The following is a 480,543-nucleotide window of genomic DNA, read 5'->3' on the forward strand; positions in this document are numbered from 1 at the left end:
AACAGAGAATAATTAAGATCATTATTTTCTTTTGCCTTTGGTAATGGCTTGAAAGCTGATGAGAAACGAAATAAGATAAAATGTCGATTAATTATCTTAATCAGGGAATATTAATGATATATGGTAGATTTTCCAAGCACTTTGGCTAGAAGGTCTTTTTTTTGCCTTTAGGGATTTACTGGGGTTTTTTGGGGGGGGGCTGAGGTCATGCTCCTTTGTTGGGGTTTGGCTACGTGGGCTTAGGGCCAGCCTTTGATAGGATTGTTAGTCCTCGCCTTGACAAGCAATGAAGAACCTCAGTGGAGAATGTGCCACTTCTCCTAGTAGCACTTTTAAACTCAATCTTCCCTGTCAGTCTCTGTTTCAGGCATTTTGCAGGTGGCTCCTTTACTCTGACTCTGATCAGACCTGTCGACTTGTCATCCTGATTTGATCACACACCTCCTTCACCACAGTCACCTTACCCCATCTCATACAATTCTCCTGTCACTGGCTTGGCTGTATTGTCGTAGCCTCAGCTTCTGAGACTCTCCTTCCCTTCTATTTGATAGTTCTGGATAGTCTGGCTTTAATCACTGCAGAAGAAGACACATCATTAATCATACATTTTAAAACACAGGCTAATGAGACCTAGCATAAAACAGAGAAGATGGGTTCTTCTGAGTGGCAGAAATTTTGATGCAAATTGTCTTTTGTTTCAGAGGAAATCATGGCAGACTGTTAGAGAGAAAATCCTCCTTAATTCAGATCTTGGCTTAGGTAACACTTCCATGGGTGATCACATCTCCTGAAGCTTCCAGGCTGTTGGTAGCTGACCAGCTGGCAAAGGGATTCTCTTGCACAGATCCTCAGAGTGACATCTCCAGCTGGACTGGAGATGAATGCATTTAATATCTAAATTTTGTAATATTTAATAGCTTAACTACATACCAAATACTCTCCTACATGGAGATTAACACCATCCCAGACAGATCCAACACACCATTTGTACAAGGACAGTCAATACTGACAGTTTAGAAATGTTTATGTGTGCCAAACATGATCTTTCCAGGAGCAAGGGCCACATAAGGATGTGGCTGGAGGGAAGGGACCAGCTGTCCACACAGAATATCACTTCCTTCAAGCATACAGTGTGGGCTGGACACAGCAGGAGCTGCCCAGGGAATGCCTAGAAGTGTCTGAAATTGCCGCGTGTAACAGCACTCTGTTGTGATGTTCAGGCAATCAGCAAGCTGGTTCTTTGTCTCAAACCATTCCAGAGGCTCATCCCTTTAGATGACCAGCTCCTGGACAACCCAGGGAATTTATGACCTTAGTGCATGGCTGTGCAGGGATGATACTCAACTACATCACCATTATAAGCTGAAAATTAACTTCAGTTTCTTAATTATCACTCATTTATAACTTGACTGTCATAGCTTGTGCCATTTAGACTTTAAAGTGCATTCAGTTTTAGAGAGACATGAGGAGTACTGCAGTGGGGTCACCAGCTGATTCCTAGAAACTGACACTGGGACTGAAAATGCAGTTTGTGAACAGTTTATAGATATTTTATATTATGAATATATTATGCATTGTTGAGGTCTGGTGAAACTGTGCTCCACATGAGCCTGGGATTGGTTCCTTTCTGTCTTGCAGTTTTTGTACCCATTGTACAGCAATGCTCTGAGGTGACTGTGGTGGTGTTTTACACTTGATGTTCCATTCTTCTGCTCTGTGTTCACAGCATATGAAATAAGATCGTGTTTGCATGTGAAACACATATGTATTCCTTTTTTGCTTCCTTCATGTAAATCTGATTCATGTAGATCCCTGCCTGGCAAGGGCAGAGGCTCAATACAGCATGTCACAAGTACTTAGATGTCAGGAGTGCTGGCTGATCAGCAGAGCAAGCAGACTATGCTGATGTCTGTGTGTCTTTGTGTGTCTGTGTGGATCATAAGACAAAGGGAGATGCAACTCACATTAATAGATGTTATAGATTCACTTTTGCACCATGCAAATATGATTGAATTGGCCCATCTACTCAGCATATGGTTAAAAATCTGTGTGGCAGGATTTATCCTCACAAATAATCTGAAGACACTGTCATGGTCTACAGAGATGGAACAAGCAATGCAGATTCAAAGAAATGAGTGAGAAGTGGGAAGGGGTTTGACTCCTTGTGCCAAAAAGTATTTCAATACCAGTAAGAGACACATAAACACATACCCATTATTACTGAAGAGATTTTGAACATTATAAAACAAAGAACAATTTCTTGTCCAGGAGAAACTTTAGGTTCCTGAAGGCCAAGTGAGTGGTTTCTTTTCTAGGGGTTGTTTTAAGGAATTGAGGAAATATTTTACTAAGTGTCATGGTAAATGTAGGCCAGAGTTTACAAAAATTCACAAAAATTCTGAACTGAAAATAGGGCTTCACTGCATGGAAGGAGAAAACATGGTTTTTAGTAATTGTTTTGATTCTATTGCTGTGACTGGCAAAATTTTTTTTTTAATATACAGGGAAATGTCCATTACATATAATGTGTTGACCCTGGCTGGATGCCAGGCACCCGCCAAAGCCTCTGTATCACTTCCCTCCGCAGCTGGACAGGGGAGAGAAAATTTAATGAAAGGTTCATGAGTTAAGGACAGAAAGAGATCGCTCACCGCATAGGGTCATGGGCAAAACAGACTTGAATTTATTACTAACAGAATCAGAGTAGGATCATGGGAAGTAAGACCTTATAAAAGTTATATAAATGTTATAAAAGCTTTCCCCCCACTCCTCCCTCCTTTCCATCTCTAGCTCTTCCCTCTCAGAGGCACAGGGAGATGGGGGAAGTGGGTTATAGTCATTATTTCTCTGCTCAGGGAGAGGAGTCCTTCCACTGCTTCAGCATGGCGTCCCTCCCACAGCCAACTCTTCCATGGCATGCAGTCTTTTAAGGACAGGCTGCTCCAGTGTAGGTCCCCCATGAGGTCACATGTTCTGCCAGGAAACCTGCTCCAGCATGGGCTCCTCTCTCCATGGGTATGCAGGTCTCTGCCAGGAGCCTGCTCCACCACAGTTCTTCCATGGGTTCACAACTTCCTCTCAGGCATCCATCTGCTTCAGTATGGGTCTCCTCCATGGGCTGCCGGTGGATCTCTCCATCCCCACAGACCTCCATGGACTGCAGGGTACAGCTGTTTCTTCATGGTCTGAAGGGGAATTGCATCTCTTAGTTCCTGGAGCACCTCCTCCCCTCCTTCAGCACTGACCTTGGGGTCTGCAGGGCTGCTCCTCTCACATATTCTCACCCTGCTCTTCTCTGGCCCCAATTACATCTGCACAATAACTTTTTTTATTATTTAAAGGTGTTATCATAGAGGTGTTACCATCTTTTCTAATTGGTCCAGCCCTAGCCAGTCTATCTTGGAGCCTCATGGGATTGCTGCTGCCAGACATGGAGGAAGCTTCCAGCAGCTTCTCACAGAGGCTGTCCCTGCAGCTGCCCTGCGACCTAACCTGACCATGCAATCCCAATACAATTTCCCTTAGAAGCTGACCCTTTGTTCTGAGAAAAGATTTTTGAGAACTGCCTTTTTTTTTCCCTTCTTAAAAGTTTTCTAATTTATCTAAGATTTTTATTTTCCCTAAAGCCTCTGCGAAGTAAATGTAAAATATTGAAACTTTTTTATGACACTATAATTTATCACAAATGATATTTGGTAAAAAGAAAATGTGGAAGATGATTTCCAAAACATTTTCAACAACAACTGTAAATTCATATTTGAGCCAAAAAAGAAAAAAAAAAGAAAAAAGAAAAAAAGTAAGAGTAATATGTCTCTTAAGCTTGTGAATTCTTAATGAAGGTGATGTTTTATATTTTGGCTGGCTCTGCAGACTGCGGGCTGGATGAAATAAAGTTTGGCTGTCCTTTTGTAAGCTTTCTGATATGGAAACAACCATGTACATAGCCTAACTTTTCTGGTCTTTCTCTTACACATCTCTCTAAATATCTATAAGACACTCGGTAAAAAAGAAAAAATATTCTTCCTCATGGATATGCCCTTTATTTATTTAATGTCATGCTTTTTTTACCAAGCTCTCACTTAGAATGGGATTTCTTGAGTAAAATATTTTTTGTTGCAATCTTACTTCCACCTCTGATTTGTGTCAACAAACTGAAACCTGTTTGGCCAAGCATGGTATAGTCTATAGTTGCTATCAAGGAAACATAAATGATTTTTTTATTTGTTTTAAAACTCCAGAATTTATCTAAATCAATCTTTAGTAATTTCTCTGTTGAGAACACACACGTTTTATAAGCTTTGTTAAAATATTATTACTGCATAGAGTTTAGACTTTGGGTATGTGGGGTTTTTTTGATATCATGGTGAGATTTATTACATAAGAAACATCTCCTGCAAAACACAATATTTTTGCATAGGGTAAATTATGCTGAGAGAAGGAAGAACACTCCCTATTTAACACTGCTGGGCATCTGTTAATAAATAAATAGAAAAAGCTGATCATTATTCAGTGTGTAAGCTGCTTAATTTCTTTGTAAGGATTTATTAAAACCATAAAGCAAATAATGCTTTTAGGTGACATTTTAGCATCTTTCAGCTGTGAAAGAGAAAACTGCAAAGGTTATATTTTGAGAAAATAATTCTCTAATTCTCATCAAACCATATACGCTTACCATTTGCTGTAGTCAGAAGTCTGATGCATTTCATGGATGCTGTGGTTGCCATTAAGTGGTGCAGCACTGCTTAAAGACAAGACAGTGACATCATCTATGTGTCAGCTTCCCAGATAAACTTTTTATAAGCTTGCTGTATTGAGAAGAAAATTTAGCTTAAATGCTCTTTATTTGAAAGACATAAACATGATGCCATGGCAAAATACAGACCTTTAGAGTTCACTGTAGGGAATCAGTAATTAATCTGCATTATTTTACTCTGGAGGAAAATAGATACCAAAATATTCCCCAAAACCAAATAAGGCTTCCAATTGCCATTTTGTGCAAAAGGAATCTTTCTCTCAAATGAGCTACTAAGCTGAGAGGGTTTCTACTGACCTTGGTATTCTGTCCTAATCTTTCTTGTTTTTCACATATTGGAAAAGTCATGTCAAATGTGCTAGGAATATTTATCATTAAAGGGTTTATAAGACTTGTATCAAGGCATCTTGGGAGGATAAGGATGATGACTAAGGAATAGAAAGCTTATACATTTAATATGATATAGAATGTAATGATTTTAAAATCTTCCTTTTGACAATTTTTACTCAAATATCAGAGATACTCAAACTGTCTGTGGCATAAACTGGGATGTTTTTACTTATAGACTGCTTAGAGCTGAAAGCCAAAAAATTAATATAACCTGAAATATATTACTTGAGCATCTTAATACTGACAATGTTACCTCCTGTACCATGTACCTCCTTCTCAGGAGAATATTAGCTAACTTAGTGACATCTGCAAAATCACTTGAAGTGGAAAAGTGGTAAGCAAGTGCTAGCTGCTTATATTACTAGAATACTTTAGATCAAGAATCTTCTTTTTGGGAGGGGGAACATTAATTGGATGAAAATGGTTATGTTTCTGTGTTAAAAGTAAGGGAAAATGTAGTTCTGGTTTATTGAGTCTATCACTTATTTTGTTTTCCATTATGATCCTACAGATATGTTTTTAATGTCCATCTGGATTCACATCACTGTCAATTAAATAACTTGATACTACCCTTGTATCATTGTGGTGCTGTGTCTTAATGCTGTAGAGGATCCCAGTGTCAGCCACTGCAGGAAAAGGTACCTTTCTGTGGCCCAAAGAATTTACATATGAATAGTTGAATAGCCCCAAAATGACAGACATCAGAAAGATGCAGATGTACATGGTTTATTCAAGTAACTACTCATTTAATCTAATTTTGGGGCTTTGTTGTGTGGAGTGGAGGGCTGCACATGATGTAGTTACCTTTATTCCTTTTTAGATCAGTGGGAGAAAGAAATACCCCTTGGTATGCAACAAAACTGGCCTCTTTTCCAAAGCTGATTTAAAAAGGAAGGAGATGCCCTTTATATGTTTTCTGTCCATTGCCCCTAAAGGGAATCCAGCTCTGTAGACATTCACTGTCTAAAAATCTGGCAAACTACAGGAAAGTCTGGAGGAAGACTGAAGCAAGAGTAATACAGCAGTCTTGAGGATGTTTAGATGTTCTGCAATGAATCTTGATTTGCACTACTATACACTGAATCAGACTGAGGCTGATTATACACAAGAACCATAAAACTGAACAGTGACTTCCCAGCACAGATGTAGAGCTCTGTTTTTGTGATGTGCAAAAATGTATTAATTACTAGAATTAGCTTTACTAGAAACAATTCATCAAAGCCATATAGGTAGCACATTACATTTATTCTATAAGAACTAGTAAGTGGCCCTCAAAATTGTTAAAACTCAACTGACATTGTTTATAGGTTTGTTTTCTCTTACTTTGTTTTCTCTCAGGTTTTCTCAAAGATTTTCTAGGAAAGAGGTGGTATCCCGAAGTATAAACCTAGGTCATTAATTTCTATGAGTTCATTAGACAGACATCTTGCCAGAATATGTTTTGATATTCCTACCTCCTTTCACATTCCAGTTCCAGTTCTAATTTCAGATTGTGCTGGCCTTACTCCACCAAATAAGAGGAGAAATTTGCTTCCAAGGCAAATCCAGCTGCTCTGATCTACTTCACGATCATTAACTTGCTTTTTTGTGTGCCAATGTTTCCTGTTTTGTTGGCCCTTAGAATGAAAATTAACAGTGAGGCATGACAGATGAGTGATGCCACCAATGGCCAGAAGGTTGAGAAAGAGAATTGTGATGTTCTTGTTGCTGACACCCTTTTGGTATTTTCTTGTTTACTAGAAGTGCTTGGGCTGCTGTTTCAGGATCTAAGGGTTTCCTGATACAAATCTCAGGAGCTTTCTAAAAGAGTTTCATTCAAGTTAAATGCCTTTGATTCTCCTGTATATACCACTGATTTGCCAGAAGACACTTGAACAGCTGCAAGGGCTGCGCTGTCTGCTGTCTAAGCAATCACATCAGTATGTACCCTGGCTGACAGCACTGAACAACAGGACGAAATATCTGGAGAAAATAAGAGGTATTTTTTATCAGACTTTGATCATAGATGAAGTTAAAACATTCAAACTGTACTGAATGTCACAGCATTTGCTATGAAGATGGTTCAAGAGAGGGTTTGTGCATTGCCTCCTCTCTTGAATCAAGAGCAACGTCCTTGTGGTTTGGTGGCAGATTGTTAATGTAGTCTGACTCCTTCTCAATTGCTCTTGATCTTCTGACTTTTTTTGATTGTTGGCATCAGCTTTAGAATGCATTGAAGTGGATGACAGGGAGGACTTGACAAGCAGCTAGAATTTAAAAATTCTTTGTATCTACCCATAAAACATATAGTCATGGATTGATTTGGTTTGGAAGAGACCTTAAAGAACATAGAGTTCCAGCCTTCTGCCATGGGCAGAGACAAATTCCACTTAGACAGGTTACTTAAAGCACCATCGAACCTGGCCTTGAACACTACCAGGGATAAGACAGTCCAAACTTCTCTGGGCAACCTATGCCAGTGCTTCACCACCCTCACAGTAAAGAATTTCTTCCCAATATCTAGTCTAAACATGCCATCTTTCATATTAAAGCCAATACCTCACATCTTACCACTTATAAAAATCAGTCTTTCATACTTGAAATGTCAATACATTTATTCTGAGCATGCAAAGGTAGAATTACTTTTTCCCCAACTAACTTCAGAGTGTTCTTGTCATGCAGGACAGAAAGTCTGGAAATCTGTTTTAGAACATTTAACTTTATAATTTCCAGAGAAGGGACAATTTTCTCATGTCACACTTTTACTTTTTTTTTTTTGAGACTTACTGTTCTAAGAGGCCTAAGTATCCTCAGCAACTCCAAAAAGTTGTTTGCTGAAACTTTTCTTCTGTACCCAGTATGAGAAGGTTTACATGATAAGTATAATTTCATTGCAATAAACAGACAGTCAGCTGTAAAAATAATAATTTAAAAGAAATACACTCAATAAAAAGACCTGAGCTCTTTTATTAGAATTCTTCCAAAGAAATAGGATCAGGCTGTCAGGGACATTATCATGTGGAGCATAACAACTAAGATAAAACTAACACATGCCAATTTTCTAGAGTTGTTCAAAACAAGATTTCTTCTGTAATCTTAAAACAACTGTGGCTCATTGTGTGTATTTTCCCAGCCAATTCCTTGCTCTCAGTAGAACATACCAGAACTAGAGCTATGCCTTTAGGTCTTGTACCTTATTCAAATCAACATGGCCTAAATGTTAACCTAATTAATGGGAATGTGTAGACATGTATCTCCATCACCACTACAATTTGGGCACCTGTAAACCAGGTAGAGGACTCATCCTGCTGGCTATCAGATTTCAACTGAATGCCCACACTAGAGGACTGAGAAATTCACAAGCCTCCTTCCCATTTTTCTAGTTCCTTTCTGGTCACCTTCCTGGATATTTATCTGCTGTTGGGGTCACAAAGTTGCACAGAGAAGAAACCTGTACTTCAGAAACCAATGTTTCTGCATGCAGTGCCTGGTTCATGCCCAGTCCAGGGTGTGCAGCCAAGGAACAACACAGGACAGTAAGCCTTAGTCTTGCCTGTCCCTGTTTCTCCCATTTGCATGGCCTGATAAGGGATAAGATGAATTGCATAAACTGCTTAGGAAATCAGCTTTGCTCCTAATCCTTGGTGTGGGATGTTGCCACATGGGTTGCCGGAAGGCAGGGGACTTGCAGGTGGCAGGGAAAAAGGATGCAGCTCTGGCATCTGCTGCTGTGGGGGCATTTGTTTCATCCTTTATGGATTTCATGGAGGGACAATCAAAGTCTCCCATGCAAGGCAGAGGAACCACAATGCAGAGCCATGCCTTCATTATGGATAGCTCCATTCCTGAACTTCCCTGTGAATACATCTTGCTGAGTCTTTGGCACTTCACTGCCATGGTCAATGCACGTGTACAGCAAGAGTAGGAATATTGTCCCAGTGTGACTGAGGTAACAGCAGAGGGCACTCAGTGATTCTTTATGTTTAATCTTTCGGTACACCCCACTCACCTGGACGCTGCTGGGTAATTGGAATACAGGATTTATACAGGCATAATTCCTAGTTTATTAATGCACATGTTGAGGTACAGTTTTTCAGTGTGGGGTTCAGATCCTATCAAGCAATTTTCATTGTCGGTAGTCGGGAAGTTACATGAATGAATCCCACAGCATATGAAAAAAAGCTGTTGTTTCTGCCTCTAACCACTTCAGTTTCCTGTTTATTTTTTCCTGTGTTGTATTCACATCTGCTGAAATGCAAATCTGGCCATTCAATTATTTGTGTTTAGCTGCAGGATCCCCAGGTTAGTCCCCCGCTTGAAGCTTTATGTTAATCCACTTTCTGGTTGGAAAAGATGTGAAATTTACTCAAGAATGAAATTGTATTCCACATCGTTACACTGTTCTCATTAAATCTATTATTTCCACATCATCACCCAAGAAAATACCCAATGAGAGAATCCTCCTAGAGTTCACTTCCCTAATTCACAGGACAATTACAAAATTGTTTTTGCCACAGTGGGAAATGTTGACTGCTGGGTCACTTAAATTCTTGCAATGCCAGCTAATCAGAAAGAGCACTATATATCCTTGCAGAACTAGAATGCAGAAAAGTAGCCAGAGGATATGAAAGAGCTTTTGAATTTGACTTCTTTCCCTTCATTTTGTTTTGTAATTTTTCTTTTATTCTGTAAGAAAAAAAAGATTTCTGGGAAAAGTAAGTGAGATTTATATGTGGGTTGTTAGGTGTTTTTTTTTTTCCTAGGGCTGCTGTCTCTATGTTAAATTAAAGAAATTTGGTTTTAAATCAAGCATTCTATTTATGTAAGTGATTACACTGTAATATAGGTAAAAAAGATTCCCCCAAAACTGTTTTATTGCAGCGTTCTCCTGATAGAAATGTAAACCTCATATAAACAGTTTTAAGAGCATATTGACATATAAAAGCTTTAAAAACAAACCTCTCTCCACAATCTTTTATTCTGTGATAGTTATGAAAGCATGTCCAGAAATATTTGTCGCCTGTTACAAAGATTTGAGTATTTTTGTAAATGGCTGAATAGCCTCTCCACAGAGAGCTGAGAAAGCAGCTGTGTGGACTAAAGGCTATTCAATGTTATTCTGCAAAAGCACTCTTAAAATCCAGATGAAATAAATAATAGAATCATTTTTATTGATTGATGTGAAGAGTCAAGGAAACTTTGAAGATTTTGGGCACCTCATCTTAAATTGTTCAAGGCTGTGCTGGGAAAGCAGAATCTTCCTCTAAGTTGTATTAAGTTGAATAAAGAATCATCATGAGACAACTATTTGATTTCTTAACAGAATTGATTTTAATGGTGGCACAGTGATCTTGTCTCCAGTTTCTGTAAAAAACCCCAACATAAAGTTTTCAAATATCTCCATGACAGGAGCAGGGTAAACTCTGTTCAGCAATCATTAGTTCTTGTCATTTAGATTACTTAAAAAGACCATTTTCTCTTAAAAAAAAAAAAAAAAAAAGGTTTAGTAGTAGGCAAATAGGGAAGGCTACTGTCCTTCATTAGATATCCATATGAAAGCTACTTGTCTAAATGTTGCTTGTAGAAAAAAACACAGTATGAAGCCAAATTTGAACCCAGTTTTGCTGAACCCTGTCTCTGCCCAATGTCTATGGAAGCAGCCTTCAGTAACTGTTCAGATGGTGCCTCTGTTCTGTGAATTTCCAACATGAGAGCAGAAGATCCCTCTCTGATACTTAATTAACAGAATGAGAAGGAAATTTTCTTTACAATTTTCTCTTTATTATATAAGTTACTGAAGCAAACTTAAGTCAAAGCTACAAGAAAAACTGTACCTTAAAAATACTACCCCTGCCCAAAAGGCACAGTATTTTCAACTTTATTTTCTGTCCATGTTAATAAAGAGAAAAACAGGACCAATTTTTATGCCATATAAATATATATATACACACACACATATTTATTTATGTGTAGTAGATATTCATGGGTCTGCCTGTAATATCTTCCATTTCTTCATGGTTTATAATCCATTAAATCTGCCTCTAAAAGTGCTACATATTTTGCATATGCAAACGACATGCACACTCTGTATCTAATTTTCATGTGATTTTAACAATCTTAACAGATGTTCAGGCAAGGGAAAAGTTTCACACCTGTTTGAGTTTGTAAATCTCTTCTTGCTCAGTGTAGTTGCATAATTATTTTGTGTATATAAAACCTTGTATACATGCTTAAATGTAGGTTCTCATCATGTTTTTGCATGTTAACATTAGCAACAAATGCAGACTAAATTTGAGCAGTTGCAAGACTGAGTGTAGTAAAGAATGAAAAAGAAGTCAAAGAAAAATAGTCACAAAGCTGCCCAACATTTCTTTATCAGAAGTTATATATCTAGTAGGAATGAAAATGTGCACATTTAATCTGTTTCTGAATGAATATAAAAAATAATTATATTTTTGAAACAATGACATGAAAGATATCTCTAGGCTTTTATTATCTTTCTTTCTTTTCTTTCTTTCTTTCTTTCTTTCTTTCTTTCTTTCTTTCTTTCTTTCTTTCTTTCTTTTCTTTCTTTCTTTCTTTCTTTCTTTCTTTCTTTCTTTCTTTCTTTCTCTCTTTCTCTCTTTCTTTCTTTCTTTCTTTCTTTCTTTCTTTCTTTCTTTCTTTCTTTCTACCTACCTACCTACCTACCTACCTACCTACCTACCTACCTACCTATCTCCCTATCTCACTAATACCAGATGGCAGTTTTTAATTTATCCAATTAAATGTTATATAGCAGTGAAAGGTGAATAAACAAATATTAAGGAACAAAACAAAACAAACAAAACAATACAGCAAAACATAAAAATCCCCATACCAACAATGGCTAAAGTCAGCTCAGGTGTACTCACTGAGAATTTTCAAAATACAGAAAACACAACAGAGGACACTTGCTAGAGGTTTAAGACAGTTTACTAACTGTCCTTAAACTGCTTATGACTTTTGGCTGGCTAGTGAGAACTTAGTGTAATGTTATGAAGAACAAATAATAATCAATCTGGAACCACAAAGATTATCCAGAATGGTGCTTGTTTAAAGTAGACTTTGATTCCTTAGTACAAGATGTCTTCTCTCAAGACTTGTGTCTCCTTCAACCTTTCTTGCTAGAGAAAATGCAAATAGATTAAATTCTCTGTAGATTTTACTTACTGGGCAATGTTGATGTGAATTTTTCAAGAAACAGAGAAATACCTGAGGTTTTCAGAACATCACTCAAAGTTGAACACCCTGAAAGTTTCTTAGGATAACACAATTTTAATTTCCCGAGGTTTTTAAAAATGTCTGGGGAGCTTAAAAGCCTCTGGAGAGGTTACTTTTTAATTTTTATGAGAAAATATATGAAAATGTTCTTGTTCTATTCTGCTTTAGTATTTCATTTGAGGCCAAACTGCTACCTTCAGACTGATCAAAACCTGTTGTCTGGACTGGATTAGAAGTTCTCTCTGAGGAAGACTGTATCTTAAAGATACAGCTCAATGATAAACTTCTATGTTCAAAAAGTTTTAGATTAAAAAAAAAATAAACTTCATTTTGCTAAAAGAGTGCATGTTTCAAGACTGCCTTCCATACCATAAAAAAATCCCCTAATTCTTCAGAGGGTCTGTACAGCACTGACTAATTTATGGCAATTTGGTGGAGTTAAGCAAATAATCTTGTTTTACTATAATCTGTTACTGAGTCCTCACCAATATCTAACCAGAAATTTAGGGAAGAATGCTACTCAGATGCATTTAACTCACCCTTCTTTCAAGAGCAGTGTTCCCCAGAAAACTTGAGAGTTTTCTGATCTCTAGGAAATTTCCTTAAAAATAATCTATTCAAGGCTTTTCATATATTCTTTAGAATGACAAACTATTTGTATTTCACCTCAGTTTTAATTTTATATTGTTTTTATCTTCTATGTTTCAGTAACACATCAAAAGCTGCAAAGTACTAAGGAAGTTGATTTGAAATGCTTTTCATATTCTAATTGAGGGAAGACCATAAATATTTTAGTACTGAAGGTTTTTGCAAATTCTTTTTTTAAACATGACTAGTCAGTTCCAGCTCCCACATATTGCAGTCTCAAGGGTGATATGCAATATGTTAAAAATGTTTCTGCCAGTTTTTACAGGTCTTAAAATGTGAGATTCAAAATTATTGATTGACTGGAGATCTTAGTAAAGCTAAATAAAAAAATGGTAGTTAAATAAAAGAAGAGTAGTTAAAATGCCTATTTTCTTTCAGGCTCCACACATGTATTTTCATCTTCCCAGTTACATTTTATCTACAATTTCAAATGAGACCAGTTAATATTTGTGATGTTGACTGAACAACCCAAGGAAGTGTAAGAGTGCCAAGGAAGGTTAAAGAGGCTGAAATCTACCTGAAAACTGAAGTCAATGGAGAGAAATCAATCTATCAGTATAGTTACAAATGGATCCACTTTATAAGGAAAAGTTGTTTAATTATTCACTAAAATAATATGAAATTATACAAGCTGTCTTGAAGGGGTTGTGCAGCAATTACACAGTCACAGCTCTGTATAGCCAAACTGCTCTTTGTACTGCAATGCTAAAGGCAAGATGTGTTAAAGAGATAATATTTATGCAGGTATGGACTCAGATTTAAACTTGTAGCAATATCTGAATTACTTGGTTGTAGACAATCAGGGATTTGCTTGTTACTTAAGAAGTATCTACATTACTAGCTAGGCAGTGTTTGTAGGAGATTAGCACTTTCCATTAAGTTGGATAATATACTTGGGGAAAAATGGACTAGAAAGCCAAGAAAGAAATTTAAGGATAAGTTGGCACATCAGAATATTTTTCCTTTCTTTTCCTAGTTATAGCACTCTCATAGAGGTTACTACATCTTACAACTGCTGCCATTTTGGTTTCCTTAGGCCTTTGTGCCATAACAACTCTGTTACTAAGAGGTATAGAGGCTGTATAATTTGAAAGTAATTAGGGACTTTCCATATTAAATCAAGAAGATCTGTAAATCTATTGTAGCTTTCTTTTGAATCCAGTAAAGAATAATTAACTAGGCAGGGAGCAGAGGAAATGTCATAGTTTCTCAGTCTTGTGTCCTGGAAAGTATCTTACTCAAAGAAAGAATTTTTTACTTAAAAATATGCAAAAATACTTTCTATTCATAGTATCAATGCACATGAATCTGGAAGAGACTGTGCCACTGTCACTCAATCATAAAATCACCTATTATGTCAATGCATTCAAGACAGTGTGCTATTGCCTCTAACACGCGAAATATATTTTTTAACTCTACATTTGTGATTTATGATTATGATTATTCTGCAACTAAGACCCCTGAAAAAGTACCAGAAACATAATATCGTATCTTGGCCCAGTCTTTATACAGAAAATTTCAGTTTATGACTTAGATCCTCTCCCATACATGAAAAAGTCACATTTAAAAATCTAATAAAATTATCTTATTAAGATGCAATAATGTAACATATTATCTCTTAAGAGACAAGGCAGAAACAGTTCTCATGCTGCCTTTTTGATCTTGGCATGTATTTGAAGTTCAGCAGTAGTTGTGGTATAAAAAACTGTAGAATATATCAAATATGTTAGGTAAAAAATTAAAGTATATGTTTACAGCTTAGATATCACAGCTTAGGAGTCCAAACTATAATTTATAAAACATACTATTTTTTTTACAAGTTAATTTATGCCGTAAGCAAAACCCAATGTTGATAAAATCCTTCTTTATTGATTTGTAATTCTCTTGAATTCATAATAAAAGCAAAACCATAGCTAATAAACACTGGTTTGAGCCATTCAGCTGATGTTTTCTTGAGTTTTCTACTCTGGTCTCTCAATTAACCTCCTCAGTAATAGTATAGATAAATGACCTTTTCTGACTGCATGGTAATCAAATGTCCTTCCTCAATAATTCATAGGAGCTTTTAGGTATGTATGCTTGAAAAAAGCCCTTTTTCTGCTTTTGCTGGGTAGATAGGAAATAAATAAAAATCCACATATATGTCCCTAAAATAGTGTCCTAATTGTGTCATTCCCAATTAAGTTTATGCAGCAATAAGGCAGGGTGTTATCATCTTGTCTAGTAAACCTCTGTGATGGCTCTGACATGGATTCCTCTCAGTTCTTTCATCTCTTTCTCTTATAGGGTCTTTTACCTGAATTGGTACAGCAACCACTTTGTACTATTGTAATTTTCTAGGTTGGTCTTCTATTATGCAAAAGTTGAATAGGCTCTGTGTATTTGAGTTCTGCAAGTACATGAGCAGAGACTCACTGAATCTGTATTGGGCAGGCTATTTTTCAATTAATGGCAGCTGAAGTGTTTATTTTACTTTGGACAATTTTGATTTTAACTTTGTTCCTTTATTCAAGGAAGCGGTCTTCCATTGTTCCTCTTGTGTTAGTTAGTAGATTAAAGAATATTTGAAACATTTTAGAGAAACCATTTTTAAAGGGAAAACCAACATAATGAAAACAGAAAATAAGTCATAAGAATGTGGTAATTTAGGCAATGCTTTTTATAGGAGAATATATAATAATATATATGCTAATATATGCTAATATATATTAGCATACATTTTTTTCTTTCTTTCAAAAGGAAATTTTTCTTTTTCACAAATATTTAGTACTATCATGTACAGGACATAACAAATCTTAATCAAATAAATTCAGATAATACAGTAGTAATAACATATTTTATCTTTATAAAAATCACATTGCAAAGGCCTCAAGTTAGTGAGGGTCATGAATTAAAACTTTGGATGATTTCCCTCAACCCTCACATTGCTTTAAGTCTCCCAGAGTTTTAATTTGTAGGAATTTTAGTTTAAATTTCAATTTTTCCATTTGGAAGGGGTGAGATGATGCTGAATTAGTTCAGTTGTGTTCTTTGCTCAGTGCGTGGATTGTGACAACTTCAGCAGCGAGCTGGAGCAGGGGCTAATTTCCAGTTGTAACTGAAGCAGGAGGTGCTTGGTAGAGTCTCGTTGGATATTGCCCTTGGTTACAGTGTGGTTTGGAAATGTTGGGATTGCTGGCTCTGCCCAGCAAGGGACTATCTCCAGACCATGGCTCCTTCATTGTGCAGACGGGTTTGGAGCGCATTGCAAGGTGCCTTTGTGCACAGAAAACAGCCGAGGCTCTAACAGCTCTCTGCCCTGTTTCTTTGCACAGCCCTTCCTTGTCAGTGAACTTGTAGACATTTTCACAAGCTTTTCCCTAGCTGCTGAAGTTTCAAGTAGCATCAGTTACTGTTTGCAATAGTTGATGACCTGGGTTAGCACTGAGTGCATTTTCAGAACATTTCTAGAGCAAACAAGGACATTTTTGTGAAAGGAATCCATGTCCATAATTCAGTTCATTTCACACAGATCATAATAGCTCTCAGTCACATTTCAATGGACCTGGATTTGACCCAGATGGGATAAGGTTTTCACTTTTCATTTCAAAACTTCTGAGTGTGTTTTTTAACAGCTTCTTAGTATCTACTTTCATTACCAGCTTCTTAATTTCATTTTTTTCTTTTAGTTGAAACTTCTCACAACAGGAATATAGAAGACTGTATTTTAAGAATCCTGGGAATTGCAATAACTCACAAAAAAAGACCACAAAATGGGAACTACTGGGGCAAGGAAATTGAGCTTTCTTTGGCTTCCCACTTTGACTGAAAGGGTTTAATAATATGAGACAACAATTCTGTGGTACATTTTAGTCCCAACACTATATATTATTTTGAATGGATACTGTAAAAAATGGTTTAACAGAGAAAAACTCTTGAACATGAGGTTCTAATTGTTATGTATTAAGCAAAGCCAACAAATGTAATTACTAATCCTTTGCAAACATAATGACTACCATCTTTGTCATTACACAGAAAGCAAACCCCATGACCTGCAGGGTTAGAACACCCATTTTAAGGGTCAAGATATTTTACTGAATAAAATCTAACAGATCTATTCTCTTGTTTTTATTTTTTCTCCTACTGGTTTACTTCCTAAAAATATAACTTTTTATAATGTAGGATTTTCTAATTTGCTTCTAGAACAAAGTAAAATTAGAGAAATATTTTTAAAGTTTGCTTTATAAATTAAATAAACAATTTTTGTTTAGGGATGTCTGGTTTTGCCAAGTTCCCTTCTGGACTACTGTATTTATGAAGGGACCAACAGTCTGGTTGAGGGATTTTTATATTATCTAGAGAATAAAGGGGGAAATAGTTCTCAGTGTCCATTTGGAAATTGATACAATATACAATGTTTTAGACTGATTTTAAAATATCCTGTCTCTGCAGTCAGTGTGCACGGAACACTTTGAACCTTTTGAAACCTGTTTGCTTGAAGTTTCAGTGATCTGTTCTTGTATGGGATGATGAAGTTTCTTTATTGATTTATTTCTGCACCTTTCTGCTTGAAAGGCTGCTTAAAGAGAACTTGTTCTGAAACTGCATATAAGTAATTTTCTCCCAAAGAGTTCTGCTAGAGAAATTTTTTGTGCTACAGTGAAAAGAATCAGGTGATATATTTAAAAAATACGTGTACATGCCTTTGGCATTTTTCATTAGTGCTGCAAAAATTTTTGTTGCTATTTGCACACCTTATGCTTTGAGGAAAGATGATTATGTGTTTTAGATCAAAGCACTTAAAAAGGTTATAAAAGTCTGAGATGACACCAGGTCCCTGATCAGTTTAACCAAGAGTGAGCTATACAGCAAGGGGTTTCCATTTCTCCAACTATTTTAACACATGGAGACCAGAAATTTTATAATCATCATATAATAATTCCCATATTTTATTAACTATTTTTACAATAAAGATTTTATATATGGTATTTGAGGCCACTGGCACTATTATTACAGTAGTGGGCTTATGCTGATGTTTCATGTAGGGCTGAAGGGCTACAGTATTAATAACCTTCCTGAATTTTCATTGCTAGTCCTGTCCTCTGAATGGTTGTTCTGTAGCAGATTTATATCAGAGTATCATGTGAAATGCAGAAATTGTGCACAAAAAGGTTTATGCTCGACTGCATAGATAAAGGATTGACACACTACAATGTTAGCACCATTTAAATTTTTTTTTCTGGATACTTATGACACTACAGCAATCTAATTTATTATGAGCTTTTTCCACCCATGGTAAGACATCCATCCAATAACTATTTTCATTTAAAAATGTAGAAATAATTATTCCTCTTTTCCAAAGAGAAGTGTCTATGTATCCACTGGGGCCAAGGGCAAAGACAGGCCATGTGTGCTTCCTCAACTATTGTGTTCATTCTAATCTTCCTTTCCTGCAAGCATTTGGATGGTGAAAACTGGCTTCTGCTTAAAATTATATGATGAATTTTTTATCACTGGGTTCTATCCTTTGTTCTTCATCATAACACAATAGATATAAATACTAACCAGACAGTTTCATATGAAAGAAAATATTAATTTTAATTTAATCAGTTACAATTTTAGTATCTCTGATTACCAAATCACTATAGCAAATAATATCTCAGATTACAAAATTGTCTAAACATAAACATTTTTCTCTTTGCTAAACCTAATATATATTATTAGTAAAGAATTTATATGCTTTCTCTTTCAGTATTCTTTTCCTTTTCACCTGACACAGAATATTTATAGCATGTGTCTGCAAATAGAGAAATATTTTTTGACTTTTTGACTGAGCATTTATTTTGTTGTCTTGCAATACACACATTTTCTCTTAAGTCAAACCATTTACAAAAATTTTTGTTCATAATCTCCTATACACAATTTGGAAGCCACAAAGTCATATTATCTTTCTTTGGATAGGTGATTTCCAGGATTTAAGACTATACTTTGCATCTATACACACAACCAAACATTTTTCCCTTACTTCTTAAAGCCCAAATAATCAAAAAGCCTTCCCTGATGTTGCTATTTTTCTGAAAACATAATTTATTTTTTTCAGTGAAGTGCAATTTTACCCCCAAAAAAGATATTTTTAAATAGAGATGGAGAAAATTACGTATGTAGTTTTATAGTAAAATCGCCAATCAGTGATCTGCGCTATATCACAGCTTTATACACGTGCTATAAAGTTAAATACTTTAAATGCAGGTTAGTGCTCTTTTTATGTTTTCAATACATTCAGAGTAACCTTTCCTTTCTCTTATATCTTGAGAAATCAAGGCAAGCTGTCTCTTTGATTTGTTTCTGCTTCAGAATGCCATAAAAATGCTTCCACCTTCAGCATGTCCTGTATGTGTCATTCCAGAAGAAGTGGAGCTGTTTGCTCTTGGATGAATTCTAAGAGATTATCTTGATTTCTGCTGATGGATGCTCATTTCTCATAGTGTTCTTAATTCCATGGGGGAAATATTAAAAGTGTAGAAAATTCTAAACCCACGGGCTTTTTGTTAAGTTTTGTTAGGTCAAATCCTAGCCATTATAAAGCAAAGAGTGTGTCTGAACCTGATTTTGCTTTGCTGATGTATGTCATGTGCCCAGCAGTGAACACATTCCTGCATGTGGTTAGGATTTCCATAGTTCCATGCTTCAGGCAGGGCATATAGAGGGTGCTTTTGGACATCCTGCACCACTACTGCATTATTAAGCTCATGACTTCCCCTTTGGCTAACTCTCAAGGGCATCCCTGGGAAGAATTAATGGACATCACTCCCATTGCTCCAGGACCTTCCTGTTCAGTTGCCATTGGCTCATGTGGTTTATGTAATCAAAAGGTAGCTCTGCCTGACTCTTGAATAGTGTGGGTAATGGGGATTTATACTGTCCTTATGAATGCCTCTCACTGGAGATAGGCTGGAGTTCAGTATGCAACAATTTCAGTAAGAGCTATCTGCCTTTTCTCTAAGCTCTTTTCTTTGCACATTGTAATTATGTTATGTACATTTTTCTTGGCGTAGATGAAATCTCTGCAGATAAGAAGCAGGTGTCAAAATAAAGATCTCAGTTTGCCTGAAAATAGTACAGATGAACATATTTTATAGTCTCATTTGATAGTCAAGTCTTTAGCTTCATAATTAAGCTGAATATCCTGCTATCCTGATGAGTGTATTTTTATGAAAAGAAACCATATACTTTAAAATTTTTTTCTTGGTTTTGTTTGACTTATTGCATAGAAGATAACTGCAAAACTTATGGAAAGCAGAGCAGAATATTTTTGTCTGCATTTTCTTTTTCTACATTTTTCTATCAGGCTCTTAATATTGCTGGACTATGTTAAATGACTGGCATGTCTGTGTCCCTTTTTCATCCCTGTGGATTAATGTGTCATTAAACCAAATATTCGCTAATTCTTATGATGTAATGAAGATTCCACCTATCTCACTTGTTCGTGGGCTATTTTTCAACATTTACAATGGTTTATTAATAATACCTCAAGAGATTTCTGATTTGTTTTGCCAAAATTTGAACCTTTGCTGTGTGTAATGCAATCAATACAGTCAAACATCTGTCTTTAGAATAATTATGACTCCATTATACATTTTGTGCAGTCAGCATGCATTGGAATTTAATTCTCAAAACCATATTTTTCTCCAAAATGAATAATTTTTATACATAATGAAAAAGGGATGCAGTTTCCTTGTACATATTATACAGTTATCAATGGTTATTATTGGTTCTTAAAAGACCAGTGCAAATGTTTGGATATATGGGAGAAAAGCTCCTTCAGACTCCTGTTGCATATAATGTTCTTGCAGTTCTTTCATTCCAAAACATCTGTGAAAATAATGTCAGTCAAAGCTTCTGTGGTGGTATGGTAGAGATCTTTACCTCCAAGCAATAAAGCTGAATGTCTTGACATGCCACTGAGTGTTTCTTTCCAACTGTGTTTCTATCACTGTTTCCCCCATTTTTATCAGCTTGTATTGCTGATCTATTTCCTCCATAGTTCCAAATTCTATTCTTTAGCCACAATAACAGCACACACCATAGTTATTCCTCTCCGTGAATTGAAATGTTTCTTAACTTTTCAAAAGCAGCAGTACTAGGCCAGAAGAGTAACATTGCATTTTATTCCAGAATTCTGTTTGCAGAAGCTGCTATTTGTCCAAAGTCTGTATTTCAGTAAAGTTCTGAATCAACAGGTTGTCTGTTCCTTCATTTGTAATCAATCTCTTTTGAAGACCTTGAATAAACATACTGAATAGTCTGATAACTCTTTAAATGTTCAGATGTCTGCTGTCAGGAGTAGTTCATTTAGACTTACAACTTGTCACCAATTTGGCATAAATTGGCAATGTGCTTTTCAAAATTCTGTTTCCTTTAAAAGCAGCATTATGTAAATCTTCCTTGACATGTAAAATAGGTTGAAGAGAAAACAATGGTCTTAAATATTTCTCATTCCAGTAACTATCTCTGTGTGCAGTCAACACAGATTGTGAAACATGTCTAGTTTTTTCAGAGATTTTTCTAGTTCTAGCACTGCAAAGATACAGAAGATCTAGAGATGTCGAAGATTTAAAAGTCCTGCACTGTGATCTTGTGCTGCCTGTAGCATGCTTTACTGGTAGCTAGGATTGTCCCCAACCCCTCACTCTCACTGCTACGGCTGACTATGGACCTTTCTTTGCTCTCTTGCTTTGTCATCTCAAAGCTGTTTCAGGAATTTGTTTCAATGTTATTATTGGTCCCAATGAAAATACACCACCTTACTTCCACGAAGTCGTAACTTTTTTTCCAGTCATACAAGACATTTGTTTTTCTAAACACCTGACCTTACTAGGTCAGTTGTCTCAAAGTCAGGACGATATTCTTGGAAGATTTCACTTGGAGCTTATGATAAAAGAGGTGCCAAGATGAACCAGACCAGAAGGATATATTGATCCTTGTAATGCTGAAACCACATTTGGGGGCATGGTGTAGTGGTCAATAATGTGGTGTTGGGTTAACCAAACAGTAGTTGGACTCAATGATCTTAGGAGTTTTTTATAACTTTACGATTTAATGATCCTGGATTGAAGACTCAACACCCTTTTCTAGTTGTTTCCAAACCATTCAACATATGCTTAATTAGTCTTAAACAGGGATCTGGAGGTACCCAAACTTTCTGTGTCTTCTTTGATTTATGATTTGTCTAGCTCTCAGAATGCTGAGGGAAGCCGGCTGTCACCCTCTTTCTACAGAGAGCCAAACCAGCTTCCCTTGCAGTTGAAGTGTGTCCTCTCCTCCCTGCTGCTTCTCACCAATGTCAGTCAGGTCTGTGCCTGGCTTTGCTGACACTTTACAGCAAACTGGCTCTGCCTATGGGTGAAGAGAATCTTCTTCCTGCCTGTGTCTGACAGATGGCACCTGCATATTCAACTGCATCCCAGTGCTTAAGCAGCACAGAGATTTCCCATGAAATTGGGGATTAAAAAAACCCCACAACCTCTTAACACATTCTTAACCTATATTTTTGAGGCCTAAAAGGAAGTAGATAGTCAGGAGAGATGACTATATTATAGATCCTAAGGGCCCCTTCTGAACATACCCTATGAAATTTCTGTGTAAGTATCCTTATGCAAGATCAGGACCCTGAAATCTGCTTATAGATGATACAGTACAGTTTGTACACCTAAGATGTGACTTATTAAATCCCACACTTGGTCAGATGACTCACATAAGTGACCATATCGCTTGCCTAAAAATGAATTCAAAGGAGAGATGGTTGAATGCAGACATTTACATCATAAACATCACTAGACTGCTAAGTTCACTCCAAATATCTTGATACCACCACAAATATTCCAATGAAGTGGTCAGATGCTGCTTTCCTGCTTGTATGCAGAAATGCCAGTGAACATTTTATAAGGTTCACAGTTACTGGGAACATTATATCAGTGAGAAAATTCCACCACCATCCCCTTTGAAGAAAAGATATTTAAAATTAATATTTTACAGTTTATTTCAGACCTCATGTTTTAAATTATAGTGTTTTGAAATGTTAAACACTTTATAGTTTTAATAAGTGAGTGTGCATCCAGCTGTTCTGTAAATAACCAGGAAATGAAGGCCAATTGGTTCCCATTTGCAGTCTGAAGCTGGATGAGATCTGCTTGCACGCTTCACAGTCAGATATGAGCTTACAACATCTTTAACACATTTCCCTCTTAATTCTGAATAAATACACACACTAGCTTTTTCAGTGGTCTCATGCTTTATAGAAAGTAAAATATAACTTTTTTTTTCAGGTGCACCTCATCCTTTACTCTTATTGTCACATTGAAATACTTTTGATGTTTGGCAATAAAATTGATTAAATTTTCTTTTTTTTCCCCCTTCATTTTCTGTGAGATGATAGCTTATAATCAGAACAGTTTGTATCTCATTTTTCTCTGGCAGATACATTTTTTTTCATTCCATAGATATAAGTCTGATACTACATTTCTTCATAACCTGTCTTCAATTACTAATCTTCACAGAAAAGACTAGTTTCTTTTGTCATAATACAAATGGGTCTACTACATTGTTTTCTGTGACATATTAAATTAACAAAAAAAATTTCTCCATATCTTTTTTTTTCTGTTTTGAAAAATCTGGGTAGTCACAGACTTGTAGGATCTTCCTTTCCCTTGAACCACAATTATCTGCTAAAATTGGATTACATGGGACAAAAGCTACAGTCTATATGCATGTAAAATTGCCTTTCATAATCCTGTTCTCCTTCTGATAGAGCAATAATATTGTCAGTATCTTCCTTGGCACTCGTGGCATTACTGAAGATAAAACACAAGCATCAGCTGACAAATCTGTCTCCATCAACATGTGCTCACAGCCCAGAAAGCCAAGCACGTCCTGGGCTGCAGCAGCGTGGCCACCAGAGAGGGGCCTCTGCTCTCCTGAGACCCCACCTGGAATACTGCATCCAGCTCTGGGGTCCTCTGCACAGGAAAGCCAGATGCTGGAGTGGGTCCAGGGGAGGCCACAAAGATGAGAGGGTTGGAACACCTCTCCTATGAAGTCAGGTTGAAACATCTGGGGTTCTGCCTGGAGAGGGAAAGGTTCAAGAAAGACCTCACTGTGGCCTTTCAGTACCTAAAGAAGCTTGTAAAAAGTGGGGAGTGGGTCTTTTTATACATGCAGTAGTGACATGAATAGGGACAACAGTTTTAAGCTGAAAGAGTGCAGGTTTATGTTAGATCTTAGGAAGAAATTATTTGCCCAGAGGATGGTGGAACACTGGAATAAACTGCCCAGAGGTGCTGTGGATGCTCCATAGCTGGAAGTGTTCAAGGTTGAATGGGATTTTATGGAGCCCTGAGCAACCTGATCTAGACAGTGGCATCCCTGATAGTGGTAGTAATGTTGGAACCAAAAACCATCTCTTCCAACCCTAACCATTTTATGATTCTTTTTCATTTTGAAAGGCAGAATTTCATTCTACTATATTTGTGGAAGTAGCAGCCATGAAGACTGAAGTCCTAATCCCTGGATAGAGGACTAAAAGCATATGGTTTTGGAAGACAAAATTCCTCTTGTACTGTGGTGGTACTGCCAATGAGTATTTGTGATATTACAACAATGTCTCTGCAATAAAATTTTAGCAGAATAAAACGTTCTTTAGAAAGGTTTAATTCCTTCTTCAGGAAGTTTATGGAACTCCATTAGGTATCAGGAGACAAATGACTGATTGTCATTCTTGGGCTGTCACCATTTGTTTGGGCCGTTTCCCATCAAGTGTCTGGTTCATTTAGTACCTCATCCCTCATTTTTCTCTGGAGTAGAAAAAAGCTATTGTTTTTTATTATGTTTAACTTGCATGAGTTTGTTCAAGTGTTTTTTCAGGCATATGAATCTCTACTCTAGACTGCTTGTTAATCTTGACACTGCAGATTTAGAGGGGCTTGTTACAAGGTTTACCAGAGGTTTGGTATGATCTCTGTTTTGTCTTAGTATTTGATATAATGGGAGTGACTCAGTGTAGGCTGAAAGAACTTTTCCACCATTACACTCTGACTCCTGCCCACTGGTGAACGTGACCATCTGCCCCGGACATCTGGTTTCTCACTGCCAAAAGGATCTTTCTGCCCCACCTGGAAGAAAATGTACTGGATTTTCTCCCTCACTTCAATAGCTACTTAGAAAGGTTCTGATGCTGTCTAATCCACAATGTATCACATTTTGTACTGTTTGAACAAACATGAAATAAATAATCAAACATTTCTGGTGCAAGTATTTAAAAGTTCTTGAATAATGTGTGAAGTTAGTTTGGCAATCTCTGTGTTTACAATAATTTACTGTAAGGGCTGAATGTAGATTTGAAGACATTTTTTCACAGATTCAGCACCAGTTGGACTCATTTCACAAAGCCCTTTACTCTCTAGAAAGGAAAATTAGTTGTCAAAATCTTAATTGCAATTTAAATGATCATTATAAGTGAAATATAGGTGTCAAAGATATCTTTTGACAGCAAGTTCAGCCAAGAATTTCTGTGGAAAAAGGAACAATCAATTGGTATTGCCAAATTCCCTGACATGTTTGCTACAGTTGGTATTGTGTGTGTGTGTTTTCTTCTTTACCCTGTATGTTCACATCTCTGCTTTCTCTGGGAGGCTCTAGTGACTAAACTCTCTTTTTTGTCTTCAGGCTACTTTAGAAACACCTCCAGGCTGTGTGATGAGTCATCCAGACTTTCTTTAGGTATTTTATTTGTCTTCTGTAGAAACCAGACAGCACCATTATCCATTTCATACTGCTTTCCTAAGATTGCTTATTCACAGGGACAAAGGCTTCAGCCCTTGAAATAATTATTTTACTCATAAAATGTCTTTAATTCACATTGAAAAATGGTAATACATTTTGTTTTGGGAGGATGCCAGTCCTTATTAATTCTCTTTTGTACCCTGAAATGAGAAAAACCTGTGTACCAAGAAATGGTGCACCTGTTTTCCAAATAACCTTTACTAAGAAAAACAGTGGAATTCTTATTTAAACCATCCAACAAGATACTGTATAAAAAATGTCCTTCCTCCCCTCTTATCAACCAAGCTAGTCACCTCATTGTAGAAAGTTATCATGTACCCTCCTTATGCAAAAAGCATGCATTATATTCTGCTTTCCTTACTAGAGTTCCCTTTCATCCTGAACACTGCTGCTATCTGTTGTGATTGGAAATCATTGTAGTCCTGGGGAGGGGTTCAGGTGGCCCTGCCAGAGCAGTGAAATTTGAGCAGACGACCTCCAGAGGCCCCTTCCAGCCCAAGCTATTGTGTGACTCTGTAATTCTGTGAAAGTCAGAGTATTTTACCTCTTTCACAATGTAGCATGCACTTCTCATTTCTCAAAATCTTTTTTTTTCCCTGAATTGATTATTATTGTCAGATATGTTTAGGTTATGCTTTGTTTGTTACTTTTTTTGGCCTCTGTGGAAGGAGGGAGATAAGAACTACTATTTCCCTGCAGCTTGTCCCATTTTGGATATTGAACCTTCCTTTTTAACTATTTGTCCTCAACAAAGGAATAAAAACTTTCCTCAATACCGGTGCTCTGAGGAAGCCAGATTGCACAAAAAAAACCCCTCCATGACTGTAGTTTTCATACACAGAGCTGTTTCTCTCTTAGTGGTGGCTGCAGAACCCTACAAACCTTCTCATGGATCCTCTGGCTTCTTTTCTATTTCACAGAGGTGAAGATTTGACATTCCAACACAATTTGTAAATAGGTATCATATTTTTCTGCATATACTGTTATGATTTCTACTTTTCAACATCCTGAATAGAGAAAGCAGTTTTCTACTGTCTCGGGAAGGCAGGACAGCAGCAACCCTGTGATGGTCATAATTGCTTTCTCTGTCTGCAGGGAGAAAATAATGATTATTCCCTCCTCCTTTAAGTCATGTTCTTGCCTCCACAGTGAGACTTATCTAAGTCCTAAAGCCTTGAATTTTCTACCTTGATCCTACCGGTACTTGCCCTTATTCTCTTCTGCTTTACAATGTCATATTAAAAATTATTATAGCTAATTTCCACCTAATTCCCATTTTCTCTATAATGGCATCAGAGAAGCTGCACCTCTGCCTCTCTGCTATACTCACCTGCCCTTCCCTCCAACACTCAACCTTCCCTCCATGTTTCCCTTACCAAATCCTCCCCATGACTCACACAGACTGACCATTCCTTCTCGTTCAGGATTGAAGTGAGAAGCTGGCTCTCTTCTGAAGCCCTAAAGGTACAGATAGAAGCCTTTCCCAATGTTATTAGTCTAGAAAAGCAGAGTGGCAAACAGACGATGATGAGGCAGATGTCAGTTTTATCTTCTTCTCATGACTATGAGGGTGCCTTCTCTCTCCTGATCCAAATCAACTCTGCATGTTGCTGTGATTGGAAGAACTCTCAGGCATGAAGTCTTTTCATAAGACATTGTTAGACCATAAGACTACAGAATGAGAAAAAATACACATTGCAAAGTATTCCCTTTCTCATTCAGTAAAAATACCCCAAATACCTGTTTAGGTTCCTTTGTCAAGTATTTTGCTATATAGGTTTGCACTTGCATGTATTCACAAGGAGGTTTTTTGCAATTAGTGAACTTCAAGCCAGATCCATATTATCTCTTGTTTAACCTCAACATAATGACTTTAAAAACGAGCTTGGTTCCTGAAGTCTGCAATTTTAATGTAGGAGCATTAAGTGCTGTTTTAGACACAGTCTCTGACTGTCATTCCATTACTTTTTTTTCTTTTATCTTAGTGTGGTACAACTAGAACTTTACGTAGATAGCAGTAGCAAGCAGTTGCTCTAGGTAGAATGAGATATTTATGTCTCTAACACAATAATCAATACAGAAAAATTCTGGCAGGCAGGAAATGGAACAAAAACTGTCACTGTAGAACTCCACACTATAAACTACTCTGTAATAATCAGTTAAAAAAGATTTGTACCTGGAATTGGACAAAACTGGGTTTAGGGGTAATGAAGAGAGCAAAGAAATAACATTGGTAAAATGCACCTTATATAGTGTATTTGTGTGCAACCTGGTGTTACAGACCAATGAAGAGAGAAAAGTGTAAATATGTGTGTGTGTGTGTGTGTGTGTGTGTGTGTGAAAAGAGTTTTCTTTTAGACAGATATATTCAGTTTTTTAATATCTTCATATGAATATGATATTAAGATCTGTTAGAATGTTAAGTGGGACTCTGTTCCATGTTGCAATGAGTTAAACATGTAGTAGGAGGCTTAGAATGGGTGAAAGGTGTGTTATTTCAATAAGAATGGGATAACAGGTTCCACCAGCCTCAATTTTGTCTGTTGTTCTCTTCTTAACACAATTGAATGTAGATTGTTTTCTGCATTAATTCTCACTATGAAATACCTCCCAGTTCATATGAATTCCTATAAACATTTTATCCTGATATACTGTGCATTCTTTGCACTCTGTGTTTATATAAAATAATTCATTTCCTTATGTGAGTTCAGTAAAGATGCATTATTATCATGAACTAATTTGAAAATGGAATGTTTATTGCTTGCATTTATTTTGGAACATCAAGATAGAAGCATTTCTGATTGATTTTCTCAATTTTATACACATCCAAGTTGTGTTGCATTTTGCAGTAATTTCTTCACATTATTTGTATATATGAAATGCTGTATTTTATTGTGCTGACAAGATTGAAAGGACTTCCTATCATTTTTTCTTCCCGAGGGAAACTGCAACCCATAGAAAATTTCTACTGCTCAATTATCATAAAAGCACTTGTCAAAAAAGTTTTTATATAATAGTCTACTATAGTAGATCATTTTATTGCCAGAGAAACAGAAGCAGTAAAATTATTCAAAGCTCATAACTGCATACTCATCCTTTCTTCAAATGAGCTGAGTAGAAAGCATTATTTATTCCCTTTTTAAAAAAGGGAGCAGCCAGTCAATATATACAGAAAGAAATAATATTTCCACAGGTGTATAGTGATCATAAATAGCTTGTACTAATTCACAAAAGGTATATCAGTCCTGTGTAATTATTTTCTTTCCTGTGATACCTTCACAATGGGAGTGCTCCATTAAACTATCTGTGGTTGGGATGTTTGTTACTGCTGTACAATATGCAATCATGAACTGTGTTACAAAAACAAAATAAAACAAAACAAACCATCAGGTCAGTTTCACAAGCAGCTGTATGTATTTGTGTGAATCTGTAAATTATATATATATTTATTTATTTGCATATGTGTTCAGTAGGAATGACTATACTGTGAAATTTCAATTTCAGATAGAATTCCTGCCAGAAAACCTTTCTTTGAAAAATATTACTCTTGTATCAGACATAAGTTCAGACATTCCTAATGAATGTGATCAGCTTTCATTTTCCTGGGGTTGAAAAACCAACAGCTAACACTCACAGAATGGTTTGTGCTGGAAGGGACCTCCCAGATCATGCAGTTTCACCCCTGCCTTTGTCAGGGACCCCTTCCACTAGACCAGGTTTCTCAAAGCCCTATCCAGCTTGACCTCCCTCTGTCATCTGGAATTCTGAGGAAAGTCATCAAGGAAAGACAGCTGGAGTTTTTTTATTGTTGGTTTGTTTGAAAAAGTTGACAGTTAAGAATGTTGTGACATAAACTTGGGTCTTGGTTTAAGTTATGCTTAATAGTGCCAGAATTTCACAAGATTAAGTATGAGATTAAAACACTTACCTTTAGGCTACATTAATATTGTTTAAGTATTTTGTCATAGAAGTGGATCAGCAGTATGAAATATGTCATACACATATACAAGAAGGGCCCAAAAGAGGACCCAGGAAACTACTAACCCATCAGCCTAACTTCAATTCATGTGAAAGTACTGGAATGAGTTCTCTAAAAAGTACTACTAACCAAAAGAAGCAGATTACTGGGAAAAAACAGGAGGGATTTGCCAAGTACAAATCAAGCCAGACTGACTTGGATCCCTTTTTACACCAAAATAACATCTTGTCTTTAAATGGGAAGTGCACTGGATGTTGTTCATCTCATTTCAAGCAAAGGTAGAGACATGATCATTTGACTCTACTCAGCATTTGTCAGGCCATACCCAGAGTATTGTCCTCATTTCTGGGCCCCACAATTCAAGAAAGACAAGGATAAACTGGAGAAGGTCTAAAGGAGAGCTTCAAAGATGATCAAAAGTCTGAAGAACTGCCCTATGAGGAAAGACTGAAGATGCTGGATTTCTCCTCTCTGGAGAAGGATCAGGAAGGAATCTCATCACAGTTTCCAGTACTTCAAGAGGAGCTAAAAATAGAATAGTGGCTCTGTTTTCCCCAGGCAGAAGACAAGGGACAATGGGTAGAAGTTGGACCAGCAGTTTTACCTTGGTGTAAGAAAGCCATTTTTTGAAGTAAGAACAGTCACTAACTGGACAAAGGGAATGACCATCACCAGGGATGTGGTAGAGTCTCCATCAATGAATATTTTGAGCTGCCATTAGACAGAGCCTAGATCATCTCATACAGATTCTCTTTCCCATGGAAAGTTGAACCAAAGGATCTTTCAAGGTCCCTTCCAGCCTTGGCTAGTCTATCATTCTACGATATGATGATACTACCACTGTACCTACAGTATTTGCTACTTTATGGGATCAGAATAGACAATTTCAGTCATGCAGTTCAGCTGCTGGTTCAAAACCTATGGTTTATTACAATTTTCATGCTGTCATGTCATTTACATATTTAGAAAAAAATAAATCTGTTACACGTTGATCACATCTAAAAAAATTTATTAACTTCCTGCACAAAGTTAAAGTAATCAAAAGTAATAGCAAAAATGTTATACATCAATTAGACTATTGTATATTTGTGAAAATAGGTAAATAAACCAATAAAATTTATGAGCATGTGTAAACTGGAAGATAGCATGATCCTTTTTTATCCCCACTGTTACATATCTCCAGAAAACAGTCACATCCTCTCTACCTCTGTCTTTGGTTTGTCTACACTCGAGAAACACAATTATTCAGTCTACAAGACATTAAAAATTGTGTGGTCATCTGACAGCTGCTCTGCCTGCATGCAGTCATGTCTTAAATCTACTGAAGTTAATTAGCACATCTGTAGAGAAATTCTGAGAATAAACTTTCTGTCATTGTTATTTAACTTCATTGTCTTATGCAGCCCTGTGTATGTACACTGAATACAGTTAACTCTAGTAAATGAGTTCAAGTATAGCATTTTTGAAATGCATGAGACCAGCTGGCAAGAGATAAAATCATCGTTGATTGTGCAAAATTTCTTGATATCCTTTCATAACAAAGTCCCAGTTATTTTGGCATGGTACCAAATGATATTTTTCAGCTGCCAGTGATGCTTCAAATGGAGAAGCAAAATAGTTGACACAATCATTATCATTGAATCACTGCAGTTTTGCAACTCCACCAACAATAGTTTGTTTCATAATTTCTGTTACTACAAATGAAACATTTGTGAAAGAATCTTTTCCTAGCTGACTTCCTGGCTCTTCATTATCCATTTACAAAAGAAAAGGGGAAAACATTCTGAAAGCAGATTTTGTCTGTGGGAGCAAAGTATTCTATCTAAAAGCATTGCACATCCACATCTTGTAACTTTTCCCTGAAGACCTGCATGTTGCCTAAGGTAACTTCTTGATCAGCAATGAGGATTGCTTGGCAAATTGGCATCACTGTTAGACCTTTTGCCAGATGGAGGTGACTCCATTCTCACCTATGAGGAATAAAAACTCTGCTGAGAGAGCTATCTCAAATTCTCATCTTTTGCAAAGTTGGATGAATCATAAACAGATGTCCTCTATCTTTTGAACTGCCATCTGCTGCAACTCGTTGGAAGATCTCTGGCTATTTCTGTCAAAGTATTCTAACTTTTTGTATGAAAAGACTATTCTTTAGGCGGCATGTTTTGAAGAGTAACCCTGGAAAGACAGCAGCTGTTGTTTCAGAGCCTAGCAAGGCTCTGATTCTGTTAATTATTTTCATTTCTTTCCTTTCCTTTTAGAATGGAAACTGGTTGCTATTCTGATTCATCCTGAAAGTTTTAAAAACTATCCAGGCTGTATAATTAGGATTTCTTTACAAGCATCTTCTGCTGAGTGGTTCACTACCTGAACCATTGGGATCATAACAGATGAAATCATTCCCTAAGTCATTATTAAGCTCATCCAATGTCATCAATGAAGTATGTGTTTGACGTGTTTTGGTTTTTTTTTTTAATTCAAGGGTCATAACTTTCTAATTGAAGGAGCTCCTATTCTAGCCTATAAAATGAGTTTCATAAGCATTATGTATGCACTTTTCGTGAATTATACACATTCTATGTGAATAAGTCTGTCCACATTATTTCAAACTTTAAAACAAGACTTTCTAAGTGTCACTAACTTTCTAACTTGCAGAGACACAATTTTAGCATATACCTGAAATATATTTTAGGTCTTGGAACTTTTTGTATCTCATATCGTTCTGTATGAAGCTTCTTACCAATGACAGTGCTCTTACTCCACCCAGTCTGGGAGACATCAGGATTCAGATGCATCCCTGCTACTGGTTTTCCCTCTACATAGGGAAAGTGATTTTTGTAGTCTCCACTCTTCTTTCTCTTGAACACCATAAATTACATGCCAGGAAAAGACAAATTACAGTGGTGCTTTAATTGTGAGTAAGATCTCTTGTCATAAAAATTGCCAGTCACTTAAAAAAATTAGTTAGTGATGAAAGTGCTGAAAGAAATCACACCTTAACTGCTACTTATTCTCAGCTTTCAGGTAACAGATGCTATGAATACCATAGGTCCTCTGTTGTTTCCACCATTCACAAAAGTGGCCCAATGATTTTGCAGAGCTGCCTGTTTCATTTTCTGAGCCCAGGGAATTACAGATTATCACTTGCAAAAAGCATAGCTTCACACCATTTCCTTACATCAAGTGGGACTACTCAGCAAAAAACATTGATTCTTTACACCAGGAGAATACTTCAGGGAGCTTGAAACTCACTTTGTTTCTAATTTCTAGCCCAATGTCTTATTCTGCCTCACTGTACCTATTTTCTTCTTTCCCACTTTAATTTCAAGTCTGTGTATAACAGAACATTTATGAGATATATATTAATATGCAAAACTGAAAGATTTTTGACGTGATATGTTAATGTGTATTCTGCAGTGGTCCATATTTGCCTATGTATCTGTTAGTCTGTCAATCTATCCATATATCCATCTCTCCATGATAGGAGCAAATACAAACAACTTGGAAAGAGAAAGTTGTTTCTTTCCCATACTTAACATAATATTATTGCATTTGAGATAACAACAGTAAATGTAAAAGTAAAGATATGAACTTGTGAATCAAAAACATAATCTAATAGTGAAAAATGAAGAAAAGAGAAGGCAGAGATTTAAAATGAAGTAAAAAGGTTTGGGGAAGGAATAATTCACGATGAATGGAAAGAAAATATTTTGAAATTTTGTAGTATTTTTTCCTCCTACTCACACTCTTGTGTTAGCACGGTGAATCACTTACTCCAGGACCAAAATCAATTTGTTTTTCCATTGACAAAACATGATTGCAGACTCACAATTTAAACGACTTTGGATAATTTGTTCAAAGGAAAAACAATAACAAAGAAAGATAAACATCTGCAAGAGATCACAATTATGTGTTTAACTTTGTACCCCCTTCAGGAACTCTTCTTCACATATGACTGACTAATGACTAGAAACGACTGAAAAAAACACTAGAAAGAAAACTAAAATACCAACACTAAGGTCTTCCCATCAGCTAATAAAAAGATTTGCTTCTGACTCAGTAGATTTGAGAAAGAGAAATAACAATAAGAACATGATATACATGATGTTGACAGAACTGAATGGTGTTTGAAAGCAAGCCAAGCTAGTACAGCAAGAACATTGATGCAATGACCAGAAGCAATGAAAAGTAGAAATGCTGTTTTGTATCCTTACCAACTAACCAAATCCCTTTTCTGGATTTCCTTACTCATAGGGGAGAGGAGAAGTTTCTCCAAAAATTCATATCCTTCCTCAAGAAGGTAAGACAGTGTTCTGAGCCTATGAACCAGGGGAAACTGTTATTGGGCCTAAGGTATTTTTTGTAAGCCTCATCAAAGTTAGGAGGACCTAACCCCCAACCAGCTGCTTGAATTTACTGAGGTTGCTGCAATAGCCTTTAGCCAACCAAATCTAATATAATTGAAGTGTAATATCATTATTAGTTAATTATACACTCACCATCAGCCCATAGCATACATAAGGAGATGTGAGAGCTTTTGTTTTTGTTGGAGGAAAACGTTGACTGTAGGGGAATAATCAGCAGAAACAAGTTTAGAATTTAGGGTTCCACAGTGAGTATATCTATCTTTCTATTTACTGTTGCTACTAAAGAAAGAGAGAAAATAAATGTTCCACCTTCAGGTCAAACAGCTCAAGACTTTTCCCAGCCTCCCAGCACTCTCTCACCTGCCTATAATGTGGCACTGTCTCTGAGGCACAAAATGCCAAGTATGGTTGTAACTCTTCAACCAGTCAAGTCTAGAGTTTATCAGTGTTGATGATCAGCACAGGTTAACAAAAGTTTCCTGATGCTTCTTCTGAAATTCTTACTGAATGAGTATCTAGAGAATTGTTTAAAACAGCAGTTTTTTTTATACTTTCAATGTTATCAGAGCATCCTGACAGAATGGAGAGAAATGGACTGGGGACAAAGCCTCACTTTAGCATCTCCTGTTGTGTCAAAGCAGTTTCTAAAGCTTTGAGAAGATTAATGTTTTTTTATAAGTATTCATTTCTTCCTCTCAAATGCTGTGTTGATAAGCTTTTTAGAGTAGCAGATAATGTAAAGGACTTCAAAGGCCTATGCAGGCATTCCCACTTGGCTTCCTGAATACAGCTGGGAGTCAAACTAATTGGCAGTCTGCAGTGAGGCAATTAGCTACAGGATGAAGTAAATTGGAAACAATGACCTAACATTAAATATGCGTCATTACTTGAATATGTGCTTTGTTTTGTGTGACTGGAACTACTATCAGAGTATTGAGATAGTTTCAATACAGCAATAACTGAAATTAATCTGTGGGGCTCAGGTCTGAACCCTCCCTTTGTATCCTGTAGACAAACTGGCCAACCAAGTAGGGCAAAACCATTATTTAAAAATATTAAACCATCACTTAAAATTATTTTAAAAGTGTGTGTTCCAACTGCAGATTTTGTACTTGGTAAACCAGTGCTTAAGAAGTGACCCGAGACAGGTATTGACCTCTACCACACAGTAAAATGCAGATTAACTATTGGCTTCAATCATATTTTTCTGGTTTACTTCAGAGATTAAAATTTAATTCAGCTCAATTATAATCAATTCATACAGAAAGAGTGTTTAAATTTTTCTTGGGCAGATACTGGCAGTAAAATAATGAGATTGCCTCTTTCCTTTTTTGTTCCTCTGAGATCATGGGGACTGCAACAAATATTCAAAGATAATAATCTTTTATAAATGAAAAAAAATGAAATAGTGCCATTCACTGTGACAGATTAAATGATTTGAAAATATCATAGAATCATGTAATACAATGCTTTGTGTTGGAAAGGACCTGAAAGACCATCTAGTTCTACCCCCGCTCTCATGGACAGGGACATTTTCCTCTAGACCAGGTTGCTCAGAGCTGTATCCAGCCTGGTTTTGAACACCTCCAAGGATGGGGAGCCCACAACTTCTCTGGGCAATCAGTTCCAGTGTTTCACCACCATTATAATAAAGAACTTCTTCCTTCTATCTGTAAATTCAGAAGAGGAAATATGAAAGTAGCTTACACCTGGAAGTAGGAGGATTGAGAATTTGCTCAGATGAGTAAACACTAGATCAGGAGCAAGAACCCCCTACTGTCTCAATCCTGAGTTACCATACCAAGCACATTTGTCTCTTGATGTTTCTCTTGCAACCCTTCAGTGGTTCACCTTGAAAAGATGTGCCATGAGCCATATTATACCTGCTTGGCAAACAGAAATATGCAGCTGAATCTGTGTTTCTAAGCTCTGGGCTATGGTACAGAGCAAGTTCACTGCTGCTTCTTTTCCTTTTCCTTTTCCTTTTCCTTTTCCTTTTCCTTTTCCTTTTCCTTTTCCTTTTCCTTCCTACCCTAAACCAAAATTCAGTTCTCTGGCTGCTAACTAAGACCTCTTGATTTCTTGGTGTATCCTTTGATTGTATCTTCACTTCTTTCTTTCAAAACCCCTTGGGATCTTAATAACATTAACTTTCTACAGGTCTTTTTAACTAACTCCCTAAAAGGAGACTGTAATAACTTGTGCTGAATAGATACATAGGGGTCTTGTTTAGGTGAGCAAGAAATACACAGTGAAATGTAGGTTTATGAGGTTATTTGATATTTCATGGTGGCAAGTGATGCTATGTCCTTGTCATCACCAGAAACTTAGCTAGGTTCATTAGGTGTTCACATCTGCTTTCAAATTACCCTCAAGTGGCCACAGCAGTCTGAAATCAAAGTGGTGTAATCCTAAAATAGATGTTCTTGTCATTAAATGTCTTTGTGCATTTCTGAATTAATTACTTTTATTTCAAAGCAGAAAGCCTACAGGGGTTACACAGAAAGAGCCAAGTTGGTTGCTTTCCACCGTGTATCATTAATATCCTCATTGCATTTTTCCAGTCACTTTTCCCTCTTGAACTGAATATCATCTGTTTTACAGAGTTGCTAGGGAAGTTTGGGAAATCTGGTGAAATATTGGCACAGTCTTGCTGCCAAGGACAGGCAGTCATTTCTTCAATTTGTAGCTTGTCAGATGGGCTAAACATCCAGAACAGGACAATTCAGAGGAAACACCATGTTGGAGGATCTGATGTAGATATAGTGTTGATAAAGAGATTCACTAATGATCTGTCAAAGAGGGCTAGCAAGGAAATGTAACAAAAAGAAAATTAGTTTAAAAGTGCAGAACTTACTATGCATAAATTACTCCAGAAACAGAAATAGTTATTTGCAGGATATATTTGTAGCATTTCATATAAATTATGTCTTCCTTGGTTGCTGTTTGTACTAGGGCATGACAGGATATTTAATGGACCTATAAAGAAGCCAGAGAGAGACTCTATCAGGAACTAGTAGTGATAAGGAACAGGACTAATGTGTTCAAACTGAAAGAAGGGAAATTTAGGTTAGGTATAAGGAAGAAATGATTTAGTATGAAGGTGGTGAGGCATAGGAACAGGTTCCCCAGAGAAGCTGCAGATGTCCCAACCCTGGAAGTGTTCAAGGCCAGATTGGATGGAGCTCTGAGTAACCTGGTCAAGTGGAAGATGTCCCTGCCTGTGGCGGGGGGATTGGAACAAGATGCTCTTTAAGGTACCTTCCAACCTAAACCCTTCTATGATTCTACGACCATGCAGACTGAAAGGTGAAAGGCTTTGACAAAAAAAGTCCTATAATAACAAAAAGAGCAGAGACAACATTCTAATGAAACTGAATTGTCATCATCGCTACAGATCTGAGGCACCTGCTGTTTAAGGCCTCCAGTTTTGTCATTAATCACACAAGAAAGACATCAGCTGTGACACCTCACTGGCTTTTCAATAGCATCTCAAGGGCTCTGACTCTCCAAACTCAGACAATTGGAGGCTTGTAAGGAAACAACTTCAAAACATATCTACTTTTGCTCAAATCTTAATTGTACCAAAGGCAATTGTTGACAGAAATTTTCAACCTGCTGCAATGTTGATGAATTACATTGCTGGCAAAATTCTTTATTAATCAGATAATGCTTTGTTCTCCTACACAACCATGCTTTTTGTTTCAGTAAATTTGACCTTTCTAGATTTATGCTTTTCCTGAACTATCAATGCAATATGTGTAACACCAGCACACGTTGCTATCTAAGTCCGTCCACAGTACCAATTAGATCCCTTCCCATTATGTCTAATTGCATGTATTAAAAAGGCAAATATGCCATTTCCTTTGTGCCTTTGAAAATATTTTATTGCCCTCTGAATGCAGAAATGCCATATATGGAGTTGCACACATTGAAGTTTCCAGTAGCAGATGAAATTGTTCTACATTTCCCCATTAAGCTTTTTAAATATTTGCCTGGATGTTTGTTGCTGCAGTGAACAGGATTTAAAATTATATAAAAGCAATAATGAAGCAATAAAGTGCTCCCCTGTGTAGAGTTCATATTGCATTTAATTGGCACAATGGAGCAATTTACAGCAAGTATTCTTAGGTGTGTGATAGTTTACTGTTATTGTGCTGCAGATGTTTCTAGATAACCTTTAAAAGGAATGGGAAATAGAGAAATTTCAGATTGCGACTTGAGTTTTATGAACATATTTTATAGAAATCTTCTATAGAGATGAGAATGACAAAAAAATAATGGTGACATTATTGCACGAGTATAGGCCACCATTATTGTCTCAAAAGGGATCCCATAAACCCCACAGTCATGGCGCAACTTAGTGTAAAAATCAAGTTTGGTTTTTTCAGGCATAGAGACCTACAGAAAATCAGCAGGGGCAAAAGCTTACAGGAAAAATCTTATAGCCAAGTTTGAAAGAAGGAGTACCAAAGCTAATTTAGAAAGAATACGCTATGTATAATACTATCCTAAAGCATAAAACAGCCATATCTACTTGGGTATATACACATACATAGTGCATACATGTTCTAAATAATTTTTAAATGTTATGCCCCTGCTGGCAATACCTGACAGATGTTTAATAGCAGCTCTGGAATCAAACAAATAAAGAATTTGCAACACTCTATTTTTTATTTCTGTTGTAGTGTGCTGTGAACTGTTAGTAATAACAATTTAACCTGTCTGAAGCCCCTAGAGGTTGCTAAACCTGAAGGGTTTAGCAGTGGCTAATCTGCAAGTAGAATTGTCTGGGTGTTATACAAGAGCTTCAGGTTTTGTGGGTCTTATCTCCTAATGCATTTTCCCCCTATGGTGTTACATTTCCTTGCTAGCCCTCTTTGACAGATCATTAGTGAATCTCTTTACCAACACAGAATTCAGAAAAGCTCACCGGCCCAAGGTGCAGGAAGTTGAGCTCAAACCCAAAGGACTTCAGTAGAAAAGACTGTAGTCTTGGAGAACAGGACTTTTTATGTGATTTTCTGGGAGAACATATGCACATGTTCTCCCAGAAAAACACATAAAAATGAGTAAAAAAACCCAAAGTAAAATAAATGAGATCCCAAACAAGGGAGAAAAACAAAAACAAAAACAAACCAGGATCACATATATCCACACACACCAAATAGAAGCCATGGGTGATAACACCAATTAAAATTCCACACATATGTAATAAATTAAGCGCAAATACAGGCTGAGCAGAGGATAGGTTAAGATTAGTTCTGGGTAGAAAGTCTTGTGTGTGTTGGTGGACCAAAAGAATAACTTGAATCAGCAATGTGTTCTTGCAGCCTGTAAAGCCAGTTGTGTCCTGGGTTGCATCAAAAGAAAGGAGACCAACAGGTCAAAAGAGATGATTCTTCACCTCTCCTCTGCTCTAGGGAAACCCCACTTGGAGTGTTCTATCCAGCTCTAGGTCCCACAGTATAAAAGGAATGTGAGAATTTCTTGGATTTTACTGTCCACAGATTATAACAAGTTTAATATATGAGCAAAAGAATTGCTTTACTAAGATGAATTTGCAGAAGAAAATTGCCATTTTAGTTACAGACATTCTCCACTTGAGGGAACTTTCCTGTATAAATGAAGTCCACAAATTTGTGTTTGGATGCATTCCCATTTGGACTTGAGAATACTGCCAACAAAAGTACATTTAACTTTAAGCAATTTAACAGTTATCTTCTTATGTGATGCTGCCAAAGGCATTTTTCACTGCATTCAACAATGACAGCCATCTCTAATTGTTTTCACTGAATGATTGAATCAAGATGATATATCTTTTCTGCATAACTAGAGAGACTATTGCATTTAAAATCCTATCTCCCTGCAATACTATCTTTGTTTCTGTTCATTTGCTTCTGGAAAGTTGTGTTAAATTTGCTGCCTGAACTGGTTACAAAGGTGTGTCAGCATCTCTGCAGAATAATTCAGGAGATGACACCCTGATTGTACCCTAAGTGGTTGTCATGGTTTGACACTGGCACAATGCCAGTGCCCCCATGAAAATGTAACCTATCAATTGAATGCCGTGAAATGCAATTGAGAACAGAGCAAAGCAGGCCAAACTTAATAACTAGGGAAAAACTTTATTACACTACTACTATTACTATTACTATAAAGGGAAAAAAAACCCACACAAAATTCAAAATGAAAACATTTCAAAACATTCCTCCTCCCCCCACCCAACTCCAATAAATCACAGTGAGACACATTTGGACCCTTAATCAAGTCTTCACCCTTCCACATAATCAATACTGAGTCCATCAGGGGAGAGAGGAGTCTCCCTTGCACCATAGACCCCCAGGAAACTCAGCTGTCACCTCTTGTGTTTCCATGTCACACATGGCACCGCCCAAACACACCAAGCCAGTGTGACACTCTCCTCTCCATGTCACAGTGCTCTCACCACCGTGCATGGACAGAGACTGCTCATAGGGCTCCTTTAAGGATGCTTTGCCAAGGATCAACAGGAACAACAGTCCAGTGTCTCACTTTGGGACTACAGTCCCCCCCATTTTCCCCTGGGGCCGAGGGTCCAAGAACAGAGATTGCCTTCTCTTCTTCTCTGAAGATGGAGGGCATCCTCACACCCTCCTACGCTGACCTCTGTTCATTCCTGAACTGGTAGTTGCTTGTGGAGTTTCTTGGCTCACCATTGCATCCCCCTAAAATGCAGTCTCTCTTGGAGGAGAAATTGGTTCACTCTATTGTTAACAAGAAGAGTCCAGCCAACAGCCACTCCATCATCTCCCCCCAACCTTCTTTCCCTAACAACTGAGGTCCCTGGCTGTCTCTCTTTCCTTCAAATTTAGGAGGAGCAATATTTCTCAAAGCCTTCATTTCCCAGGAAAGGGTTAAAATTCCTGGACTCCCTGGATGGCTGAAATCTCAGCCCAGGACGCTGTGCTGTCTCCCACGCTGGGCATCTTCCCCCTCCTCCTCCTCCTCCTTCTCCTCTGCCGGCAAACTCCCGGGTGTCTGCAGGTTCTCTATCTCTTTCCCTCTAGGTTGGGGGGGGTGGAACAAAGACATCTCAGATATTCTCCACCCTTCTGTCCGCAGGAACTGGCCCAGCTCGGTTCCCAATCCTTCACCCCTGGCCTACCTTCCCAGGCCACATGGCTTTTCCCATCCCCACCCAGCTCATGGCCAGGTAGGGGAGGTCTGCACCCTCCGATGACCAGAACCAAAGAGAGCGAGTTCTCCAGGGAGTTCTGCTTTTAACCCCTCTGTGTTCCCAGAGGTGTGTCCACCTTCAATTGGTCACCCCAAGTGTCAGTATCCAAACCTGACCCCTGACTGGACTGACCTCTTCCTTCCAAGAAAATTCTTTTCCCGTGTCAAACCACAACAGCGGTCTTAATGGAGGTAGTGAAAATGGCACCAGACTCTTCTCCAAGGTGCACAATCAAAGACAAGCAGCAAGAAATACAGCTTCCAGATTTCTATCAAGGAAAAATTTTTAAGTTAGGTGGTGGAACTGTCATCCTTAAAGATTTTCAAAATTCTATCAGTAAATACCCTGAGAATTCTTCTCTAACTTTGAAATCAGACCTCTTTGAGGAGACAAGTGGACTAAAAAGGATACAAAGGTCACTTCCCACCTAAATTATTCCAAGTAGGAATCCAAACTTTGGCGCAATGAAAGCACTTTCTTTGAACAGTGCTTGGCCAATTACTTTCCTGTTGTCAATCCCTTCAGAATTCCATAGACATGATCTCTGTTCATACTTTGAGCAATGTCATACAATTTTCATAGAGATTATAAGTAAACAACCCTGTTCTACTAATTTTTCAAAAATTATCATTAAATGTAGTAACTTTATTCATAATATTCTATTCCTTTTCTACAATATTATCCAATCTGAAAGACTGTAAAAGGTTTTACACAAATACATATATATATAACTTATATACAGGTTGCAATTACAATTTTGAATATACAGTTTGATTAGAAAAATGATTAAATATGCTTAGGTAGTAGGAATTACATTTTCCCTCAACACCAAGATTCAGAACCAAACTTTGTTCCTGCATTATTTTGATTCTGCAGGACCATGCACAATCCAGCTAGATCAATTCAGTGCTCAGAGAAACATCATGGCTTCACAATCCTCCTTTTGTTTATAACGTTGAAGGATGCTTTATTTCAGTCTCTTGAACACTTGCCGTAGCTACCTCTAGAATGCACAGTGATGAGTTACACACTTCTGGCTCACTTGATTAATGCAGCAACTAAAACTGTATATTCTCTGATGCCTGATTTGGTTGTATATTTTGTCAGATATGCACGTATCCTCTCATGATGAAGGTTTTCTTCCCCCAAGGTCGATAGTACTTTCACAAATTTTTCCGCCTAAGATCTCCAGCATTTAAATCATTTCAATACATTTTTTTCCCCATAGGAAAAAAAATAGACATTTTTAAATAGAAATTTGTCTAGCTCTCCCTGCCCCTTCATAAATTGGCACATCCTATATTTAGTATGTTCAATCAATTACACTCCATGTATTCTAGTTAGAACAGCACTTTCTGGCCAAGGACCCTGACTTAGAGGTGGGATCCCTGGACTGGATTGACATTAATTAGCTGTAACAGCCACCCAGAACTCAAGCTCAGTGCAGATCCTGCCAGTGTCAGGAGCTCTGCACACTTGAGAGGGAGCTTCTATTCTTGACAGCAGAGAGTTTTGAGTACTAGTGTAACCTGCTTGAAAAGGGAGTTTGCAATATTCATTGCTTAAAATTGATGGGAGAAGTACCATCTCATTAAGAGTGGGATTCTTTAATTGTAACTTGCATTTTTAATGTGAAAAGTAGGGCTCTTCCCCTCAGTGCAGCAAGAACAGAGCAGGGCAATGCAGGAGTGATAAATGTCTGTCAGGAGAGTCTGTCAGATCCAGCTACGCAGCACAGGCAAGGCAGACAGATGTTGAAATTGCCTCTGCAGGAACACAGACAGAAATGCCTCAGCAGGAACTGCAAGTGCAGAAGCCTTTTAAGGCCCAGGAGGCCTGACTCAGTGAAGCGTTGGGGCATATGATGTCTGGGGATGTCTCTAGATTAAGTGCCTACTCTGAGTGTTCATAAAATCACTGAGTTTTATGTGGTTTTCGAAGTAGACACATTTGAGGGCACAGAAAACTGGGTTTGGGGGGAATGGGAGGAGGAAATTAATATCCGAGAGTATAAAATCTGGAATCCTGATTTAGGAAAGCACCCAAATTTAAACACAAGCCCAAAGCACTTTTCTGTTCAAGATATGTGGGATGAATCCATGCATTACAAAGTATGGCATAATGCTTAGTAGAGTGTGACATTGATAGGAGAACATGACTACTTAGCACTTGAAACAAGTGTTTTAATCTTTTAATTCCAGCATTACTAATGGTCTAAAGCTTTTTAGGTTGGAATGGTTTCTTGCACTCTAGCCTCTTTTGTTTTCCTGCCTAAGATAAGGAAAGCAAAAGAGTGCTCTAGGGAAAACAGCAACACATCTTTTTCTGTTAACATTGGCCAAAACAGCTAATCTTGCATTAATGATCCTGGTAAGAATAAATATACACAAAGAAACATGACCAGGTGGACAGCACACAGGGTGGAAGTCTGCTAGAGCAGAACTACTGAGCCTTTGTTTTTCCATGAAGTAATGTGTGATTAGGCAAGTGGAGCCACACAGAGAGAAAGATTAGACACACATCTTCCTGTGGGACAGGCAGTGGAAGATTTGTTTTTTTCTGTTAAAATGAAGTTGGATATAAGGCTTGGTTGTCTCTTCTGGTAGTAATGACTGTATCATAAGGTTTATCTGTTGATCTAGATGGCTATCCTCTCAGGAAATTTGTTTCTTTCTTGAAGGTTTATCGTCCCTAAAAATTCAAATCTAATATGTTCTCAGGAAGATTCTCGGGGCAGTGACAGACCCCAGACAGATCTCAAGGCAATTGTACTTTTTCCATCCCTTCCTCTTGCAGCTCAGAGGCAATGCAGTACAGGAGAGAAGTATGTGCATTGTGAAAAGGAAAATGTTGAACTTGTTAAAACCTGTGGTGAATGTAACTGAGTTCAAAACTGCTGTGTGTCCTAGAAAAATCTCTCTGGGATGCCAAAATATTCTCAGGAGGGAAATTGAAAGAGATTTCTCTAAGACTTCACCCTAAACAGACTTGCTACTCTGTCATATAAAGAGATTTCTCTTTCAGGTTGCTCTTTGCTGACCAGAGAAGGTGTGGACTCCCTGTCCCTGGAAGTGTTCAAAGACAGGTTGGATTGGACTCTGAATAATCTGGTCTAGTGGGAGATTTCCTGCTCATGGTAAGGTATTTAGACATAGATGATCTTTAATGTTCCTTCCAAACCAAATTGTTCTATGATTCTGTAACCTGGTGGGATCCAGACATTGTGAGCTGTGTGGGTGGATTGAGCCCCAAGGACAGAAAATGAGGCAGCAGCATCCTTTACAGTTTAAGGAACACAGAAAGGAAAACCTTATGAAGTAATTAATGAGATGAATGTCATGAGAATGTCTTTCAAAAAAATTCCACAATGTTTCTTGCTTCTGAGGCACAGTGGTAGTTAAAGCAAACATTTTAAGGTAGTGGGATAGAACACTTACAGTGTCAGCATTTCTTTTTTGTATGCTTTGTATAGAGATGTTTTTCCAGCAGCATGTCTTATTGGAAAACCACTGTATTTTACAGCAGTAGGTTAAATTGTTCACTTGCCTAGGTGCACAAGTACATCCTGAAACACATTTCATAATCTTCTGATTCACTGCGCACAATACATATGTGTACAAGATATTTCATTATCAGAAAATACACTGATCTAACATTTTAATGCAATTTTTATGATTCTGGTAGGTGGAATAATAAAACTAAATAATTTCAGAGAACTATCCACAGAAACTGCAAAAAAAATTTCCACTACAAAGTTTCAAAAGATATTTTAGCATACTGAATTATTCCTGTTATTTCAAATGCTCCTGTAGGAGTAGCTCCATTATGAGACCTGTTATACAGAGTGAAAATTATTAAAGCCACTTATAATTGAAATAAAAGCCAGCAATAAAGTAGATGTGTAAACTTACTGCTATCACACTTTTGTGGCCTCATACTTGAGTGCAGCCAGTAAAAACACCACAAATCTGTTGACACAAGACCTGTAACTTTTGATTAACACCTGTTAGGGCTACCTTCATTGTGTAAAGATGAATAGTAACAGAGATTTTATCCAACCTAAACAGGCTGTTGGTTCACCTACTGAGTAATACTCTTGTGTTTGGATAATGGAACCTTTGAGTCTGTGAAGGATTAGTAGATTTGTGAAACTCTATTGCAATTGAATTCTTAAAATTGCCCTAAGGAAATCAGTACTTTTGCCATTTCTTTCTAATTAACTTAACATCTGCCTGGTGGAGTGAGATGGGTAGTTTTCACTAGTTACAACCCAATTCTTTCTAAATCTCTCCTTAATGAGTCTATTTCTAGGACTTCCTGTCAGGCAGAACTCTGTGCACTGGAGAATATACAAAGAAGGAATGGACTTAAATATTCCAAGTAATGTTTTGCACATAGGAAAAAGAAAGAACAGTGAAGCTTTTCAAGCTTGCAAGCTGCTGTTATGTATTTACAATTCAAATAATTCGACAGTTTCTGTGTTGATTCCACTTGCCTGTACTAAAATGACTGTTCTTTGTGCATTAAATGTTCATATATAATTTGATTATAATCTGATGGAAAAAAGGCTAAGTTGCTAGAAATTAAGAGACTGATTTCTAAAGAAAATAAATGGATTTTGGTGGCTAAGGCTTTAGCAGGACTGATTGTTCAGAGTAGCTTAACACGTGGATATAATTTCCTAAAGGATTTCCCAGAGGGCTAATGTGGTAAAAGTCAGATGTGTCATATGATTAATACAGCTGCTTTGTCATCAACATTCAAGTGGTCATCAATTATATCAGTGTAATGGTGTCAAACAGAAACTGCCAAAACTACAGATCACAAATGGGACAACCATTAAGACAAAGATGGGGAAAAATAGAATGAAACAGAGACAAAACTTATATCAATTTGTTGGCTGATAGAATGTGTAATTATAGATTAACTAGCTGAAACCTCATAAATGAGTTATGAAAATATTAACATGCTTATAATAATCTAAAAATAGCAGTAAGTCTTCTACCAAAGGACCTAGAGAGGATCATTTGTTGCAGCATGAATATTGGTTGAAATTGGGTAAAATCTCAGTTGGAAACAAAAAAATCATCTTCATCTCCTGTTACTCTCTTTGATGAAAAATAAAATAGACAAAGGTAAGATAGCATCAAGAAAAAAACAATTGACTCCTAATAAAAAACATAAACTGATGTCTCACTTTGTCCTGTAAAAGGGCATCAAAGAAGATGCAAGGAAGACAAACCATTTCAAATAAGAAACTAAGAATATATGGACAAGAAAAGAGAAATCTAAGCTCATTTGCCTCAGAAAAGCTATAGTTCCTGGCAAAAACCAAGATATTTTCAAAATGTTAAATACAGATATAAAATTAAAATTTCCTGACAGGGGTTACTGTTAACCTAGGATTATTAGAAGAAAGAGAATTGTTACGTTATCTAATTTTCCATATTTATGGTGTAGTCCTTACCTTTTTTCAATTAAACTATTCTAGATTTCAGTTTTATTCATTGAAGGCAGACTTACTAGGACACTTGATAATGCATCTCACCCAAATGGTTGCTATAGGTCAGCCAGGTATTTGTGGTCATGTGTGTTTCTGCCAGATCCAGTGTTAAATCATATCCAAAGACAGTTCCTGGCTTCCTAAGACAGATACCTAAACAATGCATCCTTCTCTTGGGATGTCTGTCTTTCTTGTTCTCCACAGTCCAAAGGCAGAAAAGGAAACAAGCTCAGAGTAGATATTGGCATCTTTGGAAGAGTTGGGACTGGCAGACATGAAGTGTTATGAACTGACTGCTAATCTTATTACCCATCCCCCTGCACTACTTGTGGGAGTAGTGAGGGGAGAAAGTAAAGTAAAGAAAGTAAAAAATTTTAAAGTGAAGTTGAGCCTGGGAAGAAGAGAGAAGGTGGGCAGAAAGTGTTTTAAGATTGGTTCTTACTTCTCACTATCCTACTTTAATATTAACTGGCAATAAATTTAATTAACTTCCCCAAGTCAAATCTGTTTGTCTGTGACAGTAATTTCTGGGTGATGCTCCTATCCTTATCTTGACCACTGTGCATTTCTATGATATTTTCTCTCCCACCCCTGCAGTTGAGAAGGGGAGCAATAGAGTGGCTTGGTGAGCACCTGGCAGTCAGCCAGTGTCAATTCACCACAACATGCTATGCATACGAGCATTTTAAATCATACAAAGAATTACAATATAAATACTCAAATTGTCAAATTGCTCCAAAGAGTTAGTGGAGAACAATTTTCCTAAAACACAGTACTGCATTATCTCTGGAGGCAAAAATGTTGTTGCTCAATTACCTTGGATTCCTATTAGTTGAAGGCTTGTTATCCCCCCCAACACCAAAAGATTTCAGCTGTCTTCATTTCACTTACTGAATAACACAAAAAATTTGATCAGGACTCAGATTAAGAGTCCAGTGCCCTATTCTCACTAACTATCAAAAAAGCAACAGAGAGAGAGCAAGAAAAGTGCAAGTCATTGATATTGTCTCACCTGCTAACTATTCTTATCTCAAGAATGTCTAAAGCTGCTGGTGGTTCTTCAGTAGATTCTACTTCCTCTAGTTTTTCTGGTCTCTGAATACACATGAAGTCTTCTCTGGCTCTTATACAGCCTTGTTGCCCTGAGATTCTTCTTTGTTGAGCTTATTTTTGTTGTCATTGTTAGAAGAAAATGAGAAAGATTTCTTACTAATGACTGAAATCTTAGACAGCCTAATGACTGTCATGACGGACATCAATGACAATGATTTCTGTGGCTGCCAGACCACCTCAGGTTTCAGTGAAGATTTCTTTGAAGCCAGTCATTCACTGGTGCCTGTGTGTCACTGCAAAAAATGGGCATATGAAAAGGTGTAAAAAAGCAATTCAGCTGTTGGTTTGAAGTGTGGCCTCTGGGAAATGGGTATTTAAATGCCTTACTGGGCAATTCTTACAGAATTTGTTCATGTGCTGAATGATGGGTACACTTCAGCAGCTCAGCTGCTGAATCTTTCCCCTTGGTATTTCTATCTTCCTTACCTAGAAAAGAAAGATACACTTGAGACTTAATCTAAGGGGGTGGTTTTCATTGATCTTCACCCTATAGCTTTTGCATAACAGTCACCAAGAAATAGGAAAGAATCACTCTTTCTGTAGCATGCTAAGATTGGTACTTCCCAAGAGACTACAATGAGCTGTTCTTTCTTACATTTTATGAAGATATTTTAACCAGCGAGTTATGATGTAAAACACTACCTTCCACTGAGCCATCTTCTTTCCATTTCCTGCATCTGTCCTAGTTTTCTGACTTTATATGTCTGTCTGAGGGGACCCTCTTTTGTGAGAAGACACCACAAGCTGCCCCCATGTCATGCACATACACAGTTCCAGCTGGCTCCAGGATGGACACACCACTGGCCAAAACTGGACCCATCATTGATGCTGGTGATGCTTCTGTAAAAAGATATTTGAGGAAAGGATAAAATGCTTCACAGCAGCTGGGAGAGAGGAGTGAGAATATGTGAGAGGAACAGCTCTGCAGACACCAAGGTGAGTGCAGAAGGAGGGGAGGAGGTGCTCCAGGCACCAGAGCAGAGATTCCCCTGCAGGCCCTGGTGCAGACCATGGCAAGGCAGCTGTGCCCCTGCAGCCCATGGAGGTTCAGGGTGGAGTTCCTGGAGGATCCTACAGCTATGAAGGAAAGGAAAGCAGCCTAAGGAAAGTTAGGGTCAGAGCAGGTTTTCTGGCAGGAGCTTTCTCTTAGGAGATTTAGCATCCCTACAACCACAGTTGCATATAAATTGGTTGTATTTGTACTAAGCAAGCTATACAGATAATAACCACAAGTGCATATTACATGTATACAGAGTATGATTACTATAAATTTTATATATATATAGTATTGTATGTTGTACGAAAACCAATATTTTCAGAAATGACAGTTGAATCTGGACAGTCACTGAAAGCCACTAATTAATACAAGTTAGTGGCAATGCTTTTGCTGGGCCTCTAGTTTCTTTAATCATAAGGGTCTGTGGGAATTTTCATTGTGTTTTTCCAAAAAAAAGATATTCCAGATTCTGTTTGATGAGAAAAGCTGTCATAAATAAATTGTATGAAGCCTTCAGAGTTCAGAAATCAGAAAATAAGGGTGTATCTTTTTTTAAGAATCTCATGACTCTGAAACAAATAAGCTTGTATTTGGGGACATTTTTTCCTCATGACCTTTGAATACTTGAAAAGCATTGTTGTTGATTTTGTATTTTCTGTGTCTCCCTTGTATAACAGTAACACACTCACCAACAGCTCAAGGGGCACTGCAGGGTTCCCACAGTTCCAGAATTCAGTCTATTTTTACTTCAGTTCTTGGAAGTAGATTCACTATGTGTATTTATTCTGTGGACAGTGAGCATATACAAATCTGAGCCGTGTTTTTTGAATCTATGATTTTTGGTGCCATGGCACAATGATTTCCCCCTTTTATAAATGTCATCTGCTTGGGATAATTTGGCATGACTGATGCTGGTTTGCTCAAAAAGTCATAAGAAGAGCTACAATCCCTTCTTGTTTCCCTTGTGAATTTGAAATGTTGTATTTCTTTCCTGTGTAATTTTTAAAAATTTCATCATGTTATTTCCTATATTCCATGTTTTTCCTTTAATCATCTCAACACATTGCTCCACCATGTTCTTGCTGATAGTCCCATCCATTTGACATGTACTTCTACTTGTTCTGGTTTTCAATTATTTACTTAATAATAGTATCATTTTATGAATCTCCTTTGCAAGATTATCCCTTATACCTTTGTTAATACTCAAGAGATATTTTGAAATTAATTTCTCCCTGTTCACATTTTTAAATTTTTATTTTCCCCCTTAATTTCTTTATTAGATGGTTGATTACATCACAAATGCTTTTATTGCTTTCAAAGCAGAGGACCAATGTGCATCCAGATGTATTTATAGTTTTTATATCTCTTCAATCAAACTTGGCTTTACAGAAAGGCAAATTGAAGCGATTTCATTTCTATTCACAAAATTTACTTGTGATGCATAAACACAGAGGCAATATAAAAAAATGAAAAGAGACAGAGCTTATAGAAGCATAGAGGATATTTCATAGATTTTAGAGACCTTGTACTTCTCAGTTTTAAGCTTGTTTCTTAGCTGTACTTACACAGCAATCCCCAGATCACCAGGCCATGGGGTTCTTGACTTGAGGTATAAGGCTTGTGCTTGTAAAAGCTGTGATGAAGCTTTCACCCTTCATCATGCAGTTCAGGATTTATTAAGAAACAGGAAACCTTTGGCCATGTGCATTTGTACCATGTTGGTTATTTCAGCAGGCCAGGAATGGAAGACATAAGATCCTGTGCTTTTTCTCCTTTTCATAAAGACACATGGATATCTTGGTTCAGCCCCAGCCATCACTGCTGATACAGCAGGAGGGGTGGGGAGAAGAGAGCAGTAAGTGGAAAAGTGAGAAAAGGAACTATGTGGGGGAGGAAAACTGAGCATTTGTTGGACACTAAACTGCTCAGTCTTGTCAGCCCAGGGGCATCCATGAGATGCCAGGAAGCAGAGCTGAGGCAGCTGGAGCACCACTGCTGCCAGGAGCTGAGGCACTGCAGAGCTGGACACCTCAGGGCTGCCAGTTGCCTCTGCATTTTGAAGACAACAAGGGTGGATATTAAACTTTGTCATCCACTAAGTGATTACATCCCATTTTAGATCTGGCTTTTCTTAAAGAGTTCAATCAATGGTGGGTAAGTCGTGTCGGGCTGTGCTATCAAAGCTCAGGTGAGGCTTCACAGGAGTCGTGAACTGCTGCTTTGTGTGGCAGGTTGGACCCTTCCCATGTGCTGGCTTTATCAGGAGATAGGAGTTATGTCCTCTTCAACTGCACACTTGGGCTAAGGCTCTGAGGCTGCAGCCCTTGTCTCCACTTGCCAGGAACTCAAAGCACTGCCTGGGGCTTGTATTTCCCTTGAACAAGCAGAGAATGTGAGCTCCAGCAGAGAGGATTTGCCACAACATTGCAAGCCCCCAGCTGCCCCAAGACATTGTGTTTCCAGGTATACTGCTCTGCATTCCCACACCAGACTGCAGCCTAGGGCATGAAGATGGAGGGCAACCCAGGCAAACAATGCTCATGAGCTTATTGAGATGGAAATGCTAAAATGATTGCCATTTATATGTGTACATACAGCCAGATTATTAAACACTGCAGGAAGAGGCATATAAAATGTCTTCATATAGATGGAGAAGCAGGTCTAGTGAACATGATAAATATTCATCTTGTTTTATTATGCTGTTCATAGAGCTTGCAATATTTCCAAGCACTATCTATATATTTCTGAGTGTTTTGATTATAAGCCTCTTTTGGACAGAACATTTCACTTTTTTCCATTAGTCTAATGTCTGCACTTGGATAGAGATGGAGACAGGAAGAGGAAGCATAATTCTTGGCCTTGGAGACCTTAGAACATCAAAGGCATCTACTGTAATGTCAGATTCTTAATGTTAATAACTATAAGACTTATGAAAGGGCAGACTCTTACCCCTACTTCTGCCAATTTGCTCTATTTGTGTAGTTTTCATTAATCTCAGGCAACCCCATTCATCACTTTCCCTGAAGGCTTTCTGCTGGCTGGATTTGTTACTGTCTGAACTACCTGAAATAAGGAGCTTTTATAATCCACTTGGGGGAACCATTTCTAGAGACTGGCTCCCTTTCCTCTCAGCTCGGCTCCTTTCTCAATTTCATCAGCAAGGTTGCTGGCAGAATTCCTCCCCTTTCTGTTCCACTGTGACTATATGTTGAGGGCATCTCAATTTTGTCACCTTTCCCAAGTAGTGAATCTTTTCTGATAGACTGAAGTTGAAAAGACATAATGAAGCTGAGACATAATAACAGACCACTTTTGGGTAGTTACCCAGAACCACTGGTGCAAAATAAAAATTTTGATCAGACTATAACATTAATTCTTAGTGTGTTCACATGAAAAAATATAACACAACAATTTCTCCATGTGTGGGCATATATATACCCAGCAAACAGTCTGACATTACTATTAAGCAAAGGTTAAAAACCCCACAATGTTGCATTTTTTTGTTTTATTGCCCCTTATTACCTCTGTTTTCCTAACTCATTTGTGCCTCCAGATCAACAATAACAACAATTTTTAATGAAAAAGAAAATTACAGAGTGAAATAAAAGTTAAAAAAAGAAAACAAGCAGTGGAAATTAAAACAATTTCTCACCACCAAACAGCCGATGCTGAGAAAGTCATCAAGCAGAGACGCCTCCTGCCACTAACCTTCTCTCTAGTTCATTGCTGAGTGAGATGTCGCATGGTATGGAATATAGAATCACAGGATGATAGAAACATAGAGTGCTTTGGGTTGGAAGGGACCTTCAAGATCATCTTGTTGCAATCCCCTTACCAAGTGCAGGGACATCTTGAAAAGGATTAGGTTGCACAGAGCCCCATCCAACCTGGTCTTGAGCACTTAGGGATGGAGCATTCACAGCTTCTCTGGGCAACATTTGCCAGTACCTCGCCATCCTCACAGTAAAGAATTTCTTCCTAATAGCTAATCTAAACCTACTCTTTTTCAGTTTGAAGTCATTCCCCCTTGCATTGTCACTATACTTCCTTGTAAAAAGTCCCTCTCCAGCTTTTTTGTAAACCCCTTTTGGTGCTGTCAGGCCACAAAAAGGTCACCTTAGTGCCTTCTCCAGAATAAGCAACAGCAGCTCTCTTGGTCTCTGTGATCTGGATGAACCTCTGTTCTATTTTTTTTTTGGGATAGAATTAATTTTCTTCACAGTAACTAGTATGAGGCTATGCATCCTTTGGCTGAGCGTTGCTGGCATTTAAATAAATTAAAAACCTTAGAAACATGACAGAAACTAAAAAGTAACAGCTTCAGTCTTAATGACTCTGATAAAAGCTCCTCACCAAGTGTCAAGTCAAAGAGACAAGATGGCACCAAAGGCCAAAGAGAGAAAAATCCCGAAATAAACTAGACATTTTTGGCAAGGTAGCCAGTAAAGAAGCAAAATTCAAGGCACACAAGGCACAAGGTAAAAACAGCAATTTGTGCCCTAGGAAATTCATGTACCTCTAAGTGATAAAAACTTCATGCTGTGTCAGATTTTCATAAAACTTCTTGCTGAGGAAGTTGTCAAGAATCAATGCTTCTTGAATTGGTCCTGGATCAGTCCCAGATGTTTCTGTTCACCCTGTTTGCTTGCTATTCCTTGCTTCCCCATTCATTTTGTTCTTCTCCTTTGCAGGATTTTGCATGTGGCTGAAGCATCACTGTTAAAAGAAAATCTTGCAGTGGCCCTTTCCTTTCATGGTTTGTGAAGATTAAACACATGGATTAATGGAAACAGAATATACATGGATGGATTTGCATGGAATTTGCATGGTACAACAAATTAAACTTTATGTACCACTAGTTAAGCACCACTGATTTTTAAACCTTTAACAAAGATGCCATTTCTGAAGTTCAAACTTTCAAAACTACGTAATCTCTGTAGATGCCAGGCGCAACTATTACCACTTGCTGTGGAACTGAGCTACTAAAGTTTAATAGAAAGTTCATTTCCTGGAAGAAACCAGGCAAATACCAAACTAGAAGAACTTTCTGTCATTGACCTGCAGAGAAGCCTACCAGGAAATTTTCATTTGCTCAGCTTTCACTCCTTGGAGTAGGGTGCTGTGGCTTTTCTCAGTTTAATATCTCATCTCTGTAAACTTATTGCTGAATTTGAAACATAGGTCACAGAGGTTCCAATCTTAATTAGGCATCTGATGTACTTCAGCTGTAAAGGGGATCATTTTCAGGAAATCAGCATTCCAAAATTGTGCAGTCAAATATATTTTCTTCTTGAGAAAGGTAGTCTGTGTAGCTGCAACTGTGCCACCAAGTACTGGGTATTTGTTGGGGGCCTTGTAGCACCCTCAGCCATGGGGTGTGAGAGTGTCAGGTTGCATCATCAAAAAAAGTAAATGAAACCAGAATGCTAATATTTTTGTTTTTGTAGCAGAAAAGCTGAAACCTGTAAAATAAATACTAGACCTACACTGCATGCAAACTCTTTTTTTAATTAATAAAACAATCTAATCTAGGGAATAATGAAAAGTCAAGTATGTAACACTACTATAGGTACCAACTTGTTCTAACAGCTGAAGAAAAATGAATTTATTCTATCCTAGACATGCAGATGCCCATTTTACATATTTAGGCCATTTTTTTTACCCAGTCAGACTTCCAAAAACTGAGCCTGTGGTTACTAATGAGCCTCCAAACTGATGATGCATTTATTTGTGAGCCAAAAAATTCTGCTACATATGAGGCTACATATGAGGAAATCTGAATTAGCTTCTGGCTACTTGTATGTGCCTACTTTGGCTAATGAATGAATTTTACAAATTACTCATATTCCATGTTTTGACAGAAATACCATCTTTTATTACAATAGAACCTGCAGTCACATGCATAAATATTGGTGCAGTAAAAGATACTTTGATTGGCTGTTTCCTGACAATTGACACTAAATTCAGTTCTCACATCTGTTACCAGTTTCACTTCATCCAGCTAGAAAAGGTGTTTCAAGAAGTAAAACACTGCTGTTTAAAGGTGCACATTCTCCTTCCCTCTCTCCCTCCCTCCCCATTTTATAGAGTCACATAGGTTAAAACAGAAAAAGAAATCCAAAGATAAAATATTGATGTACAACAATCAAGCTAAATGCATAAAGTACTGTTGAAACAGCTATTCCTGGGCAGAAAAATTATTGAAAATGCATTATCTTAAAAAAAAGATGTGTAAGAATAACAAAGCCTGATTTTCAGATTTCCAAATGTCTTTCTATTGAAAGCTGAACCTGGACAAATAAATTATAATATTTTTGGAATAACTGAATAATTATCTTTCACTCCATTCATTTTCCTATCAGCAATATGTCTATGCTACCCAAAATATTTAGGGTCATGAGGTTTTATTTGTATGGAGCTTCAATACAGAAAATGAAAGACATTCTGTCATTACTAGTGTTGCAGATGATATCTGGGGGTGAAGAGTTTAAATCACTGTTTTCTTTGAGTGTTTTGGGGTGATCTCTCATGTCCAGCACCTCCTTTGCTCATCAACATGTGGTTTGAAGTTCTGGGACATCCAGAGGGGCGTATTTGGAGAACTAGAATGAAAATGAATTTTAATTCCACTTTGCAGTACCTTTGCCCATTTGCAAGGCAATAGAGACTCATCATTCATTACTTATTGCAAACAGAAGGGGAAAATGTTTAATTTTGAAATGGACGTGTGATTAAGATGCCTGATCCCTGGTGTAGCACAGAGTGTATCAAAAAACCCAAGGAAATCCAAGCTGTTAGGTACTGACACAGTATAATTAAACTTTACATTTTCTGAAAGAGTACTGGCAAAAACTGAGCTTATTAATTCTAAATTAAAGCTTTTATTCTGATCTGTCTACAACAACCTCCTCTAAAAAGGCTCTGTTTGCGAGATATTCAGGTTACATTCACACATTTATTGAGGTATAGAAAAAGACCTGACAGATTTTTATCACTTTAGTACAAATAAAAATGAACATATGTAATTATGTGACCTCCTAAGGAGGACTGATTTTTGAGTCCTTAGTCTAGCAATTGGCCACACTCTGTCCTCCATCTACCAGAGTTGTAAAATCTGCCCAAGAAGTGACTGCAGTGGAACCTGACAAACATTATGGAACAGATAATGAGCCCATATTTAAAAGCTGATTTATTGCACAATAGACTGCAGAACGAAAATATCTCTATATGTCATTTAAGTGTTTTATTTATGCAGGGTTGTTTTAATTACTGTTATACCAGATCACTAGCCATAGCTCTCAAAGTCTTGTGGAATTTCCCATTATGCTTAGTGATATTGCTAGAAGCCACCAAATGAAGGTGATAAGAAGATAAGCAAAGCACATTAGGAACTGCTAGGTTTGTTGTGAGTTGGGCATAAAAGAATTTTTAGATGAAATGGCAATTTCCTCTGCTTCACCTGAAACCTACAGATTCATAAGTGAAGTATGGGGCTCAACTCATGAAAAATTAGCCCTTTAGAAGCTATCTGAAACATCTAGTTCCTTGTAGTCTCCACTGTGTTGGCTCAAGATATGAATTGTTATCCTTAGTAAGGCACCCATATGACTTGACTTAAATGATGCTTTAAATCTGAAACAACTGATGTGGCACTAGCTCTGAATTGCAGCTTTGTGGCTGAGATTATTAAACGCGTGCCATGACATCTGTGCAGCCACAGTTTCCGTTTGCCGACCATCTGCAGCCAATCTGATCAGCCCATGCAGTCACACGTTGCTTTATAACCTTGACCAGCTTAACTGAGGTGGAATAATTGAAGATAATTTTTGTAGCACAGGCAAGCTTTTGATAGATTTAGAGCACTACGGCTTTACAGCACCATGCATTTATGCTAGAGGGCACTCATATTTTGTTCTGAGCAGTATCAGAGCTTGGTTTGTAGAACGTGCATCCCCAAAGCACGGCACCAACAGTAACTTTCTGGGGGTGCTGTGAGGTAGGTGCGTACATAGATCCCTGTTTTACAGATGAGGAAACTGAGGCAGGAAGCTTAAAGTATTTGATACAGATCACAGCAGGAGTTAAAGAATGTTTAACCCAGGTATTAAAGGAAGACACAGCATTCAAGACAACTTGAGAATTAGTCTCAAAAAAGCCAGCTCATTTTATATATATGTATCCATACATATATATCTGTGCAGATTAATGTTGGATGTGAATTTTTATTTTTAAAACTAGAGACCTTGCTTTCTTATTCCAAAATTCTGTGAGAAAAATGGAAGGCTTTAGGAAGAGAACATAAAGAGCTATGTCTGTCCCTGGTTCTCCAGGGAGTGAAACGTAGCTCTTGTCTGCAGTGCCTATATAGTAACAGAGCATTTAGTGGCAAAGGCACAATGTCATAGAATCATTTAGGCTGGAAAAGAACTTTAAGTCCACCTTACATTGCCGAGTAGGATTAATTTTACAGGCACATGAACCTCATAGGTTCACAGTATAAGGTCAGCTTGAGGAATTTTTTCTTTTTTTTTTTAATTTTTCCCATGCAGCAGGTATTCACTAGGCTGAGAATTTCACTCCTTCCTTTCCAACTAAGTGTTCAGTAAAGTATTGTAGTGAAATCTGGAAACATACGGCAGCATGTGATTTTGTCTCCTCCCTTCCATGCTGTCACACCTCTGTAAGAAGAGGAACTCATCTCTGAAGACAGCTCCTGCAACTGAGAATTCACAGCTTAGGAAGGAAATGTCTGAGTAAGAACAGAAAATGCAAGTGATTTGTCTGTGGCAGGATAGAGGCAACGTTTGTCTTGAAGGGGCTTGCAGCCAGATGTCAAGACTTCCTCTCTTTACACACTTCTCTGAAAGACTCCACCAACCTGCATTTTTTGTGAGATGCTGAAAATCAACAATTTCATTTCCACAGTACAGCCTAATAAATTCTTCACATCTTCCAGGAATGTCTCTTAAGACTGCTTCATTTTGCTTGCTTCCTGTGATGATTCATATACATTTGAGAAGAATATTTTCAGAAAGCAAATACCCTTCTACTCAACACAGATGGATTCCTGAAAAGTTCTGCTGGTATCTTAGAGTTTGGATAGTGAATTTTCCCATGAGAATAAACATAATGAAGGGATGCATGTTAGGACTTACAGAATACACGGTTTAAACACACGGGGATATCTGTGGCATGAGAGAGACAGGAAAAAAATCAATGTGGTTTTCCAGAGGAAATGCTGGCTTTAAAGAATTGAGAACCCTTTCTGAAAACCCTGATCTGCTTAGCCAGGAAACTGTACCCCTGATTGCCTGTTTTGTCACCCCTTACTCTTGACTTGTTCCATTTTGCTTCATCTAAGATAATGCTATCAACTATGAGAATGCAACTCCTCAGAAAGAGGCACCCAATTCTTCATCAGTCTCGGAAGATCAGATCCTCTGGAAAAGTGAAGGATGTGAAACATTCCTGCATGTTCAGTCCTGTCACTACATCCAGGAGACTGAACTTGCAATGGAAATATTTAACTATGAGCATTCTTGGTGTCTCTTTCTGAACAGCTCAATTTTCATTTTCATCATAATCTTCCTCATATGAAACGATCATTCAAGTTTGAGGGGTGACAAAGAGTGCAATGATGACATTTGCCTGGTCAAGGTATTGAGAAAACATCCTGGGAATCAATGGACAAGTAGGGTGCTGCTGCAGCCCATCACAAATAAGAATTTTCAGAAACCACATGGCAAAGAAATGGGTTTTGATATAACTGGTGACACCCAAATAGGAAAACACAGCCATCACCATGAGTCTTACTTGATCAATAGACATAGAGAGTTTTGAATAGTTGCTATCAATGGACACCTCATAATAAATTGTAGCTGAAAAAAAAGAGAAAAATTTAAATATATTTTTGAGAAAATTACAATCTGCTTAGGGACATTGTGAGCAGGCTTGTTTCGTTGAATAAAGCATAAATTGTGAATCATAGTTGTTCAGCTCTTCTAATAGTCTGGAAGTCTCTTAGGATTTAAAGCAAGCTGAACAACTGACAATCTTGGAGGAATTCAAGTGTGGTTTTATAATATCTGGTTCAACCGACTGAACTGGATCACTCTCACTAGCAATTATGTGTTTCACCAAGCATCTGGAAGCTTCATTGATGTTTATATTTTCCTGCAAATGAAAGAGAGGTTGATTAGTCAATAATAATCAAAACATGTTGCATATTTCCCATGCATAATTAAAATTTTCTCTCAGTAACATCAAAAGTTTACTTACCGTAATAAACAGTTTTCAAAAATTGACTATGTTAAATTTCCAGTTAAAACTGGAGTTTTGAAGTTGGTTACATTTTATATATATTATGATTCATGTATCTTTTAAAATGTATACAGAGCTGATTTTAAATTACCTCAATCTCTTGGTGATTTGATTGCTTCAACAAACTAAAAAAACAAATGCCAGAGAGGTGTTGAAGACCAGTGCCTGAAGTAAAGCTCCAAATACCATATTTCACTGCTTGAATAATGATTTTTCAATTCCACATAGTTAATTACCTATCAGTAATTACAGCCATGCATAGCACTTATTTTTTAAAGCCTCTCCCACAATTTCAAGAAGATTCCTGTATGTAATGCTCACAATGAAACCTGTGATGGATCAGTTTCATTGAATAAATGATACCATCTCAAATTACTCACAAAACAGTATAAAGGTTCTGTCTAATTCTGAGTCCTCCCTTATTTCTTGTTGAGGCTGACTGCAATGCACTGCATCTCCAATGCACTGATTCAGAAGAAATATATCACCATTGGTTTCATTTGTAGGACAGAAATCCTTACTCTAGGGGTTTAAAATGAAAGCTAAAGCACATCTTTTCCTACATGTGCCTGATATCAACTGCACATTTTACTTGCAGCAGCAAGTTCTACTTACCCTGTTTGTAGAATAAGTAAAGCTGAAACAGCTTGATCAGTGAGACACAGCTCAACACAGCATAGAAAATAAGCTGTAGTACTGAGTAAAGATTTTTTTTTTTTGTAAATAACAGCCACCAATATGTTTGGAATGAAAATTCAAGTTTTCTGGCATAAAAGGCACTATTCTAGTGTAACTATTAGCATTGATTACTTATTTTACAAGGCAGGAGATAGAAACCTCACTGTAGCTTCAGTCTTCTAGGAAATAGTATCACACAGCCACATGCATCCATATGGAAATGCATACCAATATATAGGCATACATTTGTGTATATGCACACACAACTTTGGCTCACTAAAGATAATGTTTTATTTGCAGCCTGCAATTACCCAGATTTTCAAGTTGAATCACTGAGTCATAGAATAGTTTTGATTGGAAGGGACATTTAAATGCTATCTAGTCCCAACTCTCAAGCATGTCCAGGTCCCTCTGGATGGCATTTGGAGCCTGCTGTACTGAGGCCATAAAATAGCTATAAAAGAAAGAAACGTGTGTGTTTCAGTAGAGAAGACACATTTATAAGAAAATCAAAAGCTGAAAGAATGGATTCTGTGAGACTGACTTTGTCCAATGCCCTTGAAATCAATGTAATGTCAAAACTCCACAAATTCCATTGTCCATCCCTTTGCACCACAGTAAAAGGCTGAAATCTGTAGATCAAACTGAAAATGTTAATTAGTGCAAGATTTTCACAGGTTTCTTCAATGACATACATGAACTTAAATATTTTGTATGTAAAGAATAACATTTAAATCCCCAATACTTTAGAGAAGTACATATTAATGTACATAGTAACTGCTAGAAAGTAATAGGGGCTGGGAATTGTCTCTCTACTGAGATGTTAAAATTCTGCTGTATCACATGACTCTCTCAGACCTGACTAGAAAATTCCTCAAGTATGCACTGAGAAGCCTTTTCAGAGCACTGTGAAATTTTTTGAAAAAAACCTCAGACAATGAAAAATATCTCTCAGCACTGCTCAGAAAACTGAAGTCAAAACAGGATTGTTAAAAGCACAAAAATAGAAATGTAAAATATTTAATATGGCTTTTGTCTTTACTGATGGACTGGTGAGCATTTCATTTGCCCATGTGCTACTTCTGTGTGAAATGGCAGAATGTGTTTATTCAATATGATCTTAGGAACTATCTAGGATTCTGCCGAAATTGATTAATGTTCAAATGTATTAACAGCAGCCACCTTTGTCAGAGGCTACCATTTTACAACATTGGGAAAGGAACCAAGCCTACAATAGCATAAAATGGGAATATGTGGACATCCCTCATCCCTGCTGGTGATAGATGGAAATCCATGTGCCAGACATGAAACCAAAAGTGCAGAAGAAAAAAAAATGCTCCAGCCAGTACTCAAACAGGGTAAAAAAAAAGGAGGGAGAGAGGAAGGGAGGGAGGGAATAAAAAGTCCTGTCCTGAGTCTAGAGAGGCAGTTTCTCATCTTTAACATTTATATGATCTCCTTAATCTTGGAGATGACAATTTCAGCTGGGGTACAAGGGGAGCAAGAGGAAGGGTGACCCTGGCAGACAGCACAGCCAGTTTTGAGTTTGTGTCTAGCTCCAGCCTGCTTCCATGGTTCAGATGACAACTGGCACACAGTATGGATGAGAAGCAGTATGTTAAGTCACCTGCTGCAAGGAGCCTGTGGTCATGCCAACAAAGCAACCCCTGCTGTCCCAGATCCCTGCCTTGACCACTTCCTTTCAGATGCTACTACTGCCTTTTGTTACAAACTTAATCCTGTGGCATCCTAGACCTGCAGATCAGACATTTCTGTATTCTGGTCTGACTAATGAAATATTGATTTCTCCCCCTCTCCTCCTGTAGTGTGTTTTGCAAAAGAACAATCTGTATTCAGCTAGGCAGTGAAAAAGCTACAGACAGTAGAAGGTGATCTTCTATCCAAACACAGACATCCAGAGGCCTGGTGATTTTAGGGCCAATGAAGTGTTGAGAGGAAATCAAGGAGAGGAAAGAGAAAAAAGAGAAAGTGAAAATCCATTCAAACACAAAGAAACCAACAATCAGAGCGTAAGATTGGACAGAGAGGAATAAACACAGACACCCTACTGATGGTATTGAGACATGGAAACTGCCTCAATTATACCTGAAAATAAAATTAATTATGTTTCAAAAAATATAGGTGAGACAGTGGAAAAATATCTTTCAGTGGGTCTCTATGTTGAAATGCCATAACTGTCACCTCCCATACAGCTTTGTCCTACAAAAGAGCACCACAGGAATTGTGATGATTGCTGAAGTTAATTCTCCTCTCCCTCTCCCTCTCCCTGGTATTACTCAGCACTGCATCTTTGATGTGTTTATCTGGCCAGCAGCTTTCTGTGATAGGGAAGTACTGCTATGGCCATTTGTCAAAAGGAGAAAACACAGAGCCACATGAATTCTGGTCCAGCATGTGGTGGCTAGCTGGAAAGTGGGAGATAGCATAGGATGAAATCCTCATATGATAAGGTAAGAATGCAACACTTTCTCAAGAAAAGCTCTTTCCCAAGAGAGAGTTTTTAGTGCAAGCCAGAAAGGATCTTACCCACATTATGGTGTCTTTATCAGTCTTGTATTCCTGATTTGGCATGCTAGCCTTTATAAAAGCCTTTCCCAAACATCTTGCCTTGCCCTGTCCCTTGAGGTGCCTAACCCATTTCTGTATGGCTCAGTAAGCCCCAGCATCTGATACACTATCCCAGTCAGTGCAAAAGCTGAGTTGTGAATCCATCCCTAATGATTTATCCTGCATCAACCTGCCAAAATCTGCCAGAGCAAGGATCTGAACCCTGCTTCTGTGACAACACCTGACTACTTGTGCCAGTCTTTCTCCTGGCTTCATCAAGAAGGAATGGAAAAGTGAAAATCAGAGCATGCTACTCTTTATTCTATTACCAAACAAAACAAGGCAAAGAAAATAACTCTGACTAATCTCTGAATTCCATAAAGGAACACTGGAGGATATAAATGAAATTAGTGTTTGCTTTGTAGATCAATATTATTAAAATATATCCTTTCAAAGGGTACTTTTATGAAAAGGATAGCAACCGAGGGCAGGGAAAGAGAGCTGCATTATTTAAAACCCTTGAACTGATTGCTATTGAAAATAATGTCTTGTAAGCAACAATCAGCTAAAGGGAAAATAAATACATTATTGAATGTGACTCAAAGAAGTACACAAGCTCAGCAATTGCTTTTGATTTAGGATTACCTTCCCCCTTATTGTCCATCCATACTGCAGATGCAGAACACTAACATTTAGGGCATTCAATTTTAATATCTGAAACAAGTTTGCACAGATCAGTCTAGCTCTAAGCTCTTTGTAGAAGAATAAAGACCCTGACAAGTTTTAAGGGCCTGTCTCACTTTCTGATGAAGCAACTTGTTTCTTTACCATGCACATATCTTAGATTTGACTATCTGGTTGTTTTCTGATAGAATGTTTTTCCCTTTTTACATTGACAGTTTTTCCTCTTACTGAATCTGAAGCTGCTGAGTCTTCCCCTGAAAACCAGGGTGAGGAACAGTGTGTATGCAGGCACAGAGTGCTTGGGGAGCTCTAAATCAGCGCTGCCTAGAGACATGACCTCAGACTACTACTGCAGTTGAAGGAAATTGACTTCCCATAAGTAAACATTTACAAATTGTGAAATATTCAGGTATTAGATGGGAGCCTAGTTAGAAGCTCGTAGCTTCCACATTTTATTTCCATACTAAAAATCCAGGAGTAAAGAAATTACCTGAAAGATATTTTAACCTGCACTCCTCTTGAGCTAGCACTCTGAGGGAATGGCTCCACATGCTCCCTTAGCAGAACTCCCTGGAAACTGCTGGGAACAGAGCCTTATTAAGATGGTGTGCTGTACTCCTGCAGTGGTGTTTCTAGGAAAATGCAGCCATACAAGTTAAAAGCCATCTGGATGCATGAACATGAAATTCATGGATGTGAACTGCAGTGACTGCAACTCTGAAAACAAGATCATTTCTGTGATTGAATTCTTACAGCTGGTTGAATACCCTGTCACAAAATTATTTCAATTAATGACTTTCTGATTTCAACAATTTTGTGTTTCTCTGAATTTTCAAATTTGGAACCACACTAAATAATGCATTTCATAAAAGTGATCCAGAGAGCTACATGACAGCTCTAATACCCATAGGATAATCTGAATTGACTCCTTTTAATTGCAGGAAACAAACTCTGCAGAGGATTCTGCACAGAGTGATTGTACATCTGAAATGAAATTTTCTGCCTTAAGTGTCAGCTTTACTTTTATGGCAGAATCTGAAATATTTTTTAAGACTGTACTGTGAGATTGGTTAGATGCTTTTTGAGTGAATAAAAAAGACAATCTAGGGAGCCACACATCCCTAACTGGGTCTGGCAGTCTCAAATGGATTGCTTGGATTTAAGTTACCAGATCAGCAGATTAGTTTAGAGTGTCAACCTAATTCAAATACATGTCCAAACCTTGTTTTTCTTTATGGAAATCAGAACTGCTTATCCACTTCCTCTGCAAATCTACTGCACAGCTTGCTTTTTACATCTGTCATAATAATTGTTCAGTCAAAAGAACTGAAGAACCTGTGGGTAAACAAGGCTAGTAGAGCTTGGATTATTCACAGAATTCCCTGGTAAGATTCATTAATTCAGGAAGAATTAATATCCTTGCTTTTTGAAAGAGAGACTGGAACAGAGGAGAGAATGACTTTCTGAAGGCAACATAGCAATGGCAAAGAGGACTTTTAATTGCTGGTCCAGCATTTGGGCCCTGTAGGGGGTTGGAACCAGGTGATTTTTAAGGTCTCTTCCAACACAACTAATTCTGAATCTATGGTGACATACCTTGGACTGCCTGTCAAACAAAAGCTAAATAAAGGACATCTTACTATCTACATTTCTTAGAGGCAGAACTATAACACTGTCCTGGTCCAAATAGGATGTATCCAAATAGCCCAGAGACTCAGACTGCTCATCAGTCTCTAGGTCAGGAGACAAGGAGCTGTGTGATTAACCTAGTTTTGTAAGGATCTGAAAAGCACATCTACCAGCCTTTCTGGGCAATTTGGACCAAACATGAATGTCTTTTCATCTTATCTCTATTGCTGACAGCAGAATTACAGCAGGGAAAAGAGGAACTCAGGCATAATAACAGCACAACCATGGCCAGTTGAAAGGTATTTCAAGTTATTTCTGAATTAGGTACTTTCAAGCACACTTATTTTTGCCTGACTTGTCTATTTTGTTGCACAAGTTCCATTTTCATTGTGAAGTGATAATAAGCTTGAAATTGCTCCTTTTCTAATCCAAGTCAAAAGCTCACCTCTTTGAACTAGGCATGGTGGTGAAAACAGTTTAAAGGCTTGGAAATGTGACTGGAGCTCTCAGCTGCTCTGGCCATGTTGTGGATAATTAAATGTGTGACAGGAAGAAGAAATTTCTTTCCTTTAAAAGAATGAATCTTTTGCAATAGTTGTGGTCATGAAATTTATTAAAGAATTCACTATTAAGGGTTATTTGGTCACTGTCTGGGGATGTACCTCTTAGACTGCAATCAGTATGGGTGAAGTAAATATGCAGATATAAAAGAGACCAGGCTCACCACCGGATATATGACAACAGTGTAACTTGTGACTGTGCTGTGAGGTGGTGTTGCCCAATAAGGCCCTTCTCACAAGGAAAACTATCCAAAAAAAACCTTCTCTCTTTGTAGAGAAAAGATTGAAAGAGGGTTATTTCCTTCAGATTAATGTAAAAAGCAAAGAAAATACATAAGACTGCATTAGGTGGCTCAAATATTTTATATTGGAGCTGTTAACTTACAAAAATAGTACCAGGCTATACAGTGATTTTTTTTGGTGTAATCTTCCAGCGCTACAGACAAAAGCTTAAAACATTGACAGCTTGAAATATAGTAGGTACATATATAGCAAGCTACCTTCTGCAAGGTAACCAGAACAAAAGATGTTCTTTTTATAAGTAATCCTCTTTGTTTTTCCAAAATGCATAAATCATATTTAGTTTGCTCTCAAGGCTTTAACATTTCTGAGCACATCTCCAGAAAACCTCTGGAGATCTAATTATTCCAGGATACCACAAAAAGAGAGTTATTACTTATTTGAACTGCTAAAACTGATAGCTGCAATATGATGACTCCTTTGTCCATGCTATTCTGCTTCAGAAGAGTTCCTATTCTCTGTAGCAACCTGAGTTAATTTTTTTTTCTTGGAGCCAAGTTCAATTACTTATGATGCCCTAGGCAGAAAGAATAGCAGGTATCTACAATATACAGAATTCTAAAATAGTAGTAATATTAACTTTTGTGTAGAAAAGGAAATGTAAAGTTTCATTTAGAACTTAGATCAAGTGGGGAAACTTTTTGATCTAATTTAGTTTAAATGTTGTGATTCTACCATCTTTACTGGAATGACTCTCTGCATAATTTTAAAGTCAGAAGCCTCCAATTCTGGGTGGAAATCAGGTGTGTGGACTGCAGAACAACAGGTCCTTGCCTCTGGTGTATAGAAGCAGAGAATAGTCTGCTAACAGCTGTGTGCCCTCAACTCTCATAATTCCCTTCAGAGTGGTTTTTGAAAGCAAGTCTTGTCATAGCTGGGTTTTTTTTTCCCTGATCTTACATGATTGCATTGTCAGTGTGGGGACTGCTTGGGTTTTGGAGTTAAATAACATAAGAAGAATCTAGATATTTACCAGGTCTAAAATAGCAGAAATTCTTAATTCTATGCATCTTAGAAACTTGGAAAAATTTCCTATGTTATGACTTTAAAAAATTGTTGTTCTCTATACATCTTTTATACTTCCATAGTTCTGCCCCAGACTGGCTCCATCATCATCATCAAACCTCTCTGTGATCTTTGAAATAATTTGCATATTCATTTTCTCTCATGACGTGCAATGGTTCTTAGCACAATAAATGTGGTTGTCCTTTTTGAGTGGTGGACATGTGCTTGCTGGGGACTGATGTATGGAATGCATGGTATAGGTTCCATTCTCATAGTAAAATGTAGTTTATCATAAAGAGGAACACTGGATTCTCTTGGCCTCACCCAACACAAATCAGTAGGTGAACCACAGACCTAAATACAGAGCAGGTGCTGCACATGAAGGAATAGGAAGTACCCTGTTGTGGAGAAAGATAGTTCACACACTTACCTAGACCATTTCTCCCTATAAATGGCATATTAAAAAACAGTGGCTGGATTTGTGACCCATTCAGTAGAGAAGTAAAGCCATTAATTACAAAGACATAGAATCATAGAATCATAGCATGATTTGGGTTGGAAGGGACCTCTTCAAGTCATCTTGTATAACCCGCCTGCCAGAGCAGGGATATCCTCAGCTAGACTGGGTTGCTCAGAATCCAATCTAGCCTTGAATGTTTCCAGGGTTGGAGCATCCACCATGCCTGGGAGACTTGTTCCAGTGTTTTGCCATCCTTGTCAGAAAAAAATATTTATCTCTAGTGTAAATCTACCTTCTTTTAGTTTAAAATCACTGCCCCTTGTCCTAGGACAACAGGCTCTCATGACACATTTGTCCCCATCTTTTTTATAAGCCCCCTTAAGTACTGAAAAGCTGCAATCTCAGCCCAGAGTTCATGCAATGCTTAAGGCAGTCTGGAATATGCTGCTATTCCCCTGCTGTTACTTCTGCTGATTACTAGTAGAACATCTTTTAAATATTAATGCTTAAAGGTGTCAAAACCAGAAAAGTAAAACACAAATAGACACACTAAAAGTTCTTATGTACCTTACATAAAGTGTTTAAAAGGAATTAAACAATGCATTTAGTAGCCTGGAAGCCAAAGTGTAGCATTTTGGCTTCCAGACTACTAGAAATCTAGGTTAAACCAGAACCAAACTGTTACATTTCAAACATCCAAAAGTTCCCCAGAGCTGTCAATGATGACACGAGCTTTCCTAATATGAGGATACAACCAGCACAATATCCACTGAATTGTTGTGTTCAAATCAATATTTCACATGCCAGCTCTCCAAATTCTGCATGAACTGAAATTATCTGAGACATCTCAAATTGATCTACAGTACCAATGTACTTTCAGCCTTTGTAATTTGAAAATCTGATGCCCCTTCTGATTTTTGTCTCACTATTCACTCAGGAAATCTGCACCAAGGCAAAGAATTGAATCTCGGAGCAGCTCATACAGCACTTTGACCATTGATATTTCCTTCCTCCCCAGATAAGTGATTTTTTTGAGAAGGCTATTGAGAATGAGCGCTTATAACAATGAACATTGTACAAGCACTACAATAGACTGACTTTATTCTGGAATCTAAGGCAATGAAACTATTGTCTCAAATCTGCATTTCTCAGGCAAAGTGGTTATATAAATATTTAGAGATAACATTCAGTGTTAAGAATGTTGAAAAACATCCTCATATCATTCACAAGAGGTATCTTTTATGCCTTGCCTAAGGTCATCCTCCTCCCCAGTCTATTGTGCAGTACCCTGTTGACCGGGTACATACTTTAGTGCAGGCCTATCATATCACAGCAGCTGCATTTCAGAATGTTACAATAAAAGACCTAAAAGAAATAGAAATGCATACTATATATTTACAAATCTACTTTTAATCAATACCACCAAGAGAGGAACTTTTCAAGGTGCACATTTAGACCAAATTAGAGAGGAGCTGATTTCTCTGTCCTTATAAATGTTTGAAAAGAAATGGAAACATTACCTTGGCTGACGTTTCAAACCAGCCCACGAACCCATTCTCTTTGCAGAATTGATCCATCTTGATGCCATTGTTCATAAGAACATCTATTCCCTGGTCACATTTGTTTGCTAATAGGACTGCTGGCACAGGTTTGCCATTTGGAAGAACCAACTTAGAGTCCAAATCCTCTTTCCATTTTGTCACTGCTTCAAATGTCGCAGGTCTTGTAACATCAAAGACAATAAATGCCCCCATGGCCTCTCTGTAATACACCCTGGTCATGTTTCCAAATCTTTCCTGTCCTGTAATGAAGAAAGTAGGAGGGGAAAAAAGCATTGCCTTGTAAAAATCAGTGCTTCCAGTTTAGATCAGTATTTCACATTGCAGGTTTTCTAAGATAACATTACTGAAGGCAGGACTTAATTTTATAAATCCCTGGGAAACTACTCTTTGCCTAAATAAGTACCATGCTGGAATAATTTGTATGAAAATGCAGGAGAGTATTGCATGAAAAAGGAATTTTCAAACCAATAGCCAAGGAAATTTAATGAAGTTCATTATAAGTGAATAATAAGTGCAATAAGTGAATAATAAGTGTATGGTCTTATTAGGCTGCCAAATTTCTCAGTCTGTGGAGAGTACCAAGTCTTTGGGTACATTACAGGACTTTCAAAAAGAGTCACAAAAAATACCAGATTGGTACCAGATTGAAAACTCCTTGGTACTATGGTATTTTGTCTAAAACATCCAACACAACTGAACTCCTCACGCATGAAAGAGGATCCTGCATATTCTCATGCAAATTATAATAACCAGCAGTATCATAATATAACTCTGGAGCCATACCAGACATCAGAGTATTTACAAATTTATTTTTAAAACACAGAGGTGAGGAAGATGAATTTAAAGGCATACAAACATGGTCTAAGAAATAGAGAAGCAGTAGCAAAATGAAAAGCTGCATTGCTTCAGTGAAAAGATCTGAGAGTTTCATAATAGATCTGTTCAGAAGTGTCGCAGTTTTATTTGCTGAAATTCAAAGTGCTTTCTGGGAAAGGAGAGAATTTTTTGGGAGTTAACAGTACATCAGTATATTCAAACAGGGACGTTTGTAAATATCTATCATTTTATATGACTAAAAGTATGAACAAATTAACACATGACATCAGGATATGGTATGTTGATCAGCTGTGGATTTGTTAATATATCTGCTGCTTTCATGGGAACTCTGAAAAAATAATTTACACAGAACTTTTCTTGGAAATAAAAAATAGATTTTCTGCTAATGTCTGCAGCAGATCTGTGATCCAAAGAAGAATTATAAGCTCCTGAAATATTTCATAACAATAGCAGTTTTTAAGCAAGACAACTCCTGTACATGCTTCTATACCTGGGAAAAAGTGCTATGGAAATAGAAGCATTGAATGCAAACTTGTTTCTAGCTTTATTTTCTCAGTGTGAGTAGTTGTGAGTACGTTAGGAAGACAAGAAGATTGGCAATCTGCCTCTGACCCCAGGAAGGTTATCTGTGGAGAATTTGTCTGATGGAAATTTTGCTGTCAAATATAAGGGAGGGTTGAGAAAGGAAAAGTACCGATTGCTGGGCTTCTAGACCATGCACTTGCACTTAATGGAAATAGCACTGAACCCACTTAGGGGGTCAACACCATCAGTTTGTGATGTTTATCTTTGGTTTTAAGCATTGTGGCAGCAAGGAGACAGTTATTCACATGATACAGAAACCAAAGAGGAAGTCTGTCTTCTCCAAATTAATGTAATTTTTTTTTATCTTAAAGAAACACAGTGTCTTATTGATAAAGCAAGATAGAAATAGATTATTTGTGAGAAAGAAGAGGTCATATTCAAAATTTCTTTCTTCCATATTTTTATTCAAATGTCTTATGATTCCTATCAGTGGGCTAATCAGATGAATGGCTAAGTCATGTGCTATTCAATAATCTCTTTGTTGAGAAATTCTTTTTTCATCTGCAAGAAGGTGACTTTCACCAAAATCCAAGGTCTGATTAGAAACATGGCAGTGAGGTAATCAGCAACATATTCAAATAGTTTTTGATGGATATTGTATTTCACTGATAGTTTATCCTTCTCATACAAAGCTCTTGAGATGCTTACACTGTGGGTGATATAAGAGTACTTCAACTCAGGCCTCACACATATTTATTAGGACACAGATTGTTGAGATAGGTGGGGCACAGTGTCACAGAACATCAACTAAATTATTCATTTGCAGTATGAAATAATTCACCATGAAGGAAGTTACTCAATGAATAAAAGACTCCTAAGTTGTGATCTTCTGCCTGGTAGTGGCCTACAAATTTCTGGCAAATTGTATGACACTGCTTCTTCTTTTAGCTTCCAGCTGCTTTTTCAGATACACAGGATTTTCACTGCACAGGAAAGCCAGTATGTTTGTAAATGCAGCATTTTGCAGGAAGACGGGGATAACCAATTTACATCACCAACCACTTCAAAGAAAGAGAAAGAATGAAGTTGCATAATTAACTGTCTAAACTGTTTTTGAAGTGGTCTTTTTCTCCATCAGTTATAATTAATGTATCAATATATTTGACAGAAAGGCATCAGGCCTTTTTGAATGGAAAAAGAGGTCCTTTATAAATCAGAGTTTTAGTTCTATGACCTTTGCATAATGACTTTTATTTAATTTAAATTGTGGAAAAAGTGATCTCTAGTATTTGCATTGAGCTTGGAGAACTAAATAATATGTCTAAGGATGCAGAAGTACGCTTTTTTCCACAGATTCTCGCTTACGTGGACAAAATCCAATATTAATAGATTAGGCTCCTGAAACCTTTTTGTTTAGCAGAATTGCTCGTAATAATAGGCACTGCTTGATGCATTAAAGATGTCAAAATCCGGCCTTAGGTTTTCAGAAACACAATGTCTTAGGCAGGAATTAGGCTAGAAAATAGATCAACAATTAGGTATTCAGTGGTGTCTCTCAGGCAGCCTTGAACATTAGAATCTGCTTTACTGCAACACCGACTGGGGAAGATTGGTTTTGTTTTTCACTGGAAGGGTCAGAAGCTTGGGAAATATTTGATCTGGTCCATAGTACTTTACTGCATCCCTTACAAGACCACTGGCATTTGCCATCAAATCCTGCAATTCCAACGGCCTTTGCCCACTGAGATCATGCTTTATGCTGGGATTATCAGCATTAAATTAGATTAAAATAATTAATCGGGAGTACTGAACGTTAGGATCCCTTTGTATTTGGAGACTGAAAAGAAATGCCTGGTTGTTAATTCAGATGAATCTTACTCTACTTGGAAGCGAACCTAGTGAGATCAAGGTGATAAAGCAGCAAGATTTCTACTAAAGGGAAGCACTCCCTGTCTGAAGGGCAGCTGCCTGCACATTTATCCTAATCTCAGTGGCACCTCTGCAGCAAGCAGAGCAATCAGTTCATGGGTTTGAAGCAACAAGCAGCTGGACTTTCCTAGCTTATAAAAATTTATCCCAAATAAATTTCTATAGTAATCTGCAATTTTTACTAACAACTGCCATCTCTAATAAAGATATAAAAAATAACTAAAAAGTGCTGAAATTCAGATATTTTCCACAATCTTGACTACAGCATCTGAAATGTGGCACAAAAATTTAAATTAAAAATTGATTGAAATTGCCCAGTGCTGAGTTTTATGATGCATTTTACTTCTTGCCACTGACCTAAGAGACAAGGCTTTTGGGGGCCACCTTGCTTTACAGAAAGCCTTTAGCCAACACTGAGAAGCTGGAAACTGTGGAGAAAATTTAAATATCTTTTACATATCACCTCAAAATATCTTTCAGAATATTCACACTTGACTTCAAATAATTGTCTTTATGGACTGAAGTTTAAGCGACCCTTGAGCGGATGTTCAGCAGCCCAGAATGAGGAAAAGCAGGCTGTCAGCAGGATCTGGCCCACAGATTCCAGCACCAATCTCTACTGAAATAAAACCCTCACAGCAAGAGATTTATTTATGTTTGCAGAACAGTAATTTCAAGGTAACTTAGCCTAGAAATCACCATGACTATCTTATTTATGCATATGTGCTGCCAGCTTAGCTGCTGCTGAAAACCTAAAATGCTGAGGACGTGCTGTGCCTGGCATTAGCGAACAGGTTTCCACTTACTCCCTCTGCAGCATAACAATCCTAAAACTTTATAACTGCAGAGATATTTGTCCGTGTCTGTGGGAAGACTGCTGCTTCTGATGGTGAAAGTGACTGGGAAAGGAAATGGAACTGTCCTTTCCCCCAAGCATTGGTCCAACTGTTTATGAGATGAGAACCAGACTTTTAAACACAAACCAATATCTTTTTAGTAGCAACGAATAACCCAGCCCACGCACATGCAGAAGAAGTGATAAAGAGGATACTGAGATGGCTGTGGGAAAGGAACAGGGAGCAGGCTCTGATCTGCTGCTCTCTGCTCTCTGATGTTCAAAGCTCCTCCCCGCAGTAAATCTATGGCTAAAGCTGGTCTTCAGAGAAATCTCTGGATTGTTTGGGCACAAAACACAGACAGTAGCACAGAGAGCAGCCTTGCAGAGAAGGGTGTAGCAAATACACCCAGATCTGCTGTCTAGAACAGCTGTTTTTTTCAAAAGCGGCGTGACAGCCTGCATCTGTAGGGCCAGCCCCATCCACAGTAACATTGTGCAAAATATGATTCAGAGTTTCTTTAAAGCTTTTCTTCTAAGAATTTGTTAATGACTTTAAAGGATATGCACACAAAGGCAGCAGAAAAGATAAAGAAATAAAGACAGAAATTGACTGAGGAGCAAGATTTAATGTTGCATGACACAGCAGTAGAGATGATGGCACACTTTAACAGGAACACCAAAACTAATAATTTGTGACATAAGATGAAACAAAATGGAATTGTTGTGAAGAAATTAAAGAAAAGGAAAATTTTATCATGTATATATCCTCTCACATTCAATACTAAACATTCAGTCTCCGCAAACTTAGGCACTTCACTGATCAGACATAAGTTCATAGATTTTAATGACAGCACATTGTTATAAACACCATAACATCATATAGCATTAAGGTTAATCCTACTATTCCTGCCTAACACCCACAGTTTCAGGAATATAGTATGTGTTAAAATCACTGTCTTAAAGTAACAATGTGTGATGCAGAGACTACATTATCCCTGAATTAATTTTTGCAATACTTATTTATCCTTGTTTTTTGGAATTTCTCTCTCATTTAAATAAACAGAATTTCAGTATTTAGCTGTTACATGATGTTATAGTTTTGTTTGCAAAATACCAAAAATTATGTTACACAAATATTAAATACATTTAATTAGATGGCACCAGATGAAACAAATTTACTTTTCCTTCTTATGTATGGTAAGGGTAAACCAGGCCAAACTGCTTCGTCCTACCACAGCTGGAATGTGTCACTCCTCAAATGAAGTCACTATGTACAGAAACTCTACTAATAATGTAGCTAATCTTGACACTAGTTTTATTTACAATATTTTAAAGAAAATTACTTCTAGATTGTTAAACAAGTTACTACCCATGAAAAGCAAGGAGGAATACACATAGGCTTGGTACTGGGTTCAATGCCTGTATAATGGAGAGGGGAGAAGATATAACAGTTTAAATAATCCCTTATATATATATATATATATATATATACATACATATAAAAGTATGTATTCATATATAATTACTGATATGAAATATTGTCTATGTATTTGCAGAATTTGCTTCAATTCAAGGTGTCCTGCATGCTAAGCCAACATCCTTCAGCTTGGTCAGAGACTGAAAGTTTATTTCCTTATCCCAAAAGATAAACCTGACCAAATAACAGAGAGTCCATTAAAAGAGAAAATATGTTCTTAGACCAGAGATTTTATTTTCCTCCCTCTTCTCATTGCCCATTTTTATTTTGCAAATGATGTTACATGACCATCCACAGCCAGGAGAAACCAATTCCATTCTCTCCATATTTCCAATCAGTTTTACTTCTCTTTTGTTTTTGAACCTCTTTTTTTCTCACCAGCCAGATGTCTTTTGCATGATAACTTTTATGACTGCACCATGATCATCTAAGTTCAGCATGCTGCTTGCAGAACTTGCTCTCTATATACAGCCAGCAACAGCTAAAGCTCCTTAAGCAGAAGTCATTAAAGCCAAGACAACAACTCTTTTTATTACTGACCACTGTCTTGACCTTCACAATGATGCTTTGAATTGGCCAATTCATATGAAATTTAGTACTGTGCTGTAATTCTCTCTGTCATGTGTGATAACTCAGAAAGCATGCTAGTCATTCAGCACTACAACTAGGTGCAATTGCTTTTGCAGCCTGACTGAAAGCTACATCATATGATCCGCCAGCACATGATTAGTAGTGTAATAAATCTCTGAAACAAGGCATGCAAAATACATTCTTTAAGGCCTTGATACATTCAGAATTTACTATGAAATGCTTTTTTCTCGTGCAGAAATGTTTTTCTGGCAGTGTATGTATTTGTTGTTACAATTAGCCACTGTTTTTCCCCAATAATATTTTTCCCATTATTCTATCTTTTAATAAAGAAAACTGAGCGTATATGTATTTAAAACCATAAAACCACAAGACTGTATTAGCATGTGGAAAGGCAGAGTTTATACGCTTTACATAAAGCAGTGTCGTTGAATAAGTTTTAGTACCTCAGTGCCAAATTCAGAGCTCAGACATGAGACAGCTCAGTGCAGCAGAAAAGCACTCCCTCCACCAATAAGAATGTCAAGAATTTTTTCATTTCACCAGTTTTACCCGGTGCTGTTCCAGACTAGATCAATGAGCCTGAGTGGGCTCACAACTCAGGCCACAGGCTGGTACAGTTGTCTAACAGCTGATATGTTCACCTTTATTCCCTATTTAATGAAAGTAACTTCTTAATGTAATTGAGTTTTTAATGCCATCCTTTATGCTGTAATCTATTCTTATCTATTCTTATTTGATTCCTGCATTCACTAAATGAAAAATTATTATTTACAGCATGGGATATATGCTGTCAAGGTAAACTTATTTTGTGGACTGAAACAAAAATGATTGATTTTCAGAAAGGGGTGGCAAAAAAATTTGTGTGTTTAATTTGAATCCAAACTGAAAATGTCTGAACACGGTCAGCAACAATGTCAGATTCTGTAGGTTTTAATGATGTAAGCATGTGGGAATATCTGGACTATCTTATTCTTTTTCTCCTTTCAGAGATAAATCATCTTTTGTTTTGCTTGATGTTGGAACAAGGGTATTTAAATATGAGTAATTATATTTTTAACAACCAGAATGCCAAATAGAAACATTTCTCTTCCTAAAACAAGTTAGAAGTTGCTTTCATTGGACTGAAGGAGGGCAGGTATGAGAGAGAGGAAGAAGGAAGGTATTTCGATGAACTTACTCAGAAATAAGTTTTCTTTATTTTTTAAACTATAAAATTAATTTTAACAATCTTACTGAATGCCTCATCTATTCCATCAAATTAAAAAGATTTAACAGGACGATTCTTGTTATTCTTCCTCCTGTCACAGAGATCTATTAGTCCAAGGAGGCAAAACTGAACATTGCCAGCTGCAGGGAAACAGCAGGGGCATTTGGAGGTGCCCAAGTCCTTGAATATGTGCAAGAGCTGGGGAGAAAATTCAGCTAGCACAGGTTCCACTCTGACGCTCTGACTTCCCTAGTTTGGGAGTCTGCTGGTTTTAGGGAATGTCCAAAATGTCAAGCTGCCCTTAAAGTTTTCTCTCCTCAATCTAACCTCCCTCACTGCAGTGGAGGTTCCCAGTTTACAGATCAGTACAAATGACTTGGGGTCTGTATTTTGTATTGCTCTTCGATAGATATGGGGCTGAGGGTTCTCCTCTGTACTCACCCGCAATATCCCAGAGCTGCAGCCGTACCACAGTCTCAGCATCCCAGTTCAGCACCTTCAAAGCAAAGTCCACCCCGATGGTGGCCCGGTAGTGGGGGGAGAAGTTCTGGTGGACATAGCGCTTGATGATGCTGGTTTTGCCCACTCCCAGGTCCCCGATCACCAGCAGCTTGTAGAGGTGCTCCTTCTGGTTGTGCTTCTGCATCTTTCCTGTGGCTGCGGCTGCTCCCTGCAAACTGATTGCATGCTCTGCCCGAGGAATCCTGCCAGCCTGAGGGGAAGAGAGGGGGTGAGGGACTGGGGAGGGAAGGAAGGTGGAGGCTCTCTCCCTTCCTACGGAAGCAGGATCACCAGGTCCCGCAGGCAGCCCTGCTGGGAGATGAAGTAAGGAGGGATTGGGGGAAGGAAGTCTTCCAGAAAGTTTTGTGCGTATGTGTGTAAAGGTCAGCATGAGGTGTGTCTGGGATTAGTCTGGCTGCTAAAGACTTCACAGGAAAATTCATGCAACAGTCCTGTACTCTGTTTGTCTCCTTGCTGAAAGGACAATGTTTCTGTTGTGCACTAGTTTTACACACAGTAAATTTTGAATCACTGCCTTGGTAATAATATATCACCCAATGCTTGTTTCCGGCTGCCTTTAAGATGCCAGTCACTGCAAAAACAAACCCTGAAAATTCCCTTCAGAGGTTCAATTTTTAAACTTTAGTGCAAATTTTATTGCACTTCAATTGCACGTTAGTGCAAAAATTAAACCAGTGTGACTTCAGCTTGGGATGAAATTTGGTTCTAATCTGTGTAAGTTTGTGTGAATGCAGTTACATCAGTAGAAGTGGCAGTTATAGCAATATACAGCAGCTCTACTTGTGTCCTTACTAGGAGGGCTGTACAAATTTAAGTACAGAAGATACATATTTTTAATTTTTGTTACCATAATTATGATTGTCTCTCTATACCTATAAGCATGCTCCCATCTGAATGCAGCACGCAGCCTGTGCTTTGTTTTTTATACAAATGGACTTTAAAATGCAAAAATCCAGGTTTATCTCATGACTCAAATAATCAGAAGTTATGAAAGCATAACAGCATTTGAGCACATGAGTCTCAACAGTCATCTGTTTTCCAAAACAACTGATACCAAACTTGCAAACAACAACCCATTTGAGTAAATCAATCCACTGACATGACTGTCCCTTTATTTTGAACGAAGAGCACAGTGAACTTTACCTAGGAAGCTTAGCTGGAAACCTCTACCCATTACCTAGTGTTGTTTGATCATTTTAACAGCTTTGATAGAAAACCTACATAATTTTAATACTGTGTGCAATTTATCAGTGAATAATTTTTATTGATGTTCTTGAAAATGAAAACATATTTTTACTTATCGTAATATTATTTGATGGAGTTCTTATCCAAGTGTGGACTGAAGTGGCATTACAATTTTGTCATCTATCCAAAAAGCTGGATTTTAGTACACAAAGAATCCAGAACATTCATATTATGCAATCTTTTGTAATCGGTCTTTAAACTCAAATTTTAATTTTGTTTTTGTGTGTATATATACATAAACACACAAAGTGAAAATCGGTAACTTGAGAGGAAAAATGTCTTATTTTCCTTGAACCTTTTTTTAATAAGAGAATTTTTTTTGAATAAGATAAATTGTCTTTCCAAAACAAATTGTCATTTGTATCCTGTTTGGAGAGGAATTTTAAAGGGCTTTGCCCTATGGATAACAACTTGACAGGACAACCAGTTTGATCAGTTAGTAAATTTGCATGATTCAAGCTTATTATTGTTACTACTGGTAGTGTGTGCTATTTCAATTCTTCCCTTTACTGCTCCTCTGTTTCCTGAGAGGATCCAATACTTCAGTACTTCTTCTAAGCATTCACCTCTACCCTCTAAAGTTGAAGACTTCCCCTTTTAGAGCTTTAACAAAGATCAGGCTGAGAGGATTTAGCAATTTCAGAAATAACGAAATTAGTGTTTTGGATAAGGTTTAAATTACATCTAATGTTTCATCCTTCTTTGATGATGGCCATTGCTCAGAGAACAGTGCTGAGAAGGTCCCTGAAAGCAGATGTTTGATAACTGGAGGTCTTATTTGTAAGTGTAGTTAGGGGCTGAAGCATACCCAGAAGCATGAGGCTTTATCTCTTTTCCAAAGTTTTTGTTAGAATTAGCTATAATAGCTCTGGATAATCATGCTACTTGTTTAAATCTCCAATTCTTCTCTGAATGTGGCTAAATTCTTGGTCCTGGCAGCACCCTGGTAGGATGAGCTCCTCACAGGCTTAATCAAGGTCACCCTGGGCTGGCAGTAGGGCTACGAGTGAGATGTTCAGTGAGGTGTTCAGATGTAGGGTGAGCATGGAGGAGGGATTGTTGCAGTTACAGGGATGATTCGCTGACCTAAAGGGAAGTATGGACTGAAGCAACTTGCTAAGTGAAAGCTTTACCCAGATCTCCTAACTTCATGGTGAGCTAACTTATAGGCACCATCTGCTAAAATGCTCCTGAAATGTCCTGCCTTGCTCCACCTTTTTGGAACCATGTATCTGTATTGGTTTGGCCTCCTTGCCATCCGAAGGCACTGGGGTGGGGAGCTGTGGATCTATCATTAATTTGCAGCCCTGCTGCAGCACTGTCATGGGAGAAGGCAGATAATTTGGGCTGGTTGTGGCTTAGAGAATCACTGCAAGATTTGTGTGATGATGCCAGCTGATCCCTTCATGCACACAAACAGGTTACTGCAACTCAGCAACCTCCTGCCAGCAGAGGTGGCCAGGGAAGCACACTGAGCCTGGAGATGATGCAATGAAATCTGTCTTAGCTGAGACCACACTTAAGGACGGGTAATATAAACCATGCCAGCTTGCATTTGTCACCCACAGGTAGGTGGTTAGCAGGACTTAGCTGACACCATGTAACTTGTTAGGCTGGGTACACCAGATGTTGCCCCTGAACTCTTACTCTGCTGCTGTCCAGGCAACAAGAACACGAAATCTCGCCAGCAATTTGGCTGACACGGCTGTGTTTATATTTCATTTGTCTGTGTTTTCTCTATGTACATTTTAAACTTTATAAAATAATTGCAAAAAAATTGAAATTACATGTGACATTATGTATATCTATGCTGTTTTATTTTTGTATTTTCTGTATATCCATTTTAATACTACACTAATGTTAATAGAGTCTACTTAAATTCTATTTTAATTGGCATAATTTATGATAAATCTATACATCTCAGTTGTAAATAATAACATTTTTTAATATTCCATAAAATTAAGGTATTACAGGCTGTGTTGTGCTCTAGATAAAAGTGAAACATATTTTACAGTGATAATTTTCAGAACTTCCACACATTTTCTCTGTCATTAGTAGAGACCTTTTTTTCTGCGAGAAGAGATAAAATTTAAGATGTAATTAAATGGACATGAATCAAGGAAAGCATAACTTCATCTTGGATTCTTCCACTCCTCTTCATGTGGCATACACCACAGCAAAGGATGTCAAACTTGAGCACCAGATTTGTTACCAACACACCTTTTAAAAATGACAATGTTTTTTGAGATAATGAAACTACAAGGCAATAGTTTTTGTAAAAAAGGAGAAAAAAGACATTCACAGAATCATGGGAGATGCTGAGTCAGAAGGGACCCACAAGGATCATCGAGTCCAGCTCCTGGCCCTGCACAGGACATCCCAAAGAGTCAAACCATGTGCCTGAGAGCATTGTCCAAACACTTTGTGAACTCTGTCAGGATGGTGCTGTGAGCACTGCCCTGGGGAGCCTGTTTAGTGCCCAACAACCCTCTGGGGGAGAACCTTTCCCTAATATTCAGCCTCAACCTTCCCTGACACAACTTCAGGCCATTCTCTCCAGTCCTGTTGCTAGTCACCAGAGAGAAATCAGTACTTGCCCCCCTCTTTCCCTCACAAGGAAGTTGCAGACTGCATTGAGGTCTCCCCAGTCTCTTCTCCAAGGTGAACAGAAAAAGTGACCTCAGCTGCTCCTCCTATGGCTTCCCCTCAAGGCCCTGCACCATCTTTGCTGCCCTCTTTTGGATAGTCTCTAATAATTTTATATATTTTCTTATATTTTCATGATCAAAATTCAGATTATTAGAAATGTATGTATTCAAAAGATTTCCATCTAAAATGATGTAGAGTTTTCACAGCTATTAATGTTAAACCTATCAGCTTTGAATATCTTGAAGGGAGTGACCTACACCATCATATTCATCTCACCTAATATGCTATAAATGACAGCATAATCCAGAGACATGCTAATACACATCTCTCTGTGTGTATGCATATATATATACACATATACATACAAATCAATATCATAGACCTACTTTATCCTACTTTAAAAAAATACAAAACACTGACATTCTGCACAGAGTTTTAGCTACACATTAAAAGCCCACTGGTGCATGAATTGTGTTAAAAAAGTGAGAATTTGTGGCTCTCTCACAATTGCTACCCTTAGTCTAATAAAGGGACCAAGTTTAATTAGTTATTGCATATTCCAACATAGCTTCCATCTGCCCTGTGTGAACACAGGCAATGCTCAGATGCAAATACATGTTTCTACTCCAACAAGCTCAGAAATAAATAATAATTTGATATAATTCCCCCTCTCAAGGATTTTTTTTTTTAAATATAGATCCATAAAGTCTAATAAAATCCAAGTTAAAGTCCATCCTTTGGAGTCTGCAGCAAAAATCCTTGACGGACTGCAGAGCATTTTATACCAAGTGTATTTGAACAGTCACCTGGGAATACATGAACACAGTGCAACTCAAAAAGCAATAAGGCGAGGACCAGAATGTCTGCCAAAGATAAAATCTAATAACAGGGGGGTCAGTAATACTCTGGGAAAAGTAAAACGGCTTGTCCCTGAGGCCAGACAGCAGTGAAAGCATCATACAGCACAGATTTAGTCTGAAATGTGCCAGTTCCAAAGGAAATTTGTTGCACCTCAGATTCAATAAGTGAGGTGTAAGAGCACTCACCAAGGTTGCAGATGGAAGCATCACACTCACTGCAGGAATGCTACTATGGAGCTGGGCAAAAGCCTGGACCAAACTGACAGTGCAGCAGTTTTAGTACTCTTCACGTACTGAAGAATACTTGTATGATAAGAGCCAGTTACACACGGGCACATCTAAGTCCAGCCAGAACAGTTCTGATAATCAGTAACCTGCATTATGCCCCTCCCATGAGGGTCAATTTGAAACACCCACAGGAAGAATTTAGAGAATAGTCTACCCTATCCTCCACAGAGAAAATCTCCTTTAAGAACAGGGTGAATTACATTGGTGAAACTTTTGTCCAATTCACGTAGTCTGGTTCTTGAAGACTATCAATATTTAATGGTGCAGAAGTGCTAACATCATGTGGAGGGAAATTTGTAAGAGTAGGTTCTAAATTAATATGCATTGGCTTATATAATTTCTCTTGTTAGTGTCAATTTGAACTATGGAACAAAACAACTAAAAATGTTACCTTTACCTGATAAAAGTTCATCAGGATTTTCTTTCGTAAATTGCATTAATTGTCACTTCAGATATCACAGAAGCACTGAGGCAGGAAAGAATTTCTGGAGGTTACTGAACCCAACACCCTCCTCAAAGCAGGGCAGGTAAAAACAGGCATGAAGATTTCACAGTCTCTGGGCAATGTGTTTCAGTGTTTGACCATACAGACAATGAAAAGCATTTTCTTAATGTTTAAATAGAATTTTTTTTTTCTGTATTGTTTACAGATTCTTTAAAATCTCCATGAGCCTTCTCTACTCCAGATTAACTGTCCCAGCTCTCTTGTCTCTCCTTGATGGTCCAATTTCTTAATAATCTTTGTATTCCTTTGCTGGATTCAGTTATTCCCAATTGCGGACAGAGCACTCATCATCCACTGTTCTCCTTTATTCACACCCAGTGATTTCATCATAGGTGGCTACCTGTTTGGTAAGGCATGTTATATCCTTGATAAACCTACACTGACTACTCCAAGTCACCTTCTTATCTTTCCTGTGTTTTGAAACTATTCCCAGGAGGATTTGCTCCATCATTTTTCCTGTGATGAACGTGATGCTTACCAGCCTGTAGTTCCATGGAGTCTCATTCTTTCTCTTTCTGAAGATACCATGGGAGGAACCTGGGTGCTCTCACCTGGGCTGTACGTATATTAGTCCACTGAATCTGAGTTTTGCGGGACCCTGTGATTGGGAAAACAAGAAGAGGACCAATGGGATGCCGTTGCAATCCATGAAGTAGTGACATTTTTCTACTCAATCTGACACTCTCTCTCCCTTCTCATCTCTTCTCTTTTCTCTCTCTGCCTCACATTTACTGTTAAATAAAATTCATACATTCACTTCAGCATATGGTTTCATTTGCAGCTTAATTTGGGCAGAGGCATCTCTCTAATCATTTTGATAATCAGATCTTACCAAGGCTCAGACGGTGTATATATATCCATCCCCAGTCACCTGTCCCTTCCATCTCTTTTCTGTATTTCTTTTTTTATTTTTGAGTTTAGTCAGAAGCTCCTTATTCATCCTTGTAGGCCTCCTGCTGCTTTTGCTTGATTTACTACATGTGGAGATGGACCATGCTTAAACTTGGAGGAAGTTATTCTTGAAAATCAATTGGCTCTCCTTGATGCCTCTTCCATCCAGGGCCTTCCAGATTTTCCCAAGCAGGATCATGCTGAAATCTGTTTTCCTGAAATTAAGGCTTGAACCTTGGCTTTTGCCTTTTCCCCTCTTCTCAGAATCCTGAACTCCATTCTCCCAGGGTTGCCAGCCAAAGCTGTCTCCAGTTATCACAGATCTGTACAGTACTGCCTTGTTTGTAAGTGGTCCAGCAGAGCATCTTCCCTCATCAGACAATTCATCTGTACAGGAGGGTCTCACCAACACACTCCAGAAACCTCTCAAGACACAAGACACAGTAAAGGTGTTTATAAAGACAGTGCTGGGCTTGGGTTCCTTCCACCTTTTACTAGTTATTTAGCCTGCTATCAGAGTAGTGCTTCAGGGCTCAGCAAGAAAGGTTCCTGTGTGCTGAACGCTGCTCCAGCCCTGGATGGTGGCCAGGCCTGCTCCTGGAAGCCTTATCTCAGTAGGAAAGACAAAAAAAAAAAAAAAAAAAAAAAAGGGATAAGGAGGATAAGTAACACTGTGTGGATCTCCATTCAACTGGTGAAGGGTTTCCAGACTGAGATTTTTGTCAGTGTTCTCAACTTCAAGAAAATAAAAAAAAACCCCAGTCCTTTCTGTTTGTGTATATATGCATTCACAGAATATATTTCTTCTATAGACATATTAAAGGAATGTCAGGGCATGTTACAAAGCAGCTGAAACTTTGCATTTTTCTCAGATCTTCCCATTTTGTAGCTTTTTTATGAACACATTTCAAAATAAGAAAAAAATCCCTAAGTAGTTCAGAAATACCAAGAAGGTTAAGTTTTCTCACATTTTTTGAACACTTTTATCCTGGTTTTAGAACTCTTTTCAAACAAAAAAAGAAAACATACCCAAACAAACAAATAAAATAAACCCCAAACAACCCCACCCATTCTGGAAGTTATCTTAGCAGTGAGACAGCTACCTTCTCAATGTGTCACCAGACTCCCAGCTATAATTTTTTTACCTGATACAGAACAGAAGAGGGCCATCACCTCTCTTGGTAGAGACAGAATTTCTTTTCTTTGTGGAAGTGGGATAGCTAGGAAGGATGTAAACAAATTAGAGGGTAAACATGAGCTTTGACATATGTGATTGTTCATGGGCTCAAGACAGCACACAAATTAACACTGAGGCAGGGAACTATACTTGGAGACCTGTAGCTGAACTCTTAAGCCAGAGATTTTGTGGTAATTAACATTGCTTCTCTCTAGCAGCAGTGCAGCAAAACTCAATCCAACAGCTATAGAAGGGGCAAGTAATTCTATTTTAAAACATGTATCAACACTCTGACACCCACCTTCTTACAAGTGCCATGCTCCGTGTTAAATTACCTGACTTACCTATACCCATGTATATCACAGTGCTTTGGCCAAGTTTTGTTGCAGCAATGAAATGGATGCCAGCTTCTCAGCCCCCACCATCTCCTCATCCCTAGGTTAGCCTTTAGGTGCTGCTTTTGGAGAGTCTGCTTCATATCTGTTCCACTTGCATGAAGCATTAGGTTTTGCTTATTTAGTGTTTTTGCCTGGAAGCTACTGAAGAGGGTTTGTCCTTCTTACTGGCATTTAGGGGTTTCCATGTATGAAAGGCTGGACATAACCTAGCAATGTGTGCTCACAGTGCAGAAAGCTAACCATGTCCAGGGCTGCATGGCCAGCAGGGCAAGGGAGAGGATTCTGTCTCTTCACTCTGCCCTTGAGAGATTCCACCTGGATCACTGTGTCCAGTTCTGGAGTCCTCAACATAAGGATGATGTCTTGCAGTGAGCCCAGAGGAGGCCACAGAAATGATCGGGGTCTGGAGCACCTCCTATGAAGACAGGCTGAGAGAGCTGGGGTTGTTCAGCCTGGGGAAGAGAAAACTTTGGGGAGACTACTGCAGCCTTCCAATACATAAAGTGGCCTTATAAAGAAGAGGGAGAGGGGCTTTTTCATGGGTAAATAGTGCTAGGACAATGGTTTTAAATTAAAAAGAGATTTAGATTGGACATTCTTTCCTGTGAGAGTGGTGAGGCACTGGCACATCTTGTCCAGGGAAGTTGTGGATGTCCCATCCCTGGAAATGTTCAAGGCCAGGTTGGATGTGCAACCTGGGATAGCTTGTGGCATACAAGCTTAAGGAGGGAGGAGAGGGAGTTGGATCTTTAAGGTCCCTACCACACCAAATCATTAAATATTTTTTTTTCTTTAGATTGTCTATTTTTTAGGATGCCCCTTGCTTTATTTTGTTTCACCTTGTTTCCTGTTATGGGTGTCCATAATCAGCATCTGCTTTTCCTATAGCTCATCTCCTGTTATCCCTCCTGGTTCTTCCACACCCTGATGGTCCCATTTGTTTTCCATTTGGAGAAGTTTTAATGCTGCTATTACAAACTTCTACAATCCTAAAGGATAAGATGGAGCTCAAGTTCTGGTTTGCCAGCCTCTTCAATTAAAAGAAGAAAAGGAAAGTTATCCTTTCAATGTTACAGCTTAAAAGTCAGCCCCCAACAATCAGGAAAATGCAATCATCCTATTTCCACTTTTCCTCAAGGCAGTAAATATAGAGAATAGGTGTGTTCTACAAAAAGAACATTTCATTGCTTATATTTCATCATCCCACTGCTGAGTTTTATGTATTAGATTTGGCATTTTAGTCTATTTGTTGTAATTGATTTTTTCCCCCTCCCACAACTGGATACAGGTATTATCCTGCTGAAATTTAAAAGTGAAAATGAAATTTAAATATAATCCCAAGGTTAATAGAGAGTTTCAGAAAAGCAGAGAGAAATGTAACTGAGTAACGAAACTCAGCAGCCTTGCTAATGTATGAGATTTAGAAGGAAATCTTTATGAAAGCAAAATATAGTACAGACTACAGACTTAGTCACCCAAATGTTAAGCTTTTGGAGTATTCATTCCTGTTTATGCCTAAACACCCATGGGGAGAAGTGAGAGAGTCCCAAAATAGGATCAGGATTTTAAGCAGGCTCCACATTTTCCTGAACTGTGATGCAGAGATAGGTCTGGGAGCAAGAAGTGGCACAGTCAGACCAAGAGCAGAGTACAGAGTCAAAAGTCAAGAGACAGTTGGTTTGGGCATCACCGTTCCCAGGTGAAGTAATGGTCTCCCAGAGGTCATGGACTGTGTGCTTTCAGGAAGATTTGCCTTCTGAGATATTCAGCTTCCTTCAGTCATCAGTGCTAATGAGAAGAAAAACCTAAAGGAATCCCATTGTATAGTCCAGACCAAAAATGCTGTTTAATCCAGTGAAATGCTAAACAGAACAATAGAAGGGGCCATCATTTTATATTAGTGTTACAAGTATTAAATAATAGAAAAGTAAATTAAATGAAGTTTTAAAAAATTCACTTTCTGTATCCTTATCTATACTTTGCTAAATATAATTATAAAGGTTCTGTACAGTTACTTAATGGTTTTGGGAAGTTTTTCCCATCTAACACAAAGAATGTCAAGTTTGGAACTGCTGGGCATTTAAGAATATTCAATGTTTTTCAAGATTCTGAAATCCTCCTAAGGCAAAGACATCCATTTTAATATCTTTGGTGATTATGACAATACTTAAAATGTATCACCTGTCATATTGTTAAAGTGATATCAGCCCTTCTACACAGCCCTTAGAAGTATTCTTTATTTAATGAGGTAAGTCAGAGGTCCCAAGGATCACTTCAAGCATAAACATGCACAAATATCTTACAGTGCAAACAGCAAAATGTGCTTGAAGAGGAGGGAGCTAAACTATCAGCCTAGTGAAATGACAGAGTTTAATTTAGCTTGTGCATCTCATGCTAAATAGCATCTGTTGGATCAATCCAGCTGATCCAAATGAAACAATTAGGAGTAATTGGTAGGAGTACGTGTCAGTGCCTTTCCTATTACAGACAGAAAAATTTGCATATGCACATAGGCTATAAAGAAAGGCTTCAACCTCTCCTCCTCCTGCACCACCTGTCATTCAGAGGGAACTGATAAAAACTGATGCTCTGTTAATGTCCTGAACCTGACCACCTCCTGAAGTTGCAGGTTACTAATATAATTTTACTGCCATTAAATGCTTTTTTGGAAACCTAAACATACATGCTTACACATGCTCACACTACTTCAGCGAACAGCCCATCCAGAAGCCGTAGTAACCAGCAGAGAAATTTCAGCCTGCTTGAATTGTAGTTTCCAAAACCTTCTGCTCAGCACATAAGATACTCTGGCTTTCAGTGAAACCGAGACTTTTCACTAAAAGCTCACTGTTCAGAAGGGGTAGTCAAGTATGCTGCGTTATACTGCAGTCAAAGCTTTCACCTTTTGTTTGTTTATGACATGCTGTCCACATTGTTCAGGATATGGAAAGGACTTGTGTTTTCTTTTAAATATACTTAGCCTCTTCCTCAAGATTTCAAAGTCAAGGTCCAAACTGAAATACACTTCTTTTAAAGTAACTTGATATATTTATGAACTGCAGTAAGGAAAATGAGAGTTAGCCTTAATTAATTAATTGGTCTGGATACAAGATTGTTCACACCCACAGGCCTTTGGACCTCACTAACATTTTATTTTACAACTCAAGTGCTATTTTGCTCTCATGGTGCAAATGAGAGCATTAGTAAGGCTGTGTTGCCAGCCACCCAGAACAGACCCCCTCTGCACAGCCTGAATCCCCCCCATATGTCCCTGCCCCACTCCAGCAATGCCCTGGAGTTCCCACAGTCACTAGCAGAGCTGGGCAAACTCCCCCCAAACTCCCCTCCTCACCCACTGCTCCACCACATCCCTGAGAGGCTCCTGGCATTATATCATGCTCTTCATTGCACTGTGGAGACCACACCAACCCAAAGTGAGACAGTTCCAGTGGCATCAGGCAGCTCTATCCCTGCAGGTTGTCTAGAGCAGAGTTAAGTACCACTCAGTGAGGTGAGAGTAAAATCAGTCATGGCTTTGATGTTTTAACAGGACTTTTAACACATACCAGAAATAGCTTTTCTGAATAAATTAGTAATTTGATGGGGGGGAAAAAAAAAACATGCTATGATGATTTTCTTTTTCTAAAAGCAAACAATGAAAAACTGAAAACTGAAATTCTTGGTAAAAGATGTTCTTTTGTAGACTGAAACCACTGAGAAAATGTTTCCTTAGTCCATCTTCCTTTTTGTATTCTAAAATAAATAACACCCCTCCCTCAGCATTTGACCTTATTAAAATACAAAAATTGAGGAAAAAATGCTTTTCAAAATTCTGCATTTGACATCCTTGGAAATGTTCCATTAACAATACCTCTAGACTTACCTACAGCCTTGCTTTAATAATACCTCAAAGTACTTTAGAAATATATCTTAGCATTTTCAGAGGCCATAGGAAGTCTGATGTTAGCAGAACTCTCAAAAGTAGTCTAATGTTTTCTTAACTCAATTTTAAAGATAGTTTTCAAGCTCCATCAATGGATAAGAAAGCAACAGATAAAGTGTAAGTCATTAAAAAAAAAAAAAAAAGGCAAGAAGCTATCAAGCTATAATATTGTCCTGAGCTTGCTGTTTTAATAAACTCTGGTTTTAATAAACACTGGTTTTCCTGTCTTCACAAGACCCCTGGAACAACACATCTTCAAAATCACTCAGTCCTAAATTAATCAGTTTGAACAAATCTAGAAAAAAAAATCCCTGCTTTTGCTTTATATGAATTTTATTTACACTGCAAAGTTAGACTGACAATTTTTTAAGTTCAATTGTCACCTTCTGTTTCAGGTCCTCAGGTCACAGAGCAAGAAGGAGCCATGATGACCAAGTCTACTTCATAAACCAACTGGATGAGTCTCTGAGCAATTCTAGTGTCAGGGGCAGTCCTCAGACTGAAAAATCATACCACCCCAGTGATGGAGACTCCACCACAGCTCTTAAAAATTTTTAAGGATTTTGACTTTTAAAGAGATGTAACTTTCTTGACTGCTGTATGTATAATTTTCAAAACACAAAACTTTTAATATCTCTGTTTGCTAGGCTGATGATAAGCTTTATTTCCCCATGAAAGTATTTATCAGTCATGACATTATCTATTAACCTTCCGTGATAAGTCTAATGTATTAGGGCTTTACATGTTCACTACAAGACATATCTGCCAACCCTACAATTATTCTCCTGAGTGATAGCATGTTCTCCATTCCAGCTAATGCATTATCGGAAGAAACCACATAAACAACCCACATCCACATACCAGCTCCATCAGGATGACTAACATTCTTCTGTGCAACTCTGGAATACAAAAACATGGGGACATTCACACATTGCAGTCAGCCAGAGGCAAACGTCTGGTGACAGTCACTGGGGGCAGTGACAGACCACTCTGAGAACATGCCCATCTTCCTATTAGCACCTGTGCAGCTGCCACACACAAGCAGTGACAGACAGATGAAGGAATTGCTAAGAAAATAACAACACAGTGCTATTTAAAACACATGTAGCTAACATGATACAACACATAGTGAATAGCAAGTGTTTTTGTATTTGTAGTGCCATGAGTGTCAGCAACAGTTTGGTGGTAAGGAATCAATTTCCTAATGGCTGAAAGATAGCAAAAAGAAATATCTAGCTTTTATATTCTTATTCTCAAGCCAATCTCAGGTACTAAAGCTATTAAAAAAATCCAGGAATCTAGCTCCTCTCCCACCCCCCAACTCCCTAAGCCAAATCCAATGCACACTATGACCTATTTCAGAAGTCCTTGTTCCTCTTCTGGCAAAACACAAGTTCTAAATTTCCAAACACATCTGCACAGAATCATAGAACAATGTGAGTCAGAAGGGACCCACAAGGGTCATTGAGCCCAACTCCTGGCCCTGCACAGGACATCCCCAAGAGTCACACCATGTGCCTGAGAGTGCTATCCAAACACTTCTTAAAATTTGTCAGGTTTGGGGCTGTGACCACTTTCCTGAGGAGCCTGTTCAGTGCCCAGCCACCCTCTGGATGAACCTTTTCCTGATATCCAGCCTAAACCTCCCCTGACACAGCTTCAGGCCATTCCCTTGGGTTACCAGAGAGGAGATCAGTGCCTGCCCCTCCTCTTCCCCTCACAAGGAAGTCACAGACTGCACTGAGGTCTCCCCTCAGTCTCCTCCAGGCTGAACACAACAAGCGACCCCAGCCACTCCTCACATGGCTTCTCCTTAAGGCCCCTCACCATCTTGTGGTCCTCCTTTGGGCACCCTCTAATAGTCTAATGTCTTTTTTATATTTTGGCACTGAAAACTGCCCTAGCACTCCAAGTGAGGCTACCCCAGAGCAGAGCAGGACAATCTCCTCTCCTTGCCTGGCTGGCCATGCTGTGACTGATGCACCCCAGAACCCTTCCTGACTCCAAGGGCACTGCAGAATCATGTTCAACTTGCCATGGACCAGGCTTAATATTTTTTGGAAGGCGATTGAAAAAACCATGAAGCTCTCCTTTCCCCGCCCCTCAACTTGAGCAAACTAGAATCCAGGATGTCTTGTGGAATTCTGCTACTGAAGTAAAAAGTGAGTTTTCCTTTCTAAGTTAAATTGGAATAGTTTGATTACAGACAACTGTTCAATTTTTCTGCATTTTATGGATTTCTCTACACCTAGAAGAACCAACCATGAAGCTGTATTTCACACAGAAAAATACCAAGTAACTTTGGTCACATTTTAATAGAAGATTACTAAAGAAGTTACGTTCTATGTATGAAACTGGCACTCACCTTTATCCTGTTTTTATTTCTTCAGATGAACAGCAAAGACCAGTGCTGCTCTAACAAAGTCCTGTGTTGCAGCTGAGAAATGGTTAATTCCAAGTGTTGCAATCCCTCCTCCCCACCCTATGTTTCTATCTTGTATATTTGAAAGAAATAGAGTAACAGATTAACAGAAAGGATTTAACAGGATTACTGGGGAATTAGCAAATTTACTCAATTAATTGTTCTACATCCTCAGCAAGGGCTACTGCACTTCTGGACAACTTGCTTGATGTGCTGTGATAGTATCAGCTTCAGATGCAAGATTACTAGCTCTTCTGCCCTCTCATCTTTCTTTCCCACCACTTTAGATTCTGATGAAGCAAAAAGTTCTTGACAGGAAGCTCAAAACTCATAGAGAGGTCACCAAAAGAACTAACTTCTTCTACAAAGAGAAACTCCTGTAGGAGTGGGGTGTTTTTTACTGAACTCTGAAATGATCAATAGTGAAGCACAGCAATAAAATCCAGGACTAGAACATTCAGTAACAGCCTGAAACATAGATTGATTTTTATTGTCATAAGGACTTGACACGGAGTTTTCACAGGACACTTACAGCTTTAGAATTTTATTTTCATCAGCATAATTGCTCATTCACTCCCCAGTATACATTTATGTTCCAAATTGCAGTGAGTTCCTGATTTTTGAGAAGTAAGGCACTACAGCGTCCCTTCAAAGCAGTTACAGATTATCATAGCATACACTTCCCTCTGAGATCTGAAGGTCAAGATTGCACAAGGAAAAAAATGCAACTGGTAATTGAAGATATATCCAATGATGAGTAACTAATCACCACTGTCACAAAAATAGCCCTTCTGGGTGATCTACTGTCAGACTTGAGAGGAAGCTTCCAGTGCACAGAGCAGATTTAACAATTTCTCACATATGGAAAATGCTCTATTGTGGAAAAATTCCTTAAAGCTGCCTTTTCAAGCCAGGCAACAGATTTTAACCAGAATCTTCAACCATCAGTGCATTCTTATGGCTCAGGACAAGGCACTGGATGAAGACCTTTACATTATAACTTTGGAATAGGAGTTGCAGCCACTGCAATGCTTTCAATTGCACATTCATCAGTGCCACGGCGGATTCTGAAGTAGCCATCTTCTCCCCATGAGGTGCCCCAGCTGTTCTTCACAATCCAGAATTTCTCACCACTTTCTGGGTCTTTACCATAGCCCACCAGTAAGACAGCATGATTAGTCAATTCAAAAGGATTTAAATCATCCTGCAGCCCAGTGTGATGATAGATCCCCTCTTTATAAAGCATGAAATCATTATAAACCTCAAAGGCAACGGCCATTGGGCCATGATGAACAAGCTCAAGTTTCATCAGGGCTTCATTGCAGCCTCCATAGAAACCACCAACATAGTGGTACTCAGACGTGTAATAGTGGTAACAGCTGCGCTTGAAAAGGCACGGAGAGTCATGGCCTGTGTAAGGGAAGCAGTCCTCTTCCACCACACCGAAGTCTTGGACATACTTTCCACCAATGAGATATGGGAAGCCACCATCACAGCCTTAACAGAAAAAAAAAAAAAAAAAAAAAGTGCTTCCTCCCTTGAAAATTCTGTTATTTGAGGTGGGAGGCTCTCCCACTTAAATCTTTCATAATTCTTTCAGATACAGTATTGAACACATATGAGAGACCCAGATCATTCTAAAACTCCAGTTAGCTTCAGTCAGCTTTCTGAAACACTCAGGGCAAAATTCCTATCTGTGGGAGCTATATTGGGCAGACTAATACTTGGACCCTTTCTCATCCAATTGCTCCTGACAATCCCTGTCAGAAAGAACAGCTTTCTGTCCTTTCTTTCTGTTCATTCCTTGTCGTACAAGGATCTGTCCTAACAAGAGTACAGTCCTGTAGAAAGCTTTAGTCATCGCTTTTGCTCATTTCCCACTCCCTCTGAATATGCTACTGGCAGAATATTTAATTCCATTCTTTCCAGGTAAACATTGTAATCAGCTAAGGAGCCCTACTCCTTAGATATTTCCCATCTCATAGGTAGATGTAAAATCCGTTATCATCCCAAGCGTAATGGCGACTTCTCCTTGTTCAATCCCATTGCTCTGGTGGGGTGGGCTGGACACTGTTTTTTGTTATTTTTTAATTTCAAATAAATTACTAAAGTATAGCTTGCCAAATACTTTATGAAAAATAACTTGTGTGTGATTGGGAAGGGATGGAAGTTTTGAAACTAGTCTCCTCCTCCAACATTATCTTTACTTGAAAGGTGTTTTTATATACACCATCATCCTTACCCTGAGAATACCGGCTGCAAGACACAACCTGCTGGGGACTGAAGACTGGTTTCTGAGTGTTGTTTGTGAGGATACGTATCCTTGCTTCCAGCATGCCCATGGAGGAAAACGCGTAACAGCTGCCACATGAGCCTGAGAAGGGAAGAAAAAAGAACCACAAGGAGCAGTCAGTAACATAAACAAGGCTAGTCACCTGCCATTAGGTACATTTATTCCTAAAGTCCACTGAAATGAGTTAAACATACCAGACAGTGATTAGAACTTGAACACCAATACAGCAAAAACTTTAAATCTTCATTTAGCTTTCATGCATGCAATTCAAAACCCACTTCTAACAACTTCTCAGGGAACACTGAGCTTATGCAAGAGGTAAAGTACTGCTCCAGTGCTTTTCAGCAGTAGCTCTTAAGAGCTATCCAATTACCCTATTCCTCCAGAATGAACCTTCAGGGACCACATTAGCAGGGCTGAGAAGGCTCTATCTACCCTTTATGGAACACACAAGCTATGGGGCAATGAACTATTCAAAGTGAATGCTGACAATATTGTTCTTATTTCAACCTACCAATGGATTTAGTCCCATAATTTCCAGTTGAAAAAATATTCCACCTCTACAGCTACCTCTAAAATAACTGAATTTTAAGAGAATAGTGGTGTAAATAGCACGTTTAATATAATGGATTCATCCCCACTCCCCTTGCTTCCTAAGGGCATGTAATTGTACACCAGCTTTTCAGAAGCACCTTAATTTCCCTTCTGCTTCCTGGCAGACAGTTAAGTCTCCTTACTTTTGCATCAAAATTTAGTGTTTTGCTTCTAGCTTTAGGCCTCTGCATTCTCTAGGACATTCTTTTCACTCATTAAAAGCCTTTGGAAATGGAATGACAAGCCTCACAGGAAGAATGATTACTTGGATGAGGTCTTATTTTATCTACTGATTGTCATCAAGGTGCCTGATTTCCTTTTGTTTCCTACAGTGGGAAAGTAAAATATTGCAGAACTATGAAAAGGTGGGAGCCTTGAGGAACAAAACAAAATACTTTCTCTTGAACTGTGTAGGTGTATAAAAGCAGAGCTATTACAACAGCATGACTTCGTGAAATTGCACCTTCACTCAGTTAGATGCACCTCTGAAGGGACAAAATCAGCCTGAACAGGAACACTTTTTTCCCAGCAGGGCAAAGTGAAGCAGTGAAAGATGCCTCCCACTCACTGTACAGTCGCAGCATCTGAGATGGGCTGCATTGTAGAACACTTTGTTCCATTATGTGTGCAAAAACATGAAAAATACACTCGACCATTTCAGTCTGAAGTCTGCTGGGTTGGCTGCTATATTTCTTTCAAGTTACCACAGTGGTATTTATGAAGTCCACAGAATTACCTCTTTTGTAATTTGGTTTTTTTTTTGTTTGTTTGTTTGGTTTTTTTTTAAGCCTCAAAGCTAAAATTCTAATTTGATGGAGCAGAATGCATATTCCACAGACATTTAACATACTCAGCATGGACCCTCAGATTACATAAGAAGTGTAGGAAGCTATTTTATTGGAAACAACAGACTAGTTCTCATTTAGAGAAACTCTGAAGCACAGAAAAAGAGTAAGTCTGGAACTGAGTGTTCAATTGTTTGGAAGATAAAAGAGACATTCATAGTTCACCTTGGGACATTGATAATTCACACCAGGAGAAAGCACAGGACTCACAACTACAGAGGACCATATAATTTCCTGTTGTCATCTTCCAGTGCTTCCACATAGCTAGAAATTCCACAAGCCTTCCTATGCTGCTTCTGCTACCAAGAGTACAGCTGGCAGAATTTGTCAGAATAACTAAGTCATAAATGAGGGATTGGTGATTTAAGTCATCCCTTTCCCACCATGCTAATGTTATGCTCCTTTCCCCAAAAAACTGCCACCAGATAGCTACCAGTAGATGCCAAGTTTATGGTGGCACAAGGAAGGGACACATTAGCAGAGCTCACTCCTAGCCTCCATTATATAAACATATAATTCAGGCATCACAGACCACAGTGCTATAAACACTCCTTACAGAATCAACACATATCAGCATGGTATCCTTCTAAGTTCTTACCAGTATTTTATATTTATCATTGTCTGCAATTTTCATAGTGATTAATATCTCCTCTTGCAACTACCCAGTTAAGTAACACCTGAATTTATCAGGGTGATAAGATTTGGAGGCAGTATAAACAATTTTCATGGGTTTATTCATTAAAGCTGCATGATAATTTTCCATCAAAAGAAATCAGGGAAAAAATTAAATGTACATCAGTCAGTGTGCAGAAAACCATGGCTAAGATTGTTTGGACAAAACCTGACAGCTGTGTTTTTGCAGGGTACTGTGGTAATAGGGTTTCACTCCAGCAAATCAGCACTGTGTGGACAAGCCAGTACCAGCACCTATTTTGGTACAGCGTTGTCAGCCAGGACTCCAACCGGTCTCCACGGGTTATTCACAGTGAAGGTGCAACCTGTCAGCTGTAAGACACTAGGCAAAACCTTCTGGTTAGCAGCAAATTACAAACTACATCAAAGGAGCTCTAGAACTTTGAATTCAGAGGTTTTATTTATTAATTTTTACCTTGATTCCGAACAGGGCTGACATAATTGACACCATTCACATTTCTCCAATCCCAGGATTCTGGCAAGCTTGAAACTTTCTTGAGCAACTCTGGTGTTAGAGGTGCAGGCTTTGGTCTGAAGAGGAGAAAATGCTTTTGAAAAACATATCACACTCTAGGCAAGGAAACAATTACATCACACTCAGTTTTCATCTTTGGCTTCTACTAGTTGGACTTGCTTCATACTATGCAATTTAAAACAGTCTCCATCTAAACTGAGTGGGTGTCAATATGAAGAGAGATAAGCCTGAGCAGGATTCAAGACCTACTCAAATTGCTTCCTGAGGGAACTATATTATTAACTATCCACTGCTGAGGAATACATTCAGCTTGGGTAGTTCAGTTTGCAAGCAGCAGTGTGAGCTTCAAAGAGCTCTGGGTGGCAAAATCCTTTTGTATAACAAAAGGAGCAGGGACCTGTGCCCCAGCCAGGTGACAGGACACTCAGAAAGAACTCCATACTTTCCCACAATTAAGGCTAGGGGTATAAAAGCCCAGGGGCTCCTTTGCTTGTGGTCCCTCCTCAGAGGGACCCAGTTCAAACCGCTGTTTTATTGTTTAGTTATTGCACCAAGATCAAACTAATTTAAAGATCTGGACGTGTGAGACTCTGCCCTGGGAGCCCTGGGGTGGAGCAGGTGAGGAGCGCTGGTGTGGCAGCGCCTGTGCGGTGTGGCTGCGAAGGGGCCTCGGCGCCAGCTCAGGGCTGCGAGGGCGGCTGCCGGAGCGGCTCCTGGGCGGCCAGACGGGGAAGTTTCCTTAACATCCATGAGCTGCTGAGGTGAAGTACTTTTGCACTGATCTGATGTGCTAAAATAACTCTCAGAAATTACAGCAACATAGCTCTAAAACACTTATTTTACTGCAATCGCAAAGTATGTAGAATATCTGACTGCAGAAACCATCTTGCCTTGGCAGCCTGCACTGACAACAATTACAGTTTCACTTCAGGCACAGGTATGGCTTACACTGACAATTCACTAACTGCAGTCTCACTTGCCCTGGAGACTTCTCTGGAGCAAGTTTTTACTGTGACTTTTGAAGAAGTATTGAATGTTACCTGTCCTCATCTACCACCTGCAGGCAAGTGATGCTCCTATCAGCAAAACAACTTTTACATAACTTTTGCATTCAACTTTTACATAACCTGATGCTTTGTCCTTGGTGCCATTTACAAACACCAGACTCTGGAGTCTCTTTGAAAGCAGGAGAGGGCCAACCAAATACTGTCATGGTACTGCATGGGTGGAAGAGAGCTTTCAAATAGGTTAATGTATTTAAGATCATCTACAAGGTGATTTCTATTTATACATCTGCATGATATTCCCATGCAAATTAGCATTTTTATTCTATAGTAGGACCTTCTTCAACAAACATACGATTACCACAGTTTGGAAAATAAGTAGCATTCCTACCTCACAGAAATATCAAGAGCTGAAAAAGCAAAACTATGAAGATTCTTATACAGCTATAAAGAAGGAAGTCTTTAAACTCTAGTTCTCAAATTTTGTAGAGCATGATGTACCCATCCCCATTACCACTCTCAGCTAACTGATCTGCAAGACACTGAAGACATTCTCAGAGCTACTTACATCATTCTTCACTGAGACACTCCACTCCTGCTAGAGGACTCTTGTTGCAGGCGTGGCAAATTATCAAAGTAACCAGGGAATTTCCTCAGGAATCTTTGATACTCATGTTTAGGAGCAGAGAGACGTTCACAGCTTTTCAATAGCAATTATGAACTAGCAGAACCAAGATGAAGCACAAGCAGAAACTCTTGACTCTCATGGCAAGCAGCCGATGAGCAGACAGAACAGCGAGATGATAACTGAGACTGCACTGAGCTGATAACTTCCACCCTGTACATATGAGCTCAGCAGTGAATTACTGGACAAGACTCAAGAGTAGGTGACTCTATTTGTCCCAGCTGCTTGAGACAACAGATGCTCAAAATAATCATTCAAATGAAAAATATGTTTGCACCCCATGAAATGGAAGGCCTTGAAACTTGATTGAACATCTGAACTAAGCACAGCTAACAGCCAGGACAAATACAAGCAGACTCCTGGCAGCAGTGGGGTTTGTTGCAGAAAAAAAAGTGTATTATTACCTTGAAGTTCTGGAATAGAGACCCCCAGCTCTTTTAGTTAGTTCTTCCAGGGCTAAATTCTCATACTCCTTGTATCTGGTCGCTCTCCATGACTTCTGGTGAGCATTGATAGCATTTACAAAGTCGAAGTTGTGCACAAAATGTCTGTGGGAGAGTCTGCAAACAAAAGGAACCAAGTAAAAGAGTAAGAAAAGGACTGGGATTGAAACTAAAGGTGTTCTCTAAACTCAATATGTAACTCCAGAAGTGTTTTGTTAGGTACTGATAAAGAAATGGAATTACTGGATCAAGGGAAGGCTTCTAAAACTTGAGACAGACTAGATATAACCATCTTCCTTAGACATGACAGTTTTATAATGGGGCTTCACCACAGACTGAAGGAGAAACTGTGATGCAATAAGCAAACCCTCCTCTGTTCTTCTGCATTCAGGTTTATTTCCAACATTATCACTGGCATTAACTTTGTCCTTACTACTGGAATTGGTTCTTATGATTCTAGCTAAAATCTCAAGAACTGTTATGAAATATTTTATTCCAGTAAAAGGTCACTTATCTGTTGCTTACCTTCCCCTAGGCTTCTGGAGAGGTATCTCATTGATGTGAACATCGGATGCAGATGAAGAAATCTTGTGTCCTATGAAACAAGCCCAGTTGTGGCCCAGTACATCATGCACCCATCCTGGTAGGGTCTCATTGCAATAGCTGGTTACATTCTGGCCTTCCTTTTTGTACTGTAATATGAAGAAGTTGTGCTTGTGTTGAGCAGATGCATTTGTTAGCATTGCCATAGCTCCCCACCCACTCACTGCTGCTTCTTCCTGCCTGTATTTCACAGGAAGTGGCCAAACACACTCCAGAGGTGAAGAAGACAAAAGAAACTGCTATTTATCAAATAGCTGCAAAAGACAACTGGGTTTTGACTTGCACTTTTAGCAACGAAGCATGCATTCCTATCCGTATCAACTAACCTGAGCTAATCATTTAAGGTTCAACAGCTACTTTCTCAGTAACATGTAAAAGACCTCTTAGCACTCAATCTTCTCTTCAAGGCCCTGAGATTTCTTATACCAAATATATGACCAATCAAGCTAACTCTTGTTTGCCACAGAAGTTTGAGAAACTAAGACTCAAACACAGGGAGGATGGCAAGTTTGTCATCCAGTAACCTCACAGGAAGACATGCACTATTTCTGTTTTAAAATTTATGTACCATTTATGCACTGTCTTTGTTTCACAAGTCAAAACCAAAGATGAAACTTCCAGCCACGTTTTTAGGTTTCAGTTGTGATGGCAAAGCATCAAGAAATAATTTCACAGGAACTATCAAAATGAGACAGTAAGAAATTATGATTCCTTGAGAACAGCTCATTTAAAGATTGTAGCAGAGACTGCCACTAAAGCCTCAAGCCCTGAGTCCTAATTCAGCCACATGAGTCTTTTACCACTGAAGAGCAATAATTTAATATATTCAGCAAAATGTGTCTTCATACAACAGGTACCACTAACACTTTGCCCAGCTACATACATTTTCTGGATTAGAAATTCTCTGACAACAGAATGTCTCATCGTGGAGGTGTGTGTGGCTCCTTACTCATTACTCATCTCTTAAGGTTAGTGTTTTGTGTAACATTGTAGTGTTTTGTATTATACTACAAAGGCACATGAAAACCCCATGCAACAAAGGTTTTAATTTTACTCTTCTATTCTCAAAAAAAAAAAAAAAATCACTTAGAATTCAAGTGTCCTAGTCCAAGAAAACTTCATTAAATCATATCATATTTGAGCTGCACATGTACAATCCTAGTGGGATTCTGTAACTATGTTTCAACAAAATGTTTGCTCAGCTTCCTTACTGAAGAAGATGGTGTATTACAGTGATGGAAATGCCCCAAGATGGAAAGATTAATTAAAGAGACAAGGAGGTTTGTGTCTATGTTGAGGTTTTTCGAAAAATCTGGAGGAGAGTTTACAGTAAAATAATTATGTTTATCAATCAGCAGAATAAAATTAAAGGTTAATCCTCTGCCTGTTTTGGAACAATGGGAATTTGCTTTGTCCCCAGTCTGGAGGATGCAGAGGCAACATACCTACACCCAGCTGTTTGCTGGCTGGAGCAGAGTGGGGGCACTAGAAGGCTGAGCTTGTTCTATTCTTATCTTACTGTGCAAGATTGTGCATTGTGGGAAATTAGCTACACATACCAAGGGCAAGGTCCAGAGATGACTTTTGAGACACACACTCTTCACAACAGCAGAACTAGAAATTCAGACACTTCCAAAAGCAACAGGTAGTGACTTTACATCTAAGTTACCGTGAGATCACTTTCCTGGCTCTACATGACTGTAGAAATTAATACCTGGTCTTTCCTATCCATATGCTGCCACAGCTTAAAACAGTACAGCTATTCTCAACAAGCATAGGCCTTGATTCTGAAAACCTGAAGATTATGAGAGGAACAGGCCTGCTTCCTGCAACAATCCTGCATTGCAAAGTGTTATTCTGAATTAAAACAAGTAACACAGATTTGGGGCTTATCTTGATGGAAAAAAAAGAAATATCTGCTAACTAACAAATTAAAACAACAAAAACAACAACAGAAAAAGTGTTTTTCTCCTAGAAATCCCTCTCTCTTTCCAGAGACAAAATTCATCGCTTCTTTAAAGACATAGAGAGACAACCACATTAAGCATTCAACAATTTCAGAGTCTCTGTAGAAGCCTAAAATTAGACAATTCTAGTCCTCTGTAGCTACCTTTTTGTAGAGTGCCAGACTAAGCTACTGTTGAAATGACTTTGAAAAGTGGACATGGATACTTTGAGACCATAACACATGAATGACATTTGTATAAAGGGAATTTCAACTCCATAAAACAATGTATCGAGGAAATGAAAATATACCTACATAAGATCACAATTTCTTTCCCCGCCCGACTTTTAATCACAAACCACTGACGTAGACAAGTGGCTGACAAGCCTTTAAAAAAAATCTCATCAGTGCCATAATAATGATGTCCACTGCTTACCAGAAGGTACACCATAAAATCATTGCAAAAACAACTTTGCTAAGAAATGCAGCATTTCTTATTTCTACCAGTGAAAAATTTACAGACAAGATCTAGGAATTTGACTGTACCAGTTTTAGAGGACTGACTACACCTGCCCGACTAACAGCAAGTCATATGGCAGGGACTGTGCACCATTGCACAAGCAACAACTGACTCAGGTGGATGTGGATTACAGTATCAGATTCAGCAGAAGCTGCCAGCACAGTAACCAAAACATCCACAGAGCCCACCCCAGAACAGCATCCTTCATGGAAGATAACAGCCTAACAGCCATACAGCTGTGATCACCAGCAATTGCTGGACAACTGCTTGCAAGCGTTTCTCTGCAGACTTTAAAGATGGTTTTCATTGTTAAGATCATTGCAGCTGTGTCCCATGATAATTTCATCAGCTGATGAAATCTGCAGCATTAACTCGACCCAGTGACCTGACCAATCTAGGATAACTCCTTTAGAAAGGAAGCCAAACTATATTCATAGTTCCAATTCTGAGCTTTGAAAACAGTAAAATTTAATTCTACTTCAAATACATATTTTTCTCAATCCTGACAACTCATGTGGTTTTGCCTAATGACAAAATTTAGCCAAGCCACACCAAAATTAACCTTCACATAGCTAAACTCCACAGCTTGTTGTCAGGTATCTGAACCCAGGTAAGCTTTTCAGTGATGTATACTTTTAATAACACCTTTCCTGTGTTGGTCATCATGACAATCTAACTGCATGTTCAATTCTAGTCCTAGTAAAAATCATAATCACTTAAAGCTTTTTTAAAATCTTTAATCTCACTAAGAGGAAAGCAAGAAAGGATGGAGACCTTATAAGTCACAGAATTTTAATAAGAATTCACACTGCCACATAGAGAGGCAGCCAACCCATCTTCTTTGAAATCTATTGTTCTTCAATTTAAGCAATATCTAGGCAATAAGACAACTTGAGTTCCAGGAGGCAGGACTACCCTACACATTAAATCTGGTGAAGAGACTTAGCTCTCAAGTTTACAGGTGTGTCTATGCATTTTACTATGGGCAGCACACACTGAATGAGAGCAGAGCTGCAGACTTGCAGTTGCCCTACTACACAAAAATACAGTAGACCATGTTACCAGAAAAAACTACTGCATCTTGCTACACAATATAAAATGCAAGCAAATATCAACTCCAAGTGGATTTTCTTTACTTAAGGAAAAATTCTGCAATTCTGAGTTATGTGCATTCAGATTTACACTTTAGGAAAGCAGCAGTTGCTCACTGCCAGTTAAGCAAGCCAGCCCAAATTAGACAGGTTAAAAGCTGACTTTCAATTGATTTGCTTTAGCAACTCTAGCAACTCCTACTTTAGCAACATGAAATTAAATGCAACTAGGTTTGGGTTTTTGTTCCATATCCTGAAAACTTAAACATTGACTGCTGTCACTTTTCTAGTTTGTTTCTGTTTGAGAACAGCAGTTCTTGATTTTAACCAAATTTGGGAGCACAAGCGAAGAGAGAAAAAGATATGACAAAGATGTCACCAAGTCTGCTTGGAAAAGATTAGTAACTTGAGTAGTGAAATATTCTGAAATCTATCTCTTTTTTTTTTTTTCCTGAAGTAGATGTAATGTTTCAATATGAAAAAAAAAAAAAAAAAAACAGACTTCTGATATTTGCTAGAGAGCATCTCAGGAGTCTGAAGTAGAACCACTTCGCTTAAGGGACAAAGAGTGAGAAACTTATGAGACTGTCTTGTCTCAAAGTGGTAGCCTCAACAATAAATAAATACCTCAAAGACATCAAGTAATTGAAACAAGTTGGTCTCAACTTTCCCTTCAGCCTCACTCTAGCTTTTTATGTTACGCTGTTCCTATTTCTTTTGCCATCCCTTGGGGGTAAAAAAAAATATCGTTGAAGCTTTATATTGCATAACCCTTAAGAATCCTTGTATCATCCAGCAGAAGCACATGACCAAGCTTCTGCCAAGAGTAAGTAACTAACTTCACATCCAAGTTCAGTACAGAGATGTTTCAGAAGCACACATTCATTAAACAACTTATTTTGTGCTAGAAGCAGAATGCAAGAAGCAGTAGGATGCTGCATTTAATTTGGCAAACTTTAATTCTATGTACAACAATAACTAGAAAAAAACACTGTTAGAGCATCTTTATTTCAGACACTAAAGTAAACTGAGGAAAAAATAGGATTGATAAGCTCACCCAATCCACTCCTCTGATGTAAAAAGTCATTTCCCCACAGGGCTCGAGTGAAAGAACAAATACCTTGTAAAGGCAATGAGATCCTACAAAAGTTTCAGTGGGTGTCTGTTTAGTAAGCGACGGGAACAAAAAAGCTATTAAAAACTCATTGAAACATGCACATCCAAACAGGCTGTGTCCATATCTACACAGCACAGTAGCTCTGATAAAGTCACTACTTAGACAAGCCCACCACATTCCTGTCAGTAATTAAAAGCTTAATGCTTTAACACTAGAAAAAAATACACTGGAGGTTCAATTAGCAGAAGTGGCACTTCTATGCCTAAAACTCACAAAGGACTGTATTAGCTTAAACACTGCTGCTCATTGTACCTGGCAAATTTTCCTTCTGATCAATCTCAAACTTGTTGTATTTCTATTTCATATGTAATGTAATATTTACTGGATGAATAGCAAACAGATATGCACAGTCAAATATGTCACATGCACTTTGTAAGAAAGCACTCCCTCCCTCCCTTCAAGAGCCCACTAACAGTTGTGAAATTGGGAGTTTTGCAGATATATACATTGCATGTTGTTGCCCAATAACAGCAAGTAGCTGTCTGGAGCAAAAAATGCATTTAGTAAGTGCTGTGGTATTTCCTCATGATTCTCAGCAATAGACTTGCATATTGGTAATCTGTTGTTCTTTTTACAGCAGCAAATTATTAAAGAGGATAACTGGCCTGGGCTCGAATCGTCCCTATGATGTTTAAGGAAACAAGTCTTTAATTTACATAATAAACATATGTTTTGCTGATGAATTCCCCATTACTGAGCAATGACCCAAACAAGCTTGCTATTTCTTAATACTGAAGCCAACTTCAAAACCAAGAATTAATCCATCAGCTTACAAAGGGCTCAGACACATTTCATAGTCACAAAATGCAAGCTATTGTGTACACTACTGCTCAGGTGTATATTTGTCTTACTTTGTTTTGAGCAGCAAGATGAATCACATGACCACCAACTTAAACTATTCTGTAACAGTTTTGGTATGTTACTTTAAGAGTACTTTTGCAAATCAGTGCAACACATGAAATCAATGCAATACGTGACATCAATGCTTATGAGTCACTTGACTTAGTGCTCATCTGCTGGGGATGTATTTCACAAGTATGGAGAGCAGCAGCCTTCAAGGACTCTCAGCTGTCTTCAAGTTGACAACTAACAGATCAATTTATATCCTAGAGCAGGCCACACTGTTCCTATGATTAAATTCCTCACATTCAGAAATTTGTTTGATAATCAGTGACTCTTTTACTGCCTAATATATTGGCTTGTAAAGCAACTCTGTATTTCAGTGTAAAATATCAGGCCAAAGTCTGCTAGTTCAACTATATTTTCCTCAAATGAGTCCAACAATGACTGCTAAATTCTCCCTGCCAGAGATGACACTACAAAACCCAGCTCATGGACAATACTACAGCATACAGTGCTCCGCTGTCCTCACAGAGGCAGCAATTCCTGCCACTTTTGAGGCAGGTCCTCCCACTGCAGGTGAGCTCATACAGGTGTCCCTACCTGAGAAGTTTCAGAGTAATTCTAGTCAGTTAGATTACCCTTCAGTGTCTGTGCAGTCTCTGCTGTATCACAGCAATATAATTTCACTGTCTTATACAGATGAGAATGTCAATCAGGTGTTTCTCTCTCATACTTTACTTCTGCTTAAGTACAAGACCCTGTCTTGTTTAAAAGATTGCATTCTTATTTTAAAAAATTCCAGTTATAAGAGTGCACTAGGTCTTGACAATTCATTTTATTTATAGTGGCTCATATAATATCACATTTCAGATTTGTGAAGAAAAGAGTGTTGTTAATGTAGGGATGTTTTAGTTTATCTGAGCAGTGCCAACACAGCCTTATATGCCCCTCAGACAGCTCTGACAGCAAATAGGTTGGGGGCACATAAGAAACTGGGAGGGAACGCAGCTGGGAAAGCTGACTCCAACTGACCAAAGAGATATTCCATGCCGAACAATATCATTCATAGAAATAAAGGCTGGGGAAAGGAGAAAAGAGGGACATTCAGAATCATGGCATCTGCCTTCTTATGTAACAGTTGTGTACAATGAAGACCTGCTTTCCTGGAAATTGCTGAACACCTGCTTATTATGGTGGCAAGTTGTCCTGGTGGCAAGTAGCGATTGAGTTCCTCATTTTGCTTTGCTTATATACACACACACAGCTTTTGCTTTACCTATTAAAGTACCTTGATGTCAGCTTATGAGTTTTTGCACTTCTATCCTTCCAATTCACTCCCCCAACACACTGATGGCTGAGTGGTGCTTTGCTATTTACTGGGGTTAACCTACAAACAATGAGCATGTAAATAACTTCCCCAGTAGTTGTGCTAAAAAGTCTATACAGTCGTTTCCCTTACATGAGCCCAAATCAGCACAGCTGGAAGCTGCAAGGGAGCTGCAGTAAACTGGACCCTTCTATGTAATTTTTGTTCAGTAAGGATTCCAGTTCTCCTGAAAGAGTGGATCGCTCACTTTTGTTAACATCTGAAAACACTGACTTTAAAATAGTTGCTGTAAATAAACAACCTTGCTCCTGGAAAGGTAATTTAGAGAGAAAGTTATTTCTTCACCCTCCTTAGTACTAGCCAAAGTTAAGAGATTTTATGCTTGGACAAGACCTGGATGATTACTATTGACTCACAAGATCATGCTTCTGAAACAATCAAAACCATATTCATTGTTCCTGCCCAGGTCTGCACTCACCAGCTGAGAAGCCCTGCTGCACAAAGCATCTGTCTTCCAGGTACTAAAGTCATCCTGCAGACATTCCTTCAAACCACCCTTCAGATTCATCATGTACTCATCAGGACAGCAGCAGAGCACTCCTTCTAAGAAGATTGTCTTCTCCTGTCTAATCCCTGCCTACCATCACTGTTTTCAGCTCGTCCTGAAGGCATTAACAGAGACTGAAGAGAACAGTATTACTCCAAAGGAAAATTACGAGCAGCAAAAATGTTCCTTAGACAACAGAGTAGTATCCTGAAATAAAATGTATAGATCCCAGAAATCCTCCATCAAGGAGGAGAGATGGCTCTAAAGAGTCCATGCATTTGACAACATCTGTAAGGAAAGATAAAAGCAATGGTATTTGCTATTTGACTTGGGTCCAGAGTCAAAAAAGGAAAAAAAAAAAAATCAGGCTACCAAGAAAGTTAGTTTCATAAGAGCCTTCAATTGCTTTAAACACACCCAGAAGGGAAAGTAGCAGCATCTGTATTTTTTTCAGATAATGGCCAGTGTGAAAAACCTCTTCCCTCTCTCTGCTCCCTACCTAACCACTGATCACTGTTTCCTTACGTTAAAAAATTAAAAGAAGAAATCCTTTATCTGCTAATCCAGGTAGACCTTAGAGCCAAAGATAATCAAGCGTCCCAACTGACCCACTGTGGCAGCCAGGGACTGAAGAGAAGCCTAACTACAGGCCATTTTGGCAACAGCAGGTTAACTCACCTTAAAAAATGCGAACCACTTGTAGTCATTTAGCACAATTTCAAAGCCTTGATTGTAAATCAAAGTGAAGAAACCATAGTTGCCCAGACTATCCTGAGCCACATCTAGCTTCTGAAGATTGACAACCACCTTGCTCTCCACAGGTCCTAAAAGAAAGAAATATTATGGCATGATTACTGTATAGAAAAGAAAACAATACAAAAAAAATGTAGAAAGGATATTGTAGCATTTATTTTATTCCCAAGGATGCTAAAATACACTTGTTGAATACAGTCTTCTGCAAAAGGGCATCAAGACACTTCAGGGCCTCCACTTATCTGTCAGTGGATGTACACGCTCATTTTTTCCACTGCTAGACAGTATCTGAACAATTTAAACACAGCTTGCCGTAGAGCTACAGAGGTGTTGGATGCTGTGTCATTTAGGTACTGTGTCTGCAATGACAACTCTTCCCCTACAACATCTGGGATAAGGCACCACTCATCCAACACTCCTTCACACCAGTGCTCCAACCCTACCACACACTTCACTTCCACTACTGGTACTGCCACTTGTCTCCTCTGATCAAAAAGCAGATGACACAGAAAAATCTACTATTTTCAAAATTATACTGACATACAATCATTAAATAGTAACTCCCCACTGCTATTATCCCCTCGAGGGAAGCGGTATTTCCATGTCGCTGGATGCTGTCAGGCTTCCCTGGCTGCCAGCCCTCCCAGGAGGAGCCCAGGTGTCCCCAGCACCGCCAGCCTCTCCTGCTGAGCGCAGCCCCGGCCTGGGCAGGCAGAGGATCGCAGGAAGGCACCGTGAGAGAGGGGCAGCGAGCCGCATCAGCAGGTTGGAGTCCTCATCAGAACAAGCCAAACCAACAGAACCGCACACTACGGCGGAGCTGCAGCAGCGCACGAAGCCGCCTGCCCGCCGCCCCAGCCGGCTCCGGGCACGGAGCGGCCGCCCCGCTCCCCGCCGCGCTCCGGGAGCGGCTCCGGCCCGGGCCCGCCGCGCTCTCACCCGCCTGCGAGCAGTTGCCGTGGCGGCCGCCGGCCCGCCAGACGCGGAGCTCCCAGGCGCCCAGCAGGTCGGCGAAGGAGCAATTGGCCGGCGTGTCGCCCAGCACGGCCGCGGGCAGCGCGGGCAGCGCGGCCAGCAGCGCCAGCGCCAGGCCCCGCAGCGCGCACCCCGCCATAGCGCCGCGCCCGCCGCCGCCGCGCCGCTCAAATGCGCCCGGCCTGCGCCGCCCCCCGCCCCGGGCCCGCCCCGCCGGGCACCGCCCCGCCCGTGTCCTTCCGAAGGTCGTCCTCTTGTGTAGAGCGCCTACCGCTCCCCGAGGGGCATCCCCTCGCCCCGAACCCGCCTACCTCCCCAAAGGGCATCCTCCTGCGCAGCCCCTCTGCCCAGCCCGGAGCCCCGGCAAGTCCCCAACAGGGCTTGTTCCCAGGGTCGCTGCAAGCCTACGTCGTGCTGCCCTGGAGGACGGGGCCTCTTGTTCGCCACGGGTTTAGCAGCGCAAGGTGACTCAGAGTTTCCGCAGCAGCCACGCGCCACAGCCAGGAAACCATGCGGCACGAACCCTGCTCGGGTGTAACCCCAAAACTCCGCGCCACCTGTGAGACCCTTGCACACATGAGCAGTTGACAAAAAGCACAGAAAAGCCATCCTGAAAGTGGAAGCTTTGGTGACCTGCAAAATCTTGCGTGCCCAAGAAGCAGAGTGTGTGCAGTGAGGCCCTGGGTGCATGGCTGGGTGTGCAGGGAAGTGGCTCTTTTTCCCCGTCTCTCCAAAAGCAAAATGTGCCTGCTTTCACATTCCCAAAGATATATGTGCAATCAAGACGGCTAAAAGGCTTGCTAATGAGTAAATATACCCTCATTTTAAAGAGTTATATGAAAAATAACCCCATTTGTGGGGCACAATAAATGCATATAGTATGAAAATGTTGGCTATGGAAATGAAGTACTAGCTTGGCTGTGGATATAAATTTAAAATAAATATTGTAAAACTGGTATAAATCTACACGTAGATGCTTATCACAGATTTCAAAAGTGTAGCTTTAAATAACTCAAGAGCTAAACTAGGTTAAAACTGTAAGTATCCCAATCTATTTTTGTATTGATTTAAATCAGGAGATTAGGAATTGCATCAGTAAATTTAAACTGTATTAAGTAATACATTATTTTAGGACCATCACTTTCTTTTTATGCCATCTTCTCAGCCTTTTGGGGAAGGATTAATTTGACATTTTGCTGCTGATTCTTAGAGTAACCAGCTGATAGATGCTCTTACTTATACCAACAAAGAGATTAAATCTCTTGTTTAAGACAGTGTTTTGAGGATTCTAAAGCACTGACTTAATTGGAAAAGCAGAATTTCCTCTGTGTTCCAAACAAATGCTGTTTCTGTTCACTAAGAGTCTGTTGTCCAGTAGTGCTATGGTATTAACAAAATAATTCTAGGTTAGTTTTTTGCAAGGGTAGCTGGACATGACATAGAAGCTGGACATTTTTCTGGTCATGCCGTACAAGTGCATGCACCTTACTGTTCCTGATCAAGCCTTTCTAAAGCAATGTGGCTGTATCATCCTGTCTCTTTTCCTTACCTATGACTTTTTTCCTTCTGGCTCTATGTTTTCAGAGATCAACCCAAAAGTTCCCAGTGGCCTAAGGAAAAATACCTCTCTTACTGTTCTTCTGGTTTTATGTGCAGGAGCAGAAAAGGTCTGTGGTATCTCTATCTCATCCCCATGGTCTGGTCATACTGGTTGTATGATTCTGCCTCTGCACTGTGCAGTGCTTTGAGTCTCAATTTTCAGTTTCAAATTGTAGCCACTGCAGGCTGTCATTGCATAAAACCATATGGGTTTCTCTGTAATTGCCTTAGAGTAACAATAGATTATAGAAAATAGAGGTTTATTTTACATAATGAGGTTGTACCATAGTCATTGTGGCCAGGCAGAGATGGTTCAGTCTGAATTCACTCCAGTTCTGCTCTTCATATGTAACTTATTTCACCTGTGTAAAGGTAAAGACACTCCCTGTGCCTTCTCTCCAATAGTAATTCCAAACTAATTACTTCCATGGGAAAAAAATCTTCCTGGCTCAAAAGCCCTGACATATCTGGATTTGTCAGGGAAATACATCCTTAAATTAGTATCCCACTGTGTATAAGACACATCAGATGGGACATCTGTGTTTGGTGGCAGACTTGTTCTTTGTTTGTCGCACTGCTTTCTTGAAGCCAAAATATTATCACTTAAAAGACCTCCCTAAAACTGTGTTTTATTGGTCTTTTACAAAGCTCCCAAGGAGAGTTAGACAAGGAGTGACTGAGCCAGTATGATTTATTATCCCCAAGGGGAGTGGTTGGTCTACTAACCTCCTGATAGCTATGGTATGCACTAGTCTTATTTGAAAAGTAATTGAAGTCACTATCACAGGGTGGGGAACCCCTCAAAAATAAACAGTGAAAATCTTCCCTCCAAAAGGTGAATAGCTTTCTGCTGGGTTAGAGAGTTGAATCAACACAACGAAAGATCCAGGGCTCCTTGCTCACAGCAATCAGTAGGAATTGCATGGGGAAAAGGCAGATCTTCCTTTGGTGTCAACATGTGAGAGGATGGGCTCACCACATGTTGAATGCTTGTAAACAGAATTTTACTTCAAGACTCAGTCCTGGCCACTTTGACTTATCACTGTTCAAGCGGAAGTGGTGTGTGGCTGTACAGTGAAGTGCTGTGGGAAATGAACTGGCTGAAGAGAATCCTGGGAGCAGAAGTCCCAGGGGTGGTTGCTATTCAGTCAAGTCAGTTCCCCAGTCTGGGAGCTAACCATGACCTGGGTGGTAATCAGCCATCCACTTTACAGGGGAAAACACAAAGATTACATGCCTGGAGTGGTTCACAGAAAGGTGATTTTAGGGTGAACAAAATTAAAGAAAGAGAATGTTTGTGTGCAAGATCTACCCATGTATTTCAGTGGTATCTGTCTAGCAAAAAAATGATATCTCCTTAAAAACCCTGCTGCACTTTCATTGGTGTGTCATCATCCCTACCTCTGATGAAGTGGTTAGCATAGTATAATGGGAGTAATATTAAAAATTCAGAGCCTAAACATAACTGAGGACTGCTTTTTCCTTTTCTTGTTTTGGAAAGCTGCAAGAATATGAGCATTTGCATGGTCCTGTGTAGGCTCTGAAATTAACTCCTTACTGAGACAGTAGGTACTATTCTGCAGGTGGCTTTGCAAGAGCAATGTCCTTTAGTATGTGCCTTTAGAAAGTGAAGAGCTGTACTCAAAGACTTATTTTTCAGAGCATTAATTAATATATGATCATTATCTCACTATAAAATTTGATTGTTTTGTTTTACTGCAGAGTACTTCCACCAGTTTAGCATTGTATACTTCTACACATCCTGTTTACTTTTCAGTGAAATTGTTTCTGGCTGTTTCTGGAAGGTAGGTAGATAACATGTATTCATTTGTTGCAACTATAAACGTACCATGTTTAAAGGGAAGACTCTTGCTCTACAGAACAAATCAAGCAGTTTCTAGCAGTTCTGCGAGTTAATTTTGTGAACAGAATGAGCATGATGTACATGTACAGCTTGATGGACAGCACTTTGTCTAGGGGATCTAAATTAACTGATGTTTGCAGCTATCTGGAAAAAAGCCCCTGCTTTTTCTGAAAATTGGTTTTGAAAGATTTTCTGGGAATTCATTTTTTATTTTGCTGCAGGAATTAGTAATAAACAAACAAAAAGTGTGTTGATTAATTCCACTCACCTTTTCTTTTTAGAAACAACCATATATTTCCTCATATTCGTTTGGTGTTTTTTTATTATTTTCTTCACTTGCTCTAGTGGGCAAAATGTTGTTTTCTAAAGTGCTGCCATTATTCAAAGCCTAGCAATAATAAATAGCATTGGGGTGGGATTTAAGCACAGACTAAGCCTATGGTTTAATGATCTGATCAGTTCTCTGACTGAGAGTATCATTCCTCTGAGGCGCTGTAATATACCTGTCTGCAGTGCAGCATAGTGAGATGCACAAGGAAAATGATACAGCTTAATAGAAAATCCACAAAACAAAAGGGGAAGAAAGAAGAATAGGAGGGTAACTTAACTGCAGATCAATTCACCAAGCTGGGCTTTAGCACATCTCCAAACCAGTTGTTAGTCCACCTGGAAGACCATCCTGCTGAAGCACAGAGCTGGGAATAGTTGGATGTAGGGGAAAAGAATCTCTGTTCACTGCAATTGCTGTGGAAGCAGCACATTGTAGAAGGATGTCAGCAGAGTTTGGCTTTTTTTCCACAGCACACTGCAAAGTTGAAAATCCTAGTGGAATCCGATTCTATATGTCAAACATAAATATCACCTTTCAGTTAGTTTGCCTGGCTTTTGTCCACTGAGGACATTTTTGTGCCAACTTTTTTCTGAAAGATGATACACAGAATACTTGTCTGCATAGCCTGTGTGCACAAATGTAAGTGATTTGTTTCTGGAAAAACATGTTATAATTTAAATGGTGGGTTTTTTCCTCCTAATTAAAAACTTAGGAAATTTATTGAAAGCTTCCTGGAAACTATTGCTTTGGTTATTTTAATGACTGTTCAAATAACAGTGTTAATTCCCTGTTGTTTAAGACACTATTGAAATATCTAGATAGTGTTCCAATTTGGGTCGAGTAATATAAAATGTCACTGTACTTAAAATCAACATGAAAATCCTATTATCTTTAAAACTGCCAGGAATGTAATAAGTAAGTTTAAATATGAAGAAACTTGACTTTAAAAATTTTCTTTCCTTCAGGTATTTAGAGGTGAAGAATATTAGGACATCAAGGAATCAAGAAAGTGTCAGCTGGAAGATTTTGGAGTAATCACTTATGGAAAGATGTGAGTGAACTGCTGAGAATTCACAATCACCACATCATGCATGTACTGGAAGACATAAGCTGGTATTGAATAGATGGCCACCTCTTGGAGAGTCCTCCAGCCTTGTGGTTCACTGAAAGAAGATGAAGAAGATCAAAAAACTTTAACTGACCTTCTCAGAGTTGTCTTATCTGAAAGACATACCATTTTTCAGAAGTATCTCATCACATAAATGAACAGATTTTCTGTCAGAGTGCATGGTACCTATCAGCATTTTAATCTTCAAAGGGTAAAGATTTTACAAACCTTAATAATTAAATATCTACACATCCCATAGCAAAACACTATTATTTCTACTGTTAAGAGATGGAAAAAAATAGAAGTTAAATTAATTTAGTTTCTTGGAAGTTGATTTTACAATGTGCAGATCAGATGGAAAATTGAATGGCCACAAAAAGTAGAAAATCTGATAGCAATATAGCTGTATCATGTTGAAATAAAATAAGAAAATCCATTATACTTAGGCTTTCCAGTTGACTTTCAAATAGACAAACAATTAAGATGGTAACTCATTTCCCTTTCCTGGTGTGTGTTTGCAGTTTGATGTTCAGCTTTAGCTGGTGTAATTGCAGGCTGCCAAAGCAAAAAACAGTCCTGCTCTGCCTCTTCCTACCTCTTCCTACCTCTTCCATCAGACCCAGCAGGTGCTTTTGTGGCATCAAAGTCAGAGCCTGAGCAGTCACAGGCAAGCAAGGTGATCAGACAAAACAAACAAACAAACAAACAAAAAAACCTAGTATTTTCTCACACACACACACACAAAAAAGTATTTTTCTATTGCGTCAAATCACTGAAACCATGTCTAAACAATCTCTGAGCACAATGGAAAGCAGAAGCAGGAGGGGGGCAGCAGCATCTCTTTCACTCCCTTACAGTAGTGGAATTGAACTACACTCCATTACAGGACTAATTAATTAATGATCTAACCATTTCTCCCAGTCTTCTGGCAGGTTTTCTTATTCTGAGATACCAGCCAGCAGTTTGCTAAAATAGCTTATTTAGGTATTTAGGTACATGGCTTTTCCTATTCCAGGCAAAAAGGTCAGCCATCCACTGCACCCTTGAGGTGAGGTTTATGCTCCTAGCTCTTGAGCTCTGCTGTCCATTGCACAGCCAACTCAGTTTTGTGCCATGGAGTTTGAGTTCTGCCTCAATCATGGTCATTCAAGGTGTGGCCATAGCACCCAGAAGGCTGACTTAGTGCTTGCTCTGCCCAGCTGAGCACCTGCAGAAGTCAGTGACAAGGACAGGCTCAGTGCAGCAAGGTGGGTGCACTCTGTGGCAGGTAACAAGGTGTTTCCAATGCACCACAGGCTGTTACTGCCCAGTAGGAGCTGAGGAACTGCAGTCAAGTGTTATTTCTCTATCAATTGCTAAAGTGAAACTAAAAAAGGTATGCTCCCACTCAAAACCTCCCTTTTCTCTGTTTATTGCTATGTATTGCTGCCTGTAGGCCATGAGAAACTTTCCAGGGCTGTATCAGGTATGCTCCTATTTGAGGAAGAGTGAAAAAAGGTATTTGTGATCAGGAATGTTTAGCAGCCATCCTTTCTATTATTACTATCTGTAATTCAGCTGAAGTTCTGCCTAGTTTTGAAATAGGTCTGCAGGGGGTGAATACACATGTGCAACTGTCTGTTGTGACTTTGTGGTGTGACTTCCAAGTTAAATGGCAGTTAAACTATGAGTGTACCAAAGAATTGTGTGCATATGCCAAGTATTTGGTATTTCTTTTCCACACTGAGTGTTGAAAACAAGCACTGAATATTTTTCTTTTCTTTCTTTTTATTTATTCCCTTGTTACTCCAAGATCCCAGAGGATTATACAATCAATGCATTTTAAAGTGTGTCAAGAGCTTCTCAGTTTGTAGCACTTTTTTCTGAAATGCTGGCAACCCAAAATATTCCAATTTTTGGTCACATCTGAAGTCTGGCAGGGAAGAAATGTAATGTCCTCTCCCGGAAAACTTTTTGTCCTTGTCTTCCTGTTTATCACTAACTTCATTTTCTAATTGTTTCTCACTCTTTTGTTATCAGGCCACAAAAAACCCCAGTCTGTCTTCCACTCTTTTCCTTTCACCTTGTTTTACATATGAAATTAAAAAGCTTCTTATCTGAGACTCTTCCTTAGCTCTTTTGAGACACAGATGCAATCAGACTTCAATCCAAATGGCAGGTTTTGCAAGTGCACTTTGCTTGTCTCCATTTACGGGGGATAAAGGAGTCAGTTATCAGCTCTGCCATCCACTCCTTGCATCCAGGCAATTACGAAATGCAGGACGCAACATTGCTGGCTGCTACTGCACTGGAGGAGGTAACACCAGAGACAAGGACATGTGTAACTTGAAGCCAAATGACTACTGGCAGAGCAGCACATGGGCACATAGTGGCCAGGTCAAAATTCAGTTTGGAAATCAGAAATCCTAACCTGAATGCTGTTGGGTTATCCTGAAGAAAGAGGGAAAACTTGGAGTGCCCTGTTTTAGGAGGATTACAGGGAGCCTGTTTACCACAGCCCAGTCTGAGCTCAGATACTCAAAGGCATATCTCCAGGCTTTCAATTCTGCAAGTATGTAAAACATATGAAAAGCAAATAGCCTAATTAGGTCTCCTGTTTTGAATTACCCTTCAAAAGAGCCTCTTTCTTTCTGTTGCCACTCTTTCCCAAACTGTGAACCTAAAGAATCACGATAACTTGTGCTACTGGGTTTAAAATTGCCTATTTTCTGAATGCTGCTAAACTAAGAAAATCAGAGTAGGATGTTCATTTCTCTTATTCAATAGCTGATATTTTTTTTTCCTTTAAAGAGACCAAATTTTCTCTTCAGGGAAAATCTTAACTGAGATAGTGTTGGTTTTAATAGAATAAATTGAGTGTCAGAAGCTGCTGCTTCTGTTTTTAATCTGTAAAGCCACTCAGTTGTCATGAGTCTATCTCATCTTTAAACATGAGATTTTTTAGCTTCAAATACACTTGCAGGAAGCCATTCAGTGAATATTCATTCATTTTTCTTACAGAAAAAGGAAATGGTCTCATATTATCTAAATGTATTTTCAAAATATCGACAAAAATGTCTGAGATAGTTAAAAGGAATTTCCACCTATTTTGAGATGCCAGTCATCTCAATATATGCCAATGATCTGAATTCATGCCACAGAAGTATTTGGAACATTAGCACACATACAGGATTTTTGGAAATCGCAATACACACAGTTTTGGACAATATCCATATGAACAGGGATGCTTTAACATTTATAAATGCAAAATTATGCAAATTCATTGAGTTGCAAAACTCTGAAATAGCACATCTACATTGTATGGCTTGAGGTAACAGGACTCAAAGGTGATTTGCTCTGAAGTCGTCATAAACAAAAAATACAGCATATAAGCACAAGAAGCCTGTCTGTTAAAATCAATATGGTTGATTAGTCAGGGCAGGAGGAGGCAGGGATGGGACAGAGGAGGCTCCAGGTCTCCAAATTTGAGAGACCTGTTTCCAAATCATGTCAGGTGTGAGCCAGTTCAGAGGGTGGAAGTTGGTACCATGTCAAAAGCAGACCCTCACTTATTTGTAGTGCAGCAGAGATGTATTAATCACCACAAAGCAGATGTACCACCCCCACTGGTATAGACCTCCACCTTTTTTTTATTCACTCTTTTAGAAAAAAAAATGCAAAAATTATGGATTTTACATATATTTTTTTCACGGCAGTTGGAGTTACATGCCACAGCATCATTTTGAACCTTAAATATTATAAAACTACCATCTCATGATTTTTCCCTCTTCTGACTTGTGCATTTTCTTTTCCTTTTTGTTTGTTTGGTTGGTTTGGTTTGTGGATTTTTCTTCATCTTGTTGTTCTAGTTTTCCACTTCTCATTTCTGCTTTGATTCTCCTTATATTGCTCCCTCTTGCAAGCAATTTTTGCCTTATTGGAAGCAATATCAGACCTATTACAGAGCTGCAGGGCTTACATTAACTTTAGGATTGCTTCACATCACTTTGGGTAAGAAATGGAGGGATAGTTTCCCTCTATGTCTTTGTTTGTACTCCCCATCTATTATCTCTAGTTATTGTCTTTGACAGGAATATCCACAAACACCTGAGGTTTCCGAAAAGGAGACAGAGGAGTCCTGCAACATCATTTAAATAAAGGGAGAGAGTCCTCTGGGGCATGGGGCATACACCTGAGGGATTTTCGCTCTCAAGGTTTCGGAGGGCGCAGCCTCCTTTTATCCCAAACTCCCGGCCACATTTTGCCCTCTTCCCTTCCCCATTGCTGAGGTACTCGGAGGGTACAGCCTTCCTGAGCTACCTACCAGATAATCCCCCCTTGAACATACTATATCTTACCCCAAAGTTCAGGAGTTCAGGCTTGTTCAGGCCCACTTGGTTGTTTCAGGAGCCAATCTGTCAGGCTCTGTAATGAACCTTGGCTCCTGATTGTTTCAGGAGCCAAGCTGTTGGGGCTCTGTAATAAACCTGCTGCCCTGTGGGAACCCCAGGTTTGTTCTGGGGGGTCCCATGTGGTGGTGAAATTCCTCCTCCAACCCGTGCTTCCAAAGAAAAACTGCGCAGTCTCTTGCTGTTCGGTCAAGGCAGTTTATTGTTAGTTTTCTAAAAGATTGTCTTCTCGGGCTGCTGCAGTTTGCTCAGCAGACCAGGCAGAGACACACACACACCCTGACACCCTCTCTGTCTGCTGTCCTCTTCTTCTCTCTCCCCACCCAGGGCTGCTGCTATCTTTTATATGATATATTACGTATTACGTGTTTATAGTTTCCCCCCAATACCTGCTACCTATGTTACAAGGTGCTTTTCTACTTTAAACCAATCTGTGAGTACCAACATCACCAAGAACATGGAGACAAGGAAAAAGAAGGAGAAAGAACAGGATCAGCCCACTTTCCTCCATCTTAGAACTTCTGACCCTCATGTACAAAGTAAAAACCCCCCTGTACAAGTGTTAAAACCCCCCTGTACAATACTAAAAAAATTTCCCCTCTGTTTTGTAACTACTTTTACTATACTATCTAACACTTTGTGACTGCTTGTTCCACCTCCAAAGTTGGTAACTCATTCCATGGCTCAAACTCAAAATCACAGCTGTTTCCAGCTGCCTGTCAGGGTCTAAAATGCTTCTGACCAAGGCCTGGAACCTCTAAAAATGTCTGAGAGACATTTTGAGTTCCAGCACTGCCCAAAGCCAGTAGAGACATTAAGGCCCATTTCAAAGATGTTAACACCCATACTTTCATCCATCAAATTATTTATAAAGACATCAGCTTTCCTCTCATCTTGTCTAGCACATGGGGTACAGAGGTACCAGGGGTACAGGGGTATAGAGCACAAAGGTTAGGAGTTGTCACTTGGTTTTGCTTTTGTACAGGATCCCATGCAACAGACTCCAACAACTAACTCCTAGGTACTGTTGCACTATAAACAATGCATTTTTAATTATTTTTTTTAATTGGATAACATGTAAGTTTGAAAATTACAAAACAGGAAAAGGAGGTTTCTGTAAGAGTGAAAATGCATAACTTTTCCAGCCTTTACCCCTGCAGACCTGATTGTTTTCATAGTGATAATGTTCTTATGTTGATCCACATTCAGTAGAGATGCCTTCAGAAGGCATCCCATACTAGAAACTCCCAGTGGCCTCTGGAGATGTGTAGTGATGATCTCCTAGAGAATTTACATTTATTTGCACTTGCCTTATTTACTAAAACAGCAGTGTTGAGGTGGGAGAAGAGGAATGAGGCCTGAAGCATTGAGCCACACCCTGATACGGTTTTTTTGCATCTGACTTCCATTTTACACTAGTATAAAGAGATTCATGAAACTGCAATCTGGAGCAGAGTCTGGCGCATCTGTTTAAGAAACACTATAAATCCATATTTTCACTCTGCCCTACAGTACATAAATACTTGCATGAGAATTTAAAAATGCAGAATACATCAGCACAATCCTGAAATACTGCCAATTGCAGAAACCACTGAAAGGCACTGGCAGGGACATCTTTCAGGCTTGTATCAAATATCACTTGATTCATAATTACCCCAACTGATGATGATTTCAGTATGGTGATTCCAAGGCCATGACTGATTTTAGTACAGGAATATGGCAATTCCCTTTCTGAACACTGACAAAGCATAGGGATTTTTGTTCTGGTGAAACCAGATCTTGCTTAAATTATGCAGACCTCATTTCTGATTTTACAATGTGTGCACTGAAATGCGCCTCTGATTTCCTGGTCACCAAAGCAGTAAGAAATCAGACATTCTCTCCAGGTAGTCCACAACTTTTCTGAAAAACTCTGCTCACAGAAAAAGAAAACAACTTTCTTTCATGTGCTGAATGCTTCTTGAAAGGGAACTTTCAGATTTTAACATTATTTGGAATAATTTGGAATTAATGTAACACCTCTGTTTAAGAGAGAAAACCTCTTGTCTCCTCAGATCTGCACAGTAGTCTTTAGCACTTCCTCAAGGCAGTATGAACATTTCTTCAAGGAGGTACCAACAAAGCAATGCTTTCAAAATAGCACCAATACTCATTGTGCCAGAGCTCTGGGACTTGCAGCCTGAGGTGTCACCATCTTGAAGTCCTGCTCAACAGCAGCCTCAAGCCAGCACAGGGGACATGCATGGAGGACATAGGAGCTGGCCCAAGGAAAGGGCTTGCAATCACCCTGCTCAGCTCTGCAGAAGATGAAGGATGCCTTTTTGCCTCTGCTCTCGTGATCTTACTGCAGTTACTTGCTTTTAAACCAGATAGCTGCCATTTATCAGCACAGCACAAATACAGGAATGGGCCAACTGTTTCTAGACAAGGTAGAAAAGCTGAATATCCCCAGAAGATGGTCCTAATTCAAGGCAATGGCTAGTTCACATACAAACAGTGTAATTTCTCACTTAAATTAACATAATGCCTGATAAGGTATATTTCAGAAACAGATATTTGAAGCGTTTGTGTTTTCCTCACTGAGTTTTGCACTGCTTTGATGCCATAGTTTTTGGATAAGATAATTTTAAAGAACAGTCAAGCTCTGCTTAGGAGTTATGTGTATACAAGTAAGCACTTGATTGCTAAACATATTTCTATTCACCACCTCAGAGCAATACTTGCATTCTCATTTGCATAAGGATGCATCCATGCCTCTTACAGTTGTGGTCTAAAGTCCTTGCTGTGTGTGGGAGGAGTGAGCTTCTATAGCAAGGAAGCAAGGAGAGAGGTTGTGTTGTCTCCTGCCAACTTCTGCTGAAGTTATACTTCTAAGGGTTGTGACCACTTGGACTAAGTTGGCTTCTCTTTGTTCTCTCTTCCTTCCCAAATATATCAGAAAAAATAAATCTTAGCAGAGACTTCTCTGCTTTCTGCTTGAATACTATGGTCTCCTCAACATTCTTCAGGTAGAGATGAAAATCTGGAGCAGGAGCAGGAGACCATGTCCATGCACAGGGAAACTTGTCTGGGCCACAGAATGGACAGGGAGATTGTAGGCTTTGATGAACAGCACTCAGAGACTTCTCTTTCATTGTCTTGGAAAAGAAGATGTCCAAAATATGTAGGTTCATGGAACAATTCAAGGTGGGAAGGGCTTTGAGCATCTCCACTCCTAACAACCTGGCCAAAGCAAAATCATCTCTGAATGAGGTCAGGTTGCTCAGGGCTTTAGGCAGTTAGGTCTTAAAAACCTGCAAGGACAGGGTGTTCAGAAACTCTGGGCCCCTGTCCCCCTGCCTGACTGCCCTCTTGGTGAAAAAACTGTTCCTAATATCCAGTCTGAAAATTGTCTGCCATTCTCTCACCATGTACCCGTATGGGGAACTTGGCTCTGTTTTCATGAGGACACCACAGGAAAAGCTTTGCCCATCATCTTGCTGCAATGGGGCAATGAAACCATTCTACTTAGCCCCCTGCAAAGGCATGGGGCATATGATTCCTGCCTGATTTACAGATGCAGTGATCTCTTTATCCTATATGCAGACACCTGAACTTCCTGCACTGCTCTCCAGCAAGGTGTCCAGCTGGCCTCTGAAGCACAGCTCTCTGGAGGTTTTCTGGTGTGTCCTGTCAGCCTAGTGGGATTACCCTGTGTGTGATGCCTCGCTTTTTGGTTGGTCTGAGGTTTTGGGGTGGAGGGGACGTTGTAAGTTCTGTACTGCAAGAATTATTCCCTGTGACAGTGAGTGCAGCTGTGTGTGGATGAGAGCAGAAGGGTTAAACCTCCATGTGATACAGTTATAAAGCAAAGAAAGAAACCCCAGCTGGGAAGTTTGTACTGAGATTAGCAGTGTTGATGCAGCAGTTTTGCAAATCCTCAGCTTGGGTGATATTTCAGCTACAAGGCTGTCCTCTCCCATTCACAGGAGAGACAAAGTGCAGTCCCAGCTTTGGGATCACCAAAGATTCTTTTATAGCAGAAGGCAGTGAACCTGGCTGTGTAGTTCATTTTTACAAAAATAAATGATACTTCTGTCCAATGAAATGCCACATCAAGTGATCTTATCACTTCTTTACTTCACTAAGGCAAAAGGAATCAGCCTTCTCCATCAGTGTAAAATTCATTGTTCTCATACTCATTCTTGCCTTACTACTTGTTTCTCTACCTTCAGAGTTTGTCTACCTCTCTCACTTACATCCTTTTCTCTTCCAGGCCATCACCTTCTTGCCCATGGAAGAACTGCTGAACACAAACTGCAAAGAGCCTTCATTACTGAGTGTACAATGAGAGCAAGTCCTGCTGCAATCTGGAGGTTAGCATAGGTACCCAAAAATATGTTTGTGTGTGTGTGTAATGTATTAGAGCATTTAAGCAATCAGGATTACTTTTACAATCCTGTGATTGCTCCTTGCCTAGTTGAAGTATTTTATTTGTTAATCATTGGCATTAAAAGCTAAAGTCCATGAAATCCAGCATGTGCCTTCATTTTAGGAAGATCATAAGGAAATTTTTTTGCCAGTTGGACACAAACTTATTGAGCAATGTCTTGTTTAGAAAAACAAGCATATTGCAAACTAAGAGCTTTCTTATGACTAATTTTGCAATATATTTATTTTTGTTCTCCAGGATGGCATTCAGTCCAGTGTTTCCACTACACTTATTTTGCAGTTACTGGCTTTGGCCTGAGTTTTATTTTTAAGGAAGCATGGAAAAACAAAATCAGAAGACATGTATATGTGTTATCAACACTAGATCAACTTCTTCTTTATCATTCATCTATCTATAATTCTGCTGGCTACTAGCTTACAGTTGAGGCTTTGGGGTGGTGATTAGGTTGCATCCTCTGCCTAAACTGCCCATGCAGAGAGCTCACAACATCTGTCCAGGACAGACTCACTAGAGTCCAGGTTAGACTGGTTTCATGATGCACAAAATGAAGAAAAACAGGAAATTCCACAAGTACAGAACAAGAAAGACCAGGATTTTTTTTTTTTTTTTTTTTTTTTTTTTTTTTTTTAGACATAGCCCTCAAAGAAATTTGAAGATTGATTACTCCTGTCAGAATCTGGATGCTGCAGGCAAAATTATATGCCCAGATATCTCATTACTTAAAGAGACATTCAGGGCAAATAACAGGTGGGAGAAGAAATTAAAAAGGTGTAACAGGGCTCTGATGAACGTCTCTGGTGTTACTGTTGCTGTTCTAGCTGAGCTGGCAGGGCAGACATGTATGATGCTCACACCCATCACACACCCAGCACAGGCTTGCTTGACCACACCCTGGCATATGAGCTCAGGTTGAGGCTGGAGGGGCAGGAGTGGGTTACGTGGACAGTAGGTTTGACACAAGTATCAAGGAAAGTGGCTGTAGTGCTCAAATAATCCAACTACATATTAAAATACACAGCTCAAGCTTCAGCAATGGTTTAAAGCTTTCCGATAGATGTGAACCCAAGCATGTTTCCATGGATTTAATGTTCAATATAATGGCCCTTCTCAAGAAATAAGTGCATATGTGAGGTTTGTTTCCCTAAAGCAGTCAATAAAAATGCTATGCATTTTTTTCTCCTTAAATTATTACGTAGCACTAAAATGATGAAGTGGTACTGAATGATACTTGATATCTGAATTTCCAGGCACATTGCTGAGCAGCCTTTGAGAAGCACACTGATATTTATATGAGCAGAGAATTCCCCATGGCTCTGTCTGAAGAGTTGCTCACCTGGGCTGAGCCCTCCTGTTACTCTGTCCTTTGCAAGGAAAGCCTGGCACGAGTAACACAAAAACAGATTGCAGTGCCAAGCTCTGCTCCAAAGTCTTGGGCAAAACAGAGTGTATGGGGTTTAAAATACCATTCCCTGGTCACGGAGAGAGCTGCTGCTGAAAGAGCAACAGTTCATCCAGTGGCACGTGCTTCTTTTGTGTTCTTGGCTTGTCAGAAGCAGCTGTAGTTATTCAGCAGCCAGATTGGACAAAGTCTGTTAGGTTAACCTGAAGTTAACATTTGCAGTGTGTGTGCGGGAAAGCACAGAGCCTTGGAATCACTCATTAACACAGAGTAAAAAAAGTCACTAGGAGGAATAAGCCTGAGCCTTTTGCCTTTCTCTTTTTTGCATGCAGAAAAAACCCCAAACTAATTCTGAAACAATCTTAAAAACTTCTGATTTCATACAATCTTGACAAAAGGCTTTCAGTCTGAATTTTGGCAGGCGTTTGGTAGACTGTGAACATAGAAACGAAGCACTCAAAGAAGAATTTGAGCTATTTACATTAGAAAAGCTGAACTCTTTTTAGTAGTACATGAAAGCACATAATTAACCTCTTCCCTAAATTGTTATTTTTCTTTCTAGTGATTTTACTTTTTCTGTTATGAATGTTAACAGTGGATGATTCTTTGGGTAGTGTGTTTTTTAATTTATTTTATAGTTAAAATAAATTAAAGTGCTTGTGCAGTAAAATTCCCTTGGTCTGGATGTTCCCATGCTTTTTACTTTTAGCAGCACACAGTGAATATGAAACATCAGTCTGGTGAGTTTTTAAATTCCTATTGCAGAAGCAAAAGACAGAATGGGTACTGGTGCAAACAATTAAGTGTGAAGTTTCTGGTTGCTGCCCTGCTGATTAACTGGCATCACAGAGGGCTGCATGGTTTTATGGTTCATGTGCCTTGCTGAGAAGGTCTCAGTCCCTGATTTGCTACTGGATCTTTTTCCCATGGAGCTGGAACCAGATCACAGTTATGGGCTGTGCTGACTTCTAGGATACCAAGAACATGATCCCAGGGTACCTACACCCCTGTGCAAGATTTTTTTTAGTTAAACTATATTTTGTAGAATCACAAAATGGCCTGGATTGGAAGGCACCTCCAAGATTATCTAGTTCCAAACCTCTGCCATGGACAGGGACATGTTTCACTGAACCAGGTTTCTCAGAGTTCTATACAATCTAGCCTTGAACACTTCCAGGGATGGGACATATACAACTTCCCTGGGCAATGTACACCAGGGTCTCACCACCCTCACAGTAATAAATTTTTTCCTAATATCTAATCTAAACCTACTCTCTTTCAGTTTGAATCCATTCCCCCTTGTCCTGTCACTGCATGCTCTTGTAAAAAGTCCATCACCATCTCTTCTGTGAGATGTCTTCAGGTACTGGAAAGCAGCAATTAGGTCACCCCTAAACCTTCTCTTTCCCAGGCTGAGCAGCCTCAATTCTGTCAGCTTTTCCTGCTGGGAAATCCCTCTAATCATCTTGGTATCCCTCCTTGCTCCAGCAGGTTGATGTCCTTCTTGTGCTGGAGATGTCACTAGTTTTATTTCAAAAATCAGAATGAACACAGGTTTTTCTAAATAATGAGCTGCCAGTTAAGACTATAATGACAAAATTATTTTGTTTTAATATAAAATGTGCAGTGATATAGCACGTTGGAGTCCAGGACATCCCTCTGGCTCACCTGGCTGTCTTGCGACCCTGGCAGGGGGCTCGGAGACCCTGGCATGAAGTCAAAAACATTTGTGACTTCGATTTTAACCTGTGGAAAAAGCTGTCAATTTTGTATGAGGAATTACAAGCCACAAGGGTTTTAGTAGTGTGATATTTGAAAGTAGAATTTTGGGATTTTTAGAATGGGGTTCAAGGAGGTACAAGATGTAGGAATTTGGGCATGTCCTAGCCGTCTTCTCCTTTGTCTTGTCCTCCATGTCTTGGTGTGATGGTGGCACTTTTCTATTGGTTTAAGGTAGAGATTCACAGTCTAACATAGATGCTAAAATTGTAAACATACAGACATAGTTTTGAATATATAAGGTGGGAGCTGCCCAAGGCTCGAGGGCAGAATGTTATGGCCTCCTTGCTAGCCAGAGCTTGTCAGATCAGAGAAAGAATGTTTAGATAAAAAAATAAACAACCTTGAAAGCCCAAATGGAAGCATTCCAGGCTCCTTCTTTGGCATTGGGCTAGGGAAGCAAAGACTTTACGATCTCTCAGGGTCACCCTGACCTTAGGAACCCCAAGAGAAATCGACAATAGCACAGAGAATAATTTATGGAAAACAATTTGGAGTAACACCTCAGCGGATTCAGTCTCCTTTGGAGTGCTCTGCCAATTCACATTCACAATAATGAGAGCTACACACACACCTGCTATGTGTTTAGCAGAGCACCCGTTCCATGGAAACCTCATGTATAGTGAAGTCATCCTAGTTTGGATGGGAGGAGAAAGTCAGAGAAGGATGTCTATCTAAGCCACAAACTCCTCATGTGACCTTGTACAACTCATATGTAATTGTGCATTGATGGAGCTGGACAGTGCTTTAACATTTTAATTCATCAAGAGAGAAACAAAAAATGTTCTTATAGGTTGTCCCAAACTGGGAAAAATGATAGGGGAATATGATCTCTGCCTGTTACTTGAGAGCCAAATCTTCTACAAAGATTTATCAAAAGCATAGTGACACTGCTGGAGCCCAAGCCATTACCTCTGCCTTGCATTTAATGTGAGACCTGAATGGCCAAGCTGCAGGCATTAATGGCATCTGCACTACCCAGTTCTGCTTAATACTGTTCATGGATTTTCCGGACCTATTGCCTATTTGTTTTTCAAGCAGCATTTGGCTGTCATCTGACAGTGGTAGCATAAAAGATAATTATTCATTCACCAGTGCTTCAGTGTATATTGTTTTTGTAATATGCACAAGCTTAGCTACAAAAAAAGTGTTTCTTGGAACCTGATGACTGCCTTCATACACATTGATGATTGCTGCTGTGTAATAATAGAAATCACAGAAAGGAACACTTGAAATAAAAGAAAAAAAAAGAGCAAAGTTCTGTTAAAGTAGCTTTTCAAAATGAGGGTTTAGTAATAAAAGTAGGAAGGGCAACTGAAACCAGAGACTAAATGTAATAAATGTTTTAGTGTTACTTTTTCAGATAGTTTTGTAGATTTCGTAAAAAAAACCAAAAAAGTGATTAATGCATCCTTCAAACCCTGCATTTACAATTAATAGAACTTATTACATGAAATATTGCTGCTCAAATTACTTCAAAATAGGAAAAGGCATTAAGCTAACTAGCAGCCAAGTTTCAGAGAAGATCTCTGAGCTGAAACTTTTAAACCACAGCTTAATGCCTTGTGACTGACTTGAGGATGATTAACTCTTGATTCATGGTTTTGGGGACAGCAGCTAGCAGCCACTTCCTCTGGAACAGTGCTGATATGCAGTGTACTTATTTGAGCAGAAAGTGCTTATTACATTCTTTCACAGAAATGTTGCAAGTGCTTTCTTCCGCTTTAGCACTGGTATTGTTCATACACTCACATGGAGCAGCTTCTTTCTTATGCTTATTACAGGACACAAAACTTGTGTAGCACGGCTGGCAGGTGGTTGCTTGCCTGCTCTAGGTAATTTAATTTTGATGAACAACGATTTGCTAGGCTGTCATTGTCCCTTATTCACATAAGATCCTTTCCCTTAGGGCATGTCCTCTGTATCTTTATGTTTAAACAGAGACCAGAGAAAGAAAAGCTAATGACTGTAGATTTAAGTTATTGCATATACAAGAGGAGATTAATTGTTTTTAATTGTAGAAATGTGTAAAAATGAGCACTTAACATGCTGAAGGTGTGCCAACTTTTTTGGCTTCATCACCCACCACCCATCTCTGCACAGATATTAAATGAGTTAAAATATCTCAACTCTGTGTATGGGATGGCTTCTTATACACTGGGAAAAAGAACCTATACTTGGGAATACAAGTTTGTAAAACACATTCCTGTCCTTTTTCAGTGGAAAAGAAACCATCAGATGGGAACTCAGATCCTAGAATTCTGAGCTATTTTTGACTGTTGTCAACATGCGATCACCTTGAGTCCATAAATGAATCCGTACTGCTAAATTATTCACCTGTTACTAACTCATCTTCACACTGTTTGGATTTGGTTTTCTGTGTTGCAGATATTTCATGGGGACATCTAGTTGGAATGGCACAGAAGAAACCCAGGAGGAGAGAGTTAGCCAGCAGTGCATACCATACAGGTCCAGTGCTTCAGCTTGCTTTTCCACGCTCCTTGTTTAGCTTTGCAGATCTACTCTTAAGAGTCTAAAGATGGGTGGGATGGATGTTTATTACCCTGTGGGTCTGTGTCTTTCTTTTTCTAGGATGTTTTTGAATTGTTCCATCAAGGAGATTTTTGCTTATCACTGAACTCTACAAATGGTGCTAATAAACAGGATGTTTCCCTCCAGTCAGAGTTATTCCAAGGATTCCAAGGACTATTCCAGGGGAGTTTCTAGGAGAAGTCTTTCTAATATCCTTGGTACAGTACCAGTTATTTAATATAAGGAAGTAGGAGGCTAAAGGCTCTTTAGCAGCCTGTGTGGCTGATAAAGATTTGTTACAGCATTTGTAACCATGAACAGCATAGAAGATCTGATTTCTTGGTTATTGAACCTACTACCACTTGATAAGGCAGAAAAACCAATAATTCTTCTGCTAAATCAAACCGAAAGCTCATTTGGAGGATTTTAAAAATTTTTAAAAAATAATTTAGTCTGGGAAAAATGGTATTAGTGATGTGGTGGAAAGAAACCACTCAGAATGTACTGATACAAAATTCCTCTATCAATATTTTAGGACAAAATAAAGTTGATAGAATGTCCTTACTTTGAAGCCTGGGGCTGTGCTGGTTAGCTGATAATAGGAGTCTCAGATCTGTCTTCACATGACCTGCAACCACAATTCAGAAGGAGGAGGAACAGAGATGTGACACACAATGAAAGAGCAAGACAAGTCCTAGTCAGTGGTTTTAAGGTCAAATTTTAAGTGATCTTATTGTTCACTCATGTTTCCTTTTTTAGCAGTTTCCGTCATGTGTTTTTGTCAGTTCTGAATCTTGCTCCTAAGAAGGACAAAGTGCAGATAAAATCTATTATCCTATCAGACAGCTTCATGACTTTGCATCAAACTCTGTCTCATTTCTAAAGATCAACGCTAACTCTTTTCAATAACAATGTCCCTGGTAAGGTGGGCAGGCTAGGCCCCAGCCTGAGGCTTAGCTAAACAGACCATAAGAAACTGGATGTAACAACTAACAGTTGGAGGAGATGGCAAAAACCATAGTTAACACTATAAAGGATTTTTAAAAAATTGATTAAAAATCAAATTTTACAGGTGTTTAAGGGGGAATTGTGTGAGAAGCAGCCAGATCCAACTGACATCTTTAGAGACGTACTGAGGACCTCTGTGAGCTGAAGTGGCAAGGTCTAGAAAACCCTTTCAAGCAGCGTCTCCTGTGGCTGAAACGATAGGGATAACAGCATCACAAATACCAAATCTGGGTGCAAAGATAGCAAAAATGGGACAGAGATAGAAAAGTAACATGTGGCATTGTTTATTTGGCTGAACAGAGAGCTATAAAACAGGAGATGAAAATGGGCTGAAAAAGGACAAGCTTGGGAAAATAGGGAAAAAAGAGAACCAAAAGAGTTTGGTATGTATAAGCACATGGCTGGTTAACAGCTTGGGCCAAACCATCTTGCAGGTTACCCTGTCTTGTTAAAATCTGTTTAAATTTTCTGTGTGAGCTCACTTTCAGTTTTGTGTGTGAAATGTTGGAATGCACAAGGGATCTTGTAGATTTCTAAAGGAAGTGAAGATGTGAGCCTAAAAGGAGTTGAGACAGATAACTTAAGTTCTATTAACTGCTGTCAGAGGGCAGCTTCTGTTGCATGTGGGCTTGATATTGCAATGAAGCAGAGGGAGCTAGGGAGCATGTTTTCTGGAACTGAGTAGGCACTGACTCCATTTAGAGTCCCTAAGGAATAATTTACTACACCCCCAGTCAACTAAAGTTACAATTTTTAATTCTACCTATCCTTCAAAGTCCAACCACTTCTGACAAGATCTGTTTTTTCAGGAAGGTCAGCAGTTTCCCATGCTTCATCTAATACTGATCTAACAAATAACTTTTGCAAGTCACTGGGATCTAGGAAGTTGACTGATCAACAAAATAGATGAACTTTCAGGACAATAAAAAAACACTGGCTGCAGAGCAACGTATTTTAAAGAAGAAAGGGTCTCAGTTTGAGATTAAATGCTTTTTTAGACAAATTCAATAATCGATCTCATTACACAGTGTTCATTTAATTTTTTTTCCTCTGGAGTATTCAGTGTTAAATGTGGCCTGAGCTGAAGAAAAGCAAGAAGAAAATATGAAAGATAACAGTTAAGCCCTATGGGGACACAGGGCTTCTATGCTAAGTCAGTTTTTTACCTGGACAGTATCTTACTTTTTCTTAAGGAAGAGAAGCCTATTGCTAATGCAAATTACATAGATATGTTTAAATATCAACTATTCTTTTCCTCCACAAGTTAATATCATCAAAGGTCTTAAATATGCCTGCTTCAACTGTGCAGAAACAAACTATCAGTTGAAGAGACTTGCATAGAGAAGTGCTTGTTTATCATCACTCTTTTCTGAAAGGTGATACATTACTAACTTCTGTTTTAGGATTTTTAGGGTTTGTCCAGCCTCACCTTCATGGTGAGAGGTGGAACTAATCTTCCACTACACTCTGCATGCAATGAGGTGGAACATTTCACAGGCTCCCTGTGCTCTTGCACTCTTTGGAGAAAGATCAGGACGTTGTTACTGGCTTGGGAAGTTTATTTCTCAGCCTTGAGGAGGTGACTCACTATGACTGAATTCTAAGCACTGACCCTAACTCATTACTGAGTCCAAATTTTGACATAAAATGCATTCAGTTGTATTTTATTACAAGCACACAGGCCAGATTTACTTGACTCTAAAATTGGTTTCAGAGACTTGACATAAAGCCTTGTAAAGATGCTCCTAATTCACATCAGTGATTACAGCACAAGTCTGGGACATAGGTGTTCATAATGTTCCAACTGTTTTTGACAGATATATTTGCGGAAGTTTACAGCTATTATATTTTTCAGCAAAACAAACATCAACAGCAATCACTTCCATTCAACAGAATTTATAAAAGCATGGTAATCTCACATGTGTCGAGTCCATGGACCATGTGGATAGTGACATGTTCCAGTGGGAGGAAGAAATACAAAGCACTCACTTTCTGATGCTTCATGTTTCAGCTGCAGACAAATATTTTTAGATTTTCCATTCATATAATGCTTCTATAGACACTCAGTTTAAAGGAAAACAGAATTGGAATAAAGAGAATCCAGGTCATCTTGAGGGGTAGGTATCTTGTCAAGAGAACAGGAAATGTGCATAAATATAAAAACCAATGAAAATTTGCCATAATTTTATTGGGTCGAGGACATAAATCTCACTCTTGTTAATATATTCTTAAATTGCTTGATGGCCTATGCAGTTTTGAAGAGTCATTGCACGCAGCAAGAAGATTTCAGAAGCAGTAAACCCCAAAGCCATATTTGATGAATATGGGTGGGATTTTAGCTTTGGAGCAGGGTTTTCTAATCTAAGTTTCTTAACTTAAACTCATCTCTTTTACACACTTCATTATGGCAGATCTGGTACTCAGTGCTTACTTAGAATTCTCAGCAACCTCAATGTGAGAACAAAAAGATCACCTTGATCTTTGTGTTCTCACATTGACAGAAGTTCCTGCTCATTATGAGCTTCAATTTTAATGTGCCTTAGTTACCAGTTGTCTGGGAGGACTAACCCAGTTCTATTTAATGTGTTGGAGTCTTATACCACAGATACCTAAAATTAGTGAATCTCATGTATGGTGTGCAGGTCTCCTGGAATTGCAGCCACTTGCATAACAACCTGAAAAATTTACAATATACTGTGAAAAACATGTGGACATGACAGATGGAGAGAATGCAATGTGCCAATGAGATCAATGTATTACCTGTATTTCGTTCTAAGTCAGACACAAAATGTTTCATATATAGAGGTGACCTTTGGCAAAATGTTTGCCACACTTGTGGTGATTTAAAATTGATAGACTGCTAAAGTTCATGGCAAAATATTGAATGTTCTGCCATATTTTTTAGCTTTAGTAACCAGACTTGCAATAATCACTCAGCAAATGCATCTGCTCACCATCAACATTTTTCTATCACATTCTGATTTCCTAATTAGTGGATTCAAGCAGTAGAGGAAGCAATATGTTTATATTGCTTTCCTTGAGGGCTATTTATAATCCCTTGATGGCCATGTCAAACTCCCATTGCTTTTGTGATAGCCATTTCCTATCCAAGGGTATAATTTAACCCAGGGAATTTATCAGCTACAAAATAGACATAAGCATCTCAGAAGAGGCATTAAAACTATATTTTAACTTATCCCATTGTCATCAAGTTTGATGAGCTATTTTCAGGTCTGTCAATAAAGGAAATGTCATAAAAACAAAAGGCTCCAGATGTTTTGAACTTCTCTGTAAAATGACTTCAAAGAACCAAAACAGTCTAGGCATTATGGGACAAATTCTCTGGTATCTAATTTAACAAAATTATTATGAACCCAAAAACATTTTGTGGAGTTTTTTCCCCACATAATTTATTTGTGAAGAATACAGGCTGCTTCTTATTTGTGAAGAATACTGACTATTTTTTCCTTTGTCTAATAACTAGCTATAGCTCAGACCTTTGAGCAGGCAATGACAAAACACAGCTCTTCCCTTCCACTGCACCTGGCTGCAGTTGCTGCAAGCTCTGAGCAAAGAGAGCTGGAAAAGCTAAAGCCAAACTTCTGATCTTGTAGGTAACAAAAAGCAGAGAGGGATTTGGATATACTGCTGAGATCTAGTAAACACGAAGAGAAATAGTCTTCTGGAGAAGTATCAGCAAGCTACTTAGACACTGGAAATTTACAGAAAATAAAATGTTTTCTCTATCAAATCAAACTGAGAGTGAGGATAATTGGTGTTAAAATAGTTGTTTTCTGTAAGAAATCTGGTTCTGTTGGCTTCCTAGAGGCGTGGGGTCCAAAGTGTACCGGAGCCAGAACAGATCAAAACACCTTCTGTGGTTAAAGGACAGTGGGAACAATTGTGTTAGTGCTGCAGACATCCATGATAGACAGAGAACAAAGGTACACATAGGAAAGTAGAGACAGTTCATAGCCAAGAATCCCAAAAAAAACATTTTTTCATCTGACTTTTTATGACCAAGAGCAACATGTTATGGAGAAGATTTTAAGAAAGCTTTTTAAGGGAAAAGGAAAGCAAAACCTGGATAAATCATTCAGTTTAAAGAACTTTTTACTATATCTAACACTTAAGACTGAACTAAGACAACAGAGCATACAAATGATGCAGTCATTAGTGAATAGTTAAATATGTAAAGAACCGCACAAGCCAAATTATTCTTGCTTGGCTGCTCAGTGTGTGCAACAGTTTTAGAAGTGCAGTTAAAAACAGTCAAATTAATTCTTCTTAGAAATTCTGAGTTATGTCTTTGAAGGTTTTTTACCTCAAAGCATATGGTTTAAGTGAGGACAAAAGAGGGCTTTATTTTTTTTCCTACTCTACAAACTTCAAATCACAGAACAGTTGAGATGGAAAGGCATGTCTGGATACTGCCTAGGCCTATTCAAAGTAGGGTCATCTAAAGCTGATTTCTCAAAATATTACCGAGATGGGTTTTGAAAATTTTCAAGAATGGACACTCCACAATCTCTGTGCAACCTATGCCACTGTTTGACACACTCACTGTGAAAGAGGTTTGTTTTCTATTTAAGTATTTCCTGTATTTCAGCTTGTGGCCTCTGTGTCTTGTGCTATCACTCAGTGTTATTGGGAAGGGTTTGGCTCTTTATTTTTCCTCCATCCCTGCTTCTTCCATGCATTGTCATGATTCCCCATAAGCTTTCTTTTTTTTGGGCTGATTAGTTACATCTCTCATAGCCTTTCCTCATCTGTCAGATTTCTAAAGGTCTCAGACATCTTCATGGCTCTTTCCTGAACTCACTCCATATCTGTTGTACTGGGAAGCCCAGAAATGAGCACAGAACTGCAGATATGTCTTACCAGTGCTCAGCAGAGGGAAGGGTTCACCTCCCTCAACCTGCTGGCAGCACTCTGTGCCATTCATCCCAGAAGGCTGTTGACCTTCTTTGTTGTGAGGGTTGGTTACCAGCTCATATTCAGTTTGGTGTTCATGAGGACTCCCTGGTCCTTCTCGGCACAGCTGCCTGTCCAGCTGTCAGCCACACCTTGCCGTGGTTCTTGGTGTTATTTCTCACTAGGAGCAGGAGTTGACATTTTCGTTCCTTGGACTTCATGAGGTTCTTCTTGTCTCAGTCCTCCAGCCTGTAAGATCCCTTCAAATGTTAGCAGAATCCTCTGGTGCATCAAGCCCTATTCGCACATTATATTCCCTGCAGACTTGCTGAGGGTGCATAGGCAGTGCTGACTTGAGCACAGACTGCTGGGGTACACCACTGGTGACTGTTCTTCAGCTGGACTTTGTAGTGCTGATCACAACCCTTTGACTCCAGCGTTCAGCCAATTTTCAATCCACTTCACTGTTTACTTATACAGTCCTTACTTCATTAGTTTGTCTCTGAAGATATAATGGGAGACATAGTTGGAACACTTGCTGAATTAAAGGTAGAAAACATCCACTGCTCTCTCCTTTTGAAGAGTCCTCTTCACTATTGAAGCAGTCAATTCAGCCACCTGAGTTTCTTTTCCCTCTGCTAAAAACTGAGTCTTTCTAACTGACAGTTAAATTGTTTGGGAATTGAAGTCGGATTTATGTGTTATCAGTTCCATTCCCATTGGTGCTAGTCAGATTTTCAGAATGGCTACATTTGCCTCCCAGTGAAAACTGACAGTAAAAGTAATTCTCCTTATTAGTTTTTAAATGTCTAAAAAAGAGACTTTAGTTCAAGTCATACATTTTACCTGTTATGTGGAAAAATGGAGTGTGAGATATCTGTGGACAACTTTTCCTGTCCTGATGTAAATTTGTAAGGTGAGTGGATTAATTTCCTCTTGGAAGTAGTTGTCTCTTTACACTGCTGATCTGTAGAGTCCAAATGAAGTAATACCTTTAGTTTTTATGAAGATAAGAGAAATTATCCTTTCCCTTACATACATAAAAAAAATGTTGTAATCATGCTTATATCCTTAATGTTCTACTTATGTTGGCACTATGCTTTACCCATAGCTGTAGCAAACAGGGAGAAAGTCACAAAGTATCAGTCTTGCAGACTTAATCCCTGCCTCTGGCATGGACTTCTGATCCTGAAGAAGAACAGTTTTCCTATAGGAGAGACAATATAGAGAATAATCCCTCCATTTATATTTGTCCAACCTGTGCAGCGCATGGGAACAAAGGAACAACAGCAAAAGGTCTCCCTGCAGATCTGACTAACAGCATCTGCAGGAGGGATGCTGCCAATAAAAGTGTTAGTGGTACCCTGGTGATGCTGCTTTCTTGACAGAGAGACATCAGACTGCCTTCATCTACAGAGTTGCTGCCTATACTTTTAGATTCTTATCTGCCTATTTTACTGCTGTGCTGGAGTTAATTTTTTCCACAGTGGCTGGTATAGAGCTGTGTTTCAGGCTTGTGCTGGAAACAGTGTTAATAATACAAGGGTGTTTTAGTTACTGTTGATCAGTGCTCAGAGTCAAGGCCTTTTCTGCTCCTCACCCCATCCCACCGGCAAGGAGGCTGGGGGTACACAAAGAGGGAGCACAGCCCAATTGACCAAAGGGACATCCCATACCACATGGTGACAAGAAGATAAAGATGGAGGGAGAAGAAAAAGAGGGAGGTTCAGGGTGATGACATTTGTCTTCCCAATTCACTGCTACACATGGTGGGTCCCTGCTCTCCTGGGGATTGCTGAACACCTGCCTGCCCATGGAAAGAGATTAATTACTTCCTTGTTTTGCTTTATTTGTGTGTATGGCTTTTGCTTTCCTTACTAACCTTTCTTTATCTCAAGCCACACATTTTTTACTTTTATTCTTCCATCCTGATGTGCAAGACTGGGCAAGAGGCTGTGTGGGGTTGAGTGTCAGCTGGGATTAAACCATGACAAGGACTTACTGCTGCTCCTTTTCTCCTCTGTTTATAGTGGCCTTACTAAATTCAGGGCCACCTCATCATAAATATGATTTTTCCTCTGCTATTCATAGCAAAGCACAATTGCACCAATTGCATCATGATTAGCAGCAATATTCATCTCTGGCAGAGGAATGATAAGAGCCCTTATTGCAGTTAGAACAATTAATCTGTGAAGAAATGCTATGAAAATGTTCTCACTCTACAGACTGAGAATGGAATACATTAGCACAGAAGAGTCTATAAGTTTTTGTCAATATAACAGTTAATGGTTCTTTATTTGGAGGAATGAAAGAAATGTTTTCACCAATTTGAATAAATCCATTTAAATGTTACATAAATACATAAGATTGCATCTAGTGTCTGTTATAATAGGTCAGCATTGTAGATAATTTCTCCACTGCAATAAGGCTATGACAGATCTGGAATATATTATTCTAGAATAGCTAAGACTGAAACACAATAATACATAAAGATGAAAGAAGCTATAATACCTAATGTATTTCTATATGCTGCAGAAATCTGTCTTCCATATAAAAATTAATGAAACCTCTTTCCTGGATAGTGGACTTTACTGTTAGGTAGTAGATACTTTCTATAAGCATGGGGTTTGAATGGTAGAGCACACAGCCATGCCTCCACCCCATAGCAAAAGTGATTTTTGATTCTGATAAGACATATTGTCTTAATTTTACATAATTGTAAGATTTGTAGCTATTCCATAGCTATTTAAAGGTATTTTTTTGCAGGAGGGCACTTGGCTCATACTTATTTTTGAGAGGAAGGAAGGAAGGAAGGAAGGAAGGAAGGAAGGAAGGAAGGAAGGAAGGAAGGAAGGAAGGAAGGAAGGAAGGAAGGAAGGAAGAAGGAAGGAAGGAAGGGAGGAAATCTTGTTTTCTTCACTAACTAGTATGAAGAAAGCATTTCTTACAAGCTTGCCAGATCCTAAGGTTCTCTTGACGCTGAAGAAGAGAATGCTGCTTTTTATGATTTGTTTTTGTATCAAAGAGCAATTTGTTAGCTGATAGATGGTGCAGTTAGCCATGACATTAACCCACAAAAATGATAAAAGGTGATTCTAAGTTGGAGAAAATATAGCAAAGAAAAGGGCATACAAAATACAAGCAGCCTGAAGCTGTTAGTAGAAGAAACAAAGGGGAAGAGCAATAAACATTAAAACTTGAAGCTCATAAGGGATGAAATGGAAGACTACCATCAAGTGCAAAATGCATCTTCAATAAAGCTTATTACTCGGTAACTTTCAGGCTAGTTACTAGTTTATTAGTGTAATTAAAGTCTTGATGTCAGAGAAGAGAGGGAAAAGTCATGGTAAGCTTGGACAAAATTTTAATAGAATGTGTGCTTCAAGGGGAAATTCAGAGGTCAAACAAAAGTTAAAGCTCCACAAACTGTCCCTAGGCTCACTCACAAGAACTATTCCTTCAAGTTGGAGGGAAACTTTAAGGTTACAAAGAGGTCACAATGTACCTGTAGAATTTAACACTGAGCATGATAGCAGTGTAACATTGCACAGGTGTGTCACTCTGGTGGGAAGACAGTTAACATACAATACAAAAGAAAGCAGGGCTTACATGAGTGACTAAAGAAAATCCACTAAATTCACCCAGAATAAAAGTCACACAGTATATTGAATGACAAACCTTCCTATTCCTCTGGTAATCTTTGAAAAAGACCATCCGGATGAAAAAGTCTGTGATCCCATCTTGATTGTGGAGGTGGTCAATGTAAATGGAAGAACACCCTCCCCTCGAGAAAATCCAGAATTCTGGGATTTTTTACTGTAGCATTTTTACCATGAGAAAGAAATCTGTTGCCGTGGGCTGTACCTGGCATCAAGAAGCTGAAGGCATGCACAACAACGACAGCATATCCCATCCATCCTAATGAAGCACTGAGTCACAGAACCTTCCACTAAATTTAAATAACTTCACACCACATGGGAACATGAGCACAAGATGTCCTGTTTTGTGTACTCACAAAATAACATGAAGATGGCATAGATAGCAAAGTGACCGATGGAATGGCAACACAGACGGGAGTGAAATGGCAGTGTTGACTCATCTGTTGGATCAGAAAACACAGACAAGTTTTGCGGTTGTCTGTTTCACATGATGGACAGTCTATTGCTGCCAAGGAGAGTTGGGCACTGGGAATGACATAAAATAAAAACAGAAAGCAGAACCGAATCCAAATACTGTGCAATGCACAGCATATGAAGGAGAAACAAATCAGGCAACAGTGGAGACTGTTATTTCCATCTGAAGATAGATTTTAAACTTTCTCAAACAAAATATTAACTAAGAAGGAGAAGAGGACCAGGATTTCAGCAAGATTATAACAGGATGGTGAGGGCACTGGAACAGGTTTGTGGACTCCCCATCCCTGGAAGTGTTCAAGGCTAGATTGTACAGGGCTCTAAGAAACCTGGTCCAGTGAAAGGTGTCCCTGTTCACAGCAAGGAGGTGGAACTAGATGATCTTGAGGGTCCCTTCCAACCTGAACCATTTTATGATTTTGTGATTTCATGACTTTTTGTAGAACATGCTGAAAACATATCTCATTTCAGACTAAACAAGGCACCCAGTAAAACAATCTTGGGAACAAGGTCAGTGTCTCTTGCACATCTTTGACATTTTTTGAAATATTTGGTAGTGCTATCAAGCTTTTATTACTTCACCTTTAATCAGTCAGTCTCAAGATATGGGATTTAATTGGAGAATTCACTCAACTTTGTCAATTCAAAAGCCAAACAATCTTTCTGCCATGTTGTCTAGGTTCTTTCTAAGAGAAATAAATAGGCCCTTCCATAGTATGATTCATCAAATAAATTCCCAGTCCCAATATAAGAAAATATGAGAATAAATGTGTTGCCTGTAGCAGTCAGGTTAAATTTTATGATAAGATAATCATAAGCGGTCTTAAAATGTTGGATGCTACATCAGGTTGCCTGTAGCAGGAACAGAATTGTAAAATGATAGTCATGACACCGTTATATTCTCAAGCATGTTTAGTGCTTATATAGGTGCTTTTATAATTCAGAATATTTTCCAAACATCTTTCTAATATCTTTAGGAAGGCAAATGCATGATCATCCCATATATGGAAATGAAGACAAGAAGAATTTGGAGTTTCCTGAATATAGTACTTTTGTGCAGAGAATTGATCATGCCACTTACTGTTGATATTTTACAGAACTAATTTTATGAGGTTAGCAATCTCTGTGATGGACTGCTGCTTGCATATCTGGTCCTTCCCAAACTCAAGTGGTTTTATGTAACTTTCAGCAACTAAGACTATCCAAAAATCCATGTGCATGAAAATCTACCTTCCAAAGTGTTAAGCTGGAGGGCTTTCCAAACTGCTTCTTTTACATTAATCTTCTATGGCTTCTGAGGACCTGTCACTAGTGTTTCTTGCTATTGATTATTTTTGATTTACAGTCTCAGGGAAGCATATTTAACCCAGGAGAATATGCTCCTCATCCCTATTCCTTCAATTTAAACCATCAAGCAGTTACTTTGCTGATTCTCCTAACACCTATGAATTATTTTATGACAGCATATGCTATGCAATGGATGATCACAAAATTTCAGTGCTTTTTTCAATTACTTTTTATCTCTTCACTTGCAAGCAAAGCATTAAATAAGCAACATCTGATGCCTCTCCTCTTTAGATTTCCTCCTCTCTCTGAATAATTTTGATGACTGTTGTGAAAATTGTTAGTTGCCTAGTAGCTGAAATGAAGAATTGCATTCTGTTTTAATGGTAGGAAAAAAAAATCAGAACCAGAAATCTGTCTTCTTTTTTAGAGAATGGACACAGTCAAGTCTCTCTGCTATACAACAGTATTAATGTAATGACATAAGGAAACATTTCTTAGAGGAAGGCATTAATTTCAAGGAATAATAAAAAAAAAAAAGATAATTGAGCCCTCAAGATGGCTTGAACCTCAACTACCATACTTTTTTATCAAAGCAAGAGGATTTTCATCCAATAACCACGATAGTTGCAGAGTTACTTAGTATTAGGTACATAGTTATATAGTATTATAAGTTAACATTTTATCATAATCACTACATACAATATTTGACCACTCCTAGAAAATTTCATGACAGGTTTCTATGGGATGACATCAATAAAATACATATGTGAGTCAGCATGTTCTGCTTGTTTCATGCATCACAGGAAAGTTTCCAAAACTAAGAAAACAGTATCTGATGTGGCAGTTGTGACAGGGTCCTTAGTTTGCTTGATGTTGATATACTATCTTCTGGAAATTTCAAAAAATGCAAAGACAGTGAAATGTGGCTCTTTCAATTTCTCTGTTAGCTTTAACACCTATGATTATTAGAGGTCTGGGACTTACCCATGTTATTTTTCAAAACACTATTTTTCTTTCAGGCTTTGGAGATGAAAGTGATACTACACATGCAAAACAGCAGGTGGAGGTAGTAAGGTCTGAGATACCATATTATTACAGATGAACATATGCATTTCTGATCTAGGCAAAAGCCATAATGTGAATAAGTCTTCCACTGAAAATGTTTTGATTGTTCATATTGTGCAGATTTTTTGGTTTATTTTCAAACTGAAAATGCAGTAGGTTAGAGAAAGGTCTGCCTCTTGATAAAGTATTTGTTGCTGTGATAATGATAGGAGTTCAGTACTGAGGTTCAGGCATCTTGTTTTGTTAAATGAGGGAGAATCTCTTTCAGATGATCCCATGTGGATGCAGAAAAGGAAGAAAATTTCCCACATGCTCACAAATCAATTTTCAAATCTACTTGGACATCAGTGTTTGTTGCTGGCAATGGGAGATAGAGCTCCACCTTATTTTAAGGAATTGATCTTCTGAGTTGTGTCTGCAGTCCTTGGCAGCACCACTAGTGTACCTGCAGTTAGGCACAGATACATCTGTCCTAGATACAAACTACCTAGGGCTTTTCCAATACCAGATGAGCTGTGATGATGAAAAACATGGCATGAGCTGATGTTTAACTGTTTGCTAAGGTCACAGATAGATCCAGTGGTACCTGTGATGAACTACTGCTGGTCCCCAGGTTGATGTTTTAGTTTTCTCAGATACAGAAACACCTCAGTGCTGTGAGCAGAAGGATACAGTGCTAAATGCAGCTCTGCTTCACAATAGAGGATATACGACTTCCCCAGGCTGAGCTTTCTATTCCTCCTCCTGACTTTCCTATTTATGTATTACAGTCTTTTTGGCCAAGCTGTCTTGAAAGAAACGAAAGCCAAGCTGCCTTTCACTAGAGTTGTTAACAAAATTGAGCTCACTTCCTCTTCTATTACCCAGCTGGTGTAAATCAATACAATTCTGGTGAATTAAGCGGTACTTTCTGCCATCTCCTCTAGTTACAAACTCAATTCAGTATCCCCCAGTAAGTGTCGTGGATGCAAACAAAGAATGTCAACAGAACAGTGTTATATCCTGTATTTCTTCAGTGGGGATGCTTTCCTACTCAGCAGTCCTTTTAAGTTTTATTTCATTTTAAATTTTGTTTGATTTCTTTGCCCCATTCTACTGCATTAGCAGCTTTGTGGAGAACTGTGAAGTAATCTTTTTGTTACACTGGTCTTCCTGAAGTCTTTTCTGAGGTACCAGAGAGGTAGGCTAAACAGGTTCCAGTGGCACTTGCTTCTTGATCACTGCAGAGGCTTAAGCAACAAGAAGGAAATAAAAGGCTCCTCCTTTACACAAGAAGGAAAGAAAAGGCTCCCTGAATGCTGAATAGCTCTGTGTGCTTTGCCACCCACCCACTCTGCTGAAATATGGTCCATTAACTCAGTGTGGCTGATGCAATTTGAAAAGGGGCAGCAGTTTATACAGCAGTCTACATTTGCCAATAAAAACTTTGTAGATACAGGGGAAAAAAGGGGGGGCACAATGCAGAAGTATTTTAATTCACTCTCAAAAACATATAATAACTAGCAGTGTCTTCTGAGATGAATAATCTTGAGCACGATAGACATGAAGGACAATGTACAAAGTTTTTTTTAAGTTTTATTTTTATGATTTGAATTTCTAGACCATTTATATGAGACATAATAAGAGTAGATATAGATTAATAATGGTAGGTGCTCTCTGAAAGGAAGTTGTAGTGAGGTAGGGATCAGCCTCTTATCACAGCTAATGAGTGATAGGACAAAAGGAAATAAATGGTCTCAAATTGTGCCAGGAGACGTCTAGATTGGGTGTTAGGAAAAATTTCTTCAATGAAAGGGTGAGTCAGGGTTTGAAACAGGCTGGTCAGGGAAATGGTAGAATCACCATGCCTGGAAGTGTTCAAGAAAAAGATGTATTGGGCGCTTAAATACATGGTTTAGTGGTGGGGTTAGCACTGCTGAGTTAACATTAGAACCTGATAATCTTAGATTTCTTTTCCAACCTAAAATTTTCTATGATTCTATGGATAAACAATACATCTACCGGGATTCAACTACCCATATATGTGTTTGCATTAAGACTGGAGTATTTATTCATTTGTGAAGTGGTAATGGCAGTATTTCTAATACACAAAACCAATCACAGTAGCTAAAAGGGGATGAAGGAGAGACAAAATAGCTGCTGATCAGGATATAGTCTTTTTGACAGGATTTTCTGTATTCCTTTGTATAGTTTAAATTGGCAGCTCTAGAAGTGTGTAATGGGAAAAAATCTGCTCCTTTAATAGGTCATTCAGTGATAATTTTGAGCTGGCTCCAAGCAACCAAAAAGAGCCAAAGTGTTATTGATTTATTTGGGTTAGAGAAGAGATGTTAAGTGTGCTACCTAAAATTTGGGATTAATTAAATTCTTTGTTCTGCAGAGACTTTGTAAAGGATTTGGGGGAAATAACTTACTGTCTTGTATACCAGACGTTTGATTGAAACACAGAGGAGGTGCTGAACTAATGATCATCCAATAAGTAATAAGGCATAAAAAGACTTGAGCAGGTTAAAAGGAAATGTATCACCTGAAAATTTGCTGATATTTGCAAGTTTCCCTACCCCATAATGTGTTGTGTGTTCTATTTCATTTTTATATCTCTTAGTTTATAGCTTTTCATTTTCTTCATCCTTATGAAGCAATTTCAAGGAAGAAATAATAGGATTATCTCTGATGTGACAAGACAGTAAAATCCACAGAGCTGACAGCCAGCACCATTCTTGTTCCACCAAAGGGATTTTTGACATTTGGAAGTAGGATTGTGCTAGACAGAAGAAAAATAGTACTTAAATAACCCTATTCGGAAATAAAACCCTCAGGAAGAGCTTTGCAAAGATGTTTTTCTTTAGAGGTCCCCTTTTTTTACTTTTTTTTAAAATTTTCAAATACTTAACCAAGTGACAATTAAGAAAGGAAGTGTAGAAATGACAAAGCTAAGGTTTTAGCTGTAAGATTTATTGCACTTGGTCAGAAACTTTGCCAGTGGAGCTGAGCCTGAATGGAGTTGTGCTGAGGGAGTAGGATGGATGAGATGGTTTCAGACCTTTTAGACTGACCATTAAATCCTCACTCATTACTGAACAAGACTGTCTTTTTATAAGTCATAGAAATAATTAGCTCAATCCCCCTGAGTGAGAGGTATGAGGGGTGGCTCACAGTAAGTGTGATCGGGGTCAGCCTTCAATTATCCACCATGGGTTGACCTCAGTTTGCTGCACTGCATAAAGCACTATCACTTGCCTTGTCTTCACTCAGATTTTGCAGTGCTAACTCGATCAGTGCAGATAAAAATGTTGTAACCATTTTTAGAAGTGGAAACACAGCTAATGGAATTAGAAAGGCAGAAGTTACATATCACAATTTAGTCATACTTTCCCCCCCATGTTTTGATCTTTTTTACAGTGGAACAGAAGTCTCTTCCTTTTAGCAGACAATAATTTGGAACTTGGTTCCTCCTTGTCAGCTTATTTTTTGATTTCCCATAATGTTGAATATTTAAAAATAGAATTAGTTTTTTCTTGTTAAAAGGAATGCTAGAAAGAAAGAAATTTGTTTATTCTGCATTTTGGAGGGGTTATCATGCACCAGTCAGCTTGCTGAATTACTATATTTTGGCTGATGCATAGCAGACCATGCACCTGTTTTAAACTTGTGATATAACTTTAAGTTTAGGGAAGAATGTTTGGAAGAGTACATTTTGCCACTTGGAAACTCTGTGTATTGATGTAAGTGGGGAAGTGACCTTGCAGAGAAATGAGCTAAACCCTATTATCTTTTCCATCTTTATGACTGAGGGGACTTTTTGAAGACAAAAGTATTAAAACACTTCTAAAACAAGTAAACAGTCATTTTAAAAGCTCTACCACTTAAGGAATCCATTTTTTGTATCTATCTTCTCATGCAAATATATTTATTACAAAGAATGATTCAGAGAATACAGATACAATAAGCCACTGAAAATACCAAACTCTGTTGTCATAGATAATATCACAGTGTCTTTGAATACCAGAAATCTTATTATCTGTCAAGTCTGAATCGACAACTAACAAACTGAAATATTTGAAGAATAAACCTTGTCACACAAACCATCATTACATTTGACCTATTCTGTGCCGGTTAGTTTGATGTGTGGGTGGAGGAAAGAACCCCGGGTTCTGAGTGCAGGTCACATCCTTTGCCTGTTGGGTGCTGTGCAGTGTGAGATGACTGGCTGTAGAAATACAGCATCAGAGGTACGAGTCTGCTGTGCTAAGAAGCTTTCAAGAGAGGCAGGAAAACAAAAGGCAGTGAAGAAATAGAATATTTTCACTGCTGTCTAGTGTAAAAAAACAATTATAAATTAAAGAAATCAATTCTAGTGTTTGCATCAATGGCAACATTGGAAAACACAAAGTGATGTAAGGAAGACCAGCCCTGGTTATTTGCTGAAGGCTGCATCAAATTCCATCTTGACCATCTGTATGCCAAAACCCCCAGTGTAAAAAGCATATACAATATAGAGAAGTATGTGTTTATGAGTGAGCCAGGGGTATTAGGAATTAATGACATGTTTTTTAACCCTCCCACAACCTGAAAGCTGCAATGAAAACACTGTCATCCCTGAGGAGAATGAAATGTAACTGTTGTACTGGTGACTGCAGATTTATGTCCCAGCAGCTGCAGCAAAAAAATCCTTGGGGATGGGTTTGAATACTGCATTGGAGCTCTTTCCCTCTTTCCCACAGGACAGAAGAAATGAGACATTAAATTTGTTTAATTGAGAAAGATTTTGACAAGACAGTGATCATTTATTTTTGATCCAGTTTTGTTGAACACTTAGTGTTCTATCCTGATTCTATTCATGTTTCAAATGTAAGTCCTGAAACAGAGAGCATGGCTTTATATCTATTCTATTCCAGTAAATTTAAGATTAATGGGAACATTTCTTGAGATTGACTGGCGTGATGTAATCTTTCACTATCTTAGTGAACTTATTCTCCCAGAAAACAGTATTAAAGGCAATTGATGCAGAATAAAACAGTGTATTAGTCAGGAGGAAGTCCAGCTCTATTCGGGAGCTGTATTTTTGTGAACATGCAATCTGCAGAAAATTACCCCCTTCAGCAGTTATTGGCCAGGAACAGTGCCCCTGCTGATGCACATGGGCTGTTACCAGCTCCAGCACAGAGGGCTTAACAATGAACTCCAGGCTTACTCACTGGTTAAGTAGTTCTGTGGCTGAATTCCCATTTGCTTAATTAGAACTGGGAATTGTTTTTTGGTGGTTTTGCTTAAGTAAAAAATAACCAGAATTGGCAGGACTAATACAAAATTACCAAGAATTGATTAAAATAATGCAAGTAGAAGGTTTAATGGGATTTTCAGTGAAATTCAGGTACCCTGATTTTTGTAGAATTTTTTTTGAGGAAATTAAAACTAAGAAAACAGTGAAAATAATCAAATGTAGAAGCTGGGAAAAAGAATTCTAGTAAACAAGAAATGCAAATTATTTGGAAAAATTGTGCTATGGAAACATACTAAGAAAAAACAAATTCATGAAGTATTACACTGCCAGCCATCCTGAGCACAGCCTCAGACCCTGATCTGCTACACACTCATAAGCTTCATTCACACTCAATACCAGTATTTTCAGTGAGATTATTCAGGATCAATATTGCTGTAATCTGAGTCTCTTTTTAACCTTGTTTGGTACAACATGTTTTCCTTCCTTCAGATGGTTTCATGTTCTCTCTGGGCCATTGTTGATGCATTGCTTTTATTTCCCAGTCTATTTGGAAGACATCTGCTATCGTTGCAGTGTGAGATGATCGGACAATCCCTGTCAGTTCCTGCGTTATGTATTTGTTATATGGTTGGGGTACTGAAAGGATGATGTAGAAATTAAAAACTCACTGTTCCATGGTCTGTCATCAGATAACTGAGGTATAATAGAGGCAAAGGTAATTCCTATATTTTCATGTAATCTTTACTAGCAGTGCTGGACTTTTCTATGCAATTTTATATTTCTTTCCTTTCCTTTGGCATTCAGACTCTTCTAACAAAACTACAGGCAGAGTTCTGCTGTACAGTACAAGAATTGTGCACCTCTTGGTCTGAGTTCAAGCTGTCATTGCCCAGTGAGCTCCCCTTTATTTCTGTGGGTATTTGCATCAGATGTGAGATTTCTGTAGCTGTGTTCAATTGTGGATTTTCATTTGTGGTTGGGAGCTTTAATTCACTGGAGACATGAAAGTTGTGTTATATGGGCTATTGTGCTTTTCCCTAGCCTGAGCAGGTGCAGTTTGCTTTGGAGCAGCAGTGCAATCAAGAAGCCTGGTATTCTGTTACCTAATGGACCAAGCCTCCCAGGGCTATTTGCAAGGCAGCTGGGCTAAACTGTAAGTGGCACAAGCCAAGGCACTCTGTTATATTGCTTTAAGATGAGGCCTAGTGAAGCCTGTTTGGATAAACACTCTCTGATATTTGGTAGTCATATATGGGCAGTGCTGGCCAGCCTTGTCTTGCCAAAGAGCATGGCAAGTCTTTGTTTTTTTACCAAATATCTAACTGTTCAGCATCTTTTGGTCATCAAATAACAAAGACTCAGAAGATGAAATGGGACAAAATAATCTCTCAGGAAATAATGTAATTTCACACCATTTATAACTGTGATAGGATTTCCGTATGACACCAGCATGAAAATCCTGTGACCTCAATAACTTTACATTTTTCTTTCCTGCTCTTGACTGCTTCCCATCCATAATGCCTGCTTTATGCTAGTGTGATATTTAGCACATTTGACAGGTCTGCTTTCAGGTGGGGATCCAGAATTTTGTTGGCCTTTTAATTTCTTCCTAAATTCACAGTTTCATGATTATTCCTCCAGTAATATCTCACTTCTAATACAGTCTTGAATTTTTAGTTTTGGTGTACTTTTCCTTATTTTTTCTCCTCAGTTTATCTCAATATTCTATATGCTGCTTTTATGCCTTCTACATAGATTACAGGACATTTCATTTTCGTATTTTACCTCACTGACATTTCTTTTGTAAGCTTGATATTGACACCTAAAATTCAGGGCCCCCATTAGTGCTCATCTTCTGCTTGGAAGGGGTTTTTAGACTGAGATTTTTAGGGTTCCATATCCACTTGGCATCTTTCTCTCTGGGTTCATCAGTGATGTGTCTACATGGTTAGTTAAATATCAGTCTAAAGTGGCTTTTAAGCTGAGATTCAAGTGACATCATTTGTGCTTACACACACATTTAAGAGTATTATAATGAAAGCTCTGGGGCACCTCAGGAGTGTCTTGGACAGAAGGTGATCAGTAGAGGAGAACCAGATTCTGGGAATTACTCTCATGAGGGCCAAGGACCAGCCCACAGTGTATGTGGAGCACACCACACCAATCTTGTGACAAGCACTTGAGTGAACTCTTCACCTCACCAAATAAGCACAAATCTCATCTCATATACATGTGAACATATTTCAAGCATTAGAACAGGCTGCTCAGGATGTGGTAGAATCATCATCCCTGGAAATGTTAAAAAATACACATGGATGTGAACAAGGGGACAAGATTTACTGGTGGACTTGAGTTAACATTTGGACTCGATGATCCTAGAGGTCTTTCCCAAAATAAAAAGATCATGTGATTCTATGACACATATGTTCACAACAAATGTGAGAAAGCCCAGGAAACCCTTAACAGTGAAGGTTTTAATTTGCTAATCTTTGGGAAGAAGTTAAATATAGTAAGTTATGTGGAGGTAAGTTTTGAATCCCTGTTAAACAAAATCATAGTGAGCATGTTGATTGCTTTGTTTTAGTCTAAAAATTGGCTAAATTTTAAGACTTCGTTTATAAACAAGCAAACAAATAAAAGTAGATGGTGATTTGAAACTACTGCCCTGAAAAAAAATGTGAATACACCACAAATGTCTCTGTATATGTAAAAGAAAGCTCATCCATTTCCTTTGCAGTAATAAATTTTTCATGCACTCCACTGTGATTTGGTCTTAAACTCCTACAATAGGAAAATAAATTTAATAAATAGTCTCTGAACAAACACAAAGGGAGATTGCAGTTCTTAAAATTCCACCCATTTTTCCAATGTTTTGTGAGCAGACTGAGGACATGAGGAGAGGAGTACCCAGTCCATGTATTAGTTTAGCTGAGGAGGACACTACTGGCAGTAAGGCTTCTCTGGTATCAAATAGGAATTATGGACCAAACATGAAAGAAAGATAAAGCTCCAGACAGACAGAGAAACTAGACTCCAAACTTTTTAAGAAATTGAACTTTTGCTTTCTCATTACTAATTGCCCTGATATTTCTAAAGGTGTATTATAGAATAGTGCCCCTCTCTTTTTAATCAGTGTAAACATTGATTTGTGATTTAATTTGGAATGGGATTTATTAGTTTATTAGTTTCTAAATGTCATCATTCTGTAGTGATAACAGAAACTCAGAAGAAACATGGTGTTCACGGTTCATGGCATAAATTAACTGTTCTTGCAAACAAAAGTGCAAACAAACTTGATTGTTCCAGACACTGCTTTAAAAATATTCTGCAATGAAACAAGATGTTGCATATGGTTTTCAAAGTCTTTCTTTTCAAATTGCAATAGTTGCAATGCTTCTTTTGGTACAAATATACTGATATTTCACTGAATTAGTTGCTGTGGATTTCTATACTGAAAGAATTAACTTTGGGATGTAGAGTTTTAGGTGGTACAAAGACATGATATGAATCCACATTGTTTTTTAGCTGGAGTTGGGCATTGTGTTATTAATTACTCACCATAATTTGTCAACAGCAAATTGATTCAGCAGTATCTCTAGAGATGTCTTTAGGAAATAATGTGAATGATTGGCTTTTATCTGAGTGCTGCAATTCATACTCTCTGTTTCACTTCATGCAGCATAATTATAGGAGTAAAGTAGCTCCTTAGGACATATATAAAAATAAAATTTTGGTATATGATTCCAAGTTAAACAACTTTGTTTTCTGTTGCACAAGACAAGATTATTTTAATGCTTTCTCTCAAATCTATATATGCCTTATCAATGAGATTGCAAGTGCTTCAAAAAACAAAGATCTAACTCTACTAGAATGTTATTGAACTATGATATGATGAATGTTAAATTAATCCTTTAAAGCAACAGAGAGGGAGGAGTAAGAGAGAGAGAAATGTTATAATTCAAGGGTTTGTGCATAGGCATACCTGGTTTGTAGAAAAATGCACTGAAAGCAGAGCTGTAAGTGTTTTGGAGAAAAAAAATTCCAGTTTTCAGTCATATCACAGATTCTTTTTAATACTGTTCAAAAAGTACCTGACTACATAAACACCAACTATAACATGATGTAGACAATTGAGAAACAAGCAAGTGTATTCTTCAATGCTAAAATAAATTACATTTGTACAGGTAGAAAGCAAACCAAAGCTGATAAAAATGGTAAATTTTATGAAAAATCTTTTTCAGTTCACATCAAAATAATAACTTTACATTCTCTATGTTTTAATAGTATAAGCAGCAACAACATAAAAAAGAACAAACAGTCACAGAATGTTTGAAACCAGTTCTTCATAAGTTATTAGCAAATTAAAAAAAAATAATTACAAGCACTTGTAGCCCACATAAATCTTTTGGAATTGGCACCATCTCTCTAAAACATCTATATTCTATATAGATTTCTAATTACAAATACCACCAGCAGCTGCCATATAATCCTATTAGTACATGTAATATACATAGTATATTTATTCCCATTTGGCAGATCGGAGTGACTTAATGTTTATTGTTTGTTAATACTGCCATTGCTCAGGTGACACAAAACCAGCCATATACAGCAATTCATCACCCAGCTAAATTTTTTACTTACCTTTATGCTTCACTGACCTGTATCTTTTCCTTTTCACAATACAAAATTGTGGGTGGCAGTTGGAGAGTTTTGAACTGGGGGTAAAATAATAAACCACCGCAAAAAAAAAAAAAAAAAAAAAAGAATTCAGGTAATTCAACTTTTAGTATTTAGTAAGTTAAGTGCACACTGAAATGGGTAGCAGATTAGTGATTTTCTTGTTCATGGAGAGTATTGACTTCATTTTTGGAGAGTCATTAGACTGCCAGAAAACTGTGACCTCTTGGGTATTTTTGGACATGTCCACTCACATCCCTTAACATATTTAGTTAGAAGCCAACTTTCCCATTGGGATACCAGATAGCATAGGACTAATAAAGATGAATGGTAGGAAGGACCTATTCACCAAGCCTAGCTTCAAAAATGAACCTCAAATAATCCATCTGTTGTTGGATTCAAAAGAGAGTGGGAAGAATATCCTGTCATTATCATTTTCTGCAGAACAAATAGTCAAAATCTAGACTTCAGTGAGCACTGTTCGACTTTGATTATTTTTATATCTATATTAATCTGGAATGATTCCATTGACCCAAATAGATTAAGGGCCAGTGCCAGCAAAGAACTTCAGCACTTAAAATTATTCAGTGTAATATATAGTTTTTTTGCTCTAGTGTGGAGGTCAGGACCTTTTCTTAAATATCTACCCTTTCTGTGGAGTTTGTGAGAAGAGTTAGTGCCCAAGGAAGCAGCACAACAAGGAAAGAGGTGTCCAGGAATACTTTATTTGAGCCAGTATGGAAATGAAATGTGCAGAAAAAGTTAATTTTCCACTGGGATCAATTTCTGGAGACATCTATACATTTTGTTTCAAAGATGGGCCAGGTCACCTTTGTAAAAGGTGTCTGGAGAAAAATTAAATGAGTCCCTTTTATTGCAGTCTCAGAGAAGTAGGAACTCAAGTTTAATTCCTTCATCTATCCAAGAAGACTCAATCTCTCTTTTCTACGCTGGGGTTGAGAACTCTGAATGGAAGACAAGATTTCTGCAGATGAAAAGTTATCAAAAGGTACATCCTTCCTCCTGTCACAAAAACATTTTCAGGGAAGCATTTAACTTTTTTTTAGCCAATACGCATCACAGACAAAAGGTTGCCTCCACTTCTTTGGAGCTAAAATACCTCGTCTCTGCACCAGAAATTTTTAAAGTATTTTATATTAAATTGTCATATATCATCTCTAATTTTATTCAATGTATGTCTTATCAGGTTGCACTGTTCCTTTTCCACTGCAATACTCTTGAATTTGTCCCTGTCTTGTGAAGCTTCCCTGGGGAAATGAACAAAGGTTATCTCAACACTGAGTTATTGGAGCACTCCCCAGCCAGGAAACTGGTACATTCTGTGTCCTCTCTTGTGTTTTCTGCATCCTTGATGGGTTTTAATATGAGTTAGGTACAAAGATCCTTAGATGTGTGATGATCAGGTTAGTTCTGAGCATACAAAGACACACTATGTTAGATGCTGGAGGAAGGTGGCATTTTAATAGCTTTTTTAAAATTGAGTTTGAAATGTAGGTATTAAATTCTACTGAAATCCTAATCTTAGGCTCCAAAGTCTTTCTTTTGGGGGGTCAGCCAAACCAGACCTAACACTGGTCCCCAATACAATAAAAAAATCATGGTCGCACTTATTGTGTGAGTCCTGAGCATAGTGCTCTGATTTCCCTAAGGAACTGACTTTTTTATGCTGTCTGTTGCTGTCATCTTTTATCCTCTCACCTCATAAATGATGTATTAAGCAGAATAACAAGGTTGCACACTTTCCTTTACAGAACTTACACCCACATCTATGCTGTCTTTCAGTTTGGTCTTGCACATTAAAGAAAATATTTGCAAGGGAACTCCTCTATCATCCAGAGTGAGAGTCATGGATTGGGCTTCCTGTTTACTCTCTTTTGATAGCTCATTCTCTCAGTTTTTCACAAAAGTTTTCCTTTCATAAACATAGCAACTGAACAAACATCCAAGCAAACTAACTTTTTTTTTTTTTTTCTTTTAGGACTTTTAACAGTTCTTGAATTAGGATTTAGTTTATATCTCACTTTTGTAGCTGGAAATCAATGAAAGAAGCCAGCACCTTGTGATCTACCAGGCTCCATGAATCATGAACAAGTGATTTGTGGACTGTGGTCTAAAAATCTCTAGTCTAAGGTATCTGCATGAATCTAGGCACCAAATGTTCAGATAGAAGTACAAGGAAGCACATCTTCAAAGTCATGCAATAATTCTTCAGAGACAATTTAAAAATACAGTTCTTCAGTATTGCAAAGGCGCCTTTCCAAGTAGCCTGCCAGAGTGACACACTTTATTTCAAAAGCATAGATCCAGAGGTGATTACACCATCACTCTTTAGGGTTGGCCTCAAGCACAAAAGAAATCAGAGGGTTTTTTTGAGGTCCATGTGGTCAAGAATGACAGTAGTTTCAAATCCTTTAATTCCCTTTGTGCCAGCAGCACTATACTGGAAGGCAAATTTCAAGCCATTCAGTTGGTACTTGCACATTCATTAGTTAGAGTGAAAAGTGTTCATGATTTTAACTTTTGCATTTATATCTGAAAACCCTTGACACTCTATCTCAATGTCCTAAACAGAGACTAGCATACAAACAGAATAATGAAGTCATTATGTGTGTCATTAATATTTTTTTTCTCTTATGTCAAACCCACTGGCTTCTCCCAAAGAACTTTCCAGTGTTGCAAATCTCCCACTGGGATAATCTGGATTATTACTACAGGCATTACACCATTTTTGCCTTCTTCACAAAACCTTGCCTCCCTTTGCTGAAATTCAAACACACAGTAAAAAAATGACATTGATGCACTCCCGTCTGCCCAATTAAATAAGATTCTGCCTTCTTTAAATGCCTCTAATGTTGCCCATCTTTTATTAAAAATAGACTGACTTCAAGAGGGTACTACCTCAGCAGGGTCCATCCATGGTTCCTTGTGCCATTAAAATATCTGCTGTGGCTGATAGATATGTAAAAGATACATGACTCCACTGCAAGTGAGAGTGAACAAAAATGTTTAAAATTTGGATTGCACAACATTAGGGTTTTAGTCTCTTAACACATGCATTCAGGGCACATAGTACATCCTCACCCAAATTGTCATGACAGTATACATGACCATTGTCAGGAAGCTCTGAGCAATAGCTATGGTGCAGTTTGAGAGCAGAAGAGGTATATTTATGCTGAGCTTGACAGTTTCTATTTTTCACTCCTTTTTACTAGTTTTGTATTTAAGGAAATGTTTTTATGTTTGTCTGTATAATCCTTATTTCCACTGCTGACTATTTCACAGTGCAGTGAAACCCACAGATTTTAGCAGGAATACAATTATATTAATTGTCCACCACCATAAGAAAAAACTATAGGGGATCTAAAATGCTAGGGAAAGATCAAGGTGGAGGATGTTCTTGTAAGAATATTGGTCAATAGTTTGAAGTATGAGAGAACAGGTAGTAATAGAATCCCTTCAAAATTCACATTAGTTATGTCAGTACACTCTATATTAAAACAACATTGTACTGATGGGAGACAAATATTATCATATGTGTCTTCCATAAACAACATTTAAGTGGTCTGAACTCCCCTAATAAGAATGTTTGTATCACAGACTGATTAGACATGCTTTCCTCTTAAATGTGGGTTGTAACCTATGACATAAGATGCTTTTTCCTGAAGACATGGACAGCTAGGGAATGATGAGACATGCTAATACTGTGAACCAAGAGGGAAAAACTGAGCTCTAGTCTGGGAACCGTGCAGCTGCACCGAACTGCGTCCGTGCTGATCAGTCATGCAAGGAGGCATACGGGCAACAAGGACCTTCAGTCATGCCTTAGTGTAGGGATCTGCCTTCTGGAGTAGAGCTGTTTTGTGACCTGCCTGTTCATGCTATAGGCAAAGCTGATAAATGACTGTACCTGACAAGACAAGCATGCCCAGACTGCAACTGGATAACATTGCCTGACTCTAGAGTCACTAGAGTATCTCTGTGAGGGGCTGGTCTGGATTCAGTCATCTATTACTTTTAACTTTTAAATGCTGTTGAGCAGCAAATTGGGGTGCAACACATAATAGTGGAACAAGCATCCCAAAGGAATGGAAAATACTCTTTGCTAAAATATGTGAATGTGCTTTCATCTTTTACTTACTTGATCAAATAGCTATTTTGAACATGGGGAAGAAAAAGGAGGTATGAATTTTGATTACAAAATATTTGTTATCTTCTAAGAAACAAGATCTAAAGGTTTTGAAAATAAAATATAGCAGCCTTATTTCAAGGCTCCCTTCCTTGAGGCTGTCTTCTATATAAGGCTACATCAACTCAACTTTGAATTGAAGTACATTACTCATCACTTCATGCTATCCTTCAATAAAATAAAACAAACCCATAAAAGTTTGGCACCTGAGGACAGCTAGGTCATGAAGAAGAGAGCAAATACAGTGTGCGTTTAGGGTTTGACTTACAAGTTATATGTAACTACACCTATCAAAAATTATTTAGCTACTATTCAAACTTTAAAACTCTTCCCTGCCTGTGTTAAAAAAGTGCTGTGACAATATGAAGTGCACTAAACTGTACTACCTTGATATAGGAAAAATTTGAGGAATCCCCTTGTTTCTTCTGTGAGTTGCTAAGAAACAAAGATTCTGTTGGTTCATATCTAATTAGGTCTTCTTTGTTTTAGCCTTTACTACGTATTGCTTTGAATGTGTTTGGTTTTTTTTTTGTCATTGCTCATCGCTGCAAGGCATCAGCAGCGAAACAAATTGTAAAATTGTTGCTTATTAAAGAGTAGCTTAATCACCTCTAAGCAGACTTTGATACAGGGCTTTTCCATATATATATATATATATATATATATATATATATATATATATATATATAAATTAAGATTATGACAACCTTTCCCACTGACAGTTAGCATTTGTCATAATCATCATAATCCACATTGGTATCCTATAATTCTGTCATTCAAAAAATGGAGAAAATCCTTAGGGTGTTTACCTGTTTGTTACAAGCAAAGATATGAGTCTGAATAAGTATTTTAACTGGTAACATTATCATGAGGATGTCCATAAAAATGTGTTAATTTCACTAGGGAGTACAGCTATAATATAGCTTGGTAGTGCTGCTAGAAAGAGAATATTCATCTCAACAACTTGCCCTGGTAAGGGAATTACAAAACAGTACTCCAGAAAATATTTTTTGCTACTTCAATATTAGTTGGCAACATGGTGAAATAGTCAGGAAATCTTCCTTGGGTTTTGTTGCTGTGAAGGTGAATCCAATGTTAACAAATTGAAATTTGATACTGATAGAAGAGAATTTCATAAACAAATGTGTAGGTTGAGAAGTCATTTGTAAAGCCCTCCTTATTGCAGTCACTCACTGCAAAGCCTCAGATTAGTGTTATCCACGTGTAACGTATCACAGACACAATATTCTTCAGCAAAATGTTTTGTAGTAACATACATTACTGCTTTTTGTGATCTTCATAGAAAAAAAAAGAAAGAAAGCTTGACAGGTTGGTCCCAGATTTGAGTCTGTTAGAAAATGTACATTCAACGTTTGGTCTTCTATTCTTGATAAAAGATCAAGGTTCACTTCTGGGCAAGGGATCGGAGTAAACAAACAAACCATTGTACAGTTGTTTACAATCTAGTTCCCCTCGTCCCCTATATTGTACACACAGTTCATTGTAATACTAAAGCAAAGCACTTGGTATGTAACTGGATTAATAGACTCCTTATAAGCCCTCAAAAATAGATTCAGTGTTTCTGAAAAGCCCATGTTTTTTTAAGGCCACGATAATCTGCCAAGAGTCATTTTGTCTTTAAATCAGCATAATTAATCTGATGTTTCCACCTTTCAAGTGATTCCTCTTCTTCCCCTCCATTCCTCACAAGATGACCCAATGCCTCTCACTCTGCCTGCGTAAACACTGGAGATCTTGAAGACATGGCTGTCCCCTCACTACTTGCTTGTAGTTGTTGAGCTCCAACATCGTCTTGAACTACATTCACAGCGAAGAAGAACTTTGAGTATAATCTCTGATGAGGAGTGTGTCGTATTTGGGGGAGGACGGGATACAGAGAGCTGATTCAGAAGCTGGAGAGCTGGGAGATGCACTTCCAGAATCGATGGAGTCTCTAAAAGGAGAAGGAGGAGTTAAAGCCACCAACTCCTCCAGGTCTTGCTTGGCTGTTGGGGTCTCTGAAGTGCCTTCTTTAATGCTGTCATTTGAAGGTTTCCTAGCAGACTGTGAAGCGCCATTGACTTCAATGGCAGGAAGCGGTTGGATCTCTGCAAGTGTGGTCATTGTTGTAGGGAGCTGGATTTCCCGTGGAATCAGGTATGAAGAGCAGAGAGGAGCAGCCCCCATTGTCCCTGGAGTAGGTGTTGAAAGCATCATGGAGTTCAGCTCACTGATATTGGCTGTGAAGCGAGTAACAACACTACTGATCTGCTCCATGAGGGAGCCTTGAGAGGAGCTACTTCGCTGAGGAGGTTCTGACTGGAAGGTAGGAGCTTCATCTTCTGTTCGGCTGACAGAGGCAGTTCTGTGGCTCAAAGTGCTGATTGGTGAGGGAGTCTGTGGTCGATACTGAGCCGGGTATTGCTCTTCAGCTTCCGAAACGTCATAAAGCGTTTTGGCACTCGCCTCGGGAAATGTAGCGCTGCTACTGTGTCGGCTACTATCTGTGCTTTTAGAAAAAGGCTTGATCACTGCAGTTTGGTTGGGGTTCTCTTTTTTGTTGATGTGGACTGACAACCGCTGCCAAAGGTGTGCTCCTCGGCTGCTTTTCTCATTCTGGGCCCAGGAAACTGATTTCCCATTAGAGCTGTAAACACAAATGAGATAAGATGGTAACTTGCAACAAAGTTAAAAATATAATTGCTGTTCCTATATCAAGGGTATGTGGTATTTCAGAGTTTATATTCACCATAAAGCTGATTGTAATTTCATCTATATCTATTTATTGCAATATATATATATATATATATCATTAATACCTGCATGTTTGAGAAAAACAAGCAGCATGTCAGCTCATTTCACAGACTAATTATGCACCCAGCCATCACCTGTCCTGTGCTAGCTCATTGCCATTGCAGACCTCTCTGTTGAGGCCCTTGGGACATAGGCAGTGTCCATCCTGGGGGAGAGAGCAGCTTGATGGCTTCCCTTCTGTTGGATTGGTATCAAGAAGAGGGCCTGTAGGACTGAGGGATGCATAGAGGAGTGAGGAAGAATTAAATGCTTGAAGAGAGTGAATGAGAGACTTGAGACTTAGACTGGCTAGAGTGCAGGGGTAAGTGTGTGGGCTGGCCTGGGAGCTTTCAGTGCTAAGGAGCTTGGTAAAGTGTTCTGAATGGATTCCTGGTATGGGGCAGGGATTGTGGACTGGGAGATGAAGAAGCATAATCCGTTAAGGCTAGGGAAAAAAAATCTGTTTATGTCCAACTATTTGAAAGCATTGGAGTAATACACAAAAAGGGGCTATATTGGTTGTAGGTAATGGGCAACAACTTCTTCATCAAGGCACTTGGCAAGCTACCTGCCATTAAATTAAAGAAATAATGATTTTTTTTCAAATTGCAGTTCAACTCAGAGAATGAAACTATATTCCTAGTAGGAAAGAAATACCAGACAAGCTATACAAACAGCTTCTCATAGTAACATGAGTTTGGAGACAGCAGTAAACATTTTGCTCTTCTTTTCTGCAAAGTGAGTCCTTTTAGGGTAAATTCTCTTCAGATGCCATCATACTCTCTATCAAAATTGCTTATTTATCTCCTCTTGATTCCTAAGAAAAGCCAGCTGTGACCTTTATAAACATAGTATTTCCTTTTACATCTTCCTAGTCTGATGAGCTGGTGTTCACACATACATTAACATATAGCTCTTGGAAATAAGGAAGATATTAGAAATATTTCTTAGCTGAAACAGACAATGACTCTGAAATGATGTCAACAGAAAAAACAGTGTACACATACAAATAAACATGATTTATATATAAAATGCATCAATACTTTAGACAATTCGCCTTCATTTCCAAAATGTTTGCTATAGCCATTTAGGATTTGTGAAAAGACAACAGCACTGGAGACCCTGGCAGATTATTGCAAATTTGATTTTGCTTTTTAATTCTGCAATAGATGTCCTCACATGTTAGCCTGCAGCATAATAGTTTGCAAAGCACATATTTTACTAAATACAGATGACCTTATACCAGCCTTCATGGGGAGGCTTCCCTCAAACTATCCATTTAATAGCTATTCTGGCCATCTAAAAAAAAATGTTGCATGCTGAGTGTAAAATAAAACCTCCTGGTGGGTTCATGTTTGTGATTACATTACATGGAATTATGATGGATCATGTAACATAACATATGTCAACAGATTTCCCCTTCAAAAGAAGCATGACAGAATCCAGTAGACAAACACAATGTAAAACAATGGGTACTTTAGAAGAGGGAGGACTGGGAAAGGAGATGTATAAGTACATATGGGTTCCCCCCTTTGCTGCAATGGTCACCAGGATGTTTGTATCTTGGAAGTTGTCTGTTAAGCTCCTACCCCTAAAATGCCAGGCAAAACAGCTGGTGGCTTTTAACTTGCTGTTCAGATAATCCCTTCCTTCTGCTGTACTTCAATTGGAGCAAGAAGGAAAAGCCACCTCTGTCCTGTAGCACTGCTCACTTTGACTCTTTGAATCTCTGCGGGTCCAGTTCTGGTCTAAGCAGGAGCTGGCACTAATGTCTTGCAGAGTAAGACTCTTCCCTCTGAGGACCATGCACTTGTAGCACATACTCTGTGGGTGTTGAGTACTGTTTGAGAGCCCTGGCTCACTGGTCATGCTGAGTACTGAGCTCAGTGGGATCTCACTGACAGCAGCAGGAGTAGAATTTGCAATGTTTGCCTCTAGTTCTAGTTCATCACAGTATGATGACCGTGAAACCTTGTCTCAGTTGCTGCTGTGTTTGACCTGGACCAGGAGGGAGAATGATCTGGCACTAGTAATTTGATCAGAAAGAAAGAGAGGATGCAGTTACAGTCCTGGATATACTCCTGGTGAGGTCTTAGAAGGACCTGTGACATGCCTGCCTGCCACAAAGGTGAAATAAATGCCATTAACATGAAGGATTAGTCAACGCAAATAGAAATGCTTGCCCAAAGAAAAGTGTATTCTAGCACCCCTCCTATCTTCAAGCACTGGCTTAGTACAGATGTTCAAACCCTTTAAAAATGTGCTAAGTGCATATAGATATTTTCATGGCCTGAAGGCCAGATTGTAAGAGTTTGTGAAGGCAACATGCTATTCCCTCCAGTTAAAGAGACAATAATTAAGGAGGGATATGAGGCTGAAGAACCTAGGGAAAGGGAAAGGATGAAATCTGATTTTGCATCGAACCCTTGGGAAAGATAGTGAACAGTTAAATCTTCAGTGGTGCAAGTCACCAGCCTCCCTGAATCTCAGTTTAGGTTTGGATCAGTCTTGGCTGATACACTCATACTTCTTTTGTACTCTGCCCAAAGTAATGTCTGCATGTCGCTCCCATGTTGATCCTAGGGCTCTGAAGTAGACCCAATGGCTGTTTAGTGCAAATTTCATGCAAAAGTCTGAATGACTTGACCATTATTCACTGCAAATTCCTTGATATTACAAACTGAATAGGACACAAACATCATCCACTTGGTGGGGCATTGGAATGGGCTGCCCAAGGAAGTGGTAGAATCAGCATCCTTGAAAGTGCTCAAAACATGTTTGGATGTGGCACTTGGGAAAAGAGTGATGTTTGGCTTACAGTTGCACTTGATGATCTCAGAGGTCTTTTACAACCTTTTTGATTCTATAATTTTTCAGTAAGGAGTGAACCCTATAGCTAAAGAATTTCTGTGTCAGAAATGTATCCTGTGCTTTTTCATGCTGTACCTTCCTACTTACTAGGAAGTCAACACCGGACTGAAGGGTACAATTTTTTTTTTGCCTCTGTGAAAGGAGCACCGCTTATTTTCTTATATTGGCATGAAACTGGGTTCTGGATAAATTGCTGTGATAATACTTTAAGATCCTGCTCTAACTGCATATCGATTAATAGTCTGTCAAGTCAACTGGAAACTGCTCAATGCTCACAACTTAAAAATAGAGAAATAAAGATAGATCACTGACATAGAATAGAATGTCTAGGAATGGAATTTTTACATTTACTATGTCCAGCTCTGCCTTAACTTTTCAATGATAAACTTTAGGATAGTGAAATTTTAGATTTTTCTTGTAAACAGATTTTGGCTCCATCAGTTGAAACAGAATAATTACACTTTTGAACTTCCAAAGGAATTTCACTTCAAAGTTTGGCTAAATGCAAATTTTTCTCCCCTACTCTTCTGCTCTGCCAGTTCTTCTGCTGGCACATTGCACTGAATAGAGCAGAGGAGAATGCAGCAAACTTCAACCAGTGATACCAAAATGTTCAATTTTTTTTTCTTTTGTAAAACAAAGACTTTTGCAGAACACTTTTTTGTTTTTAATTGCTTTTGCTATAGGTTAATTAGCTTCAGCTTTATGCACAAAAGAGATTTCCTGAATACCAGACAGTTTCTCCATTGTCTTTACTAAAAGCTGCTTTGATTTTGATAGACTAGCTTTTTCCTTGCCTTCTAGACTTACATAATATGTACAAGAAATGAAATTAGGATAAATGAGAAAACTTTGAAGTAGCTGATATTTCAAATATTTCTTCTATAGTTGTCCACTTGATGACAGAATAGCAATTAGTTTTGTTTCTCCTTTTATTTTTCTTATTGAATCTTTTTAGAGACACTTGAGTTTTGTCTTTAAGGATTTTTTTTCTGTTCATGAGAGCTATTAACTGCTTTTTATACACTTAGGTGTGAAAAAAATATTCCCCTCCCTTTACACATTTTTTTTAACTGTCTAGAATGGATAATTTGGTCTTTTGTTTTTGTTGAGGCAGTAGAAGTTTTGTTGCAGTATTTTTTCTTTATTGTATGATTATAAGATGGTGCATAGGTCTGCCACAAGTGTTTCTTTAGCCAGGTGCCAATGAAAAAAATTTGTTTTGTAAGGTACTTCAAAAAGTAGAAGAAATGAAAAATAGGAAGAGGAATTTACAGACACAGCAGCTGAAAACTCTCATATTTTAACAAGGGTGCCATTCTCATTAATATTCCCAGATCTGCTAAAATTAATTCTGGTGCTGAGTGCCTAGGGACTGGTACTGGGGACAGTTACTGAAAGCATATGCAATTTGAAAATAAATCACTTGTTCTCTTAATATCTTTGACTGAACTAGGAAAATCAGTTTAAAATTATGGAATTCATTATTTTTTAAGAAACCCCAGAGTGCATAGCTGCATATTATTATTCAGCAGTGGAAACCAAAATATAAGAGGAACTATAAAAATGTAAGGAAACTTTTGTTCCGTGTAAGATACTAATATGAGTAACTAATTCCAAATTTGAAATGGTACAACTGCAAACACACACTAGACAATAACTTGATGAAGACATGTATGATATATTTGCAACCTGTCCTCATGTGACTACAATAAGGAAATATTTCAAATTCTTAATTTTATAAGTTCATGAATGGAAGCTTGTGTTTTAGAACACTGATCTAATTTTTATGGAGCTAAAATTGGCAGCAAATTCGTGCCCAGATGTTTCAATGGCTGAAGTGTTAAAATTAAGGTATAGCTCCTATGCTGTGAAGACTTCTCACATATTTAAGGGAGAAGTCTTCCCATGTTATCCCCAGAAGAAGCTGGTAGTGATAAGCAGGATAAACTTCTGTACTTGACTCAGCCCATGTAATTTTCTGCTAGAGAGGACCCTTGTTATTCAAAGTAAATAGGAAGAACCTATTCTCCTTTTAGATTCCTCTGCTGAAAACTTATTAAGGACTCAATTATATAATTACTCTGCCCGAAAAGGATTTGTGTGCTATCTGTAGACTTAATTAAAACTTGATTCTCCATAAGGGATGGTGTGTGTATGTGTGTGCCCATGATGAATTAAGTCAATTCTACCACTGTAATGTATTATTTTGTTGCCATTCCTCTAATTTTAAAAAGCTTTTAAGAAAACCTCTACATGCCTATATAATTGTTTCCCTAGCTAAAAGACAATTCTGCCACACACAAATAACCAGATAGTGATATATTACTTCAAGTTATTTAGTTTAAATTAATCTCACACTGCTTTTTCTATGGAAATAAATGACAACAAAACAGAAAAGAAGAATGATATGGGGCAAAAATAATTTTGCCATGTCCTGAGTTCTAGAAATAAAACAAAAAAATATTTGCAATTATTTTTCAGAGTAGTTTTCTGTTTCAAACAGCAAGAGCAATTGTTTTTATTACTCTACAAATCCTAATCTGTTGATACCTCCTTTGATCATGAAGAGTCCAGCTGACATTTATATGAGTGACTTTAATATGTAAGTATGAATCTCTACAAAGTGAGAGATAGTTGATGGACAAAACCTTTGCCAGTGACCTCCCAGTGCAGCCACCAGTGATGATGATGCTGGTAGCTGCTTCAGCAGCACACCTGGTTAGACTGGGAAATGGAGGGTCTGGTTTCTGAATGATGTTTCTGGTATATCATTACCCAAAATGCAAAAATTATCCTAGTATGAGATGTATCTTCTTTCCTCTAGTATCATGATCTCATTCCTATTGTTAATTAAGGTAACTACAGCTGTGTTATGATTTTTTTCTGAAAAATGCCCTTTGAAGCGTCTCTGAGCACATCTCTTCTACACTGGAACATTCTATTCACAGTATGGAGAGAGGACAATGACACCTCTTAAACTCTGAACACTGCTTCCTGAGTTCTGCTTAAAGCAGAACATGCTTTAAGGTGTTTTTAGCATTACTTGGTCAACATGATTTTTCATTGTTTTCATTGCTAAGGGTATGAAATGGGACTTGGGAAAAATAGAAACCATCACCTTACCAGACACAAATCAAGTGTAAAAGCAGTGCACAAAAAAAAAAAAAACCACAAAAAAAACCCCAAAACACACACACACAACCAAAAAAACAACCAACAAACAATGAAAACAATGAAAAAAAAAAGTTAAGTCTCCCAGTTGTATCTCCAAAGTCAAGAGCTGATTTGACTTCTATCTTCTGTGAAGAGCATGCAATTGGAGGAATTTTACATGTTTTGCATGCCAAATAAATAATTACAGAAGTAGTTTTCTGCATTGGACTTATCAGCAGAAAAATTACTTCTGTGAGTTATTAAGCAGTTTCTTATTCATTGCATTCAATCAAATAAAAAATGCATATATTATGCAAGAAATGCAAAAGAACTGATGCTGTGATGCCTGCTTTATGAAAGCTTCATAAAACATCTCATTCCATAGCTGATTTTATCATATATGTGTGATTAATACTCACAGGTGATGCAGGGTGTTGTAACTTCCCTAATTGGATATAGCCTTACAAGGTATCACATAATATACCCACTACTTCTATTTTTATGTAATTTTTCATCTTGAAAAATACACTTGTAATACTAATATAAAGGCATAGTTAGGCCCATATGTGGAAAATGTCCATACTAGTGTTGGAACACGAATATGACATTGCACAAAGGAGTTGAGGACATAAGCTGAACAACAGTGCCCAGAATGAATTGCATGGCATAATTTAGACTGAAAGACTGTAAATGGGATTTGGTCAGTATCATGGGACCTCTTTGTCCCACGAGAGGATGAGTTTTTTCATCATTCACAAATGGTCAGGCCCCTGTATGTCTTTTTCCATCTGCTCTTCACCTCAGTGACTTCTAGCACTGGTCTGATACTTACTGGGATGAGAGAATGTACCTACTTTCTGTCCTGCAGTGTCTGAGTTCTCTCTGGGAGATTCCCAGGCTATTCAATAACAACTCTGTTGAGCTCACAAAATTGGACAAGGACCATTGGCCAGGACATTGTGGCTGGAGAAAACAAAACACAGCCATCAAATGCAATTGCACTCTCTGTTAAGCAGCAGGTGTTCTTAACTGTTTGAGTAGGTCTTGCAGCTGACAGTCTTGCTTTGGAACTATTAGACTGACACAGTGTTCAGTCTTTTTGACTGTTAGGGCATCCTCTTTAACAGGAACCTTTTTCTCCTCTCTACTTGACTCAGATCGATTACAGTCTGGAATGCAAACAGATTCTTCACTGTGAAGATATAAAAAAGAATTTTTTCAGATGTGTATATATGGCCAGGTAAAACAGAGTTGAATACTGTACAACAAAATACAGTTGTCTGACAATTACATGTACTTTTCCACTCTTCTAAGTTCCATTATATATTGATCTCAGATAGCTTTTAAATAAGGAATAAATATTTCTGGAGGAAAATTCCAGATGACACATAGACAAGAAACCACTCCATTTGACAAAAAATATACTTTGTGTACAACACTTAGCAATCAATGTTTCTGATGGTATTTTAACTGCAGGAGCTCTCAGGTGTGTGCTATGTGGTGTGAGTGTTGATAGCCCTATGTATGTGTGTGAATGCTCTACCCAAGGGAAACATAACACTTTGCAAGTATCTCCCTGAACACTCTCCTGCAACGAAAAAATTCCTGAGGGATGTAGCACTTGGGAAAAGTGACTGTATAATTTGGTCACCCTGTGCTCTATGGTTACATTTATAAATGTCCTACAGGGCTTGAGTAGGAATGACTAGATCTTTTAATAGATGGTAAAATGGTTCTCATACTTAGTAGAACATAACACAATGGCACAATGCTTCTTAAGAGCATTGTTTCATTAAAGATGTATAGCCATCTTTGGCATGTATGTGCTTATTCATTTATGAAAGGACATGTAAGGAGAAATGAAAATTCTGTCCTATGGGAGTGTTCAACTTTTGGAAATCTGGCTGGACTCAAAATGAAAAGAATTGCTGAAATCTCCAAGTATTTCACAGAATTAAGTAGTTTGAAATATTTCAATAGGAAAAACATCAAAATGGCTATACTAAAGCAGTTAATCCTAGCAACATTGAAAAAACTCTAGTCTTTGATATTCATTGAATTGTAGCATTGCTTAATGTCATGCAAAATATTATGATTAAAAAGCAAAAATAAATATATTAATTAAATTGAGAAAGTTATGAAAAACATGCTTTAAACTGTATTTTAAATTACTTTGAAACCCTTCCTTAAAATAACTGTAAAATGCAGTACTTTTCCATAAGATATTTTGATTGAGAACCAACATTTTCATATTGAATATGTTTTTATCAATCAAATTTTCTCTGCCCTTTTAAAAAAGTTCTTTTGGTTAGACTTAATGTAACCCCTAATATGTAGCGGACCTACCCTTACTCCAGGTTTGAATGCTGCTTCTTTTCATCTGCCCAACTGGCTTAATGAGTCAGGTGTAAGATTTCTCTCTCCAAAGCACCATATTACAACAACATCACATAGGACATGTGGTTCAGATCACTGGAATGAACACGGTGCAGGGTTTTTTTGATAGTCAGATGGAACACAAAAATCAGCAGTGGCAACATGATTTTTTTTTTCTTTTTTTTTTTTTTTTTTCTTTTCTGAACATACTTTATGGGATACACAGGAATTACAGACAGAGGATCTAGCCTGGAATTATCCAGGGCTGCTCCTTCTGTTCACAGACATATCACACTGACCTAAGGCCACTTGCTCTTTGCTTACCTGGTCATTGTAGCTCGCCCACCATTCCCCATACTCCCTTTTGGGGTGAAACACTCTATTTCCGACTTGTTCGGGGGGGCCAGTCTCCTGCCTTTGTACCTAATAAATCACGACAACAACAGGAGCAAACAGAGAGAAGTGATTGTGTGCTCAGCTTTCTTTGACAGCTGCTGTGCAAAGGGCCATGCACATGAATGTTACTGTGGCAGTGGTAGAGAAGAGTGCAAAGCAGCTGTGGGAGTGGAGAAATAACTGCATAAAAACCCAGATAAGTGTTAAAGCAAACAGGGTTATGCAGGACAGGTGCTCACCATTTTCTTTATATATATATCTATAGCTGTATCTCTATATAGGAGGGGCCAAATAGTTTTACAGAATAAATAACATGTTAACATTTTAATATTTTTTGGAATTAGACCAAAGCAGCTAGAGAGAAACAGTTTAAGGGAAGCAACACTTAAGAATCAGTGGGAAACAGCTGGTGGCCATGTTCTCAATCATAACTTATTTCCCTGATCCTACATCTCTGTAATATGTGGCTTGTTCCACTTTTCAAAGCAAAATTGGTGTGGGCTCACAGTTCATGTCATAAGGGGGCTTCCTCTCTCCACTGGCAACAATTAGAAGTTAGATGACTTGCTGAAATCTAGACATAAAGTCAAATGAGATCAACCCCAAATCTAGACCCCAATGCAGTACTATGTGTATTTTATGTACAAGACCTCGCACTTTGATGAAAAAAATCACTTGGATAAACAGTTTAATATTTGATCATCTAATTAATTCATGGATGGGATACAAGATAAGACCTGGTCAATGTTTACTCACTGAACACTCACTTGGGATGTGAGTAACGTAGTGTCTCATACTGTCTCTCCTCCCAGCAGTGAACTTTAATCATACAAATTCTTGTGCTAGGTGTTGAAATACCTATTTAAATCCTTTAAGAAAAATTTAGGAAAAATTCTTGCATGTGTCTTCTCAAAGAGATTATGATATCCCACACCCAAATCCTATGAGTTGTGCTGTGGGCTTTTAACATGCTTTGGTGGAGAAGTTTGTGCATTTAACACTGTTGAAATGACAAAATAATGGACTTTTTTGTTGCTCATTCATTAATCTGATCTAGATAACAAAAGTACCTTGAGGAGAATTACTCTGTAAAAGATAAATAACCTGAGTACAGAGAAAGTGAACTAAATATTGGATGCAGTTGTAGTAGACCATCAGATGCAGAGTATATTACATAAAGCACTGATAAAGAAGCTTAGTGTATCTGAGAGTGAACCAGAGACAGCAAAATGAGATGTGTTAGTGCAAAGTCCTTTGTTGTGCACATCACAACCTTACTGAAAGGACGAACAACAGCAATTTTGCAGACTGGCTACCAAGGTTTTAAGACAATCTGGAGTGTGGTATATGTAGTGCTCCCAGATAGGCACGAAGCTCACACAGGACACACATACTAAATGGAAGTCGATTCCTAGAGCAGAGAAAAAGTGGATGGGTTTAGATAGTAGATAAATTTACTGAAAAATACAAATGAAATCAAACTGTATCGTACAAAATTAATTGGGATAGCCAGAGAAAAAGAGGAGAGAGAAAAGAATGTGTAGAAACTTCACAGGAAAGAAAAGGAAATAAACTTGGAGTGAAGCTGTTAGACATCAAAGAAAGAAGAATTTAGGAGGATCGGGATGGAAATACAGTTATATTTAGAGTAAATAAAGAGATACTTTGTCTAGTGAGGCATAGGGAAAAAAATCAAAACTAGGAAAAACTGTGAGATTCTAAAAGCTCAAAATAAGTAGAATTCTAGAGAGTAGCCAACAAAAAAAGAACAAAAGGTAAATGCCCTTGGTAATCCCATTCTAAAGAACCCCAGGTTAGGATGGATATAACCCAGATAAATAAACACCCACAACTGTCAATTTCACATTAGCATAAGTTTCACTACCATGAAAATCAGCAGAGACACTGTTATGAGTCTCTCAAGTTTATCCATCTACTCAAGAGCAAATTGCACCATCAGAAACAACATGTTCTCTCATAAAACCTCAAAGCCTTGAGCCATAGTAACTGCTACGCTGCCATTCATTCAGTGCTACATGTCCATGGAATTATGAAAACAGTGACCAAACTCTAATGAATCCTTTTGGTGTGGAAAATGCAACTAACTGTTGAGGGGAAACTGCAAAATTCTTTGAGTGACTATTCTGAAAAGGCACACCAAAGGGTCTGCATAAAATATTTTCAGCTCTCAGAGCAGACACAAGAAATGACTGTGGCTCAGAACACCTTGCATTACAAAAATGTCTCCTTCCAGGTTGTTAAAACAAAGGTTTGCTTTAAAATAGCAAATCTGTAGAGAGGAAAAATCCTCAGGAATTTACAGTTGACATAAGAAATACTAATGTGAAAAGTAATTGGGTATTTTGGAGGAGGCATAAACCAGTACAGTGTGAACAGTACTTGCAAGAACAAACTTATTTTCTCCTTTTCTTCAAATTCCAGGACTATATATTGGTTAGAAAAGAGATAGACTACTTTGATTCTATGCAGAGAGGTGGCAACTAAGTTCTGTTAAAGGATTTGAAATATTTTGGTTAATCTTTAAGTGTTTTTCTCACATCTTTTGGTGAGGAATGGTGATCTGTGTAATTTTTTTTTGCACAGGAGTAAGTTTCCTTAAGGAAAATATTTAATGATTAATACTAATATGGTTTATAAGTGTTGATCGGTGACAGGAAATTTGGGAAGTAATTCCCAGTAACTCAGTCACTGCAGAGCTTATCCATTTGCCAAATGTTTGGTCACATCACTCTATCTTACACAGCAGTGCTCTGTTCTTTTCAGAAAGCCTCACTAGAGAGAAACTCCTGGGTTGAGAAACCATGACTGTACTGCCTCGTTTTTAGTGAAGTCAATGTACATGTGATACATTGTAGGAAACACCAATGAAACTGCTCAGGTTTGAAGACCTTTTTTCAGGAGAACCTTTTTTGAAGACCTAGAAAACAAAGGTTTTCTAGACCTTTCTCTGGCCTTCTGCACATTCCAATAAAACTCCTCTTGTAGATTATTATATATTAATAATGATTAATGGATACTATGGGAAAAAAAGGGGGAATATGGTATCATCATCATCCTGAATGAGATCAGTAGTCATTCACTAAAATCTGTAGATGTCAGCTTTTATGCATGTGTGTAGGTGTAGATCCATACCTTTTTTTTTTTTTAATATGTGCTGACAAATCTCTAGATATAGGCATTTTTTAGACTATGCCTTCACAGTAGATCCAGGTGCTGCTATCCTCGTGGTCCTGACTTCATTTTAGGGTGAGACCCGTCTTTGTTCATCATCCCTTGTCCTTCTGCTCTTTCCCAGTTTCCATGCAGAAGGTGCTGGATACCTTGATCAGTAGCACATTTCATATGGATGTACATCCTCTGTCTGGAGGATGTTGGCAGGGCAGACCTAGAAGTTGCACCATGGCCTACATTTATGAATAGTTTGGTTGAAGACATTCTTGAACCCTTGAAAAATAATCTGTGGATACAATGTGGATGGTAATGCACAGGTTCTGTTAAAACGTCCACAATACACAGGGTGAGAGATTTCTCAAAAGACAAGAACTTGCAATAGCAAAAGGTAGTTTTTTCCAAGCAATCTGTTCTCTGAGAAAAAAAAAAAAAATGACCAATTATATAATAATTTTTACTATTTTATATAAAGGGTTTTTTTTTTCCTCTTTTTCAGTAAAAAATTTTTAAAAAAGTAAAAATGTTTGGAGATATCTCCAGGGTATCTTTAGGTTTTTAAAATGCAAACCAAATATAATTGTGTTGGAGATAGAGATCTGTCATAAATCCCTATTTCAAATGCAATCTCATACTGTTATGTAGAAGTGTTACTGATTATTGAGCACCCAATATGTGCTTGATGCTGTTAACTTATGTGCAAATAGTATATGTCACCTGCAGTTTTCCTTGGTCTTGATATTAAGAAATTATGAAGAACCTAAATTTCATATCAGCAGAGTTAAAGCCAGTCTTTAGATTAGGTTATATGTTTAAAGATTTCTGCATAAATGCTAAATAATGGAATATGAGAAATATTTAGGGTTTTTACTGTAGGGGCTGCTTTGAACTACAAACATTCTGTGTTCTTGAAAATCAATTCTGTGAGATTGGTCATGTTATCTTGAAATTGCAGCATATTGCACTGAATATTTTGAAAGAGTCTCTATTTATTGTGTGAAATTTCTCCATTTTTGTAATGGCTAAAATGAATTGCATATTATTAAGCATGCCACTTTTTAATTTTTTTTAAAAATCAGCGTATAAATGTTGCTTGCTTATTAGCACAATTTCAGTAAAACTGATTTAGATCCAAACTTACAATTTTTTTTTTCAAGTGTAGCATAATATTTCACTTTCTTTAAAGCTTATTCTAATTAAGCAATCATATTTAGCTGGTGAATTAAAATGACATTTTTGTTGGAATGATATACAAAACATTATACTGGCTCATGGGAAGATTAGACTGATAGCAAAATATTGCCAGTCTGTTTAATTCCCTTGTTCCAGAAAGGTTTTTCTGAAGTGTTGGACAAACCATTGTACAGGATTTTCATGCAGTAGAGTTTTACCTATATAAATGTTTAATATATAATGGTATAGTCAAAACTAAAACAGATTAAAATTGTTATAGATTATAAACATATATAATGATTATATATTTTTTCAGACATCTACCTTAAATTTCAGACACAGTCATGAAAAAAAACAAAACCCACAGCTCTCTGCCAGATGAAATGCTATCTCTTCCAGTAGTCCACATCAACATCCAGGACACAAGTACAAACACCATTCATTGTAATTCATACAGGCGTTCCCACAGTGGCAGACTGCTCCGTGACTTGGTAGACCTTGGCAGGAGGAGGCTGCATGTCCTAGTCCTTTGTTTATCAGAATAATTACAATGCATCAAATCAATTACAATGCCAGTTTTAATCAAAGTTTGCTGTAGAAAGAAGCAGAAGTTCCTTTGGTAGACAAACCTGGTAGACAGGACCTACATGGTGCATGCTAATGAACATGAGACCATCTGCATGGCTGCCTTCTCTGGGTGCTCTCCAACATGTGTGATAAGGACAGTGGTGATACACTGTATGGTGGCCTTTATTTGTCATCATAATTTTGGGAGACAGGCTTGAAGATTAAAAAAATATGTAAAAGGGATAAACATTGCTATTAAAAATAGAAATTCTTTCTTTCCCTAAATAAATATAGAACTTTTTTTGGGTCCCATCTTCACTATTCCTTCCTTTTCTTTTTTGCAGTAGAGTAGCAAGATTTCATTTTGTAACCTAAAGCATATGTGGGTAATAGTAGGCAGGGAACTGTTCACAATGTCATTTAATTTGAGATTTCAGCTATGATATTTGTTTCAAAATGATGGTAACAGTGTCTTAATAATATAAATAATATCAAATATTAGGCTTGAAGACATGTGCTCTGTAAATGCAGCCAAAAAATTATATCAATCAATCAATATTTTAATTAAATTTGAGGGGAAAATTCAAAACAACAGCACTAACACTGTACACAAAAGCCATTGTAATAAGGTCATTCAAGAGTATAAATTCATTATAGAGATGGAATGTTTTAGCAGCAATTTATCAAAAGTTTTTAGTAATACCTTTCACTGAGTTTTATAAAATATTCTTCAGTCATTTTAGAGTATTTGAAGTTTAATTAATCACAGTATCAAGCTTGTCCAGAAAGATACCAAGACTAAATTATTTAGGGAAAAGTGAAGGACTCAAATCATTCAGTAATCTCTCAATCTAAATTTTTGTAGCATATTAGATTAAAATAGCTCCAAATGATCCATTAATAAATACAGACTAATCCATCAAAAGGATAATGACTTTCTCTGAAGAGTCAGTTTTTTTAATCCTGTATGCATCAAAATTCAATTTTAGCAAGGCTGAAGCAAACAAATAGTATCTTGTATCACCATGCCTAGATTTTCATTTTTTAAAATAAGAACAATACCCATTGGACCAAACCTTCACCTCATATAAATTGTTATCTGCTCTAATTAAATTAAGTCATGTAAGAAGCTTAGCCCTCACTTGCTGACCATCAACTCATAATACAGAAGCATCTAACCACTTTTGTGCAATTTGTCATCAAGGGTCCCATTAAAGAGCATCTGGAACATTAACTTATTTTTTGGTGCACAATGATTCTTCTGTGACATCTTTTGCCCTACAGTAATATGTGGTCCTGTTTTGAGAAGATTTTCTACTTTTCAGTTTCTAAAAGGATTTATTGCATTGAGGTGGGCAATGGCTAAAAGCTGGCCATTGTTATCACTGTTACTAGTTGAAAACTGGTGCCATTCATTTCTAGAATGTAACTTAAGCATTAGTTCTTCCAGTTCATATTATTTGATAATCTCCCAATTAATTCTATGTACACACAAGAGCTGTTTAGCAACACTAAACATCACCTCTAAATTATTTCTTCAATCTATAAAATTTCAGGATTTCAAATAATGTCCCCCACATTTTTTTTTTTTTCCATGGTGAAATAAATCTGTAATTGGAAAGATCTTTTAATGTAAAGCTATTATAACAGTCTGATGGGTATGACAGGTGGGATGGGACCTCTCCTCTGACATTGACTTACATTAAAAACTGACATTAAAAATCATTTTACTTTTCACCAGGCTAGAAAGTATCTCTTTTTTTGTTACAATGCTTTTTTTTCTTTTTTTTTTCTTTTCCAATTAGTGCTTATTTTATACAAGACAGAACATCTCCATCAAGTTCCACTAGGAAAGCAACCCATGCTGTCATACATTACAAGCTGCTGATATTACTCCATACAACAGGTTATGCACTAGTTCTGAGTTCAGTCTTGTGGGGTTACAACTTGTTCTATATCCAGTTTCATGTTTTCCAGTTTCAATCAGTTCAACTAACTGCAGAAACTGTAGAACCGATGACTTTCATGAAATGCATGACTGTTAGTCTAATGTTTAGGAAAGTTATGTTTTACCTTGTTTTGCCAGGCAATGGACCTGATGGAATGTTAATGTTAGTGTACTGTATGACCAATCAGATCACCAGGAGTATCTCAGACTTTTGGCTATGAAAATTTTGAGTATGAGCCTATAGGCTGTGTCCTGGAGAAGTCTGGTAAATAAAAAGTTTTTAAAAATTAGTATGGAAGTGAGGTGCAGTGTTCTTTTATCATGGTTCAAAATGTGTCAGAGAAATTGTTCAAGATGTATATATATGAAGACAAAACTGGCACTTGCACTATAAAAATGTCTCAATAGAATCAGTATCTTTCCTAATGGGTCTCTATGTGAGGAATGAGAAACAGCTTCAGTTTTCCACAAAAAAATCTCTCAGATTTTCTTGTACTCCATCTTCTTTACTGGACTAAAAGCTCTGTTTCAAACAACACGCTTGTTTCATGTCTCAGGCAAGTTACTGAGGCATAGGAGATTTGAATCTGTCCCATTTACATTTGAAATGCTCATGCTAATAATACATACACATACAAAAATATTTGATCACAACTCGATGGTCATGACTTCACATCTATCTGCTTATTAATTTATGTGGCTTTCAGCCACTGAAAAGTTGATATCTAGATAGGGGGAATTGCATGGGTTGCATCCTGGGGACCTTGGCATGGTGTGTATAATAATTGCAGAAGTTTATTCCGGTGGGGTTTCCCATTTGTCTGGAAAATCAATGTCTGCCCAGGACTTTCTTCATAATGCAGAATAGCAGTAGTGAAACCTTGAAGTTTTCATATTTTTGATTCACTTAGTATTTTTCAGTACTTTACATGGCTTTTATTAATATTCAACTTTAGAAGTATTGTTTTAAGAATTTCTTGTGGGGAAAAAAAAAGAGAAACTTTAATTCCCACTTCTGAAAAAGCTCATCCCAAAATTTTAGTGCTGAAATATGGAGTGCAGATGCATTATATAGTACTTAGACCGGAATATTTCTAATTATAAATGTCAGCTTCTAGGCTGATCCAAGCATATTTTTCTATTTTTTGGTCCAAAATAGCTCCTATTATAATTGTAACAAAATAGCTATAGCCAATCATAAGCAGGAAGAGAATAGAGAAGTGAGAAAATCAGCTGCTCCTTGCAGAAACAGAGCACTCAGTGTGTTGGTAGACACCTGTTTGCAAAATATTTCATTTTGGCACAGTTTGGGACTGCCTGATGTCTAATTATACACTAACTATAGACACTGGTGATCCAGGACTGAATGCAATTCAGTGGAAAAATTCTACCCTGCTTACCATATTTTCTTCATAGGAGAAACAGAATGGCAATTAACAACATGTGAGCCCAGGCACCTGATGGCTTTTTCTGATGTAGCAGTGTAATGCTTGAGGGGGAGAAACCTGACTCTGAGGTGGATGTGTGAGTGTCTTTATTTATGTTTAGGAAGATAAACCAAAATGATGGCAACTTCTAGAAGAAAAAATTTGTCCTTCTCCTAATGGTGAGTTTGGCTCACTAGGACAAGGGATCCCCAGTCCTGGAGGAAAGCTGTCAGTACTATCACTTCTGGAGATGCGCACAGAGTAATACTCAGTTCTGTAGTCATACAATGCAGGACAAACTTCTTAAGTGGATGAGACAATACATTAAAAAACAGGTGAGCATTCTGCTTAGTTTGACAATCATAGGCTATGTTTAAATATTTAGGAAACACTTCATTGCATAGTAAATCCAAGTAGAATAAAATATCACTGCCACACCAACTTATTAAGCTTTAGTCTCAAAAAGATTTGTGAGAGAAGTGTCTATGATAAGGTGCAGAAATTTATGTGCACAGTTATTCTGTTGTCTAGTATTGTGCTGTGCACAGCTTTATGGAGTAATTAGGCACAAAACACAGCAAATGTATCTTAAATATACCTAACATTATCTGGCTGAGGTGGTGATGATTCTTTCCTTTAGAGCATTCGTAGCTGCCTGCCTGGTTTGCATATTGAAAGTGCTGCTCAATCTTCTGGCTTAGTTACTGATTAAGAAGATGGTAGTCTGTCTTGTTTTGTTTCAGGAGGGTACTTCTGGCTTGTACTAAACATCTATAGGCTTCTCTCTTTTGAGAAAAATACCGGTAGGATTTTAAAGACTAAAACAGCACATAAATATGCAAAAGACAGTATTTAATACTATGCTGGTTACTCAGAACAGTTTATTACTTGCTGTAAAGGCGAGAAATCTTGCTATTCTTCAGGTAGTTGTGGGGACACGTGTGTGAAACTTGGAAAATGGAGCATGTGTGACATTTAAAGACACCTTCCAGAAGACATTAACAACTAGTGTTTAATTTTATGTGTGAAATCCAGAGGGATGATATTAGAAAGCTAAGAGGAGCTTTTGAACATCTGTACTATTCTCCAGGTCAGTGTAACATGACTGATACCCTTTAATGTGCAGTCCTGACTAGAAACATCATAATAGCAGCTCTTGCCACAGAAATATACAGCCTTTATCTTACATGGAATAGTGAGTTATCTGAGAGTGAGGAGAGGATAAATTAGCCCTGTATTTTCAACCCTTGCAAAAAGGCTGTGATATAATATGTGATAATAATTCCTGGCACCTCAATTTAAGATTTACTCAATGTATTTATGGCCTTCCTAGTCTCTATGAAACTAAATGGTAGGATGACTGGGATCAGAAATTCCAGATGCCTCTCTACACCAGTTATATGGCTTTGACTCCAGCTCTGTAGTATTTGCCTTTGTGAAATCACTTCTGATAACATCAGGTCTGTTAACCCTACGTTAAATGAGGGCAGAATATCTTCTGGTGAGTACTGCTGAATCACAATAGCCTTCATGAAATGGTTTTCATTTCACTTGGTAATGAATAGTTTTACTCTCTCCTTCTACATTTTTCAGTATGTGAAGATTCATTGCAACATACAGCTTGCCTGGGTTTTCTTAATTGAAGAACACCCCATGCAAAAAGTCATTTAGGACAGTAACAGATGCATTGCTTTATTTAGGCAAAAGCAGTCTTGTTATCTGTCACTTTGCGGCTGATGTGAAAGCTCTGAATTGAGCATTGGCATTATCTGTTTGACAATGATTTGATGCAATGCTACACTGTGCTATAAATTAGTGTCAAGAAGCAAAATGCTAATGATAGAGGCCCCTCTATGCACTGGCGACTTAAATAGCATGTTTCTTTAAAATTCAACAGTGACTCACTCTCTTTTTATAAAACCCTTCTGAGCTATTTAAATAATGCCATGAAGTTCTAGTGCATATTTCCTTTGATTCTGAATACTTTGGTGTTTACTTGAATAACTTTCAAAACAATCTTTTGAGCATTGTACTGAATAATACCTTGAAACCTCTTTTTTTTTGTGTAACCAGATTTTTTTTCAAAGAAATGTTTGATTATCAAGTAAAATGTTGGAACTCTGTTTGCTCATTTTCTACACTAAATGGAATTGAAACTGACAGTGGCGTTCTATAGTTTCTTGGAGATTATACCAGACCTAGATGAAGTCCTGAACACCATTTTAAATGTACTCATCATCTTTTAGGAGTCTCTTTCATGTAATCAAATTGGTATTGACTAGAGAGAATTGCCTAGGATCGATGGAATAATTTTGCTCTTGGATGCCTAGATCCTTCAGGCACACACTGACTGGGGACTACTAAACTCAGTGGCACCATCACAGCTTAACCGGCTGGGGATTTAGACACATGTATCAGGAGGATCTTTGCTCCAGTGTTGTGCATTGATGAACACTGCTGATGACATGAAAGTTTTTCTCCAAGTTTCAAATGCAAAGTTCAAGTTCTTTGTATCCACGAAAATATGTCAATGTATCAGCTTTCTGCTGCCATTTTCATCCCTACACACACATATTAGGCACTCTCAAAGCCATTTTGGATTGAAGTAATTCCCAAGACAGTGCTATTGAAAAATATATCTTTGTTGTTGAAGATCTATTATATTCTGCTAATATCTCCCTACTGCAGATATTATCTACACACTGAGGGATGTAAAAAATGAAGAGAATCCTCAAAAAGAAGAAAACAAATCTTGTCATTTAGGATATTTAATAATGGGGTATGCTCTTTGCTTTTCAGAACAAAACAAAGATTTTAGAGGAACATCTTTCCAAACCAGACCTGAACAGATGACAAAAAATTCCTTCCCAAGACCAAGATCTTTCTGTCACCTATAACTTCATCTTGTTGAGTAAAAAGGTTGCAAGGTGGCAAATGAGTTCTGCAGCAAAAGGGAGGGAAAATAAGAATGGTGTCAATGAAGCGTGCCATTTAGTGAAGACATATTTTGAAGAATGACTCTTTTAACAGTCCCAAAAGTTGCTACAGCACTTCTAATTCAAATACCTCAGGTCATTTATATATAGATACAAAAGCTGCAGACAAGGATATTTCAGGTAACTATCACTTAATCTGAAAAATGATTTATCATTTGAAAATATCATCCTACTCTGCACCTGGAAAGGAACTGGAAAAAAAACCCCATCATTAACTGATAATAGGTATAAAATACCTTGTAATAGACTGGTCATTTTTGTATCACTTGAAAGTCTCTGAAAGAAAATCATTAGTAGTATTCTGACAGAAAAAATTAATCACTTTGACATAATATATCCTACAGGTATTACTAATAAAGTCCTCCTTCAGGTCTAAATTGTTGTTCACATATAAATGGAAACACAAATTTTCCTTGTTCCATGACAACTGCAGTTATGAATAATGACATGTCTGGAAATATTCAAATTATCAATCCTGAAATCCATGTGTGTTTCAGTGAGGAGAAAAATCTAGCTACATATCACTTCCAGACTAGACATACATAGCTGAGGAATGACAAAATTGCTTCTTTGCAGTTTCATATTGACAGAATTTTTTAAATGCTAGCAGTTAAATAACCTAAATTATTCTCATAGCATCCATATGAAAAGTGAAAGGATCAAGGGATGAAAACCAACCACAGGGCAAGGTGCACACCTACAGGTTCTGTTTATGGAGCAGGGCAGTTTCCACTCCAGAGCTCTCTTTTCTCTTTAGTGTTCACTTAAGATAATTTTTATACATTGAACATACAAGTTGTCTTCATGATTGCTGAATTCAAATAACACATTAGGAAGAAACAAAGAAACATCTTGCAAGGGAGTATCTGTTCAATGGAGGGAAGGGTAGACAGAGCAGCTGAATTTGTTCGTGTTAGGAGGATGTTTATAGAAAAAGGTGAGGAAGAGAAGATAGGTGAGGACAAAAAGAAAGAAATTAGGAAGAGATAGTATAAGAAAAGAAAATCAAGGGAACAGGAGATAAAAGGTGTAACAGAAGAGTCATACGAAGCAAATCCTTAGATGCCTTAGAGTGGCTGCTCACAATGACTCTTGTGTTTAACACACCACCTCGATAATGGAGCTCTGGCAGCAGCCCTGTTTTACTGCTGTCACTAGATACAAAATACAGACACTATGAAGTTCATTTAAGGGAAAGAGATTGCAAATGGGTGCATTCAGGACAAGGCAATGAGTTGTATTTCTTATTATCTTGTTTTTTTTTCCTCCTACAATCTTGTTTTTCTCCCTAGATTCATGCACAGCTGTCACAGCCAGAACTTCCAACTTTGTTTTCTCATTTCTTTGTCAACAATTTTTGCACAGCATTTTGGCTAAATAAAACTCAAAACTTGCAGATATGGAAGAGAGGACTCACTCCACTCCCAGTGCAGAGTCAAAGGAAGTTAGCACACTTCCCTTTGTCTTTCCACTATTAGTAATTCTCAGAAGACCACAATTGCCTCCCCACACTCCCATATTAGAAAACTTTACCTAAGCGTTTCACCAGATGATCCCCTTCTTTTCCACAGGTTCACCAGGCTGCTGGAGCGGCTGGCAGCTGAAGATGACTTTCCATCCCCTACGTGCATGCGGACTACCGTCGATGTGGTGAATGCACTGCGCACATTCCTCTCTGGCTTAGCGAGGATGATGTAGACCTTGGGCACAAACATACAGCCAAGGGCCACCGTGGCACTCAGACTCACTGAGAAACACATGGTGATTATCTTGTAGTTGCTTCCAAAATATATTGGCACAAAAGCCAGCCAAATGATGCAGGTGGTGTACATGGTGAAGGCAATATATTTTGCTTCGTTGAAATTAGCTGGGACATTTCTTGTCTTAAATGCATAAAAGGTGCAGCTCAAAATTAATAACCCATTATATCCAAGGGGAGTCACAACACCCAAGTTGGTGGTGTTACAGATCAGGTAGACCTCTCGAATGCTTGGGTAATCATGCATTATATCTGGTGGCTCCATTATAAAGAGGGCAACTATGATGCCTAATTGTATACATATCAAGATAAATGCAATAACCAGCTGGGCACAGGCACTCATGAACCTAGGTTTCTTTGTACAGATCTTCTTCTTGCTTCCAGCCAGGATTCTTGCAATGCGGTTGGTTTTAGTTACTAAAGCAGAATAACTCATCGCTGGCGAGAGGCCGATGCCAATTCGCTGAAGGTAACAGTAAATCTGTTGAGGTTTTGCAATCAGACAGAAAGTGCACAAGTAACCCAAGCATATGCCGGCCAGAATGATGTAGCAAAGTTCTCGGCTGGAGGATTTGACCACTGGAGTATCACGGTACATGATGAACACAATTGTAACAAACAGCGTGGCCAACAGACCCAGGCATGCAAAAACAACAGCTGCAATTGGTTCGGGATCGCCCCATCTGAGATACTGGACTGGGATGAGGTCACAGCCTACAGAAAAGAAAATGAGAAAGGTAAACTGAAGTATGTAGATGTGAGATTCTTTAATGATAGTTAGTGCTTTTCCTGGTATTTCTCTTTTTTGTTTTACAGGAAGCTGCCATTGTGGGGAGTGCAGGCTCAGATTGTGTTAAAATAATGTCAATATAATGGCACAATAAATGCATTTCAATGACAGCTTATTTCAGTAATACACTTTATCTGGAATAGAACATGATGACCAAGCTGATTAAGATGTCACCTCTCACAGTTCAAAGTTGCCTTTTAAATTCTATGAAATATAGGAATTTATGAACAAATTTCCACAGCAAGTTGCACTACCTCTGTATAAAGTGCTTCAGAGTTTTCTGCATACTATTTGCACTTAAAGGACTAGATGTCAATCCTACTAATTATAATGTACACTATGAAGGACATTGGTATTTGCTAAATGATTGTGGAGAGAAATCTTACAGATTCTAACACTCTTTCAAAAAAAAAAATGTTTCTCAGATTTGATACCTTTTTTCTAACAAAAAATTTCTAGAATTGGACTCGTAAGTAATAGGAATTTGGTATGGCACACTATACTAATTTCTTTTTTCTACTACTCGTCCTTCTGAAATTTCTGAAAAATTAAAATCTAATATAACTTGTGAAATAAATTTGAAGTTAATAAATTAGCAACAAAGCTGAATTAGGAGTGCAACCCATTTAAGGACACTTGGGTTTGAGTTTTACATAGGTTTTAGTAAATCATTCTATGCATCTTGGTCATAGGAAGTCAAAAAGCCTTTTAATTCTACAGTGTACAGATCAATAGACAGGAGTAAAAGCTGTCAGAAAACTTGTTGCTGGCATCCCTTCTTCTTCCCTCCTTTGTGTATGTGCTGTCAAGGCTGGATAGATATTTCTGCTTTCTGGCCAATCTATGATCTCTTCCAGGATTTCAGAGCAGACATAGTTGATGTGCTGCTGACTACAGCCATAAGCACATGATGGCATCCATCCTTGCATTTTATTTCCAAAAATTGAATCTTCTGTTCAGGTCCTCTTACCTTGCTTGTTTTCGTGACTTTCACTCAAGATGCAGATATGTTCTGTGTCTTGTACCACCAGAATATATTATACCAGTATCTACCAACAAAAGATTTGTTCTCTACTTCCCATCAGCAGGCGATATCCAGGTACTTCCTGGGAAGTAGGGCTTCAGTAAATGTAGCAGTTGCTCCAGAACAAAAATATCATAACAAAAAATGTACACACCCATACCTTTCTCTTAGGTTTTGTTGCTGAGCAGACATAGTATAGGGTCAGCTGTCTTGGCTGTGCTCTCTCACAAGGTCTTGCTTGTGCCCAGCATACTGGTGAGGGAGGCATGTTGGAGAGACAGCCTGGAAAAATGCTGTGTTATCAGCGTGTCTCTAGCTACCAATGAAAAGCACAGCATTCTGAGGGCTGCTGTGGGGAAACTGAACTCCATCTCAGCTGGACAAAATACAGTAATAAAAAAGGGGAACACCTTGATATTCTGGATTCTGATATTACTGCTGGCATTGCCAGACAGGGCAGGACAGCAGGGAGTGGATGATGGAATAGAGAAAATGCAGCTAAAAGCTTTTATTTCCCCTATACTAGTGTTCAGCTTGATTGCAGCATTTAAATTATTTCAAAATTTTGTATTTTTGTAATCATGTTGCTGTTTTCTGCTTAGGTCATGGAGGAGAGTGTCATCCTGATTTGTAGCTTGTGACAAGGCACTTCACTCTGTGAAGATGAAGTGCCAGGTGCTCACTTCTGTATTTTCTGCAGTGAGAGTAGTTAGGACTGTCTGCTGGATATGTGGATGCCAGGAAATTTCAATTAATTAGGCAACCTGAGATCTCAATGGATTGAGCAGGAGTAAATGTAGATATCAGGATTATAATTTGGGAATTTCTACATGTGAGATTTATTGTATGCCTTTTCCTGTATTTTATGTGGAGTTTAGAGTTTTCCAAATCTGCCACTAGCATTCTTAGTGGTAAAAATAATTTCATTAAACAGTATGGTTAGATATTAGGCCTAGCTCCTTTCTTCTCCAAGTATCTTTGCATTCTGTATCTCTACAGAAATAATATTTTTGAAGATATAATACCTTCAATGAGGTGGCAAAAGTACAAGGCACATACTTCTGTGTTCTTGAAAAGAGTGAAAAATCACTGCAGCTGGAGTCAATGAGTCTGTGATAGTAGTACAATTAAAGTATACAAATTTGCAGTCACTTTGGTGTAAGAGAATTGGACTCCTTACTGAATACAGATTAATTTGCCATCCATAATTGCCTTTTATGTGAAAAGCTTTCTTTTGCATTAATAAAATTATTAGCACACCTAAATATAAGAAATATATTAGACTTTCATCAAACATTCTCACTGCATTAGTTAATGATACCGTTTTAACTCTTGCTGGTTTTATGGGTTTACTTATTCAGTATTCAGTGTGAGGGAGACACTGTATTTCTTTCTGACATTTTCAAGTCTCAAGTAGCATATTAATCACATCATAAAAATCAGCATTTTACACAAGTGAGAGTATTAAAAAAACGTGAAAACAAGAAGGAATCCTCTGTTGTGTGCAGATATCCTATTGTGGGTTCTTCCCAGGAAGTTCTATAAGTAAGTGACCTCTACATCTATTTCTGATTTTAGCAAGATTTAACAAATATTTTGTAGAAACAAATAGTTTCTAGCTGCTAACATGCTACATATTCTTGATAGGAGATTTGAGGAGAAAAGGTCTTTATCGGGCATCTGGCCTTTGCATGCAGACAATGATAGGGGCTAAATTTTGCCTCATTTCTAACATTGTAGAAGAGGTGAATCATAACCAAGTGTTTCTCATTAGTTTCAGACTATTTCATGCCTTCCTTGCTTTATTACTCTTTTTACATTCTCTTGATGAAATACCTGAGAGAAGAGTTGAAAACTTGTCGTATTTTTCCCATCACTGAGTATACTTTACCAGGAGATTGCTAAACTTTGCAATGATTTATCCCTCAATTAAGATTTAAAGACTGCATCATCTTCATGAAACAATGCTTGGTGAAGTTTTCATATAATTTTGCAGGTAATGGTTTCTGACAATGGCACTTTTCAGAGAAGAACAGCTAGATCAAGTAAAAGAAAGATGGGAAAACAGCACTGTGAGTGTTCATGTTAGATTGATGACCAGGACTATACCAAGACAAAAGCTGAAAAATAGTACCACAAAAAGAACTCGTTCCTGTCAATAGCCATGACAATGCCCCACATCCTATGTCTTACACTTTATCAATGTCTCCAAGCACCTGGAAAATTTTCTCTCCTAGCTGGCACAGAAACAGGTAGAACAAAGCCATCAGTCTTGTCCTACAGTGCCCACAGTATGCTGAGGCACTAAGGTGGTCTTTGGCTTGGGGAAAGGCTGTTTGGACCCAGTCCAGTTTGGAGCAGGTGTCAAATTGTTCTGTACTCAAGGGTGCCTGGAGCTCCAGTAAAATTGACATAAAACTGCTATTATGTTCTTTTATGTACTTTTCTTCTGAGAAAAAAGTTTCTGATATTTTGGAAAAGCCTCTAGCTACTTCATGGATGGACTAAATTTTGCCATGAACAAGGAGAAGAAATGCTCTTGAAGGCCTGATCACTGCCATAGGTCAGTTAGTAGGTCTATTAGCATACTGTTCTCTTTCTGTAGAGGCAAATTTGTCCCTTATTTCTGATCTTTCATATTGCTTTAAAATTAGTTCATCTGGGAGAAGAGTTTACAGACATAAAGCACTATATTATAGACCATATTTTCTGTGGATTTGATTCTTAGCACTGTTTTAATTTGTTATTACAGCCTTGACACCTAGAAGATACCTTCAGCATCCATAAAAATGTATTAGCTTAGCACTGAGAAATCCCTTCCATGGTAACCAATGTAAAATACATAACTAAACTATTTTCAAAGGTAAACATGACAGAATAGGATTGTGAATAGGATTGACTCTGAAAAGTGAAGGTAATTCAACAAATTCTCTTAAGTTAACATCATGAGCTAAAGCTCACTAAATCTGCACATGGAGACTAAAACTGGCAGAAAATTTCTGCTGCCTTAATAAGTTCTAAATATTTTTCATTTGGATTTGGCATCCTGGTCACCAAGTTTGACCTGTTAAAATAGATTTGGTTTTCTTGGTAATTTTTCAGACATCCTCCCAAGGTTATCAGAAGTCCAAACTTCAAGGTTGAAAAACAAACAAAACCAGCCACATATGGTATTTAACACTCAATATTCAAAGTCTATTTATGTTATGTTATGAAATATTTTATGCTTCTAACTTTTTCTCTCATTATAATCCCAAAAGATGGAAGAGGGATATCTTGATAAGTTATTTAGACTTCCACATATATGGAAAGCTGAGATGCAAAAAATGTCAGCATCAGAATAAAAATCTGCATAAAGCTCATGAGTTAGCTTTTATAATTTGTTTATTTTTTTCAGCACCAATATTATCCAAACAAAGTATTTCACTCTCCAGTGTCCTAAGGGACGTAGCAGGCCCCTGACTTTCACATGGAATCTGGACTATCTGGGAGGACATTAACATGTGAGAACTTTGCTCTGGTGCTGTGGTAAATTACTCTAGTCACCAGTCTTGTGCCCTACTCTGACGGGACTTTTTGAACTTGCTGCAATAGCAGGGCATGTAGAGGTGTTTTCTTAGCTGCTGCAGCTCCCAGACTGGCATTTTACTGAAACTATCAGCAAAAGATAGTTTCAGTAAAATGTCATCAGAGGCAGCATGTGGGCATGTGTGTATTCTGCCACCTCTGCAGGGCAGGATTTGGTGTTGGTCACATCTTAAACCATGAAAGCTGGAGCACCTGCAGCTCAGGGGCTTGAGGCCCCAGTAACTGGAATATGTGGATTTAGCTGTGCATTGCAGTAAGAGGCAAGTCCATGAATGCTATAATAAAGTACACTAAAGTTACTTCGTGACCATATGGGAAATTATTCCTTAATTACACAAGTGTGCAGAGTGACGGGAGCAACTGATGAATTACAACAATCAGGTCTATCCTTATGCCAGCTCTACTGTTTTGACATAAGTTTCACTAAGAAGTGCTGGCTCTGTGTGTTGCAAATGTTTGGTTCCAAATGCAAACTTTCCATAACATAAGGCACAATTACAAGTGGATCCTTCTGGCTTTGCTGTTGAGTTCCCGTTCATCCAGCCAGGGAGCCTCCAAGCTTTGCTTGTTGAGCTCAGCAATATTGAGTGAGCTCATTTGAGCCTGGAATTCTATGTGGCTCATGCTGGACTGGAAGCTGAAGTTCATACCCTATCTGGAATTGAGGAAAGAAAGTGTGCAAACCCAGAACCAAGGGAGCAGAAAATGAGATCCTGGTCATAATACTGCCACCTGAAGCCTTAACTCAATCACATATACCTTTTCCAAGAGGAATAGAGTGAAAGTGACTTATGGCAATGGTTACATTTCATTTGGAGTAAGAAAAAGGAAAGGTAAATAAAGGGCACAGAAAACAGAACATTATCTCTGCTGATCTGCATTTATAACGCTAAAAATTACCAGATGAAAACTGTGTTCTCCTACCCTCAGTCTCAATTATAGCCTTAACAATTATGATCAAAAGCAAGATCCTAGTAAGGTTTCAGCAGAAAATTCAATGTCAACACAGACTAAATTGTGTTTTGATCTGAGTCAGACAATTGCTGAAATCACCCATGGCTAAGATATTTTTGCAAGAGGGAATACAAGGAAGCAGCCTGATGGGAGCAAGCAGTTACTCTTTGAAAATATTTTGGGCAAGAGATTAATCACCTTTTGCTTGGATGAGGGGCAAAATCCAGTCTTATGAGACAACAGAGGCTCAGACCCTGCCACACACATTTTTTAGTCCTTTCCATCCAAGGGTTTTTTGGATAATCTATCTCTTATCTGTTACTTCCAGATGGGCAGCAAAATCTTGATACTGTTTTCCTGGCTTTACTTTATTTGCTGAAAGCATTTTTGTAGCTATAGAAAAAAATATATATTTCTGATATATACTCTCACCCTTGAATGGCAAAGAAACCATTTCAAGAGGTGTAAATAGTTAAGCTCCTATTTCCATGGGAATCCAATTAAGAAAATCAAATAGTCAGCATATTTGAAATACATCGAGACTTAGAAAAATGTCAGTACAATCTGAAAATAATCCAATTGTCACTGAAATTAATATAATCTAATTTTCTTGCCATTCCTGAGGTCACTAGAGAAAACTTTGATTTTGGTATTGTTGTATGCTGTCCTTAAATGTCAGAAAGACAGAATAATTTCTTCTTTCTCACCTCAAAGAAGTCCTTAAACGTTATTGGTAACGGAACCAAGATGATACTACATACAATGAAAAAGCTCTGAGCCATTTAAGAAAATTTATTTGGTCTTTCTAGACCACCATTTTTGAATGCAGAAAGTTACATCCTCAGATTCTCCTAAAGCTTTTGAAAAATCAGCATCAGTGTTGGCCATCAGCACTAAGTAAATCCCTCCACCTGTATCTAAACTTGCATGGCATCTATTTCTCTTCCACCTGCTGTAAATTCTGTGAATCTTCTGCAAAGGAGAGCTTTGAGGAGAAGTGGAGTGACTGGCATATACTTCTGGATTTAAACCACTGAGTTACTGAGTCTGTGGCTCAGCTATGAATGTGTAAATTGGTGATGTAGAGGGGCTACAGCAGATTGGGAAGCATAACTTGATATTAAGTCAGGAGGAAGAAAATTACTTCTGGTACATGTTGGGATAGTATATATAAATCTTAAGAAAAGGAAGCAAGTTACTAGGTTTCTGTCCAATGAGGTGCCTGATCCCTGAGGAATTTTGCATGCAAAAACAATTTGAAATTTGTGGCAAAAAAAAAAATATGGGCAATTAACTTTTTCTTGCCTGACCTTCACTTCTAGGTGGAGACATTTCCCAGTAACTGATTTAATCAAGAAAAACTCTTGATCCCACTTACCTTTTCCACTACCTTTGGATTCTCTGTACCTTTCTGTACTTCAGCACTTCAATGCCTTTTTCTGTTCTGAGAATAACTTTGTTTTCCTACACATATTGCATCCCTTCTGTCTTCCCCCTGCTGCATCTGAATTCCGATATTCAATAGGTGGCTGAAAAAGTGCATTAATCTATCTTCCTTTCTGTCAGAAACATCCCTGCCATTACATGTTTTATTTAGTGAACTTTGTGGCACAAAACTGATGCTGATCATTGAGCAAAAGAAAGATGTAAGCAATGTTTTGTTATGTGAGCCAAGAAAGGATTCCAAATAGGTTTTTATCCAAGGTCAGATCTCTGGCAAACAGTGAGGTGCAGTTCCATGTTGAAAGCCATTTCAGATGCGTGGCTGATAAATTTACAGGACCCTCATCTGAAGGTGATCATGCAGGGAAGACTTATTCTAATGAGGTTTTGTATGTGTAGCCTTGTGGAGCTGACATTTCCTAGGAAATGGCTTTATCAAGCAGCAAAAAGACTTAGTATGCTGCAGTATCAGATGTAGGGACATTTCAAGGAGATTGCTGTATACTTCAATGAACAGAAAGGAAATTTCCTTGACAGAATATAAAATAAACCAACCTCTCCTTACTTTTAATGCACATTTATTACTAAATCCTATGTTTTAAACAAGATTGAGTGGCATTTTATAAGCGCAAAAGTTGGCACTAGCAATATGATCATTAAAAATACAGCTCATTATTTTGTATGGATAAACTGGGAATGGGTTTCTTAAAATCTCTTTGTGATTCAAAGTTAAATAAGACAAGATCCAGCCATCATGCCAATAATCACCTGGGTGGGGACTAGGCAGCTCTGAAGTTGTGAGATTGGTGTCCTGTTACTAGGAGGGCACATTCCATCAGCTGTACTCATGGAGGCCAAAGAGGGGAGGAGTTTGGCTTCCAAATGGGCCTGAAAAATTTGTGCCTGGCTGAGGAACAAATGTTAGATCTCCTGAGGAACATTGCTTGGCACTGATGTCAAGGGTTTCTTTGTGTACAGATTGATTTTGGTCCCCATAAAGGCATAAAATATATGTCTGAAGCCAGACAAATGGTTTGCAAAATGTAATTTTGCAAACAAACACAAAATGTTTGCTTGTGTAATGCATAAATCAGTTGGCTTAAGTAAAAATACAACTGATTTCCTTAAAAACAATCACTGATAAGTGGAAAGCCATTGACTTAACCTATGAAATCTTTTGATCAACCCATCCCACTTTTCCATTCTGAGGGGAAAGTGAGACTTTCAGAGGATGAATCATCCCATGAGACCACAACACCATGTAGTGATTGAACCATGGGAATTTGTATGTCCTGGGGAGCCAGCTCAAAGCACAGAACCTGAGGGTCAACTTAGCTGCCTGGTCACTCCACTTTGCCTTACACATGGTACTTGGTGTCTAATTACACAAATTTCACCAAGCCAGTGGACAGCTCCTTCCTGCCATTGGTTCTCTGGATTCTCTGCTGACACTTAGAACAAATGCCCTCCTAACTGACTTGTAGCAGTTTCTTTTTTAGCTGATCTAAGCTGGGTAAAACCTCAGGTGCTCACCTAAGCAAGGGTATGAGATGGGATCTACAATATCTCAGACAAAATCCCTGGAGGCTGAAGAGCTGACCAGTTGCACTAGCTGACCTTCAAGAACAGACCAGCCTGGTGCAGTAACCTGGTCCCTGCAATGTGGCCTTTGGAAGCTTCTGAGAAGTCTACCTCACATTGTAACCACATCTTCAATACTCTGCTTTTGGAATACTTGCAACCTGTTCGCTTTTTCTCCCCTTCTTCATTCTCCTGTCATAATAAATCTTTCCCTGAAAGAAGAAGACTTTGCTGGCTGGTTGCTGGTTGCCCAGGGAGGCAGAACTGGGGGAGCAGAGCTATGGGAGCATAGACACAGCAGAACTTGAAAGTCCATTTTACTGCTAGTCCAGTTTTCTCAGCTGAAAGGTGTTTTTCTTGGGGAAAGTGTCATGTTTGATATTTTCTGAAAAGTACTCCATCATTTCAAAAGTTAAATAATATTCTTGCAATAATTTGGCAGCCAAGCTCATTTATCAGAGCAATGCAACAGTCCTTAAACAGGAAAGGATTTACTTTGTAAATAAAATTCTGCCTAGAGGCCAAGCCTTGCCTTACACTCTCCCACTTACATAAATTCATGTAGCAAACTGCATTTTCCTTTGTCTTCCCTCACACCTCAAAGTTTTTCCCCTCATCCACAGAAACTATATGCAAATCAGGTCTGTGACTTCTGGAAAAAAAAAACAAACTCTCTTTTCTCCCCGTGTTTATACAAAGCCTGGCACAGTGAGAACATGATCCCTGAGCAGTGTTTTGAAGTGGCTTGTGCTCTGAATGTTTGAATAGTTGAATTCTGTTCCTTAGTCATAAAGAAGAGAGGCTGTGGGATACAATGTTGGAGAAATTTATCTCCAGAGAAGCCTAACTGGTATTCTGCAGGAGCATAGAGGTTTATGCCAAGGCAAGGATGAACACTGTGCTCCAGAAGACTCTGATGAACAAAGGACTAATGCAAACCAAAGCCTGTTTGGAGAACTTGAGCTTTTAGCAGCAGTAACTACAGCAAATAAATCAGAACTTTGTCAGATTAAAAAAGTAGGTAGTGCACTATTCCTCTGCTTGGGGGGATAATAAAACTCTTAAATTTGATATTTCTTAATAACTTCTCTGATAAGCACTTATTTTCTGTATAGGACGGGTAAGATCTGTATTACCAGCTAGACATTAGGACAGGACTGAATACAAAATTGGGACTTTTTTTTCAACGTCTAATAATTCAGGTCTTTAGAAAGGAGTTTAACTATGTGAATAATTCTTGGATCATATTCAGAAGATAAATATCAGCTTCAGTTCAAATTTTAGATTTATCCCCATGTTCCTTCTGACCAAAACCATCCTCATACTGACCTGTATGTGCCATTTGTTTCTTCAGCTCATTAGATGAGCAATTTCATTGACAACACAAGCACAATCTCATCTCATTTACCTGTGAGGTCCTCGTTGGGCCAGGAGCCAAGCTGGCAGGCTTTGCATGTGTATTCATCAGAGACATATTCATTTTCTTTACAAGGAGTGCAGGTCCAACAGCAACTCACTTCTCCTTTACGGATCACCTGAGACAAAAGTTGACATTTTCTTTTAGCAGCATAAACACCAATTGCTAATTCAATTTTTTTTCTAATAGAAGAGTTTTTGAAATTTAATTATTCCTTTTCGTTATATGTTTTCAAAGATAAAATGTGACAAAAGTTCTTAGTTCCCCCATCATGTAGGTACCAGAAGAAAGAATCTACCAATCCCAAAGAAGTATAAGTGGAGGTACAGAATGACAAAAAAAGACGTTTTTTCCCCTCTTAAGATGTCAATGCACCTACAGATAGATGTCAGTGCATGATAGTGAAGACACATAATTCACTCCAGCGTGATCCATACAGAGAAACATGTGAATAGTATTATGTTCCTATATGTTGGCTAACCAAAGACTTTTGGGTGCTTATTTTCCATCCAATAGTGTGTGATTTATTAAAAACTGATTTTTCCAGACAGGAAACTGAACGTGCATTTCCAGAATTATTTAATTACTGCATTTCTAAAAACCATTTAAAGGTGAGAGCCTTATCCTTCTTCATTCCAACATCTGACCTGATTACTCATTTCATAATTTACTCTTAAATGTTATTGCATGCTTAGGATTGAAATGCAGATTTTTAAAGATCCTTATTTATCATCTCTGGGAACATCTGTGCTTCTTGTCAATATGACTTTCTTTTGAAATAAAGTATTCCCAGTTTCTCTCTTCTTCCCAAACAGTTTACAAACAAATACTCCCAATTATAGCATAAGAAATAGGTTGACCTTTTTTTTATCTTTGGCAGTGATGAATTCAGAAAGTGTATTCAAAGCCAAATGTCTTTATTGCAATTTTAATTAAAAAATCAAACACGGAGACGAGCATAATCAAAAATAATGGGATTGCTCTTTGCAATGCTGCAGTGAAAAACAAATTCTATTATCTAATTTTCATCACCAATATGGGGACTTGAAAAACTTCAGATTTTGTGTTTTGTTTTGTATTGTTTTGTTTTTAATTGTAGGGTATGAAAAGAAAAATACCAACACCAAAGCAGTTAAATTGATGGAAAGACTAGAAGAACATAAGTAATTTATTCTGCAAGAATTGAGACTAGAGCTACATGCAAAACAGAATATTTGTCCTCCAGAATAAATCAGATTTTGGGATTTCTTTCATTTTGAAATAGAATGAAAAGTTGAAAAAATGACAATTTTTTTTTTGTGTTTGGGAAAATCAATTTTTAGAAAGCTTAATGAACATATTTTGATTACCTTGAAACATAAAAATCCATAATTTTATTTTTATAAAATAGTCAAGAAAATTAAATGGCAAAATAAAAACCCTATATTATTATCAAAATGTCTAAAATTCTATATGAATAATTAATTTACCCTTTTCCGTGTAATGTTCTGGTAATGAAGATCTTCTGTGAAATACTTGGAATTTGACAAATCAATCAGGACACTGGTGTACTGATAATTTCTTACCTAGAACTACAGAGAAGGATTATGTATCCTACTCTAGAATCAAGATAAGCGTTCTTCAAGACTCAAAGTCAGACTTTTTTTGTGTGTGTTAAATTTATTAGTCAGCAATTTATTCATCCTTTAATTTTTCATTTCCTGCATAATTCTTTGTTGCATTCTTTGTAAATTAATTTTTCTGTCCCTTTTAAAAGAAATAATTTTCTTTAAAACAAATATTATTTTCCTTTCCCCTTGTCATCCCTACAATCCTTTGAACCTGTATTTATTTAAATAGTTATATGTCCACACTATTTTAAATGGACAGTTGGGTTGTATTTGGGTTTTATCAAGTCTTGTGGATGGATTCACCAGCTCTAGCTGAATGTTGAATAGCATTACATTCAATGTTTTAAATTCCTCCATAATAACTCAGTCACACGGAAGTTTGCAGGATAACCACTGCAAAGCTTGGTAGGGTCGAGGTCCCACAATCATCTGTGAAGACCATTAAGATAAAGACTGTCAGGTAAACTTTGAGATTTATGATCAATAATGAAATGAGGAGCAAACAGAACATTTCCAACACTGGACTTCAAGAATATACCTAAGTGTGTGATGACTTGGCTTCACAGTGAAGGATCCTTTTGAGAGAATTCTTGGGAGCATGGGCAGAAGGTGGAAGGTGACTGCGTTAATGAAGACCACAAGATACTTCCCTTCAGCTGTGTTGTGACAACAGATCATAAAGGAACTCAGAGCCATGAGGTTCTGAAGATGTTAGCTGTTTGTCCACCTCTGTTCTCCCCATGTGTGGCTGTGCCTGGAGCGGGCTAACAGACTGGGACAATAACTCAGCCAACCTGCATTTAAGGGCATTTATGTGTGAGCACACACCTGCAGAAGGTGTGTTCTCATCAAAACCAGTCATCCTATCTGGGTGTCTTTTACAGTCAATGAAGAGAAAGAATCACTCTACACCAAGTTTGATCTCAGCTGTGTTCAAAGCCTACACAAGGGTGAGATGAATCCTCATCTGGAATAGCATATTATTCATACAATTCCTTATGTTTACACTGGAGACAAATACAATTGGTCTGATGAAACTCACTTAAATGATCCTGCCAAAGACTAATTAGTGAATTAAACAGGGTGACTGTGTCCTAAAATTCTGGAAAACTCAGGCTAAAGAGATTCACTTTGTGTTGCAGAGACTGGTCATGCTCCCACCAGCTTCTCTCTGCAGCTGCTTCCCAATTTTCAGTCATGCTGTTTTAACACATGAGAAAATTGAGCTTCCAGTGAGACTTGTCAGAAATCACACCTGATTTTTTTTGTGGTTGAACATGCCCATCTCCTCATTCCACTGGCTTTTATATAAATGACTGCAAGGCACGCTATGGACTTGCAGTATTTTAGCTGTTTTGCAGGAAGCATCATGGGATGCTGAAGGAAAATAGCATATAATTAATATATGACAGATTCATTATACACTCCTTGTTTACTGCAGCATGGAAAGGGAGGAAGGAAAAATAAAAAACCTGGGGAAAAAAGAAGCAGTAAAATAGGTATGATTAAAATATTTGTTGCTGGTATTTCCTGAAGTTTGAAGTAGTGGTAGTAGTTGATGTTCTCTGATGATAACATAGACTTAAAGTCTGATTAATAACATTCCAGTCTGGGTGACTATGTCTAGCATTTAAATAGTAGCAATTATTATTTATAATTTACCTGCAATTGTACTGACAAGTCCCAGTCAGGGATTTGCAGTCCACTAAATCAGATGCTCTAAAAATACGCAGCAAAAAGCCTCCAAACAATACCTGTTTGAAAGCATTCTGAATGTAAATTTAAATAAAAAAAAAGTCAGTAGTCCACAGATATAGGAGTCAAGAAAATGGCAGTTTATTAAAATAGGGAGATGATTATGATAAGAGTAAAAACTAAATACATAAGTCTGTACATTTTAATTTAAGTGTGGCATACTATCTCCATGTAGAAGTCAAGAAAAAACTTGCTTTCAAATTTCAAGGCTGTGCATACTGCAAGACTGAAACAAATGAAGAAAATATTTACCTTTATCTGGCCTTTTTCACAGGGTTCACTGCAAACAGATCTGATGATATTACTTTTCTCTGACCATATTTCATCATCATCCATTTTCAGCTCACCATTGTCCCAGCTGCCAACATTGATATAATCAAAGTAGTCCTTCCCCATTTGTTTAAAATTCATGATTTCATATCTTTGGAGACAGAAAGGAGAGACATAGCTGAGTTGAGAAGAACATCATGAAATGTTTCAAATTAAAGGAACGCCATACAGTCAAAATCAAGCATGTTGAAATGAAAATATTTAAAGACTTATGAGTACGATACCCTTGAGTATCTCACAATAGTTTCTGTGATATCATAATCTTCCTTTTCCTTCGTAAGTTAAGTTGGGAGGTTGCAGTGTTTTCTTGTTTGCTTTTTATTAAGTTTTGCTTTGGGTTTATTGCTGGGGTGTTTTTAGTTTTTATTCTATCACCATAAAAAGTTCCCTGAACAATCTGGAGTTAAGTGACTGTGTTTCTGAGAATGACTATTTATTTAAAGAAAACAATGAAATGAGTCAAACAGAATTAAATCTGTGCAACTTCCAGCCCTGGAAGCCAATTGCATATGGAGCCCCAGTTCCCTCTACAGCAGATGTTGAGTAATCTAAACCTGTAATGCCAGTTCCTAGCACTATGTCTTCCTCATTTTCTGCAGGTGCTTTTTCCCCTCCTGAGGGAAGAAGACGATAGGTAAACTATCAAAATGAGGTAGAAGCAAGCTCTATGTGATCAAAGGAAAGTTCCTGTGCTGTAAGACTGCAAGATGAAATTTGGTGTGGCATCCAGAGAGGAATCAGGCATCACTCTTAAGGCACAGAGTCCAGGAATCTTTATTTTTCTTTTTCTTTTTTTTTTTTTTTTTTTTCTCTTTTCTTTCCCTTTTCTCTTCTTCAACATTGCATCAATACATTCTGGTCCTTCCCATCTATACAATCATTTTTATGTAATTCCTTGGTGATTGAAATACATTTCATTACTTGTACAGTATGGTGAAGAAGAGAAAAAGTACTCATGACTCAGTCCTAGGATGCTTTTAGGTCAAAGACAGAGCTCTTTAGAGTTTTCAGTTTCATGTTCCTCTTCCTCCTACTTTTCTCTTCTGTTCTCACACTGTTGCAGAAAGTCTGTGGAGCCACGTAGGACTCACTTTCTCCTGCAGCTGAACACCAGCCCACCTTTCTGCTATACAGGCCTGTTCTTTTAACACTTTCTTATAAGACATGTTTGAAAAGTTGGGCAGCTCCTGAAGAAATTATTCTATGCTTTTCTTTGTCTCCTCTTTTCTGGATTTGAAATTAATATGGCTAAGCAATATGAAATTTATTGATGGAAAACAAGAAAACAATATAGACCAAGAAGGTTAAGACAATCTTGACTTTAGAAAAGCTGCCTCATAAACAAGGAGACATCTTTTTCTTGTCAATAAGCACCAAATTAGTCCTGAAGGCAAAGCATATAGACAGGGTTGCATTAAGATTGGTATTGTAAGAGTGACGTTCAATGTACAAATGAGGAAAATAACTTGCTCATTAAATCAAACAATCTCTCTAGTAAGACGCCCTGCTGGGTTTAGTTGGGGTAGAGTTAATTTTCTTCTTAACAGTGTCTGGTATAGTTTTGTGTTTTGGATTTGTGCTCAAAACTGTTTATAATATAGAGATATTTTTTTTATTGCTGAGCAGGATTTACACAGGACCAAGGCCTTTTTGCAATGTCAAGTTGACAAGGAAGTTGGGAATGAATGGGAAGTTGAGAAGAGACTCAGCTGACTCCAAGTGACCCAAGGAGTATTCAGATCACATGACATCATACTCAATATATAAAATAGGGGGAAGAAGGAGGAAGGAGGGGATGTTTGAAGCGATGGCATTTGTCTTCCCAAGTCACCATTATGCATGATGGGGCCCTGTTCTTTTAGAAATGTCTGAACACTTGCCTACCTAGGAAGAAATGAAATAATTTCTTGGTTTGCTTTACTTTGTTTGTGTGGGTGGCTTTTGCTTTTCTTGTTAAATTGTCTTTATCTCAACCCATGAGTTTTCTAGCTCTTGCTCTTTCTTGCCACAGAATCTCCCTGATTCTGTTGATGCAGGACTGAGCAAGCAGCTGCAAGGTACTTGGTTTCTGGCTGGGTTAAACCATGACAGATGCACAGATATCTCTCTTAAATTTTGAGAAAACACTTTTAAGATGGACAAGCAGTAGCCATAGTACATCTAACATCGATATTTTTCCTGTGTGATGTAAAAAAAAAATTACAGGAAAACTGTTGTTTGATATTGTCCTTCCATAGATCTCAAGATACTTTGCACCATGAAAAATTCTGTCACAGTGGGGAAACTATGGTACAGCAGGGATTCAATGTCAAAATCACACGCAGGGCAGGATCAGGACTGCAAGCAGCCTCTAAAAGGAAATGAAAGTGGAGTCTGACTGAATGGACAATGTGATATTGCACACATTATATTGTTCTTGAATCTTTACAAAGAAGAAGAAATAAGCAAACATAGAATGAAAAAAATTGTTATACTTCTAGATTTTGAAATGCTTCACTTTCCATATTGTATAAAGAAGGAAATGTCCACAACTTCAACAATGATCTCCTCAAAGTTGGAGACATGAATGCCAAACTGACACAAAATAATTGAATCCAGATAATGCAAGCACAAACCCAAAAAACAGACTTGTGCACATGATTATAAACTAACCTTTTTCTGAGGTTCACAGCCATAGTAACAACTTGTTGAGAATTAAACAGACTAACCAAAAAGTTAGCACAGGAGCCACAATAGAGCCATTATTCAACATTGTCAGACACTGCAGCACACCTATAACTGTTAAGGCTTTCCATTTAGGGTTTCGTGGACAGACTAAGAATAAAGTACTGCCAGTGTTTGACAGGCCACAGAACCTAAACCAGTGATCCCCCCTAGTAGTAGTTCCAAGCATACATCACAAGGGGAATACTGGAAAGAAACCTAACAATTTTAATACAGTATTGCCTCAATAAGTCTTTTCTCTGTGGAGAACAGCATTGATGGATGGGTAGAAATAGCCAGGCTCAGTAAGCCCATTGCTACAGTGAAGGCTCATGAGTCACTGGTTCCCTGGAGGTTCCTTGAGATAATACAGGGACAGTTTGTCACTTTAGGATAGAAGAGACCAGATGGCACAATAGCACATTTCCAGCAGTGCTCTAATCACTGTGCAAAATACTTGTTTCAAAACAGAAGTGCCGCGATGTTGCTAGGAATACATATTCTACTGGTAGAACAGTCAAACATCAGCATCTTGTTTTTTCTTGCCTGTTCTTCCCTCCTAAATTTCTTTAGAGTTTTGATAGTATTTACAGATAATTGTTATCTCCCTAAGGAATCATGGATTCAATACTCCTCCTTTTTTCCCCATGTCTCCTGACTCACATAAAACAGGTCTTACACTAGACTGTCTGCCTGCTTAAAACTCAACATACACATAAAGGACTTTGAAATAGGGTCAGGATTCAAAGCATCTTGTAGGATTAATCATCTGTTTTATAATATCAAAACCTTTTTTCTATACATTAAAATCCTTAGCTATCTAGGTCAGAAAAGCTTTTTATGTTCTGATTTCCTGCTGAACACCACCACCACAGTACAGCTGTGAGGATTTAAATTCCTGTTTTACAAAGTAAAGATGGAGTTATCAGTGCAGTGAGTTGTTCCAGTATGACTGCACTGTCTCCAAGCTCTTGCAAGTAGTGTTTGACAGTGCTTAAAAGACTATACACTACTCAAAACCTGGAAGTTAGAAATGGAGCTTCCTATAAAATCTTCTTGATTATGAAAGAGTACAATTTGACTCAATGTTGTCCGATTTAAGGACATAGACTGGATTTAATGATGTGACTACTGTTAGACAATAGGGGACAAATAACTATGATTCAAAAGAAAACAAATTCTGTAACCACACACAGCTCATGAGTTTGAGTAGACCCAAATATAACACAAATCCAGGGATACTGGACCTTCTTAAAGTTCGGCTATTCTGAGGTACACATTCCACATGGTGTCCCCATGCTCTTCAGGGAAATACTTATGTACAATTGTGACTGAACAAATGACTTCACATGATATAATTTTGTTATCATCTGTCTTAGAATTTAAAAATATCCAAGATATTCCATTAAATTCCTTGCAAAAAAATGGTGCTAAATTGTTCTTGTTAAGAATGTCAACATGAGGAAAAGGATAGCAAAATATCTATTTGCGATATTTAGATATTGCTATTGATGTTGTCAAGTCACATATTTGTTTTTGGCAGGTTACACATCACTCACTAATAGCAGTCCTTTTTATACAAGAAATCAGTTGGAATGGGGTAGGATATATAGTCCACTGCATCTGAGCACTTTTAAAACAAAAATTAAATCCTTTTAAAGAAATCTGAGATGCCTTAAAAAGAATTTAGCCAGAAAAATTCAGACTTAACATCTTGCTTAAAAATTCAGCTATTTGTAAAAATAGAAACATCTAGCAGAAGACACCCTTGGTCATGCTAAAAAAGCTCTGGAAACAAATTTCTATTTAAATTTTCCTAGGTTTCTGCTAGTTTGTTCCTGAGTTCTCCTACTAGCTTACAGTGCCCTTCCTTACAGTCTGATTCTGAAGAATTTGAAAGTTTCTGTTTCCAGAAACAGACACAGACTGCTGTGTAGGTGGCTGTCCCGCTTTCTTTTGGGGAGAATGCTAAATTTACAGGTTTGCAAGGAGAATGAAGAAAAATATAAGGTTTGAAATTACAGAAAGTTTTGGAAATGTCAAAGTATTTTGACCAACGACTTTAAATTTCCCAACTCATTTCTACTAGGAAGTTAATAATTTCCTTTTTGTTCACATTAATGGGAGAAGACAAAATTTAAATGAGTATATAGGATAAAAATTTTCCCTCTAATCATCTGTTTATATGGCACCATAACAAAGATGTTTAAAACCTTTCAATAATGTGGAAATAATGGGTAATCTCAAACAATACTGGAACAAAAGCAGTGAATGAGACAGAAAATACATTGAAATATAGGGAATAAATACACTCTGAATACTATAATACTTGCTGTTCTTCCTCTGAAAATTCAGTAGGTAGAAACCCAAAAAAATTCCCACCTCAAGACTGTTTTCAATGTGCATTTCTATGGATACATATGTCATAGAAAACTTGTCTTATATTTCATAGATGTATGTATACATATTTATGCATGTTACCAGCAAAATAAGGTTTGATTAAATTAAATTTGTCTTAGAGCATCACAGTATGGATTGATAGCTTAGTGTTTTATGCAAATGGCAAGATTTCATTTGGAATATATGTAAACAGGTTTTTAATAATTCTGATAAAAAAATCCCAGATGCATCAGTACAATATTTCTGATATTGTTTTAGTTTTCTTAATAAAAGAACTGAGTCTGCTATGACTGTTTATAGGTCAACCAAACACCTACACTTAAACACCCAAACAAAGAAATAAGCTGTGGTGGACATCATAGTCTACAAACATAAAGGTCTGAAAACATACTGTTTTCAATAATAATACTTTTAAATGGTAGAGATGAAAATGCAAATCAATGCAGGAAGCTTTTACACCTGAAGGTCCACATCTCTAGCTTGAAACACCATAAAAAATACACATTAAAAAAAATCTATTTCTGCAAAATAAGCACAGGAATCAGGAAATGTAAAACTAGGAGTATGAGACCTTAGCTCTGTTGTTGTCTGCACATACCTACTGCATATTGCTAGCATCTCTGCTCTTAAACATTTTGACAAATATCAACATTACCTTCCTGGTGAGTCACCATTCTCATCAAACAAGATCATGTCCCCAGAGACCCCAGTAAAGTTTGTCTTCATGAGGGATTCCAGGAGTTTCCGACCATCTATGGGCTTCATGGCATCACAGAGGCCCACGTAGCCTGGGCACAAGGACAGCTGCATGTTGTGGAGCCCATAGGCCATGGAGTATATTGCATTGATTACAAAGCCCATCTTGGAGTCCTGAACATGCTGCGTCCTCAGAGTCATCTGGCCTGTCAGGGAACAAGCAGAAGGTTTAGTGAATAGGACTGGGATGAACCCAGATCTTCAGACATCTGCTGGTGGCTTAATTATTAACAGTAGGAAAAGTACTTTAAACGTCTTAAATAGGTCATAAAAGATGTTTTTATTGGTACACATGCTGACAATGTTAGAATAAAAATAAACAAATGAAAAGATGTTTTCTTTAAATATTGTATTATCCAGATGATATATTTCTCTCTGCAGCTCATCAGCTCACCTCACATTTGCTGGATTTAAAATGCCACTCTTTCATATGTATCTTTAAAGCATGCATCATGCACATTATAACACAATATTTTAGGGAACTCAGAAACTTCTCTCAACCAGCAGAAATTTCTTCAAACATTCAGAAATATTGAAGTGTAAATGCTAATAAGAGGCTAACTCTCTACAAACCTTATAAAGAAGTTCCACTTCTGGAAAATCAGTGAACTCTGTTGCCCAGAGAAGTTGTCAGTGCCCCATCTGTGGCAGTGTTCAAGGCCAGGCTGGGGCTCTGAGCAGCCTAGTTTGGTGGAAGGTGTCCTTGCTCATGGCAGAGGAATTGGAGCTACATTATCTTTAAGGTCTCTTCCAACCCAAGCCATTCTATAATTCTATGCAAACACTTTTGTTTCAGAGACATGGATAATCTTGTGCAAATAGACTGACCTAGGCACCACTCCTTTACTGTACCAAAAGTTCCCCCTAATAACTCTCCTATTCTTCATCTCTTCTCTCTCTTTATGAAGTGAGGATAACAATGCAATACAGACAAATACATTAAAATCTGTGAAGAGTTTGACAGTGTGGGTTAGGAAATTACTCTGTTTAGCCAGAATTGGTGAATCTTAAATTTTTTGGCTTTCAAAGCATGATGGTTGCATTTCTAGTCTCTATTTATGCTTCTGTAAAATGCACAGAAAAAAATTAATTCAGCAGCACCTTGAATCCCTTTTTTTTTTATAGCACACTGTTATTACTAACACAGCTTTTCTCTGTTGACAGCACCAGGCAAACTAAGGAAGGGTAGGTTGGAGTTTTTCTTCATATCTGCACTCTAGTCACAAGATCTTTAATAATGGGGAAAAGAGTCAGAGACAAAACAACTACATCAATGGCGCTGGATGTTTATCTAACACCTAGAAAGATTTGTCTCTGGTGGCAGGACAAACAAAAGCTCTGTTAGAATATTTGCTCTGCTTTTATCAACCAAGCAATGACCCTAGGAGCTACGAGTCCCCTCTGTGGGCATCCCAGAGTAAAGGGAATGCAAATAACCTGTCCACTCCATGAGAGTCTGCTTGCCACAGAGGCATTAGTGAGAGGCAGGGATAGTGCTCACACCTGCCCATCTGAGTTGCAGAGGCCACAATCTGAGAAGTATTTTATGCTGTGAGGAAATTGAGGTACAGGCAATCCTTTTCTTTAAAGAAATTAAGACTAATATATGGACTCTCAGGGTGGCACTCATCCAGTTTGAAAATATCCATCCAGAAGACCAGAAACCATTCCAACCTTTGTTGGAAAAGGGTAAGAATCTCCAGCTGGTGATCAATTCTCTCATAAAGCAGGTATGACTACATACAAGCACACCTTTTCAGTTGTGAACAAGAACATCACCCCACAGCTCTAATCACTAAAATCTATTGCAGCACTGGGAACACTAGGAAGGGTAATAAAACACATAGTTTGAACTGAAAAACAGTGTGTAGAGGTCAGAAAGTAAATGAGAGAATTGAAAGATTCCTTTTTCCCCTCTGTTTTATGTGGAAGCTGGCACCACCATTTCCAGTCTTCTCTGGAGCAGTATGACCACTGCTCAGGAGCAGTGATTATTAACATTTTGGAAGGCTAAACAATACAAACTTGAAGTATGTTAATGAAAAAAAATAAACTTGGAAAAACATACAGTGCTGCTTATTTGTTTTGTTCTACCAAGGTATTTCTTTTCCCTAATTAAAAATAATAGGCATGAAAACTGCAACAATGGAGTACATGTAAAACCCATATTAATTGAAATTAAGTGGAAAATTGAGCAAGTGTATTACACTGCAATACATAAAACTTGTTTTAACCAATTATTCATCCACAAAATTAGCACCTTACACACCATACAGTTAATTATAGTACCCATTAGAATGAATCAGATTTTCATTGGCAATATTATTTATCATAAAACAATACTTCGGCTGCTTTATTGCATATGATTGCTTAAAAATCTAATAACTTACTTCTTAATTCTTACTCTCCACTGGGCTTTGTGCTTCAGTTTTATGAAATTATTATTCTGATTTTCTTTAAACACTGAACCTCATCCCATTCACCTGATGATTTATAATAAGCCTGCTTAGCTCTTCCTAGAAGCTGCTGGCAATTGGCAATGGAGTTGTGAGGGATTTAGCTGCTGTGAGAATTTCAATATACTTCCTGCAGCTGGAGAACACATTCACCCGAGATATTAAGTGACTCACTTGGCTGTATAGGGGCAAATTCAACCTGTCAAGGCCAGTTTATAGTACCACAAGAATGTGTATTTAAGGGAAAATCACAAAAACTAAGACAAAAGATTTTTTTTTCTCTTTTTACTATATTGTAACAAAACCTTAAAAAATGGCAACATTATATAAAAAAAAAAATCAAAACCAAGTCTAAAAGTTACTTTCAACCCATTTCACAAAGTATTTTGGCATGTCAGACTTGATGCATATAAGTATTTACTTACTTACTCCAGTACCCCTAGCAGTGGTTTTAAGGGAAGGCTGAGTACACAAGCTAAAAGGCTAAAAGGTAATCTCTCACTCAACAACAAAAAACAAAAAAAGTAAAAATATTTTAAATCTATCTCGCAACATTTATGATTTAGGTAGCCTTAAACACATTATTCACTCAAGAATTCTTGCATATTTTTCTTGCTGGAACTCTAGCACATATTCTTACCCTTATTACTCATCCATGAGTGCTGTCTTCAGTCAAGAACAGTTCCTGACATGGAAAGGTGGCACAGATGAATTTAATGGGGATGATAGTGTTTGGAATATATCAATCTACTTATGAATGTATGCTGAAGTTTTTAAAACTTAGTGATAGGACAAAGGGGAATGGCTTTAAATGGAAAGAGGTCAGGTTTAGAGGAAGAAATTGAAAGTGGTAAATCACTGGAACAAATTGCCCAGATTAGCTGCGAATGTTCCATTCCTGGAAATGTTCAAGCCATGCTGGATGGGGCTTTGGTCTAGTGGAAAGTGTCCCTGCTCATGGCAGGGGGACTAAAACTACTTTATGGTCCTTTCCTTTCCAATCCAAACCATTCTATTCCATGATTCTATTGTATGATTAACTGAATGGAGATGGCCCAGCACTAAACTCCTCATCCAAATTTGTTCTTTTCTGTTGTCAAGTCTCCAAAGCATACAAATATGTAGATGATGAAAAAGGAACATATTCTTTCACCAAGAAAGTGATTCCAACTAGCAATGGTTCATTTCTTGGATCTATTTAGAAACAATTAGTGTACTTATGGGCAGTGATCCAAGAAAGCACTTACGGATGCTGTTAGTCCCTGTGCATGGTGAGCTAGCTCTGGACTGCTTCCCACGCTCCAGAGATACTCCAGCAGCTCCCAGAACTGGTGCCTGGCTACCAGTGAGATTAATAAAATACTTCTTCTAAGAATGACTCCCTTCATCCAAATATGGAAAAACAAAACAAAACTAAACAAACCTACATCTTTGCAGCAAATTCTGAAATTTGGCTACTGTTTCTAGTACTGAGCATGAAATAAGAATTCTTCAATAGATTTCATTATTTTACAGATTTTGTATGTAAAACTCCTCTTCTTTTTTTCCATGTTTTTACCCTCAAGGAAGATTAAATACTTGCCAACTTGTGATGCTACATCAAGCAAGGATATTAAAGAGTGCAAAATCATTATGGTTCAATATTCTTTTTCTGCTTTTTAACTTTTCCAAAGATGACAATACTTTGCATTTTAAAGAATTAATAAAGGGTAAAATGAAGACTGAAAATACTTTGCGTTCTGGGAAATCCCTCAACCCCTGAGGAGAAACAGGAGAACAAAATAGAGACACAATATTGGAGAATATTTTTTTTTCAAAGAGAAGAGCAATTTGTTTACTTTGCAATTAGTTTAGCACTGAAATGAAGGGAAATTCTTAGTGTTTATTAGTAGTAGTATTATTATTACTATTATTTTAAAACTTCTCAGTGATCAAAAGGTTGTTTGTTACAAAGTCATAAGAGACATTACAGTGGAAACCACAGGTATATCCTATAGTTTCCAATTATTTCCTAATGTTTCTCCATGATTATATCACAATTTAGTTTCTGTACAATTTCTATAAATATGCCATTAAAATATTTGGTGATTCTTTGTGCTAAGTTTTGTTTTAAGGGACAAAGGGCTGACAGAAATGAGCTCTAATTTTGCTGGCAAATATGTCCCACATTCACATTCTGCTCACCGTACTTGAAGTCCATCAATGTGTTTTCTTATAATTTCTTTCCTTTGCCTTAGTGAAATAGAAAAAATCAGGACAACAGGCTAATATTTTCAACAAAACAATGGTAGTGTCTGTCTTCTTCAGGATATAGTGTGTGGCTTTTTAGCTCCATCAGCAGGTCCATCTTGTCCCTGTTGTACTCCTTGGGAACACGTGTAACTTTGCCTGGATCTGTATGCTCTGGATAACATGTCACCAAGTCACTCATCCCAGAAACATGCACTGAAGAAATGTGTGGTATCTTGTAAAACAGAGGAAAAGTTGTACTATATTGAACTATAAGAACTGTACTATAAGAACTATATTGTTCATATCTAGTTAAATTGGCCTTGTTTAAAGATATAGAAAAAACCCTGATTTTGGAAACTTTTCTAAAGTCTGTTATCACAGCTTTCTAGCAAAGAAATGTGAAATGCTAAAGTAACTTTCAGTTCCGTATACTTTGTAAGGTTCTGGGTGTATTTTTCTACTAAAAAAAAATTGATTGCAGTAGTTTATTTTTTTTTTCTATTTTAATTTATTGCAGGCTCTTGGACTGAAGAAAAGAGGTATTTTTTGCTCTGTTGGAAATTTAATGCAGTTTAAATATGCTTTTCTCTGGGAAATGTCATTTTGATGCTGAGGCAAAACGCATAGCATAAAACTGAAAATGTGAAGGTAAATTAAAAGCTTGAAACAAAGCTTTTCAGCAGTACTAAGATAAGAAAACAAAAATGACCCATTTTAATGCTGCTATGGAAAATTTTTGAAATTTGACAAAGAAGTACCTTCCAGTGTAATTCCCTCACCCAATGCTTTTGACCAGTTCTAACTCACTCTTCTTAACTGAAAGCCAATATCAGCACTGCTACATTTTTCATGTTGAGTGGCACCAAAATGTTGAGAATGACTGGGAGACCAAATTCAATGTATTGAAATACAGAGATGACTTCCAAAAGGTTTTTTTCAGAGTATTTAGTTGACTTTGGTGTTTTACATCTATTTAAACCTGCACAGCCATGGCATTATTAGAATGCTCACAAATCTGACAAGAGCTGGACCTTCATCCCTGGGTGCCCACAAAACAGTGGCAGTCTGGCTTCTCTTGCCAAGTTCAGAATGATCAACAACAGGTAGTCCTAGGAGAAGGTAAGTAAATAGATACCAATTTCTCCATATAATTTTCTTAAGAGTACTATCCTTTCCAGAATTCAGTTTCTTTAGTCATAAATTGCAACAAAGCTCAACTGCTAGAAATGCAAAAGTACAGTAAATGGTGGCATAAAACTCTCTGTACTTGCAAACATGCTTATATGAAGTATTTCAATCTATATAGGAAGTTGAAGTGTCAAGAGAAAAGAATGACAGGAGCTAAGCCAATTGAAATATTCAATATGAAATGTATCTAATCTGAATAAATTTAATTGTAAGTTAATTTTTAAGGCTAAAGAGACATGGTCCAGATAATTTCCAAGGCTCAGTTAGGCAGTTAGAAAAAGAATTGCGATATAAAGAAGAAAATCATATTAGGTGTATCATCACATGCATCTAATGTATTGCAGGAAGAAATCAGGGAACATAAAGGGAAGAAAAAACAAATAGAGTTTTGTAGTCAGATTTTGGAGGAGTTTGATGAATTCTGTAACAATGAGAAGATTCAAGCTATTAAAGAGTTTGAGTTGCAGATATGTTAAATTCAGGATCAATCATATCAAAAAGGCTTTCAAAAATATAAACCAGAGCATAAAGCAGTTTTTAATGCCACACTACTTCTTTCTCTGAATCAAAAAAATAGTACCATGTCTGTGTGGGCTCCTGGCTCAGATTATATCAGTCTGCTAGAAAATTCAGATCTGGATTTATGCCTTACAGATGATTAGCCTTTGGAAATTTCTGGCTCTGACCCAGCATGACTGTAAAAGTAGTAATAATAATATTTTAGTTCCAAGTCTGAAATGTGGGGCATGAAAATAAGAGCTGGACCATAATTCAGCTTGCTGATGCACAAGAATGAATATCAAACTGAATGACATGCAGGATTTATTCAGGAGAATTAAAAGGCTTTCTAATTAACTGTTTAAAAAACCAGAAATTAATTTTAAACTTTGTTCTGCTTTTATTTGCAGTCTAAAAATAAAAGTATAGAAATGTTAAGTCTGAGGAATATGATGTTTAAATGTGACACATTCCTTGAAATATGGAAAATACCTTTCTGTTTGGACAGCATTTATATTTTGTTGGCTGAGTTCTGATTAAACCAATTTTGGCCTTAGAGCCTGCATTTAATCAACAGATTTGCATGTTGCAGTGCAAAAGACTAGATAGTCATGTTTTATTCCTTCATTCTATCTGGAAATCCAAAAGGGACATTTGTTAAACCAAATTTCTCTTCATCTGAAACCGTGGACTTTCTGGCTGTCCTTTTGTACTCATTAAAAATAGCTGGAACTGGATGAGATTCAGCAAATGGGTAGGTATTTTTTTGCACTTTCATTTTATGTGCACATTTCTACCTTAAGCAGAAAAACTTTTCTTGTATTTATCCCAAATTTCCCTAATCTCCCTTTCTGCAAATAAACTCATTCATTCTTAATCCTCTTCTAAATTGCTTGGAGATACATTGGCTATCCTTCTTTTATGAGAATTTTTACACCCTCAGAAAAAGCACTTTTATCTCAGAGAAGCCACATGGTTAAATCATGAATGGAATTTGGGATTTTTGCACCCTTCTAAGATGCATTCAAAATGCTGATGCAAATCTCTTTTTCCTGGGAGCTGTAACCAGGACACCTGTACATCACTGTGTGTTGTTCCCTATAAACGCTGTTGCAGGGTCCTTGCTCCGAGCCATGGCAGACTGAGCCATGGCTGCTTTCCTCACTTTTAGTGCCCTCTATGTCTTGTTTGTGGCTGACCTTTGTCTGTGATGACCCAAGCCCCATAATTTCCCTTTGTTTTCTACTTCACTACTTGGAACCACAGTATTTAGTGTCAGTACCCTGCTGTAAGTACCTGCACAAGTGACCTATCACCTCCCTCCAGATTCTTGTTCCCACTGTTCCTTTACATGAAACTGCTATTTTTGTCTTAAGTCTGTAGCCTCTGCCAATCAATGTAAGATACTGCATTGCTTCAGCAGCATCAGCCTCTATTTATTTACTCTTTATTGTCTATGACTTAGATCACAGTACTTGGAATGTGTATTCTGTGTTTGAGTATCACCATAAATAATGCTGTTCCATCCACACCTCCAGCTTTTGCACAGCATGGGAAAAATAATATCAACCACAATGCAGGCAAAATAAATAATTTAATGGACTGGTAAATGTAATAAATATGCTTCTACCCCTGGTGACTTTGAGGACTTGTCTTTTTCCAGTACTGTCCATTGAGACAGAGCTTCACCACATAATTAATTTATGATGGGTTTTGTTTCTGCTTGGTGTTAATATGCATTTTTTTAAAACACCCTCACCAGGATGAAGAAGTACTAGGAATTAGAGGTCTGCTGGGAACTCTGTCTGAAAGAAAGCAATCACATAAACGTCTCATCTTCAAAGGTCTAAAGGCAATCAATGCCAAGGGATTAGATTAGCCTTTTGAGACCTGAAACTGGTCATTGAGTGGAATTACTCATCTGGATCAGCTTGCACACCTACTTATGAATTTCTTTGAATTATGGTCTTATATATTAAAAAAATCTCTGACTGGTGCTAGAGGTGAAACCAACCCCAAATCTTGTAAAATCCCTAAGGTTTGGAGGTCATTAAATTGTCTCCTTTTACACATGCATTTTACATTCTTTGTTCTGACTCTTGTTCTTCAGAGGTGGCTTGTAGCAGCTGTCCTGTGTCACGGAACTGATTACACTGAAAATCAAGTCAGATAAGTCTGTGAACTTCTCACTTTCTGTAGTGCTCCAGCTGGGCAGAAAATCAATGTTCTTAGCAGCAATAGCAGTGACACCCATTTGAATTAAGCAAGTATGTTCTAATCTGCAAATGAAAAATGAGCTGGATGCTGAAATTCTTATCTCAATATGAACTAAGTTTATGTGAAGGAATGGAAACTTTTTAGTGCTTAATAGAAATGAATGGAGAAAAGAACTTTATTGTTTTTTGGATTCTCTTTGTTTGGCTGATTTCATAATTTGATTATACATATCATACTGAATCATGTATTCATTAATAATAATACCTTCCCTGAAACTGTCTATGAATATCTTATGTTAAAAAGTGAGAAAATACTTATAAGTCACTGGATATGATTACAATGGTTTATGGCTTTACGTATTTTCCATCACAAGGATAAATGTAGCCTAATATTCTACTAGGCAGGATTAATCAAAGCAAATTAAGAGATTTTAACAACTAAATTCATAGCTGGTTCATAGATGAAGTCAGTTGTTACTTAGATTTCAGCCATATCTTCCTGTGTTTACTTTCTTACTGAATAAACTTGACTATACTGTTAACCATTTTTTTATGTTTTTGTGGCAACACAACTGGATTACAAAGAACAATTAATTTTGTTTCCCACTAATATAATGGTTATTGCCTTTTATATAGACACATTCATTTAATAATGACCTTGTCTATTAACATCAGCTCTATGTTTGTCTTTTTATCTTTATTCCAAAAAGTAAAGAATTGCTTGACTTTTGATGGAAAGGTTTTGATTTTTCTCTGGCATTTCTTAACAAACTTAATTTTATTAATTGTAATCCTAAGAAACACCTGTAGTTTAACTTTTTAGTGTGTTTGGATTTTTTAATATTTTTCTTTTAATTCAGCTTCTGGAGAACAGCATGTATTTAGTTAGATAAAATAAAGGACATAGTCCTGTTTTCTTACCAGGTGAAATCAGAACCAAAACTAATTCCTCAGCATGCAGAAACTGTTAGGACAGTCTGTGAAACATTTATGACCACTGAGGACAAGTATAATCTTTACAATTGTGAAGTCTGAACTGAGGGAATTTACGACTCACTATTTTGACTGTTGAAAATAAAAAAATAGTAATATAACAATTGAAAATACATAATTTTCAAATTTGTGTAGGTGATAGAAAATGAGGCAGAAACAACAACTATCATGCCAACTTCAAATATTCATCGTAATTTTGATCTTAAAGTCACAGCATCAGAATTTCTCCCTCTTGCAATTCTCAGTGAATACATTTATGTTTTTCTTGCTGGTTAATCCATAGGAAATTCTACAACTACAATTAGCATTTTTACTTTACAGTAACAAGAAAGAATTAAAGCTTTTGCAATCTAGGTTTAATTATTTTACTATACACATTATGGTCCAGCATAGAATATTACAACAAAACTAGAGAAAAGAAAATAGAGCAATCTATTTAGATTGCTCATCTTCTCTATTCATGATTTGCAAATCAGATTATTTGAATTTTTGCTCCTTTTTTTGTGTCTTTGACATTCCTAGGTTTTAGGAACCTATTTGATCTGTGGTTCTTTGTGGGAAATCTTCCAGCCATGAGTGCTTTTCCCACCAAACAATTCAAGCTTAATAATGAAGTTGTCTTATATCCATGACTGGTGAATTAGTATATAAAATAACTTCTTCCTGTACCCCCATGACAGTTTTTCTGTGGTGGTGAATTTTATTTTAGATGCCATAAAAGACTCCTTAGGCACTTACAATTCATAGTTCCCAATATTTCACATAAAATATAAATTAGATATTCACATTGTTGGTAAAAGGTAAGCTAAAAAAGAAACCAACAGAAGTCAAATTGAAATGTTTTTTACATGGCATACTGATGGAAACCAGGTCTTTATTAGCCTGCATCCAGCTATGCCCATTGCATTGACATCTCAAGAAACAAGTCCACATTATCATGGGGAAATCAATAAAGTGTGCTGCTCAATATGCAGTACCTGTCAATAGTGCAAATAAAACCTGTCTCAAACTGTGCTGGAAGGGAACAGAACAAAAATAATAGGGAAAAGTGAGTTGAATGTGGAAAGTGTACATTGAGATTTTGGGATTCCTAGATTCAATTTACATCTCACTTACAAACTTCCTCTGAGACCATGTCCAAGTCAAAAAGAAGACTTTAAGATCATTAAGTGGGATTTAGGAAGGGGTTTGTGCTGTGCAAATCCAAGACTCTGATCCTTTAAGACATTTCTCAGCCTCATGGGTGTGTGGAAGATAGTCACATTTTTAGAAGTGAAGAATCCTTGGGTTTTAGACCTGTGGTTGGACTAATGCCCAGCACAGCACCACATTATCCTCAATACTGCCAGAACACCCATGGTATTAATGATATCTCGAGGGTCAGAAATAGTTAAAAATTTGCCCAGAGAATTACAGAGAATGAGAAGAAGCCTGTGAAAGAATCCTAGCCTCAAAGGAAGGACTCTGGGATTCTGAGTCTAAATAAAGGATCCTTTCCAGGTAGTCTGGGGTCTTGTCGCTAGGGCACTGGGTCATTGGTTCCTGCTTTCCCTCTTGTCATTTGACTGGTGCCACAGGTCCCCATGCCCTTTGGAATGCAAGACATCGGTGCCTGTTCACAGCCTAGAGAGTGCCTGGTATCTCATGAAACAAAGAGCAATTAACAGGAGTAATAAATAATATAAAACCCCAACAAAGCCCCAGAAAAAATGTACCACATCTATCTGCAGTACAGAAATGACAAAATGTTGTAGGAGTTTTTGCTAAAATTAGTACAATTGAATGAAAATAATCAGCTCAAAATGGCATATCCTGAAATGACCCATGGCTGAAAGAAAACCTAATGATATCTTTCAAGTCACCTAGTGTTTTATATGAAGTTCATAAATAATCATTACTGCCATATGGGCTTCAGATAAGTTGTAGTATATTAGCTCTCTCATTGCTTTTGTGACCCAAAGCAATATGATTAGCTCTTTTTCTGAAAAGGCACATTTAATTTTGTGTTGCAGTATTTTTTAAAGTGTTTACATGCCTATGGAGGTGGAGTAGCATGGAGATTTCAAATACAGCAGTTAGGCACTGAAGCTCTATCTGTTTCTTAGAAATCTCAACACTTAAAATTGTGCTTTTTTATCATTTTGAAAACTACAAGCATTGCAATTGCAGCTTCATTTCTTTCCAATCCAACTCACTATTTCACCAGGCCATGCTGCATCAGACCAGACCTTCATTCACATTGTTTCACTCAGCAGAAGTAATAAATTCACTTACTTGTGCAGGTCTTGTTGTATTTAGGGTTCTCTTGGGGAAACCCTTCCAACCGGCACTGGAACCTGTGCTGCCAAAATTCCTGAAACCATGGATTCCGATGATTGGTTTCTGGCCGGAGCTGTAGGTAGTAATCATCGAACCATTTCACATCTGGGGACTGCAGCTTGATCGTTATCCCACCAACAGCTTCGTTCTGGTACCCTTCTGTCACATCATACCTGTCTGCCCAGCCGTCACTACGGGGGTAAAGGAGAGGGACACAACATTGGCCATTCAAAGGAATGAGAAAAGAGCTCCCTTAACACTGAAAATCACAGCCTAAGAGAACACACAAGCCTAAGAGAACACACATTAGCAGTTGTGGCTCTGGCTGAAGTCTTGTAAAGCACCTGTAATTCTTCTAGAGGAAGAATTCAGTGTTTTACTTACATTTGCTTGACATCAGCCCCTTCTACTTAAATTATCTATTCCACATTCTCCATGTCAGGTAATTGAAACAATGTTAAAAATCACAGATCCTGAAATCTGCTGTGTATAAGTGCATCTCTGCATCAACCAACCTCATTGTGGGGAGAAAACCTTGGGTTCAGTGTTTCTCTGACACTGGGTTGATGCTACTCTTACTTGAGAGAAAGTGACTTTGAGGACAGGACTTCTCACTGTGCAAAGGGCAGCACTCTATTGCAGACTGTGTCCATACTTCTGGATGAAGCACGGCACAAAGAGCCAGAAGCAAGCCTTGAATGGGCTGGCACTGCTCAAGCAGAAACACCAGCACAGAGACAACATGGCATTGCATCTGAAGCAATTAATCCTCTGCAGACACGGTTAATGAAGCTGGGCAGAGCATTATGCAGATCCAGGTGTTGCTCCTATTTCTTGGTTGCTTGCGGCTGGAGCTTTATGGAGTTCTGTGATACTGTAGTGCACACAGAATTTTAATCCCCTTCTGTTAACCTTTCAGCTTGCAACATTCAAACCACAAGGAGACAGAAGCAACTGAAAACCCCACTCAAACAAAATGTCACAAACATTCAGGGTAATTTCCCCTCTCCTCATTTTCACAATGGATTTTCCTGGAAGTACTGGCATTTATGAAGTTTCACTCAACCCTAAAAGTGTACATATTTCATTAGAGCCTTTCAGATTTCTTCCCTTTTATCATGAATGTGATATTTCAATTTTTCAAAAGAGACTTGGAGAAGAATCTCAGATTAGCATTTCCCCCCGCTTCTAAAAAGTCACTGATGTTGTCTATAGAGAGTACCTTTAGATCCTAAAAGTTGAATAATTGATGGATAAAAAATTAGCTCAACTTGTCTTATTTTAAATCTTCATGATTTGTTTAAAGCTAGCCCTTCTGTAAGTTAGTCATACTTTAAGTGATGTACACTTTTTGTGTTTGAATTTGCTGTTCTCTTTTGATCATTCACTGCCTGTCTTAAACTTTTCTTCTGTGCTGAAGAGCAGGCAGGAATCCTGCTGCAGAAACCTGGTCCCCAGTGCATTCCTTATGCTGTGCATTCAGCTGTCCTCACACAGAGCAAAGGCCCTCAGTGAGGGGCTCCTGCACAAGGCACTCTTTCAGCAGAGCCTGGGCTCTTGACTACGCCTTCCTAGCACAGCTGCAACATCAGGAAATAGCAGCTTCACCAGGGGGAAAAAATATCCAGTGTCTGGAATCAGAATGGAAGAACCATTAAACGTGCTTCAGATTTCAAATGCACTGATTTACTCAGAACAGAAAAGTAAAATATGCGTTCATAAATGGAGAAAGATGAGCACTGCTGTTCAGCTTGAGTAAAACACTTGGAAAATTTACCTTCCAGTTTAGGGATTAACACAGGTGTTGATGTTACCAACTGCACTCAAGAGGCTCAAGTAAGTCAAACCACTTCCATCAGGAATGTTTACTGGGAAGAGTTAAAACCCATTATGGGTTATTTTGTGATAAAAGCCACAGAAGGTGTTTTAAATTTATTACTGATTTAACCTTTCCTCTAAAAGATTCATCTTGTTCTTTGGCAAGTTTTTCAAGCAATTTTATCCACCCTCATGAAACCTGACAAGTTTTTGAATGCAGGAAGTGATAGGTTTTGTAGTGTGGGATTTATTTTTTTAAACTGGGTAGAATATGAAAGAATTAAAACCATGCTGTCAGTATCCCAGCTTTATGAGCTGTCTCATAGAAAGCCTAGAAAAAAAGCCTGCTTTCTTGTAATTAATTTCTTTATAATTTTCAAAAGAGCAGTTTTGTAGATCTAAGCCAGCAAGGTGCTATAAATTTACAGAATTATTTTATGATTAGCTATCATTCTAAGAAGATTTTCAACAGAGATATCATTTTATACCTTTAAATTATTAAAAAAATATGTAAATGACAACTTTTTAATGACAATTACATAACCCTCCTTCTCATCTTTTCTGCAGGAGAGCTTCTTAATTCAGCAGAGCTGCTTCTCATTCAAATAAGTATTTTGGCTTAGCTTCTAAAAAAGGTGTTTAGGAATATTCTATAAAACCTACTCAAACTGTGTATTGTACAGATGACGATGTTGAGATCACAAAGCCTTAGATGGACAGTGTGGCAAAGAAAATGTTAAACTCCTATCCCAAAATTGGTGAAAGTGGATACAGGATGGAATGAATATTTTAAAAATCTAGTTGTCAGTTTCAGAGATGAAGGGTGAACCAAAAAGTGAGATGATCTAGAAAACAGACATGACTGAATGAGCTGAAGATTGATAGACTAAAGAACCAAATACAATACAAGGGAAGACATGTGCTATTTGTCCTCAAGTACATCAAAAGCATCAGCAAAAAGATCACAAATTGTTTATCATTTTGAGATAAGCACTCAGAACTTAAACTGAAAGAGAATGACTCAGACACCAGGAAATTTTCCTCACAGCAAAGTGTGGAGTTGCGTTGTTTGTATGTTTTATTATCCCTGTATTATGTATTGGTTTATTCCTTTGTACCCCCGTGTGCAACTTGGTTTATCCCCAGTTTTCCCGCCTTGTCCTCCCTTCCCGCCTTCCCAGTATCTATCCATCACCCTGAAAGAGGCATTTTACCCCCCCCGGTGCCTTGTCTATCACTCGGTGCCCCTTCCCATCCATCCAGAAGCTTCTACTCAGGGCACCGGGTGATTGGGCGAGGACCTGGGGCTCCCCCCATATCCTTCCCCCATTGGACCCCACCATATCCCCCCATCCCGGAGCCACCCCCTATCCCTATCCCCATTGGTCGTTGGATACCCCTCCCTTACAGTTTATAAGCCAGTGCAAGCACCTTGTGCTTGTTCCTGTTGGCTGGCATCGTTCTAGGATATTTGGCCCCGTTGGGCTACAAAAAACTCGGACTTAGCCCCCAGCAGGATCCGCTCTTCATTTACCACCGCGAGGCTTGCTAGCGCTGCCCGGAACCCACAAAGGCACTCTCCAAACCCCAGCTGGGAGCGGCGGAGGGTGCCTCCATCGCCCGCCCTCGCCCCACAAGAGCTAGCCGGGGCTGAGAGAAAAGGGATTTGGGGCGGGAGCACGGCAGCAAAGAAAATGAGGAACTAGAATAACTTAGTGAAGACTCTTAGGGGTGTCAGAGAGCAAGACAGACAAGCATCCATCTGTTATAAATGTCCCTGCCTTGGTGAAGGGATGGCAGTAGGATATCTGACTTCTTGACATCCACTATGCATTAATAGTTGTTGAGATTTGACATTTGTCTGGGAATGATTCTGTAAAACCCAGCAGGTTAGACAAAAATGCAAAGAAAGTTAAAACAATAATTCTCCTTCACAGCTCCCCCAAGTTCTTGTAATGTTTTGGCCTAGTTATTTATTCATTATTGCATTTTTTCTCTCACTGTAGTTGCTATGGGATGCAACAAGAAAGAGAAATTTATTTAGGCTAAATGATGTGTTAGGCTATACACAGCTAATTCCAATGATGCAATCACGGTAGGCAGAACTGTGCACTGGGTCAAAATTACTTTAAATGAAAATGCAACTGTTTTATCTCTCTTTTGTTGGGTGAAAGGAAGGTTTTTACATCTAATCCCCAAATAATTCTATCTCAGTATAATCAAGATAATCCTTTGAGGTTTTGAAACAGAAAAGAAATTCTACATTCCCTAATTTGGACATTATGGTTGACAGTCTGAAGTAAACACAGGTCTGGCAGTTTAAGGCCAATTGCTCAGTTTTGAATATTCATAACACCAATTCTGTAATATTGGCCCTATATGTAAGACTTGTGACTTCCATAGCCCAAATTATCTTTGTCATGAGAAATGAAACTCCAAAACTAATGAGTCAATGATAAGGTATCCTATTTGAACAACTACAAAATTATTTGCCCAACCTGACATACCTAAACACTAAATAGACACAGATTTAATTTTTGAATATTACAGATATTTTACATTGTTTAAGACACTTCTTAAATCTCAGTTATAGGGTTTATAATATTGATTTCAATGAATGTTTTCAGATTCTTGAGAAGCCTTTCAATGAAGTGGGGAAATTCTGCCACTTTTTAGGGACAGCTGGACTAAAAAAGGTTCAAACTAGAAAATCCTGTGCTGAGATAGAGATTATATAAATATTATAATGGACTCTTTTTCCATTCAGTACCACAATATCCTTCAAGGACAACTTCAGATTTAAGTACTCCTGAACAATGCCAACGCCTGTTGTGGTTTTGTTTCATTCCATGCAGTATCCTGATAGAATTGGAACTTTGCTGTTGTGAGAATCAAATTATAGAAAACAACACACAACCTGTGATTTGAAGACCATTAACTACAGTCTGCTTCAAAATTTAGCAAGAGTGTATGTTGGATAATACAAGAGGGGCAGAACAAACAGATACACTGTGCAAATTGACAGTCCCTGAAACTACTGCAACCTGTTTCAGTCTCTATTTTGTGAATATTTGACAATCAACTAATTTTAATTTTATTGTACTAATAAATTAAGGAACAATGAGTGGGAAATATTATTTTTTTTACTATCAGTGATATTTTCATTAGCTGCTCACTTTAAAAAAAAGGTTGTCCTTGATAAGCTATCAAGGTATCAGGTATACACTATCAAGATCTATCCTGTATTATTAAGAATATACTATCAAGACATAAAGATTTCTTGGGAACTAACTAACTAACTAACTAACTAATTAACTAACTAACTAACCAGGATGGTGGAGTTGTCTCCTCTAGGCTGCTGCCAGTCCTGGGTGGGAAATGTTAGCAGGGAGAGGTCTAATGCTAAACCGACTACAACCACAACCTGGTGGACATCCAGAACACCAGCTGGAGGCGATGTACCTGCAGAAGTTCCTCCCCATTTTACCTGGTGCCCTGTCTTTTTACATCAGTTCTTTAGAGCATAGAAAGCTGCAGAGATGTCTAGTGATTACATGATTCAGTCTACTGAAGAAAAGTTTTCAGTTCTTGGACAAATTATGATCAGTAAAATGTTGTGAGATAGTACCTGTGAGCATGCAAACATAGCTTCAGGATTCCTGTGAAAACCACCTGGAAAATTCAGCACACATTCTAAACCTCTATTTCCAAGATTAGACAAAATACTAAGAGACATATGTACAATAAAAATAGACTCCCTTTTGTGAACTGTTCCACTTATTTTCTATGTTGAAAATGCAGCAGGGTCTTGGAATCAGTTGAGCTGATTTATTTTTCTCTGAAGTCCCTTTCAAGCTATAGCTAACATTATTACAGTTAATGAGTGCATTCATTAGGCTGTAAACTGGTGTCTTTTTTGTTATGTAAAAATCTGTTTGTAGGCAGGTCACATAATAATGATGGAAACTGCTGTTCTGCCCACATCTGTAATCACTCTCTTGCCAAAAATCTGACTGATAGCACTTGAAAATATATTTCTACACCTGTGCAGGAATTTTTATCTAAGTTGTTTTAAGATTAATTTCACTGTATTTCCCTGCTCTTCCAAGGTTTTCTTCCATATATTTTAAAAACTCTAAAAGTATTAAAGAGTCCTCACGCTTTTCTCGAAGCACTACCAGTGTTGCAAAGGTAAATTTGTTTGGTTAATACTGAGAGGAGGGTGGCATTGCTTTTGCTGAGCAGCTGTAAACGGATGCATTTAGATGAGCTCATTTTATAATAACTGTGCATGCAATGAATTCTTGTTTTGCTGCCTGGCTTTTTTTAGATTGCAGATCCTCCTTTTTTTTCCTCCCTTTTCATGCATATTATAAAGATAAATAAATTTAAGGGTAATTCAAATTACAAAAATTACTTGGTTATTTTTAGGCAGTATGGCCCACAGTTTTCTACAATATGATAACTAGAAGTATCTATGCAGTGAATTTGGCCAATACCTTACACAGGGAATTACTGGTACTAATTACTTCCCCAGACTGAGAAAGGTTGTGATGGCAACTTGAGGGATGGTAGCCTATAGCAACATCTAATTTGCATGAAAACAGAGAGTTTTGCAGCTGTGTTCATCTGTAGTTCAGAGCTGAAAAGTAATTCAGCCTGACTGTATTTGGGTGTACAAAAAACCCCACACTTTCCAATATGTGATTCCTATTTCTTTAAACTTGCCAGGTGTCAAAGCTGATAATTTTAACTGAAGATATATCTACACATATAAGTCACATGAGGTGCCCCATTGATTGAGAAGAAATTTGCATGAAAACTTCTGAAAACACCAAGAAAACTCAAATTGTGCAATATACTCTCTTGATTCTCAAATAATTCTTTCATGAGAAGAAAAATATTTGACATATCTCCAAGAAGAAAGGCATTTTGGATGGCTAGACAACTTGGTATTCTTAGGATTAAATGTAAAGTTGTGCTATGTTTGGCTATGCTCACTGTAGATCAATTATTTTTAAAGGTTTTGATGTTTGACTAGACTAAATAAGCTCAGCTTTATCCAACTTTCCTCTGACGAGCTGATTTCTAAATTTGCTGTCATTCAAGGTGTCTTTCTCCCTGAAGTGCCCAGCTGGTCCTTGTCTCTACAGATTCAGTGCTACCTTGGGACGCTCTGATAATGCTGACAGTGTCAGAGATGTGACTTGGGTGCTGCTGTCAGTGAGAATCAAAACCAGAGCTCTGTGGGCTAAAGATGAGAGGGCAGGGATGGAATGTCTTCTTGTGACCTGTATAGACATAGAGATGTCCTATCCCAAGATAATGCTTGTTCACATTTCAAGCAGGCGGTTCCCACACTCTGTCCAGGCTCCTGGCTATAGTTACCAGGGGAAACTGTCAAGCCTTGAATAAGGAGCAGGGAGGGAGGAGAAAGCAAGCGTCTCATGAGAACATGTTGTAAGGAAATGAGTGGGAAGGACTTCAGATTTTGCATTGGATAAGGATGGTCAAAAGAGAGTATAACCAAGTGAAGTGATGTGCCCTGTAGGAAAACCTAAAATTTCTTTGGGAGCTGGCCATCAGACATCAGGACTGCTTCCGTCATTGTTTTTTTACAAGGTAAAAAGATTAGTTCATACCCTTGAAGTGTATATTCCAAATATGGCAGCAGCTTTTATTTTCAGTGATGTTAATGCTGTTGAATCATATCAAATTCACTCTAAGCTCCACAAACCATAAACTTTGCCTAGTGAAAGCCTAAAAGCACCACTTTCATAATGTCAGCCACAGCAGAAAAAAATGGAAATGAAAAAGAATGTTTCATGTCTAAAGCACCTCAATTTCATATGTATTTTTACTGTGAAAATACTGATTTTTATTTCCTCCAGAACCCCAAACTTCAGAATAGCTTCAGGGCACCAGAAAGTAGTGTCCATTGCTATATTCTGTAATCTAAATGGAATATATAAACAAATACAAAAAAAAAGTCATGAACAGAAATCAGCGCTTGGCAGAAATGATAAGCGAATTCCTACTGTCTTGAAAGGCTGTCACAGAGCTATTTTCTACATATCCCATGTGCCTGGAATGAAAACATCTCTGGGATGACCCTAAATGCAGAAAGATCCTCAGTTTGTGCTGCTGCAGAACAGACATATAAACTAGTGCTGCATTTCTGCTTATGATTGCTCCCATTGATTCAGAGGATTTTTCATTACATCAAGTCCACCAGGAGAAAAAAATCCTAAATCCTAAAAAATCCTGAATCAGACTTATGATAATAATTTTCTGAGGCTGCCAGTGATGGAATGATTCCCTATTAGACATCCAGCCATTATTTTTAGGGACATACAACAACAATCTTTAGGATAAATTAAATCATAGGCATATGAATGAAGAGATAACTGTGATAGTCTTACTACTTTAAGAATATTTCAGAAATGGGAAAAAATGGTTTAAGTGAAGCCATTTACTTATTTGACAGAAAACGTAACACATATAATCATATGATTTATATATGCATACATATATTTTTTCCTATGAGTATATATTTACAGGATTTTCAGCCTGCAAATATGCATGCAGTAATCAGTATGCAATAATCAGCATGCAATAATCTCTCATGTCTGTATGTATGCCAGCTATTAAGTGCTTTTAACATGTATTAATTTAACATTTACTAAACTATGCTATGAAATATAATTCTAAACAACACTTGAGATGTTACCTCTTATTGTTGTTGCAGAATAACAATTTTAGTAATAAATAATATACTTAATGTATAAACAAGGAACAGTACGACTAAATCAGTATAAACAAATATATTTAGGTACTTAATAGAGAAGTAAACATTAAACAAAAATGAGTTTAAAAGTTGGTCAACCCAAAATAAAATTTAAAGAAGCATAAATACATTTCATATTTCAGTAGCTACTCTTAATAGCAATGCATATATTAGCACTAAACCTCATTATTTTGGAGAGAATTTGTTTATGACTAATAAGAAACTCTAGGATGAACCTTAAAACAGGGAACAGAAAGATAAAGATGGTTTAAAACCATGCCTACCTAGAAAGGTTGCATTGGTCTAATAGTACAGAGGTAAGCAAAATATTACTTTCTAAAAAGTCTTAAATATCTTTGTGTATGCTCTGGTAGATCTAGAGGGGCTAATATAGAATTTCTAGCTGAACAATGCATAGCAAATTCTGCATGTGCAAAGGTTTTAAAATGACAGATGTTATGTGGGATTTTTTCAGAGAAAAAATAAGTAATTTCAAGCCCATAAATGCAACAATTAATCAAAAATACAAATAAATTAATATTCACAGTCCCTTAGGGTGATAGTAATTTCAATATTTTTTTAACATCATTTTCAGCAAATGGAGGCAAATATAGCAAAGGGAACCAAGCTAGACCTAGAATAATGACACAAAAATTGTAAATATACTGAAATTTTCCTCCTGCTGAAATCAGCAGAAGTTTTGCCACTGACATCAGTCAGGACTGCCTCTTGCTCAGATCAAGACATATCCCTCTAATTAATTCAGAGCCTGCCCTCAGACAATATAATGCATGATGACTAGCTCATCCCATCCACTCATATTGGTATTATCCATGGATATAAAAAGAATTGAATTATAAAGCAGTTTTATAAGCCCTTCATTTTCTAAAGCTCAATTCAGAATAATTCAGGCGTCACAGGTTATAAACATGACGTTCTTTTAGTCAACTGCTTGAGGAGGACTCATGACTGTCAGAAAAAGAACATCACTAGACAGTCATTGGCTTCAGAGGAAGAAAATGTGTCAAAGATTTTGCAGTCTGACTGCTTCTTGCGCTACAGCATTCAAAGCCACCTTCTTCTTGGAAAGAAGGGGTCATATTGAATGTGCTGACACCTCAGAGCTATGATGCAATATGTACACCACAAGGTTTGAGAAGTCTGTCAAAGGGATTTGTCACTGCAGCAAATCACAGATCTTTTACAAGAATCAGAGCACAGGAATATATTTATATCTTGGTGGCACAAACTAATCTTAAATCAGAGTTACTTCCATTGTCTTATTTCTTTAAGTAGTTGAGTCTCTTTGAAAAACCTGGTCTAGTGGAAGATGTCCCTTCAGACTCAAGCCATTATATGATTTTATGATTTCTTTTGCTGAAGCAGTTTGTATTTCTCATTTCTAGAGGTTTAGAACCATCATTTTCAAAACTAAATGCATATCTATGCGCTCAACTAATTTTATATCAATTACTTGAGTTGACCAGAGCTTGGAGTTAGACATTTAAAATAAGTGACTGTAACTCCCACAATGAGGGATTAATTTCTGTGTTGCCATCCACACAGACAAAATAGAACTTGCTTTACTATGCTCAAACCAAAGCTCATGAAACCCAGCAATCTCCCCATAATGAGTTCAGTAAAAAATGTTTATATGTAGTCAAGGCCCAGGAGAAGAATTTGAATAAGTTTAGTTAACACCAGCTCATATTTACCATTAATACCATTTTAATGGGTGAGGATTTAAGTTAGCAACATTAAGTAATAACAGGCTGATTTGAAGTAGTCTTTAGGATCATTTCAATTTGTGTGAAGGTAAGACTATAAATCATAACACCTGTTTACATTACCACTTTCCAAACAAGTACAGGAAACCTTAAAAATTCACAGCCAGTGGCTTCTTTACCACATCTTAGTGTTTTAACATGTCATTAAAAAAGTAATTTCTCTCCACATATATATTGCTGAGATTTCTTTACACTGTGCTAACCCATGTGGAGAAGGAACCTTTTTAAAATAAGGTGAGAGAACTCACAGATAGGAAGCCCATTAGATCAGGACCATTAAATTTTGCCTAATTTCTCTGTTCAAGTGGGCCTGATTTTCATTGAACAGCACATTTATGGCTCCTTTGTTGAATTGAGTTGACAGAGATTTGCCTTAACAAAAATAGAACGGGACCCATGGGTGATCTGTACCCTGTGAAATTGCCTTCTACATTGGAAATTTACTTAAAAATACAAGTAGTCAAAGTGTAAAGTTCAAAACAAATGCCATCCAGGATATATTGAGAGAAAAAGCACAAAACTGTGATGAGACGATCATGCTTCTAATAAAAATGTGTTATTTAATACACTGTCTGTATTTAACTGTAAGTCTGGCAAGAAAGGATTAGTATATACTTTTAATATATTTTTGTTGAAATTACTGAAAACAATGCTTATACTCATGCAAAGCCCTTAAGACATAATCAAGCTTTAGGTTTCAGAAATGTGGCTATGGTTACCACCAGTGAATCCTGCAAGTGAAGTTTGTCAGCCTCTCCATGTCTTGTCTCTGAGAACAGTTTATCACTAGAACTGCTCACTCATCTGCAAATATTTAGATCTGGTTTGGAGGCTTTTGGCTTTATATATATTAAAACAAACCTTTGAAAATGAAGGACTGTTAATGGCCTACAGGAAAAAAATTAGTATGTTGGGGTTATCTATAAAGCTTAAATACCTCTTCTGTAGTACAATAACACAATAGGTTGTTGTGACAAGTTATTTCAAAAATTGCATTGCAAAATACATTCCAGAATTAACTTATACACAGATCACTTGAGTGACATAAATTCAGGAAATAGTGATGCAAAATCTATACCTGATTCTTTTTTGTAAAAGAAATTGTAACTTTGTTTGTTTCATGCTTTGTTCATGCTTGTCTGTCTTGCAATTCTATGTAACAGATTTAAAAAATCTGAAAATTTGAAAAAATTACTTTTTTGAAAATTGACATTTGAGATGTACCTTGTTAACATTTCAAAGTGACATGAAAGACATAGGGCAAGGTGTAATGATTCCATCAGCAATTTTTTATTGCTCTCCTTAGTGTATCTATGTCCTAAACTGGTGATAACTTATGATAATACAGACTAATCTATCATCATTTATCAGTTCATACATAGCAAGAGCTTTTTTTGTGATGGCACTGTAAGTGAAAACCTTCAACTAAAATAGCAAAGTATGTATCCAAATAAAATGGTTCACATATGATAACACATTTTCTATCTATTCCTCTGTAAATGGTACATTAATTGTAGAGCTATGTCCCTAGTTTAAAATCTTATTTACGCATTTACATTTAAAACACTTTCATTCAGGGTTCTTACTCAAGGGCAGAGACTCCTTCAAGGGCAAGTCTCTTGACAATTGCAACAGTTTATCACTAGCTTCATGGGCAACACAAACACTATTTATTGCTGAGAATAGCTGAATGAATTTTCTTGTTAGACTGTACTTGAGCCAAATCCTAGCATGAATATTCCACTGGAAAATTGATTCCAAATTTTATATACTGAGAAAACATTTTCCAGAAGTTTTATTGGCATTGGTCAGCATGAACAGAGAACAACATAGCCTCTACATCACAGCTTTGTTTAACATATCTTTAACTTTTTGGTTCCGTAATTCAGTTCAGTGCTTACAATACTCTAAATATTACATAAAATTTTATGGGAACATCTTCATAACATTACAAATACGGAAGAAACAAATCTCTTTATCAAACAAACAAATAAGTAATCTTTCAAAGCTAGAAAAAATGTAAAATGCTGAATCCATATTCATGTTGCCAGGCAACAGTTTACAACTAAGAAAATATAAAAATATAGAAGGAAATATTAGAGTCAAGATGGGATCTATGCAAAAGCAGATCACTAAGCCATGTTAAACATTTGAATGTACTTTCTTGAATCAAAGTGTCAGAAGATAAGCTTCTGTTTCCCTGGCTAAAAAGAAATATTGATTGAGGGCATAAACCTGCTCTCTCAACTAGAAGCATGATAGAAAGTAAAGTGAGAAGTGACTCTGAAAAGAATTAATATTAGTAGGTTTATAGACCCTAACTGAGCTTGAATTACAAAATCATAAAACTACCAGGAGAGATTTTGGGTGTAACAACAAATCTCAATAGCAGCTTTTCTCAACAGAGTGATGTAATTTAAATTTTGTGCTAACAGACTGGTAGAAGCTCTGTTTTAAATAGAATTATGCCAAGGAGAAAAAAAGAGAATCTTTTAAAAGAGTTTATTTTGCTTGTTTTGCTTATAAATCTTTTGAGCCATAAACTATTGCTAAATCACTTAAAGACTTCAGAAGAACCTAACAATAGTAAATCAATGGACATACCTGACCATTTCAAAGAAAGATTACAAGAGCTTTTCAAAAATACACTGTATAGTCCAATATTGGCAATCTGAGAGGCTTTAAATGGAGAAAAGGAAAGGAAGCAATATGAAGAAAAAAATAGAAAAAAATCCTCTATGTTCTCCACATTGAGGGACATTTAAAAGTTTAGTAGAAAGAACCTGCATGCCAATTTTAATTAATTTTCATTACAAAATCAATTGAAATACCTTTTCTAGTCTATTTAATAACAATCAATTTGAAATGAAGCTGTTGGGATTTTTTTTTTATCAGATAGACCTTTCAGCAAAACTGGCTGACAGTATGAAACCTAGATACTTAAGATAGTATTATTTGACTGTAACTCTATGTTAATTAAACAAAAATTACATGTTTACACTGAGTATTTTAATTTATAATTTTTAAATCTTTGTTGCTTAAAACAAAATATGCATGGTTTCAGTACTTTTACTTACTTCCTTTTTTAAAAATACTGCATTAAAGACTGTCCTGCTTATGCTTGATAAATTAATAAATATATCTTAAAAATATATTTACTTATTTTTATTTGTCAGTATCAGCCAGAACTCTGAGTATCTCAACAAACAATGCCAAGGTTTTATTGGATGATGATTCTTAGTTCCTGTTGTATTCAACATCCTGGCATGAATATTTGTTTATGCTACTAAATAAAATGAAACAAATATTCATCATCAGACCTCTTTTTGTCATTTGTTTTCCTGTAGGTATCAAGCTGATATAATTATTTTATAAAATCCTCTCTGAATCAATTTCTTAATTGAAAGTGTGAATGAACATGACTAAACAATGTGGTGGTTAGACCATTAAGCTTGGAAAGAGAATCCTTAGGCTGGAAAAAAACCTCTAAGGTTATTGAGTCCAACCATTAACCCAGCACTGCCAAGTCCATCACTAAAATATATCCCCATGTGCCATGAAAACATTTTGATGATTTCTATGTAGTAGAACAGAAATACTGATGGAGGGGGGAGCTGAACATTCTTCCTGGGAAGGTGATCACCATGGAGGTTTCTGCAACCACAGTATCATGACTGCTGGCTTGTCACAGGTGAAATAACTGCAACATTCCACCATAAATTATCGTTTAGCATGTTTCTCCAGAGATATAAGTAAGTATAAGTACATATATGCCTAGTTCCTCTGCAATATCTTCTATATCCTGGGAAACTTATGAATAGCCTACATAAAGCAAATAAAACAGACACGTGGTGCTCTCAAAGACATGAACACACACTGTGAAAACTAGCTATTGGAGAGAGCAAAGCAGTCATTCCTTCTGAGTATGCTATGCAAGGAAACACTGCTGACACTGAGGTGCTCCTGTGGTCTGTGAGTGGGCAGTGACACAAAGCTTACAACAGCGTTTGCTGACAGCCAAGAATACAGCCAGAAAAACAGCTTCTCCAGCTCAGTGGGACAAAAATTTATTGTGTTTGTTGTGTTGCCATAGTTTTGGTTTCCTTGAGGCTGTTGTAGGGACAGGAAAGGCAAGAAGGAAATACTATTGGGTAAATATACAGCAGAAAAGTTCATATTGGAAAAATACTGTGTTTGAAATGATGGCAGTATGCCATAGGGTAGAACAGCAGTTCATGTGCTGCAGATGGCTGGTAGAGCCCTTGGTGTGTGACTGCATGGTATCCAGCCTTGAGGGGTGACTATTGGAAACACATCTACTTCATACTCTGAGACAGAAATGTCAGAGGTGGGCGAAAGTGAACTGCAATTTAGTCCAGGCACATGAAGTAAAATTAGGTTACATAACAAAGCTGTAGAGAAAGGCAAATCATGTGCCTCTCAACATGGCAGGGGGTTGGAGCTATATGATCTTTAAAGTCCCTTCCAACTCCAATCATTCAACAATTCTATGATTCTATGAACCTTGGTGTAAGAAAACAGCAATAATTTTGGGCCTGAGTATGCCCGCAAAACACCATTTTCCTTAAATAAATAGGTCACATGTGGCACTACTTTTTTTTTTCTAATTTCCTTAACCTAATGGAATTGTAATAAGTAATATGGCATAGGGAGATGTAAAATAAAGGTGTAATTAATACAGTGACAAACAAAAATCAAGTCATTGCCGATGTAGAATTTTTCAGGAAAGAACCTAGTGATATACAGAAACTAGTTTTAATTTCTTCCTATTGTTTACAGAAGAAATACCTAAATGCAAAATTCTGTTAATGATAGTGTTCTATCACAAATGAGGCCTGAAGAGGCATCGAGCAGATGGCTCCACCTAATGTTCAGGCCAGTGATGTCATGAAGAAACCACTATTCTCTGACAGGTTACACAATTATTTGGGGTTTTTTTCTCTTTCTGTCAGTAGATCAAGAATTCCACTAATTCCATTAGTCTGCAAAAGTGTAGGTGTTACAATTGAGTGTCTATCCATAGAGTATTAGTGTGACAAGAGGAATGAACTATCCTTTTGATGAAATAAAATAACTTGTGCTGATAATTTCATAGTTCCCAAAAGTTTGGAAACTAGTAAATAGTCTTATGCTTGGTTCCAAACCAAGATTATGTCATCATTGTGACATAATCACTGTGACATTTGAGGGTTTTATTTTGAATTTATATTCTTAAATTCTATGTTGTGCTGTGGACTATCCAATCCTATACAGGCTGGAAGAATTACACTCAAATTAGTTTTGGTGGAATAATACACTTGATTTCTTAATTGAGAAAGTTAAACAGTGATAGCAGTGATCAGAGTACATTTGGAATTTGGGGATTTATTTCTGAACTCTATGTGGGTTAAGAACCCAAGACTCATGCTTGTCTGCTTTTGTCACACACCTATTTATATCCATCTATATTTTTATAATTGTTTTAACCACTTGAATTGCTCATAAAGAAAAAAGATGAAAAAGAGCTGTGGGAACATTAAGAGATGAAACTTCCTTAACCAACACTTTCAGGGAAAAAAAAAAAAGAGAAATCAGAAGTACTTTTCTTGTAGGAACTTGTTTCAAAATAGACTCAGCAGCCAGGGTCTGATACAGGAAAAGAATTCTTATATTTTGATCTTTTATAGCCCAGACTGCATTCTAAGGGTCTGCCAAAAGGACTATAAAGGAAATTTAAATATTTTGTGAGGATTTTTCATCCTAGAGAGGCTTTTAAAAGAAAAGCATGACCTCATCTGGGATACCTATATTAGTCACAGAAAGTTTAGAATGATAAAAGAGTTTTTGAAACTGCATGGTGCTCTTAAATCAAAGTGCTTATATGATGAGAACGGATTAGGCAATAAGAATTGAAGGAAAAAACTTATGAGGCAAATAAACATAGTTTCTAAAAAGAAATATGTAAATTTAATTTACGGGGGAAAAATCCCAGCCTAATCCCTTGAAATTATTAAGGAAAATAAAACAATTTCAGATTTCCAAACTCATGCAATTAAAACTCACAGAGGTTTTTTATTGGTTTTCAGTGATAAAAATGAAGATAATGCTAATAATAACTGTTATAAAAAAGAGGAATGGGAAGAAAGACATGAAAATACCTCAATAGAAGTTATTTTCTTAATCTGAGGCACAGATTCCCAAACCATGAAGTGTGAGCCAAGTATATGGACACATGAGAAACTAATAAATTATTCTGATGCACACTCTCTCAGTGGGATCTGCTCCGGCTGGTGTGAAATTTGGCTTATAAAAACTGGGAATAATTGATCCAGACCATTGCCTGCACAACATCCCCATGTTACTCAGAATGCTATACTTAGTTTGGCTGTAGCATCTGTATTCTCTGGCTAAAATAATTAGAAGTCAAGCTACCAAGAGGCTTGTAACAGTAAAAGAAAATACAAGGCTTTGGTTACAACTCGTGAGACAGAGAAGTGACTGAGGGCATGGGGAACTTAATAGAGGTGTTGGTTTTTTTTCTCTGTTGTTCATGGCTTTCTTGGTGTTTTCCAGCAGGTTTCTGTCAAATGTCTTGGGACATTTTCATAGGACTGTGTTTGGCAGAAAATATTGGAATCATTCCCTGAAAAAAATTAACCTTGCATGTTTTTTACTCATCCAACCAAACAAATAAAACCAACAACATTTTATGCTCCTATGTATCTGCTCAGCTCAAAGTGCAACACTTCCAATAGAAGGACAGCAGAGAATTCTGGTTTTATTTTACTTTAGTGTTTGTAGATCTTGAAATTATTTCTGCATTGAAGGAGGTCTTGACTGTAAAACACATATGCAAAAGTGAATTTAATAATAGAACAAAAGTGCACTCACATTGCCAAACCAAAAAAAAAAAAATGTAACTCAGGAAATATTTAACCTGGCATTTCATGGCATATGAAGCATAAATTAAAAAAGGAAGAAAGCCTTAACTAAAGACTGAAACCACAAAAAAAAAGAAAAAAAATAAAGGTTATTTACAGTGAAAGTATAAGAAAAGTACTACTGGTAGTTAGTTCTATGTGGGAGGGATAAATTTTCCTTTACTTTATTTTATAGGATGATTGTAACTGCCAAAGGACAACAGTAAAACATTCCAGAAAAGAGGTAGTGGTGCCAACTCCAAATCTAAAAGTAAACATTGCAGAAGTGTTTTATATGAGCAAATATGGGGTGTTGAAATACAGGGGAGTAAAGAAATAGAGGTTTGGTTTGCTACCCATGGTCATTGAGCAGCCTTCACATGATTTTCTTTAGTTTCATCTTCCTTTAACATGCCTTTTAATAACATTTATTGCTTTTGCAATAGCCATCTATCATTCCATGGCGAACCATAGTGCCAGAATGCCATCTCTTTGTTATGGTGCTGTCTCTTTGATCTGGTGTCCTTTTCCAGCAGAATATGCTGGGCTTTGTCTGGTGCACTTTGTTTCAACTGCTCCTTGAGGTGTTCTTGACCCAGCAGCATGTTAAGAAGCCAGAGTTATTAAAACAAAGCTCTCATTGATGCTAGGCATTCATCAGATTTGAGAATTCCTTGGACCTGAGAATTTGCAGTAGAGCATCTGTTCTTTCTGGTTTTTTATTCTCAAATATTCATTTTTGAAAACAAAGATTTCTACTTTGTGCATGTATGCTGTGTGCTATGTATGATGCTGATTCATTAGAATCAGCTATAAAAGTGCCATGGATTTGATTTAGATGTCTTCTGTAATGCAATTGTAATTCCAATTGTCATCTGCTCTAAATTGAAGTATAATTAGAATTGCCTGCTGTATTATAACTTAATTCAGAGTATGTGAAATAAACTTTTTCTAGTAATTTATAAAGAATAAGATGTTAATTTTATCCTATTCTCTGAATTTTGCTCTAACTGCTTAGAGTGATGATCAGTGCAAACTCAGGTGAAACTAAATGTCTCTTCTTCATTGAAACTTGCATGAAAAAATTAACAGAAGTATATTTACTTTTTCCTTTTAATAAAGAAAAAAAGGAATAAGGTTGAAGTATATAATCTAGGTTGAAGTATATAAACCTCACTTCTACTGAAATAGATGTAAGGCAGTAAATCTCTGTCTCATTTTACTAAAAGGTTTGAGAATCTGTGAACTTTGTGACAGACATAATTTTCTCTCCCATCTCTTAAAAGACAGACAGTCCTAATGGTTTCTGTTTTGTGGTAGGGTATATTGAAGTGTTAGCTCATGACTGTGTCCTCTAAGGCATGAAATAATTAATAGCTGCCTACAGTACTGAACAGTGGGACTCCAAACTTCTATAATACAAATTCAGAAATATCTTTAAGTTTTGTGTTTCTTTCTAAGTTGGTTTTTGCTCTTGTCTTATTTTATATGACTAAAATGATATCCAAAAAGGAACTTTATGATATAAATTAAGATGGCTGGTCCTTACTTTCATCTTCTGCATAATGACTATTTCACACAAACTGCTACTTCAGTCCTGAGTAGAACCACAAATCCAGCCAACATCTCTTTGAATGCCATTCAGACAGCCTTTCCACATTCTGTCTCCATCCCATTCACAGGATGCACACCAGTCTGGATGAACAAAGAGTTATGAAACCTTCTTAACAGTTGTTTTTTTTTTTTCCAAATCTATCTTGGGTTTAGGGAGTTTGCATGAGACACATAAGCTCAGTCTCCCTTGGACCATGGAAGATCCAGAAGACAAGCTCCCTATCTCGTGGCCAAGAGCTGTAAAGCACTAAATTAAGCTATTACATGCTAGGTACATATTATCTCTAACAACCTGTCTCAGCAAAATTGGTAATGGTAACTTTTTATGGGGGAATCCATTCAGTAAATGTTAGGCTTTCTGTTGGACATTCCCTAATCAAACCTGTAGGAGGATTGGGCTATCTATCTGAATATCTAGCTTGCAGACCTCCTTTTGGTTAGGGGGACATGATGGCACATCATGACTTTGTTCAGGTCTGTGGAAACAGAACCACATGTCCTAATGACATGGAAGTCTCTCCCATGTCTCAGAGCAGTGGTCAGAAAGGTGAGCAGGACCCCCTGAGACCTGAAGGACTTTCTTCAGTTTGAAGTGATGAGAACCATCATGCAATAGGATAAGACCAGAAGGGAGCTGATGAAGAGAATATTGCTTGTTGTCTATATATATCTAATAATAATTACAACTTAGGACTCTAATTCAGTCTTATTCAGGGCTTCTCTGCGCTGCTCTACTGGTATTTAGGGGCCTTTCATACACAAATTTAATCAAACCTGGTAGGATTCCTCTGTTGAAAAGCAGTCTGTAATCAACATAAAACCATCATACCAACCTTGCTCTGGCCATATGAAGGGACATACTGAGTAATAAAAGAGAAAGGCCAACTACTTTTACATCATTAAGCAGGCAGTTATGCCTTGGAGCAAGAATAGAACTAAAACTACTGCTCAAATTTGACCTGTGCAGCAGCTTGGGAATTCAAGTTGTTAGTATGATCTGAAAGTCCTTGTAGTCAGCTCAGCCTCAACTCATGAGGCATTTCTGAAAATTTCAGTATAAAGCATATTCATCATTACTATGATTTAATTCAGATAATTCTCAAACACAGAGACATCTGGGTTTACACCCCTGTGCAATATCACATTGATTTTACTGTTGAAGATTTCACTTCAGATGTGAATGAGCCTGGGGCATTCACCACATCTGTAAAATACAGTAGCAGTTACCTGCTGTAAACCAAGAAAAAGCAAAATAAAATTTGTGAATTCTGCTCAGATTTATTTAATCTTCTATGTACAGTGATGTGATGCATTAATTTAGGATCCCACCTTGATTCAATTCTTGGACTTGAAGCCTGGAAGCAGGGTCTTAGGGCTGTAACTTGAAGTGAGGCTTTAAGGGATGTCCCATTCCCTTAGCACACACTACAATGTCTGGACACACACTTAAATGTCAGTGGTGAATGCATGTGTTGCTGGAAGCACTAGAGTAAGAATGGTATTACAATTTCATTGTTACAAAAAAAGCATCAGGATGAGAAAAGAGCACTGATTCCAATCAGTGTCACATACTCTCAGAATAGCCCATTCCAAAATAACACTACTTAAGTTCTTGCAAATGAAGTAACAAGAGCTAAAAAATGTAGAGCAAAACCTGCAAGTTGTACATAAAAGCGTCCTTCTCAATGAAAACTCATCATGTAGTGAGTATGACATGGAATACATTGGGATGGATACATGCTTTGGAAAAAATGCAAGGAAGATAACGAGGGTCTCTACTCAGTATTTGGAAAAAGAAAATAAAAAAATCACAGCTGAAAGAAAATAGTCGAATAATATTTAGTTGCCTTGCTCAGCAGGCTGGCAAGCAGCACCTCCAGAGGCACACAGCAGTGACTGGGTTAAACTAGTAAATCTGTGAATGGTTTGAAGAGGTGTTGCAACCAGAGCTCAGTTCCCAAATTCCTGTAGATTGCTTGGTGGCAGCAGACAAGAATCTCAGCAGCAAACCAGGGATCTGACAGGCTAAGTATTACAGCAAATAAAACTGCAGCTCTTGTCTCAAACCAACTATGACAGAAGAGCAGATTTTTGAAAAGATGAGACAACCATTAGAGAGATGCTTTGGAGTGCTGGGTTGGAATGGGTAGTGATGCAGGATTACCTCTGCATATGAAATCACTTTCTCAGATATGGATGTTTCAGGTATCCAGTTTAGTGGCACTTTTAAACAGTCAGCCAAGTGGCCTCAAGAATAGAAAGTCTGTGCAAAGAAATAGAAATTATGAAGATGGATGAATGCAGCTGAGTTTGGAAAAATGTTCCTTCTGTAGCTTAACTACGTGCCAGGGGCCATTCTGATGCATTGCAGATCATTAAAAAACCCAAGAGTAGGTCCCACTATTTTTGCAGAATCACCTACTTGGGAGCTGTAATTTTCATTTTAGGCTCGCTGCATCAGTAAGCTAGGTTCCTTTTTTTTCTGATTCAGGCATAAGACCTGATTTATTTAAGATATATATCCATTAAGGTCATATTGAATTACCTAGGAGAATAAGGAAGTAAGTAGTATTTCAGGTAGTTGTAAATTAAATAAATAAATTAGAAGGTATTACATAGCTTAGCGTTCTATATTTCAACATTAAGAAAGCTAAGGAGAGATTAAGGGGACCAACCAGTATTCTGTCAGTATTCTGAGGCAATGTATCAACTTACACTAAAAAATGTTGAAACCAAACACTTTGAAAATAAAATCCTGATAAACCACTTTTCAAGTCTTAACCTTATAAAGGATATCCCCATTTGAAGCATTTGCAGGACAGCTGGCTGAAGTACCAGGTAAGTTAGGCTCTGAATTTCATCTATATTCAATTGAAGTTGATTCCTCTTATAGTTACCTGTTCTTTGATGAAATGGTTTAAAATTATTCTAATCTATAAAAAAGAGTATTTAAAACCCAAACTGCAAAATAAAGAACACAGCAGCCTCTGCAAATGGTGTCATTTTAATGAACTTAGTTTTTACCTCCCAGAACTAAACTGCAGCAACTGAAAGTTTTGCTCAGAAAAAGGGGAAAAAACCCACAAACAAAAACAAAAGCAAAAAACCAATTGAACCAAGCGAATCTCCAACCTAAGACTAATTGCATAAAGAGATTAATCTGTCCATAAAGGTTAGACACTATACTTGTAAAACAGCTAATTGAAATCATTCTGCAGGGAAATATTTGCTCCATTATTATGTGCATTGGATAGTTTGTGTAAATTTAATGGCTAACAAGAATTTTCCTGAATGAAAGATTTGCAAATTTATTTAAATGCAGCCTGGAAAGGGGCCAAAATGCTTCTAACTTACTCTAGATAATCTGTACCTAGGACTGAGAGGATGAAGAAAGTAGCACTTGACCTCTAGTCTTTCTGGCAAGAGCCTCAGGAGAAATAAAATTACTGATTTGTGGATTTTATAAGTAAATAGGGAGGAAAAAAGTTACTTTAACAAATAATTCTGAACACATTATTGTGCAGACAAGTTTAGCACCATTAACTGGTCACTGCGACTGGTAGGTTGGAAATCTCACTGAAATACCACCATAGCAGCTGGCTATATCCAGCCTCCAAAAGCTAGTTCTCTGCTCTTAAATATCCACTTTAGGCACAATGTCTAGTTAAGTTGAAAGGAAAAAATAACTTAAAGTATATATTTTTACTCCTAAAACATTCTGGGGCCATTTTCTGGCACTGTTGAGAAATGGCACTGTTAAATTTGCCCATGACTAAATCTTTTCTTTCTCTCACTTCCCTTGGCAATATGGTCTCATAGTGCCTGCTGTGAGCAATTTATGGCATGTGCTATTTCCCAAACCATTCTTCTATCCAGGAAAGTGCTGCTGGGTTCAGGTTAAAATCATGCCTAGGTGTGTGTTAATCATATAGTAGTCAGAACAATGATGGGTTAGTGCTGCACTCTGTGTCCTTAACCAGTTTCTTAACTAGTGTAAACACACAAAATAGCACATTTCAAGTTACAATATTCAACCATCTTTTTATTTTTAATGGGTGACAGATTCCTGTAATATTAGGCAGAGGCTCCATCCTTAAGTTATCTTGGTTTTCTTCTTATTCTTCTCTGGAAGGCTGCTCAGGAACATTAGTGTTTTCACCATTAGGGAAAAAAGTGACATTTCTAGTTCCTTCTTACTCATAGATAATTGACATGATTTGCTTTTCTATTTTTTTTTGTTTTGTTCTGTTATTTGTTTTGTGTTTCTTAATAAATTGCTCCTTCCTTTCCTTATGATTTTCTTTCCTCTTTCCCACACAGCCCTGAGGCTCCCTCTTACAGAGGGAACAACTCAAGCCTCTCCATTAACTCAGCAAAATCATTTTGTCTAACTTGCCTATAACACAGGATTCACTGCTTACTTAGTAAGTGTTCCTCATTCCCATTTGACTAGAACTCTGTGGGACTAAGAGCAGAACAGAGTATTAACCAGAATTTTTTGTATCAGCATTTATCTGATTGTAAGAAAATAATGTGTTTTAGGTGATCTGCCTCTTCTCTTAAACTTATTTGAGTCCAGTCAAAGTCAATTGAAAGACTGTAATTGGCTTCAGAGTTATCAACTATCTAGACTTCTGTGAAGAAGTGGCCTTTTCAGCATGGATGCTTTAAAGCTTGTGACAATCTAAAGTCCGTTATTTCACATTTCATCATGAAATAAATTGCTTTAAAATTCCATTGTGGGACAATGAATTCCTGTGTAATGATTCATGTTGTTTATGACAATTTGTGTGGGGGCTCCTTATGGCAGTACATCAGCACACCCTGGTCAGTGTAAGCAGGCTTGGGCTGTACCCAGGAGTGTCAGAGCTACATTCACAACCTCCCTTCGTAGAACACCTTGATATGCTCACCACCATTCATATTTTCTGCACGGCATTTCAATGGATGGATTTAAAGGGTGTGAAATTTATTTGCAGTCAAGAATGCTGCCACAAACTTCTCTGGTTGGAAGACACAGAGGCTTGTTCACACACTCCTTCTCACCATATGGTCCCATCAGTTTGAGTCATTCCCTGTGTCAACACGCTTTCACAGATTTGGAGCTGACACTACTTTTATTATGTTGCATAATGTCACTTCTTGTAATTGAGTTTCTTCTGGATTGGATGAAAGGATTCAGCGTACATTTTGAATGGATTCCAAGTGAGAATTGCTCTCTGATGACTTCCTGTTCTCCTCAGATTAGAGTCAGCTTTGTTGCACACCTAGGTTTCATATATCGCTTTCTTCCCCCATTAAGCCAGCAAGTTCAATGTAAATTAAACATGATATATGTCCTTAAAATAGCAAGTTTACATTTGCTGTTCTATGCCAGGTATTGAAAACAACACATAGATTGAAAGATCTGACTAGAACTCTCTTTGCACTTTAAACTCATACTTTGGAAAAAAAATATTTCATTTATTAGTCAAATTAACTCATCTAAAACATGAGATTTATTTTTTTAAAAACATCCCATAATTATCTTAATCCTTGAAAAATTAAATTTGTCAGGAGTCAAACACAAAACCAAAACAAAACTCTATTTCCTCAGTAGGAGCTGAGTTTAAGAATCACTAAGTCTCCCTTTCTGATCAGGAGATTACCCCTGATATTTTTCTTCCTTCCTGATATCTGAAGGCTCAAATCCACTTTCATAGCAATGGGGCAAATTCTGGGCCTCTGGATTGTTTTGTCACTCTGACTAAACCAGATTTGTCTGTAGCTGTAAGTGCTTGAAACTTTACTCATCAACAAAATAAGATATAGAAAAGGGATGAAAAATTATGCAGTGATTTTTTGATTGGGATTTGTTTGTTAAAAATATTAATTTCATACCATGGTAGTTATATGTTTATATTAAATATGCTAAATGTAATCTTTCTATTTCCCAGTTCTGGAGAACCCAGTACAAGAGAGTCATAGACATATTGGGAAAAATCCAGTGAGAGCCCACAGAGGTGAATGAAGGACTGGAATATCTCTTCTCTGTGGAAAGGCTGTGAGAGCTGGGACTGCTAATCCTTGCGAAGAGGAGGCTCAGAGGGGATGTTATTGATGTGTATATACACTGGAAGGGACCATGCAAAGAAACTGGAAACAGGCTCTCTTCAGCAGTGCTGTGCCACAGACAGAGGCCATGGGCACAAACAGAAACACGGGAGCTTCCTTCTGAGTATCAGGAAATAATTTCATTTATTTACTGCCACAGTGGCCAAGCACTGAAAAAGGTTTTTCAGGGAGGTTGTGGATTTTCCATCCTTTTTGATAGATATTCAACAGCTATCTGATATATGATCCTGGGCTACTGGCTCTAGGTGGTCCTGCTTGAGTAGGGGGTTTGGACAAGATGCCCTCCAAAGGTTCTTTCCAACCTCAACCATTTTGTGATAGTGTGATTCTGTTTTTAATGTACACAGATATATTTAAAAGTATGTGATTATTTTTACATTATCCAGGAGTAAAGGCAGAGTCTGAAGCAAGGATACAAAGTTCAGGAGCTTTCAGAGCACAACAAATTGACTTGCAAGCCAACAGACTCTCATCTTAACCTCTGGACTTGTAGTGCTGAAGATGGAGTAAGAAGGAGATTAAAAACTTTAGGCTGTTCATGTGAAGCTGGGGCTATATCAAATGTGCTGCACAAGGCTGAGGGTTTCTGAATGATTTTGAGTCCTAGCTGTATGCAGTGTAATATGAATTTAAATAATTTGGTATAGAGGTAAGAAAAGCTCATTAAAATTAGGGTTAAGTTTGACATAAATAGATACAAGAGCATTGGCCAGACTGTAGTATATAAAAAGCCAATGCATTCACTTATATTATTTGTTAGTGTGGAAGCTGTCAGCCTGACACTCAAGCTGTGAATGCTGATGAAAAGATTCTCAGCAAAGAACTGAAATGTAAGTCAGCCTTGTCCTTCAGAGATTCCCCTTAAGCCTCTTGAGCTGCTTCTGTCTTCTCAGGTTTGGACTTTTCTGGCTGAGTGCTGCCCTCATGCTAACCCTGTCACAATACTGGGAAAGCCTCCCAGACAATCTCTCCCTATCAGATGAGACAGCAATAAAACACTGGAAGATGTGAACCAGCTGAAGACACTTCAACCTTCTTCCATAATTTTCCCTACAAATCTTAGAAACACTGAACAATCCAGGCAATGCAGATCAGGTTGACAAGATGTGATAGAAACCTAGGGGCTGCAGAACATCTCCCAACCTCTCTGGAGAAGATTTCAGGTGATCCTAAAATATGCTCTGAGAATAACACCATTCATTCCCATCGTGGACAGTATGTGTGAATGTTTGTTTATCTAATACCCGTAATGGGACATTAACCTGTGCCACCCATGTCCATCCAACACAGCCACAAAGGCTGTCTTATCTTCTACAATTTTGGTTTGGTACACAGTAACAAACAAGTCCAAGGACACAGAAATGCACCCTGTGCTTCGTGTTTATTCCAAGCATATAAGTGCTGGAACAGCAATAAAATTGCTCAACTTGAGTTGGAAAGCATTATGGCTGTTGGCAAGCAATGACACAGAAAATATCTTACTGTGGCAATAAAGTTCCCATTTCAGAGTGCCTGTCCACATACCAATTGGTATAGAGCTGTTTCAACTCCCAAGAAAACTCAAGCTATGTTGTAAAAAGAAGAGAAAGTAAATATCTAAACCCGTAAGTGCTAACACAGTGGGTCAGACCAAAGTGACACAGAGATCAGTACGCTGCCTCCAATATTTGCCAGAATTGGCTGTCAGTACACATTTATCTTTCCACTGCTGATTTATGCTCATTTCCTACTACTTCTCACTTGGCAGCTCCCTGAAGAAGAGACTGCATTTGGACCTATGGTATTCAATATTTACCAAGTTTACCTTTCCTGAATTTGTCTTGCTGTTTTTTATTGTGCATTTTGGGCTCAAATATCAGAGCTTAAAGCCTTGGGTTCAGAGGAAAAAGGTCAAAAAAAAAAGACATTTCATATTCTTTCCCATAATGTAAACAGTTTCTAATGATTGTATTTGTTTCCAGTTGTTTCTAAATATAAATGAACCATTACTCTTTTACAAAACACTGTTATTATAATTAAATGTAGATTAATCAAAGACGATTTTTAATATCTAATTTTTTAAAACATGAGTTATGTGATTTTATTCAAGAATGAGGAAAAAATTGATATTATCTCCACATTTATTTTGTTTTCTATATATTGCCCAGGAACTGAGAAATAATTTGGATTATTTGAATTAAGTAAGGAGACCTTCGCCTACTTTTTATTTTACTTATTATTATAAAGTAGCAGAACACTCATATCATTGCTTCTTTGTTCCATGGTGCTGGTTATAATAAATTCATCTCTGGTTCCTCAAGATTGACCTCCAAGAACATAAGCTTGATTCAGTATTATGAATTGTAGAGACAAAGTAAATGCAGGAGGATGGTCCCCTGAAGAGCTTTGCACCAAAGAGAATAATATGCTCATCATTAGTCCCTGCAGAAAGCCAATCATCAGGAATCTGGAGTGTTTGGGTAGAATATTTTTGTAAACCTAATACGACTGGTACAATGCAACAAAATTTTCAACATGAACTATAAGATTCATATAAAGCTAGTTAAAGGCAGAAAGAAAACTGTGGCATATAATTTTCTATAATTTAGCTAGGAAATGCAGTACACTGTGTAAATGGACAAAAATAACCATCACTTTAGGCAGCCTACTTTTCAAAAAGCAATTACAACTTGTTACCCTTTGAATTTTGCTGCTTCTTAACAGCATTAAAAAGAACATGTTTTTTAGATTCAGAAGTCTAAAATGTTTTATAGAAGCTTTGTTATAAGGTTGTTTCATGTGCCAAATATCCACTACCCAATTTAAAAAAATAAATTAAACTCAGTGGCGCATTTTTGATCTTTCGTTTCCAACAGAGACATTCTTCAAATCTTTTCTATTTTTCTATATTGCATAAACTAATGTGGTGTATAATCATTTCTCAATTTTTCTCTGCAATCTGTTATTAGAGACTTTAATACTGACACAGACTTCCAGACATAAATGAAGCTCTGCATGGGACTGCTGTACTGCAGAAACAGATGCTAAATTAGAAGGAATAAAAATAACTTTCCTGTACAACATGTGGAGGTTAAGGAGAATTTGCAGTGCACAATTCTGCATAATATTTAACTCTACAGGAAATTTTTATGACCAGATGTGTAAGAGAATCAATCTTGCTTTTTATTCATTAACCACATATAAAATAATAATAGCTAAGACTAAGTTGTAATTAAATGTAATTAAACAATAACTGAGATTTTTCAAAATATGAGATTTTTCAATGCAGGAGAGAACACAGTAAACTAAATAAAACAAAACAAAGAACAAATTTCCTGGGATTACCCTTGAAGGTTGGACCACTCTTAACAGCATGATCACCCCTTAACCCCTGTGGTGTTGATCTATGAGACACATGCAATCTGAAAAATCCTCTTCCCTACACATCTAAGTGCTCTGGAAGGGATTTAGCTCAATTTTGAAGCTGTTAATTTAAACCTGTCCCTGTGGCTACAAACCTGACTGGAAGGGACCCCTTTACTCTGTGGAGTTCTGCAGTCCTTTGTCCAAGAAGCAGCATTGAGACACTAAAATGGATCTTTCCTCAAGCTCTTTCTGAAGAAAGTTTTCTTCTTCATGCCCATTCTGTTTCTCCTTATAGCACCCAGTTGTCTGCACCCATTTTCTCTACAGTCTAACATGGTTTGTCACTAACTTCAGAGTTGCTTTTCCCTCTGACCAGCAGCAGCTCTCTGCACTCGCTCGTGGATAGGTGGCCTTCAGCTTGGTGCAGTTGTCAGACTTGTTTTGGGAGGTTCTAGCTCTCAGCCAGCCAGACCAATTTATCTGTGGATACATGGTTTTAGCACAGACCTTCCCATCCTGGATTTTATACCCACTACAGTACCACACCAGAATGCTGCTCTAAAATGAAGTAGATATATGTATAGAAAGCCTGTCTGCTTGGACACAGATGCAGACCTGGCATTTCTACATTTGTATGGGTGGGCTACCTGGCCAAAGCTGCTGACTGTACTAGTGGCCTCAGATGGGCACCAGCTTCCTATCTGTACTATTTGTTTTTACCCCAAATCAGAGCTTAATCTCAGATTGAATTAACATATAACAACTGTGGAGAACATTCTGATATCACAAAATGGAGAGGAGGAAAAATGTGCTTATCTATATAGTCAAATCATAACTAAAGTCTTCCTATGCCTGTGTATGCTAAATGGGAGACCTGTGGACCATTATGGCAGATTCTGTTAATGCTATCAAAAGCTGTAGAAGTTTTTCTAATCAGTTGAAACAAAAGACAATAAAAGACCTTTAAGAATAGATGCTGTTGCTTATTCTGCATAAAAAGAAGTTCTCTTCATCACAGGACACCTACTTCTCTAACACAAATTTCTTATCTTCTCATAATAATAGAAAGCAGAGGTTATTACATGTCAATCAAGTGGTATGAAATCAGAAGTGTACTATTTAATTTTTATTGGAATAGTGTTCCTTCTTGCTGTGAGCAGTTCACAAAATCTCCTAAAAGTGAGTGCAATCCACTGCTTCCCATTGTTCCATTGTTCTATTATCATTAAATTGGACTCAAAGAACAGGCTGGCAAATGAATAGGCAAAAGAAAGATCAGGGCCTGACACACACAAAGCTGTAGGACAGTGAAATACAATTCACTTTTATATTGACACACCTCATTACTTTCTCATTCCTTTTGAGAAAAACAGATTTGGGTTGTACTGTATATCTTACCAACAATGGATACCTAGTTATCACAGACAGAATTTACTGGCTAAAGGCAGTGGCTGGTTGATGGGCATTTACAAAAATAGAAATAGTCTGTAGAAAATGGAAATGAAATACCTGTAAGGCAATGGAAGTGTAAATGTCTGTAAGTATGCTCCGTTGCCCTTCTGTAATGGAAATGAGGGAAAGAACAATATCTGCAAAGTGGTGGAATCTTTTTACTGCTTACCTAACCACAATTATATTCCTGTCCCCTTTAATGAAAATGTATTACTGACCTAAATGGGGAAAAAGCTGAATGCCTGAGAGACATCATCTACTGAACTGCTCAGATTAAAACTGAGCTGTCAGGAATATCATGCTTATTTTAGTATATGCCCTATCAGTCACGAAAAAAAAACAGGAAAGAATAAATATCTAACAGATCTGTAAAATCTGTTTAACTTGACAGATGAGGACAACACACACACACACACACACACACACACACACACACACACACACACATATGGTTAAAGGAATTAAAAGCCCAAATTTATATTTGGGCAAGTATATTTTAGAACTCTTTTTAAAAAATTACAAGTTTAATTTTCTAGTAAAAACAAGTGTTCTGCCACACACAGATTGGTTTGTCAGTTAAATTTAAAATTATATTTCTTACAGGTATTCATCACCTGCAAAAGTAAATTACCAGCCAGTCAGGGAGGAGGGTTTAACATTTCTATTTTAATTGTACAAAGCACTTTTTCTTTCTCATGTGGGTTTTCATATGGATATAATGTATACAAAAATACACAGAGAGAGAATGAGTTTAATGTAGAACAAAGTTCCATTACATAAGCAAGGATCACAGTTTATCTGGTGCTTCTCCTATGAAAGTACCACTGGAAATAAAGGTACCTATTGTCATAAGTTCTCCAAATAAACAAAGTTACAGAAGTAACTGAAGAGAGTTACCTCTTTGCATTAATGGCTGGAATCAAATATATCCATCAGGTGTGAGAGAGAAGCCAGATCAGAGGTCTGCACTGTCTCTGCAGATCTGAGGAAGATATCTTCCTTAGGGATACAGCACAGGGTACAGGGCTACCTGATGGCATGTGATCTACAAATACTTCTCATCCCTCCACTAAGGAGGGAGAAACTGCTGTAGTGCCAAGAAAGTCAAAGAGCTTGCATCTGGCATTGCCTCCTGTGGCATTATGCTTCCATAATTCCAGCTAAGAGAAGGGTTTTAATTCATGGGGGGAATGTCCTACCTACCAGTCCTACTTACACTTCGGTGGTTTGAGCAAAAGCTGCTGAAAATATCCTTTATTAATTTATTGGGATGTGTGAGACTCTTGTTCATACCACGGATGTTTGTTCATACTTTGGCAACATCTCTTCCTTTTTCCCTCCATCCTCATACACAATGCATCTCTTTCTTACACAAAGATTAGAAGCCACACAGGAACTGCTTGGTGCTAGATCATCACAACATCTTAGCACTGTAAATACTTAAATTTCAAATCCTGGGAGTCCTGCAGCTACTGCTTAACCAACAGAATTTGTATTTCAAATAAAAAGATAATCTAGAAGCCACAGAAGCTGCATCATTTTGCAGCAGATGCTGATAATCCTCATTTGTTTTATGACTGTACTGATTTGAGTGGATTATAAGGACAGCTCACTCAGAGAAAGCTTAGCCCAGCTGGATGTCATATCAAAACAGAACAGGCACAGAGATACACTGCTTTTATGCTTTGAGCTGTAATGTTCAAATGAGACTATCAATTTTAAAATATATTTTTGTCTCAAATTGTTTTACTGGCTGCTATTATGAAAACACTTGTGCTTATCAGAACAGCAAACAATTATTTCTCAGGAATTTGTGTATTTGAATTAGTTTGTGCCTTTGATATCACTTTGTGTCTAGTCTACACTGTTTCTCGTGTAAAATCAGGCTGCCACTGTAGAGCAAATTATTTTACTTGTGCATTTCCATTGGTCTTTCATCTGAGACCTACAAATATAATAAAGTGTGCTATCTTCATTCCTGTCAATTTGCCAGTATTGTTCTGACATGCTGCTTCCAAAGCAAAGAGAAAGCAAATAACAGTTATGTAAGATATGAAAATAAGACTGTGAAATAATTAGCTTGGGGTAACTGGTCACAGCTATGCAGCTAAAGGAGATTACTAAATGAAACATAGGTCTAAATTTTACACACTTTTTTCTCTTCTGATTTAATGTCTTTTCTAGCTGTGCACTACCTGCTTTCAATAACAGCTGCTTTCAGTAACAGATCTTTGATAATCTAAGACTGCTGATAGAAAAGGTTTTGCATGGTAGTAGGGGATAGGTAACTCATAACAATAAAGATAAAGTAGTTTTGTGGCTGTTTGTGTGTTGGTCAGTAAACAGCTGTTATATAACTAGGATATAAAGCTGTGTCAGTGCACTGATTTCACTATGAAAGAACTGAAAGAACCAAAAGAAAAGCAAACAGGCCAAGTATTGGCTTGTCTGGTGACATACTTCTCTGAAAAATGAAAACACACTTCCCAGTGACAATCTGACTGGTCTGAATTTTTAAGATTTCAGAATCCCTTTTTTTACCCTGTTAGACTCTTGTGGTTGGTTATCTCTATCATTGCTCCCAGAGGGAGCAGAAAACACCTGTACAGGAAACAAGGTTAATTTCCAGGTTAATAATCTCATTTGATACTAAAGGATAAAGTCCTTAGTCTTTTTCCAGAAAAAAATATGCAGTTGATTGAATGGAATCAGGAATTTCAGGAAGTATTTTTCTGTCTCATTTTCAACATGAAGTGTTAGTCAGCTTTCAGTGTTTATGTAAGAAACAGAATTTTTCTTTTGTCTTTAAGCAACCAATGTTGAGGGCATAGTCTCCAACTAAGGTATGCTGTGGTTCAAGTTTTATTCTTGACTTAAACTAGAAACACAAGCTTCTTTTTTGCTGATCAAATCTGAATGCTCTGGTATCTGCATTGCAGTCTGCCTAAAGGTCTCTATTCCTGGAATTGTTTCATAGAAAAAGCCTGTACACAGTCATTGCATGAGAAAGGCCAATTGAGACAGGTTTATTTTATAGTACAACTGATATTTAGTGCTTTTTTAACAGAAATAGGTAATGCCACAGAAACTGGTTATCCTCTAAACCTCTTCCCTGGTAGTCAGAAGAGTTTGGATGCAGACACTTGTGTGAGGTGTTGGTTTAGTACAAGTCACTTGAAGGAAAATGTGCTTCTCCTTTACATGTTGGAAAGCAAATGGAAAGATCTGTGCAATTTCAACACCTTTCACAATGCACTTATTTATCCCTGACAAGTTTTATGCAAGGCTTGAGATTTTTAGTGCAGGATTTATTTCCAGAAAAAGGGTAATAACAGCACCGTTTTCTGTAAATGCCTAGAGCCAGTTCGAATGCTCGACATCTGCATAGGACTGGAGGATACCATACAGGGATGAGGGGATCTTTTACCAGTGAAGAATGGCTTCTCAGGGCCAGGTAGGAAAAAAAAGACACATCTGAAGCAGTACATCACTTGCATCTAGGTCATGCTTTAGTGACTGGAAAGGGTAGAGGATTATACCAAGAGTCTAGGAAAGATAAGGAGTAAAGCAGTGCTCCAAAACTCTTCAACTTTCATAGTTTTCAAAATAAGCGCACACAGGGGAAGTTTAATTTGCCTAATTATAAACATGTAATTCTATTTGAAATGCCCAAGGGTATCCCACCCAACTTCCAACTGCTGTTTTGGCAGGAATCACTAAGTCCTGCATCGCATATTGCTGTTCCATAAAGATGTAATTATCTACAATAAACACATACACACTTGCACACAAAACTTATATATGGATGACTTATAGCTGAAGTCACTAGCCACCCATGAATTGCGAAACTCTTAATGACAGATGCAATCAAAGGTATTATGTGACAGATATTTGTGATCTTGCATTATATAATATGCATTTTGGCTGTAATTTTCTCTTCTGGTAGGCAAATAAGTATGCTGTAAAATTACTGACTTAATTTGAAATCAATTTTAGTAGATACAAGGGAGAGATAATAATTTTTTATTAATCTTTCCTATGATTTGTTTAATACTTGCTGCATTACCCAAATTATTGTTGCTGTAGTTTGGAGTTGTGATATTGAAATGGTGCTGATTTATACCTTTATTGTTTTTAGAGTCTAATTCTGTTAGACTCTGGTCTTGTTCATGTGAGTAGTGATCCTGAGGACATCACTTATAGCTACATCAAAGAAAAGGTGATTTAGGATTAATACAGCATGTAAATGTCTACAAAGTAGATATCAATATCTGACTAATTACTCCCGTATTATTAATTTGAAAAGAGTGAAAAAGATTTGCCATAACAACCTTAAAAAACCTGCTGAGAACAATTACACTAAAATACAAAATGATACCCTATATCTGGCCCAAGGGGACTAGTTAAAACCATCTTATTTCTGAGGTAGATGAGTCTGTGCATGACATCCACTTACAGAACTTTAAGACCTTGATTCATCTTGGAAATTCTGTCAATCACAGTAATAATATTTCAAAAATATTAAAATATCTTGGTCGAAAGTGCTGCCATTGCATTAGTTATGAGGACAGTCAATCATATAGATCATATAAGAACTATCCAGTCTTAACAGCCCTCACCATGCACTCATGACAAACTCATGACTTTGCCAAATGCGTACCTTTCCCACTCCCCATTTTTCTCTCTGTGCGTCTCAGTTGATGGGACAAGATGTGTGACAATGGTGCACAGAGGAAGGATGGTGTAGGCAGCGTGACGTCCCCTTACTCTGCTCACAAGCATTTTCATGGTGAGACTGGTCAAAGGCTGTCACCACTAGTGCAGGAATGAGGGCAGCAGAGATGGGTGCAGTGTTTCATTATTTGTACTGCAGTGCTCACATGAGTAAAACTTTTGTGCAACTGCAAGGTTTAATGTATCCTACAATTACCATGCACCCTGAACCCTAACAGCTGAAAATAAGAGACAAGTTTTCTCCACACTAAACTGTGTACAAATGTGTGTAGATATAAGCAGAGTGTGAGTGTGAATGTTTTCCTCAAAGGAGTACTATTTTTTAGAGAGAACATTCTTTGCCTTCTGATTCCTGGAAACATATCCAGTCCTTTCTGCCCCAAGTTCACAGATGTAAAAAGCCAGAAGGCACTATTACCTTTTTCTGTTGCAAACAATCCATACTGCAAATGTTTTAAATGATATGTCAACAAGCCTGTGATTTAACACTTCCCTTTAACTTATCCAAAAACCATTTAAACAACTACAAATTGCTATACAGCAGTGATTTTCATGTTTACTAAAGGTCTACAAATTACCATATTCAAAAATACTTCAAAAACAGTTTATTTTTCATTTTTTCTTCTAAAATGTCACACAGCTACAGATGCTCTTGTCCCAAATAAATGAAAAGCAAAGAACCTTGTACTGAACTCTCATTTTTCAAATAGAAGGTTCAGATTTGATGTCATCATATTCTTATTCTAGGTTTAAGAAATTGTTCATTTAGAGCATTGATTATATAAAATACAACCATATTCTGTTCTTCCAGGGTTCCAAAAGTGAATTAATTTCTTTGGCCATCATCTTGTGAAAGAAGATAGAATAATGGTAAAAATTGCTGGTTTTTTTTTTGTTTTATCCAAAGAGAAAACAAAGCTGTTACTGTTTCAGAAACATATGAGGTAATTCTGTTTTATTCTGCTAACACTGTAGATTTACATGTATAAAGTAAGGTATTTATAAAGGTTGGTAGATATATCAAAGAAATACTTAGTAAGGCTATATTAATGAATCTGCTGCATAACACCCTATTTTCTAGGTGATAAATCATTTAATTTGTTACTATCTTCTTCATTCTTGAAGGGCTCCTGCCCAAAGCCCAGATGTGTCACAGCAGCACAAGGACATCCTGAAATAACTCTAGTGTCTAAATCTAGAAAAATGTGCATCAGCATAGTCACTGCTTTAGTATGCTTTAGATGTTTTAGTAAAAAGTGTATTTACATCTTTCTTAGGTTCTTATCCCTTTAAGTTATCAAAGGCTGCAATAAGATCTCTCTAGAGCCTTTTTTAATATGAGAGGTGTTCCAGCCACTGACAACTTTTGTAGTTCTCCTCTGGACTCTAACAGACCCATGTCATTCTTGTACTGAGGACCCCAGATCTGGATGCAGCACTCCAGGTGGGGTCACATGAGGACAGAGTAGAGGAACAGAATCCCCTCCCTCACCCTGCTGCCCACAGTGCTTTTGATGCAGCCCAGGACATGGTTGGCTTTCTGGGCTGTGGGTGCACTTTTCTGAGTCGTGCAGTTTTTAATCCTCCAGTATTCTCACATTCTTCTTGTCAGACTGCTCTCAATCCCTTCATCCTCTAGCCTGTGTCAATATTTGGGGTTGCCCCAGGCCAAGTGCAGAACCTTGCACTTTGTTGAACATTATAGATTTTGCATGGGTTTGCTTCTCTAGTCTGGCAAGGCTGTTGAGCTGATTATTGCTAAGAAAAGACTGCAGCAAAAAACAGCAGGGAATATGAAAGTCAAAATGTAATGAATAGCCTCCATGTGAGGTTTTGCTGACCAGATCCATGCCCAGCACTGCCCTTCTGAGGGAATGAGCTTGGAGGACTGATCATCACCTCTCAATTTCTCCTTATCTAAGGAAAGATATGTCATAACCACTTTCCTTTCTAAAAGTTGTTTGAGAAGAGAGAGATGGCAAGTATAAGGAGGAACATAACCAAAAAGAAAGGAAGAACACAGGAGACATAGAAAGAGACATAGGCTATACCAGACAAAGGGATGGGACTGGTGGGAATAAAGGAGTATGCAGCAGCATATGGATGTGGAACAGCATACTTAGAGGGACAGAAAAGGGATATGCACCAGCAGGATCAACACAGTGAATGGGATCCAAGTATGAGACTGACATGCTGGCAGAGGGACAATTTGAGTTTTTACACATTATCAGTGTAAAACAAGCAGAACCAGATCAATTAAACCATTCTACATCATGCGTAGAAAACCTCCAAAGTAACAATGAAAAAGTTAATTCTGGTTCCTGCCCAACAAGAGATACATGAAAAATGCCAAACCACATGAGTAAATCTTTCTCACCACGTTCTACAGATCAGGAAGACATTTCTGCTACTATTTTTCCCAAATGTAATTTTGAAATTATTCCTTTGTTTGTATCTCTGGACTGCATTCCTGGAAAGTTTGGATTGCAAGTATAGGGTTTGTGCATTAAAATTTTCTAAGGGGTTGTCCAGGGAAACTGTGCTTTGTATGTCACTGTTCTATGGCATGCCAATAAAAGCTTTCAGAAAAGCACAGTAATCACCTCTAATCTTTCCTCAGCTCTCATGCAGTGTGACCTAAATGTGAAAATTTGCTAGTTTTCTTTGAAAATGGGGAAAAAATAATTTAGATCTGAAAAAGAAAAATCCACCTGAACCACAACTTTTCAACACACATGAAAATCACAATGATTTTTCTTTGAGTTGGAGAAAGAATGTTTATTGTTAGCCACTGAAGTGATGGGTCAATTTAACATATTTTCTTAAAAAAATATTTATCAATTCCTTTGACTTTAAATATTGATTCAAGTCCAAGTATATGTAACCTTACAATTTAGCCTTATGTAAATGAAAATGAATTTATTTTAAATTGATAGATTACAATACCCTCAACTCAAACCATATATACTAAAATCAGAGAGTTATAGAACATTCTGAGTTGGTAGGGACCCACAAGGACCATTGAGTTGAACTCCTGACTACACAAAACAACCTAAAAGTTAAACCATATATTTAATAGTTTGTTTAAACCCTTTTTGAATACTATTGGGCTTGAGAATGTCTTAAAAATAAAAGGCTTATAAAGAATTGTTCTTCAGGCTAGTTTATATGGTGTTAAGACCTTTTTGTATCTTTGCTTTCCTCTCCTTGTATTTTATATCTTACTAGGATTTCTACAATTATATGAATTCCAACAGTTTAGAGACATACACAACAAATCTAAAATATCTAATCTAAAACACATCCAAGCTACAGAGTTGTAACTCAAGATATAAAGTATAAGTACCTTGAAAGACAAAGGGTTAAGGTATTTTCTGTAGCTGTTTCTATACTGCAATATAAGAGAGGTAAGGTCACTCAATTTTACTGCTTAAATGTTAATATGAATGTAGGCTGGTATATACAAAGCCAATTAGCAGTTTTGGACAGTCAATCCACAAGTATGGTCTGTAACAGCCCATTCTGGAAAGCAATGTGATTGTTGTTACCCTGTTTTGGGAGAGGGATAATTGGTCTGTGTTTACACAAATTTTGTCAGTCTTGAAAGTCTCAAAGCTAAGGGATGTTCCCTAAGCTCTTTTATTCATTAATCTAGATGTTTCTTGCATATCTCATCTGTTTGTCACAGGCTGTACAGATGGTGGCTCTGTGTCTAAGGTAGGGCCTCCAGGTAAGAGTACAGTGATGGATGGGGTCAGTTGGACCAAAGTAAAAAGCACAATGGCAATAATGATGTGCTGCTCATTCACCTTAGGAACAGATGCCAAGAAATTGAATTTATAATAGTACCTCTCACCCAGCTGTGCTTTGCTTAGAAAACTCAGATAAATGTGATATCTGTCACATCTCCTGGTATCACTAAACATGGTTTATTGGCCTCAGTTTGAAACATGGCTGTTTGTTCTAAAGGTTACTGCTATCTTATGAAACCTGTAGTAGTGCAAGTCTACAGTTTTTGTATAGGGCTCATAAGTCATCAACATCATTGCAAACTAAATTATACATAGATCACTGTGTTCACATGGACTACATATGATTCTTCTGTGCTGGAGAGGTGATTCTGTTTTATTCTGCTATGGCCATTAATTATTCTGGTCATCTCTGCAAAATGCAATTAGTTTGTCTCTACAGCATGCATGCATGTGATATGCCTATTTTATCCTGAATACTTTAGCAACCGAAATAAAAGATTTCTGTCTTTGTCTTCTCTTCATCCTAAATTTCTTCCAGCTTTCAGCATTCTCTATGAAGTCCTCTCAACTTCTTGCCTTTTACTAATATTCTGCATTTCTTCTTCTCCTAAGGAGCACCAGGCTTGAACTTCCTTGTTATTTCATTGGTGACAACAAACATAATAATCATGGTCACCTTAGAAAAATCTTGGTTTAATGGTGTGCAGCAGATGACAATAATAAGGAAGATATTTGTCATCATTCCCCAAGGATGATATTGTTTGAAGGTGATTTTGCTGCACATGGACTGTGATGTTTTTGTTTTTACATAAGGATACAGAAGCCAAAGCCTGTAGATTTATCTTTTATCATTTATGATATTATTTCATGTGTTTATCTATGTGTATAGAAAAACATAGAGTCTAATAGTGATAACAACAAGATGAGCTTCATTCAAGTTCCATAGAGAAGCCTCAGAACAAAAAATCTAGCCCCTCCCAAGACCCACAGCATTCATGTGTCAGGCAGTGCACTCTGGAAGCTTGTTTTTCTAATATTTACACCCAATAAGCAAAGGAATTCAAGAGGAATTTATTATTTGATTTCTTATTGTCTAACCATACTAGTTAAGTGCCACTCTGTCAGCAGCAACACAGATTGAAGCCCACAGATTACTTTTATTTCCTCACACTTGAACATTTCATACAAGCCTCATTCTTGCCCCACACAGAAATATCTTGCCCAAAGGTCCTTTTCAAATGGGTGACAAACTTAAAATATGTCCTTCATTTAAAAATATATTTTAAACAATAAATTTTTGTTCACGCTTCTCTACATTCAAGGAGGCTCTACCATCTGCCTTGGTAATTCAAGAGGAGGCCTGAAATGTCTCCTGCTGCTAATAGCTTTTCTCTGTGCTAATCAACAGAACTACTTCAGGAACAGTTTACTACTTGGTGTGAGTAAAAGCATCAGAATCTGTCCTGGATATCTATATTTACAAATTATCTGTCTTCCAGAAAAAACCTTCAAAAAAGTAAGAAGTCAAGCACTACTGTTAGCAGAGAGAATGCAATTAAAATAATTGGTAGCTCCTTGGTGCTTGAAGTGCCAGTGAAAGCAGTGAAATAGGACAAAATGTTCGCCCTCTGTTAATGTATTCCTGCCCTGTGGTTTCATGGACTATGGAGAGAATTCATGCAGACTGTATCCTTAGGCCTGTCCCTGCTGACTACCTCTGGATTTTCTGGAGCTGGCACTGGAATCCTTAACAATTTCATAACTCAGATGAAGGAAGTATCTCTTTCTATGCAACCTATATAAAACTTAGAGAGACATTCTAGTTACTGAAAAATTGCTGGTATAAATCCAAACGTACCTATCATACATGCTCTATAAATTCAACTTTACAGCACTGACGTTAAGCAAAGCTATAAAAGATTTGATTTTTGTTCTGCTAAAAAAAGAGAAAAGAATGCTGGTACTAGTTTTCATATAAAAGTGAAATAATTGGCAGATTTCACTGGTGATTCATTTGAGCCTTAACCTGAGTTCACTTTTATTGTCTGGCTTTCAGTTAACTCCTGTAGCACAGTCTGAAAATTTTATTGTTCAGTTTGACCTGATATCATTTTGAATGCTAATCCAGACACATGTGAAAGCAGATCTATGTGAGGAGGTGGTAGATCACAGAAATGCAGGAAAAGAAACAAATAAAAGAGACTTTTGGCATCATACTGGTTTATTCTCTATTATGTTTTATTCACCTCTGTAGCAGATGCTCTTTTTTCATCCTCCCTTTTCAGTGTGCTTGGAGCTTGCAGTGAGACTTACTCAGCTGTGGCCAGCTACAGATTTTGCCACAATAACATAGGTAGCTTCTCCAATAACACAGCAGAGAAGCTGCGGGGTTCCAAGACTCTCTAACACCTTGGCATCACTACATCTTACGTGGCTATAATGGCAAATAATCTATAATGGCAAATAAAACTACATTAGACACCTGCCTGGCTTTGAAGCCTTGAGTGCAAACCAGCTCTCCTAGACTGACTTTATGATGCTTCTATCTCCAGTTGTCTGTTTTGTTTGTGCTGGATATTAAGCTCTGAACCCTTAAGACTGGTTCTGAGATTGAAGAGGGAGAGAAGAAGCACGCAGTTTGTTTTCAGAATCTGCACTTGCTCCCTCGCATCCTCTCCTGGACTGTGCTGTCTGCAGCACTGACAGACAGGGGGAGAGAGCTCTCCTTTGCTTTCAGTTTGTTTTTTAGCTGTCTGGCACAGAGAGTTTCCCCAGCCTGTGGCTTTAGTTTTTCTTGGAACTGATCAGCCCTGCTTTGAACTGAAAACCCAGAAAAACACCGGGAGCTCACGCCTGTGGTCCACCAGGGCCTGGGACACAGCATTTTCCAGTGCAGGAGGAAATGAGACTGAGCGAGATGAGCTACATCCAATTAAAAGGACTTTCTGAATTTGCCATCTCTTCGGAACAATGAGAAGTTCCATTGTTTAATATTATTCATTTTTTCATGTTTGTGATTACTTTTTATGTTAAATAAACAGTTTTTTACATTTTTCTCAGAGGAGGTTTATCTCCTGAACAGGTTGGGGGACAGGCCACTTGAATTTGCTTTCTATAGGACACATTTCAGAGATTCTTCCCTAAATTTGTCCCAAACCAGGGCACTGGTAATGTTCAGGATAGACAGCCCTTGTTCATGGGTGCTCTCTGAGCCCCATGCAAGGATTCTAATATATAATTATTATTTTTTGTCATCAAGAAGAATTCTTTATATAAGATATGTAAATAATAACAGTTCCAGTTTAGGCACATCATTTATCGCTCCATTTAAGAAAGAAAAATCCAGGTCATAGATATCTACTTTCTGAGAGAAAATGAAGATGTTGTTTTGCTTCAGGTGCAGATCAATAATGACTACATGACCACTATAAAATGACAGAAAGCAAGTCAATAAAACCATGTTCTCACAAGCCAGTTAGAGGCAAACTGAAATGTGAAGACAAGTCATGGCACTGTATGATATTTCTAGCCTTAATATTTAACCTTATTTCTAGCCTTATTATTCTAGCCTTATTTCTAGCCTGAAAAACTACTAATTTGAAAGGGAGATAGTTAACTCTGTAGGATTTTCTTGCATCTCATCATTGGGGTTTCTAATGGTTTCTCCTTTTCCTAATTCTTACCCTATTTATTATTATAACTATTTCTATGTGAATACATGAAACTTGAATTTCATGTATTTATTTGTTGATTTCGAGTTATGAAGAACCAAATTGGTGTGATAACATGAAGAATCATGAATTCAAGTGAATTGAAGCTTGAAAGTTCTGTGGTCTGGTTTTTATCCTAATTTTAGAAAGGTCTGAATTATCCAGGAAAAAAAAATTGTTTTGGTAATATTTTTACAGTGGTATAGCACATAAAGCGATATTCTATGATTATATAGTGGTGTTTAAAGTGTTATCCTAAGATATAGAGGAACCAAGTCTTCCAGTAGCAGAAATATGTAGACTAGAAAATGTGTGCTGTCAATCAGCATTTGAGAACACCACTCTTCCAGAACTGGAGGTTTTCACACAGTAGAGAATCTAGTTCTGGAATTGCTCAGCTAGACATACATTACATTTTCACAGGAAAATGTGTTTGACTTGGTGGATTATCATAGTGTGAAATTATAAAAATAAACTGAAACTAGAAAATTTCTTATAAGAAGCATTACTTTTTTTCCAGCTTCTTTCTCTGACAGCAAAATGAATGCAGGGGAAAAAATTAAAACATAGTGCAATTTGAAAGAAAATATTTTTTTTTTCTATCTATTCAAAAAGCAACTGCAAGATTTACTGAATGAGCTGGCTGAGAGCCAGACTGAGAGACCAGATATGGAAATGTTGCCAGTGGTGCAGGAGGAAAAACAACACTGTACTCTACAAAAGGTCAGTCAGTGAAGAGTTAAAGTTCTTGGTGCTCGAATAGGATGAGATGTTCTTACAGTATGCTGATTCAATAACCTTTTAGCAGGTGGTTGGCTCAAATAATGCTTATGTGTTAGCATATTGCTGTGTTTAATTTATCTGTGTTCTTGGTTTGCCTGTAACTTTCAGTCTTTAGAGAAGGTGGCATTGTTACTTTTGTGATGCAAATCATGAAGGAAGGAGCTGTTACAAGTAACAAATGTTAGCCTTTTCATAAATAAAACACTATTTTTGAGCTGATCTGGGAACCCAGGGCAAGGGGGATATCTTTTTGTTTGCCCTAGGGTGCTTTGACTTTTAGGAAAATACTGACTTTGACTTTTATTTATGGAGAAGGTCTTTTAAGCTTCAAAGTCAACTAGAGATTACAAAAGTGTGAAATAGATTGCAGAGATTGTAGAGAGTAGTTTAGTATATTATATGGTTGAGAAATTGAGAAATTTAGATTTTAGGATTTTTAGCATATTGTAGATGGAGGATACAGGGTGTTGTTTTGAGTATCTTTCTTCTTCTTCCTTCTTGGGTTTGGGTGGTATCTTGTAATTAGGTAGAAAAATCCGCATTGCGGGTCTCTAGGGGTCAGTTATTGGGTTAGAAAGGGAAATAATCTAGGTGTCACTTCTTAATTGGGTAGTTTAGTTTTTGATTAGACTTAAAAAGACCTTGCAGCACAAATTTGTTAGCCATTTTTGTGCTGTTTTCACACATGCAAGGTCTGGATACAGACAGTGTGCTGAAGTCTTGATAAGATAACAATAAAACAAGAACCTGAAGACCAAAAAATTCCTATGCAGCTGCTTTTCCTGACAAAGAACTGCTTCAAAAGGGTTTCTCCCTACCAGGGGAGCCCTCAAAGAGTCACCCAGAGGGGGGCCCACAAATTCACAAGGTATAATTTCTAAGATTTTTCAAATTATTCCTTTAAGCCCTGGGGAAAAAAAGAACAAAAACATGTTTTCCATCTTGTACGTCCACATTACTTTTGCTTCCCATTCAAAAGAGGGCTTCATATTAACCTTCTTCATTCTTTGCGAAAAATAAAGATAAAATTTCTCTTTGTGGCACTAGTGCAACTCTGGAATGGAAGCATCTGTGCCTTTATTAAGCCACATAACCAAAAGCATAATTTGGCCTATGATTTGCCATGTGATTTGGAATAAGAGTAATTACACAAATGGAAACGGTTGTTATTGCCACTGACAGTACTAGTATGGCAACAAAAAAAACCAGTAAAGTAGTCTGTGTCTCCAACCTGCTTTCTCCTGGCATACAGCTCTTTCTATTCCAGCTTGTGGCCAGTTCTTTTGCATCTACAGTTTTGCATGGTTTTTTAATGAAGTACCAAATGATAAGTCTTATATGGACACCCATTCTCATACTAATTGTTTTAATATGATGATCTAGAACCAAGGCTGCAATTATTTCAAGGACAAAAACAGAAGAAAAGGCACTAATTTTTTTATTAATAAACAATCACAGTTGCTACTGTAGGACAGTGGTTTATGATGTTTCAAAAGGTAAAGTTCCCTTCCCTTCCCTTCCCTTCCCTTCCCTTCCCTTCCCTTCCCTTCCCTTCCCTTCCCTTCCCTTCCCTTCCCTTCCCTTCCCTTCCCTTCCCTTCCCTTCCCTTCCCTTCCCTTCCCTTCCCTTCCCTTCCCTTCCCTTCCCTTCCCTTCCCTTCCCTTCCCTTCCCTTCCCTTCCCTTCCCCACAGTAAAGTAAAAGAGTTATGGAAAGACAAATCTGATCAGGAGAAACTTGAAATATGTTTCACTATACTTCAGTGAACCTTAGGGACATATTATTGTATCTGTTAACAGTTAGCTCATGGCTTTTCAATATTAAAGTAGCTGATGAGTAACCCACAAGGTACTACAAAAAAGCCAAAGATGGAATCACTATATCTGTAAAGAGGTTTTAAAGTTGTTATGTTTTTTCCTGGGTGGCAACCAAAAACCAGTGATAGTTTTAAAAAAAGTTAAAGATCATGAAAAGTTACTTTTTAAAAAAATAAATATAATTTTGCCTAAACGTGTGTTAGGAGGATTTTCGTCAGACTCAAACTCTAACATTTCATGCACTGAAATCCAACTATGATGGAGAAGTTTTGTGCTTGGAAAGACACAGCTTGTTCCTGACTCAACAGAATATGAGTTAGGCTGACTGTAGAGAAACTCCTTATTAAACCATCAGAATGTAAGGCACAGACAATCCTCTCTTTAATATACTCTTTTGACCAGCAGTGAGCTTCCCTGCACTGAAGGAGTGCAATTAGTTTTGAATGGAATCAAATCAGCTTCTTCCACAAGCTCTTCCAGAACATTAAGACATGAGAGTGAAAGCGTCTGTACCTCCTTTCCAGTGAGTTTTCTTCTGTTTACTACAAAAATACATAATTCCTGGTTTATCACTCTAGAGAAGGAGGGTGAGAAAATCCATATTTTTTCATATTTCAGTGATGAAAATCAGATATCCCTATGTGCATATGCTGTTCTTCCTCACTTCAGAAGTCAAGGGATAACAAATAGAGAACCCGCCTTTGCTTAAGGGATAGATTCTTTATAGCAACTTTCTATCACTTGTGCCTAAGGAAGAAATTCATTCTGGAGCAGGGTCTTATACCCTATAAGGAGATATTTCTCTATAACACAGTCATGAATGGAAGGGAGGAAGGGAATAGGTGCAGATTGATAAAAGCTTATGAGAAAAAGATATCAAAGACCCTGCACCATGGGGTTGAATGTCCATAAAGGTTTTATCTGCAGTTCATCCTGATAGATTGAATAAGTAGATAATCAAAGGTACACTACAGAAGTACAACTTGATGTCAGGAAAGACACTCATTTCCCTCCAATACCTTCAAATAGCAGAAAAGCAGCACAGAAAGGATGAAAAGTTTCAAATGGCTCAAATTCAGCTGAATGAAACTCAACCCTTAGTATTTACCACTTGGGAAATATGACATGGAAACATGAGATGGATAACAAACTGGAGCTGTGATAATGCCTGGTCTGGCAGACTTTATCAGTGAAGATAAAGTTATTCTCCAGTCTGAAGTGAAAACTCCTCCACTTAACAAATCCAAAGATATTTTGGTTTTTCTTCATGGGTGGTCTGCAACAGCTGGTTTTATTAGGTATATCCAGGAGTTTAGTCAAGGGCTGGAAGGGTATTGCTACAGCCTCTTGATGGATATGGAAACTAAGTCTGTTTGGCTACACTGATTGCAGCCAGAAGTAGTACCCTGACTGCTCACACTCCTGTCTGTTTATAAGGCTGGTTATGTGCTCCTCTTCCCTTGGCTTTTGTGGTTTGTAAGCATTATAGAAGGCACCAAACAAATATATGTGATATGGACAGTTTCATTGCAAAGGAAATCTTTGCTACAAGGCAGCAGTTGCAACACCCTGTGTCTCTGATCATGAAACCTGTTGATAGTGATCTACTCAAATAAGACTTTTTTACTTAGAAATGGATGGAAAATATAGTGTGCCTATCATGGTCTTCAATGGCCATCCTGAGACCACATAATAACACTTCTTAGAGGATCTATTTTCCAAAAATTAGAAGAGACACTTGTAAAAATTCCATGGCATTTATTTATGAAGTTTCAACTATAATGAAAAAAAAATTCAAATTCTCTTTTACTGTTGTATGTAATTTAGTACCATCACACACACACCCTCTTCAAAAAAGGATTGTAACATGTCTTTTTTGTTTTCCTGTTTGATTCAACCTGGTGACTCAATTTCTTTGCTGCACAGCGTTCTGCTCATTTAGCAAACTGCATCAACCAGGTGAAAAGGAAGTATCTGTGTACACTTGATATAAGGCAATACATCTGAAAACTTTTCTATGAAAAATAAACTGGATTGTGAAGACTTCTTAGACTAGAAAAGTGAGACTTCAATGCAGACAGTCATCTAGTGAAAATATAATGAGATACTTCACTAATAAACTGCCAGGAAATAAGTAGCCTTGATTCTGAACATTGTTGAATATGTTCTCTGGATAATTTTAATCCCTTGAAAATGTGGCTATTAGGTAAATGTTTGTAACAGACACATCTTCAAAAAGTTACTAATCATTTAGAGTGAGATTGTCTCACTTCATTAAAAGTTAAATAAAATACTATTGGAGAAGCAATTTAACCACCTACACAGACCTAACACAGAGAAACTAAATAGCTATATTATACAGAACAGTCAATAGGCAGATAAAGTGGGGCAAATATAACCCTGAGTATCTAATCTAATCTACAGAAATCACACATAGATACCACTTAGATTATAGAAGAGGGGCACGAAGACTAGATTAGCGCTTTATAGTTTCACTTTTTCAAACTAAAAATCTTGAGTGAAAAGGACATTCATAACTGATAGATTTTATTCCTGGAATACTCATTTCATTTGCATATTTTAGTATATTGTCATACTAACTATTCTGATAATGAAATCCATCTATACGAAAATGTGTAAATGAAGCACAGCAAATAGTCAAGACACTGTAGACAGAATAGTACACAAGAGAGGACAATGGAAGAGAGAAATTAATTATTTGGTGGCAAAGCAAGAGAAAAGATTTAAGAAAAACAGATTTTTTTTTTTTCATACGGCAATTGAAATAAGTATAAAAAAGTTCCAGTTAACTTTGCAGTTAGTTTTTTGAATATTATGAGAAAAAGTTTCAGGGTGAAAGAAAAGACAAGAAAGAACCTCATTAATTTTTAATCTTTGCAAAAGTTGTCAGTGAAAGGGATTATGGATGCATTCTAATTTGTTAAATGTAAAACAAATCAATTTATTTAGACTTCTTTCTTAATTCCCTTTTGGATAATTTAACAATTTGGATGATTTGATTTAGCTTAATGACTTCAAGGGAAATTCTTGGCCCTGAATATATTTGAAAAATACAAGACACGCTAAATTTAACATTCTGTCTTTCCTATCTCTAGTTACTGGTTTAAATGATCAACACTTTACATCTGCTTTAAATTTGCAGTCATATATAGTCAAAAAATATCTTTAATGGATTCAATATAATCCTTTATTTCATGCCTTCATTATACCTAAATTTGTTTGTTTGTTTGCTGATGCGGAATTGTACTGGAGACAATCTTCATAGAAGAAAACAAAACAAATTATTAATTCTGGGACAATTACACAGATACGTAACTGGTTAATCTTTACTTTCTAAGTTTCTAGGTGGCTGAATTAGTAGTTCCCTGCAATCTTTCAAAATTTAAAAGCAAATATGTTCTTTTTAACTATTTTCAAATATTTTTCATCCATTCACATCAGTCAATTACACCTTAGTTCAGCAAAGCACTTAAATACCTAAAAAGCTTAATGACAGTGAAAAGTGTTACAACATAACTCCTGCAAAACTTATTCTATAGTTCAACTGTTTTTGTATTTTTGCTGATGTATTTATAAGTCATCTAATTAATCCTTTAGCTACAACTTGGTTTTCCCTACTTTTATTTTTCTCCTGTTTCATTTTATCTAATTTTAACCCTCAAAAATGCTAAGATGTTGCTCTCTTGTCTTACTCTGTACTAGAAGAATATCTGAGGTTGCAGAGACTGGCCACATTGTCACACTTGGGCAAAGTGTCAATGCAGGAAACATGGACAAATGAATTTGAGTATGATGCATCAATTTAAAGGTGAACTTGCATGTAGTGGTTCTGGGTACATGACAAGATACCTTTCCATGGGAAAGGTAGTCATATCCAGTATCAGTGCCATTCTCAAACACTGTGATACCTGACCTCTTCTGCTTGGGGTCCTCAGCTGTAAGATTTTTTTCCCCTTCAAACATTTTAAAGTCTTTATTGGAACTCTTGAGCAGTCTAAATAGCTGTTCTTATCCTGGTATTGCTTGACAGAAGACACAAGTTCACATAACTGCTTCTTGTGGAATGAACTTAACATAAATCTCTGACCATCCAGTTCTGATGAAATCAAAGTCTTTTAAACTGTGCTGGAAATGTACTTGAGTATGTTTTACTGTGACTTGCTCCTGCTGAGTTGCAAAAAAGAATTTAGAAGATCTAGAAATACAAGTGATCATGGCAAGTCTGTGACTCACTGCTCAGTAGTTTCACTAAAAATCTGAGAGAAACACAGGATTGGGAAAGAGTTCCTGCATTACTAAAACCAGTTTCCCAATGGCATAAGTAAATGTGATGTAATTTCTCAGTTAAACTGCTCAGGTTCTCTCTGAAATCTAAATGGGTTTTGGAAGCTTGGTTTTCATCGCTACTACTTAAATGTTCAACAGACGTGTAAGTTTTCAAGTCAGATGGAAGAATCCTTCAGTGGACACGGCAGAGCAGTTATCTGTCACCAGTTCTGAATAAGGGAGAATGATCTCTTCTTCACATGCCAGCAGTGCTCTTCCTAATGCCACAGGAAGCTGTTCATCACCTTTGCCCCAGGACTTTGCTGGGGATTATTTTTAAGGTACATTTCTCCCTCTTCAACTTTTACATTATGCTTACTCTGATCTACTGCATTTACTGAAAGGAAGCATGACATCTTTCTACCTTCACTGTGCCACACCAAACAACCTTTCTCTCTTACAGTTCCTCAAGTGGACTTTTAGTTTTTCAAACCATACCACAATGCTTTTTCATGCCTGTTCCAGTTATACTGTATTTTTATAAACATTTCTTTTCCAGATGAGACTGTAAGAAGGATCAGACCAAAATTTTTGATTTACTGTCTGAGTCTCAGCTGTAGCTTAGACAGTGGTTCTATCAGCATAGAATTATTACCTCAGTACTGTTGGAGATATTATCAACTCATTTTAAGACTAACATAGTCATAGAAATTAAACATTAGCAAATTACTATATGAATGTGTTTGATTTGTGATATTTCTATTTAATCGCATGCTTACAGTGGAAGTCTCTTCATAGATGGCAAATATTGGAAGAGCTCACCTCAACCAAACCATCTAAAAATGAATTGGTGTGGTGATGCACAATTTTGAACATTGTATTGTTACATTTTCCATTTTGAAGCACTACAATTGCATTTGTCTTCTTCAATTTTCTGATTCTTCTTTGTTTTGGCAACATGTCTCAATTTTGATGTATCAAAATGAATTTTGATTTATTCACACTCTTTTATTTTTTTGTGCCATCTGCCTATGTGAAAACAATAAACATGACCCCAAGACCCTTCCTCTATTTGCAATATTTTCTCTCTCAACAAAACTAGTATTCATGAAGCCTTTTTGTGATTACTTCATTTCATTTCACAGAATTACAGAATGGGTCAGGTTGTAAGGGACCACAGTAGATCATCTGGTCCAACCCCCATGGTGAAGCAGAGTCATCCTAAAGCACTAATCCTAAAACAGCATTTTTTTTTTTTCAGTGCCACCACATTATCTGCATTGCAGAAATTCAGGTGATATATGGAATTCATTCACTTTTTCCATTTGTCTTCTCGAAGAAAGTTAGAAGGTAATTGCTGTGCAATCTACCTTTTGTATCTTGGGTTTTATTTAATTTTATTTAGTTTTTTGCTTATCTATGTACACCTTGGAAAAATAGTTGGAACAATCTTAATTATTTTCAGCACATCACCATTCTTAAATATAGCAATTTTTTTTTATCAAGAAGCTTTCTATGACCTTCAATAATTCATTTACCAATTTCAGCCATGTTCTGGAATGAAACACTGCTCCTCTGAATCATTGGGTGCATTAGCTACATGTCAATCATCCTGAATGAGCTGCTTTTCTAGAAGTGGTGTAAACAGTGAACTCTCTACTCTCTACCTTTTGTTGGTCCATAAAACTGCTTTGGGCAAACACAAAGAGGTCTTTTCTGTCATGTCCATCTGTTTGTTGATTAATTTGACATATTCAGATATGCTTTCATGTGCTCTGAAAATTACCTTCTGACTCCTTATGAGATTTTGCATTAACAATCAGTTTAGTCTTAACAGTGGGTTCGAGTCCTGACACAGTGCTAAAGACAACTTTTAGCAGAGTGTTAAGTTATGCCCTTAGTTTTACTCCCACCTCAAATAGTTAAATTTCAGTTCCATATCCAATAAACCAATGAATAGCCCCATTTTCTCATATTTGGAAAAACTATTCTTATGGAAAGCAAGAGGAAAGTATTTCACTCCAAACCTGCTAGGTGGAATGGTGTGGTGCTGTACTGACTTAAGCTACATCCCTTTCTAAAAGGAATGGTTGTCTGTAACTAATGGACAAATTGATATTGATTTCATGCCAGGATCAGTTGCAGATTTGGGGTGTATCTATGACAATGCTTTTAATGTATCTATGACAAAATCGGCTGTTTTAATTTGTAATAGTATATAAAAGTGTGATTTAAATATAGCTATAGAGTTATATAGACAAATAATGGCTTGCTGTTGTTAGCTAAATTTAAAGACCCTCAGGTTAAAGATTTTACATATGAAGTTTACCAAAACTGCAGAAAAACCATATCTTGACCTTCTGAAAATTTATGCTAAATAAATTCATCATTTACTTCCTGAGAAGGTATTTAAACCAAAAAAAAATCTAATGAAGACTGAATCCTCCCTAATTGTGACATGAAGGTCTTTCTTTTCAACTGTGAGGTAATATTTTCCTATGTGTTTTAAATCTCTGATTGATGCTTCTACCATTTAATTTCTTTAAGTAAGTTTATGACTTACTGTATTTCATCTGGTGTAGGCAGAGGGTAATAACTATTTAAACTTAAATGATATAAGGGCAACATTTGTTACTTAGTAAAACAAATATATTCTGAGGCAGTTAGCTGTTTTTCTAAGATTTTTTGAGCAAATTACATAGCTCATTACACTTAGAGTCACCCACATCCTACACAGAATCTGTGGTAGTGCAAATTATGCACACAAATGGCGTTGGGGGTATTTTTTGCCCTAAACTGCTTCTGCTGGGGCTGATGTGCCTGGGTGAGGGCTGGTACCACTTGAACTGCTGATTCACATCACATTCCATCTGGATTCAGGACCTGTTGCACCTTGAAGGCAGCAAGGCTGCAATTCTTGCCAGAGATTCAGACAGGAATGTCTGAAAGGTTTAGCCTTGTAAGCAGAGAGGTAGAGGGACAAATAGGTAGGTAACAAGGAGATGGTGAAGAAAAAGAGATCTATCTGCAATTTAAGGCATGTGAAAATTAACAGACAGAGAAATGCAGTCATCTGAAATAAAGGGAAATCTAGGGGGGGTCCCTGGAATAATGTAATACGAGGAATCTGGGCAAAAGTGGAATAAACAAGAAACGCTATTGGTTAAATAAGACATTAGGTCAGGTTCCAAGCTTCTCTAATAAAACTTTCCTCTGCTAGGATGGATAAGATCTCTACAGGTTTTGAAGCATTTCAGGTAAAGTCATATATCACTTATTTCTTCTCTTTGAAGCTGATGAGAATGATGACACTCGGTACATGAGGCTCAAGTGTGTCAGGTGCGAAGTGCATCACACACCCAAACTCATTGCATAGATGACTTCTGCTTTTTGCTACAAAACGGTGCATAAAAATGAGACAAGACCTGAAATGACATGAGAATGAGGAAATTTTTATCACTGCAGACGAAAGAGCTGGATACTGCATCTTGAGGGAAAGTAAAAGCAGGAAGAGACTTAACATTCTTGGCCCTGATGTATAGGTTTTGATAATTTTTTTGTCCTCTTCCCTTTGTGCATGCGTCACCCACAGATTGTGGCATCTGACTCTCGCAGCTGCACCTGAATGCAGAACTGCCAATGAATGCTGAGGAGTTATGGAGTATTTGCTCAGCATGGGCCACTCTTACACCACTTCTGCTACCATACTTCCTGTTTTCAGTTTGCTAGTGGCATTTCTTCAGATATTTTCCTAAGTGTTTTTACTTCACAGCCAAGATTTTTTACTTCACAGCCTAGATTTAGAGATTAATATACAAGATTGACATGGATAAGCATAAACAATTACTGGGTGACTGATGCAAGTTAACAAGGTCTCAGTTATACTTCTTATACTCAATTCTATATTTTTTGTGCTCTTTTCTATCAGAAAATGCTGCTTAATCAAAACTGCTTTTCCATATTGCAACAAGTAGTAGAATTTGAGAAAATCCTTTTTGGTTTTCTAAAAGAATTCATCTTTAATAATTAAATATTTTAGAAACTAATACAAAATAACCTTTCCACTTGTGAAAAGAATCTCAGAAGAAATAGCATTTCAGGCTAATTTGCATACTACTTTCAGCTGATTAGAATCCATTATAATCAGAATGAACTGAGAGTGAAATGATACCCTGGAAGTTTTGATCCTTAGCAAAATTATTTGTAGTATGTATAAATATTTAAGGATTAGACACATTTTATTAATTAGCACATCAAGGCCCCAATCTTCACATTATACTTGCAGTGAATTTTGAACATTAAAATTGAGAACTGAAACAAATATGTTCAACAGAACTATTTTATGCCCATGGAAATTCATTCTGAGCCATAGCCTAACAAGAGGGCTTCCCACCGCTCTGAAAAGGTTATTTAATCCAGGGCAAGACTGGGCAAGCCCAGTCACAAACACAGGTTGGGTGAAGAATGGATTGAGAGCAATCCTGAGAAGAAGAATTTGGGGGTGTTGATTATGAGATTCTCAGCATGAACTTTTAATGTGTGCTTGCAGATCAGGAGCATCATATCCTGAGCTGCATAAAAGAAACATGGGCAGAAGGTCAAGGGAGGGGATTCTGCCCCTCTGCCCTTGTGAGACCCCACCTGGGGTGCTGTGTCCAGCTCAGGGACCCCAAACATAAGAAGGATGTGCATATATTGTAGCAAGTCCGGAGGAGGGAGATAAAGCTTAATGAGATGGCTGGAACTGATTAGATAGGCAGAATTACATGTGGAGATTCACCTCCCCTCACTGTATTCAGTGATGGAAAATGGACACTTGGCTAAGTGGCTCAGTCACAAGCTAAATGTTCTGTATTGATAACCAAAAAAATTCTAACTGCATGGGGAAATTGAATGCCAAATAAAATTAGGCATATGCATAAAAAGTTTCAAGGTCTGTATTTGAATTTCAAAAAGGAGATGAGTGTCAAAAATTTAGTTGAAATCATGTAAATGTTTAGAAATCAGTAACTGAATATATTCAAAATATTACATGTAGCTTCCCAAGCCCACACATACACATACGCTGTAGCAAAACTGAATTGTCACATACATGAAACACTTTCAAAATATCTTCTCAAACTATGAGGAATAAAAGCCTAAAGCAAATGTCATATGCAAATAGCCACATATATCAAGGGTTTTTGGGAAATAAATTCTAGAGGTGGGTACAAATGAAAAAAGAAACAACTATGTTCATTTTCACTGCTTTTTCATGAAAAACAAAGCTTACTTTTTGGATTAAAGCTACTGATAATTATGCAGCCATGTAAAAATGTATTTATTCAATATATTTTGTTTTTATGTGTTTGCCTACTCTCTTTCTGAGACAAAGACAAATTTCTAGGCAAATTAATACACATGTTCTTCACACTCAAACATATTTAATCAAATGACTAGCCTTGGATTTTGTCCCAGGATACATTGTAAAAAATATCCACTATAGAAAATTACAAAAATGTATTAAAAACCCCCTTTTTTCTTGGATGGGTGTTAACTCTGCTACATGAATCTCTTCCTCCTTTCTTTTTCTACTGTACATTCTTCTTTGAGCATTTCCATGTACTTGGGACCATGCAGTTTTTATTTTAGTATATGTTTTACATTACATTCAGGAGAAAGAAATCCCTGAATTCCTGTTCTTGACCATGATGTTTACATTATACGCTTATCAAATAGTGTTATATTGCACTAAATTTACTTTGTTGATTATTGCAAATTGACAGGTTTTTCCAGGGAAAATAAGAGAAAGATTTTCAGGACCATAAAGATAAGATTAATTTTTTAAATTTAAATCAACTGGAAATGTTGTATTTGTCTAAATCTCACCAACTGGAATTTGATGTACTTGCATATATGAAAATGTCTATTTCAGCATGTAGCAGATGAGACATCTGAAAAAGGCTACTAGATGCAAAACAGGACTTTATGATACCTACTTTTCCAGTGGCTGCTAGAGGCCAGAGAGAGTAAGATGTATCCTGGTTTTGGCTTAAATCACAACAGATGCAACTACAAAAACTGACCTCTTGGATTCCTTCTGAAAGTGATGAAATGACAAATGAGTCTATTTTAGGGAAGGATTAATTGTCTCCCATAAATATTTATCTCTTTCTATTTATCATAGAGCAAAACTACTTTATCAGATTAGGTCACATATTCAAATTTTAGATGGCTGAAATTAAGTAAAGTGGGATCTGTCTCAAGCATTCCCAGTGCTATATACCTTTCCTAAGGATCAGAAATATTTTCATGTAAGTCAAACAGTTCTAGTCTACAGGCCATACACATATCATTGTGGCAATGTGTTCATTAGACCTTTCCTCCTAACCTGTAAGTCTGTTTATCTTGATTTATACCACAGATTTAGTCAAAGAACTGAACCAGTCAGTGTGTATGGATAAGTTTTGTGGAAATCCTGTCCCAAACCACAGCTTGTCAGCACCTACAGAGGTAAAGTTTGGTGATGCCAGATTTTAAACATGAGCACATGCTGAGTGGCCACAAAACACCTCTATAGTTAATGTGTGGCAACCTCTGAAGCTTTTGAAAAACTTTAAATCATTCAACTTGAAGGACATAGGCACCAGCAAATGATTTTTTTTTTGGTGTTGCACGAGTTGATAATGAAATACTGTGGAGGAGATCTTGGTAAGTCATTTCCAGTTGCCTCTGCTTCCTGTGGTAATATCATAAAATAACAGCAGCTTAAAAACTAACTGGTGTTGCAGCTCTTCTATATTGGTTCTTAAATAATAACAAGTTCAGTTGCACAATTCCATTGTCATTAAATGGCACGCGTTATTGGCTTGCCATGAATACAAATGTTATATCTTAAAAGTATAATAGTTTTGCCTGGACATGTTTCAAGTCCTGAGGATGTTTTTAAACTCACATTTCTACAAAATTCATGTGATGAGTTGTCTCTGGGAATTGTTAGTTTCAGCAGTACCTAATTCACACCCTCAAGCATGCAAAAGTGGGAAATGTATTTCAAGACACAACTCTTTTTTAACTTGAGTTAAAATGTTTGTCTTGGCATAGGCTTACTGCTCACCACTGTTAATATTTTTGTGAGCATTCATAATTATTTATTTTCTAGAAGTTACAGAAGAAAAATGACTGATGAAAATTGAAGTGATATCATATGTATTTTTTAAATAGCCTTTAATGATGTTTTTTAAAATCTGGTAGTGGTGAAATGAATCAGCACATATTGAGATTGTAAATGGAATGAGATTATTAATTTATCTTTAAGTAGTACAATGCATTTCAAACCACAAGTACAATTTGGCTGTTTAGGATTGACATACAGATGGACAAAAAAACTCTGCTATTTGTCAATCTTTAGTGCATTCCTTTGATGGAACTGTGATGGTAGAAATAGCCCAGAGGAATTAAGGAAGATTTAAATTCCTCCTAAATAAATTTTTTTAAGAGTATGTAAACTCTGATGATCTGATTCATTATCACAGCAGTTTTCTTGCTTGTCAACACCACTGCTTCATTTTTCCTTTCCATTCAGTTTAGGGTTTACATTTTCCTCACTATATAAGTTATTTCTTCTGTCTTCCAAGATATTATTATAGCAAGTCTTACACCATTTTTAGATAATATTTCTTCTAGCCCTTACCCATTAATTTTGTTTTTTATATTATTGCATTTATCCTTAAACATCAGAAGCCATTATACCTAAATATTAAGAAAATTAGTACTAACAACCTAATTTTTCTTATTTTTCCTGTATAGTGACACATAGCATCTCATCTCCTTATTATATTTCTTTTTGATTTTTTTCTATGGGCTTTGAGAACAAAAATTAAAATTGAACCACTATTTAATGGTATTTATACATGTCTTATTGGTTTTATTTGCTGAATTCACATTTTAAAGTTTGCAATTCATCTATATAAGTAATAGAAATACTGTTTTCTTACTACCTATTTTGGGCAATGTTTTTAAAGTGGCTATAAATACATTGTCAGAATTAATTGCAGAATGAAGGACAAACTCTCAACCTGTCATTTCTTTCAAATCAAAGAAGGTCAGACTGGTTTGATTGGACATTTTCAAGGGGGAAGGAAAAGAAAATGCCTTTGGGTTCTTTTGTGCAAAGAGAAAATGTCACCTAAGCAATCTTAAGTGTTATTTATTATTGATTTTAAATATCTCAGAGTCTTCTGAGTAATCCATAGGCACGAAGAACAGCTCTTTTAGTTATAGAATTTGGACACTGAAAATATATTTAATATGAATTAAAAATGAGAGGTTTCTTTTTTGGATATGTAAAGTCTTGATTTTAAGGGCTACCATAGAGTTTCTGCATGAGCATGAACAGATGACTTTGGTAATAGTTATTCAGATGGATGTGGACTGCTATTTCTGCATCTGAAGGTCTTCAAAAACAATGGCTCTGATCTTGTGTGAATACACTCTTCCTGAGAGGCCACCTTCATGAAAATTTGGGCTAGAGAATTTACCCATTCTGCACATACCCCCTACAAGTTCATTTACAACAGTGAACTGGTTATTAGGAAATAAAATTTTCATCTATTAAGGAAAGTAAAGTCAAACAATTCATTTGAGTTAATGCATGAAATACATTTTTCCTCATTAAAATTATGAGAAACTTTATTACTAGGTTGTTGAACACATCCAGTCTCAGAGTCTAACATTAGCTGATTACCTTGATTGGATTTCACTCTACAGAGAACAGAGTGGATGATTTATAGCAGGAACCATAGATTTCCAGCCCAAATGTTAAAGAAACATCATGAAAGCTATATACTGTATCTTCCAGACTTACGGGCTCATACTGATCTTAAAAGATCTGTTTAGGGCTTATCACCTTCCCCAAAAAAGTCCTATGAATACGACTGAACATAAATTGCCTATTAATCATGGGGAAGAGCACACCCATACATTGTAATTTCAGAGCGATTGAGCCCATATTTCCAACACAGAGGATGAAAGACTGTGCCCCACCTGAAGCCCAAAACTCTCCTCCATCAGATATTGTCTCCCACATGAAAAGGTAGCACCTGGGACATCTGAAAAATGCTTGACAGTTCAAAGACTGGAAGACCATGGCATGAAAAACCGTCTGGTGTACATAAAATTGAGGAACTTTTCCCTTCCTGTTAACATCTCAATGACTCTGCACAATCACCAGCCAGCCAGGAAGGAGTTTTGGTTCAGAACAAACACACTTCATCTCCCTTGCAATGATATTTCATGCCTGCATAAAGCACTTGGGTATTTTTAACCTAGTGACTCCTTCATTGGGCTTTTCAGCCTGCTGGAAGCTCCTCTGTGTTGTGAGCTCCTTGGCATGCCAGCAGTTCAGCTGCCATAACAAAATGCACAATTTTAAAGAGCTTGTTTTTAAATTAGTGTCATCATGAGATATTCATTTGTAAAGTGCTTAGTTAACATCTCACATAGATTTCCATGATAATTCCTAATTAACTTACTTAGTGTTCCTACAGGAGGGTTAAGTAATAAGAGAAATGATGCAGATAAACACAAAATCAAAGGGAAAAATGTCAAAAGTGAGGAAAAGCATAGAATACATGTGTCTCTACTGCCCAAGAATAGCACTGTTACCAGGATTACAGAATAAAAAAGTATATAAAATAGAAAAAAAATTTGCTCTTTTATAATAGAGCAAATAATTTGATTATTCCAATAAAACCTGTCTCAGGATTCACAGACCACAAACCTTTTAAATGTGGAAGTTCTCATCTCATTAAGACTTGAAAATGTCCCTATTTTCCAAGCAAAATCATAGAAATAATTGGGTTGGAAAAGAATTCAACCATTCAACCATTAACACAGCACTGCCAACTCCACCACTAAAATTTGTTCACTCTACCCCACATCTACATATCTTTTAATCCTTCCAGCATTTCCCAGGGCAGGCAGTTCCAACCCTTGACAACCCCTTCTGTGAAGAAATATTTCCTAATATGTAATCTAAAACTTCCCTGGTGCAACTTGGTTGATAGAAGCATGCATGCTAAATGTGAGCTTACTGAATGTAATGTTCTTCTTTAAGTAGATCATGAATATTGCAGTTTATAAAGCTGTCCTAATTTTATCTGGGATACAGTTAATTTCCTTCTCAGTAGCTGGTACAGTGTTGTGGTTTGGATTTTGTACGAGAATAATGTTGAAACACCCTGATGTTTTGGTTTTTGCTGAGTAGCAACTTTTTAAAACAATGTTTCAGGTTAAATTTTCTCTCTATACAGATAAGGAATGACTTTTTTGCACATCCTTTTACAGTGGATAATTAATAATCTCTGGATTAGGGTTGCTGAACATAAAGCTGGATGGAGGAATAATAGTAAAAAAATCACAGACCAGCTGTTAAAAAAAGCCCAGTAATGAACAGTGTCAATTAAACAAGTTTATTCAAAATAGTAACTTTAGTAATGTTCAGGACTGACAGAGTTGTCTACTCTCAACACTTTTTTTTTTTTTTTAACATGGGAATTTGAACTGGAAATTAATGAATGACAAATTCCTCTTACACACTCAGTATTAATCTGGTGTGGGACTTTAAAACACAGTATTTAGTTAGTCTTCCTAAACAAACGCTTCAAGAAAACATCATATAGCAAAGACAAGGTGAAGGGGTAGTGTAAAATCTGGGAATATGTCATAAATAAGAGGTTTTAATTTCTTATATACATTTTTAGGTAAAGAGCAAGGCAAATACAGTAAAATCAGATTTATATGTGTGCAAATAATTTAGTTAAAGATAATTCAAGGCTCTAGAGAATTTTCCTTAATCAGCATTAATTCATGAACAGAACTTGCTTAAAATGCAGAAGAAAATAATTTATTAAGATACTTGTTTCCATTCAACTGATTTTTCCAATAACCACATCCACTGGAATACAAAATTCAATTTAGAAAACAATTTACTGTATCTTAATTAAATATCCTAAACCATTGAAACATTTTTTTCTAAGATCTAATAATAAGATAGCCAATTAAGATGCTAATTCTGAAATAAAAGGCAAATTGTACCCTGTGATTTACACAATGTCTTTGAGTTTAGGAGTTGTTTATGGGAACAACTGAGAACAATCTCTGATTTAAATGACTGATTTATCTGTTTTCTCCTGAATGCTCAAACTCTTCCTGTCTTTTTAAGTATGTGGGAGGATTTGCCTGTAAAAGCTCAGACAGGAGTAAATGGACTAAAATATTTTAGGCCTGAAACCAATAGCAGGAAAGCTACCTAACTAGGAGCAGGGAATAGAATCTATCATTAATATTACTTTTGAATTTAAGATTCATAGACACAATCCAGGAGTCTGGGGTGTTAAGACCTCTGCAGGACTGGGCTACATAAAATACTTAGAAATAAAATCAGACAAAAGAGTAAAAACAACACAAAAATATATAAAGCTAGGAGAATAAAAATCAACAGCATCATGAGATAATATGATATAGATTTTCTGCTCACTATTGCCTTGTTTGTAGAAGGAACATAGAGGACAATATCTAAACTGAGATTTAAAGGAGGATGGGACATTTGTGACTCTTGAGAGAAAACATGTCCCAGCTATAAGAGAATGCTGGGTCAGAGTGTTTTGCAGAAATCATCACTTCCTGAAATACTTATGGTGGGAAACATAGTTCACAGTTCACATCACTTTTTGATTGCTCCTCATTACTTGATACAGAATAAAGTTAGCATTTCATTTCAAAATTAATTTCTTTCTGTGATGAAAAATAACAAAAAAACCCACCCTCTAAAACAGTCAAAGAAAATAAATGTCTTTTGGTACTCCTCACAGCTATTGTGTTTGATTTGACAGTCCCTTAAAATGCCAAAGTTAAATTAGTTTTGTTAAAATAGTTGTGAGAGCTACATTCCCAGTATCATACAACTATAATGAATTGAATGACAGTGAGGGCAATGCCCACCAAAGAAAAAAATTAAAATTAATATAAAGAAAGAAAAAAATTAAAATTAATATAAAGAAAAAAAATTTATAATTGCAAATTTTTGTAATTTGGGATTGAAAACCAGGTAATTTGTAGTACTCTAGAAAGATTTTTTTAATTCTCAAGGGTTTTTTTTTTCAAGAACTTTGAAAGAACATGTATTGTTATAGCTGAGGATTTTTCAATTCTTTTTCCATCAAAATAAAAATTGCATTTTTCTAAAGTGAATTTTCTAAAGAAAAGTAATTTGTAATAATGTTTCAATAAATTTTATGCAGTAAAGTCATCAATGAATATTGATCAGTATTTTTCAAAAATAATGATTTATTTTGAATCAGATTAAGTTTCTGGTTCTTGAGCACTGACAGAGATTATAATAACAAAACAAACATGTACAATCTTAGTCATTTTTTAGAAAATTAATTTTCAAAAGACAGCAGCTCAAAAATACCCTTGCAGATAATCTGCAGGAGTATACAATTAGTCTTAGAAGTCGTTTACCTTCTTCTGATAGTAAATTCTCAGCAAGCATATAAAATTTTAGTATCACTGCACAAGGCTCTGGATTCTGTATTAAGAACCCTGAGGGAGAAGGTCACCATTACAGCTGCTACATATATAGAAGAGAAAGCAATCTTAGAAACTATTTTGTAGTTTCTAAGCATCTGGATTCACCTTGGTCTGACTCTGATAGCTCCCAGACACTAAATCACTAGAAATGTCAGGATGCAATATCCTCAGACAGAATCAGTGAAGCTGAAAACAAGGCCAGGAAACAAATTCCTTCCTTGAAATTTTTCATGAATAATTGTTTTAAGGTTTTGAACTTTGTAACCTCCAGGATAGTCCTGGCTGGGAATTCCCAAACCTGGAAGAATTTTCAGGCACTTTCTTCCTCAGTCAGGGGGAAGCACTAAGTCTGTTTGGTAGGCTCAGCTACTCCTTGTCACATGTAACTGAGAGCTCCATTTATAGGTAAAAGGCAGCAGAAGATGCCAGGATCTGCCTCCGAGCACAGAGAAAAGATGCAAAGGTATGCAGGAATGTGAATTTACTATGCCATTTCTGGGAAAAAAGGATTCAGGGTGAAGGATTTTCTTTCCTGAACATGTGTAATTTCCTGCCCTTGGGTAGGTTCTCACCATAGACATCTTTTAAAGAGCAGATGACTGATAAACCTGTCCCTGATTTTGCATCTGTCCACCCACCTGAAGAAAAATGACATCTCTGTTTTCCCACAAAGGCAATATTCCCATCTGTGAGAGGGTTACATTAGCGAAAATTTTATCTTCCCTGATTCTCAACACACAATGGATGTTTGGAGGTATCCACCTCCAATTCTCCTTATCTTGGTCTGAATCGCTGTGTACAATGCCTACACCATGCTGCTGGTTATTGGAGTAAGCTCAGGTCAGTTTAACACTGGCTTTATTTAAGATGAGTCTTGTGCTTCTCTGTCAGTGCTATTTAATGGTCAGATAGAAAATCTATTTAAATTAGGAATGAAATTATGATATAAAACTATTGGTGCTTATTTTGAAGATCAATCTCCTTTTCTCTAATATGTGTGACTCAAGGTTCAGACAGCACTCATGTCAAAGAATCAAAGAGGATATAACCTGAGTTTAGGATTAGCATCACTCTTAGAGAAATGTAGCAGTCATCACCTGCCACAGGAAAGCCTCAGATAAAACACAAAAGCTGTTTCCTTGCCTGGGACCTGTGCTCTAACCTTGAGCACTTCAGAAGGAAGGCATTAATTTTCAACTGGTCTGTTGGAAACACCTTGCTGCTTTCCTGTGGCTAGGAATTTCTGCACCTCCCAACCAAATTATTGCAGTTGGACAAAATGCAGGCTCTGTGGTCCCTGCACTATTTCTTTGCTGTAGTTCTCAGGGTGCCCCTTTGGCCCTGCAGTTTTCAGCTGGGAGAGAGGAGTTAATGCTTTGTGTGAATATGAATCACTTACTCTTCTCTTTACAAGTGCACAGTTAGAATGAAGCAACAAACTGGAGCTTCTGGCAGACAGCAGGTGAAACTGGCATATTAAATTCAATGTAGTGCAAAATAAGGGGGGATATGATTAGAAAATACTAATTACCTTTACCCAGCTCTTGTACTGGGAGGTTCCCTGTGACAAGGACTTATGGTGCAGCAAGAAGTAATTAGATTTCTGACAGAGAAATTGCTGCACAAGTAATTAAGCTATTTTCTTATTGATAGATAATATCAGTTATATATCTTATAATAAAAAGAAAAAAATTCATTTCAAGTTTCTGAAAAATACAGCTAAGACATGACAACTTCAGAAGCAGTTCTGTCTTTGATTTTTCTTTTCAAAGACCAAAGCCAATTGTGCATTCATTAATGTCTTTCTCTGAAGGCGATTTAAAATAATGAGCTATCAACAAAACCAGGCAAACAACCTGCAGTTGTCGTTTCAGTTTCTTGACATTCTCTTCTCTGCAAGTTTCTAGCTCTTTGTATAAATATCTGGTGTCAAGTCAAGAAGCTAAATAACACATTATTGTATATTAATTTTGCTTAAACTTCCATAAAATCTCTTTTAAGTGTAAAAGTAACATCAACCACTTTATTTTATGATGGTCATCCTCCTCAACATATTGCTGATTTGACATTATGTTATAGTATAGTTTTCCTCATATTTGAAATTCTCAGATAAAATCAGATCTTGTGTGGCTAACATGAAATTTTTTTACTCAGGTAACATACACATGATACACATTTGGGTATGATAAGTAAACCAATTTAGCTAAGGCTTAAAACATTTGAACACATAAAGACTTTCATAAATATATTTAATTTACTTTGTTTTAATTCCTAGGATATGAGTAATAATTTTCCTTTTGGTATGCATTGGTAGAATGATATTAAAATCATATCAGTCAATCAGAAAATAGTCAGCATCCAAGATTAGCACTGATTTGTGCATATCAGCACTTCAAGACATAGAATGCTTAAAAATGTGCCAGCTAAAATGTATTAAACCACCATGTTTTATAACTATACATTTTCTCAGGATAGAGATTATTTACTCATTAAAATTCAGTCAGTCTTTACCTCCTTCAGTGTCACTAACCAACATGAGTAAAGGTTGAACAGTATGACCCTTTAGCAAATATAAATTTTATTAACTTTAGCTTCCTAATTAAAACACTGTTCACTTAATCAATTCTGTTATTACACATTTATAATACGAAAATTATCAACAAAGTTCAGCTTGGGCCTCATTCCTTGAAACATTATGTGGCTTTTTTATCTGGTCTTCTTGGAAGTAGTGTGTTCTTGCCATGATTTATAAAGTCTTTTCAAGGCAGGAGTGGACTAAATTGTACCAGAATGAGCTTTAGTGAGTTCTGGTACTTCATTCACCTTGTCAGTTGCCTTCAGCCTTAACCTCTGGAGAGAAAATGGCTTCACTAGAAACCATCAGTTCAGCCATAGTGAGGGGGAAATGTGCTGCTGCATGTGCTTTGTCACTTTAATAGAGTGATAGAAAAATGAATTACACCACAAGTTTACAAATCAGAACTTTTCATTAGTCTGAGTAACACTCTTCCATAACCACTCACCAGTGTGAGATGGGTTCACCTGTATAAATCTCTGCTGCCTCGGTAATGTTTTTATGTTCAGATCGTCCAGGTGTTTGAAGTACAACTAAATCAACTCAAATGTTAAGTTGGATAAAAAAATCTGCCTGCCTTTCCCAGTCCCACTGTCCTCTAATCAAAAAATGGAACACACGTGAAAGTCACTGCAAAGCTGGGGCAAATGAACAATTGCTGTCCAAGTGGTTGAATATTTCTTCCCCTTTGTCTGCCACACACTTTTCTATGGCTTACCTACACAGAGGATCTCTGTAACTAGGAAACTAAGATGTGAACAGAATTGATAGCAGATTTGCCGAGACTCCATGGTTTGGAACAGATTCTCTTTATCAGGACACAATAACATGGAGCTACAAACCCTTGGGTCTTCCCCTTTTACAAATACCTTCTCTGCAAGTGTGTGTGGTTTGTGTGTACACAGTGAGTCACTAGTCCTGGGTGTAGACTCTGGGATGATACATATAAATCGGAAAAAGAGAGTTAAAAAGAAGTCACAAAAAATATTATACCCATTTGCTGTAGAGAAAGACAACAGAAAGGAAACAGATTTAAGTGCTAATCAGTACCTTACTGCAAAACTCTATTTGTTGCAGTGGTAATTTTAGAGGAGAAGAAACAGGATTTTTTAAAAATAAAGACAATTTTAGTCTTTCTTAACTTCAATAATCAAAATTCTGCAGCTTTTCTAAAGATCAGAAAATCTCAAGCATAATTCTTGTTTTCATTCTGTTCCAAGTGCCTTTAAATTTTTCTAGGAATATATACTGGATCACATTTTATCTTAGCTTCAATGTTTTAAAAAGTTACATTTTAGCATGCAGTCTGCAGCAAATTGTGGAATAAAAATGCTGGGGTTTAAGATCTTAATTTATTTTTACCTCTTGAATTTATGTTTTTAAGAAGAAAGCATCCAATCTTTCCTCAAGCTTGAATAAAAAAATGTTTTCATTGTTCCAAGGGTATTTTTGATTCCTTTTCTTAGAATTGAAAGAGTCTCTGAGTCTCAAAATAGGCTTACATGAGAAAATTCTGATTGCTGCCTATCACTCTCAGAAGACATATTTGAAGAGAAGTCTTAAGTCAGCCACCCATAGAATTCTCCCATTCTGAATTTTAATAAGCTGTGGGATAAAGTGGAGCTTCTGAGTCAAATATAAAATCAGAAGCATACAACTCTTGTGTGATAGCAGAGAGGCACCCACAAATGCACACAATTTCCCAGCGATGCCTCTGACTTACTTTCATGCAGAACTGCAAGCACAGGTCTGTTGGCAATATGGGGTTATTTTTGAGATTGCTGCACTGTCTATTTTTCAACCGTGTAGGTCATCTCATGAATTTGTCATTTTGTAATGAAAATAAACCTTATATAATTCTTCAGGATTGTTTGACATCTCTTTTTCTGTACTTTGCCTCGTGTCTCATTTCCTCTGGGATAATAGAGATCTCGTGTTATTCCAAAGTGTAAAACCTTTCATACTGAAAGTTGTCAAAGCAGAACAAGGGTAAGCATAAGTCTTCAAATATAGAACTTGCAGTCTTAGAAACTGCTTCCTTTGTTCCCATGGGTAGGACAAGGAGTGATGGGATTAAAAGAATTGTAGGTTTGACATTAGAAAGAATATAAGGAGTAGTTAAGCTTGGGAAGAAGCAGACTAAGAAGGTGTGTAATTTTTGTCTTTGAAAGACTTTAAGCAGATCTATCTAAAGATCCTTCAAGCATGAATTGGTAGAGGTGAACCAGTGCAGAAGTAAAATATTTGAAAGAACCACTGTCTTTTGTACAGTGCTGAGCACAATTCTATTCAAACAAATTGACTAACAAAGCTACCTTCCTTTGTCTGTTAGTGCTAGTTGTATGTGAGAAAGAGCAGCCCTTTACTTACAGGAAGTAAATAATTTAATTGGACACACATGATTTGTCATGACAAGGTAGAGGGAAGAGATGTCATCCAGAGGGAATCTGACAGATTTGGGAGATAGACCCATGTGAACTTCATGGAGGTAAACAAGACCAAGTGCAAGGTGCTATCTCAAACACAAGTACAGGTTGTGCAAAGAATGGATTGAGGAGCCCTGAGGACAACTTTGTGTTGTGACTGGATGAGAAGCTCAACATGATCCAGCAATGGGAACTCCCAGCCCAGAAAGTCAAACTCATCATGGACTTCATCAAAAGAAGCATGCATGAAGAAACATATTGAGGGTAGTGATTCTCCCTCTCTGCTCTGCTCTCATGAGACCCTGGACTGCTGCTTCCAGCTCTGGGGTCTCAACATAGAAAGGCTGTAGACCTGTTAGAGGGAGTCCTGAGGAGGGTCACAAAGATGACCACAAGGCTTCCTTTACAAAGGCACCAAGAATTCTCCAGAGAAGCTTTGCTCCATTCTGGCCTGGTATCTTTTTTTGCCATTCATTTGCTGCTGACCACTCCCAGAAACACCACATTGGTTTGATGGACCTTTTTTCTAGCATTTTTGTAGCATTTTTCTAATGCTACATTTTCAGATGTGTAGCTGTGCTTGCTTGCCAGTATGCACACTTGGAAATTCTTCGTTGTTTGCTTGATGCCATGGTAGATATCCACTCCCACACCACCATCACCCACTCCAAGAAATACATATCATTCCTGAAACAGCAAAATGAAGCCATTCTTCCAAATTGGTGTTGAGTTTACTCCCATCCCCACTACGCAATCTACATTAGTAAATGTAAAATTGGATGGCAAGGTGCAATATTTATTAGAACCAGGTCAGATAGGTGCCAAGAAAAAAAATTTCAAGGCATACAAGGAAGTTTAAAAAGTCAGGCAGATTGATTTGCTTTCAGTGTATATGTTTGATATGTTTACTTCACTGTCTCCCTAAAATCCTCCAGCATAGTTTATGGAGTCTGAACCACAGAAAGGAAATTACGCTTTTTTCAATCATTGCACAAACAGCCTTGACCAACCACTTCACTGCTTCCATCTGCAGCAGGACCCCACTGATATTGCTCACTTTGAGGGTCTCTGACACATGAGGCTGCCTCAAATTGAGACCACAAAACTCCTGTTCAAAGCCAAGTTATTCTTTATCCTCTAGTCTGCTTTATTTCTAAAGGCTCTGTTTGGATATAGGAGGGAAGACAACTTTTCACTTCCCTAATTTCTTTTACAGCTCTAGAAAGCAAACCTTTGTTTTGCTGTTAAGTTCCTGGTGTTTTCGGGTAGCAATGAAGATTATGACTTAATGCTGCTATTTACAGCACATTTAATTACTACATATACAATGATACCTGCTTCCTTAGGCTAAACATTGATGCCTGAACAAGAGAACAGAGATAAATAATGAGTGGGCAGCAGACAGTTTTCTTAGAGAAAACAGCATTCAGGTGAGGCTGCACCAAACTCCTGCCTACTGTGGATTGAAGAAAAAGGATCAGACTGTTCATACAGGCTGGGGTTGTACAATTTTTCTCTAAAAATACCTTTTCACCTGCTTATTTTGGAGGAGAGATCTACACATTTACATTGCATTTATCTTCCTCAATTTTGTCATAAGTTATGCAGAAAGAAGTATTCTAGATAGAAGCATTTTGTCTGATTAATAAGTCTTAGAAATAGCAGAAACAACCAAAAATTAATCTAGAGCACATTCCAGGTCTACAAAATTTCACATCCTAATTTATTTTACAAGAACTTCTTCATCAGTTGGACTTGTACAAAGATAGAAAAAGGCATGCTAACCCACACCACACTTTCTGGAAGAAAATCACTACATCCTTTACAGTGAGATTTTTCTTCATCCAACAAACACTTTAGAATCTCACGAAAGATTTCTTTTTAAACTGTTAAAAAGAACACATTTCCCTCAGATCATCTATCTTGCTTTAATTTTCCTTCAGCTATAGTTCACCTTTTTAGTTGTTAACCAGCTTTTTTCACATATATTGCTGAGTTTCCTATCAGCTGAATTACTTTGAGAACTTCCTGGAACTAATGCTTCTCCACATTTTATTCTCCCTCCTTATCCGCATTTAGCCTACTTACCTTACTTAGCTCATTTGCTGTAATATCTCTTAAAATCAATAACAATTTCTTCCAATACATCTTCTCAGGAGCTAAGGAGATATCTTATTAGGAGAGGTGATTTGTGATAGAGAACATCTGTGTTATTCTGAGAAGCATGGGCACTGCTTCAGTGGGTCTTCTGCCCTCTTGCAGAGTCTCACTTGAATTGCTTGTGGTCATCACACTGCTAGAAGTGGTGTCCTGCCCTTACCCATTTCATCTGGACATGCTCAGCAGCCATGGCATGATGCAGAGGCATGGCCCAAGGCATCCTGAGGCACAGACTGCACATATCACAGAACAGAGTGAATCCTGAAAATGCAGGAGCTGGTTCTTCATCTTTGCAAGGACATTACAGCATATAGTCATCAAGTCCTGACTACTTTAAAGAAGATGGAAACTCTGAGGGATGCCCTACAACTCTAGATTTCCCATTCATTTGATGTACATATTGGAGCCAAGTCACAGTTTTATATTCTTTCTGTAAATCCTGGCTAAGTTAAGTATCTAAGAGTCATGTAGAGATTAAATCTGACTGATAACTTTTGGCCATGTTTCTTCAGCTGGACAGCTGAAAATCAGAATCAGTCCTAGAGTCTAAGGACATATTTCCATCTCTGATATATTTTTTATTAATTGTGTATAATTTTGTCATTTAATACAACAGAAAATCTGGCTTATTTTAATTAACTCTTTTTTTAAATCAGATATTAGAGTGAATACAGTAGTAAGTCTGATACACCATATGCATACATGAACATATGAAGCAAATGGAAGTCACAGTAATTTCTTGAGGTTGAGTATTGCTTGTGGAATGTTATTTGGAAACTGGAGACATTGAGCAAGTCATTTTTATTTTTATATACATCTGCCTTCCCTTTAGAATGAGAATTATTAATGTTGAAGGATTATCAAATCCAACTGCTCACCAGTAACACATATCCCCAGGTGCCACATGCACTTTGAACAGTTCCAAGGATCGTAATTTTATCACTTCCCTGGGCAGGGAATTGTTCCAATGCCTGACCATTCCAATACACTTGTCCTTTCCCCTCTCCTTTAGGTAAGAAAGGTCTGACTGTCTTGCACTTGGAATCTTAAATTATTGGCATATCTTGATGTTCTTCTACCCCAAAAGAGAGTACCTATGTCCCAGCTGCTCCTTAGTAATAATCCCTTGGTAAATCCTGTCACTAACATCATGCTGAGTCCCATCTCAAAAATGTTGATTGATATAAGATAAAATAATTCCAGCAAGCAAAAAAACAAAAAAACAAAAAAAAAAAATTCAGTGCTGTGGTAATGTTTTCTGAATCCATTTCATGTAGGACAGTAATAGCCAATACTCATCATTTCTGTTGCAACTAATAGTTTCTATTTTATTATGAAAAATCATATGACCTAGCACTAAGATATTTAGTCATTCTGAGACAAGTTTTGGAATTCCTGCAGATGAAATGCAGCAAATAAAACTATCATTTTAGGGAATTATCACAGACACATTATACAAATATCAGAAACTAGGGGTCAAGAGGAGCAGTACAACACAAAAGAAAATTTCAGCTGTGGGGTCTGAATATTACATAAAATGAGGAACAGCTGAAAATCATGTATGACCAAGCTGGTTATATCTACACAATTAATATTCCATTGTTCCTTCTGAAATCCATTTCCAAATTATTCTGCTATGTGAATGTATTATTTAATCTCAAATTAATTTATCTGTAAGGATATCTTCTGGCATATGACCTGTGGATGACAGAAGCAGTGAAGACAAAGAGGTGAAGCCTGGTGTCCACATCTCAATTAAGCTGAGTAATTAAGTTAAAATAACATTTTTTTTTTTCACATTTGAAAGTCAGCACACTCACCTTTGCATTTGAGGTTAAGTCCAATTCTTCAAGATGCATGAGGTAAATATTTGCCAAGCACTTAAAATGTTTTCCATGAATCAAAAATCTCTGGAATGTTACAATCACTAATGACATGCCACTTTGCATATCTGTCACAAGCAGGCAATGCAATTTCAGAAACTGCATAGTAGGTCAAGAGTGGAGAGTTTATTGAAAGGTATCTTTTTCCTCCCCTTGGGGCTGTAAAGGGAATTTATGTGACATGCATTCCTCTTGGCCAATTCATTTTCTGTTTATCTGAGCATAAAGCAGATGCTGTGAGAAATCCATAGCTTCAAAATATCCCAGTATTTTTGCAAGGCTTTGGATTGAAAATATTAGGGGTGAATCCAAATTAAAAATGGAACATAACAGAAAGAAAAGAGGAAGTGGAAATATTGATTAATTTATGGTTTCCCATAAAGCTACTGTGTGGCTTTGTGATTTTAGTTCTTTTTGTGCATCTGGAAAAGAAACAAAATTATTTTCCACTTAACAAAACAACAGGGAAGAATTTTTGGGGGAACAAAATAGTATTCATTAGTAGATGTAGTTTTTCTTGTAAGCCCATTGCATTCCAGTGAAAGGCACTCTCACTACACTTGGAATGCCCTTTTAGAACCTTCTCAGTTGAATGGGTAGCCCAGAGCAACTCCAGGATCAGATGAGGAATGAAAGTATAAATTTTATCATAGTCCATTATCCTGCATAGAATTACAAGAAAAATAATTTCATGAGCCTTCTTTAATTTAAGATGTAGCTCTTTCCCCTTAGAGAACTCTGAACCATCTGTTCTCAAAATCTTGCCTACTGTCTTTTCCCCTTACAAATGATGTATAGAAAGGTCCCCAGTATAATCTGCTTGTATGAGATCTGGGTTTGTGCTGCTGTCACCCACCAACAACCCTAGCTTCTGACTAACAGGTAAATATTCACAGACAACAGAGCTAAATAGTCAAAAAACAAAAAAGCACACAGTACATCAAGGTCCTGGAAAACAGACATCTAAATCCCTACAGGGACCTCGATTATCACTGGGCAATGATATAATTGTTTTATGCCCCATCTATGTCAAGGAGTTCTTTCAAGTTCTCTGTTTTTTCTGTTGTTTTTTTAACCTCAGCCTCAAAACCTAGAGATTATAGCCTATAGAGGAAGGAGAACATTTTCGTAATAATTAATATTTTTGTGGAACATTGTTACACTACAACTTCATACACCCTACACATGATTCTTGCTGCATGGCAGAAACATGAAACAGTGCTCTACAGACTAAGGGCAGCTCAAAGTCTAACAAAAGTCCTCAGCTGGTAAAATTAGTTTTTCTTTGTTTATTCTTTTGGTTTATTTTTCCCTGGCTTATAGCTGATTTTGATATCAAATTGAAAACAAATCTATTGAAAAATACCGGATGCTCCAAGATCCTTGGGATCTCTGAAGTGCAGAACCACATGTAGAGAGACTGTATCTCTCTACTATATCTTCCAGCCATCCTTGTCTGATGCAGCAGTCACTGGCTAGGGAAATATTAAGTCTGAATATCCACTTCTCAGCCATTACCTTGGAATCTCTGGAAATAAAATATAGGATAGAAAAAAATCCCTACACTTTTGTTTTTCTTTTTCCGTAAATACTTCCAGTTCATGCTGCATTTTTCACAATTAAATTGTGTAGTACTGCCACAGGCATGGATATACTCCAAATGGTCAGGTAGAATTAAGGATTTTTGTTTCAACTAGAAAGACTTTACAGTCTCGGCTTCTAAGAGAAGCTATCACTTTCAATTTACTCAATGGAAGTCATATACCAAATAACTTTCTTATAATTACTCATGATGATTCCCACTGCAGCTAAAAACAGGTATCTTTTCACAAAGAAACAAGACAAAACAAACAAAACAAACAAAAACTTGAAGTAAAGCCTCAAACCCTGTTCTCTTTAGACCTTGCTATTTTTTAAAGAGATAATCTGAATTGATCTACTCTTATTCCCAGTCAGCAGTTCCTGAAGTTCTTATTCATAAGAGCATCTCAGAGGTCAAAATTTAGCACTGTTGTACATAAATCCCATTAAAAAAATTATGTACAATTTGGAGTCTGGCGAACCTAAGGGCCAACAATTTTTTTGAAAACAATGCTTATGTGCTTCTAAATTTGGGTACTGCTGCAGCTAGTTGACAATTTCTTGTATTTAGGACAGAAGAAGACAGCAAACATCCTATTGCACCAGATTCAGCTGGAGATAGTGGATATGGCATTTTCTCTAATCTGCTCTAAACAGCTGACAAATAGACTTTTCCACCAGATGTAGTTATCGAGAGAGTCTTTGTACAAACCTTTTTCTAAAATAGGATTTATTTGAGCTACTTGGAATATTCACATTACAAACAAGGGACCTAAGAAGGTCCTATTTTGCTCAATTAACTGTAGAGCAAATACTGATGGCTACATGGAAGTATCAAAATTATAGACAGCTATAAATGTTCATGTGAATTTCACCTTGAGGACTGTGGTCCCTTTGGGTGTCTGTCCAGGAAAGGACCAAGACAGTCTATGGAAGTCTGTATAGATAAAATGTATTTTAAAAGAAGGATGGAGACAGTTGTCACGTATCAGAGAAAGAACTAAAAAATTCCCATCTGAAAATGCCAAAATGTAGGCTGATGTCAAAGAGTAAGGGCAGAGACAAGAGCCAGAGTTGTTGCCTGTTTGTTTTCCCCTTTGCCCAAGGGGGAAGGGCAGCTGTGTACAAGGCAGACTGGGAACAGAGGCTGGTTGTCCTACCAGTTGGACAGACTCAGTGTCCCAGCTGCCAAGACAGTCCTTGAAAGTTTCCCTGGAGGTCTCATCATGACTTCTGGTTTCATTAACACCATTTTACTTATATTCGTGTAGGGTTCATGCTTGGGATAACAACAGGTCATCCTTCTAATAGTGCACTGAAAATGCAGTGAGTTACATTAGTTGACTCCCAGTATCCTCCATTTTGTTTTCAATACATCATTTTTCCTGTCTTGTTTAGGATCCACTTGTTGAATAAGGGGAAAATGTAAAACCCTTTAGGTTCACATCAGTAATTTACTTCTCTGCTTACAAGCCCAGGATCTTTTCCTTCTGGATGAACACACTCTAAGTGACTTTCCCTTCCTTCCTTTGGCAGCTAGGAAAGGAAACACTGATATCATTGAGCTAAGAGAAAGGATTACCTATATATTGCCCTTAGGACAGTATGCACAGCAGCACACAGATGCTTAGGAAGAAAAGATTAACAAATGTTGTTTTGGGAAGTTCTGTTTCAGGTACACCCAGAGGCCACATTGGAAATCCTTAACACAGAGTTACTGGGATGAGACACAGCTTCGGGCTCTATATGTACACAATGCATTTTAAACTGCAGTGAACAAAACGAGTGATATAGCTCAAAGACTGTTTTCTTAGCCAGCTTTCCTTTACTCATTGTTGCTAGGAGTGGCCAAGCAGACTTATGTTTGCCTGGCATGTCATGAGAATGATGCATGTCTTTGTAGAGGTTGCACTGCTATGACAAACATTACTTCCTATCTTTTGGATATGCACAGGTATAGGAGGGATCATGAGTCTGTGCTGCATGTGCTTCTTGTCCAGAAAACAGGACAGTTTTTTTGCCCAGCTGACTAAAACAGTGGCCTATAACTCCACAGTATTACTCACCTGCCTAGCAGCAAAAACTCTCCAGCGAGTCCCAGGCGCCTCATGGCCATCAAGAGACCTCTCACAGTCATGCCTTCACAGAAGCAGGCAACCACTCTAGCCTTGGGCAGGTGGCTCCGAAGCTTTCGCAGCAGCTTGTCAAAGCTCTGCTCGCCAGCATTGCTGTAGATCTTGTAGGAGTGTGCAATGCAGATCCCTTCCTTGGCTGCCATATCTTTGAAAGCTTCCATCCCACTTTCACCATAGTTTCCTAAATACAAACAGAAACACAAATACATATATTAAAATCTCCAGCAGCTTTTCTTCCTTTGGAAACATCAGATAGTTTAAGTGTGTTACGTTATCTGCAGAGAGATCACTATACCAATCATAACAATATCACTTTAATCTTTTAATCAGTTATTCAAGGCAAGGTTAACCAATTTTACTGGAAAATTCACTACTCCAAGAGACTTTATCTGTGCTTAAGCACTACTCGCAGGTAGTGAGGTGCACAACAAAGGCTGTTGTGTACGTCACTAGTTGTGAGGATCTAGTCCACAATGTACAACAGTGTATATACAAATGACACTCTCTTCTAATTCTCTTAAACTGACTAAATGTGGCCAAATGCTCTGTGATTTACTTTAGTAAATTAAAAAAAAATATATGCTGAGAATTAATTTTTAGATGTAATATGTAAATATATGCAAAAAAACCTCATAACAACACCTAATTCATAACACAATCTGAAAAGCAATACTATTTTTTTTAGTTAGAGTGAAAAGTAAAATTTATTTTGTTGACATAAAAAAATTTACTAGAGAATGAATAAAAAAATTGAGGATTAGCATTACAGGGATCATTAGAGCACAGATAAACTCAATGTGCTTTAGTATTTTTCTGGGATTTTTTCCTGTTTGTTTGTTCTCAATTAAATTTCTATCATTGGGAAAGACCTCATATTTTCTTTCAATATCTTGTTTCTCTATGGGGATAAACTGGTAAGAGATATTAAGAGACAGATACACTTTTTCCTTTGTTCTGTCTCAGCACAGAAACTTTCTTCTCTGACAGGCCTACATAAAAGTCACAGTGCTTAAATAGTGGGTGTACTGATACCACTGACAGTCATCCTGACCAGGATTGTGTGTCTGCTTCCCTGAGCTCCTCCATCTGCCTGTTGAAATCTGTTTCACATCTCGTTTATACAAGAAGGCCTCTGAGGCAGGAAATCTTTCTCAAAAGTAATATCTTAAACCCTCAGTAATATTCCACAGAAATACACTCAGTTAATTAATTAATAAAACTGTGAGTGTCAAGTGATGATGTTGCAAGAAACCACTAATCCTTTACAAATTTTTTAGCTTGAAAATGGAAGAATCTGTAAGAAGAATTCTCTCTCTTACCAGCAGAAATACAAGTATACAGGAGCACTGTCAGTTAAAATGTATGCAAAGCAGTGAGGATCAGACATGGATTTGGACTGCCATCTGGGTTTTTTTTTCACTTTGGACATTGGAGCCATCAAGAATTCATCTTGCCCGCCTGGGGAGTCAACCCTGTCACTCTGGTGCTACGGGTGAGAGTCTTTGTCACACTCACCACTGAATATGAATGTAAAAATAGTGCCCAGTTTTAGGATCTTACCATCCAAATAGTCAAAAGATCCAAAGAACAAGAAGACAGGAAGTAACATTATCTTCCTTTCACACCAGGAATGAATCACTGTGACCTTGAGACTACTAAATTTCCAAATAGCACCCAACCAGAATGGCAACCTGAATGCAGGTCTCTCTACCTGAAGGGACTTTCATTTTCTTCCTTGCTGAGATTAGGCCTATATGGAAGCCACACTACCATGCAAACTATGCCCAGACAAAGTGTCATTTAAACTCACTTGTTGCAGTGCTTCCTGAGAGTAGTAAATCAGGAGTCCAGTGCTTACCCCTGTGTCATGCCTTTAGGGCAAACTGCTTCCTGTGGTACATGAGCATCAAGTGATTCCCATGGGATTCGGAAACAGTTCATCTAGAGGTCAAAACTATGGTATCTTATGAAATAAGTATTATAGCTGCCAAAGTCAGCCTGAAGGAAAAATTGGGATCAATCATATTTAACTCCCAGCAGACCCAAAGGCCTTCAAAAATAAAATTAGGCCATCTGACAGGAAATAAATTACTTTTCTAAAATTGTTTTCATTTAGGTCATTCTGGATCAGCATTAAATGTTTTATTTCACTTTTTCTATCAGAAAATGGAAAGAACAAGATAACATTGCCAATCTTCGCCATAGAAGATGTAAGTTTGAGGAAAAATTATGCATCTAAATGTGCTGGTTTTGGCTACGGTAGAGTTAATTTTCTTCACAGTAGTTAGTACAGTGCTATGTTTTGGATTTGTGCTGAACACAGGGTTGATAACATAAAAATGTTTTTTTGCTGAGCAGGGCTTACACAGAGACAAGGCCTTTTCTACTTGTGCTCTTATGCTGGTGAAGAAGTTGGGGGTTCGTGGGAAGCTGGGAGGAACACAGCTGGGACAGGTGACCCCATCTGAGAAAGGGATACTCCAGACCATATGACAGCATGCTCAGTACATAAAGTTCAGGGAAGAAGGAGAAAGAGAGGGATGTTTGGAATGATTCTGTTTGTTGCCTCAAATCACCTTTACACCAGGTGGGGTCGTGGTCTCCTAGAGACAGCTGAACACCTCATGGGAAGCAATGATTTAATTCCTTGTTTGCTTTGCTTGTGTGCACAGCTTTTCTTTACCTATTAAACTGTCTTTTTCTTAAACCACGGGTTCTTTAGCTTTTACCTTTCTGATTCTCTGCCCAATTTTGCTGGTAAGGGAGTGAGTGAGTGGCTGTCTGGTGCTTCGTTTCTGGCTGGAGTTAAAACATGACACCGAAAGACATTGAAATTCTGAAGATCTCGTTCTCTGTCAAAAAACCTCTCAGTGGAAAATTCCCAGACAGGTCTAGTTTACTTACAGAACTGCATATCTTCTATGTTGCAAATACTGCAGTATTTATTTTAAAGTGTTATGAGCATTCAAACTGTTATCCTCAGGCCTGGTATAAACTCGAGAATAGGTTTAATTACCGTACTGAAAAATAGCAGATCTTTTAGAGAGCACAAAGTGCATTAACTCCTTTCCAATCCAATAAAATCTGCTCAAGCACAAACATCATGGTTTCATCAAGCATTGAGACAGGGAGATTTTATGAAACCATACAAAAAGTTATGTGTCATCCAAAATCATAGGAAACGTGTTAAACTGCCAGAGGTACTTAGGAAAATGTTATGTTCTTAACATTTGGAAGAAAATACGTCCTGGCAGTCCAAATCTGAGAGTCACTCAGGTCTCCAGCTGAGAAAACTACAGCTCTATGACATGAGCTCAAGGGAGATTTGATAAAAACAGAAAGCAGCTTTGCTTCAAATAAATACACCAGTGGTGCTCTTGCCTTGCTGATTAAACTCTATGCAATTAATTATTCATAGTGAATTCTCCTGTTGTGCGAGTGTTTTGATGAGGTATGTATATCTTGTATGAGCTATACTGTGGGGATAATGAACACTCCTTGATGGAAAAAGAAAATATTTTCTGTTAAATTTTTTTTGCACCATATATTAGCAAAAAATTCATCTGGGCTCTCTTTCTTTCTGAATAAAACATATATATGCATAAATATATACATGTAGCATTAAAGAAATGAGGGAAAGCAGGTAAGGTACATTCTGTCATTTCCTTGAGGATGAGATGTAAGGTTCACAGTGGAAGAGGATCTCCATGCTTTCTGTATGGAACTGGCCTCCTCACAGATGTGAGTACCTATAACAGTACTACCAAAACTGCCACAGCAAGGGCAAGTTTCCACCAATGGGACAGTTCCCACTCTTCAGCCAAGTCTATGACACAAGAAGGATATAGGGGCTTCAGGATTTACATGAATGGATGGACAATGGTGATGTCTTATGCAGTTTGTAGTTTCACTTCCAAATGAAAATTAATTCAGAGCTCCTTAGCTGGAAACAAACTAACATTCTTTGATGAGTCCCATATGATGAAAGTTACCTACATCCTGGGAATTTATCCATATATCTATCTTGTTTCCACTTCTAAATTTCAAGGAAATGCTGAAAGAAATGTTCAACAGAAGGGAGGGATTGATTTACTCTTGCTTGCTTAATTTCAGTTCATCAAAAAAAAACTCCACAAACAACACAAGCAGGAGCAGCTCAAGTATAGTCAATTTAAGTTCAGCTCCTTCTGCCCCACCAAATTCCATCTCCATTTCAGTATTTGGAAACTGGGACATTTATACTGCTACTGGTTCTGCTGGAGGTCATATCACAGTTTTTTAGTTGATGCTTGTGTCCTCTAGAAACTTTGTGTGTGGTGCTGCAATCAGAACTATTAGCAGTAGATGGCTTTTGTAAATGTGTCCTCTTGGCAACAAGTGGTAGCTGAATTCTTTTAAAATACTGGCCTGGATCCTGCATGTTGCCTACCTGAACACCTGGCCCTAAGCCCAGTCAAAAGCTGCTCCCATATGCCTCTTCATGTTTTTTTAAAAATCAATTACATCATTGTGCAAAAGACTTATTCCTGCTGCAGAGTTGGAATTTTGTTCCAAACTCAAGCATATGTGGCCCCACCTACAGTCTAACTATAACAATCTGTTGGTTCCACTTCCCATGAATCAGTACTAGAAACTATTAAGAAGCTTAAAAAGAACAGATTGTGCTTTTTTTCCAGATGATGCTTAATATAGTACAGCACATAATAATACTTCAATCTGATAGAAAAGGGTCAGGCAAACTGCAGGTAACTTTTTCTTCCCCTCCTGCCCAGCAATTGAGCCAATTAAACTACGTAACCATAAACCATTAAGATCTTATGTGCATTACACATCAAAACAATGCTTTAATTCTTAAAATATTTATCAAAATTTATTGACATCTTCCCTATCAGATTAAAGGTTATCAGTAGAAGGTGAAAAGACTCTACTGTCAAATGGAAGAACAAACTATGTTTTCTCCTGCCCAGGAATTTTGGGATGATGTGTATGTCTTTTTGCATAAAAGAGCTTTTTTTTATCAATAGCTGTAGATGCAAATTGTTATCAGCTAGTTCTTCTGTTTAAGATATTTTCATTGACCATAGATAAACATCAACCTTTAGGAGAGCTTTAAGATGTAGGATTGTTTCTGGCAAGCCACAGTGAAAATTCACAAAGCAAAAGAAGAGGAGCCTTGAGTGAAACAGAAGAAATGCGTTATGTCGTTCATTAGGCTGGTAATAATCCTACCTGTCACAAAGCATATTTATTTAAGTAGAAATACTCTCATTATTTTTCTAGACAGGGAAGAGCAGACCAGAATAATATTCTATAATGTGTCTGAGCCACAAAAAATAAGTCAAGCCAGGTTAAAATTTGCAGTATGTTTTTCAAGAAATAAAAGTAATACAGAGCTTTATTTTCCTCTAGCTTCCATTCACACCAAAAGGATGAACTTTGCCAGAAATATATAAAAAAAAGAAGATATAGCTTTAGTATAATTTTGAAAATGCATGTGGGAGTAATACAGTATATTTATGAAAGGCAACATGTTGGTTGATTAGCATGATGATCCTCCCAAAAGTTGAATATATGGGCATATTTCCCAAATGGAAATGTTAGAGGTGTCCTTGACTGTTACAATTCAAATTAATAATGGATAAACACCAATAGTACCTGCTACTACCTGCTAGATATTTTCCACATTTTACTTTTGCGACTATGGGTCTTTTAAAGTACCTCACTATCAAGAATAGTGGCATAAGCCAAGTCTTTTGAGCAGCTGGAGCAACGACATACCGCTGATACAACATGATCAAAATCACAGCCTTCTGTGTAGTTATGTCTGCAAATAGAACACTACAATAGAGTGTTACTTTATTCTAAAGGGTACAAACCAAATGAAATCAAAACACATATGCCTGAAATTCTGGAGTTGTCTACGTCTGTTTAAAAAAAAAAAAAAGAAAACCCAACTTCTTTTCATCTGATCCAAATACTTAAATGATTTTTAGATGGAATTTCAGTTTCTATGTTAAATATATATGTGTAAAACAATAAAAAATAAAACTAAATGTTCATTTTGAAATAATCCCTTAAAAACAACATAAATGAGAATAATTCCTCCAAATATATTCCACTTAAATATTTCCAATATTTCTAATACTTTCTTTTTTCTTAATAATCACTTGTAGACTGGGCTGCTCCACTTCAATCATCTTGAGTATTAGCAACTTCAAGATGTTTGGGTTCTTCCCTCATAAAATATTAAACATGAAAATATGAATTTCATGGAAAAAAAGGATAAATATGTACACACTTTTGTATGGACAGGTTTCTCCAAAGAAATGACCTCTCTATTGAATCAGACAGGAAATGTTGCTTGGGCTTGGAGAAATCTTCTCTCTGCCCTGCTCAGCAAAGGAGCAGCACAGGGCAAAAATTTCTATAACAGATTAAATTAGGAGTGCTACTTACTCCATCTTTAAAATTGCTATACTTGCTTTCTGTAAGCACAGACAGTCTCAATGTGATTGAAATGACAAAACAAAAACAAAAACAAAAACAAAAACAAAAACAAAAACAAAAACAAAACAAAAAAACACCCAAAGGTAGTGATTAAGTAGTTTTTAAGCCTTATCACTGAAAGGATATGATTAGGTATCACCTGGAAGAAAGAGAAATCTCAGATCCTTGAAGAGAGAAATAAGATTAAGTCTACTTTTTACCATATTCCTCACCACCTTACAATATCCAAAATCCCAGAATCATTGGAACTGTTTTGGTTGGAAAAAGTAATCTATGATCTTCAAGTCCAACTATTTACCCCAATACTGCCAAGTCCACCACTTAACCATGACCCCAAGTGTCACATCTTCATGTTTTTAAATACCTCCAGGGATCGTGACTCCAACACTTCCTTGGGCAGCCTCCTCCAGTGCCTGACACACCTTTCAGTGAAGAGATTTTCCCTAAAATCCAAACTAAACTTCCCCTGGTGCAACTGAGGCCATTTCCTCTTGTCATATTGTTTGTTGCCTGGAAGAAGAGGCAAGCCCCCACCTAGGTAGATGAACCCATTTCAGGTGGTTGTAGAGAGCATTAAGGGCCCCCTGAACCTCCTTTTCTTCAGCTACACCCCCAGCTCCCTCAGCTGCTCCTCATCAGACTTGTGCTCCCGACCCTCCACCAACTCCATTGCCTTCTCTGGACATGGTCCAGCATCTCAGTGTCTTTCTTGCAGTGAGGGGCCCAAAACTGCACACAGAACTTGGTGTCACTTCAATGACCTGTACTGGTCATTGGTGTAACTTCACCAGTGACCAATACAGGGGTATGGTCACTGTAATGTCCTGCTGGACACATTGTTCTGATACAGGCCATGATGTCATTGACCTCCTTGTTTCATAATCACAAAAATGTTAGCTCAACAAAGCCCTCCCCCCCTCTTCTAATCTTCTTAAAATTCAATCCAGTGAAATAATTTGTGGAAATTATAATATGTAATTTAGATATTGACCATTTTATTAGACTCATATTTCTTTATGCAATGTAAAATAAAATCAAACGTATTTTGAATCAGGAAACTATTTTATGTCTAAAGTAATTAGCTTAAATATTTGAACATTTGATAACAAATTTAACATGTTAAATTAGGAAAATAATTGACTATTTTCTCTGAGGTTAAATTTCAGCTACTAGGTATTTTCTGAATATAAATTCTCATCCAAAGGCATTTTAGACCACTCTATTCATAAAGTATTTGTTTAACTAACCAACTTCTAAATTATTTTAGAAGAGTAACATATACTCCAAACATAACTATACTTAATTAATTTAAACAAATCTGTTCATGATCTCCTCATCTGAGATCTCATAAGTATCAGTTTGATATCAAAGTCTCTTCTCTCTCATCTTCTCTGAGCTATTTTGAAATAATAAATTCATTTCTCAATATAATGATGACCTAGTTTCACAGTTTAATGCACCCCACTTTTATGTATTTTTAAATTATCACCTCATAACTTTAAAAGAGAAACTAATTTAAACATTGCTGTTATGTGAGCAAAGGGAACAGTGTAGAAACAGCCTTTTCTGTATGCTTCCTTTCATCTCTCCAGCTGACTGGAATGTCTGCAGCTTTGTGGTTCTTGTCCACTGAGCAATGTTTGAAGTCCTACATGATGCTAATGTCTACTAGAGGATTTAAAGTCTGACAGCTCTTGCAGAAACACTTTGCTGGTCTCCTTGTTTTCACACTAGAGAGATTAAGATTCTTCTGTACTTTGTCTTTGGGAAATAACTCTATCTACCTGACTCTAAGATATTTCCATTAATAAAAAACAGCTGAAGAACACCTGAGACTGACAGGATTAGACTGGAGGCTGTTTCTTCCAGAACACAAAAGCTAAGACAGAAAGGAGAAGGCTTTGCAATGGGAACTCTTCGGTCTATGATTCTATATCCTTCATTGTAAGTGTAGTGAATTCCCAAGGAATTAATCTATTTGGGGTTTATTCACTGGCAGTTGGCCCTAGTCTCAGTTCTAACAAGCTATCAATTATTATATTTCTTTAAAGAGTTGATCCCTTCTACAAATGAACAGCATTACACTTCTGTAAATTCACAAACTGGAACATAATTTCATGTAATATTAATTATTTACTCTGCTATGGTTTTCATCTGTGTATTTCTTTTCTAAAATACACATGATGCCTTATTTTGCTGATGCAGAAGGTGAGCAATTCCAGAAGTCATCCAGCAAAAGGAAGCATAATTCAGAGATTATTAGATTCCAAAGGTCTTAAATTAAGCTTGAGTTTTCTGCTAAGTGCCTTTCTGTCTGTCCTCTGTCCTCATATGTGAAATGAAGGTAAAAATGTTTCCCTGATGGTCATGGTGCAAGAATAAACATATTACAAAAAATTCAGACAACTGTAGCAAAAGAGCACCATCTGCATTGGTGAGATTGAATGAAACATGGCAGTTTTGCCTCACAAAAACTTTGCTTTTTCTTTGTGTAATAATAATCATATCACATTTATTATAGTATCACTGTTTGTCTAACATTCATATAAAGAAAAAATGCCTAAAATTTCCCAACAGTAGCTGAAGTTGATGGCAAGGCTACTGCTAAGAGTACACATTATTTGAACTCTAAATGATTATGCACATTCGTATTCAGAACCTTAATTTGTGACAAGAGTGAGTTTTGTGACTTTCTCAGTATAAACTTGGAGAAGAGAGAGGTCTATCAGGAATCTGTGAAAGTTTATTATGGTAACTAGAAGGCAGGTCTATTGTATTTCCTGGGAGTGCTTGTCAAAAAGGTTTGAAGCGGGAAATAGGAAGTTTCTTGAAGTATATTTCTAATTCTTAGAGTACACTGTGAAGGACGACGAGAAAACCAATACTGTGGGACCAGCTACTTTCTTGCAGATATTCTCATTTCAGGAACATATTGCACAATTGTTGCCCCTTGGTCAATAACAAAGATTGAATTCTTACAAAAATATTTGAAAAATGTATTTGAGTTTGTTGGGGTAAAGGTGGTTTTTGAAATGTACCTCCACTAGATATCACTAGGACACTATGATCCTCAGCTTTGGGATGCAGAATCTGAAGATGGAGAAAATAGTAACAGAACAGAGTTGAAGGCAAGAATATGATCTTCACTGTGTGGGTGAGTATGCACTGGAACAGATTGCCCAGAGAGGGTGTGGACTCTCCCTCACTGCAGATATTTAAGAACCATCTGGACACAATCCTGTGCCATGTGCTCTGGGATGGCCCTGCTTGAGCAGGGAGGTGGGACCAGATGACCCACTGTGGTTCCTTTCTGCCTTACCATCCTGTGATTCTGTGATTTGCTGAATTTCAGACTAAGCTGCCCTATAAAAAAAGGATAATTAGTTGCTAAAAATTGCATAATTACAAGCTCTTGAGAGTAGTGGGGATTTCGTGGCTACCTTGAACAATCTGTCCAAAGCCAAACTACTCTTTCAGTAAGTTTTTCTTACCTGGTTCTTAACCTGTTTTTCTATATTCTCTTTGAATTTGAACCTAGTAAATATTTTCTATCAAATATGTGAATAGCTTCTCAAATTGATATTTTCAGAAGCCCTCAACAGTTTTTAAGACAGTCACCATGTGTCTGCTTAATTTTTTAATGATTAAACAAATCCAGTATTCTGGTTTTCTTGTGGGTGATTTCCAATTAGTTTATGTTGTCCAGACAGGGTAGTGTGCAGTTTCCCATCTTATACTTTGCCTGGGCAGAGTAGAATTGAAAGACTATTTCATGCCTCAAAAACTCATTATCTCTCTGTGTGTTTTTGGTAGGCCATTTACCTTATTTAAAAATGGAATGGCACTGTTGACTCAAGTATAACTTTTGATCAATTTTAATTATCTAGGTCTAGTTTTCTACTGAACTGCTTCTCAGTCAGTCGTTCTTCCTCCAGTAATTGAGCATTACCATATTCTGTTCTAGGAGCAGTGTCATCCAACATGGTACGCTTTACAGACTTAATAAACATACTCTGTTTTTCATAATTCAAATCACTGGAACTATAATTAGAAATGGAATCAAAGCAGATTTGTGAGAAAGCCATTGAGATAATGTCTTCTGTTAGAAAATGAGAAGTACAGTTTGAACAATGATTTAAGTTCTGTTTTGCACCTAATACAGGGAAGTTAGCCGCTTAGTATATGGTTTTAAGATAAAGTCACTCATTCCACACAAATGATCTGAACTGGATACCAGGGTGACTTGATGGGATTTATTTTTAAGAATATGTTGTCCCTTTTTTTATGAAACCAGAAGGAAAGTACTCATTTCTTACAAAAAAAATTGTTTATCTTTTGCAGAAGTGAAATATGGTTGACTGAGCTCGTTCATCAGTTTTTCTTTCAAGAAGAGGTAGTGTTACCTCATTTCAGTTTTTTGGAAGGCTATGCACCTCAGAGAGGTTTTACCTAAGAGGGCATTAAAAATATATGCAGTTATTCCAGAGTGCTGAGGTGCCCTAGAAGGAAACAGATTAAAAGCCTTTTGGACAAAGTGATCAGAGAATCTAAAGCTCTTTTTGACTAAAGCTTGCTCAAGTTTCAGTAAGATGGCCTCACATGATGTGCTAAACACTGTCACCCATCATATTAGCTTGTTTCTTATTGATCTGAAAAGGTAGTAAACAATGTTAATTAAATTTGCAGATGGCTTTTAACTGGACAGTGTTGAGGATGCCAGACAGGACACATAAAAATTGTAAAGTTTTCTAAAGATATTGTTGACTTGACTAGAAATTGAGCAAAAAGAAAAGGTTCTTTTTCATAGTTAAACCAAAAATTCTGGGAAAATTAGCCAAAATATGCAAAACTATTCTGTAAAATAAAACATTCCTTCCTGTAATGCCAAAGCAAAATATTTTAAATATTTTAATTATTTGAATTGTTTCTAGTTTTTTTTCTTTAGAGAATTTCCATTTTATATGAATATAAAAAAATTACTTTTCCTTCAGTGCTGCAATTTGAAAAAAAAATCAGGATATTAGAAACTGCATTCCAAACAATCTCTGAGGCTAATTTTTATCTCATTCTATAAGAGACATATACTTTTAAAAGGGGTAGAAAGAGACTTAATATTATCTTCCTTTCAGACATATACCCACAAAGCACAACTAGGTCTGAAAGACTGTGGCAGGAGACTTACCCTATGTGATTTTATGAATGAATTGTAAACCTGCCAGGACTTAGTTTAGTTAAAAGTATAACTAAGGAGCACAGAGAATGAAGAAGCAGGAAGTAGACTGAAATGTCAAAAGGACTTTTTTTTCCATCCATATTTAAAGCTTCCTCAGATCTTAATTTTTATTTTTGTGCTTTTAAATCACCAACTTACAAGGCCCTAACAAATTTCATGAACCTGTTTAAAGACCTGATATTGCACTAAGTGGCAGTATTAATCAACAGTGAAGCACTTCATTATAAAATATCTTTTATGAAGAAACACCAGGGTAAATGTGAGGAGAAGGGAGAAAATAAATATAATTAAAATTATGAAAGGACAAAACAAAAACAACCTTAGACCCTGGATTTAACTTTCTTTTTTTTAAGTACTATGTAGAAAAAGATGACAACAATCTTAATGAATTTAACTTCAGGTTAAATTTCATCTGAGATCCCTATCAAGTGCAAAGCTCAAGACTGACTGGGGAAGTAAAAGTCCTTTTCATCATGCATTCACTTGGCACATTGTATTGACTTCAGATATCAATGGAGGTCATAAAAATCAACCCACATCACAGGAGCAGTTGATTTTCAGAAATGTCTGACTATGGTGTACTGTAACAGGCAGCATCCATACAAGATGGTAACTAAAGAAAATTTCCCTTGCAAAGGTGGCACAGACACATAACCATATGTACCAGTCAGAAAGAAAGGAGACAGAAAGGGGATGAGGGTAATATTTTTTATATATTACTTCGTTGATAAAGCAAAGTATTGAGTAGACAGATAGATAAATTGGTATGTATTTATACCTTAGATAAATTGGTATCTATTTATACCTTTAAATAGCGTATTAATAATTATTATGATTATAAGCTCAGCTAGTACTAAATATTTTTTGTAGGCCCCTGCTAATATCTTGGCCTCATCATGTTAAGCATGACACAAAGCCAGGGTAAAAGAGCACCTTTTCTAAAACACATTATTCTATTTATACAAGAAAAGCAAAGGATAAGAATTGAAATAAAATCACATTAAGATTAAAAATTAAAATTCTGGCAAAATGTCGGACATCTGATTATTTTTAAAGGAAGGCTAGATAAATTTCCCACTGTAGCACCTACTAATTGTGATCTTAACCCTGTCAGTTGGGATCTTGAGTCATCCTCCTGGACACTGCCTTTTTTCCATTTATAGCAAATAGAGTGGAACCATCAACTGCAGGAGATTATACACCTACCTATCTTACACATCTTTCCTCTTTTTTTTTTCACAGATGAGGTAGTCACCTAGAGTTGCAGAGTGCATAATTTGTTTTGCTTAGTTGCCTTATTTTCAGATATCCAAAGAAACCCACCCAAAACATGATAAATCATAGAATCATGAATCATGGAGTTGAGTTGGAAGTGACCTTCAAAGCTCATCTAGTCCAACCTCCTTGACATGGACAGGGACACCTTCCACTTGATGCATTGCTCAAAGCTCCTTCTAGTCTGGCATTGACCCTGGCCATTCTCATTCACCAACCTAATTCCAAGAAAATAATCTCTACTTCTCCTCAGAGGGAAAATCTTCCTGATTTGAAGGGTATTTTTCCATCAAATATTCAATGCAATTTTGAACCTGAAAAAGGAAGTTTCTCACCCTTAAAAATAAATTGCCAGCTATAGGAAGAGTGTCATTGTAGAAATTATTTAGTCCACCACATAAGGGTAGGAAACTGAGCTGAAGAAGGAATAAAATACTATATTTAGAAAATTTTATACTATTAGGTTCCATGAAAGAACTGTCTTATTTAGAAAATCTTTGCATATATTGGAAAATGTCTCCTCCCATGTTTATGTGAGCTTTTTTGGTTCCACTGTCTGATTTTACATCAGGGAAAATGAAATAAAAAAATTCTCTCAAAGAATATTTTGTAAACTGTAGGTAATAGAGAACTTTCTTTATCTTCTTTTAGATGGCTCAGCACCAGTTGTGAACACTTAACATATTTGTTATAGAGTAGCTGGTATGCCTTTCATTATTGGCATTACAGCGAAAACTGTTGGCAAGTGACTAGCTGGACCATTGGAATAGCATGTAATCCTTCATTATTTAAAATTGATGACTCTGCAAAACTAGCTACTTTTCATTTTAAGTAGGTAGGGCAAAAAATTGCATCTATTTCAGTATGGTTTAGATGCCTGTTGACTTCCTAGTCCTTTACATCAATATATTGAGATCCTAAGCCAAGTTAACCATTCCTTCATTCAAATGACTCCATCATGACAAGCCCAGTTCTAGATTATGTTAGACAGTGCAGACAAACATTTACCACAAAGACAGAATCTCTATACCTGAGATGCATAACAGAATTTCACCTTGGAGTCACCAAGAGTCAGTTACATCTAAAGCTCATTTTCCCTTCTTATTTGAGAACATAATGAGCTCATCACCTTCCTTTGCAATTTGCTCTCACTGTTATTCATCCTCAATCAAACAGATATGTATCCAATAGCTTTTACATTTTCTTCATAATATTAATAGTTTTCTTGTCAAATTAAATGACATACCAGTTGTAAAGCAGATCAGTTCTTGCAGCAAACTTCTCTGATTCTTCAGATCTCTTTGCATTTCTGTTATCTCATCAGCTGTAATGGTGTGTTTGCTTAAAAAAGGCCACAGGGGTGTGGAATGTCAATGCTGTGAAATGTAGCAGCACTTCAGAGTGAGCAGAGGAGCTGCTAAGTACAGCACAGCTGAGGGCTCCAATGGTACAACCACAATGAGCAGGTATCACAGTATGTTAATCTCAGTGTAAAATAGATTTGACTCTAAGTAATGATGTTCTCTCTTGGACCAGATTCCAAAATTAGTGCAGAAAGCAGAAAGCTCTCTGATCTGCTGCCAGGTCATCAGGCACTGCCTTGAACAGATGCTCCTTATGGAATTTATTGTATGATAAAAGGAACACCAGTTAATCTGATTTACAAGGTTATGCATAATATTTCTGCACCACAGATTTTCAATTTGTTACTAGCAAACAGCTTTAATTCTTCGATAAATACGTTTGAGAAGATTTGCACTGGGCTTTGTTGGTATGTACACGAAAAACTGCTTTGCAAAGATCCCTATCCCCACAGCATGTGTATGATTTGTAATTCTGGAAAGTACATGAATAATGGAGGTAATTCTAACCAATGTCTGCAATAAACTGCAAAAATTAGTCAAAAATAGCATTAACAAGGCTGTCAAGTAGAAATCTGCAATGATGCCTGCTGGTCTCCAAATAATCACGTTCCTCCCTTTATGTGTTCCTGTGTTAGTGGACTCCTGAATGTTTGTCAGCTTTTCATTACTGCACATTGCAGCATTAAAGGCAGGTTTTTGCTTCTGTGTATTGCCCCAGCATAAAAGTTAATGATGTTAATGTAGATTTTCTCTTGGTATAGCAGTGTAAGGCAGAATATTCTGATTTTTTGATTTATGAAAGAAAAACCTTAAATTCTACTTTTTTGGTATTATTCTTTACTTTTTTTTTTCTTATTTAACTATAAAATAGTATTATATGATTTATTTAGGTATCTGCAAATATCTTTGTTATACCTATTTTACTGCAATATATAATTATGTGCTAATACCCTGTTTAACAACAGTCTGTTTACTTTCAATGCCTCTCTCATTTCAGAAAGATTAGATATTGAAACTTTCCTATGAAATTTCCAAGTTGATTTTCATCATCTGAAGGTTTCAAACAGAGAAGGACCTGCTGTGAACATCTCAATGTTATCTTTCATAACAAAAGATAAACATTTTTTATGTTCTCATGAAATTAGTTATTTGCTTTTAGTTAAAGCAAATTCTTCAGAATTCTCTCCAAGGAAAGCAAAAATACATGCAGTAATTTTTTTTCTCTAAGGTTTAATAAAACTAATTTACTAATAAGGTCTACAACTAAAACCATGTCTTTAACCTTATGTTCAGGTAATAATCAGGAAGATATCTACAATGGCGTCCTGTCCTTGCAAAGCTACTATATGCTGCCACTTAGACAGGACATCATGTGTTCTTATTTTTCTCTAAAGCACAGAACCTGGACCTGTGGTGTAAGGGAGATAGCAAAGTGCCTCCAGCATTCTGAGATATGGCAGAAAATAGTCATGTAGTACTCAGCAACAGAGTACCAAAGGAATATCAAGAGGACAAATGAGGCTTTTAGTGCCTTGAGGAAGATTTTTTGTTTGTGTCTGTGGAAAGTGTGTTCAGTATCATCTGTTGCAACTAGATCTTGATTAGTGTCCAGCAATTCCAGTGACACCATTCCCTGTTTGCTGCCATTCACAACTGCTTTGCCATTACCTGCTTCATTCTAATGAACAGAAGCCAGGATCAAAGGAGCTTGATGCATTGTACTAAATGCTGTAAATAAAAATCAAATATATTTTCAGTCTCAAAATGTTCAAAATGTGATAGAAGAGAAAGATACAATGGTTTAAAAACATGAAAAGGAGTGGGAGATGAGATAAACAAAATACATTTTGCACAGAAGTCGGAATCTCTACTACAAAAATTCTCCCTGAAAACAGATAAGGCCATGGTGTGCCAGTATGTTCACTTTTATTTTCCTTAACCTTAGCATTAGTTAGCAATTTTCCATCCAAATAATGCAGCTTCCAGAGACTACTCTACACAGAGGAATAGAGATGAGACACTCCAAATTAATTAAATGTTAATTTAAATTTTGAGTAGGCTAAAAACACATCAATCCCATAAGGACATGAATGTTTATTTAGGTTGAAAAGCTAATGGGGTTTTGGTCCAGCTTCATTTATTTGATGTTCCTCAGGAATGTTAGGCCCTTACTGATGGTCTTGTAAGCATCAACAGGACTCTAAAAGAAGATGTGAAAAAGCTGAGTAAAATTATAAGAATAAAATAGAATACTCTTGAAATGAATCAAGACTTTCTCAAATTAGAGACAAAATAGATAAATAAAAAAAAAAAAAAAAAAAAAACAAAACACCAAGGAACATGAATGCAAAATTAAACCATGAAGAAAACAATACTAAATCTATTTACCCAAACTGATAATAATTAGTAGTAATAACTTTCCTTTTTATTGAATAAGTCATCAACGGATCTCTAAGTGCTTGTTAAAAATGAATGTCCATATTTTCTCATGCTCTCTGCTTTGATACCTGAGATATAATATGATCTAGTAAATGCTCCAAATTTATTCTTTTTGCAACTGACAAACTACAAAAAAACTGTTGCAGTCCATCACTTCCCAGATTATAAATCTAATCAGCTGTCTGTCAGTGCAATACTGAAAAAGAGAAAAATCTTTGAGAATTATCATGGTCACAAGCATATTGCATCAAGGCCAATGCAGCATTGTATTCTTTATTTTTATCTGGTTTGAAGTGCTGTGTGAAGTTCTGATTTGAGTAGGACAACTTTTCCTATCTCAATTTATGCCCTATGTCTTTGTATTAATTGAATGTCCAGTCACTAATATTCATAGGAGAAGTTAGAATTAGGCAAACGGGGAGATCCATGTGATTATTCAAACCATGTCATAATTCAAACCATGTGGCACCATGGAAAGCCAAGTGTTTCAAGAAAATGAATATAATCACTGCTTAATTTTTGCTCACAATTCTGGTGAGACATAGCTGGCCTGCAAGGGCCATTCCAAAATATCAGTTACAACAAGCCTTACATAATTCATCAATTGATCAACCACATAATGTGTATGAAGCTAAACTGTTTAGCAATAAAACAGAGGAGAAAAATAAATGCCTGAGGAGCCTAAGGACTAATCTAACAAAATTGCTGATGTTTTCAGCACTCCAGTATGCACCCTCTAGCTCTCTACTTGCTTTACTAGTCAACCATTGTCTGGGCAGAGAGAGCATTTGAAAATAGCCTTGTAGGCAGAGCTCTTGACATAGAACGTTTTTTACCCTGAGATTTGGTCTCATTTACAAACAAAGCCAATCCTAGTGAAATGCAGTCTCTCCTGCTTTAAACGGTAAAGAAAGTAAAAAGTGGTTTTGGAATAGTTCAGCTTCTGTTGTATCATGTTAATTGTGAAACTCTTGCTTAAGAAGTTTGGGAGATTGAGTCATAGGTATGAAGAAATAGGGTTACTCTCCTTAGACTCTTTAATAATATTGTCTAGAGCAATTCCTAGCTGTAAACCCAAATAAATATACCTGAAAACCAAGTTAATTTGATTGAAATGGTAAAACCATTCAAATCTAGGTAATAAACTTTTTGAAGTATTTGGGAATAACTGTTGAAAGGCTGAGAGTGTTGAGGCTGTCAGGCCTCAAGAAGAAAAGGCTCCATGGAGAATTTATTCCAGTTTTTCAACTTGCAAAAAAGACAGAGAGAAAATTTCTCCTGGGGCCTATAGTGACAGAATGAAGGACAATGGTTTTAAACTGAAAGAAAAATCTTTGATTGACCATAAAGAAGAGAATCTTTAAAAAGAAGATGATGAGATACTGGCACAGGGTGCCCAGAGAAGTTCGGATACCCCACAACTTTTTCAAGGCCAGGTTGGATAGGATGTTGAGCAGCCTGGTCTACTGGAAGGGTTCTCTGTCTATGCTAGAGGGCTTAAAATTAACTGATCTTTGAAATTCCCTTCCAATTAAAACTATATTATAATTCTATCAATTAATCTTATCAGCCTCTGGATACATAACAGAAATAGAAGTACTTAAACCTAAAGAACAACAACGTTTGTATTGCTTACTGACTCAGTTGTTTACTTATTCAATTAAAAAACATAAATTTTATTAAAAAAACAATGGTCACTTATGATCAGGTAATATATCACTTGTGTGGTGATCATACAATTCATTGCATAGCTGGAATCACTCATTTGTAGTAATGCAAGTAATGATTGTCTTAAAATTTTAGCTGGCAAAATCTTTTGCCTTTTATGCTACCTTCAGTTCACTATTCTTCACATAGATCACCAGAGCTTCAGTATATATGGAACAGAAATTAGGAGTGTTTTCTTTAAAATTCTGCATTTTTGATCCCTTGCCATCTGCAGGTCAGTGACTATCCTGAGGTTAAGCTATCTGAATAGGCTGTGAGAAACTACTCGACATAGCATGAGAAATTCCAAATGTGACAGAAACAACATGACAATCTGAAAAAAATCATAGATATTCCAAAAAATGTGGTTATTTTCACTATAAAATCTGAAAACCCGTGCACTTTCTGTGAACATTTTGAATATTCAGTTTGAACTGATATATAAGCCAGCTACAAAAATCATTGTAATCTTCCAGCATAACATTATACTTGGTAAAATTCAAGCTTATTGTACTTCTAATATAATCTCATAATTTAATCAGAACATGTCAGAGCACCCTTAAATGATTAATAAAACCACAAGTACCAGAGAAAAGTGTTAACCATAAACCAAGTAAACATAATTATGGAATATTTCCTTGGTTTTTGACAAGGAAACTGAAGAAAAAAAACCTTTCTAGATCTCTTAAACTACAAAATTTTATATTTCAATTCATGGGGCTGCAGAGGGTTTTTGGACTATTCAAATAACTTTATCTTTGAGGAGAAATCCACCATAAGATATTTTGGACTAAACTCTCAACATATGAGGTCTTTTCTCTAGAGGAAGTCTTTCCTTTTTGGTTTTTTCAAACTTTATGTCTTGCATGCTGTGACAAGAGTTGTACCACATTTCTCTTTAGAGTAGGATACTGAGGCCAGATTATGTGCATAACCAAGGGAAAATGACACTCCACTTTCAAGCATCAACACTGGGTTTAATATGAAAATACAAGGTAAATTTTACGATGTCTGAAAGCTGCTTTGGGTAAAGATTATTCTAGAATTTTAAAGACATAAGTACCCAAATATATAGAAAAGTAGATACTCCTGGATTTATCATGTTCTTTACATTTATCTCATATTAGAAATCTTTTGAAACTAGTTTGGTACACTATTATATGGGGACTGATGGGAATTTATTAAACCACAGTACATTATTGTTAACTAGCTCATAGATTATGCTGTCAGGTCTCTTCTGTACCATGATAGAGGAAGAATATGTCCTTTCCTGAGGATGTGATGATGTCATGTTGATCTCCATTGTTTCTTGGCTGTTTTTCAAAAAAAACAAAAAGAGCTAAGGAATCACAAAATATGTTATATCTACAAGTTAATTCAGTCTAAAAATAAATTATTAATTCCTGAAAATTAGTGTATGTGTGTATAAGAACCTATATGATTCTTGTATTTAAAACGGTGAAAGTTTTTAAACTATTATCTATGCCTTTAAACCATGAAAAGTATATACATTTTAAAATTGTTTCAAACATCCTATATAAATTTGTTCAAGGTCATATTAAACCACTTTGTGAAAGAGACAACCACTTCTGCAATATGAAAGTCTATATTTACTAGTCCCTATGGGCTTTAATAACTGTTGACCATCCTACCAGCAAATGCTCTAGAATAATAGACCACCTAGTAAACTCAGGACAGATTTTCAAAATTCAAATTGAAGGAGCTGTCTTGCATTACTGGGTCTCTCAAATCTCTGTGCTATATCAGCTCGGATTTTGCGGTTGCATATCCTTTCATTCTGTTATTTGTTAATCTGTATTGGCAGGCATCAACATCTCAGATTCTTGTGAGTTTCACTTCAGAACAGCTGCCAAGATAATAGATCTCAGTCTGATGGCATTTCATTGATGTGGACATAGCATCCTCAAGGGAGTCTCCTCAGCAAAGATGCTGCTTATTAATGCAGACATCTATCTATAGTAGCTAAATGTATCTCTTTCTCTCTTGCATCATAAAGATTTAGAAAAGTTGACATGTTCCAGTGGGAGTGTTTTTCTGTTTATCACATGCAGAGAGATTCTGGAAGGACAGCTTGCCTTTTAGAAGTGCAAAAGAATACATTCTGCAGCAGAATATATAAATTTATGTTCCCAACACTAACAGATTATCAGTAATTATAAAAAATTTAAAAGGAACTGTTATGCTCTGGGTTTCTCAGGGTTTTTACATCTTTCTATCGTCTCTCTGCCACAGTACTTATTTTCACTTCTAGTTGTTTTCCCTCCCAAGGCAGTTTCTCCTCCCTCACTCTATCATCGCTCACTGTCCTGAAATGTCAATTCGATTTTTGACCAGACTGTGATGTCAGCCTCTTTCACCTGCTTATTACATTTTGAAATAGGTACTTTTTTGAGCTCTGTTACACCTGGGGGAAATGCCTCATAGAAATCTTCAAGGTCACACTGTTGCACTTTGTAAACCTCTTCAGTTGCATGATGCATCCAAAGCTCAATAATTATTTCATTGCTGGAGCACTGAGAATACAGTACTGACTGTCATGTTGTCAAGTTCTAGTTTCCTTGAGTGTGCACATCATATACTTCAATGGAATATAAATATAATTTATTCAAGGAAGAAAAGCTCCCTTTCCCTCACCTGGAAAGTTCCCTGCCTTTGAAAGAAGTCCACTCTGCTCTTCATGGTATCTTTCAACTCTCACCTACCTGACACCAAAATATAGGGTAAAAGTCCTTATGAAACTTATGAAACTGAGTGTCAAGGACATGTTTGGTGAAATTTAAATAGATCCTGGAATTGTCAGTAGGATACTAAGCAAAAAGCCAAATGTGTAAGGGTACATACTATGGGCTATGTTCCTTGTATCCATTTTCCCTACTCAGTGAATAGGAAAAAACAGGATCAGTGAAACATGGAATAGGTAGCTTACTTCTGTACTTCATTGGGTCCTGCCTCTTTCCTTGTGTGTATAGAAGATAGTGTGAAGACTGGGTTGCTCTTTCTTTCAATTAGGAGTATATCAAGCAAAAAAAAAAATATTTAGGGATATTGTGCCATTGCGTAAGTGATTCAGACCAGACTTTACAGTCACATTTTACAGTCTTTAGAGGAAAAAATTCTTTAAGCAGCCTGGTGTTCTGAAGGATGTAATGTAAATGAGACATAAATACAGTAATCAAACAAAATATCATCTTTACCTTTAACTAAACAAATAAAAAATATATTCTTTAGCCATAGTGTGAATCTGATTGTGAATAAATGAGTTAAACTTTTACTGCTTTGCTGGGAAAAGGATCAGACCATGTAAATACAAAGTGACTGAACATTTATAGGAACCATCAAATTTACTTGAAAAAGTAATCCAACTTCTAGTCTTATGTTTCTTGTGAATTTAAACTGAATTTAGAAAACAAAAGTTCAAAATTTTATAAATAATTAGTGAAAGTAATATCAACTTTCAAGATGCTTAACCATTTTTCTGCATATGATATCAACACAAACCCTGTCAGCTTATGTCCTCACTGAACCACACAATTAAAATAGTACAAAAATATTACTCCTAAATATTTTTACATGAGGATTAATGTAACTTTGTGATATCATTGGTGAAACCTCTCAGGTTTTGTGATAATTTGCATTAATTGAGAGATACCGAAATACATTTAAGCAAAGAGTGATATGATCCCACAATAACTGACCCAAATTGATCAAGAGTCTACTAAAGTATTTTAAAGGCATATTCCTATATGGTCTGTAGGAATAGCTTTTAATATTCTCTACAGCAACATAACCATTTTTCAAACAGACAAGTAGGCTATTCAGAGTTCAGAATCTAAAATGTATTTCTACCATGTTTGGAAAAGAGCACAACTAAATATAGTTTCATTCTATTAGGAGTCATAGTAAATTTTTCAAATGATACACCCATCAAGCTAATTAAATCTTCTGACTGCTCTCAAAGTGAACACTCAGATGTATATTCAATCACAGAAAAGCTTGAAGTATTTTGTATACCTTTCCAATTTTATAAATTTTACCTTTTTATATTCCAATATTTGCTTCAAAACCAGTTTATTGACAAGGTCAGATTTCAAACATCCATGTAAGGAAATTATTTACCATACAAGAAGCGTTGAGGTCTCTGGGTGTTTTCCTATTTGTAAGCAGGAATGAGGCTACATCTTGGTTTTTGTATGATTTCTAGACTCAGAGTGATGAAGGCTGTTGGTCAGAAACTAAACCAGGTGGCAGTGGTCAGAAGGAGGTACAGATGGACCTGAGATTGCCTGGAAATATGAGCCCTTGTAACAGGATAAAATTTACTGAGCTGAGCAAGTGTATGTGAGATGGGCTGGATGGACTAAGGCTACTCAAGAGATTTTCAGAAGACTGGAACCTAAAGGAATTAAGCAAAATCTAAATAGAGGAGAATAGATAAGCATATAAATAGGCATGCCAACATCAAAAAGCCAAAAAGATAACATTAAATTGAAGGAACAGCCTAATGTCAGGACTACCAACAACCTCTCTCTTGAGAGCAACAAATTTTTTCCTGCCCTTACATTTAGGACTTTAAATGCAGGCTGGCACTGCATCTAAATTGCAGGACTATGGAGCATTTCTCCTCTCCCCTGTGTGCTGGAAAAAAGGTGGGGAATACCTCCAGTCAGAAATAGCCCCCGTGGTCATCCCCAAAGTATGATCTTGTCCCTGTAGGTGCTAAAATAAATTGGTCACATAGTGTAGTATATTATGGCCTCACATATGTAATATCAGCTAACCTCAATATTATCACTTTCTTCCTTAAAATGGACCATTGTTTTTGCTTGTTCTGATTTTAAACATCTGCCAAGTTCATTCATTTTATTCTGAAGGTAAAGAATCCAATAATATCTACCAAGATTTGTGTAGGAAGGTTTGTACAGTCACTGAAGTCAAATACTGGGGAGAATTCATCACATCTCAATTATTCTTATACCTGTGTCAAGGACTGAACAAAACAAGAGGCCATCTGATTTAATTTTTGACATTTCACACAATTAGACAATCAATTTTAAAGCAATTAAAAAACCAAAAAAAGCTGATTTTTATTTCTCTGATCTTAATTTTCTTTTCTTTGTTGGGAATCTACAAACTGCCTGTCAAAAGCCTCTTATCTCTCAGGCTGTAACATAGATCCAATTTGTGCATGGATTTCAAACCATAATTTTCTTTCAGAGAGACATTCTGGGAGAAACGTTACACTAATAAAAATATTCATTTTTTCTCATGTATTCTTGTTAGCAGTCTGCACCAAAGTAAATCAGTTGGATGTGATTCTACTATGATGATGAATGGAAAGGGAAAATTTATGTTTGTTAATTAGTTAAAAAATTTATTTTCTGTGAAAAATATATCTTGAAACATTTTTCCGATTTTTTTCCCTATTTTTCTCCTAGGAATTTTTTTTTGCAGAATTTTTTGCTTAGCACTTTGTTCCATATTAACCCCAAATTTCATTATGGGAAAGAAAATCAGGTCTTCTAACTGCTTTAGGTTGAAAACAGTCTCTAGTCTTGAATAGTTTCTCAGCAAAGGAAATCTGGCATAACATGGCCAACATATAAAGAAAGTAAATAAGCTGAATAAGTTGTTTGTTGAAATTATGTTTGAAATGGCTTATTTTTAGCTTTTCAATGCAATAAAAAGCAATTCCTAGGAAATACTGCTAACTTGTTAATATTCGTTATATATTTGAAAGAATAGCTAGGTTCTAAAAATTTCCCAGCTTACTCAGGTATAATTTAGCTTTAGCAAGCTCTGTTCCATAGGTAGAGGACAGCAAGTATCCTGCTTTCTCCCTAGGTATCTTTTATTGCATTCAAATCTTAAGGATCAAAGAATGCTGCAGTAACAGCCACTAGCAGGAAAAAAAGTCTTTCGGTCTCCTTTACATCCACCATGGGTTACTTATGGTGGCTGACTTTGCTCCTTCATGTAAACATACTAATTAGTGAGTTTCAAAAGTGGTGTCAAGCTACAGAAATGCTGCTCCCAACAGTATCAATGAAGCTCTCTCTCACCTCTCCTAGTCTTTTCCCAGCATTACAGTACTCATGACGCTAAGAAAAATCTACTTTTTTTTCCTTTCCCAAGCTCTTTATGAAGCCAGTGCAAGACAGCAATAGGACAACACAGGAGGAAAAAGAGTGGAACAAATTCTTCAGCAGTACAAGCTGAACATGAAGATTATCCAATTATCACACCAATGAGATATGTGTGTGTGTGTGTGGTGTGTGTGTGCAAGTGTGTGAGTGTAACTTATAGCTCTATTTCTGGCCAAGCACTTCTGTCAGTATCCCATCTTTTGTTCTGTAATCTTGAATTTTTTAAGGAGTCTTCTGTATTGTCTGCCAAAAAATACCCTTAAAGGAAAGAATGCAGCTGTCAGACAGCTGGAAACACAGACAGAAAGATAAATAGAGAGATTCATGAAGCACAGTGGATTTATTTAGATGCAGTGGCCAAAAGGTTCATGTTGGTCTTGTTCCTAAACAAGAAGTTTTTATTTTTCTCTCCAAAATGAACCAGCCTGTTTTCACATATACTTTCCCTTTTATTTGTGAACTTCAACTTGAGTTCTCAAATAACTTTACTTTCCTTTAAACCATACCCTTCAGATAAAAAAATGTTGTTAAAATAATATTATGCAGTCTTAAGAAAAAAATCAGCATAATCTCCAATTGCGCTGAGGAGACAACATTGTTCAGGTGAAACCTTAAATCAGACCAAAGGATGTCACAGCAACCCTTTGACCCTTTGCTTTCTACTTCAATCAATGCACTAAATGGCCCATAATTTAGTTCCCAAAATTTAGTTATTTGCAACAGGCATGACTCCAGAGTTATGGAGTGTTGAATATTGCAATATTTGATATGTATGAACTACTATATTTATTAACTACTCTCATTTCTCATTTCTCTTACTGAAACTGAATTAATGTAATAATATATAAAATGACACATATGAAGTTGACTTCATACATCTGCCATAAAGCAATTTGTTATAATACTTTTTTCTAAGAGCTTTTATATCTTGTTTTTCTCATGTTCAATTATGTGTATGAAGTCAATGAGGGATTTTGACACAAATATACTTTGAAGACATTACTTATTGTTCAAATTTCCCCATTCAGGAATGTAAAGTAGATCAATCATATCAATCAAACACATCATGATAGAAAAGTGGAATGAATAAATATTAACTTTATTTGTATCACAGATTGATTTAATCTCAGAATCTTCTCACTCCAAAATATTTAATATCCTTCTCTAAATGGAAATAAAATTATTCTACAATTTAATATTATCTGTTCTTCTCTGGGTTCAGTTAATATCAATTCTGGGTTTGACAGGGTTTATTGGATATGCTTTTTAGTATTACACTTCCCAAGAAAATCAGTTGCAAAGCTAAGAAAGGAAGAAGTTTTTTAAAGTATGAAAATACAGTAAACATTTCGTACTCTAGAAAAATTGAGAAAGATACATGGAAGTATCTGAATATCCCTTGTACTAATGAAGTACATCTGGTTTCATTACGAGCAGAAATGTGATAGGCAGAAGAAACTCAGCAAAGACTGCTGTAGAGTCCAAAAGGGTATTTGGTTTATGTACCAAGGTTATGGTAACAGAAAAGCCACAGTAGTGATTTCTGTGTGAAGCATTTTCCAAGTGGTTAGACTGAACCACTTCAAGCTGGCTACAAGATGAGCCCATCAGTGGCATTGGTAGAGCTTCTGTGATAACATATCTAAGAAGCAAAAAGAACCCCACACAATAACATCAAGAGAGAAGTGAGAATATGTGAGAGGAACATCCCTTTAGACCCCAGGATCAGTGCAGAAGGCAGGACAGAAGGTGAGATTCTCCTGAAGCTTGTGGTGAAGACCATGGTGAGGAAGGATGTGCCTCTGCATAATGATCCACAGGGAAGCAGAGATCCACCTGTAGCCCCCAGAGCACCTCATTTCAGAGCAGGGGGATGCTGAAGGAGGTTGTTAACCTGTGAGAAGCTTGTGCTGGAGCAGGGTCCTGGCAGGACCTGTGGCTCCACAGAGAGAGGAGCTCACACCGGAGCAGATTTGCTGATAGGACTTGTGGCCTCACAGAGGACCCATCCTGGAGCAGTCCGTGTTCCTTGGTAGGCAAATGGTAATTAACGAAGGCTAGCACACCATATGATGTCATTCAATTGAGGAAAAATAAATTACACATTCTAATGGAAGAAAAGGACTGGACAATGACAAAGGTGTAGGTGCAACTGCAGGTCCTGAGATGAACTTTGACAAAAGATGAGGAAATATGTAAAAAATAGTGTTAGTTGTCATGGAAGAGTATCTCATATTTTTCTGTAAAGGGCTGACCATGCTCAGAGTGACAATACCAGTCAAACCAGGTATTTGTCTGGTCTATTGCAGTTATTTTATACTCTGATTAAGGTATTGTTGCTATTTATGGCCAGAACTGTGCAAGGCCAACTGGTTTTATTTAACCCACTACTACCTATGGCAATGTTAATCACATGAGAAAGAAGCTACAGAATCAAGATCTGTATGGAATCTGCTGGCTCCATCAGGGATGTTTAGACAAGTTAAACATGCGCCTGTCTGTCGATCCATATCCTGAAGGTGAAGACATTGGCTATGACTTCCTTGCCTGGAACTGAATTTCCAAAACCCTCCCACATTCACAATGCCTGACACATAGTTGGTATTATTAGACTTGACTGAAAATATCACTAGAAAATTATCATTTTTTAAATTACATTTTTAAAAAGTTCTGACGTTTTCAAAGGGGTATTTCAAGTCTAATTTGAAATCTAAAGTTGTAAAATATACATTGAATGTCATCAGTATAAACAATTTTGACTGACTCGAAATAAATTATTTTTCAGATTGCATCTTTTAAAAGAAAATAAAAGCCAAAACTTCATTCTCTTGGACTGAAAATAAATGTCAAACTTGTCAAAAAATTCCTTAATTCCTTCACAATGAAAATTCAAGTTTAGTTCTTCATGTGAATTGCTGTTTTCATCAACATCACTGAACTACCCAGTTGGAGTTCTTATGTTACAATAATTTCAAAATCAGTAAATTCTACAAAGTCAGTGAATCAGCCAACTATTGACAATTTATTAAAAAAATAATCTCTGTGACCCCTGAAATAGTCTTCTATCTACATAATGTTACAGTCCTTCATTCTTCTTTTTTGCCCACTGCTCTTTGATTGATATTTGCTCTGAATTAGCTCAGAATACAATTCTTCCTGTGGTAACGGAGCACATCAAACCCAGATCTCTATGCCAGAGCTGAGTAGCACTGTGTTATAGCCAGTAAATTGTAACCAGCAGGTAAACTTGGTTATAGGAAACAAATAATCAAGGCTGTCCCATTTCACAAATACCCATCTTCAAAGTATCAGTTGAATCACATCATTATTCAGCCATCCATTTAATGTATTTGTAGTTAGTCTTCCCCAAGATATGAAAAGATCAGTTTTTGCCATCCAAAATACACAATTTGCAAGTAAAGTTCATTTGATGAAATTGAACTACTGAGAATAATTAGAGACATTTACTTTCCCAAGTGAAAACATTGAGTCAGTTTATTATTGATTGAACAAACTGATCGTGATTTATATCCAAGAATAAAGGGAACATCAACATGCAGTTTGTAAATTGGAACTGATTTTTTTGTAATATAGCTAACTTTCAAAGACTGAGGTAACATAACACAGGCAACAAATACATTTTTGATCATTATTGTTAGGAAAATAAACTAACACATAATGTTCACAAAATCTTACTCAAAACAAAGATGAAGAATGGTGTATAGAATGAAGTTGTGGAACAGTTTATAGGGAATTTTGGTTTCTAAAGTTTTCCTCATAAATATACCACTCCTATCCGTCACTATTCCTACTTTTGGCATGACAACACCTGTAATGAATGTACTGCCAAGTCTGAAAAAGTACTGGTGGGAGACAACTGCTAATGACACCTGGAGGAATGAAGAGAAAGTGTCAACTGTCTGCTGATTGCATTACACCTGTATTAGACTGTTCACTAAATGCTCAGTCTTATTAAGGTTGATTTGTTTGTGATAAAATAATTTCTTCTTCCCAGATCACATTTTGTTTATAAGTAGTGCAGCTTTTGAACTGTTACCTTAGTGAAGAAGCAGCTTCTCAAAACACAGACCTGTTAATGAATCAATTCCTGACCAAAGTCCCTCCAAACATAAATAAGTGATGGGTGACCTTTGTGTTGTGAACCTTAAGTTTTCAACTTCTTTGATGAGCTTTCAGGAGAAACAGTACGGAAAGGTCACCATTACATATTTAGCAGTTTCAGTTTCATCACTATGTACAGTGTTTTTATGTCACAGTGGATGTGACAGCCCAGAAGACACCATCTACATTTAAATATCATATTGGAGAAGAGCAAAGCAAAACACTCACTGATAATTAAGTTTAGTCTGACATATTACAGCAGTAAAGATAAAATTGTACCCTCTATAGTTGGACTTGAATGTGAGACATCCCTCAAGATAAAAGATTTCAAGTCCAACATTTATGTTCAGATTTCAGTGTGAAATATGTTATTGAAATGGAACTCTTTACAGAATGCACACTTCCCAGTTAGGGCAAGAACATTCTATAGCTTTTTTGTATCAAATGAGGAAAATTTAGATTCTTAGTGTTCTTATGATATCAAATGCAAGTTTCTTTTCCATTATTCTTGCCAGATGTCTTAACCCTTGGAAGCACATTCAAGTCAATTGAGAGGAAGAAGAAAGAAGAGGAATACTGTCTGTCTACATGAAAGAAAATGTCTTAAAATTATTAAAGGATAAACTTAATATTTAAAATTATAAATTATTTTAATAAAGCCAAATCCGTTTCATATTCACTCAGCTCTTGGTTTCAAACTACATAACAATCATGATCCTACAGTATTGTTGGGTACTTATCATGATGTAATTTTAGTAAGGTATTTTGATACCTTACAAATCTCTACATTAATCCATCACAAAATGCTGATGTCACACCAGAAAGATGACAGAATAGAAAGCATAGAATGCTCTCTAATAGTGAAGCACCTGCATTCAGGATGATCCACATGCAGGTTATGTGGTTCATCATTGAAATATCCTTTAATATCTGTGTAGGTTGGCTGAATTCTTATTTGGTCCCCACTCATACTCTACTGTTGACAGTCTCGAAATAAATTTTTAAATCCCTGTGATTATTAACATTATACTAATGTCCTGCAATGCATTTCTTGCCAATAAAAAAGTCTAAAGGAAAAGTAATTATGCTCTCAAAGGCTTACAATGTAATTTAAATGAAGATGTAAAAAAAGATCAAAATTCAAAAGTAGGGAAAGCAAAAGAGTGGTAAATGACCATAGAAGCATACTATATATTTGCCATTGATGTAAATAGATATATGACTTCACAAGAAGACTGGGAAGCTTAATTTGTATTTGATATTCAGAAAGGAGGTCACCATTAAATGGTAAGTGTTACAGCCATTATATTATCACTAATGTTAGCTCTAAGCGTCAGTGAAGAAGCTGTGATAAACCCAGGACATATTTTAACACATGTAACTACCACTTAAAAATAATTACTTTTGAGCTGTGAAGTTTCTTAAACAAAATGTTCACACACTTACTTTGCACCTACCTTCAAAATTTGTTGCTGAAGTGCCTATGCCTATGTTTTGGCACCATGCTCTTTGCTATGTCAGTCACCTTTAGACTTAGAAATATGGTGCTGAAAAGGAAATCTCATGTGACACATGATGGAACTCAGCTGATCAAATAGAAACTGTCATCTGGACTATTCAATGTGCAATCATAAAGGCACTGTAAAGGCAAAATCTGTCCTATTTAAAGGAGATATTTTACACCGATTGAAGGAAATGTGGCATAAAAGCCTCTGTACTATTTGAATGAATTTTACCTTGGGTACAAATATATATTCTGTGTTTCAAGAACATATCAATTAAGGAGATGGGGTAGGAAAGAGCTAAAGATATGAGATGTAGACAATAATTTTTAGTGGCTCTGTCCAGCTTGCAAATCTGAAAAAAATAAACTGCACACAAAATTGGATTACTAGCTTAAAATATGCCATGTATGTATATGCATATTGATTTTGAAAATTACTGTCTCCACATGTAATACAAATTGGAGTACTCAAGAACAGTGAGGAAGAGTTTATTTGGTGTTGTTGGGCAGCAGTGCTCACTCTTTCTATATTTGTGCCTCACCTAAATCACTTGTGTCAGGAGGAGACAGATTTGATGCCTCCTCCAACAGAAGGATCTGAACCTCCCGCTAGTGCTGTTGAAGAGGGATAACAGAAGTTTTCCAGGTCATACACTATGGAGGGATGTTGGAAACATCCCTCTTGGTGAGACATATCAGTGGGCATGCAAAGGACAAAATAAATAAACATTATTCTTTTGTCTTCCTTTCTCTAGAGGGGCAGTTTTAGGAGGAAAACAGGAAACAGCAATGTGGCTATCCTTGGATCAATCTGTAGCCTTCCTTTCCCCTTTATTTTCCATCTGGCAATTTTTTACCACAAAGAATGCAAAAAGGCAGATTCCTTCTCCACAGCATATTCCTACAACTCTGGACTTAATATTTCGTATGGCCTTAGGTATTTTCTTTATAAGTGTGCAGTATCTCAATAATTCTGAAAAACCTTAAGAACTCCCATTGCCTGTCTATCTAAAAGCATACCATCTTTACTCAGTCTTAGTCTAAGACCTTAGAATAATTCTACAAGACTAGATACCTTTATAATGTCTAAGTTATTACTCAAAGTAAATGATCTGACCATCTCTCCATCATCCCATTAGTGTTTGATAAGTTTTCCAAGATTCTCAAAGCCACTTAATCATTTTGTTGTACCTGTTTCAGAATTGTTTTCTACTGAGAAAAATCTGTTTTGCCTTTTTTAATATTTTGCAGTGGAAGAAGGTAGTGGAAGAGGCTTATACTATCTTCAAAGGAAAAAAAAAAACCTGTAAATTTGAGAAATTCAGCTGCTATTTTTAACTACAAAACTGGTAAGAAGGCTAATTAATTTTTTTTTCCTTTTTTGTATTCCTTGATACTGTCTATAGTAAGAATGGAAACAATAACACTGAATTATTTAGAACCTCTTGTTCGGATGCAAGAGGAATCGGCTCCTGGATAATAGCTGAAAAGGTATTCATCTGAGTATCTCTCATATATAGCTTCTTTTCTATTATCCTGATTATTACTCACTTCAGTTGATGCTTTTATATCTCTCTCATGCCCTCTACATTTCCATACTGCTCTTTTGTTCTCAGACTATCTATGCAAATCAAAATATGCACAGTGAGCCCAGGCACCACCACCTGCTTCTTGCCTTTAACCTTTGTTGTACACCCTCTTTGTAGAATTTACTGTAGTTCTAAAAAATAGAATAAAGTACATTTCCGTCCTCTTCAACACCCACACTTTCAGCATAAGGAAATATTTTTTCACTTGTAAGAATACTTCTACATAGGCCCTCATGTTAGCAGAGTAAGATACAGAGAATCAAGCCATCAGGAAATTCGTTGTAAGATGTCCAATATGATCTCATCTGTAACTCTCTTTTTAGGGCCTAAATCTCCCCAGCCTGATAATATAATTTAGAATAGAGAAAAGAGTAATTAAAATGATTTCTGCAGATAGCTTCCATTTTATGTTCAGATTTACTAACAGTTAATTACTAAACCACAGGCAAACAGTGATGTCTTCTGCCCTCAATGCTTATGTTAACTTTCAAATTGCTATGAGTATTGCAAAATTCCAATCCAAGTGCTCAACTTTAAGAAAGGACATTTTATTGCTGTGGTCACATTTACATGAAAAGCAGATGTAATTGTATGGATGCACACCACAGTAAGCAGGTAGCTGGAAGTGCTCACTTTGTCCAAGCAACAGCATTAGTCTCTGAGCCCTCCAGACTGCAACTGCCCATTCACTCCAGGCAAGCTCTGTCCAGTCTGAAGCAATGAAACTTCTATCTCTTCTTGCTGATTATTCATTTTTTGGTCCCCTCTTTCCTTACTTGTTTTCCCTTTTCTTCCCTTCCTTGGAATGCTTACCTTTCTTATTAAGATGTTCATTCCTACTGCTTGCAAACAGATTATGTAATGCTACTTTTCTCAAAGTGATCAGAATACCTCATACCATGTTTAATACAAATGAACTGGTTTACAGATTTTGATCATATTAGCTTGACTGAATTAGGTTGAGTTTCCTGCAGCTTTTTTCTATTGCTTAAATTTGGTTTTTTTTTTCCCATGCCTTTAGCCTACTCAGTATATTTAGTTTCTGACTCATTTCTTTAGAGCTCTGAACTATTTTCTGACTCACTGGGAATCATTTATTCTGTTTTGGTTTCACCAGGGCAGGTTTTCAGATTTCAGCTCTCAAATGTCATCATTAATGTCTCAAAGTTTGTTTACAAATTACTTTTTGTCTCACATAGAGGAATACTGATGGTGTCTTGCCAATAAAAGCTGTTCCAAAGCTTCCATGTCCTAAGATATTCTCCTGTCTCTGCAACCTTTCTATAACTTGTTAATTAATGAATTTTTCCCAGAGTGCAGTGGTGGTTGGCTCTTTTCCCTAAGGAAGGAGGTTGCCCCCAAGCTTTCTTTGAAAAAATGTAATATCATCAACTATTAGTATACAAAAATAGCAGGAATACTGTGTGTACTGTCTACTAAAATTAAAGCAAGAATGAAATTGATAAAAAATGATACGATGTATCATTAGTGAATTTGGGGCTCTACTCATTTGCCTTATGGTCATCAAAATCTAGGATGTACTTGGCTGACATTTCCAGCTTGTTCCCTGAAAACACAAAGAGAGAATTTTCATTTTACTAGTGAAATATGAATTTTTCCTCAATTTGTACAATGGAAGGACTTGGAATATTTAAAAGAAAACATGCCAATAGTATAATTATCATTATGAACTAGATGATAAAAAATATATCTGTGTTATTAAAAACAACCACTACAAAATTGATTGCTGGCTCCCAGTGCCATTTATATGCCCTAATGTATCCAAACCATCTGCACAGAGTTGGCATGAAGGATAGATTTACAGAAAATCGACCTTTCTGAAGCTGCAGTTGAAAGAAAGGTGAGGTATCTATCAACACATAAATTAACACTGAATATTTAGAATTAGGCATCTGAATCCCAGTCTGTGTGTCCACAGTGCACTGCAGTGTTTTCCCTAAGCCTCACATGCCCACGTCCCCGTTGTGTTATTGCAGCATGACACTGAGGATGTTTATCTGTGGCATGATGAAGCATAAGGGCGAAATTCAGTGCTGTGCAACACATGAGCCATTGGGATAGTGCTGGAAGAAGGCTGCATTGGATGGAGGGAATGCATCCCATTCCCTGGAGCAAACTGCCCCCAGCACCACAGCTGGTGTGGAGAGTAGCACGCACACATGGCATGGCACACACGCATAGTTTGGGGCTGGGCTTCAGGGGCAGACCTGGGATCAGATGGATCAGAGTTACCTGACAGTGGAAATACAATCTGAATGACTGAAAGGGAGAGGGCCAGCTCAGGGACACTCAGTAAGGCATCCCATTTCAGGGATCCACATCGTGTCACATCCATGGGTGCTTTGGTGTTCCAGCACATAGGGCCTCAGTTCGGGAGGTGTCTGGTAGGATCTAAGGCACCAGTGCTGCTGGGACTTAAAAGCAGGATTATACAAATGTGATTCAATACATACAGGATATATTAATCTTTTGGGACTGGCAGCTGGATAGCAATCTGCAGAAAAATGTAGGAAACTTGGTGCCTACTTCCTGATGTGATGAATAGTCCCTAGGCTCCATAGAATAGATCTCTCTTGAATATCATGGGATTTTAGATCATAGTTCACATGCACATAGGTACATTTTAACATCTTAATCTGAATTTAAACTCCTCTAGAGGACAGCAATTTGCACTCTAATAAACTTTTAAAAAGTTTCATTAAAATGGGAAATTAATTACTTGGATAATTATTAATAACTTGAAAGTGTGTATAAATTGAAAAAGGCGATGAAGTTGCATCCCTAGGAGCAAAAAGGAACAGCTAAGCAAAGGAGAGATTTCCTGTCATACAAAGGATTATTCCACTTGTCATTTCCTCTTATCCTGAACAGGACTTGAGCACTGAGATGTTGAACAAAAAAACAAACTGGCCAAAAATTTAGAAAAAACCCAATTCAGAAAGTATAAAAATAATATCAACTATCAGTGAATGATAGTTTGATCTTTTCCTGATTCCAATTTTATTTAGTTTCTGATTTGTATATATTTGCCTATGAAATGTGAGTGTTTTGTATTTATTTGAACTTAGAACCGCAATGGTATGTGGGAATTCATCCCCTACCTAGACACAAAATGGGCATTGTGATCATCTTTTCTGGGGTATGCAGGTGTCCAGAATGGGATTATTTGGATAGCTGAAATTTCCCCAGATGGAAGTAGAAGATTTAGAGCTGCAAGAAGTACACAGTTGTTCACTGAGTTTGGATGGGATGTCTCTTTATGTGAGTCAGGCACTCACAGAAAATAAGCAATTAGGATATGTATTTAAAGTAGGCCACCTTTTGATAAATATTACATCCATTACATGCAAAATAGTAAAAAGTAGGGCGATTTAAGTTAGCATGAAATAATCCCTTTTAATACCAAATAACAAGAAAGAATTTCGAAAGCCAAGATCTTAATGTCCTTCAAAAGGATGCAGCTTGCTTTGAAACTAGGCTGCCAAATGACACATAAAAATATACTTTAATAAATTTAATGTGTCTTGGTCCCAAAATAAGCACAAGTACACAATGGATGGATCAAGTAATGTGAAAGCCTTGTAAAATTCAGTTAAAAGTTCTCATTTAAATCCCTCTTTCAAACTCTTAGTTATTACATAGGAACAGTTACAACTGCTCCTGGGATTTATAACAGTAGCACTAAAAAAATCATTTACTGATAAGAATTTTCTGTTCAGTAACATATCTTGGTTTTTTAAGAAATGGAAGGGGCATTTCATTCTGCCTATTGCAGCTGAACAACAATTCTTCAGGCTTTCCATTTTTTTCTGCTTCCAGTTTCCCATACAGTCTGACTTCAAATCAGTAACATTAGGCTGAGACAAAGTTAAAATGGCAGAATAGGCATAACTGTTTGATATAAATCCTAAACAAAGGAAAGATGAAGTGTAACCAACTAAAAAGAAGTTGAGTAGCTTTATTAACCTCGTACAAAAAAATGCTGATGTAAAAACAACATGAGTTTAAGAATTAAATTACAATATTTTTGGATAAAATTGGTAATCAATAATATTAATTTCAGCCTAATAATTCTTAATATTTTAATTCATGGACCTTAAAAGCAAGTGTCTAACAGAGTCTAATCATCACATTAAGAATTGACTAATAGTTGTTAATGTAAAAGGGGAATTAATTAATATACTGTAGCCAGATCCTGCAGGGAGTAATCCTGGACCTTCTGACATCTAACATTTCTATTACAAGTCTGGAGAAAAATTAAGAAGTGTTAATCAATTCCAAAACATATGAAGGCAGATGAACTGAAAAATATAAACAAAAATAGACCAAAGTTTTGGAACATCCTGGGTGATTCAGCAAGTTGGACATAAACTACAGAAGTGTTTGAATATAGCCAAATGTGAAATTATAAGTTTAGAAACAGAAGAGGAAGTCTGTATTTGAAGAGTGGAAATGTCTATTCAGACAATCAATGGGTCCTGAAAAGGACTTACAATAATTCATTATTTGAGGATAAATTTCTGGGCAATGGTACATTCAAGAGGCTCTACAGAAAATGAGACAGATTGAAGCTCAGTAAACAGTCACCTTGTCTGAGTGCTTGGCTTTGGTACAGCTGCTGCTGCTGTTAGGTTAGTTCTGTATAAAATAACAGAAAAAATGATAAAATTATAAATGATAAGATGATAAAATTTAAGACAGAAACCATCAAGAGTGTAAGAGATCAATGTGTTCATCTCATCCAAAAGAAGAGCAACTTGTGTGACTCATTCACTTTCTGATTACTTAACAGAGAGTAAGAGATACAAATGGATGCTCAAAAGGAGAATATTTCATTTAACTTCACTTGTCTACCATGTAGATAACTTTATCTAATATTGCCATAAAGGGATCTCTGTAGCTTAAAAAATGATTGAACACAAAGAATCTCTGCAACCTGTGTTAGATTTTCACAGCAATCCCTGTCTGGCACCAGCCAGGTGAGCCTGTGTGGTATCTTCTGCTTGACAGAGGTGACATGTTAGCAAAGGGGCAAAATCTCCTGTTAACTGTGAATTTATGCACAGAATTAAACTCATCTTACACATAATTTATTTGTGTCAATTATAGGAAACTGAACCATGAATTTGATGCCAAAATTTTTTTAGCTTTTTTAATATATTTTCATATCTTTGTAGCCTTATAGATTTTTAATACATATTTATGTAGCTTCTAGTATTTTTCTTGTCATATCTCATAGTTTAACAAATCCTTACTAATACATTCTTGAAATTCTGTTTAGTAATATTCTTCAGAAGCACATTCCTGACAATGGCATCTTATTTTCTATCAGAATTTAAGAGAGATAAAAAGTAAATAGGGGAAAGAAGCCCCTGGACCCACTCCAAGGGGGCTGAAAAAGGCATGGGTTACTGGGGTAACAGATTTACTATTGCATATACAGGTTAGATATACTAATTCATTAACCTTCTAAAAGTTATAGAAATCCTGTATCACCTATGTGCAATGCAGTATTTTGTGCACCTGAAGGCTTCCATTAAAGATTTGCTTTTTTGTCTTACCTCTTTAACTCTGATGCACGTTTTTTTCCTTTTGTTATTAAACAACCAAATAACAACAATGTTAATCATCACAGGGGTTTACAAAAAATCAGAACTTTAACATTGTAAATATATGTGCATACATAAGACTTGTATACATACATGTTTCTTTCCACTGCAAAGTTGTTGGCACTGTATTTGTGCTATTGGTGCCAACACATGTAAGACTAGAATATGGTGAAAAAACAGGAGAAAACCTTTTTTTTCTTGTTTTCACAATCCTTGTTCTGACTAGAGTGATTGTTGTCAATAATTATTCAAACACAATGATCCCCAAAGTAAATGAATCTCTAAACAGCTGTTCTTAGGACAATATTGTACCTACATAATGCTCTATTGACACTGTAAAAGGTTTATCTAGAGAAGGTACTCAATTTCAGACAATAAAAATTACCATAAGATTGAATTTATATCTTCTAAGTTATTGTACAGGCTGAAAAATACTTATCTAAATTTGAAAAACCTGTATATTACACCTTTCACCAAAGACAATCTATAGAATTACTATTTCAAAAAAGCCTATCAGTAGAGATTATGTGACTTCTTTTTTCACTATTTGCTCTAAATGTTGAGAATTATTCTCTTGAAATAACATAGCCAATGTGTTTCCAAATCACTTCACCACAACACTTACTTTTCTGATTTGTCTTTGCCACTCAGTGACTTTAGTTCCAAGTACCAATGTTGCCCACACTCAAAGACATCATATTTTGACACAGATAATCATACTGGCTTTCATTTATTTCATCTATCCTGTTCTTATTTAATATTTCTTGCTATCCAGAATTTTCAGTCAATCACTAATAAGAATAATAAATGAAAACACATTTTCTATTTTAAAAAGAAAAAAATAGACTTGCACAGGCTGACAGTGTGCAAACAATTAGTTTAATAAAACTGACCAACCTTCATGTGACTTGAAGTGAAAATAAATTTTTGCAGCAGATCATTTTATGAAAGTCAGCAGCAGGCTTTACCTGACCTCAATTGTTCTAGCTGAGGACCAATTTTCTCCTGTGTGAGATAGATGGATGAAGGTTCACAGAGAACACTGACTAGCAGGTTTCAAATTAGGGTTGTGTCAGAGAGACATTCAGCCAGGCATGACTTTTGATACGAATGTGTTCTGGTTCAAGAGAGAAAGGAATCTCTGAATCTCAGAAGAGGCTGAATGACTCTATAGCTACCAAATGAACAACATTTTTCAAAATAGTCTTGTTCCATTTAAAGAAGTTTTTGTGCCCTCCTCATCTACTCTGACACTGTGTACTTGTGGCAGATAATGAGGGATTTTAACTGAAATAAATGTCCAAACTGTGGCCTGACTCATGCAGACTGAATCAAGGAAATCAGGATTTATGACTGACATACAGTCCTTACCTGATCTCATTATACATCAGTACTCCAAATTAGCTGAATAATCATCATAAAAATAGTTATGAGGACATTATACGGGTGATTTAAAGATGGAGCTTAAGTTTTTAATTCGGAAATTTCTTGACTTGTTGGTTTAAAGGTGACTTGCAGCTGACTTGACAGAGAACCTTGTTAGCTACAGATATGAAGCACAATGTCCTCAAGTGCTCAAGGTTAGTTTGAATGCTTTGGGATATGACTGCTGTGATTCTGATACTTATAGGTCAGGTCCAATGAGCTGCTTGAACTTTTAGCCTGTCACAAAAATTTACAATTTAATCCACAGGAATGAGGATCTACAGTTACCATAATCACCAATAAATATGTTATATTGGGTCAATAAATATCACAAGGTTCAGGTTGCTAGAGATTAAGTGCAAAGTGAAGTCTTATAAGTGATACTATGGGAGAAACTGAAAATAGTTAGATGAACCCAATGTGTAATCAGCATCAGGAAGAAAATCTTCCACTAAGATAAAACTGCCATGTTATAGCCACAACAATGTCATGATATCTTCACTGAGAGAGACAAACAATGGTGAAATACCCCAGTGCTCTTGTTTGACAAATGGGTAGGTAAAAACCACATAATATTTGCAATGTCTTGAGAGAATGCCGTATGTTCCAGACTAATGAAGCTTAATCTCTTTACTTTGTGAGGTATAAGGGTAAGGTGACTAGATTATGATGCATGAGAGTTGCTGATGTTACTATGATATTGGAATGTTAGGAAGATAATCACAGAAGTAAGAAATTTTATCTATATGGTAGGTCAGTGTAGAACCCAAGGGAGTAGATTTCTGTCTCAATCTGGCCTATGTGCTGGCAGATGGGCCATGCTGAAGGAGGGAAACCATCAGGTTTTAAGTGTATGTATTCTGGAAATTTGGAACTGGAAGTAAGAGTTTATGATTTGGCTGAACAAGAGAACATCTGTGTCAATGAACTACAGATGTCATCAGCTCACAAAATCAGGTAAAATTTAAGGGCTGTATGAGAGAACTCAGAGAAAATTGTAAGTGGTATTAGAAAAAAGAAATTAGATTAGCTATTTTGAAGATTATTTGTCCAAAACAATGCAGTATTGGTACTTGGAACTAAAGTCACTGAGTGGCAAAGACAAATCAGAAAAGTAAGTGTTGTGGTGAAGTGATTTGGAAACACATTTGCTATGTTATTTCAAGATAATAATTCCCAAAATTTAGAGCAAATAGTGAAAAAAGAAGTCACATAATCTCTACTGATAGGCTTTGTTGAAATAGTAATTCTATAGATTGTCTTTGGTGAAAGGTGTAATATACAGGTTTTTCAAATTTAGATAAGTATTTTCCAGCTGGAAGCTCAAGAATATAATGACGTTCCAGGACATTGAAAATAGTTAGAACATTATTTTTTCAAAGTTGTCTTACATGTTCATTAACCTTCTCTCCAGATGTAACAATTCTTACATAGGACATAAACCAATAGATTTAAATGTTCACATTGAAGATATAATGAGACTGTTATTTCACACTTCAATTTGCAGCCCTGCTTTCAGCTAAATCTTTTCTGTAAAGTTGCAATAGAAAAGTTGTATATCTGTTCCTTCCCTGTTCTTTTGTGATACCTATAAATTACAAAGCTAACCAACATATCAGAGAAAAAAAATCAGTTCAAACTGGTATAGAACTTTTTCACCCCTACTTCTGATCACTCTCCTGCTTTCAGAAACTGTTTCCAGCTTCTATGGGATTCACATAATTTCCTGTAATTTCATGCAAAACTAGAATGTGCAGGTGCATACACTGCCAAAAATACACAAATAAGTAAGAATAACAATGATGATTTAAACTATCTACTATTAAACTATCCTTACTCTGTTGTGTTACCATATTGAGCCTTTTAAGGTTAATTGGAAAATTTCAATGGGAAATGATCAGAGCTTAAAATGGTAATTATAATGATTTTATTACATTATGGATACACCTGGAAATGTGGAAAATCAATACCGTTTTAATAAAATAACTTGTGATAAGTTTCTACTTGTGAAATTCGGAGACTGTAACAGAGGTTGGCAACATTTAGAAAAAATAATTAATAATTTCAACGCTTATCAGAGAGAGATGGAATAAAATTACTATAAAATTTAAATTTTGTAAACTTTTTAAAATTAGTGAGTTTAAAAAAACCACTTGGAAATGGAAATTAAATTTTAGAATATTCTTCTGGCATGGATTTATGTCCCAATTTTTTCATGGTTTTTCACAATGTGTAAATAGCAGTAGAGCAAAAGGATGCATCATCATATATGAGATTTTGAGGTGGAATTCACACTATGCACAAAGACCAAAATGTATTGAAAAATTGCAAGACAGTAGTACAATTTGTACAATAGCAGTTCTGAAAAATATGAGAAGTCATCATATTCTGAAGTGGTGTGACATCATTTTGCTCTACTGCTGCTGATATACCATTGAAATTCTGGAAACTAAGTACAAATAGCTACATTACAAAATAGTATTATGCATTTTGTGTTTACTGTATTTTACTTTTTTCAAAAGATTTTTTTACATGGAAAGAAATGAAGATCCACAATTTTCAAGGGACATTTCATTTAACTCAGTATTCATTTTCTCCACTCTTTCAGACTGCTCTTCTGCTCTGAAGAAGCACAGGGATATCAAGCTTAAATATGCAGTCCCATCAAGCTTAAAAAACAACCAGTCAAGACACAAAAAAAGAAAAAAAGGAAAAAAAAGCCATCCTGATTCTGTCTGTAAATTAATTATGTTCTAACCAACAATTAAGTGGAAAGGCCATAAAATCTAAATGTCATCCTAACTCTGTAAAACCCTTTTTATCTAACTTGAGTGGATTGCACCTGTGATTACATTACATTACATTACCTAATTAAGATTACAACAAAATATTGCTGATCAAACCAGCAGTAGCCTATTTCTACTACTGCTCCTTCTAGGAATATTTTCTGCTGCAACATTAAGAAAGGCAGCTCTCCTAGTATTCTTCAAGCTCTTCTTCTGGGAAGAACTGCAGTGATTTCTATGTCTCTTTGTATTCTTCAAGCTCTTCTTCTGGGAAGAACTGCAGTGATTTCTATGTCTCTTTGCTGTGATTACAAACTACACTAGTTCCTCTCACAGCCGTTCTTGTGGGACACACAGACAGCCTGAATGAGGGAAGGAGCAGGACCTGTGCACCTGTGTGCTTTGGGAGCAGACACTACAGCTCCAGATGAGGGACTGGAGAGCAGTAAAGCCTTATTCCAGCCTTCCCAATAAACCACAACTGATCTCTCAGAGATTTTCAGTGGAGAGCACTCACAGAAAATGGTTTGTAATCAATATGTGCAGTGAAACAAATAGAAGAATAATTTTCAAAAACATTTGTTGAAATAGCAAAACTCCTTTGAGTTATGATAATTCTTCAATGCTCAATAAGAATAAGAAAAGTGAATTATCTTATTTACATTTTTCTCTCAGATCCTGTCTGCCGGTGTGAACCAGCTCTGTAATACTGTAGGACAAAACCATGTTCTAATGCTTATTTTCAAGTACTTTGTTGTCGACACTCCCAGAAATAGTTTGGAAAATTAGAATAGATGAAGCAGATCAAAGTTCTTGAAATCACATTTCCATTAAGAATAGTTCTATGCAGTGACATTTACAGCTCTTGCTGAGACCTTCTTCATAGGAATGGGATATGCCAATTATGAACCATGATAATGTCTGTGAAAGACACTAATATTTTGTTTACCCACTCAGAATGGAATACTTTAGTGTTAAAGTTCTGTCTTTTCCTCAGTTCCTACAGAAATTTATATAGAAATATTCTAACAATCCAACAATATAAATTAATATACCAATAAACTTAAATGAAGATATTGTTTGTTTCTTGGTTATATTTGAATAAAATTAACAATCAAATAAAAAAAGGTACTATTTATATATAAGCAAAAGAACTAGAGTAGTTAAAGCCAAGTTATTTAGGATTTAAGTAAAGTTTTCATTTTCCTTCACATCTGACAAATTATTAATCTCATAAGACATTACAAAAGACTCAATGATGAAAATGAAGCCTCTGCTTATAAAAGGTAATCTGGCTGACAGGACATTCATTTAGAGTACATCTAATTATCTTCTTGTTTTCCAAACCCGATTTTAACTACCAATTTTAACATTCTTACTAAGGAAATTATAATGTGGTTTATAAACAATGGTATTTTACACACTAACATTGTCACTCATTCTGGGTTTCAGGACATCAGAAAGCACAACAGTCAGCTTTTAAATAAACCAAATAAATTCTAGACAACTTCATGTCAGACAGTTGCCAGTTAAGTGAGCATTTCTGTAATTAAGTATAGTACAAATATACAAAAATAACAGATAGTTTCTGTTGATGCTTTTTTTTTAAATGGAACCAGAGACATGAGCCATGGCATCTCCCTGATGACATTCTGTGAAACCTCTCAGATCAACTGTTTGCACACAGAGGTTCTCTTGCTGCCTTTGTCCCAGGCAGGTTGATAGACATGAAGCTAACAAATGTTGGCAGATGTGTTAGCAGTCACAAAACTCATAATACTCTATTTCACCAGCATGGAGTTTTTTCCTTGGAGCAATGCTGCTGACAGCAGGATAGGGCTCAGAGCCTGATGTGAAACAACCTTCATGATTTCCCCAGAATCTGCTCTTGTTCTCAGCTGCAAGGTTACAACCACTGTCCATCATCAACAGGCAGTTCCAGGCCCTGCAAACGGGCAGCAGCAAAGGCAGCTGATTCAATCCAAAGGAGAGCTATACAGCTGAAAGCCATGTAAACATCAGTACTTTTGCCTTATACTTTCTAATATACAGTATTGCAAAATGAAGGATGGTTTTTACAAGCCAGTTAAGCAAATGCCAAATCCAAGAATATAAATTGAGAGAAAGACAGACACTGAAAAAGTTTGGTTGGAACATCTTTCCAGATAGGACAGCTAAAATATGATATAATGTAAGAGCCTGGACAACTTTCTTATCTGTTTCTTTAAATTCATTTGAACAAAACAAATATTTCAGAGTAAAGCTGTTGAAGTAAGCTGGTTAACTTTTGTTTTAGTTAACACCTCTCTTGTTCTGCCTTTCAGATAAATGTCAGCTTAACACAGTTCTAAAGTAATTAATCTGTGACTATAAGGAATAAATACAAGTGTGTGGTGATGGCATTAAGTATTTGAAAAAATTTAAACAACAATATTTGTAATTTCTATATTATCTGAGAAAAATATGCTGCAATACAAGCCTCAAAGGAAAGAAAGTAGCAAATATAAAGAAAATTTTATGTAATGTATTGGTATAAAGGGCATAAGTATTTTTAAATATTTTAAATTGAGAAGCCATCTCTCACAGGTCCTGGAAGAAAAGAGGATAAGGAAATAGTATTAAGTAGATTTTATTGTCTTCTCAATGGCTACAACCAATACTTTTGTCCTTTGGCTGGAGGAGGGATTTGATGGTCTTCCATAAGAGTCAAAAATATCAAGATAGGTCAGTTTCAAAACCCAGTGATAGACCTGGAAAATAAAAGGGTTTGATTTGATGTGTGCTTATGCTTGAAGTGTCCACTAGTCTTTACCCCAGGGATGAAGCTTTTGAGACAAACATTTTGAGACAAAATCTGAGGGAAGGATGACATGACTGATTGTAGGTTCTTAGTAATAATACATTTGGAGCATTGCTTTGTGAATTGCTAACACCTCAAAGATTGTTGAGAGTTGTCCATTCACCACACAGACCATTCAAAACTGCCCAGCTATAAACAATCTCCTTTACAGTTTAAATATTTGGTGAAAATAAATCTAGAGCACAGCTTCATGGGATTTGAAATGCCAAGATTAAAAAATCAGTTGACTTCTGCTTATGGTGATCATGTCCATGGCCTGAAGCACGTGTTAATTCAACTGTCTATAAATGCATTAGTAACTGAGAAAGGTCAAGAGCTTGAAGGTTCAAGTCAACACTGAATTATTCCTTATTTTGGAGATAGAAGGAAGCTGTGGTGGTTTGAGTAAAGAGGATGCACCAGTATTTCAATTAACATCAAAAACCTGGTTTTGATATCCATTTCAAGATAGAAATTTGAAAATTAATATGTTTCTATTCTTGTAAATAATTTTATTTTTAGTGTTGATTAGAAAACAACACATTGGGCCTTTTTAAGGTCACTCAAAATATTTTTTTAATAAATGATTGGGAGGCACAAGGGTTTTTGTTATAATTTTGTACATAAGTCAACTATATGATTTTTTTGAAAAGCAAGTAAATTCTTCATTAATATGTCCTCTCAGTGTATGTATTATTTCCTTCTGTTTTCTTCTAACTACATGTTTATCCTGCTGCACAATTTCCTAGATTGAGTCTCATGATATTTAAAGATTTCATTTATAAAACCTGAAGAAATCTTCCTTTCCCCTTTACAAATAAGGGTCAATCAGTGTTAGAGTGCTCACAGAAATGTTCTACATATCAACAAAGCAACTTTGTGAATAAACACACTTGCAAATACTGCCTCCCTTTCATGTTTCATAAAGATAACATCAGAGAACACCCTGTCCCTACGCTCATGGGATTCATGATCCCTTCTGAGCTTCTGGGATGAATGAAAGCATTGAGACCTCAAAGAACTAACCTCCATGTCACTGGAAAAGACCAAAACGGTCAATAATGGGTAGAAAAATATTGCAGATATGAAGCACTGTTTCCAGTGTGATGGCCGTCAGAATACTCTACAACACATGGCTATTCTTTTCTTGCTAAGGATGTGTGGAATATGAGTGGACTCTGACTGACTTTAATAGTGAGGAGTTCTTCTGGGGATTCTTGGGAGGAAAGTGTTCCAGCTGATGCCAGAAGAGTTAGATCACTGGATACCATTTACAAATCTCACTCATTTGTAAAAAGTTTACTATATAATGAACATAAGAAATCTAAATGTGATAAATTTACCAACAGCTTGAAATTGATGGGAGGGACCTTGCTGATGATTAAATAATGTTGCCTTGCAAACAGTAATATAATAGTCCTTAAACTGGATGTAGAAAAGGCAAGAAATGGTAAATTTCTGCTTACTATTGGTTAAAGTACAGATCTTACACCATCCTTGTTCCAAATCCAAAATACATCACTGTAACAGCTACTGAGAAAATTAACTCTGTCCTAGCTGAAACCAACAGAACATCCCCTTTTTTAGGAGCTGCAAATCCCATTTGGAAAATTTGTTGTTCCTCTGAACCTTGTACAAAGAAATTTAGCAAGCTAGAGTGGGAGACTTCATAACTGAAGCAAGCAAGCCAGAATCCAACACAGTCACATGAACACACATTTCCAGACCTCCCCAGAAACATATTCTGATTCCAAGGCAATTTTATGTTCTGCATCAGTCTTTTAAGTTATTGTGTTATTAACTTACTGAAAAGTTTGCTTAAAATTATTTAAAAATAATTCTATCAATGAACAAATTTAGCTGTGAAAAGAATAATTTAACCATGTTTAGCAACTAATTTCTACAGAGGCTTTCTATTTACATTAAGTCTTTCAGACCTGTGATCCACATTTCACTGTAACAGTCACACAGAAGCATCTGGACAAATAATGGATGGCCTCCACTTCAAAGATCAGAGGAGGCTGTGACAGCTTTTGAAGGAAACTGCATTATGTGAACTGAGAATGTTCGCATATGTTTCATGTGTGTTTATTCATTTTTTTTCATAATAATGAGGAGAATACATGCTGATTTCCATTACCTACCTGTTTATTTCCATTACATTATACAGCAAGTTCTGCCAATGAAGATTAAGCAACTGAACAATTATTTTTAAATCCATTATTCAAACTGCAATCTTCCTTTCCACACATGCCCGTAATAATCAGCAGAAAATTAAACAAAATGTAAATGGATGTAAAGAAAGAGATTGTATTATGAATTATATATATTACTGTACTGACAGCTACAAATCCTCCCTTGCCTTTCCTTTTTCCTTTTTCCCTTTCCATTTTCTAGCCATTCCTTTCTTTTTCCCCTTTTCTTTTTTTTCCTCCTCTCTCTTTCCTCTTCCCTTTCATTTTACTAAATGTACTTCAAGTCTGAGAAGCACCAGTGGAAATAATTTGAGGGAAGGCTACAATTATTTGAAAACCATGTCACATTCTGTACTTTGATCAGTCTGAAAAATGCATGTTCTCTCCATCCATACTGCAGATCAATTGAGACAGAATTGTTTAGCACAGAATTCTAGTGAGGGCATTCCTTCTCACTTGTTCCAGCCAAAAAAAAAATATTATTACTTATTATTCACTCTGTCTGATTGCAGAGTAACAGGTCCCTTAGGGATGTACAGGCAGCTGTTCATTTATCCGAGAATCCATGGGCATGGTGATTGACAAACCCTGCTGGTCTTTCCAAGACTGCTCAAAATCTCTAAATAAACTTGCACTTCTTTGTTTTTCCTTAGATGTGAATAAACACCTTGTGTAGCAGGCAATGTATTATTCCTTCTGCTTCTTATGGTGCACCTTTGAGGTCAAGGTATGGCTTAGTGACTTGGCAATGTGGGAAGCACAGGTGGTAATGCAGAGGACACAGGCCTGTGGCTGCCCAGACTTCATTTACAGTTGAAATAGACTGGTATCAGTTGGACTGGCAAGAATACACTGGCACAGAATCACAGATACACTGAGGGTGGAAGACACTGCTGGAGATCACCTCATCCAACACTGCTGCTCAAGCAGGCCCACCAAGCACCAGTTGGCCAGGACCAGGACTTGCTGTCTTTTGAACATCTCTAAGGATGGAGACTCCACACATTCAATTTTACACTGTTAATTAAAAAAAGGCCTAAAATGCAAACATCCTTAAATCTTCCACAATTCCTCACTATTATTGATTGTATTGAATTAGTGCAAAAAGGTAGAAAATTTCTGATTTTTATTTTCCCATTCCTTTTTTGCTCTTCTTCATAGAATAGTAAATTCTGAATGGCATCAGTATGTGTGCATACTAAGAACTTTTGTCTTTGTCCTGAAGTGGACTGCTTGCTATCCTATGACAGCTTTAAAAGGACTAAACAGGACAAAAAAGGTCTATTTAAAAGTGAACTTTACTTAATTGGATTTTTTACTGTTTTCTTTTATTGTTTTCTTCCAGAAAGGGTAAAGGTTGTGCAGACACTGCAAATCATAGATGATAATCTGATCAATCTTTATTCTAATGCTTCATTTTTAATGCCCGTAGACACAGTGATCGGAAATCATTACTAATTCAGGTTATCTCCTTTGGGACACAGTTTCTATCAGGTTCACCAGCGAAAAAAAATATTATAACACAAGAATATAAGCTGGATTTTAGTTGTTTCCTGACAATACCAAGAAAAAAATGGAAAAAACCCAGACTGATAATCTTTTGTTCTAAGATCAAAATATAAATTATCAGGCACTTTAACCACCACTGAGTTAGGGCCGTATTCTGCAGCAATCAATTAAGCACTAGAGCACAGTGTTCCTTATCAACATCCCGACATTTGTAAGGATTTAGTGGAGTTGTTTCAAGCTACTTGGAACTAACCAAAATGTTTTTCAAATATAGCTGGCTTGTGAACACTTTCCTAAGTGCACCTGTTTTGATGGGTCCTGTTGTAATCTGGGCATTTTTAAGACCAGGTGAGTAAATCATTGTTGTCTTTTGTTATTCTTTGCGCAAATGGTAATGATAATTTATCAGTCTCCAATCAGTGGTTACCTAATAAATACAAGTCTCCCTTCCAAGATGCCACTATCTATATAATTTGTGAGAGATTACAACGAGATTTCTTGACTACCTAAGAATCCTCTTACCCTTTCTCCCTTGTTGATGGTGCACAGTGTTAAAAATCAGGATTGTGATTAGCCAAGGAACAATTCATTGTATTCTATTCAGTGCCTAAGCATGTATCTCTCTGTATTTTTCTGCCCTTATTCTTTGAAGCATTTATTTAATTGTAAAATGCACAGAAAAAAAAAAAAAAGAAGAATGAACTAAAACCTTGTATCAGAAAAAAAAAAAGCAAACACTAAATCCCACAAAAAACTCACAACATTAGAGGAAAAGAAAACAAAACAAAAAAAAAAAATCCCAACACCATGAGAGAAAAACAAAACAAAATCCTCACAAAGAATCAACAAAACTAAATCAAACAAGTACTCAACACTTTTGAATTGGGTTGGGAATTAAAAATAATTTTGTCCATCAAACTCAGAATTTTTTCTTGCCTATTAGTGCTTACAAATTCATCTCTTTGCAGGTAGATTATTACACCCATCAGTTTTATGGAAGCAACAGGACTATTTCCCCACTTTCTTCTCTGATTTTGCCTGACACTAGAGATTTCTCCTTGTCCTCTGGAAAGGTCTAGTTTGGTCTTTTTTTGCAGTTAGTCAGATTTACCATATACAGGCTGGCATGTCCCCATTCCTGGTAGCTGCCAAAAGCTCACTAAAAGGTGACTTTCTCCTTGCTCAGGGTGCTGGATTGGTCTCAGTAACTTGATTGAGTCAGTATTTTGGACAGTCCAGTACCTTCACTAGCTCCTCCACAGGGAATCCAATAGTCTTCTAAATAATTTCCCATGTTCGGTCGTGGTCCATTTTTTTTTCTGGAATATTTGCTGTCTTTTAATGTGCATAACTTGTCCATATTATTGTTAAAGAATCTCACCAGATGGAACCTTTCAACCTGATGCAGGTCCAAGAAGAGACAGTTTTTCTTTTGTAGAAAGGTGCAACTCTAAGCCTAATTTATGATTCTCCACATGGGAGAAATCTCTGAAATCTTGTATGCATCTGGCTACCTACCTCTCTAAATTCTTAATTAATAACTGTATTCTTTCCTGTTCTCCACATTCGTATACTTAGAAAGGAACTGCAATAGCCAATAAATCACATGCATTCTTGAGGTTTATTTCAGAATAAGGGGAAACCAAAAATACAATTTTTTTTTCAAGGAGAGAGAATGGCTAGAGAAAAATAAAGCCTACCATTGTGCATGCCTAGGCTGAAGCATCTGTGGAAGCTGTTTCCACACTACAAAGGCATGAGAAACTTTCTGAAATTAGAATATATTCCATTATAAAATTCCTGTATTTCCTGAGGACTGCAACTGTGTAACAGTAGACAGACCACTGCACCACTGCCTTTATATGGACTTGAAGTTGCAAAGAAATCAACTGGCTAGACATAAGCTGGAAACAGAATTTTCCTTTTTATATGAACAGTTTTGATCATCTGTGATTGTTAGGGCATGGATGCAGAGGTTCACCTGTGATCAGACACTACACTAATAAGATATTTCATGATGCTACAGATAGGGAAACAGTAATATTATGTATGCAGGTGAGATAGCAACATGGAAAGTGGTAGAAATGAGAGGTATTATGGGTAGGAAATGAGGTTAATGGAGTTGCTGACCAAGCTAGAAATTACCAAGGCAGCAGTGCTATGATGCTAAAATAAAGGTATCAAGCCAGCAAAATCAGGGCAAGTTTGGAAAGAGTAAATGGAGATGAGCTGTTGATTATAGAGGGGATAAGATTAGTGAATAGGAAGAAATTTGGAGGGGAAAAAAGCAAATGCAAGACACAGTGACTCACTTGGCAAAGGCCTTTCACAGTCAGGCAGCCTAGATCTTGATAACCACAATTTGGAGCATGATAGTAAACATGCTGTTTCTCTCACAGTATGAGTGTCCAGCTGATTAATGTGGTCAGGATATACCTGTGGTGCTTTCCCTTCCACTGGCAACTATGGCCCAAATACGGCTACTAAAAATACTGTTTGAATCACTGCTGTTACTGTTGCTGTTGTTGTAAATATCATCATCATCAACAACATTAAAGAATCTATTTAAAGCTTTGAATATTTTGAAGAATTCATTTGAAGGTAACAAAAATATTCTTCAAATTCTCAAAATTCAGTAATAGTTTTACTCTCTACTCCCCTTTTTCTGGTTCTGCTCATGATAGAACATGGAATTCTTTCAAAACAATTAATGTATCACAGTAAAGAGCTATCAGAATATCTCTCTCTATAGCTGTCACACTTTCCATGTGGTTTTTTGTAGCACATTTTAAATTTGTATTTTTTTTCTTCCAAGAATTAAAGCATCTGCTATTAAAGAAGTGTTCCTGGAGAGTAAATGAGTACTCCAGTCAGGTTTTTACCTGTAAATCGTGAGGAAGAGGTGTTAACAAGAAAAATCTGCTCTGGTCCAGTGTCATTGCTTAAGCCCAGTTGAAACCAGGACACCCAAACATACAAAGAACTCATTCAATGCAGTAATTTTATAATCATTAAACAATAAGTTTCTACATTTATTATGGGCAGAATCAAGAACAGATTTCAATAGTGTCTCTTGCTATTAAGTTTCCTGCAGTAACATGTGTCTACAGAACTCAAGACTGTAGGAATGAGTATAAATAAATCTACCATGCCTTATTCATAGTGAAAATTAAAGGTGAAATTTTATTTTTTATTTACTGCTTGATGATGAAAGAGATCCTTCATTCTTCTCTACATTTTCACAGTTTTCCTGAAAATTTTCATGTCCCTAAGTTTGTTTTGGGTTTTTTTCTTTTTAGATTTTAATTTCAAAATTATGTTAATTTATCTATTTTAATAAAAAATCCTCTACCAGGCAGACAAAAGTTTTATGTGAATTATTACAGGGCTCCTATAGCATTGCAACATCTGAATTTCACTCAGATAAGATTTCATTTAGCTCCATTCTGGGTTACTGAGCAAAGCAAAATCATAACATTTCCACTGGGGTTTCTGTGCACACACTAAAATTCAATTTCTTTCTCTGTTGGATGGCTTCAGAAACCTGAAAGCTGCAAACTGATAACTTGTCAGTACTATTCAGTCTCCCTGGTCACAAAAACTTTGGTAGTTGAATAACTGAGTTTTTACCAAGTTCTAAATTAAGAGAGAAGGAAATATTCTGGTGACTCTACATCTGTCATGCAACCTTTGCAGCAGACAATATGCAAAAGAGAAAGTGAAGTGAGCATCACCCCTAGCACCCCTTGAGCCTCTCAGACACAGAGCAAGGAGAACCCTGAGGTCTCTGATGCCAGAAATCACAACTGTCCTCTGATATCACTGTCAGCACAACATAAGCCACTGAACATGATCTTCACAGCTCCCCGAGGGTCTGTCTGACCTATGTGCACAGTCTGAGTTCAGCAGCACAGAGCAGTGGAGATCACTGCACACAAAGAGGCCCAGTGGTTAAATGACTCTACTTATGTGCCACCAATAACAAGGGGCATAATTTAATATCTTGGAAGAGTAAATAATAGAATCTGACAATCTTAAAAAGAGAAACTCAGGCTGAAATCTCAAATGGTGTAAATGTGGTGGCGATGAAGTCTGTTTTTACAAAGGTGGAAAACAGAGAATTTTTGGGGGGATATGGCATTCCCAAATCATCAAATCATCATCAAATAGGGCTTAAAGGTTTCAGATGTAGCTCTCTGCCATCCTATATGAATCACAGCAGAAATAAGCATGCATGATTCAAGAGGGCACAAGTCAATAAATCCCAAAAATCCCCACATATCTGAAAATTGCAGTCAGCTGCTAGGGATGTTGAGTGGGATATGATTAATGTCTTAAAATATTCAGCCTTGTGGAGAAAAATCAGACCTACTCTGCAAATCATCTGATAGGCAATTATGTTTAAATAATTCAGTGCTATTACTTAAAGGTGAAATCAGCTTCTTCTTACATCTGAGTTTCTAAGTTGCTGTCAGCAGGTTTCTATTAGTAGGTAATGTAGACCAGAAGTCCTTGTTCATTGAATGTATCTTATTAAAGCAGAACATATTATTTTTATATATCCTTTTCCTTTACATGGTGACTTTAATAGTTACTTTAAGTTCCAGTACTATTCAGTATCCACATTTCTACTGATGACTGAGACAAAGGTATAAGGTATTTATACCTTAATATCCATTTTGTGGGGGATCAATAGCTTCAGCATGGAATACATTATGTATTTTTCATCATAACCTTCTGCTCTGCATACTGAGGAACATTTGAAGGAAGAGTCTTAGAATCCAAAATGAAAAAAAAGCAATAGAAATAGTCCAGCCTGTTAGCTCCTGCTTTCAGTTCTTGCAATAAACCTGTTTATCACAATACCTTCTAAGAGGAATTTGGGTTACAGGTATGTATACAGGTTATACACAATGCATTCCACATGTCACAGCACATTTAAGCAGGAAAGCTTCAGGTTCTGTCGGCAATCAGCATTCTCCTCACCTCTCTATTTAGGTCAGACAGCAGGATGCTAATAATACAGATCATAGTCTGCATGGTAAATTTTCTTCTTTAATCCTAAAATATTTATCAGGGTCTCAGATCTTTAGATCCAGCAGTCATAACTTCATCTGGAAGAAAGACATTTTCTAGCTGAGTGTGTTCTCTGATCATATTTTTATCTCTTTTCTTTTTAGCAGGAAAGACATAAAATAATGAGGTTTTTATTTTTCTAAAAGCTAACTTAAAAATACACCAGAAACAAACAGGCCTGCATTTGAACACTCAGCTGAATCAGCTGAGTCAGTATTTTCTATTGTAAAGCAATTATGTTATTCAATTCCAGTTCATCAAAACAGTTTTAATTACTGCACCCTTCTCTTCATCTATAATGGAACTGAGAAGTCCACTTTCCTGAATCAAGGTCACAGAGATATTCATCAATATCCATTTTATGTCACCATGAAACAAGCTTATTTAAACCTTCAGTAAACAGAGAGACCAGACTTCGCTCTTGGTTAGTCTTCAAGAGCTACAGAAGAGTGGTAAATTGTCCTTTCATGCTCTCTGAAACAAAATTATGAGTGTTCTCTTTTCTGCTCCCTTACAACAATTTCTAAGATTCATTGCTTTTAATTTACCAGAACATAACTACTAGTTATATTAAGAAAAGTTCATACACTTAGTAAAAACATACTGTTTTAAATAATCATTACTCTCCCTTTTTGAGGATCATGAGCTGTGATTATTAACTCAAATTATTTTAATTAAAACTTCATTAGATTCTAAAATTAACATATCAAATGAGATGTGGCATTTGGTGTAAGAAGTAAACACAGAATTTCAAAAGCATCTCTGTACACACCCCACAGTGCCTGACACCATAAATTCAGTGAAGGAAATGTCACCAAAGGACTCAACACTGTGTAAGCACGGCAGAAGGCAGAAACACTGGAGGGTAGATCAGAGCAGATACATCAGCAGAATGCAGAGAGCACAAGCACTTGATAAAGGAGAAAAAAATTAACATCCTGCAGAGTCATACAAGCCACCTTCATGGTGTGACTCAGCTTTTCAAAGAGAAACTCTGCACATGCATATTTCCACACTGATTTACGGCTGCCACTGCACAAACTGCCTTGTGGTACGAATTATTGGGTAAGGCCAAGCTCTTTGTTTCATTTACCACAAGGGTGTCCAGGTCTTCTCCCTCTGTGCTGTACCTGTGATCTTGTGGAGACAGGAGTTGGAGTATATCTACAAGTATTTCAACCCATGCCTTTAGATCTTTGAAGCCAGTAAAAGAGCATCAGGAGGTAAAACTCAGCTTTGTTTCATCAGTAATAACAGTCCTTGTTTTATAGAAGTGGAGAATCATTGAGGCTGGAAGGAAAAACCAGTGGATGAATGCCTCTCCCAGACATGGATTGACCTTGTTTTATCAGCCTTGAAACACCATCAGGGATGAAAATTCCACAAAATTTCTGTGCAGCTTGTTTTGTTTTTTATCATCATTATTGTAAAATCGGATTTTTTTTATTTCCTGCTTTTTTGGTTATTTTTTTTGTTCTGCATGTGGCTTCATGCCTGGAAACCTCTGTAACAAATACACTTTTTATTTTTTGAATTCTGCCTTTAGACTCATTTCTAGAACTGAAGCTCCAGCATTTAAGCAATGTTTTGTCTCCCTCAGCACCTTTCTGTTGGCCTCCTCTATGCCCATATATGAGATAGGGTTAAGCCATGGACTCGGACACAGGGCTGCTGCTGAGTACAGCATTTGACTGTAACCACATTCCTTCCATGGCTTTGCTTAGCTTAGGCAGCAGCATTTCAAGCAGATATGATTCACAAGATAGCATGGGCCAGGGAAAGCTGCACCATAGTAAGGTCTTATAAGATGAACATGGACTTTTTATGATAAATCAGACATGATGGGGTCTCCCTCTGCTTAGAACTTCTAGATATAATACAGCATTTACTTTTATTAGTATTTTATTAGATTCAAAGAATATTGCACCTGGCTTTTATAGATAACAACTTAGTTCATTGCATGGAATACTGCATTTTCCTCAAAGACAAAGATCACAAAGAAAATGCTGAAAGCTTCAACATCTTCCTTATATGTGGAAGGACAGGGCAGACATATGAGTTACACAGACAGGGATGGCAAAAGAGCTTAAAGGCTATTTAAAAACTAAGAAGGTGATCACTGGATGTGATCTTTCACAAAGCAGGGCGTAAGTTTTTGGAATCAGATTTTCTTCTCTCAGTCCAAAAAAGGCAACAAGCTTAAAAAAAAAAGTGCAACCCCAACAAATCCTAAAATATCTGACTATTTCAGTTACACTTCAGTGGAAATCTCCTTAAGACTGTGATATTCAGTCAATAAATTATGTGAGAAGCTCTTGCAAAATTGTGACTGATTTCCATAGCTATAGAATCTGCTGGCAGTAACCAAATTTAGGAGTTCCTATCTCTAGAAGATCTTGAATATCCTGAACACGAATTTTCATCCTTTTATTTCAGGTTTTGAATCTTCCAGATAAACTTTATTTTTACAAACACAGAGATTAAAAAAGGGCTAATTAGTATGTGCTGCCTACAAAGAAAAGGCATGCTCATTTTTAATAAATTAATGCTGTAAATTTTGATAATAAAAATTAACCTAATAAAAAACAATGAATCATATTCACTTTTTCTTAATACTTTAAAGCATAAGAAATGCACAAACAAAAATGCACAAACAATATTTGGATGCTACATTTTATTTAGAGGCCTTTGTCTTCCTATACTAAGAGGAAGAACTAACTCTGTTTTTTAGTCAAATGCTTTGTTACAGGAGAAAACAAAGTGATTGTCACTCATTAATTTTTTCTCTTCAATTCATGTTTGGAAAGTGTTTTTCCATTTTAAATACATTTTTATTTACTTCCCAGGAAAGCTGACAGCTCAGTAATAAATTCTGTGCCTGTTTGTAAGACACTTACTGCGGTAACACTTCTAAATAGGTGTAAATAGATTTTGTGGCATAAATAATGTTTTTTCACACTACCACTCTCCTGTTGCCAGCTGATACTAATCACACTTCTAATAAGCTATGTCTTGACACAATGTCTTGCATAACCTATTCCTGTCTATAGCCTTGAGGCTAATATCAGCAGTATGCTTTCTTTCAGTCTAATTCCACCAGCACATTAGCATATATATCCCTGCTTACCACTGTCACAGACCTGGAGATAACAATGTACAAATAAAACCTGTGGGGATCACAATACTAGCAACTAATAGTTTAGTGCAAATCACTATTAATTTTGGGGTTTTTTTATGCCACATATCCTGAATTCGTGTGATTTTTAGGGAGAAATAAATGTCTTTTGGAATACAAAAGTCAATGTAGATGAAAATTAGAAATCACAAGCAAAGAAAGAAGCCTGGGAGAATCATAAAGCAACAAACAAATAAATGAATATTGATTAAATCAGTGTCAAATCATTTGGCGGAACCTTGCAGGTTTGGAATTGTCAGGCTGGAAGTTTTGGATTGTCTGTGGGGGAGGAAAAGGGCACACAAACTATTAGCATGTAGCTCCTTTGTGAAGAGGTCCCTCACCCTATTACAATTCCAAGCCATGCAGTAGGGTTGCACCTAGGGCTGCTAAGGGCACTCATTTGTTTTAACTATCATGGGTACTGGTAGGCTTTGTGCTTATCCATGATTGATGGAAAGCAGTAAAATATCTTCCAGAGATCAAGAAAATTAGATATGACAATTTTTTGGTTGTCAGAACATGAACTTTTAAAGACTGATGGAGCAGTACAATGGATGGACAAGAACTGAAGGATGTCCAATGATAAAAAAACCTAATTTGCACAATGATGGAAAAGTCTAAGGAAAGAAGTATTACCCTAAACTATCTTCTTCTTTCAGGGTAATTATGCAAAATCTTCAGAAAATTAAAAATAAGATTTTTAGATATTCATACTTATTCATCTTACTAGTTTCAAACTATTTGTGATCTATTGGGTCAGAACAGGGTGGGGAATAATAGAATTATGGAGGTTCAACATTTTGCTTCTCCTGACACATCTACCTGTGTGTTGTGCTGTCCTGAAGAAGTAAATTATTTTGTGTTTTAAGAACACTGCTGCTTCTTTCTTTACAGAATACCAGCAGTTTAAGATCTTCAGATTAAAATTATGCATTTTTTCCTAAAGTACAAAATTATTACTAATATTTAAACAAGCCAACTGTTAAGGTTCTTGTATCCTAAATCAAAGCATTATTCCAATGCCTATAGCCATAGAAAAGAAATGTTTCAAATCCTCCATGAAATGTTATTTTCTTCCAATATAGGCAGTGGACTTTTCATTCTGTTCATTCTTTATTTGAATCATTTAAAGAAGCATTATACCAGTACTTGAATATGTCAATGGCAATATTACTGAAGATAGTTCTGCTTTGCTCAGCAGTCTTTCAACTCAAGAAGGAAAATGCTGTCAGTTTGAAAATGGGATGCTATACCTCTGTAGTGCAAGACCACTAAAAATGCTGTTTATTATCTAAATGAATCCTGATGGATTTCAGTTAGATTTCAAACCACAGATATGCAACAGAGTTTTTGATTGTGAAATTATTAAATAAAAATTTATTAAGTATAAACACAAGCTAAATTATATAGAAATATATCTCCAAGATAAGGGGAAAAATTAATTAGATTATGTGAAGATCTTGGTGGTATTTCCACCAATCTTGGTGGTATTTCCAGAGAAGATGGTGAGAGACACACTATGTTTTTATATCAGCCTTTAACTAAAGCTTTTTTTTCTGACACAGCCTCTAAGAGAACTCTTCACCCATCTGTTTCTCCTTATCCAAAAACTCATGGAGTTCAGACACTCCTTCTGTCTAGCCTTTAACTTCAGCAAAAACATTTATTACTTTTTTCAGCCATCCACAAAATTTCCTTTCTGAATCTTGTGGACAAAGAGAATGTAGAGCAATAGAACCTGTTTCTTCTGAAGAAAAGCAGATTCATATTGCTGAAAGGAATCCAAAATTCAGAGGAAAAACTGAGAGTTATGTTTTATCAATTTGTTGCCCTCCAAGCTTTTTTTCTTCTCAGCCATCATCAGGAGTGTTAGGATCAGTCATCTCCATGGTTATTTGTTTAAAACTGTGCTCTATATTCCTGCTGTTGTTTTACTATTTTACCTGATTTTGACAAGTTCTTTTTATCCATCCGTATGGATGCAAGCAGGGTGATATCAGACTAACAGACTAAGGTGTATGTAAAATTTATAAAGAAAAGACACTTACCCAGCACTTCTGTATTCTCCCTAGCATATTTTTCCTTCCTCATTATAGCCTGGTCTGCAAATAGATGCAGAATTGCCTGTCACAAAGTAAGGCATGTTCTCATCCTTACTCTGATCATGTAGTTGGGCTAATTTCCTGGGTGGAAAAGGATGCAGGTGCCTGAGTGCAGATTCATAGTTACTTTGGTAGCTGTGAAAATGCAGTCACATACATATAAATTTACCGTTATTGATTAAAGGACACAGATTTTTTTCTTGACCTAACAGTGTAGGGTCTTCCTTGGTTTAAGCCAATTCTATCTTGCCTTAGCTGAGATAGAAGTAGTATAGCAGTCAGCCTGTATTTTTTTCAGTTTTAGTTTGGCTTTGAACCACTCAATGAATAAGGAACTGTCTGGATTGTCCCACTCCAAGAGTTGTCGTTAACAGTTCAGTGTCTGGCCAGCGGCACTCCACAGGGTTCAGTATTTGGACTGTCACTGTTTGACATTTTTGTTAGTGACATGGACAGTGGGATTGAGGGCACCCTTAGCAAGTTTGCTGATGATACTCCTGCTGGAGGAAAGGGATGACATCCAGATGGAACTTGATAGGCTTGAGAACTTGATCCATTACAAACTTTGTGAAGTGCCACAAAGCCAAGTGCAGTGTAGGTTTTGATAGATATTAGGAAGAAATTGTTCGTCATGAGGGTGGTGAGACACTGTAATTTTCAGGGCAATTTTTGGATGTCCCATCCCTGGAAATGTTCAAGGCCAGTTTGGATGGAGCTCTGAGCAACTTGAGCAACTGAGCCACTTGCCGTGACAGAGGCTGTTAGAACAACATGATCACTAAGGATCTTCCAACTCAAATAATTTAATGATTCTGTGATGTGAAAAATTGTGTGGTGTAGCTGATAGTATCAAATAATAATGTCAAATATTGATAGTGTCAAAAAAAGGTACCAGTAGAAACTGGTAGCTTTTCTATGTAGAAAAAACTATCTGTGCTCAGAAATATGAACACAGTGGACAATTTCTGGTCCTTGAGTGATTACAGGCTTGTAGGTCTGATAATAACAGAACAAAAAAACAAGTGTTATATGGAGCTGCAATTCAGTAAGAAAAGAGCTGTTAGGAAGATTGTGTTAAAAAACATATAAAACAACTTTAAGCAGATACAGCTGGAATAAAAGTGAGGGAAGAAATCAGCCATTCCCACTGTACTCCTCCTGAGAAATGGGTGCTGTGATACTCTACAGTAGGACACCCAAACACATATGCCCACAAACACATACATGCACACACACGTTCTCACTTCTCAGTGAAGAACAGATAATAATTTAGCCCAAATTTTGAACTTAGGGTTCTGCTTATCAGGTATGGTCTTTTCTTGCCCAGAACAGAATATTCAACTGAAGACAGTCTCCAGATTGGTCATAAGTGCATTAGAGTGACATGAGTTCCCTGTAGTCTTGCAATACTTCTGTTTGTCCCATGGATGTGCATGTTACGTACTAGGGTGCCTCAGTAGCAATGCAAACTCTGTTTATGCAGCTGAATCCCATAGCTAATATCTGAGAGTTTTAATCCTACCTTCCAAACCACCCTTTCAGTCATAGAGGAAAATCACCATGGATGCGCCTTCCAGTCACACAAGCTCTGTCTGCACAGGACTGCTGCCAGCTACATCTGGCAGTCACCCTAACACTGGTAAAATGGAGTACACAAAATCTCACTACAAAATGTTGTGCCTTAGTTCTCTTCCTGTTTTACTCTGGACCCAGAATGAAACTATGAGCAAGCCAAAAATGAAGGAGAGCAGGTGAATTTACAAGCAGGAAGTCAGGCAGAAAGTTAGCTAGTTGGTGAGTACTTCTAGGTATAGGAAATATCAAGTAGGGAGAAATTCTGGGCGGTAGGCAGTGAAGTGTAATGGTTATCATAGCAGACTGAGATTAGCAACTCAAGTGATTCCAAAGCAGGTATCGAAGAAAATAATTTCAATCTTTCAGCTATGCAATGATACTGTAACACAAATTAGTTTAATCAATGCTTAATGAAAGAGACATTCGATTTTGAACTCAAAATATCTCCTTCCTTCTTTTGTTCCCTGTTGCTCCTTAGGTTTTCTGCTTTTCATATGACATGGCTCATGTACAGTGCTTGGGGCTTTCATTGCATCACCAGCATCAAAAGCAGGCTTGCCAATAATTTCAACAAAACCAGTAAGAAGACTTCAAAGCATATCACAAGGCTTATTGGCTGTGAACAGTTCATTTGTGATGTTCCCCAAAAAATGTTCTTGGCACAGCAATTGTGCAGTTCATTCTCCTCATATGATTGGGGTTGGGACAAAGAGCAATGCACAGATGCGTCAGGAGGAGCATGATTTCTATGGTGGTTTTATTCTTGCACACTAGTGAACCCTCAGGGGATAAAACAGAATGATTGACTTGGCTTTTTTTTTTTGTTGTTGTGGGGTGGTTTTTTTTGTGTTTTTTGTTTGTTTGTTTGTTTGTTTGGTTTTTTTTTGTAAGCACATCTTTGCCAGAGAGACAGTGTGCAACTTCACATCTCATCTGTCACTTAGCAAAGTTGCCACTGAGTTCTCTGGGACTTCGGCTAAAGAATTTGCCTATATTGCCAAAATATGAGAGGGCTATTCCTTTCACTAATAGAATCCTTTATGGAAAAACACAATGCCAGCTTCTTCTTCCTGTTCCACTTGAAGATTTCTGCATAAATTTAATCAGTACATTGTGGCCCACCCACAGGCTGTCATACCAAGCATTTTCAATATAAGAGACAAGATCACAATACAGCTTCTCAGTTATGGACCAAAATCCCCTCATCTAAATTCAGTTCATTCTTTAGCCAAACGCTTCTTGCAATCAGCGCCTAGCAATCTAGTTCATAAAGTCTGTTTTCCCTTGAAGTTTGTTTGGAGAAGAAACGTACTGATACAAATAAAATATTCAGCTTCCCAACCCATTTTGGCCTTTCTTCCAAGTGGATGGACAGATTGTAACCATTTAATTTATAATTCAATTATCCATATTAACAGATCTACATATCTAAGCAGTATACCTTCAAATTTCAGGAGGGTGTGCACTGAATATCCATTCCAAAATATTTTTGAACATTTGGATATATAGTCATCAAGATATACTGGATAAGACCAAGCACACCTCTATCCATCCTCTGTAGCTTTGCACCTTCAGGAGCTAAAATATGGTGCTTAGAAAGAACACACTTAAAAAGTGGCAAAGATATGGTGGTAAAGATCCTCCCTCAGCTTTTAGCTGAACACAAAACATTGTTTTACCTGTAAAAACAAATTCACTGATGTACAATCCATTTTCAGCAGAGGCAAAGTGTGGTCCAGGAAACTCATTTTTCCCTGTAATAATGAGTGAATTCCTAAACTTGTCTACTAGAATAGAAGGAGATGAACACAGCATCTACACCCTCATTCTCTTCCTGAGGGAGACCATGTGAGACAGTGAGCTCTGGAAACTCATAGGCTAATGACATCACTCTTAGCTGAAATCTCCCTTAGCTTAGTGAAATCATTCCCTGACCAGTGTAAAACCTATCCAGTGCTTTCTGTTTCTCATCTTTACATTAAAAGCAGTATCATTTCTATCTGTCCTACAGGCATGCAGTCTGGCCTAATTTCTGAACCACTTGGAGACTGTCAGATGAAGTAGCTGCATAAACGCCTATCAGTTAGGAGAGTAGATACATGTAAGCCGGGGGCAATTTTTAAATGTGCTAAGAATAGTATGAGATCTACAGTGAAGTATTTGAGGTTTAAATAGGGATGCATGGGATGGTTTTTTCTTGCCCTTATACCATCTAGTATTGCAGCTCCCTAATCCCAGTGGGATTTGTACAACTTTGTTTTGTCAGTAGTCATTACAAAATATCGGTGATGTGCAAGTTTCAGGAAAGGGTTAGCAATTGTGTAGGCATTGAAATGAATCCTAGTTGTAACAGTTTGCCAATGGAATAAGCTTCCAAGGGATGTAGTAGAAGCCTTATTCCCAGAAAAACTGAGGAACAGGCAAGAAAAATCAATGGTGAGAAACCAGCAGAGCCAAGAAAAATATAATGGACTGGACATAATCATGTGGATTTTTCTGATCCTGTTTTGGGATATACTACCTGTTTTTCAGCATTTATTTGCTGAACACATAAAGTTACAAAGCACTGATGCTTTCTAACAATCAGTCTGAGGACACTGAGTACCTTCCACTCATGAGTAAAATGTAAGTGGTTCAGATATCCATTGTATGCATTCATATAGGCCATGAAAATGGTAGATTCTTAACAAATTATCAAGTTTTACATAATCAATTATCAAGTTTTAGCATAATCATTGTTTATGATAACTTTTCTGAATTATACTCTAGAAGCATGCATCACTGTCTCTGTAGAAAACAGACACATAACACTGGAGATAGAAGGAAATCTGAAAACCCAAAATGCACATGCCACCAGCAGATGATTTGGACGCCTTAGAGCACAATCAGATTCTCAGATGAACGCATTATCATATTTTTCTCCTTTACCAAGATAATTTTCTTGCTTTTAAAGACTACATGGAAATTATAGTCTGTGTGACTATTTTCACAATTTATCTTAATTAACAGCCTGAGTCTTCTTGTACATTCCAGATATTTTAATATTATGTAACCAATTAGCACTGTCTTTATTCCCTTAACTCATCAATGGAAATTTCCTTGCATCTAAAGATAATTCCCAGCTTCATCTCATTTGATTATAGGACTAATAAGGTCTGAAAGGCAAAAAAGGCTTTGTAAATGTAAGCTTTTATAAGAATTCTGATTGAAACATCAAACTCTATAGGTATGCTAGGGAAAAATTTGTGCTGGAGTGCAATAACTACCAGGAAGAGATGACATCAGAAGTCCAAAATTATGTACCAAGGTGAAACCATGATGTTAAAAGTCATGACCATTTAGCTGTGCCTTGCCTGGCAACCTCCAGTGTCTCTCAGTGTTATTTCCAAAATTGAAAATGGAAATAAGATGTATGCTTTTAATAATGAAGGTACTTAGCAATTTAAACAAGTATTCAATGGAAGCATTAAATCCATTATAACTTGAAGCCTTTCATTAAGTTTTTTCTCATATTGGCCACAAATCAGAACAATGGCTCTTTGTTTTATTCTGGAAGAAAATAATTCCCAAAGCAAATTAGTGATAGTGAAGGTGCTATGCTATACAGGCTGGACAGAATAAGAATTTTCCTTTATACCTATCTGAATCCATATGGAAAATGCTGTGAGACCTTTTAGCTCAGAGTTGTTATTTCAATATCAAAGTAAAGCAATCACACCAATGTCCATGAGCTTTCAAGACCCTGAACTAGTTTATGTCAAACAGGAACTTGGTTTACAATGAGCTGTCCATACTATATATTTTACATTAAAGACTTTTGAAATTAAAGACTTTTTTGACTGGATACAAATAAGTTGCCTCCTTTTTCTTGCAGCTAATTATTTTTTTTTTCCCCTAGGTAACAGTATTTGCATTTTACATTGCTGGTTTTTTACTTGGTGCCACAATTGTGATTAAATGTTTCTATGAACATAAGGACAAGGTGAAAATTATGGATTAAATTGATTGTGTACAATACAAAGCCTCAAAGAAAAAGATTAAACAGTGTTAATGATGTGTAACATCCTGGTGACAAAGAGTATTTATATCCTTTCCTGCAAGTACATTTCTCTTGTGATTGAAAAACTCAGACTGACACAACATCCTTACAAAGAGAGGCATCCAAGCCCAACCAGAGAATGAAAATTGCTCCACAATTCCTGCTGTAGGAGAAAGCCAAGCTGATGGATGAGGCTAGGAGTGGCAAGGCTGATAGGAGCTAGTATTTAAAGCTCATTTCCTGCAAATTTTCAGTGTGATCTCCACTGCACATATATAACTCAATGCCGTCATTCCATATGTTACAAGTCTAACTGCCACATAAGGTGACTTTCAGATTAGGGGGGAAAAAATGTTACTCATGATAAATTATGAACTGATGAGCAGATTGCCAATGAAACTGCAGAAAATGTAGGCAGAATTGCATGGAATGTGGTTGCAAAGTTCTAAATTTAGTGCCTTTGATGCAAATTCCTTATGTAAAACTAATGGAATCAAAAGTGTAACCTGAAAAATGTACACAGACAAAATAAACTAGTAACACTGATATTCTCATTTTGCTACAATTCATTAAGATAAAATGTTTATAATTTTAGACAAATCTTGGTAACAGACTGTTATCTAGGTAAGTTTCACAGAGTCAGAGATTCTGCAAATTGTCATCAAAGTTGCGTGTTAGTGCCTATACCACACATTTTCTTGAACTTGTCTAGCTGAAAAAAATTATAAAGAAAGCATAAAACTTGCAAATTCTTGTGGAACTGAAGGGAGTTTCTTATCCTTACAACTAATGAGGTTGATGTCAGTACCTATAAAGAACCTCAACCTGTTCTGTAAAGAGGCTCAAAGGTAAAGCAGTCAGGCAGTCAGTAAATGCCAGGGACCAGCTATAACAAGGAGGTGAGAACATGATGAGAGTAAAGAGAGGAAACCAAGTGCCATGGATTCCCAGGGCTGGAAGGTAAGCCAGGCTCATGTTGAAATAGGAATGGCTATCCCTTGGATCATTATTTCTCACTGGGCAAACTGTCATGGAGCAGCCTTTGTCCCTCTGTTTTACCTCTTAAAGCAGGGTGACTGCGATCTGGCTGCTTATCCCAGCTACTCAACTGTGACCTGGACATCCTGCAAAAATGGTCATTTTACCATGCCAGGGAGTTTGCTAATGGCTTAACAGGATGGGTAAGCAGGAATCATATATTCAATTCAGGCTGGGGACTGTCTGTGTGGCAGATCTGCAGGAAAAGGGCTAAGGGTCAAGGGAAAAATTTAAACACCAAGTGTGCTCTTGCAGTGATGGAAGCTAGTCATCCTGGCATTGTGAAGGAAAGCACACCCATCAAACCAAGTGATTTTTCCCTTCTGCTTGCCACACATGAGGCTTCATTTTGGAGCCAAGCAAGGCAATTAAGATTAATAGGCAAGGAAAGTAGAACTTGTAATTCAGAATGAATGCCAGACTTGAAGAAATCTTTCCAGTGAGGATAAAAAGGCAACTTTGTTGCTGCTGCTCACCTTTTCTCCCAAGAAATCAACCATGTTATTTTCAAATACATAAACAGCAACCTGACATTCTATAAATAGGATATAACTATAAACATGATTGTTACCTATGGGTTTAAGGTCAGTGGGGGGAAAATAGATGTTTCTAATGCAAGATACATTGATGTCATTGACATATTAACCTTAGGATGAAATAAATTTCATTCTGAAAGCAACTATATTTCTCCTTTGGCAGTAGAAATCTAGTCAAGATTTACTCAGAGAGAGACAGTAATGCTACAAACATATAACTTTCTGGTAAATCCCTCCTATATTATAGGTTTCAGTCTGAGGAGTGTTTCAGGACATTGGACTCCAAAGTGAGTATTCTCTAATGAAGCTTTCAAGAAAAAAAACCCTAATCTCCTATGGCTGCTGGTCAATGCATTCAAAATGTTGGTTCCAGGGAATCTATGAAAAGGTTTTTTATGTTTTTGGGTAAAGAAAGTACTTGCTTTTCCCATTCCTTCCTCCCAGCTTGTTCCCTGTCCTACTCATCTCTATGCACCATCCCAGAATAACTCATGAACTTGTGATAAGCTTGGCTCAATTAATTTCCTAACCCAATTTAAATAATGGGTAAATTGTTCATTAAAAGCAATGTTCATACTCATTTATTTATTTCCCCAACAGCTTTCCTTTGTTACTTTGAAAACTTCATTATCACAGATTCAGTTCAGGAGAAAACCAGTTTTTCAGCAGTAAAATTACTTTCTTTACCCTATCATATTATCTAACCTTATATTTTCCCCTTCATAAAATAGAGCATACAAAGGCAAGGTAGTGCAGGGCACCTTTAGGAAGAAGAAACATAAAATATTTGACAGGACAGAAACAGCTTACAAGTACAATAATTGAACGCAAGATTTCATGTGCTTGTTTTATGGCTTTCAGCTGGCTTCAACAAACTCTCTTTACATTAATGAGAGTTTGCAAAATAGGGATTTAATTAAACAGCAACTTAAAAAAAAATTGGAAAGGACTAAAGATAAGACCTGTGCCCAAAAGATGGAATTCCCCTCATTGATTGAATCTCTGCTAGCAAAACTACCAAAATAAAACTTAGAACCATTTTTTTTATTCACTTTGACATGCCAAATGTCCAGCAAATATTCTGCCTAATGAGGATGAACTACACAGAAGTATTCTATTAATACCAATTAGCTGTATATTTGGACAGGACACCAAAAGGATGGTTGTATGAAGGTAATAAAGAATAGCTGAGGGGGCTGTATCCTACTTTCACTTTCCTTCTGATCCAGCACATGAGTTTTTATGCAAATCAAGTGGTAACAGTCAAGCAGGTACTCACCATTGGACCTGGCCTCTATAGGGTTTTCACATGCTTTTCACATTCTTTATGTGACTTTAAAAAGTGATCAGAAGCATGGAACATCTCTCCTGTGAGAAAAGGGTGAGTTGGGATTGCTTAACATGCAAAAGAGAAGGCTCTGGAGAGACTTTATTGTGGCCTTACAATACCTGGAGGGGTTTATAAGAGAGACAGATTTTTTAATAGTGCCTGAAATAGTATGTCAAGGGAGTAATAGTCTTAAACTAAAGGGGAGTAAACTTAGACTAGGTGGAAATTTTTCATTATGAAGGTAGTGAAACACTACACCAGGTTGCCCAGAGAGGTGGTAGATACCATGAAAACATTTAAGGATTTCATTGCCAGAGGGTTTTATTAATATAATACTTATCTACTAAAACTGAAAGCAATTAGAATACACAACAGAACTTAAAGCTGACTTTTACATTAAATTTAATGCATCTTTTGATAAAGGATCACATGGCAAACTCAAATGGAACTGCTCAGTATAACTATTCCTAGCTAAATTCTCTTACACACCCATGTCTATCCTGCTGTGCTAAACATCTGCTGAACCTTGGAGAAAAAGGAAAAGGCCAATTCAGAAGACCAGTCTGGGATAAGGCCAAGAATTTCACTGATACTTATTCTTTACTGCTCTCCCTTGCCTACAACTTGTCAAGCTGGTGTACCAAAATCATCTGAATAGATACTGCTGGGCAGATTGGCTTGACAGTTTACAAAAGAAGTCCAGGGCTCTCATTTTCTGCTGCCTGAATAAAAACTCTAATAAGTACAAAAGGATATCTTTTTTTCTTCTACAGCAGATATTTCTCAGCAAATAATGGATGCATCTACATTTAGTTCAAACTTTGCTTCTGAAGTAACTGTGACAATTTTCCCCTTTTATTGTGTTCTGGTTTACTCAGTAATATGTTCAGGGAGTATGACAGGTAGGTTCTTAATGAATGGAACAAACCTGGAAGATGTGCTCCAAAAAGCACACCAATGGTACACCAGCACAAACAAGCAGTAATGCTTGATGAGCAGAGGAGAGCTACAAGCAAGGTAAAAAGAAAAAGAAAGCAAATAACAAATCAAGATTTATGGTGATGACTTTCAGTCCTTAGTACCAATAGTCTTCCTCTACAGATACAGATGTTGTAACCCTACTTCATCAATTCAACCACTGGAGCAATACTACCAAGAACTCTGAGAAGCAACACCAGCTGAGCAGTTTGACTCAGTAACAACTGTTTGCCCTGACAAGACATTGAGCTGCAGCTCATCATGCTTTCAGCATCTTTTCAGCTGCACTATAGGGAGGTGTCATGGTTTGACACTGGCACAATGCCAGTGCCCCCATGAAAATGTGATCCCTACCTTGAATGCTGTGAAGTGGAATCTAGAATAGAGCAAAGCAGGCCCAAACTTGATAACAGGAAAAAAACTTTATTAAACTACCACTACAAAAGAAAAGAGAAAACTAAAGAAGGGAAAAAAAACCACACAAAGATCTAAATGAAAACCTTGCAAAACATTCCTCCCCCCACCACCCAACTCCAACAAACTACAGTGAGACACAATCTGGACCCTAATCAGGTTTCCACCCTCCAAGCAATCGATATTCAGTCCATCAAGGGAACAAAGTCTCTCCTGTGCCACAGACTCCCCAAGAAACACAGCTCCACATCCTGTGTTTCCATGTCACACATGGCACCGCCCGGAGAAAAAGTTTGCCATGGTGACCCTTCTCCTTTCCATGCACAGTGCTCTCACCACCAATGCATGGATGGTCACTGCCTTTAGGATTTTTCCTTTCAAGGATGCCCTGCCAAGAGGGGAGAAAACAACAGTTCAGTTTTTCATTTTTTGGGACCAGAGTTCCCTCCATTTTCCCCTGGGGCCGAGGGCTCAAGAACAGAAATCTTCTTCTCTTCTCTTTCCTTTCCAGGGCAAGGGGGCGCCACCACAAACCCCCTAACTTTTTTTCTGTTCACTCCACTTTTGTCTTTTTCCCAGCTGAAGCAGGTCTCTTGAATCACTGGCATCCTCCCAAAACACAGTCCCTCTTGAAGGAGAAGATTGGTTCAGGTTGTGGCTAACACGGAAAAGTCCAGCCAAAAGCCACTCCTTGTCCCCCTCCCATCCAGAATTCTTCCTTCCAACATCCCATCCCAGGGTCCAAGGTGTCCCTCTTCCTCTCTTTCAAACTGAGGAGGGGAAAGGAAAATTCACAAAGCTTTCATTTCTCAAGGAAGGGTTAAAAGTCCGAACTCCCAGGATGGCTCGATGCCCGGACATCCAGCAACTCCCACGCACTGGGCACCTTGCAGCAGCTCCCCCCGCTCCTCCTTCCTTGCAGCTTTCTCTCTCCCTCTCGGGAGAGGAACTCTGGGGGGGGAAATGGAGACATCCCAGATTTCTTCCACCCTTCCATCTGCAGGGGCCAGCCCGGTTCCAGTCCTTTCACCACCCTTGGGGCTTTCGGCCTACCTTTCTCAGGCCATGGGCTTCCCCTCCCCCACCCAGCTCGTGGCTGGGCGGGGGAAGGTCTGCACTGCATGCTGACCGGAACCAAAAAGAGCGAGTTCCCCTGGGAATTCTGCTTTCAACCCCTCTGTGTTCTCAGAGGCGTGTCTACTTTCAATTGGTCAATATCTAAATTGACCTCTTCCTTCCGGGAAAAATTATCTTTCCGTGTCAAACCACGACAGGAGGTATGGATGTACCCCTGAATAATGCATGAGTTGTCTGCACAAACATCAAAATTTTATGTTCAAGAGGTATAAACAGAGAATTTTTGTGCATAACATCAGTCAGTAACAATTCTCCCTTGCTAACCTCATTTTTCCAGTGCTGTATATTATATTGTTTGGCCTATTTCAATTACCAAATTCCTTTCATGAGGAACAAATTCCTCAAGGAATAGTTTGATTTTTCTTATCAAAAACCAGCTTACATTTTTAGTGAGTTTTCTCTTTCTTAAGAAATAATTTAAATGTTATTGCACCTATTCACATTTTACCCGAAGAATGAATGGATGCAAATGATAAGTGATGATATTAATGAAGACTTATGAGTCATGGTAAAATTTGTCAACAACTCAGACCAATTATACAAGTGTTTACAAGCTTGTTACATGGAATAATTTCTGCAGCATGTACAAGTGTGGTGGACATGTTACTGTGACTGGAGGGGTGAAAACCATAGAGAAAACTGGCCAGGGGCCTGGGATTTTTGAGTAGCTTTGCTTTTATAGTCAGGGGACAGAACAGAAAATCCATTTATTAAAAAGGAGATGCAAATGTTTGAATGGAAGATGTGGATGCAGATAAAGAAACTACAAAGAACAAGGTTATTTAGCCTTCTTAGTCCCTAGAAAGACCACTGTGGGAATTTATATTGCTTCAACATACACCTGTGCATTTTGTGTTACTTACTGAGCTTTTTGTTTGTGTGTTTTGAATAACTACTTTAGAAATTTATTATCTACAAGTGGGTTGTCTTAGAGGGAAAATTCAAGAATATCAACTTTTGGCAATATTTTTGGTTTTCTTTCACTGGATTATGGTAAAAAAAACCCCTTGGCACACCTTTGTGGAGTGTAAAATGAAGAATGTGCCTGACATTTCATAATTAAAGTTTAGAAAAAAATCTGTACCAGATCAGTTTTAAGCCAGTGTGAATTGAATTGTTAGGATGCTAAAAATCATATGAATTTGAGATTAAAGAGTGACAATTCAATTAATTGAGAAATGTATTTTTGATTTTTTTATTCCCCGAGCCTCCTAAACAATATAAACTGGGATAAAGTAAGCTGACAGCTTTTTTATGAGATTTCCCTTTTGCATAAGTAGCCTTAGTCTGTTTATATGAGGACAAATGAGAGCTAGAGAAGTCTGACAGATAATTTAGTTGGTTCATTTGTATGTAAAAAGAAACACTGTGGCATTAGTTTAACACTAGCTAACACAACATTTCCCAAGTTGAGAGCTCTGCCCTTGATGGAAAAGGCAGGGATTACCTGAGGGAAAGTGTTCCAGGAAGCTTTACAGTCATTTGCCATAGTCCTAGGTTTTTAAACTTTGCTTAATTTTTAAAATATTATTTCCAGCTGTTTAACTCAAACAGTATTTTTAGAATGTACTCCTGAATCTTCACAAAGCCTAAGGAATCACCTTCTGAAGTCTCAAACTGAAACATTCCTTCCAGGAATTGCTAAATTCATATTCCAGTGTTTTAAGTATCATCATAGTAATTATTTTACTGTGATTGGAATATATGACAAAAGATAGAAAGTATCACTTGAAGAAGATCAACCTTAAAATGTGTGGTGAAAATTATGTCAGAAGTCATGCAATGAGGTGACTGCAATAATATTGTAGATTTGCATCTGTTGTTTGGTTTTACTTTGTTTGCTTTTCTTTTTCTCTGAAATGGATGTTCAGTTTGTAAAAGGTAGATTGAGAACATGGCTGCAATGTTACTTACTCTCAGAGAGGCAAATATACAAGGAACTTATGACTTTAGCAATAGAGGCAGTAGCTGTGAATTGTAGCTGGACACACTCCAACAGCAGTGTACACAGGCATTTCTAAGAATGAGGGTAACTCAAACCACCAAGAGCTTCTCAATCTGTTCATTTTTCACTTCAGTCTCTAACACCTTTCTAGAAGCTCATCCTTAGTTAATAACAAGCTCTGAGGCCCAGTAAAACAAAAAAAAACCTTAACATACTTCAATAGGCAGGCATCCAGACTGGATGATCTACTGATCTTCTTATTCTTAAACACTCTAGATGTCCAAACCTGTGGAGAAGGATTTGAGAAATGAACCTTATTTCCCATAACACTGCAACCAGACTAGTCTTAGCTTCCTCCTGTTTCCTGGCTGTCTTTTTGCCATTTGTTTTTCTCTCTCAGCATATCTGGACTTTAATTAGATTACTTACCTTTTGAGAGAGACTGGAGCATCCAGCACGTGGGGATGTTGAGAGAGACCTGCAGGCTTGCTGTGCTCCACAAAGTAAAAGAAATCAGTGGAAAACCAGATCTTGCCAAGGGTATTCAGGAGATGGCAGTGTTGCTCTCACCATCCGTCCCTGCTGCTGGAGATTTCATCTCAATCGGCCCTGTGTCAGTGGAAGTTTTCCAGGCTTTTCAGATCTCTTTTCTTTCCCCTCTCCAGTCTTCCAGCCTCTGTTTTGCTATTTTAAATTCTAATTACGCAACGGAACTGTACCCATTAAAAAGAATGTGTAATATGCATGGATAGCAACCTCAGGGTAAGGGACATGTTGAAAGCTCTCCAAAGCTCCCTGAATTCAGTAGCATTTTCCCTAACAACTCCAGAATGAAATAAAGCTGTTTTACTCTATCTGGAAATACCCAGAAGTGATCAGAACTGCATCACTGTTCAGTGCCAGGCATTTGAGTGACTGCTGAATGTCAGAGCAGTGAAAAAGTGTGAGTATCCATAAGCAGAAGCAAAGTTAAACAAAACTCCAGAGGATAAAGGAAAGAAGGGCTGACTGATACTGTGCAACTGATACTCATGTTGCACAGGCAGATGCCAGCAAGCTGGAGCAAAGCAAAATTATGTTAACATCATTCTGATGATACTTGGCATCAATTACTCACAGCAGCAAGTAATGGGAATGTCTTATTGACTGTCTTAGCTTGCAGCACTGTGAATTCATACCTGGCAGTGCTGCCCTGTAGGCAAACACTCAGGCAATTTTTCACCATGTGCAGTGGAAATCAGGTGCCATTCCTCCACTATCCAGCTGGGAGCCAGAGGAGTTCCTGCAGTGGGAGTTAAAACTAGGCTGGGACTGGCAAAGACATGGTTGTTATGACCACTGACAGGGGTACCTCAAATAGATCCACATCATATAATTTGGGACAGCATGAACAGTTTTTTAAATTGAAAATGGATCTAAGCCTCAGCTAAACTGTAAGCACTGTTTAAATGTAAATGGTCATCTTGTCATCTTGAAGCCTGGGCTTCATAGGGATGGTTAATTCATTGATACTTAATTAATATATGCAGAACCTTGATTTATGTGTCATTCCACTACACCACTTGGCAGCTGTCAGCAAGAACAGCTGAGCTAAACGGCTGGGACTGGCATCTGCTCTGACAAGAGTCTTGTATTCACATATCAAGTACTGGCAGAGGGCACCTTTTTTGGTTTTGGCCTTATTTAAGGAAGAAATATGGTGTGAAATACCACAGTGCAGTTAGAACCAAACCACCATGCTGATTTCAAGATACAGAGTCTTTTTGAACAGAATCATGAAGAAATGCAGCTTTTGGTCCTTGAGAACTGGATGGATGCATACAGTCCATTTTTAAAAATAAGAATAGCAGTTTTAAGTGTGTCTGAATTTTTTCAAAATTCTACCTAACCCGAATTTCTGAATTCTCAGAAAAATATAATTTTCCTTTTTACATTATATTTTTCTGGGCATGTCAGCTTTTTCTACATGACAGGAGCCAGTAGGTGTGTGAAAAAGTGATGGGAAAACTCTGCCTTGTCAAAGTCTTGGTCAGTGCTGAGCACTGTGCAGAAGAGAGATTTGCATTCTTCACTGCCAGGGCTTCACAGGAGGTTGGCAGCTCTCAGTCCCTTTTAGCACCAACCTGTGGGTGTATGTCTTGCTCACAAAGTCTTTTAAAAACATCATCTTTGGGATCCTCTCTTTGCCATCATACAATCATCAAATATCGTTCCACAGATTCAGTAAACAGGGAGTGAACACATCAAAACCAGTGTAGTCCAGAGGGCAGCTAGAGAAATGCCTGTTTCACACAGCACACAGCCAGATCATACAACTACCTATATCAAGCAAAAATATCAATCTACTTTTCACATCGTGTCACTACAGTATTTCAGTGGGGAAAGAAGCAACAAGTAATCCATTCTGCTTCTGCAAATACAAGTACGTTGCCAATTGTTAAACAAAATCAAGAGACATGTAAGTATGATTCCTAAATACAGAAAAGTGAGCTGCAGCAAGGAACTTTCATGGAAAATTCATTGAAGTCAATATTTTCTACTGGGAAATGGTAAGAATAGCTGGAGGGAAACACAGGTTCTATCACCAAACAGTGAAATAATTCAATACAGGTTTTTGATTTTAAAATAGAAGAGATATTGTAAGCCACAATGGAAATGTAGTATGGCAGGTAGGATGCTTTTGTACATGGTTTAATTTCTATTGCCTTCTGCTATTTTCAATAACAATATTTATAAGTAAGATTATGGAACAGACAGACAAGTCAGGAAAAGAATTTTTACAAGCCTATGATGGGCAAGATTTTTTTCAAAAATTCTTATACATTCAACCCCAGAAGTCTGAAAAATACTTCAACTCTCACTAAATATAATCCAAAAAAGATCAGACCATTATGATACCACTTCCTGTGCAAGTAATATATTTGATCTCTGAACAAATTTTAAAAATATCTCAGATGTATAATTATTAATTATAATAATAAAATAAAAAGTGATAAATACCAGTTCAATAAGCCTTGAAATGAGTTGCATGGAAAATGTCTCTGTTTTTATTAAGTAAAATGAAAGTGGTTCTACAGGTAAAGTAGTAGATATAAGGTAAAATTTCAGATTTATAAGTATGATAAAAAAAAAAAAGTGAAAATAGCCTGCAAAATATTTAAGTAAAGAAAGATAGGAGTGGAAGAAAGGGAGAAAAGGCAAGAAAAGTGGAACAGTCTTGCCCCTCCCTAGGTTCAAACACAAGTGACATTTTCATATCCAAAAAAAGCCTATGCTTTGATGGATGACATCAGAGATTGGAGATACCTTATTGGACTTACATAGTGTTTGTTTCCTGCAGCTCAAGAAAAAGTGAGAAATCAGGGCACACCCAGTGGAGGGCCAAGGTGATTGGAAGCTGAAGAACTTGATATGTGAAGAAAAGTTGAAAGAATGGGGTTTAGTCATCCTAGAGAATCGAAAGCTGAGAGGGATCAAATCACTGTCTTCCAGCCCCTAAAACACCTTTACAGAATAAAAGACTGTGCTTGTCACAGCAACCTGTGGGATGGGACAAGGAATAACAGGAAATTCCTTATTCTTCAAGGGAAATTCCTTCTCTATACACATTAAAAAAAAAAGCCCAAAACCCAAACTGCACTATGAGACTAAGTAAAGATTGGAATAGGTAAACCCAGAAAGGTGGTAGAATGTTCCTCACTGCAAGACTTGGCCAGATCTTATTTTTTGCAATAAGAAGCCACCAGTAAACTTTTTTAATGTTGATTTTTTTAAGAGGACATTTTTAAGAGGACATTTATGTTTCTTAATTTCTGAAGTACTTAAATGAATTACAATTATATATCGATTATTTACCCAATCATGTCTTTTTTTTTATCTTTTGGCATTGCTTCTTTTTTTTTTTTTTTGAGACGCAGAATTTTTTCAAGATATAAAAAGCCACATAAATGTTTAGTATCTTACTTCTGTGATCAATTTTGCTTTATCTGATAACAAATTATATGACTCAATGCAGAGATTATGAACATAAAGATTTGTCCTAAGGGTACAGAAGGCTGATATGAAGTGACCAAAAAAATCAAATACAATTCAGACTTAAAGGCCACACTATAATCAAATGATCTGAAATAGTGAAAGAATTTATTTTTTCCCATCTTAAGCACATATATTTGAAATTCAATTTTTTGGGGATTTTTGGAAGCAATTAACACTTTTACACTTTAATGTGTTCCCACAAAGACTTCCTAATACTTGTAGCTTGATTTCTTCAGAACAGAGTATGTTTATCAAACCCATTCTAATTACCTCTTGAATAATTTCAGTTACCTCAGGCAAAATACAAAATGGAAGTCAAAAAGAGGCTATGTTTCAATAAATTTCACAAAACAAAAATTAGTCTTTCTCCTGAGTGAAAGGGAGGCAGAGCTCAACCTTTTTCTGCTGTGTACAGCAGACCTGCTGGTAACACTCTGCGTGCAGCCCCTTGCCTGTACAGAGGAACCAGATGACACTAGTTTGGGTACCAAACCAGATCTAGAAAGATCTGGAGGAGTTAAGGGAAAGCTCATACACTCCTGAAACCTTACACAAGAGCTGGGAAAACTTGAAAAAAACCTCCAAAATTTGTTATTTTGGACACTGGCATCAAGAATTATTCAAGGTTAAGATAAAGGTTGAATGGCTGCACAAGAAGTAATGGCCATAATGATACAAATCTGAAGGTATTAAATAAAATACAGATTTATCTGATAAACTGACATCCAGAAAGGACTTTGGGATCATTCCAATTCTTTCAGGGCATGCGTCAGCACCACTTTCTGTACCTCTCCACCCCTGTCTTTGCATGCAGGCTGTGGCTGGGTATACATTGGTATCAGGTTATTTCTATCCCTTAGAAGCTACAGGAAGACCAGTTAACGTACAAATTATCCAGGGGCAGGATCCCTTTGAAAAATGAGCTGTGAGACACTACCACACATGACAATTTGGGGCAAATAGAATTTTATGGACAAGCTGTGAGAAAATTTCTGTTTCTCTAGCCATCGTATTAGAACCATTTTTTTTTTAATTGCTATGCCAAAGCTGACCAGTTTGCAGATTGGGTTATTGCCAAGGTGTAATGTCTTAGTCAATGCTTTTGAAATCATGAGTGAATTAAGATGCTATGTAAACACATTCAGTGGAAATCAGCCTGAACTCTCCATTCTTTCCAATTCACAAATTCCCTGGATGTTGCCTATGTGAGGTAGTTTTAAAGCCCTCATCTCCATGGAGAGAAAGCACTGAACCTGAAAAACATAATAAATGAAAACAACTTCACACCCCTTCCAGCACAGGACCCAGTAACCAGTATGCTCCTGGTTTTAGGGCCCTCTCATGTGGACAGTGGATGATATTTGGGTAAGAGCAAATGCAAAGTACGGTGGCTCTGAGCATATCTGCCACTAGTCAATTCTATCTAGTATATGCCATGTCAATAAAATAACAATTTCAAATCACTGTCTATATTTATTCTGGTATTTGAAACAGGTTTTATCAAGAAGAAAAATATGTGTAGCCAATGTGATTGTTTCAGTCAAGCTTAGTCAGAGACAGACATATGTCAAAGCTCCCAAATGCTGGATTACACAAGGTAAGTGGTTTGAGCCTGAACAGAATGTGAGTATGAGTTTAGGAGATGCTGACAACAGAATAGAAGGCAGAAATATATCAAGGACTGCCTTGAGTAGTCTCTGGCTCAGAAACCCAGATTTCAAAACCTGAAATAATTTACACAAAGAAATCATAAAATCAATTATTAAAATAAAGGGGTCAATTTCTATTTTCATCAGGTACCCCAAGCCAATGGCTAATGATTAGGGACATCACAGCATGATAAAATCAGGCTAGTATCAGTAAAAAGCAAGCCCCTTCCTGAGTGAGATTATTTCTTTTTCAATATGTCTCAATGAAGGTGAAATCTGTGATATTGGCAAAAACACCTCACCTCCCCGAGGCTGAGAGCCAAGTTGAATGGAAATCAAAATTGGAAACTTTGATTAAGTTTGTTCAGGAGAAGCCAAATTGAGGCACATTTTACAGATAATGATTTCTTCTAGCTATTAAGAGCAGCATATGAACTGTGAGAGGCAGAATTTGGTATGCCTCATCCTCATGTAAATCTAAAGCACATTCTTTGCCTTTATTAAAGGAGATCAGTATTTACACCAAGCTATCAGGATGCATCCATCAGTTGGGATGATTATAGCCTAAGATTAATACAAACAATCTACAAAAAAAAGGCAAAAAAAGGAAACCTCTATGAAGAGAGAGGTCATGGTCCCTATTCTTCCCAAAGAAGAATGTCTCCATGGAGACAGACACATTCAGATTGGAAGCAAGACAACTTTTAACAGCAAGAGTAATTAACCATTGCAACATAATTAAAGGATGTGTCTGATTAATCATCTCCTGGAGGCCTTACATTTAGACCAAATGTCTTTCCATTAGATATACACAGGTTTAGTCACAAGCTCATGGGCTTGATAACACTCAGATTAAAGGAAGGGATGATTTCTTCCACAACTTGATTTACTGGGTAAAATCTCATGACCTGTGTTATGCGAAAGGTCTGAGTGTCTGAGCAGATGGGCTTCTTCTGGCATTTAAATCTGTGGAGCTGTGTGAAAATCCACAACACAAAAGCCTGTCTTGGGGTGAGTAGGTAAAGGAGACAAATAGTCAGCAATACACAGAAATGAGTCATTAACATATTCTCTACATTATTCACTTGGCTCTGCTCATGGATGGGTGGAAATTTGACATTCTGCTTCCTGTCTGACAGGCAGTGGGTAACCTAGGAAAGAAGAAACTCTGCCCTTACATTTGGAAAATTGGGCAGTAAGTGCAGATGAGAGGCAGGTAAAACAGAACACTGATCATTACTTCCTCTGCACTTCCTCCTTCCTTTTCCTGATTAGCATCTACCTTATTTTGTATATTTGCATTTGGCTATAATAGTCCCATGCAGTTTCTTTGAGTTTTAGAATAAACCCTAATCATTTATATTACATATAATAGGCATGTGTATATTTATTTATAAACACATAGATATGTAGGCCCATGAAAAAGATCTTCCCCACTTATTACTCATAAGTCAATTAGCTTACATCTAATGGATTGTTTACATCTACTTATCATAGATAAATCTGAAAACATCTTTGTTTTTATATGAATGTCAATTATTCAAGGTAGAATCCACTTAAGATCTTTTGACACAGTGAAACATTGCTTGCTGTCTGACTACATTAGTCAGGGGGAATAAAATCACCAGCACTGAATCAGTGCAGCATTAACAAGGACAGCAGAAAACTTCAGTACAGCTTCCAGTGCAAGCACTGATAATTGTGTCACCTAGGAATATGGACCCTGAGTGACCACACAGTCACTCCACACAGTTTTAGGGGGCAAGTATATGTAAATGAGAATGCATACACAGAGATTTCCAAATGGAAATAAAGCAGTCCAGATAAGAAAACTCTTTAGTCCTACTGCAGTGTCCATATAAACTCTAGTTTGTTCTCCTAAGAAGTCAGGATGGAACAATCCCACTCTGCTCCAGTTTAATTACAGTGTTTGTAAACACACAACCTAAGTCAGATACTCATAACACAAATTTATTTAAAAATTAACAGTTAAAAGTAAAGGGGTTTTTTATTTCAATTCTAATTTCTAGTGTTACAGAAGATAATAAAAGGTTAATTTAAAAATAACACTTAGCAACAGATTGGCATCACATACCAACCCAGCACTACATACCAACCCACAGCCAATATGCTTAACTCCCATCTTGAAGCTCTTTTCAGCCTTCTGAATCTATTGTTTGATACCTAGGAGAGATACCACAGGCCTGCAAATCTCAGCACTGTTTATATTCACGTGCTCAGATCTAAAGGAACATGTTATATTTCTTGACAAGAAATATGGAACATAGACTTCATTTTCCTCCACCTACCTTCCTCAATATGCTCAGAGTACATTGTGAGGAGGGCTCTCTGTATCTTCTGCAGAAAGTTCATATCTGACCAAACTAATTCAGACACAGTTCGGTGGGAAGGATGTGGGATCCACAGCCGCACCCCAATCTGGCCTAGATCAGTAAGAGATGTCCATGCCCATCCCACAGTTTTCAGGGACATCAGTAAAGTAAACCTGCCTCTGGTTTCTATTAGTTGTAGTTATATCCCATTCATGAAACAATGGCTGGCTCAGCCTTCGTTCAGGGTTCAGGAGTCCTGCTTCAAAAGCAAGATTTAGGAATATCTTATGACAACTCTCAGTCTGTATCCCTCCCCCCCCAACAAAACAAAAGGATCACAGTGTTTCTCTTAAGACTTTTGAGAGACTATTATGATACCTAAAATACTAGATTAGGAGAAGAGAAGAATAAGATTAAGATAAATCAAAATTCAATATAGTATGTATCTCCTTGCTTTTCCCACACACAACAGTTAAACCAGAGAATAAATGAAGTTGGAAGAAGCATCTGGAGGTCCTCTGGTTCAAGCCCTTGTTCCAGAAGGAGCAACTTAAATCAGGTTGCTCAGGTCTTTTTTTTGAATTGAATACTTGAAGTATTTGAATACTTCCAAGGATGGAGATTTTACAACCCAGCTGGGAAACATGTTGCAAGATGTACCATCCTCATGTTAAAATACCCAAATATAACAATATTTCCCCTTGCTGACAATTGTGATCCCATCTGAATGAGAGAGCATCCACCTATGAGATTACCCCAGACCAAAACTAGCCTTGAAACATGCTGCTGTGCATGCAAAAAAATCCAGTCTCTCACCTAACATTAGGAACACATTGAGATATAACTCAGGTGTGTGAGCTTTCCTTCCTTCCTTCCTTTTCCTATACTGAGAAAATTTTATTGATCTTTTTTTCCCCCCTCTGAGCTGTAATTATCATACCAGGGAGGCCAAAATCGATTAAATTATTCCTTTGGAATTTTTAGGTTCCTCCTAAGCACAAAACTACATTCCATTCAATCCTGCTTTTTTTGTTATTGCATGCTGGAATACAGAAAGAGAAGGGGACAGGAGAATGAAGAACAAGACACAGAAATTACTTCTGTTTAAGAGGAATTACCTCCTTATTGAATAGTAGGACATTTTTTTCTAGCCTCCTTATCTAACTTGAACATGGCATAGCTATTGGTTTATTTGAACGATGGTACAGTTTTAACACCAGGCTCTATAACCTCAGTTTTGTTTACCAGGGTTTTTATCTAGTTTACAAATATCTGCTCTTCTCCCACTCACAGCCATGTAGCTCAAGCCATTTCAATCATCATTAATGCCAGTGTTTTTCCTCAGGGAAGTAAAAATAAGGTAATCTGAAAATTCATTGTATTACTGCCTTCACCAAGAATAACTGTGCCAATCTTTTTAATGCATCTTCTTCTCCTATCTGTTGCTTTCAGATATTCTGAGTGTATCCTTTCAGACCCTTTTCACTCCATGCAATTTTTTCTTTCAAAATACATACAGGCATACTGTTGAAGATCAGGCATGCGCTGTAACTCAAAACCAGCTGCAGACGGAACAAAAAGTTTATCCATTGTGGGGTTATTCTAGGCCACATTCACCTGGTATCTGGAAATCCTTCTTATACTCAGCCTGGATTTATTTAGCATTTTTTCTTTTAGACATAGTAACCATCCAATGTGCTGTATTTCAAAATATTAGTTGTATCATTGACGCTTCATTTTCATGCATTAAATAAAGGCAGATCTTTAAGGCCCTGGTTTCATAACAGGTTCTTCAGATTGCACTAATAACTCTTCTCCACAGCTGTCCCCACTTTGATTTTCTCTTCCCCACATATTAATGACTGCCAGCCTTCAACAATCAGATGATAATTTACAGAATCTTGTACATTAGGACAAATAATCTGTTTTTCTGAAAATACCACTCCAAGATTCCATTTGCCTTTTTCATATCTTTATCATACTGGATTCTCTTTTCTACTGCAACCTCTCTCCCTAAGTGCTGGGGTCCTGGGAAACAACAGAAATGAACATTAATCATTAAGGAAGAAAGGAATATTTGTGGAAGGCAAGACAGAAACTTTATTACACTAGGCTTCACATTTAGTGAATAGAGATCATGACAAATCTCAGAACTCATCTGGAAGCCACTTAAAAAATGGAACCTCCTCTGGCAGGTTTCAGAATTTCATACTGATACACAGATAGAGCTTAGAATGACTTTGGTCCTGGTTAGACTATTTAGATTAGATACCTAAAGACAGAAAAGATATAAAGTGCCTGGTACAATCCTAGTCTCCAAAACCACCTAATTCTTCTTGTACAATTGTTCTTCTTTTGCTTTCTGCTGCTTAATATTTTTTACATCAGTAGAAAATCCCAGGGAGTAAGCTGATCATACTTACATCAGTTACAAAAGCATTACATGAAACTAACCCCAGTGCTGATCACTGAAGGCTGCAGACAATAACCTTATACAATTTCATACCTTCTTTTCCCAATTCACCCACTTTCCTGTCCATCTCAGTTTCACAGCAGTTTCCAGCTACTATGAAACCCAAATCCTAACCCTAATTTCCTCTGTAGCACTAGATCAGAATTTAACAAGCCTTAACAGAGGACATCTAAACTATGTTTTCTCCCTTTATGAAGAAAACTATTTAAATCAAAGATCCCTTGAAATAAGGGTGACACAGATCTTACATTTACTTTTGTACCTTTCTCTTCAAAATTTTTATTGAAATCAAACATACTACAGAGACATGATCTGTGGATAATGAAGTCATTTCACTTCCGCAAACATGCATTAAATCGTATCCCTTGCCCCTGTTATTCTCCAGCATTGCAGTGTTACTCCTGAAATAATATTTTCTTTAAAAAACACCCCAAAAAATTATCTAAAAAATCCCACTAGATAAAATCCTGCTGACAGATTTTTTATTTTTCCTAATCCTTTGGGACCACAATTATCTGACACTGCCTTTAATTTTACTGAAGAGTTGTTCCACTTCAGTTGCAGTCATTCCCATATTATTTCTCCTGCCAATCAATTTGCCTTTGCCTTCATATTCTAAAGTCTTCATCTTTGCTAAGTCTGTTATTCAGCAAACATAATTTTAAATATTTATCTAAAGTATCTGTTTTAGGAAGGCAGTAATCACTAATGTTAACTAACTAAGAGTTAAATGAAATGGAGGGTTGAATCACCCCTCAGAAGTGACTGTGCATTGTGTGAACAGGGTCTTTGGGACAATTTAGTTAGCAGCTTGAAAAAAAATGAAATAGAGTCATCTTTTCTACCACTTTTATGCCAAGAAATGTTTGTTCTGGCCTAGGACCAAGACTGAATTACTTTTAATGTTGACACAATCTGTTCTTTTTCTTCTTCATAACTTTGCAGACAGCAACAGTAGACTTCAGCTATCTGTTTTTATTTACTTTTTGAGACTTAATTCGTCTTGACTTCTGCAATTTTTACTTCATTATTGTTTTGGATATCCATGGTACATTACCTAAATAAAATTCCTTAAGGTTTTCATAGCTCTTCTCTCCATTCCCCGTGGGAAAATCCATTAACAGTAGATCCCATTCCAATAAATATCATTAACTGCCTTAAGAAAGTCAGAACCATAGAATAATCACCATTTTTGTTACTGCCTCTTCCTTATATTCAACTGTTTGATCCTGAGTAGTCTAATTTATATAATTCATTATATTTCCTAATTTCTCAAACACCTTTTCCTCTGAAATGAGCCCTCTTTCAATAAAAGATGTTTATACAAAATATATTCATTTAATTAAAACTAAGCTCACAGAATTTTTTAGTGTCTCATTATTCACTCCAATAATACAAAACACATTTAATAATAATACATTTTCACCTACTAAATATCTCAACAAGCTGTAGAGAGCTGAAAAGAAATTAAGATACTTGAAAAACAGAGAGGAGTATGTAATGATTCAAATGGAATAAAACACTTCTGTTTGCACTTCTACTGATAACGGCTTTATTTAATATATGCCTGCAGGTTAAGAAAGGTATTTATCAAGGAAAAAAGGTAACATTTATACTGATATATTCATCATCAGAGAACATTCACTAGCAGTGAAACATTATTCTCTACAATATTAAATTGCTATAATAGTCCCTGGAATAATTTTTGCCTGCACTGTCCCAAATAATTTCCAGGCACAGTTGGAGACAGTATGAATCACAAAGTATTCAAAATATGCAGGTCTGGTATGATCAGATTTAATCAGCTTTTCAAGAAAAAGCAAATTTGGATTCTTCACATATAGAAACTGAAAAGTCAGAATTCCATTACATTTACTCTGTAAAGCTCCAAAGAATAATGTTGCCTTTTTATGTTTACACAGGGCCTTCTGCACAATGGGAGAATGGACAGAACAAGGACAAGTTACATAAATTATTCTTCATGCACTGCTTAGCTCCAGCCTTCATTGCAACAGCTTTGCTTCATATAGGGGTCATTGCAATAGTCCATAACTGAAGCAGGGGATGAGTTAGGAAGTGCAGTGCCTAAGCACAGACATTGATCTTTTTTTCTTTTCTGATATGCACATGGTCAATGAGATTAAATTTCCTGTTCCAAACAACTGCAGATTAATCTATTTTTAAAAGTCTACAATTACTCTCAGAAATATGAGAAACATAAGATGTTGGCATCAGAACTGGAATAGTTAGCCCGAAGTTCCATGAGGGTATAACTTACACTTACGATTTTGAGCCACCAGCATGTCACAACTACCATTTTTTATCAACTACACAAATATGCAGAACAAACATTTCAGTAATCCACCAGTATTCCCCAACAACAATTTTATTCCAAGTTTCTGGTTTTACAGAATTTACAATAATATACCTGTTTCTGCTTCAATCAAGACCAAAGAGTCAATTGGTTTTGCTCAGAGAAAACTATTGTAGGGAGGAAAATGAATAAACTGATTGCCACTCACAATAAGAGTCCTTGACAAAACATGTAATTAAGGCAAGCAGGCAATTCTTCCATCAGCAGGAACAGCTCCAGTTCTTGTTCTTGTTCTAACAGACAATATCAAAAAATTGTCAAACATAGAATCAGAAGTCTATTGTCTATCAGAAAAGGATGCTTTCTGATTTTCTGCCTCTTAGACAGCTCAGTTGTTCCGAGTAAAAGTAGCAAAAGGGTTCAGGTCACTTGCTGAACCAGAACCCTGCAGAGTATGTGATGGATTGAAACTGCCAGCACTTTTAGTCCAATTCTATTGCACTCTGGACTACAGAAATAAAAAGGTTGATAAAAGGAAAGGACTTGGGCTCTAATGGTAAAGTGAGTTATGACTGCAAGTGCTACTACTTGGGAATGATAATTTTTTTAGCAAATTCCTTACAGTGATGTATATGAGCACCAGCTAAGATGATGGTACCTGGATGCTAGATGCTATTCAAATGCATAACAAGAGAGAGGAAAAACTTTCAGTGCAAATAAGTAGACAGCAGAACCACAGCAAAGGCAGAGGGGTAGGAAAGAAAAAACCAAAGCAATTCTTGCCTGCTAAAGAAAACTTCATGTTCCTGTTGAACAAACTGGCAATTCATGTGTTTACAAATTGGCAGGACAGAACACTATACAAGCACAGCACTGAGTCAAGGCAAAGTAGCTCAGACCGAAAATTAATCTGAAGACCCAAGGGGTGCTTTTTCCACAGGTCTTTTATTACAGATAGGTCTGGTAACTCTGCCTGATACTTTTTTGACTGCAGGACTGGGTGTTTTACTACTACTGACTTTCCATCAGAAATGTTAGATACCTAGCTAATATACAGTTCAAGTAATTGGTAAACAATTCTTGATTGCTTGTAAGCTGCTCATAACTTTAAGCAGTATGTGATTAGAAAGAGTGCAGTTTCTTACTACAAGATCTTTCCCATCAGAAAGTGTTGCTTGGTAACTTTTTGTAGACTTTTAAGTTGCAAAGATTATACTGGGTCAATAACCTCATTGTGGACCTTAGAATAATATATTTTATACATAGCACATTTCAAGCAAAGCCCTTAAATAGATCATCATCACAATCTGACCAACTCCCTGTGCCTCTGAGATATGTAATTACTTGGTATGGTGCCCCAAATACTTTTAAAATTATATTTAAACCCAAAGCAATCAGTCTAATTATTTATTCAGCAAATTTTGCATTCATGGCAAAGTGCTGATCTTTGAAGTCATAGCATCTTCTCACATATCAGTGCAGATTAACAAAATAGTTTCACTGCAAATTCACCATTGCTATTTCTGGAGGACACTAAAAATAGCCATTGGACATATTATGTCTTGCCTATGGATGTCCACAACAGTGGGCAGTAGATTATAAGATTACAGCAAATTCCACCAACAAAAAATGAAAATGCACAAACATCCACTCTTGATATTTTGAAAAACATTTCCCATTTAAAAAATCCTGTCCTTCCACTGTAAAATGCTTATCTTTTTTCCTCAGAAAAAATATAAGGACGACATTATAAAAGTATGTTTTCACGCTAGTGTGAGGACAAATACAAAAATCTCGCAAATATTATCATAGTATCATAATATTAAGTATTTTTTTTTTTCAAACACCTCTACAAAACTGTGAAGTAGTTACTAATTTCTTGCTTGTGCAATGAAGCAAGTAGCACCTCAACCATGATCATAACAAAATGACACATCGTGCCAGAGAGGAGCAACCAGCTTATGAGAAGGTATTAACATGATTGGTTTGAAGAGTCATTTTATAAAGCAAAATTCAGTCATTTCTACTTGACATATTTGGGACAAATCAACTGCTTATAAATGCAAACACCGTTCTGAGTTACTGCTGTATTCCACAGTTTTCTTTACCTTGAAATTTAACTGTGTCTTCAGGAATACTGCGAGCACCTCACTGCATTTTCCTTTCTGGTCTGAAGAGCAACTTCAGGCCTTGTGTTACACATACAACATTTGAAGGACCCCAGTGTGGCACCTCCTGTATAGTAATAGGTCATGACAATCAAACATGAAAGACAGCCCAGTTCAATGAAGAATAAAGGTCTGAGAAAAAGGCACCACTGTCGTCCTCCAGTACAGCGTGCCAGCTTTCAGGCCTTTGGTTTCCTAGTAATAAAATTATATTAAATTCATTAAGCATTTCAGGGCTTGTAGATGGCATTTTCTGAATTGGAACTAGAGTATATTAAGTACTCATGTCTAGAAATTCTCTCAGTGAAGCAAATCATCTTAAGCACCATTGCTATTTCTGCAATTTTTTCTCTTTATTCTGTACTCTTGTGTTTCTCCTTCACCAGACCTTTTGCTATTCTGCTTCCTCGTGCTAAGAGCCCTCTTAGCACTCATATCCTATCTGCACAGAGTTCACTGCTGCCCTTCCACAGCCCATCTGATAAGATAATCTGTAATGAAATAGCTGCAAGTGGCATTATGTTGTGCTCATGTCTTTGAGCCAACATCTCAGCAGCACAGACAGGACAGGGAGAGCACTGCCAAATCTGGGCCACTTTGTTCCAGGTTGTCTGTAGACAGAGGATGTCAATACTCTGCTCTTTTAAGGAATCTGTCTGCCTATGGCCAGTTTTCTTTATGGGCATGACTGTAAAATGCTGAAATACTACTTCCTGGAAAGACTGAAAATTTTTTAGCTTTTTAGTGCACATGCAGATGCTGCCCCTTCTCCTCCAAATTCTTCAATCTTGTGAGTAAAAACTTACCTTTTACTTCAGCTAGATATCAAAACTTAGGCTCTATACAACTCAATTAAGCTGTCCATATTGCAAATGTCATATTAACTCTCTGATTTGTGTAGGAAAACATACTTTAAAATTCTATAAGTTCCATGTACATACAGCAAACAAGTCCTTTAGGACTTGCACCTGTATTTTAGCTGGAAGTATAATTAGGTCCCATATGGTTAATGAAATGTAACATGTCAGTATTTTGTAGGCTGGGATTTGTCACACGGAGGTGTTGAATGTAACACCCACTCTACCAACTGTTCAAGAGGAGAAAAATCCAGAACCAGATAAAAGCTTTTGTGTAAGAGAAATAGGAAGCAATCTTACAGGTTTGATTTTCCCATGTTTCTAATGTTCTCTTCCTTTTTTCCAGGGGAGCTATGTCAATCAAGATGCTTTTTCTCAATGTTTTAGAGCACCTTCTCTAAGGGCACAGTCTCCTGTGTATTTGGTAACAGAAATATGTATTCAAACTACATGTCTGTGAGTTTCTCTGCCCCACATTCTAAGTAAGTAGTGTCTGAGTGTCCCTTCTCTCCAAAGTATTGCTCCTCACAACACTTCTATCACACACTTGAAATGTGGGTGTTTGGAATAAATGCCTCAAAGACACCCATGTGTGCCAATGCTCAGCCTACAAAATGCCAAAGCATTATAAAATCATTAAGCAGGCCCCTTGCAGATGGCTAAAGGCATGTCCCCACCAGGCTACAGATGGGACTGCAGGCACACAGAAAACAGCTCTGATCCAGCCTTTCGTATTGAGATGCTCAGCTCCAGAGTGTTGTATCCCATGCCATGCTTCCCAATGGACTAATGAGTTTGAGCACAATACTGCAACGGTACAGCCCAAATGTGTATTTGAGCCAGTCATTGACCATTGGCATGATATCTACAATTTCATCAGGGCCACAGAGATAGTCCAGAAGAGCAAGCAACTGGATCTCACTTCCACATAAACCATCCCAAAATCCCTTCTCCAGTAGCCACTCCACTGTCTTGCTCTCCATGGCCTGTATTCTCTGACTTCTCTGGTTTGAGGGATTTGATTTGACTGCCACTCTTGAAGGGGTCTATAAGAGAGTACTGTGTTTCCATCCACAGAGACACAAGTTAATCAAGCAGCAAAGGCAGGTCCACAGCACAGAGTATAGGACACAACAACCTTCCCTCTCCTAATGTGGCTGAGTGTGACAAACATGCCATCACATGCAATTGGAGAGGCTTCACCATAGCCTGACATGGGCATACCTGACCACAAGTGACTGAGGCTCTTCTCAGCACTTTGTCTCCTGTGCCAGACCTATTTGCATGCCACTCCTCCACAAGCTGGAGGAAATGGACAATTAGTAAATCTACAGGTCAAGAAACTCTCACTTTTCTATAAAACTCCATGGCAGGATGTTGTTATAACTATAAAGTTTACACAGATCAGTTGAATCTAACGTAGCTCATCAGAAGATACTGCATACCTAGTCCATCCTAGTCATTGCAGCAGTCTGTCTTCTATGCAAAACCCATCTCTGAATGCATGTTGCACCAGATGTTTTATTCTGAACAATTTAAGTGTGATGAATTTAAGACATGCTTTGTGCAAGTACCTTTAGATTAAAAAAAAAAAAAAGTCCTCCACAGAAATTCTGTCTGACTGAACAAAATCTTCAGCTCCGTGCCCAGTAAGACACAAACTATCTACATATCACTTTCTTTTCAGGAGGCATGAATGTGCCAAAATAAGAAGCTGAGCACTGAAATACCCTGTACAGTGGTCTTTCAAGGTAGATATTTAAGCCAGAGAAAGAGAGCATCTGACCTCACTTTAACGTTTTTTATACCCCTTAAATTTGAGTTTGTCTCATACTTTCCCTTTAGGAAATGAAATAGGTCAGACAAATTGCTTGTCTTTTTGCATATGCATGAAAATGAGCAAGGTAACTTCACATCCCCCAGTGCTGCCAGAATGAAAAAACCAAAGAAAGCATTTTTATATATAACCATGATTGAAGATATGTGAAAAGCTTATATTCAAAAGATAATATGTACTCTCTCACAATTCTATTTTGGACACATATCCTAACCTTTTTAAAAGCTTCTGTTAATGTGAAAAGGATTTGAGTCTGTATTTTTATGGTAAAGATGGAAGAAAAAGGAAAAACTACTTACCTATCAAATGCATCCTAAAGTTCTATTCTACTCATAAAACCAAATGACCAGCACCTACAAGTTTTCACTTATTTTCCTCCCTGGATTTCTTTGAACACCTATGATAAAATTGTTCTCTGAGATGCAAAACTGTCATGGAAACAGGAAAGGAGCCGACTCTCACTGTTTTTCCTCCATCAATACAGATATAAGTTCCCATTCCAAACTTCCAAAGTTTTTAATGGGAAAGGAGTTTTGCTCCTTTTTCATACTTAAATATAGCTTCTCTCATTTACTGTCAGGATGCATGTCTGCAAGATTTTCAGTTTATCTTTCAGCTTCAATGCTTTGCTTGCATGTGAGAAAATGTCCTGTTTTTCATTAAATGCCAAATCTGCAAATTTAACCACTGTAATACACTAAGCTTTAAGAATGTAGACACGTTGAAAAATATATCTAATTAGAATAATATATCTTAGAAACAGAATATGGACCTTAAACCTGAACTTTTGAATACATCTGGACTAAGTCTGGACTCTTTAGGTGAAAGAACTTTAAAAATAGTGTGTAGTTTTGATGGCCTTTATTTTATCCAGGGCTCAATCTGCATTGATTGATAGTGAGGGCCACATGAACCGAAAGTTTTAGAAATTTCCAAATTAGTGCATCCTGTCATATTTATGAAATTATGTTCCTGAAGTTGCTCAGTAATCTTATTTTGACCAGGGAGAGATAAGAGAAAAAAAAAAATCAAATCTAAACAGCAGTAGGAGTAAAGAATTAATGTAATCAGAAAAGAAACAGTGGGTTTAAAAAAACCCACTGAATCTTGAGAATGGTGAGAGAGTAAGCCAGATAATCAGAAGTTATGACAAGAGGGAAAATGGTAACTGTAAAGGGAAAAATCAGCAGTATATATTTACAGGCCACCACTCTATTTGTTTGCTAATAAGGTAAAAAAACATCACTTTGTATGCTGAAGTCCTGCCTGACTTCAAGGTGAAGAAAAGAGAATACTAATTTCCCTAAGAGAAAGGGTACATGTTCTTAAAAATGGATTTGACAAAACTGGAAAGATTTATACAGAGAGAGTTATAAGAAAAACCCAGCACCTGGAAAAGCAACTTTACAGAAATGACAGGAGAACTAGAGTTCTTTGGTTTCACCAAAATAAAGATTAGAAAAATGCCTGGGAAGAGAAACTTTTCCCAGGAAGAACTTATCATAATAAAGGGCTGTAGTTTGGAGAAAGCAGCTGGTTATTTCATTTGAAGAATGAGCAATTCACAGCCTGAACAGACTACCTGATAGTGAAATGAACTCTGTCTCTACATGAGGTCCTTAGGTGAAGATGCTCTGTGTGTGTCTTCATAAACAATATGTTTTAGCCTAAGTGATAACTACTAATAACTAGCTATCATTTCATTACCTATCCTACACAGCAGAAATAAGATATGGAGAACAGATTTCTATAAATTCAAACCAGGGAAGAGTGAACGTGTTCTGTGATTTGGTCATGTGTGATCAACCATGGTTTATATATGCTCGCTTTATGCCCTCCAGAATCTCAGTCTTGGACAACTGAATTGTCAGTTGTAGCTATCTTCACTGAAATTTCCTAGATCTTTATCACAGTCCTCTCACTATTATTTTGCACTTCTGTTTTGGCAGTAATTCCTCTATTCTTTCTCCTACCCCCTGTAATGTCAACTAGAAAGTTATCTCAAGAGGAAAATGTACAAAGAAAACATATAATCCTAGTGAAAGACAAATAGGAAGCATCTGACTAGATCACAACAGACTGAGGAACAGTCTGTGTAGGAATTTTCCTCGTACTTCCACTGTTCTTAGCCTTTGAGTTGGATTTTGGCCATGGGACGCATTCAGTGTGATGGTTTACCATCCACCCCAGATATGATCTTTGCAATTCTTCAAGTATATATTGCACTTTGAGAAAAGCCATTCCCCATACATTGTTTGTTTGCCCTTTGACAATGTAATTGATTTTATATGGAGGCTTTCACATATATCACCTGGACAATGTATCTGGCCAGCCATAAATGTTGTCAGGCTTCCAGAAAGAAAAATCAAACCCCTCAGTTAAAGGAAATCTTATATACATTCTTTTCCAGTCAGTATATTCAGAATTATGAACTCATTATGTTCATTTAAAAACAAGGCAGTGATTTATGAAGAATATTGTCTGCAAATTCAGTTGCCAAGGTAGATGGCAACTGTTCTGTTAACAACCTTCCCAATCACTCCTTTAATGTATACACATATAATATAATGATATAAACACTATGCATTACAGCATGGGCTGCCTTCATATCATGAGCCTGCAATCAGATTTTAGTAAGATGGATGCAACATTATTCTCTCTCTAGTGGCTTTCAAACTAAATGTAAATCTATAATTTTTGGCTCACCTCCAAGATCACTGTCTCCTGCATGATTCAAGGAACAGCTAGTCAGAACTGCCTTAGGGGAGCAGAAAAGTTTAAAAGATCCAGCACAAGCCCTTTGCCCTTTCTTAGCTTTCAAAGAAATCACAAATTAGTTCTCATAGGCATGGGAAATATTCTTCATGTATGGACCTATGTAAATATTTGTTCTGCTCTTTAAATGCACAGAAAGTTTCAAATTTTGAAGCATCATTGATTTAATTCTTGTACTATTGAGCTGCCTATGGTATGGTTTTGATGCACAAAGATACTGACAAGTGAGGGACATCCTCTTTTTCCTTTTTTCTGTAGGAAATTGAATCCTAGTTTCTTGTAGTCTTTTCCTACCTGTGATCTTAAACTAACATTCTGAAAAGTGTGTTCCAGTCCCAGTCCTTACAATGGAAGGATAGCTTTTTCTCTCTCTCTCCTGTTGTTCCTGGCTCCCATCTCAACAGTGTTCTGATCACACCTGAATTTGCAATAACAGAATTTATTACAATGAATATGAAACAATGCTTTGGGAGTTTTTTGGGTTTGGTGGTTTGTTTTTCCTTTTTTTTTTTTTTTCATATATCAAAATTTAGTTTTGACCTTAAAATCTATCAAAAATTACTTAAAAAATAAATGGCTTAAATTTCATGTCACTAGGTAACATACATGAAAAAAGAAAAATATACAGTTTGAAGAATAAGGAACACAGATTCAGAAGTACCACAAATGTTTACAAATACAAATTCACAATAAAAATGGGACTCTGTTTATCATCCTCTCCTTAATTACTGGATTTATTTCAATATATCCAAAAATGTTTAATTTGTGTACAGGATTGGTAATACAAGACACATGCTAAAAAAAAATGGGATGTAAGGGAAACTTCCAGCTCTTTATTGAATAAAACACCTTTTGCCAAAACTGTTAAGGAATGCTAATATCTGTGAAAAGCAGTTAAAAGTGAACACAGTTTAGTTCAAAGATCTCATTTGATTTATCAAGTTATCTTTTATCAACTCTTAATATAAACCCATAAAGCAGTTTATTTTGACCAAATTCTAATTTTTTTTTTAGTTTTTATTCACTAAAAAATGTTATTATTTTAGCTTTGAATTCTGACTTGGAACAAAAATTACTTCAGGAAATGTATTTGTTTCAATTGCATGGAATATCTTTTTCCAATCAGGTCTATAGCATGTACTTTTTAATCTCAAAACAAAATATAAATGAGGGATATAGAAAAGGAATCACTGCCACTACCCTTAGGTATCTGATAACACATATTAGAAGAACCATCTTTGATAAAACTGCTGTGACCCAGTAAGCACTCTGCAGTGAAACTTCGTTTTCTGAAAGATTTCCAAATCTCATCAACGTTATAGATCCTCCTCTGACTGAGGAGGTGCAGCCTGGGCATGCAGACAGTAACTGGGCTATTTCCAGGGCTCAAGCAGTGGAAAAAGGGAAGATGAAGCTAGAGGTTGCTGGCCTCTCGTTGTTTCTTCTCAGTGAAGGCAAGTTTCATGACACTGAAGCTTTCACTGAGTTGCTGTAGAGTCTAAGTGGCTGAAAAAGTGACATTCAAACACTTAGTCCTCAAACAAAAGAAGCAAAGTGACATTTTGACAACCCAAATGATCTACTCTTAGCTAAGTCCACCTTCCATCATTCCTTTAAAAATTAATTTTCTTTTTAAGATTTAGAATAGCACACCTCCTTGCTCATATACTTTTTGCAGTCTCATGGTATTTTCCCTAAGCATTTTCATCCCCATTACACTCACAGAATGCAGAGTATACCCCTCACTTTATATTTTTCTGTCAGTCAAGATCCTTCACAGCAGATGTGTCTGGCCTGAGCAGCCTAAGAGCAGTGTTAAAGTGTTGTCTGGGCTGTCACTCACTGCAGAGCAACACAAACATTAACTCAAAGTTACTCCACTTTTCTGTCTTAGCATTCTCAGCTGGAAGAGAGCATTTGCTCACTTTTCACAATTGGAATACTAGCGCAACTATTTAAATTAGTCCAGAAAACAGCTACCTCTTTCAGATGTTAATATTCAATAAAAATGAGCAAGAAAAAAGATAGGACTGGAATTTGAACTGGGTATTTCTCCCGCATGTTTTCTTTCAGATGACAGATATTTTTCAGTTTTTCCAGAAGATTAATATGATCAAGAGAATATCAAATTGTGATAATTCAAAAATTATGATTGAAACAGTTTAAAAGTAATTTCAGAAAACTACAAATCATTATTATTTATACCCCAAATTTAAACATTGAATAGAATACTCTCCATCTTTATACAGGAAATTCTCCAATTTTCAGAAATAGATTTTTAGAAATAGATTTTGGCTACAGTTGAAAATATTTTCATGGACTAGCACAGATATTCTTGGTATATTATTTCAACATGTTTTTTTTTCTGTATATAAAACATGAAAAAATATCACCTCTGCTTTACATTAAATTAACCCAAATTTTAATTGTATTACTTTGTGAAAAGCAAATAATATTTTTGACTATGACACAATTGTTGTCTCTAAAGGAGAATAATCTAGAGTATGGAGGAAAGACCTCATATAAGTACAGTTTTTTCCCAGGCAACTGGTTTAACATCAACTTGTTGCAAGTTGATGTTGCATTTCCTCATCCTATTCTCACAGACTATGAATAATTTTGATTTAGCTTTTTATTTGGGAATAAATTATGGGGGCAAAAATATTCTTTTAACCAGACACATTTGAACAAAATTGAAAGGAAATGTGTGCAGTAATCTTTATGTGCAGGGAAAAAGAGGTCTGCTTTCTTTATGCTTGCCAGATTACATCCCAAGAAAATGAATGTGAACCACCTCTTTATATGCACTTATGATTAATTTAAATGGAGCAATGCAAAGTTAAACATGGAGGACTTTGAGGATAAGTTTCATTCAATGTTTACCTGAAGAACTGCCTGAATAAAATGTGAACTGTCTTGTTTCTTAAGGTTGCCTTCAAAAGCAAATTACACCTTGTACATAATCAGAATAAATTTCTCCCTTGCTATCCCAAATATATTTGACTTATTGTGTTTCAATAGTACCCCTGTACAGCTCTATTTTTCCAGCATACATCACCTCTTCACCCCATTCAGTGCAGCAAAATAAATGGTTTCCAATGGCAATGAAAATTGCCTTTCTAGTTATTAGTTCATTTGACTTGAGGCAAATTTTTAGCAGAGATTCTCAGGGTTTGATCTTGTTTCTGACCAGGAAGGTCTGGTCCAAAAGTCAGTCTGCTTAACAGGAGGATACTGAGTTCAAACTGGCTTTCAGAATGAGGCTTTCAAACCTCAGTGACTGGAGAAAAGAAAATTACACATATTTTGCTTTGATCTTTCAAAAAGACCAAGGAATCTTTTCATATGGGAAATTAGGTAAACAGGCAACTCTTTCACTTTTTTAGAAGCCAGCCAGACTCTTCCAGATTTCTCCCACCATTTTCAATTAACTGTGGTGTCAAGTGGTTAAGCAAGAAAAGGCTGAGAAAAATCCCCACAGTGCATGAGCTGCATGGCCCACCTGCATGCCAAACAGCATCACCCAAAAATACACGCACAAATTTCCCTCTCTACACCTTCCGGTGAGAATTGCTTTCCACAGAAGTGAGCAACAATTACATGAGCTAAAAAGGATCTCAAACATTCTTGCAATACTGTGAGACTAAATTAGGGGCCTTCTCTCTGCTGTGCTACTTTTCCTCAGACAGAAGCACACACAGAGCTCTTGGCTGCATTATTGACTTGCTGTCTGTCTGTGAAGTTGGTTTAAGAAGTGAATGTTGGTTTAATTTTAAGGAAAGTTTGTTTAAGCTATGCTCCTACCACAGAAGTGGAAAAAAAAAAAAAAACATCTGTAACATCAACTGAAAGAGTTGGGTCAGTAGGAACTCCAGCACATCCTGGCATGCCTGTTGTAGTAATCTGTATATTTTAAAGCAGTTGCTTCAGGCTTTGAGTGATAGGTCCTTATTACAAGGAGCTTCACATCCCAGTATCCCTCATTCCTGCTCACTCCCTGCTCCCTGCCATGCACTGCTGACTTGTCTGTTCATGGGGCCACAGCGTGGATTGAACCTCAGAATTTATATGGCTTTTTGAAAAACAGTCCTCATTGTGCATGAAAAGGTTTTATTTTAAAGCCAGATTTGTTCAGAGTAAAGCCTCACAAGTAATTAAATATAAGGAAGAGTTGGGGAATGGGGGAAGACAATGATAATGAGTTCTGACAGAGCCAAGAAAGAGTTACAGCCTAAGACTAAGACTTGCAAAGATTTATGATTGTCCTATGTAAAATACACTACAGAAAGTGAAGATGACTTATGTTTTTTATGAGAAATATTTGCTGCTCGCATTTTCTATTGAAGGGATTGAAGAACCTTCCTCCTCAAAATTAAAAGAGCTACACAGACAGCTGTCCTTGCTACCTTCCCATTTTTAGGAAAAAAAAAGTAGAGGTAAAAAAGTAAACCTGGAGGCATCACCTAGTTTAATTTGCAATACTAAATGTCAAAGGAGCAAAGTTTACAAGAATCTCTCAACAGTTTTTGTGTGTTTTAAATCTGGAAGTCTTAAGTAGGGATTTAACAACACAACTTCAGATCAACCTTTTAAAATATCCATCCACTGTAGACAAAGATAATTATTAAGTTCATAAGGAAAGATTCGAACAAGAAGCTTTTTATTATGAAACTGTTGATTCTAGCCAGTCTTTTCTTACACTAGACCAAAAAGAGACTTATAAATTTATCTGCTGATGGGACTACCAAAGGAATGAAACTAACAGACCTCTTTTTTACTCTCCATCCAGCTTTGGAGGAAAAGAGCCTCCCTCTCCATGGAAAACATTCACAGAAGCCTATTGATCAGAATATGATCATAAAGATCAGAAGAGTTCTGGTTAATAATCTAATTACTGAATGAAAATTAACTAAAGATAATTAATGAAACTGGCCAGAACTACCTTCTATGTGTGAAAAGGACTAGTTTCTATGGGATCTTCTAAAATTCTACATCAATAAAAATTGCAAGGAGCAGGATTCAACAATTTTTTTTCTGTTTTGAAATAATACCTGTGAATGTAGGACACTGAGTTGAGTGGGATATTTAGAATGTTATATTACAAGATACCATAGTAAAATGAAAAATAATTGCAACATAAATACATAAATATATATATATATATGTATATATATATATATATATATATATATATATATATATATATATACTCTGTCTTTTGCCTATTTACTCAATTCCTTTTCTTTAGCATTCATGTGTAGGGTTTTTTAAAGGTGATTTAAAAAATGCAAGGAATAACATGTGCCATAGTCTTTGGTAAGTGTACTAAACATCAGACATTGTCACATTTCAAAGTACCTTGGATCAGCTAGTATTTTTCTATTCCATCATAAATACATCTGTTCTATTGTAATAAAACTTTTGATGCTTTTTACCTGGAGAGTCTATTCATCATCCCTACCAGATTATGCAACTATATGATAGGACTATAAGGTTCACCCAAGTTTAATGCTCTTCCACTAAAGTCCAAAATTATTTTACTGTGCTATTAAGGAGGCCTCAGGTTTTAATAGTGTTTCACCTACCATATCCACTTTAATAATGGCAGAAGCAAGCACATGCTGTACTATATATATGATTTTGTTTTTCTCCTTCTTCACATTTAGCTCTTTCCTCATTTACTTCTCATCTTGCCCACAGCATCTATATCCCACTCCAACCCTTGTGTCCCTATTCCCATCTTTCCAGTGCACAGTACAAAGTTCCTCTGCTGTAAGATTAACGTGCCATATGCTACCATCTGCCCCAAAGAGTGTCCTCAGAAAGTGGAAAAAGTACGTATTTTCACTCTATGAAGAATCAGACTTTGAAACAAGCATGACTATTCCCACACTGAATATAAAAACATCCCCTCTCAATAAGGAGAGATATAAAAGTTGTTCATTGCAAAAACTAGATGAGTCATCAAAAGTAGTCAGATATAAAATCTTATGCTATTGTTAGTGGCATTATTTTTGACCATGAGGTTATTCATACATATTTGTGGAGAGAAGGCTGCACACCTAACCATGCCAAAGGTATCAGCTGGTACAGAATACCCTCACTACATGATGTCACATAGAGTGATTTATACACTGTTTTGAACACTGAAATTTTAAATTAAACTGTTACTGTATTCATGCATCCCCATACAAAAGAGGCGTCAGCTATTTACCAGCTCTCACTATCATGATGGAAATGTGGTTGCCACAATCTGCATGCAAATTCTAACTTTTATTTTTTTAAATACTGCAGAATAAGTTCTCTGCCTATCTGTAGGAGGAAAGAGATCTCGACATTATACCATTGGACCAGCATCTCCTCAGAAGGGGCTTTGAATAGTATAAAGCCTGCCAGAGAAACATACTCAATGTGTGGGAAGGACAATCTGCTCTCTATTGGTTGTAATAAAGCCAGCAGCATCTGCCACTGTTCGGCAACGTCATCACCACTACTCAATCTCTAAACATTTTTCATTCTCAGTTTGTATTCTGAGCCTGCCATTCAGCATCTGTCAATTTAAACAGAGGCAATGCGGTGAGGTTCTAAAACTCATCACAGAACTTAATTCCATAAAAGTTCTTAAATGGGGATGTCATTAGGCAGGGGCTGATAAAACTTGCTCTTAAGACAGTATCAAATTCTAGTCCTTCTAGCAAGATTAACTCAATTCTATCAGTAAAAGGAATAATGAAATCAAGTGAACTTTTCCATAGCATTTCCCTTTAATCACATACTCTTCTAAACTCTTGATAAAAGGTTTAAGTTCTATGTCAAATAAATAAAAAGAGGAAAGCAATTTAGCACACAGTTCTGATTTTCTGGATGCCTGATGGAGCATAAATATGTGAGAAAATTTAAGGAAACTTCCCTTGCTCTCTTCCAAAACCAATGCCCATAGGCAGAGGAAGAAATGGTGAAATACTCCATGGAGTACTGTAAAAAGGATGGCAAGATATCTGATCTTCAGAAGCTGGGAAAACTTGCATTCATATATTAGCCAGAATTGTGTGTTTCCTATTACCTGTGCCTCTGTGGCTTAGACATTAAACAGGAACACATTCTGACTCAGCTAGTTTCAAATGATGATTTAGCTCTCATCTGCACTATGAAAACCAGATGCTTTCTCACTACCCATTGATTCTAAAAGTCATAATTATTATTCTACATAAATGCATTGATTCGTAGATAAAGAAAAATAAATAAATATCAACTAAATTAAATTAAGTTTAGAGACTCCAGATCAAGCACTTTTACCAGTGAGTGGCCCTAGAGCACACACCATCCTATGTTTCAAAATTTATTTTCAGCCATTGACAACATGATGCTACTTCAGACCCACAGAGGACATAAAGTTATTATGAAGCAAAGTAAAGGTCTATACTATTGACACCTGACTGGTAAAAACCCAATATCAAACTGTCATCATCCATCAATTAGACCACATCAGAGTATTTCAAAGGCATTTTTATGTGGTAATAAGAAACCTCTTACCTTCAGTGTGTACAGCAGAAACATAGGTCCAGTTATAGCGTTTGACGATGTCCACCATCGCTTTTGCTTGCTGCGCGTCAGATGGAACCACTCTCATAAAATACTTGAACAGAGTTTTGTCACTTAGGTCCATGCTTGTGGCAGAATAAGCAATCTGAGGTATATTGAAAAGCTGTAACAAGTTCTGGACCTGGATAGCAACAGAGCTGGAGCCAGGCCCAATGACACCAACAATGGGTTTCTTGGAGCGGAAAGACGATGATGATCCATCCACACATCGCACCATCCCTTCCTCTTCTTCCGAAGAAATAAGAGAGTCCCTTATAAACTCAATGCTCTGCTCTAGAGCCACAGCAGAATGCCAGCAGGAGTCCCTTATTTCACATCCTAATGTTATATTTGGCAACAGCGTGGGGTCCAAATTAATTCTGTCAAGGGTATGTAGCATTGCCTCCACTCTCTGAATACCGTACTGCTCTCTTACCTCTCCACATTTCCTCTCATGGACTTTGTCAACAGTTGGTTGGTGATGGACAGAGAATAGAGCTCCAATGATAATATCACCAGGCATGTGTGCAACCACTCTTCTCTCATTTGCCTGTGCTGAAACCAAAAGCCCAATGTTCCCGCAGACATCTTCCTTCAACAGCAGGATTGCAAGGAACAGCAAAAGGACCATTTTAGGAAATTTTAGGCTGGTAGAGACAACATGATGGAAAAAAGTTGGAGAACGATGAAAAGTAGTTATCAAATCTTCTGGATAGCAGGATCACTATGCTGATTGTTAACCAGGAGTTGGCATCTGTTCTCTAAGTAGTCACCATCATCTCCAAGTGGATAGCTATGCAGAGCTGCACATGAGGTCATAATCCTCATACCCTTCAAAAATTAATAAGAAAAAGATCTTTAAAATTATTTATAAAGTCAGTATTATAGATAATCTTATCTATTAAGACACAATATCTTGTAATCTTGTCTAAAATTGCACCTATTTCTACAAATATCAGTGCCTATAATACATTTCTACTGATTATGCTTGCTTTCATAATTTTTAAGCTGGAAAACTTTATCTCACTTGAGAGATTCACAATCTTAGATTTGTACTTCTGCCGGTTTAAATCAACATCTTCCTTTTGACAATTGTTTAAAATTCTTTGGGGAAATAGTTTCAAATGCACAAAAGACTGGAAAGTATTTACTTCTACAGAAGAAAGGTGTGCTGCCATTCTAATAGGTGTCTTTGAAAAAAAATCCCTTTAATTTCAGACACTTTTTATATCTCTAATATACATATGCCACACTAATGTACCCTGGACTGCACTCTATTATCCATTCCAGCACTAGGAAACTGCTGTTGACACACAAAGCTGCTATTCTAAGGAATGAATAATGTATAAATCTGTTTTTATTTTGCAAGATACAGCATGAAATAAGTTGGCTTTTAAACAAGATTAAGAAAACTGACTTTGTTATTAATATCTATATTTGTTTTAAGCAAAGAAAAAATAATTCTCAAACAGCAAAGCAATTAAATTATTTTCACTTTTTTACATCCTTACTTCAAAAATCATCAAAAAGTAATTTGAAAACTCCTTATACTGTACACAACCCTACAGACTTCACTGGTATCAAGAAGTCAACACAAAGACTACAGATGCACTAATCCCCAAAATATTTGATCAGCTACATTTACCTATAGATTGCAATGCAATCTGCACTCATCTTTACTGTTGCTAAAGGATAAATAAATAAGTCAGCAAACACTTCACATCTTGGGTTGTGGTTAACCTGTGGAACTAGGAAATGCACTTGAAAATGTTCTGCACCTGGCAGTGGATTTGCAGCAGAAGGTTTCCAGTTTCAAATATAGTGCTTAAAGAGTTGTTTGCCAGGTCTTGATCCCTGAGCACATTAAATACCATCTCACCTGCCAGTGAATACACTAGCAGTACAGAAAGATAAGTGCACTCTTAAATCTAAGATGCTGAGCTACATAGTGAACCAATATGTTCAAATTAATTTTTAACAAAACAACTGCAAAATTCTGGAGAAGAAGCCAATCTCAGTTTTATTGACATAAATCTTTTGATGCAATAAAAAAAATTAAAATTCCATACATTTCTGACATCACTAATGACTTCTAATCCATTTACAATGACTCTAAGAGGGCCTACATATTGTAAAGTGAAAGAAACCATTGTGAAAGAAAATCTACCTCTGTTTTTTTGAGTTGAATATCTCACAAGATTTTAATCTTGAATTTACTCCTCACAGCTAGTTCATTCAGTATAGTGACACAGTGAAGCTCTTCCTAATTCAGAAGACGAGACACAAAAATATAAAAACATTCTTCTGCTTGATGCTAGGCTCTCTTTTATTTTACCTAGATGCATAAATTATAAATTATTTTCACAGAAGAGTGAGTTTGAGTGAGTATTCCCAAAGAAAATGCAAATTCTTAAAAAGAGGAAGCATTTAATATAATATTCAAATATTAATTTCCATATTAATAAGTTCATGTAATATTAATGTTAGTAATATAAAGTGTTAGTAGTAAAATAATATTCGGACAACTGTAAAACACTTCAAGGAGGTTTGGGGTTTTTTTATTCTGTGAAGAGTTGGCTTATCAATACTGCAACCCTTTGCCACTAAGGAAAAACAGCAGCTCACTTCAGGTTAATTAGTCCCTAATTACAGACTATCACTATTGCTTATGTCTTGCAATTATTTATTCCATCACTCTGAAGTTGGTACCATATAATTTGAAACAGTCAAAAGGATGAACTACAGGGGATATCCTTATACAAGATCACAGTTGTTAAATCCCTATACCTTTAATTAATTGAATGTATTATGACTTTAAAAAAATATTATTTCTTTATAAACTTACTAACATTTGAACAGAAATAGTACTCTGCTACTTAACACCATGGATGCTTATTTTCTGAACTTCTCAAATTAAGGCTACATATCCAGAAGACAACTGCCAGCTCTGCTGAAGACCGTAACTGGATATGCAATTAAATACCTTTTTATTATCTACCTGCCTTTGAATCTGCAGATGTGCAAATAGAGAGAGTTCAGGAGCTTAGCGTGAGCTCCTGGTACAAAAAAAAATCCAATCCACTGTTTAAATTCTGCAACACATATTCACCAAATATTTTGGTCTTGTGTCTATGGATTAAAAATTTCCATACAGGATATATGAGAAAGAGAGGAAAAGAAGGCCATTTTTATCTCCCTCACTCCAAAGAACAGCTGTTTACTCTTCTCTGCTTATAGTTGTGTCTATCAGTATAAATTACAGGGTAAAGAATGAGGCAAAGCTGAAGGTCTCCTTTATATTTCTGGTTCCACAGTACTAGAATATGCCATAGCTGGGGGATTCCTATTTCTGAAAGCAATAAAATCTTTCCCCTCCATGACATCTAAGAGGAAGGAAGGGGCCAGACACAGACTGCAGCTGCTCCACAATTAATGAACTGTCTTCACTATATTAAAGCTAAGGTCAGTTTACTTTGGACTTAAAACATTCCTAATTACACTGAGAACACTGCTTCTGTTTTATAGTATTGGCCTTAGGATTCACATCCAAAGAACCTGAAGTCAATATTTTCACAAGGTAATGAAACAACTTGGAGTTTATATTGACAAATATTTCAATGAATTTGTATTGCATAATAGTGACCTGGTTCTCCAGTCTTGCACTCATAAACTTAAGAACAGAATGAATGGTTGAGGTGGAAAGGCACTTATTCAGGAAGTTATGTGATCCATTCCCTCTGCTTACTGTAAGTTCAATTAAAACAGATTTCTTAGTTTCATGTCCAGTCAAGTTCTTAATATTTCTGAGGAAGGAAACACAATAACTTTTTTGGGCAACCTGTTTGACTACAGTCACAGTAAAAAATACTATTTTTACATATATTTAAACAGAATTTCTGGTGTTTCAATTTGTTTTAATTGCCTGTCATCCTTCTCACGGGCACACCTGGCCATGCCATTAGACAATATCCTGAGAATAATCAGGTAACAAATCCTATTTCAGGCAAAATGGCTGAGCAGAGAGCTGGTGGACTAAGCGCACTAATTATATTTCCTGGAGAATGTCTTCCTGAAGAGAAGATGGCCAAGGGAACTATTCAAATATACAATTTCACTGTGCTTCTCTCCCAGAAGAATCACATACAAGTTCCTCCACGTTTTGATTACAATTCTCTCTTACTACAGGCAGCTTATTATTACAAGCAGGATGAGTACTAAAACAAAATTAAGTAAAATTTCATAAGCTTAAATATAACTCTTCTTGAAATTGTTAGAAACAATCCTAAAGGGAATTTGACATGCCCTTAGATTGAGAACAGAGGTATCAGCAGTTTCAAAGACAGTGAAATCCTGAGTGCATGCACAAAGTAATGGGAATTGTTTCCCAGTTAATAATTTATCTCTTTTGATTTCATTGATGGGTAACATGCATAACACTTACGGTCGCATTTATTTTTCACACTGTTCAATTTCTTCATCATCAATGGACTTATCCCAAATTGACAGAACCATAAGTGAAATGGAATTAGGTACTTTATTACCGGTGTGTCAATGTTTCTTGCTTATCCTGAAGTCACATGCTTTAACAATACAAGGCACTTTGGTCTCCATCCTCTGGTACACTAACCTGAGGCTTGGAGTAATTGCAGAAGAAGTGGGACAGAAAAATTACACTTCCTATCTGTCCTTTGCTCAGTCTTACCCTAGACAAAAGTTTACATACTACCCAGATGACTGAAGACACAGATCTGATGAAGCACTCAACAAGTTCTTGTGACCTCTGTTCTCCCTGGCAATATAAACTTCATGCCAGACTCTGTCAGGAGAAATTCTCAGCTGTTCCCTTAGGGCAGAGTTCCAGCTACTTCATGTTGAGGTTTAACCGAGTAGAAAATGAGCATCTGTAATATTCCATGAAACATCAAGCATATCTTTCATTATTAAAAATATATAAATCTTTCAAAATCATAATAATTTCAAATGCATGTCCATCTGCACTTGCAGTCAGTAGAGACCAAAAGAAACAAAAAGCTCGCTAATATCTAAGGGCATTAATTAAACAACTTGATCAAAAAATCAGACTGTGAGCAGCGGTTCACAAAGAGCTGATTTTCCACTATATTTGTGGCTGAGGGTTTATACACGGGATGCATCGGACTGTTGTTAAGGGTTTCTGCTCCCGCAGGTGTAAGTGTGCTCAGAGCTGCAGGGTGAGCCCCTTTCCACCGGGGCTTGCATTACTGCAGCAGCGCCCACTGGCGACCCCGCAGCGGAGCACCTGCGCTGGGCGCGCTGAGCGCTCGGCACCGCGGCCTCCGGCAGGCTGAACATCAACTCGGCTGAGGGAAATGGTTTGACTTATTCTCATCTGTATCATGGGCGGGGGGAGAAAAAGCTAAAAGGGAGAAGAAAAAACGCTTCCCTTTGGGTTTCTTGTTTGTTACACTTTCATAAATTTACAGCAGGCTCGTTCATAGTTTCTGAATCTTCAAGCAGATTTAAATAATAAAACTAAAACATCAGGTTACTTAATCAAAGAACAGTCCTGCAATACAACTCATGGCCCAGTCCAGGAAAGCACTTAGGAATATATTCTGTGCTTCTCATAATAAGAATACTATTGGTCAAATATCTGTAAATACTTATCTAAAGTTTAAGGTTCTCCTTAAATTATTTTTAGGATCAGAAAAATCACAAAAAACTAATGTTCTTAAAATCTATTCACTCGTAGTGACAAAAATTGCATATATGTTATGTTTGTATAACTTTAAGGCATTGTATATGCTGATAAAATCCTTTCCAGACATTCATTTACAATACCCACCACAATTAATTTAAATTTTTCACAAATGAGATAATATATGTTGATATGGATCAAATCAGTATATCCCAAAGAATTAGCCTATGTTTTGTCATCAGAGAAGATGTACCATAGCAAGGAGCAACTGAATTACTGTTTCAGAGTCAGTCATGTCACTTCTCTAACAGTGAAGGTCTTACAGTAGCAAAATATGAAGCAGCCTTAGAAACAGTTACATAAAGAGAGCAATCTCTCAGTTCATCTTGATTTGGACCAGTGTTGGGAGCAAGTACACTGAGGATGCTGAGCTTTGTTGAGTTCTGCTATGGCATTTCAAACTGCTAGTATTGCATTCAAGCTGTTCTGGCAATCTATCTCCCAATGTTCCAGGGAGGCTCATTTTGCAGGAGGAGGTCCCCCCTACCAACTCCTCAGAGGTAATGCACTTTGGTCACACAAAACCTCATGCACTCAAACGGTCTTTATTTGAAAATCATAAAAAGTGAGCACCCTGTTCTGTTTTGACATTTCAACTATGGTTTATTTTTTTTCTGTCCACAAATGAAACAAAGGCAACAAAAAACCCAACATCAAGTAAACATTTTTCATTATATTATCAGTTCTGCAAATTCCAGTGGACATTAGATCAAGCTCTTTGACAAAAAAACCCGGCCCTATACAAAAGGAGAGACTTCAACGCAGTTTTCCATAATTCCACTTAGAAATACAAAAAAGCTAAGCAGCAAGGGAGAATTTCCACCATGTCGTCAGAACATCCACTGGAAATGACTGAACTGTTGATCTACTTTCATCATAGCTAATAACCAGAGAATGCTTTAATTATCAACAAGATCCTTAGCAGTCCCTGGAAGGTCTTCCTCATGTCGTATTCACACATGCTTTCAGGTTGATGAAACAATTTTGGCTTTAAATATGTAGGTGCTTAACTTCTCAGTGAAACTTGCAATGATCTCTAATTTTGACAAATGTACTTCGTATTGCTGCTGTTACCAAAAACCCAGTTATACCATGTGATGCAGGAACTAATAACCCAGGTATGTTTTCATCTGTAATCCTAGACATTTTAACAATTACTAAAACTGTACGGGATGGAGGAGGTGATCAATAAAAGTAATAGCAGTTTCAGAAAACATTTTCCAGCAAGTTGCAACAGGAGTGGTTATGGTGGGATGCCAGTACTACCACTATGCTAGCAATGTCATAACTATGCAGGAAAATAAAATAACAGAAAAGCCATATAGGGACCCAAAAAACACTCTGTGGACATCTAAAATAATGATCAGTGCTGTGATCGTGTAACATAAATATTAAAATGTAGTCAAAATATTTGAGAATTTGCAAAAGAATACATGCCATAGAAATGTTTAGGAATATGGCAATTAAAAAAAAAAACAAGCCATAGGGAATTTAATGAGCCTGGCAGTCAACTCCTCTATATATCTTTCCCTTTCAGGATTTAGAGTGGTGCATTTTCAAGATGACCCTCTGCCACTTCTAAGATGATCCCCTAGTTTGTCTTCAAGGCAAGGAGAAAGAAACGTCCTGACTCTCCCTGCACCCAGTCACCCCCTCCCCAGCGGCGGAAATCGCTTCTCAGGGGAGAGATGGAATGGGAGCGGGGCTGTCGGGGCGGCGGAGCCCCGGGTGCGGGGCAGCGCGGGGCGGGCAGCGGCAGCCAGGAGCGGACGCTGTCCCTGGTGCTGAGCACCGCCCGCCGCCGCTCCCCGCCAGCCGGGTCTGGGCACGGGGAAGACAGAAATAAAACAGCCGAGAAATCAACCGGTGGTAAAAATCGCCGCGGTGGTCACATTTGGCATGCAGGATCGCGTTTTTACAAATAAATGCATAGATCTGGGTCTTAGAGAAAACTACTGGACGAGGTTAACTCCCAACATTGCTACCTGCGCTGCCACAACTAAGCGGCTGTGCACACAGACATGCTTGTGTGCATCCACACTGGTGCTTAGGTCTCTGTCTCACTGATCGGCTAGTGATATCGCTGTCCCCCTCAATCCATAATGAATCATTTTTGCACGTGGGGAGATCAGCTTTGATTATTAAATCAGTAACAGACGGGACTCGCTGAGCAGTGCCAAGTGATTTGTCCCAAGGTCACACAGAAAAGTCTATGGCTGAGCTAAGCCTGGCTATCTCCAGAAAAAAATACATTCTTGTTTCCATCATACCTTCCTAGTGAGACAAATCCCCACTTGTGAGCTGAGGGACTATATTACACACATCACCAAGCCTAGGTATGATGGTATCCCCAGTCCCTGCAGCCCCACACAAATCATGCTCCTAGGGAGGGATCAGTGCCAGCTGCCCTCCAGCTCCCCGACCCCATAATACCCCTGCAGCCTCTAGAGAGGTACCCCACCAGTTGGCTTGTTGGTGCCCCAGGAGTTGTGCTAGTCCTCCATCAACCAGGGCACAGAGCAAAAGCAAGAAAGGAAGGAGAGGGGGGAAGAGTCCCTCCTTCATCTACAAGGTTTCTGTCCACAATCCAGGGCACATAAATACCCTCTCCCAACCCACAGCATTACCTTGTCAGTGGCAGCAAGTGCTTCTTCCCATAGTGGTGGCAAAATGGTCCTTTTGGTAGGAATAATTAAGACAGGTAAGGGTAGGCACCTCCTATTTTCAGCCACGGCAGAGATAGCACTCCTCACACAGTCCTTCTGGAGCTGAATAATCCTCAAATGCCTCTGCAAAGATCACCAGCAGGTGAGCTCCACTCGGCTAGCATTGTCACTCCTCCAGCTATGGGCACATCCTATTTTCTTCTGATCACAGGCAAATGCTGAGGACCGAGTATGCTACCCCCGCGAATGCATGCACATACACGCCATGCAACATGCTGTTCTCTCAGCATCGCCCAAATCTCATTTGCAAGAGGCGTGAACGGTGCCTGGATTTAAGGGAGGGGGAAGGCATGAGGAGGAGGAATAAACAAACAAACGATGAAACAACAGATGGGTCTTTGCTCTCTGCCACCACAGCCTTGGTCTTCCTAAATACTTGCTGCAGCCTGACCCACCTGCTTAAACACCTCCGCCCTTCCTCACATTTGCAATCTCTCTACGTTTATAGTGAGCTAACCCTGAGTTCTGCCCTGTGAGGAAATCTCTCCAGATGCTCTGAAGGTTGTAAAGTCCCCCTACAAGCCGACACCTCTCTCCGGCAGCTAAGAAAGCGGCAATCGTTTCAGAAAAGCATCATCCAAAGGCAGGGGAAAAAAAGAAGCGGGGGGGGGGAGGGGGGGGCGGGGGTGGGAGAAAGGAAAAACAAAAAAAAAAAAAAAAAAAAAAAAGGGCTGTTTAAAACGGAGTCGCAGGGACGAGTTTACCCCTGCGGTTCCGGCGACCTTTTGCGAACTGCCCCCGAAGTTTCCTGTCCGCCCAGGTCGCGGTGCCGGGGTCCCGGCACTCCGCTGCCGCACTGGGCTGGGACGTGAGGGGGCTTTTCGTATGGGCGAGTACCGGGCTTCAGCGCAACTTTTTAGTGCCACCAAGTGGCACAGATCCCTCCAGGAAACCAAGCAGCATGCCAGCTAGGGCTCTGCCTGCTGCTCTCTGGCAAAGGGGGAGAGGGATGCAAGAGCAGCGACCAGCCCTTTACACAAAAATGCACAGGCAGAGACAGAAATATGAACCAAAAAGGAGGGAAGGAAGGACAGGTTGCCCTCTCCAGCTTTCTCCCGTTCTTTCGCCTGCAGGGTGACAACACTGGGCACGGCAAGATGAGGACCGATGCCCCCGCCAAGGGCAAACCGAGCTGGCAGCCCCTGGGGCGGGCTGTGTCCCCTGCTGCTGTCCCCCGCGGGCTGCCCCCCGCTCCTCCCCACGGCAGGTGTTACCTGCAGCCACCCTTTCCTGCCCGGCTCTCTCCTCTCTGGTATCCCGGGCTCTCTGGACACAGAGGCTCTGCAGTTCCCTGCCAGCTCTCTGCTTCCTCAGCCAGCATCCCTGGACCGTATCTGCAGACCTATGGACAGGCTTTTTATTTGCCTACATTCTGCCCACAAGCTCGGTACCCTCCGAGCCCTTCCGCTTCCCCGCCCTCCCACAAATCCCACAGCAACACTCTCGCCCGCTGACTACCTGCTGCCCGCAGAGCACATTTACCTTTCCTGGGTTAACCCTTCCCTTCGGAAGCCAGACGAAGCTTCACCTTCTCCTCCGGTATCCCTGCATTTTCCCAAATCCTCTCCTCTCCCTCTCTCCCCCGTCTGACGGCTCAGCCCCACACACCCGGCTGCTGCTTCCATTCACACCCAGCCATCCCGCGCCGCCCCGTTCCTCCAGCCGCGGTGGGCACGGCGGCTCGGAGCGCGGCTCGGGGGCTGTGGCGAGGCGTGGCTGGGTGGGAAAGGTCCGAGGCAGCCTGAGCCCTGACAAACTCAACACATCCCTGCATCCCTACTGCAACACCAAGGAACACCAAGGAACCAACACAACACAATGCCAGACAGGGATCATATCCTTCTTTAAAGCTGTTCTTAGCAAATAAATAAATAGAGTAAAATGAGTTAATAAATAAATAATAAAGCAAAATGCCATTTAAGGAAGAGCTGATCTGGCATTTAAAAGGCTGCTGACCATTTACCAGGCTGTATTTGCAGGGAAGGATTAGCTCATGCATCCATTTTCAAGAATTAACAGCCTTTCTCTGCCACTGCTCCACAGCTTGACACTCCCTGCTGGTTCTCCCCTCTTTGGGTTGCTGCTTAAGATATTATCTCCTTTTATTTTTTTAAAACAGCTGCTGAATGACCCAAATCCCAGCCACTACATGGTGTGACTCCCCCAGTGCAACTGCATTGCCATGTCCAACCTGCACTATGTCCTCCTCACTCCCCTGCCCCTCCAAGTTAACTTTGATAAAGTTGCTAGAGCATAGAGGAAAAGTCTTCCTATGATTCCATCTGTGTCTCTAATTCCCTGTGATCCCTTTATTGCTGTCTCTCTCCCACCAGATTACCAGCTTGACTGCTTCTTTCATCCCAGATTGTGAAGGATAGAGATCCCACATGTCCTTACCAGGTGTGGAGTATGGCCTCTTTCTCCTTCACATCATCCTTCAGTCCCAACCAGGGCATGGCTGGAAGCCTATCAGCTGGCACCTACTTCACACCCTTACCCAGCTCTCCTGGGTCCTTCAGTCATGGAAAATACCAGGTCTTAAGCAGAGGGCACTGTGAGTGTGTGTGACTCTAACTCTTTGCTTCCTCTATACAGTTCCAAGAACTTCTGTGCTGGTGCTTAAAGGGATCAAGATGGATTATTACATGATAGGGGAGATGGGAGACCCCAGTAGTTACCATTCCTGTCACTGCCCTGGTGAGCTGACAGATAAGGAGAATCTTTCCTGTTCCTCCCTAGATCCATGCTTCTCTCAGACACTCACCTTTCTCATTCTTCACACTTCTCAGACTTCATTCCTTCGCATTAACCATGTGCTGTGAAATGGCTAGAAGGTCAGGAGCCTGGAGACAGGGAAGAAGAAGGGACATATATTTGCACAAAAACAAACAGAGAGGAGGGGAGGGTTGTATCTGTAGAAAGGAATGGAGAGACCAAAAGCAAAGTGATATTGCTGAGCAAAGGGTTCTGGAAGGAATCAATGTTGGATGAACTGGGGCAGAGGGGAGGTGCCATCACTTTGCTGGGCTGTCACAGCAGTTATCTGCCTTCCCCTGGGACTGCATGTGTGATGAGGGAGTTGGAAAGCAGGCACATCTCATTGGCAACAGAGACAGCCAGCTGGCTGGCAGGGAACAGGGTGACCCCAGCAGGAGATGGAGAGGATCCCCACACAGGCAGGACAAACAGATCAGTGTGGAAGCAGCCATAGGGGATACAAAGCAGCTCCTACACACACATCCCCAAGGACTCCCTGTGAATCACAGCCCAGAGTCAGAGTTCATTGTGCCAGATGTTTGGAGCAGCTGGATCAAAGATTAAAGGAGGCAAGCAGAATGGATGGGGGCAGCCATGGCATTTGCATTCCTAATGCCTCTCATTGACCTTTTAAATGGGGTCCCAATAAATACAGATATATAAAAGGTCCTTCTCCTTCGCTCTCTTTCTCCCTTTTCTCCCCTCCTCCCTTTCCATCATTTTCAAGCATTTCACAGAATCCATAAAATTGGCTGCTGTCTTCTCTACTGATGGTAGATTCAGTTTCCCCTACTACCAAGTTTTCCCTCTTATTTTGATACTATTTTTAAAGTTAGCAAAAAGAAAGCTTCCCCTTCCTGTTTGCAACAGCACCAGCAAAAGATAAATAAACTGGTACCTGAATAAGGAGACATAATGACTACAATTTACAATGTAATACTCATTACTTCTGTGGCAGTAGCACCTATAAATACTAATAGATTTGCTGTATCTCTGCACTCTGAGGAACTTGTACCTACAGAAAATTGCAGGGGGGAAAAGAGTATGAGTAAGTCTCTGCTATAATCAGTGTCTCTAAAGAGCATTCTAACCACACTAACATTTTAAGACAGAAAATAAGGAGGCTAAGGGAATACTAATTTGGATTCTCCTCAGTTCCAGAATTAATAAATCTTATAGGAGACAGGCAGCAAAATCAAAGTGTGGACAAGAAGGTGATATTGTATTGACCAAATAAGCCAAATGTCTGCTTTCTTGCAAAGTAATCTCTAAAACAAAGAAAAAAAAAGGGAAAAATTGATATATGTTTGTATGCATATTATATATACATAATATACATTATATACATATATCTATATTGTATATAAATACATGGCAGTATTTGCTCCCTTTTGAATAAGATGAAATAATCCAGCATGCTTATAGTTCATTACTTACTTAAAATCAAGAAAATTACTCTTGCCTACCTAGCAGGAATACTAATGATAAGTCTGGAGACAAAAAAGGTGCAGAGTATGCTATGCAACACATATTAAAAGAAAATCTAGCCTGCTAGGGTATAATAATATTTTAGACTCTTTATCATTAGTTTGTGTTATACTTCCACCCTTGCAAGGGCCTGATTTTATATGTCTCTTTTGTAGAGATTTATGTATAAACTTCATACACTCCTAAGAATTCTCCTAGTTTCAGCTACCATAGGGTTAAGTTCTTCTCAGTGGCAGTTGCATTGCTATGTTTTTGGATTCAAAATGAGATCTTTTGGGGTTTTCCTAAGTCACGTTTATCCTATCAATGATTTTTTTTTTTTTCTTTTCTCTTGCTCTGCCACTGCATAAAATAAATTAGGAGAGAACATAGTCGGGACAGGTGACGTGAACTGACCCAAGGGATATTCCAAACCGTAGAACTGTCATGCCCAGTAGATAAACTGGGGGGAGTTACCCAGAAGGGGAACAAATCAAGGGTCATGAAGAGGCGTCTGGAACTGGTCAGCAGATGGTGAGCAATTGAATTGTGCATCACTTGAATTTTCCCAAATTGTTATAATTATCATCATAATTTACAATCACTACCATATTTATTTGATTTTTGATTATTAAATTCTTCTTGTCTCCACCTATTTTGACTCTCCTCCCTGTTCCACCAGATTGGAGGTAGGGAAGAGGGGGTTTGCGTAACCAGCTGTGTGGTGTTCAATTTCCAGCTGGGCTTAAACCACTACGGAGTAAATACAGGAATATTTTCTTTTTTGAGGTGAAGTTCATGTGATCTACCTTAAACATTTCATTTAGGATGACAAAGAGGGAGACATCAAGATGCATCCACTTCTCTTCAGAGATTCCAAAGTAAATCTACTCCTCAGAGGGATATCCACAGTTTGAAAGCTCCAGTGTACTTTCAAGGAATCTGACCAATTTTTCACTCTTGGTTGTGCATAGGTATAAAGGAGACATTGAAGGCTTTTCTAGTTCTGTGCAAGGAAGCAACCCAGATCTTAGAAGCTGGGAAAAATCAGAAACTCCAAACTGAACCTAGGTCTGAAGCTCCTTCAATGCTATTCAGGCCTCTAGTAAGGATTTTTACCTTAGATTTGGATTTAGAATCTAAAATTAGAAATACCTGTAAGATCTGGTTTGGCCTGACCCTTCTGCTCACCAGTGGAAAACAGGACATGTGAGAGGAAGACAGAATACAGAGCTCTGAGAATGATGCTTGCAAGAAGTCGTAAAAGGGGAACAAGAATTTATCTATGGAGGTTTATGTGAGTAACAGGGTGCATCAGGTGTTGCTAAGAGCTTGCAGCACACAAATATCCTCAGATTTACCCACAAGAAATTATTTTAAGAGAACAAAACCTCTTTTCAGGATATCCAAGTAAAAAAGAAAAAACAAATGATTGAATTTACCCTAGGAAATTGTTCTGTGTCCTCCCTGTAACTCATTCTATGCAATTCTAAAGAATTAATTTACATTCTAAAGTTGCTGTACTTGCCAAAAGGGGTAAGTGGAACTTTTGCAGAATTACAACTCTGGTTCACAACAGTAGAGCATTCAGGGGCAGTAACTTTAACTGCGAAAGTTTGCTTTATATCTATCTTCATGACTAAAGATACTATTCCTATTATTCAACTTCAATTTCCTGTTGGTTCACATGTTATAAGAATTTTTACCTTTATAAAATCAATAAAAATGCATTACATTTACCTGATTTCTTCCTGCTTCCTTTTTAATTTCCACTTTCTTGAAGCATCTGTGTATTTTATATCTATCTATTGTATCCTATGTTATTCCCATCACTATTTTCCACCAAATTGTAGCTCAGTCATCAAGAGAGTCAAAACTGGTGTGTGAGGATCTTAATTAAATGCAATCAGCATGCCTACATTAAAAGGAGAGCTTAGGGTATAGTCAGGCCTCCCTATTAATATTGAGTGAAATTACTCCAAAACAAAAATAAAAAAAGTAAAATTCGGTAACACTAAGGTTCTCAGGGAATTCCACACTCTACAAAAATGTTTTTGCCAAAGATGTTTTTGTGATGAAAAAAGTGGTTTAGCATTCTCACATCAGTCAAAATCTGATGCTGCTACTCTTATTTCTACTCAGTGAGTTCCAATCTGAGTGGGGGAGTGCTTCTAATAAAGGCTGACAGAATGAAATCTCCAATTATGCTGCAGTATGATACACTGTCTTCTCTCTGCAGTGAGAGGAGAATATTGAATGGGTGAAACTCAACCAGTTTTGAACTCATGCCTGACAACCCCAGATGGGTAGCTTCAGCTGAACAGTGGGGAGGCAATGGCAGTGGTACCATTATGTTGTAAAGTCCCCAAACCTGCACAAAATGGGATCCAATTTGTGTCAGTGTTATTGAGTCATGTGAATATAAGGCAGAGAAGTTCCTGGCTCTGAAATAGATTCTCACCTGAGAACTCTACTCATTCCAGGATCCAGACCTTGAGAAATAATGATATTAGAGAAAGAATGATATTAGTGGCAAACATTCTTACAAATTCATTTCATTTGTAGAATCATAGAATGGCATGTGTTGGGAGGGACCTTAAAAATCATCTCACTCCATCTCCCTACCGTGGGCAAGGACACCTTGCAAGAGACCAGGCTACACTAAGCTCCGTCTAACCTGGTCTTCAGCACTTCCAGGGATTCTCATTCTCAGCTTCCCTGGGCAACCTGTGCCTACGTCTCACCACCCTCGCAGCCAAGAATTTCTTTCATGTATCTAAACCTTCCCTCTGTCAGTTTAAAACCATTCTCCCCTGTTCTGTCAGTGCATACCCCTCTAAAAAGCCCCTCTCCCTCTCCTTATTTGTCACTTTAGTTACTGAAAGTTGCTAGGAGGTCTCCCTGGAGCCTTCTCTTCTCCAGGCTGAACAACCTCATTTCTTTCAACCTGTCTTCACAGGAGACGTGTTCCAACCCACTGATCAATTCATGGCCCTCCTCTGGACACATTCCAACACATCCATGTTTATGTTGGAGACCCCAGTGCTGGAAGCAGAAATGTTAAACAGCTTTGATCCCAAAACAGGAACATCACTTATCATTGGTCACCACTTGGATATCGAGCTGCTGACTGCAGCCCTTTGTAGTTGTCCAACTAAATCCTTATTTCCTGAGTGGTATACCTGTCAAATTCATGTCTATCCAGTTTAGAGACAAAGATGTTCTGTATGACAGTGTCAAATGCTTTGCACAAGTCCAGGTAGATGACAGCAGTTGCTCTTTCCTCATCCACCCACCATATGCCTGTGGTTCAGAAGCCTTCAAATTTATCAGGCATTTGCCCTTTGTGAGCCATATTGGCTGTCATCAATCACTTCATTATTTTCCATATATCTTAGCATAGTTTCCAGGAAGATCTGCTCTATGATTTTACCAGGCACAGAGATGAGACTGATAGACTGATGGTTCCCATGGTCTTTATTTTTTCAATTTTTAAAAATTGGTGTTAAGTTTTCCTTTTCCAGTCACTGGATTGCAATGTGTTCTCACATATGAATGTGTGCCTGCTTCTCTATGTCTGTAGAAGGCCTCATCTGTTTGGTCTTTCTGACTGGAAACAGACACCCACTTAGAAAGTGACCTGTCCCTGTTCTCCCTTTCAGCCTCTCCCATAAGCTCTTCCATTCCCATGCACCCCAGATCATTATTGACCATTGACCATTGTGGAGAGCTGACCTTTGATTGGAGCACCATCCTCAAGACTACCCTCCATGAAAATAAACCAGAGTAAAAAGATCATCAATTTCACCTGAAAAAACCAGTGTCCTCCAGAAGAAAGTGGCAAAATGTCACTGCAATGCTCCACACTAATCACCTTACTGGTGTGTTTCAGCTGAAACACTTATACTTCCAGCTATTCTTGGCCAGCTGATTCCTCCTGCTGACACAGTGATATGAATCCCCTTCCCCCTGTGAACAAAGGAGGTTGGCAAAAGACTGGGAAATACATAGCACAGAACAACCTTGCTATAGCAGTAACACAGACTTGGATCAGCACATGCCTGCTTGGCATTTCACCTGCCACAGAAGGTGACTCGGAGCCAGCTCTGTCTCCTTGCTTGTAGCTATTTCTGTGAAAAGTGTCAGCTCAGAAGTAGAACTAGTAACAGTGGCAGGGGACATAGACACAAAATTATTTCAGTCCCTCACCTTCCTGCAGGACATCAAAAAGAGGAGGGATGGAAAGGACTAAGGCAAGCTGTAATCAGAGGTGTTAAGTTTGGTGTATGTCTTTAAATTGTAAATCCCCAATATTGCTTTCCTAGGTAAACAATTACTATAGTTATCACAGTAACACCAAGTTGACAAAAAAAGTCTTTGTATTTTGAAGATGACTACTTTTTTTGAGACCCAGAAATGTGGCTGCTGTTCACAGATTTACAATTTCTGTCAAACTAATTAATTCTCTATGGCCTATTGAAGAAGCAGGTGCACCTCAATTTTTTTATTGGCACTGAGTAAGCTCTTAAATCTGTGAAATGGTTTTGTTTATGGTTTTGTGTTTTTCTTCCATTCCAGAAAAGGAAGAGGCTGATGAAGAAAATTAGTAGATAAATTACTTTGACCTATAATTAAATACCAAATATATTTCCCTTCTCTTACATATTGTTCTGTTTTTCCCTTAGGTAAATCTATCTACACAACAGCCCAAAAATTTTTCCCTGTCAAACTTTCTTCCTTTGACTATCAATGCACACTAAAAGAAAATACAACTAAGGGACATGCAGCTTTGTTTTCTAATGCTATATGACTCTAGGTGTATAAGGTTGTTTTATTAAGAAAAAACAACAGTTGACCAGTCATATTCTATCTATACTTAGGGCTTCTCCTAATATCTTTTCTGGATTCTTCTTTCAAGATCAAGAGTTGGGCCATGGTAGACTACTGGATCAATAATCTAATTGCTGATGGATCCAAGTAATTTACAGTAATGTGTGAGCATGAACAGCTTGGATATTCAGAGTGAATCCAGACCAAAATTTTCCTTATCAGACATAGGCTACTGTAATGTGAATTCTACCTCTGGTCATCTATACTTTCTTCATGATCAGTGGATAGGAGCTGGTGCCTGGCTGATAAAATTACCGTCATCCCTAAGAAGTCTTTGAGTGAATGTACCTCAAGATTGGCTAATTTAGGAAAACAAGAGTAATTGAGAAGCAAATACATCAGGCAACATAAGATGCCTTATGAACTCTTAGAGTTAGGTCAGATGAACATGACATGGTTTTAATAACAAAGGAAAAACAGTGGGAAAAAAGCTGTCTATTTAAGAAATCTCCAAGACTCAGGTATAAACTTCTTTTTGGAGAATGAGTGAAACAACCATCTGTTTTTCCCCCAGCATGGGCCACTATCTGAATATGAAGTTTAAATGATCACTTCTCCACTTTTCCTGTGTTTAAGCATCAGTCTGTACATTAAAGCAGCTCCGACACATGGTGTGCTAAAGAACACTCTGAGCTTATTCATTCGTCAAACCTACTTTATTGTGCATATTTCTAATGCAGCTACTCCCACAGCATTGAGCTGACAGAAATGCTGATCACAGTGCAGCCCCACTGAGACTCCCAATATGAATTCTGATCTTAAGAAGCCATGTGAAAAATCCCACTGTGGCCCCAAGAAATTCTGAGACATCATTTCAGGCTTAAATAGGATGGGATATAAAAGAAATAAATGAAAAAAAATTATTAGAATTTTATCTCTGAAGGTCTAATGTATGAGCGCTTGAATGATCTCTGAATGCAGAAGAAATAAAAAAGAATAAAGAATAAGTAAGGCAACAATTAAACTCTCCTTATTTTTGGTAGAAAAAAATCAGTGTCTTTTTTTTTTCCCCCCCACAGGTACAGCTCTGCTGCACTTTTTTAGAAAACTGCAGTAACTATTCCATGTTTCTAGTACAGCTCTAGGGTAGGCCAAATGTTTGCCTTACCTGCATCTCCCACTTTTCTTTGAAAGTGGTCATGTCTTGCTAAAACAAAAGTTTTTTTATAAATTTGGAAGGGAAGTAAACAAAAATCTGCCATTCCCTGTTTACTTTATATGCAACTGGGGTGAGATAAAGGTGGGTCTCATAAAGCCATGTAACATCCAAGATAGAAAGATAGAAAAATACTTATTCTTACAGAGGTGAACGCGCTTTTGATTGGTTCCGAACCAGTACCCACTGAATAAACAGCATGAATGAAAACAACTTGAAATAATAGGTCAGATCTAAGAAAGAGAAACCCCTGAACCTCTCAGATGTCTGGAGGACCTGACCTAGAAGAAGACTGGTAGTTGCGTGTAATGCCAAAACTGCAATGATATCTATGCATGTGTAACTGCAAGGAAGTTAATAAGGTATTGTTTTAAGCAGAGATAAAATGTTGTGCTGTACAGAAAAAAGTACCAACGCACAACTCTCATGCACACAGTCAAATTTCACATGTAAAATAGCCCCAAAACACTGTTTTGTCTATTAACTCTCATGGAAAAAGAGAAACAAAGCTCTCATAACATGGTCAGGTTTGTTAGGACCATGTTTGAATAGACAATTCCCTCCTGAGTTGATGCTAATACTTCCCCAGCAAAGATATTCTTTTTGTTAAGCTTTTTATAAATACTGATAGTACTTCTTTTTGACCCTGTTAACACTGTTGACAGTTTTTTGAAACTGTTGTCTACAAATAAAACAACGCGATTTTGCTTACATGGAGTTTAACATTTTTGAAACCAAGGATGCAAAAGCTTTGCTGATGCAATGAGGGAACCAACTTCACAAGACATATCAGGTTAGATCTATTTTATTTTTTTCAGTTTTGCACACAAAGCATTTGCAGTCTCTTTGATATTGACACTACTGACTTGCTTTCACAGCAAGGTTGGTTAATTCTTCAGAAATACCCTTAATAATTTCAGTAAAAAAAGGAAATAATACTAAAAAAAAGGAGTTAAGTGTGGAGGAAGTTGTAAAACAACTGCAGAGATTACAATCAATTTGGTAATGATTTGCTACATTGAAGATACTGAGAATGTACATTGCCATATTTTCTTTGTGGCCATATTAAAAAAAATATTTCCAAATATAGCAAGTTTATTGCTTGTGTTGACTGAAAATAAATTACTCCTGTAGCCAGGAGTGAGTTTCTCAAAGATAGCCTCTGGAACCAACAAAGATTTTTAAAATACCATTAGAAAGATGGCAAGAATCACCTACCCATATTCAAGTCTTGTTTTTGCAATTCAGCACCGAGGCCAGCTATCAGATCAATTGATGTGATAGCAGTATTCATCACACCTTCCTCTGGGTTTTTGTGATATAGATTCGTTACTTTTTCCTATAACTTTGCTCATACCAATATATAATATCAAAATGCAATTTGACAAACCATATTGTCTTCAAAAATCATGCCCTCTGAAACACAGAACTTTGCTCTGTTGCAGTCCTGTGAACTGCAGTCCTCCAGGGTTTTAATATCACAGCCGTCCATGTAAATTAAATTGTATGGGTTTACTATGATTTGAAAGCCCTGCAGATTATCATCTTGCTTTGTGACCTTTTCTGCACCTGATAAAATAATCAGGATTTTGATTAAAGTAAAAAAATAAGATGAGAACTATTTAGCTACAAATATTTTAGAGCTTGCCTTCTCATCAATTCCATGTAATCTCTGGTTTTTGTAGGGGAGAAGTTGAGAAGTCAATCTTCCATTTTTTGTAGGGCTTTTTGTGTGTCCTTTGGTTTGGTTTGGCTTGGTTTGGTTTGTTTGTTTGTGGGGGGCTGTGCACATGCATGTTTTTTGGGAGGCTTGAGAGAGGGAGCACTTTGTGTTAAAAGCAATTTACAGAGAAAGAAACTCCTCCCCATATGCTCACAACCCTAGATGTGGCAGGTGCAGATAAGTGTCCCCATGGACACCAAGAGAAAAAAGCTTCACTTTGTGGAAATGGGAATTCCACCTCACTACACCAATCAACAATAGAGCACAGAGACTGTTCCAATTTTCAGCCTAGGACAGTTGGACAAAGGAATGTGAAATTTCAGACTTAGACTCTTGCTTATAATCAGGATGAAAATGTTAATAAATTAAATTAGCAAATTTCAGCTTCCCAAAGTAGAGTTATTAAAATTTTTATATAGTGAGATCCCATCAGTTTGTCCATGATGATTAGTGCTGCTCAGAAAATAAAAAAAAATTTTTTTTTTTACTTAAATATTTTCCTTAACTGGAGTAGAATGCATAGTGAGAGTCATCACTGATTGGCCCTTCAGTGGACATTATGCCAAAGAAGTCAAGAATTTCTGACAACAAAGAAGTTTTAGTAACCTTTCAATAAAATACTACATTTTTAAATAAAATCCCTTGTAAATAGGTATTTTAAATGAAAACAAAATTGAAGTTGATAAGTGAAGTGCAGTATTTTAAGAACTCAGTAATTCTCTGCATATTTTCAAAACTTGCAGACAGATATTTGAAATATTGAAAAAAAAAGATTAACTAAAAACAATCTAGCAGGATACAAAAAATATTTTTATACTTTTTATGCTGCCCTTTAGTGCCTCCTGCAAAGGACAGTAGCATAATGCAAATATTTTTATGTCTTTTTGGCATTCAGATGCTCTATAGATAGAAGACACACTTGGATGATATTCTGCTTTGACAAGCTTTCAAAATCTGCATGAGAAAACAAGGTTGGAACCAGAACTTCCGCAGCTTCATACAGATACAGATTAAAAAAGACTATCAAGAAAGAACATCTAAAAGGTCTTCTACTATTTAGAAACCTTGGGAGTGACATTTCTTGCTCACTCTTCACTTAGCACAGAAAAAGCAAACAAATAGAATAAAATTACTTTTGCCAAGAATGAGTACTGAATTGCAAACCTCAATACATTTTCCCCCCTTCTGTACATAATCAAGAAGCCATTTGTTCTGCAGTAAAAGCTGCTTGATACATTGCCTCAAAAGCACTGTAAGGAAGGCTGATAACACACTTCACCATTTTAGAGGCAGCAGGGACTGCACATGCTCAGTGCCATTATCACCTAGGAAACAAATGATTGCATCTTATTTTTGGCATAAGGCTGTAGGTGTAGGAAAGATCTGAAATTCGCTCCCACACAGAGCTGAACTCATTCCTCATGATGCCAACGGGAGAACTGAGCGGAGCCGCTGGAAGCACCTCCTAGTGGTAGCCAGGGAACCACCCACGGGCACTAGACATGGTACCAGGGCTCCTCGCCGCGTGAATCCCCCAGGAACAGCCTGTTCTGGCCGGCAGAAGGCACAAGGCAGGCCAGGCAAACAGAAGAGGCTCTTCGGAGCTCCAAATGAAATCTGTGAGGCACCCAGAAGTAGCACGCCATCAAGATGTAGAAGCATTCAAATGGGTTTTAATGAAACAATTAATTTAAGTGCTCTTCAGAACCTGATGTAAATTGCCTCTGCATCAGAGCATTACAGCGGGAGGCTTAATATATTGATAGATTTTAAGGCCAGAAGGAACCATTATGATCATTTAACCTGACTGCTAGCATAGTGCAGGTCAGACACTCTCACCCGAAATTCTGTAAGTAAAGCCCATAACTTTGGATTAAGTAAGATCATCTCTTCCTGAAAGCCTTCCAAACCTGATTTAAAGAATTTTAATAATTGAGAATCCATTGCAGCCCCAAATAAATTGTTTAATGGGATATTATCATAACTCTTAAGGTTTTTCCTCTTATTTTTAATCTTCAGTTTCCTGATTATTACCCACCACAGTTTTTCAAGCAAGCACTTTGCAATATAATTGTGACCTACTTGGAAAGATCTTGATTGTGAAATCTTGAGCAGCCTTGATGAACACAAAATATGTACATGCAATTGCCCTTCCATCTTTTCTTCCTCTCTCTGAAGAGTCACCTTTACAATGTTCCTAGGACAGATAAGCACGTCCTCACGTTTGTTCAGTGGATCAGTATCATTCTTTCCAGCTTTTACATGCAAATATTTGCCATGAAAAACATAACTGTCAGGAAATAAAACCTTTGGTTTAATTCTGATGTCATTATACGGGATTTTCCTATAAAGGGAACATCTGTAAAGCACTATAGGCATAAATTCATATGGAAATTGGTATTTTACAGTGCCTTTCCACATGGACATGTTTATTGAATAGTTTACTGCACCCAGCTTTAAGAAAAATGAGCTCCTGTAAGATTAATTCACTACATGTTCCCTTTATCCCATATTCCACAGCTACCTCCCTCTCTAGACATATCTGGAGTGCAAATGATGTTTCATTCTAACCTTAACACACATATGTGCAACCTCACTGACAGGAGGAAAGAATATTTGTGATTTATACCCAGAAAGGAAATGAGAATGACCCCTTCTAGAGGGATGCACAATAAAGTGAATGATATAAAAATGGGGATTTCATTAAATCTGACAAGCTAATACCAATATGTGCCATTTAACAATCTAGTCTGTCACCATAATGGCTTGCAGTATTCATGCTATCTGTACTATGATGTTTTAATCTAGCACTAAGATTAAGTTTTTCTTGTGCCTGCGCAGTGCCTGGCACAACCAGGCCCAGGTTAGGAACTCATGCATATTATTATAGCAGAAATAAGAAATGCTAACCATAGTTCACTTCAGTGGGACTCAGTGTGCCCATATGGTCTGTCCATATGGAGCTGATTTCAGAATGGGTTTCTTTATGTGTAGAATCTTACTGGTTGACAGACAAAAATATGAAACTTTAAATAAGGAAAATAAGTATAGAATAAAAAGTAAACCTGATGGACAGAGGCCATAATATCATTTTTCCTTTCAAATTTCACAAAATTAAAAAAAAAGACAAAAATAGCAACAGAGAAATTTAAATCATGACTGCCTAGATTTGAGATGCTCATTAATTATGGACATCACTTTGCATCACAAAATGTTAACACTGTAACCAGGATGTATGCTGGGAGAATTAATATCTAAAAGCAATAATTGTGTGTGGGGAAGCTGCTTCTTTTTTGAGCAAAATAATGGATATCTCTATGCCAGCCTGATAATGCTTCACAGCTTGTAGACTACTGCTTGATAGGTTGAGGTGAATATGATTAGGTAAAAATTCCATGTCCCAAGACATCTGTGAAATTATTTAATCTTCGCAAAGGGGAATGCACACAAATCAATGTTAATTGCAACATTCATATTTCTGATTTAGTCAAATGCCTTTAAAGCTTGATGATAACAAACTGAAATCAGCAAAGTGAATGTAGCAAGATGCAGCAGAGACAAGGATCATGTGATAAGAAGAGAGAACATTCCTAGCATCTAAGCCACTTCTTTGGAAGGCTCTGTCCATGTAAAACAGCTTGACCTCTCTCCAACACAACTTTTCACAGAGGCTGTACAATATGGTTGCCAGCAATCCTGCTGCTTCAGTGCTAGGTCTGTGATGAAGCACACTACAAAATAAAGATAAAATGTGGCATTTTTTCTTGAACAACAATGGCTTCTCATGATTTAAGGCTGGAGAACAAATAACTCTGTAAGAAAATTTGAAGACGAATGGGTGTATGGATCACACTGTCTCTACAGCCTTTATTAACATTACTGTGATTTTTTTGTACATACCTAACAGAATAACAGACCCCAGTAGCTCCATGCTATGACTGTATTTATTCCTATAATTACTCAGTTTTGTTCATTTTCATTTGGACATCCTAAAGCCACTGTTTACAGCAAACTGTTCTACCCTTTCTGCTTTTTCTTAATTGTAATTATGTTGAGAGTGTGTAAGACTGAAAAGAAGTCACACATAATTTTTCCTCACTCAGATTTTCTTCCTACTCCCTTGTCTACAAGATGCTTAGTGAAATTATTCTGGAGCTTTTGTCCTTTACATGCAGCTTTCATAAAATATCACTTTTTGTGTACAATAGCTCCAGAACTGGCCACCTGTTTCCTGCTCCCAAGCTGTTCAGCCCATACCTGCAGTCCACTAGAAGCTTATGTGGGATATTGGGAAGGAGTATGTGGAAAACACTACATATATTGCATATATATCTATTGTAATAAATTCAAGACTAACACTATTTTTATTAAGTTTTATAGTTATATTATTTAATCTCTTGTATACTCTCTGCCTTTGTACTCCTCTACAGTAGTCAGACTCATAACATGTATAAAGTGAAATGATTTATTAGACAAGCTGCAATACTTTAAGACTGGAAGTGTCACTTTGTAATTAAAGTGTCGGAACAGCTGGGATGATTTATAAGGGTGATATAATGAAATTATTATTCTGAGGTTTGTCTGTTTCTTGTAAATTTTGTCTACTCCTGGCATGTGCATTAGTCGTGTGGTATTAATAGCATGGGCTTTCCAAGCATAGTTTCAGGGATTAATGTACAAAAAATTAATGTATAAATCTTTGAAAATCAGATTAGGAGGATAAAATAATGAGGCCATTGTCAAAATAAGAATAACAGCCAGACTTCCCAATGTATTAATTCTCTTTTGTATGGCTCTGAAGATATAGCACAGGTCTGAATGTGCTATGCTTTACACATTGCACTAACTGTGCAGATTCATCTCACCCAAGGGAGTCCTCTCTGCAGCAAAGGCTAAGAGCATTGAGGACATGACCAAGCAGAGGGAAATTTGAGTCCTCAAATGATGATACTCATTGCTCACATTTTGCTTCAAAGCCACACAGGTAAATGCATTCAGCCTGCATAATTTCTTCAAAGGTTTTTAAGCTCTACTGTGAACCACTCTTTCCTGCAGCTAAACCCCAGTTCAAGGTAGATGTAAACATAATATTCAATCCATGTTGGCAATCACAATATGCCTTTTGAACACCAAGATTATTTTTCATTAATTGTTAGCATGGTTTTGTGACTAATAAGACAAAAGTTACCATGGCATTATTTAGTAAGTTTGTTTTTCACAACAGGACTCCCTTGAGATGCCTCAGTCTATTTCATCATCTTTCTGTCTGCCTTGTCCAGAAGGTACCAGTCTGCCTCCTGATCCCTCCTAGTCCTCTCCATCTGAGATGGCTCAAATGTCTATCTCCAGAGACCTGAACTAAGTCCCCTGTCTCATCTGTCACACATTCATGGAGGCACCTGCTTGCAGGTAAATAAATGTATGCATCTTAGCTCCCAAAAGAAACTGTATCTGCCAGATACAATTTGATTTTTAATTCGCCCTTTTCTTTGACAAGGCTACACAAAACCTTTGCATTACAAAAACAGACTTTGCAAGGAAATGTCAAAATAAAGCTGTTTTCATTTGAAATTTAGCAATTTAAGAAATATTTTGCTCTTATGAGGTTTCCTCTTGCATGTGTGTGTTCTGAAGCCAGACTGTGTGTCTTCAGATGTTTGAACAGATATTTAAAAGAAAAGAAGGCCAGTTTTTCATTGATAAATATAGCTTTGATCACTCTAGAACAAAAACAAATTGAGCTTGAAATTGGCTAAAAGCATAAGAGGAAATTAAGACAAATGAAGACTTAGTTTGAGAAATTTTAATAAAATACATCAACTTTTAATTTAAAGATGGAATTCCAGGCTAACTTTCAATAAATTAAAACAAAACAAGATTTTTAAAACCTTTAGACAAATAATTTATAAACCCAAAATATAATGGTTCAGATTTTTTTGTGAGACACTGATTCTCTGTTTCTTTTTCTTTTGATGTACAGTGGTTTGGGTTTTTTTTTTAGGAAATGTGGAAGTAGAAAACAAAAATGAAGAGAGTTATAATTACTATTATTAAACTCAAACTCAAACTCAAAATTTAACACCTATTTAAGTAAGATCAGGAATGAGGATCCTCAGTGATCTCTATATTTCTATATTTACAGATGAGAGTCTTTCTGCTTACCACATTTTAATTGTTCTGTACCCTCATAAAGTATGTGCTGCAATATTAAGGCAACTCTGAAACTTTAATGGTTTTAAAGTTTAAAAAACTGGTAATACAGATATTCTTTTATCTCCTCCATTCCAAAGGAGTGCAAAAACTTCCTTAAAACTCCTGATTATTGTTTGTTTTTTTGCAAAAACATACAATTTTAAAAAAAAATTTGACTAGGCACCTTTTTCACACAATGTTTAACAATAAATCACTTTTTTAATTTTAATGACAAACAGCATGGCATATTCTATATCTTGCAATATTTTCTCCCAACACAGTCTCTCACAATTATTTTTATTGTATTATTGAAATTTCTGTCATATTTTTTTATTCTTGCCAAAAACACCTTTTTGTTAATAAAAGGCTCAAAACACAAAATTAATTGATTAATAATTAAACAAATCCTCTGATTTCCTAGATTGTCATAGTTTATCAAAATAGAAATAAGTTTCCAAGTCTCTTAACATTTTTCTTTCATCTGTCAAGATCCTTGTGTGTTTGTCCCTAGGAAAATAATGTGGCAAGCACAGATTATTCTGTATATGTACTTACTATATTTGGTGTAATATAGCATAATATCTTTATGTTTAGCAATACACACACACAAAAATATATATAGTGTGTTGCAGATTCCCTTTACAATAAATGTTTATAGAATGTATTTTAGATCCTTGTGATGTAGATGTCTGAAAAGGCCATACTGATTGCAACTAAAAGCATCTTTTTCTTTACTTTGACCATAAAAGCCTGGACTGACATATTCAGCTGCATAGTTTTGCAGTACTTTTTACATGGTAATATTTGAAAGTGAAAAATGTTTAACAAGTAGATACCCCAAAATTTAGGGCATACAAAATTATTAGCCTTTAAGGAAAAAAAAAGTGTTATTCATGCCTCAAAAAGGGGTGGGGAGAAGCCAAGGAATGAAAATAACATGCTGGGAGACTTTTATTATAGAATTCAGCATGAAAACCTTCCGCTTTAATTCTCAGCAAGGAAAAGGCTTGAAATCAGTCCAGGCATGAATATGAGCTTGGCACTCTCTGTGATATGCTCTTTGTTTGTTGTTTCCATAGAAATCGCATTTCAAAGTCAACAAATGTACAGACTCCTTTAAATAGTTCTGCTTTACATCTTCAATAATATTTTTCTAGAAAGGGAGAAATACTCCATGTCATTTATTTGTTCATATATCTGGTAATGGTGAATTTTCCTTTTATTTGTAGGAAATACACTTCACTGTGAGAAAAGCTACTTATCTCCTAATGTTATTTCTATTTCAGGAGTTTGTCTAGAAATATAATAAATATCACAAAACAACTGATATTGCAGGATTTTCTGGTTTTTTTTGATTTGTCTGTATTTTGAAGTGTATAGGTGGCATAGCTCTCATTTAAAAATGAGAGCATTTGTCCAGCCTATTCTTTGTAAAGATGGTTTTGTAGAATTAATGTAAAATTATCAGTACAGTTCAAAAATGAATAGGCAACTTCATTTTTCTGATGGATGCCTTTGGCAACTCTATCAGCAACTCACTCATGGATGTTTTTATTTCTGTTCCTTTCGAGAGGTAGGAAATGTTTCAATGAAGATGAATTCAAGCCAGTGCCATACTGCAGGGTAGCACATTACACCTCTGCTGGGCTCAAGGACTGCTCTGGTTTGCCCTGGGGAGCCAGTGCATGGTTAAACATAAGGTTAAATCACCTTTCTTACATCTCAGCCTGCTTCAGACGTCTGTATCTGGGCTGTTTACCTTGTCTTTTTTTCCTAGTGATGGAGAGAAATTGTCACCTTCTGAAAGGGATTAAATTGAATTATCATAGTCATGTCTTTCAGGGTGAAATGACTGGACAGGTAGAAGGATACAAGTGGAACTGCAAATCAGCTCTCTTCTGCATTATGTTCATGAAAATTTAATGTTTTTATTATTGCCAGTTTTGATATATTTCTCAAACACACTAAGAACAGGTTTTGTGTGGCCTCAGCACAGGGCTACTTTGTTTTTCTGCACCTCATTCTCTTTATCTGAGAATTAAGGCAAAATACACATTTATATATCATGCCAATACATTAACCATTTGCAGTTCTCTAGACGACATAAAGTATTCAAAACCCAAGATGTTGCGCATAGAAACATAGAAACTGCTCACATTGAAATCAAATGCATGCAAGGACAGTTTAAAAAAAAAAAAAAACATTTACAAAGTCACCCACAAAAGTAACTGTTGCAAAAAACACCTGTCACCTAAATTGCCTAAATTGTAAGGCCCACCAAATAGTAAGGAATCTACCATTTTTCAGGCAATATATAAAAGGAGATTTGCCCTCATGAAATGGAGACAGTCTCAAAAGTAGAGCAGAACTAACACTTACTTCTTGTTCTGGGAGATCCCAAAATATCAGACCTAGAAAACTTGAGACATCACTTCATATAGAAAAGCTACAGGCAAATGTTTTTGGGAATTTCTGAGCTTTGTATCTTTCCATGGGGGAATGTGATGTGGCATTTGTGCCAGAATTTGCTTTTGATCATAACTTGCAAAATACTAATAAAATGCTGAAAAAAAAACCAGACTCCTCAAGAAAGCATTCATACAAAAGGGATTGATATCCCTTCTCTTCACTGGTATCTTCTTATTTTTGGCATAAGGGGCAATTAAGAGTAACCATATGTATGTTGGCAGTAATTTTCACACTCTGACTCACTTTCAGTCCTTCTTTCACTCTTCATTTATCTCTCTTAGTGTTGAAGAGATCTTTGGTCATGCTTTGGCCAGGCACGTGCTATCAGGATGCACAATCTTACCTTGCAGCTTCCCTGTGCTTAAATGAATTTTACCTAACATAACAGTAAATGTGGCTTTGTTATTTGTGATTGGAAGATCAAATTCAAAATAAATTTGGCAATACTTAATGCTAGATCACCCCAAAGTTCACTAATGAACACAAAGCTTCCAGCAAAACCTTTTCTGTGCCTAATAGTGAATTTATTTGAGAAGTGTAGCAGTTTATTTTTGTGTATCAGTCCATGTCTGTGGTGGACAAAAGCCCAACTTTGCATCAGTGCAAGCAAGCATACACACACGAAATAGAATCCTTTAATTTATAATGCAGCTTGTAGGGAAATAAACACATTTGACTATTATATCTGAAGATGAGCAAATGGATGACAAAAGATCCTGGCATAAGCATAAAGGCTTTTAGTATTTTTACGTGTTTTTATAGAAATGGAAGGTGTGATATAAAGTTTCCTTTAAGAACTCACCCAGAAATCTTTGCTTCTCCAACCTCCCAAGTCATCTGGTGAATCACAGTGATCAGAACCAATCAGTCCTTTACAGTTTCTGAAATTAACCTTGCTACTCAAGGCTTTCAAAATTTTTTATGCGATTTGGGGCTTTTTGTCAAAACCATACTCTAACAAAAATATTGGACTGATAAATTTGCTTAGGCCAAGTCCATCTCAGATGACCATGGACAATTTAAAATTAATTTAGCCATTTGAGTCACAAGAATCTCTCACACTTATGTCAGAAATATTAAAATATTACTTCTTAATTTTTTTTATTTCTCTTATTTAATGCCTTAGTACACTGCACAACTGATGCATCACTTGCTTTCTAAACAATTTATCTCTGGTCTACATCTTTGTTTCCTGGCCTGGGGAGAAAAAAGGAATTCCAGGAACACACCTGGTCACTCATTTCTTTCAAAAGTTTTTCTAGGTACATTAAAACTCCCATGACATATAACTGGTGCACAAATAATGTTTACGGTATTCATGTGAATAACTTCAACAATATCTGCTTTGTTACTCACAAAATTGTTAGGCTTTTTTTTTTGTTCCAGATCTTTGCTTTTTCTTCTGAAAAGTTGAAAGCAGGACTACTTTTTTAAATTTGCAAAATAAACTCAAAATCTTTGTATCTTTTGCTTTCTAATTACTTTAAGGATCTTGCTGTCAAATATCAGGGAGGTATATCTTGTATTATATCCATTGTTGTGCAATGTAGACTAGATGCGTGACGACATTTGTGCTGAAGATACCAATGCAACTGGGCAATATTTCATTCATATTTGTCATAGGAATGATCAAAATAAAGGACCTTGTTGTCCCTTATCCTGCACCCTCAATGGCCCTTGGCAGATGCACTGTGGATCTGGGAAGAGAACAAGTTTACACAGACACTTCTCTGGAGTGATCTCCTTTCCTCAAGGAATTTAAGGTTCAGGGACTTCAGGAACCAGAGATGGTGCATTGATGTTCTATGATTCTGTGGCTTATTCTTTCCTGAATTTCTCTGGTTAGCTTCTGAACTCATCAAAATTTTCAGCTACAATAAGCATAGCAACTTAACTATGACTTGTAGGAAGGAAAAAAATCTCCTTTTGCTTGTTTCAAACACACTGCATTGTAATAGCAAAAAATTAAGGAGGACAATGAGAAAAATCTCTCATAGTTCCCCTTTCTTTGTTGCTCAAAACTGTCAGCTATTATCATAATAATTTTACATTGGAAGGACTTTTCCATTTTCCAAGACACCTAATGTCTTACCAAGACATTTTGTTCTTTATTCAGAGAGCTTGCAGTCTGAGTAATAGAGTTTCCTATCCACTGTTTGCATTGAAATGAAATGGAATGTCAAGGTCTTATTTATATATTTATTTAGCCATGGAAAAATTAGTGAAGTTCTACAGAGAATGTAAAATTCAATATAATTTGATTCTTCATTACAGTCATTATTTGGCAGGCAAGGGGGGTGAAATCAGAGACTACATATTATATTTGAGTCTTTCATGCAGCTGGGCCTTTGAGTAGTGTCAGACAGTTATGGAAGGTTAATAAGACTTTTTGAGTTCTAAACAATGTGTGTCTTTTCCCCTTATCTTTCATATGCTGTACAGAGATTTAAATTAATAAAAATGTGAGTGGAGCTATTATAGTTGTCTTCTTTCTTATCTGCATTTTCTCCCTGCACTGATCTGGGAGTGAAGGACCATGTGATCTCCCCTCTGTAGAGCAGGGGAAGCAGGAGGAGGACACACATTGTTCTCCTGTGGACCCATTGGGCTTGCAGGTCATCTCCTTCTTGCCCATTCCAGCACATTCTCCTGTTTGCAAGTCTTGTAATAATAAGTAGATATGCAGGTAGCAGTCTGGGAATTAGGGCACATTTGCTTCTCACACATTAATCACATTTATGTGATTTTTTTTTTTTTAATTTTAAAATAAATTCTGTTGGTGTTTAAAATGTAGGCTCTTTTGCCATCCACAAAGTTTTTATTTACCTCATCAAATCTCTTAGATACACTTTAGAAAACTATAATATTCTCCTCACCACTTTTGAGTATTTAAAGGATCAATTCAAGAATAAAGTATTATGTGGTTGAATTTCAGAGAAAAATATGCATTTGGACTGCTTATTTGATGTACTTCTACTTATAAGCAAAAGCTAGGTTAATGGAAGCCTAGCTGCTCTGGGTCCAGAAGAGGTTATTTGAGGTGACTTCAGCCTCTAAAGGGTCCCAGCTGATTTATATACCTGTACCTGTCCCAACAGATTCCCCCATTCCTTTTCCAAATTTAGTTTTTTTGACACTGCACAGCTGTGTTTGCCTTACCACCAAGAGCTGCTGAGACCTTCTCTGTGTTAAATGTCACTCTCGTGGTTCTTAATACACTGTTTGATTACCTGTTTTCCAAAGCGTGCACACAGACAAAACCAACACACAGCTACTAGTAATTTTTATTCTTTTTCTGTTTCTCTGCAGAGCTGAATAAATGGATCAAGACAAGTCTGTGAGAAGCACCTAGTACATACAGCTGGCTCTGAAGCCGAGCCTAACACCATGGGCAGCCCAGGAGGAAGCTTCCTCTGGTCAGCTTGCAGAGAAGTCCCTGGAATCAAAGGACACTGGAAAGGAGGAGGAACAGTATAGGCTTTTAATTGCAAGAGTAAAATTGCTTTTTATCTGGTTGAGACACAACTGTGGATGATGGCAGAGGATGAAGCTTTGCAAGATGAGGGACTCAGTGCAGGAGAGCTCCAACAGAGCAAAGGCTGGTCTTGCCTCTCCCTGAGTTGTTTCCACCACTAGTTTTGCACAGGGTGGATTGCTTGTCTGATCCCTCAGCAGGCAGGTTTCCCTTGAAAAATTAGCAGAACATTAACCCAGAAAAAACATGAATAATTTCCCTGTAGATAGCTGAAAAACCTTCTGTGCTTTCAACCTCAGTGAGGTCTTAGAAGAGACTGGGATTTCCTGAAAGAGAACAATATTATCCACCTAGTTAAATCTGGGCCCTGACCTGCTATCATGGCCACAGGTATGAGCCACATAGTACTCAGAATTGTTTGACACTTCCTCTGAAAGCTGATAGGAAAGCATTCAGAGTGACATACCAACATTTTCACTCTGCCCAGTATGCTTCCAAAAGCCAGAAGTCAGGCTGTCTTTCAGCAAAGATCTGAAAGCAGAGGGGAAGTGTAAGTGGAGTGTAACAAAACTGTAGGAAATATTCTCTAGCATCCCCCTTAGATAATCTCCTGTCATCATGACTGACAGGTATAAGGGAAATTTTGTGCAGACTGTACATTGATAGATTGGTATCTACTTTTCTGCTACTTGCTATCTTCAGTCTATAACAGGAAGAGACTGCCTTTTGCCATTTGCTAATGTTTCCATACTTTCATTGCCCTGATTGCACCAGCACATCTTCTCCCTTGCTTTGGACTACAGATCAATGGTATTTTTCTTGCTCCTAGATGTCGCTTCTAATGTTTGGCCTGTGTTTTCATACCAGTCCGAATGTCTGTTTTCTGAAGCATTAAGCCTGTATCTAGGTATCCTTGTATCAGATCAAAAATAACATGACCACATAATCAAAGCATTGAACTGGCAACATTCACTGGTTCATACAATCTGAGTCTACTGGTTTATCAGACTGAATTTCCTAGCTGGTTAATAGACTATCTGTCTTTCCACTTGTTCTCTAATTGTCAAGTGTCCTTCTGCCTATCGATCTCAAATAACCATTCTTTTTCTCTTTTTCTCTAGACAATTCATATCTCCACTGGTAATTGAACAGCATCAGCTTTGTCTATCCAGCTCTTATTTCTCCACAGTTTTATGCTTGGCTTTTGAAATAACCACAATTAGAATTATTCTCCATTTTCCCATCCCAAATTTATTCTTTCCCCACTCTACATAGGCAACTAGACCTAAAATCCCCACAGAATTCCTAACAAGTATTTAAAAAGAAATACTGAGGGATACTTTATGGTGCTATCCAGCTATCAGAATTTTTAAAAACCTACTTATATTACTTGACTGTTTCAGTATTATCAGCACAGAATGGAAATTTCCATGGGATTCTACAAAAGGAAGACATGATATTTTGAAGACCAGCCCACTCAGCTCTGAGGAAACAATGAATTAATTTTATGAGGTAATGTGAGCCCTCATTCAATGCTGTTGTTGCTTACTTGGAATATTCCTTGTGTTTATCCATAACTACATCAGAAATCCATAGGCCATCTCTCTGTGAAACTGGGTTTAGCATTGCAGCACAGTGTTGAAAGTCTGATCCTAATGCTGCAAGCATGCGCAGCAGGTGAGCTTCAGGAAGATTTCTCACTTCTCTGGGAGTTTTCCTTCTAGTAACTATTGAAATCTCGATAAAGCAAGAGGGGTGTGTGCTGCTCCTGAGTCATATTCCTGATTCAAAGCTTCTCATTTATACCACTGCACAGGGAATTCCGTGGTTAACCAGCTGCTTCAGAAACTCATCATATGACAAGTCTCAAGGCTCAGATCCTTCTCTTGTAACACTGAACATAAAATCTCACTTGAATGTTAAAACAGGGTATTGAATGTATTTGTGTGCATTACTGTCTGCACAAATATATATTTGAGGACTTTTCTGTTTCACTTTGATGCTCTACCTCAAGTTTCTCCCAATCCCTGTTGCTTTTCAGTGAAAATTAAAAAATACATATTGTTATCCTCAGAGATGAGTCCTCGTGTATTGTATTTTTGTAGTAGCATCCATGGGAAGAACAGTAAATGAAATGGCAAGGTTGGCTAAGTTTCCCAAACAGTCAGGTATAAACAAAATAAAATAAATCAAATAAGTAGCCTTTCTATGATAGAATACATTTTACAAGCTTAACATGGAAACCAGAGGAATCAGGTAAAAACAGTAAACACTGGATGATGGTTAGAAATATTTTTGAAAAAGGAAATACTTTCCCTTTGTTCTTTTTGCTCCAGGCTCCTCCATCACAGGCTCCCTGGAAGGGGACTCATGGATAATCCCCTGGAATACCCGAGGCGTAGAAGCCAACAGGATTAAAGTACCTCGTGCTCCTCAGCATGGTCATGTGATGATCTCCTGATCCCAGCAAAGGCCTCGTTTCACAGCAAAGTTCTCACTTCAGTTGTCTATATGTTATTCCTGCCCCCCCTAAGCACAAGGAAATAACTTACAAAGCTTTTAGCAAGAAACAAACCCAAGAAAACCACTCTTACTAACAGCAGCAAAAGCATTGTAGTAGATGAAGAAAATAACGGATTACTCATGTGAGCTTTGCCCAGCAGTAAAACAACAGTTGTCCTCTAGCAAGGGGCAGCGTCAAAGATTGTCTAACTTCTAAATCTGCTCATGCAGCTCTGTCAGCTCTGCTCAGGCTAATGTACAAGAAGAAAGAGGTGGGTGGTCTGGAGGCTGCCCAGTAACATATTGAGTAAGGAACACAGATATGGTGTTTGCAAACTGCTTGATGGGAGAAAAACAGTAGTCAATGGTTTTTTTCCTGATCCAGAGACAGATGCTCAAAGTGCTTTCTGAAAATCTATTGGCAGATTGTCTGTGTTTCCCACAAAACTGTGCAGAAGACTGTCATGCAGACTTCTGTGTGTCATCAACTGTGAAAACACTATCAATTCTAGAAGAACAAAAATTATTTTCTTATTAAAAGTATATTACTTCCCTCACTTCCCTTTGCCATACTCTAATCCAAGAAAGGCAGTTTACACTGAAATGTGAAAATGCTAAGTCAAATTGGTTCTAGTTCTGACCTATGCTCATACATGATCTGACCAACTTTTATTTTTGCTTCCCGTTAAAAAAAATAATTTACTCACAAATTCTCTATTTTTTAAATTTTTATGTCCACTGTTCTTCCTTATTTAACAAACCAGATTCTGCCACGTCTTTATTTAACCAACCATTTACTCTAAAGCATATAATCAAATTAGGAATTCTAAGAACTTACAATTGATTCTGTGTCCAAACTTTAATTTTACTTCCTCTCCAATTGCCAGGAGAGAGCAATCATGTGCTAGGCAGAAGATGAAAGTTTATAATAAATGCCTGTATTTTGAAAGTTGTAGGGGGTGGGGGGAAAGTCACTTGGCTTTCACCTAAAACATGTGATAATGAGATTAACCCTGAAGTGTATTTTACATGTAAATGCATCTCGTGTAAGAATGGGGAAGGACATTGAAGGGTGCACTGTAGCAGGAGCCAGCAGTGAAGCATTCCTGGTGGAGGGGCGGAATTCCTTTCATACACAGGCCTTTGGAGGGGTCAGAGAGAACACTCCATGCACTGAAGCATAACGCTGATGCTCTCCTGCTGCTCTGTCAGTATGCTGCTATTTGCCCTGAGTTTTCTGCTCGTCATCCTTCAGCCATCCACTGGGCAGTTCCCCAGAGTCTGTGCGAATGTGCAGAGTTTGCTGAGCAAGGAGTGCTGTCCCCCCTGGGACGGAGACGGGTCCCCTTGTGGGGAGCTTTCCAGCAGAGGGTCCTGCCAGAACATCCTTCTCTCCCAGGCTCCACTGGGACCACAGTTCCCTTTTTCAGGAGTGGATGACAGAGAGGACTGGCCCTCTGTATTTTACAACCGGACATGTAGATGTGAAGGCAACTTTATGGGATTCAGCTGTGGGGAGTGCAAATTTGGCTTCTCCGGGATCAACTGCACTGAAAGGCTAGTGAAAACAAGAAGAAACATCTTCCAGCTCACCATCAGCGAGAAGAACAAGTTTCTTGCCTATCTTAACTTGGCAAAAAACATCCCTAGCCAGGACTACGTTATTGCTACCGGCACATATGCTCAGATGAACAATGGCTCCAACCCCATGTTCAGAGACATCAGTGTGTACGATCTCTTTGTGTGGATGCATTATTATGCCTCCCGAGACACACTCTTAGGTGGGTCCAATGTGTGGCGGGACATTGATTTTGCCCACGAAGCCCCCGGTTTCCTGCCTTGGCATCGGGTCTTTCTGCTGATGTGGGAGCGTCAGATCCAGAGGATAACGGGTGATGAGAACTTCACCATCCCCTACTGGGACTGGCGAGATGCAGAGGACTGTGAGGTCTGCAATGATGAGTACATGGGTGGCAGACATCCCACCAACCCTAATTTACTCAGCCCAGCATCAATTTTCTCCTCGTGGCAGGTAAGAACCAGCCAAGGAAAGGGGAAGGGAATGATCACATCTGATTTGAAGCACTTAGGTGAGGTGCACAAGGTGGGGGTTTAGCCTGACTGCCTTCCCTTAGATACTCCTGGAAAGAAAGTAATTTTGTCTCCTTTCTTTCTGACTGTAGGGTATAGGTTGTTTAATTAAGAACATAAAAATAAAATGGAAGGGGGAAAGTTATGCCTTTGTGTCCAAACATGGCCTTTAGCAGGTTAAACATGCTTGACTCTGGCGTGCCTGTTAGGTCAGAGAAGCAGGATTTATGCACATAAATTTCTAGCACCATTGCAAAACAGTGGGTGACTGAATGGTGGTAATAGAGGCAGAGACTTTTCAGGTACTCTACCCCTCTCCCACTGTATTCCTCCCATCCTTGAGCTAAAAACTATCAAATTTAACTAACCTGCTTTCAATGTTAAACAAACAGACAAACATGTAAACCAAAGCTTTAGGGCAGAGAAGTATCAGCTATGTAATTCACATCAGTAGCTCAAAGAAATAGAGAAGAAATTAATTATCTCTGTTGCTCAAAGGAACTAAAAGGTAAATGCAATAGTGATTCCTGGCAATTAAAAGCACTTCAGCCCATAAAACATGGTGACATTAAATGTATACATAAGTGATAAGGTCTCAAAGTTGAACTATAGCACTAACCCTGTAACATTGAGGGCTTTTTTTGTCTAAAATGCAAAGGTCTATCAGCTTCAACAGATACACTCTATCATGATAACAGCAACAGTTTCTTCTGGTGTTGAAGTCTATGATTATGTATGTCTAAGTCTATCTTCTATTTATTTCTGTAGCAGCAGCCCAAATGAAGGCTGGGCAGTTTTAGTGACTTAACAGAGAGACAAATTCAAGCAGTTCTGGGATATTCAGGCATATTATAAATCAGCACCCTACTGGGCTTACTGGGCTGGTTGTGCAGCATCTAGACTTGATTCGTGCCCTCTGAATAATAGAGGGTGTGTATACCTCTAAATTCAAGCATTTGAAGATACAGTAACAGAACTATTTAGGCTATTCTGTGGCATACCTTTTGGTCCCTCAGATAGGAATAATTTCAGGGACCATTCCCAGGAGAATGTTGGCATAGAGACACCCTGTTTATGAAATTAAAATTATTTTATTGACATAGACATGGATTATTTGATGCCACTTGGTCTCAGTGCCTGAGAAATTTTCTGCGCATATTTAACTTAGTGTAGACATAGCCATAAATAGATACGGCTACAGATACAAACATACATTTTCATCCCATTTTCTAAATTTTTTCTTATTTCTAACAGCTTGAATCTGGATCAACTCTTCTAGATTAATTAGATTGCATTGTCAGAAACAAGTGTCTCTTATGCTGCTCTGCACTGAGCTGAATAAATGGTTGTGTGAAAAATATACATGCAGGGAAGTGGATAAAATGAAACCAGAATTGCACTGGTTACATGTGTCAAGTGGAGCTATCAATACAGTATATTGGATGAGATAACCAAGGTAGGAAGAGACAGGTAATATACAGGAATCAGCAAGTTACAAGCAGGATTTTCTAAAAGACATGCAGTTGTCAGGTAGTTGTGTTTAGTTGTTGGATTTTTTTTTTTTTTCAAAGGCTTTATTAATTGTGTCCAGATTCTTAAGATATTTTCATCTTGGTAATAAATACCCAGAAAATTTATTAGTAGCAATTGATATATTTAAGAAACAGACAGGTTTGTAAGATCTCATTTAAAATTAGTTCCCACTAATACAGTCTTAAAATAAAGATTTGGTAATGAGCAAGTTGTTCAAAGAGATATTTTTGTATAACTTTAAGTGGTGCAGGAATAAAAGGTATGCTGTGTTTAAAACACATTCAGTGTCAGTATACATAGGTAAGAGCACCTAAGTAATTTGCTGACATTTTCCAGGTATTTTCTGGAAATTCTTATCACTTATATTATTCAGTGACTTTTGGATATGCTACAATTTTTTCAAAAGTTCCAAAATATGTGATAACTTTACGTTCAAATACTAGCATTTCCCTCTAATATCTTCCATCTATTTATGGCTCTCCTGTCTTATCCTGAGAAAGAATGAAAGTGATTGCACAGATCTGCAGCATTTTCAGTCAAGAGTTTGGGGTAAAGATATTTCTTTATTAGAGTTGAATACAAAATTAAACAATTACTTAATAGGGAATAATAGTTTCTTTGAGTAGCACAAAGTAAGAGATCAAAATATCCCTCCAGAAAATCAAAAAGGAACAAAAATAGCCTTAGCTTGTAAGCAAAAACAGCCACAGATCTGCTGCAGAATGCTCTTATTATCTAATCTCTGTAGCTAAACTGCATGAGGGAAAAAAGAAAGAAAAAAGAAAAAAGAAAAAAGAAAAAAGAAAAAAGAAAAAAGAAAAAAGAAAAAAGAAAAAAGAAAAAAGAAAAAAGAAAAAAGAAAAAAGAAAAAAGAAAAAAGAAAAAAAAGAAAAAAGAAAAAAGAAAAAAGAAAAAAGAAAAAAGAAAAAAGAAAAAAGAAAAAAGAAAAAAGAAAAAAGAAAAAAGAAAAAAGAAAAAAAAAGAAAAAAGAAAAAAAAAGAAAAAAGAAAAAAGAAAAAAGAAAAAAGAAAAAAGAAAAAAGAAAAAAGAAAAAAGAAAAAAGAAAAAAAGAGGAGGATCCAGAAATGTAAAGGAACTTGTAGGAATTTAACAAGAATGCTTTTAGCAGGCATTCAAAATAAAAAGAGGGCAAGAGTAACCTTGGAATAGCACATCAATAATATGGTGTCCTTTTTAGAATTTTAAGTGTCTTTACAGTGCCTGCTATGTTAGGAAATGGTTTAGATTTATTTAAAAAAAAGGTAAAGTGCCTATTTGCAGAAAAGCATACCTCTTTCTTTATCCCATTGAAGGGTTGCCATAGCAACGTGGATACCCATGAATACATGCTGAAATTCTTGCTTTCACCTTACTTTTTCTTCAACATGCTGCTATTACCACTTGTCTGAGTGAATTATCCATCCACATTTTTCTCATATTTGTCATCTAAGTGACACTTCTGATTTCTGCCTTTTTTACCAGCATTTCTATCCGGAATCTTTACTGGTTTTGCTTGTTTGCTTAGATCATGCTTTAGGGTGGGTGGGAAGGGTTTTCTCATGTTTTCAGTTACTTGTTTGTGATGATTGAAGTGTTACACTTAGCATTAGGACTGCATGAGACATACTAATGCTTTTGTAACTTTTGCAATTCCATCAATTCCATACCAATTTATCAGAAAAATATATGGGGATTGGAGATATTCCATGAAGTTTTTAGAGGGTTGTTTTTTTTTTTAGTGCTCTTTTCTACAATTATTCAAAATAATGGATTTGCAAAAAAAAAATAAAATCTAGTTGAAAGTGTCCCTGTCCATGGCAGGGGCTTTGGACTTTTAACGTCCCTTCCAAACAAAACTGTTTTATGATTCTAAAGAGTAGGAGGTTAAATTTTTCTCTCTTCTACACCAGAACTAATTTCGAGAAACAACTGAAGACAATGGAGTTGCAGATGCATAGAAGCTTATTGCAAATTAAAAGCAGAATCTTTCTTCTAGCAGTTAACATTAGAGTCTGGGAATCCCCACAGTGTGCTAGACACAGAATGAAGAAAATAAAGTTGGAGAATCTAAGTGTTATTTCAGTTTGCTGCTGTGGTAAGCAAGATACACCACCAACTTCAGCTCCTTCTATGCTGTCTCTCCTAAGACTTGAGAGAAGCAATTGCATAACATGGAGAGCTGGCTGCTCTCAGATATTCTGGGGTAAGCCTGCTGCCAATTCTTTGTTGCGAGCATGGAAAATTTCCCTTAGCACTTCATTCCATATCACCCTGAAGAATGACTTACACAAAAGCAACGCTACTACAAAAGAGAAACAAGTTACACAAATAGAAAATTGATAAAATGCTTCTGAAGTAATAGTGACAGTACTTTAGATCCATTACCTGAAAACATGACTTCATAAGAAATTTGAATTCAGCTATTCAGTTACAGTTATTTAATTCTAAGTACATTTTATCAGAGAGCTGTATTGCTAGCTGAATTATCTGACAGCATTCTTTAAAAGATTATTTTACATCTAACTTTAAAAACTGCAGGAAATTTTCAGAAATACGAACACCAGAAACCAGTAGTTCTTGATTTTCGGATCAGTAGAAGTCTTTCATCAATCTGCTTAGGGATACCAAGGAACACACAAACTTCATTTTTTATTGCAACTTAATAGATTATGGTGCCAGCTACAGGCTGGTACATTAAAAAGCAAGAGCCTAAATGGTGCAACTATAAAGAAAGAATTTAGGAAGTTTGTTCTCTAACGATACACTTACATTAATTATAAATTTGAAACATTTCCTGTTAGAAAGAGATCCTTATTCACATGCCACCTCAGGACTGCCACAGGAGGGTACCCTGATCTGTGCATAGCAGAAGCAGACACTTGGGTATCCTCAGCCTCTGTGTCCCTGTGAATGACTGTCCAAGGGATCATGTGTGGGTGACAGTGGAGCTGGGCTCTTGGATGCTTGGCTGTCCACTAGCATATAGCCATGCTTGTTCAGGAGTCATGGAAGGTAAAAGATAAAGAATCTACACCTTTAGAGGTGTATAAATCAATAGGTAGGTTGATTTCATAAAAAATGGGGTTTGTTAATAATTCACCAGCAGAAGAAACCTACCATCTCCCTCCAGAGAGATGTGTCTGAGTGATTTCATGGTAGACATGGAGACAGCAGCAGTGACGGTACAGCTTGGAGACAGCTGCTGAGCTGCCAGACCAGGAGGTGCTAGTGAATACTTCATCAGTAATTGTTAACAGACTTTCCTACTCCACCCCAGCACCATTTTGAGGTGCTTAATTGGGTATTGCAAAAAGGTGAAACTCAGCCAGTTTTTACTGAAGGCTGAGAAAATACCTTAAAGGCCCCAGGTTTGTGTCAATGCTGTCAGTTCGTTTGTCTTATCTCCTTTTAGCTTGAGTTTCACAGCTCCCCCAGTTTTTGACATGCCATGAGGGGAAGAAAGACAATCAAGGACGTCACCCTTTTAGATGTTCCTTAGAATTTCTTTAAGGCTTTGCTTTGCATATTTTCTCCTTTTCTTTCAATTCTCTGGATGTTTAACTTTTCCATTCCTGTCAATATTCAGCAGTATATGAAGAACCATATATATATATACAATCACTCTTGAAACCCTTTTGGGGTGCTACAGATACAGCACCATTCAAAGTTCCACCTGTAAAAACAGAGTCCCAAGGTACAGCTTGTATCTGGGGATTTCCTTGCATTTTCCCAGTTTGGTGAGTAAATGGCTTCTGGATGCCACCTAATTAGGATTAAATTATGCCAGGGCCTAATGCAGCCAAAAAAAGAGAAAATATTAAATCTCTTTATAGCTTCCAAATGTTTTAAATCCAGTGTGAGGGATGTGCTTTAATGAGATTCCCAAGCAAGGTTGTGAGAATAAGTGGAGAAAGACAGAGAAAACAGTGAATCAGTACAAAATCTCTTTTGGCTCCATAATGGGACCCAAGGCTCCAACTCAGGAGTCCAGACGTCATGTAGGACAAACAGGTGAGGGAGGTGTGAAGGAAGGCAGTGAAGTGTCTACATCACATCTCTGTGGCTGGCACACATCAGCAAATCAAGTGGTTGCTCTGACTGCAGTCTGAAGTAGTTCTTTTAGGCTATCTAATCTGCAACACAGCACTATGACAATGTGCTGCTGCAGCTTCTGGAAGGGAGCTCAGTGGCCTCGGAGGAGAAGTGCAAGGAATCAGCTCTAAGGGACACAGAGGTTGGATTAGCCCTATGAGTGGCTCTACTGCCCCAATGACCTTAGGAACTTCAAATCACTTTGTGAGCGAGCACCGGTTTTCATATCATAGAGAATCCTCTTTTCCCAAGTGTTTAGGTATATATTACCAGAGTTGAATGCACTTGTGAGCACAGATCTAATAAGTAAAAGTAACCCCAAGAAATATGTCCCAAAATTCCCCAAAACTTTGAATTTAAAGACAGCAGGCAAAAGACTGAACATCACTGAAATCTTCAGTAATGCAGTTCCCTTTATTTTGGCACAGGGGCTGGTCTGTGCAAGCAGCTGCAAACTAAAAGACAAAAGGCTCTCCCGTTTGCTACAGGTGTGAGACAGTAGCCTCTACACTTTGTTTTCTAAGAAGGTCTCTGCATAGCTGTGTCAAGATCTCAGCTGCAGTGCACAGAGGGATATTTTTGCTGGGTGCTACAAGGTCCAGAAGCGATGCTGCATATTCTGGACTGCCATCTACTGGTATTTGCTCTGCTCACTACTTACATAAGCTTTTCCTCAGAGTATCTTCCTAACAATTTCCCTGGAACTGGCGAATTCACACAATCAGGTGCAGCTGGGATTTGAAGATGTGTCCAGGGTGAACTGAGAAATTTGCTCAGGACTGTTCTAAAAGGGAATAAAATATCATGTTTTAAACCAACACGTTTACAGTAGAAAGTATTCCTGCTGAAGGAAAAGAAAGCAATAGTATGACCTATTTATGCAGATTACATCCAGAAAGAACCTATTGATTGATATATGTTCTATTATCGCTTACACATCCCATGACTGTTAAAACAGCAAATTATAGTTTCAGGATAGACCCATAATTAATATCACCTAAGTTAAATCTTTCTGGAAAAGCATTCTGGTTAATTTTATGACCAGGCCTTAATTTTTAGTTCACAGAAAGAAATAGCAAAAGGTTACATACAAGTGTTTTCATTCCTGGAACTTAAGTTGTGGCATTTCTTGACCATGACTTTCCAAATGCCTTGTAGCATCTGGCTTCTGTTTAGGATGAATTTGGTTAGTCAGACAGTTAATGAGGGCTACACTGAGACATAAATGGAAAAAAACATTATCACTCTAAAAATTTATAAGCCTCATGACATTAAAGAATACATTAAATCTCACTGAAATGGATAAACAGAACAAAGGGGAAAAGTTTATTTGTTTAGAGATGTTATTTTTTATATTTTCTTTGTGTAAAGAAAGTTTCTTTGTATCGAGATTTTATATTTAAGCTCATGCTTGAAGATTCCCTGCCTGAATATCTGAAAACTGGGTTTTGAACACAGTATGTGATTCCTCTTTAAGACAAAATAGGGATATAACCCTAGGGCAAAGGGAAAATGATGAAAAATAGGAGATGGCAGGATGGAGAACCCAGGAGATATGAACCTAGATAAAGCCCATAGCAGAGACATACAAATCCACACATGGGAAGTTTCTGAGCCAAGCAACAACTGAGAAACAGGTTGAGCTTCACCAGCCAAGAGACATTTGCCTTCATCACTTCTAGAGACACAGAATCAGAATGGTACCTTTTTATAAACAAAGAAATTACTAGAGCTTCTTCTGAACCATCCACCTATTTTCCTTCTGATGGAATCAACTCACTCAGTAGCACAAACTAATCATAAAACCAGCATAAACTATGGTTTATGTTTATGACTGTGGGCCTCTCCCTGTCACTACCTCTCTTTTCTTGGTGGAGATTCTTAGAAGAGACTTTTTGAGAGGCACACACCTGACCTGAGCCCCTCTTAGAGGTACAATTCTGACCCATTTGGTGAGCTTCGGGGGGAAATGTGCTCGTGCAAGTCTCTTCTGGAAAACTACCAACAGCCTCCAAGGGCTCCTCAGTAGTTTTAACAGACATGGACAGATTGCAGCTAATGGAGCAGTGTCTAAAGATAAATTGTTCTGATAAGCTTTTTTATGTACTCCCAAAAAAGATGAGAATAGTTTTTTTCATAATATTCATATTCATAGAAAATTTATCATTTAAGAACTCCAGGTTCTTAAGGACTCTGTGTTATATCACCAGCTTCATCAAACATTATCTATGAATTTGTCATCAAATCACTTACAAAAGGATTCATCTGATCTCCTTTCCACTCGTTCAAAAGTTAGTTCAGCAGCACATCAACTTGCCTTTGGCTTTGTCTTTAGTTAGTTCAGAAGCACATCTGAGCCTCCAGGGTGTGATTCATCCCACCCTAATGCAGAAATAGAGCATTAAGTTGAACACTCTTAATTTTGCTTCCCTTGCTAACTGCAGTTCAGAGACAGTTTCAGCATTGATTTTTTTACTCATTTTATTTTGTTGACTTAGTCAATGGAGAGAGTTAGGCACCCCTAGAGGTAAGTACATCTCATCTACCAGACATCTGGTTTGGGAGAGCTGTATCACACTCAGGAGGGGCCTCCCTCTCTTCTGACTGCAGAGGTCATCCTAAAGTGTTGCTTCAATCTCACAGTTTCTGTGTGGCTAGTATAGATTGAATTAATCTTCCATCCACTTCCTTCAACAGAGAATTTCATGTTCTTTCATCTATCTCATTCAAAGCAGAGATGATTGCTTTCACTCACCTTCTTGTTCATTGTTTTGGTCCATGAAATAGAAATATACCTTCAGGATAAAAGAAATTGAGGTTTTAATGTTAGGTGTTTTCTCCCCTGTGATGTTTCATTCACTAATGAGACCTATTCTTTCCCTACCCAAATTTCTCATTAACCACATTGATTACTTGCTAAGTGCAGAGTCCTGTGTCTTAAAGGGATCTCTGGTGGTTTGGAGTTTTACTTGTTTTGGTGTTTTTTTTCCAAATGAAAGCAAAACAATAGACAGTTAAGTTTGATTCAGAGCCTCAAAGTTACCTATTAATATACAAAAAACTTCTGGGAATTCTGAGATGCTGTTCTGTTTCATTCTCATAGACCCACCATTGAACTACATTGCTCTTCCAGGAGTCTCAGATTGGACTGGCAGCTTCTGCAGATCATCTGAAAAATGATGACATTTTATACCATTGTAATTGGACTTTGTCTGTGAACCCAGCCTCTGGCATCTATATAAATGATGCCAGAGGCTGGCAGTATTTTGTACATCTCTCTGTTTAAGATCCTTTCTCAATATCCATCACTATGGTATTTCAGTTGGTGATGTAAGTTCATTTCTGCAACATTTCTAGGAAGTACAGCAGCAAATTTTCCCATTTAATACATGTAGCATTATTGATACATAGAGAAAGTAAGTGTCCATTTACCCTGACAAAGTACACACAGATGTTTTCATAATATTTTTTTCATATTTCACATCAACATTTCCCACTCTTATTGTACTACGTAAAAAAATCTGTGATTGTTCAGTAGCTTGCTGAAGCCAAAAATCCCCCATTTAGCAAATTCAACAGCAGAGTTAACTCTGTGTCCTGCTGCATTGGTTAGTAATACTGAATTTAGCCTCAGTGAGTTTTCAAGAGCATGAATGATTTAATACCTTAGTCCACATGGGTAATTTCAGATATACATCAGTGTATTACTTCAAAATGTGCACTGTAGTACTGCACATATTATTTCTATGAAATAACTATCTTATATTAAAGTTGTACACATGAAACTTAAAAAAATAATATGTATTATTGAAATAAACTTATTATATTTTACATTTTCTTTGTTCTTAAAAAAAATTCATCAAAGTACCACTTTTTTACTTTTTTGTAATTGGAACTTCTCTAATAGAAAGTGTTTTACACAGGTAATTTGCACTCAGTCTGAAGAGTACAACAGCCAACAGGCTTTATGCAGTGCCACAAGCGAGGGGCCTATAAGGAGAAATCCGGGAAACAACGATAAATCAAGGACCCCAAGGCTCCCATCCTCAGCTGATGTTGAATTTTGCCTTTCACTGACTCAGTATGAATCTGGACCCATGGATAAAATGGCCAATTACAGTTTCCGAAACACTTTGGAAGGTAACGTGCCTTATTCTGTTACACCATTTCCATCTGTAAATTTATTCCTTCTGGGGTTAGGGTCTTCAAACTCTGGGTAGTTTGACTTGATTTTGTAAAGAATAACTGTAAAAAAAGGAAGAAGTTATGCTTTCACCTGGAGTAGCAGAAGATAGAAAGAACCACATTAAAGGCATTTGGTAACAAACTAGAAACTATGGACTAGATCAGACCCTAAGCCTATTAGGAGATACTTTCTCCTGCTACATTTATCACCAGGCACTGCAAAAAAAATACAGCAGAGCAGAAAAGGAGAACATCCAATAATCTGCTTGTGCACAACCATGCGTAACCTTGTAGCCATGGAGGGTGCATGATTGCCCTGGAATTCACTGTCTTCCAGGGACTAGGCTGGATAACAAGGGTGAAAGAGGATGTTGCCAGCTGGCATGTTATGTCGATATCATTCCACTGTGAACTCCACAGCAGAGTTTTTCCCAGACACTAAAGAACATGGATTAAGTTATCCCTCAAAAATTATACTTAGTATAATTTCCAACAGAATTTAGTTGTTTAGTTAACTAGCTATTTAACCTGTTTTGAGTTTTCCTAATTGGCTAGTAAGCAAACGTTCTTTACTAAGAAATTCTTAATTATCTGTCTACTAAACTCTTTTGAGTCATGTAAAATTCCAAATAAACCTGGATAACACATTTTACATTTAACAATAAATATATTTCTAAAATGTTATATATCAGCTGAATCAAATGTCATCTACTTTCGATCTCTCAGAGCTTTTGGATTTCAAGGAACTGCAATAGGGCATAACAATACAAAACAAGAGTAGGAGTGAGGATAAGAAAAGAGTCATAAAGATAAGAGGGATGAAGCATCTCTTTGATGAAGACAGGCTGAGAGAGCTGGGGTTCAGCCTGGAGAAGAGAAGGTTCCAGGGGAAAATTTCTGGGGTGTCCTAGTACATTAAGGGGACTTAAAAAAGAAGGGAGAAGAACATTTTATATGGGCAGATGGTGAGAGGACAAGGGCCAATAGTTTTAAACTGAAAGGATTAAGGTTTAGATCAGATATTAGGCAGAAATTCTTTACACATAGTATGGTGAGGCACTGGCACATGTTCCCAGAGGAGCTGTCTCATCCCTGAAAGTGCTCAAGGCCAGGTTGATTTGGGCCTTGAGCAACTTGATCTAGTGAGTGGCATCCCTCACTAGACAGCAGAGAGGTTGGAACAAGATGATCTTTATGTCCTTTCCGACCTTAACCATGGTCAGATTCTAAGACAGCAAAAGTTTTAATATGTTCAGTCTTAGTCTTAACGCATGTGGAATTCCATAAAGCTTTTTTTTTGATAAAAGTGGACCATCTTGTTTCTAAAAAATAATCAGACAATCAGAATTTGTCCCTTGCAGCCTAGAAAGAATCCAGACAATAATTATCTGCATCTCTAAATGTAACTGTGCTTTCTGTCCCTGAAAACAGAAACTACATGAAGTATTGGAAAGAAAAAAGTTGACAAAACTGAGTAGAGATTTGTCTACGTTTTACCCCACAAAGTATGTGAATAGATGCAAAACAGTAGAGAAAAAGGAACTGAAGTAAACAATTAATAAATTACTGAGGGTCTACCATCATACATTTTGCATTGTAAACAAATGCAAAATCACAGTCTGTGGGAGTTTTTTATTTCATTTTTTAATCTGAATTATTTCAGCACAACTTTACACCACATGACCACAAATATTTCTGCAACCAACTTATTTAGCTAACAAGATACTTAACTGCAATGTGAAGTCAAGAATTCATGGCTAATGTTGAAAAAGATGGGAGAATGTTTTTAAACAAATTTTGCTCAAAAAAAATCCCTTATAATTGCATTAACTCCTTTCATAAAAATGGCTAGCTTAGTTTTTAGTTGTGCAAAAATGCCAAATTTGGATTGGCGACTTGCATTTACAGTGTCTGTGCCTACTTCTTGACTGTGTTCTCACAAACCTGTTAACACTTTGTAGGTCCTAACATTTTGTTCTTTTTTGAAACAAAACTTTTTTCAAACATATTTTACTTATTTGTACAAATTTGTGTCAATACACCTAAGGTCAAATTCTAATTCCTTTTAGAACCCAAGGAAATCCAAAGTAAGTGCATTGACCTTATTGGAGTTACTCTAGGTTTATGAAAGGTGGCCAGAACTAAGCCAGTGACTGTAATTGAGCAGCTCCTGATTTACACCAATGTGGGATTTACACCTCAGTTTCAGTTCTGTAATGAAAAATACTTGTGATCACAAGAACATCCCCTTCAGGGCAAAACTTCATGCTTTTTTATTTTTCAGTGCACTGGAACAAAGGCTGAAACTTTCATCCTTCAAAGGGGCAAGTATCAGCATCATTATGAGCAGATAACAAGGCAGGCGTTTGTGTTTGACTAACATAAGGTGCTGCTGCAGACAGAAGTTATGTCACTGAAGAATTTATTTCACAATGACCATAAACAGAAAAGGTCAATATTGTTCAATAAAACACTCCCATGAGGCTGTGCCCATGAATTTCCCTCTCACTCTGTGACAGGCCAGATTCTGCTATGAATGAAAAACAACAGGTTAAGAGCAGTTTACACTTTGCCCCTGGAAGCAATTATTTTAAGTAGGATTTGCTGATTCCTGGTCCTAACTGGGGAATACTGATGATTTCATTGGAAAATTTGTGGATACAAGAGAACAGAAAATCAGCCTAGTTTAAAAGCATCCAGAAAGATCAGATATGGATTAGCTTACTGATAATTAAGTAATTTGGCTTCTTTGTTCAACTTAGTTTTGGAGTGTGACACCTTTAATGCTACATCCTAAGAATAAGAGATAACTGAAAAATTTAGACTTTCTTTTTCTTTATAAGCAGATTCCACAGTTCAGATTAGTTTATTCACAGCAACTTTAAATGAAAATCAGGGCCTTCTAAGTTTTGCACAAAGTTACAGAAGAACATTAAAAATTCTAAAACCCTGTATAGCTCATTAGTCATGAATTAACTCATGACAAATGGTATCAAGCCAAACCATGTCATAGCATTCCATTGTCTGTCACAATTATGTATTGTTACTGCTATTTTGTCATGAAATAATGGAATAAAACATCAAATATTTCAAAGTGTAATTTCATTTCAAAAGGACATTTTCTTTTTTTTTCTGAAATGAGAAATTTTCATCTGGAAAACTTTTCTCTGTATGTTCACAGCAATCCATAAAGCTGTAGAAAAAATGGTTTCTAAAAATGAAGTTAGCCAACAGAAAACTTCTAATTGAAACAGTTTCAGGCTACAGCCAACATTCCTCACCCAGCTTTACCCTCCACCCCTAGGTAAATTCATGCTGTGCACTGAAAAAATGTCAAATTGCGAAGAGCCACTGTTAGAGAACTAGAGAGATTACTCAGCACAGATCACATTGAAACTCTACAAGAAAAAATTTAAGAAAAAATAAGTAGGTGGTGACATGGTCTAAATTAGATAATCACAAACTTTGATTTACTCCAGTCACATAGGTCAAATTCTATGGACCTTGCAGCTAGCTCACTCTAGAGGGGTTACAGTAATAACACCACCTGAGAAAGTATGTAAGATTTAACCCTGAAAATTTTCCTGGATTTGCCAATGGCATAAATACTGCAGAAATATAAGCTAGAAGAACATCACTAATTTCAAAGAGCTGCAAGAATATGGCCTTAAAATTCTTATATTCCTCCTGTTTTAAAGCAGATGCATCTATCTTACCTGAACTTCTCTAAAACGTGAAAACTTTATGAAAGAAAAAAATCATACTCAGGGAGAATGGGAACAGATTCTCTACTCAGGTAGAGAACCATAGAATAATTTAGACTGGAAAGAACATTCCAGATCATTTATTCCAACCATAAATCTAACACTGTCATGTCCATCACTAAACCATAGAATCACAGAATCATTAAAATTGGAAAAGGTGTCTAAGATCTCCAAATCCAACTATAAACCTGCCATTTTCACTATTAAACCATATTTCCAGGTACCATATACAGATGTTTTGTAAACACTTCCAGTCATGGTATTTCGACCACTTATCTGGACAGCCTGGTCCAGTGCCCAGCCACCCTTTTCAAGAACAAATTTTTCCTAAAATCTCATCTAAACATCTCTTGTGGCAACTTGAGGTCACTTCTGTTGCTTGTTGCCTGTGAGAAGAGGCTGACCCTCATCTTGCTGCAGCCTCCTTTCAGGCAGCTGTAGAATTAATAGGTTCCCCCTGAGCATCCTTTTCTCCAGGCTAAACAACCCCAGCTCCCTCAGCTGCTCCTCATCAGTTTTTGTGCTCCAGACCCTTCCCCAGCTCTGTTGCCCTTCTCTGGACACACTCCAGACCCTCAATGTCTCTCCTGCAGTGAGGGGCCCAGAACTGAACACAAGATTTGAGGTGTGGCCTCACCAGTACTGAGTACAGGGGACAATCCCTGCCCTGATCCTGGTGGCCACACCATTGCTGATCCAGGCCAGGATGCCACTGGCCTTCTTGGCCACCTGGGCACACTCTGGATCATGTTCAGCTGCTGACAACCAACAGGTCTTTTTCCAATGGGTAGCTTTCCAGCCCCTCTTCCCCAAACCTGTAGCCCTCATGTTGTGAACCATCACTTCACCTGGTTGAACCTCATAGAGTTTTTCTCCACTCATCAATGCAGCCTGTCCAGATCTCTCTGCAGAGCCTTCTTCCAGTCCAGAGGAAGGCAACAGGGGTAGTGAAGGGTCTGCAGCACATGTCTTACGAGGAGCTTCTGAGGGAGATGAGGTTGTTTAGTCTGAGGAAAAGGAGGCTCATGGGGGACCTTATCACTCTCTGAAAGTAGGTTGTAGCCAGGTGGGTTTGGCCTCTTCTCCCCAGCAGCTAGCAGCAGGATGAGAGGACATAGCTGCAAGCTGTGCCAGCAGAGGTTTAGGTTGGGCATTAGGGGGAATTTCTTTACAGAAAGTGTGATTAAAAATTGTAATGGGCTGCCCAGGGAGGTGGTGGAGCTACCATCCCTGGAAGTGTTTAAGGAAAGATGGGACATGGCCCTAAGTGCCATGGTCAAGTTGACATGGGATGGCTGGTCACAGGTTAGACTGGATGATCTCAAAGGTCTTTTCCAACCTCACTGATTCTGCGATTCCTGGCCTCCAGCAGATCAACCATCCAGCTTAGTGTTTTCTGCAAATTGACTGGGGGTGCAATCAATACCCTCAACATGCAACAAACAAAGCAGAATTTGATCTTTAAAGCACCAGCTGTCCTTCCACTGGTCTAGAAAGTCACACAAAACTAAAATTTATTTTGTAAGAAATAGTGGTTTGCAGTTCAGAAAACCTTGCAAAACTGTTATGGATATCTCAATGATGCTAGGGATGCCAGAGATGCTAAGCAGTTCCCCAAGATAATTAAAGAAGATAGGATTGTTGGATTGGATCCTCCATTTGTGTAGCACTTTGCAGTGCTAATTATTTCCAAGCTCTGCATACCTGCTGCTAAGTGTAGTTACAGCACTTCAGTCAGTGGCAAATGAGCAACTGAGGAAAACACTGCCTGCTTTCAGTACACAAAGTTCTGCACTTGACTGATTGTGCCTGGACAGAATTCTATGGTCTCTGTGAGCAGAATGCATAATCCACAGTTAATATAATTAAGTACTCTATTAAAAGACATACACCTGAGCTAATTGCATGTTCAGTGAGAACAACCTATATACCATCCTAAAAACTATCAGGCAGACTTAATTTTGAGCAGCATCATTAGTTTCTATAATAATAAACATTGGTCTAAATTCCCGCCTGATTTAATTTGGCCTGCCTCAGTAAAGATACTTCAAATGCACTGAATCACTGTTGCTGATCAACAGTGTTAGGAACAGGAGCAGAACAAGGTTTATCAAGCCCTAAATCTGTGATTTTTCTCTAAGCCAAATCACTGGAGAATCTTCACATTGATGTATGTCATGATAGCTATTTCTGATGCACCATAATCAACCAAAGGTTTATAAGAACATCTCAATGTTACAGCTTTCTATACTGGCCAAGATGATTTAATAGCTCACTGCAGTTTCCTCCATCCATTTGTCAGTCACTCTCCCTCCTTTTTTGGTACCATCACTTGTCCTCAACATATCCTTATCTGAGACTCTGCATTTTAGGGGCCTGGAAAGAAAACCTGACATCCCACATTCCAGGGTAATTTACTGCCAGAATAGTCAGTGAAATCAGTTCACAAAAGGATTGACGAGATACAGTTAGTGCAGAGGAGAGGAAAGCACAGCATGGGGCAAGGCAGCTGGAAGAAGAAGAGTTCCCCTATACAGAGACGAGGAACTCTTATTTCAGCTCACTTCTTGTATCTGTAGTCTCACATCTGCTTTAGAAGTGATTTTACTGCAGCTACCTCAGCAAAGTTTCCTGTACTCTGAGAAAACGGTGAAGTTTTCACATGTTCTTTTTGGGCAACCCCACTCTAGTATGTCATCCTGCATAGCTGATTGTACTGAAGTTTTAAAAAGCCTGAATGAATAAGACCCCAGCTAATAAGATGCAGTGACATCACATCATCGCCTTATTCCTGCTAATTTACAAATTTATATGGAGTTTTCATAAGAAGAGATCAGATATTAGAACTTCTCATGTGCAGGGTTAAACATGACATCAACTTTTGACACTGGCTGGATGCACACCAATTATATGGAGCCAGAGGGTGGGGTTGCTAATGCTGTTCCAGTACAGAGATTTTGATGATTAAGATAAATTGCTTATGTGCAGATTTTCCATGAAAAGCTGTTCAGAGCCAAAATGAGTATTCTGTGTATTTTTAGGAATTATTATATCAAATGTTTGAAATGTAGAATCAAGTGTTTGAAATTAAGAAGCCTGATATCAAACATCCAGCTTATACCCAGACCCTGCAATAAGTTTTTCTTCCATTAAACATACCTAAATACTTAGTGCAGTGGAACAGAAGTAGAAGAATTGCTTCAGAATGAGACATAGATATAGGATAGGATTATAGATAGGATTATCCAGTTAATATTCACAGAAATATCCTAGTATTGCTAAATTGACTGATTCCAATAAACATGTGCTGTGTCCAGCAGCAAGAAAGCCAAAATTGTTGCCACTGCTTCCTGTGAGTTTTGGACAGACTGTCAATGTACATATATTCTTTATGATGGGAAACATAGCATTCAGCATCATGCAGATTTCTGTGGGCACAAATTTCACTTTGAGAACTTTTGTCCTTTGCTGTTTATGTCACCAAGCATATGTGATATGATATGGTATGATAACCTGCAACAATATTTGGGAAATACTGAGGATCAACACAATGATCATATTGTTCACAGCTCTTTCTATTTGATAATTGTGCAGACGTTTCAAGGTGCCTCTATCAAGCTTCCTCATCCTACAACTTAAAGAAATTGTGAGCAGAAGACATCTTCAGAAACCAAATAAAAGAGACAGATATGAGAGACTTGTGGCATTGGTTAAATATCAGAATGAGCATCAGGTTCAGAAATAGACTGGGAGGACAACATAGCTTTCTCTTCCTATTCTCTGGGAAAATCCCAGAGAAGGATAAAATGGTTGAGCTGGCTTTTACTAGGAGTCCTTGCAAGAATGTTGGAAGCATGGCTGATGGGATTATGAGTAGAACTACAACATCAGACTAAAATATAGACAGGCTACCAAGATAAAAACTAATGCACAAACTCATCTTCCAGTATTTCCTGCTTGGGAGTTGGTCTGTGTAAGTTCTTCCTAGAGCCTATATTTTAAGTGTCCTCCAAAATAACAGTGGTGCATAGACTTCCATCTTACAAAGTTGGACTGTAAAAGATTATTGATTACTCGCCAAATCCTTCTGTTGAGATTATAGATTGCATCTCCCATCAATAAAATAACATGTTCTATAGAGACAAACATTAACAAACGACTGAGTATATGATGAGAAAAAATAGCCTGTTTTATCTTAGGAGCCTATAAATATAGAGATTTAAAATGAAAATAAATTGAATAAGTTTTCCCAACATAAATAAATGTTCACACATAAATGTCTATAGGGATTATGTAGCATTTTACCAGACAGACAAAATGGACAAAGAAATTTAAAAATATAAAGCAATTAAGCAGTACATTTGCTGACATGCTGCATTAGCTACACTGCAGGGGTTTTAATTTAGCTTATTTTAATTTCATCTTTGCTATGCCTTTGAAATATATTAGCACTCCTTTACAAGTCTTCCTAAGCTCTTGTCTAAAAAACTGAATGTAAATGAAAGGAAAGTAAGTACTTTGATCTTCACTGTTACTGGAAAAAGAATTATACACATTGTCATATCAGCATGTGATTTTCTCTGCAGGCTTTGCTGATCCTCAGACTGCGATATCAAACCCAGCACAAAGCGGTTTGCATAACGCACTTCACATCTACATGAATGGCTCCATGTCCCAAGTACAAGGCTCTGCAAATGATCCTATCTTTGTGTTACACCACGCATTTGTGGACAGGTAAGTTTCATTTTCCTTAGTAAAACTAATTCATTATGGAAGGTTTTTTTTTTACAATGTGCTTTTCGCCTGCATTTCAAAGAGTGCAAACATTTTACATGTTTTTACACACACAACATTTTCAGACATGTAGAAAGGACCTGTGCTATTATTTGAAAGCACGTGTCCTTCCTAACCAGTTTGTATGTTCTCTGGATTAAATATAATTTGATGAGTTGACATATGCACTCAGCTTTTATTAAAAAGGTAAAAATAGTACTTCAATGATATCATAATGATTATTATATATGGATGTGTATGTCAGGAAGTTTGGATCAAAAGTGAGTGACTCATTTTAACACAACTATAATCATTTGGAGCAATTCCTTTACATTCTAAATGTCAGGGCTGTTTCAATTTCTATTTCATAAGGAAAATCTAAGCCTGCTATTCATAAATAAAGAAGAAAAAATTAGTATTTAAGTGAGACAAACAAAATTGTGACTGTTTCTTGATGAAAGAGAAGAGTACAGCTGTGCATAATGAAAGAAGAGCAAACAGAAGGATATCATGTTTATTAATAAGAAAGGGTAGGAGAGCACAGTTTTGCAAGAAACTGGTGAAATTGCTACATTAAGGGCAGCATTCCAAGATTCCCTTTCTGCGTCACTATAGTACATGTGAATGGCTACAAGCAATTTACTCTGGACTGTATTTACACCAAACTGTGATGACTAAAGAGCAATTAAAAAAAAAAAAAAAAAAAAAAAAAGCTAAGCAAAGAACTGTAAAAGCCACACAAAAACCACTTGTTCTGGAACAGTTTATATTTTCTTATCCATCTTCTCTTTTTCTCCACTGAATGTTACTTGACTACTGCATAGCTTAGGACAAAAAAAAAAATATACAAACTTCCATAAATCTGCATACTCAGAAACCTACTGTCTGATACTCTGCCTGCATGCAGCAAGGTGCCTATGGAGATGAAGACCAAAATGGTTTCTTCGTTTGGACCACTGAGGCATGCAGCATAGGAGGGATGCAGATTACAGCTTGCAAGCATCATCTTGCAGTCTCAGGGAGTTCACATCAAAACTCTTTTATAAAACTTTATCTTATTTAACCAAAAAGCTAGTAGATGTAAAAAGACAAAATTGAATTTGGGCTTTTGCTTCTCACATATATTTTAAATATAAGAGGACTGAAAAAAATAATGCCATTTATATCCAATAAAAAAATTATATTTTATATATACATATATAATAGATTAAATATTTAATGAGCTTACTGATTATATTCCTCATATTTTACCCATCCAGAAATAGAGCATCAAGTCTTAGCAAGTCACCCAGGCATCAGTGGAATGGTTCCTTCAATGGTTGACTTAAATGTCTTCTGCTCCTCATATCATAGGGTATAATTAGTCTTCTGGAAGTGTCAGTTTTGAAAATCTTTTATGGGAAAAGCTTTTCTTGAAGACATTTTAAACCTTACACAGTGTAGCTTAGCTGTGATTTAGCATATCCATGCACTGACTGCTTCACAGGATGGATGATTGAGGGTTTCAAGTGTGGTTACTAATCTCAAACTGGTGCCTGGAAATTAACTTTACAACATCTAGGCTACTAAAAAAAAATGGATCAATTGAATATTCAGAGAAAAGGAACACAGAAAAGAAAAAATATGTTGTGCCATATCAAAATAATTGTTTTCCTTTGACATTGACACTTGCAGGAAACCTGTGCACCTTTTAGCTCCTACTCATTGTAAGGCTTAAACAGCACTTTGGTCTTCATGATGACCCTTTCCACTAAGGAATTTCAGTCATAGTCATTATGAGTCCCTGGAAAAAATTTTCATAACTATAGTTGTTATCAATTTTAAAAGGCAGAATTATTTGCAAAAGATAACCTCATTAAACTGCACTAGTGTTGAAGAAAGAAACCACTGCACAGCCTCTGTGGAGGCAATAGAGATATGCATGATGCAGCCTCATCCCATCTGTAGCAGAAAGGCATCACCAGTGCTCTGCAGCTGCTGGGCCTTAGTACACACAGATGTAAAATCTGAGAATATTGCTGCCTTTTGTGTAGGTGACAGAAATGCATTAGCCTGCTTCAGGTTACTTAGCATCTCTATCTGTGACAGATTAATCATGCTTTTAGTTATAATTTATAAGTAGGTGACTGATAGGTACACACAGTGCATTTTAGAAAACCCTGCTGCTCTCCTACATAGACTTGAAGGGCTGTGAAGAAATTCTTTTCTGAGAGGCAAGCAAGAATACAAAGAATAGAGGAAGTGGGAGACAGTCTCCAGAGCAGCAGAAGCATATTTTTTGGTCCTTAACAACTTTTCTCATTTAGGCAGAATACTTTTGAGCTGACTGCTAACACTACATTGGACCAATGGGCTTTTAACTAACTTTTCAACTGTATCTTCTGATGACAACAACCACAGTTCTGCTGGGTTTCAGAGGCAGGCAGCAGCTGTGTGTCAGGAAATCAACAATGGTCCAGCACTTTGGGCATCCAAGCAGGACCTCACAGAGGAATTTCCCCACTCTATTGCAAATTCCTTGAGTGAAACCCAGCATGCAACTTACTCTCCCAAACTTTTATCCCCTGGAGATGTGTTTCCTTCCCATTGATTTCAATGAAGCTTTTGAGGAGCTGTGGATCTGAGCTTCAGCTAACCCATCTGTACAGTGGGAGATATTAGATGCCTACGCAGCAGGGATGCTGTCAGGCTAAATGTATTAATGACTGTGAAATGCTCAGTTACAACCATAATAGGAGTGATAGCAATAAGGCAATAGATCATTGGAACTGATTTTGCATGGAAACATATGGTACAGAGGAGGATAAACAAGTGTATACGGAGTCTGCTGACAGGTGTGAGCCAAATGTTAGGAGTTGCTTTCTAAACTGAGCAACAGCCAGCCTACCATCTGCTGTCCCTCACCTTCCCTGCCCAGGCCTGATTGCACAAAAGGAGGGAAGGAGAGATGAAGCAGAGGTGCAGTTGAGATCACTCAGGTGAAAGAAAAAAGCACTGGCTTATAAACATTTCCATTTTTTTAAGGTCATTCCCTCTCAGTAGTGCAGATGTATGAAGGAACCGAGGCAACAGCTTTCTTAGCAATGATTAATCAAGTTCCTTCCCTTCTTATTTGCTAGAAGATGCAGGGATCAAATCTCAGTGCTTGGTAAAAGCAGGTGACCACCCTGAAAATTATTAATTGTTAATTTAATGGCTTAAAAAATAAAAATAAAAAAATATGCAAAAAAAAATACATTCAGCAAAAACAAGAGCTTTTTTAGCTCTCTGAAGCATTTATCTTAATTGCAAATCTCTTTACTATTCAGATATGCTCTACAGTCAGCACAAGGGAATAACAAGGGAGGAGTCAACCCACTCAAGCTGTAAGGAGCAGCTGCACAGGCCATGAAAGCACGAGCCCACAGTCACACTTGAGATCACTGGGGTGTTTTCTGTGCTCAGAGAAGGAACTCCTTCCTCTCTGCTGGATCTTTTAGACATTTCAACTGTAAACGCATGTAGTATCTCCATCTGTTCGCCCTGCACTTCTATCCTTTGAATATTTCAGCTCTCTTCTCATTTATTTCATACCTCTATAACTCTGGATTTCCACACCACAACCCAACAATTTCACTAAGAAAAGCTAAACAGCAACAGGGAATAGAAGTTGTCATTAAAGATCTCCTTACATCTTTATGCCCAAGCAGCAGCTAATGCAATACGGCCTCAGTCCTCATCTTGTTCCTAAGTTCTGCAGCAAAGGACAGGGCTCATTACAATAAAGTGGATGACTTCCAAAGAACAAGCAATTTAGAAATAATTTTCTGAAGACACACAACAGATGTGTAAGATATCAATCTCTCACCTCTCTAAAGCCTTTGTTAGACTATTTGCATGTTAGCCTAGAACTAGATCCAGATTGCCAGTTCTAGTGGTGCCGTCATTAAAACACTTGTTTTCTCTAGCTATCATAAATAACTGCACAGCTCAGAATGCTGCTGCAGCCACCATCACATTAACCCAATGCCTTCCAAGTGTTCTTCTCTGTTCATACCCTTCTGCTGCTTCTTTGTTCTCTTCACATCAGATCTACTGGCTTCTATCATGAAGGCCATTCACTGCTCCATCCTAAATCATTGTTAAGGAGCTCATGTACCACTCCAAAATGTTCTTTATACCATTCTCTACTGTATACCTTTTTGTCATTCAGACAAGTCGACAAGTCCCTCCATACTCCTCCTTAGTGAGTGGATTATTGCAGTCCCAGTGCATGAATGCCTGATCCTTCTTTCAGTGTCTCTCTGCTGTGCCCTGTCCTGTGTGCCTGTTGTAAGTTCTGTCATTAAGGGACTACCTCATTCCCCTGGTCTGTTCAGAACCTGGCATATCCTTAGCCTCAACCTGTGGCTCTCAAATGTCAAAGAAACAGGAGGTAACAATTGCTTCATTTTCTGTCACATGAATTAGCAAAAACAAGACACAGCTGGACATCCCTGTTCTGATCAGCAGCACCCCAATCCCTCAGCCAACCTTACGGACACTTTCAGTCCCTGTGGATTCAATATATTCACCATGTGTCAGCCTGTCAGCCCCTTCTTCCACTTAAAAAAAAAAAAAAAAAGCTACACTATGGCAAAAGAGGAAAAAGTGATTTTGATGTTAAAAATGCTTTAACTTGAGAAAATTTGATTTTCATTCCCAGGAGATGTCAAAATAAAAGTTACTTATTTTTACTCTGTTTTTGAAACAGATAATTTTAGTTTTCTCTTGAATGTCATCTCAGGGTTTTTAAACCAAAAAATGGCACAATAAAAAACCAAGTTGTTCTCTTGTTTTGAAGTGTTGACAGGAAACAAGAACTTATTTTAGAAGTTAAAAACTATTTGGTTCAAGAATTTGGAACATTTGGAGAAAAGACATTTAAAAAGAATCATCAGAAATTCTTGTAAGACAACGCTATGTTTCCAGACTTGTTTAATACATGAAATAAGAATGATTCTTTATCCTGAAATGTCTCCAGTGGGAGACAATACAGATAAAGCATGAGGCTGAGGAATTATTTTCTCCCCTTAGTATACAAAACTTTAGAGGCACCATATACAAAAAACTTTTGTTTGAGGTGCAGCTGATATGGAAATGGTAGAAAAATAGTATATCAGCTAATAATAAAACAATCTAAAAATTGAAAAATCACATTATAAACACAAATTAGATAATTAAGTTTATTCCTTGGTATAGACACAGCAAGGCTGTTACTGCTTTTTGAGATTACATTTGCAAATGACACAGCCTAGAAGTCATATTTTTCTGGAGCTGAATGACTTATGGCTTGGAGCCACTTGAAATCTATTAGACAAAGGCAGGTCAAGAGGTTGCCATTAGCAATATCCTGGGAAGAGAGCTCTGATCAGCATGCACATCTACATCCCACCAGCAGTTCTGTGGCACAGCAGCAAGGTAGCCCAGCTCTCACCCTTCCCTGACATTTAAAAAATTCACCTTGTCACAGCAGCTCCTGCACACAGAAAGCAACTCTGTTCTATCACAAGGGACTTACAGGAAGCAAGCTGCTCTCCAGCAGAATATTTGAGGGTGGGCCAGGAATGACTTTGGGTCACAAGCTTTATTGGCACACATACTCCTACAACAAGTGTGAGATACAGAGCTGATAAGTACAGAAGGCAGGGGTAAACTCAAGCATGGAAGTTTTTAGAAAGGAAGTTTCTAAATTTTTACTTTTGTTTCCCCTTGGGGATGTCTACAAATGTGCAGGAGGACACATGCTCCCTCTGTTACCACAAGCCCTCTTTTGGCACCAAACAGAGCTGCTAACCTCTCCCTCCTAACCTCTCAGGCTTTGTAGCATGTTAACCAGAGCTACTCAGCTTGTTTGATGGAGCTGACTCACTCAAAGTGGGCTCAGTATGTGGGCAGAGTGAATTCACATCTCCTGTGAAATATCACGTAAATATATCCATGGAAAGCAGAGTGTAAGTGGGAAGGATGGGGTGTTGCTGAGAAACAGCTCCCCACTATCTCTGCTTTGATATCACTGTGTCTGGGGCTAAAGACAAATCATACACAAAGATACTAACCTGGACTCTAACATCTACTTCAGTGAGCCTGAGCAGTTTCAATTGCAAAGCACCCAAAGGGATGCAGGAGCAGCCCTGAAGGGTCACATCACCTGTCATCTAAGATGTACCATAGCGAGAGGCAAAAGTGAAGGAGTACAGGTTTAGAGCATCCTTCCTCCAGTGGACAGAGGGAGACTGAATATATATAGTACATTTGAGGGTGCACCTGCATTTAAAGTATCATTAAATAAGTCCTCTGGATATCCACAGATACACCATACAGAGGCAGACACAGAGAGAAATAATGACAAGGATCAGGCTCTGGAGATAAATATTCTTTTTATTGATTAAGCATACATATAACCTATAGTGCTGCTGCTTCACCTTGCTTTAGGGGAATGACCAGAGAAAGGTTAAAGAGACATCTTCTGCATTATATGTGAAATACAGCAGTTGGCAATCTCACCTGCCATGTCATTATTCAGGCTAGATGTTTGTAATGATCCATTCTGTTCATAAAAATCTATTATATAGCAGGTTCAGTTCAAAGAGTCCCATTTAAAGTGCAGGTTTCATATCAATCTTACTGCAAGATTTTAGTTCAACCAACACAATTACTGAATGGATCACCTCATACACCACATATTTTTCAAACAATTACGGGTTTTTAAAAGGAAAAGGTCACACTGCCCTAAAACTTCACAAGAGCTGCATGGTTAGTCTTCACCTATTCTCTTAAAGCTGGAGGAGGAGGAAGCTCCCTGTGGCACAGCAATCAAAATGAGCTCTGATGCAGACAGCTAGCATTTCCTTCCTGCAGCACTTCTGCAATAACAGCTGATGTAATTGTTCAAAATGTAAAAAATCACAAGAAAACATGGTACTTTTCTCACCCACATGTAACTACCTCCTATTCATCAAAAGAAATTATCACTTCACTTCCATAGATGTGATTTATGCATTATATGCCCTTGTGAACCTCAATAATGACAATATTTAAGTCTCAAAAGAACTAAATTACAAGTACAAAAGCAGGTTCTATAGTGTCAGTCCAACTACCTCCACAGCCAACCATTTTAATCTGCTTGTTATCTTTGTCTTCAGGGAAAAGTAGTTATTAAATTTTGGAGTAGCTGCATTTTTACTATCTCCGACTTCAAGTGATATTTTTGTGTTAGCAACAAACCATGGCAAAAATGAATCTGAGAAATTTAGCACAGGATATACATTCCATCAAATGGCAACTTCTGTTTTCAGTGCAGCACATGGTTGGTTGCATTTCTAGTTCCTTATTTACAAAGCACACAGGACACTCCATTATGTCTCATCTCTAACCTGGGGTTTGCAGTGCTTGTTGGACAGGACTGGAGACCTAAATCTGAATGGAAAACAAATATCTAGCCAAACATTGCTCTGGTTTGTCAGCAAGGGGTGAAACAACACACATGAAGACAGCTATTTATGGAACAAGAATTTCTCTCTTGTACCTCAAAAGTCATTTACAACATTGGTGTTAAATAAAGGCTGACTTGCCGAAGAAAAGCAACAGAGTTTAGATCAGGTATCTGACGGAATCTCAATGCAGCTAATCCTCATTTAAACTCATTTCTTTCCAGTAGAGGTACAGAACAAGCTCCCACAAGAATTAGATTATTTTGCCAATAACCAGGTTAGCCTAAGTCACTACCTAGTCCTACGCTAGAGAATATGGACATTCCTCTGCACAGATTCCTACATATTTTTTCCAACACTCAGCTTTTGTCTTTAATGTAAAGCTTGGCTTATCCATTTTCTTCCTCTTTAGTAGAAATAAAGGTCTTTACATGGTAATACAACAGCAACTGATCAAAGGTGGGCTTATCACTTGTTTCATCCTACCCAGTTTTCTGAGAAGACAAAAACTAGTAATATTTCAGCAAGGTTTCTTTACTGGGAAAGTAGGTTACAGGACTGCTCAGCTTGTTAAGCTTTGTGTCAGGGCACCCCAGACTTATATGCAGTGGAATTGAAGCCTCAGATGCCTTCATGACTTTCTTGGGAAGGGTTAAGCAGTTTGCAATGTAATCAAATGGCAGCAAATGGGGAATAGAAGTGCAGGCCTTCAGCATCCCTCTCTGAAAGAGGAACAGATAGCAGTCATCTCAAGATCATTCTATCTGAATGCTCTGCAGGAGTCTGGTGCTTGAGTAACTTCTTTTCATGAGAGAGGCTTGAGGAGTTGGTGACACTTTTTATTCTAGGAGAGAAACACTTGGAGGACCATATGATGATTGGAGCAATGAGGGGAAGCTATATTGCCCTCTGCAGCAAAGGGCATGCAGAGGGCAATTTGCATACAAATAAGCAAGCAAAGCAGCAATGAGAAATCTAATTGCATCTTCAAATAGCTGTGGAAGCTCAAGTTGTTTGACATAAAGAGGAAAAGTTTCAGATGGAAAGTATGAAGACCCTTCTCTTCATTTAGTCCTACAGATATGTTGAGGTTGTTTGATAGATTAGCAGAAAAAGTTCTAAACCACATTGGTAGGGAAAATATTAAAAAATATCTCATAAAGGACATGGAACTGTGTCAGGCAAGATTTAGGTTCAAAAAGGAGAAGCTCAGGAAACAGTTCCCTAGTTTAGGGAAAGATTCTTCACCCAGAGGGTGGCTGGGCACTGAACAGACTCCCCAGGGCAATGGTCACAACACCAGCCTGACAGAGTTCAAGAAGCATTTGGGCAGCACTCTCAGGCACATGGTTTGACTCTTTGGGATGTCCTGTGCAGGGCCATGACTTGGATTCAGTGATCCTTGTGGGTCCCTTCCAACTCAGGATATATGATTCCATGAATGCAGCAACTGCAGTAACCTTGAGGTTTTTAAGAAAGAGGGACATAGGCAAAGTGGCATTGGTTTTCTCTTAGGTGGAATTGGTTGCATGGGACTACACCCATTCCCAATTCCCTCCCTCTTGCTTCCTTTATCTGACACTTCCCAAACATCCAGTTTGTGCCGTGAGAGCAAAGGAGATGAAATGCTTGTAGTGAGATCCATGAAGCAGAGCTGCGCCAAGTCCTCAGGTGTCACATGGCTGCCCAGCTCTGGTGGTACTTTGTAGTGGGTGGGAAGGTGTCAGCATGTTAGAATGGTACTTTAGGAGACAGCCTGCAAACAATATCAATCTTGCTGAATAAGGAAGGGGCTTTGTTATCTGCATGTTGTGCCTCATGTTTCAGGTGGTCTATTCCACTCAAGTCCACAAAAAAATCCCCACTTTTGGTTCAGAAGATGAGAAAAAGTGAAAAAATTAAGGCCAGACCTTTCCTGAAAATGAATATCCATATTTCAGATGCATATAATTGATCTACATTGAGAATACATATCCTGAGAAAAAAAAAATCAGAAACACAGCATTATGTGGGAAGACAGCTCTGCCAGGATAAAAACATCCTTTTTTTCTGTTTTGTGCAAGTCTATCTTTTAAGTGTTAACAAATCTAAAACCCCAAGCTCGTATGGCTACCACAGGTTCATGTTCTTGGGTGCAGCCAGTACTGAGGTTGAGCATGTATTCCCAACCTCACACACACACACACACACACACACACACACACACACTAGGTGAAATATATGTGCATGCATATATGCAAACATGCTTGACCAGATATGCAGAGCAATGCCAAAAATGCAGCACTCACACAAAATTCCAATGGCACCAACAGCTTCATCCTCTTTACCTGTTTGGCTGACCATAATAAAAGCCTGTTATGGGAAAATATACATACATATAAAGATATATACATGAACAGCCTACGTTCCCCAGTAACTAGCCTCAGGCACCCAGTGTAGTCACCAACCCAACCCTGACTTGCAGCTGCCTCACCCACAAGCAAGCACATGCAGGGGTGCATGCATGCACAGCTGTCTCTGGTGGCTGGCCCAGGGCCTGGCATAGGAGTAATTTCACAGAGGTACTGCAAAGGTTGGGGAAGAGGCAAAGTTGTCCAAAGGTCCTTGATGCATGCTGCAGCTTGGAATTGACGATGGAAGCCCCTGGATGTTCTCTGGCAGCTGGGACTAGACAGAATAAGCACCGTGACCCAGGGCAATCCTCAGCAGTGATTCACCAGTGGGGGACAGAGCCTCAAAGGTTTTGGATGGGTTTTCACAACAATTGAGGGCAGCATCTTAATTTTTAATCAGGAACTTGCATTATGACGGTGTAATTTGTTTACAACCTTCCTGAGAGTCCCTGTAGTGTCTTTAGCCAACTTAAAACAAAAGGAACAAAAAAGAATACTGCAATATAACTGCATACATTGGCAAACAGCACAAAAGCCTTGACTTTACAGCCTCAGCATCAACACCTCTTCCAGGATTGAAGCACCGATCTTTCTCCCAAATGCTTGGGATGGGAATTACCTGAGGTGACTTTGCAATATGAGCTGACTAGTGCCAACTTTTAAAGTGATGACTACTGTGTAATCACAGTCCTTGGGCTGGCATTTCAGCTTTCTTTGATTTATTTCCTTTTTCTTTTCTTTCCAAATGCAAATATGTGTTGCTTGCCAGATTTCTTCTACAGCATGTCACATCTCATGATACTGAAATAAATTGTATAAATGAGCTCTAAGCAACAGTGTTTTGTATTCCTTCTGGCATAGTCTGACCTCATCTCACAACTGGAGATGAGGAATCAAAGTCTCTGTGTCAAACCTGGAACAGCAAAGGACATGGCTTTGGATTTGAACGTGACAAATTTATGACTGCATTACAAAGCAGACATCAAGCAGCTAAGTGGTTAATACTGAGTGCAGGCTTGGCTGAGGCACAGGTTTATCAGGCTATTGAGAAATAAAGAGCACAATTTTAATGTTGCTTTAAGTCAGTTTGACCTAGCACATAGGTTAGGAAGAAGAAAAGTCCTGCTAGGCAATTAGTGCTACCTAGAGATGCTCACCTCAGATTCTCCCTTGTGCTGGTACTGGCCATCACACAAAAGACTAATGAATCAGATACATGGCTTTATCTCACCTAAACTATCCCAGAACAGATGAAAATAAAGGGCAGGTTTGGTTTTAAACCAAATCAATTTTTTCCTCCTGCTTATGGCATGGTTGTGCAAATGCTTACAAGGAAAGTGAGGACAAGGAGGTAGAAGAAAATCTTTACTGTGTCCACGAGTGTCCAGAGTGACCATGAGCCTTCACTATAAGGTGACTGTAGTCCTCCACTGGGCATACCCTCTTGTTCCTTGTTGTATCACAGAAATTCATACAGAGAAACTGAACCCTCTTCTTTCCCCATCACCTTTCTCTCATCTGTTCTTCATCACAAGGTAAAACACACTGGATTAAGTTTTTTGTTAAATCTTCCCGAAGGGACAGTTTACACTATGAGCCAGTGCCTCTGAGGTGGCTCAATCTCAGAAATGGATATTTAAGGTCTGGTTTCTCCTCTTACACTCAGTCAAGAGTACCTCTGCTTATGTCTATGGTAGCACTCTTGGGAAATGGCCCTTAAAAGGATGCTTTGCAAAATGATAAAGTGAAATGCCAACTCTTATTTTTTACTCTGATTTTTCTAGATTTTAAGATTTCCTTCCTGTGAACAACATTTTTTTTTAGAGTGCACAATACTATCTGGAACAGTAGGAAGGAACCCAGCCTACATACAGCAATGCTTTTATACTCTGCCTGGTATTTCCCACTGGCAGCATAAACCCAGTTATTTCTTGGCTCATCCTTTCATTAGTTATAATCCCATTGCATATATTATTCATAAAATAATATGAATTCATATTTTAAGTAAGAATATATATATTGGTGGTCTTTTTTTAATCATCTTCAAATCAATCCTATTTCCCCACCACTCATTAAACCCAAGTTGGGTTTTTTTGTTTGGGTTTTTAAATTAATTTTCCATTATGGCTCATTTAATTTCACTTTGTATAACCTGGTATGTATGGAGCAGAACAAAAAAAAAACCCACTTGAGTATATTTATACACAATTAAATAGAAGTGATAAATCCATGTCTTTAATAGATGGCTTTAATTTTCACCATATCACACTAAAATATTTTGCAGAAGTTAAGTATATTTTCCCTGAATGAAAAATTTAAACTGACAAAGCATCTACATACCAGGTGGGCATCTTTAACACATTTTACCACATACCAATACCTTGGAACCTATTAGAACTGGTACACACTAGCTTGATTAAGCTTATCAGCAGTTACAGTGACCTGTATACAGATATATAGAAAAAAAAATTAAATAAAATCGAGACTCCATGCTTTGCAGTGGTATAACCTAATTCTTAGGGGCGCCAGAGTTTGGTACAAACTGGCCCCACAGCTGAGGTCCCATTCCCCTACAGTGTCTCTGGTATGAATTTAGGTAAGTTTTTTTACTCTCTGCCTGTTTTGTATAGAGTAAAATGAGTCCTGCAAGAGACTCTAAGAATTTTTCAATATGCAGTAAAAATATTCTTTGCCTTTATGATTTTTTGGGAATCCTATGACCTGATTATCTTCCTTAGCTATTTCTGCATCAAACATGGTTTCTGACTGAATCAGAGTTTCAGTGACAGTGAACTTATCATGCCCCATGATCAATTTTTCAAAGGTTTAAATACAAACCTGAGCCTTATTTTAATCTACAGTTGCATAAATCCAACCCATTCTACAATATTGAAATTCTGTTTCCTACCACAAAAATAATCTTTGCATAGGGTGTTGATTATCATAATCTAGTAATTACTTTGATGTTACACCCACTACAAAATAATTTCTACTTTGGAAATTAATTTCAGAGAGACTGAGCCTCTCTGGGCACTAAATGTGAGACAGGGAATCTTCCAAATTTCAAATTATTCTCCAATCTCTTTCAGTTCTTGGACCTTTTATTTAGGACTTTCAGTTTGGGCACTTGGATTTCTTCAAGAGAAGGAAGAAGTCTTCCAAATGCAAACAATATTTTCTCTAATCTAGACAGAATTATTTTATGCTGTCGAGATTTTTATTATTATTTATAATTATTATTTAATTATTATTAGAAAGATTATATTTTTTACCTTACCAATGCCTTTAAATAAAAACTACCCTTTCCAAGTCAGCTTTGCTTGCTGGGGAGGAAATACAAAGGGTATTAGGGCTATCAGGAGACTAACCTCTATTTAATTTACTTATTTGCCATGTTTTAAATTTCTATTTCTTAAGCTTTGATTGCCTGTGACCCTCCTAGGTAGACCTATCATCCTCAAGGATTTATGGTTTATTACTGCTAATCTGTTCTCTCCTTTTCCACTCTCTGAATAAAATTCCTGACAACTTTTGGTTAGCTCTTCCCTTCTTTTCTTTATCCCACCTTGTCTTCCCACCACACTCACATCCCATCTGCTCCCACAGCACTGCCAACATCTCCCGAGTGATGCCAGTCTAGCTGGAATTGCAATGCTAAAAAAGCCTCTGGAAAATATCACTTCCAGCTATACAAATAGCTACTGAACTGCTTGCTCTCTTTGTCTAGATGCTGAGGAAGAAAAAGTAGCCAACCAGACATCTGCTGGAGCCAGAGAGCTTCTCAACTAAACTTATGTCCAGTACTCTTTTTTTTTTTTTTTTTTTTTTCCACAGAATTAGTATGGTGACTGGATAGAGCAGAGCCTGATCTGAACTTTGGTATCCTTTTTGTTACCTTTAGTTAAATTATGTCAAGAAAGGGAAGCAATATGGAATAAAATGGCCATGAAGATGCCCTTACCTCATGGTCCTATTTTGTTAGGCTCTCAGGTCCAGGGAAGGATGCAGAGGTTTATATGAAAAGAAGATAAGAGCAGTAGTTTGCCAAAATAATTTGAGGGACTTAAGGTCTGCTGCTTTGCCACAAACCTGGATTTTCTACCAGGAGCTTTGTCACTCCATGAAGGGACCAGCTAATTACCCCAGCATTTTGTCTCTCTGCATGTAGCATTATCTCTGCAGACCTAGGCTCTTCCAAGACTGCAGCTCCCGAGAAAAGAACAGGAAACAACCACACATTTTCAAGATGCTAAAGGGAAATAACTTACATGACTGCGTAGGGGAAGAAAAGAAAAACTTCTGTCAACTGTAAGCAGATCAACATCTGATGATGGGAACACTGATTTCTTTGTGTCAAGGAAACCACATGCCTGTTATTGGATTAACAACTGTCTCTGTAGATCAAGGCACATGGAAGAATTGCACTGATCTATCATAGCTGTTCAGATGTGTTCTCTTTGCCTTCAGGAAAGGTTAGCCCTGCATGACAGAGAAAACATTTGATCCTAATTGCCTTAAATATAGTCAGGGCTGGAGAAAGCACCTTATTTGAAGAAAAAGGTATTCAACAATGTTTGACTCAGTGGTCACTCTGAAACAAAAGACAGCATGATTGATTTCTCCAAATACACTTTTTTTTTGGCCCGAATCTTTTCAATTAAGTCCCCAAGGACAGGAGCACTGTGCCAGTGTCATCACCTGGCTGACAGAAAAAGCCATATGCTATTTCAGGATTTCAGTTTTCCATAAAAATGTATTCAGGGAATTAATGGACTTGGCTGGGGAGTCATAAAATGTAACTCTCTGATATGAAAAGGCTTATGGTGCCCAAGGAGAATAATTTGTAGTTTACCAATAGAAATACAGATGAAGTTGTGCCCTGTCCATGGGTTTTCCTCTCCAACTAGATGCCATTGGGAGTTTTCTTTTTCCATTAAGCTGGGAAACTGTTCCTGAAAAGCAAGAGTAAGGTTCTTCTTCCATGACTTACAAAATATGGGTCAGGAAGGGAAATGGCAGTGCCACCAGAAGTGCCCCCTTAAAAGAAGGAATACAAACAGATGAAGTACATGTAAAAAATATTACTGATATACTACATCTGTCAATTTTCTCACACAAAATTTCAAAAATCCATGAACACTCTCTTGAAAATACAAATCACCATGTGTTATCTGGCCAGGAGAAAATAGTGTTTTGAGTCCATCTTACTAAACAAGCTGAGAGCAAGCCTTTAAATTGAAATAATAAATACAACTTCACCCAATCATTTTAATAGCAAGCAGAATATGATCCTAATCTTTCAAAGTGTCAAATAAAACCCAAAAGCAAAAAAACAAAGACTATTAAAAGATAAATGCACATGCCTAGCTGTTCTGAGTGAAGTAAAAAAAAAAAGTGACTCTTAAAGCTTTAAAGAATGTTTTTGAGATTTCTATGAAGGTACACAGATATGTTCAATGAAAGAGATTTCAGCCAAGATTATAAAATCTTGTGCCAGCTAATGGAGAGAACTGTTCCCAAACAACTCAATGAATTGTGCAACACATCGAGTGCATCAGCAAAACTCATCACATCAGGATTTAGAGGTATATGAACCTAAAGATCAGCTGCAAGGGCAGGCAATTCAATGCTCCTGCTACTGCTTAGCAAAGCTCGATACCTCATGTGGGAACCACGCTACAATTGAAGGAATCCAAAATTACATATGTTTATTTCCATGGAAATGGTTTGCATTTGCATTCTGCTTGAAGGATTACTGGCCTAAGGATTCTTATTAAAACCTCTTACACAACAGCAACACAACTCATGCAGCAAGGATGCTGCATTTCAGGGCATTTCTTGCAAAGCTATTACAGGCAAATGATGAGTTTTAGCTCTGAACCTTGTGCTCATCAATTCTCCAAATTTTCAGATTGTGATTGCTCAGCATTTTCTAAAAATCAGGTCCCAGGAAGTACTTCAGATTAAGCATTACAAAGTTAGGGTACACATCATCACCAGGCATTAAAAACCTGATCCAAGTCCTACCTCTGCCTTCTTAAAATATTAGCATGTTCCCACAACCAGAGTATCTCTGCACCTCTAATAACCTTGTGCTGCTGAGAAGAGCTATCTCAGCTCCCATCTACAACTGCTAGGAAAATAAGGCTCTGATAATCAGGGTGCTTTATCCAAGGCATGAGTAAAAGCCAGGCAGGGAAAAGATTAAAGTACAACATTTCCCCACATCTCACCCCTCCTCAAGCTAAATTACTCTTTATATTCTATGTCTTTTTTAGTGATTACTGAATTTCTTCATGCTGTTCTCCAAAGATTACAGAGTTTCTGTTCAAACTTTCTTGAGATAATGCCAGCTGAAGTCTTCATATTGTTTAAACTTATCCATCTGAAAACTTCAACTAAACATTATTATTTGGATAAGAGTTTTTTCCAGACAAGATTGATGAAATTAACTGGAGAGAGACAAATGAAGATTTTAATCAAAATTAATACCTGCATTGTAAAGGGTAGACAAGGTGTATGATCACAGTCATGTTTTCATTTATTAGAGTTTTTGATCCTAAAAAGAGAACTAAGATTTTGGCCCTACCTCTATTTTGATGAGTATGACAGGGCTTTAATTTGGTGGGCTACACAGAGTGTTTCTCAATATTTCTGCCCAAAAAAAAGAGGTAGAAATCTGCTGGCAGAATTCCTTGATAACCTGCAGAGATCCTCATACCCCTGAGCACTTGCATTTAGGGACTGTATTTCTGAGATAATTTGAGTCCCTGAACAGTCCATGGGGGGGAACAGGGGAGGGAAGTTCATGTCCTCCGGTCAATGGCTAGAGCTGGGGAGGAGCAAGTGTTTAGCTAAGATCTCCATTAAAGCACAAGATGCACGTCTCTTTAGACCATTTTTATCCCTTATAACTGATAAATGAATCCCAGATCCCTTCCTGAGCCTGATGTTGATAATTACCTCCCACCACTATATTTGGATTTAGTACGGAGTTCTTTTTCTTCATGCAGAAAATACCTGCATCTGCTTGCCCTGCAGCATTTTCCCACATTCCCTATTCCAACCTGGCACACTCAGGTGAATAAAGAAAAAGGGATCAGAGAAAGGATTTGAGGATTAAAAGTGAAGAGTTGACCAGAAAAAGCTCAAAGGGAGGAGAACTGAGAATGTTTTCAAAGGTTCTTAATTTTGCTTTCCAAACACGTTGAATAGTTACGTTGAAAATGCCATTATATACTTCCCCTCCTGCAGCCTTTTAACTTTCTGTATCCAAGTTAAAGAGCAGACACATGGCCCTGTGGTGACAGACAACTAATGGAAGAAATTTTGGAAGAGTCATATGGAATGGAGCAGCTGAGGCTGGAGGTGTGGGGAACAGCTTCTATGGGGTTTACATGGCAAGGTTTTGGCAATTAGGAGGCTACAGGGTTGGCTTCTGTCAGAAAGTGTCAGAAACTGTTTCAGATGGCTGTAAGATAGACCTGACACTGAACAAAGCTTGACACTGGCAGTGCCTCTGGGATAACATATTTAAGAAGAAGCAAAATAAAACTGCACAGCAGCTGAGAGGAAGGTGTTAAACAACAGTGCCAACACTAAGGTCAGTGAAGAAGCTCTGGTTGGAGAAAGACACTTTACTGACAACTAACGTGCTTTGTCAGCTTATCACTTCTTCCTCAGATGTTTCCACTCCTTTGGTGATGTCCAAATAATTATTATGTAACTCATAGTACATTGAAAACCCTTGTTAAGAAATTAGAGGAAAAGGAACAGGAGAGAAGCAGCTCAAAACAAGACCATTCAACTAGCTACATTCATATAACTAGCTACAAATGTTTCTGAGAGTGAGGTCTTTAATCCATTTCTCTCTATTCCTCATAACCCCATGAATTAATGAGCACAGAAAGAGAATGATTTACATTTATGGAATTTGAAAGCACATTCAGACTCTTTGCAGCAGCGCAGGCATTTTCTTTTTGCAGGCTTGCACAGGAACTCAGCACTGAAGTGGATAACCCCAAATTTGGAAATTTGGAAAGCATTACACACAAACACAAGATATTGCATGCAACTCTGTCTCCAGCATTTAGAAAAAAAACCATCACTTTATTTTAATCTTCAAGAAGAAAATTTCTGCTAATCCCCATCATTAATTAACATGCTTTCTCTTCCACAGCATTTTTGAACGATGGCTAAGAAGACACAGGCCCATGCTAGAAGTATACCCAGCAGCTCATGCACCAATTGGGCACAATCGAGAAAATTACATGGTCCCCTTCATTCCTCTTTATAGAAATGGAGAATTTTTCAAGTCCTCAAGAGAGCTGGGGTATGACTATGAATATCTGCAAGAACCAGGTAACATCATAATTTTGGGTAAAAGTGGAAATGTAAAATTTGTTGCCTATAAACTGTGAGAAGAAAAAAACCATATGAGAAGATAAAAAAATCCTTCTAATTCCAGATTTTTTCCTGAACATAATCCCTAATTGCACCTGCTTGTTTTCACATTTCTGGTTTCATATATGTGATGGGTGGGCAACTGGATCATGGGTCAGGCACAAACGGTTACAGGAAATGGGGTGACATCAGACTGAGGACCTGTCATTAGTGGGTTCTGCAGGCCTCCATCCTCAGTCTTGTGCTCTTCAACATCTTCATAAATGACTTGGACACAGGACTGGAAGGGATACTAAGAAAGCCTGGTGACTATACAAAACTGGGAGGAGCTCTTGGCTCCCCTAAAGAGAGACCTCAGCAAATTAGAGGACTGGGAAATCACTTATCATATAATGCTCAAAAAAGGGGAAGTGCAAGATTCAGCACCTGAGATAGGGCAAACCTGGATGTATGGACAGACTGGGGAATGAGATGCAGAAAATACTTAGTCCAGGTGCTGGAATATAAGCTCATAAAACAGCCACGTCACGACCAGAAATAGATAAACATATTTTTCAGACATTAGTTTCCTAAACTCCTCTTATTGCTAGAATTGTACAATTCAGACAAAGTGGCAAATATAATGACTTTTAGGAATTCTGAATCCTGAAACTGTACTGCAAGAGGAAGGAAATGGTAAAATACCTACCATCCAATAATTAATTTCTGTTGCCTCTTGGACTCTTGCCTTTTCCCAGGAGAGTACATAGTCCTCAGAAAAAGGAAATCTTATTAAATTCTGCCCATGTTTTTAACAGAGGTAAGGAAAGTAGTTCCTTAATTATTCTAAAAGATTAACACAATGAATGAAATTTAACCTTGTTCAGAAAGTCCAGATAATCCTCAGTTGTCATTCAACCCCTTGTTAATCTCACTGAGAAGAAGCAAGTTTAAGCTATTTCTTATCTGAAGGGAAGAACTGGTTACAAATGCAAAATGTTTGGACTCGCAAATTACAGACACAGATTTTCTCACTCCTGTGTGTACATACAGACTTTTCCTTAGGAGAAGAGAAAGTCTGTGATTGACAAACAGGAAGTACTGGACAAGTAGGAAACATTTATGAAAGAAAAAAAGGTCAGTAAAAAAGATCTGGGTCGTCAAGAAAAGGAAGCATTTCTGCAGATCTTCCAGACAAGGAAGAAGAAGTAAGGCAGAGGAAGACAGAATGAGGAATGAGCACATAAGATGTGGCCCAATCCTATTCTCAAAACCTGTCTTGTTTCCTCTTAAAGAAAGTGGTCTGAGGGCAATTTTGGTGGTTCTGGGTTGACAGGTGGACTAGATGGCCTTGGAGGTCTCTTCCAAAGTGGATGATTCTGTGACTCCGAGAAGAGCTGCAGTTCTGAGTTACAATACCAACAATTTAGAAGAGATGAAGTAGGATTACACAGAGCATGGGGAGGCTGGTTACAAGAAATAAAACTTGGAAAGAATGCAATGAAAAAATGGCTTTTTAATGCTAAATTTTATTGTTGTGTCCCTGAGGAAAACTGGTAAAGCAAAGCAAATCAGTGTATAAGAGTACAGAGTTTTAATTGCAGCTTCATTTATTTTCATCTATATGACAGTGCTGAAGCAGAAGTGGTGTCAGTGTGTATGGAAATCCATCCCTCAGGACTCCAAGGCACATGTCACAGTGTAGCTACTGGGGAGCTGCTCTGGGCAGAAGCTGGAGCAAACACCAGCTTTCCCTGACACGAGAACCATGAGCTGTAAAATGACCACAACCTGCAGAGTTGCCTGAAAACAGACATGAGTTAGCATCAATAACAGAGATTTGAAAGACTAACGACACCACCTAAAAATACCTGTCAAGAGAAATTACTCTGCTAAGGGATGTTTCAAGAGCTATATTTCAGCACCTGAACTAAGATTTTTTAAATTTTTTTTTCCTTTTTCAGACATGAAAACAGATAAATTTACAGATGCAGTCTTGACTTTTGCCCAGTAAATCTCCCTCTCCCGCTGGGAAGAGTTTTATAGAATCACAGAATCATTTAGATTGGAAAAGAACTTCTTGATCATGAAGTCCAAGCATAAAACTAGCACTGTCAATCCCACTAAACTATACCCTAGCACCACATCCAAATAATTTTTGAACACTTCCAGGGATGGTGATTCTACTACTTCCCTCAGCAGCCTGTTCCAGTGCTTGACAATATTTCCATTAAGAAAGATTTTCCAAGCTGTAATAATGAGGAGACTGATGAAATCTGTAGGAGCTGGGAACTTTTCACCACTACAAAGACAAGTAACCATGCCTTAAAGCTGACTGAGGGACTCCATAACTTGAATCTCCCTAGCTCATCTTTCTAGTTTTGATTGTGGAAGTCTCAGGTATTTCTTGTGAACACCCAGAGGTACACAACCAGTGAATAACAAATCCACAAGAAATGGAAGAAACCAATTATCCCACTCCCACTTCACGCTTAATTTAAAGACTTCTCTATCAGCCCTGCTAATTCCTGGGCCATGATTATTTTCTGCCTCTGACTCAGGTGTACCCCATCCAACATGAGCAGGCCTAGTGCTGTGTAAGCCACCCTGTGGACAGAAACCACAAAATTCCACCTATGGCATCAACCTCTTGGCCATGTATTGGGCTGTTGAGTTTTCCTATTCCTTTCAGTATTTTCCCCTAGTACTGAAGGAATCAAGGAGAATACTATCTGAACTCCTTTAACTGCCCTGAAGCCCCTTAAGATTGCCCTGGGGCCTTCTCCTTCAGTCTCACCACTATCTACCTGGAATACTAATAGAGGGTAGTCAGGGGGCCACAATCAGGCAGTTTCTGGCTACATCCCTTCCCCAGGCCCTGGGAGGCAGCGACTTTTCAGAGCACAGTGCATGTAACAGCATATTCTTGGAAGTACCATGACCCAAGAGGATATATGGATTGTTTTTCTGAGCACCAGTGAAAATGCAAGATAACAGGAAGACATTTAGAGGATTTGTGGGGGTACAACATTCTAAACATGGTTGAGTACGTCTATCAGTCCAGATGCATAAAGAGCATTCAGAAATAAACCACCACAGGAGTTTCTAGAGAAGGTGCCCATAGAGGTGCTTTTTCTTTCCCCTACTAGCTAGTAATTACTGATAATAATGGTCTTAGAACTAATAATTGGGAGATGTGGATTCCAAATCCTCCTTGGCCCAAGCAAACAACTATTTCTATTTTTCACATTCAAGCCAGCATGTTGTTGGATGCATTTTTAACAGGTTTCTTTCCAGCCTCTGCTGTGAAGTGAGAGCCCTGTATGGCAGGGTTTTCATAACTCATTAAGCCATAGCAAGAAAAACAGACACAGACACACACACACACACACACACACACGTTCATATCACAATGCAAGAAGGCAGCTGATCATCTGACAGTGAGAAGCTGTCCTGGATTCACCAGAGAAAAAGGATTTGTTGTGCAGAATGACCACAGAATAGTTGTCTACTGGCTCTCCCCACAAGGGAATTGTCAAAGCAAGTAGCTCACCACAACATCTGGTTCAGGAAATCCCTGACCTGCAAACTTTTGTAGGCTGGGTTAAGTATTTTGTGAAGCCATTGTAATAGATAACCTTTTCTTAAGCTGTCTCTAGTGTTCTGCTTCAGTTATTGTTGCCAAAGGATGCTGAACTAGCAGGACCTTTGCTCATACAGTATCAAATTTCTTGGGTTTTGTCAAAACTTCCAAAGAAGTTTTGAAGATTACTGGGGACAGAGAGCTCTACCAGTGTTGGACATGAAGATTGAGAAACAGACTATCAGGGCTGAAGAGATTTGTTTAAAACTATTTGTGGCTCTCAGGCAATTTCTACTACTCTTGCCTCTTTTTACTCAGCCTTCCACTATTATCTATTATAGAACTTCCATAAACTGACAGCACATTGCATCAAATAAAATGATCTTTCTTTATCTCTTTGATTTTCAAGCCCTTCAGTCTTTCCAAGACTTTTTGACACCCTATCTTCAGCAAGCTCGTCAGATCTGGGCTTGGTTGGTCGTCGCAGCTGTGTTTGGAGGCATTGTTACTGCTGTGCTCACAGGGCTCATCAGGGCCTGCCAGAAGAAAAAAGGAGGAACTTCTTCAGAGATACAACCCTTGCTCATAGAAAGTGAAGATTACAACAATATAAGTTACCAATCCAATTTCTAGAGGTCTCCAGTAATTCAGTCAAGTTACTAAGGTGCTAATCAAGCATGCAATGTTTGATTGATGTTTACAAATACCTTGTTGAGGTGTGCTGCAGAAGCAGGATGGGCAGTCTCAAGTCTCTTTTAAAAATCTCCAATTTTGTAACATCTTATCAGATCCACTCCTAAAAAAATCTCCCAGATCCAACATTAGCTATGACGCCACCCAAAGAACACTGTGTATTTCCTATGCTTCATTAAATAATGCTCCTATGAAACCAGACTGGCTTGTGTGGTGGATTTAATGTATAATTCTATTTTATTTGCTTTTTAACAGCCATAAATAGGATCCAATTCTGCTGTCCAATCCATGTGTTTGGCACATGGATATAGTGACAGGTGCCTGACTGCATAATTGGTGCTACATTCACTCTGTGTTTCAATGTAAGAGCAAAAAGAGCCCTTTCATTCAGTTAGCAAAATATAGTGACTGAGCAGACCGACTGTCCCATAGACAATTTTTCTGCTGGTACAGAAGTTTTCCCTCCAGCTCGTATAACGTCTCATAATGTTGTCCTTCATTGAGTGCCAGAAAAAAGGAAGCTCAGAAACAACTTCTCACTTGCTTTAAATGCTCATTAGTTGTCTTCTATCCTGCCTTGCATTTATCTGGGAAGCTGGGTGACTTTGAGGCAAGGAAACCTGGTCTCACTGTGTCTACCTCTGTTCCACTTGACTTAAAGATTGCTCACATTATGGCTGACTATTGGTTGTTCAGTATGCACAGATTCCACAATGTGACCCACATGTAACAAAAAGTGTGGTGGGCTGACCGTAGCTGGACAGCAGGTGTCCACCAAAGCTACTCTCCTACTGCCCTCCTCATTCTGCTTGGCACAGATAATATACAGAAGAGTTCACGTGACAAGATAAGAACAAGGAGACATCATTCACCAAATACTGTAATGAACAAAACAGACTTGACTTGGGGAAATTAGCTGAATTTTAATTTCCTGCCAACTAAAAGTCAGAATAGGATAATGAGAAATAATTATAATAATTTAAAAAATACACCTTCCCCAACCCCTCCCTTCTTCCGCAGGCTCAAATCCAGATTTCTCTACATTCTCCATGCCAGCAGCCCAGGGGGATGGGGAATGGGGGCTGTTATATCTAAGATGTAAAGACCCATTCAGGTCTTAGAGGGAGGGAGAATGAAAATCCTGTAAGTTCCCAGGGGCTTCCCAGAAAGAGTCTCCTGTTGGAGTCTGGATCTTGTATGCTTCTAGGGTCCCCAGTCCTGGAGTTAGAACATGACTGGAATATGTTGGAATTGTGTACCTTAAAAGTCCCAGATATCCACCTTTGAGACAGTCTGAATGGCTGTGGCAGTCTGGGATGACTGGCAGAGTTGTGACCCCTGGTTGGGTGCTTGCCCTGACAGAAATGCCACTCTTGTGTTTCTTTAGATGCTCACTGAATAAAGTGTCACTATGCAAAATATTTCAGTGTCAGTAAAGCAATGTCATCCTTTGAAAAGTTGTTCTGATAGAAAAATCCTAACTGTATTAAGCAAGTTTATTTCAGTCTTTTCAGTATTCCATGGTGATAGCATTTTCTTTTCCCACTGATCAAAGTTAATTTTTACCAGATGTCACCTGCTTGCAAAAGATGTGACCAACAAGTCATTTCTGATTCAACTCTTCAGCAGTTCATGTCTTCTCCACAGATCATGAGTTGTTCCCTGTGCCTCTGTCCTTTGGCCATGGCAAATCACCATGTGTGAAAGGATCAGTGAGAAGCTTTGGCTCGTCAGGTTTTCTAAATCCTACTTTTTGGCAGCTCTTGACCCTCCCTTCTTCCTCAAAACCACGGAATGCATAATTTATACTTGTGACCAAAGTCATGACCTATTAGTGAAAGTCTGTTTATGCTTTGCCCAGATCATTTACCAATTCACAGGTAGGCTTTTTCCTTTCCCTTTTCTTCAGTGAAGGATCTAACAGCCTGTCTTCTTCCCATGGTAGTTTCATCACAGAAAATTCAAACTAGCTCTAACTGCTGAAAGAGAATTTTTATCCCTTTGATATTTGTAGGCTTGCCCCCGAGCAATTTTCCCACTCACCATATGACCCAGAGACCACATCTTCTTTGAGAGGGAACAAAGAACACAGGCCTGTTTCCAACAGTCAACATGGTCTGTGGCCAGGAATAGATAGCACAGTGGGTATTAATTTTAGTAACTAGGACAGAATTTACACAACCAACACCTGCTGGTTCTCTCCATTGTTGTGGTATTTCTGCTCAGACCTGATGCCAGCTGGGAGTCATATCCCTTCAGAGATGCATGTGACTCTGAGCACACGGAACCCCAGCTCTTCTCTTGTCTGGGCAAAGCTGCTTAGGTTCCTTTGGCATGGGAAGCAAACATGCCAAGTGTGGACTGACAGCACCAACCTTAAAGCAACTGTTGTGGGACAGGAGAAATTGTCCTGTAGGCATGCCTTTCCTTTGGCTTTTGGGGACCCTCCATCTTAGCTTGGACCAGGCATCTATGTTTTGGATGGGTCAGAAAGAAGGAGAGGCCTCATTTATCACCATGGCACTAAATGTTTTCTTGGCCAGGAGACTTTATGCTTTTTTGTCTGCAAGCTACAAATGCAATGGTACATTATTTTTCTTCTCAGGGTCATGCTTAGGGTTGTGTTTACTTCTGTGCTCAGACATATGTTGAATTAAATGTTTAAGGACCGCTTTCTTCATAAATGCTTCCCTGAGATGGAAGCTGGAGCTGCACTTTTTTTTTAGAATTGGGAATGAGGTAATGCCACGAGGCTGTGCTTGCAATGTGATCTCACCAAACCAGAATGATCAGAGTTTAAACAAAACCATGCCTTTACCTTTTCCTCTGTCTGGCCAAGCAGACAAGTTTCTTAAAACAAGAAACTTCCCATTGCCACTTGGAGCATCATAACCATGTAGTTTCACATAAAAAGAAAATTAAGAAACCTAGAGCATATCTGATAGCTTCATTATAAGGTAGTCAGCTTTGAATGTCTCTGGTCTTTGCAAGAGACTGTTACCTCTGTCAAGTTTTTCATTTTCTAGTCTGGTCTCCTACTTCTTCAGACTCTTAAGAGTCACATTTAGTCAAAGCAAGACAACAAACAGCTGTCAGTCTTTTTCATTCTGTTCTTCCTTCCACATTTTACCCAAATTTGTATTTTTAGCACCTGGCCTCTCCATTGAGTTAAATCTGTAATTCACCATCTGTGTATCCACATGTATATGGATGTAAATTTTGAATCAGTCTCCGTAGTGAGCTGAAAACTGGCATTAAAAATGGCCTGTAACTGTAATTTTTATAATAAGCTTTGAATTAGATATGAAATAACTCTTATAACTTCAAAATCAACTTATTTCTGCATATTCATCCTCCATCCATTAGGGTTTTTAAGTATCCCATTTCATAAATGGACATGTTCCCAGAGTTCTGTCCATTACCACCTCGTCTCGGAAGCATCAGAATTCACATGATGCCAAAAAGTTCTGGAAATCTGATTGATTGATAAAATATGTGGAAAAACAGGCACTTTCCCCCCACACACAGGATAAAAAATCCTCTTTGAAACAAGAATTTGGCAGCAAGCATTAATTCTGGACCTTTGCTGTGGCTTAGCACTTCCATTCATGCCCCTTCATGAAACTTGATTCACTCTCTTTCCATCCCAGACTGCTCTATCTTACTTGACCAGAAAAGGGATCCCTGGGGGTTCAGTGGTGGGACTGTCCCACAGTATTGAGGCTGGTATAGCAGTGGTGATGACAGGCATGGTGGTGTATATACAGTAATGTGCACGCAAATTTTAAAGGAACTTGGGTATATAAAAGCATCTCCCTGCTTTTCTTCACTGTTTTCTTAGGAAAAAAAATATTCTCAGGCAATAAGAAGCAAATAAGGAATTGTCAGGTCAATAACATATTGTCAGCAAATTTTCACACATTTTGCTGTAATCAAAACAATGTTAATGTGCTTCTGGCTTGAATTTGCTTCTGGTTTCTTGGAAAACTTAAGCACAACCATTTCAATGCGGTACATTTTCAAACTGGTGTACATCTTCCCAAGCACTTTTGACAGCAATGCCATAAATATGTCTGCAGAGCCCCTTAACTCTTAGGGCAGAGCTATGAACAAGGCTTTCATTTGCCTTGCATACAAATACAGCTTTCTTTGTAATCAAGTTCTGTTTTTCCCCCCCAGTGACTAATGATAGGACAGATTCTACAACATTTATGTCTTCACTCACCTTCGTTCCTTTGTGCAACCTATCACAAATAAATAGTTTATACACACCACATAAAAAAAATATATTTCTAGAAGAAGTGCTAAAAGCTTAAGTTCTTTGCATATGACCCCTTCATGCAAAGGCAGTAACATAAAAAAAAATGCCAGCTATTCTGTCACAGGGCTGAATGTATCAGGAAGGCATATTAAAAGTTTGAAGGCCTGGACCATTTTCTCATAAATTTACGGGAGACTGGCAAGGTGGTGTTCTGCTAAATTTACTACAAACTGATTACATTGTCAGATGACCTGTATGAAATAAACACATGGTTAAACAGCCTGAAAAATACCAAATGATCAAAATGACAGTATTTGTACACAGAAATACTTAATGGTGCAATTACAAGAAAATGTGATTTTTTAATACAACTGAAGCACCACACACATCCCAGAGTAACAGAGCTACCACAGTCATTAGCTGATAGCAAAATACATATTCTCATAGCAAAAATAAAAATACTGAAATAACTGTACACTCACTATTATACCAAAAGTAGTGCAACATGTGTGCACATGTTTGTAGACAGGCACTATAAAGACATTTTCCATCTCCCCTTTTATCTGGATGATGTTAGTTATTTATAACAAAAGCAAGTGAATGTAAGATTTCTCAAGTCAGAACAGCAGCAATTTGTTTTAAGTTTCATCTTGCCAGTTAATACCAGTGACCACTGAAGATACAGACCACTAGAGAATTTAGGCTCCGTGTCCTCTTTCACATCATCATGGACTTGAGATGCTGCTTTAAAATTAATTTTAGTATTTTAATTCTATAATCTGTGGTCTCAATGATTTAATCCAGAGAGCTGACTTTCACAGCATCAACCTCCTATTAAAATTCAGGGAGAACCAAACTCTCAACAACTCTCATTTGAGAGCAGAGATGAAAACCAGGCTTTTCTGTCTTCCTCACAGCTACTTCAGAAAATCAGCTCATTTCTAATCATAAAGACTCTTCCTTTTTAGTGAAATAAATATGCTTAAATCTAAAAGTCTAGACACCAGGTCTTAAAAGTGGTGGCCTTTTGTCTCATCCTAGGAGCCATGGCACTCTAAAGCATCGAACAGGGATGTCTGCAGGGAGGCTGTCACTTCAGAAATTGTCTGGGCAATAGTCTTAGCAGTCTGGGCACAGACAACAGAACTGTGAAAACTCTGCAGTCATCCTAATTAAGGTGACAGTCTCCTACAAGAGGACATACTACTTAAAAAGTTACAGGAAGGCTTGTTTGCAAAATTAATCTGTAGAGAGATCAGAAACTGTGGTCTAACAAAATTAAGTTTCAGGTAAACCAGAAAACAGTTTTGAGGAGAAAGACAAGCTGCTGGTTACTCAGACCATCAGTCATCAATTCACAATGGACAATTTCAGATTAGAAAGCACAGTGTTATTAAGGTCAGTCTAATGCTTATGCATATCCTAACTAGAAACCAGAAAGATAAATGATAAATAATGGAGCCATTAAATTCACAGGAATTAAATTTGGGAGGAGTCGGAAAATAGATGAGAAATACAGATTATTTGAAATCATCTTACTTACAAAAAATGATGATGGGTTTTCAGGAGAAACAATCCAAGTTGTTGCATTGATTAAAATTATTCCTGTGTGCCACTCTTCAGCCCTCCTGTAACATCCACATGCCTGCAATGCACTTTTGCACACATTTATGGCAAAGCATCAGGTTCCCTGCTGTGAACAAGGTTGTGGCTGGATTGCACAGCTGCTCCCCAGCTTTCAGAGGCTGGTAGGATGAGCAAGGGGTTGCATATTCCTTTTATTCCAGTATTAGAATCAGGAATAGATGAGGAATCACCTGTGTGTAGTCCTCAGATGGTTTCAATTTTTCAAATGTTCAAATAGTATTCTCAAATGGTTCTTCAGCTGAGATAATTCAGGACAGGGGAGCCAGTTCATATCTTACCAGCACCCATACTTACAGCCCATATCATGCTGTATTCTCCAAATAAGTGAATATGTTCCCTGTAACACCAAAGGAGGGAAAAAATCACTTTTGAAATGACTTTGTATCCTGAAAGGCAAAAATCCAAGTCAGGTGTATCAGATCTCCCTGGAGGGTCTTCAAAGGTTTTCACATCTGCCCCCTGACAATGTGAGAAGGGTGTTAATTTACCTGAGATTTGGTCCATTACATAGCTTAGATTCATGTGAGACTGGTGCTCAGGTCAGGCAGGCAGCTGTTGCTGAACCCACAGCTGCTCATTTTCTCTCTAGAAAAGTTCACAGTTTACTGTGAGCAGTCTTTGCCTACTATTGCCTATCCTTCTGCTCACATCCTTATCAAGAATTTGCCATGGTCCATGAAGCCCATATAGTGTTGAAGGAAGTGAGAAGGAAGAAGTTTTTCTCTTCCATCAGGAAAACAGCAGACTGCAATGCTCACTTTGTTGTCCTCTGTAAGGAGAGTTTATTATTTGCAGCAGCATTTTCAGCCAGGTTTTGTTAAAAAAAAAAAAAAATTGTGTTCCCTTTTCCATAATCTTTTTGCATGAACATTGAGATTTCTCTCTTGACCAAATGCATTTGTGAAATATATAGTTTCCCATAAAAACTCTCCAAATATCAGACAGAAAATCAAAGCGCAGGAGCCAAAACATATTTTGCCAAACCTCATTACTTGGCATGGAGAAGGTGAGTGGGAAAGGACATTCCTCGTAATGAAAAACACCATCATAATTTTTGAAAATATAAATATTTTTAACTCTGCCCTGCCTGTCACTGACCCTGCATTTAGTATAAGTAAGCACCTTTTGCAGTTGCACAGATAAGGAACTTCTCTAAATTGCAGCTGTTAGATTTCCCTGTAAGTTTTTAATTTAATGACTAAAAATAAATAAGAAGGAATACACAGGGGTTTGTTGGGTTTTCTTTTTGTTTGGGTTTTTGTTTTTTTTTTATCTTGCTGCTTTTAAATTCCTTTTTCTGGAGGGATGGTATCTTTTCACATCATTGTATCACCACCACTCTGTAATAAGAAAGTAAAAAACACAACTCTGAGATCAAGATGTGCAGTTTAACTACATATCCTTACTTCTCAAAAATAAATTACCCAGAACTTTTAACAATTCTGAAAAAACTCAGAGAAGTCTGCATACCTGTATTGATCTATGTTTGACGTGAAGTTTTCCTGTAAAAACCCACAACACTGCCATATGCAAAAATGATTAGGCAGACAGCCCCCAGAAGATTCTTGTAGAAGTGGGTGTTTTAGTCTGAAGTGCACCCAACAGACCCCTAATCACTGGGAAGTGAATTATGAGTTTTAAACCAGTTGTTGCAGATTTGCTGTAGAATCTGCAGTGTCTTGAAGATCATAATAAAATAGCAGCTCTCAGATTAATATCTATGAAAAGCAGCATGGTCTGAGAACACTGTGAAATACTTCAACAGAACAAGCAGAATAAAGCAAATGCCCAGAGCACATATCAGTGTCAGGCACTCAAGTGTTGGCACAGGTGGGGAGGATTTCTACACACTTCTGATATGGGAATGAACTTTGCTCATCACTGATTTTGATGGCTCAGAATTAGGCAGATACTCCTTTCTCCTTCCACTGTGCTCTAAACAAAGACAGAGTGCAGTGGAGTGATAATCAGCTGAATTCCAGTGTGTGTGATAACGAGGATGAGATAATATGTTCTGCTTCTAAGGTGATCTCACAGCATCAAATACACACAGAGTAAGCACGTGCCTCATGTTCTAAGGCAGAAAATTACTCTGGGTGACTAAACAAGGGTGCCTAGTACAATTCTGGTACTTTGGGTATCCTACCCAACTTCCTGCTGCCATGCCAGAGGATCCTGTGTCTCCTGCACCTTATCAGTGAACCCAGTGTGGATGTTTCAGCAAGTTTAGGGCATCACAAAGAGTATCAGAGCCTCTGATAAGGAGTGAAATCCCAGCCTCCCCTACCAGCAGTAATACACATGCATACATGCACATACACAATGCTTCCACAATTAAGAGAGCATGTCATTAATTGAAATCAGGTCACAAACAGCAACTCAACCATGTTTTGCTCAGTCTTGGAATGGTTGTTTATTCCAAAGTCATAAAGCTTCCTGTAAAGTAAATACCTTCAGAGTACAATGCCATAATTATATGATGTATAAACATATGGTGCTTTGTCAAATACAATAAAAGACATAAAATCACATTAAGATGATCTGCTAATATAACAGAATGTAAAAGTAACATCTGAACAGCAAAAAGAACTCAGCAGCCAAATACTTTAGTTGTCAGGACCACCATTGAGATAAAATGGCTAATTCAGATGAATATTTTGGGCAAAAAGCCTTCTTTCCATACTGCAACCAGGATTTTGTATTTTAACAAAGCAAATTTAAAATGAAGGACTATTTGCCAGGCAAATCAAAACTCTTTTCTGGTGTGGTTGTCCCTATTTTTACTGGTAGGAAAAAAGAAGGCAGGACTTTAGAAAGAAACCTAATGCAGTTTGGTATAAAATCTCAGAGAATTTGAATTCTTCTTATTACACTGAAAATCCTACGCAGAGTGATAGGTTTGTAGGGTAATTCTGTAAGAGCATGGGATAAAGTTCAAGAGCCCTGTCTGAGTCCTTTTTAAGCCAATGGATTCCATTTACCCTCACAACACTGTGTAACTAAGGAAGGGACACTGAGGGAAAGGATCACTACTCATAAAAAAGAGAAGAATAAATAAACCTCCCAAAATAGGGAAAAAAAAAACCAAAACAAACCCAGAGCTTTTTTAATGATCAGTTTTCTAGTTCTGCCTTATTATATAGACAACTGGTAAAAATTATCCTTCATTTTAGTGGAACTAACAGACTCAGAAACTTACTGCTTACTCTTTGAAGGTTTATGAGGCATGCAGGTACAACAGCAGCATATTTAAGTCCTTCCAGTCAGTGAAACACAGTTCCTCTGTTGTGCTGGGGGGCAGCAAGCTGAAGCTACAAAATGGGCTGTTTCACACAGCAAGAGTATGACTGGTTATAGACATGAACCCACCATTCTTTTTCTTAAAGTCAAGCTTGGGTGAAAAACTTACAAATGAAAGTTCAGGGCCAAATTTTGCTTTCTGTTCCACTTGGAAACTAAGCACACATTTATCTTCAAAAAATTGTACCACATCCTGGTCTATAAAAACATAAGAACAGATTGACATTATATTAATATAAACAGGTACCTCTGAAAGGAACATTGAGTACTCAAAATTGTGGACATTTATGTGAATACTTTCCAAAATGGTTATCTTGCACATTGTATAGATATAAAAAGTACATGTCACCTTCCTTTTTAATAAATTATTTTTATTTCACCTCTAGTGGCAAAGATATATAATTACAGAACTGGAAATTCAGAAAGAATTTTCTGGTCTCTTCCTTTCAGGACAGGAAAGATTGAGAGAAGAATGTGGTCAGAAGTGAAAAAGTTAAGACCTGCAGCTACAGAAAAGACAAGACATTAATTTCTTTGTGTCATTTTACATGTTAACTGTAAATAAATACTTTCAGGGCTAATTTCTTAAAAGAAAAATTGGAAAGCTGACCTCAGTTTAATGCTTTTTCCAAATTTCAGAGATGGCAAGAATTTCCTTTGTGGCCTACATCTTCCTTCCTGAGACTGGATTTTAATTAATTTGACTAGTGAGATAACAGCCTAAGGTCTTGTCAGCATACTCACACTTGTACCAGGGGCTCCAGTTCCTGCCTGTTTACCACATCAAACTCTCACATTTGGGCTTTTGAGTCTGAAATAATTAGCCAAAGTAAGACAAAAAGCGATCATGTCTTTTCAGAAGACATGAAACCCAAGTCTAGACCTGCTACAGACATTGCCTGGAAGGTTCAGATGACCGTGTAGACATGATCCTAGAGAGATGTCTTGCTTCAAAAGGAAAACACTGAATTGCTGAAGCTCAGATTGTGGTACAATTGCTTACTTTGAACTCTACTTTTTCACTACTGAAGGTTGAAAGGAAAAAAAAAAATCAAAACCAAAGAATGCTTTGCTATTAGACAATAAGAGTTTTTTCAAGCTGGTTTCTAGTCTTCTTCTAAGCATCTTGGAAGAATTCTTTTAAAATAGACATGTTTTGGATATACAAGCATTTCAATGTAAAAAAAGATGTTTCAGATTTTTTTGTTTGGTTGGTTCTGAAAATGATATTAGATTTACATTAAAAATGTAAAAGCATAGATCTTTAAAGAAACTGCCTGTATACACATTATAGAACTAATATAGCTGGGCCCTTCAAAATACATTTTTTGGACATCAATTTGAGGGAAGCTACCACAATTATGACTTTTCTTCTCATCTACCACAGATCAAGAGAACCATTTTTTACCCAAACATGTTTCATCAAATTTAGTCCTGCAAAGGATCAGAAGGAACACAGAGAGAGGGAAACTCAGCATGTGTAAGGGTTTCACAACCTGGCATATCTGGACTAAGGGTACCTGTTTCAGAAAAAGCTGATTAATAAGCCCAGAGCTTCTTCAATATATGAAGCCTGGAAGAGGGTCCTGGTCACATCTGAATCTCTGTGAAAGCTCTGCTCTTCTGCACTCACAGCAGCATCAGGATCTCCCTCTCAAAGAGGCAGCGCTGAACATATGTGTTGGGCTCCTTAACAGCACAATACTTCTTCTTTCCCTTTATAAACAATGATCTCTCAAGCTCCCAGAAGAAAAGAAACCAGGCGAGGAAATATTTAGTCAGTGAAAGAAGGAAATTACATGCAGCTGATAAAGTAGGGGCTGTATGGAAATAGAAAATGGAACTGAAAAAAGAAACCCTTTCCATCACTGCCCAGTGTCCTGAAATGCCTATGTGTGAAAGCAGAAGCATGACTTAATTTCAAGGGTAGCCACAAGTGAGTAATCTGACTTTTTCAAAACCAAATCTCCAATTCTCATTCAGAAAATGATGTAATCTTTGCTCTTATGAGTTTTTTCACTTTCTACATACATACATTCTTGTAGCACTGCCCCTTCTCTGATTGCCAGAAGCATCTCCAGCATTGGAATGCTGCACTCCTCATTTTTTCCTGAAGCTAATCAAAGAGACTACAAGAGCCCCACTGGATTGTGCATACCAGGATCATCACACAGGTTGGTGCATGCTGCAAATAAAATTGAAGCCCTCTGCATTTCCCAAAATGGCATTTTCCTAAGTCACAGGAAACAGAATCGAAAAAGCCTCCTAATACAATTTGTGCTATGGAGGGAGGAAGAGCTCAAAGAAGGACTATGTGATACATGGATGATGATGTATCCAGTGATCCAAAGGTTCAAACAAACCTCTAGATGAAGGTTGAAGTTATATGCAGAGAGGAAGAGAAGGATCTGAAAGCCCAGCTCCCTCTAATCTTCCATGGTGATGGAGCAGATCAAGATGAATGAAGCACAAAGACATCCAGCTCCAACAGACAATGATATTTCTCTATCAGGTAGAGATCCCCTGCCAAGTTCCATCTAAGCTATATTTTAAAGCTTTGGGGCATATGTTTTTGTCAAAAACTGTGTATCAAACTAGGGCTTAAAGAGTCAAAAAGAATAATGCCGTAAGTGAATCTTCACATACATAGCAAATATTTTTTAACAGTTAATTATGTTGCTCTGACACAACAAAATAAAAATACAGCACTTGTGTCTTCTCTGGAGAGATTTTGCCATTTATTCCTCAGGAACACTGGAAAAATGGGCAGAGCATATGCAGTTATGGGTAGAAGTTAGCATTTACCATCCTCCTCTGTTCTAAACAGTAGATGTTTTCAAGCATCTAACACCTAATGAGGTACAATTACATAGCCTGCTTCCCTGGCCCTGAACAACATGCTTCTCAAAGCTAGAGAAATACACAGGGTATGTCCGTACCTTCAGCTATCCATGGCACTGTGACTGTACGCAAAGGTCAGACCAGCTCATTGCCTACACAATTCACCCTCAGGTATGACAGCTCTGAGCTCCAGGCTTGAAAGTGCACAGAGGAGGCTCATCTAGCTCTGTCTAAAACACCTGTCCTCTCACTCTGCACAGGCCAAGAGCCCCAGACTACACCTTTGCCAAAGCATACCTAGTATTGGACTGGGCTCATCATGGTTCGGAGATGTGACAGTGATCTGGCTTGCTTCTGACCACACACCATGTATCACTGACATATTCTCCTTAAAGCAATTACAAGGAATCACAGAATAGTCTGAGCTGGAAAGGACCCACAAGAATCATCATTTAAGTGAATGGTCTGTCTGGGGATCAAACCCACAACCTCAGCCTTGCTTCTTCCCAGCAGCTTGCAGAGCTACTGTGCAGCATTCCTAACCAGGCTGTTCCAAGTGCAGCTTGGGACACAGTCCACTCTATTTTGCATTTCTCTCAGACTATTCAAGGGAGAAGCAAAAGCTCAGAGGCGTTATTTATTCAATTCGGAAGCAACCCGTTATCGCTTTGTTACACTTCTAACATACAAACACCATGACACAGGAGGGAACCCGTTATCCCTGAATAAGAAATGGCATGCTCTTTTGAAATCAAAACAAGTGCCCTGCTGTCGATGAATATATTCTTGGTTACAGCACAAGGAGGAAGTTTTCACTTTTCCTCCCCCATCTCTCATCCAAATTTCTTCCCCAGGGTTGCAGAGTATGAGATGAGCAACGTGACCTTGCAATGACAGAATTTTAATGAGCGACTGGTGCACCAAAAACGATGCAGCAGCGTCTCCCTGCTCAGTGTTGCTATGTACACTAGACATTTATATAACACTGCTTCTCATCCTCAAGGCTGTCCTTTCCTAGGGTCAGCAGCAACAAACACAAAATTTATTTATCAAACTGTCAAATCTACTTGCAGCTGACAGAGAACTCTACGGTCCAGTGTTTTGGTGTAAAGGAGTTAATAGGTAAAGCTTTTTCCCAATTCCACAGCTGCTGAATAGAAGTAGATGTTTTTCAGAAGTAAGTTAACTTGAAAGAGTAAAGGTTTTATTTCAAAGAAATTGCTTATTTCCAGGGTGTTTGCTGTAATATAGTAGTTTTCTTCTGGGCTTTAGCACTGAGTTGTGCATGGAAATGGAATGCATTTGCATACATTAGTTCTCAACCCCCAGGGAGATTCTGTATCTACATCTAGAAAATGGGGTTTGGTTTTAATTTCTAACATTGAGAAGTTAAGAAGAATGTCTCCTCCCTCCCCTTGGCTCCCAGGTAAAAAAAAAAACTTTACCCTGTTTATTGTTGGCATTCATCATCCTCTCCTGCCCTCCTTCAGTTGCTCCTCAGTTGACAGCAGTTTACCTGGAGCTCCAGGACCAGCTTTCCCTCTCATCCCAGGGCTCTGTTAAGAAGCAATCTCTAACTGGGACACGTGGCTTTTCCCAGCTTTCTCTCTGTGCCCATGTAATAATGGGACAGATCCACTGCTCTTAGTACAGATCCAGCACCTGTCTCTTAGAAATAGGATCCCTCTAGAGAATATAACACTTTAGGCATGGCAAACCTTGAGGATCCAAGATTAAAGATATTCATAATATCAGAGGAAATGCATAGCATTCCTTGGTACCAAAATGGATCTCATCCCTCTTACAACATGGTGATACAATTAGCAGGATACTAAACCTTCAGGTAATAACCTCTAGATGATAACTTTCAGAAATCTTCATCCAGCCCTCTTAAGGAGAAGCATTTGCTGCTCAAAACCTTTGTGTCAGAGCATTCATTATACATGTCAGTCCAGCAGAGGACTCAGGTTTTTAACCTTAAAAGATGCTAATTAATCTACTGTGCCTACAAAGGAAATTTCAGTTTCTAGGGTTTACTATGCTTAGTACAGGCACTAAAATACCAGGCTCTTTATGGGAATGAAGAGTCTCATTTCAGCTCCATACATTTTACCAGTGCATCACCATAGTGGCTTTAATGAAATACAGCAGCAGCAGAAACAATGCAAATCCCAAATCACCGTTCACAGTTGAGTCATCAGCTATATTATATACATATATATACATATATATATATATCCCTGAAAAATGTACATTCATAGCAGAAAACCTCAGCTCAGCACAGGCACCAATGGAATTTAGATTAAATCTTTTTTTTTTTTTTTTTAATCCTCTTGGCTAAAACAATGAAAACTGTTTCAAATTGTGAAGGATGGAAAATTGGCAGAAAAATTGGATACATAATCCAGACAAGAGGAGATCCACCTTGCTGTATATCAAACTAGTGAGTTTATTAAATGATTGCCAGGCTGAAGTGAAAATTAATCTCCCTAGAAGCCCTTTTATTTTTCAAAAGAGTAAACACTGCATTTTAATAACTTTGCCTCTTCTTTGACTTATGGTCCTTGAACTGCTATAGGCAATGATTCTTTAGCCTCATGTCTGCTTCTCCTAAGCCATGTCTTATGATTTGAAACTACAACCTGGTGTATTAAAGGTTGAGTAGAGGTTTTCCTCTTAGGCTGGTGTTCTTCATTAACATTACCTTCTCTGCTCTGTTAGGCTGTTATAGCTGAATTACTGTTCCCAACACAGCTGGTCTGCTACTTAATGCATTATCTGCCCTCTCTCAGCCAACTCCAAATCTCTTTGCCACCTATGTGCTAGAGGCTAGAAGAGGACAAAAAGACAAGGAAGAACTCACATGCTAGCAGTAGCATCACATACTGAAATAGGGAAGTGTTGCAGCAAACAAAGGGCTGGAATAATCACTGTGGAGGGATAGACTGTTCTGCAGACTTCAGTGGTGAAGGTCAGTCCACACCAGGCCTTCTCATGAAACAACAGGGCTCACCTCTGCTGTTCTTTGTTGTGGCAATGGATATTTACTCACACAAGTAATCTCAGTGATATGGGAATAGGTTTTGGGTACATCTGATTAATCCTGCTAGCTGTGTAAAGCCTTGAGTCCCACACTGCTGCACAAGGGCTGGATTCATGTTGCCTGAAAAGGGCTTGGTTTTCATCATGGTATGGAAACATTCCTGGTCTAAAAAAAAGAGTCCTGAAACAATTCTGATTAATAAAACACAAAAATATTGCTGCACAAACACTGAGAGGTCTGCAGCTTTGTGAAAGACTGAGTGAAAACTGGGAAAATACGGGGTGGGATCCTCCTTCTGCCAGCAGGACACTTATGACAGACTCACAGGACAAAGCTTAAAGTGCAAAATGATGCTCAATTACATAAATTCCAGTCTGCAAACATGGAATTGAGTGCTGTCAGCCTTCACTTACTTGTCTGGCACTGAGTTATATTTTTACATATATTTGGCTAATAGATATAAAAGCAATGGAGTTTAAAAGAAGGCTTGACTCTGTTTTGCAAGCTGAAGACACACTCAGAAAGAGCAATGACAACACAGCCTGTAGAAAGCTTGTGTTTATCCTAATATCTGCCACTCCTGAAGCCAAGTCACAGTCACTCAATAATCCTTAAGCTTTTTGCTTTTCTTACAGAAGCACAGCTCAAGGAAAAGGAAAAAAAGCAACTGAAGCTCTTAGGCTTTCCCCAAACTCTTCCTCACCTGGTCTAGTGATTACTCAAATCAGCAACAGAAAGGTTTTCCCAAAATAAAACATAAGCACATTTACATAGCAATTATCTCTTTCTACTGCTTGTGCACCAAAGTGATCCCAAAACATTAATTAAGCCTCAAAACACTCCAGAAAGGCAGACAGTCCAGAGCTTGTTTTACAAGTGGGTCAGCTGAGTCAGATACAGCACAAAGACAGAAAAGAGGACAGCCTGGATCTGCTTTGATCTTGCTGTGACAGCACTGCTTAATGTAACAACATGTGTTTAACACGTTAACATGCCTACAAATAGCATCAACTCCTGCAACAATGCAGAATAACAGCACAGTAATAGTATTACTATTTTAATTATAAAGTGCTACCTATGCAGAAGCTGAGCCAGAAAATACAATCTGCTTTAGCACAGAGCTAACTGCAAAACTAGCTGCTCATTATATGGTAATGGAGCTGATATCTGTCAGAGGAGATGTAAAACCACAAACAACATAGTGATTAGATGACTCTAAACTGTATTTTAAAAGCATGAGATACTAGATCCTGAAACTAGAGGAAAAGATCACTTTCTAGTTGTGGGTAACAGATGCAGGCGTCATTTAAATCATTCTTTAAACTAACAGCCAGAAAACAAAGTATCCAGGACCTACAATATCCAGTATCTATGCATGTTGCCAACAGTTTTATGTTTATTATAAAATCTATGCAGACAGTATTAGAAATAAATCTTACTGACTAAAAAGATTCTAATCATTTGCTGCACACCTCCAGCTTTACAGCGATGGATGAATGAGATCCAGCAGGAAAAGAATGGTCCTTTCTGCCTCAAAGAGAAAAATATAAAAATCAGTAGCTGTAATGTAGGCTCCCATCTCACACTGCATTTCTATTTTGGCTTCTCTCATCTGGGCTACTTCAAGAATTTTCATCACTAGTAATTCATCTGTCTCTGCTTCTTTCCTTCCTGCCTGCATTTCAAATTGGGCAGAACCAGAGGTAAAGACTTCAATGCCAAGTCTGGACACTGAGGAATACATTCCCATGTGGCTTCACTGATGCATCTCCACCCTGCTGCTCACCGAGTGCAGCTCCTGAGCAGAAGCTGCCAAGGCAAAGACCAAACTCATTCTCACTAGTTGTACATGCAGGATGCCTATACACCACCTACTAGAAAACTGCTTCCCTCTGCACACTCACACTGACACTTGCAGGCTCCAGTACAGAATCTGTGTCCCAGTGAGAAATTTAGTGCCTTTCAAACTAAAATAAAAAAGATATTCATTGGACAGATGTAAATGAAAGCAAATGCACTGCCCTAAATACAGGTGAACCACAGGCATGAGGGTTCTCAAGCCAGCCTCTGCCTGTGTATGCTGCAAACACTACATTGTACTGCTCCCAAGCTTCTGCTGGAGAGCAAGGGGAAGGTTTTTCACCATGCTAGAGTGATGTTGCTCTATTAAGAGAAACTAGAGTGGTGCTTATTTATGCCAGCTAAGTGTCTGATCCTGTTTAAATGCCCTCATCCCAGCAAAGTAAGGAAAAGGGAGAAAAGAAGAAATAAAGGAAGTAAGTGGATTGGCTATTTGGATGGACAAAAAAAGGTACTCCTCAGAACCAAAAAGTTATGAAATACCAGTTTCAACTTTTAGCTCTCTCATGGCAATTACAGGCAGAAAACAGCTGGGAGGAGGAGAAGGGAAGGAGAGCTTAAAATTGGGATGTTTTGAGATCTTCCTCTATGGAACAAACTGAAAGCATACTGCAGCTCCTGCAAGGTTTCTATGTGCACACATCAGCCAAGGAGCCACAAAGCTGATGGGTTCCTTCTCACTCTGCTGTAGATCTGGTCTCATCCTGCTTTCAGTGGCACCAGGGCAAACAAGCGTGCCTCCAGGGAAGACACTCAAAGGATCACAGTCAACCAAACTGGGACCCCTAAAACTGGATTTCAACCTGCTATGCTGTAAAATAATCAGTCAGAGAATCTGAAAGCTTGAAGCATTTAACATTCAGGGCACGTGAGTGCAGAGTGAGTGCAACTTCCATGTTGAGTGTATGGT

The 480,543-nt window shown here is 37.6% G+C and overlaps 4 protein-coding genes and 3 long non-coding RNA genes across 17 annotated transcripts in view; 3 read left to right on the plus strand and 4 right to left on the minus strand.

Moving 5' to 3' along the window:
- The window catches only part of LOC146768643 (uncharacterized), a 224,049-nt gene extending 176,820 nt beyond the window's left edge, over positions 1-47,229 (plus strand). The window contains exon 5 of the long non-coding RNA XR_014953624.1: positions 44,415-47,229. This is a non-coding gene — a long non-coding RNA (uncharacterized LOC146768643). The remainder of the gene's footprint in view (positions 1-44,414) is intronic.
- Positions 47,230-51,166: 3,937 nt separating this feature from the next.
- On the minus strand, positions 51,167-91,387 carry RAB38 (RAB38, member RAS oncogene family). Of its 2 annotated transcripts, XM_085574712.1 has the most exons (4): positions 82,721-91,387; positions 76,615-76,885; positions 68,728-69,008; positions 51,167-59,176 (listed from the first exon to the last, which is right to left on the minus strand). In XM_085574712.1, exons 2-4 carry the CDS (start codon positions 76,817-76,819, stop codon positions 59,024-59,026), a joined length of 639 nt encoding a protein of 212 aa, XP_085430838.1. In that variant the 5' UTR covers positions 76,820-76,885; positions 82,721-91,387; the 3' UTR covers positions 51,167-59,023. The 2 variants fall into 2 exon arrangements, with proteins under 2 accessions (XP_085430838.1, XP_021400625.4); XM_021544950.4 differs by having other exon boundaries at positions 76,615-91,387.
- A 142-nt stretch (positions 91,388-91,529) lies between these two features.
- CTSC (cathepsin C) lies at positions 91,530-108,061 on the minus strand. The gene is made up of 7 exons (XM_021545027.3): positions 107,851-108,061; positions 106,837-106,982; positions 98,631-98,797; positions 98,067-98,222; positions 95,914-96,029; positions 93,316-93,447; positions 91,530-92,570 (listed from the first exon to the last, which is right to left on the minus strand). The coding sequence occupies exons 1-7, from the start codon at positions 108,023-108,025 to the stop codon at positions 92,068-92,070; spliced, it is 1,395 nt and encodes a 464-aa protein (XP_021400702.2). The 5' UTR covers positions 108,026-108,061; the 3' UTR covers positions 91,530-92,067.
- LOC146768645 (uncharacterized) lies at positions 108,051-114,487 on the plus strand. Its single transcript, XR_014953628.1, has 2 exons — positions 108,051-111,290; positions 112,646-114,487. It is a non-coding gene; the product is annotated as an uncharacterized LOC146768645 (long non-coding RNA).
- A 34,507-nt stretch (positions 114,488-148,994) lies between these two features.
- On the minus strand, positions 148,995-394,741 carry GRM5 (glutamate metabotropic receptor 5). 10 transcript variants are annotated; one of them, XM_021545018.3, is made up of 11 exons: positions 394,593-394,708; positions 393,012-393,173; positions 384,600-385,478; positions 284,921-285,170; positions 210,693-210,928; positions 198,735-198,981; positions 192,899-193,067; positions 189,273-189,399; positions 178,259-179,198; positions 165,354-165,452; positions 148,995-156,480 (listed from the first exon to the last, which is right to left on the minus strand). In XM_021545018.3, exons 3-11 carry the CDS (start codon positions 385,276-385,278, stop codon positions 155,658-155,660), a joined length of 3,570 nt encoding a protein of 1,189 aa, XP_021400693.2. In that variant the 5' UTR covers positions 385,279-385,478; positions 393,012-393,173; positions 394,593-394,708; the 3' UTR covers positions 148,995-155,657. The 10 variants fall into 10 exon arrangements, with proteins under 10 accessions (XP_021400693.2, XP_021400696.2, XP_021400694.2 ...); XM_021545021.4 differs by lacking the exon at positions 394,593-394,708 and adding an exon at positions 394,325-394,479; XM_021545019.3 differs by lacking the exon at positions 394,593-394,708 and adding an exon at positions 393,815-393,938.
- Positions 353,533-354,682, minus strand: LOC144245900 (uncharacterized). Its single transcript, XR_013339468.2, has 2 exons — positions 354,597-354,682; positions 353,533-354,313 (listed from the first exon to the last, which is right to left on the minus strand). It is a non-coding gene; the product is annotated as an uncharacterized LOC144245900 (long non-coding RNA).
- A 26,054-nt stretch (positions 394,742-420,795) lies between the features above and the next one.
- TYR (tyrosinase) lies at positions 420,796-462,882 on the plus strand. The gene is made up of 5 exons (XM_021544959.3): positions 420,796-421,773; positions 431,381-431,597; positions 439,993-440,140; positions 458,203-458,384; positions 462,398-462,882. The coding sequence occupies exons 1-5, from the start codon at positions 420,931-420,933 to the stop codon at positions 462,619-462,621; spliced, it is 1,614 nt and encodes a 537-aa protein (XP_021400634.1). The 5' UTR covers positions 420,796-420,930; the 3' UTR covers positions 462,622-462,882.
- The last annotated feature ends 17,661 nt before the right edge of the window (positions 462,883-480,543 follow it).

Source organism: Lonchura striata, chromosome 1, assembly GCF_050655825.1.
Source record: "Lonchura striata isolate lonStrDom1 chromosome 1, ASM5065582v1, whole genome shotgun sequence".
Taxonomy (NCBI): Eukaryota; Metazoa; Chordata; class Aves; order Passeriformes; family Estrildidae; genus Lonchura; species Lonchura striata.

Excerpts from the sequence above, each read along its gene's own strand:
- RAB38 (XM_021544950.4), bottom strand. The coding sequence starts at position 77,065 with ATGCTGACCTTTACACACATACGCACAAAACTTTCTGGAAGACTTCCT. Across the intron at positions 69,009-76,614 it reads GCAGCTCTGGGATATTGCGG|GACAGGAAAGATTTGGAAAC; the intron begins GTGAGTACAGAG and ends TCTTCATTACAG. Across the intron at positions 59,177-68,727 it reads GGTTTGAAACGTCAGCCAAG|GAAAATATAAACATCAATGA; the intron begins GTAATGTTTCCA and ends TTTCATTTGCAG.
- CTSC (XM_021545027.3), bottom strand. The coding sequence starts at position 108,025 with ATGGCGGGGTGCGCGCTGCGGGGCCTGGCGCTGGCGCTGCTGGCCGCG. Across the intron at positions 98,223-98,630 it reads CTCCAGAAGCCTAGGGGAAG|ACTCTCCCACAGACATTTTG; the intron begins GTAAGCAACAGA and ends TTTTGTTTGCAG. Across the intron at positions 92,571-93,315 it reads TTGCAGCCGGTATTCTCAGG|GCTGTGATGGTGGCTTCCCA; the intron begins GTAAGGATGATG and ends TTTTCTGTTAAG.
- GRM5 (XM_021545026.4), bottom strand. The coding sequence starts at position 385,278 with ATGGTCCTTTTGCTGTTCCTTGCAATCCTGCTGTTGAAGGAAGATGTC. Across the intron at positions 285,171-384,599 it reads TTCTGCTGTACACACTGAAG|GAAACTATGGTGAAAGTGGG; the intron begins GTAAGAGGTTTC and ends GTTTGTATTTAG. Across the intron at positions 189,400-192,898 it reads GTGAAAAAGGCCAGATAAAG|GTGATCCGTAAAGGAGAAGT; the intron begins GTAAATATTTTC and ends CTTTTGTCTCAG.
- TYR (XM_021544959.3), top strand. The coding sequence starts at position 420,931 with ATGCTCTCCTGCTGCTCTGTCAGTATGCTGCTATTTGCCCTGAGTTTT. Across the intron at positions 421,774-431,380 it reads CAATTTTCTCCTCGTGGCAG|GTAATTTGCACTCAGTCTGA; the intron begins GTAAGAACCAGC and ends TGTTTTACACAG. Across the intron at positions 431,598-439,992 it reads TTTCCGAAACACTTTGGAAG|GCTTTGCTGATCCTCAGACT; the intron begins GTAACGTGCCTT and ends TTTTCTCTGCAG.